Source organism: Nomascus leucogenys, chromosome 3, assembly GCF_006542625.1.
Source record: "Nomascus leucogenys isolate Asia chromosome 3, Asia_NLE_v1, whole genome shotgun sequence".
In the NCBI taxonomy this organism is placed as follows: Eukaryota; Metazoa; Chordata; class Mammalia; order Primates; family Hylobatidae; genus Nomascus; species Nomascus leucogenys.
Window position 1 is genome coordinate 38,083,924 of NC_044383.1, and position 558,211 is coordinate 38,642,134.

The 558,211-nt window shown below is 42.8% G+C and overlaps 5 protein-coding genes, 1 long non-coding RNA gene and 2 pseudogenes across 52 annotated transcripts; 4 read left to right on the forward strand and 4 right to left on the reverse strand.

Moving 5' to 3' along the window:
• Nucleotides 1-16,662: 16,662 nt before the first annotated feature.
• On the forward strand, nt 16,663-264,500 carry SORBS1 (sorbin and SH3 domain containing 1). 42 transcript variants are annotated; one of them, XM_030809187.1, is made up of 33 exons: nt 16,671-16,763; nt 86,552-86,637; nt 135,414-135,468; nt 139,058-139,123; nt 141,897-141,992; nt 144,032-144,160; nt 154,312-154,338; nt 154,455-154,567; nt 161,239-161,607; nt 165,287-165,431; nt 169,856-169,885; nt 176,821-176,993; nt 178,729-178,792; nt 180,952-181,026; nt 181,354-181,416; nt 191,711-191,758; nt 191,882-192,011; nt 194,177-194,291; nt 200,116-200,199; nt 204,131-204,196; nt 204,754-204,855; nt 208,494-208,543; nt 218,425-218,597; nt 221,246-221,331; nt 224,846-225,013; nt 229,790-229,836; nt 234,593-234,707; nt 234,861-234,986; nt 236,952-237,143; nt 238,987-239,760; nt 254,091-254,281; nt 257,818-257,930; nt 261,140-264,500. In XM_030809187.1, the coding sequence occupies exons 3-33, from the start codon at nt 135,459-135,461 to the stop codon at nt 261,205-261,207; spliced, it is 4,008 nt and encodes a 1,335-aa protein (XP_030665047.1). In that variant the 5' UTR covers nt 16,671-16,763; nt 86,552-86,637; nt 135,414-135,458; the 3' UTR covers nt 261,208-264,500. The 42 variants fall into 42 exon arrangements, with proteins under 42 accessions (XP_030665055.1, XP_030665071.1, XP_030665059.1 ...); XM_030809188.1 differs by lacking the exon at nt 16,671-16,763 and adding an exon at nt 17,096-17,284; XM_030809189.1 differs by lacking the exon at nt 16,671-16,763 and adding an exon at nt 75,918-75,959.
• On the reverse strand, nt 117,741-118,238 carry LOC100605262 (annotated as a pseudogene). Its single transcript, XR_004029296.1, has one exon. The product of XR_004029296.1 is annotated as a 60S ribosomal protein L32 pseudogene (transcript).
• Nucleotides 264,501-285,405: 20,905 nt separating the features above from the next.
• PDLIM1 (PDZ and LIM domain 1) lies at nt 285,406-341,615 on the forward strand. The gene is made up of 7 exons (XM_003255253.3): nt 285,406-285,723; nt 305,326-305,477; nt 308,268-308,352; nt 313,726-313,925; nt 331,684-331,835; nt 340,499-340,616; nt 341,072-341,615. The coding sequence occupies exons 1-7, from the start codon at nt 285,628-285,630 to the stop codon at nt 341,256-341,258; spliced, it is 990 nt and encodes a 329-aa protein (XP_003255301.2). The 5' UTR covers nt 285,406-285,627; the 3' UTR covers nt 341,259-341,615.
• On the reverse strand, nt 297,842-298,469 carry LOC100604597 (60S ribosomal protein L12). Its single transcript, XM_030809230.1, has one exon. It carries the CDS (start codon nt 298,383-298,385, stop codon nt 297,888-297,890), a length of 498 nt encoding a protein of 165 aa, XP_030665090.1. The 5' UTR covers nt 298,386-298,469; the 3' UTR covers nt 297,842-297,887.
• Nucleotides 311,536-312,171, reverse strand: LOC100604258 (annotated as a pseudogene). The gene has a single exon (XR_120980.4). The product of XR_120980.4 is annotated as a 60S ribosomal protein L13a-like (transcript).
• Nucleotides 341,616-360,864: 19,249 nt separating the features above from the next.
• LOC115832327 lies at nt 360,865-365,353 on the forward strand. Its single transcript, XR_004027739.1, has 2 exons — nt 360,865-361,343; nt 363,618-365,353. It is a non-coding gene; the product is annotated as an uncharacterized LOC115832327 (long non-coding RNA).
• Nucleotides 363,118-397,530, reverse strand: ACSM6 (acyl-CoA synthetase medium chain family member 6). Its single transcript, XM_030802460.1, has 11 exons — nt 397,427-397,530; nt 397,053-397,265; nt 390,271-390,481; nt 385,069-385,276; nt 381,382-381,525; nt 380,141-380,297; nt 379,230-379,312; nt 377,196-377,319; nt 372,173-372,253; nt 366,701-366,802; nt 363,118-363,401 (listed from the first exon to the last, which is right to left on the reverse strand). The coding sequence occupies exons 2-11, from the start codon at nt 397,242-397,244 to the stop codon at nt 363,261-363,263; spliced, it is 1,443 nt and encodes a 480-aa protein (XP_030658320.1). The 5' UTR covers nt 397,245-397,265; nt 397,427-397,530; the 3' UTR covers nt 363,118-363,260.
• Nucleotides 397,531-475,868: 78,338 nt separating this feature from the next.
• LOC100602226 (cytochrome P450 2C8) lies at nt 475,869-511,580 on the forward strand. Of its 4 annotated transcripts, none has more exons than XM_003255250.3 (9): nt 475,869-476,169; nt 477,673-477,835; nt 478,008-478,157; nt 480,001-480,161; nt 487,284-487,460; nt 504,342-504,483; nt 507,193-507,380; nt 509,231-509,372; nt 511,044-511,580. In XM_003255250.3, the coding sequence occupies exons 2-9, from the start codon at nt 477,715-477,717 to the stop codon at nt 511,223-511,225; spliced, it is 1,263 nt and encodes a 420-aa protein (XP_003255298.1). In that variant the 5' UTR covers nt 475,869-476,169; nt 477,673-477,714; the 3' UTR covers nt 511,226-511,580. The 4 variants fall into 4 exon arrangements, with proteins under 4 accessions (XP_003255298.1, XP_003255296.1, XP_003255299.1 ...); XM_003255248.3 differs by having other exon boundaries at nt 475,869-476,131; nt 511,044-511,573; XM_003255251.3 differs by lacking the exon at nt 477,673-477,835.
• The last annotated feature ends 46,631 nt before the right edge of the window (nt 511,581-558,211 follow it).

Genomic DNA, 558,211 nt, shown 5'->3' on the forward strand with positions numbered 1-558,211 from the left:
AGTTCAAAACTAGCCTGGGCAACATGGCGAAACCCTGTCTCTACAAAAAATACAAAAATTAGCCTGGCGTGGTGGTGCATGCCTGTAACCCCAGCTACTCAGGAAGCTGAGGTGGGAGAATGACTTCAGACTGGCAGGCAGAGGTTGCAATGAACCAAGATCGTGCCACTGTACTCCAGCCTGAGAGATACAGCCAGACCTTGTTTCAAAAAAAAAAAAACAACCCAAAAAACAAATTACAGAAACAATCAAAGCTCCTTTATACTCCTCCTTAATTTCAACCTGTTTCCTCTTTCCCTGGAGAAAACTTTTCCCATACATTTTCTATACTTTTCTTTTTTTCTTTTTGAGACAGAGTCTCGCTCTGTCACCCAGGCTGGAGTGCAGTGGCAAGATCTCGGCTCACTGCAAGATCCGCCTCCCGGGTTCATGCCATTCTCCTGCCTCAGCCTCCCAAGTAGCTAGGACTATAGGTGCCTGTCACCACGCCCGGATAATATTTTTGTATTTTTAGTAGAGACAGAGTTTCACTGTGTTAGCCAGGATGGTCTCGATTTCCTGACCTCATGATCCGCCCGCCTTGGCTTCCCAAAGTGCTAGGATTACAGGCATGAGCCACTGTGCAGGCATGTATACCTTTTACATGTAAGTCAACATAAACAATGTATAATATTGTTTCAGATTTTTTTTTTTTTTTTGAGATAGAGTTGCCATTTTGCCCAGGCTGGAGTGCAGTGGCACAATCATGGCTCACTGCAGCCTCTGTCTCTCAGGCTAAAGCAATCCTCCCACCTCAGCCTCTGGAATAGCTGTGACTATACCAGCTAATTTTTATATTTTGGTAGAGACAGAGTTTTGCCATGTTGCCCAGGCTGATCTCAAACTCCTGGGCTCAAGCGATCCTTAGGCCTTGGCCTTGAAAAGTGCTGGGATTACAGATGTGAGCCACTGCTTCTGGCCTTAGAGCTTTTAACTTCTCAAAAATGACATTGAATTGTATATTAATACCTGGCTCTGCAAATTACCTTTTTATTAACCTTATATTAACAATTATTTGTGTTGCTACATGAAGCTCTAGTTTATTCATTTTAACGGCTATATAGTATTCCATTTCATAAAAATACTACAGTAAAAGGTTTTAAAATAATGTTTTGTGGTTTTTTTGGTTACCTTCTTCCCCCAAAATACCACAGTAAAATAATGTTTTGGAATATATCTTAACAATATGAGGAAATATGATATTAAATGAAATAAACAAGATGTACAATGTTATTTACAGTATGACACAAAACACATATATGCAAAGTAAAATACTGTAACAACAAATTTTAAAATGTTAGCAAGCAATGCTTTTTTTTTTTGAGATGGAGCTTCTCTTTTGTTGCCCAGACTGGAGTGCAATGGTGCGATTTCGGATCACTGCAACCTCTGCCTCCCAGATTCAAGTGATTCTCCTGCCTCAGCCTCCCAAGTAGCTGGGACTACTGGTGTGCACCACCACACTCGGCTAATTTTTTGGTATTTTTGGTAGAAACACGGTTTCACCATGTTGGCCAGGCTGGTCTTGAACTCCTGACCTCAGGTAATCCACTCGCCTTGGGCTCCCAAAGTGTTAGGATTACAGGCATAAGCCACTGTGCCCGGCCACTTTTTTTTTTTTTATACTGGGTCTTGCCCTGTTGCCCAGGCTACCGTGCAGGGCACTATCGTGGTTCACTGCAGCCTTGAACTCCTGGGCTGAAGAGATCCTCCCACCTCAGCCTCCTGAGTAGCTGAGGCTGCAGGTGCATGTCACCATGCCTGACTATTTACTTTTATTTACTTCTATAGAGACAGGGTCTCACTATGCTCCCTGGGCTGGTCCTCAATGCCTGGCCTCAAGCCATCCGTCCATCTTGGCCTCTCAAAGTGCCAAGATTACAGGCATAAGCCACCATACCAGCAACAATGCTATTTTTGGATTGTGGGATTATAGACACTTTCCCATATTTCCTAAACCTTGTATAATGAATAAGCATTGATTTTATAATTTCTTAAAAGTTACAGATAAAAGCATGCAGTACTACTGAAACTGGAGTTTGAGCTATGTAATCTGTGAAATTATCATGTCCCTCTTCACCACCATTGGCAGAGCCCCTCCATAATCTCTAAATAGCCCCACCCTACTTCTGCCCAGGGGTCTGTCAGGGGCAGCAGCTGCCTCTGCAGCTCCCGTATCTCCCTGGTCTCTCTGTGGCACTTTGGGTTGGTTTTTCTGATGCCTGATACCCACAGCACAATTGCAGGATTGGCTATAATTATGCCTGCAGTGATATTATGGGATTGGATATAAATATTCTTGCTACATGTGAACAGGGTTTATTTCTGTCCATAGTTTACCATCTGGTTGCAGCACACCCTTTTCTAGCTGGGACAGAGGGAGAAGAGCACTTTTCAATCCAGAGGTGAAACGGGAGTTAGATTAGAAGTTTTAAGTAATCAGCTTCTGAAGAATCGCCTCAACATGTGTGATGCTGATGAGGCCATCGTGTCAGGAATCACAGGAAAGAGGCAGAAGTTCGTATCAGCTTCATATTGTACCTAATGTAGAGGGGGCAGGCAAAGAGATCTCCATTTCTGTCCCTGCTCTGAGCTTGGCATAAAGCTCAGTCAGGCTGGCTCAGACCTTCCTAAGTCACAGTGCTCCTGTAGAGGTGATGCTCCCCTGTGCACAGAGGTACCCACTTCTCAACCTTCTGTCTTGACTTCCCTCTCCAGGTCAAGTCCTACATTTTCTCCTGCCTGCTGTATAGTTCCATCTGCCTGCCCTGCTGTACCATCAAACTAGATTCGGAATTATTTGTTCTTAGGTGCCCAAACTAGTTCTTTCTCCTGACTTTGCTATTTCTCTTAACAGCAACACCATGGTCCTAGTCACCTAGGGGGATATCTTTGGTCACCTTTGGCTAGGACCTTGTATTCCAGCAGAAGGCAAGCCGTGCCACACCTTCCTTGATGAACTTAGTGGCCGATCTAATAGAGTTCCTGGTTGTCAGTGATTAACAAATGCTTGTTGGATGAATGAATGAGTTGATGAATGAAATGTCTCTTCCTTTCCATTCCTCATTGTCACCTCCCTCATTCCAGCCCTTATTACCTCACACATGGACTATTGCAGCAACCTCTCAACTGGTTGTTCTGCCTCTGATCTTTCTCAGCTCCAGTTCCTCCTGCCCCTGCCACCAGGCAGGCTGTCCTTATGTATGACCTGCATCTCACCAGTTCCCTGTTTAAAAACCTTGGTGACTCCTCACTAGCTACCACATAAATTCAAAGTCATGAGCTTAGCTATCAAAGCCACTGCACTCCAGCCCCAATTAATATCTCTAGCGCGTGACTAAAATTACTCACGTTCCTGACCCTGTTTCTGTTCTCACACATCTTTTACTTGACCATCTCCGTGGCTATGCTCAGGCCATTCTCTTAGTTTGAACTGATGTTGCCATTTCCATCTGTTCTCCAAACCTTCCCATCTTTCAGAACCCAGCTCCCATACCTTCCCTTCCACCAAGTTTGCTCAGGTTATCCCACCCCTGAATTCTTGGCCTAGGACTTACTGTCTATGCTATTGTTGGAAAATTAATCATGTTCTGCCTTGTGCCATGTTTAAATAAACTTATTGTTTATCCCTTGTTTTTGTTTTACCCTTTTCTATGCTTGTCTTAGTTTTCTAACTAGATCATACAATCCTTGCAGGGGAGACTGTGCTGTCTTAGGGACATTTTTGTTTGGGTGCTTTTGTGCTTTATCCATCCCCTCCTCCATGTCCGTTTCCCACCGTGATGTGTGACCTGGACCAGACATTCATAGTACCCAATCCCCTTGTCACATTGATTATTCCAGGGATGACTCATCATGGTCCATGACCCCAACTCATCCAACCCCAGTCTTTTCCCAGTATTTGTCTCACTGAAGCTGGTGGGGAAAGACATCTCACCTCTGGGTTCCCAGAAGTGGAAAGGTATGAATCTGGGACCACCAAGTTCCCCTTCAAGTGGAAAAAGGTGGAGGTGTCCTGGTTTGCAGTGGGAGAGGATATGGCCAACACCCAAAGAAAAGCAGTCAGAACGGAAACGAGAGAGCTCTGACAATGGCTCTTGGATTGCTGGATCAAATTTTGCCTAAAGCCAGATATACCCTTAACATTTTAATTACCAAGCCAGCAAATATCCTATAGAGGCTAATGCACCCTACTGAATGAAAAAAAAAAGGGGGGCTTTTTAAGTTGATTACATATGTGCCATTTTATTACTTTATGTATTTTTATTAAAATTTTCTGAGGATAAGCGTGCTGTTAATAATTTTAGACAGTTTTGAGTGCAGAAAAGTTTAAAGAAAAAAATGATAATCATCCATATCCCCACCAGCCAAAGTTACTGCTGTCTACATTTGGCATGCTTTTTTAAATTTAATCCTTTTTTCTATGTATATTTTTTGTGAAGCAATGTCATTGTACTGTATGTTTGGTTTTATATTCTGCTTTTCTTTCTAATCACTATATTGAAAGTAGTTCAGCATTCACTATTTTATAAACTAGTCTTCAAGTTGTTTATGTTTTTCTCTTAAAATTGTTTTTATTTTTTTTAACATTTGAAGAAGGGGCTAAGATGAGAGAGAGAGGGAGGGAGGGAGGGACTGGGGGAAAGATGAGACAGTTGCCAAGGAGAATACGTGAGAGAGAAAGAAAAGAAAGCAGAGATGACCCTTGTTTGCTTTCTTAGAAGTCCATATTTTATACTGTCTGGTTCCAGAGAAGATTTAAGGTGCTATTGTCCTTGTAGCCTTAGAACAGCTCTCTAGTTTCTTTTTCAGTGGTGGTGGCTGCAGTGGCGGCTGTTGTTCCGAGTGTCTGTCCCCCTGAGGCTGAGCCAGAGCCAGCTTCTGCAGGCTGCAATTCAAGATGGCCAATTCGCAATCCTAGCAAAATCAATCTATTGGAAACTAATGAGGCACAAATAGTTCATGCACTTTGAGGCTGATCTGCCAAATGAGATAAACAGGGCTCAATCAGCAGGGAAAATCAGTGATGCAAAAATTCATTTCAATCTAGCATTATTTCCCCCTGGGATGCCCACGACATCACATTCTATTGTTTTGATGCTTCTGTGGCAATTCTTGTCTAAGCTTCTGTAGACCAGGCCAGGAGAACTCCCTCACTCAGGGTTTTATGCTTCCAGAGGCTGGTAAATGCCAAGATTTGATGGCTAAGACTGGGAGGTCTGGGCAGCCAATATGTGCAAGAAGCAAAGATTTTCTGTTTTGTAAACAACACTAACCTCTGTTTCTAAACCATCTTCTGTATTAGGCAATGTAATTAGCAAATAATATGATTATGAACTTTGTAAGAGAGCAAATCACAAAAGTATTATACAATTAATTCACATTTATAACACACAAAATATAGAGTAATATTTTTAAAATCCTATCCTTTTTGTGCCACTAAGTTTATTTTTCCTTAAATGTTATACTAGCAAGATATGATCATTGCAAAAAATTTAAAAAGTACTGATAAGCAAAAATAAAAAAATTAAGTCATCTCTTTTTTTTTATTTTTTATTTTTGGAGACAGAATCTTGCTCTGTCACCCAGGCTGAAGTGCAGTGGTGCAATCTCCGCTCACTGCAACCTCCACCTCCCAGGTTTAAGTGATTCTTGTGCCTCAGCCTCCCAAGTAGCTGTGATTACAGGCATGCACCACTACAGCCGGCTAATGTTTGTATTTTTAGTGGAGATGGGGGTTTCACCAGGTTGGCCAGGCTGGTCTTGAACTCCCGAGTTCAGACAATCCGCCCTTCTTGGCCTCCCAAAGTCCTAGGATTATAGGCGTGAGCCACCGCACCCAGCCTCTATTATATATTTTTAGAAACAGAGTTCTGCTCTCTTTCTCAGGCTGGGGTGCAGTGGTGTAATCATAGCTCACTGCAGCCTTGCACTCCTGGGCTCAAGCAGTCCTCCCACTCTGCCTCCCAAAGAGTTGGGACTACAGGCTTGTGCAACTATGCCTGGCCAATTTTTTTTTTTTTGTAGGCACAGGGTCTTGCTATATTGTCGTGCTAGTCTTGAATTCCCGGCCTCAAGTCATCTTCTACCCTCCGTCTCCCAAGGCGCTAGGGTTACAGGTGTAAGCCACCACACCTAGCCCCTCATCTCTATTAAATTTTATTTATACTTGCCAAATTTCTGTCCATGCAGAATTATTTAAAAAATAAGATCATGTGATTCATGCTGTTGTATAACCTACTTAAAAAAATTGTAATATATTGGAGTTGCCTATTCTATAATAAAGAGGCCTTTTCTGCTGTCATAGTGTTGCTTGGATGGGTAAAGCCTCTGCTGATGCCCTGTGTGTTCAGAAACCCACTTGCTTCTTGAGAGGCCTGATTAGAATAGATGGTTTGGCTCAGAAAAGTGGGGAAGGAATCAGGAAACACCAAGTCTGATCCTAGATAAGGAGTGTCTTGCTGAAACTGGGTCCCAGGCAAGGAGCTAAGTCTGACAGGCCTAATCAGTCAGCTAGCTCCACCACGACCACTGGGGATAAATGTCCACCCACTTTCCCCTATGGGGTCATCACGTTAAACCCAAGGATGGCCAGCAACTGAGGTTTAAGATCCAAGGCCCAGCCTAACAGAGAAGATGCAGGGTGGGGCCATGCTGGGGTCCTGTAGAACCCATGGGGAATGTGAAATCATTGACCCATCATTGACCCTCTCCTTGAGAGTGAAGACTGAATCAATTTGTACTAGCCTCAGTGCCCGGTAGAGGAGAAATTCAGTAAATATTTGTAGAATACAGGAATGATGGTTCTACTTCTTCCTAATTATCCTTCTAGTTTTGGCCTAGATATTATCTCCTCCAGGAAGCCTTCCCTAAGCAACCACCCCTTTATTCATCATTTCTACCCTCATTCTTGGATAAATGCTCTCCACTGAGACTCATACAACTCAACAGTCGAAAGACGAATAATCCAGCTAAAAAGGCAAAAGATTTGAATGGACATATCTTCAGAGAAGATATACAAGTGGCCAATAAGTATATGAAAAGATGCTCAACATCATTGATCATTAGAGAAGTGCAAATCAAAACCACAATAAGAAGCCAGGCAGGGTGGTGAGTGCTTGTAGTCCCAACTACTCAGAAGGCTGAGGCAGGAGGATCACTTGAGGCCAGGAGTTTGAGGCTGCAATGTGCTATGATTACATCTGTGAATAGCTATTGCACTCCAACCTAGGCAGCGTAGAGAGACCCTGTCTGTAATAAAAATAAAAGAAAAATAAAAAAGAAACCAACCAACCAGAATGAGATACCACTTTATACCTGCTGAGATGGCTATAATAAAAATTACACACAATAACAAGTATTGGTGGTGATTTGGAGAAATTGCAACTCATACATTGCTGGCGTGAATGTAAACTGGTGCAGCTGCTTTGGAAAACAGTCTGGCAGTTCTTCCAAAACTTAAACATAGAGTTCCCATATAAGCCAGCAACTCCACTCCTAGGTATACACACAAGAAACTTGAAAACATATGTTCATACAAAAAATTGTACATAAATGTTCATAGCAGCGTTATTAATAGCAGCCAAAAAGTAGAAATAACCCCAAATGTCTATCAGCTGAGGAATGGATAAATAAATTGTGGTATATACCTACAATGGAATATTATTCAGCCATAAAAAGGGGCAAAATACTGATACATGCTACAGCAAGGATGAACCTTGAAAACATTATGCTAAATGAATAAGGCCAGATGCAAAAGGCCACATATAATATGGTTCCATTTATATGAGATGTCCAGAATAGGCAAATCTATAGAGATGGAAAGTATATTAGTTATCACCAGGGATTAGGGGAGAAGGAAAATGGGGAGTGACTGCTAATAGATATAACTTTTTGTGCATGTGGTGATGAAATATTCTAGAATTTGATTGTGGTGATGGTTGCACAATCTTATGACTATACTAAAAACCACTGGATTATACACTTTAAAAAGATAAATTTCATGTATGTGAATTCTGTCTCAAAGAAAGAGAAGAGTCTGTTTATCACATTGTCTTGTGATTGACTGTATATTTATTGGTCTTGCCACTCAATTGTGTCTTCAGGATAGGGTCCTTATATTCTGGTTCTCCCACACTGAGACCTGGAACACAGTAGGCCCATGATGTTGGTTAACTGAACAGTTTGAGAGTTCTCTTTCTACAATCCCAGGGCTTGTCAGAGGTGATTGGAACAGTTCACTGAGGGAACTCATTACACAGGACCAAATCAAGTCACAAGGGTGCCCGGGGAAGGCTGATTCCACTTCTTCAGCATTTCTCAAGTGGAGATGCAGAGTGCTGGGGGGAGTGGGGGAGGGCAGAAGTGAAGGTGGCTGGACTGTGCATTGGGTATCAGCCCCTTCTCCATTACCTCAGCAAGTCTGTCCTGTCCCCGAACTTGCTTTGCTGTCTGGCTGCTCCCCACACTCAGAACTATTTGGGAGTTAGCAGCCCTAGTCCAGGTATAACATCCTCTGGAATCAAAGAGTAGGCCTCATCTACCCAGCAGCCTATGGTTTGTATACCAACTGGGGGAACCACGTTGTTTAACGTATTGAGCCTTGTCAACAGAGGCCACACCAAGCCCAAGTAAAGGGGCTGCCACTGACCCCTTGGGAGTCCTTACTTTGCTCCCGTTGGAGGATTCACTGTGAATAATGCTTCTTCTCTGGAGGAGGCAGCTTGGGCTGCAACAGGTTCCGGAAACCTGGTTCTAGCATGCTCTCTGTTTCTGCTCTACTTCTCCTTCAAGGTCAAATGAAGAAGTCCTTGGTTCTTTTGGCCTAAGGGAGGAGATAGGTATCTCTGTCCAATTCTCCCATCTACAAAGTCCAGTTGCCCTCACTCCCTTTGGCTGTAGGACATGGTTCTTTCAGAATATCTCCTTTTTACAAACTGAGCCACAGAAACAGGTAGATCATGCAAGCATGGCTTAGACTTGTCCATTTAAAGAGTGCTCCAAACATCCCTGGAAACAGAGGACTTTCCCAGGCCTCCTCTGACAGACAGCCTATATACACTTGAATGAACCACTTGGTTCAGACAGTTGGGTGAGCAGGTGGTAAGATCCCTATGGGGCATGGCCAGGTGACCAGAGATGGTTACTAAACTGCCCTTCAAGAAAGTGGGTCGAGGTAACTCAAGGTTTAGGCTTTGCTGAGAGGGGACAGGCAAAGCAAGTTCGGGGACAGGACAGACTTGCTGAGGTAATGGAGAAGGGGCTGATACACAATGCGCGGTCCAGCCACCTTCACTTCTGCCCTCCCCCACTCCCCCCAGTACTCTGCATCTCCACTCGAGAAACGCTGAAGAAGTGGAATTAGCCTTCCCAGGGCACCCCTGTGACTTGATTTGGTCCTGTGTTATGAGTTCCCTCAGTGAACTGTTCCAATCACCTCTGACAAGCTTCCAGGAGCTTCCAGAACATCAGTTATTCTCTTAACACCATTGTCGTTGATTTTTTAACCTTGTTAGGGTTATATTAGTGAGGCTAGTTGCTCAGTTTCTGAAGTTGCAGCTTTTTTCTCTCAGTCCATCAAGATGATCTCACTTTCTCAGGCTCTCTCCCAATTTCCCTGTGCCACCTTCTTCTTCCTCCTCTCTCTCTCCTTGTTCCTCATTCCTGGCACCTCTCCTCATCTCTCCAGCCTCAATCACAATGCCTGTCTTAGAGTTATCAGCTGTATCCTCCAACCTAAAAATGGTTTTCTCAAGTAAACACTTCATTAATGTAATTACTTTAGCGTAGGAAGTCTTCTAAGGTAAACTCAGCATGTTCTAACCAATAAATCCCCTGCCCCAGTCAGAAAAAAAAAACTGATCTCTCAGCAGCTGCCTTCAGATTGGCACCTTGTGTTACCCTCTCCCAAACCCCAGCCTTCCATTGACACAGTAGAAGTTGACAGAGTGCATTCTGTACTTGTAATTTCTCTCAAAGGTCCATTGAGGTCAACTTCCTTCTTTCCCCTTCCCTCTTTCCTTCCTTCCTTCCTCCCCTCCCCTCTCCTCCCTTCTTGTCCCCTCCCCTTCCCTCCCCCCTCTCCTCTCCTCTCCCCTGCCCTCCTTTCCCCTCTCCTCCCATCCCCTCCCTCCCTTCCTTCTTTTCTTCTTTTCTTCTTTTTACAGGACTTTGCTTGCCTGCCTGCCTGCCTGCCTTCCTTCTTCCCTCCCTCCCTCCCTCTCTCCCTCTCTCCCTCCCTCTTTTCTTCTTTTTTTTTTACAAGATTTTACTCTGTTGCCCAGGCTGGAGTGCAGCAATGTGATCATGGCTCACTGGAGGCTGGAACTTCTGGGCTCAAGGGATCCTCCTGTCTGAGCCTCCCAAGTAGCTAGGACTACAGGTACACACCACCATGCCCAGCTAATATCTATGTATTCTTTTTTTTTTGAGACACAGTCTCACTCTGTTGCCCAGGCTGGAGTGCAGTGGCACAATCTCGGCTCACTGCAACTTCCACTTCCTGGGTTCAAGCAATTCTCTTGCCTCAGCCTCCCGAGTAGCTGGGATTACAGGCACTTGCCACAACGCCTGGATAATTTTTGTATTTTTAGTAGAGGTGGGGTTTTGCTGTGTTGGCCAGGCTGGTGTCAAACTCCTGGCCTCAAGTGATTCACCTGCCTCACCCTCCCAAAATGCTGAGATTATAGGTGTGAGCCACCATGACTGGCCTTGCCCAGTTAATTTTTAAAAATTTCTTTGTAGAGATAGAGTCTTGCTATGTTGCCCAGGCTGGTCTCAAACTCCTGGCCTCAAGTGATCCTCCTGCCTCAGCCTCCCAAAGCACTGAGATTATAGGAATGAGCCACTATGCCTGGTCAGGCCACCATTTTAAATGTCTTTATTTTGCCTATCTAATAGCATAAAATTATCTCCAAGCCAAACCTTGGATATTTGGCCAAATACAATACAATATTTGGGGTGCTATTATGTGTACAAGTTTTCTCCCAAGCAACAACACAAGACACACTGGAGAAAGTGTTTTTATTTTTATTATCTTTTAGATACAGCATCTTGCTCTGTTATCCAGGCTGGAGTGCAGTGGTGCAATCATAGCTCAGTGTAACCTCAAACTCCTAGGATCAAGTGACCTCCCAACTCAGCCTCCCAAAGCACTGGGATTACAGGTGCGCACCAGTGTGCCAGCCAGAGCCAGTGTTTATAGATTGATAAACAGAGGCCCTGTGACCAGAGTCCTGGGGTTGCTCATACTCACCCTATCCCTGCTTCCCAAGCACAGCAATGCCTCCTACTCCTCTGGTTTTCTACCTGGCCCCATAGACTTCTCTTGATCAACCTCCACCATTTCACCAAACTTCCCTAAATGATCGTCCACCAGCATTGACCTCTAAGGAATGTGGAATTCTTGGCTCGGGCGTTCCATCATCTTCAAATCAGTTCCGTGCCCTGAGGCACGCGTTTGTATATTTGCTTTTTTCTCAGTAATTAATCAGTAAGAAACAAGACAATCAGTTATTGCTCTTTCCACTACTTGCTTCGCTTTCTGTAAGATGCTACAGAAGGCATTAGACAAAAATCATCAAGGGGTTTTTGGTGATAGAGCAGCAAAACTCTTTGATTCATAACTCTCTTTCTCTCATTTGATTTTCTTCTTTTCTCATGGCGTTCTCCAGCATGGCATCTCTGAAAATGACTATAGTCAATATTTCAGGTAACTGGGAAAACAACTTACCAAACCAACGTATTCTAAGAAGGCGTCTTTCTCAACACTGCCTCCTAGTAATGTTAAAATAATATTCACTTATTGATGCTTATGTGCGTCAGGCAGTGTGTAGGCACTATCCATGCACGATCTCATCTTCAGCTTGCAAGTAAACCTATGGAGGGTTGTGTTTTCTCCAGGTTACAGATGACGGAAGTCTGCACACTAGGCACTGGAGCTAGGATTCTGCCAGGTGTCTCTGGAGCCCGCAGCCTTAACCGTTATGCTACTGCTAGCTCCAGGGCCTCTAGTTTATTTCCCTCTCTCCCAATCTGTGTGGCTCTGAAGATGAAGTAAAGGCTGACGACTCTGGGCTGTCCTCTGAAAAATCCTGCTCCCTCCTTTCCTAATTCCTCACACTTATGACCTGCTTGGGGGATGCTTCCCACAGCATGTTTATGATCCTGCTTTGTGTGCATGACTCTCTGCCTGATATTTTTAATTCTCTCCAACAGTAGAAGGACTGCTGGGAATAATCTGATACACACGAAGAGAAAACGAGGAGTTACTAATAAGATTAAATTAAACTTAAGCACATTTTAAACAGTGTGTAAAACACACGACTAAGGACTGTTTGAGATGAGCAGACACAAGGCACAACCTCATGGAATTTACAATCTGCTGGGGAGAGGAAATGAGGGATAAGACTACACAGAAATATACACGAGTTTATGCCATATATGGCAAGTTCCATGAGAAAGGAAGAAATGAAGCACTGTAGGGCTGGAAGGCAGGAGTCCTCCCGTTTCCCTGGGGACCCAGGTTTAAGAGAAACGGTGGAGACTGAGACTGGAGAACAGGAAGTTTTACTGTTTACTCAAGGGTCAGTCACTGATGCACTGACAAGGCCTCAAGGTTCACCCTCTCCAGGACAAGTTACATAATTTACAGGGCTCAGTTCAAAAATTAAAGGCAGGGCCCTTTGTTCAAAAATGAAGAATTTCAAGATGGTGACAGCAGAGCATGTAATCAAGTGTGGGGCCCTCCTCAGCACAGGCTGCATCCACACAGGGCTGGCCCTGCCCAAACGAACCTCCCTGGGCCTCTGGTTCCTTAGGGCTCACCTTTGGGAAGTAGGGAGCAAGTATCTCTCTCACCACCTTGTAGCCAGCACCTAGCTCAGGGCCTGCTGCCCAGATGAATCTATGAATGACTGGAGATAGGATGAAATGATATGATTACACCTGATGATTTCTTGAGTTGCTTTCAGTGTTAAAACATTGAAAGACTGGCCAGGCGCGGTGGCTCACGCCTGTAATCCCAGCACTTGGGGAGGCTGAGGGGGGCAGATCGCTTGAGTCCAGGAGTTTGAGACTAGCCTCGCAAAATGGTGAAACTCTGTCTCTACCAAAAATACAAAAAATTAGCTGGCCACAGTGGCCCATGCCTGTAGTCCCAGCTACTTGGGAGGGTGAGGCAGGAGGATCCCTTGAGCCCAGAAGATCAAGGCTGCAGTGAGCCGAGATTGCGCCATTGCATTCCAGCCTGGGTGACAGGAGTGAGTGAAACCCTGTCTCAAAAACAGAAACAAAAACAAAAACACAACCCATCGAAAGACCGTGACTTTCAACATTTCTTGGAGGAGACACCTGAGATGAGTCCTGAAGGACAGTAGGATTTTTCTTTTCTTTTTTTTTTTTTTGAGATGGAGTCTCGCTCTGTCGCCAGGCTAGAGTGCAGTGGTGTGGTCTCTGCAACCTCCACCTCCCGGGTTCAAGTGATTCTCCTGCCTCAGCCTCCCGAGTAGCTGGGATTACAGGTGTGTGCCACCACGCCTGGCTAATTTTTTGTATTTTTAGTAGAGATGGGGTTTCACCATGTTGGCCAGGCTGGTCTCGAACTCCTGACCTCGTGATCTGCCTGCCTCGGCCTCCCAAAGTGCTGGGATTACTGGCGTGAGCCACCGTGCCTGGCCACCAGTAGGATTTTTCTTTCTGTTTTCTCCACTTTCCTTCTCTCTTGACTTTCCACTATTTTTCCATTTCTTTCATAAATCCTAATGGCAATGTTATGCCTTACAGTGAGACATGCAACAGTGACACAGACTGGAAACAGCGGAAAGGTTCAATATTTGGGGGATGACTTGAAGCCTTAGGCCTCCCTTAAGATTCCTTGAGATGGTATAGATGAAATCTTCATTGATAGAGTCTGGTTTTTCATCTTAAAATTATTTTGTTTTATTTTCATTGGACAAGTTGGCAGATGTTTATGAAGAAAAAAATCAGAAGACTATAGATGAGCAAAAATAATTACTTGCAATCCCATAAGAATAGTTCTAATGGGCCGGGCGCGGCGGCTCACGCTTGTAATCCTAGCACTTTGGGAGGCCGAGGCGGGCGGATCACGAGGTCAGGAGATCGAGACCACGGTGAAACCCCGTCTATACTAAAAATACAAAAAAATTTAGCCAGGCGTGGTGGCGGGCGCCTGTAGTCCCAGCTACTCGGAGAGGCTGAGGCAGGAGAATGGCATGAACCCGGGAGGCAGAGCTTGCAGTGAGCCGAGATTGCGCCACTGCACTCCGGCCTGGGTGACAGAGTGAGACTCCGTCTCAAAAAAAAAAAAAAAAAAAAAAAAAAAAGAATAGTTCTAATGGGATTGCAGTATAAAACTAGTTTTCAACCTATCTTTCCATTCAATAATCTGAGCATCTTTTTTTTTTTTTCTTTTTTTGAGATGGAGTCTCATTCTGTTGCCCAGGCTGTAGTGCAGTGGCACGATCTTGGCTCACTGCAACCTCTGCCTCCCAGGCTCAAGTGATTCTCCTGCCTCAGCCTCCCAAGTAGCTAGGACCACAGGTGCATGCCGCCATGCCCAGCTAACTTTGGATTTTTTAGTAGAAATGGGGTTTCACCATGTTTCCCAGGCTGGTCTCGAACTCCTGAGCTCAGGCGATCCACCCCTGCCCACTTTGGCCTCCTACAGTGCTGGGATTACAGGTGTGAGCCACTACTTCTAGCCTATTATGAGCATCTTTATGTGTCAAAAAACCTCTTCATTTTTTGTAGCTATTAATATATGATATTCTGTCATATGGTTGTACTATCATTAACCAATGCACTCAAATTGGATATTTGGATTGTTTTGATTTTTTTTTTTTTTTGGCTATTCTAAAATGATGTTGCCCTGAATTTGCTGGGTAAGTAACTAGTCTCTGTACCCTTTGTTTTCCACCTCTGTGGGTAACCTCAGGATAATGACACTATTCCCATCTGGGGTCGTGTGGTGGATGTCAGTTAACGCATGTAAAGCTCTTAGCACAAGTATAGTATGGTGCATAGTGGCCTAGACGTGCTCAATAAATACTAGCTGTTTTGTTACCTTATGGCCCAGAGGGAGCTGTCTTACACAGATTGTGGAGTAAATAAATAGGAGAGCCGGGGAAGTGTTCTTTGAAAAGCTGCAGGATGAGGTGCAGATAGGGGAAGGCTGGGGGCTCCCCAGGTTGAGTAGTTCCCCAGTGTTTTCTCATTTATAGAGTAAGCTTCCAGATGGCTAGGAGTCTTCTTTTTTTTTAATACACAGCAGAGGACACCAGGTGGTCACCAAAGACTTGTCACCATTCCCTGACATCTAAGAATCTTTGCTGATGAGTTTCCGATCAGTCTGTGCAGTCAAGGCCAGTCTTTACCCTGCCACCCACAGCCTGTTCCCTGGGAATGTTCTCTGGGTGAAGATTTTTGCAAGGGCAGCTGACAAAAATCAGCTGTGTTCAGCTCAACGGGCGAGTGTCTTATCTTCAGGGATGTGGGAAGCTGGGCATGGAGGGAGTAAGTTCCAGACCAGTACTTGCTGGCTCTGCGACCTTGGGCCAGCAGTTTCCCCACTCTGACCCCTGTCTCTGTTTCCTTTTCTGTAACTCTGAGGGGGACTAGAGGAGGTCAGGAGAATGGTATAGCACAGTGGTTAGCTCTGAACCCCATCTAACACAGTGCCTTCCGCCCACTTGCAATGACCCTGTTGCATTGTATGCACTCTACTTTTCACACTGTAGAGGATCTTATTTATTTATTTGTCTCCACTAAAATGGAAGCTTCCTAAGGGAAAAGGCCTTGCCTGTCTTGTTCTCTGCAGTTAACACCGGGGTCCAGCGCTGCCACAGAGCCTCTAAATATATGTGTGTTGCATGAGTGAAATCTGAGAGCCTGGGTTCAAATCCTGATTGCACCACTTGCTGTGTGACCTCGTTCAAGCTGCTTAAACTACACCTCAGTTTTCCTGCATAAAAATAGTAATTATTTTAGTTTTCTCACTAGAAAAATATGGATTAGTAATCGTTCCTCTCTTATCAGGCTAAGAAGATCAAGTGAGGAAATATCCGGGAAGCATTAAGCACACTGGCTGGTACAGAGCACACGAATGACGACAGCAAACGTTTATGTAGCACGACGGCCAGACACTGATCTAAATGCAGCACCTATGTTAACTATCTTAATCTTCACTAGATTTTACGAAATCTGTACTATTATGCCATTTTACAGATGGGTAAACTGAGGCCCAGGGGTTAAATAACTTATCACTGTTATTTTACGTCTAAGGTTCCTTCCAAGCTCCCCGTGGGCGACCCTTCTGAAGGAACAGAAGGCGCGCCAGGCCAGCGTCCGGCCCGGCCAGGACGGAAAGGGTTACTAGGCCCGCGCGCCCGTTACCGGCGGAGGCCGGCGGGCTCACAATGCCAGGAGCCCGGCGCCGGACGCTTCCTCGCCTCCCATCCGCGCACACGCCCCTTCCTGTCACGGCCGGGCCCGGCCCCGCCCCCTGGCACCGCCCGCTGGCCGGGCGCTGCCAGAGTGGACGCTTCCAGAGGCATGCTAATAAGGGGGCGGGCACCGCAGCCCATTGGTTGTCCGCGGAGTGTCGGTGAAGTCAGCGCTGAGTCCCAGAAAAACAGAGCGGGGCCAGCTGCAGCGTGTAGTGCGAGTGGGGCGGACGCGCGCAGCCCGCCCGCCCGGCGACCAGCAAGGTAAGCCCGCGCTCGCCCGCCCGGTCGCGCTTGCCCGCTCGGCGGCGGCAGCGCCGGGGGTGTGCGCGGCCCGGCCCCCGCGGGCGGCGCCTTTGTTCCGCGCTCGGAGGAGGCGCATTTAAAGGGCCAGCTGTCGGAGGGACTTGGGGGACCCCCTCCCCCAGAGCATTCCCCCATGGGCACTGGGAAAGCGGTGGTCCCTCGCGGCCGAACCGTCCATCCTGCCTGCTCGGCGAATCCCCAGTCTTTCAAGGAAAGTTCCCCAGGGTGCGGAGGATCTGGGGGCTTCCAGGGTTGGGGGTTTTTTAATTTCCTTTTTTGGTGGATGGGGGGTAGTGCGATCATGGCCTCTGCTAGGAGAGAATGTCCGCCCGTCTCAGGGTGGCTGCAATGTGGGTGGGTGGAGGAGACATCAAAGCCCGGATGGGTTTGTGCTGTAAAGTGAAACTACCGAGGAGGGGCACCTCTGCAGCAGCCAGAGGAAGGCGGAGGGAGCGAGCGGCGGGATGGAGGCATCTCAGGTGTGTTCATTCATCAGCATCCCCTGGAGAGGGCGGCGGGAGGGGCGCAAGGACGACGCGGTTGGCCGGACCCGCCTGAATGAACGGGGACTAGTATGCGCCGGGGACACCGTGCCTGCCCGTGCCGCCCGTGCCCCTTCTTCTCCCCGAGTGGCTGACAGCATCTTGCTAGGCAGCTCATCACCGACATGGACAGCAAGCAACTCCTTTCTCCGAATTCCCCGGGCATCCTCTGCTACCACCTCGCTGCTTTCCGACGTGGCTTCCTTGATACGTGGTAGCGCCATTCAAGATAGAGGGGAAAGAGACTTGAAGTCATTATGTTTCCTTCATGGGGGAATGTGCTGTCGAATTCTGCATCCCCATGCATCCGCTGTCGTAAGATGGCTTTGAAATTCACCAGTGCATGCTTTCTCCAGGCAGACAAGAATTTATTACGCTATTACATTGCTACATAAAAGCAGAAGGGATCCCACTGAGCGTGGCTCGTTTTATTCAGTCCTCGGTTTTTCCCAGCATGTTCTGGGCGAGCCTTTGGATTTTTGTTTTAAACACTGAGCGTTGGGATGCCCCTGTTGTCACAGGGCCGACCTGCTGAAATTGCTGGAATTGGTTTCACCGTCAATAGGAGGGAGGTTCATCTAGAGACATCATGGAACCTATCTGGCGTGTCAGGCCTCTGACTCCATCTCTCCCCTCAACATCCCCCCGCCCAGCCCCCCGCGCCCTTTTTTCCTCTCTTAAGTGGAGGCGGGGGATGGATTGGCTGTCTTCACTCTCCTTGTGTTTTGAGCTCCTCTGCTTAGATTCAATTCTGTGTTTTTGGTTGGAAAGGTATCTTGGTGGTGATCGAAGAGAGGAGGGTTGGATTAAAAGTGGGGTGGACAGCAGAAGGGTCAGCAGCATCAATGACAGAAAACAGATGATGGACATATCTGCAGCCTTCAGACACCGATGAGGTAGATGGCTGTCTACAGAGTGAGGGGCGTGTGGTTTGGGCTGTGAGGGGGAGGGGTGGAGGAGGAGGATGCCTCCAGCAGTTTTCTGCCCCGCCCTCTGGATGCTGCCTTAAATAGCCTCTTGCCAACCAAGTTCTGATGTCTCTTTCTTGGCCTGAGGGGAAAGAAGGGAAGGGTTGGTCTGTTGGCACCTTTGCCCAAGGCACTGTTGGAGCAGATGGTTAGGAAAAGGTTAGTTCTCCAGGGGTTGCAGAGAGCACATTTCTCAGCTGGAGGGCCCTGAGACCACTCCTTTGGCGACTTCCCTGCAGGGAATTAGCAACTGAAATGAAGTGTTGTCTACTCTCTGGGGTAAAGAGTTGGGAGGGTATTGTCATCTTGTGGATGATACCCGCCATGTTGGCCTTTTCCTTCTACCTGCTTTCATTTGTTGTAGTTGGAGAGTTTCTGTAAACTTTTCGGAAGAGATTGGGCATATTGGGGAGTGGGTAGGAGTTATGGGAAAGGATGAGCAAATTCTTCCTGGCGGAACAAAGCACTGTTCAGCTGTTCCCCTCTTTCCCCTTCTCTAAAATAGAGTTCAATACAGATAGCAGAGTCTAGGGTTTTCTTTGCAAAGAATGAAAGGGCAGGACCAGGAAAGAAAGTTTTTATTGTGCAGCATTGATAATGATCAGGTCATCCAGACTTATCTCCAGACCCCTCCCTGGATGTGGAGATAGATTTGCTGTAGAGGGCACTCTATGGTAATTTAGGATTTGACCTGTCTCTAGGAGAAACGCATGGATGGTCTCAAAAAGCTTTGGTGGAGGAGCTCTGGACCAGAGGCAGGGCAGCTAGCTTTGGTCCTGGCCACCAATCTTTGGACTTTGGGCTAGTGGCTTCTGCTCTCTGGGCCTGTGTCCTTGCTGGTGAAGTGGAGGATGATAGGGCAGAGGGTCTTCCAGGGTTCCTGACAACTCCACTGTTCTTAGAGTCACAGTTTGTGATGGCATTTTCAGGTTCTTTCCTGTTTGCTAAACTGACAATAAATTCAAAGTATTGCACAATGGCATGGAAGAAGCATTCTAGGACGCAGGCTTCTGTTGGATTCACATCTACCTTTTCCTTGATTAGTGTGATTTGTGAGGTTTTACTGTAAGTACGTAAATAATTTAGAGCTAGAATGGCCCAGAGTGAGAGGCACAGACCCCAGGGTGAGTGGTTGTCTGTGGGAGATGAGGGTGGGATGATAGATTGCTGAGGAAAGGGAGTTTCTGTAATTTGTTCTCTTTCCCTGTGGATGTTTAACTTGCTGGTTTATTTATGGTTATACAGGTGAACGTTTACCTATCTAGAAGATGAGAGTTATAAAAGACCTCTGTGATTGCCATGTTCCGCCCCCTCCCCCACCAAACTGAGGAATTTGAGGGGTTGGGAGGTTTGGCCATTTTTCCAAGGTTGCACAGCTAGCAAGATGTGGAGCCGGGGTGGGAACTCGGGTGGATAGATTGTAGATCTTGTTTCCAGATGTATCTGGGTTTTTTTTTTGTTGTTGTTGTTTTGTTTTGTTTTTTGGTGGTGGTGGTTGTTTTGAGACAGGGTCTCACCTGTCACCCAGGCTGGAGTGCAGTGGCACAGTCATGGCTCACTGCAGCCTCGACCTCCTGGGCCCAGGCAGTCCTCCTACCTCACCCTTCCGAGTAGCTGGGACCACAGGCACGCGCTACCACGCCCAGCTAATTTTTGTACTTTTTGTAGAGACAGAGTTTTGCCGTGTTGCCCAGGCTGGTCTCAAACTCCTGGACTCAAGCGATCCGTCTGCATTGGCCTTCCAGCATGCTGGGGTTATAGGCTTGAGCCACTGTGCCCGGCCTATATGTATCTGTTAAGCCCCCTCTTCCTCTGAGGAAATGATTCTAAGATGGAATAGGGAAACATGAGGAGGAAATAGGAGCACAAGAAGAGAGAGATTGGAGAAACAGACAAGAGAAAGTAGGAGGCTGGGGACAGATTATGTGGGGAAGGGAAAAACACAGAAACCAAGCTTGGAGGAGAAAAGGATGGAGCTTGAAAGGGGGAGGCTCTATTGTCTCTGAAACAGCTGAACTCTTCTGCAGCCCTTGGGGTGAAGTGAGGATAGGTTTGGTAGACTAGGATGGGGGGTGGGGGGGTGAACTGAGAGTTCAGCCTCAGCCTGAGACTCACTTGGAATCTCCTTGGGATTGCTCCTGTTGACCCTCAGATTGCAGAGTGTCATGGAGGCTGCTTAGTTTCAGGGCCAACTGAGGCCTTTAGATCCACAGGAGCATGCAGAATGTGGGCATGTGGGAAGTCAGGTGTGCGGGTGGTGTTGCTGGCTGATGCTGAGATGGGACTCAGTTCTGCTGAAGTCCCGGTTTTTTTGTAAATGCAAAACTCAAAACACTTTTCCATGGATTTCGTTTCAGTGCAAGCAGCATTTTCTCCTTGGATTTTCATCGGTGCTTTGAACGTTTTATGAGATAGTGTTTCGCATACTCCCTTTTCAGAGGAGATATTTGGAGATGAATGATTTACTGAATTGTAGCTCATTTGGGGGAGCTTCTGGCTTGTGACCTAAGCTAAGCCTCAGAATGTTTCCACGAGCAATTAAAGAGCTGTGAACAGTGGTTGACCAGAGCACTAACCATTCAAAGGCAAGGAAAAAGGGTGATAATAGTTCAAGGTCTGGAGCTACAGCCAACAGCTGGCCATGAACAATGTAATTGACTTTGGCTAACTCTTCAAGCCCTAGGAAGTGTCTCTGTGGGTCCTTTGGTGACTCCCCCTTTTTGTGTGTGGTTAGGCATGTAGGCCTGTCCCTGAATCTTGCTGTCTCCCATTCTTCTTTTCCTATGTCTCCCTCCGCTATCCATTTCTTTTTCTTACCTCTTTCTCCTTGCCCTCCTCCCTCATTCTTTCTTTATTATCAACAATATATCTTTGTAGTTTCTTTTAATCTATTGCCATTAAAATTTCATGTTCTCTGTTCTTCATTTCAAATCAGTTGAGGGCCAGGTAAGGTGGCTTATGCCTGTAATCCCAGCACTTTGGGAGGCCGAAGCAGGTGGATCACCTGACGTCAGGAGTTCGAGACTAGCCTGGTCAACATGGTGAAACCCCGTCTCTACTAAAAATACAAAAAATTAGCCAGGCGTGGTGGTGGGCACCTGTAGTCCCAGCTACTCGGTAGGCTGAGGCAGGAGAATGGCATGAACCCGGGAGGTGGAGCTTGCAGTGAGCCAAGATCGCACTACTGCACCCCAGCCTGGGTGACAGAGCAAGACTCCGTCTCAAAAACAAAAACAAAAACAAAAAAAACCCAAAAATTAGCTGGGTGTGGTGATGGGTGCCTGTAATCCCAGCTACTCAGGAGGCTGAGGCAGAGATAATGGCTTGAGCCTGGGAGGTGGAGGTTGCAGTGAGCCAAGATTGTACCACTGCACTCCAGCCTGGGGGACAGAGTGAGACTCCGTCCAAATAAATAAATAAAATCAGTTGAATTCAGTCTTTTTTGAATGTGTATGTGTTTTACACACAAAACAAAAAAGAGGCAAATGAACCAAATCCAACTAAATTGCTTTTTACTTCTGTGTGGCCTTCCATTGATTTACCCCCCCACTTCTTCTGTGGTCAGCAGTGGCTTTTTATAGAAAAAAAAGTTCCCAGGTCTCTGTCATGCGGTTATTGTTTTCACAACAATAGAAAAAAGTTTCCACCCTTGTATTGTGGACCACAAGGGACACCCTCTCTCAAGGGACGTACCCTGTTTCTAGACTTCCTTCCATGGAAAAAGTGTCTTTAATGCATTCTGTAACAGAGGCCTGTACTGTAAGGGGTTGAGGTGCTGATGGTGGAGGTGGGGCTCTTCTCAGTGATTGCGGTACTGCTTAGAATAGGGGCTGGCAGGCTATGGCCTAGAGAGTATATCTAGGAAGAATTAGCATCATTGTTTTCTCTGTTTCTTCAGGCTGAGCTAACCTAGCTGGCTGTAGCAGGACCCAGACCCTTTTGGAAAAGAATGAGATGCTTGTTAACTTTCTGATTAGTGTTGAGTGGGACCCAAGGTATGTCTTCTGCCTACCTCGGGAGGATGGGCACCCACCAAGAGTTGCTGGTGTAAAGTTCCCGGATTCTTTGATGGATGGATGCTGTACCGCTTTATGATTTTCTTCTGACTCTAATTAGTTACAGAGAGGATTGACTCTTGATGCTCAGTGGTCAGCAAGTACTTTAGTATCTAAAGTGGGCCCTGCAAACAAGAAGTCACCTTGTCACATTAGTTTTGTATTCTCTGTAATATATGTGTGCTGGTTTTAGTGTAAAAGTATTTAAATTGCTTTACTGTTGAATACAATTGATGTTCTAGGAAAATGTGTTTATCGTGGGCCCTCATTTGTCCCAGCCCTCCCTAAATATGCATATCAGTCCCATACCCCAGCTGTAGAAGCCGGGGATAGGGTAGGCATCAAACCTGCTGGTGCTGAGAACCACCACTCCATGCTTTCCTGCTGGCTCTGCCAAACCACCAGATGCCCAGTCATTCCCTACTCCACGTCCCCAAAGGCCAGGCCCCCCTGCACCCCCCACCAGGACTGGTTCTCTCACCAGAAGGCCTTTTTCTGCATTTCCTGGCTGATGCCTTCTCCCCTCAGACTCCCCTCACGTCTTAAAGAGATGCCTTTTGGCTGGGCATGGTAGCTGTAATCCCAGCACTTTGGGAGGCTGAGGCAGGTGGATCACCTGAGGTCAGGAGTTCACGACCAGCCTGGCCAACATGGTGAAAACCCGTCTCTACTAAAAATACAAAAAATTAGCCTGGCGTGGTGGCGCATGTCTGTAGTCCCAGCTACTCAGGAGGCTGAGGCAGGAGAGTCACTTGAACCCGGAAGGTGAGGTTGCAGTGAGTCAAGATCGCGCCATTGTACTCCAGCCTGGGTAACAAGAGCAAAACTCCATCTCAAAAAAAAAACCAAAAAAACAAAAAAAAGAGATGCCTTCCTTCTTGTGTTCAGCTTTCTACTTCTGTTGATATTGCTGGTTCCCTTGTCTGTTTCCTCCCCCATATTGTGAGTTCTGGGAATAGAGTGAGTCTGTGTTTCTTCTCTTTTTAAATTAAATTTTAATTTGTATAAAACTTTCGCATATGTGTGTGTGTGTGTATGTGTGTGTGTGTACACAGAGAGTTTCTTTTTTATTTGTTTTGAGACGGAGTCTCCCTCTGTCGCTTGGGCTGGAGTGCAGTGGCACAATCTCAGCTTACTGCAACCTCCGCCTCCCGAGTTCAAGCGATTCTCCTGCCTCAGCCTCCCTAGTATCTGGGACTACAGGAGACCACCACCACCCCCAGCTAATTTTTTTATTATTAGTAGAGACAGGGTTTCACGATGTTGGCCAGGCTGGTCTCGAACTCCTGACCTCGAGTGATCTGCCTGTCTTGGCCTCCCTAAGTGCTGGGATTACAGGCCTGAGCCACTGTGCACCCCTGCCCCACACAGAGTTTTGAAAGACAAATAGGCTGGGTGTGGTGGCTCACGCCTGTAATCCCAGCACTTTGGGAGGCTGAGGTGGGCAGATCACCTGAGGTCAGGAGTTTGAGACCAGCCTGGCCAACATGGCAAAACCCCATCTCTACTAAAAAAATACAAAAATTAGCCAGGCACGGTGGCGGGCGCTTGTAATCCCAGCTAATCTGGAGGCTGAGGCAGGAGAATCACTTGAACCAGGGAGGTGGAAGTTGCAGCGGGCTGAGATCATGCCACTGCACTCCAGCCTGGGCAACAGAGCCAGACTCCCTCTCAAAAAAAAAAAAAGTCAATACTACTAGAAAAATACAAAGGCTGGCTGGGCGCAGTGCTCATGCCTGTAATCCTAGCAGTTTGGGAGGCTGAGGCCAGCAGATCACTTGAGGCCAGGAGTTCAAGATCAGCCTGGCCAACATAGTAAAACCTCATCTCTGCAAAAAATACAAAGAATTAGCCATGCATGGCGGTTAGGATATAGACATCTTTAAGGGGCTGCTGTTACTGTTTACAACAGTTACTTCTAATGCACTGAGCTGTTTCTCCTGATATTACTATCATATTTATTGTTATCTGCTTACAATGCTGTTTTCTGATTGTTCATTTTAGATGTTATTTTTATTTTTCCTTATTTTTTTTTTTTTGTAGAGACAGGGCCTTGCTATGTTGAGACCCTGCTTGAGGCCAGGGTGGACTTCAACTCCTGGCCTCAAGCACTCCTCCTACTTGGGCCTCCTAAAGTTCTGGGATTACAGGTGTGAGCCACCATGCCCAGCTTAGAGGTTACTTTTAGATGTTATGTCTTGATGTCTTACTATGGATTAGATCCTCTCCTCTGCCCCCTGATACTTCTGTTTCTCCCTATCCTCTCATTATAGATATATCACAGTTTTTGATTACATTGATATTTGGTGCTTACATTATTTTGGCTGTGTAAATAGTGTTCATGACAGAGCCATATAGTATACTATAATATTTTCTTGTACATTTTTTGAGTTAATAATTATCTTACATTTTCTATTTACTTAGTTTCTATGTACTTATTGCTAATTCTCAAAGTATTTGACAGCATCTTAAGACATTTGTTTTATAACATGTGTTCCTATTTATTTATTTATTGAGATAGGGCCTTGCTCTGTCCCTCAGGCTAGAGTGCAGAGGTGTGATTGTAGGTCATTGCAGCCTTGACCTCTTGGGCTCAAGTGATCCTCCTGTCTCAGCCTCCTGAGTAGCTAGGACTACAGGCACCACTATGTCCAGCTAATTTTTAAAGTTTTTTGGTAGAGATGGGGTTTTGCTACATTGCCCAGGCTGGTCTCTAACTCCTGCCCTCAAACAATCATCCCTCCTCAACTTCTCAAAGTGCTAGGATTATAGGCATGAGCCACCGTGCCTGGGCTTGTTCCTTTTTATTTTATTACTGTTTTGTTTTTTTTTTTACCCCCACTTGGAGACTTCCCTCCTATAGGCCTCCATTGTCTCTCCTTTGTTCTTGCCCATTGACCTCTAGGCCTGTGGCATGACTCATCCTGGGAATTCCCTCACCTTATCCTGTTTCCTTTGTTGATTTATTCCTCCACAAGTTTCTGAGAGAGGGTCTGTGGAAGTTGATCACTTTAAGCTTACACGTCTGAAAATGTTCATATTCTACATTCATATTTGATTGGTGATTTGATTCATCTAGAATTTGAAGTCGAAAGCCATTTCCCTTAGAATTTTGAAGCCATCATTCCACTGTCATCTAGGTTCCAATATTGGTATCAAAATTCGGATACCATTCTGATTCTTGATCATTTATGGATAACCTGATTTCTCACTGAAAGTTTTTGGGATCTTCTCTCTTTTCCTGTATTTGAAATCTCCTTGCTTTAAAAATGATTGGCCTGGGTCTTTGGTGTGTGCCTTTTTTTATTTTTTTGAGATGGAGTCTCACTCTGTTGCCCAGGCTGGAGTGCAGTGGTGCAATCTCAGCTCACTGCAACCTCCGCCTCCCTGGTTCAAGTGATTCTTGTGCCTTAGCCTCCCAAGTATCTGGGATTACAGGTGTGTGCCATCATGCCTGGCTAATTTTTGCATTGTTAGTAGAGATGGGGGTTTCACCACGTTGGCCAGGCTGGTCTCAAATTCCAGACCTCAGGTGATCCACCCACCACGGCCTCCCAAAATGCTGGGATTACAGGTGTAAACCACTGCGTCCAGCTGGTGCGTGCCTTTTTGATCTGAAGATTGACATCTTTCAGTTTGGGGAAATTTTCTTAAATAGATATCTTTTAATAATTTCATTTTCTCCATTTTCTATGTTTTGTCTTTGGAATGCCTGTTAGTTGAATGTTGGACTTCCTGGAGCAACTTTATAATTTTAAAACATTTTATTTCCTTTTTTCATTTTATTATATTTTTGTCTTACTTTCAGAGAGCTATCTTCAGCTTTATCTTCAACTCTTCCATTTTTAACTGTGCTTTCATGTGTTTACATGAAACATATTTGCATGTTTTACTTTCTAAGAGCTCCCTAGCTCTCTGAATACTTGCTTTTCTTTTTTAGATGACATTCTATTCTTGTTTCATGGGTGCAGTAAATTCCTTTATATTAAGGTTTTTTTTTTTTGTTTGTTTGTTTTTTTTTATGGTTTTCTGCTGTTCGCTGCTGTCCCTTGGAAGGTGTTGTTTCCTCCAAGTCCCTTTTTCCACTTGTTTTGGTTACTGTATCTTCCATTGCAGCTATCCTTCCATGCATGCTGATCCTTGACTGTCTATGTATATTTTAAGAATGGACACCGAAATGCTGATTGGGCATCAGTGCCACAAGGAAGGGACTCGTTAACTTCATTGTAGAGTGATCCAGCAGAGAGCCCCCTTTTTCTCTACTGGAGCAACCTAGATATCAGTGCCGGTAGATCTTTTCTCTGGGGCTTTCCTGGATAGGGCTTTCTTGGAGAGGATTTTACCTGGGTGTGGGGTAGGGTGGGGTCGGGTGGTAAACAGCCTGGCCTTCCTGCATTCTGGGAGCCTCCATGGGGAAAGGGGCTAGGTATTAGTCTGTTTGATATGTAGACTTTCACTCAATCCCTGGGTCTTTTGAAAGTTGCCCCCACCCGCCGTCCCTCCCTCCCATCTCTCTACCTCCCTCAGCTGTGTCCCTCCCTCGGCTGTGTCTCTGGTGTAAGTTACCTGATCAGTGGATCTCCGCCTTCTGCTGGCTGAGGCAGGGAAAGCACCAGGCTGAGCAGACTGCAAGAGAGACCCTGGATCTGACTGCTCTTTGTACCAACTTGCAGGCAGGCACCCTTCTTTTTAGCTCCACCCTGCTTTTCCCTTTAGAGTCCTTGGTGCCTCCAGTTCCTGAACCGTCTTTGGGTTCTGTGCCATGAGTTGGGGACTTGCTTAGTGGCTCCTGCTCTGCTTGCATTTAGCAGAGCAGACAATGCAGAAACCTAAATCAGCTACTGCATGGTGGTCAGCTCTCCACTGCTGTTGACGTAGCTCATCTGCCAGGGTCTCTTTTTTCATTAAGAAACGCATCCGTCTACTGTCCTTTTAGTGGGAGTCCAGAAGAGAGCAGAGATAAACATGGGTGTTCAGCTCTCTGATTTGACCAAAAGTTTGTTTCATTTCTTCATTCACACACTTAAATTTGTGCCTGATATAGGGTATATTCTCAAGAAGTGTTTGTTAAATGATTGAAAGCCCGTTCCTAAGATGATATGCATACACTTAGTCATCAGATTTCAAGACAGCCAAACATACAGTGTTGCAAAAATAAATCCGTCGCTTATTCTGAGATAGACATAATAATAGGCAGCAGATCCTGCCTATTCTCCCCATGTAGTGGAGAATAAGACGCACTGGGAGGGAGACAGTGTTACAGAGTGTTGCTGTCTTCAGCCCTGTCAGTAACTACCTGAGTCACTTTGAGAAGTCCCTTAACCTTTCTGGGCCTTGGTTTTCCCAACCTTAAAATGAGATGTTGGTCAAGGTTTGATTCAGTTCTCTGCATTGAGCACCTGCTACGTGCAAGCCACAGTGCTAGGATTCTCTATTGTCCCTTCTAAGGCAGCCAGTGTGGTGTTTTGTATGTATGTTTGTTTTGGCATGGGCCACACTGAGTTGATTGTGTTTGGTTTATATGTCTTTCTCCTGGCTTAGTTCAGTGCCTTGTACAAAGTAAGTCCTCTACACATTTTGACTCTCCCTTTTTCTTTTTCATTTTTTTTTTTTTTTTGAGACGGAGTCTCGCCCTCTTGCCCAGGCTGGAGTGCAGTGGTGCAATCTCGGCTCACTGCAACCTCCGCCTCTCGGGTTCAAGCGATTCTCCTGCCCCAGCCTCCCGAGTAGCTGGGATTATAGGCGTGCGCCTCCACACCCGGCTAATTTTTACATTTTTAGTAGAGACGGGGTTTCACCATGTTGGTCAGGCTGGTCTCGAACTTCTGACCTTGTGATCCGCCCACCTCGGCCTCCCAAAGTGCTGGGATTACAGGCGTGAGCCACTGCGCCCAGCCCTAACTCTCTCTTTTTCTAAACTGAGGGCTCCTTGTGAGTACCACGTCGCCATCCTCTGTATCTCCTGTGTCTACCACAGTTGTTGGTACATAGGAGGTATGTAGGAAATATCGTAGGAAATATGAAAATGTGAGTTGTTCTGCCAGAATCCCCAGACCCTGCTTAGAGAAGAAGCCTAGCTTGTTGAGGGCCTAGCTGCACATTCTCTGGCCCACTTATGGAGTTGGGGGACTCAAATGCATTGGTATTAAAATCAATGGAGACAGCAATTCTGGACCACAGCCTTGACACTAGAGGATTGTTTTCTCCCAAACAGATAGTAGTCATATATTTGTTTCCAACAGCACAGTAGAGCAGAGAAAGACTGTTGTTACCAGTTGAGATCAGATTCATCTTAACCATGAAAGTGAATTATAGATGTATCCCCACATTAAGGTGTTTAAAAACATTTAAGTGTTTTTTCATAACTCTTGGTTTTCCCACACTTGTGAGTTTATGTGCCAAGACTCGTAACTAGAAATTTTAGGGAGATTGATTTAGCTCAGTGGAAGATATTTTTTATTGTAAGAGCAACTCCCTACCAGACTGCATTAGGAAGCCCTGAATTCTGTGTCAAGCCAAGGCTAAATGTCCACTCGCCAGGGAACATGAAGAATCGATGCCTGTGTGGGAGATGAGGTACTATTAGAGCACCTGAAAAGTCCTTTGCTTTTGATTTGTTCATCAAATTGTTATTGACACCGGTTATAGACCAGCGTCCATGCTGGGCTCTGGGAATATAGCAGCGAACAAAGAGAAATGGCACCTTCCCTCTTGGAATTTATAGACTAGAGCTGAGCTGTCCAGTGTAGTAGCTAGTAGCCACATGTAGCTATTGAAATTAATTAGATTGAAATACCATTAAAAATTCAGCTTCTCAGTCATGCTAGCCACAAATGCTCTGTAGGCACGTGTGGCTAGTGACTGCCCTGTGGTCGGCATGGGCAGTTGTAGAGTGTTTCTATAATCTCAGGAGGAACTCTTAGGCAGGGTGATCATAGAGCTAAGATTCTGTGTTTCTAGACCCGACATTTATGATTAGCATTTCATAGTGGAGGCAACTGAGGCACAGAAAAGCCATTTGTTTAAGGTTATATGGCTGGATGGGACTGAGCTAGGAACAGGTCTCTTATCTTTGAGTGTGGCTCTTCTCTCCCTGAGGTGAGGTAGGGCAACTGAGATTATAGTCTTTGCACTCAGGCTGCCTGTGTTCAAATCCTGGCTTTGCTACTTCCTAGATTTAGGTCTTAGGGCAAGTCACTACCCTGTGCCTCAGTTGCATCACCTGTGAAATGGAGGAAGTAATAGCACCTACCTCACAGGATTACAGGGAGGATTGGATGATCCAGTCATTCAAGTCTTCAGAACTATGGGCTGGGCCTGGTGGCTCACGCCTGTAATCCCAGCACTTTGGGAGGTCGAGGTGGGAGAGTCAGTTGAGCCCAGGAGTTCGAGACCAGCCTGGGCAACATAGGGAGACCCCCATCTCTACAAAAACTTGAAAAATTAGCTGGGTGTGGTGGCATGCAAGCCTGTAGTCCCAGCTACTTGGGAGGCTGAGGGACGAGAATTGCTTGAACCCAGGAGGCTGAGGCATGAGAATCGCTTGAACCCAGGAGGCAGATGTTGCAGTGAGCAGAGATCATGCCACTGCACTCTAGCCTGGGCGACAGAGCAAGACTCTGTCTCAAAAACAAACAAACAAAAGAAGTATTGAGTGCTTGAGGCTTCACCTATGGTACAGTTTGGATGTGTATCCCCACTCAAATCTCATATTGAAACGTAATTCCTAATGTTGGAGGGGGGCCTGGTGGGAGGGGATTGGATTGTAGGGGCAGTTTCTCATGAGTGGTTTAGTATCATCCCGTTGGTACTGTTCTCATGATAGTGAGTGAGTTCTTGTGAGACCTGGTCATTTAACAGTGTGCAGCCCCTCCCTCTTTGCTCTCTTGCTCCTGCTCTGGCCATGTGACATGCCTGCTCCATGCCTGCTCCTCCTTCACCTTCCACCTTGATTGTCAGTTTCCTGAGGCCTCCCTAGAAGCCCAGCAGATGCCAGCATCATGCTTCCTGTACAGCCTGCAGAACCATGAGCCAATTAAACCTCTCTTGTTTATAAATTACCTAGTCTCAGGTATTTCTTTATAGCAATGCAAGAAAGGACTGATACAGCCTGTAACTGGCTTTGCCAATCCATTCTTGTTTGGGCCTTGACGTTCCATAATCTTGGGTGGTGGTCTAGCTTATAACAGTTATGACAGGAATGGGTGCTTAGTAGATCCCAGAATTGTCCTTCTGTTTGCATGTCAGTGTGAAAGCTCATTACACATTTATATAATGGCTTGTGCATTGATCATTAACATCAGCCTGTGGGCTGACCTCGGTTTCCTAGTATGAAAGGCCACTAGGACATACCTTGTGAAATTCAGTTTCTCTTATTGCCTGGAGTCTGTGTGGAACCTGGTGGCTGAGCATACGAGCAGTATGTCTGATGTGTGAAAAGATAATTCATTTGCATATTGCTTTTCTCCACTTAGAATTTGTCTTCAGTTGGGGCAGATCCAGTGTTGGGTGACTGTTTCCTGTGAGCATAGAATTATGGCCAGGGGTTGTAACTGCTTATAACAAATTGACAGGGAGGAAAATGGGACTGTTTGCCTGGTACGTTGTTGTAAGGGAGTCTTTCCAGTGCTGCTGTAAGATATACAGTGCTGACTCTTCTGGGCTTGGGCCTTTGTTTCTCTCCCTTTTTTTTTTTTTTCCAGGTGGAGTTTCACTCTGCCACCCAGGCTGGAGTACAGTGGCATGATCTTGGCTCACTGTAGCCTCCGCCTCCTGGGTTCAAGCGATTCTCCTGCCTCAGCCTCCTGAGTAGCTGGGACTAGAGGTGCCTGCCAACACTCCCGGCTACTTTTTTGTGTTTTTAATACAGACAGGGTTTCACCATGTTGACCAGGCTGATCTCGAACTCCTGATCTGCCCACCTCGGGCTTCCAAAGTGCTGGGATTATAGGCGTGAGCCACCACAGGGCCTTTCTTTGTAGACAGTGCACACAGGAGGCTGGTGATAGGAGACAGGGCAGAGTCTAGAAGCCAGGGATGAGGTAAGAAAGGCTGGAACTGGAGCTGGGAGATCTGAGTCGCTGCCCCAGTGGCCTTGCCAGTGGGGAATCTAGGTGGAGAGGCGAGGCAGGAGTGGGAACTGCTTTTAAGCAGGACAAAATGAATAGAGGCTCTGGAGAAAGAAAGCAAAATCCCAACAGGGACAGAAATGAGAGTAGCTGGAGAAAGCTGGGGCTTGGGAGAGCTGAGAGCCTAAGCAGGGTTTGGTGGTGGTTGCTGAAAATCAAGTTGCCAGGCCCATGAACCGAGGCCAAGGCAATGTTAGGCCTTTTAGGACTATTTTGTATTTGCTTCGCAGGGCCTCTGTGTTGGACATGGTACATTAGTGAGCCAGCAATGGCAGGTGCGAGGGGGCGAGGCCCCCTAGGAACTGGGAAATATTAGTCATGCCTGAGCACTGATAGAAGATACGGCTTCTCATCAAGACAGCTGCTCCGGGAGGAGGCTCTGCAGCCGCCAGCCTGCATTACAGTTTATGTTCTTGGTTTTGTCTTTAATTATTAAAGGCACGGGCTATTTAAATACTCACCTGAAGCATCATTGTGAGTAATTTTCCCTTCCTGGGGTCAAAGGAGCTCCAGCAGGGAAGGGGTTTGGTGGCCTATGGTTCTGGGTTCTCCAGGTGCTTCCCTCAAGGAATGCAAGGATGTCATGAGGACATTGTAAGATGCCCTTGACAGTAGGGTGCAGACCTCCCTGGGCTGTCTTGCAGATTGGCATTTATTTTGAGTGAGTCCTTAATTTGAGGAGTATAGGGTGTTCCCTTTTATCGTAGGCAAGGAAGAAACAGTGCTGTTAGAAGATGTGAAATATTTAACACTCTCTTTAAAAAATTAACTGTCCAGGAACCTTTGATTGCTGGTGCCTATGGCAACATACATGGTTTTCAGGAGTGTCTTCTCGGAGTCCCTGGGCTCCTCAGAAGGGGTGATGTGGGGGTCCATGGGTTAGGGGTGATGTGAGGGTCCAGTCTTGGGAGGGCTGGCTGGTAGGCCAAGAGCCCACCTGTTCTGCATGGCTTAGAGGCTGGGCAGTAGCAGGGCTGAGCCACTCCCTCAGAGGGTGATAGTCGGGGGTGGTCTGTTTTGACAAGTGGAGAGGAGTGAAGGGGAGAAGGATAGCTCACCATCCTTCTTGGGCTTGCTGAGTTTATGCATTTGTTTTGTTTTGCTGGCCTCTGTTAGTCCCTGGTGCCTACCGTTCTCCGTCCAGCCTCAGGACTTTTTCGCGCGTGGTTTCCTTAGCCTGGAATGTGAAGGGAGCCTTCCTCCCTTACCTGGTTCGTGCCTCTTACCCCTCAGATCTCACCTGGAGCGTCACGTTCCGGGGAAATTATCTCTTGCCCTGCTTCCTAGGTGACACTCTCCTGTTTGAGGGCTGTTATGGTTCGGTGGTCTTTGTTACACTTTTTTGGAAAATCATTGTTTGCCCACCCTACCAGCCTGTAGGGTTATGACGACAGTGGCCAGGGCTCTTTCTTGTCACCAGTATGTCCCCAGTACCTAGCACGGGCCTGGCCTACAGAGGGGCCTCGCTGTTAAGTAAATTAATTCATTTTTTCATTTATTATGTTTTGGGTTCGGTAGAGATCCTAGGAATACAAGGAGAATGAAACATCCCTGCTGTCCTCACTGAGCTCCTAAACTAGAGCAGTAGATAAGCAGTACTCAACATAGCCATTGAGGGCAGGAAGAAAGCTTTATCAGTTGGAGTTCTGTTTATGCTTTAACTAAAGGAAAGACTTAGCTTTCCTATTTATAGGAGTACAGATTTTATAATTACTTTGTAAGTATCCTCAAAACTATTTCACAAACAGGAAGGTGTGATCAAAAAGTTTGGAGACTACTGGTCTGAAGGGAGATGTAGGCAAATGAAAGGGTTTTTTTTTTTTGAGATGAGTTTCTCTCTTGTTGCCCAGGCTGGAGTAAAATGGTGCGATCTCGGCTCACTGCAATCTTTGCCTCCCAGGTTCAAGTGATTCTCCTGGCTCAGCCTCCCGAGTAGCTGGGATTATAGTTGAAAGGGTTTTTATGCCAAAGTGTGATGAACAATATGTTAGGGCAAGTACGGGTGCCATGAGGGCACGTGGGTTGGGGGATGAGCTGGAATCCAACCAGCACATGCAAGGGCAGGCTTAGTGGATTGGGAGAAGGGCACATACTTTAGTAAGGCAGGAGGAGGGCTTGCTACTGGGATTGGGAGGGGTTAAGAGTTAGGATTACTAAGAGAGATGAGACTGGGTCCCTGCCTGCAGCATGGGCATAGTCTAGCAGTGGTGCAAATGTGCCTTAGGAGAGACACAGCATGAGGAATACTTGGCATTCAGAAGAGGGTATATATTTTGCTTAGGAGGGATCGGGCCTGGTCATGCTTTAAAAATGGAACATGCTCAAGATCACAGAGGCCCCTCTCTTCATTGTAGACGGGGAAGAGGAGGGTGCTGGAGGTTGACTTCAAGGCTCTTTAAAGCCCATCTCAGGAGAATGACATTCTCCTTGGTCTCCCCGGTGGGGATTTTTATCCTAATGTGATTTAGACCCCTCCTCAGGTTTTATTTTACAGGTTACAACATTGTATAGGAACAAGAAAATGGTATATGGTATATGTAAATAAGCATATTTGGTGTGTTTACTTACCTGTGTAATCATGCACACTCCCTTCTTTTCTTTTTTTGTTTTCAAGTCCCAGGGCTTGAAGTAATTACGTAATTAGAATCCACAAAGAGTGTGGCGAGATAAGGTGTAATTAAAGAGGAAAGCCTAATTTTGGAAGAATGATAAGAGGTCATTTGACTCAGTCTGGGCCCAAATCCAATCTTGGAAGAACAGTGAGAGGTCATTTGGATGTAGGGAGCTTGAGGCCACCCAGGAGCCCAGACTGGCCTCAGAATTGGACAGATTCTGTTTCAGTTCACTGTGAAAGCCACTCATTGAGCATCCTCTTGGTATAGGGTATTGTGGGAGGCCCAGCTATGAGTAAGGAACAGAAGTCCTAGATCTCAGGGAGGACATGGGGAAATAGGGCCTGAGAATAAAGCAGAGAGATGATTCCTGGGGTCATGGTGGGGGGCGGTGTGGGGAAGGATTCACAGAACAGGTAGCATTTAACTTGTGCTTTGAAATGTAAGGAGGGTTTCAAGAACATGGACAAGAACTTTCTGGGTCTATTAGAGACACTCAGATAATATTTGTGGAATGAATGCCAGGCCGAGGTTGGAGGCAGAAGGAACATGGCCATACTGGTGGGTGGTCATTTTGCAGTTTGGTGATGAGGTCAAGCTTGTACAGCTCAGACAGTGTAGTGACAACTCGCAGCCAGGAGGCCAACAGGCTTAGGCCCTGAGTGTGTAGTGAGGATTGTGTGCAGAGGAGTCAGAGAGCACTGTGGGGGTCATGGGAGGCCTCCTTGTGGAGGGAAACTTGGATAGAGCCTTGAAGGACCAGTAGGAGGGAGGAAAGGGGAGAAGGGAGGACCCTCCAAAGGAAGGGAATGACATGAGTACCTAGAGAGGGATTAGAGAGGAGATAATCTTCGCTAGAGGGGAGGGGTACCTAGGGGAGCAGGGTGAAACCAGCTTGGCAGGGGTGGGGTAAGACTGGCTTTTGGGGGTTGGGCATGTTGGGCAGGACAGGATTTATCCAGTGGGATAGAGGAGCCATGGCAGATTGTTGGACAGGTGAGTGGCATGAAAAAGACATGTTAGGGCCAGAGGAATCTGGCCCTGGTGGGTGGGATGGGCTCTGGGGAGCTCAGCCTCAGCTCCTGGGCATGAGGTGGTAGGGACCAGGCAGTAGGCTTGGGAGGTTGGGGCTCTCTGCAGTTTCTTATCACGGAAGGGTTCTGGTCTTGGTGCTGAGAGGATGAGAGAAATAAGGCAAGGGAAAAGCTGGAGGTATTTGCAAGGTCCCAGCCTGGGAGAATGGAGATACTTGAGACAGGAGGGGTACAAGCTGTTGGGGAAAGAGGGCATGAGTGGGGACTTGGTATGTTGAGGGTCCCAAGAGCCCTGTTCTAACCCCCAGTTGTGATCTAGCGGAGAGACCTCAGGCCAGTCCCTTCATCTCCTGAGCTCCATTTCATTGTCAGCAGGAGTCGCTGCCTTTATGGTTCCATCTCATCTCAGTGCAGTTGTTGCAGCCCTGGGCTCAGGCAAGGGGAAGGGTCTAGGCTGAGGATTTGTGAGGCCATCCCTTATAGGTGAGAGAGGAACACATTGTCCTGTTCCTTGTTCTTCTGGAGTGAGCAGGAGCCTGGGGGAGGGCCTCTGGCTGACCAGCTTGGATGAGGAGTTGTGGGGAAGAAGGGGCTGTCCTGACTCAACCAGTCCATCTCAGGGTGGTTTTGAGACTCTTTGACGAAGGGGTGTATGAATTCTAAGTTTATGCAGATGTTGAGGTACGTGCACTATTCTGGGGCACAGCAGGGAAGGGGTTAATCTTCCTGAATTTGCAGAAAGGAAATTCTCAAGGTAGGGAACTGGTGGCTAGTGACCTACTACCTAACCTCCACAAAGCTAGTCTTTGGGAAACTTAAGGCCTTGGGTCTTTAGAGACAGAGTCTACAGGGAGGGCTTCCTGGCAGAGGAGGACTTGGGCAGATCCATGAAGGATGAATAGTATGTGAGAAAGGAGAGAAGAAAGAACTTTCCAGAATGACATGGAGTTATAGTACAAAATTCACAGAAGAGATTCCAGAAAGGAAGGCATATGTTTTTTGAATACCTAGTATGCCCACTAGCTCTGTTTGCCAGGTGCTTTCGTGATCTTTGTCTTGTTATCTTTACACCATTTCTGCCTGTCTTATTAGCCCATGTTACAGATAAGGCAGTAGGATTAGAGGGGTGAACTACTTTGCCCAAGGTCTCAGTGGTAGGGTGGGATTTCATTTTATTCAGATTTCTGACTCCAATGGCAACAAATAACCATGCCAGTATATTCTGCTGGCTCTCTGGGAATATAGGAAAAACAGATAATGATTTGTCTACATGACTTTATTCCCAAGTTAAACACTTACCTAAAACACGGCTGCGGCTGCCACCCCTGCTGCAGCTTTGCAGTACTGTGCAAGACCTTAGAGGCCAGTGATGGGAGGCCCTTAGAGCTCCTCGGAGTCTGAAACCCTCATTTATAGATGAGGAAACTGAGGCCCACAAAGGAGAAGAGAATGTGCCAAGGTCAGGGGCAGAATGGGAATGAGAACTAGAAGAGTCTGGAGACTTTGGCTCTTGTGGCTGTTTAAAGGCTCCTTAGGCTCCCTGTGTAAAAGTTTGTTTTTAGACAACAATGGGAACCTTTGTCTGGAGAGTTGGTCTGACTAGGGTTGAATATGAAAGGGTCTGTGTGTGTGTGTGTGTGTGTGTGTGTGTGTGTGTGTGTGTATGTGTCTGTGTGTGTTTCTTTCCTTTGCATTAACCTCAGATACCTTTGAACTAGCAGGAAGGATTCTTTCAGACCAAAGGTTAAGACTAAAGGCATTTAACAGGTGGAAAGAGCATAGGAAGGAGGAAGCCACAGAAATAGAAGACTAAACTCCAGGCTTGGATAAAAGGAATTTTCCAAGCCTGTAAATAATCACTAATGTTTATTGAACACCCACTGTGCCAGGCAGTCTTTACATGTCATTTTATGTAACTGCCATTGCTTCCCCATGAGGTAGGTGCTGTTTAATTGTTCCCATTTTGCAGATGAAGGAACTGAGGCTCCAAGAGTCTAAGTGACCTATTTAAAGTCATGGAATTAGTACAATGTAGAGCCAGGACTCCAACTCACCAGATCCTAAACTATCCCTTTAACTCCCAAGACATTTTATTGGACTAGGTGCTCCCAGGTGCCTGAGCATATGAGGATATATGAAATAGAAAACTTAGGGAGGTCATCCTTTGGCAGCGGTTCTCATGGGAGTGTGGATTTTACCCCTAGGAGACATTTGGCAGTGTCTAGAGTCATTTTTGGTTGTCACACATGTTACTGGCATATAATAGGTAGAGGCCAAGCATGCTTCTGAACATCTTAGCGTGCACAAGATAGCTCCTCATAACAGATACCCCATGCAGAATGTCAGGAGTGCTGAGGTTGAGAAACTCTGGCCTTTGGGATCCTGGTTGTATCGTTACCACTCAGAGCACAGTGCTAGTGGAAGGTCCCATCTAAGGAACTTGAGTTGTTGCTTTAGCTCTAGAGACTTAAATTGTACCTTACTGAATATTTATAGTTTGGGTTTGTCACTGACTGAGACTTGATGGGCCAAGGTGGTGGTAGTGGTGGGTAGAGGCTGGAAAGAAAAATTCTAGCAAGGTGTGACCAGCCATGGTGGCCTAGGGCTGCATCTCAGTTGCAGCAGGTGAGAGGTGGTTGGGGTCCACTCCAGGCCGCTGAGAATTGATTTGCTCACTTCATATGTAACTGAAATAAGAATTCAGATGCAGCTAATTGTGCTTTTGTAAAATTTTATTTTTTTGTGAGACAGGGTCTCGCTTTGTCACCCAGGCTGGAGTTCAGTGGCACAATCACAGCTCATTGCAGCCTCAACCTCCTGGGCTCAAGTGATCCTCCTGCCTTGGCTTCCCAAAGTGCTGTAATTGTGCTATTTTTTTTTTTTTTTAATTAAGTTGTTGCTCTGACTACTCAGCATCAGAAACCTCTGAGGAAGGGTTACATGTTGCAGATACACTCAGATACAAGTATGCTGCTTGCCAAATTCCTCTGTTACTAGTTACTGTTTAATCTAACTCTAGTCAGCCCCTATCCACTTGAAGAACTGAGCACAAATGTGGGGAGCCCCAGGACCCTTGGCTTTTACTGGAGCCTCCCATGCTGAACTGGTCAGTCAGAGCAGCCCCTCTCCTGAGGGCAGTGCTGAGGAAAGGGGCCACTGCGTTACCCTGACTGCTGTTGCTTTCCGCTCCCTCTTCCAGGTCAGACATGGAAAGGTGGCTCTGCGGGCATGTCTCAGATAGTGACCTCCCCAGGCCCAATTTCTGCCCCAGCGCAGCCCCTCCCTCTGTAACACTGATTGAGTGCTAGCACTGCCTTGTCGAGCATCTGCTCTGGCTGCAGACACATAATTATGGCCCCGCCTTCACCTTGCCGGCCACTTCCTTTCTATCACCTGGGACTCACCCCAAGGCCTCTTTCACGAAGCCCTCTGATCCCTCCAACTCACAGTGTCCCTTCCCAAGCACCTTTTTTTTTTTTGGAGACAAAGTCTCACTCTGTCCCCCAGGCTACAGTGTAGTGGTGCGATCATGGCTCACTGCAGCCTCATCCTCCTGGGTTCAAGTGATCCTCCTACTTCAGCCTCCCGAGTCACTGGACTGCAGGTGTGAGCCACCATGCTTGGCTAATTTTTTTTGGAAAGATGGGGTTTCGCCATGTTGCCAAGGCTGGTCTCGAACTCCTGAGCCCAAGTGATCTGCCTGCCTTGGCCTCGCAAAATGCTGGGATTACAGGTGTGAGCCACCGCACCGGCCTCTTTTGGCTTTTTATCCATTCATTAAATTCTGAGTCTTTCCTGGATCACCTTCTGACCTCTCCAGTGGCCCAGCCACTCACTAGCTATGTGACCGCAGGTGAAGCAGCACAGCACTGAATCACTTCCCTTCCAGCATCAGGGTGGAATGAGAATCATAGTTGTGGGACCTGGGGTGTTGTTCCTCTCAGGTCAGTGGAAATTCAGGTTCTCCTTTGATCTCATACAGATTAATGGAGAATTGAGAACTAGTTGTTAGCAAACTCTCTTCAGATTAAGTAAGTAAGCTTTAATATTAATTCTTCACCTAGCAAATGTTTGTTGAGTACCCGCTCTACCCAGGGGTGTGTGATAGGTTCAGCAGGGGTGGGAAATGGACCTCTTCAGCCTAGCCCTCAAGGAGCTTACAGCCTTGTGGGGTGGTGGTTGTGTCTGTTCAAAACCATAACAGGGTAGCTTCTCCAGCATGTCACTCTGTGTCTTCCTTAGGACCAATTATCACGGTTATGTGAGTGTGCACGCACCTCCCCCAACACTTGAATTAAAGTTCCGGGGAGATGGAATTTTTTCAGTCTTATTCACCATGTGCCATAATAAGCAGGCAGTACATATTTGTTGGATGAATGCAGTAATGAATGGTACTAGTTAAATTGTATTTTGAATGCAGGATGAGATTTAGACCTACCTAGATGGATAAGGGGGCGTTACAGGCTGGTGGGGGATGGGGATGGGTGGAGGCAGGAGGAGGGACTGGCGTGAGCAAATGGACAGAGACAGTGAAGCCCAAGGCATGCTGGGCACCTGCAGGCCCACTGTGATTAGACCATGTGGCACAGTCAATGCAAAAAGACTGTGAAGTAAGTCGGGCCCAGATGGTGGAGAATCTTGAATTCAAGCTGTTAGAGGGATTGGATTTATTCTATATAGTAGGATGACCTTGTGGTCCAGTTTCCCAGGGTGCTTCGTCCCATTGTGACTATTACCAGTGCCCCCTTTTCCTCTCAAGTGTCCCTGCTTGGATGATAAATTACATGGTCTTGCAATCCTCAAGGCCATATGGCACCCCTGAAGGTTTCACAGTGGGCCATGGTCAAGCTGGTCTTAGGAAGGTCAGTGTCCACAGTGCCTGCTGGAGCCTAGGGGCGGAGATGAGATGTCCCCTGGTCTAGGCACTTCAGGCCTGAGCTGGAGGAGCTGTAGGGACTTCTGAAAGGAGGAGATGGTTACAAAAGAGATTAAAAATCCAAGTGACACTGACACATGGTCTCTAAAAAGGCTCCAAAGTGGCTCTTCCAGGATAGACCCATTCTAAAGTTCAGGGATCCTGGACAGGCATTTTTCTAACTAGAGGTTATGACTGATAAAAAAAGAAAAAACCCAAAAAAACAAAAAAACATTGTGCCCACTTCCTGAGCAATTAGAAGTTAAGAGAAGCTTCTGCCCAGCCTCCAAAATGGCCTGGTGGAACTCACTGGTATTCACTTTCCTAAACCCCTGCATTGTTCCTTGGAATTCAAAATAGGTTATGAATGTGCTTGATGTCAGGAAAGATAAATCTGTGAGGAGGACTGTAGTCAATACATTTCCTTTTTAAGTAGAAACCATATAAAGAGCTTAATTCAGCCCCGAATCAATCTCACTTTGTTGCCATGATTGTGTAAAACCTGAACTGCTTTACGTCTGTCTTACAATGTTTATATTCCCCTGATGTTCCCCGTCTCAGCCAGCCCTGTAGAGTCTCAACCTTTTTAGGCCATGTACGGCTCTGTCTTCTTAAGGCTGTTTTCTTGTGTGCTGCCGAAGGGTTGTGCCATGAGCAGTGATTTCATTTCATATCCAGGGGTTCTCTTCAGGGTGGCTATTCAGTGGTGCCTGCAAATGAGCTTCCTTGTCTAAGCAAGTTGGAAGGCTACATTCTTTTGCCTTTTCCTTTCCATTAAAAGATTATTAAATGTAAAAATAGTTTGATACATACACATGGTTTGGAAATTAAGGCACTATAAAAATGTATACATTGAAAAATTTCATTCTTACCCCTGCTGGGTCCCCTATACTCCCTCCCTCACCCCACCCCCATTAGCTGGAATGAACCAGTTTGTCCAGAGCAGTTCTGGTTTACCTTCTTTGTTCCAGTGAATGATCAATCACACCCTCTTTCATTTTCAAAAGTGTCCCAGTTTAGGTGATGAATTATATATTATCCAACAGAAAGGTAGTTACTTTTATCAGTTTCTTGTGTATCCTTCCAAGATTTCTATATGCAGATACATACATGGGGAATGTGTATAATATATATATATTGCTTTTGCCTCTTAACAATGGATCCTAGAAAACTCTTATCAGTACAAATGGAGTGTCTTCATTCTGCTAAACTGTCTTTGGAGAGTAATGTTTGTAGAGACTGATAGTTAGTTGCCTTTCCCTTGGTTTATCAGTTTAATTGCTGTTTAGGGCCTGCTTCTCTTTACCTAGAGAGAAATGATAGGCTATAGGAAGTGAAAGGAAAACTTAGGAAAACCCAGTTCAGTAGTAAATCCATCCAGGATGCATTTATGAAGCACCAACTTTATGCCTCCCTAACATGGTGCTAGGCACTTTGGATGAAGTGGTCTCATCTTCATCTCCACTTGTTGACATCCTTCAAGGTCTAGCTCAGATGCCTTAGCCCTCATGAAGCTTTCCCTGATTTGCTGGCTAGAATTCCTGGGCATCTGTATCCATCCACTCATCCATCCATCTCTCCACCCATCATCCATCCATTCATTTATCCATTTCATCAACCAGTGCTTACAGAGTCCCTCCTTGTGCCAGGACTTGTGCTAGATATATGAGGATGAATGAGATGTCGAGCCTCTTGCTACGGGAGACGGAGACAGATATGGTGCAGTGTGGTAGCTGCAATGATAGTTATATGCCGAGGGTGTTGGGGAAGCACAGAGTGGAGGGTGCCTGATCACTGAACTTGGGGCGGTAGGGAGATCTTCTGAAGAGGACACTTCCCCTAATGGGACTTGCTTTTCACTTTCTCCTCTGTGTTTGCCTTATCCTCTGTGTTTGCCTTATCCTGTTAGACTGGGATGCTTCATGCTTTCTTCAGCTCTGGCCCCCTCCCTTGTCACTGCAACCCCTAGTGTAGTCTTCTTCATTTAATAGTCACTCAAATACTTACTGAATGGGGAAAAAAGCCAAAATGAATTAAATAGGCCTACCCGAAGGATCTTAACATCAAAAAGAGCAGTTGAGATGTTCTTTGCTGCCCTTGGCCTTCATGGTTTATTCACACAACTCATGTCCTGAAAGGGCTTCTCTAAATTGGTGCTGATGCCTCCTTCCAGTCTCCTTTTATCCACGCCACACAGTCTCTGCCCCCTGATCATCCCTTAGCATTGCCATGGTAGGAAACCCCTATGACTCTGACTAGTGTTGAAGGAGCTGCATGGGCAGGGCGCGGTGGCTCATGCTTGTAATCCCAGGACTTTGGGAGGCCGAGGAGGGCGGATCATGAGGTCAGGCATTTGAGACCGGCTTGGCCAGCACAGTGAAACCCCATCTCTGCTAAAAACACAAAAATTAGCTGGGCATGGTGGCAGGCACCGGTAATCCCAGCAACTCGGGAGGCTGAGGCAGGAGGGTCACTTGAACCTGGGAGGCAGAGGTTGTGGTGAGCTGAGATCGTGCCACTGCACTCCAGCCTGGACGACAGAGCTAGACTCCATCTCAAAAAAAAAAAAAAAAAAAAAGCTGCATGATTGAGGGCCCCAAGTCCCACCCCCTCTCTGGTCTTGGTTTACCCTTGGAATTAGGGGCATAGCTGTGACCCCTTAGGATTTCTGGATTTTTGACATCTCAAAAACAATGATTTCTAGACAGCCTGGTGGCTCAGCCAGCTCCTTCTTTTATCTTCTTCTAATAAATCCAGCTTCCTTTGCCATTTCCTGGTGCCACAGGGGGTGATCTGTCCAGGATAAGAGATAGCCAGGCCAGGAAAATAACCTTTTAATAAAGTTGAAAGGGCCACCGGGAGAGCGGGACGGCCAGTCATGTGGCCGTGAGCCTGTTTGCTGTGCTGTGTGCTGAGGTCCACAAGAACAGAGGTCCAGGTAGACTCCAGCTGTGAAGCTGTGGAGGCAACCAGCAGCAGTGGGTTGTCCTGGGAGAGAATTTTGGCTGAATGTTAGCAGACGGTTTCCTAAAACCACGCAGAAGCAGCCTTTTAGGGGAAGAGGTGCTATTTGTTTGACAGCTTACACTCCCCTTTCGATTGTCCTCATCTGTTCTTTCTGCAGTTTTTCACAGGAAGTGAAAAAGTGGGATGGTGTTTCTCTGGTAAGTCCATTTTGGTAAGTCCATTTTGGCATAGCGTTGTCTGTGTGCCTGGCATTGCACTGGACATCTCTACATTCCATTAAATCACTGGTTCTTAAACTTGGGGAGCGTAAGAATCCCCTGGGGTGCTTGTTAAAAATGCATATTACTCTCTGGTGGGACCCCAAAATTGTGATTTTTTAACATATTCCCTAGGTTATGCAGGTCATACCCAGATTTTTTCAGCTGCAAGTCAGAAACCCTAAGTCAGATTGTCTATGCTCTGCAGTGGGCAGGCTTATGCGATCCTACCCCAAAGTTCAAGGATGCTGAGAGGCTGAAGAAAGAGGCTGATATATCTAGTTTCTCAGAAAGAAACATTTCAGTAGGGACTTATGAACAGAAATCATGTCCGTGTCTCGGATGGTGGTGAGACAAGATGGTGCATCCCTGCGCTATTACCCCCTAGACCTAGGGTTTATATACTGTACCATATGGAGGGAGTGACTTACGAAGGGATGTGTAGGACATTTGAAGCATGATAACATCAAGGTTGTTTTCACCTAAGGGCAGGATTTATGTATGAGCTCTTAGACAAAGAAGAACTGATACACTGGAAATCTTAGAGGCCTTCCATGAACAGTGGTTAATCAGAAGTCAATGTGACGGATTAACATTCAAGATGGAGTTGTGTAGCCTGCACAGGATGACAATAGGGAAATTCATTGTCTTTCAAACAGGAGTGGTTTCATGTGGACTGCAATGTGAATCATGCCCCCTGGAGTTGTGCAATGGGGCCATTCTTAATCCAGACACAGGGCGGGTTTGGGATTGATTGTTTCAGTGGCTTGGTGATGGTCAACAAGGCCCCAGCTTCTTCCCATCTCTGTCATCCTTGGCATTATCTTCATTTGCAAGCTGGGAATGAGACGGCCACAGCATTTCCAAGCATCTCAGACACAACATTCTTGGGAAGAAGTGTATAAATGGATTCTGGCACTTCTTCTCAGGAGTCAGGAAGCTTTTGGAGGCACCACCAGCTCTCTTCTCATCATGCCCTCTTGGCTGGAGTTGGGTTACATGTCTTCCCTGAGTCAATCATTGTTGACTGAAAGGGGATCCCATTTCCTGAGCCATCTGGAGGTGGGGCGGGTACCTGAACAGACTGGAGGCTCTGTCAGGAAGGAAGGAGCAGGAACCAGAGGCCAGGAAGGTTCCCAGCAGGGCCTGAGGTGCAGGTGGTGTGCGGGCCACCCTTGGAGAAACCCTTCCTTCCACCATCCTGGACAGCTGGGGGTTGTTGGTGAGGTTATCTGTGTCGTGCAGATGAGGAAGTGAGGCTCAGTGAGGGTTAGTGGCTTGTCTTAGATAACAGGCCTTGTAGGTTGTGGGGGTTGGGACTGAGGGAACCTGGGGCATTTGAGAGGCCTTTTTAGTCCCAAGAGAGTAACCATCCCCTTTTGCCTTCCTAAGGTGCCCAAGCTGCTGCCCCCTTCATTTCTGATTTCTCATCCATGACTGCATTTATTCGTGGTAGGAGGCCTTCCTATTTCCTATGGGACAAAATCTCAGGGCATGAGAAAAATATATATACTGTGTTTTCCCCTCCAAGTTGACTTTGCCTGACGGTAATTGAAATAATATCAGTTCCTATTCTGGGGGGAGTTAAAATAATAAAACGTAACTTAAGAGGTCGTTATTAGGATTTAAGATCACACACTGCACATGTTGGCCCCTGTGCATGTTATCTTAAATCCTAACAACAATCTCTTAAGTTAGGTTTTATTATTTGTATTGTGTGATGGGGAAACTGAGACCTGGAAAGGTGAAGTTGACTGTGGGGTTGCACAGCTCATCGTCGGGGGTGGACCCGGGACGGGGGGCTGCCTGGTTGAAAGTCCGTGCTGCTCCTCCATGCCACGCTGTGGCTTATCAGCAGCCGCCAGCCTTGTTTTGCCCCTGAAGGCAGGTTCTCAGGGAAAGAGGTTTTAGTGTCAAAAGAGTTCCAAATGAGCTGAATGTTTCCTATGGGAATAATTCTCAGAGCATTAGGAAAAAATATCCTGAACATAATAAACACAAGAAAGAATCAGGAAATCTGGTTTGTTATATAGCAGCTAAAATGCAAATAGGGAAAACTCTCAAAAAGGCTTCAAGGGCTGTTGGCTTTGAAAACGGAAGGCCCCAGTTAAGACAGTGAGAAAACCATACTGGGTCCAGGAGACGACTGATACATGTGGCCACTGTGGCAGCAATGAGCGGAAAGTCTGCACACCTCGCTGTGAGCCCCAGTTCTGCTGCTTTTGAGCTGTGTGACCTCCAGCAAGTCACTTAGCCTTTTAGGGCAGTTTCTGCACATGTGAAATGGGGCTCTGGCTGGCAGCTTGGTGGGCAAAGGGAGCCTGGCCAGCTGCACAAGGCCTTGCAAAGGTGAGGGAATAGCAGGTGTAAACCACAGAGTTGGCACCTCTGAGTTGGAAGTTTAGTGCCACTCTACCTGGCTGTGTGAGCTGGTAGTTGCCTAGAGCGTGGGGATGTGGCAGAGCAAGGCAGAGCGGGCTGAGGGCAAAAGTCTGGCTTTGACTTCTCAAAGAGAAATCATCTTTGCTTGAAAAGCCCCTCTCTAGCTCTGGATGTTTGGAGAACCTCCCTTGGTGCTTTGCCTGGCCTGTGCACCAGAGAGTATTGTATGGGGACCGATGCCTCCACAGATGCCCCAGGGCAGGTAACATATACAGGGTGGGCAGAGATAAGTGCTCGGTTCTCAGTACAGAAGGTACAGACTGGCAGCTGTGGGAAGGTCTGAGGCTCGGGAAGCTCTGGCTAAGCTGGGAGGAGGGAGTTGAAGGAATGTGTTGAGGGTGGACCACAGGTGTGTTGGGGTATTGACAGGGGAGGACCTAGGACCTTTCCAAGTGCTGCCAATACAACTCTCTGATCGTGGTGGCTCTGGAGAGAAGGTGACTTGACTTTTCAGATTTGAGCAGAGGAACTACTAAAGTATTTCTTTACCCCAGCAGAGCACATCTACAACTTTGTAGGGTTTTGAGTCTGTAGTGAGATATTTTAGATTAGTTTCTCCCTTTCATTCTTCCTGCCTCCCTCCCTTTATTGAACACCTTCTAAACATTTGTTGAGCAACTTCTGCATGGCAAGCTGAGCTAGGGGCTGAGGTTTCAAAGACAAAATCATTGCTTTCAAGGAGTTGTCTCGTAGGTAAACAAGATGATTACAAAGCTATGTGATAAGTACTAACAGGTAAGTACAGGGTCCTCTGGGAGAAGTAGGAAGGAACACCTGGTTGTGTCTGGTGGGAGGAGGTAACACCTGAGCTGGAGCTGGGATGACGGGAAATGCAGCAGGTGAACCAGCCTCTTGGAAGGCATTCTATGCAGAGGGTGGTAACAGCATTCATTCTTGGAATAAAAGAGTTCATGAAGACTTTCTATGTGACAGTGGTGATGCCGAGATGGATGGGACCCAGTCCCTGCCCTGCAGGTGTTCACAGGTGAATAGGAAACGGCGGTGCAGGTGACAGTGTTTGGGGTGTAGACAGAGTTCTGTGGCAAGAAACACAGGGGCCCTGCTGAATCCAGTTATTGCTATTTGCTTATCAGTCTTCCTCCCAGGGGACCTCTTTTGCAGGTTCTTTCATTGGGAAGAGGCTCTGTTTAAGGACCTAGCTTGCTGTCTGCTGCCCTAGGGGTTGACCGTGCTCTTCAACAATTTGGGTTATAATGTGAGGCATCTCTTCTTATTTCTAGCTTTCTTCCTTGTGGAGCCATTATTGGACTTAGGAAGTTGGACTTGGGCAAGTCACTTCACTACTTTGGGCTTCATTTTTCTTACTTACAAAAATAGCCCATTGGACCAGGTCAACGTTTCCTCAAGAGTTGTCTAGGGACCACCTACCTTTGAATGGCATGGGGTGCTTACTGAAATATGGAGTCCTTATGGGGCAGTGCCTTTTTTGTGTTCATACAGTGAGCCTCTTTAGGGGCTGGGCCTGGGGTTCTGCATTTATCAAGCATTCCAGGTGATTCTTTTGTTTTTTTGAGACGGAGTCTCGCTCTGTCGCCCAGGCTGGAGTGCAGTGACGCAATCTCGGCTCACTGCAAGCTCCGCCTCCTGGGTTCACGCCATTCTCCTGCCTCAGCCTCTCCGAGTAGCTGGGACTACAGGCGCCCGCCACCACGCCCGGCTAATTTTTTTTTGTATTTTTAGTAGAGCCGGGGTTTCACCGTGGTCTCGATCTCCTGACCTCGTGATCCGCCCGCCTCGGCCTCCCAAAGTGCTGGGATTACAAGCGTGAGCCACCGCGCCCGGCCCCAGGTGATTCTTAAACATCTTAGAGTTTTGGGACCTTTGGCTACAAGATTTCAACCTGCAATCTTTTCCTCCCTAATCTCCTCAGCTGTATGTCTACAGGAACTGGACAAATGTTAGCTTTTTGAATGTTTTATTGTTGCAATGATGCCCTCAGCAAACTGCTTCGTAGTTTAAGTGTTCAGAATCTGGACAATGTGTGCTTATGAACTGTTTCTGCAGGCTGTTTTTGATATTCCTTAAGGAAGAAAAGCCTTGTTAACAGGCACCTGAATATGGCTGTCAGAATCTGTTTAAGAGCTGAATCATGACAGCAAACACTCATCTCAGCCTTTCATCTCTGGCTTTGGAGTATATGACTGGCTTCCCTTTTCTGAGTCATTCTCTCTTGGCCTCCTGCATTCTGAGGAGGTCATTTGTATTGTCTAACATGGGAGCCAAAGGTTTCAACTTCTCTGACAAATGGAATCTCCGCTTTGGTTGCAAACTGACCATCTTTGTAGGGTTCTCCAGGGAGTTCTCAGTGTTTTAATAGCTGCTGTGTGGGTTCTCATTTGTTGGTACTGTGTCTGTGGAAACAGTTTTTTTTTTTTTTTTTTTTTTTTTTTTTTTTTGAGAGGGAGTCTTGCTCTGTAGCCCAGGTTGGAGTGCAGTGTTGTGATTTCGGCTCACTGCAACCTCCACCTCCCGGGTTCAAGCGATTCTCCTGCCTCAGCCTCCTGAGTAGCTGGGATTACAGGCATGTGCGACCATGCCCGGCTAATTTTTGTATTTTTAGTAGAGATGGGGTTTCAGCATGTTGTCCAGGCTGGTCTGGAACTCCTGACCTCAGGTGATCCACCCACCTCGGCCTCCCAAAGTGCTGGGATTACAGGCGTGAGCCACGGCACCCAGCCAGAAAGTTTTTAATATACAAAGTAAGTAAATAGTCTTAAGCTTTATATGGCTGCCTGGGAGTCTTCCCCAGTTTCTTATCCTTTCCCCTTGGAAATCTCCTAGTTGCCTCTAAGACTGCACAGCGTTGGTGATGTTGAGAAGCTGTTGTCTAAGAACCACTCTCAGGATGACCGCTTTATATCATTCAGGTGTGAGTGAAATGGATTTTGGATAAGGGCTGGGCCAGGCACAGCACTGCGTTCTGGCCCGTTACGAAGAGGTAAACCTTGACAACTGGTATCCTAGATCTTAAAAATTAAAAATTTTCCTCTGGATCTTGGTTCACTCCTCATTCTATTATTCTGTGTTTTGGTTTTCCTTGATGAAATCAATCTGTAAACACAGAACTCTACACTAGTAAATTTTAATGAATCCCTTGACGTTACCCAGGTGGGGGAAATTCAGAGCTGTCTTTAAACAATGTGGTAGATGCAGGGACACACCCAAGAAGGCAAAGCAGGGCGTGAGCCTTCTCTGTATTCTCCAAGGGTCTTGCATAGTGTTCTGCCCACAGGGGGAGCCCAGAAAATGGCTGTTAGAAGAATGGACTTTTAAAAAATAATAGACTGATAATTAAACTGGCAAAGGTATGGAATTCAAAGTGTGGCTCAGTGTGGTTTTGAATTTGCCCTTGGTTCTTCCTCAAGTTTAATTTTCATGGAGATATCAATTAGATGCAGGATTAGTTGCAATGCAGAATGGCAGAGAGGGGAAAAGGCAGATGTCGTATGCATTTTAAGTTCTTGGGTACCTCTGTTAGTTGTTTATTATTTGCCAGTCACTTTGTTAGACAATCCCAAGAGATTGACAAATCCCTTCCTTTTGTATCCAGGGAAATTGAGGCTGAGAAGTGCAACAATTGGTGTAAACTTATGTAGTGAAGCTATTGGCAGGCTTGCTGAGCAGTAGTCAAGAAGGATTCATAGAGCGCTGCCTCTCTGCTGGATCACACAGGAATTAAATTTAGCTTTGGGAAAAATATTAGAGGTGATGGAGGTCAACTATACATTGTCTTGGGGTGCATAGTTGCTTTGTGACATTTCTGTTACATGGCTATTTGGCCTCTGCTTGCATCTTTCCAAGGACGGGGAGCTCACTACTTACTCAACTGACTACTTGAGTCAGTTCATTTTATTTTTTGAATTATTTTAATTGTTAAAATTCTTTTTTTTTTTTTTTTTTTTTTTTTTTGAGACGGAGTCTTGCTCTGTCGCCCAGGCTGGAGTGCAGTGGCGCAATCTCGGCTCACTGCAAGCTCCGCCTCCCGGATTCATGCCATTCTCCTGCCTCAGCCTCTCCGAGTAGCTGGGACTACAGGCGCCCGCCACCACGCCCGGCTCATTTTTTGTATTTTTAGCAGAGACGGGGTTTCACCGTGGTCTCGATCTCCTGACCTCGTGATCCGCCCGCCTCGGCCTCCCAAAGTGCTGGGATTACAAGTGTGAGCCACCGCACCCGGCCAATTGTTAAAATTCTTAATTAATTAATTAATTAATTATTTTTGAGACAGAGTCTCACCCTGTTGCTCAGGCTGGAGTGCAGTGGCGTGATCTTGGCTCACTGCAACCTCCACTTCCTGGATTCAAGTGATTCTCCTACCTCAGCCTCCCGAGTTGCTGGGATTACAGGCACCTGCCACCATGCCTGGCTAATTTTTGTATTTTTTAATTAAAGACAGGGTTTCCCCATGTTAGCCAGGCTGGTCTCGAACTCCTGACCTCAAATGATCTGCCCACCTTGGCATCCCAGAGTGCTGGGATTACAGGCGTGAGCCCCTGCACCCAGCTAATTGTTAAAATTCTTTCATATGAGCTGAAATCATCCTGTAATACAGTTTTCTCATTTAGAACCCATGTCACACTAGTTTTTACACCCCATGATTCATTTTGTCATTCAAGCATATGTATTGAGCACCGACTGTTTTAGGTTCAGGAGGAATACAAGTAAACAAGATAGATAAGGTTTTTGCCCTCTTGGAATTGAGCAGCTGATGTTAGTACAGTGGAAAGAAGATTGAACTATATGTCAGAAAACCTAAGTATAAGCCAAAGAATTTTACAGAAAGAAAAGAAGAAGGCCGGGCGCGGTGGCTCACGCTTGTAATCCCAGCACTTTGGGAGGCCGAGGCAGGCGGATCATGAGGTCAGGAGATCGAGACCACGGTGAAACCCCGGCTCTACTAAAAATACAAAAAATTAGCCGGGCGTGGTGGCGGGCGCCTGTAGTCCCAGCTACTCGGAGAGGCTGAGGCAGGAGAATGGCGTGAACCCGGGAGGCGGAGCTTGCAGTGAGCCGAGATTGCGCCACTGCACTCCAGCCTGGGTGACAAAGCGAGACTCCGTCTCAAAAAAAAAAAAAAAAAAAAAAAAAAAAAAGAAGAAATGAAGATTATGTAACACTTATAAACTTGGCTAAGACACTTGAGTATCACTTTTCACTTCATTTAACAGAGGACATTATCCCACTGGACCTTCCAGAACAGTGAAGGCTCGCTGGGATAACGTCCCTTGAAAAATGTTAATTGCTATGTATTACTAAGAGGAGTAGCAGTAGCTCTTGCTTTTATAGAGTAGTTCTTAAAGCATGGTCCTTGGACCACTAGCATCAGTATCACCTGGAAACTTGTTGTGCAAATTCTCCAGCCCCACCCCAGACCTGCTGATTCAGAAACTCACAGGGTGGGGTCCCCAAATCTTTTTTACAAGTAATCCAGGTGAATTCAATGCCTTTCCTACTTGGAGAACTACTGCTGTGGGTTAGAGCAATAATTCTCAGCCTTGCCTGCACACTGAATTCGCCTGAGAGAGGGGGGTGCTTTCAAAACTCTGTCTGTTCCCCCCAACTCCCCTCAAAAGTTAGATCAGGATCTGGAGTGGGGCCTGTGCAGAGGCTGCCTGGGTGATCTGCAGATGTGCCAGGTCTGAGAATGCTGCTGTGGCCACAGGGCCCACAGCCCAGAGGGACAGGGAGTTAAGATAAGGTGCGGCAGCCTTGGAGTTAACCTGGTTTGGTTTGAGTCTGAACTCTGCCCCTTCCTGGCTCTGTGGCCTTTGGCAAGAGGACCCTGGCCTGAGTTTCCTATCCGCATAGTGAGGCTAAAAATGCCCATCTCTCACGGTTGTGATAATCGATGAGATGATGTATGCAAGCCCGCAAGCATGTGTCAGGCACAGGGTTGGTGAAGGAGGACTGAACTTATTGATGGTAGCTGTGGGCATCTGAGGGTGATGGTGCTCACTTTTCCCTGCAGCCCTCTGCTCCATACTAAGCTTCTTTAGCTCTTCCATCTGGGACATAAATTCCAGCCCACCTTTTTAGAAAACTCCATTTTGCCCATTTCTCTCTTTAAAAGGTGGCATCCAATTAGACAGTATCTATCAAAATTACAAAGATACCCACTTTATCCTATAATTCCACTTTGTGGATTCTGTCCTATAGATATACCTGCATATGTGAAAAAAGATGTATGCCCATTTCTGACAGCATTGTTTGTGGTAGCAAAAGACTGGAAAACCTAAATGTCCATTAATATAGCGTCTTTATGCAGTCGAAGACTGTGCAGCCACAGAAAGAAATGAGGCAGCTTTTTAAGTACTTACATGGGACTCTGTAGCATATATTTTTTATGTGGAAAAAATAATGTGAAACTGTATGGTGTGCTACCATTTGTGCAAAAACAGGACAGGACATTTGCTTGTATGTGCATATACTACACTTGGAAGGGTACAAAGGCAGTGGGTAATGTTTGGGGATGGAGTAGGGACTTTTCACTATAAACTATTGGGTGTCTTTTAAACCATGTGACTGGAATCTATTAAAAACAATACATTAAAAGAAGTGTGGTGCCCTGAGATGAATCCTCCACTTATGGCCTGACCACAGCAGGGTACAGTGTATTACAATTTTTTTGTGAACTGGATGCTGTCCTACTTTTAATGCCATTGAAGATTGTATTACTCTGGGCACTGTGGGCTCTGATGAACCTTGTGGTCAGGATGGCATCCTTCTCTGTTTCCCATGAATGGTTGCCAGGGCAGGTCTCGTGGACTTCAGGAAGTTTAGACCTGCCCCCAGCCTGTACTTTTGCACAATCGCCTTTGTTTTTGGCCCAGAATGCTGGGCTGTTAAGGTCATTTGAATCTTGATTCTGGCATCTATAGCATTAGCTCTTCTTCCCAGTTTTGTGCCATCTGAGGATTTGATAAGCCTGCCCTTCATGTCTATCTCTAGTCAAGTCATTGTTAAAAAGACAGTGGACAGTGTGTGCCTAAGAATTGAACCCTGCGTCATGCCACCAGTGACCCTTCTCTAGCTTGTCATCAAGCCATTAGTGATGCCAATGTATACATTTACTCACCAGATGTTTATTATATGCCCATTATGTGCCAGGCACTATGCCAGTGCTGAAGATACAAAGGAATAAGACAACTGTCCTGCCTGGAAAGAGATCATCAGCTTGAAAAGAGATCGTGATTGGCACACTTTTTCTCTAAAGGTCTAGATGGTAAATATTGTCAGCTTTGCGGGCCATACATTCTCTGTTGTAACTATTCAGCTCTGCTGTTGTGGCACCAAAGTAGCCATAGACAAGATGGAGACAAGTGGCATGGCTGTTCCTATAAAACTGCAAAAACAGGTGATGGGCTGGGTTAGGCCTGTGGGTGTGTTTGCTGACACCTGCTCTAGTAGAAAGACAAGTAACTCAATTAAGTTTAATAAGTGCTCTGAGAGCGTATGCACAAAGCACAATGGCGGCCCAAAGGAGGGAGTGATGTATGGTCAGTGGAGTGGTAACCACCTGGCTACACAGACAGTAGTGCAAGCAGCTTCACTCTGTTTCACTGTCTTATCTACAAGTGAATCATAGGAGGTTTTTCTAGATGCTTTGCTGAAATCTAGGTGCATGATATCTTTGGCATCTCACCTGATCTACCAACTTGGTAACCACAAGAGAAAAATCAATTGGTTTTGGCATGCTTTTGTCATTGTGGACACACATTGCCTTTTCCCAACATTCACATTTTTTTCGAAATGTTCTCAAACCATTTGTGCTATAATTTTGCCAGGAGCCATTATTGGTCTGTAGTTGTCCAGGCTTATTTATTTGTAGATGTCAGGATCACCCACTTTCCTGCTTTAAAATTGAGACATTGGCCCATGTCTCCTACCCTTAGACCACGAACTTTGTGTGATTTTGAAGTTGATCAATAGCAGTTCTAAGAAAGTTTTATAATCAGTTAAATATGCACGAAAGAAATTATATGTTGTTGAAAGAAAAATTGGAGCCACATCAAAAAGTGGAAATCAGCCATGGCCTTGCTGCTTCAGTGTTATCCCTGCTAACATTTTGCTTTTGCCAAATACATGAGAAATAATCAAAGCTCACAATCATATCGCTCTGGAAGGGGTATGGCTTATAGGGGGAGCCTGATATGTAAGCTACTTAACGTTTTAGAGGGGCACAATTCATGTGTGTTTAAGGGATAGTGAAGGCAGAGAGGAGAAAGGGGTTTATTTCACCTGAACAAGTGGATGTCTGGGAAAGGCACAATAGAACAGGTGACCCTTGATAATCAAGTAGAAGTAGTTGAAACAAAACAGAATTGCATATGGGCTACGGTTACAACCATGTGCTAAATGTATTTTTTAAAAACTGCAGGGAACTGTCCTAAAATAATACTGTGGTTGGAATATTGTGGTTGGAATGTTGATGAATGTGGTTTTATTTTCTCTGGGTTTCCAAATGGGAGTCTATTGCCTCTTATAATTATTTTTCTTAATGCAACACATGCATGTCCCTGTCCTCAGGAACTCAGGGCTGCAGAGCTTGGCTGCAGTCTGCTGCAGGGTCAGGGAGCTTGGAGCCGTGTTGCATGCACCCCTATCTTTTTCATTAGTGGTAGCTGAAGTAGAGAATCTAATAATTGTCTGATAGCCTAGCCCTGGGAGTAGTCTAGTCTTAGGCTTGGAACCTGAAAGTTTTAGACAAATCTTGGAATATAACTCGAATACAGTAGTGCAGATTGCTTTTTTGAAACCCAGTCTGAATAGGTGAGACCTTGCTTTTCCATGCTGAAGTATTTTACTTAGCAAAGAATTACTTGCTTTTAAAATGTTCAAGTTCAAAAGCATGAGGTAATGGTTTGGGAGGTAAGTGACATTATTCAGGGCATAGAGAAAACGTTTACACGTTTATTTCTGACACACAGATTTCCCATCCCCAGCATTCGTTCCCACCTGCCTTATCCATAGGCAGAAGAGAGGGCACCCAGAACTGAGGAGGGTCTCCAGACATTCTGAAGTCCTGTCTCACTCCTGTCCACCTCTGGGGAAAGGAGAAGTATAGTTATTGGATTGTCTAGGGTCCAGATTTTAGTGCTGCTTCTTAACTTGCTGTGTGACTGTGGGCAAAGTCTTGGAGCTCAGCTTTTCTTCTCCATTAAATTGGGATGATAAAATTGGCCTCAGTTGTAAGGATTGATTGAGCCAGATAATGTATGTAAGCACCAGCTTAATGCCTGACCTGTAAACAGGTACCCAATACAGCATGGCTGCTTTTACTCATTATTACTGTTTGATTGTTAGTGCCAGCCTTGGAAATTGGCTCTTGTGTGTCCCCTAAGTGGCCGTGCAGGAAGAACTCTTGCCAAGCATTCATTATCAGTATTTTGCACCCATATGAATGATCTGCCCCATGGTTCTGAATATTGACATGAAGTTGGTGGGCTGTGGAGCACTAGTGGGATTTGTAGTCCAGCAACCCAAAATAATGTTCAGTGACATTTCTCTTCAGAGATTATTTTTCACAAAAGGCTTTCTATAAGATTGCTGAAGGGTTGTGTTCATGAAATGTCAGGTGCCATGTGTGTGATGGCATTATGTTGATGAAGGCAGTGTTAAACTGGGAGACGTGCGTATGTTAAGTAGGGACTCAAGAAATAAGTATGGGTTGAATAGAAGAACAAAAGGGGAATAATCAGCAACAAGGAGAAGGAAAGGGAGAAAAGGAGGCACCTTTTGGTTGGGCCTTGGGACCCTGTCAGAGCTTCTGCACCCTTCCTGTCTCTCTTTAACCTATAACCACATTGGGACCTGGCTGTGAGCTTTATGAGGCCTGGAAAACTTGTGTTCTTGAAGTTAGTGATGTGTCTTCATTCTTTTTCCAGACACCCCCATTTTCACTTTTCTACCACTCTGAGATTCTACTAAATTCCAGATTCCGTCTTATTGGTGACCAGAAACAAGATAAAATTAGAGAAGGAAGGCCAGGTGCAGTGGCTTACACCTGTAATCGCAGCACTTTGGGAGGCCGAGGCAAGGGGATCACTTGAGCTCAGCAATTCAAGACCAGCCTGGGCAATGCATATTGAAACCCTGTCTCTACAAAACATACAAAAATTAGCTGGGCATGGTGGTGGGTGCCTGTAGTCCCAGCTACTCAGGAAGCTGAGGTGGGAGGATGGGTTGAGCCCCAGAGGTTGAGCTGCAGTGAGCTGTGATCACGCCACTGCACTCCAACCTGGGTGACAGAGAGTGAGACCCTGTCTCAAAGAAGAAAAAAAAAATTATGGGAGGAAGCTCTGTCCTCAGTCAGGAAGGCCTGAAGGGTGGGAAGATAGGCTTGTAAGTTAAGAGAGAATGCCAGGCATGGTGGCTCATGCCTGTAATCCCAGCTGCTCGGGAGGCTGAGGCAGGAGAATCCCTTGCACCCGGGAGGTGGAGGTTGCAGTGAGCTGAGATGGCACCACTGCGCTCCAGCCTGGGTGACAGAGCAAGACTCCATTTCAAAAGAAAAAAAAAAAAGCTAAGAGAGAAAGGAAGATGAAAGAGTTATTTTGTCAGCCTCTTAAGATGAAAAAGGACGACTTAGGGCTGACATGCTCCTCGGTTGCACTGAGCACCAAGCTCTCTGTGTGCCATTCACCTCTGCCTGCTGGTAAATATCAGCTGTATCTGAAGGTGTGGTATGGCATTCAGTCCCTCTTCATTCTTAATCTATCATGGCCATTGGGGACTGGGAAGACAAAGGGTCAGGCAAAGGGGGTACCTTATTAGCACTGAGGACTGGCACATAGTAGGTGTTTAATAAACACTCGTCTGTTTGGTTTTCTGGTTCAGAATCCATCTGTGGTAATTACTTTGAATTCAGGGCATGGATAGAACTGGAACCATTCTTTGTGTGTTGTTTTTAAAATATATTTGAGCAGTAGGACAGATGGTATTGAGGGTACTGAAGTTAATATATAAAAAAACACTTTAAACATCTTTTTGTAGAAATGTCCATTTTAGCAAATTTTGCAGAGAGTAAAAGTCTGTTGGTTTCAGTTTAGCTGCCAACTACCCTTTTCCCTAATTTGGAAAACCATAGCTAGATCTCATAGATTAGATTCTCGGTCTTTCTGCATTCTCTTAGGCCCCCAGGCATTTATGGCCAGATTGTGGGAGCATTTTGTGCCCTTTGAGTATGAATGCATAACGCTTCCTTTATTTTTACATACCTTAAAATTTTAATTTCATAAAGCTGCATTTTACTATTTAATTTGAAGGGGTTTGCTTAAGTATATTTAGGCATTTATAAGCTTTTTTTTTTGAGCTGGAGTCTTGCTCTGTCACCCAGGCTGGAGTGCAGTGGCGAGATCTCATCTTACTACAACCTCTGCCTTCCGGTTCAAGCGATTCTCCTGCCTCTGCCTCCCAAGTAGCTAGTAGCTGGGACTACAGGCGTGTGCCACCATGCCCGGCTAATTTTTGTATTGTTAGTAGGGATGGGGTTTCACCATGTTAGCCAGGCTGGTCTCAAACTCCTGACCTCAGGCAATCTGCCCACCTCAGCCTCCCAAAGTGCTGGGATTATAGGCCTGAGCCACCATGCCTGGCCTAGAAGCTTTTTTTTTTTGTTTTTTTTTTTGAGATGGAGTTTCACTCTTGTTGCCCAGGCTGGAGTGCAGTGGTGTGATCCGGGCTCACTGCAACCTCCCGAGTAGCTGGGATTACAGGCATGCACCACCATGCCTGGCTAATTTTGTATGTAGAGATGGGGTTTCTCCATTTTGGTCAGGCTGGTCTCGAACTCCTGACCTCAGGGGATCAACCTGCCTCGGCCTTGCAAAGTGCTGGGATTACAGGTGTGAGCCACTGTGCCCAGCCTAGAAGCTTTTTATAAGAAGCTGGAAATGTCTTCAAATTCTGCGTCTGGTATTTATGGTGGTCCACTTAATATTTGTCAGTTTGCTTTTCTGATTTTGCAGGAGATTGGGTGCTGACTTAGTACAATTATTTTGTCAGGTTTTATTGTGTTTTTGGTGTTTGATGGTTAGAGTGGAATTGCAGAACTCCCTTTTGAAAGGCCTTGGTAAGTACGGGGAGAGGAGAGCAGGACCAAGGCTACGAGGCAGCTTCAGGTTGGGATGACTTAGCACGGGGCTTTCTCTTTACACTGTTCCCCTTTCTGTATTTTTCCTTCTCCCCCTCTTTCTTTCCCTCGTTTCTCCCCACTTTCCTGCTCCTGAATTATTTCATATACATTGCTGGATTTAGTGCATCTAGGATTATGGTAAAGAAGAGGGATTTTCCTTCCTTCCTCCACTTCTCCCCTCTGCTCTTGCTTAAAATTCAGGTTTTATTTTGACGAACATTTTACAAAGTATCTTTGGCCATTTCCTCCATACCCTGCCATACATGTAAAAGTCAGTATGGGTTTTGCAGAGTATACAGCTCAGGAGTCATATAAAAATGGATGTCAGTTCTTTTGTGACTCCTATTTTGGTTCTGGGGTGACTGTGCTCACTCTTAGTGGGGACAAGCAGGAGGTGGTAACATTCACAGGTGCTAGTGGCAGCACCGGTCTGTGTGCTGGAGGGGACCAGCAGGAGGTGGTGACATCCACAGGTGCTGGTGGCAGCGCAGGCCTGTGTGCTGCTGAAGCCTGGCCAGCACCAGGCGCCTTGGCTCCAGCTCTGCCTGTTCCTGACTGCATTTGGCTGTTGGGTTTTTTGGCTTTCTGATGTGTCGTTTGTATCGGCCATTTAGCCTGTTCTGTTTCACAGCCTTTTCATCCTAGGAATCACACAACTTGAGCATTTTTGACCTTGTAAGGCTTTGTAGAAGAGACTGTAAATTCCAGATCACTCTGTACAGCAGTGCAGGGGTTGAAGTGAGGGAAGATCTGTTACTTGGACGGATGGCCTTCGCCTCTGAAGGCAGTCCCTGCAGTTGGTCTTGGGTGTATGTTGAACACATCCCAGAGGGAGGTGGGGCTGCACAGAAGACTGCTGATGGGCGTGAGCCCATGGGAGACTTGGAGACTGACACCTGCTTCTTTTGCAGCATATGGTATTTTTTCAGTTCTCCGCAGGAGGGAGGGAGGTTTAGATATTTAAATGTATGGTAAACAGTCTCCTTTCCCTTATTACTTATCTTTGGTTCATTCCAAGCCAGTTTCAGGGGGCCTAGTAGAAAAGTAAGTGTCCTCTGTCATTCCTTCCCTCCCTACCAGAAAGCTCAAAGTTTCTGGCTAACCTCCAGTTTGGGTGAGAGAGAGCTGAGAGACAGTGTGGCTGGGTCCTAGGTAAAGGCCAGGCAGGTGTGGTTTCATGATAGGTTCTAACTGGCATGTGTTTTTGTGTGCTCAACAACATCCTATCTCTTCTCTTAATGGCCATCTAATTCATTCTTTAACATTACTGGGGAGGAAGCCTCCCTGGGGCCCAGGGAGGTGAAATAACTTACTCTGGGTCACATAGTAGTGGAAGGTCCCACACTAGAATTGTGTCTCTTTTCTGTTTTATATCATATTGCATTGAGTCTCCAAGGTCTGTACATCCTTCACAGACTCTTAGAGAAACTTATACCTAATATGGTGATGGATAGCTGAATATGGCTAAGAGCACACACTTTACGATCTGATTTGGGTTCTATTAATAGTTCTGGCTCTGCTACTTATTCACTATGTGATCATGAGTATGTTCCTGGTCTCCCTGAGTCTCAGTTTCTTCATCTGTGGAAAGGGGACCATAACTACTTCATTAGGTTTTGAGGATCACCCAGGACTATTGCTTGGTACATGTAGACACTCAGTACATTGCAGCTGGCAGCATTATTTTCCATACCTTGCTGTAGAGCTCCAAGGTGTAGTGAGGCTGCCAGCTATGGTGAGGCTGGCATCCCTCCACTTTGAGATTGAGGTGGGGAGAACTGCAGCACATCCCAGACCTGCCTGGATTCCTGTGCCATCTTTGCTTCATTCAGCACTTGCCCTTTGAGCAGCCTGGGGCATGTGCACCCACTGGAAGAGGATGCCTTTGGGTTTAATAACTTGTGTGTTTAATAATCAGCCTTTTTGGCTGAGTGATATGGCAGCAGCGGATTGATTTTATTGGGGCAGAAAAAGAGTTGTGTGCTTCTCCGGGTAGCCCTGAGTCACAGACCGCCAATTTGTTGTTATCTGCACATATGTGCAGTCAGCTGCGCACAACCTTCTCTTCCCTGCCCAGCTGCTCTGGTGTGATTCATTCTACAAATATTTGAGTACCTACTGTGTTCCAAGCACAGGACAAAGTACCAGGGGAAGATACATTGATGAGCAGAAACAGACCTGAGCCCTGACTTCATGGAATTTGTGAGGTTGTGGGGAAAACAGGCATTAAGCAAATGAGGGTAACATTATAATCAGTGTAAGGCTATGAAGAGCAAGTACATGGGGCTGTTGAAGCAGGTACTAGAGAGATTTGACCTAAGCTGGAAGTCCAAGGAAGGTTCCCAAAGAAGTGGCAAGGGAGCTGAAGGAAGGCCAAAGGTGTGAGGAGTGGGTGAGGGCCGGACCTGACTCTTGTGCCATCCCCTGAGCCCAACACCCTTCCTTCTTTTCCTTGGTCCTTTAGGAGGCAGTTAATCCTCTTGCAGTCAGTCTTGTTATAATTTCAGATGTATGCTCTTTCTTTTCAATTGCATAGTTTTCAGGGCAAAAATAGAATATGGCCTCTACTTTAGGAGTTCAACAACAGTGCAGCCACTTGTTGAATATCAACTGTGTGCCAGACACAGTATGCATTTTCATTGAATCCTCTCAACCCTGGAAGGTCAGTATTAGGATTCCCAGGTGAAGAAACTGAGGTGGTTCGGAGAAAGGCTAAGTAACTTGGGCTTTTGTCTCATGTTGGTTACTGATTAGAAAGCTGGGGTTTTAACCCTTTGGCCCATTGCCAAACACTCTTGGGTCCTCTGCCTCTCCCTTTCACAGACAGCTTTGTGTCTTGACCTGGGGATCCAACCACTATCTCCATGTCACGTCCATGGGAAAATGCAATCTGAGTTCCAGCCCTCCAACTTGAAAATGAACTTTTGGCGCATGGCCTGTTTATCGGTTGAGGGCTGTTGTCTTAATTCTGTGTCAGACTGGCATTGAGATTAGGTGGATCTGTCTCGCAGTGGTTTTAAAATCTCTTTTTCAGTTCAAATCCAAAATTAATGGAAGACGGTCTTGGAAATAATCACTTGAGGTGAGTAACAATGGACCAGATAAAAAGAAAGTCAATTTCACCCTGGTTGCGCCGGTATCCCTGTGGAGCGTGGGGAAAAGAAATGGGTGTGGGCTGGTAACTTTTAATTATTTAGAGTTAAGTCTCTAATTTTCATGTGCTTTGTTAATGAGTGGGCTCTGGGCAGGGGTAATCTATGCCAGTTACTTCATCTATCTGAGCCCCAATCTCCTCTGTAAAATGGGATAATGCAGCTTATCTACTTCAGCATTGCTGTGAGATTCAAATGAACTACAGAGCCTTAGGATTAGAAGAGGGTATCAACATTTGATATATTATCAAATGTATTGAGATAATACATTTGAAAGTGTTTTGTAGGCCTGTGTATACGATGCTACTTTTGTTGATTTACCACCATGGTTCATGTTATTATTAATAGAACTACACACTGGTTCTTAAACTTGAGCTGTATCAGAATGACCTGGAAGGCTTGTTAAGACACAGATTGCTGGGCCCCTCCTCCAGAATTTCTGATTCAGAAGCTCTAGGGTGGGGCCAGAGGATTTTTATTTCTAACAGGTTCCCAGGCAATGCTGCTGGGCTGGTGACCACACCTGAAGAACTACACCACCCAGATCTGGAGCCGCCAGGCCCAGCTGGTGCCTCAGGCCTAGAGAGTGACAGGTAAAACCCACTGACCTTGGTGGAGGGTGGGTGTGGATGTCAATTCAGGGCTATCGTGTGGCCAGACAGAGCTGAGTTGGCATTGGCGACCCTAGATCAGGGACTGTGATGTCTGGAGTAGGGTGGAGGCAGCTACTCTGCTCCCTTGGGTCCCTCAGGACTTAATATGGCCGCTGGCAGTCACCATTTCTCAGGGCTATGGCGTATGGTACAGAAGGTACCTCTTTCGTAGGGTGCTTTAGGCCAAACTTGGATAGACCTATCCACATTGGTGAACTCCTTCATTCTTGAGGCTAACTCTGCTCCATCCAAACTCAAGTCCCCTTGGGCTTCTGTAAAGAAATCACCTTCTTTCTAATGATTTTCCAAAGGTGCAGTAAAGGGAGAGTTTCCCTATGGGGCTGGGTGGCTGATTCTGTCTCTCATATTTTGTCCCTCATCCTAAGAGATTTCCTACTTCCTGCTCCAGCCACACTCCTTCCCACCCCCCAGCCCATGTGTGATTTCTGCTTAAATCTCTTTCTTAATTGAGACAGACAACTTTTTAAAAAATTACCCCCCATTTCAGAAGAGGGCAGGCCGGAGCAGGCTAGCAGCAATTTTTGTACTTCTGGGATCATATTGAGTGGCTATCCCCTCAAAGGTTTTGATTTCTCAGGTCTGGAGAGATCTCAGAAATTCTGATGCAGGGGTCTGAGAAACATACCTAGGGAGATAATCCAAGAGAATTGGACTTTTCAGTCTGCTGACATGTGGATACCACTTTACTCCAGCTACCTAGCGCCCACGAGCCCCTGCTTGGACATCTGTCCTCTTTAGAGTCTGTGCCTGAAAGCCTATACCCCATATTTGAGAGACGAAGCCGTAGTGTGGGAGGGGAGTGGGGCTTGCTTAATGGTTGCCTTCTTGGTTAGCCAGCTTCAGAATTTCCATTATGGCCTGTAAAGAGGTCTTTTTACCTGCAGTGTCTTCCATCGATATTCTGCCTCGTATACATTCCACTTCTGCCTCAAGGCCCAGTATGAATCTGAAGTCGAAGTGACTTTTGTAGCCCATACTTGGTTCCTTCTCACAACTTCTCTATGAATGATGATGGGTCTTCTGGTTTTTCTTTTGCCTTGTATGGCTGTCTGATTAGTTTCCATTGGGCTGATTTTATCTCTGAAATTATATTGTAAGCATCATGGAGGTTGTGGGGTCTGCATGGTGTTGGGCATACAGTTATCGATGATTATGGATAACTTGGTTCACCGTGATGTTTCTGTGGTGGAGTGACCACTGTTTGATACCTGGTTTGACAGATATCAAAACCATGGCAATAAGGGTCTAGAATTGGCTTGATGTCCACATTATCTCTTAGATGCAAAGACATTTTAGGTATAGGGCTTTGATTTTCAGTGCCATCAAATAGTACTTCCGGGGGGAGCCCCAGACAAGTCTGAGTCCTAACTGAAACCGGAGATTTCAGTCAGAAATAAACCAGCATCAGGAAGGGAGCTGGTCAAACACTGTTCCACTGCATCAGTGGGTGGCAGAGGCTGCTGGCAGGACAGAGTTCGCTGGCATCAGTCATGGCAGAAGATGACTCATAAGGCTAGTTGAATGTGTGTATATGAGTTTGTGTGTCAGAGAGAGACAGAGAGAAAAAAGATTCTTACTTCAAACGGCATTCTTCCTGTGTCTCCTGAGGATGTATTTTTTTCCCCTCAGATGTTTCTTTTTTTCTACATAATAGTCAATGTTCAAGATTGTGTAAAAAAAAAAAAAAATTAGGAAATAATCCAAGAACCCAATATTCAAAAGGGCCTGGGCAGACTGTCAGCATTTTGTCAATGGCTCTTTCTAGCCTGGATTGCTTGTGTGGTGGCGTGCCAGATCTATCTAACAAGATTGCCACTTGCTTTGCCTGTTCTTTGCTCTCAGTCTAAATAACTTCTCAATTCATTCTAGTCCTTTTACATTTTCATGGCTTGCTGCATTTCATTAGCTCACTTAAAATGAGAACATGGAATCAATACAGTACAACCACAGACCCAAAGATGGTTAGACTTAAAATAGTCCTTTCTAGATGGTCCCATCTGGCCCACGGAGATCTTGAGCTCCTTGGTGTAAGGGTCCTAAGCCCAGGTGTCCCATGTCTGGTGAATTTAATTTTCTTCTTCCAGCCCTGCACCTGCCATCCTTGCGATCCTGCTTTCCCTCTGTTCTTCCCTCAGCCAAACTGAGGTGTGGCCTATAGAGAGAAATAGGTTTCTCAGGCCTGAGGTAGATGGAACCATTTAAGTACAAGGAATCCAGTGTGGAAAGGGGTGTTGTTCAGATTGCATTTATAAATGGGTTGGGAATAACACTGGCTGTGAAAACATTATCAAAAATCTGCAAAATCAACACTCTTTCTTCCTGGTAAACATGAAGGGCTCGGCAGCTGCACCTCCCTCACATGTGTTTGGCCAACTGCTACTTGGGACATTGTGCCTCCCTCAGCGGCTCATGGGTGCTGACTGAAGCCAGGATTGGCTCTTCGCTGGATCGAAAGGTGTCTCAATGCTCTGAAATGCCATACCAGTCAAGGGTGCAGTTGAACTTAACTGTAGCATATACCCGTCCATCTGGGTTACATGGATACTTTGATGCACCCCACATCCCTGTTGAGGTTTCACTGTGTCAAGACCCAGGGCAGGCAGAACTGACCCTCCTGCTTAGGCAAAGGTGACTTATGGGTGATTTCTTTCCATCAGAATCCTTACCCTCTCAGTCACCCCATAACCTTATACAAGAGAATTTGTTTATTTCGGAGAATCAGCCCACACACAGGTTTGAAGCAAGTCCAAAAGGAACATTTGCCACTGTGTGAAACTTATCTCATCTTGCTGCTCTTCAATGAGAACTGGTCCACTACTTCTCCCTGACCCCCTAAGTTGCCAATATCATTTGTGGAAAACTTACTGTTTAGAAATTTACTGGTTTCCCAGAACAGGAGCTATTTGCCTGAGTTTCTTTTAGAGAAAGCTGAACTGCCTTTTTGGCACTCCTCGTCTTCCTTTTTTTTTTTTTTTCCCCATGTATCTTCATGAGGAGATGGCTTGGAAATAGTTACCAGAAGAATACAGCTGTGTACTCCAGTCTAATTTCCTGGAGCGTGAGCCACGTCAAAGGGCTCAGATTCTGTTTTTGACATGGACCCAGGGATGTGCTGCAGATACAGTAGCAGGTGGACTGATTTCAGGGGAGCATCTAACCAGGAACCTGTGGCCGAAATTGGATGTGGGGGCTGGATGATAAGGCTACAAGTAGATGCACTGTTGGCTGAATTATTAGGTCAGATTTACATCCTTGATTCAGGAGGCTTCTTATGGTACTTAGAATTGTGCCTGGACAAGTCGTGGTCTTTCTTTTTTTTTTTTGAGGCAGTCTCGGTCGGTTGCCCAGGCTGGAGGGCAGTGGTACAATTTCGGCTCACTGCAACTTCCGCCTCCTGGGTTCAAGCGATTCTTGGGCCTTCAGCCTCCCAAGTAGCTGGGACTACATGTATGCGCCACCATGCCTGGCTAATTTTTGTACTTTTAGTAGAGACGGGTTTTGCTCTGTTGGCCAGGCTGGTCTCGAACTCCTCATCTCAAGTAGTCTGCCTGCCTTGGCCTCCTAAAGTGCTGCAATTACAAGCGTGAGCCACCACACCTGGCCCTGGTCATTTTTGATCAGACACTGGAGCTCTGGAGGGCAGCCCTGTGAAGTGGGCAGATCTCTCAGAGCTGGGAGAGAGAGCTTACACTTCAAAGAGTGATCAGCACCTAACAGCTCTTTTAACATGTGTCTAGCATCTAGGTTACAAAAAAATCCTATATGTATAGGATGGGGGTGACCTGATTTTTAAAGAAGCCCTTGTGAAGAAAGACTTAGCCATTTTGGATGACCAGAAAAAGGAGAAGACCCTTCTTAGAGGGCTGGAGGAAGAGGTGGTTCTTAAGCAGCATGCTCTGATAGCTTTGGGTTTGTCTTCCGGGGCCGTTGACTCTCCCAAATGGGGTGATGCTGGGCTGGTACCTCAGGAGCAGAGTAAGTTGGCTCTGACACTAGCCCTCTTCCTACTAGCCGTCTCTCCTCTAGAAAACTACCCTCTCCCTGATGCAAGGCCTCTTCCATGTCTATACTGGCTTCTCCAGGCAGGAGCCAGGGCTTTTCTCATATCTGAGAGTTTCCAACTCAGTCCCAAAGGCTGCAGCTGCCTTTGATGTTGAGAAACAACAACAACAACAAAAAAAAGCAAGAAACAAGGCAGCAACATAGGCTTTAGGAGACAGACATATCAACAGGCCGGGCGTGGTGACTCATGCCTGTAATTCCTGCACTTGGGAAGCCAAGATGGGAGGATCGATTAAGGCCAGGAGTTCGAGACCAGCTTGGGCAACATAGTGTGACCCCATCTCTGCAAAAATAAAAGTAGAATTAGCTGGGTGTAGTGGTGCATGCCTGTAGTTGGAGTTACTTGGGAGGCTGTGGTGGGAGCATGGAGCATCCCTTGAGCCCGGGGTGTTGAGGCTGCAGCAAATCATGATCTTGCCACTGCACCTCAGCCTGAGCAACAGAGTGAGATCCTGTTGCTCAGGAAAAGAAAAAGAAAAGTTATAAACAGAAGGCTTTGTCTTTCAGTTTATAACTTAAAAATAAGGAGCATTTAATTCGATTTTGCAAATGTAAAGTAATAAGAATGTGATCTTAGCTCCACATTGCATCAGGTTACAGGTGGCACAGAAAAGGTACAGGTGTGAGAGAGTGGAATAAAACAGGAAGTTGTGGTGGAGAGGAAAGCTAGTGACAAGTAGGGTGGTGGGGAGAAGGAGAAAGCAAAGAGAGGCTCGCATGGAACGAGATAAACATGCATGAGCAGGCTTGTGAGCAGAGTTAGAAAACAGCACAATTTGAGGTGGAACCAGTTTGTAGTAAGGGGTCTTCTCTTAATGCTATAATTTATGTCCAGAAATTCTGAAAAATTACATCTTCGCTTTCATTTTTTTTTCCACTTTAAAAAGAAATTTTTGACAGGGTTTTGCTATGTTGTCTAGGCTGGTCTCAAATTCCTAGGCTCAAGTGATCCTCCCCAGTAGCTGAGACTACAGGTGTGAGCCACCATGCCTGGTAATACCTTCACTTTCCAAAAACTTTTGACAACCTGACATACCTACCTGTCCTTTTAGAACGAACGCTTGATACTGACTGATGGTACTGTAAGAAGCAAGGACCCAATTTATTTAATAATCTTCAAAATAAAATGCTTTTTCTCAGGACTTCAAGACCAGCCTGGCCAACATGGTGAAATCCTGTGTCTACTAAAAGTACAAAAATTAGCTGGGCATGGTGGCAGGTGCCTGTTATCCCAGCTACTTTGGAGGTTGAGGCAGGAGAATCACTTGAACCTGGGAGGCGGAGGTTGCTGTGAACCGAGATTGCACTACTGCACTCTAGCCTGGGAGGGAGAGTGAGACTCTGTCTCAAAAAAAAAAAAAAAAAAAAAAAAAAAAGCTTTTTCTCCCCCAAATAAAAAACCTTATTGTCTTTAGATGAGCCCAAAGAGTTAAAGAAAATTGAAAATTGTCTGTATTGATACATGAATATACATATACACATACATAAAAAGAGAAAAGGAAATATTTTCATAGCATCCAGCAGTTTTTTTCTGGGTGATAATTTTATGACTATTTTTTCTTTTTTGGTGGGGGGAAGGGTGAGTTATTTTCTATCTTTTTAAAAACAGTGAACAATATTGCTTTATCAGAAAAGGAGTTATTAAGATATAATGCTCTGGTTGAAACATATGGATAAACAATATTTAAATACAGTATTATTATTTACCTAAAGTGTTATTTACTTTTTATAGCTTAAGTTTGGAAATGCATGCATTTAGTGTATATTAGCCCTTCCCCTGCTTTCTTCTAGCTTTTAAAATTTGTAATTTTTACCAAAGTTACACAGGCATAGAGTTTCAAGAATCCAGTATTTCTACAGGACCACAGTCTCCGACACCGTTACCGTTAGCCCCCTGCTGCCCCGGTGGCAGCCACTTTAAAATCTTAGCTGATTCTTTTGATATTTAATTCCACATTTGATAGTAACCTGTATGTTTTACTACCTTTTGGACATCATCTGTTAACTTATCACCACGTAAGATGAAGATTTGGTTCTCTTTTCCTTTCCCTTCCCATTCTTGTTTTTTTTGAGGAAGAAAAATCCTGTCTTCTCTGAAAATCTTTGGTGTCAGGCCTTATCCGAGAGGGACAAGGTTTCCTTATTTGGAATAACATGTGCATTCTTTGGCCTTTTGTGATTTTGCCAATAAGACTTTTAAAGTCTGCTCCAAAACTCTAAGTTATTGGCTTGAATTGGGCCATGTGTTGCTATGAGCTCTGTAGACCAAATAAAACCAGGGGATTGTCAGAATCTGGATTGAATTTAAGGCATCTCCTGGAGGTTGTTTTTTGGACCAAATTACAGATTACCAATTATTTTATTATCCTTTGCTTTGGTCATAAAAGTAGAGTGTAGAGAAAATATACAACCCTAGTTCATTGTTTGCTGGCCTCTGGAAAACTTGGTGGGGGGCGGTCCTAGAAGGCACCTTCCTTGAGCTCTCAGTTTCAGGAAACTCTCAAAAGACAGCTTATGTTCATATTTGGTGATGTACAGGGTTTGTGGGGCAGTGGTGGAGATGCCCGTGTCCGGGGGACCCAGCTGGATTTGTATAAAGTCCCAAGAAGCGCCCCTTTTCCAGAAGGGCTGCTACAATCCAATCTCAGGAAGGTGGACTGTTATCTGAGTTCTGACAGTTGTTCCCAGGGCCACCCCCAGTCACCTCCAAATTCTTTGTATAATTCCAGAGGCCATTCCTCTGGGCTTATCCTGCTTCCTCCACGCTGGTGAATAACTCCCACCTCCTGCCCTTTGTCTCTCTATTTATGGCCCTTCTGAATTCTGGAGAAGACTTCACTGGGACTTACGTCAGTGAGCTTAACATCTTTCTCATTAATGAGGAATGAGAGAAGGCAACAGGACAGTGCCCCCATGGCTTCCACTGTAAGAAAGTTGAAGACTCTGAATCTTAAAGTTATTAGAGCAGTTGGAAACCACGTGGTTTTAAGAGCTCTGCTTGTGTACCTCTGGCAATGAGGATCTCACTCTCTAGGAGCCACTCTTTCCATTGTTGGATAGCTCTTCTCATTGGAAAGCTCTTTCCCACTGATCTGACATTCTTGTCTGGAACTTTCATCCATTTCAGAGGATAGGAGCATTCTTGACGGTACAGTTTGCCCAACCAGTCAACACATTACTCTTCCTTTTGTTCTGACATAAGTGGTATAAAATGGGGTAATAGATGCATTTTGGAAAAAGTAATGGCACTATACAAATGCAAGAAACGTTATTGATTGGCTTTTATGGCTTAGATGAGTCTGACTTGAACTTTCAGCATCATATACTCCATTAGTTGAGAACATTGCAGTGACCTTTTTTAGGAAGCAGTTTCCTGGAGATTTAGTCAGTGTAGAAAAACACCATATTCAGCCTTTATTCCACAAAAGTGTCAAATATTTATATGTCTGAATAGTCTGGGCTGGGTGTGCCAGCTCACACCTGTAATCTCAGCACTTTGGGAGGCTGAGGTATGAGGATTGCTTGAACCCAGGAGTTCAAGACCAGCTTGGGCAAAATGTCGAGATCCCATCTCTACAAAATACTAAAAAAATTAGCTGGGCGTGGTGTTGCATGCCTACAGTCCAGCTACTTGGGAGGTGGAGGCAGGAGGTTCTCTTGCACCCAGAAGTTTGAGGCTGCAGTGAGCTATGATCATGCCACAGAACTCCAGCATGGACGACAGAGTGTGACTCTGTCTCAAAAAAAAAAAAAAAAAAAGTCTGGGCCCACTACTGTTTTGGCTTAGATGCCCTTTAATTTCTTCCTTTCCCTTTCCTTTTTATTTTTGATAGAGTCTTGCTCTGTCACCCAGGCTGGAGTGCAGTGGTGTGATCTTGGCCCATTGCAATCTCTGCCTCCTTGATTCAAGTGATTCTCCTACCTCAGCCTCCTGAGTAGCTGGGATTACAGGCACGTGCCACCACACCTAGCTAATTTTTGTATTTTTAGTAGAGATGGGGTTTCGCCATGTTGGCCAGGCTGGTCTCGAACTCCTGATCTCAGGTGATCCGCCCTCGTTGACCTCCCAAAGTGCTGCAATTACAGGTGTGAGCCACTGTGCCTGGCTGCCCTTTAATTTGTATGTGTCCCGTTTTGTTTTTCACATATCTCCCTCTATGTGATCATGTGTGTATGTTTAGTTTTAAAATTCTGGCTTTTTTAGAGAAGAAAGATATTAAGAGCTAATTATGATACCTTTAAAAATGAAATTCTGAAGTTGATTAAATTACTTATACATTTTATTAATTGATATCTTCCAGGAGGAAAATATCCTGTTTGTGCAAGGGAAGATCAGGCTCTTTTTGATGAAGGGATAGCAGAATGGTTAAGAACAGGCTTTCTGAGTGGTGGCAGCTCTGTAATTCCAGGGCCTACCCATCCCTCACCTCTAAGTGCCTGTATTCCTTCGCAAGTCCTCACCCACCTGTGACTAGATATGGTTAGGGAGGAGGACCAGTTTTGTAAATACCAGAACAAGTATCTTCTAACTGTATTTGAGTCTTGATAAAAATGAGTCTAACATGCAGCTGCTGGCGGGGAGCAGTGGTTCACGCCTGTAATCCCAGTTCTTTGGGAGGCCGAGGTGGGCAGATCACCTGAGGTCAGGAGTTAGAGACCAGCCTGGCCAACATGGTGAAACCTTGTCTCTACTAAAAATATAAAAATTAGCTGGGCGTGGTGGTGTGTGCCTGTAATCCCAGCTGCTTGGGAGGTTGAGGCAGGAGAATCGCTTGAACCCGGGAGGTGAAGGTTGTAGAGAGCCAAGATCATGCCACTGCACTCCAGCCTGGGTGACAGAGGGAGACTCCGTCTCAAAACAACAAAAAACCATGCAGCTGTTACATGTTCTCCCACCTGCCCTAGGATTTCTCTTACCTTCACCCTCAAATGCTTTTTCTTTGGAAAAATCACTTGGGTGCAGTTTGTTGAAAGTGGTCAGCAAATTATTCTTCCCATAGCTCTGGCATAAGTCTCATTAGAAATGGTTTTATGAGGCAACCGTAAAAAGAGCTAGTTTTCTCAGTATTTAGAAAACTCTTGTTTTCTAAGTACTGAATGTATTGCCAGAGGTTCAGTTTTGTTTTTCTTACTATGATTTTGATTTATTTGAGTCTGATAGAATGGTATCAGTGACATGAGGAATAATTACAGCATCTTTTGAAATTCTATCCTGGAACCCCACCAGGAACCGACCCAGATTGGTGCCAAGGTACACATAATAGGTTTTAAGGTTTTTAAAAATACTTGTTGGAAATGCTAGGCTTTTTGATACTTAAAGAGCATTGTTTTAGTGGGTGGAGTTCTTTTTTGATCCTCTAAGTTTAAACTTCTTAGTTCAGGGGTGGCCAGTGACCATCCTGTGTTGTGAGAGTTTAAGAGGCCTCTGAGGGGCAAGACCTGCATGTGTATGTGTATGTGTGTGTGTGTATGTGTGTGCACATGCACACTCACATTTGCACTTCTTCATTTTGCCAACAAGTTTTTTGTTTTTTTTTTTTTGTTTTTTTTTGAGATGGAGCTTCGCTCTGTCGTCCAGGCTGGAGTGGCGCAATCTCGGCTCACTGCAAGCTCCGCCTCCCGGGTTCACGCCATTCTCCTGCCTCAGCCTCTCCGAGTAGCTGGGACTACAGGGCCCGCCACCACGCCCGGCTAATTTTTTTGTATTTTTAGTAGAGACAGGGTTTCACCGTGGTCTCGATCTCCTGACCTCGTGATCCGCCTGCCTCGGCCTCCCAAAGTGCTGGGATTACAAGCGTGAGCCACCGCGCCTGGCCCATTTTGCCAACAAGTTTTAAGCTTTTCTGGACTTTCTGCTTTTACTGAATCTGCAGAGATGCTTGCTATCTTAGGAAATTTAGTGTGATATTAAGACTTTAAATAAAGATAAAAATAATTTGCTTTAAACCAAGAAAAAGAGAGAGATTGGCAGCAATAAATTAACATGTTAACATTGGTGGACAGATTCTTGTGTTTTCTTTGAGACTTCCTTTGTTTTCTCAGCTTTCTATGATTAACATGTATTACTTTTATATTAGAGAAAATGATTTGTAAAAAAGCATGGTTGCTTTGAAATTCATTCTCAGTCTGCCGATGGGATAACAAGGTAGAGAATACAGGAGGGATGACAGATTGGAGCTTAGGGACGTCGGGAGCCAGGGCTGCCATGGGAACTGTTGTTCCCAGCCTTTTTGTCATCAGAGACGCCCTCTTTTGTTTTTATACTTATTTATTTTCCTTCTAAATACCCCTTGCTCTGAAAAATTTCATCAAACCCAACATCATGTTTACTAAGTAATAATATATTTCCCCACTCTTGATCAATCGAAGATAGACTTAACTGCCTATTAGAGTTACCTGAGTCTTTATGGAGTTGATACTGTTCCAGCTGAGAGTAAAGATATGTGGTATTTGAATTGACTCTTATGTTAAACATTCATCTATGTCCTCCACATTCATTTCTACCTGAGTGGAATTTTCTGGGCTGTGGACCCAAGGCTGAGGCTCTGCTGTTAGAGCTCTTCTGTGTTTTGGACCCAGGAAACCTGTATTCCTTCTGACACTGGAGGCAAGAAATAGGCATTTTTGTGGCGGGGAAATGTCTCCTCCAACCCTTTTTGGTCCTAATCTAAATGAGAAAGGAGAGAGCCAAATTCCCCAACTCCAGCATCCTCCTACACGGGAATAAGCCCACTCCCATGGAGTCCTGCAGAACGCGGGAGGAGGAGCTTCTGGCACCATTTCCCAGCACTGCATTCCAGTTTTCTGGTCACTTTTTCTGAACCTCCTGCTGAGGAACTGTGAAAACAAAGAATGGTAACCATACAAGGAAACAATCCAACTCAGACATAATAAAAATTAATTTAAAATATTAGTGGATCTCTTGTTGAACACCAAATGGAGGGAATTAAATTATTAATGCCTAGGAAAATAACTTTAAAATCCTTTCTCCTTCTCTACCACTTGGTATCCTGTACACAACAGCAGCTGCTCCTCTAGAAACTCCATTTTACTTTTCATCTCCTCACTCTCTCCAGCCCTCCAGGAGTAGTGGGGCATAGAAAGCCTCCCATCCCTTTCATCTGGACAGGTAAGGAAGCTAGAGGGGACACTTCTCTTCTTAGAGGTTGACCTCAGTTCCGTTCCAAGGATAGGGTGTAGAGCAAGAGTTTTTAGTTTTTATTGGAACATGGACCCCTTTGAAAATCTGATGAAAGCTTTGGACACTTTTTCCAGAAAAATTATATGATAATAACCAACATTTATGTTGTAGACATTGTGCTAAGCACTTAGGTGTATTACCTCTTTTGATGCTCGTCACAACCCTGTGAGGTGTAGGCACTGTTATCTCTGTTCTGCAGATGGGAACACTGAGCCATTGAGGTGTTAAAAGATTTGTCCAGGGATACACGTATAAAAAGTGGTAGAGTATTTGCATATAGTTTTAGTTGGCACTCAGGTTAAGATCTTCAGCTCTAGATTATGAGCCACCACTTGCAATCACTTAAAGACAGATGTCTGCACATGTAACAGGGTAGCAGGTGGATACTAACCACCAGGGCTGGTGACCAACCTACTTGTCAGGGTGGTAAAGGAAGGGAAAGGCTGCTCTTGGCTCCCCTTTTGTAGAGTCCTCCCCCGTTCTCTTGCACCAATTAGGTGAGTCTGCGTGTGGGTTTCTAAGTGTCTATGCTTTGCAGTAATCCCACACAGTTATCTAATTGGCATTTAATGTGAGCTGGGAAATCAGACAATCTGGGCTTCTCTCTTGGTTTTGCTACCACCAAACTGTGACTTGGGGAGTCATTCAGACCCTGCGCGCTCATCTGCAGACCAGGGAGAATGAACTCTGGACTTCACTAGGATTGGGAGGGTCTTGCTACAGTGAGAGGGAGTCACTGCCCTTAATGTGTCTTCCTGTGGCCCATAAGTGAATGGCCTGCTATAGTGTGCACATCTTTCTCTTATTAAGATTAGTGGTCCCAGAAACTGGCCTGTGACTGCTGACCACATTTGACACCTGCAGTTTTTGGAGTTGCAGTGAATGTTTTCTTAGAGCTCCAATCCGTGATCAGTAATAATTAAGATTTTGTAATAGCTTGTACTCCCTCTTCTGTCTGCCCTTCTTCCCACCCGTTTGGCCATGACCCCCATGGCAGGTATCCTTAAAATCACAGAGCTGTGAAACGGCAGTGCTGGAAAGGAACTTGATCACCTATGGCCAGCCATGCCATTGTGCAGAAATGGAAATAGGCTCAGAGAGGTGCAGAAACTTGCCCAAGGCCACACAGCTAATCCATGGGAGTAGAGGCTGGATCATATTCATCATGGTTTCTCTGTTTTTGTCCTCACTGCCTCCGAAACTTCCTCAGTGCATGGAGAATGAAGGAACGAACTATTTGTACAAGCAGAGCTATTTTAGAAGTTCTTCATGGCGCTAGGCCCATAGTTCCTCATATTCAGGTAATTGTTAACTTCTCCGAGCACCAAGATGAATCTCTGCTGTAGACAGAGACCTGGGAAATACCCCTCTCTATTTACTGCTTTATCCCAGGTAGTGTAGAGATGGATATAGCCAGGCAGTGTGTTGAGAAACTTTTGGAGGTCAGGGTGGTGTGGTTTATTAATGGCTGTGCTGGGGTTCTCTCTGCAGCAGAGGTCTAACTTGGATATAAAGAGCATCTTTTCTGAAGCTGGGCCCAGCTGATCTGAGTGGTGACATTTAGCACTAGGCATTAGCTTCTAGCATCCACGACCTCTTGCCACATGCCACTGTGAGTGTTCATGGACTTTCTCCTCTTCTCTCTGCAAAAGAGTATTCTATTTTCTATTACTCAACTTTCCTAGTAACACTACCTTCTAAGGAGAAGTCTCTCTTGGTTAGTTTAGTGCCTGGGCCTTTTTCATATGGAGTCAGGGCAATGAGTAGAGGCTGAATTAGAGAACTAGGAAGTAGGGATGGTCAGAGTGTTTGTGTGTGTGTATGTGTGTGTAAGCAGCTACTGGCATCTGAAAGGGCCAATACTTGTAGGTGAGAAGAGAGAATGGAGGCCAAAGGAAAGGAGGAGGGAGAGGCAAGAAGTGTTTATCAGCACAGGAGATGAAAAGTAAAAGGAAGTTTCTAGAGGAGCTGTCTGTGTTTAGGATATCAAGTGGTAGAGAAGGAGAAAGGATTTTGAAGATACTTTCCTGTGCATTAATAATTTAATTCCCTCCTTTTGGTGCTCCACAAGAGATCCCCTAACATTTTAAGTTAATTTTGATTATGTTTGAGTTGGATTGCTTCCTTGTATGGCCACCAAGTGGACACTGGGCTACATGGAGACCCAGTTATGCTCAGGCGACACTGGTCTGTTCTATCTGGGGCATAGAACAGAGAATGGTGAGGCAGTAGAAGGTGAGAAGCACACTCTGGAAGGTGAGTGAGGGGGGAAATGCTCTGTGGCAGGGGGCCTGGGGTTGATTTGCGGAGTCAGCGTGTGCTTAGTGTTACTTCATTCTGCACAAATCCCAGATCATTTTCCTATGTTAAAAATAAAGAAATATGTCAGAGTTCTCAGATTCAGTGCTTATTTACTTCATACCCTATCTTCAAAAATAATTTGAGGCAGTTTGAATTTAGTGGGGAAATGTGGCAATTCATTCAGACTGTATTTTTTCCATAAATAGAAAGGAAATTTGCTTTGAGAAGGAAGAATAGGTTGAGTTTCTAGGCCACATTTTACTGACAGAAATATTATTGGGGAAGGATATTTTAATTTTTGTTCTCCAAGAAATTGCTCTTTTGTACTGCTCTGAGGTGGAGGTGGTTTAGCACGAGAGGATTTTTAAACCAAGGGAAGGAGCAGTGTCTGTTCGGCTTAGATAAAGAGAGTGCTTTCTTCTGTCTGTGCCTCCTGGGGTCGAATCGATCTGTGTGAGCTGCCTGTCCAACATTCACGTTCAGTGAGATGACTTCTTTGAGTGGCTGAAGGCCCCAGAACAAACAGCCTGCTGGGACTTGCAGGTCTGTGCATGGAGCTTCTTTCTGTCGGCTCCTAGAAGGGCAGAGCAATGCTTCTGCGGAAGAGTAACATCCAGAAGACTGACACTCAGAATGTTCAGGCAAGAGTACCAGTCAAGGGCAGAAAAAAAGACCCGCCTGGTACTGCTGGTAAGTAAATAAGCATCACAGTCTTATTTACTTATTTATTTATTTATTTATTTTTTTTAGAGACAGGGTCATGCAATGCTGCCCAGGCTGGAGTGCAGTGGCTGTTCACAGGTGCGATCGTAGCACATTGCAGCCTTGAACTCTTGGCTTCAAGCCATTCTCCTGCTTCAGCCTCCCGAGGAGCTGGGACTACAGATCCACACCACCATGCCTGGCTTCAGCAAGGTCTTTTTAGCCCAGTGGCCAAGCTGTTGGTTACCTTGAAATTGTCCATATTTTTTGACTACCTTAAGGAGCCTTGTGTGAGGGCAGAAAATATCAGCTGCCTTCTGATGTTTGAAGCAGTGCCCGGGGCAGACAGTGATTGCCTACCTAGGTTTGAAAGACCTCAGGAAAGCAGCTTCCTGCTGGGAAAAGGCCTGTGACCAGTTCCTGGTCTCTCCGTGGGTCACACCTGCCTTGTTGAGGCTGGTCTGTCTGACTGGCTGGGGAAGTCCCCAGGGAGTCTTGCTGATATTGGTCACAATTTCTCAGCTGTGTCAGTGTTTCTCAAAGTGACTTCTAGACCCCAGGCATCAGGATGTTCTGAGATGCTTGTGGGAAATGTGTATACCTGGACCCATACCAGGTGTACAGAGTCCGAATCTCTGGGAGATTTGGGCTTCCCAGGTGATTCCTTTTACCCTGTAGATGGGGAACCACTGTCCTACTTGCTGCCACGGTGCAGAAGTGGATGTTGTGGTTAGTAAATTTGAAGCCGGATGATCCTGGACTCAAATTTTGTGTCCTTAAGGAAGGCGGGGAAGGAAGAAGGGCCGGCAGTGTGCAGGTGTTGAGTACCAGCTGGGAGAAGATGCGTGGTTAGTGCTTCCAGCTCTCTTATGTGCGCAGCAGCAGCCCAGGGTGTGGATGTTATGCCTGTGTACAGGGGAGGAAACTGAACATCAAAGATTGAGAACTCATTTAACATCACACAGTTGGTACGTGGAAACCAGCGTGGCCAGCCTTCTTGCCTTTTCAGTTATGACTGTAATCCCCACTCTAGAATGATGAGTGTCTCCTTGAGTCTGGCTGTGCAGTGGAAATATGATACGAGCTATATAGGTAATTTAAGACTTTCTAGTAGCCACGTTAAAAAAGTAGAAACAGACAAAATTAATTTTAACAACACTTTTTTCTAACCGAGTATATCCAAGCTATTATCATTTCCATATGTAATTGTATAAAAAAAACTCTCAGATATTTTACATTCTTTTTTAAAATTCTGAGTCTTCAAAATCCAATGTGTACATGACTCTTACAGCACATCTCAAGTCACACTAACCATATTTCAAGGGCTCAATTGCCACCTGTGGCTAGTGGCTGGAGAGGTATGTCCTACCCTGCTGTCCAGGTAGCCAGGGGTCAGAGTTTTCTAGAACACTGATTTCCAGGCACCCCAGGATGGATTCATGCTGGGCAGACTGCATGCGTGTCACCTGAGGAGAGGATATTAAAATTCCTCCATCAGGCTGGAGCCCCAGGTGATCTTTTTGTGTAACCTGGTTGGAAATGGCTGTGCTAAAAGCATTCGCTGGCAATTTACTTGGGTTGTCTGTGACTATGCTTGCCCCCTTTTCAGGGACAGTTGCATTCCAAGCACGTTCTCCGGGAGTGGGGGCGGGGGGGTGGGGTGGTAAGAATGGTGGGGGAATGCACACCCTAAGGCTCTTTCCCCTACCTTACTAAATAGAACTATAGTTTCAGTGGAGAAAAGAAATCCCGCTTGTTTTTCTGGATGTGATCTTGCATAAGGGGTGGAACCTTTCCTTTTGATGGCTGAGAGCGGGATCCTGTGTTCTCGGGAAAGGTGAGATGAAAGAACCAACATACTTAGGGGAGAATGAGATATTGTGTACTTAAGCTGTGTTCTTTTCCAGTGGTTTGATTTTAAAGTTTATTTGCTGACTTAGAGTAAGAAATTTGGTCCAAAAGAGTTAGAGTCCGGGAGTCTAAACCTCAAATGCTTCAGAGGCCAGGCAGGTAGCATGAGATGAAGGGTAAAAGATTGAAGACCAAACTGTTAGGAATGTTCTCCTCGCTCACAAAAATGTTGTGGTCTTCCTTTTTTCTGGAAACATAAGACTCTTGACCTTTCATTTTCCTGTTTTTGATAGATAAATATTTATCTTTTGTAAGAGAAAAACCAGTGCATGCAACTGGGATCAATGGCAGCCAACACTCAGCTTTAGTTTTAGGGAGATGAATCGGAGAGCCATGGCCATTTACAGGGCAGCAGCTACTACGCAGCTCCATCCATTTGTTATCCTTGAGGTCCAGTGTTGCCAGATCCTGTTATTTTTTGAAATTATAAAATGTTTGGCTTTATAAATGTTATTGTAATTTAAAAATCATTATAAGGCCGAGCATGGTGGCTCATGCCTGTAATCCCAGCACTTTGGGAGGCTGAAGCTGGCAGATCACTTGAGGTCAGAAGTTCGAGACCAGCCTAGCCAACATGGTGAAAATGTATCTCTACTAAAAATATAAAAATTGGCTGGGCTGAGTATGGTGGCGGATGCCTGTAATCCTAGCTACTGGGGAGGCCGAGGCAGGAGAATCACTTGAACCCAGGAGGTGGAGGTTGCAGTGAGCCAAGATTATGGCACTGCACTCTAGCCTGGGCGACAGAGCAAGACTTCGTCTCAAAAAAAAAAAAATCGTTATAGACTCACAGGAAGTGGCAACAAATGGTTCAGAGGGATCCTGTGTGCCCTTCACCCCACTTCCCCAGTGTTGATATTTTATGTAGGTATAGTATGACATCAAAACCAGGAAATTGACATTGCTACAATCTTATTCAGATATTATTTGTGTTATATGTACTCATTTGTGTGTGTGCACACGTGTATGTAGTCCTGTGCAGATTTGTATAATGACCACCATAATCAAGAAAACCTTTGAAGCTGGGCGCTGTGGCTCATGCCTGTAATCTCAGCACTTTGGGAGGCTGAGGCGGGAGGATCGCTTGAGCCTAGGAGCTTGAAACCAGCCTGGGCAACATAATGAGACCCCGTCGCTATAAAAAAATTAAATAATTAAAAAGAAAATCTTTGGCTTTTGAATTGTTTGTGCAAATATAACATTGAAAACTTTGTTTAGGTCTAAAGAACATGCCATAGGCCTGGTATGGCCTGTTGGACCTCCAATTTTCAACCTCTGTTCTAGTTTAGCCCTTTCTTTCTTTTATTCAGATAAAATTCACGTGACACAAAATTCATTGCTTTAACCATTTAAGTAGACAATTTTTTTTAGTATATTCACAAAGGTTTGCAACCATGACTACTAATTCCAGAACATTTTTGTCACCCCCAAAAGAAGCTCCATTTAGCATTTTCACCCCATTCCCCTCTACCCCCTTTTCCTGACAACCAACAGTCTACTTTCTGTCTCTATGGATTTATCTATTCTGGCCATTTCATGTAAATGGAATCATACAGTAGGTGACCATTTGTGTCTGACTGGGCCTTTTATCTTACAGAGGAAGAAACTTAGGGCCAGAGAAGGAAGGTAACATGCCCATAATTATACTGCTCGCAAGTGCCCTAGTCTGGACTTGAACCCAGAACCAGTACTCTTTGTACCATACCTTTCTGCCTGTTAGCATTCAAGTGTTCAGTTTTATGATGATGGTGATAAAACTACCACCCCAGCTATTTCTTATCAGTTGGCTTAAGTAAGCATGCGTAATAACAGAATATTTGTTACTTGTACAGAGTATTAACATTCTGCAAAGAGTCACTTTGGAAGTGGGAATTGTCAAGGAGAAAACAAGGTAGTTTAGTTCAGTGTATGTTTATTGAGTGCGTACTGTGTGCCAGGCTCTGGGCCAACAGGGATGAATTGGATGAGTCCTAACCATCAAGGGGCAGTCATTTGGGGGAAACAAAGAGATTAAAGATAATTTCCAGATGTTGAGGGCAAATATGAACTGTGGGGCAGAGGGAAAGGGCATCAGTTCTAGCCTGGGGGTGGGGTGGTGGTGGTGGTGAGGGATGACTTAAGGGGTGGAAGGAAGCTAACAGGTAATGAGGCAGCAGAAAGATGTTTTAAGCAGTAGAGACCTGAGCAAAGGTTTAGGCATGATGGATCCAGAGAGCTGAGCCGTGAGCTCACTGGTGGTGATGGAGGGCGAAGTGGGGTATTGGAGATATGGTTAGAGGGGTGGGCTTGGGTCAGATTCTTGAGGGTCTTGAAGTCATAAAAGGTCAGACACCCCTGTGGATGTCTGAATTTTTCAAGCTGAGGATGGCTGAATGGAGGCAGAGTAAGAGAAGCCAAACATGGGAACTGGGTTTCCTGGGAAATACCCAGGTCTGAACAATTAGGGTGGAGTCAGGGGTATATGGTGGTGGAACCAGTATCTAAGTAGCAACTTGAGAAGAATCAAGGCAAGAGAAACCAAGAGACCCATTCTAGAGGCCATGATGAAGTCCTGCCCATACTTCATGCCATGATGAAGATGCCATGGGGTGTCTTTAAAGGGCTCTCAGCCCTGTTCCCACTGGCCTGCCTCCTCCTCCTTGTTTACCTGCCCACCCACTCAGCAATGTTTTACTGAGTGCTTGCTATGTGTTGTGTTGCTGGGGGTACAGCAGTAAACAAGTTGGGCAAGATTCTTATACCCTAAAGGGAAATATGGATAAATAAGATAATTACAGATTGTGAGAGGGTCTACAAGGAAAGCGGCTTTTGCTGGTGAGAGTAAGGTTAGGAAGTCTGGGCTGGCCCCAGTGAAAAAGCATATTTGATCTGAGCTCTCAAAAGTGAGAATGCCCTCTTTCCCTGGTGAGAAAAAGAGAAAGAGCTTTGCAGGCAGAGAGAACAGCAAATGCAAAGACTGGGGAAGGACCCTCTGGCATGGGGTACCCTGGGCTTTGTCGAGATTTTTTCAGGGGGTCTTAAATCAGATAGAGCAGGTTTCCGGAGATCTGGCCCTACGCTGTCTTAGGGAGGGGAGGAGAGAGAACCATTAGCTTTGGGAGGAAGAATACATATCCTAGTGGAGGAAAAATTGTGAAGTCATTGTGAATCATTGAAAGTAGGCATGCTTTCTTTTTTTTTTGAAGGGGGAGCTAAACTCATTTTGTTATTTTTCGACTAATTTTGTTATACTTTATGAGCTTTGTGTCATTCAGAGAACTTGGAAACATTCATTCTCCCTCCTACTGAATCAGTGGAGTAGGTGGAAGAGCTTTAAAAAGCTCTTGAGGATTCATCTTCCTTTGCCAATGGATGCAGGAGGAGGACAGCTGGGCAATGGGAACACAGCCAAGAGGTGTTTGGGAAGTGGGAGCCACCTCATCATTGAGCACCCGGGAAGCTTCAGCAGGGTTCAGGTCCTAGAGATGTTGGCACCAGTTATGGCCCTAGTGGGTTTTTTTATGGAAAAGAGAGAAGTCTTTTTCAAGGTTAGAAAAGGGATTCATTTTGCATATTAGAACATCATCTTAAATAAAATAATGCAGTGTGATTTAAAAAAACACTGCCCGTGGCGGGGCGCGGTGGCTCACGCTTGTAATCCCAGCACTTTGGGAGGCCGAGGCAGGCGGATCACGAGGTCAAGAGTTCGAGACCAGCCTGGCCAACATGGTGAAACCCCGTCTCTACTAAAAATACAAAAATTAGCCAGGCATGGTGATGCATGCTTGTAGTCCCAGCTACTCAGGAGGCTGAGGCAGAAGGATTGCTTGAACCTGGAAGGCGGAGGTTGCTGTGAGCTGAGATCATGCCACTGCACTCCAGCCTGGGCAACAGAGTGAGACTCTGTCTCAAAAAAAAAAACAAAAACAAAAAAACACTGCCCAAACATGAAATAGATAACTTCTGATTTGTTTCCTTCCCATGTTGGTCAGCTTCAGGGCCAGTTGGGCATTTTCTCCCCTGGACTGCCTGTGCTTGTTGATGGAAGAGTTGGAATTTGTGGAGGGAGAAGGAGAAGAGAGTATGTCGTGAGCTCAGAAAGCAGCTTGGGCCTTGGATCCGGAACAAGGAGAGAGGGACCAAGTCTGAGCTGAGTGGCATGAAATTTGAGGTGTATTTTGAAGGAAACCAGAGGGCTCCAAGGTACTATATTGGGATACAGTGAGCCATCAAACAAAGACCCTTTAAAATTTTAAAACAACAGCAGTAACAAAGCAAAGCAGAAATGATTATATGGATCCCTGTCCGTATATAGGTTAGTGGGACAATAATGTGAAAATATAAGTGATTCATGCTAGGAAGGAGAGATACATGGGGCTTTGAGAACTTGTAACAGGAGAGGCCAGAGTGGTCCAGAGTGGGTCGGGTGGTCTGGATTGATGTTTGGTAGGAATGAGGGTGGCAGAGGTGATTTTCACAATGGTTGGTATTGATCTGTATTCTTGGGATGGGGGATGAATAAGGGAGATGATGGTCTGAGGTCTTTGGCAGGGCCTGGGACAACTCTTGTGAAGTCTTTTGGGGGGTTGGGACAGAGAAATGTCTTGTTTTAGGCCAGAATATAACAGTACTGCAGGGAAAATTAGTGAATCTTTTAAAAATTGAGGACCACCACTGGGCGCAGTGGCTCACGCCTGTAATCCCAGCACCTGGGGAGGCCGAGGCAGGCGGATAATGAGGTCAGTAGATTGAGACCATCCTGGCTAACACGGTGAAATCCTGTCTCTACTAAAAATACAAAAAATTAGCAGGGCGTGGTGGCAGGCGCCTGTAGTCCCAGCTACTCAGGAGGCTGAGGCAGGAGAATGGCCTGAACCTGGGAGGTGGAGCTTGCAGTGAGCCGAGATCATGCCACTGCACTCCAGCCTGGGTGACAGAGCAAGACTCCTTCTCAAAAAAATAAACAAATATATAAATAAAAATAAAAATTGAGGACCACCAAGAGGGGGCAAATTATGATCTTGAGCTTTTCCTAAACTTCCTCCTCCACCATGCTCTTCCAAGTTTGCATTATGGCTCACATGGAGGATCCTTAGGTTGATGGGGACACCTGCCTGTCTCCTTGTTCCTTGGAAGGATAGTATGGATTGCTGCTGGGCCTTGCAATCAGACAGGCTGACCTTAGTCAGCTGTGGGTTTCTCTGGTGCTGCCTGCCTGAAGGTCACCTAGTGGCACCTTGTAATGTTGGGGGAAGAGATTGCTGCAGGCTGGTGCATTCAGGGAGCCAGTTTACTCCAATCCGTCTGTCATCTTTGCGGTACACGACATTTACTTTGCCAGTCTTAGCTTGAGATTGCTCAGGTTGTTATATGACCACAAAGTGGAAATCTGGAAAGAGAAGTGCTCAGCCAGGCTTGGCAGGTTTGCAGGTGCTGCATTGATCGGTAGAGTCCTGTGCTTTGGTGGGCAGGAAGGACCTGATTAGAGTGCTCTGTGCCTTGGAGCTATTCCTCGAAGGCCACCTGAATGACTGGATGCTTCAACATCCTTTGTTCTGCCAGAGCAGTGAACCCACACAGGTGTATGAAGGCTCAGATCTGCTGCTGAGATTGGACACTCCCAATCATTTACCAAGAGGCACTGACATTGGGTCATGGTATAAAAGGGGTGGGGGCAAAGAGGAAGGCCACTTCACTTACCCATTTGCTATTCTGGCTGCTGGCATTCCTTTTTTTATTTCTTTTTTACATTTATTTAAAAGAAGTTGTGATGGTTGTCATAATGTGATGCAGCAGAGAGTGGGTAAACATACCAGGGATGTGCTACTCCCCTAAAGATCTGGATCCTTGGCTCTTTCCTGGAGGATGCTGAATTCATGTCCTTGAAGAGGTTTTGGAGCTTCTGAGACCTCTGGGTGAAATACACTCTTTTCATACTGGACATCACAATCACCTGTGAGGAGGTGCTGGACAGTGCTTGGACCTCCAAACCATAGATTCTGATTTAATGGCTCTGGTACATAGGGGGTTATTTTGTTGCTGTAGTTCTGCAGGTGTTTCTAATTTTCAGCCGTACTCGGGAACCTGCCCACTAGTTACTGATCCAGGGAAGCTCTTCCGATTCTTCAGGTGAATTCTGCCTCTTTGTTTTCTCATACGGGCCTTGAACTGGAACCCTACCCTTGACCACGTGTTTGGTCTTTACTCCTCTCTGTGCCGCTTTCAAGCCTGTGTTTTGGAGTGCTTTTCCCTGGCTTTGCCTCAGCCTAGATCAGGGCTGGCGACTCACTTCTTTCTCATCTATGAAGAAAAGGAGAACTCCATGTGGGGATTTTGATGGGCAGATATTCTGGAACATTTTTTCACAAAGCTTCCTGCTTGAGGCTTAAATGCATAGTAGCTTCTTGCTGCGGAAATCCAGGCCCTGGGGTGGAGATAGACAGGGCAGCCTTGTGACTGGTATGAGAAAAACATCTTTATTTACTGTCTTTTGTCCATCATGAAAGGCTTAGTATTTCTTTATTTCTTTTTTCTTTTTTTTTTGAGACGGAGTCTCACTCTGTCGCCCAGGCTGGAGTGCAGTGGCGTGATCTTGGCTCACTGCAACCTCCGCTTCCCGGGTTCAAGCGATTGTCCTGCCTCAGCCTCCTGAGTAGCTGGGATTACAGGTGCGTGCCACCATGCTTAGCTATTTTTTTATTTGTAGTAGAGATGGGGTTTCACCATGTTGGTCAGGCTGGTCTCAAACTCCTGAACTCAAGATCCACCCGCCTCGGCCTCCCAAAGTGCTGGGATTACAGGTGTGAACCACTACGCCTGAAGGCTTAGTATTTCTACCACCGTGTTTCTTAGGCCCTGCAGACTCTGGGACAGCAGACTCTAGGGAGTCATAGGTAGGCATTGCCAGGGAGCAGGGCTGAATCAGTGACATTTTTGATATGGGCACTTGTCAAGATAAATTTCTGTAAGTGCATATGTAGGGCTGTGGATCAAGTCCCAGCAGATGTTGGGTCACGTGGCATCAGGCAGGGGCTTTTAAGACCCAGGGCTAATAGGAGATCTGGACAAGACCAAATTGTAGGGGCTGTTCTCACCTCCTTGCTTTTGCCTCCATTGTCCTCCATTTCTCCCTGTGCCTGGTCCACTCCCATCCAACCTTTAGGATTTCCTGAGGCCTGTGTCCCTGCTGAGAAGTATCTTTTCACCTCCACTGCATCAGGTGCCCCTGCTAAGTGCTCCCATAACACAGGTGCATACTCAGATCACTGCACTTACCGTAGAGTGCTCAGGGGTAGAGCATTTGACGGCAGATCACTACAATTACCCATTATTTTATAATTCATTTTGAGTGTCTGGATCTATCTTTTATTCAGATCAACTTGAGGATCTTGTTCACTTTTGTATCTCCATCACTTTGCATGCTTCCTGGAGTGTAATAGGGCTCAATAAATATTTGTTAAGTGAATGAATCAATAAATTCTTTGTGGGAGTGATATAAATAAGTACTATCAAGATCTTATTGTTGAACATTGCTTTCTTATTACAGTGCTGTTACCTTGTACATAAACTTATTTACAGTCTTGTATTGAAGATGCATGTTTAGGGAGATTTTTCTAGCATAAAGAGTATTCCAGACCGTTTAGGACACTGAGCACTTTTGATGTATGGCAAGCATTTTAGTGGAAAGTGGGGTGCTTTAACTGTATTTCCTTGACTTTAATACTTCTCTGAAAGTATTATTTTTGATAATTATTTTTAATTAGTTAATTGTGTGTGTGTACTTGTTTATTGTATTAATTTTTTTGCTTAATAATATAAGACTAATATGTAGTCCAGCATAGTGAAAGAGTCCTGGATTAGGCAATCGAGAGACCTAGATTGACCTCTGCATCTAACTGTGGGAGTGGGCAAGTCAGTTTCCTGCTTACATTTAATTCATGTAAAGTGGGAGTGTTGTACTTGTTTGGGGGTTGGAGTGAGGCTACCAACTTGAGTTCCTATATGTGCTCTACCATTTTTTTTTTTCTTGGAACTTGGCCCCTTTTGTTTTCCCACTTTTGTTAGAATTATAAGTAGAAGAAAATATTTCTGTGCCACAAGAAAAACAGTAATGCAAGGGCAATGACTAATGACAACCCCAGTTCTTCTCTGTGTTGAGGAGACAATAGGGAGTGGTGGGGACTGTGGTATATTGGAGCAGCCAAGCCTGCCTATGAAGGGTGACTGCTTTTAATGCTTAGCACCACCTGATCATTTTCAGACATAAATATGGGCCATGTTGACAGGTCTGATTTTTTTTTTTTTTTACTTTAAGAGAAGCCAGAAATCTGGGTTTTTGTGTGATAGCTCTGATTTTTACATTTGGCTCAGATTTTCAAAACATATCCATAGATGAAATGTAACACTTCCACAGGCTGGATGTCACCCCTTGTGCTTTCAGTTTGTGATCTCCACTAATGATGATCTCTAAAGCTGCCTTCTGCCCAAGATCCTGTGATTCTAATGGGGACCATTTCAGCTGCTGAATTAAAGATCCTTGGGAAGTCAGAGTGGGGAAGGAAATCGGGCTAAAAGAGATAGGGGTTTAAGCCTAAATTGCCTGGCAAATGGTGTTTAAATGAGTCCCGTTGGGGAGAGGCCACAGGGTGCCTGTGATTCACACCAGGTGTTTTGTACATTTGTCATTGCAGGAGTTGGCATCCTTTGGAAGAGTTCGTGAAACCTTTCTGCCCAGAGCTCCTGGACCAATGCATCTTCCCACCACCTTAAACCACTGGTGAATATATGTGTTTTTTTCCTTCTTCCCAGTGAAGGGAAATACTTTGTTAACTGTAGAATGTGATTTGCAGAGAACTATGCTGTCCTTTCTATTATAGAAGGAAGGATACTGGGCTGGGCCTAGGCATATCTGGGTTTTGGTACTTACTTGGTTCTGCCATTTTGTCTGTGGGATTGTAGGTGAATTCTTTGGCCTCCCAGGCCCCAGACAGAGAAACATATCCTGCTGTTTACAGGATATGTTTGCTTTGCAGACTAAAAGAGATAATCTATGCAAGAAGTAATGTATGCACGAATGCTTATATTTGCCCAGGGAGAATAAAGTCCTGGGCAAATAGAAGGTAATACTGTTTAGCTCTGAGATGTAGAGCAAGGCAATTCTCCCCCTACCTGCTACATTTATTAACTTTATTAACACACTTTTTCAAGTTGGAGTTCCAGATATAAGTGTTACAGTGTAGCTGCCATAGTCAGCCCAATTCAACTGACCACCAGTTTGGGGCTTCCTGCCTTGACTTTCCTGATGTTCATAGACACCTTCATCTGCCAGTCTCATAGGGGTATTCAAGCAGGGCACTTCTGAGCCAACAGATACATTAAAGTGTGAAACTGATATGTTGGAAACAATGGGTTTTAAATACTTATTTTCTGAGACTTCCAGAGTGGCTCTTCAAGAGATTTCCATTCTCTCTTTTTTTTTTTTTCCCTTCCTACCAGTATAGCTACCATTTTCTTGAAAGGTGAATTAACGACATTCACAATTACCTTCATTTTTTTTTGAGATCAGAGAATTTCACAGTTAACAAATGTTCTTGGTTTTTTGAAATAAACTCAATTACTCATCACAGCAGGTACACGTCTTGCCTCTATGACAGTTGAAAGAGGCAAAAATATGTCCTTAATAACAGTGTGTTCCAGTGCTGAGGTGAGAGTGCCTCCAGGTATGACAGCTAGTTGATGTTGGAGGTCTTAGGTGAGATATCGAGGGAAAGGACCACCATGGGCCAGGGACGCTGAACAACCCATGCATCTTTATTTCAGCTACTCTTTGTAGAGAAAAGCTGGCCTGTTTAACGCTACCTGGTCAGCTCCTATGATGTGGATCAGGTGCTCTTGTGACCCACTGAGACAGATCCCAGTGGGATGGCCACTGGTGAGTTTGCAGGATGCTGGGGGTTGGAACAGGAAGGAAGGGCAGTCAGTTAGGTAAGCAGGCCCAGGATTAGGGAACCAGATCAGCCACAGGATGCTGGCTGTCCAGACTGCCCTGTCCAAGGGGACACAGTGACATTCTGAGTCCCAGAACCTGAATCCCATCTGGTAGGCAGGAAGAGCTCTGTAGTGGAAGTCCTCAGGGAAGCAGATGGCATCAGGTAGCAGGACACTTATGCATTCAACAAACATGTATTAATGCCTGCTCTGTGCCAAGGCACTGTTCTGGGGATTCAGTGGTCATAAGACAGACTGTGCCTATGCCTCCCTGGACCTTAGATTTGAGTGGGAATGATACATAAGAATGTGAGCTCCATGAGGGCCGGGTTTTTGCTTGTCTTGTCTTGTTCACTGTTGTATCCTCAGCTCTTAGAAGAGCACCTCACACCTGATGGGTGTTCACTAAGTATTGTGGGCAATACTTATGAAGGAAGCAAACAACCAAATAGACAATATAATTTCAGGTGGTAATGAGTGGTATGAAAACAGTAAAGCAAGGTGAGGGGCTGGCGGGGCTCTTTTTGAAGGAATGGTCTAAAAAGGCTTCTATGTATGTGAGAGAGAAAAAGAAGGAGATTGGTTTTGTGCAGAGACCTGAGTGGAGTAAAGGAACCAGGGAAGGAGGAGTGTTCAGGCAGAGGGAATAGCAAGTGAAAAGAAAGGCCTTTGACGTAGGATAAGCTTGGCTTGGTAGAGGAACAGTTTGGCTGGACTTGGGCGTGGGGGTGTTTATAGGGAGGGAGAGTGATGTGAAATAAGAGTAGTAGGTGGGAGCCAGACCCTGTAGGCCATGGTAAGGAGTTTGATTTTTACTCTGAGAGTGATTGGATTCCATAGTCCATGTGATCTTCTTTGTGCTTTAACATTTTTCCTCTGGATCCTGAGTGCAGAATAGATTCTAGGGGCAAGAGTAGAATCTGTATAACCTATTGGAGGTCCTTCCGGTGGTCCAGGCAAGAGATTAGGGTGTGGCTTGGATTAGGGTAGTGATGATTGAATGATACAAAGAAGTGGTCAGGCTCAGGATACATTTTGAAAGTAGAGCCTTCTAGGTTGCATGTGGGGTGTGAGTAAAAACAAGAGTCGAGGATTAGTCCAGTGTTTTTGGCTAGGCGAATGACGTTGCCATTCACTGAGATAAGGAGCAGAGAGGGACCCTAAGGGTTCTGTTGGGCCATGTTAGGTTTGAGATGCCCATTCGATATTCCCATAAAGATGTAGAGTTGGCTGGGGCTGGAAATGGTATCTCTCAGAGTCATCGGCATATAGATGATATTTAAAGCCATGAAACTGAATGAGATCATCTAGGGAGAGAAAGGAAGAGACGCGTAGGATTTTTGACAAAGGAAAGAGGGAAGGCGAAGGCAAAGGGTAGATTTTCCATATAAAGTCCCTACTAAGAAGTAAATGAAGACATGCTAATGAATATGGTTTTCATTTTATGCAAATATGAATTATACAAATGAGATAATATGATATAAAAGTAGTCATAAAGCCTCACCTTATGTAAAAAATTTGAAGTGCTGTGACTTCCCCAAATCAAGAAAATTAGTTTCAAGATTGCATAATTATAAATCTGGTCAGCTGAGTGAATTATTAGCAAGTGGGAACGGCCAGCAGCCTTTGCCAATAGCCTGTAAGCTACATTGCTCTTAGGCACTGGAACTTCTACAAGCCATTTCAATGACTAAATTTAATTTACTGTTATTACATTTCAGGTATTTTTCTCATTCAATAGTTATATCATCCAAAAGTTCATTGAGGGTTCACTAAGTGAAAACATACCTGAAAATCAGTAATTTTGCAATGAAAAGTTAGATATGATAAAATTTTCTGAAGAAGACCAAACAGGCACCGTAATTTACAGGGCTAGAAGTTAGAAGATATTTATGATTGTCTTCAAAATATCAAAGATAAATGCTACAAGGAAACAAATATACTGTGATGGTTGTGGTAGATGTATGCATTCCACCTGTACCCTTCAACTGCCATTGACTGATACGAGAAAATCAGTTCTGACTCATGCACATCTTCATCTATTTGTGGGCTTCTGACATAAAATGCAGCTGCCCCATATTTGCTTTGTCTGTTTCCCAGACAAATTGTCCCATTGAGCTTCTTCCATCTTCTCGTTGGGCGCCTTAGTTTTCCCATTTTGAGGCTCCTAGTGAGTTCCTTTAGTCTTGTAGTCTCCAGCTGCCATAGACATTTTTGCCTCTTCCCACCATCACTGGCTCCAAAGCCTATTTGCCTCCTCCTCCCTCTGACTGCCTTTGTGAGCCTTCCTGCCTCTGACTGCCTTTGTGAGCCTTTCAGTTTAGGAACCCCCCAATCCCCCTGCCCTCAAAGCTTTTGAATATCCTCACGATTTCTTTCTTTGAAAACATTTTCACTCCTTCCCTCAACCCCAACCCCAACCCCATGTGGTCTTCTCAGGCCTTTTGTGGAAATGATGATGAGAGAGGGCAGGGTGATAGCAGCATTCTAGAATGGGGTCTGTCCCTCCCGTGGGCATGGGCAGTGCTGACTTACTTCTACATGTATTTCAAGACTCCCCAGCTTGAGTGAAAACACTCTGAGTGGTACTTCCGGGACATGTAATCTCTAGAAAATGAACATTGATTGTGTAGTGTTCTGTCTATGACCAACGGTTTATGGCAAATGAGGGTTTCAGTGGAATGGTATTTATAACGAATGGCATCAACCCTGGTTTTCATTTGTTGTCTTTTCTCACAGAGTGGAACTTAAATAAAATTAAAAAGAATGAAACTTACTGGCGATCATAGGGGGAGGATTTTTCCTTCTGATTCCTCCTTCAGTAAGTGATTTCAGGAATAAAAAGGGTATGAGATCTTCCCATGACCCTGGAGACTTAGAGTGGTGGGACATTAAAAAACTGGTGGTATCCTTCCTAAGTTAAACACACACACACACACACACACACACACACACACACACACACACACACACACAAAACCGCTGAGGCTGTAGAATAGTCTTCAGTGCTTGTGTATTTGTAGACCATCTCAGGAGGAGAGGCCTGAGATGGGTAGCTACTTAAAATTTTTGTGTGTGTTATGTTTATGTATTATCTTTAAAAAGGATAATAATAGTATCCCTTTTATTCTTTATAAATGATCTAGAAACACTGAAAGTTTCCTCACCAGTTGGTTTTATAACTCCTCTTGCTCAATGTGTCTTTTGATTGAGGGCATTGCCTGTTCACAGTGCCTTTAATTGGTCTGAGGCTTCACATTCATTAATGACTTGGGACTAGAGTACTTTGACTTGAGTTTCAAATTTTGCATGTATGGGGATATGTCAGGCCAATTTCTTTCTTCCATCCTTTCCCTTATTTCTAAAAAGGATTTAAAGCTGTTTGTGCTCAATATTTTCTTTTTTCAGCAGCTTTAGACAAATATGGATTTGAAATGAGGTGGTTGCCATGAGTTGAGCCACAGATTATGGCCATTTCAACTGAATGTCTCACTGCTGCCCTTTAGAGCAAGATCTTCTTGCATTGTGGAACAGAACAGGATTTGGAATCCTTTGTGATTGATAGTTTCTAACTGCGGAGTTCAGACAAATTAAAAAGTAATCCAAACCCATTTTCTTTATCTTAGGAATTCCAGCTACCTTAGGAAAATGCTCAAAATAGAATTTGTATAAGTTGCCACCTCTCTGAAAGAGAGGGCACTGAATTCTAATTCAGTGTCCAGAACCAATGATGCCAGTCACCACACTGTTGTTTGGAGTGTGTGCTGTTGGGGGCAGCTTCTCAGGGGTCATTGTCTAGAAATATCTCCCTGGGCTGCCATATTGCTTTATATCACCAGAGGTTCATAAGGCCACTTTCTGGCCAAAGTTATTGTGACCCACAATGACATGATATCCATTTCACGCAACAGTGACATCTCTTAGGTGTTGGTGTTTCTCCAAGAGATTTACACACTTGCATTTGTACTTTTTAAACAAACAGGAAGTTGTAGCACATTTGCCAGCCACATGTAAAAACAAGATACTTTCTCTTTTTCCATCTAGTGAGTACAAATAGAGAGTGGAATACATTTTCTGTCTTTCCTTTTTTTTTTTTTCGCCCTGGTTTGGAGAAGTAAACATTAAATTGTGTTGGGGTCGTCACTAAAGCAAGGAGATCAGCATCATCTCCGGTGATTACTGCTCGTCATGGGAAGAAATCATTCTGATTGTTCCACTGACTAATTTAGACAAGGCACCATCTGATGCCTACTTCACAGCAGTGCCCTCATCCTGCTGTCTCCTTATCAACATAGAGATGACTCACTCCATGTTTTTCTCACTCAGAGAGAATTTCTCTAGTCTACTGATTACGGCAGTGATTAAATAAAAAATGGTTCCTGCAGAGGTGTGCTTGAAAAAAATGATTGTATTATTTGTGCTTGTTGAACTTTGGATAATTCAGCATTCACTATTATAATCAGTAAGATATTGGTTTTTAGGCTTTTTGAGTAAAGGGTCAGGAATCCCTTTAAGGTACATATGCACATACACAATTTCCATATATAACACTTCCACATTTTTAGGAGATGACATTCCCCTGCCCAGTTACCATGCTTAGTCACACATCCCATGTTCAATGTGTCTGCTTCTGGATAGCTCTGTGTGGCAGGTAGGTGCCTGCTGTAAAAGATGGCTTTTCTGATTAGATCTAGGTGAAAGATTGGGGAAGATAGCTATGTTCAAGGCAGCCTAACTTCAATAAAATTTACAACTTCCAGAATTGTCCCAACATGGACTCAAAAGTTGGAAATAGTCTCTTATATGAGTTGCTAATCCTTTTAATTAAAAAAGGAAGCAGAAGCACCTTTACACTTTTTGTTTTCTTCCTATTTGAGACAGGGTCTCGCACTGTTGTCCTGGCTGGAGTGCAGTGGTGTGATTATGGTTCACTGCAGCCTCGACCTCCCAGGCTCAAACAATCTTCCCACTCAGCCCCGTTAGTAACGGGGACTGCAGGTGTGTGCCACCATGCCCAGCTAATTTTTGTATTTTTTGTAGAGACAGGATTTCACCATGTTGGCTAGGCTGGTCTTGAACTCCTAGGCTCAAGCTGTGTACCCACCTCTGCCTCCCAAAGTGCTGAGATTACAGGTGTGAGCCACCACACCCAGCCCCTTTTTGTTTTCTAACAGCTAATTTCATTTTCCAGCAGATTTCATGTTTCTAGACATTGTATTTATTTGTTCCCTGAATTAATCATATTTATAGCATTTTGTCTTCTGTGGCCGGGTTGCAAGCTAGCTGGCCACAAAACACCAGTGTTTTAAAAGTTTTTAAAGTAGTGGCCAGAGTTTTAAAAATCAGAAAATCTTACATAATTTGATTTCTAGCTACTCATGAAAAACTAGAATATCTAGCAGTACTGGGCTCTATTCTTGCATGGGACATTGGGCTGGAATGGAACAGAGGTTGCCCCCTCGGGAGGGAGTCCAGTTTGCTGTGGTCCCCACATCACCTGTTTGCTACCTGTTTGATCCTCTCAGGCTTTGGTTTTGTCACTCCTGACTTACTATTCGTTTAAAATCTTATCCTAAAAAATCACGAGATCTTTAGGTTCAACAAAACAACCTTTTTTTTTTTTTTTTTTTTTTTTTTTGAAATGGAGTCTCACTCTGTTGCCCAGGCTGGAGTGCAGTGGTGTGATCTCGGCTCCCTGCAACCTCCACCTCCCAGGTTCAAGTGATTCTCATGCTTCAACCTCCCCAGTAGCTGGGACCACAGGTGTGCGCCACCATGCCCAGCTAATTTTTGTATTTTTAGTAGAGATGGGGTTTCGTCATGTTGGCCAGGCTGGTTTCAAACTGGTCTCAACCTCAAGCTATCTGCCCACCTCAGCTTCCCAAGGTGCTGGGATTACAGGTATGAGCCACCGTGCCCAGCCTGATACCTCTCTTTTTAAATAAGGAAACTAAAATTTAAATGACAGGGGAAAAAATGTTGGGACAGTAGGGTAAAACAAATATTTTTTTCTTTAGAGAAATTTGTGTGTTTTATGGCTGGGCCTGGTAGCTCATGCCTGTAATCCCAGCACTTTGGGAGACCGAGGTGGGCGGATCACCTGAGATCAGGAGTTCAAGACCAGCCTCGCCAACGTAGTGAAATCCCGTCTCTACTAAAAATACAAAAAAATTAGCCAGGCCTGGTGGTGGGCACCCATAATCCCAGCTATTTGGGAGGCTGAGGCAGGAGAATTGCTTGAACCTGGGAGGCAAAGGTTGCAGTGAGCCGAGATGGCACCATTGCATTGCACTCCAGCCCGGGCAGCAAGAGCAAAACTACGTCTAAAAAAAAAAAAAAGAAAGAAAGAAATTTGTGTGTTTTTAACTAAGGGGAAGGAAAGAAAGCAATAATGTAATTTTTAAAAAGTATTCTTTACAAATATCAAGTCATTATATTAGTTTTGAAACATATAATGTCCTTTGTATAATGTGATTTACTCATAAAAATACCATGTTGGGAACATTTATACAAATTTACTAATTACATTTGCTCTTAAATATTTTCATTTTATTTTTCAAATAGAAGTGAACTACTGAACTCAAAGGAGTTGAATGTTTCTTAGCTTTTTTTCCTTTTGACAGACAAAAATATAAAACTGGACAACAGAAGTCACCAGTGTTTTAATGAAACAAAGAATTAGTTTTTGGGTCTGGTACCTTCTAAAGCATCTGTAGATTCTAGAAAAGTAATTTCACACCACCACCACCAACAAAAAAGCCCAACCAACCTAAAACTTGAATAACTGAACTTAATCCGAGTCATTCCTATTTTATGAGCCATCATGATCCAGTTTCTGTTTCTTCTCATGTCGTCATTTCCTTTCTGAAATCATTCTTGTAGGCTGCTGAAGACTAAATGCTAGCCCAGATGGAGACTGAATTTCAACCTTTTTCGTTTTTGGCTTCTTGGTTTTGGGGTGAGAGTTCATCAGACTGTTGGTATACGTGACTTGCCACCAACTCTACAGCAACCTGCTGTCTCTGAGCTTTAGTTGTTTCTGAGATAAATGAGATCATGTCTGGACCTTCCTCAAGCTCTGACATTCTAGAATTCCACTATTCTGTCACATGCTGCACACACAGTGCTGGGGAAACCTGGAGTACTGGCCACGTAACAACTTCCGTGGGGTTCAAAGACCAGAGTCCCAGTAGAGATGGGTTCCTAATATCATCGTTTATTTCTCATGGCTGCCTGTAATAAACATGAAAGAAGAACTAAATATAGTGAGTTATGTACTCACCAGCTCATGGTATCATCCTGAACTTGCCGCACTGAGAGGAAATTCTGTAGCTCTGTTTAGTAGATGGTACAGAGTAAACCCCAGGCAGAGAGTTTTCATCTTCTTATCATCCCGCAGAATATTTCTGATGGCTAGATCTCTGAGGTCTGTAAGCCTACCCGTGTTCACCAGTTGCTCATGAGACTTGGACTACCCTAATACTTGGATTTTACAATCCTGGGTTATATTGTTTCTTGATTTTTTTTTTTTGTGGTGGGTCCAAAGCCAGTTGAGCACCATCTCTTGGCTGTGATGAGTCAAAATTGTGACCAGGACAAAAAATAAATGGCACAGAGGCTTTAGCGGAGGAAACAAAACATTTTGTAGAACATGCTCAGCACAGGATGGTGTAATGGAGGCTGCAGGGGGTGTTTTGCTGTGGGCCTGTGTTAGCAGTCATTGGCTAAGAGCTTATAATGGCACTTAGAGCATGGTACTAATGTATATACACACCCACAAAGTATAGTGTACTATATGTGCAATATACTAAACCTGTTGTGCTTGTATTTTATACTAAATATATTGTTTTAGGAAGTTATTTCCAAAATAGCCAAAATACATCATTAAAATGATTCAGCGCTGCTCAGGTTGGCATTAAGTGGGCTGTGTGTGTAGGAGCAAAGGAGGGACCAGAGTTTTGAAAACTCTGGTTTTAGAAAGGATCTTCTTGGCCGAGTTCTAGACTGCATTCCTGGTTCCTAAGCCTGATAATACTGTGTATTTTGCAGCTCTTTAGATTGCCTCAAATTCATTGATTTGTTTATTCATTTATTCAACCAACACATATGGAGTAGCTCTAACATTTACACAGGGCCTTTTGGCATGCGGAGTACATTCATAGACCTTATCCCACCTAAGTGTGCTTGTTTCAGAGCCCAGTCACATGCATGGGCAACAGCCTGCATTGATTGATGAATGCAATCTCTATTTCTTCATAGAGTTTTTCTCTTTGCTTTCTGTTGTGCTTGTAAGCAGAGATACCTGTGGTTTTGTCTGCACCATGTAGGAAGGAACTTACGACCGGTGGGCAGGAGGGTTGCTATGGGAGTTGTGCTGGACAGTCATTCCCAGGAACAGAGGAGGTAGGAATCATCGACTAAGCATGAGAGTGGGGTGGGTCGGAGGGATGTGACTGTGGCTTTGAGGAAGATGGAAACTATTTGGAACAGCTGACATGGGTTGGGCACTGGGGGCTGAGCAAGAGCTGAAAGCAAGGCCTGCTGGGTGACTGAGTGGAAGCTTCTGTGTCAGCAGGTGTGGCCTGGATGTTCAGGGCAGCAGGTGGAACTAGATGAGACTCAGGGACAAAAGGAGAGGGCTGGGCGCAGGGGTGGGATGGTTGCTTGGCTGTCGACATAAGGGGACTTGGAGGAGCTGTTTCCGACCCTGATGTGGCCATATAGGGAGTTGTTGAGGTGAACAGCAGGGGAGGTACAGGGGCCCGGGGGTGCTTGGCAGTAGCTTTTCTTAGTTTGGCTTATAAGGCGTTTGATCTCTTAGCACTCCTCCCACCCTGCATGCCCTACTGGGCCATTCCTGAGTGCATACTATCATGTGTACATACTATTCCTTTTTTTCTTTCCTTTGGCCTAATTACCTCCTACCTCAAATGTTAGCCCAGGAATCACTCCTGGGCAACTGTTTCTGATTGCTATCTGCCCTCTCCTCTGCTGGAACCCTTCATCCTGTCCACGCGTCTCTCCCTTTGTACTGTAGAGACTCATTTATAAGTCTCTCACATATGTGGATTGGAAGGTTCCTTGGGTGCAAGATTGTGCCTCGTACCCAGCGGAGGACCTGGCATGCAGAATGTGTTCAGGAAATGCTTGCTGAGTGGATGCATAATTCTTTTGTTGCATCATTAGTAGCATAACAGAATGATAGAGCTGAAAGACACCTACAAGATCAGCTAGTCTAAGTCATTTGTTTCATCGTTCACAGAGAATTGAAACTCAGAGGGGTTGAATGCCTGGCCTGATGTCACACAGTTTGACCTAGGCTGAGCCAGGACTCAAGTTCACCTCCTCTGACTCCAAATGCCGTGCTCTTTCCACCACACCACAGTGGTCTCCAAATGTCTTTCATGTGTGTGAAGACAGCAGCCCTCTGCCTCTGCTTAGTGCCTGGATACAGCCTAATATCACTATTCATATTGTTATCTAACTTTTCTCATCGGGAGGAAAACTATGTCCTGACCACGCGGGGAGCTTTTCCTCTGCATGCATGGTGCCAGGTTTACAACAGCCCTTACCTCACTGCTTGTCCTTCCCTTTCCGGTTTGTCCTAGTTTATCTTTGGGCAGGGTAAGCATCAGCAACTGTTTCTAAGTAAATAGAGGAATTGCGGATTCAGGATTTGTGGTTTCAAGTATTCAGTGTCTTTTGCTTCAGCCTGTCTCCTCCTGGCTGCCATCACTGCCTCCCCTGTCTCCACATTGCCCCGATTTAGCATGTGTTGAAGACTGGTAGTGCATGATGGAGGTTTCTTTCTTGGGGCAAGCAGAAGAACTGACAGAGCATTGAAAAGGGAATCTTTGAGAGAGAGAGAGAGAGTGGGCACGTCTCCAAACCATTTTGTGTCAGTTAAAAAAAAAAACCAAAGTGTATCTGCTGGTTTCTAGACCCATCCCTGGAAGATGGCATACAAGACGGCCATCTAGAAATGCTTGTTTGTACACCTCCCTTCTCCAAAGTGTGTCTCCGAGCTTTTGAGCAACACTGATGTTTAGTATGTTCTGTTTAGGGTTAAATTTGCAGCGTGACTGAGGCTGGGGTGTGGCTAGTTCCCTTACAGCCTGTCCATGGATGATGCAGTTTTGTGAGGTTGGTTCCAGATTGCCGCGGATCATCTGACCTCTCTCCCCATCACCCTGGTCCGAAGTACCTCAGGGTCAGTTCCAGGACTGAGTGCTGAGAGTGGCGGTGATTGGTTTGAACCTTTGGTCTCCTCTGTTAATTAACTAAACAGTGCATGGCTAAAAATGTCTACTTTGGGGAAAAGGGCTCTGGAGAACAGTCTTTAAATCCTTCACTACTTTAAGGAGCTCTGCAATACTATTTCCCTTAGCACTTGTATATTCCCCTCACCTTTTTTTTTTTTTTTTTTTAAGTAAGAAGATGATGTACAATCTTCCCTTTGGCTTAGAAATCCTATGGCTTGGAACAAGCCCAGTGTCTTCAGTCTTAGAGATTTCTGAAGCCACTTTGGACCTTCTTTGCTTCTAGCCACATGGGAGCCTGTGTCTGATCCTCCCTGGGCTGGTCTTGAGTTCCAGGCATTGAGCTGGAAGTACATCAGCCAAGGATTTGGCTGTGTCAGGAAGTATTTTGATTTGCTATATTCTCTGCTTGGCATCTACTCATTTCCTTCAGGGACGTCCCCTTCCTTGGAAAAAATAGCTCCAAAGATGCTTGTCTGACTGATGAGCTAAGAAGGAGTTCCAACCAGGCGTTTCCATTCAGGGATCTTGGCTTGGCAGTCACAGGTCACTGAGTGAGAAGGGTGTCACCACACTTAAAATATTCTTAACATCCCCCTTCCCCTCCTGCCAGCAGTGGTCTTTATGCTGGCTAGTTTTGAGAATGACAGTCCGGAGACTGATCCAGCTTGGACTAGCAGGCCTTAACAAGCATGTATTTCTAAGGTGTCAGCCATCATACTGCTTGGCTGTGACTTTTAGGGGATATCCTAAGTGGTGGCCTTCCTTGCACCCTAACCTCAAGCTCTCCTCTCCTCCAGGTGTGCGTAATTTTCCTGTGTGGTGCCAGGGAACTGTGGTTATAAATGAGAGAGAAGGGGCTCTGTGGGGGTCCCAGAACTGTGTTGGGATCCTGTCTGTGAAGTTACACTCATCTGAGCTATTGGTCTAATTCTATTTTTAAAAAGGGAAATTAATTGATACCTTTTCACAGTGAGCCTGTGTCAGTTCTTGGAGTGACACCAAAACAAAGAATCACCACTTTCTTTTCATAGCTATTCATCTATTTAATATTCCAGGCTAGAATTCTTCAAGATGTTGATTCCAAGCTTCTTAGTGTATACTTCTAGACCCTTCTTAGTGTTAATTATTTAGTTCCTCAATTTTCATCACCTTTCCTCTTCTCAGAGGTTTCTGAAGGATTACTGATAGTGATTCATCAGTGACAGTTCAGATTCTTTTCTGTCTATGGATGTGGTTCATCTGAGCCTGAAAACCCGAAAAGGAGTAGCTCTCACTTAAAGGGGCTGCGACTCTCCTAGCTCCACACCTGTCTTCTGCCTCAGTCACCTCTTACCAGAGTCTTCCTTTCCAGTAAGATCATTCTCATAGTTGGTGGAGGTGGAAACAACACGGGGAAAAGTGGCTTCTCTTATACTATGACGAGGGCTTCTTCAAGCAGGTCTGTTATCATACGCTTTGTTTTATTCTTGGTCTGATCATAGATTTTTAAAAAAGAACCTCCAAAACAAAAAACCTGATGGTTATTCCGATTTCTTATGTTTTAACTCTTCCCAGACCTTAGACCAAGCTTGTCCAACCCAAGGCCTGCAGGCTGTATGTGGCCCAGGACAGCTTTGAATGTGGCCCAGCACAAAGCTGTAAACTTTTTAAAAACATTATGGGATGTGTGTGTGTGTGTGTGTGTTTTGTTTTGTTTTAGCTCATCAGCTGTCACTAGCATTAGTGTATTTTATGTGTGGCCCAAAACAATTCTTCTTCTTCCAGTATGGCCCAGGGAAGCCAAAAGATTGGACACCCCTGCCTTAGCCTTTTGGACTTTCCTCTGACCATAAATGCTGCTGTCCTTTGTTCAGCTTTGACTGCATTCCTTCTTCCTGTGGCCCAGACATGCAGATAGGGCATTCCAACGTTAGGAGTGCTTTGCAGCCCCTTAAAAGATTTTCTGGTGCTTTCCTGGCTCCCAACTTTCCCCACCCTCTTTGGACCACAGAGTTTTTCTCCAAGCTCAGATAACCTCTGACTCCTCATTTGCCTTTCCAAAAACTTAGCTTCTCACCATGGTGTTCTCTCTAATTTTAAGCTGTGACTGGCCCTCTGGGCTGCCAGGCATAACCATACAGGGCTGAGTTAGTGACTCAGGTCAGGATTCAGCTGTGCTGACCACCCAGAACTTATTCCCACTCCTACTCCCCAAGAGACCAGCTCTTCAGGACTCCCACCCAGGGCAGGGCTGGGCTGGGTCCACCAATGCCTCTGCCAGGGTTGAGTTCTCCAGGACCATCTGGGCCTCTCCCTGAGCTGAGGTACAAGACCAAGGCTGCCCAGCCCCTAGGTCAGAGACTAAAGGAAGGAACAGGCTTAGGGGTGGGCTGGCGGAGAGTTCAGGCTCCCTGAGCTGGGAGTATTTGGGGAAGGGAAAAGGGGAGGAGGTTGGAAAGTTTGTGATGACTCTGAAGACTCTCAGGTTTGTCCCAGGGGGACTCAGGCCGCCAAACTGTTCACTTTTCTGCAGCTCGGTGTTGGGAGTGTGCTTTCTCTTGGAGTCACCCATCCTATTTTGGGATGACTGAGTCAAAGGAGTAGCTCTATCTTGGTGCCTGGAAGTGCCTCACATTTCCTCATTTTAGACTTGCCATTCCTATAGAGAAAAGCACCTTAATTCCATTATTAAAGATTCAGGATCATTAAGACTCAGGCTGGATTAGATTTTATCTCTTTACTGTCTATGGAAAAGGATTTAAGGAGAAAAATCACTGTGAGGGATGTCGATTTAGGAAAGCTTTCTAAAGAACCCACTTTAGGAATGTGCATTTGCATACAAACAGTGAAAGTGCTAATTAAAATGATTCTCACATCATCATTTTAGCAGTGCAGGGACTGCTGCTTGGCAACACTTATGAAGTGGAAATGAGTGTACTTTGAAAATAATAAAATATTGTTCCATCCATTGAATCCACTAAGACATTAGGTCCTTTTATGTGCAAGGCACTGTGCTAGAACCACTGTGTGTGTTTGTATTGGTCAAGAGTATAAAACCTAGTCCTTGCTCTCTAGGGTGACCAACTGAGGGGTTTCCCTGGGATAAAAGACTATTAGGAAAGCCCGGGAAGAACCAGGTTGAGTTGGGCCAAACCTATCTCTGGAGTTGAAAGGCTGGTAGGACTGAACAATGTTCCTCAAATGTTTCACCTGTTGAGATAGGCCACACCTGTTCACATTGTTTTAGAAACAGCGTTTTGCCCTGTAGGACGTTTTTGCCCTGGAAATTGAGTAGTCTAATTCCCTTTTAAAGCGAGAGCCCAACATTTAAAATATTTCTGTCATCATTGTCGTTATTGGCATCAGCTATCACTGGGCACCTGCTGTTTGAGGCTGGGACTTTGCCCTGGAAAGTGGGGGTGGGGCTGATCTGGCCTGGAGATGATGTGAAAACCTTTTAGCTCCTGGGCGAACAACTGCCACCTTATCTTTTTTTAAAAAAAGAATAGTGTTTTAGAACACGGAGCCCGGAGCACGGTAGATGCAGAGTCAATATTTGTGGATTGAAGTTTATTAACTTTGTGGTTGAGAGTTCAGGGTCTGCACTCACATAGACTCAGTTTCAAATCCTGGCTCTGCCATTTGCTTGCTCGACGATCTTGGCTTGTGACTTACCTCTCTGAGCCTCATTTTCTTCATTTGTGAAATTGAGATAAACATACATTTAGTTATTATATAATATTAATGTTCATATGATAATTATGACAGGCTGCATATTGTGGTATATAGTACCACAAACTCGAGTCAGGCTGCTAAAGTTCAAATCCCCCTTCCTAGTATCATAACTTCCAGCAAGTTATTGAACCTCTCTGGGCCTTAATTTTCTTATCTACAAAACAAGGATAATAATAGTGCCCTTATCAGAGTGTTGTTAGATGTGAGAATTATCAAGCACCTCATCCCAGCCATAAGAAAGCATTATATACATGTTTGCTAAACCTTAAAGACTGTGAAACTATTATTAATTATTTCTTATTGGTTCTTATAGAAATCCTGTTATGTTAGATACAGGGCAAGTATTTTTTTTTTTTTTTTTTTTTGAGACGGAGTCTCGCTCTGTCGCCCAGGCTGGAGTGCAGTGGCACAGTCTCGGCTCACTGCAAGCTCCGCCTCCCGGGTTCACACCATTCTCCTGCCTCAGCCTCTCCGAGTAGCTGGGACTACAGGCACTCGCCACCACGCCCGGCTAATTTTTTTGTATTTGTAGTAGAGACGGGGTTTCACCATGGTCTCGATCTCCTGACCTCGTGATCCGCCCGCCTCGGCCTCCCAAAGTGCTGGGATTACAAGCGTGAGCCACCACGCCCGGCGATACAGGGCAAGTATTACTCCTTGCTGCCTCATTCCCTATTTGTTGTTATTGCTTGTTTTGTATTTGAGGGGGAAAAATGAAGTTCTGAAAGGTTAAAGTGGTTTGCTGAAGGGAACCTGGCTAGTAAATGTTATAACTGAAACTAGAACCCATGGTACTTGCTATAAAAGATACAGGTGTGCCTATACACATTTATCGAGGGCATGAAGATATTAAGGCTTTACTGTAATAAATCTGAAGACAAGTGACTAGTATATCTCCCTCTTCTGCACCACCGCCCCCACCACCATGTGCCGGATCTGCTGGCATACTGCTAACTGATGTTCTTTGTGAATGATGGCGTTGAGCTTGTGCCCTCTCATTGGGTCTCTCGGGCTTACTAAGGCAGCCAGTTTAAACCTCTTCCAGATTCTAACTGCATTAAAGTTAGTGTTACCTGCTCTCTGGCTGGACTTCCTTTGGAGACCAGAAGATTCTACTATATTCCAATACCTGATTTCAGAACCCCTTAGGGGAGCCATGTCATTTGCGGGAAGCTCAGGCTTAAATAGGAATGCTCCCCTCCCCCTACCTTTCTATTTGCAATAGAAACTCTTTATTGCCCTTGAGAAACTTAATTAGGAGAACCATATATCAGGGAGTGTAAACATAGCTTTAAAACACTTGCCAATCTCTTGTCACCTAGGCAGTTATCTTTAGATTAAAACGTTCTCATGTTTGTTCACAAACATGGGCACTTTAAAACATGCTGCCACGTGAGGGGTTAAAACATAAATATTATCCTATATGAGCAAAGAAAGGTGCTTTAGTACTTAAGTCCTATTTTTGAGCTGTGGAATTCAGTTCCTTCCTGTTGCCAGCTGAACCTGGGACTCTGATGTATTAGATGAAAATATATTCCTATCTTCAAACGTGGACAACAGGACATTCTGTCCTCCAAATTTCAGTGTTTGAATTGGGTGTTACAGGAAACTTGGCACCCTCTCTTTTCAAAATAATAAACAGACATGATGTGGCTTCATGTTTCATCTGATAGGGCTTAGATGCTATTGCCTCATAAAGGCTGATTCACAGACAAATGGAGACTAATTATAGTAGCTTAAAAATAATATCCGTTTAAATTTGGCAACGCAAGATGCCTCGCATGCTTTGTAGGACATGAGAGACTCCGTTTCTTTGGTGGCATGGAGGTGACATACCCATTTCTATTTCAACCACACAGTGGTGGTGCCATGTGTGTCATGTTTATTTTTTTTTAAGGATTTCTTATGATCTCTCACATATACCCCACGCACAAACATTGAACTTTCTCTTCCTATAATCTATACAGGGAGTTCTTTCCTGCTATCTGTCCACTGCATTTTTAAGAAACAAATGTCTGGGCTGAGGAAAGTGAATGGCTTTTTTTTTTTTTTTTTCTAAGCATTTCAGAATCTCTACGGTGAAAAATTGCAGGAAGTTATTCACTTCTCTCTAAGGAATGAATAGAGGATGTCTGTCATAAGAAACCGTTCTGATTACTTTTATTCTATCCGTCTTCCCCAAAACTGTGCATTAGGTTGGAAAACAGTTTTAATTTGTTTTTAAATTTGCTTTAAATAAGTAGGTGATATACAAAATCGACCATGTGCAAAATGTAAAAATTAGTAAAAATGTTTTCAGTGAAAAGTAAATCTTCTACCTCTCTCATATCTAGGATCTAGGTACCTCTCTTCGGAAGAAATCCTGAGCACCATTTTATTCTATACTATTCTGGAGATTTTCTAGATATTTATAAATATGTATGTGTGTGTGTATATATATTATATATAGTTCATACAAATGGCACATATTATCCACAATTTTTTTTTTTGGAGACAGAGTCTCACTCTGTCGCCCAAGCTAGAGTACAATGGTGGGATTTTGGCTCACTGCAACCTCCACCTCCCAGGTTCAAGCGATTCTCCTGCCTCAGCCTCCCGAGTAGCTGGGATTACAGGTGCCTGCCACCACGCCCAGCTAATTTTTGTATTTAATAGAAACAGGGTTTCACCATATTGGTCAGGCTGGTCTTGAACTCCTGACCTCAGGTGATCCACCCACCTCAGCCTCCCAAAGTGCTGGGATTACAGGAGTGAGCCACCGTGCCCGGTGATCTACAATATTTTGAACCATTTTTATATAACTGTAATCTTGGAGATCATTCCACATCACACATTGAGATACCTCATTCTCTTTAACAGCTGTCTAGTTTTCCATTGAGTAGATGTGCCATAATACATAAACAATTGCCTACGAATGGTAGTTAGGCTGTCTTAATCTTGTGCCCATAAAATCATTATATAATGAATAATCTTGTGCATCTGCTGTAGGATAGGTGGTCTGTCTCAGTGGTTACAAGCAGGGCTCTGGAGCCCAAGGGCCTGAGTTTAAACCCTAGTTTCTTCGTTTACTTTTTTTTTTTTTTTTTTTTGAGATGGGAGTCTTTTTCTGTCACCCAGGCTGGAGTGCAGTGGTGCAATCTCGGCTCACTGCAACCTCCGCCTCCCAGGTTCAAGCAATTCTCCTGCCTCAGCCTCCTGATTAGCTGGGATTATAGGCACACGCCACAATGCCTGGCTAATTTTTTTGTATGTTTAGTAGAGATAGGGTTTCACCATATTGGCCAGACTGGTCTTAAACTTCTGACCTCAAGTGATCCGCCCACCTTGGCCTCCCAGAGTGCTGGGATTATAGGTGTGAGCCACCGCGCCTGGCTCTTCATTTACTATTGAAGTATATGGTCTTGGCCAGTTACTTTATCTCTCTGTGTCTCAGTGTCCTCATTTGTAAGATAGTATTTATCTTGTAGGTAGGATGTAACGGTTAAAAACACTAGTCTATCTAAAGCTTATAGACCTGTGCTGGACATGTAGACAGGCCTGTTTGTATTTACTAGTGTTATTTCATATGATCTGGAAACACATGAATCCTAAGCTGTTCTTATCTCTGCATGTTTCTGAACCATCTCAGTAGCTTTCAGAAGCCATACCACAGTTGTTGGGTCTGTGGGTTATATTGGTCTCCTTGATTTATTCAGATGTCACGTTTGTCCTCCTGTCCTTCATCATTTCCTTGCTACTTTTGTGTAACATCCTGGAGAATAAGGAAGATGGTTTTTCAGGCCACTGTACTCATGTGTTCAAACCCCTTTAGAGGTATAAAATGTACTGTCAATGGTGATAATTTTAAACAAATGGTCTGACTCCCCCCTCCCCCCACTGCCGCTCCACTCATAGTTAATTTAGAACCTTACAATACTTAAATATTTACATTTAGGCAAATATATAGCTCATGTGTATGTATGTCTCAATATTTAGTGAATTATTTCATCATGTTTTAAGTTATAAGTTGACTCTTTGGAAAAGGCTGCAAAGTGTCCTTACCTTGTTTTAGTCGACTTTTGGAGGTGGATGTTCCAGGGCCTTACATCACCTTAAAAGATTACCAGTTGGATTTAGACAAACCAGAGCTAAAATTGCCACATCGGGGTTTGTTAGCTGTCTGACCATGGGCAAGTCACTTAAGCTTCCAAAGCTTTGGTTCTCCATTTACAAATGGTTCCACCTCATGGAGCTTTATGAGGATAACGGGAGAGAGTAGGTGAAGGACTCAGCAGTGTGCAGCACAGGGCAGGTGCTCAAGGGCCATCTGTCCTTCCCTTCCCTCTCCTGCCTTCCACTTCCTCCTGTCACTGCCTCACGGTCCCCTGGAAGTACCCTCTTTCACCCTTTCTTTTTGAGACATGATCTTGCTCTGTCACCCAGGCTGGAGTGCAGTGGTATGATCAGAGCTCACTGCAGCCTCTGATCTTCCTGCTCAGCCTCCCAAGTAGCTTGGACTACAGGTGTGCACCACCATGCCCAGCTAATTTTTATTTTTATTTTTCGTAGAGATGGGGTCTCACTATGTTGCCCAGGCTGGTCTCAAGCTCCTAGGCTCAAGCAATCCTCCCACCTGGGCCTCCCAAAGTGCTGGGATTACAGGTGTGAGCCACTGCGCCTGACCCCTCCACCACCCTAACCTCAGTGTTCTTCCTCTCCACTCTCCTCCTGACTCATGTCCTATGATTTACCAGTGTGCTTTTTCTGCCTTTACTGGGAGGGCAGTTTACAGCTCAATTGTTGTCAATAGCATCCTACCTTAAACGTTAACCAAATGTTCAACGAATGAATGCCTGTACATGAGTGAATTAGAGGCAGGCTTATCATCTCCCTACTCCGGGGAGGTCATTACTATTTCTCTGACAGCAGTAACTAGCAACAGCTTTGCGAAATCAGAATTGGGTGCACGGTGGTATATGGTAGCCCCTGAAGTGATAATAGAGCATGGTATTTTCAACCTTGATTATTCCTTTGAAGCATTTTGCCATGGCCGACTCACAGAATCCTTTCCCCAGATTTTTTTTTTTTTTTTTTCCCAAGACAGAGTCTTGCTTTGTCGCCCAGGCTGGAGTGCAATGGCGTGATCTCGGCTCACTGCAACCTCTGCCTCCTGGGTTCAAGCAATTCTTCTGCCTCAGCCTCCCGAGTAGCTGGGATTACAGGCACCTGCCACCACGCCCAGCTAATTTTTTGTATTTTTAGTAGAGGCGGGGTTTTGCCATGTTGGCCAGGCTGGTCTGAATTCAGGTGATCCGCCCGCCTTGGTCTCCCAAAGTGCTGGGATTACAGGTGTGAGCCACTGTGCCCCCACCCTTTCCCAAGATTCTATTGCTTGCTGTTGGGGAATGTGGCAGGACATAGAGGCAATGTCAAGAAACTGTTTCATCTCATCGAAGCTCTATTAGAAAGGCACTTGCATGAGAACTACTTTGACTCCTTTGCTCCCCACTTTCCAAGGAAAGCATGAACCATTGACTTGCAGATTTAGTGGTCCTTGGTTTAGGTTGTTGGGGATGGACTACAAGGCAGTGGGGGTGGTGACCTGGGGAAGTAAAGCTGCAGATGGAAAGGGAGCAGGAAGACCTTTGCTAGCTCCTCCAAATCACTTATTTGTAGAGGAACTACTCTATTTTGCATTAAGTGTTTTGCTGTGAATTTTTGAGATAGCAGTCACACCCATATTTAAATGTAAGAACCAGAGTGTTTTCCAAAGACATACAGGCCAGGTCTCTTCCAGCTCCAAAAGCTATGATTTTACAAACACAAATATTGGGATAATAGGAACCATTGTTTCCACTTGGAGTGCTCTTCCCATTCTTCATCTCTTTCTTATACAGACCTTTCTGTCCTTTAAGGTCTAGCTCAGATCTCACTGTCTATCTTTTGTAGTTCTTTGACTCTGGAATTTTTGGCAGTTAGATATGGCATTGTATGTTGAAGTGTAGTTCCTTAAACCTGTTGTCATTTAGGCGTTTTCACGTGTTTATGCCTCGGCCACCCACTAGGTCTTTACTCTTTAGGACAAGGTGCTACCCATCTCCTGTACCCCTACAGATGGATGTAGTTCAGTGGTTCTCGACAGGTGCTTCGTAGCAGCAGGATCACCTGGGAAGTAGTTAGAAATGCGCTCATACCCACCGAAGTAGATAGAAAGTCTGGGGCCAGAGCTCAGCAGTCTTCCCTTTAACAAGCCCTGCTCGTGACTGTGCTGTATGCTGACTTTGAGAACCTTTTAGTGTAGTGATAAGAGCAGGGGACTAAGGGTCTGAGAGATCTGGGTTTGAAGCCAGCTTCACCATTTACTCTCTGACTTCTGGAAATGAATTTGTCTGTCTTCTCTCCCCTTCTAGGAGTATTTTATGAACATTTATGATGCAGGATGTTAATGGGTACCCTAAGGGTTGGGGTGGGTGAGGGGCTCTGTGGCCAAATAAGTTGGTGAAATGCTGCTTTGGCTAATTTAAATAGGATTCTTTTGGGCAAGACCTTTCAGATGCCTAAGTATGTCATTGAAGGTCTCTGAGAGTCTCTGTGAATGTTGCAAACTTGCGAGACCCTGGAACACATTTGCTGCTGCATACCTGCTAACTTTCCCGGGAACACACAGTGTTTTGTGGAACACATTTTGGGAAATGTTGGCTTAGCTAATCTAAGGGTGCTTTGAGCCTTGAGATTTTATGACCTTGTAAATCAGTGAGACTTTTAGAAACTTCAAATACAGATTTAGTCAGACATGGTGCCAGAATCTATAGTTTGGGTAAACCAGGCTTATAGAGCAAGTTCAACATTGAGATGATATGGAAGTAATTAAACATTAGAGAGTAAAGGGTTATATTTTTAAAAGAAGTGAGTTTTTGTTAGGTAGAAAATGTCATATTAGGGGCAAGGTGGAGAAGATAAGGAAAGGAAGATGTCATTTACTGAGCGTTTTGGAGGCCTGGCAGAAAACATATGGCACATTTAAATCAGGTAACTTAAGGCGATTTTAATGAAGGAACTATTTATAAAGGGTGTGGGCAGGGCTTGGGAAAAGCATCGGCAATGACGCAGGACTTGATTCCTCTGTGTACCTAAGATTTTACACATATCACATTACCATCGTCATAGCCCCAAAGCTGGTCTTATTTCATTCCTTGCAGAAGAGGAGTGAAGCCCAAAGAGGCAAAGCAAAATGCCCTTAGATGGGACCTGAGATGGAGGAGGCAGAACTCCACTCTGCCCTGTCAGGCCCCCAGCCTGCACCTCCTAGTTCACATTTCTTTAGGCTGAACTCCCTTACTTCCTTCAGTCTTTCTCTATGTAATGAGGCTGAAAACATTGCTTTGTAGAAGCTCATATTTGGAGCTAGATGCGTTGCACTGAGCAATCAGTAGACAGGAGAAAATAGCACCTTAGGCAAATGTATACATTAATAATAAAAGCGTGCGGGTTCCAAATGTGGGAAAGAAAGAAAGATCGTAAACACGAATTTTCATGTCTGGGTGAGTTGGGGCTCTGAAAATCTGTCATCCATTCTTTCCTAGGATCCATGCATCCTAGAAAATCTTTCTGGAGGAGGTGGGAGCCATGTAAAGGACATGATGTGGTAGCTTAGCTTGTAGGGGCTGGGAAGAGGGAGAGGGAAAATTTTTCAGACAAGGGGGCACTGCTCGGGAAGGCCTGGCAGTGAGAGTGGAAGGCAAGCGTGCTCCTTGCACGAGTGCCTTAACAAAATGGCAGTGCAGGCAGTTTGGAGAAAGGGTCACCATGGGATCTGAGGGTGCTGCTAACTACCAGATTTTACATCTGGGCCGTGCTGTTCCTGTGAAGTCTCTTTAGCCTAACACCTTTGTTAGATGATGGTAAAGGGCTGGGCGCAGTGGCTCACGCCTATAATCCCAGTACTTTAGGAGGCCGAGGCGGGTGGATCAGTTGAGGTTGGGAGTTCGCGACCAGCCAGAACAATATGGAGAAACCCCGTCTCTACTAAAAATACAAAACTAGCTGGGCCTGGTGGTGCATGCCTCTAATCCCAGCTACTCGGGAGGCTGAGGCAGGAGAGTCGCTTGAACTCAGGAGGCGGAGGTTGTGGTGAGCCGAGATCGTGCCATTGCACTCCAGCCTGGGCAACAAGAGTGAACTCTGCCTCAAAAAAAAAAAAAGAAAAAAAAGAAGATGGTAAAGGTTGAATTTTCTAAGAACTGATTTTGCTTCCTTTGGGAAGTTGCAGAGTATATGAATGCTCAGTTTCTCTGAAGCCCAAAGATAATTTAGAAGTCATGTTTCTGTGGAGGTTTCTTTCCCCATTATGAGTTTAAATTTGGGTTGGCTTTTAATGCTCAATTAGAATACTTCTTATGGTTAAGTACTTTCTATTCCAAAAAACAAAAACACCTCTCAAATCCTCTGCACAAGACCTGCCTTTGAAAACATCTGGTAAAAATAACAAGTCACTTGGAAAACTGTGATTCTCAAATGGACCCCCGCCTCTTGGTTAGTGGGAAGTCACTGGGGTAAACCTTTATTTCCTGTTGCTTCCACACAGCCGGCCCTTCACGGAAATATTTCACATGTTTCCTCAGGCAGCAGGGAACCCTGAAGGGCAAACAGAGGGCTGGGGCCCCAGATAGGAACACAGTTGCTGTCTTTGCCCAATAGCGCCTCAGGGTGCATGGAGAGCCAGCCTCCGCCTTTGAAGCTGGGCCAGCTCCCTGCCCCAAACTGCTGAAAACCCCAGCTCCCCCCAATGCATGAGCAAGGCCCAAACTTGCCACACCTCTGGCTCTTTATGCAAGAGAGATGTTTTAAAATAGTCTTAAATGTCGGACATATTTTTTTTCACAACATGCCTCAGACATCTCATAAATTATTCTGCAGTAAAACTTTAATAGGAATGCTTAGAAAATGAAGAGTTCTAGTCAATGGAGTTTTTGGTAACTGATACAACTGTTAACCCCAAATCACCCTACTTTTTCTACCCCAGAACTCATTGAAGAAAATAACTTAAAAAGAGATGATTTTTCTGACCCCGTGTTAGAGGCTGTCTTTGATGACTGAGGTCTTATGTTTCTTCATAATGCTATATGTTAGTTTGAACAACATGATATTCCAATATTTGACTATTTTTTACTTTAAAAAGGTAATTTGAGATGGTTCAGTCTGATAATAATGTGGGAAGTATAGGAGTTGGAGTTCAGTGTTTTCTGACCAGAATACACCTATAAAGTTGATTTTTTTCTTAGAAAAAAAAAGAAATCTGCGATATCCACCTTTCTTGCCATTTGCTTCCTTCTCATGAATATGGGTAATTAAAGATTCTGGTTGCAGAATTTGCATTGTTGCTCAAGCTGTGTCTGCTGTCACATTGGCTCCACATTGGGGCCCTTACAAATATGTGTCACATCTACTAGCTGTAGATCTAACGAGCTCTCTTTCGTGTGCACATGCTTCTGTACATGAGCCTGTGAGCCTTCCTTCCTTTTGTGGTTTTTCAGTGTTGTGGCTTAGATTTATTTCTATTTATAATGCTTACTGTCTTGATTTATTCAGTTACTAGTTCCTGAAAAGTTTGAATTTGGGAAGTTTTTTCTTTTTCTTTTTTGGAGATGGAGTCTTGCTCTGTCGCCAGGCTGGAGTGCAGTGGCGTGATCTTGGCTCACTGCAACCTCCACCTCCTGGGTTCAAGCGATTCTCCTGCCCCAGCCTCATTAGTAGCTGGGATTACAGGCGCCTGCCACTACAGCCAGCTAATTTTTTGTATTTTTAGTAGAGACGAGGTTTCACCATGTTAGCCAGGCTGGTCTCGAACTCCTGACCTCGTGATTAGCCCACCTCAGCCTCCCAATGTGCTGGGATTACAGGCGTGAGCCACTGTTCCCGGCCAGAATTTTTTTTTTTTTTTCGAGTCTTGTGCTCTTGCCCAGGCTGGAGTGCAGTTGCCTGATCTTTGCTCACTGCAACCTCTGCCTCCTGGGTTTAAGCGATTCTCCTGCCTCAGCTTCCCAAGTAGCTGGGATTATAGGCACCCGCCACCACGCCCAGCTAATTTTTATGTATTTTTAGTAGATACAGGGTTTCATATATTGGCCAGGCTGATCTCAAACTCCTGACCTCATGATCCACCCACCTTGGCCTCCCAAAGTGCTGGGATTACAGGCCTGAGCCACCACGCCCGGCCCAGAATTTTTAATTATTGGGACAGAGATAGATAATTTGAGCTGGGGCTGGCCTAACAAGTCTGCAATATGTGCTACATCACAGAATCATGATCATCAATGCCCAAAGTGATGCTGCATAGATGCCTTTTTGCCCATAGGAAGAGTCTATAATATTTAGATGCTAGCATACTTCGTTTCATTGTATTTCTCATTCTTTAAAAATTGGACTTGCTAATTTACCAGTATATTTCATTATCTAGAACATTCCATTAACTCTGTATTTGGCAAGTGTTTGAATTGAGAAGAAATTTCAAAAGTGAGGGTATATTTCCTAGTATGGTTTTTTTTTTTTTTTTTTGGGACAGAATCTCACTCTGTCGCCCAGGCTGGAGTTCAGTTGCACGATCTCGGTTCACTGCAAGCTCCGCCTCCCGGGTTCACACCATTCTCCTGCCTCAAGCCTCCCGAGTAGCTGGGACTACAGGCACCTGCCACCACATCTGGCTAATTTTTTGTATTTTTAGTAGAGATGGGGTTTCACCATGTTAGCCAGGATGGTCTCGATCTCCTGACCTCGTGATCCGCCCTCCTCGGCCTCCCAAATTGCTAGGATTATAGGCGTGAGCCACCACGCCTGGCCTCTTTTGCCTTTTAATGTGAAATCAAAGAAACAAAATTTTCTCTTGCCCCTTTACTTCATCCAAGGCACCGTGTTAAAATTCAGAAGGCATATTTGCAGTGACTAAAGAATTTTGCTTCTCTTTAAACATGACACTAGCATGACATTCTCCTTACCATTTGGTCTGTAGGAAGGCAAAGCTAGCTATCTGTGACTTGACTCAGGACAGCATCCTTTGGGTGCAGCAGTGCTGTGTTGAAAGGTAGAGCCCTTGTTTCATTCCTGTCCAGGTCCCAAGCTCGCTCTGACTTTGTGGGTAGACTTTTTCCTTTTCCACCTGGACTGCTTTCTCTTCTATACAGTGAAGATGTCAAACTAGATCATTTCTAAGGTCTTTCACAACACAGTAAACCCAACAGTGTTTTTTATTGACTACTTTCCATTTCACAGGGTCCTGAGATAGTTCCAACTGTTCAGAGAGCATTTCACACCTGGGTGTTTTCAAAGGTCCCTCACAGATAAGTAAATCAAGAAAACATGTTTGTTAGCCATTCTGCAAGAGCAGAGAGAATGCCAGAGTGTGGAGAGTGTTCAGCCCTTCCTTCAGAGAGTTATGCGTGGCTTGGAGAAGAATAAATGATACGGGACCTGTCACATATGTGGGACAAAGAGTGGGCTAGACAGCGAGCGCCCTGAGTGACAGCTGTTGTTTATCAAATAGTTGCAGCACCCCCCAACTCTGCCAGGTGCTTTTAATTGCTTTACCTATAATATCCTAATCAAGCCTTGTAGTAACCACATGAGAGGAGTGCTGTGTTTACCCTGTTTTACAGATGAAGACACCGAGGTAATTTGCCCAAGGTTCCATAGCCAGTAAGTGGTGGAGCTGGTATCTGAATTTGAGCCTTTTTTTTTTTTTTAAAGACAGAGTCTCGCTCTGTCTCCCAGGCTGGAGTGCAGTGGCGCCATCTCTGCTCACTTCATCCTCTGCCTCCCGGTTTTGAGTGATTCCCGTTCCTCAGTTTCCCAAGTAGCTGAGACTACAGGCACGTGCCACCTTGCATGGCTAATTTTTGTATTTTTAGTAGAGGCAGGGTTTTGCCATGTTGGCCAGGCTCGTCTTGAACTCCCGGCCTCTAGTGATCCTCCCACCTTGGCCTCCCAGAGTGCTGGGATTACAGGCATGATCCACTGCCCCCGCCTGAGCCTACGTTCTTAATTGCCTTGCCTCTAAGAAAAGATAAAGGCACGGACAGAGAGAAGAAACAGGACTCTCTTGTTAAAGGAAAGCATGGAATTGCCAGGGGTTAACAATGGCAGGAGAACGGGACATTTGTGACCATGGGCTACTTAGGTGGACTCGTTTCCTGAGGGTTCTCTCACCTTGGTTACCTGTCACTGCCTTGTGGGCCCTGGGGGATACTGCCTCTCTATTAAGACTCTGGCTCAAGCTTGGCCAGAAAAACCTCCTGCCAGCCCCCCTCCAGGTCTCTGCCAGTGCTAAAAAGAGCCTTGTGTTTACTGGAACTTGGGATATCTTTTCCACTTGAGTTGACCAGAGCCAAGTCAAGGTAGTAAACAGCTGGACTGAAACAGCCACTTGGGATTGGAGGGTGACCCCAATAGTATAACTATACAAAGGCTTTAAAAATCCCTTTCCAAATTTTCCAAAACTTGGTTTTACTTTAAACTGGTATTTTCCTTTTAATGCCTCCATTTGCAGAACCAAAAATTCTCAGTTTTGGAATTTGTGCTGTGAAAGGGTCAGAGTGAACAATGTGAAGCATCCTCATTAGCTCTCAGTTTATTTCTTGGATGGAAGGGATCACTTGTATCTGCTCATGGGGCTCAGGACAAACTTCTGTTCACTGTCACTCTCTCAGCAGCCATCATCAGTGGGACACTGGCCAGGCATCACATGGCTTAAAAAAAAAAATCAGTGTCTTGCTTTTAAGCACCCTCTGTGCCTTGGATTATAAGACCACTGCCTCCTTGAGGGGCAGTGATAATGTTCATCTCCATAGCCTGGCACTGAGCACAGCATGTGGTACCAAGGAGACACTCCATGAGCACTTGGCATATTTGTTGAGCACATTCTTTTAATCACCATATAAACAAATGCAATGGAAAGATGTTTTTAAAATGAGGTGAGTACAAGGAAGCGAAATGCATTGCAAGGCACAGCTTTGTAGTATGAGGCATAATAGTTCTTAAGAGCCCTGGGATTTAGGGCTTGGAGAGATTGGGTTATACATCACAATTCCACCACTTACTGGTAGGGTGATCCTAGAGAAGACACTGGATCATTGCCTCCTTTCTAAATTGTAACAGTGCCTACACGGTAAGGCTACTAGGATAAAATGAGATATTGTATGTATGCTAAGCATGAGGGGAGGCTCTTGATGATAACAATAGGGGTTTTTTTCCCTAGCAATAAATACATCAAATTTAGCTGCCCTTCAAAAGAAGTGGGAAGCAGAACTTGTGTATATGCCCCCTCCCTGACCAAAGAAAAAAAGTTTGCATGTTGCAGAGTGGTATAATACTGGATATTGCAATTACCTGGATCAGAGGCAAGTTCAGCAGGATATGAGTGGTCGTTGTGGAAATGTAGTTCAACAGATTTCTGAAGTCTGGAAAACTCTTTATATAGAAAACATGCAGAATTAGAACCATATTTCAAAGCTTTTATAGCAAGAAGAAAAATACTTATGAGACAATACTATACATATACTGTGAACATAACCAGATAATATAAAGAAAGATTACAGGGAAATTCAGCAAATAATGAGATTGTGTTAGGGTGGTGACATTAGAGATCTTTTTATTTCATTTTCAGATGCTTAGTTGTGTACTTATATTTCTTTTGTAGTTTAAAAAATGCTTTCAAAAATAAAACCTATTCAAAAAAAGCTTCACTCTTGAAATGAGATGAAAAAGAGTCTTCTTACAAAAAGTTTGATGCCTCAGTGGCTGCTTTTGAATTTTTTAGTTTTAATTGCTTTTCCAATTGTTTTCCTTAAGAAACTTTTTCTGTTGCTGAATAATTATAAAGACTATACTTAGTGAAAACACATCGAGAAGTTGGAAATTTAAGAGTTTGATGCAAAATGGAAATTTTCCTTTGAAAATAATATGATAGGGTAAAGTATTAATGGACTATTAGAAATCAAAGCCTGTCTAATTAAAAAGTATACACTTGCTCTTTTAGATGGCATCACAGATGTGTCAAATATATCCATTTTTTAAGTTATTTTATGGATTATGATATGAAATAGTCTTAAAGGTAGGGTGCATTTCAATTCTTTGCTTTCCTAAACATCCAGGCTTAGAAATATTTGACTTAATGGATGAGTATAGTCCTAGTAAACTTCTCACTCGGAAACCCTGTGCCAGACTGTGTGCAGATGGGGCAGCAGTCATGACTGGCAGGCCCAGCAAGTAGAATCACATTTGCACATTGTTTTATTCACTGTGAACATTTTTGCAGGAAAAAAAGGAAAAACTGTCTCCCTGCTTAATGCAATTCTGACGCGATCAGTACAAATTATAAATTACACTTAAAGTGATGGTACAAATTAATGAACATTTCCAGCTTTGTGTGACAGTTTGGGGTTGAGCATCAGCATTTAATACTTGGTGTTGCAGTCACTTGGTTATATTGACCAACATTTCTCAAAGTATAGCCCTAAATGACATCTGCCAGAAATGTGGATTCCAGGGCCCCCTTGGAACTTCAGAATCAGCATATCTGGCTGCAGAACTTGTAATCCACATTTTAAATAAGTGCCTCCCCAGGTGATCCATGTAAAGCAGTTTGGTTGAAGCCCTCTAGTACAGTGGGAATGTTTGCAAAGATTATTTGTTATCTCAATTTAAGATACTTATTTTTAAATCCAGAGGATACAAATGTATAATGAAAATTTGAGAGCAAAGCTGACTGATTTTGGGTCCATATTTTTACTTATAAGTGAGATTTGAGACTTCAAGTCACTGTGGGTAGTGTCTTCAATCTGTGCGATAAAATTAATTTTCAAAGTACAAGTTAGAAATTTAGTTGAAGGGCACACGTGAGAATAATTTAAAAATGGTCTTGCTGTTTTTCCGAATTCTCCAATTCATCAGAGTTGACTTGGAACAGCCTCGCAAGTAGTCATTTAAAATACTTTCTCAATATCAATAAGAAAACTTGCATTTGAGAAAATCTCTGATTATTAAATCATTTGTGAATTCATAAAGCAGTAAATTTGGAGAAAAAGGGACGAAGACAGAGACCCAATGTTATATCAAAGATTATAACTAATATTTAATTCAATAATTATAATTGGGGGTAAAAGTAAAGACAATATTCACTTATCTGCAAAAGAGATGATGGTTTTATTAGGGTCTTCCAACCACATACTTACATGAAGCAGCATTTTTGGCTCCTTTTAAGCATATTGGGAACCAACCCAAGAGTTCTAAAGTTACGTTTTTCCTGAAGGATTTCTGTTGCATACTTGGAAAAAAAAAAAAAAAAGGTGCAGGGGAGGTGAGGTGGAAATTCTTGTATGGGACCTTTATTCTTTCCCCCATCTCTATAGTCTTCTTAACATGCCCTCTGTCAGACTTTTTGATGGTTTGCTCTCTAGATATTCAAGATATAAATTTAAACAGTGAGATCCACTATTCAATGCCCCACATTTAGTTCACATTTAGTGAACTTTTACTGAATGAATGAGCTCAGAAGCACCAAAGGACATTCGTTTGTGAACTTGCTTTAAGTTAAGGATGTTTTTTATTTTTCTTTCTTTTTTTTTTTTAGGAGAAAGCTGACCTGAGCAAGGTGGTGCATGCCTGTAGTCTCAGCTCCTTGGGAGGCTGTGGCGAGAGGATCACTTGAGGCCAGGAGTTCAAGGCTAACATGGGCAACATAACAAAGCCCTTTCTCCTAGAGAGACAGACATAGCTAGATAGCCATTTATGCTCCAACTCAGTACTTGTATATATGACTTTAGTTTTAGAGACACTTGGACCTATATAAATGTTAAGAAACCTTAGATTTTAATTCTCAACTGCTGGCTTTTCCTTTTTAAGAGAAGAAGGGAATGCCACAGTGAATTTTTTTTTTTTTCCCAGATGGCAGTTTTTACATTTATTTAAACAAAACGTGCACATGACCTGTCTACTCATTTTCTTCGCTGCGCAGCCTGGCATTGGGGTTGGTGACTCTGATGGCCAGTTGGGCAGCTCTTTCCACGATGGCTTTGTGGTTCTTGGAGGAAACATTGTGAGCGATCTCGGCACAGTAAGATTTGTTGCACATTAGCAGCACTTCCAGCTCCTTGACGTTGTGGACCAGGAACTTCCGGAAGCCACTGGGCAGCACGCGCTTTGTTTTTTTGTTGCTTCCATAACCAATGTTGGGCATCAAGATCTGGCCCCTGAATCTTCTACAAACCCTGTTGTCAATGCCTCTGGGTTTCCGCCAGTTACGCTTAATTTTGACATATCAGTCTGACTGGTGCCAGATGAACTTCTTGGTTCTCTTTTTGACGATCTTGGGCTTCACAAGGGATCTGAGGGCGGCCATGATGCCGAAGAGGAGATGGCTGCCACCTCTGTAGGCAGCGCCGAGGAAGAGAGGCCACAATGAAATTTTAAAAGCAATTTAGAAATATTTTAGTGCCCTCATGACTGAGCAAACATCATACAAGCAAACATAGATGACTGTCTTCAGGGAGTGTAACATCTAGAAAGCAGAGCAGGACTACAGACATAGTAATTGTAACATCTGCTGACATGGCTTGCCCCTTGTCCTGTTGGAAGGGCTTGGCAGGATGAGAGTTCTTTGTTTTAGGGAGGACATGTACCTGGACATTGCATTTTCTCATCTCCGTGTATTGATCAGGACTGTAAAGCCCATGACATTTGGTAACTGTGTTTTTTTTTCCAGCCCTGAAATGCTTTTTTTTTTTTCTTTTTTGGTAGGGATATTTTATTTTTTTATTGACTTAGGGGTACAAGTACAGTTGTATTACATGGATATATTACATAGTGGTGAAGTCTCCAGCCTTGAAATTCTATGATGCTCTGAGTCCTTTGGCCTCATGAAACGTTCTTAAAGACGATATTGCCTTGTTTTTGTTCTTGTTTTTTTGAGATTGAACTCAGTTACTGGCCTGTTTTGCAGACAGCCAAGGGCACTGCTGTCCTGTCGCCTGTAAAGTTCTGGACAAATGCAGGTGCTGGATGGAGTCACTACAAGCTTTGTGTTGAGTTTTCTCTGCCCAAGGCAAAAGCCTTCATTCCTGGCAATGCCCTTGTCTCCATGCAGGGTCCAGTACATTGTTGTTAAAGTAAAACAGTGACTAACTAGAGCCTTTTATTAACCAGGATTCTCACTTCTGACTCTTCTCACACTTCATTTTTGGAGTCAAAACAGGATAAATAAACAAATTATGTCAATAGGTGACCATTTACTGAGTTCTTCCTGTGTGTCAAGCACTGTGCTATGTGGGTAAATGGTTATCTCGATTAATCCTCACAACAGGGAGGTTAGTGCTGCTTTTATTCCCGTTTTGCATGTAGGGAAGCTGTACAGTGGTAGCGTCACTGCCTGAGCACCTAGAATTCTTTGCTAACAGGGTTGTGTGTGAATAATTTAATTAGTCTCTTAAGATCTTAACACACTCCCTCCCTGGCCCCTGCTGTAAACATCCTACACTGATTGGAATAGAATACATAGTTCTTTTCTTCCAACATGGTGTGTTCTATTGATACAAGTTGTGAATTGTGGGGACAAGGCCATTTTGTATTGAGAACCATTCTCTTTAACATTTGTTAGTTTGGAAATGATCTAAACATCCCTAACTCTGTCACCTTTTATTCCATTGTAGTGGTTGATATCATAGTGTCTTTATTTAGTTAATAAGCTTATTTGAGTTCTAAAGGATTTTTCGACCCCTTTTATTTTCTGATAATTTTATCTTGTCATCTACCAAGGCAATTGGGCAGAAAAAAAGCTTCACTGTGGACAAAAGTGGCAAAATGAGATTTAGGGAGTACACTCAGAAAATCAGATTCTCTCTCAGCAGCAGTTTTTGCTACCCATAAGCAAGAAAATACAAATGTAGAAACTGTCACCTATGATTGCTGCCATTGAGGCTTCTATGGAGTTTTCACAGCCAAATGAGCAGAACAAGTTTGCTGGGAGCTCCTCTCCTGGGCAGAGAGGGTATATATGGTTGAGACATATTTCTTTGTTTTTTGGTCTCATAAAAAGCACTGGGCACCATTGCCCCTCCTGTGGCCCAGCCCGCTCACAGGCAGTCAGCCTGCATGCTCTCTCTGCCCCAGGGCCCCACCTCTACAGTGCATTCTGCCTGCTTCAGCTGGATCAATCATTGTCTTAACTTGTTTCTTGCTGCATAACAGAATACCACAGACTGGGTAATTTATGAAGAGTAGAAGTTTGTTTGGCTCACAGTTCTGGAGGCTGGGAAGTATGGAGGGGTCGCATCTGGTGAGGGCCCTCTTGCTGCATCATAACATGGTGGACTCATCCTTTTATGAGGAGCCCACTCTGGCAATAACTAACCCACTCTCTTGATAATGACAGTAATCTATTCATGAGGGCAGAGGCTTTATGAGCTAATCACCTCTTAAAGGTCTACCTCTTAATATTATCACAATGGCAACTAGATTTCAACATGAGCCCTGGAGGAGACCTTCAAACCTTTGCAATCTTGAATTTGAAAACTTCTCTTCTGCAGAACTCTCCTTGGTTTTATGGCCCAACAGAATGTCATTGCCTGGCATTCAAGGCCATTTTGTGGTCTGTGTACACCATCTACATAATGTTATTTCCATATACTCTGCAATACAAACCCTTTGCATTAACTGAATTGGACTTGGGTCTATTCTGTGTGTGTTCTGTGCTATTACCTATGTGAGAATTGCTTTGGAAACTCTAGACACTTTGTGAGGAAAACAGTTTGTTAAAAGCAAAAGACATGGTAGACAAGTTTTTGTTTGTTTGTTTTGAGACAGGGTCTCATTCTGCTACCCATGCTGGAGTGCAATGGCAGAATCATGGCTCACTGCAGCCTCGACCACCCAGGCTCAAAATCGGTCCCCCTGCGTCAGCCTCCTGGGTAGCTGGGATTACATGCACCACAGCACCATGCCTGGCTAATTTTTATACTTTTGTAGAGACGGGGTTTCACCGTGTTGCTTAGGCTGGTCTCAAACTCCTGGGCTCAAGCGATCCACCCACCTCGATCTCCCAAAGTGCTGGGATTACAGGCATAAGCTGCCACAAGCAATGTGGAAGACAGATTTTGTATTATATCCTGAAGAAAGTGGTAAAGTTAAAAAAAAAAAAAAAGTTTTACATGTAAATCAAGTGATACCTAGCCAGTAACATCCATGAGTATTAACTGTGGGGAGAAAGAGGAGACTAGTTACTTTACTTCTTATGGAAAGTTATGAGAAGATTGTGCTTTTGGGGAAAGACAGGACATGTCACCTCATGAGGGAGAGAAGGGTGCTGTAAGCTCTTAAAAGGAGCACTGACCGAGACTGTTCTTTTAATTAGCTTGAAAAGACTCACCTCTGTATGGTGGGAATAGAACATCTGCTGCTACTCAGAGAAACCAGGTGAGGAGAAAGTGGTTCTGACCCCCGCCCCAGATGCTATTGATGATGAGGATCATGCTGAAAGCAGCTAAAATTTATTAAGCATTTTCCAACGTTGTAATAGGCACTGGATGTACTGAATCTTATTTAATCTTCACCATAATGCTATGAGATTGATGGCTGTTATTATTCCCATTTTATAGATGAGGAAACTGAGGCTTAGCAAGGTTAACTGACTAACCACAGAAGACACATCTAGTAAGCATCAGAACAGCAACTCAAATCCAAGTTATACTAAGTCTAGGGATGTTGGTGGGTGTTGTTGCTTCCTAAAGTCTGTTAGCAAATGCTGTAGGTGATTTTATTCCCTTTTAACTTCCCCTAATGAAGATTTTCTATAAAGAAATTGATACCATGAGAACTACGGGCTATTTTGTGCTTTTGTCAGCATGTGCCTGGGTGTTTCCCAGGTAAGTTGTGAAGCTTGGCATTCTCTTACCTGGAAGATTCCTGCAGTAGAGGGCAGTCCATGGATACTCTTCCATGCTGTTTGTAGTGGCTCATCAGGGTTTCAAGGGTTAGCCTTATTTCTCCAGTTAGAATATAAAGTCTCTGAGGGCAAACACCCTTTCTTATCTTGATTGATAACTTCGATAATTTTATTGCCACAGCTGGATGAAAAAGCCCCCAAAGACAATCCGTTTGTCTTTGTTTTAGGTCTGTATATTCTCCAGGCAACCTTTGTACACAAGAGCATCTTGCTGCAGGCAGGGACTGTTTTGTGTCTTCTTGGCTGGGGTCATGTGGCAAAGTGGAAGGAGCCTGGGTTGAGGAGCCAGAGCCAGGACCTGTATTCCAGCTTTCCTGCTTGCTTCTGCAAGACTTTTCAATGAGCCTTCTAACTTTTATTGAAGCTCAGTTTCTCCATTTGCAGAATAGGTGTAGAAACCTTACTAGGTGTTCTGAGGATTAAAAATGACATGACGTGTCAAGTGGTTGGTTCGCAGTGAGCATTTAGGAAATGAAGAGATGGTTCACCTCTGCTTCTGTAGTGTGAGCACAGGGCCTTGCACAGAATGCGTACACAATCAGTGTGTCTTGATAATAATGCTTTGGTTCTTTGGCACCTGAACCTAAGGAGGGAGCAACTGTGAAGTCTTTTAAAACGTGAGGCTTTTTATCAACAATGTCCTTCATTGCTAGACTTGGCATAGGAAGGCAGACCTGGAAACTGACTGTTTGGTTCTTGAATCCTGCTTCAGTTCATAAAACCTGATGTTTGGTACAGGTAAGTATTGGTAATATCAACCTCATAATCAGATATACAATGATCACATTCATTAGTCGGTTAATAAACAAAGGATAACAAAGAATAGACCCAATACCCTTGCTAGAATACTTTTCCTTTTATAACACAACAATTTACAGTATTTCATATATACAGTTATCTGTCAGTATGCTATAGAGATTGGTCCAGGACCCCACGTATACCCAAATCTGAGCAGACTGACGTCCTGCAGCGGGCCCTGCAGTACTCACATATAGGAAAAGTTGGCCGTCCACATATGCAGCTTCCACATCCTACAAATGCTGTATTTTTGATCCGAGTTTGGTTGAAAAAAATCTACATGTACGTGGACCCTCACAGCTCAAATGTGTGTTGTTCAAGGGGCAACTGTATTTTAAAATTTAATCTTAAGAACAACTTAATGGGCTGGGTGCAGTGGTTCATGCCTGTAATCCCAGCACTTTGGGAGGCCAAGGCGGGTGGATCACCTGAGGTCAGGAGTTCGAGACCAGCCTGGCCAACATGGCGAAACCCAGTCTCTACTAAAAATACAAAAACTAGCCAGGCGTGGTGGCATGCACCTGTAATCCCAGCTGCTAGGGAGGCTGAGGCAGCTGAATTGCTTGAACGCGGGAGGTGGAGGTTGCAGTGAGCCAAGATTGTGCCATTGCACTCCAGCCTGGGCAACAGAGCGAGACTCCATCTCAAAACCAAACCAAACCAAAACAAAACAAAACAAAAAACAATTAATGTAAGTAGGTTTTTTGTTTTTGTTTTTTTGAGACAGAGTCTTACTCTGTCACCTAGGCTGGAGTGCAGTAGCACAATCTTGGTTCACTGCAACCTCTGCCTCCCAGATTCAAGAGATTCTCATGCCTCAGCCTCCCAAGTAGCTGGGACTGCAGGCACGCACCACAACACCTGGCTAATTTTTGTATTTTTTAGTAGAGACAGGGTTTCACCATGTTGGCTGGGCTGGTCTCGAACTCCTGACCTCAAGTAATCCGCCTGCCTTGGCCTCTCATAGTGCTGGGATTATAGGTGTGAGCCACCATGCCCGGACTAAAGTAGTATTTTTAATTCCCTTTTATGGATGAGTAAACCGAGGCTGACAAATTAAGGGACTTCTCAATTTGCACACCCCTGCCAAAGTTTGGATTCAAATTGAGTTCTTCTTACCCAGCTTTTTGTTGCTTTCCTGCAGCCACCAGGCACATATACAACTCAAGTCAGAAGTGTGTGCCAGATGCCAACTGAGCCAGAGTCCTTGTAAGCCTATAATATAGGCAAATTGTGTGTGTGTGTGTGTTTATATGTGTGTTTGTGTAAATATAAACACAGAGATACTAATTTCATATATTAGTGTATAAATGTATAATGCCAACCTATTTCTAGATAGTCTGAAGACAATATAGATTTAAAAAAATACTTTCATTGAATTTTTGCTGTGAGCTTGATATTATATTGAATGTTTTAGTGGTTTTATCTTGGTTTGAAGAAAATTCATTACAGAAATTTGTACTGTAATTTCAGTAGTTGGATGTCGTGCTTTTATACCTGATATATTCAAAAATTGCCTAAAGTTAGGGTAAAAATAAATAAGGATAGATAAAAGTAGCTAATACGATATATTCACTGGATGAGTGATGGGAGCCAAGGTCTTGCATTTATTACAGTGAGGTGCTAATGATCTGATGTGGTCCATGGCCTCAGAGCCTGTGCTCAGGGATTATTGATTTTGGGCCTGTATATATGTGTTCCACCTCAGTTATTAAACAAATGCCACCGAGAAGAGAGATTTTCTCAGAAAAGATGGTGTTTGCAGTGTTTTGTATTATCTTTTTGGTAGGTTAGTATATATATTCAGTTACAAGTTCAAAACTTCTTAAGGAAAATAAGCAATTCCTGAACAAGCCAGTATTATGAACTGAAGTATTTAAGTTATGTATTTGCGAAAGACCCAAAGTCTTTTTACTGAATGGAGCCTCTGTTCCCTCATTCCTGAGCATGGTATGGGTCTGTACTGCAGATGTCTGTATAATATATGATGTGGTAAATACATAGCCTCAGGGATTTTGTGGTTTAAAAGAAAAGTTGAGAGGGAACTGTGGACTGGCTGTAAGAGCAGAGACCTCTCCTGCCATATCAAACCCACCCTGCTTTCCCATTTTCAAGCTCTAACAGACTGCTTTTCAGCTTTTTAACATTTTTTTTTCCAGCCATACACAGTACTTCTTCATCTCGTTTACCTATATTGTGGACTATGGCCCTGCCTTGATTCTCCTGAGAATCCAAAATGCTTTCATTCATGACCTCTCACTGGTAGACATTGTATAGCGACTGCTTCAGAAGAAAAATGGCTCTGTGTCCTGGGCTTGCCTTTATTATTTTGAGGTTATATATTTGTGATTTAAACAGTTAAGATGTCTTGCTTTTATCTCATGAATTTCAGAATCTGCCCTATTTTGAGTTATCTGGATTTTCTAAAGACAAGGCTCCAAATGTGCTGAATGCCACAATTAGACAGCTTTGTTTTGGTTCTGTAGACACAACCATATTTGGGAAACACAAATAGGCCAGTTTTTGCATTTAAGACTTGTCTTGGTTAACAATGCGTGTTTTAGAAACTGTGTGTGCCCGGAGTTTTACATATAAAGGATTTGAGAAGGAGCTCAGGGCTCTGGAATGCCATGAAGTTGGGTTAGAAGCAGGGACTTGGCAGTGAGCAGGCACTGGGAGCAATGGGGGTAGTTTGTGTGTTGTCACCTGGCAGCTCCTGCTGACTATTTTAAGATGAAATGTTTTGGTGCGATTACTTCTTTAGGAAATCTGGCTGAACAGTCGAGTCCGTTTATTGCCCCCTTCATCCTCCTAAGGAACTTCATGGGAGTAGTTTGGCTTCATTAAACAAAAGCAATCACTGATGAGGAATGTTAGAATTCCACAAGTTCTGTGGAAGATGGCATCAGGTGGCTCTGCCATGTTCTAATGGACATGACTGTCAGTGGCATTTTTAGCTTGTCTCCTAGAATTTTTTCTTTCAGGTTCTAAATATTACACAATTGCATATCAAATGTCATGTAGGAGCTAAAAAGGATATTTGTCATTAGAAAAGAAATGTATTATAACCACATTATAAACAGTTTGGAAAATAGAAAAAAGAAGTTACCCATAATTCCATGCTACCACCATCACTATTAGAATTTGGATGTATTTTCTTTTTACTATATATATGCGTTTTGCCTATTATATAATTATAATCACAGAGCCGGGCACAATGGCTCATGCTTGTAATCCCAGCCCTTTGGGAGGCTGAGGCAGGCAGATCACCTGAGGTCAAGAGTTCGAGACTAGCCTGGCCAACATGGTGAAACCCTGTCTCTACTAAAAATACAAAAATTAGCCAGGCGTGGTGGTGTGTGCGTGTAGTCCTAGCTACTCAGGAGGCTGAGGCAGGAGGATCGCTTGAACCCAAGAGGCAGAGGTTGCAGTGAGCAGAGATCGTGCCACTGCACTCCAGCCTAGGCAACAAAGTGAGACTCCATCTCAAAAAAAAAAAAAAAAATTGTAATCACAAATGTCACACAGACTTATACCCTGCTGTAGTCACCTAATCTTATGAGAAGTCTTTTCCCATGTTGTATGGTCTATGTTAGTTATTCTCATAACTGTTCAGCGGTCCCCGCAGTGGGTGTGTGGTCAGGTAATCAGCCCCTGTGTTATTGAACACCAGAGGATTTCAAGGCTTTCACTATTACTAATAAAGCTACGGTAAACATCTCTGTATGTATAGCATTATTGTCATTCAAGCTTCTTTCTTTAGATTCTCCTAAAGCACAGGGGTATGAGGTACATAGCTCTTGGTGTGTATTGCTGAAGATAATGATAAAAATGTAGTGTCATTGGCTGTGTAGGAAAAAGCCAGTGTCTTTGCATTTGCCCACATTGTTAGTTTTAAAACATTTTTGGACTAATATAAGAAGTAGAAAAAATGGTTAGTCATTATTTTAATATATTTTTTAACTAGTTGGGTTAAGTAAACGTTTTCTCATAGATTTGTTTATTATTTGCATTTTGTCTTCTGGGAATCATTTCTTCATGTGTCTAAAAATATTTTTCTTGGCAATTAGTATGATTACATTAGATTAAGGATATTAACTCATCTATTTTGTTTGCTGCAAGCCGTGCATTTTAATACGTTAGACAATGTAATATATAATTACAAATTATCTCCTAAATTCTGTTGTTTGAAGCACAATACTGCATTTATAAGACTTGAAACTGTTTGGGGGGCTGAATTTGCTTATTGGGTTGGAAGTCAACATTTTATATTTATTTAAAGGTTCCACTCAAGTATAAAAGTAAAAAAATAAAATGATTGCAGATTTATTGGTGGTGAATGTTCTAGCTCCAGATCTGCCCCTTCTCTGGCATGGACCTGGAACAAGAGTTTGATATTGGTAGTGGAGTTTGGGCATGGGCTTTCTGAATATTGTGATCATAAATAGGTCTTATTAAAATGAGTTCTTGGCTGGGTGTGGTGGCTCACGCCTGTAAATCCCAGCACTTCGGGAGGCCGAGGCGGGTGGGTCACTTGAGGTCAGGAGTTCAAGACCAGCCTGGCCAACATGGTGAAACCCCATCTTTACTAAAAATACAAAAATTAGGCAAGGTGGCACATGCTTATAATCCCAGCTACTTAGGAGACTGAGGCACGAGAATCACTTGAACCCAGGGGGCGGAGGTTGCAGTGAACCGAGATTGTGCCACTGTACTCCAGCCTGGATGAGAGGACGAGACTCTTGTCTCCAAAATAAAAGAGTTCTTCATCTTCATGACTTTTAATAGGAATCAAAACCAAAACTATTTCTAGCCAGTGTAACTACAGAAAATAAAATAAAAACTAGATGAAAATAAAAAACCTTTAGTTTTTGTTGGGCTAGTGCATCTGGCTATTGGGATTGGCGTTAAATTTGAGGAGATGAGGGAAAGGGCATTAGTGGGAAGCAACAAGATTAAAGGCTTAGAAATGGGAACTCTTGTCAGAATTCAGTGGGAATAGCAAGTATGGTACATGTGGAGTTTAGGGCTCATGGGAGGATGTGAGGGAGATGAGACTGGAAAAATAACTGGGACATGATCCTGCAGGGTCTTATGGCACATTAAATTTGGACTGGAATTTTTAGATCAATGTTTCCAAAAGTGTGACATTTGAGGTGATTTTAAAAGGTATGTCATTGAACATTGGAAAATTTTGGTATTTACTCATTCCTTGATTCTCTCTGTCATGCAGAATTTATTCCTTTTCCTTTTGTGCTCCCATGACACTTAAGCCAGATTGCTAGCAGAAGGGTTATCCCACTCTATTATATTTAAATGGACCACATCCGCCACCCTACAGCCCTGTGTTGGCCTCAAAGACAGCAATCCTGCCTGCCACCCTACAACCCTGTGTTGGCCTCAAAGACAGTAATCTTATCTGATCATGTTGGTCCCCCCTGGGCCAAGCACTTTCCTGGGTGCAAAGTAGGTACTAAAGAAATGTTTTTGAATTGTATCATCAGGCCTGTGTTTTAGATATAATATTCTTTCCCGGAAGCTTTGCTGCATTTCCCTTGCCCACCGTACTGCCCAGCCAACCCCTCTGAGTGTATAGGAGCCCTGTGGAATTTTTTTCCCCATTGAAATTTGACCCAGGTTGAAGTGAAAGTTGGGGAGTGCATAGGTGGGTGCCAGCACAGTGGCTGGCGGGGGCTCATGGAACCTCCTTCCAACACAGTTGGAAAACCAGGAAAATGGGCTGGGTAACCTATATAGATGCTTCTGGTTCTAAAGAAGTGAGCATGTAGTTGGCACAGAATAAAGACCAGCTGAGGGCGCTCTGGCTCCCTAAACTCCTGAAGAACTGCAGAGGCCCTGTTCTAGAAGGATCCTCATGGCCCAGTGTAAATCAGTTCACAGTGACACTTAGAAATCAAGACCAGAAAGTGTGGGGAGGAGGAAGGAGTTAACTGTCTTAATGCAGTGGAAAGATCAGTGAAGCCCGGACCAGTGCAGAAACCGTTGGACTTGGCCATGCATGTGCACTGGAAGCCTTTCTGAAGGCCATTTCAGATAATTGGTTAGAACGGAAACCGAGTTGGAGGGACTCCAGGAGGAAATGAGAGGATGTGGAGGATGGCCTTTCTGATGTGTTTTCCTATTGCTCCCTCTCCAGAAACATTGGTCTTTTTACAGAAACTTCGTGCTTGTTGAGCTCCCAGGAGTGTCATGGGATTCTAGACTGAAGTTAATGTCAGGGTCAAGTTTATCCCACTTTCTTCCCCTTGAAAGGAAGTATCAGCGACTCAGTGTTTATCCTTTCTGGCTTTCTGAAGAGCCTTCTGCACCCTTTGCAATAATGTAGAGGGTGCATTTGAAGAGAAATGACATTAATAGAGATTGAGAAGAGAAGGAGCTGTTGAAAAATTGGAGAAACGTGGCTCTGCTAGTGGATCTGCAAAGTACAAAGAAATAAGGCCAAGCATTTATTCTGGGGCTCTGTGCGCTGTCTCTATTCTTTTCAAGCTGTTGGAAGTAGCTATATGTATATAAAATCAAGTCCCAGATTTTATATATATATATTTTAAAATACAGAGTCTCACTCTGTTACCCAGGCTAGAGTGCAGTGACACAATCTTGGCTCACTGCAACCTCTGAGGCCTCCTGGGTCCAAGTGACCCTCCCACCTCAGCCTCCAGAGTAGCTGGGACTACAGGCGTGCACCACCACACCCAGCTAATTTTTGTATTTTTGGTGGAGATAGGGCATCCTCATGTTACCTAGGCTGGTCTTGAACTCTAGACTCAAGCAGCCTGCCTGCCTCGGCCTCCCAAGTGCTGGGATTACAGGTGTGAGCCATGGCGCCCAGTACCAGACTGGGTTTTTTTGTTTTTGAGACAGAGTCTTGTTCTGTGACCCAGGTTGGAGTGCAGTGGTGCAAGCCCAGCTCACTGCAACATCTGCCTCCCGAGTTCAAGTAATTCTCCTGCCTCTGCCTCCAGAGTAGCTGGAACTACAGGCGTCCACCACCATGCCCGGCTAATTTTTGTATTTTTAGTAGAGATGGGGTTTCACCATGTTGTCCAGGCTGGTCTTGAACTCCTGACCTCAAGCACCGGCCTCCCAAGGTGCTGGGATTATAGGCGTGAGTCATTGCGCCTGGCCCAAGATTGGATTTTAAAGCTAAGGCATAACCAACATTTTGTTCAAGTGGTGAGCTGTCTCCCTTTTAAGGAGCCACGGTGGAGTTAATGAGGCTCTTGGTTATCTTGAAGGTAAGACTCTGAAGTTAGGTTCTGAAGGTTAAACAGAGGCAAGAGCAAAGGCCGTGACTGAGCACCTACAGCATGCCCAGTGCTGAGGATGATGCAGTTTTTCCTTTCCAGATATTTACAATCTATTGTTGGGGATGGGGGAGCTATGGAGTCAAAACACCATAGTGCATAGGAGAAGCTGGAGCATGCTGGCTAGGAGATTTAAAGGCTCTTTGTTTTCCAAGAACCTTTGCAGGACCTTGAATTCATTTTTACAGACATACTCAATTTCTCCCTAGTCATATATCCCTAAACTATCCATATAAGGACTTACTTTCCTTTCCCAGTAACCAACCCATATTTAGTTGATTGTTTTTGAGCTTGAAGCATGAGTACAACTTTGGCTTTTTAGTAATTAATCACTTTATGTCATCAAAACTTATCTTAGAATTATAGGGTCAATGGAATTGGCGGGGTGGGGGGACAATATGGAACGATTAATTATCTGGATGCTTTCTTAACGACTCTGGCCACTTCACATCTTGTTCTTCTCATGGAATGTCTGTGTTGATGCCGTGGTACTTTGACCAAGTACGGCAGGTCCAAGCAGCTCAAAGCGTGGAATGGCAGTTTGACTCCCCGCTGGCACACCCAAGCTGTGACACTGCAACTCACTAAGGGGATTTATTGCCCACTTGCAGTTGTCTGATTTTGCCACTAGATGGTACACTGTCCTTTTGGCCTTTACCCAAAGGTGCCTGGCTCATTTGGAGGGGACTTGTAAGAGACATTCCAAAGACGTGCCATCATGTACTCAACCAAATCAGGCTCTTTACAGCTTAGTTTTTAAATAAATATTAAGTGTTAGAGGTTTTTATGTAAAATAAACTCTCAAGTTCTCATCTGATTGTAATGGCCCATATTATCTCTAAATAAACAGCAGGGACCAGACTATGATTTTCAAAGCTTTCAGTGTTCTGGTCAAGCTCAGTTTGTGTAGTTTCATGGATGCGTCCTCACTGCCCAGGCTCTGAGCACTTAAGGTTGTAGAGACACAACCACTGCCGAGCCACTTGGGATTCAGATCTGGTCAGCCTCATGTCAGGAGGGAGGAATGAAGATTCTCCTCTTCAGATGAAACCTCGGGGATTTCTCCTTCCCATCTTCTGCTGGTCAAGGTTCTTGGGTGGCAGATAACTAGAAACCACCTCTGGTGAACTCAAACTGAAAAGGGATTTATTGGCAAGATCTTGGGTAGTTCACGGAGTTTATGGAAGGTTGGAGAACTGCACTCAGAACTGGGGCAGGAATTCCAGGAGGCTGAGCTGGCTGGGATCAGAGCCAGAATCAGGCCCTGGAATAGTCTGGATAGGATGTTGCTGCTGTTGCCACCACAGGGGAGGACTGGACGCAGGGCACTGTCCTTGGCACTGCTGCCATTGCTGCAGTTCCTTTTCTTCAATCAGCTCATTCATCCTCAGCACTTTTAATTTTATTTTAAACTATCCCTTGTTTGTTAGTATCACCTGCTGCAGATTCAATCACCAGAGTGAGAACACACAACAGAACCTGCTACTCAAAAAGTCCTCATGTGCAAGAGCTGGTACTCACCTGTGCATTGTCATTGTCACGTGCTATCATCATACTAGCTCTTAAAATATCAAAGTAGTCTATTAACACCCAGGATCCATTCTCCTTCTACCCTCTCAGCATCCAGCCATTAAATGGTTAATAGCAGGCACAGGGAGGGGCCTCCCAGAGAGTGCTACAGCTGGTGTCTGCTCCAGTTGGTAGACATTTGTGGCAAAATGATGGTTAAATATTTTGAAGATTATCCCTGACTGTGTCTATTTTAGGTCAGTTTGTAAGTAAGGGGGCTGACACTTAGAAGTTAGTAGTTTCTATATTGAGAAATGTGAAATGTGCAAAGGGGTATCCGCATATGACAGTGATTACTCATCATGTATGAGTTGAGGTATCCTTTTTGTTTGGTTCATAAGACATCTCCATTCATTTCTTCTCCAGCCTAAGAATGCTGTGTGCTTTGTACTTGTTTTTTAAATTCAGATGAATTAAACTATACAAAGGGAATTGGTAAATGGATTATGGAGGGTTATTACAATGAAATACAGCCATTAAAATGATGGATATGCTGACTATATAGAATCCCAGAAAAATATTCATGAAATATTTGATTTAAAAATTAGAACACAAAGCTGTCCAGATATTATGTTTACAACAGTGTACATGCTATTTATGTATCTAAAGGCTAGAAAGAACTTACAAAAGAATGAAAATAGTTTCAGTTAAGATAGCTTCACAGTTGAAACAAAAAGATTTCTTCAATAATGCTTTAAAAATTGAGGAAAGGCCAGGTGTGGTGGCTCACACGTGTAATCCCAGCACTTTCAGAGACTGAGGCAGAAGGATCGCTTGAGGCCAGGAGTTGAGGCCAGCCTGGGCAATAGAGAGACCCCATCTCCACAAAATAAAAATTTAAAAAAATTAGTCAGGTGTGGTGGTGCATGACTGGTCCCAGCTACTTGGGAGGCTGAGGTGAGAGGATCGCTTGAGCCCAAGAGGTCTTGAGGCTGCCGTGAGCCGTGATCACACCAGTGCACTCTAGCCTGGGTGATAGCGCAAGATCCTGTCTCAAAAAAAAAAGGAATAAAAACCTTAACATAATACAATTGCTCATGAAAATTATTTATAAAATAAAAGCATTTGGATGGTATCACAGCAACCCTTTTGATCCTGGGAGGCAAACTAAGGTATCAAAAACTTAGGATTGGAAAACATGAGGACCTACAGATAACAGCAGGTTGTGTGTTTCTCGATGGAAAGAACAAATGTTTCCACAGCTTAGAGAACCGTCTGTGGGGACAGCTATTGAAGGTCATAGATAGTCTCAGATGTATTTGACAGTAACAGAGGCAAAGTTACTGCTGATTTGGGCTGCAGAGATGGACTTAGAATGATTTCCTCTTCATCCCTAGCATTCGACTCTGTTAATTACAAGGACAGTAAGCAAAGCAACCATCCAGAAAGGAAACCAGTGTCCAACTTCAGCTTTTTTAAAAGAAGAAGCTAAAGCATGTCTTCTTTTGCAGACCTTCATACCATATCTTCACATCCCTATTACAGAATTCGTGAACCGGGGGTTTCCTCTGTATCATTGCTTCTCACACCTTAAAATGCAAAGGGAGCACCTGGGATTTTGTTAAAATGCCCATGCTGATTCAGTAGGTACAGGATGGAGTCTGAGCTTCTGCATTTTCTTTACTTTTTTTTTTTTTTTTTTTGGAGATGGAGTCTCACTCTGTCACCCAGGCTGGAGTGCAGTGGCACACACGAACTTGGCTCACTGCAACTTCTGCCTCCCAGGTTCAAGCAATTCTTCTGCCTCAGCCTCCCAAGTAGCTAGGATTACAGGCACCCACCACCACAGCCGGCTGATTTTTGTATTTTAGTAGAGACAGGGTTTCACCATGTTGGTCAGGGTGGTGTCGAACTCCTGACCTCAGGTGATCCGCCCGTCTTGGCCTTCCAAAGTGCTGGAATTACAGGCGTGACTCACCATGCCCGGCCGCTTCTGCATTTTCAGTAAGCTCCCAGCTAATGTGAATGCTGCTGGCCTGTGGATCACACTTGAAATATCAAGGTTCTACATATCCCGAGGACTTGTTATTCAGATTGTGTGACCTTCAGATGTGTTCAGTAAGACCTTATTAGTCGAAGTATGTACAAGACTTGTACTTTGAAAAAACTATAAAATATTACCAAGAGAAATTAAAGAAGTCCTGGAAAAAGGGAGAGATAGGTCATACTCATGAACTGGAAGACTCAATATTGTTAAAAATGTTAGTTTTCCACAGATTGATCTATAGATCCAACATGATTCCAGTCAAAATCTCAACAGACTTTTTTTGGTAGAAATTGATAAGGTGGTTTTAAACTTTATATGAAAATGCAAAGGACCTGAAATAGCCAAAATGATTTTGGAAAAAAACTCAAGTTGGAAGACTCACTGTATTAGGCCATTCTTGCACAGCTATAAAGAAATACCAGAGACTGGGTCATTTATAAAGAAAAGAGGTTTAATTGGCTCACAGTTCTGTAAGCTAGCTGTACAGGAAGCGTGGTGCTGGCATCTGCTTGGCTTCTGGGGAGCCTCAGGAAGCTTCCCATCATGGTGGAAGGCAAAGGGGGAGCAGGCGTGTCACACGACAAGAGCATAAGTAAGGGTGGGGGAGGTGCCACATACTTTTAAATGACCAGGTCTTGTGAGAACTCGCTATTGCAGAGATAGCACCAGGCCATGAGAGATCCACCCCCATGATCCAAACACCTTCCACCAGGCCCACCTGCAACATCGGGGATTGCATTTTAACATGAGATTTGGGCAGGGACAAATATCTAAACTCTATCATTCATATTACCTGATTTCAAGGCTATGTAAAACTATAGTAATCAAGACAGTCAGTTATTAGATAAAGACAGCTCACTGAAACAGAAAAGAGTCCAGAAATTGACCCAGTCATATCTAACCAGTTGCTTTTCAGAAGTGTTATGCTAAACGAGAGAAGCCAGACACAAAGGGTTACCTATACAATGATACCATTTATATAAAATCCTGGAAAAGGTAAAACAATAGTAACAGAAAGCAGATCAGTCGTTAACAGGGACCTGAGATGGTACTTGGCTGTAGAGATACACATGGGAGCTTTTTGGGGTGATGGAAAGGCTGTATATTGTGATTGTGGTGGTGGTTATAGGATGTATATATTTGTCAAAACTCATCGAATTGTACAATTAAAATAGATATTTTCGGTTATATGCAAACTATAACTCAATAAAAGATCTGGATATATATTAGGGCGTTGTCAGTACAATTTCAGCTTTCTTTGAGACCCTACTAAATTAAGGGGTTATCCATTTGAACATCAGGGATTGGTTCCACCTCCAGGTGGTAGAGCACAGTGCATAGGAACTTGGGCCAGAAAGTCAGGCTGTCTGGGTTCCAGTATCAGCTCCTCCACTGCAGCAAGCACGCAGCTTCACCTGTCTGTGTCTCGGTTTCCTCATCTGTGTAAACTAACCTGACATTAGTGGTTACCTCCTAGGGTTGTGAGGGTCAAATGCATTAATATATTTAAAGCATTTAGAACATTTCCTTGTACGTAGTAAGCTATATATAAGCATTCAGTATGATCAGTAAGTTCTCAAATCAGTTTGTGTTGTGATTTTACCTTTCTCCTAAAATGTGGTTTTTTCCCTTTCCTTTACCCTCTCTTTAAACCACGTGCACTCATGTAGCTTGAGGTTTTTAATAGAATGTTAGAGCTGAAAGGGATCTCAGATAACATCAGCACCAAGTATGGGCAACAAAACTGAAACCAGTAAGGTTGAATGATGTGCCCAAGGTCACAATAATATGTGGGTGACCACAAACCAGAAGCCTGGCCAGGTGACTTCTGGTTCAGCTCTGTTTTTGTCAAGGGTTACAGTGTTTGCATTTTTAATACTAACCGTTGGGATTTATCGCGAACCTGCCATTCATCAATTGCATTGTGTGGTGTTTGTTTTTCTACAGAGCAGTTCAGCGCCCCAGTTGCAGACAACTTGTCCTGCCACCACCATGAGTTCTGGTAAGTCATTTTAAACTCATCTTTTATCTACCAAACTGGGCAGTTTACCCAGATTTCCCATCCACCCTGAAGGCCCCACTCTGGCATTTTATTATTTTTTGCCACCTGGGTGAATGCCAAAGCTTTGTCATAAGTTGTCATCATCACTATCATCACCTTCATGGTTAATGATTTTTTGAGTGCCTACTACTATTGCCAAAGAACTGTGCTATACACTTTACATGCACATTAGCCCTCTCTTTATTGAGATGTAACTGGCATACTATAAACCACAGATATTTTAAGTATACAAATTTGATAAAATTTGACATATGTGTACACCTCCATGGCATTTCTTAATCTGAGTGACTGCAGCAAAAGTAAACTGATTGGCCATAATTGCCCGAGGATGTGAACTAATCTAATGCTTCCTTCATCTAGGCTAGTAGAGCAGTTTGTTCCCCCTTTTGCTTTGCCTTTGGTAGTAAAAGTCAAGACCTAAAGAAATAATCAGTTTTGAGTATTTTTAGTTTTGAGCTGAGGTAGAAAACGTGGGTTAGGGAAGACAGAGATGGGAACAGATCCCTGCTCATCATGCAGCCAAGAGCTGTCAGCTTTCCAACCCAGAATTGGAGCAGAGAAGTTTCCATCTGGAGATTAAGCCCCACCTAGGCTACTGAGCATGCCCTGGAGCCTCCTGAGACCTGCAGGTGGGGCAGGCAGTGGGGTGGGAAGATGACCACGTGGATATCTTATTCTGGGGTCTCCTAATCCTGCAGTATTTCATGAGTGTTGTCAGTGACCTCTGTGGATTAAAAATCACCCTTTTCCATTTGTTTGCATACAATGCCCTTTTAGCCAAGTTCTGAGCAGGACAGTATGTAGTTAAGACCTGGGAAGGCTCTGGGGTGGAATAGCTGAGGCCCACACCCTGACCTCATTGTTTACTGGCTGCATGGCCTTGGGCCCGTGGTGGACCCTTCTCTGCATTTTCCTCTGCAAAATGGACATAATAAAAGCACCGGTTCATTGGGATTTAGTGAGGATTAAGTGAGGCAATGCTTTTATTTATTTACTTTTGAGACAGAGTCTCGATCTGTCACCCAGGCTGGAGTGCAGTGGCGTGATCTTGGCTCACTCCAATCTCTGCCTCCTGAGTTCAAGTGATTCTCCTGCCTCAGCCTCCCGAGTAGCTGAGATTACAGGTGCCCATCACCACGCCTGGCTAATTTTTTTGTATTTTTAATAGAGACAGGGTTTCACCATGTTGACCAGGCTGGTCTCGGACTCCTGATCTCGGGTGATCCACCCTTCTCCGCCACCGTGCCTGGCCTGAGGCAGTGCTTTTAAAGTGCTGAGCTCTGTGTCCAAGGCATGGCAAGTGCTTCCTCTTTCGGCTCTTGCTGTTATGAGCTCAGAGTTCCTCCCTGCAAAGCCAGGGACTTGGCTTCTCAGCAATTCCTTGAGTGCTTTTGCTGTGTGTGAAGAGGCCGTGCACCTTTTCCCCTCTAAGCAGGCTCAGTCACTGCCAGTAGCTCCTGCTTCGTAACTCATATGTTTTGTTGTCTCTTTGGCTTTTTGCTTTTGTTGTCATTTAAAATAGGCCACGGTGTTTTGCTTTATTTTGTTTTTAACTTTTTCTCTGTAGCCTAAAGCTACTTTCTCGTCCAGTGGCAGAACTGGCCTCACTTTGCTTTACTACACTTTGGCATTAAGGGCCAGAGAAGGAGGAAGGGAGGGGCCTGGAAGAAGGGTATGGGTGTGGAAAAGCCCAGGAGATTTCTCCCCAGAATCTCTCTCTCAGGTCGGGGGTTGGAAGGAGGCGTTGCCTAGGAAGAGTTCAGAAATTCTGGAGCCTTTGACCTGATGATCCCACTCTTGAGTATTTCTATCTTAATTCCAAGGAAACAAAAATATCACCCACACGAAGGGGGGTTACGAGTAAGTACGTTATGTGTATTTACTTGACGGAATATTATGCCGCTGTTAAAATGGTCATTAGGAGAAAAGTAGCTACATGGGAAATATTTGTTTTAATCACTGGTGGAAAGAGCAGTGTGAAAATGGTGGATTCTTTTTATTCCAAGTTTGGGCTGGGCTGCCCGTCACCGGGGGAAGTGCTTTACCTGTGTGACCTTGTTACATTCTCCTGGAAAACCCTCACAAGTGGGGTGTGGTTTGCCACCCTCATTACACAGATGGAAAAACTGAGGCCCTGAGGGGTTAATAATATGGCTGGGATCACTCAGCTAGTGTGTACTGTTGCTGAATCAAACTCAGGAAGCTGGACACCAACAGTGTGCTGCAGAGGCTTGAGTTTCATGAGATGGAGTTACTAATTTTTAAATACCTTTCCAAAATTTCTTCAAGTTTGGTTGTTACATTGAATTAAAAGAAAGGAAGAACATGGGGCTGGGCCTGCTGGTAGCTCAGAGGCTGCCTGCCCCACACTAGCTTGGGGAGGCCTGGAGCAAGGCCTACAGTCACAGAAGGAACTAGAGCAGGTACTTGGATTTCTGGCCTTCTCACCAGCACCCTTCTTCTACCCATCTCCGAAATCAGAGCTCAAGGGAGACTCAGAAATCTAGGAGAATTAGCCTTCACCTATAGGTAGGTGTGGGCAATTAACAGGCCACAGCCTGTGGGGCCAGCATGGGGAAGCCCAGGCACCAGGTGGGGCAGTGGCCCTGCTCGTGTATGGCCACAGGCAGCATCCAGACTGGCCTGTCAGTGTGGTTTATAGCAGGCGACCCCCCTTTTGGGAGGCTGATTGTTAAGGGCCTAGGTAAGGTGACGTAGTCTCAGCCTAATGAATTACAGGCGTGTGGGACTAAGCTTCAGTCCCAGCATTTGGAGAAATAGAAAATATATATATATATATATATATATATATATCAGGAAACCCAAATGTTTATCCCATTTGGGGAGGAAGAAGATGAGCTGTGAGATGGGCAGACCAGAGTTCAAATTTCAGCCTAGTGATCTTGGGCAGGCCTGGAATCCTCTCTGCCTCAGTTTTCTTATCTATAAAATAGGCATTCCTAACTCTTAGTTCTGGAGGTCTGGGTCTTCAGGATAAAATGAGATGCTAATTATGGAATGCTAAGCATGGATCCTCACACCTAGGCAAGTCAGTGTTTAAAAACCCATAGCTAGTCATGATTATGTTTGTAGCTTGGTTAACTCTGGGCTTGGAGGGGTTGCTCCAAGCACACATGTCCCAGGGCGACAGGGCCTGCTGGCCTTCCTTCCTTGGCCTGCCTTTATCTATTTTGGGATGGGGACCTGGGCGGGGCTTAGGCTACAGGTGAGCAGGGAGGGCCTCAGCTTCTGTAACTGAGCAGAACTCAGGAAAGTCTCAGCCAACACAGAGGACATGACATCCGAGGGGAGCCCCAGGGATGCGTAGAATTTCCATCAGGTGAGAAGGGAGGAGGAGGCATTCTCGGCAGAGGGCCTCATAGGAACTAAGGCCTAGAGGTCTGAAAGTATCTGGGCAGGACCCCTCTGCTTCCTCCTGACTCTGACCCCAGTACCTCGTGCCACACAGGACTCAGTAAGTGCTGGGGCAGCTTACTCACAAACCCCATGCTCTCTTTCTTTCTTGCAGAATGTGATGGTGGTTCCAAAGCTGTGGTGAATGGCTTGGCACCTGGCAGCAATGGGCAAGACAAAGGTAAGGTTCTTGGAGAGAAGTCTGGATTGGTACTGGAAAGCATTTCTAAAGGTGCGGAGTATGTCAGGCCGGGGCCATCCCATCTGCCTGGTGCAAACATCATTGGCCTGACCAAGCCGGAAACTGGGGACCTGTTCCCTACACTGATTTTCTGAGACCTGGAGCCTGTTGTTGCATTTCGGGAGTCTGAGGCTGCCATTTTCCCACTGTGAGGTATTAAAAGCTTTCCCTAGCTCACAAGGATGCTGTGAATGACAGATCAGGTACGTGGACCAAGGCATATTTCATGCCTGGCACAGATGGCATTTATCAGCCTGAAATATCCCTTGCTCAGCCTTTTACCTTCACCTATAATAAACAGTGATAGGTTCACAGTCCTGACCCTAAGACAAGAGCCTAAATCATTAAAATAAATTATTTCAGTGGCATTAATTTAATGCACATCCTCTCATAGTTTCGGTTTTTAAAATTTTTAGGATAAAAGATTTAAATGTGAAATGAATGATGGATGCGATGACCTTTGAGGTCCTGCTTAGCCTGGAGACTTTCATCCTGACCTCGGTGTGGCTGCACAGATAGCCTGGCTATGGGGCTCGCGGTGCCACTTTTACTGTGTGGTGTGATGGACACTCAAGCTGGAGTGACAAGGCATGGGTTCAAGTCCCAGCTCTGCCACTCATGAACAGGACATCTTCAGAGGCCCTTTATCTTTGTGGGTGTGGGTTCCCTTATCTACAAGATGAGGGAATTTATGATCTGCTGTATTTATTTCTGCTTCAAATTCAGAATTGGAATGAACGCTCATCCCACTAAATTTTAGGGTATACAAGAGGAAGGGCCAGAATCCTTGCATTGGGCATTTAAGTCAATATGCATCTCAAAGAATAATTCCAAACAATTTGGCATTTTGATCTTTGTAATTTCCATCTGGGTCAGCAAAGTGTTCTTTTTAAGACAAGGCAAAGTGTGAAAGGAACCAGCCATAGAGGGTATGTCCAGAGACTAGGAGGGGCTGGGGTATAGGGCCCAGGTGGTGTGGGGGTGGGTTCCTTGGTGGCCAGAGGGGACCTGCCATGCTCCTGTTCTTGCCTCCCTGCCTGGTCGCCCCTCTGCACCCATGGTGTGGGGCCCTGGACAGTCTCGACCAAGTTGCACTTAGGGAACTCTGAGGGGCAGTGCCTGTGGAGTGGCTGCAGGCATGTGTTTAGCATCCAGTGAGGAGCATGGGGAGGGGTGGGGGCCCTATTAGTTTAAAACCTGTGGGGTCATCGACCCCATCCATGTGAACTCATTTATACAAGAGACTTAAGGCGTGTGGGGTAGGGTGGCAGGTGGAGTGGGTCCCACTCTCTCCTTGGTGAGACTCACCTTTGTCTGCAAACAAGCAGGCAGGGGTGACCTGAAGGGCATCAGGGTGGCTTGAGGTCACTGAACGAGAGCTGGGATAGCTGAGCTCCAGTCTCAGCCTCTCCACTTGAGAACTGAATGAGCCTGAGCAGTTTGCTAAGCCTCTTGCTTCTTCCTCTGAAAATGGTTGCAAAAGTCTCCCCCAGGCCCGTCTCCCAGGTGGAGCAGACAGGAGGATGCTGTGAGAGCACATTTGTGTCTTAATCCATGCAGTAGCGTCGTTAGCAACCCAGTCATTGATGGCCAGGTGCCGTGTGACTGCCCCATCCCCTTATGAGGTGAGCTGACAGCAGGTTGGACTGGAAGATGCACTGTCTCTGGCCGACATGCCTCCCTTCTGTTGCCTTGACAGGCTCACCAGCACGATGCTGACTCTGCAGTGGCAGTCTTGTTCCCAGACAGCCCTACCCGCTGTGTTTCTGTAGACCTGTGGCCACAGTCGACTCTGGCGCCTTTGCACAGAGCTCCCATCCCTCTTTATGTGCTGCCCTTGAAAGAGAGGACGAGGGGAGGCCTCACAACAGTCTCGGTGTGAGGACAGTTAGGGAATGTGCCTACCATGAGATTACAGAATTTGGGCAGGCAGGGAGCCCAGAGACCCTGCAGATAGATAAGTTTGAGCCCCCAGGATGTTCGAGCGGTAGCCTTCACCACATCCCAGGCAGGCATCCCTGCTCTGCCTTAGCTCAGCTGGGCATTGGGGTCCTGGGCTGTGCACTTGGGTGCTGCCCAGAGACTACATTGCACTTGGACACTTGGCACCTCCTGACCAGGAAAGGGTGGGTTTGAGCAAGGCCATCTGCTGTTTAACAGATGGGGGCTCTGATTTGCTTGGGGCCAGAGGGCTACAATTGTCGGAGCAGGCACAAGACCCCGGAAGTTATGCTGTGGGGGAAGTAGCTCTGATGGCTGAAGGGACCAGGCAACTCACGATCTTGTTCCTTCGTTCTTCCACTCATCTGGAGCCCATGGGCCACAGCCCTCTTCCTCGGAACCGACTCCCCAGCATTCTCCCAAGGGGCCCTGTGGACCCTGAGTGCTCTCCCCTTCCTCTGTTTGCCAGGCCATCTGTGTGCCTCTGTAAATCTTTGTCCAGAGCCTTGGCAAGCTCCTGGTGTGGCAGGAGGCACCAATCAACACTGACCAGCTGTATTTGGGTGATAGTTGGAGGGGAGGGTCTGTTGTCTTGGCCTAGAACTCTAAAGAGAGAAAGCAGGTTATTTTTAATTACTGCATCTACTGCCCTTTGTAATTGTTCTTGTTGTGTGGGTGACTTCCTCCTATTGTCCCTGCCCAGTTCCTCAACTGCCTGAGTGTTTCCCAAATGTTCTTTCTGGATGCACCATTTACCCTTTTGTGTTTTCAGCAACTGCCGACCCTTTACGCGCACGCTCTATTTCTGCTGTTAAAATCATTCCTGTGAAGACAGTGAAAAACGCCTCAGGCCTAGTTCTCCCTACAGGTATCTGCTTGGGTCGGTTGATTTTCTCTAATTGTGAGCGGATCATGGCATGGTTTTCCTTTCTTCTTTTTTTCTAATACGCACTTTGAGCTGAATCGTTGCATGTTTAGGAGGCATTCCGTCTCACTTCTCAGCTTGCTTCCTTACTTCCCTCTGTGTACGTGAATGTCTGTGTGCGTTTTCCTGGGAGCCAGCGAATGTGGGGAAGAACTGAGGACAGAGGCCTTGCCCCTGTTTTCTTTAGGAGAAGGGTCAGTCCGGAGGCTCCGCTTTCCCTTTGGGATGGGTCTGAGGTGCATGGACATCCTAGGCTCTCCCTAGAGGTTTCCAGCTCCCAGTACTTTAGCAAAAACTGCAGTCTCCCTGAGAATTAACCTGGTCTCACAGAGAACCTCTGAACTCAGCTGAATTTGAAGCAGCTGCCCTTAGGTGCCCAACCTAGATTCGCCTCTGATGCTCACCGGGCCATCCCAGAGCATCCCCTTTGCCTTCCCCAATTTTACCTGCAGCCACTTCCTGCCTCTCCCCTCCAGAGGGTGGGGGAGTACAGTTCAGATGTCAGCCCTGGCTCATCGCTTCCTTCTGTACAAAGTGGGACACATGAGGCCTACACAGTACTTTATCCAATGGCGCTTTCAGAAGTAACCGGGCTGTGTGTCCAGGAACCTATGGATGGGCTGCATCCATCAGTGTGCCCCTCATCCTTTTGAAGTGACTATGAACCAGTTTTCCCAATAGTTTGGTGACATCAGTCGCGTAGCCTCTTGATAGAGTTGGATAAGTCAGATGCTCTCCAAGGCTGACGCTTGCCCCACCACACATTGTACGTTTCGTGCATTGCGTTCAATACAAGAGGTGCTGATGAGGCAGGTCCATTCTCTTGTCTAACGCTAGTGATCATTCTGAGTTGTTGGAAGGGGGCTGCTGGTGTGGAAAGGAAGGAGAGAAGAGACTTTGTTTCTCTCTGCCCTTGAACAGGAATGGGGATGAGTTGGATGTCTGAACGCACATCCTGCCCAGACACACACCCTGAATGTCAACCTGTAATCCTAACTGTGACAATTTTAGGTGAGGGATCTAGGCTGTGAGCAATTTGAAAAGAAAACAAAACAAAACTGTGGCGTTCCGCATAGCTCAGCTGCACATAAAGAAACACTCAGTGCGTGTGCCTCCCAGAACTGTGTGGTCTGCCCCGGTTCCCTGCCTCCGTGACTGATTTCCTGCAGGATGGCATGCAGATCTTTTGAAGCGTATTTTGAAATCTTTCTCAAGGAAACTCTCAAAGTTGACCCGGGTCTGTTGTTAGGCCCTAGTGAAACTGTAGGAGATGCCAGGACCCTGTGAAGACAGCTGAGGCTCGGTGGACGCTGCTCATTGAAGGATTTAGCCTTCTGAGTCGTTTTTGTTGCTGTGAGTTTTCTTTGTTATGTTTGGAAAGTGAGGCTGTCACTCATGAGCTTTCTCGCCAGGCAGCCTATCCTTCTGTCTCAGCATTTCGGGAGTCTTGACTTGCTGATCCAAGGAGATTTGCTTTTCCTTTTCCCACTGGAAAACTGCAAGGGGTAGTTGTTCTCCATGGAACCACCCCCCCTCCGCCCCCCCACTTCCTTAGTTGCCAACTTGGTCTTCAATGAGAAGTATGGTCTGGAAGCTTGAAACATCTTTCATAAACTCTTTCTTGAACTGTGCCTTACTAACTGGTCAGAAGTCTGCTCACCAACCTAAACTTCATTTAATAAAAGGAATAAACCTGCTTTCATTTTGAAATGTTTTCAGCTGATAGTATAACTCATCCATTTACTCAGAACTCACCATTGCTGCCATGTTCCCCTAACTTCATGATGCACAGTAAGCCTCTGAAAACTTGCCCCTCTCCACCACCCACAGATTAATTTCATTGACCACAAGTGTTCAAAGACTTCGCGTGGCTGTAACCAGGTTCATCTCATTCCCCGGCTGTAACAATTTGCTAACCAACTGTCCTTTAATCCTTCAGGAGTCTTGGATTCAGCCTTCAATTTTGGACCTTTTCTTTTCAGACATGGATCCTACAAAAATCTGCACTGGGAAGGGAGCGGTGACTCTCCGGGCCTCGTCTTCCTACAGGGAAACCCCAAGCAGTAGCCCTGCGAGCCCTCAGGAAACCCCGCAACACGAAAGCAAACCAGGTGTGTGGAAGCTAGGGAAAGCTGTTCAAAGCCACGTGGGAAGGGCGGGAGGAGGCTCTGGTGTTTTTGCTCAGGAGGGCGTGAGTTCATCAGATACCTCTGGGTTCACAGTCAAATCCTTTGGATGGGTAGTGGTCAAAGCCTCAAACTAACAGTCACATGCTGCAGATGAAGGCACAACAATAACCACACTTTATGTTAGCTTTGACTGAGCAGGTCATCCTGTGACCACAGCCAGTGCTCTGCAGACAGCTCTCATGCAGGCTGAAATAGCTTAGGGCATGGAGGGTAAGTAAGTGGTGAGATGGGCTAGAGGTTGGGCTTCTCAGAGCTCATCCCTGCTTCCTAGAGGTTCACTGTGACCTGTCCAGGCTGGGCTGGAGGTGCAGCCAGGGGAGACTGAGAAGTGTGGATGACTCAATGACCTTGCTCCTGGAAAAGCAGAGGTGGGGAGGGCTCAGGCCTGGGATTGGCCACCAGCCAGCTGCGGGAGCAGGATCAGGAGAGTAGTTCAAAGGCCCAGTGTAAACTAGGAGCAAAGGGAGATCAAAGAAGCCACATGAAGCCCATCTCCCCACCTTAACCCATCACCTGGGAAACCTGAGGTATTGAGGTTTGGAACTGGGACTTCAGAACCCGATAGATCTCTGTGCACACCCTGCCCCCACCACCTGTCAGCTGTGCGACTTTGGTCGAGTTATTCACTCTCAACCCTAATGAACTGTCGAATGGGGTTGATAATTGCATCTGCCTCATAGGATTATTGTGAGGAAGAAGTGTATGAAGTGCTGTGTATCATGCCTGGTGGCATGGAATAGACAGATGTTAGCTGCTATTTGATTATGATTAGATTATTTTGGCCTCTCCAGAGACGACTTCGCACAGCCCAAGTATTCTGGTAGTTGGCAAATGCTGACTTTGAGATCAGGCACAGTTAGTTTAGGGTGAGACAGCACCTCTCCACTCTGTAGGGCAGTGACTTTCACACTTTAGCTGCATCAGAATCACTTGGGGTAAAAAGGTAGGTTGCTGGGCCCCAGCCCGGAGTTTTAGAATGTAGGGTTCCCACTTGCAGGTCTGAGGTAGGGTCTGAAGGTTCGCATTTCTGACAGGTTCATGCTGATGCTGCTAGTGCAAGGACCGCATCTGAGAGCTGCTGCTGTAGGGGATGGGAGCTTGCTTTCTTGAAGGAAAGGGAGGGAGAAAGGGAATGGAGGGGAGGACCATTCCCTTGGGACCAGAGAGGCTAGGCAGTAGGGTATGCAGACCCCTCTGGTGCAGCAGGAGTGGTGTGTTGTGGTAAGACAGATATGATATGTAGGATGGAAATGGCCAGACCTAGCGTCCTGGAAACTGACTTTCTTCCTTCCCAGCTACCCATAACAGGTGCCAGGGCACATGCTGGTGGATGAGCCCAGGCTAGGGTTTGAGCACAAACCCCTTTCTGGTAATGTTGGTCCCTGTGAGGGCTTCTTTATCCTTAGGCTGAGGGCAGGCCCGAGCAGCCCACAGCCCTAAAAGTCAACAGAGTAGCTTCTTGGTCCTGCATCCCTGAGCCCAGCCCTGACTCCTGACCCGCTGGGAAGGTGGGGGTGAGGAGAGAAGGCAAAGTTATTTTATTCTAAGGCTAACCTCATCCAGCCTCTCCAAGCCTAACTGGGACGACCCACTCCCAAGCTAGAGAGCATTTGGAGAAGAATCTTAAGGGATGATGCAAAGAGAAAGGCTTTATGTGCAGTCTCCTGGCCCAGTCAAATAACCTTAGAAACCGGCTGTCCTGTCCTCTGGCAGCAAATGGAGGTGGTGGAGAGGGAGCCTGGAGCTCCCTCTAGTGGTTACAATGTGGCATTGACGTAGAACACAAATAATGCCCACCAGATGCACGCCTGTGCTACCAGTACCGTGTGTGGATTTGTTTTTTGTTTGTTTGTTTGTTTCGTTTTGTTTTTTTGAGACAGGGTCTCACTGTGTTGCCCAGCCTGGAGTACAGTGATGTAATCATGGCTTGCTGCAGCCTCGGCCTCCCGGGCTCAATCTGTCCTCCCACCTCAGCCTCCCAAGTAGCTGAGGTGCACGCCACCACCCTTGGCTAATTTTTGTATTTTTTGTAGAGACAGAATTTCTCCATGTTGCCCAGGTTGGTGTTGAACTCATAGGCTCAAGTGATCCACCTGCCTCAGCCTGGCAAAGTGCTGGGGTTACAGGTGTGAGCCACCCTGCCCGGCCCTGTGTATGGATTTGAGGCACTTTTGGAAATACTCTCTTGTCCCAAAATACGTTTGTGTCTTACAAATTTCTACCAGCTAATTTGGTGAAAAGAAACTTCACCACATCTTTTTCACCAAACCATCACCAGATTGTTTTAAAATGCAAATACCGTACTCGGAAGAATTAAGGGATAGTTATCAGTCATTCACACCTTACAGTAAGTTCATCTTTGTGAATTGAGATCATCAAATCCAAATAAGCATACATTCATTCAGCATTATCTATGTGCCAGGTGCTGAGTGAGTCACTTGGAATTGTGACGAGAAAGGAGGAAAAGAGAGTAATCCTAGGTGCATTAGGTGAGGGCAAAAGGCAGTACGCTGCAACAGGAGTCAGGTGTGGACTTGTAATCAGCCATCTTCCTTTCGGGCTGTGGGTAAGTCCTGGTGACTTTGAGCCCACATCAAGTATGAGGAACTTGGGCCAGATGCTTTCCAAGCCTTTCTAGCTCCAGAATGCTCTGTGACCTTAAGAAGTTTGGAAATTAGCCTGACACAAATGGAATCCCTTTGATTGGTGATAAATTTAAGATGGTACAGGAGGGCAGTTTGGATGAAAAGGAACAAGCTGGGTTTGAGTAGAGGAAACAAAAAAACCCCACGTGCTCATTAAGTATACAAAGCAGACTAGAATGAGTTAACACTGGGGAGTGGGCTTAAAAGAGGATGTCAGTAAGCTGGGCGCAGTGGCTCACACCTGTAATCCCAGCACTTTGGGAGGCCAAGGTGGGCAGATCAGTTGTGGCCAGAAGTTCGAGACCAGCCTGGCCAACATGGTGAAAACCCGTCTCTACTAAAAATACAAAAATCAGCCAAGCATGGTGTTGCACACCTGTAATCCCAGCTACTCGGGAGGCCGAGGCAGGAGAATTGCTTGAACCCGGGAGGCGAAAGTTGCAGTGAGTGAGATCATGCCACTGCACTCCAGCATGGAAGACAGAGCAAGATTCTATCTCAAAAAGAAAAAAAAAAATGAGGATGTGAGTATAGACAATTCAGGAATGGGAATCTTGTCCCCTTACCATGCTACCTATTGACTAGCATCCTGCTAGCTCTCGACTCTGACGGTGTCCATGTCAACCTCCAGATTGACAACTTGCTGGCCCATACCAGTCTATTGTCCTATCCTGGGGCCTAGGAGCTCCTGGGCCTTCCCTGTCTTCATAAAAACAGTTTTCAGCAGTATTTGCAGACAGCCAAGCCCAGTCTGGACTGGGAGCCCAAGTGTGAGGCAGTGGATGGCTCTTGCCAAGGATTGCTTCCTACTCCCAATGCCTTTGCAGATAGCTAATGTCACATGGCGTCTGGCTCCCTCCCTTCTCACCAGGGACAGCATTTGTCCCCCAGCTGCTCTGTCTGCTTCCTCTCTGACTTGCTCCCTGTTTGCCACCTTCTTTGATGCCTATAGGTGTCCAATTGCTGATTATTTGCCTGGACTGGAAGGTCCAGTCCCTATCTGGTCCCCTGATACCCACATTTCAGCAGTGCCCCCTATTTCTAGTCCTTGTCCCAACCCCCTCACCTGGGAGAGATGATATAGTTCTGGTTTCACACAGTTCTCTACTGAGGCTGAGCACTGCCACTTACTGTCCTTGTGGTATGGACAAATTACTCCACCTTACAGGGCTTCAGTTGCCTTATTTGTAAATTGGAGATGACCATAACAGAGTTGTTGAGATTAAATGAGCTCTTTCTTTTTTTTTTTTTTTTTTTTGAGATGGAGTCTCACTCTCACCCAGGCTGGAGTGCAATGGTACGATCTCGGCTCGCTGCAACCTCCGCCTCCTGGATTCAAGTGATTCTCTTGCCTCAGCCTCCTAAGTAGCTGGGACTACAGGTGTCTGCCACCACATCTGGCTAATTTTTTTTTGTATTTTTAGTAGAGACTGGGTTTCACTGTGTTGGCCAGGCTGGTCTCAAACTCCTGACCTCATGATCCACCCACCTTGGCCTCCCAAAGTGCTGGGATTACAGGCGTGAGCCACCACACCCAGTTAAATGAGCTCTTTCATGTCAAGCATTTGGCACAGGCCCAAAGCAAGTGCTTTTTAAGAGTAACCATTCTAGTTCCTGCAGGTCAAGAGGCTTGTTAAAGATTTGAAATAATTTCAGTTTGAAGCCATGAGGGCCTCACCCCTAGCATGGTGGCAATGGGAGTGAAGAGCAGAGGCTGAGGGTCAAAGTGTCTTTTGGAGAATGAAATGACCAGGGCTCCTTGTGGTGTATTTAAGGACCACAGAGAGGTGAGACTCCATGTGGCCCAGGAGATGTCTTCCCTGGTTGGCTAGGAGAGTAATTGTGGCACTCATGGAGTTGGGGGGATTTGTGAAGAGTGCTGAAAAGAATGTTGAATTCCATCTTTTGACATGTTGAGTTTCTTGGCAAGGGAAAGACTTCCAGGAGAATGTTTCTAATGGGAATTTGGAAATTTGGAGTCCAATGTGTGGATTTGGAAGCCATCTGCATCCACATGAACTCTGAGAGAATGGAGACATTCTCGGGGGTGGAGTGACAGAGAGAGCCCTTGAAATTGCCCAGTTAACACTCATTCTCCAGACTCCTCCATTCAAGTCATGGCTTAACTCAAGATCCCTGACCACAGCTTCCTGATCAGCCTCCTCATCTCTGAATGTGGATCTTGGTTTTTGGATCAGAACCATCTGAAAGGAATGGCAGTAATCTTAGTACCGACTCCCTGCCCCCAGGAGAAACCTCATCACCTTATCCCTGCCTCCTGACCTCATTGCCACACCAGGTCTGAGCATTGGCCATGTTGGTTCAGAGTGACTTGATCATGTCCCAGGTCAGGGTGTTTTCATTCCAGACAGGGAGCCTGAGCTGGTGGTGGGTGTGATTACCAAGCTTTCTGTCTGGTATAGTCTAAAGATCTTGTGGCTTGATATATCAATTCCTGTGTTCTGACTTAGATGCCAGGGTCCAGTTCATCCCTTATATTTTGTTAGTTCTGTATCAGTTGGCTCCAGTCCTTACTGCCTGATTCTTGAATGTAAAGTTAGCTTTGGACATAAAGATTCTTGGACCTGCAGTCAAATTATTTCCTCTGGTTTTGACTCTCACATTTGCTCTCCAGGAATGGCAGTAGCAAAAAGGTACCATAAGAAGGTTAACATTGAAGCAGTTAAAGGTACCCGGTACCTCCATTAAATTAGAGTGTTTTTGATGAGTACATGTGTGAGAATTAGGGCCAACTGAGAAGTTGGAGGGAAGAGTCCTGACAAGAGTGCACCCTCCCTTCTGACACCAGCTGCAAGTTCAGGGGATTCCCAAAACCATTCTCAGGTTTGGTACAATGCTGGAGGGACTCACACGACTTATTGAAAGCTGCTACACTCCGGGTTATGGTTTATTATAGGGAAAGGATACAGATTAAAAAAGGCAAGAGAAGATGCACATAGGCTGGAGTCTGGAAAAGGTACCAAATGCGGAGCTTCCGTTGCCTAGTCTGCGTGGAGAGTCAGGACATATTATTTCCCAGCAGTGATGTGTGACAGTGCTCTCAGAGCATTTTCAACCAGGAAGTGTACCTGAGCCTTTGTGTTTAGCGTTTTTACCGTGGCTCTATTACATAGGCATGATCCACTGCCCACAGGGCAGATCTCGATCTCCAGTCCAACTTCCTAATTGACTGAGCTCCTGGTGGCTCAAAGCCCCCACCCCAAGTCACATAATTGGTGTGACTCAAAGCCCCAGGTAAACAAAGTCACTCCTATCAGGCATGACTTTCCAGGAGCTCAGATATTACATCCCAGAAGCTGAGGCCAAGGCCAGACCTCTTTTTAGATAAAGTTAAATTCTCTACTGTACAGTAGGAATACAAAATAAACACAAATAAGATTTGGAACACCCTTAGACTTACTATTAACACCTGTCATCTACCTCTTAAATACTCTTACCAGAACACATCAAGACTCACTCAATGAAAATTATCCTAAGATCTCAAGAAGAATTGACTGATCAGCAAAAGACTTTAAAACAGGTCAAAATGAAATTAGCATAGAATGAGATAAAATATCAGGAGGCTACAGCCACAGGCCAGAAAAGATTGCAAATAAAGAACAGCTGGAGGAAAAGATAAGGCAAAGTAAATTATGCTTCTTGCAGAAAGGGTAGGTCTCTCAGGACTGCAAAAGCTCTCTAGGATCCAACTTTCCGAGGCACACCCCCACCTTGGGAGCTCTAAGGTAACATTTATTGAAAGAAGCATTTTGACAGTCTCTTCAATCAGGAGTTAATAATGGATGATCATGTGTGCAAAATTTCATACTTCTGCACATAGGCACAAATGGCCGCGGGCTGCTACCAACCTTCCAGGTTCAGAAGATGAGGTAATAGATGAAGGATGATAAGATGTCAGAAATGCAGCTCTCCTTTAACAAGGAAGAGAGGAACATTTAAGAGGTCCTGGGAACTGCCTTTTTGGGGTAGGGGAAGGGGAACAGTTTTAAAGACTTGGAATGAGAAGAAAAAATGGATCTATCCCTAAGGATCTTATGTTCTTAAAGCTATTTATCACATGGCAGAGATCAACAATGCTCATTTTTGTCCATGGCTTTTTCCCCCTTATGCTTTGAATTCTGATTTTGCAAAGCACATGCTTTATGCCAAATACTTTCATTTAGTCCTGTGATTCAAAAGAGGTAGATATTATCTCCATTTCACAGATGTGGCCAGGTCATTTGCCGCAGGATATGCAGTTAGCAAGATAGAGACTCAGGGCTGAAACTAGGCAATCTGATGTCACAGTGATGGTCCCTTCATGACACCTGGAGGTTTGGAAGAACAGTTCACATTTCAACTTTCCATGACATAGCTGTTTGCTAGTGTCACTTGAATAGAACCAACCCAACTGGGAACCAGAAAGTGGGCAAAATAATGTGTCCCCAATTCCATGTACGAAATTTACATCCTTCATTAGATAGCCCTTCACTCAGAACCTGTTGACGTTCGTATATGCATAAATCTAATAAATTTGATAGACTTATTTGACAAAGGTGGACTAGAAATAGCAACTTAGTAAAGAAGATGGAACGGTAAAAGTGATAGCTGTGAGGGAAGAAGTGGACCACTGTCATGGCATGTCACCAGGTGTTTAAGGGCCTGCCAGGTGTGAGGGGAGCTCTGGGCCAGGGAGCTGTCTGGATGCGACAGGGAGTGTGATACACTCAGAGGTACTTTCATGTACCTGATCTTTGATTCTCAAAGACTCTCCAATTCTTCGATTGGAGAGAATCAAAGAATCATACTCCCTGTGAGGAGTATGGGGTAAGGATTATATTTTATAGATGAGAAAAGTAAAATTTAGTATGGCTAGTGAACTTGCTCCTGGTCATACAAGCCAGTACGTTGCAGTAATGTGAGCAAAACACATGTCCTGTACCTTTCCCAACTGCGGTTGTCCCTTGGTATCTGCCAGTGATTGGTTCCAGGACCTTCACAGATACCAAAATCTGAGGATGCTCAAGTCCCTTATATAAAATGGCATTGTATTTGTACATAACCTATGCACATTCTCCTGTATATTTTAAATAATCTCTAGATTACTTGTAATACCTAATATAAGTGCTATGTAAATAGTTGTTGTTCTGTATTTTTTTAATGTTGTATTATTATTGTTTTCTTATTTTGTGTTTTTTCACCCAATATTTGATCCACGGTTGGTTGAATTCACAGATGCGGAATCCGTGGATATGGAGGGCCAACCGCATGCAGTTTTTGTGGGGTGGAGAAGACAAATAGCAGTGAATCGTCTGTAAGGAAGTGGCAGAAATGTAACAGGCAACCTGCTAAAAGAATATGTAGCTAAATTTAAAGACTGTTTTAAAGGGGAAAAAATAAAATGGATACAGCTAGTTTTCCAGAATAAGGACGTTTTTGAGTGTACCTCTCATCGGTGGTTCTCCAGGTGTCGGTTATGGACTGGCAGTCTCAGCATCACCTGCAGACTTGTTAGAAATGCAGATTCTTGGGCCTCACCTCACACTTACTGCATCAGAGGTGCCGGGATCCAGGCTCAGCCACCTGTGTTTCAGCAAGCCCTGATGCAGCCACACCACTGCTATACATGAATGCCAATCACTCGGAACTTTTACCCTACCTTGCCTTCTGCTCCGGCTCTTTTTGGCTCCCACCACCTCTCTGAAGCATAGCATCCACTTCATGGCTGATGGGGAGGCTGGTGGCTGTGGGGGTGGTAGGCAGAGCGCTAGGTTTGGATTCTGGAGACTTGGGTTGACTGCTTTGTCACTTCCTGGCTGTGTGACTTTGGGCAAGTCATTTGGCCTCTCTGTTTCGTCATCCATGAAGGGGAGAGATTACCTACTTCACAGAGTTGTTGTGTACACTGAACTAAAACTAAATGGGTGTAACAGTGACTCACATTGGCACTTAGGTATTCAGTAAATGTCTGTAAATCTCAACTTGGCATCTGGAAAGCCCATGTCTAGCCCCTGAGGGACCCACATTGAAATGGAGGATTGGACAGTGAGACTGTAGTATTAGTCCCTCTTTCTCTACATGGTGAGGCAAGAGGAGGCAGCCTGGGAGAAGAAGGGGTTAAGGCTTGGCTAGATTAGGGATTGGCAAACTGGCTGTGAGCGGAATCTGGCCTGTGCCTTTTTTTGTACAGCCCTCGAGCTAAGAATGGCTTTTACATTTTTTAATGGTTGAAAGAAAAATCAAAAGAAGAATGGTATTGTATGCCACATGAAAATTTTATGAAATTCAGATTTTAGTGTCCATAAATAAAGGTTTATTGGAACACAGCCATGCTCATTCATTTACATATCATCTGTAGCTGCCTTTGTCCTACAATAGCAGAGCCAAGTAGTTGCATCTGAGACCATATGGCCCATAAAACCTAAAATATTTACTATCTGGCCCTCTATAGAAAAAAGTCTGTGGACCCCTGGGTTAGATCAAGGATAGAGAGTAGAGACAAGAGATGATACAGAAGATGATAAATAGCAAACATTTTCTGAGCTTTGCCAGGCACTGTGGTAGGCATTTTGCATGCATATATGTTCTTATTAACAACACTTATAAAACAGGCATATCATTATCTCCATTTTTCAGACGGGCAAACTGAGGCTTATAACTTGCCCAGGGTCATAGAACCCTTAGGTGGTAGACCCAGGATATGAATTGAGGCCCAGCTGCCTTTCCAGTCGGGCTTGTAACCACTGCACTCTGCTGCCTCATGGTGCTATGTGGATCAAACTAGAAGTTTAGGGTCTCTGAAATGCATCAGGCAGTGGCTGGGAAGGCTGAAGGGAGACAAGGGTGCTTTGTGATGTGATGAACACTCAGGAAGGGTGATTAGATTTTGAAATGTTTATGTGGCTCATTTAATGGAAAGAAGAAAAGCAGGCAGGGAGAAAAAAAAAGTCTTTATCGCAGCAGATACCTCCCAGCTTAAGTCATGTTCTGCCCCTTAGCCCAGCACCAGCACCCCTGGAAAAAGTGTTTATCCACTTCTCTCTCTCCTGGGCCTGTTAGTTGGTTGGGAGTGGTCATTCTGAGCCCACAGCAGGCTCGAGGAAGGGGAATGAGAGTCAGTGAGTACGGACTGGACAGTAGAGAATTCTGTTGCCTTTTTGTCTGTAAAATAAGAATGTCAAGTAACAATTGTTTCTTCATCCCTGTGAATGTGAGCCTTGTGTTTTCAAAGGTCAGTGCCTGTGAGCACATCATGGTTTCAAGTGGGTTCCTATGGTAATCAGGCCATCGTGACTGAGGGCATTTTGTGTCAAACAACGGGGTGCTGGATTTTCAACCTTCCATGCAGTTTCATGCTTGTTTCCTGCAAATGTAACCATTTCTGTTTTTCCCCTTTTCTTGTTTTCATCCTTTCTGCACCACGTGTAGGTCTGGAGCCAGAGCCTTCTTCAGCAGGTATGGCTTCTCTTGCATTCTCACCTTTCTGGCCTTCTACCAAGGACCCCGGAGTTACCGGGGAACCAGGGAGTTATTCCTTGTGAGTGAGAGGTTTTTTCCTCCCTATTTCTCAGATGAGTGGAGGCTTTCTTCCAGTGCTGATGCCAATGGAAATGCCCAGCCCTCTTCACTCGCTGCCAAGGGCTACAGAAGTGTGCATCCCAACCTTCCTTCCGACAAGTCCCAGGTAGGTGTGTGCCCAAGGGCAGGGTGGGGACTGGTGAGTGGTACCTGTTCTTGAATCTCTTAACTTAGACTGGTGACTTCCTGCTTCCCCAACTGGATAACGGAATAGATTTCAAGCTTTTGGACAACTCTGGATAAGCTCTGCAAGGACCTAGCTAAGGGAAAGTTGGGGTCAAGGGGAGCAGAGGCATGGAATGAGGTTGGTCTGTACCAGGGTGTTGGAAATAGGCCTTGATACCTATTTAGGTTTGTTCTGTATGTAGAAGTGTTCTGAAAGAGGGAATTCATTTAGCCTTGGATACATAAGAAAAAGGTCTGAGATGTTTTTTAAAAAAATTCTTTAGAGTGTAATATTCAAGAGAAGAATGCACCTTGTGTTTATTCCAATTGTTTTCTGGAGATGGGGCTCTAAGAACTCCAGCAACAGTATTCTTACAGATTAAGATCAGGGAGCTGTGGCCAGGCCCTAAGTCCAGCAGCCCAGGAACAGGCAAAATGGCAGTACAGCCCGGCTGTATCCTACAAAAGAAAATCCCCCAAAGCTGTTCAAATTGGAGTAAGGATACTTTTGCTTAAGTCTTTCCCCCTAGGTGGCTTTCTTGATCTTTTTTTTCTTCCTTCCCTCTCCTGTTGTTACTTTGTCATTTTGATGAAGGGAATAGACCATGTTTTAATTTAGATGATCCGTGATAAACATTTTTGCATACAGGAGCCACATCTGTGGAATCGACTACTACTCCTCTCTCTCACTCTCTCTCTTCCCCTCCCCTCTCTCTCTCTTTCTCTCTTCCTCTCTCTTTTTTTAAGACAGGGTCTCTATCTGTTGCCCAGGCCAGAGTGCAATGGTGTCATCATAGCTCACTGAAGCCTCCAATGGCTGGCCTCAAGCCATTCTCCCACCTTGGCTTCCCAAAGTGTTGGGATAATAGGTGTGAGACACCACACCTAGCCTAGTCCTTTCTCTTAAAGGAAGCTGTGCTGCTCAAAAACTATTGCAGAAATGTGTTCCTTGTGTGGTCCGCTTCCCTGTGCCTTCCTTCTGTGAAGGTGTTCCCCGAACTCACAAGGAGTCTGGAAATTCTGCAGGTCCTTCCTAGTTCCCACCCCACTTCTCCAATGATCCTCTGGTTCCTGTTGTGAGGTTGTAAAAATGCACTTGCTGCTGAAATGAAGCTGAATCAGAGACGATGTTTTTCCCCCTCTCTACAGATGCTTATCCTCCTCAGCGTGGAACTGGTTGCTTAATTGTCTGCCTTGTATGCTGAGCAACAAACACCTTTAGCCTTTCTGCCACCTGCTATGACTTGCCTCCCTAGGTACAGCCATATGCATCCTGGGTCACTGGTTAGATCCAGGAGCTGCGAATGAGCCTGGCTTTTTGAAGTCCTCATTAGACAGAGGGACTGGGGAAGTCACTTGTCCGGTAAATGACTTGCCATGTTTTTCCCATCCCTAAACCCTTTCACAGTGTATAAATATGCTGCCTGTGGCAGACATACTTCTTTTCAACCATCTCAAGAATGGATGCCATCAGCTCTATGCAGATCAAGAAACAGTGCTGATTAATTCAAAGCAAATGTAGAAGCATGTCCTCTTCCACTATCAGTGACTTAGTTCAAAGGGTAACTCAGTAATCCTTTTGGCTTCTTAAGCAGCTCTTTTGAAAAGACAATTTTAAAAGCATGTGAAGTAAGTAAAAATTCTTTTAAAATGTATTTAACACAGCTTTATTGAGCATCTCCATGGTGTTCAGATCACTGTGTGAAACATTGCCCTCAAGAGGTTTATAAGGGTGAACACCCTATAATATCTTTTACAAAGTATGTTTTCTTATCTGTCACTATCCAAGAATTTTCTTTTTACTGGGGTTCCCTTTAAGGGAACCTGGTAAATTGCTCATAAAGAGGTTTTATGCTGAATATTCAACGTAAAATCAGCCATTCAAATTTCAGGAACCTTTAGGTCACGCATTACCTCTTAGGTGTGTTTTCTGAATGGAAACATGACTTCTTGCCTATATAGTGATTGCCAGAGCTGTAAGTACGCACTGGCTTAGACAAGGGAATTGGTAGTTTACGGAAATGTATAAATATAAACTATAAACATACCAGGATTTTCCAGAAGCCTCATATTTTCACTGACCCACCTTCTGAAAAGATAAATAGAATTTCATTTATAGCCAACTGGGCAGAATGCAGACTGCCTGTGTGGTTCCTACAATGTTTACAACAAAAAGTAGTTCCCTGCATGTAAAGTCACTGTGCCTATCCCCTTTCTTCTTCAGGACTAAAAGAAGCCCCAGGGCAGGAGACCTTTGGATCTGAGTGCACTGTTGATGCTCTGGGGAAGCGTCCTCTCTACAGGGTCAAAGCCCTGGGAAGGCTCATGCCTGATGTAATGGATCCCTGGCACCATATATGGCGAGAGCCAAAATAAGTTAGAAACTCATTGAAGCTGATTTCTATCTTTGGACAAGAAGAAATCACATATGGGACATTTGAGCTGAAAGTAAAAGTAAATCTGAGCTCAAATCAAAATGGGCTTTTGCTTCCCTCCCTACTGCCATTATCAGCATACCTGCCAGTCCCTTTGGTGTGTGCTAGCCCAAGTGTTTTGTTTCTAGAATCGTTTAGTCTGTAAACATGTTCACTGAAACCAAGTGAGTTCACCTGAAAGCTTTTGCTGTTGCTGAATACTAGAGAGGGACTATTCATTTTGTTTTTTTTGGCTGGTGCATATTCACTGGCACTGTCATGGGTGCCCTGTGGAAAGGACAGGCATTGAATTAGTCAAGGATATCCAAATGAGCTGCTTCTCCAGTGAGCTTATTTGTGCCTTGAAAACTGAGTTTAAGGAATAGGTTATTTACTGTTTCTGGGTTGATGTTCTAATCCGGACTCAAAAAACTTTTTTTTTTTTTTTTTTTTTTGGCAGTCTTGCTCTGTCACCTAGGCTGGAGTGCAGAGGTGCCATCACAGCTTACTGCAGCCTTGACCTCCTGGGCTCAAGCAATCTTCCCTCCTCAGCCTCCTTAGTAGCTGGGGCTACAGGTGTGTGCCACCACACCTGGCTGTTTCTTTTTTAAATTTTTTGTAGAGACAGAGTCTCGCTGTATTGCCCAGGCTGGTCTCAGACTCAGGTGGTCCTTCTGCCTTGGTCTTCCAAAGTGCTGGGATTACAGGCTTAAGCCACAGTGCCCAACCCATAAAACTTTTAAATATTTTTCACCTATTCACCCTTTCTAACATTCTTTCTTCTTGCCACCTGTATGCCACAAATATAAGAATGAAATAGGCCAGGCGCAGTGTCTCATGCCTGTAATCCCAGCACTTTGGGATGCTGAGGTGGGTGGATCGCCTGACGTCAGGAGTTCGAGACCAGTCTGGCCAACATGGTGAAACCCTGTCTTTACTAAAAAAAAAAAAATACAAAAATTAGCCAGGTGTGATGGCAGGCACCTATAATCGTAGCTACTCAGTAGGCTGAGGCAGGAGAATCGCTTGAACCTGGGAGGCGGAGGTTGCAGTGAGCCAAGATTGTGCCATTGCACTCCAGCTGGGGCGACAAGAGCGAGACTTCATCTCAAAAAAAAAAAAAAAAAAAAGAAATAAAATTGGCCAGGCGCTGTGGCTCACACCTGTAATCCCAGCACTTTGGGAGGCCAAGGTGGGCAGATCACTTGAGGTCAGGAGTTCAAGACCAGCCTGGCCAACATGGTGAAAACTCGTCTCTACTAAAAATACAAAAACTAGCTGGGTGTGGTAACACGGGCCTATAATCTCAGCTACTCAGGAGGCTGAGGCAGGAGAATTGCTTGAACCTGGGAGGCGGAGGTTGCAGTGAGCCGAGATCGTGGCACTGCACTCCAGCCTGGGCGACAGAGTGAGACTATGTCTCAAAAAAAAAAAAGGAGCCATTAAAGAAAATCTAGGCCGGGTGCAGTGGCTGACACCTGTAATCCCAGCGCTTTGGGAGGCCGAGGTGGACGGATCACGAGGTCAGGAGATTGAGACCATCCTGTCTAACACGGTGAAACCCAGTCTGTACTAAAAATACAAAAAATCAGCCGGGCGTGGTGGCATGTGCCTATAGTCTCAGCTACTTGGGAGGCTGAGGCAGGAGAATCGCTTGAACCCAGGAGGCGGAGATTGCAGTGAGCCGAGATTGTGCCACTGCAGCCCTGCCTGGGCAACAGAGCGAGATTCCATCTCAAAACAAAAGAAAAGAAAAGAAAAGAAAATCTAGCAAAATGAAGTTTCCTCATTTCATAGTCTAATTCCCAGTTGAGCCACAGATTGGCAGATGACTCTTGTTGACATGAGGATCAGACTGGAGAGTCACCCCATTTCCTGACCCTCTTCTCCACTGAGACCCAAAGAGGAGCAATGTTGAGAAGAGAGGGATGCTGCATGAACCTCTGGACCTGCAACCAGAGCTTTGGGCTTAAGCTGTGAATCCGAGGCTGATCATTTACCTTTGGGGCTCATTCCCTTTGTGTGGTGGTGGGTTGGGTGAGATGGGCATGGGGCTGGATTTTGATAAACTAGGCACAGTCCAATCCGGTAGAGGCCAATTCAGTCCTTCATTGCCTGGTCGCCTTTTTTGTGTACATCAAAAATGGGAGACTGTGTGCTTTTAATCTCATGCTTGTCTTCCTTCTAATAATTAGCTTCATCAAATTCTTTCCTCTGAGAAAAGAGCACATGTGTATTCAAAAATCCTTAGCATTCTCTTCTTAGGGTGCTTTAATTTGTTATGCTTATGGAATTGAGTGCCAAATCTCAGTGACTCAATTAAGACATCTGTCTCCTGTGAACACAAATAAGGACGGTTCTTCCAGTTCTCCTTTTCCTAAGGGAAAAGAATGAAAGGCACTCAAAAGAGTTCCAGTGAACATAAACTTCTAAGGCCAAAGGCTCGAAGATAAATCTTGAGGGAAGGAGGTTTGAGAGGGAGTTGGGGGCTTTGGGGCTTCTCCCACTGGTGTTTAGTTCACTTGCCCTTCTTGAGTCAGGACGTCTAATAAAGATGCAGTCAGCCAAGGATTGGTGTCAAAATTGATGTAGCATGTGGCGTGCTATGGGCTGGGCTCAGCCTCCCTGGATGCAAAGGAGAGTCAGGCCTACCTCTCCAGGTGAGTGGGATTCAGTCTTTGGCTTCACTTAGAGAGAACTGTGGATACTACGAGGAGTCTAACCTGAGGATGTGCTGAAAAACATGTTAAGAATTGTTTTTGCTTAGATCATGTTATGCTGTCGTTTCTAATGATCGTCCTTCTTTCCATTTCCCCTCCTCTTTCTTTTTTCCCTGTTTGATAACATATCTTGAAAATACTGCTAAAGGTTCTCTCTCCCCCACGCCCTCCTCTCCCTCAAAAGGACCGCTTTGCATGGCTGTCCCCCACCATCCACAATACCTACAAGGATTCCCTCTACCTGAGCTCACCAAAGCCTTATGTCCCACTCGGCACCCCCAGCCAGCAGAACCCCTCACAACCCCAGCCCATCTCTGTCCTCCTGGCAGCTAGATCGGCTCCCAAAGGTGTGGTGTACCCTGGTTCTTTGCTTCCGGACTCCACGTTCCCCAGTGCTTCATCCCAACCCCAGCAGCGCTATGCAGCCACCAGGACAGTTTATCATAAGAATGTGAGCTCTAACCCATGTCATGAGGCAGTTGGGATTAAAAAGGTCAGCAGCTTATATGTACCTTGTTTATCCAATAACATTTGCCTGGCGGCGTCAGAAAACTCCTCTCGTGTTGCACGTGACCCTGCCAAAGGCACTCCCTCGGAGGCTGCGGGCACCCGAGCACCGGCTCCCGGCCTTGTCTCCCGCACAGCCGGCACAGGAAAACCACCCCCTGCTCCTCCTCCTGACCCTCCCAAGCTATTCTTTGACATCCGTAAAGATGCCGTTAACCGTGGCGAGAGTCCTTCCCTGGGGACTCGGGCTTCGTTCCCAGATGTGAGACCACCTGTGCTAGGCCCCCGGGTTACCTCTGATCCCGAAAACCGGAAGAGCAAAGAATCTTACCTTTTGCAGCCGAGTTATCCAGCCAAGGCAAGAAATTAGGAATGTTTGTGTGTCTTCTCCACTGTCTCTTTCAAAACTGATGCGAGCAGCTCATTGTTCACTGGGCTGCCCTACCCTCCCTTTCCTCATTAATGCTGTTGTGTATTGAATCCCGAATTCTTCTGTCTGAACCTCTCAGCACAGTACTCTCTTTGTCTGTCTCTCTTTTCTGTAAATGTGTAAGTATGCCAGAGCGTGGAATCCAGCGACTAATAACATGGTGAGAAACTCATTGTTCATGTTTTATTACAAGGTGCCAAAGAAATTATATTTACTCCCAAGCTTTTAGGCTCTGTGGTGGTGTTGTGGGGTTAAACACAGCCTGCCTGCCTGTTCTGTTCTTCTCTCTTTCTCTCTCATAAAGTGTTAAAAGGATTCAAAAATAGATGGATGAAAAGCGGAGTTGGATGGGGTTCCCTCTGTGTCATGGAGTGTCAGAAGGCCAGCTGGCCAGCTCCGACCGTCTCATGTACTCTGAGGAAAGGGCACTGATTAAATATTTCTCAGAGTACCTCACTGCATGCCCACTCTCAACCGTTTAAATATGGAATTCTTTCCTCGTATCACACCCCTTTCCATAACGACCCCCTTATTTCCACAGGATGCCACTTCCTCCAGTGCAGCCCAGCCGGAGGTAATAGTTGTCCCTCTCTACCTGGTTAATACTGACAGAGGGCAAGAAGGCACTGCCAGACCTCCAGCACCTCTGGGGCCTCTTGGCTGCGTCCCCACAATCCCAGCGACCGCCTCTGCCGCCTCACCTCTGACCTTCCCGACTCTAGATGATTTCATTCCCCCTCATCTGCAGAGGTGGCCCCACCACAGCCAGCCAGCCCGCGCCTCTGGCTCCTTTGCCCCCATTAGCCAGACGCCACCATCCTTCTCACCACCACCTCCGCTGGTCCCTCCTGCCCCGGAGGACCTCCGCAGAGTCTCGGAGCCTGACCTCACGGGAGCTGTTTCAAGTACCGTAAGCTTGCCGGACTCCCCTCCTCATGGCTTTTCTGAATATTTCCTCCCAGCAGTCACATTCCCTTTCTCACTGAAGCACTGAGCTCTGAGGACAGCACTGGCTGCCGCTGTGCCTGTGTGATGACTGGAGCTGTGTCCCCTGTCACTAGTGTGCATGCTTCCCGTGTGTCTTCCCTGGGTCTCTCGGGGCTGTTCCCCATCTCTGCAGTGCCTCGTCTGCTCTGTCCTGTTGGGAATGCACATCTTTCTCTCTCAGAAGACAGCATCTGTGGGCTTTATGTTGACTGGTCATGCTTTTCACAGGCCAGGCGGGGGGGTCATGTGGAGAGCTGAGGAAAGCTGAAGAATTATGGGGAAAAGCAACGGCAGGCGTGGCGGGTGCTGCTTACCAGGGAGCGGGGAGATCTCGGGGAGGAAGAGATTCTCTGATTCTCTTGTTGACCTAGTGAGTAAATAAACTCTCTGTAGTATAGAGAAATGACAGAGACTAGGATTTTTTTTTTTTTTGTGAGAGAGTTGGGTTTAAGTGAGCAAGTGGGTCTGAAAGCCCTGTACAAATGTTAGGACTTTTACCTCAAAAGGCAGGCAGTTGCTAGGGCCCCTAAGGAGAAGGTCCCAGGAGGCTTTGTGGCAAAACAGTGCACCAGTGGTCACGGGAAGTCAAAGGGCCCTGATGCCTCAGGGTGGGGGAATGAGTTCCCATCACAGCCGGGAAAGCCCAACTGCTTAGAGAAAAAGCTGAGTCCAAGTGCTTAGGTCTCGTTTTTCCTTAGGAGCCCTGGGAATTGAGAGAATCTGATAACTTCATTGCGAGTTGTAATATGGGAATAGGTGAATCTACTCACAGGGCTGCGGGTTCAGTAGGATCGAGTGTAAAAGTTCCTGTTATGGGGCTTGACATACAGAAGGTGCCTAGTGAATGTTAGCTATGTTGCTGAGGACTTGCCCTGGCAAATGAGGGCCAGGGTCACTCAAAAGGAAGTAACTGGTTAGTTAACAATTCATCATTGAGTTTCTGCCATGGTCTAGGCATTCTGCTAAGTACCCTGGGTACAACCATGAGTCAGGGCCTTGTTCTCAAAGGGATTTTTGGAGTAGGAGGTCACTTCTCAAGCTTTGTGTACATGGGATCATCTGAGGGTCAGAGAGGCTTGTTTAAATCATCACCCTCAGGTTATACTCCTAGAATTTCCGACTGAGTGGGTCTGGAGAAGAGCCTAGGAATCTCACTTGGTAACAAGTGCTCAGGGGTTTCAGATGCTGGGGTCCACACACTACATTTTGAGATACAGTCATGTAGTGGGTCATGCAATTGGCTGATGGAACCAAGCGTTTACTGACATCCCTTTGTGTAAAGATGTATGCCTGCAAAACTGTTCCAAATGGCTTGTTAAGCTGAAGCAAGTCATGCAGAAAGCAGGAAGGAAACTTTTTATTTGGCTTATTAGATAAATTATAATGAGGCATCAAACACATCAAAGCTGGGAACCGTTACGTCCTGAGCTGGGGCCTGTTCTGAAATCTCTAGTACTGTGCAGTGTAGTTAGGTCAGCACCAGGCCCAATGTGGCCCATGGGCTTGGATATCCTTCTAGCTTTGAATTTTGCAGCTCAGTCCCATTGGAGAAAAATGCTAAATGGTTCCCTGATCTATTCCCCTTTACCTTCAGCTGAACTTAGAATTTAGAAGCCACTCTTGTTTTGGGGAGTTCAGGCATCTTCCCTTTGACATGGATTATGTTTGCCTGGAGTAGCAGGTAAGGTGTCTTATGTTTAGTGTCCTCATAGACCATTGTGAGTCGTTTAATTGTGTATCCTATAATTTATTTGTGTAGACCTAAGTTTTCATATCGAGTTGGTTTTAGGTGTACCAGGACAGACTCGTTGGGACAGTGTCCTCGATTTCTCAAACCTGACTAATCAGCCTGGTGTAGACCTCCCAGAAGGACCTCAGTTTGACCTGATAGCTTTGGGTTTGGCCCTGGGTAACAGAGGTGAAAAAGGAAACTACTTGGATTCCTCTTCTTCCTCTGTCAAGAGGAGGAGCCCCCTTGGATGGTGTCTGAGCTGTGAGCTGATGCCTGCTCCATCTGTAGCTAGTTGAGAAAAGGAAGGAAGAATAAAAGTCATGTTAATTGATTTATTTTAAACAATAGCTGTTTTTGTGATGTTCCAGAAATAAGACACAAAGTAAAATTTGTAAAGTGCTTAATGCTCATATGATCCACCCAAACATCACATTAGGCATTTATACTTTAAAGAGCTGTATACCTGATATTTTGTGTTTCTTGGATGCATTCAGGCAGTTTTTAGTGATACGTCATGTATCAGAATTATATCACTTTGGAGATAAATTAGGAAAAGTGTAATTATTTTTCACTTTCGAAATGGAGGAATCAAGGTGAGGCACTTCTGTGTAAAATCATACTGTGCTTCTCAAGTCTTGAGAAAAGGTTTTATTCATGACATTGAGCTGCCCCTCATAACTAAATAGTGGCGGCTATTTAGTGGACTTTCAGAAGAGATAGACTGACCTAGGCAGTGTTGTGAAGTTCCTACTATGTGTTGGGAGCTGTCCTGGGTGCTGATGCCCATATCCTCTTTTGATAAGCATTTGTTTTCTTGCTACAAACATTTGCTCAGACACACCATTGCTGAAAGATGCTGCCTGTCATTCACGTGGCATTTACTAGCACCTGCTATCTGCAGGGCATTGGGCTAGGTGTGAGTGAGGGGGTGGCCCTCATCCTGTGGGTACGTTCACAGGAGTTGATCTCTGATTATTGCTTCAAGATAATTATGGCTTCAGAAGTAACTATTAAAATCTTGTTCTTAAAGCCCTTTAAGAAAAGCGTCCTCAATTTATGGTTTATAAACTCAAAAATAGAAATGTATAGATATCATGAAGGAAACTGTCTAAATATCCTTAGTACCTTTTGGGGTCTTATTTTGTTTTAAAAGACTGGCATTATCCCCAATATGCAGATTGTAATGTTAGTATTAATAATTTTATTGGTATTTCTGGCAGAGACCTCAGGTTTTTAAAGTCAGGATTCTCACAAGTCTTAGGGATCTTTGTCACTTTAATATTAGAGTGAAAAAAATGTCACAGTAGGATAGGATACTATCCAAATCTCAGAAGCAAGCATCAGTAAAATTGCTCAGTGATGCTGATGCTAAGAGTAGCTTTCTGAAAATACTGTTGCTCAACTCCTCCCTGTTCTTACATTGATGTCTTCTTGTCCTCACATTGTCTCACATTTCTCTGTACAGTGTACTAAACTTCCCTGATTTTTCCCAATTAAACCAGCTCTTGTTCTTGGATCGCATTTGGAATTGCATGGGTTTTGCATGTTATTCTACTTGGATTTGAATTTGGTTTTTCAGTAACCGGATTGACCCACAACTGTTAGCAGGTGGACCTAATGAATGATGTTGCTGAGACTTGCAGTAACATTCACCTTCTCTCTCTCCTCCGCCCCATACTAATACCAACAAAGAGAATAAGCATTCCGGCTTAAACTTCTAACTGGAATTAATGATACGATGTATCTCATTGATAGCATTTCTTTTTATAATTAAGATCATTGTAAAGCTTTAAATTTCTTCTTTTTAAAAAACATTAACACTAGCTTTTTATATTTACAGTTAGTTACATTGTTTGTTTGTTCGTTTTAGGATTCCAGTCCTCTACTAAATGAAGTTTCTTCTTCCCTTATTGGAACTGATTCCCAAGCCTTTCCACCAGTTAGCAAGCCTTCATCCGCCTATCCCTCCACAACGATTGTCAATCCTACTATTGTGCTCTTGCAACACAATCGAGGTAAGAGAGGCTTGTGCCCTACTCCCAGCCCACTGGAATCAACATAGCTATTCCATGATACCTGGGTCAGAAATTCTGTTATTTCACAGAAATTTTCACAAATCTCGTTGTTTCCCAAGGCCATTTGCCCCAGTTTACTCACTCTCGTGGCCCATAAAATAAACTCCAGCAGACAGAGGCCCCTGATTTGAGGTGATATCAGGTGTCTGAATAAGTAAGCTGGGTTCGTTCCACTTCTTGGGTGTTCATGGTTGTCTTCTTCAAATCGTAACGCCAAAAAAAGGAGAAAGGAAAAAGTTTGTGTCTCCTGATGGTAATAGAGATTTAACTTCGAAAATCTAGGTACAATAATACCTCTTTTAAGTAGTATCTTAAATGATTTAGTTTTTTGACATAATGAAATTTAGAGAGAGCAGAATTTTGAGTATTAAATTTAAAAAAGAAAACATATTGTGTAGAAAATTTTCTGGAATGTAAAACATGTTTTTGTACCTTGAAAACAGAGACTATTGAATTTTTCTTGAAGACTCACTGGCCTTCATTCTTGCCAGCTGTTTGTCTCTGTACTATGTGGCTTTAGGCACCTCTGCTTAGAGTTTGTTTTCTGTAGTGTCTCTTACTGCTTCTGGTTGGTTTTTCTGCTTCTCTGAAAAGCAGAGAAGCTTTGAAGCGGAAGTTCTTTGGGTATATGTTGACCCTTCTGCTTTAAAATTCCAGACGATGATTCTAAATCCCAAGCTTTCCTTTTTGGAATTCCATACAGGAATAAACTTTCTCTTTACAAAAGAGTCCTTTGCAGCACGAAATGTAAGGTTTTCAAGCTGTTTCCTCATGTAGAAAGGGCTCGTTAGTCTGAATTTCCGATAACGGTGGAGGTTTAATTATTTTGTTCAGAGCTCACATCTTCCTTTTGACTCTGTGCTCTCTGACTTCATAGTTTTCCTCCACTGCTCCCCCCTCCCCCTTCCTCTCTGCATTAATTTGAATGAGAATGGGACTGGAGTCTATTTTTAATTGTTTTCCATACTAAATAGAGTTTTTCTGTTTCCTGCTTCTAACTTGAAAAGCAGATGAATAAAATATTTTCTTTCACTTCAGATCTTTCCACTAAAATCTTAAGGTCGTTTTAGTAATTTTGTTATTTTTTCACTATGTGCGGCTCCTGTTTTAATTTTCACCCATGAATCTGGGTTCTTGAAAAAAAGGGCCCCAGCTCCCACATGGAACCATGCAGGAGCCCATTCTCCTTCAGCAGTGCCATGCCCCTTACTGGCAATGGCTCTTCTTGCCCAGAAGGTGTCTGTAATGCGGGACAAAGTGAAATTTTGTTTCTCTGCACTTCCTTGTGACTCATATTTTTTTAAAAAAATTTAGTCAAACAGAATTAAGTTAGTTCCCAGAAGGACAGGCAGTTTCTTTAAAAATGGGATTTATTCCCAAGGCAACTTGGTTTTTGGGAAATGCCAAGTGTAATGTCAGCTGCTTCTGCCAAGTCCCTCTGATGACACCTAGTGAGACATCTTTGGGCACAGAAATGCCTGTAGTTCCTTTTTGTTTCTTCCTTGAATAGATGGATTCCGTTTATTTACCCAAATGCCTTTGGTTCTTGCCTTTCTCTGTTGTCCAAGTCCCACCCTTGGGTTTAAAAATCAGAATTGTGCAGCCTGAGACACACATCCTTCAGAAAAGGATACAAGTAATGACATTCATTTTTTGGAATTAAATGATAGATTTCCATAAAGAGCAAAACCATATGTTCACTAAGCAGGTGGGGCAGGAAGAGTCGAGAAGAATAGAAGAGCCTCACTGGCCCAGCCCCGTATTACTAATCATAAATGGGGTTTAGGTCAAGCGTTTTTGGCATTGCTTTGGAATTTGCCTAACCTGGCAGCTCTGCTTTGCTTCATAAACAGTACCCATAAAAATAATTTCTTAATTATTGCAAAGTCTCCTGAGGGAATAACTTTACTCCACTTCTGGAATTCTAGTTTTGTCATCCTAAAAAATGCCTCCCTCCCTGCCTTTTTTTTTTTTTTGCCTAGACTGTCCCAGGGCATACTGTGGCAATAATCCTTTCTCTCCAAGCCGGCTTACCCCTACTAGAAACAGAGGGGCACTGAGCCTCTGGCCTGGCGCTGATGGTTGTGAACAACACAGCCCTTTCCCCCTCTTTCCTGAGTTTTCACACCACATGGGTATGAAGGCGAATCACTTACCATGTGTCTGGGAGGGAGGCTTTGAATCAGAAAACTCTCAGGATGAAAAGAGGTGCGTGGGTCCCCTTGCTTAGGGCTTCTCAGTCTATGTGCGTCGGATCCTGAGAGTCTTGTTAACTTGCAAGTTCAGCCTCAAGAGGTTTGGGGTGGAGGAGATGAGCTTGCTAGGCATACCAGTACCACTGGTCCACCGACCACATTGAGAACTAGAGCTCAGAGGTTCCCAGACTTATGGACACATGAAGCAGTGTAGGGATCACCCTAGGGTTTTTCATTCTAATGCTTTAAAATAACACCACTAGAAAGTGGCTACTGTTATCTGTGTTGCATGTCATCCTATGAAAGAAAGGCCATTTCACACCTCAAAACTGGAGACAACATAGTCTTTTCTTTTCCTTTTTTTTTTTTTGAGACAAGGTCTCACTCTGTTGTTGAGGCTAGAGTGCAGTGGTGCAGTCATGGCTCACTGCATCCTCAACCTCCCAGGCTCAGGTGATTCTCCCACCTCAGCCTCTCGATGCCAGTAGCTGGGACCACAGGTGTGTGCCACCATACCTGGCTAATTTTTAAATATTTTTTTTAGAAACGGGATTTTACCATGTTGCCTAGGCTAATCCTGAACCCCTGGGCTCAAGGGATCTGCCTGCCTCGGCCTCCCGAAGTGCTGGGATTACAGGCATGAGCCACCGTGCCTGGCCAACATGGTCTTTTTCATTTATTTATTTATTTATTTATTTTTGAGTCAGGGTCTTTCTCTGTCACCCAGGCTGGAGTTCAGTGGCACAATCTTGGCTCACTGCAACCTCTGCCTCCCAGGTTCAAGCAATTCTCATGCCTCAGCCTCTGGAGTAGCTGGGATTATAGGCGTGTGCCACCACGCCTGGCTAATTTTTGTATTTTTTATTAGAAATGGGGTTTCGCCATGTTGGCAACATGATCTTTTAAGTGGAATACATTCACTTCTGCCAGCTGGAGCTCAGCAGCCTTCAGTGTAGTGTGTGGGAACCGTAGGTCCCCTTAGTACCAGTAGGCCCTTTGACATAACACACAAGGAAACTGAGGCTGAGAGGTTTAGTGAATTGGCCATTGTCGTCTGAAAGTTGCTGGCAGAGCTGAGGCCAGAGCTGCACTGGGCTTCTGCATGTTCAGCCAGTACGAACCTCATCCACGTGGCAGAGGTGGCCAGGCACCGCTTCCCAGGCTGTGAGCTCCTGGGCTGCTTGCTGTTTACTTCTGGTTCACACTGATTGTAGCAGGAGGGTGGGAACGCAGCCAAGGGGAATGATGACAGTACCCACGGGTTGGCAAATGTTCTATTTTTATCTATGTGGCTGCTTTATATTTAGCAGCTGTGGAAGGTAAAGGTCATTTTTGTGCTCTCATCTCATAGCACGTACACATAGGACTCCACAAAGAAGATGTGGTTTCCCTTCCACATGAGTGCCCAGGATGGCAAGAAACCAATAACCCTTCAATGCCAAGGACCAGCAAGGTCTTGATGACTAGAATTGGAATGAACTCCGGACTAGGAGTCAGAGATCCAGGTTCTAGATCCAGCTGATTTTCAACGTTATCTTGGGCAATTTGTGCCCCTTATCTGAAGTTTCTCGGCCATTGCTGATTTTTTAAGGATTTCTCTTGTACTCTGGACAAGCCAGATTACTATAGTGATTAAGGCCAGGCCTTCGTTTCCTCCTCTGTACAATGGGAAAGAATAATCGTACCCAACTACTAGAGTTGTTGCAAAGTTTACAAGTGTTATTTGCAAAAGCGCTAAAACAGCGTATGGCATTTAGCAAGCTCTCAGGAGATGGTCACTGCCATGGTTGTGATTATAATTACATTTCCCTCAAAAGGTACCAAGACAGGGGTCATAGAAGGTCTTGCTCACTTGAAGCTGGAGGGTTGGGTGGATTCTCTTCTATCATGGAATCATCTTGAGATAAGATGTAAACAGCTAGAAAATTGTGGCAGTCCCCTGAATCCTGGTGTAGATCTGGAAGTGGGGCGGGCTGGGAGACACCACACTGGCATAATGGGAGCCACGCTAATACCCCTGCGGTCAGCTGGCTGCATGCACATTGTACCATCGAAGTCCAGAGGACAGTGAGGACTCAGGGTTGAGATCCTAACGAGTTATGCCAGGGCTTCTTGGTCTTACTATGTGCTGTATAAATCTTACTTACACTGTGTATTCTTTTATCACAGAACAGCAAAAACGACTCAGTAGCCTTTCAGGTAAGTGAGAAATATTTATTTATGTGTTAACCCCTGTTCCTGTTGAAACCATCTTCCGGTCACTGCCTGGTGTTCAATCAGCAATATCTTCCGAGATCCTCTGATGTCTTGGGGAGACTCTTTGTTGCTGGACTACCAAGATGATGAAAATAGGCATAGTTCCTGCCTCCCTGGAGCTTGCAGGGTGGTGGACAGACCAGACCAGTGAGCCACACTAGTAAACATGTCCCATGGAACTGTGATAAGAGCCTTGATGGGTAAGAACAGGATGTTCTGGGTTAAAAAGAACCAGGAGTCCAGCTTTAGATGCAGTGTTCATGGCAGGCCTCTCTGAAGAGGTCATCTTTCTGCTGCTTCTGTCTCCCTTCTGGATGTGAGGAGTCAGGGGTTGGGAGATATGGGCAAGTTCTCTCCTTTTTGAGTGGCAGGCCCAAATGCCAGTAGATGCCCCTGGGGTGGTGGGTCCAGGTGAGAACCTTCAGACCAGCAGTGCCCAGAAGACAGTGTAAGAAAACTGCTTCTCAAACTTGAGCTGGCATCAGAAATTCCTGGAGAGCTTGTCGAAACTCAGGTTCCGGGGCCATCCCCCTAGAGATCTGGATTTAATGGGTATGGGTAAGAATTTGCATTTCTTTTTCTTTCCTTTTTTTTTTTTTTTTTTGGATACAGGGTCTTGCTCTGTCACCCAGACTGGAGTGCAGTGGCACAATCATAGCTTACTGCAGCCTTGAACTCCTGGGCTCATGTGATCCTCTTACCTCAGCCTCCTGAGTAGCTGGGACTACAGGTGTGCACCACCATGCCCAGCTAGTTTTTTTTTTTAAGTTTTTTTGTAGAGCTGGAGTCTCACTTATGTTGCCAAGGCTGGTCTCAAATCCTGACCTCAAGCAATCCTCCTCCCTCAGCCTCCTAAAGTTCTGGGATTACAGGCACCAGCTACGGTGCCTGGCCAAGAGAATGTGCATTTCTGCCCAGCTCCCTGGTGATGCCAATGCTGCCCTCTGTGCTGACCACACTTGAGTGTGGCAGGTGACAAGAGTTGACAATGGTGGGGAGTGACTGCAAATATAATCAGACATATACAAATATAATTAGCTCACCCCTTGATAAAGTGTGTAGGATTGGGACCATGTCAGAGTAGGGAGGGAACCCAGGAAGGGGAATGTGTAGCTATTTCCTTGTGGCTTCCTGTAGCCATTCTGCTTTGAATTCTGGGTCTGGTGCTGCCTCAGGCAGGTTATCTAAGTCTCTGGGCTTCAATTTTCTTACTGTCAAGTGAGGAAAGCAGTAGTGCCTCCCAGGTTGTATGACGATCAAATGAGATTCTGCTCATTAAAAGCTCAGCACTGAGCTGCCGCTTAATAGATGCATGGCTTAATAGATGTGCATTCCTGTTACCAGGCGGCGCTCTGTGGGTTCACTTACCATTGTATTCAGGGCCTCCTTTGTATCCTGCACTGCGCGGGGCTCTGAGGCTACATCAGGGAACTGTGCTGCCCTTAAGCTGCTAATAGTGTGGTGCAACAGTGTGTCACTTTTCTTTGTTAATGGACTCCTTGAGAGAAGCTATTGAAGGCAATAGATTGATTCTAAAAAAAAAAAAAAAAAAAAAGCCACACACGTGTAAACATGTGCACAAGATTTCTATGGATTTGCACACACTCATGAATTTCAGGGTTAAGAATCACTGATTGGTGGATAACAAAAGCCACTGCTTTCTGAACAGCTGCTACATGATTTCTGTGCAACTTCATGCCACTGCTGTTCTGTGATTGGTGGCGAGCCTGGGTGGGGAGGACGTGGGGTTCTCACACCCTCTCAGCCTTATCAGGACTTGGCTCTGAGACCAAGACAGGCTGTGGTTGACCTCAAGGCGTCCTTGGCTGTCCCTCCTCCAGCTGCCACTCTCCAGCCCACCTCATTCCCTGGCCCCAGCCGAGGTTGCTAAGAGTGGTGGCTCTGAAAAAAAAAAAAAGGTGGCTCCTGTGGGCTCCTTCCTGTGGGTGGGAATTTGAAAGAAGGGTAGAATAGATGAAAAAGGCCTCTAGCCACACGTTAGGAGATGCAGAGTTTGGTCCTAGCTCCTTATTCTTGGAGTTGTGTGTTTCTGTGTGAGTGACTTCATCCCTCTAAGCCAGTTTCCTCATATGGGAAACAAGGGTGGTAATCCTTGCCTCAGCCTGGAGGAGGTGTTATTGTGACAGGAATGGGGAGGATGTTTTGTGCATTGAGAAAAGACATGTAAAAATGCGAGGGTGGGCCAGACGCAGTGGCTCATGCCTGTAATCCCAGCACTTAGAGAGGCCAAGGTGGGTGGATCACAAGGTCAAGAGATGGAGACCATCCTGGCCAACATGGTAAAAACCCGTCTCTACTAAAAATACAAAAACTAGCTGGACATGGTTGCACGCACCTGTAGTCCCAGCTACTTGGGAGGCTGAGGCAGGAGAATCGCTTGAAACCAGGAGGCAGAGGTTGCAGTGAGCCAAGATCGTGCCACTGCACTCCAGCCTGGTGACAGAGTAAGATTCTGTCTCAAAAAAAAAAAAAAAAAAATGTAAAGGTGGCTCCACCGTGCTGGCAGCTCAGGCTTATTCCTTGCCTCTAAAATAAGACTGATGCTATCGCTTTCCCTGAGTTTTGGGACAGATCTGCTGATGATGTTTGATAGAGTGGGGCCCAAAGTAGGTGCTCACTAAATATTAGTTTATGCTTTAAAAGAAGTAGTACTGCTTTGTTCAGGAGCTCCTGAAACAGAGAGGACTGGCTGGGTTGGCACTCTCTAGTCTCTTAGAGCAAGTAAGGCTTAGCCATGACCTATGGGGACGGGACTCCAGGGCTGCCAGCCTCCCTCTCTGTAGCAGATTTTTGTTGAGGCTTGATGTTCAGGGAGAGTCATCTGGGAATGAAGCCTACATGGTGTTCTCAGGTACCTCTCAGTCCCCTTGGGGAGACAGATGGGATAATAAGATAAGGGCTGGGAGAGAGGCTGGCATAGGGTGTAGAGAGGCCATCGTTCTTCTGCAGAGAAGTGTGAGCATTGCTATAATCCTCAATCAGCAGCTCTCAGTGTGAAGAAAAGGGAAGCTATCCCACCTCCTGCAAACAGACGCCCCATCTGAGGTTGTCAATATTGTCATTTATTTGGTGGCCCAGAACCTTCCCTTTTAAAGCACAGTATAAAACTAGAAGGAGACTAGATTTGCAGTGGCTCACACTTGTAATCCCAACATTTTGGAAGGCCAAGACGGGCAGATTGCTTGAGCTCAGGACTTTTGAGACCAGCCTGGGCAACATGGTGAAACCCCATCTCTATAAAAAAAAATTACAAAAAATTAGCTGGGGCCAGGTGCAGTGACTCACACCTGTAATCCCAACACTTTAGGAGGCAGAGGCAAGCAGTTGGGAGGCAGAGGTGGGCAGATTCTTTGAGCCCAGGAGTTTGAGACCAGCCTGGGCAATATGGCAAAACCCCATTTCCACAGAAATACAAAAAAACTAGCCAGGTGTGGTGGCGCACACCTGTAGCCCCAGCTACTTGGGAGGCAAAGGTGGGAGGATCACCTGAGCTCAGGGAGGTCAAGGCTGCAGTGAGCCATGATCATGCCACTGCACTTCGGCCTGGGTAAGAGAACAAGACCCTGTGTAATTAAAAAAAAAAAAAAAAAAAAAAAAAAAAAAAAAAAAAGACTAGAAGGAAATGCCCCCAGGATGTCATGTGAAGGATCAGCATTTTCCTACTGAGAAAATAGCAAGCCCTTATTGTAATACGGATGTCAACACCTGGCCCTGTCACCTGCATGGTACAGTTAAGTGTCACTTTGGGTTTTCATTATATAATGTGACACTTTTTCTTCAGGGGCTCTCTGTATATTGAAATCCACTCAATGATGAGTCACATGACCACAAGCTTTCAAGTAAAACAATTCAGGTCTACATTTTGTAGATCAAAAGGACACTGACAGCTTTAGGAGAAATCCATGGACTATCAGCCTGATTTTTGCAGTCAGGTGTGATTGTTGTTAGAGTCACCTGCCTTGACCCTGAGTATGGCATGTCTGTGATCCTCACCATGATCTTAAAGCACCATGTAAGACTGAGCTTGAACTCAGCCTCATCTGCTCCTTTCTGCTCACATTCAACAGAAGGCCTTTCCAGGTGGGAGGAGAATGCTCAGCAGAGCCACATTAAGGGTAGACTTGGGTAACTTGAAATCCCTCTACACTTCCAGGCTTTCTGCCAAATCCTTGGCCTCGTGTTGGAATTTTCTGGGAGCATGAGAACTCATTCCATAAAGCCAGTCTGGTCTTAACATCCTTTGACACTGACGGTGATGATGCCAGGGATCAGGCTTTCTGAAGCACTTGCTAAGCTTAGAAATCATTTGGATGTGGGCAGTCACGACCCCATGGAGGAGACTGAAAGTTGTAAAGCCTGAGCATGCTGAAGTCAGTTTCCCCCACTTCTACAGCGTCTCCTCCACTCACAGACATCTCTGACTTTTTCACAACTTTGCATGTGTCCTCACATTCTTCCTTTTCACACAAGTGTAGTCCCCCAGCCAGCAGTCTGCACCTTTTGCTTTCTCAAAGACGAGAACCTGTTTGCAGTCAATCAATAAGCAGGTTTTAACTGAGCACTTACTAATTGCCACAGCACATCTTGATGCCCTTCATCCTTACCTCATGGGCCTCACTCTCACTGATAGGATTTTAGGCTCCCTTGGCCTAAACTTTTTTTTTTTTTTTTGAGACAGAGTCTTGCTTTATTGCTGAGGCTGGAGTATACTGGCATGATCATGGCTTACTGCAGCTTCGAACTCCCAGGCTCAGGAGATCCTCCCAACTCAGCCTCCCAAGAGCTGGAACAACAGGCATGTGCCTGGCTAATTTTTTAATTTTTTGTAGCGATGGGGTCTCGCTATGTTGCCCAGGCTGGTCTTGAACTCCTAGGTTCAAGCAATCCTCCTGCCCCAGCCTCCTGATATGTTGAGAGGCATGAGCCATGGCACCCAGCTGGCTTAAAGCTTTTTGCCCCTAATCTTTTGACCTCTTGAATTACCATCTAGCATACTCCTTCCTCTGTGCTGAACTCCCCACTCACTCCCCCAACTTCCTGCTTACACCTTCAACCCTCTGTGCAATCTGGCACCCACCCCCACTGCCCTCCTGAAGTTGCTCCCTCAGAGTGTTCCTGTGACTTCTTTCTTGCCTAATCTAATGCCGCCTCCTCTTCTGCTTCAATTTCTGGGTTTTTTTTTTTTTTTTGAGACATTTAACCACCCACTTCTTGGAGTTCTGTCTTCCCTGGTTCAGTGGCACCTTGTGTACTTTTCTGGTTCATCCTCTGTCCCTCAGATGACTTTGCATCCCTTTGGGGATTCTTTTGCCTTGCAGCTATAACTGTGGTGTCCTTCCATGCATGACTTTAGCTCTTTCCTCTGGCCTTGCTTCTGTCCACCACTGAGCTCTGCCATCTCCCTGGTGTCAGCCATCACTTTTGGGCTGATGCCTCCAAAGTTGCACTCCTGTCAGGGTGTCTCACCTGGGCCCCTCCATATTTCCTCTAGGGGTCTCTAGGGCATTCCTACTTGAGTATCTTGCTGTCTTCTCAAAGTTACCATAGTCCAAATGGAAGAAGCCATTTCTCCCTCCCTTTCCTAACCCAATTCTAACTTCTCCATTTGGCTTAGGCCAGGCTTCCAGACTTGAAACCTTGGTACCATCTTTGAAAGAGGCAAGGCAGGATGTGGTTCAGAGAGGACTGCTAGAGTCGGGTGGACATTAGGCCACATCACAGCTTGGCTATGAGCTGGTTGTGTGGCCCCAGGCAGGGTACTTTAACTTCTCTGTGTATTGATCCTTTAACTATTAAAAAAAAAAGAAAGGCGATAATAGTTTCTTCCTCATAGATCTTTGGCAGGATAAAATAAGAGAATGTATATGAAAAGTTTAGTGGATTGCTTGGCACATAATTAGCTCAGTAGTCCAGAGGTCCCCAAGCATTTATTTAAGCTGTTCCTCTGGAGCACCCTTCACTTCCTGTGAGTCTGATTGGCTTCTCTTCTGAGAATCGGCCCTTGTCACCCTGCATTCTCATTGCCGGCTCACTTGGTTTTTCTGCCCACTAGACTGTAAGCTCCCTGAAGGCTAAGATTCTGGAATGCTCACCTTCATGTCCACAAGGTAGAGCGCAATGTCTGCCCAATAAATAAATGTCATAGCTTGGAAGCCAGATTCTATTAAGTAATTTTATAATCTTAGGTCATATCTGGTATCTTTATTAGGGCTCTATATCTTCCAATCTTGAACAAAAATAATCTATAATGTACACTTAGCAATGTACAGCTTCCTGAATACTTTGGCATAAGTTATCCTGATAAGTCTTCTCACCACATTGCTGTGAGCTTGCCAATAGAACTGTTATCCCTGTTTTTGGATGGGAAAACTGAGGCGTGGAAAAGTTAAGTGACTTCCTCAAGAGGAATCAAAAACTTTCAAGTAATGTTTAGCCCCGTCCTGTGGTTCTACCTGTTCCTTAATTTCTAGAATAATCAGAACTACTCAGTTGACCAGAGCACGATGTGCATACCTCTGCAAAGCTCTGATCACATTGTTGGCAAGCCTTTTTTTTTTTTTTTTTTTAAGGGCAGATGATAAATATTTTAGACTTTGCAGGCCATATGGTTTCCGTCACAGCTACTCAACTCGGCCATAGTAGTGCAAAAGCACCCATAAATAATATGTAAAGGAATCAGCATGGTTGTGTTCCAGTAAAACCAGCCGATGGGCCAAAGTTTGCTGACCTCTGCTCTAAGCAGAACTAATTCCAGTTGAGAATTAGCAGACACGCTTCCCCCCAGCTAGCCTGTTCAGGAGTGTTCTGTTTTGCAGCTATCAAAAGAGCTTCAGCTAACAATTGCTTTTCATTTCCAGATCCTGTCTCAGAAAGAAGAGTGGGAGAGCAGGACTCAGCACCAACCCAGGAAAAACCCACCTCACCTGGCAAGGCTGCTGAAAAAAGAGCAAAGGATGACAGTAGGCGGGTGGTGAAGAGCACTCAGGACCTAAGCGATGTTTCCATGGATGAAGTGGGCATCCCACTCCGGGTATGTATATTGACTTAGAGGTCCTTCTTAGGCTTCATCTTAAGCTATGACAAGTGTACACTCTGAGTACATGTGAACCCCATCACACCATCGTCTCTGTAAGCCCCATGAGTGCCAGAGCCCCCAGAGGCTGTGCTCCAGAGTTGGTGTATGACAGCTTTTCGCAAAGTGGGTGTTGGTTGTTTTAAGTCCTATGAATAAAGGGTTTCATGGTCAAGTAAATGTGAGGAAAAGCTGGGTGGGACCAAGTCAGAGAGATTTCTCTGTTGTAGAACTTTTCAGAGGCTGAGTGTGTGAGTGTTCTAGGGACAATGTCATGGGCAGTCTTCCTTCATTATTGTTCTGTGTGGAGCATGTTGAGAAATTCCTGGTCCAGGGTAAGAGAATCCTGGGGAGAGTGTGAGGCCCAAGGTCCCTGTTGACAGGTTCAGGAAGAAGATCTCCCTGGATAGGAGATCACGTGTCATCCAAAGTGAGTAGGGAACACTAAGGGAACCTCAGAATGGATTCCGCCAGCCAAGCCTCCAGGACAGAGCAGGTCTCATGGCATCCTTGACCCAGCTCTCCCCGGCAGCACAGGCCTGCCAGTCCTGCAGGCCCGAAGGAATTCCAGGGAACAGGCTCCAATGGGCAAGAAACATTTAACATAAAGCTGGGCGACTTTTGGAACTGGATTAGGGTGAATTCCATTCTTTTCCATGTGTCTACTAGACCATTGCCAGCAATATGTTCCACTGTGATTTCCATTTAACAAATGTGTCCTCTTGGAAGAGGCCAGTAGAAACCACAGTGGACTAAGCCTCAAAATAACTCTTCTCTGGTCCTAAGTAGTAATATAGAAGGAGAGTTATTCCTAAGAGAAATCACAGCTACCATTTGCTGAGTACATTATCTCATTTAAGCATCACTCATCCAAGTGAGTAATGGATACTAATATCATTTCCATCTTATAGATGAGGAAACGGGGACTCGGAGGGATTTGTTACTCATCCGAGATTGCACAGCTTGTGGGTGACAGAATGGTCTGTCTGACTCCCAAACCCTTACCCCTAACCATCGCGTTGGATGGCCCTTGCACTCACCTTCTCATCAGCTCTGTGACTTTGGGCAGTTCGCTTTGTCATTCTGTATCTCATTTCCTCTTCTGTAAAGTGGGAGTGAAAATATCTAGCCACCTGTCACCTTCCTTGTTTTATTTTTATATAAAAAAAGGCCCAACCACTCCAGCTTTGTGGTTAGGGTGAAAACTCTGGCAGTAGATGCTATAATGAGTTATGTTTTAATGTATGCATTCTAAATCTGGCCCTATGCAAGGTGACTCGGATACATTGCTGTTGAATAATCTAGAATGGTTGGGGGCACAGCATGATAAGCAAATATCCTTTGTCTCTTATATTTCTAGGAGACTTTCCTTCAGTTTGGCACAGTCTGTATATGGAGAGATTCTATCTAAAAGTGAAATTTTAAAAATTTAAAAATGGATACCTTTCAAATGTATCCTCATCCACTGTTTTCAAAATCTGTATCCTTTCAGCCAAATATTACCCTGTAGATTGAGGTTTGGGACCCTTGGTTTTTCTCTTTCTAAAAAGTTTTGCCTTTTTAAAAAAGATAAATGTGGCTGAGTTTTGAATTCAGATATTGTTACTTTCCATTTTGATTTTGAAATCATAGGAGGTCTGAAATGTGTCAAGATATTCATTTAATTTTGCTCTTTGCCTTTGTTTTTCTACAGAACACTGAGAGATCAAAAGACTGGTACAAGACTATGTTTAAACAGATCCACAAACTAAACAGAGGTACTGATTTTCATTTGTAGAAGCTATGCTGTGCTATGTGCCAATACACATTTTGTGGGCCTGAACTCACTTTGCTAGGATGCCAGAAGACTGGGTCCTGCAGTTGGACCTCATTAGGTACTGGTCTGCCTGAGCCCAGCCATGCACCTTCAGAGCATAGGAGGGAGGAAGCACTTGTGTGCCTGCCTCAGAGGTGGAATTTGAGATCTGCTCTCAAATCCTTCCTCCCAGATGTGGAATGCAGCAGGCTGAGCCCAGCACTCTGCCTGTGCTCCAGCATCTGTCTGCCTGGGATGTGAGCAGCTCCGTCACCCACCTGCTTCCAGCTTTAGGTACATCTCCCTGTGTCAGCCCATGACTGCCTTGTGGGCAGAGTGAGTTGAGAATGCACTGAACTGGGAATTAAGAACACTGTTCTCTGGCCGGGCGTGGTTGCTCAAGCCTGTAATCCCAGCATTTTGGGAGGCTGAGGCGGGTGGATCACCTGAGGTTAGGAGTTTGAGACCAGCCTGACCAACATGGAGAAACCCCATCTCTACTAAAAATACAAAATTAGCTGGGCGTGGTGGCACATGCCTGTAATCCCAGCTACTTGGAGGCTGAGGCAGGAGAATCACTTGAACTCGGGAGGTGGAGGTTGCGGTGAGCCAAGATCGCGCCATTGCACTCCAGCTGGGGCGACAAGAGTGAAACTCTGTCTCAAAAAAAAAAAAAAAAAAAAAAAAAAAGGTTCTCACCTGGATTGAGTCCCCCAAGCACTCGGGTAACCTTGGACCAATCATGTACCTTTCTGTGTTTGTTCTGCTTCCCTTCCTCCGGAGAATGTCACAGGGTCTAAAGGAGAACACATTTGGCCTTGTGAAGTAGAATGCATAGTACGCCTCTCAGGCTGTGTTAATATGAAAAATAATCTTCCCCAGCTGAGAGCCAGCCCTTGGCAGGTAGCCCTGAGAGTCAGTCAGGAGCTGACACACCAGAGCCCGCTCAAGCTGAAAGAGCAGCGCTTCCAAATCAGATGCCAGCTGGGCTATCAGCAGGTGACCCAGCATGGAGAACCGCAGGCCAGTGCTTGGGCAGGACATGACCCCACCGGCTCCCATCGCTGCCTGTGCTGCCAGTCAGCTGATAGGCGGGATGTAGCTGCACCGTGGGAAGGGTACCACTTCTGCCACAGGCAGAGCATCCTGCCCTTCCCCTTACCCAAATCCAGTCTGGCTGCCTGGCATGGATGACACACGAAGGCAAAGAGAGAGTGTTCTGGTCAGTGTTCCCACCTAAGCCCAATCTCTCTGATGAGCTGTGGATGCCAGCTAACATCACTGTTAATTAACTCCTGCTGGGTTCAAAGTGAACCTGGGTGTGCCCCTGTTCAAACTGTTTCTGAATATCGAAGTGCTGTAAATATTGAGGCGTTTAGCATTTCCAATGAAGAGTGAATCCACTGTGGTTGGGTGGATGAGCGTGGTCACAGTGGTGAAACTAAATGCTTGGATTTCTGTGATCAGATGGGGTCAGCTCCACTCATCACTTCCTGAAGTCACTGCCCATTTCGTCTTGCAATCTGTGACTCTCTCACCTTTAGACCCAGCTTTGGAAGCCTAATTGCAGAGACATTAATGCACGTAAATGTGCAAAATATGTAATTTTGCCCCACAGGCAGCTTTGGCCTTCTCATGTTATAGTTCTTAATCTAAATTGTAGGTGCTAAACAAAACTACCTGCCTTAATGGTAGGCAGAGGTATTTGAAAAATTAATGATCTACTTGTTTGCTGAATGTCCACAACACAAGCTTTGATTTAAAGAAATCATGTTAGGATAGCATGTTTATTACATACTATTTATTACCATACTTAATATTTCTTGCCTATCAAAAGTAAAAACCTGATGCTTTATGTTAAATGTTTCTTGCCCATTGGAGCCTGTTCGTGGCAATTCTTTGTCCAAGAAGAGTAATGGTATTGTCTCTTTCGATGTGCCTCGGTAATTCAGGCAAAAGGACTGGATTTTTAAAAGCAGTTTGAATTTCTTTCATATCACTAGTGAAGCTTAGTATGTTCCAGAGTTCAAGGAGCCTAAATTGTATGTGGATTCCTACTCGTTTATTCTCTCCATTTGTATCTTCCTCTATTCTCTCTCCCAAACCTGCTTCTCTGCCTAGACACTCCTGAAGAAAACCCTTATTTCCCTACGTACAAATTCCCTGAACTTCCTGAAATCCAGCAAACTTCCGAAGGTACCATAATCTTAGACAGCATATCTGTTGTCCGAGCTTTAAATTAATTCTTATAGTTCCATTGTAGGCATAAGATTTGGGCTTTTAGATTTTATTTTCATAGTCGTTTTTGGCTGGTGAAAATTTTATTTCACTCATTTGCATGATGTGCTATGTTAAAATAACTAAATCCTTTCTAATTCATTAATCTGTTTTTAAGTGTGATGCCTGTGTGCTTTAATAACACTAAAATAGGTAATCAGTCATTCGAAAGAGTCAATTGGGATTTGTCACTTCCTCTACTTCCTGGTGGATAGTTTCAAAATCCACTGCTTTTCTCTGCTACAGAGGACAATCCTTACACTCCCACCTACCAGTTTCCTGCATCTACTCCTAGTCCTAAATCTGAAGGTAATTAAAGGAAAATTGTGTGCCTCTCTTTGTACTGGTGCTGCTACTTTCTTTTTTACCTTGGGGTTTTTCCTGGTGGCTAAGGGCTGTTTCCGTCATTTGCTTCCCTCTAACCTTGTGTTTTGTGGTGGTGTCTCACTCCTTGCTGACTGTATCACGAGAGTCTATCCAGATGGTATTTTAGTCCTATTCCCTTAGGGTTTACATGATTAACAGGGTAGCCAGTGTTAGCTTAGTTATAATGCTTTGAACATGTGGGGCTCTTTTACCCAACTACCCAAGGCTTTGTACCTGAGGTGGTCACCTGATGCTGGTGGTTGAGCAGTGACTCAGGGAAGCTGAGTCATTATAGTGGGTGGGCAGGAGGTGGATCTGCAACCATCAACAGGAAAATTACCCAGTTCTCATGCCTGCAACTAACTCTTTTCCTGGGCCCTCAGGGTATCTCTCTTTGGTAGGGAATTCCTGAAGAGGTATCCAGGTATAAGATTCAGTCATAGTGGGAGATGACATTTCTTGAAAATAAGAGTTTTAGCTAAGCTGGAAAACATTTAATGAAAGAGCTGGATAGGAATTTGTACCTGCTGGGGAAGACAGCCACATTTGTGTCTAAGAAATACTATTTCTGGGGAAAAAGTCTAAGTGTCAAGAAGTTTCTAAAATGTGAGTTAGGGGCAACATCTTGAGAATTATCCTAATAGCAGGGATTATCTGATCTTTGGATGAGTAATCCAGAAGAGGGTGAATAGATACAGTATGGAGGAGGAAGTTTTGTTAAATACTGTTCTAGGATGAGATGTTGAGTGCTCTGAACTTCATTCAAGTAGTATTGAACAGTTGCTATGTGCCAGGCACTGTCGTTGGAAGTAATGCCATGAATAGGACATGTACCCCGTCCTCAGAAGTTCACATCTGGCAGAGAGTTCAGCAAGGTTACTTCAGCTTACTCTGTCCAGTGTGGGGGCAGTTGTGAGAGCTTGTGTCCAGAATGCCACAGAAAACCTTGCCAGCACACAGTGGGCCCTCAGTAATACCTGGAAAACACTCATGAGAAGGCTTTGGACTGTGGAGCCAGAGTTCTTTCTTAGGGATGAATGCCAGTGCCACAATCTTGATGCTTCTCTGCTCTAATCAGCTCAGCAGACCATCCCTCTCAGTCCTTCTCATCATTGGTAAAGTTATTCATTCAATCATTCACCAAACTCTTATTCATCAGTCATATATGAGATGACACACTGGGATGTGTTGGATACAGTTAAAATACCATAGGCCATTTTTGGTCTCTCATATGCCCCAGTAATTGGTTTCCAACCATTTCATGCCTGGGGCCTATTTTGAATGAAAAGAAAGGTCTACCAAACAAACCCAGACTTACAGAACTAAAAGCTGATAATTTAATTCTGATCAGTGACTTCCTCAAGGCCAAGAAGAGTCTATTTGGTGTAGAGAGCGCAGTCTTTCTGTCTCATGGTACTGATTACCACACAAAAGCATTGGTTAAGAAACAACTCACTGAGTTGAGTTAGGGAGTTTTTTCAGAGTAATTGTGACTAGTTGCAATTTTCGATTTGTGCTTTATTTGGACTTGCGAACCCAGCCAAACTCGTAAGATAAGAGTTTCCTTCAAGGCAACAAGCACAGAGCGTGCAGAAGGCACAGTATCCCACGGACACAGGCAAAGGAAGGCCCACTTGAAGAAATCCTGTGGAGAGGAACAGTGGCTTCCATCAGACTGGAAGACTGCCTTAGGCCTGCCACAGGCAGCACCCACAGCTTCCACAGTCAGCTTGGCTGTTGGTCCAAAGACAGGGTTTCATGGCCACACAGCCAGAGCTCCCGTGTCATCAGCCACCACGCCTAGCAACCCCTGCTGACGATCACGTCTGATTTTTGGCATGCATCAAGTCCAGCATATGAGGGAACTGGATTTATTTTGCATAGAGGCATAAACAGTAAGGGATGTCATGATAACTTATCACATATAATTTAGAAGCAAACCTTAACTATTTTTTTATTTTCAGAGACCGAAAGGAAGAAATAGTCTCAAAGAATAAAAAGGAAAAAATTAGGTTGGACATAAAAAAAATTATTAATAGCAAAGATGATTAGACTTTAACACAAGTTTCTAAAAAGACACCCTCCCTGGAGATCTTTTAAAAATAGGGTAAATTCCATCTCACGCCCCCACTCTTGCCTAGATGACATATCCAGGCATAGATCACTGATGTATTCAATTAGATCAGGGCTTCTTACAAGTGAAGGAAACATTTGAGCTAGATCATTTTAAATAATCACAGGGTTTTTGGTTTTGAGGTTTTTTTTTTTTTTTTTAAACCATTTCAAGGGAGTCTCTGGATTTCTTGATCCTTGATTTGTGGTTTTCATGTTGTCTGTGAGCTCCAGCAGGGCCTCATCAGCCCTGTCCGTGGTGCTGCTCCAGCCCTGTGCTCCCCGATAGGTGGCCCTGCGCTCTATGCACATCCTTCTTAACATAGGAAAGATGTATGCCTTTCAAAGAAAGGCATTCAAGACAGATCAGCACCAAGTGGAGGCTCTACCCACAGATGTTAATGTGCATTAAGAAACAGCGTTACTGAGAAATCTGAGCCATCATTCCAGAGTCTCTCTCCTGGGGAGAAGTTTGTTTTTACTGCTGGGGTTTTTTTGTTTGGTTTTAATTCAGAATTTGGAACTAGACTTATTTGTAATAAACCTATCAAAGCCTAGCCTAAGGGCTGCCATCTCTGTCTAAATTCTAGTTGTTTATACAGTATAAAAAAGACATTTCTAAAGATCTCAAAGCTGATCCTCCTCAATAGTAAGGGACTGTGTGAAAGTTTGTTTATGCTGGCTTAGCAACCTTCTTTTTTCCCCCAGCTACAGTGAAAAAGCAAACTTCTGGCCAGACTTTTAGACTATAAATAGAGTTATCATGTCTCAGTCAATGAGGGTTAAAATGTTCTTTTTTAAAAAAGAAAACTTTGGAAATTCCAAGAAGGGGCAGTCACTTTTAATCATTTTGTAATCTTGGAGACTGCTGTCTATGGGACGGAAGAGATGTTAGCAGAAGGGAGAGGGGCAAACTGTGCAGAAACAGCTTCAGAAATGCCGTCCCCCACCTTCTCCCCTGCTGCTTTAAGGAACAGCAGTGTGGTGGCCAACATCTCGGCAGCCCAGAGTGGTAATCCTATTAATAATAATAGTCTTATAATGACATAACCACCACCTCAGTGACTATGTGGCTGTCATTAATTGAGCCCTCGCCACATACAAGGTTCTGTGCTGAATATATCACTATTGTTATCTCATTTTCATTCTCCCAGCAGCCCCATGAAGTAACTCTTCATTTTATCAATGAGGAGTATGAGGTTCAGAGAGATTAAGTAATAGATGCGAGATTATACAGTAAGTAGCAGAACCAGGATTCAAACCTAGGTGTTTGGGGCTCCGTAAACATAGGCTTTTACTCACGCTGCTATACTGCCCTGCAGATTCCTTTCCCCTTCCTGACTCTGTGTTCTTGGTTGTCCCCTTCTTGTCCAGAGGCTCTCTGGTACCCGACTCCAGGCATTCAGCTTCCCCTGAGTCAGTCCTGCCTCAGTCTGCTAAGCCAGTACCTCCCAGATGGTGCCTGGAAATACATAGTTAGGGACCCAGCACAGTGGCTCATGCCTGTAATTTCAGCACTTTGGGAGGTCGAGGTGGGTGGATCACCTGAGGTCAGGAGTTCGAGACCAACCTGGCCAACATAGTGAAACCCTGTCTTTACTAAAAATACAAAAAAAATTAGCCAGCGGGCATGGTGGCAGGCGCCTGCTACTTGGGAGGCTGAGGCAAGAGAATCACTTGAATCTGGGATGCAAAGGTTGCAATGAGCCGAGATCGCACCACTGCACTCCACCATGGGCGACAGAGTGAGTCTCTGTCTCAAAAAAAAAAAAAAAAAAAAAAAAAAAAAGAATATATAGTTAGAAAAACTCCTCAAGTGATTGACAGACAGGATTGAGAACCACTGGGATGGGGAAATACCACTCTTTCCCAGCCCCCAAAAAGAGATGAAGAAAATTGGCCAGACGCAATTTTGGGAATATGGATATAGGATGAGAATGGAGAATGCGGATTTTACAGAATTAGTGCCCCCTACTCTGAACACGCCCAAATGATGTTGGCTCACTTGGCACATTTGATGTCAAGAAGAGGGAAAATATTTTCAAATAATGGCTCAGAATTTGCAGCAAAACCAGATAACTGGTATGTTACTTCATGGTCCATGGCCTCTCCTGACTTTCTGTGGCCTGTGCCTGTGAGGACCTCCTGGACCATGTCAGTGAGAAGGTGAGTCCAGGTGAAGCCCCAGAGACCAGCTTTTTTTCCCATGCTTTCCGATGCCTCTTCTACCACTTCAGGCTGGTGGTGGCCACTGCCACCTCTCGGTGATGTCACTCAAGACACCACCTCTAGGCATCCCCAGGTTGTGGTGTCAAAATGGTCTGTCTCAGTGCTTCTTCCTCATTCCTAGAAGAGATTGCACTAAGGCGAGGATTTAAAGAGGCGCATCTTCTCAGGCACAGCTGTAGTTGAGTTAAAATAATTCTCTACTGGCCTTACAGGATTTGTAAGAATAGCTTTGTTTTGCTTGAGTTCAAGCAAATAATTCTATTGTGAAGATGCTTGGCCAGGATCTGTGCCTCCTGCCCCAGACTCCAGCCAGTACTGCCCAGGGGAGGGGCTGAGTCGCTCTCCTAACGAGAGCTTCCCAGGAGATCTCCGCCTAGCAAGTGCAAAAGCCATTGACTGGCCTGTGGGATAGTTAAGAAACGGTAGCAGTTACTCCCTTTCCACCTTCACGGCCTAGGAGTTCGATAGCAGATGAAGACGGTGAGTCTTCTTCTAACCCTATGATTCTCCCAAACTTTCTCCTTTAACTAATTTTTGCTCCACCTCATTCTCTTCTTTAGAGTTCTATTTTTTCTCTATGTCTTCTATAACTACTGTACACCCTATCCTGGTCTTTTTTTTGCATTCTTTAGAACTTGATTGCCACATCTGTAATCCCAGCTACTCAGGAGGTCAGGGCAGGGGGATCACTTGAGCCCAGGATTTTGAGGCTGCAGTGAGCTATGATCACACCACTGTATTCCCTCCAGTCTGGGCAACAAAGTGAAACCCTGTCTCTTAAAAAAAAAAAAAAAAGAACTTGATGGCCTGTAACTAAAACGTAGACAGCTTTGTAATGCTTTCCCCCAAGCTCTCTGGGCTTCCTGACATCCTTACCCTTTTGTTTGTTCTTCCTTTCCCACCCCACCCAGACTCAGTACCCAACTCTACATCTGTGTCTTTTCCCCTACTATTTTTGTTCACGGGGGTCGTGTATGACTATCTTTACCCTTTTATCCTTTCTCTTCCTAAGTGTGAGGGGTAAAGCCAGAGGAGGATTTAGGTTGAGCAATGGAAGAAAGATTGTGTCAAAAATGAGCCATTAATATTTGGAAAATTGTTTCAAGTTTAAAGGCCTGAGAAATGCATAAAATTGAAATTTAATTGATATAGGCAAGTGGTTATGCAAATGATTTTTGCCCATCCTCCCATTTTAGTCAGGCGGTTTTTTAGAACAACTTTCAACCAGTACTTTGTTCAGTTGTCTTTGAGATTTTTATAAATTAAAGAAAAACAGGAAAAAAAAAAGTGATTTGGAAGCTCATTTAAAGTCACTGTGGTTGAAAAGGCAATTATGTGGCTCCTGGCAGTTGTAGGAGAGTGGCTGTCCCCAAATTGAGCTACCAAGGACAGATTTCCAAAGCCCAGAGAAGAATCATTGTGTAAATATTAGAGCCCAGCAGGACATTCAGAGGCCTAAGTGAGTTGTTTACCCTGTGTAAATCCCATGCAGTGTTACAGCTTCCTGCAAATCACTGGCATAGGAAGGTCTGAGTGTTGCTGCCAAGGTTTGATGTCTGCTGCTTGGAGCTCTGAGGAGCACAATTAGCATGTGATTCCACCATGAGCAGAAACCACAAGATTTCTGCACAGCTGAGCCCACTCTAGCATTGTTTTAAACGGCCTTTGGAGAAATAGTGAAGGCAGAGCTTCAGGTGCTAGGTAATAGACAATTTGAGAAACATTTCATTTAACATGTCTTAACTATGTTGAGCACACTTGTCCCATTTGGCTGGCTCTAGTGTGGAGAAATGCAGACATGCTCCTTACACTGTTTTCCCATTCCTTGGTATTTCTAACTGCATATCCATCTTCCCCAGTGTTGACTTAGTCTCCCAGGAGAAGGCAGCAAGGAGCAGCAACTATTGATAGAAGGTGTAGAAGCTGGGCGGTGGCTCACGCCTGTAATCTCAGCTCTTTGGGAGGCTGATGCGGGTGGATCACCTGCGGTCAGGAGTTCGAGACCAGCTTGACAAATATGGTGAAACCCTGTCTCTACTAAAAATACAAAAATTAGCTGGGCGTGGTGGCGGGCGCTTGTAGTCCCAGCTACTCGGGAGGCTGCGACAGAACTGCTTGAACCCGGGAGGCAAAGGTTGCAGTGAGCCAAGATCACACCACTGCACTCCAGCCTGGGCAACAGAGTGAGACTCTGTCTCAAAAAAAGAAAAGAAAAGAAAAGATGTAGCAAGAGTGACTCAGTGTTATCCATTGTCCCTGGAGACCAGCAAGAGGAAAACTAGAAATGTGAGGCAACTCAGAAAACTTGCTTAAACGTCACTGAGGGCAAGGGGATGCAAAAATCGGGCAAAGGCTTCAGGGGCTGGAAATTGGCCTGGCCAACAGTGCAGTGCATGCCTTGAGTTTCAAGACAACATCTTTCTCTGCCTCTTCCATAATAACGTGGTAATAGAATAGCCAGTCTTTCAGCTTTCCCAGGATTGGGCAGATGAAACTGGGGTGAAAGAACATAGTAGGCATTTCTGTCACGGGGCTACTAGATGACATAGGGAAGTGGAATCTGAAAGACCTTAAATCCATTTCTGCTTTGTCTGTCTCACTCTGCAGCTAAGGGCAAATCTTCTCAACCTACTTGGGCTTTCATTTCCTTGTCTATAAAATGAGGTATTAAGTTCCTCTTGGAGTTTTTTGCAAGGTCGAAGTGAGATGACATTAGTAAATTACCAGCCATTGTTAGCCACTTAATAATGGGAGCTACAATTATTATTTTTATTCATAAGCTGAGGTAAAATATTCTTCCATTAGATTTACAAGACAAACATCAAAAATTAAAATAATGGATTTCACAAGCCCTAGAACTTGTCCTGTGTTATAGTTGTTCAGATGAATCTGTATGACTTGTTTGTCTTGTTGAAAGTTCATGAGCTGAAATCCACATACCAGAACCTGTGGACCCTTTGAGAGAAATGAAAACTTGTTCACAGAGACTCCCCTGCCCTGTGTTAGCCTGGCGTGGGTGAGATTTCTCTACCAATGCTGAATAAGAAACAAGTGTTTTTTTTTTTTAGAGACAAAGCCTTGCTCTGCCATGTCACCCAGGCTGGAGTGCAGTGGTACAGTCATAGCTCACTGCAGCCTCAAACTCCTAGACTCAAGCGATCCTCCCACCTCAGCCTCCCAAGTAGCTAGGACTGCAGGTGTGTGCCGCCATGCATGGCTAATTTTTTAAAATATTTTGTACAGATGGGATCTCACTATGTTGCCCAGGCTGGTCTTGGATTTCTGGCCTCGAGCAATCCTCCCACCCCAGCCTCCCAAAGCACTGGGGTTACAGGTGTGAGCCACCAGACCCGTCCAAGAAAGGAGCTTTAAGCACATTCAGTTCTTCAGACGCCTCTGTTACCAGCATCCCCCAACTCCAACTTTCCTGGTTCTCCCTCTCCTTTTCAAAGTACATACATTGTTAAACTTCCCAAGTAGTACTGTTTTTTTCCCTATCTTAGAACTATTTCTCATTTTCTTCTTCTTCCTTTTTTTTTTTTTTCTTTTTGAGACAGTCTCACTCCATCACCCAGGCTGGAGTGCAGGGGCACGATCTTGGCTCACCCCAACCTCTGCCTCTGGGGTTCAAGCAGTTCTTCTGCCTCAGCCTCCCAAGTAGCTGGGACTACAGGCGCATGCCATCACGCCTGGCTAATTTTTGTATTTTTAATAGAGACGGGGTTTCACCATGTTGGTCAGGCTGGTCTCAAACTCCTGACCTCAAGCCATACACCCACCTCAGCCTCCCAAAGTGCTGGGGTTACAGGCGTGAGCCACCATGCTCAACCAGTATTTCTCATTTTCTTCTAATAAACCTTCTAGAGTTCCACATTAGAAAGCTCTAGAGAGAAACATTTTTTAAAGAGCTCAGGCTTAAAAAAAAAATACAAAAAAAACCTGAATATTTAAATGCCACTCCTCTCCACCCAGTGAAAACTTTGCTTCTTACTTCATGAACCAGGTAATAGTTATAAATTAACCTTCATCTCATCATCTACTGATAAGCTATAATTTCTCCGTGATTCAGAGATGTACAGGGTTTTGAGCTAAAATGCTAGGCTACATTTTAAGCAGTGCATACATCAGCTTCTAACTAAGCTAACTTTTCATTTGGGCATTTTCATTGCAGCATTTTTTCTAATCAAGTCCCTGTAATCAAAGCTCATTTTTAGTTTTCTTTGACATCGTGGCATTTTGTCAGTATAATCAGACGTTCTGTTTAAAAAAACAAAAAACTGTCAACACGCAATTTTTCAGAATAATCTTTCAAAAAATCTTTTTTTGGATCCCACTTTATCTCTTTCCCCTGTTCTATTTTCAGAAGATAACATAAATAAGCTTACACACTCAATTTAAAATAGTGAAAGGCTTGGCTATGTTGGTAGAAAAAAACCTTAAGCCCTGTTCAACCTTGATATTGATAAATTCTTAAAAGTGAGGGAAGGAAGTAGGGGAAAAGGCACCTTGGTACCTGATGCCTGTCCCTTATGTGGGCCAAGGGAGACCTGAGACAAATAAAAATGGGGAAAAGAGGGGACAAGAAGGAGTGATTGTTAGAGAGGCTGTCTGAATAATACTTTACTCAAAATAATAGCAACATTAGCTTATTTATATTGCATAAAATATTCTGGCCTTGTCTCTTCTGAAACTTAAAATGATTTGCATAGAAACAAGGACTTGATTAACACGAAGTCACCACCATACAGTGGATTCTTTGACTTGTCTTTGCAGGTTAGTTCATGTGCTTTCCTAATTGTCATGAACTTTAGGGAAGGAATTGGGTCTTCATTCCATGTATGTGAATTTTGAATCCAGATTAGCAAGATGTTAGAAATGGGAAAGGCTAACTAACTCTTTTTGGAGTAGTGCTTTGGAGGGACCATCATGGATGTAGTGACTAGATAGAGTGCATTTTCGGGACAGTCCCACTTTAAAAACCTGTTCCCATCAACGTGCCTGTGGTCTGATTTTTAGTTCAGAAGATACAGCCACTTCCACAGGGGGTTCAGATCTTGTATAGGTTCTGCAAGTTTTAGAACCCAGTGTCAAGCCTACGTAGGGATGTGTGTCATGCCTTTGGAGAGCCACCTCCCACCATAGAGACACGTGTGAGTTTGATTTGCTCCAGAGATGCAGTTTAGATACTCACTCCGAGTAGTACCTTCGCAGAGGAAGCCATTTGACCATGGGTCTATTGTGTTCCAAAGAAACAAATCTACTCAGGGAACCAGATTGAGGTGGAATCAAAACAAATTTTGGTGAGGGTTTTCTCAAATTCTTCTCTTAGCTGCAGAACTTCTTTGTTAATGATGTGTATGAAAGCTTACCATATAAAACAGGTCAAAGCTGAGGCAAGGAGCTAGAAAACCCACCCTCTGGGCCTCTCCTTCCCATCCGATAGCAGCCCGAGGCCCCTGTAAGAGGCCTTTCAAGACACTGTTGAACTCGGTGAGCTTAACCATACACTGAGCTGATGCAGCCGGGGATCCATCTCAGCCCCTGCTTCCCACTCAGCCAGACCCAGACCCTGCATTCCAGCTTTGGTTGTGTGGATTCTCTGGAGGAGGACCCTTGGCTGTTTGTCCCTATGCATTTCTTGATGTCAGGCAGCAGCATCCACCAGTTATGACTGTCCTACCTGGACTACAGGTTTGGTTGGGTGTGCTCTACAAACCTTGCTCCTCTCAAACGTGCTCTGCCGTGGTGTAGCTTCTGGCGCTTCACTCTTCTTCTCTCCACTGGGATCCCTAGTGGGGCTGGATGCTCGGACTGGACTGTGGAAATGGGGAACATACAACTTGGTTCTCTTACCTTAGCCAGACTTCTCCTGACTGCATTTTGTTTTGTTCAATAGATGATGATTCAGATCTGTACTCTCCCAGATACTCGTTTTCTGAAGACAGTAAGTGACTTCAAATAACCTGGTTGTGGGGGAGGAAGGGAAAGTTGTGGATGAGGGAAGATAATCGCCCTCTTTTCAGTTTTCATGAGTTTTAAGTCTTTTGTCTGCACTGTCTTTCTCCAGCAAAATCTCCCCTTTCTGTGCCTCGCTCAAAAAGTGAGATGAGCTACATTGATGGTGAGAAGGTAGTCAAGAGGTCGGCCACACTACCCCTCCCAGCCCGCTCTTCCTCACTGAAGTCAAGTCCAGAAAGGTAAGTGCCTGCTTGTCTCTCATTCATTCAGCCTGGGCCTTGTCAGTGTTCATTGAGCCTCCATTCTTAGGAATGCGGAATTTGAGTCTGTGCCCTGTCATCTATTAGCAGTGACTTCTTATTTCTTAGCCTCAATGTCCTCCTCTGTAAAATGGGGATAAAAATAGCATGATTCCTAGTAAGGATAGTGCAAGGATAAAATGAGGTAATATACGTAAGCATTCCTGGTAGCACTTGGCTCATAGTATGGGCTTTATTAATATTGACTATCATTATCATCACTTTTTACATTTTCACAAGAGAAATCTTAACTGCAAGATTTGTCACATATTGTCATATTCTTTGTGCGTACTGTGTTCACATATTCATAGCAATGACTAACTTTAAAAAGAAGCCACACTTTTTAATGTCCATTTACTCATGCAACATGTATTATTGAGACATAAGCCTTGGACTTGTTCTAGTGACAGCATTAATAAATCTCTTAAAATGCCTGCAGCAAACAACACAGTTTTCTTTTTCTTGAGGTTTTTTTTTTTTTTGAGACGGAGTTTTGCTCTGTCATCCAGGCTGGAGTACAGTGGTGCGATCTTGGCTCACTGCAACTTCCGCCTCCCAGGTTCAAGCAGTTCTCATGCCTCAGGCTCCCGAGTAGCTAGGACTACAGGTGCACGCCACCACTCACAGTTAATTTTTGTATTTTTTTAGTAGAGACAGGGTTTCACCATGTTGGCTAGGCTGGTCCCAAATACCTGACTTGAGTTCTTATCTCTAAAAATGCCCTCGGAAGCAATCTTCTCATGCTATTTGGACAGGAGTTCCATGCATCTTCCAGCCCCAACTTACAGCACTTCTCAACACACAAAAGGCTCTGGCCAAACAAAATTATTTACTTCTTCCTTAAATACACATCCAATTTCACACCTCTGTACCTTTTCCAACCTCATAGACAAATTAATGGCTGTTTTAAAAGCACCACACAAACTTAAGTGGCCTCTACCTGAGGAGTTTGATAATTAATTTGAAAAGAAAGCTGGGTATACCCACAAATCCCTTATAGTTGCCTTCATCCAGAACCCACTGGGTGTATTCTCTGCAGATTGAACCATATATCATGGAAGGATATGGGTATATATAAATCATTGTCTCTGCCTTCAAGAAGTTTACAGCCTAGCATGAAAAACTTAATATAATCACAGTGCAAAGTACAGTAATGTACAAATTAAAAATTTGCAAACTAGAGCTTATAGTAACCAAAACAGCTTGGTACTAGCATGAAAACAGACCTATAGACCAATGGAACAGAATAGAGAACCCAGAAACAAATCCACACACCTGTTGTGAACTCATTTTCCACAAAGGTGCCAAGAACATACATTGGGAGAAAGACAGACTCTTCAATAAATGGTGCTGGGAAAACTGGTTATGCAGAAGGATGAAGCTAGACCCCCATCTCTCACCATATGCAAAAATCAAACGAAAATCTATTACTGACTTGAATCTAAGGTTTCAACCCACAGTTACCTCTTCCCTATTCCAGTGTGGAACAGGGAAGAATGCAATTATGGTAGCAGCTAACATTTATTGTGTGGTTACTGTGGGCCTGGCACTCTGCTCAGTGATTACATGTGCTGTCTCATGTAAATTGTTTAGTCCTTACAACAACCCCATTTTTCAGATGAGGAAACTGAGATACCAAGAGGTGAAATACTTGTCTAAGATCACCTAGTTAGCAAGGGGTGTGGCAGGATTTGAACCACAGTCAACTGGCTCCAGGACCTGTGTTCTCTCTCACTGCACTAGTGTGAGTGGGAAGTACAGGCATGTCTGTGGAATGAAAAGCCTATAGAGCGAAGCAAGGTGAAAGATTTTTCCAGAGCCAGCTTTGCTGCTGCTGCCTGTTTTCCTGTTGCTTTCTCCTCTCCCCTTCCTGGTGCCTGGTTTTGAGCACAGGACGTCTCAAGCCTTTTGTGAAGTGAACACCAAACTTTAACTGGTTGTTTTGAGAAGCAAACCAATACAACTAAATTGTTCACCCTGACTCCGATTTTATGCTTTGGATATAACAGTTCTTTGATTACACTATAGCCATCCAAAGTCAGACCGTGTCGGAAGCTAATGCCAGTTGTCATGAAAATAGCTCTAATAGAATTTTCTTTCTGCAGAAATGACTGGGAACCCCCAGATAAGAAAGTAGATACAAGAAAATATCGTGCAGAGCCCAAAAGCATTTACGAATATCAGCCGGGCAAGTCTTCCGTTCTGACCAACGAAAAGATGGTAATGTGCATATTAAAGTTCTTTTGTCTCACCTTGCCCATGTTCTTTAATCAGAATGCATTGTGCAATTGGATTACATTCTTTCCCCTTGAGATAGACTTGCTTTGTGTTGAAGATAATGACAAAAATGAAGTACTTTTACCCTTTTCATTTTTGCAGGTGTTCATAAAATAAGTCCCGCGAGTCTGCTTTTAAAAAATCCTCTTATTGTGGCTCTGTTGCTTTTTTTGTGCATGGTTTTAACCAATATTAATTTTTCTACTAACATAAAGGTTGATTTTGCTGCTGTCTTTTTTTAAATGTCTAAGTGTTCATTTATCAGGCTTGTCATTAAGTGGACTGAAGTCCAGTTTTTTTTAAGTGACTCAGAACAGGCATAAATTTTGTACAAGTTACTAGAATGTCATTAAAAGCTACATAACTAATAGGATGTTGTGACTTGGAAAAAAGGCCCCAGGCTGTTAGAATATATCTTTTAGCTCTTCCTTTTTTGACAAGTGCAATATTGAGGACTAATTTCATATTCGACCTGGTTTATGATTCCCTATACAAGTTCACATCTCTAAGCAATTATGAGTGGGGAAAATGGTTTGTATGCATATAGCAGACCACCCTGGAAAAGTGGCCTCTTCTGTGAAGCAGGAAGAATTCTTACACATTGATTAGTTTCATACCTGCCAGTCATGCGTCCTTTTATTAACCCTTCATTAGGAAAAGCTGGTTCGGAATTGTGATCCTGGTTAAGGGGTTCTCTAAAGCTCCAGAAACACTGAAGTCCTCAGCAGGACAGCAGGATGGAATTATTATGCTGGGGTTTGGTTTTTATTAAAATGTGGTCACCACAATGTCTACAGAATAAGCAGGCCTCTGAAATGCAGGCTCAAATTATGTTCCCTCCGCCTCTTTGGCTCTACATGTTTTGAAAGAAGAATCGATTTGACTTCTACTGAGATAAAAATGTGACATCTCTAAAAGACTGAAGGATAAGTCATTTTAATTAGGAAAAAAGGTCAACAGGTCACAGAAATACTTAGAGTTGTCATTCTTTAGCGTTCACTATGCACCACAGTTATTTCAAGCAGAAAGTTAGGAGAGAAGCCCAGAATTTTGCCTTCTCCCCACCACTGCCCTTCTTTGGAGGTTCTCTGCTCTTAGAAGATACTGTACGTAAGAAACATAGAAGGTAACCTTGCACCCAGGTGCTCCTGCAAAGAAAGTTGTGCTCCTTGGGTTTATTTCCAACACTAATAAGAAGTCTGGGACCCACCATTACATATTAATACATTTAAATGATTTCAGGGACTCTGTAGACCTTTGAGTGTTTTTGTTTCGGCAGTATCACCATTCGTAGATTTTCATGGCTCTTACCGAAGGCTCCCTTTTCTTAATTTCTCCTTCGTTTCCAGCTCCTTTCCCTGGTTCTTAGTCATTTAACCACCACTCAGAACTAGGAAAAACAACATAGTTTAGTTTTTCTCATTGATACCACAACAGTTTATGAGAATCTTCCATACCACAGTTCTTGGGATCATTTACATTGTTTTTACAAACCCCGAAAAGTAACACATGTTGCCCCAAGGGGCCCTCTTGGAGAATGGTGGTGAGCATGCACGTGGATTGCAAAGCTCCTCTGTGTAGTACCAAGCCCTAAGCCAAGCCACTAATGGGGCATGAACACCAAAGGCAGGCCAAGGAAGAGTAGGAATGTCCAATAGTTTCACCCAATTTAGCTCTGTTCCTCCAAAGAGAAGTTTTAGTTGAATCTTAATCTTTTGACAGTCTGCCCTTCACAGTAGTTGAATTCATCCTTTATGTTTGATTTTGTTTCCTGCTGTTTTTATCACATGGACAGAAAAGGTGAAGTGTGAGTTTCAGATGTGAGTCTTGGCTTTTGGTATCTAGTATCTGGTTTGCCAGAATTTGAACATACACCCCTATCCCCGCCCCCAAAACACACACTTGCATTGTTAACTGTGGGTAAGTATACTAACTAGTGACAGATGTAGAATCTAAGTCTGCTCTCAGATATGCACTACTTCATTTTGGGAGAAAAAAATGCTTTTTCCATTTGAGGTACTTATGTCTGCTTAACTCTGGCAATTTAAATTGTGACTTCATAGGCACATCTATGCATGGTTAGCAGGAGAGGTTGCCCTAGAGCTCACCTTGCCCCTGGAGCATACTCAAATCATTCCAGAAAGATGAAAGAAACACTGTACTGCCTTCAAAACCCCCTACAGAAGACTTACAACCTTGATGACCTAGTCATCTATTTGAAAGACTCATATGAAGGTCTTTTTTTTTTTTTTTTTTTTGAGATAGGGTCTCACTCTATCACCCAGGCTGGACTACAGTGATGTGATCATGGCTCACTGAAGCCTTGACCTCCCAGGCTCAGGCAATCCTCCCACCTCAGCCTCCCAAGTAGCTGGGGCTACAGGCATGCACTACCATGCCCAGCTAATTTCTTTCTTTCTTTTTTTTTTGAGATGGAGTCTCGCTCTGTTGCCCAGGATGGAGTGCAGTGGTGCAATCTCAGCTCACAGCAACCTCTGCATCCTGGGTTCATGCAATTCTCCTGCCTCAGCCTCCTGAGTAGATGGGATTACAGGCATGCACCACCACACCAGGCTAATTTTTGTATCTTTAGTAGAGATGGGGTTTCACCATATTGGCCAGGCTGGTCTTGAACTCCTGGCCTCAAATGATCCACCCACCTCTGCCTCCCAAAGTGTGGGATTACAGCCGTGAGCCACTGTGCCTGGCCCAGCTAATTTTTTATTGTTTGTAGAGATGGGGTTTCACCATGTTGCCCAGGCTGGTCTCAAACTCCTTGGCTCAAACAATCTGCCCCTCTTGGCCTCCCAAACTGCTGGGACTACAGGCTTGAGCCACCAAACCTGGCACTTATATGGGTCTTTATCTCTACTTGGTCCCCTCTTACCATAGTAGGATACTTTTTTCTCTTTTAGCCTTGGAATTGGAGAGCTGTTGGTCAGTCCTTGCTTTGTCAGAAATGGCCTTTTTCAGGACTCATTCTTTCATATCTTCCTCTAAGTCTCTTACAGAAGTTCAGTTCACTTAAATATATACATACATACATATATATATACACATATACATATATATATACATATACATATATATATGTAGTAGGACGGACAGATATTAAAAGAGTGATTACAGACACAGTGTACATTTTGGAAGTGTAAAACAAGGGGATTTCCCCAGCTTTGTTTCTTCCCAGTTCACCCTCACTTTGTGTTCCTTTCCTGGCTTTTCAGCATGGTCATTTAGCCCTGCTTTAGCTTGGTGTCATCGCAAAATTAGTGGGCCTGCTCCCCGGTCATGTGGAATATGAAAAGCGGAATATGGTATAGTGTAAAGAACACAGGACTAGGAATTGGAAGATGGGGTGGGTCAAATGTGATAATATGGGTACAATAACTGTGAATATTATGAAGTGCTACACAGACATACCACATTCAGGTGACTTATTTAATTGGAATTTGAAGCTGGTCTCTGGCTTCCATTCAAGAAGCAAAACTGTCTTTGAGGAGAAGCTGGCATTTTTCTGGTGAGTTACCTGCCCTTTTCCAAGGATTTTTTTTGAGCTGGGAGAATAGCCTGTGGTACTAAAGAACTTTGCCAGGCATTATGGAATTTTCCCTGTCTGCCAGGCCAGAGTTCCTGCTCTGTGTCCAGAAGGAGGTTTTTCTGTTGGTCTGTTCCATAACAGGATCCACAGCTGAGTTATACTTGGCAAAATCAAATGCAGATGTGAGGGCTGTGTGGTATCACGTTTTTAGCTTTATCTCTGGGCAGCTCAAAGGACGGAGGCTGGTTGCTCTCACCCATCGCTGTTTGACATAACCTCCTGATTCTATTATTGGCACAGCATTAACCTCCACAGTAAAACAATCTGCAGACAACCTTTGGAAATAAAATGAGTTAATTACTTCAGGATCATGAGTACCAAAACTTTCGGGCAGTTTCCCGAAAGAGCTGGTACATTTTATTTAAGAAAAAAGAAAAAAAGCCTAACCATTCCTAGAGGGCAGTTTATAAATAGTCTTTGTAAAAATAACAAACATGAAATAGATTTCATGAAACCCCATCATATTAGGATCTAGAAAGTCCCAATGGCTAAATTGCCAGTACTGAATAGTTGTGTTTTTGTAGGTATTGTACCTCCTTTCACTGAATTGAATAAATATAGAATCCATTTACTACAGTGAGGGCAAGTCTTCTCCTTCAGGATTTAAACCCTAAGTCCCTAAAGACATTTGGAGGAAGTTTTATCTGGATGCAGGAGGACAGACCTTGTGTTTCAGTATGTATTTCCTTCCGATTTCAACCTAGCTTGGTTTCGGTTAAAGGAAGCTTCCCTGCCATATTTCCATATCGTCCTCTACCTGTAGCAAAAGTGAAAGTAATGCTAAAGATTCTTTTAAAGATCTTAGAAAAAGGGATTGGTAAAGGTCACTAAGAAAGTTAGCAGCCATTTCTACAAGCTGCAAAGGGGATGTTAACTATGTTGTAAGAAAAGTACAGTCAAGAAGAGCTGCTTTGTGAAGCACTGGCATTAAAGACCTGCACACCAGACATGGCCACCCCCTCCCTCAGATGTTATAGCCCAGAAGTGGTGAAGTTTGTTGTGCAGTGTTTTCAATCTCAGTAGAAAGTGTATGCATTTTGTATTTCAGGTTATTGTAGAAAATCACCCCAACTCTCTTTTCGTGATTATCAATGTTTTTTGAAACATATATACATATTTAATTAGTCATGAACCTCACTTTTCCCTGATGTAAATATTTCTCCAATTTATGAAGGGGAAAACGTGATTTGCTTTGCCGCATTCGTTTTCCAACTAGTTATTTCCAGAAACGTGTTATTCCATGAAATAAGGTGCCAGAACTTTATACTTACTTGGTTAAATATTATATCCCATGGAATCAAATTATCAGTCTATTGATAACCTCATAGTGTTATATAAAGTGAGAAATCTAACTTATTTTTGTCACATAACCCAGAAGTTTTTTCCCCTTTGTTCTGTTATCTGTCTTGTCTAGCTTTTCTTTCACTTTATTTTTTCCCGATTCTTTAACATTTATGTGTTAAAACACGAAGTATATTCTGTCTGTATTCATCTGCCATGGATACTTGTTTAAAATGTTTTTTCACTGTGTCCTCTGTCTTTACTTATATCATTTTTCACTTTCACTTTACTGTGTACGGGACATGGTTTCCTACCTACTCATGTGCCATTAAAGATGCAGTATTAACCAATTGGCTTTTATAAAGTGTCAATATTTGCGTTTATTTCGAAAACCTTAAGGTAGCTTTGCAAATAAGTACTAAAGTTGTACTAGCCCATAAAAATCTGCTCTACTCAACTGGCATAGATGGCTAAATGTTTGGTGTGCTCACCAAGTAGTTTGCTCATAACTAATAGTTCTTTGTAAAGGGCTTTGTTTTCTTCCACATTACTGAAAATTATTGCAGAACGCTGTTATGCCCAGATTCAGACTTGTTGTGTAGGCAGCAGTGTGGTGCAGAGTTGTCCATCTATAGTCCATTTTCCTCTGCCTTAGGGCTGAGAATGATTCACTCACTGTTCCCTGCCTCAATTTCCCTGTTTTTATAAACCTGTCCTCTCCCTCCTGTTTTTGCTGTTGTCAGTAAAAACAGATGATTGCTGCTATTGAATGCAGCTCCTGTATATACCTGGAAACCACTGCATCTCTACTGGCCTGTTCCTATGTAATCTTTGCATAATGTTATCCTTCTCTTTCTTCCATTTCCCTATCACCAACCCCTATAGAGTCGGGATATAAGCCCAGAAGAGATAGATTTAAAGAATGAACCTTGGTATAAATTCTTTTCGGAATTGGAGTTTGGGAAACCGGTAAGTTTAATAGCTTCAGTGGTTATACACCTTTTAAACTAATGCTGTGGATGCATTGTTGCTGCTAAAGAATCAGATGTTTGTAAGGAATTCAGAAAGTGGGGAGCAGTCATGTTGGTTGTCTGTAGTGGGATTGTCTCTTCTCACTACAACCTCTAAGCTTTCTTTTGCCTTACTTCACTGAGAAAGGATAGTGAGCTCTGGAAATACATCTTGCTGGAATATACCAGAGAAACACAAATAATCATTGCTTGTCTTAGACCTCCCCCTACTAACAACAAGTACCACATGCCTTGTGGATGGCATTATTTCAGCCATTGGTTCACTTCCTTGACCAAAGTCTTTATGGTTTGTGAAAGACAAGCTGAAAATGCATTACACACTGAGAAGACCAGCATTGTCTCTGCTTTAAATAGAATTTTTAAAAGCACATATGTAAATGAAGTCCCAGAGCAGGCCAACAAGGACCTCTCTTTATGCAGATGTGACCCACAAATGCAACCCCATTATAGGTGACTTTTAGGGAATGATTTCTATGATGTAGGATATTTCCCAAAGTTTGAAATGGGAGTAAGGAATTCTAGCATCTTTAGTATTCACCCTACAGTTGCCCCATGATATCTCTGAACTGGCTTTGGTACAAATTGGCTTTTGGCACTTAAAGGAGGATTTTCTTAGCCTTGCACCCAAAGGAATATAAAATAGAAGGGAGAATTGAGCTCATCCTTCCTCTAGAGATAACTGGAAACTGACTTTAAAACTCTAGTTACTTTAAAGTCTTAATTATGACAGCTGCAAAAAGAATTTACAGGTAGAGGAGTTAAGTGTATAAACACATTTTATTCAATGATTGTATGTGACTTTAAGCATTGGATCCAGCTTTTGAGTTTCTGTGGTCTGGGATGATAGTTTTATTTGCAGACAGGAATGAATTTTATAGTTGAGTAAATAAAATGTTTTAAAATTTTTTATTAAAACAAAGACAAAGAGAAATTAAGCTGGTGCTTAGGAATTACTCTTTGATTTGGCGGTGCTGAGTTTTGAGAGTTCAGGCATCTTCTGAGTTAAGAGCACTAGATTTGCAAACAGCCTGCTTGTTCCTCTCTTCTGGTCCCTCCTAGACACTGTCTCCCGATAGCAGCTGAGCTGTCCTGGATGAACAGCGCCACCTAGTGACCAGTGGAGAGGGACGCATCTGACCCAAAGTCTGCACCCTCCTTCTCCCCTCCCCAAAGCATTGGTGCACACCTCATTTCTTCTCCTTTCTCTCCTTTCTTTTTTTTCCCCCTCTGCTGTTCACCATTCAGACATCAGTTAAATTTACCTCAGGCAATCTTTTCCACATGCAGTATTTAACAGTATCCTAACCCTTTCTCTTTTCTCCTTTTCTTAAAACCCGGTCAATTATGTCACCAAAAAAAGCTTTTGCTGTGTGTAGTTGTCTCCCCACCCCCAAAACAGACCATGATTGGTATATGAAACAATAATGCCATACTTTAGTCAAGGAAAGCAAAAGCTATTAAATTATGTTTAATAGAGTCCATGCCATTGATTTTTGAAGTCTGTTTCAGAATCCACACATTTCTGCCCATCTCATCTGCCAAACAACTAAATTAGTTTTATCTAAAATATTAGCTTTCAGGAAAAATGGTGGAATTTTTTCCCTAATTAGTTGTGATTGTTTTACTAAATCTATCATTACAAATAATTTTTGAGGATAATATATAGTATTTTAATACCAGCATACATTTAAATAGTCTCCATGCATAGCTTGATAAATTAACAGTATTGCTGCCAAAAACTTCACTCCAGGTACCACACAGCTAACTTCAAACAAATGTTGAGAATGCAGTCCAGTTGTATACTGGGGCCTTCCTCTAGCTTGTATCCCTATCCCATTGCTCTAACAGCCTCTTAATTATTTAAAGACTCAGAGATGCTTTTTCAAAGTAGCATTTTCTCTGAAGCCACATGCATTCTTTGCACAGGCCTCAGAGTTCTTCTAATGAGACTGCTTCTTTTTGTGTAGGTCTTACTTTAAAAGATAATACTTATGAAGACTTGCCAAATTAACTAAATCAATGCCCATATCCTGAGGAACAGCCCTGAAAGGAACAGCTCCTTATGGTCTGAGTCATCCTAATGGTGGGCTTATTACCTAGTTGAACTAACAGGGTTTGGGAGGAAGGTGTGGTAAGGATAAATTTTTTCTTCACTTCCTACTCTAACCACTCTGCCACAAAAGAGTAAGAGACATAAATAAAAGTGACCTAAACCATGGAAGTTGTTTTGAAAAGCTTTTCAGCCATTCAGAAGCAGAATCAAAACTCCTACCAGGTCATGGGAATCAGCATTTCTACTTTTTTTTTTTCTCACACCAACTGGGAACCACTTTCCCCGAGTAAAGCCTGCCAGAACTTTGACACTAGACATTTACCCTGAACTCCTTGCTTCCTCCACCCCTTCGCTTAAGCCATCCAAAATGAACTGAAATTTCAGCAAGATCCTGACTAAAAAGATACCTTTTTAGCTCCAACAAGTTGTTAGAATAGCAAATAGTTCAAGACTCCAGGGACCATTTTTGGACAGATTATTTAAAACCAGTTTAATTTGTAAGCACTGCCCTGTTTATTGCAGTAAAGAAAGAAATGATCGTAAGTCACTAGGCTTTAAAAAGTCTACTTCTGCAGATGAACAGTCCAAGTGTATTAAGTGCTTAAAGATGAATGGTAATTGCTAATATCACTTACTTTACGAAATGCAGAATATACATGTGCAGAGATGACATTACTGACCTGTTGCTGTCAGTGGTGAACACACCTTGGAATCAGATTACTTCTCATTTGCAGATTTATTACAAAGAGCCTGGGAATCAGCTTTTTCTTCTGAGTTGTTTTCCTCTAATTTCTATAGAAATTGACATGATTTCTATATGTAAGAGCAAGTCAAAATTTCACAATGTAAACCAGTTTGAATGCTTCCATAGAGTTGGCTATAATGAAATTTGCACAACATTTTAGGAGCTATTACTGATCTCCTATTTCTTATCACCCTAGAGGTCATTATGTAAGAAAATTCAAGTCTAAATAGGCAGAACAAGTGGAAGAGAGGATCCAGAGTTAGATGTCACCTGTAACCTCTGAATGTTCCACCCTCTGGACTCCTCCCTCATTAAACTTACAACAATCTTTTGGCAAATTTCTGTCTTAGGAATGCAGCTGTAAATCTGACTTGAAGAGTTAAAAGACAAAAATAACCTTACAGTCCCCTCTTTAAATTCTGGGTTTAAGCTCTGTTCTCTAAGGGGGATGAAAAGTATGTCTCTACCACTGTCAAGGTCTAGTTGAACTGTAAAAGGAGATTTTAAAACTACTGGTATGAAATTGTGTAGTGCACTATTTAACACCCATTTTATACATGGATTTCATTGCTACAAACCACAGAAAGTACATTTGGTTCAGTCTGTTGACCGAACCTCTAGATTCACACATGTGTTAATACACAATGAATTTTACAGCAGAAGACTGCCTCAAAAATGTAGAATCTTCAGTGTCAATCTTAGTTTGAAAAGAACAATGAGGAATTTAAAAGTTTCTATTTTTGTTCAAATTTATGTTAATGCTTTTTTTTCTTTTTTTTCCCCCTTCTTTTCTTAAGTTTTCAATATTTAGAATCCAACGATGATTTGCTCTTGAAACATAGACATAGAAACAGACTTCTTAGGTAACGGTCCCAGCTCCCAAATCCTCAGGCTTCCGCTCCAGCAGGCAGCCTTGTGTCCGTAGGCAGCACCCACTCCCCTTGCTTTTGAGTTCACCTTTCTGTGTTGATACAGTTCTCCCAGTGTGCCCCTCCTTGTTTGAGCCAGTCTCCATGTTTGTCTTTATGTCTTTATGCTCATTTCTTCATTTCCTCCTCTGCTTCCCGTCAGCCTCCCAAAAAGATATGGGATTATACTCCTGGAGACTGCTCTATCCTTCCTAGAGAGGATAGAAAGGTAATTCCGCTGTGCCTCCTCCGTTGGACTGTGTGTGCTCTCTAGCCTTGGTTAGTGTGAGTGTGTTGTGGGTTTGTTTGTTTGTTTTTTCTTAAATCAGTTTTTAAAAAACTTGATGCTTTTTTTTTTTTTTTTTTTGGTTTGGTAATAAAACTATGTAACAAATTCTCTAAGACATATACTAATGTTTAGAGGTTTTTAAAGCAATTGCATATTCTTCTGACATATAGTATTTGTCACCGTCACCACACTCTGAAAAAAGGGAAAATAGGCATTTCCTTAAAGGTAGGTTTTTGTAGTTCTCTTTAGCAAGTAGAATAGCTTTTAGAAGCTCTGATGACATCAGGATTTCTGCTTTATATGCCTAATGTTACATTCTCTGTTTTCATGTCTTTAACTAATTTCCAGTGAGCTCTTGTGTTTTAATCATGCTATCTTGGCCATATGAAAGTATAACACTAAGAAAAAAATTCATTTTTTTCAAACTTAACCTTCCATTCTTTCTCCCTTTCCTCTAAACTAAAACCTTCTTTCCCATCTTTTCTTTCTTGAACCAGACTAATCTAGACAAAGATCTCAGCCTCTGCCAGACAGAGTTAGAGGCAGATTTAGAAAAAATGGAGACGCTTAATAAAGCACCCAGTGCAAACGTGCCACAGGTATTTCCTAGTTTTTCTCATGCCATCAGTTCCTTTTCAAGCTGTGCTTTGTTTTCTTCTTTGTTCTATGGTTTTTGATGTAGTTGAGGTGACGGACAGTGATGCTGGCTATTTTAGGCTGCATGGCTTTCTGACTCCTGTTTTAGACTCCTTCCCCCACCCCTACCCAGTTCATTTTTGCTTGGTTTTCTTTTGAGCTTGGCATCTTCCTTAAAGGGGATTCTTCAAATACATGCAGAGAGGCTGCTGATTGAAACTACTCTCCCACCTTATTCTCTTCCTCTGCTTTCCAGGGGCGACCTTTTAAGTTCCCTTTCTTCGTCTCTGTCTGCCTTCTCTGAATTTTCAGGGAGCCATTTTTGGCAGTTTCCCTCTTTTTTGCAGCCCTGGGAGATACCAACCTCAGAGATCAGTTTCAAAAACTCAGCAGCAGTGCTTTGGGTACCCTTTCTGTGCATGGCGCTGTCAGAGTAGTAGTGTTTGTCATTTTAAAGGTCAGAAAGTTCTCAATGAAAAATGCACTCAGAGGTTAGATGGCCTGGACACACAAAAGAAGTGTTTGAAACTGAGCCTGCCTTGGTATTTTAAAGGGAGCTATGTCAAAATTGGTTTATTAAAGGGTATATGAGAGAGAGTAAGAGAGAGAGAGAAAGACATCATGGTAAGTAGGTTTCCAAGGAGGAAAAAACCAAATGTTCATAGAACTGCCTGGAGGGCTCCCTGACAAAACAAAAGAGACTCTTAAAAGGAAAAGGTATCTTTAGAGAAGGTACAAAAGGTGGCCAGGCACGGTGGCTTACGCCTGTAATCCCAGCAATTTGGGAGGCCGAGGCAAGTGGATCACTTGAGGTCAGGAGTTCGAGACCAGCCTGGCCAACATGATGAAACCCAGTCTCTACTAAAAATACAAAAATTAGCCAGGCATGGTGGCAGGCCTCTGTATTCCCAGCTACTTGGGAGGCTGAGGCAGGAGAATCGCTTGAATTCGGGAGGCAGAGTTTGCAGTGAGCTGAGATCACACCTCTGCACTCCAGCCTGGGTGACAGAGCAAGACTCCGTCTCAAAAAAAAAAAAAAAAAAAGATACAAAAGAAATATGGAGCTGAGGAGGCCAGGAAGTTCCACAAACCATGACAGGAAAAGTGGAAACTGCCGATGGACCCATGCCACACTTAAGCAGAACCGAGACAGATCTCCAGCCCCAGTGACTTGGGCACAAAAGTCACGAAAGCAGCAGAGACTCAAACCAGGGAAGGGGTGAAGAGACCAGGGATTTGGCCAAGGGGTCTGGGATAAGAGAGTCAGGAGCCAAGGAGCTGCAGGTTGCTTGAGGGTGTTTGGAATTGGGAATCCAGAGACAGCAGAGCATGAGGAAGCCAGCAGGGCCAGGGGTCAGGCTCAAGCTCTCCCTCAGCACCTGAAGGAGCCACCAGAGGCACTGCACACATGGGTGAGGCAGACAGGTGATGGGTGGGGCAGGTGGGGTGGGGTCAGGGGCTGAGTTTCCAATTAGGGTGAAGGAACCAGATTAGCCACTGTGGAATTGAAGGTCCCAGGTGAGAAGAGATCACAACTAGTCCTGGAGTGAGAATGGTGACTGTGGCTGTGGTGAGAGCCCTTGCTGGGTGTGCCAGCATGCAGTGAGGAGGGCAGATGCAAGCCAGGTCACTGAGGATGTTGCAGTGGGATAGTTTAACTAACTGATGTAAAGAGCAAAGAATCGGGGGATAGGATTAAGACAAAGACAACCTTAGGGTTTTGGCCAGGCAGCTGGAAGAATGAGGATGTGAGCACATCACAGAGGAAAGCTGGGAAGAAGATCAGGGCAGAGGCAAGGTGAGGGAGTTGGCTTTAGGTAATTGACCTTTGAGGTGTTGGTTGGGTGTCATATAGGGAATATCTGGTAGGCAGTTGGAACTCTAAAACTAGAGTTCTTGGAAGAGGCATGGGCTTAAGATGGGGATTGGAGTCACCTGAGGCGAGGCAATGGTTGAAGCCCTGGGAGTAGAGGAAGACACCCAACTAGGGATTAGATGAAAGATTGAAGAGGGAGTTGTGTTGAGAGAAAGGATGTGAAACCAAGAACTACCCACGGGGATGTTGGGTGATGTGGAACAGGAGAAGGGGAGAGGGAGAGAAAGGAGAGTTCACAGAGGCGGAGGGAAAAGCGAGTGATGGAGCAAGAGGAGAAAGCGTGAGATCTTCCCAGAGGTCCAGAAAGGTGGACTCCCAGGAAGGTCAGTGGATATGATGACTAAGATGTTTCCAAAGGCTTTGGAGGTTGCTGGATGAGTAGTTCTTGGGAGTTAGAGTATATGGCAAAGAATCTGGAGCCTACAGAGGTACAGCACTGAGTGAAAAGATGTGGCCGTGGGAGGAAGGAAGGGAGGGGAGTGTACCCAGAGGACTCTACAGGGTCAAAGTTTTTTCAAGGTGGAAGACTGGACAGGACAGGTGTTCAGAGGTAGGAGACTCAAGAAGGAGAGGATGGGCAGGTAAGACAGTGCAGCCAAAAGGGCTGGAGGATGGATGTGAAGGTTAGAGGGGTGTGCTCTCTGAGGAATAATGGAGGTGGCGTGGGGTACGGTCCTCATCCCAGAGCAGAGGTGCCCTCAGAAATGAAAGCACACAAGCCCAACAGGTTTCAGCAGGCAGGGGGCTAGTGGGTGAGTTTGCCTCTCCTTCCCTGTCATGTCCTTTTCTCTCTTTCACAATCTCTTCCTTTTCTTTCTCTCCTTTCCTTAAATGTCTCTTCTCCAAATAGCTAGTTTTTCTTAAAATGGTAATTATTAGAGATAAGGCCATTATTTAAGGTAGAAGTATCTTTAAAATTAATGTTTGCATTGATTTATTCAACTACTCCTTTATTTTTAAAAACAAGCATATCAAAGCATTTGCATTTTTCTTTCCAAGACAACAGAAACCCTAAACTACAGAATTATGTTGCTTTTTCTCTGCATGTAGCTTTTGGTTGTTTTCTTCCTTTTGTGTGGTGCCTGGTAATTTTATAAAGCATTCCCTTATTCATGCCGAAGTGGTCATTAATAGGGTTGGTGAAATTGCATTTCTCCCCATTTCTGCACTCCTAAATTTGCAGGCATACACAAGTTATCTAAATACAGTGTGGTATTTTAAAGTATGCTTTTGTACATTCTGGACCTAAAGTGTTGGGTGACCCTGTCTCTGGATGTGGCATTTGGGGTGCATGAATGGCTCTGCATTGGGCTCAGAGAGGGGTCTGAGGGCTGTGGAGAAGCTGGTGGAGGATGTGCTGTCCATGTCACTGAAGCATGTTGGCCCACGGTGGGCCACTGCCCAGTGACCTGTGACAGAAGATGAGTATGAGCCAGGAGGCCTTCTCCTGACCCACCCAGAGGGCCTTGGCTGCATCCACTGGAAGGCAAAAGACCAGGAGTAGGAGAGCCCACCTGCCCATTACATTCTCCTCCCAGAGAAAGAGCACTGCCCTCCACCAGCACCGAAGACTTTTCCTTCCAGCCCCCCGACTTCCAGAGGTCCTGATCTAAACTAGGAAAAGAAATTGACCTCTCTCTTTTTCCTCTTGGCTTGAAACATATGAGTCAATAAATCATCTACATTTTTTTTTTCTTCTTTTTTTTCTTTTTTGGACATTTACAGAGCTCAGCCATCAGCCCTACTCCGGAAATTTCTTCAGAGACTCCTGGATAGTAAGTTGCCATTTTATTTTGTTTACATTGCTTACTATGTTAAATGTCAGAAATGGGAAGAGAGAAGCTTATGTTTTGGACCCAGAGTGTGTTTTGTTTGTATCAGCCTAATGGCTCTGAATGATGTACAGTTTGGTGATAAGAAGTGATCTAATTATAGTCTTCAAATTCTTTTTCTTCTGTCCTCCTCTTCCAAATTAGTTTTGTGATGATTTATATTACCTTTCATAAACCTTTCCCCATTTTAGCATCTTTACCTTTAGAATGGGAGTTTATTTGTCTAAGTTTAGAATCAAAGTTCTTGCCTGGCATTGTGGCTCATGCCTGTAATCTCAGCACTTTGGGAGGCTAAGGCACGAGGATCACTTGAGCCCAGAAGTTCAAGACCAGTCCGGGCAACATAGACCCTGTCTCTACCCCAAAAAAAAAAAAAAAAAAAAAAAAAAGCTGGGTATGCTGGTATGCACCTATAGTTCCAGCTACTTGGGAGGCCGAGGCAGGAGGATCTCTTGAGCCCAGGAGACTGAGGCTGCAGTGAGCTGAGATCGTACCACTGCACTCCAGTCTGAGTGAAAGAGCCAGACTGTGTCCCAAAAAAGAAAGGAAAAAAATCTCATTTGCTGCTTCTTATGGGGAGGTGAGTGTGACTGAGACAGGCCACATCTGGCGTAAAGATTGTGGGAGGGGGTCAGGTGCAGTGGCTCACACCTGTAATCCCAGCACTTTGGGAGGCTGAGGCAAGTGGATCACCTGAGGTAAGGAGTTTGATACCAGCCTGGCCAACATGGTGAAATCCTGCCTCTACTAAAAATACAAAAATTAGCTGGGCATGGTCCTAGCTACTTGGGAGGCTGGGGGAGGAGAATCACTTGAACCTGGGAGTCGGAAGGTGCAGTTGGCCGAGATCGTGCCACTCCACCCCAACCTGGGTGACAGAGGTGAGACTCTATCTAAAAAAAAAAAAAAAAAAAAAAAAAAAGATTGGGGGAGGGAGGTGCCGAGAAGGGGCTAATTTACCTGATTCTCACATAGATGGGCATCTCTTTTCCTCTGTCAGTTCTTAGGACTCTGTCTGGATGATGCATGCATACCCCACTCCTTCGTGGGGTGCCACCAGCCTCTTCCCCTGCCAAACCATCCTGAATCCTATAGCAGATTGCCTTTCTCAGCACTTTGCTGTGAAGCTGTTATCCCAGCTGAAAACGTTCAGTGCTACCCTCACCTGCTGTTCTATATGTGGTAAATGGCAAACATTTCAGCTTGTATAGATAGGCCCTCGTGGAGACTTCCTGTACCCAGGCTCACGTTAGTACCTCTATGGCCCTTACTTCTGTTGCTGTATACCTGACATATACTCTTGTATTTTTATAATTGCTAGTGTATTATAAACTCCCCAAGGGCAAGGCCCCAGTCTTCACAGTGCCTGGTGTACCCAGTGAATTTAGGAAAGGAGCTTGTTCTGGTAGGAGCTTTTCTTATTTTGTCACCATCACATCTGTGTCTTGTTCTTTGAAATATGACAATGAGGGGAAGACACACCTATTACCTATTCTAGTAGGGTTGGATAAATCCACAATGAGCAGAGTTGCTGAGTGTATAAGGTTTTTTTTTTGACAGATATTGTGGTCTCTGGGACATATCCTACCTACATTGCTGGAGAATGTGCTTTACAGGAAGTTTCATTTGAAAGTCAGCAGGTATTTGGGTATTTTGGTGGAAAAATGGAAAAACCTTAATCTTTTTAGGGTAGTGATCCAAAGCTCTAGCTAGATCCATCATGTTAATTTTTCTTCTATAAATATGTGTGTTTCATGATTAATATACCCAGGAGCATAAGAAGAAATTAAGAAGACATATTAAGACAGCACCTAGAGAAGGACTGCCTTAGGGGACAGTTCCCACCTTGGAGAAGGACTGGTGTAAAGTCTCTTGCATTCACTGTGAGGTTGGTGACTCAGTCACCAATATGACAGGTGTCAGGGCTCAGGTGTAGCATCAGAACCCGTGTCTCCTACTCTGGCTCTGCAGCTCACTCCCTTTTAAAGAGCTTCCAATTGAGCTGGGCCTTCAGCTCTAAAAATGACAATAAGTCACAGGTCCTCTAGGTCCTAGAGATGTGCCTTCAGAGGAGAAGCCCACCAGATGACCCTAGGCTACCTGCAGATAAAGGGTGTCCTCAAGGCCACAGCTCCGAGCAAGCTCTCCTTGGTCCCCCAGGCCACCTCTTTATTCTCAGCTTGTCACTTTGGCAGTCCCGACTGCCCGTGTTAACCCTGCTGCCTGCTCTCCTCCTTTACCTCCTCACCTCCATCCCCCTAAACTGCACAAGACAGAAAGGGCTTCATGGGACAGCTGGCAGAGTGAATTCCCTAGCTCTACTGGATCCAAGGCACTAAGCTCTGTATTCTAATAGGAATGTAGATATAGTCCCTTAATAGTTTTGGGACAAAACACACACACACACACACACACACACACACACACACACACACACACACACACAGATAAGGTTAGTAAATGAAAAGGCCAAGTGGCAAATGCTACCACAGGCAGTCAGGATAAAGGAGCACAGGTATTGAATAACATCATTTTAACAATTTATCAGGCATTTACTATGTGCCAGGTCCTGTGCTTGGTATTTTATCTACCTTACCTCATTTAATCCTCTGAACATTCCAAGATGAGGCATTCTTTTTAATCCCCATTTTATAGATGAGGAAATAGGCACATCAAAGCAGTGTAATGCCATAGTTCTTCAGCAGGTTCAGGGCAGAGCCATATCCAGATTAGGAACAGTGAAGCTCTAGACCAAGGGACCAGGGTTGGCAGTAAACTCTCATCTGCCCCATACTGATTCAAAATTTCGTAATAAGTTAGCAGAAGATATACTAAGGTTTAATGTTTTCGAGCTATTAAAAAAGAATTTAGACCTGGCATGGTGGCTCATGCCTGTAATCCCAACACTTTGGGAGGCCAAGGTGGGGGGATCACTTGAGGCAAGAGTTCAAGACCAGTCTGGGCAATATGGCAAAACTTCCTCTTTACAAAAAGTACTTTAAAAATTAGCTGCGCTTGGTGGCATGCGTCTGTAGTCCCAGCTACTCGGGAGGCCAAGGTGGAGGATTGCTTGCCCAGGAAGCGGAGGTTGCAGTGAGCCAAGATCGCACCACTGTACTCCAGTCTGAGTGACAGAGCGAGACTCTGTCTCAAAAAAAAACAAAAAACAAACACCCCCCCCTCCCGCCACACACACACAATTTAAGCAACTATTTATGATATTGGGTTAGCAGGATTGGAGGGTACTAATGTAAGCTGACTAAAAGAGCAAATTGTTTTCAGACACTGTGAATGTGCTGAAGATATTCAATCTGTTAATTTACCAAGAATTCTTATTTATATCACTGAAAATAGGTCTTCAAAGCCTCTGTTTTTCAGCTCTCATGAAATACTTGGCAGGAATAAATGAGTTTTTTCCTCCTGCTATTCTACCATTTGGGGATTTTTCAGTAATCGGGCTTGCTTTTCCCCCAGTTTATCCAAATGAGTAAGATTTTTTTATATCTGGAATTGGTGAGGAACCAGCCTAAATGGGGTGCCTGACACGAAGGAAAGTGTACAGTAAATGTTTGCTCAATGAATGGATGGATCTGTAAATCTTAATTAACTGAAATCCAACTTGGTTAGCACTGAGGCAGGCAGCTTGTAAGTTGAACCTAGCGCCTTTCACTGGTTGGACAGGAATGATGTGTAGGCAGAAACATTGGCAGGACTTGACCTTAACCCAAAGAATGAAGGAGGAGAAGTCACAGGTGGCCCAGGTTCACAGTTTTGTGGCAACTGGAGAAGCGATGGCGTTGTTTTAAGTCCATTTTAATATCTTGGACAGACTTCAGTTGATAATTTTATTAATTAACACTGATTACATATGATAATATTAAAATAACTGGGAACAGAGAGGAATTCACCCATAGTCCCAATATCCTAATACAACTACAAGTCCTTGCCTTCAATGTATATATTTTTTATAATTAACATCACAGTGTGTGTCCAGTTTTGTACTTTATTTTCCTAGCATTTCAGATCTATAAATCAGTAGTGGTAACTACTCATTATTTTCATTTCAATGTATTTCAGCATTGATTAACAGTTACCTTCTTTACCTAACCAAAGAGCTTTACTCTATTTGACCAGCAGGTGGCACTCAAGAACAAGCTGTTCTTCCCTATATGGTGATGGTAGAGTAGCAAAAGCTTTTTCCCCTTAATCTGATTTGAGAACAAAACACAGATCATAACCTGAAGCACTATATGAAACAGTAGAGGTCCTCCTGGACTTTACAAATATGTCAGAAATCTGTATACATATAGGCATTTAATTTTATAGAATCATTTATTCCATTAATATTTATTGAGCAACCATGCAAGGCACCAGACATGCAAGGATTAAGAAAATAAACTTCCTGCCCTCAAGGGGTTCCAGGTGTAATAGGGGAGACAGATTTGTAAGTAACCAGGGTCCAGTGGGGTAAATGCCATGATGGGGCCCAGGGGGGAGGAGTGAGCACCTATTGTTTTGTGGAGGAAGAAAGGTTAAGCTTTATAGAGGAGGTGCAAATAAAATGTGAATAACAATATCATTATAAATATATTTTTTCATGCAGTACAAAAGGCTATAAAATGAAACTTCTAGAGGATTATCTAGACTCCCTCCTGCAAAGCCACAGTTAACAACAGTTAGGTTTTTTTTCTTCTTCTTCTTGAAATAACTAAATTATTTTGGATGGTGAATGTAAGCTTTATGAGGCTGGAACTTTTTGTCCATTCTGTTGCCTGTTGAATCTTCACCTAGGAGAGCGATTGACACTTAGTAGATGCTCAGTAAATATTTGTTGACCGAATAAATGAGCAGTAGAATGACATGATGAGATCTTTTCTAGACAGAGATGACTGGAGGACATCAGGGCTGGAGACTGGGGGAGCAATGTGTGTTTGTTGTACAGTTGTAGACGAGCGATGATAAGGCGGGAGGTGGAGAGTAAAGGGATTAATGTGAGCTGTGTCAAAGACAGGGAAGAAGCAGGACTTGGTGACTGATTAGGCTTAGGGAGCAAGGAGACAGAGAAGGGGACCGATTTCCTGAGCTTTCTGGGTTGTGTGATGGAAGATGGTTTGGGACATGTTGAGTTTAAGATGCCTGAGAAACATTCAGGTGGATGTCTAGAAGGCGGTTGAATGTATGTGTCTGGAGCTCAAAAGAAGGGTCTGTGTACATAACAGATTTGCAGGTGGATTTCTTGTACAATCTCCCCATGCCTATTAGTTTTGCAAATGAAAGAAATTGAGGCCAAGAGAAACAGACTGTTCGCAAGTTTTTAAACAAGAGTGGGTTTGCCTCTGCTGATCCACGTTCCTTGCTGGAGTCAGGTGGGAATCCCAGTCTCCAAGACTCTGTCCACTGCCTCCAGAGCCTGCCCATTAGCACAGTTGGAAACAGTTGGCCCTAGGATGATTGCTCTGTTCTCTCACTTTACCCTTCCAGTGAGTGTGTTTTTGTTGAATCCCCTTGAAACTCAGCAGCCAGCTCTGCATCTTAGCCAGAGGCTGAATTCTCTGTGCTAGCTCTTCTTGCTTGCTCTTCCTGAACCAAAATCTGGCTTAATCAAGGCTGCTCAGAGCTGAGCTTCTGAACTTAACTTGTTTTGTTAAGTACTCAGCTACTATTCCTGATTGGGCCTTTCTCAACCAGCTGAGGGGATAAGGCTGCTTCTCTCATCCTCTCTGGTACACTTGGACAGAGTAAGTACTCTGTGATCTTGGGCAAATGCCTTTGACATTCTGGTCTTCAGTTTCCCCTTTTGTACCGTGAAACAAATGGTCTCTCTTCAACATTAGAAGATCTGATGGATATGATACACTTAAAAACATTGTTATGGCTGGGCATGGTGGCTCATGCCTGTAATCCCAGCACTTTGAGAGGCCAAGGTGGGAGGATCATGAGGTCAGGAGCTCAAGACCAGCCTGGCCAACATAATGAAACCCTGTCTCTACTAAAAATACAAAAAAAAAAAAAATAGTCAGGCGTGGCAGCAGGCACCTGTAGTCCCAGCTACTTAGGAGGCTGAGGCAGGAGAATCACTTGAACGTTGGAGGCGGAGGTTGCAGTGAGCTGAGATCACGCCACTGCACTCCAGCCTGGGCGGCACAGCATTGTTGTAGAGCTCTTGGGTATTGTTTTTAAACAAGGAGTGCCTCGGTTTCAAAATGTTACCCATCTGGAAAAAGCATGTTTTGTTAGCTTTGGTATCAGAAAAAAAACAATTGGCTTGGCAAATCCATTCTGAGAGATTTCCTCAGTGCTAGTTTATCATTCTGGTAGGAAGCAGGAAAAAATAGTGATAATGGGTGGAATAAGGCCAGAGAGTGAGGTGGCTGAGGGGTTGGGGTGGGGTGAGATCTGACTATTGGTGAGGTAGAGCAGAGGTGTGAGGTCAGGCAGCCAGTTATGGTCAAGAGTCATGACAGAACAAAGTTATTAGGAACTTAGGAAGATGGCTTAGAAGTTCTGGCCAGGCTGGGCGTGGTGACTCACTCCTGTAATCCCAGCACTTTGGGAGGTCAATGTGGGCGGATCACCTGAGGTTAGGAGTTTGAGATCAGCCTGACCAACATGATGAAACCCTGTCTCTACTAAAAATACAAAAATTAGCCAGGTGTGGTGGCGCACGCCTGTAGTCCCAGCTACTAGGGAGGCTGAGGCAGGAGAATCACTTGAACCAGGAGGCAGAGGTTGCAGTGAGCCAAGATGGCATCACTGCACTCCAGCCAGGGCGACAGAGTGAGATTCTGTCTCAAAAAAAAAAAACGTTCTGGCCAAAGCTGAGGCAATTCAAAGGATAGCAGGCACAGCAGAATGAAAGCTGCTGTCAGTCACTCTGTTAAAAGAAAAACTTTAGACAAATTAAATTTAGCAGATTTATTTAAGGCATAGAAGGATGTATGTTCAGGCAGCCCTTAGAACCAGGAGCAGTTCAGAGAGCTTCACCCAGCAACATGGGCAGGCAGCATTTATAAACAACAAAAGACAGCGAGTACAGCTACAGCTGGATTGGTTGCAGCTCCACAGTTGCCTATGTGGGCATTTATATAGATGTGGGCTGATCAGTTGGCAGCCTGGGATTGGCTGAAGCTTGGCTGCTGTGATTGGCTGAGACTCAGCTACTTGTTATAAGAGCATACTCTTAGATTGTAGTTTGTTCATATAGTTAGGTTGCAGAAGAATAGGAACTCCAAGTATGGATGCAGCCTCAATCCCAATGTAGTTTACTCATCTCCAATGCTTAAGGAGGTGTGGCAGCCCCAAACCAAGGTGGGAGGGGCTTCAGACACCATACCTTCAAAAGAGACCTCAGTCACCACAGCAGTTGGTCAGCAAGGATAAAGGACATCTATTCATGGGTGTTTTTGCTGTTGAAGTTATACAAAAAAGAGGAAACATAGCATGAAACTGAAGGGCAAAATCAGAAAATGCAACCAAAGGGAAGAGGGTGGATAATGAATAGGAAATTTAGAAAAGGGACATATTTATTTTTAATTAGGAAATTCAAAATTATAAGCCAGTTTAGATCAACTCACATTTGTTTAAATTGGCATATGGTGCCACAGCCTTGCAAGCTACCCTCAGGTTCTTCCATCTCTAAGTAAAGAGGAAAAGCATTTGACCTCCACATCCAGGCCAGAGTGAATGAAGAGGGCCCTGGGGGAGCTCTGACCCCCACCCTCGGCAGTCCCGTGAAACAGGGTATATGAAGCCCTTAGGCCCAGATGGGTACAAGGTGAGGCTCAGTAAGTGGCAGCTCTGTGAGGGGATTACCAGTGCCAGAAGCAATAGTATTGCTCAGGGGACTTAATTATTCTAAGGTGGAGGTGTCGCGGTATTCTACCAGCGTCCCCACCTCTTTTCCATTTCTGACTCCTGTGTCTGGTGCCGCTCATCTTAGGGGTGTATTCATGGTGAGTAACACTCAGCAGTGATGGTGTATAGGGAGCTGGAGCATCCCTGAGCTCCCTCTGGTTCCTGTGGTGTGCAAGCCACTGCCTCCTCAGTTGTAGGAAAATGTTGTATCTATTAATAAAACAGCAGCTGAAGGTTGGGCACAGTGGCTCATGCCTGTAATCCCAGCACTTTCAGAGGGCAAGTTGGGAGGATTACTTGAGGCTAGGAGTTCAAGACCAGCCTGGGCAACATAGACGCTGTCCCTACAAAAAAATAAATTAATAAGCAGTAAAATAAAACAGGAGCTGAGGGAGAATACTATCCGTGTAGTGCTCAATGGCCTGGTTCAAGTTCCAGCCCTGCTATTCTGCTAACCTGCCTACTTTGACAAGTTACTGAATCTCTCAGTGCCTCGTTTCCTCATCTAAAAAATGGCAGAAGTAGGATTGTTAGGATTGATGTGATAATGATCAATAGGCACGGTGCCTGCCACATAGGACGCCTCACCAAGAGGTATGTAGAGTTGTTTTTGCTGTCATTATCAGTGACCTTGGGGACTCAGAGGCTGCAATTATGCACAGAAAGAATGGCCAGTTTCCCAGAATGTAAAAGCATTGCGTTATTGATCGTTGCTAGATGAGTAGAGGAAAATATAGCTGGACAGATGTGTGATCAAGCAGTCACAGTTTGTGGCCCGCCGTAGAAGCTAGGTGGGGGGAATATGGGTGTTCACTCTGTAATTCTTTAAGCTATTCTATATGTTAGTTGATGTTCACAATGAAACAGAGGGATGAAGGAATTCCACCTAGCAATGGGTCTTCAGAGCTGAAAAATCTGTTTTGATACCAGTAACCTGAGTTGGGTAGGAATAAGCCCAGCAGAAACCTATGTGGTTCTGCAGGACAGGAGTCATTCACTTAACTGAGGGGTGTGTGTGTGTGTGTGTCTGTGTGTGTGTGTGTGTCTGTGTGTGTGCATGCGCATGTCTGTGCATGTGCGTGTCTGTGTTTGTGTGTGTGTGTGTGTGAATGACAGTGTGTTAGTGGCAGGCATAGAAAAGTGGGATTAGGAGAAGGGAGGGACTCAGTGAGTAAGTACCCTTAATTTTTTTTTCTGTGCCTCACCTCATTCCAAAAGGAATTTGTGGTAACTTGCAGAAATACCTTGATGTTAACAAGATAAAAATAAATGGAGGCTATAAAGGAGCAATCGTTTATGCTCATACTACATGTCATGTCATAATCTTCTGAACACAAACTTTGAAAGAAGTGAGTGCAAATGTGGCTGTGATACTAAGAGCCCGTAGAATCCCAGGTTCCAATTTCACTTGGTCACTGATTTTCCTGGAGACCCAAGACAGTTGGGCTTCCCCCTTTCATTGATGATTTTATATTCCAAATGCTTACGAAGAATAACCAAGAAAAATAATCCAGGTAGTGGACTTGAAGTAGCTGACACTGCCTGGCTACGTGACAGAGGCACTACTCATGTCCTTGACTGCACCATCTTGCGTGCAGCCATTGGGTCCTCCTGCCCTCCCCTATGTGTGATCCTCCCCCTGTTCTCCCCTATCCTTCTTCCAACCCTTCTTCCCCAGGCAGCGTTCCACAGAATTTTTCTTTTAAAGCATAAATGCAGCCATTTCGATTAGAGAACTTTGCTGTTTGGGCAAGATTCCTGAGCATTCAGGGCTCCACGGTCCTGTCTGTAGAAATGTCTGTCTAAATAAGAGCATTCTTTAGAAAGGACAGTTCTTGGTTAGGATACCAGGTGTATTTCTTGTCCTCAGCAGGTAATGTGCTATTTGAAAAATGTTAAAAGCGCTAACTCCTATTCTTATCTTTATTTTTTCCCTTTTCTCTCTTTCTTTCAAAATTACCTGTTCATAGTATATATTCTTCCAACTTCCATGCAGTGAAGAGGGAATCAGATGGGGCTCCTGGGGATCTCACTAGCTTGGAGAATGAGAGACAAATTTATAAAAGTGTCTTGGAAGGTGGTGACATCCCTCTTCAGGGCCTGAGTGGGCTCAAGCGACCATCCAGCTCTGCTTCCACTAAAGGTAATTAACTGGGTGAAGCCTGCAGGCCTCTGTCTCCCATCCACCTCCTGAGCGTCGGCCGTGGTGAACCTCCAGCAATGGGGATAAGTCCTGCCTTGTTCAGACCCACATCCAGGCCTCAGAGTCCTCTTAAATTCCCTCCCCTATTTTCTTACCGGCCATTTTTCTTTCTGGTTTTAATAGTTTCTGTTCCTTTGACCCCCCAACCTTGCTCTCCTTCAAGATTTCTGTCTCTCTCTCTTTCTCTCTTTCTCTCTCTCTCTCATTCTAATTACCTTTTCTTAGAAATTAGCTGAGCTTTAGCCATTCCTAACTCTAGCAGGGTAGCCATTTTTTTTGTTGTTGCATCCTTGCACCTGCTTTGCAGCACAGATTATTTTGCTTCCGGACATCGACTGGAAATTTTTTAAAAGCCCTTATGACAAATGAGCATGTTACCTCTCCTTTTTCTTTTTAGCAGCTTTCAGCTTTAACCTAATGGGTCTATTTATTTTATTCTGCATGCTTACCAGTGGATCGTAAAGGTGGGAATGCTCACATGATTTCTTCATCTTCAGTCCATAGCCGAACGTTTAACACTAGCAATGCGTTAGGCCCTGTGTGTAAGCACAAGAAGCCCCTGTCAGCTGCGAAGGCCTGCATTTCGGAAATCCTTCCTTCCAAATTCAAACCCAGGCTCTCTGCTCCCAGCGCTCTTTTGCAGGAACAGAAGAGTATCCTCTTGCCCTCAGAGAAGGCTCAAAGCTGTGAGAACCTTTGTGTTTCTGGTTCTTTGAATGATTCCAAAAGAGGCCTCCCCCTCCAAGTGGGAGGGAGCATTGAGAACCTGCTCATGCGCTCCCGACGGGATTATGACAGCAAGTCGAGCAGTACCATGAGCCTCCAGGAGTACAGCACTAGCGGCAGGAGGCCCTGTCCTCTCTCAAGAAAGGCTGGGATGCAGTTCACCATGCTTTATCGGGACATGCACCAGATCAACCGATCTGGCCTCTTCCTGGGCTCCATCTCCTCCTCCTCGAGTGTGCGGGATCTTGCCTCCCACTTTGAAAAGAGTAGCCTGGCATTGTCCAGGGGTGAGCTGGGCCCCAGCCAGGAGGGCTCGGAACACATCCCCAAGCACACCGTCTCTTCCCGCATCACTGCTTTTGAGCAGCTGATTCAGCGGTCCCGTTCCATGCCATCCCTGGACCTGTCTGGAAGGCTGAGCAAGTCTCCCACACCTGTGCCATCCCGGGGCAGCCTGACCTCAGCCCGCTCGGCCGAGTCCCTACTTGAGTCAACGAAGCTCCGTCCCAAGGAGATGGACGGGATGAACTCCAGTGGGGTCTATGCTTCCCCAACATGTAGCAATATGGCACACCATGCCTTGAGCTTCAGGGGCCTTGTGCCTTCTGAGCCTCTCTCCACCTGCTCTGATGACATGGACCGCTGTTCAAATATCTCCACTGACAGCAGAGAAGGCAGTGGCAGCAGTGTTCATGGAGATTTCCCCAAACATCGCCTCAACAAGTGCAAGGGCACCTGCCCGGCCTCATACACCCGCTTCACCACCATCCGGAAGCATGAGCAGCAGCAGACCTCTAGACAGCCCGAGTGGCGCCTGGATGCCAGAGGGGACAAGAGCACCCTCCTCAGGAACATCTACCTAATGAGCCCCCTTCCTTTCCGGCTGAAAAAGCCCCTCCACCACCACCCCAGACAACCTTCCCCTGGTGACTCCTCAGGCCTCCTAGTGGGCCAGAAGCCAGACCTCCCCAGTCAGCCCCATCAGGACCAACCCCCTTCTGGGGGGAAGCCCGTGGTTCCCACACGTCTGTCTTCCCGATACACCATGGCCAGGCTTAGCCGCAGCTCAGAGCCCTCTCAGGAGAGACCCACGGCCCTGGAGGACTACCCAAGGGCCATTAATAATGGAAACTCCGTGCCATACTCAGACCACAGCCTGGACAGGAACAACAACCCACAAAGTGAACTGGCACCATCCCGCGGAGGTGGCATTTTGTGTGTTTGCCTAGTCTCACCTGCCCGTCCCTCCACTTTGCTTGCATTATCCCGTCCTCCTCTGTGCCCTTGGTGCTCATTTTCTGGTCTGTCCTTTGTTTTCTGTTTGTTTTGCTTGGCAATTAATCATGGCTCGTAGTGGCTGCACTTCTTTAAAAACAAAGCCCCCATGTCATTTAGACTAACCACCAAAGTGTGTTTCGAAAGAAAAATTGGCCGTTTAGCTCAACTGAGATGTGTTCATTTGAACTCTTGAACCCCTTGCTGTTTGCACCAATCCCCAACATACCCCATGGTTTTTTGAGAGGCAGCCTCTCTCAATGGCCCTATATGTGTGTGAGTGTGTGCCTTGTCCCTATCAGGTCCTGCACGCCTCTTTGTAGGGACACTTTACAAAGAAAGTTCTCTCATTTTGCTCACCTTTTGCCTTCTGAGTAGTTTTCTTTGCATTAAACTAGTTCACAAATACATCCAAAAAATGGGGCGGGGGGTGAAATTTTTTTTTCCTTCAGAATTAGACCATTGATCATTAATCAAGAATGACTTCAAAATTTTGATATCTGTAATAGATGAAAGGTGAACTCTTTTTGCAAGCTGGTTTCCAGCGAAATCTTTGCCTGTTTTAACTCTACTTTGTTGTTTTAAAGATTCAGAATCGCCAAGACATTTTATACCAGCTGATTACTTGGAATCCACAGAAGAATTTGTTCGAAGACGTCATGATGATAAAGAGGTAAGTCCCATCTTTTAAATCTCTTAGCTTTTGCTTGGAAAAATGTATGAAGAAAAGTACAGATTCTAGACATCTGTCAGAGAGGTGACATGATCTAGCAATTAGAGGCAAAAATTGAGGCTTTCACAAGTGATTTTTTTATATGACATAGGCTCAATCACTTCTCTTTTAGTGGACTCTTCCAAAAAGTAAGACTGATTTCCCCACAGGCACTAGGTTATAAATGCAGCACTGCTGCATGGGAGATACAGAAAGAGATTGTCCACTGCTGCACTTAATGCCCTGTAAGCTAGAAACCAGAGTTTGCTCTTTCATCCCCCCTCAACTCCACCCTTGATAATCCCTAACGAAATCCACCTACATCCATCCTCCAATACTGCCCACCCCTCTGTTGGCACAAAGCATTGTTCAAATTGAGAAGGATGCAATAGGAGAAAGAGGAAAATGAAAAATAGTAATGACCTTGATACATTTTATAAAACAACTTGAGGAAGTTGCCTATAACTCTGTTGCCTTCAATTCAGAAGGCGGCAGATACACCAAGAAATGCTGGAAAACCCCAGCCAAGAACTTCAAAATGTGGATATTTTCTTGTAGCTACTGAAATGCCTGTCCTGCCATGGGGTGACTGTCAGGGCCTGGGAAAGAGCCCTTTTTCTCGGGGATTTGGGAAGAGGTAGTTCTTCATATCAGCCAAATGGGCAAAATCACAAGCTTCTGCTGGGATAAAGCATTGTGATGATACATGCTTTCTGGGCCTCGCATCCCGAAGAAAAAGAGTCCTAGAGATTAAACAAGCTCCCAAGCCCATATTCCTGAAATGAATTAAGAGCTGGAAAAATCACCTTGACCTGGTAGCAGTGGGGGAGGGTGTGCGTGTGTGCACAACTCTGTCCTGTTCACGTTCAAGTCTGAAGCCCCTTTTCTCTGTTGTTCTGCTTTGTTGAGTAGTTCCAGAGTTTAGGTGGGGTTTCCTGAAGGATTTAGGGTAAGGATGACTTGGGGATGAGTAGGATGATGATAATTATCGCCTCCAGATGGTAAAAGAAAAGACAAAAATGAAACCACCATGGCCAGGTGCAGTGGCTCACGCCTGTAATCCCAGCACTTTGGGAGGCCAAGGCAGGTGGATCACTTGGTCAGGAGTTCGAGACCAGCCTGGCTAACACGGTGAAACCCATCTCCACTAAAAAAATACAAAAAAATTAGCCGGGCGTGGTGGCGGGTGCCTGTAATCCTAGCTACTCGGGAGGCTGAGGCAGGGGAATCGCTTGAACCTGGGAGGCGCAGGTGGCAGTGAGCCGAGATGGCGCCACTGCACACCAGCCCAGGTGACAGTGCGAGACTCCGTCTCAAAAAAAAAAAAAAGAAATCACTATACCTCTCCCCATCTCCAGGCACAATTGAACAGTATTCAATAAGAAACTTGTACCTGTCCATGGAAAGAAACAAGAGGAAGCATTTGATGGACAGTTATTATTTGTAATAACTCACTAATAATGAGTGTCCATCAGGCCATAGAGCAGATTCATTTTCTATAGCTCTTTGTTAACTATTTCCTGCCACAAGATACAAGATTCCCATGTACGTAGGCCGGGGCTGCTATGATGAAGGAAGATGAAATTACATTTTAGTAATATAAGCCCTAGTCTCTGACCTAGAAGGTTTTATGGGACAATTCTTGCCTACCACATGGGAGGTGTAGTTTATCTAGTGGTTTAGCAATTGATATATTAGAAGTTACATAAGAAGGCGAGCAGTTGTCTCCCGAATAACACTGGCTCATAGAATCTTAAAAGTTTTGTGTCTTTATCCATGGTTTTTGGCTTACATGGTTAAACTACAGGGCTGAGGGACTTACTAAGGTCAGATTCAAGTACTGGATTGGGAGCTTTGCCCCATTTGATGTCTACTTCCACTCATTATGTTTAACTCCAGCCAGAACACAAGGGGCCTTGAGTAAGAACTGTGGCCGTCTCAAGCATCACACCATTCCCATGGCTACAGAAACAGCTCACACTCCCCAGCTCATGGGGTGTCAGTTAGGCCCTCCCCATTGCAAATACTTTATCATTAACATGGATTTTCAGAAAATGAGAACATGTCAGATTTGGCAGTAACGTTAGTGGTCATGTAGCCAAGCCCCTGGTTTAGTCCAGGAAAGGACCACAGCAAGGTAGTAGCTTGCCCAGGGCTGGATAGTAAGTTAACCTATACCAATAGCAGAGCTAGAAACCAGGGCTCCAGATGCCTGGACCAGCACTCTTTCTATGGCACTGGGCTTCACAGAGGACTTTCTCATGTCTTTTCTAATTTAATCTTTACAACTTACTTGAGTACTGGAAATCCCACAGCCATTTGATGAGTTGTCACTTCATTATTTGTAGTCTTTGGAGAGCAATCGGGCCCACCCTCCTTTGGGGGTGCATGTCACATGAGGCATTTAATTGCCTGCTGGACGAAGCCTACTGTCTTCCAATGCTGAGAATTATCAGTTCTAATTCATGCTTTCCTACAAGGAAAGTTAATCCCAGGAAAGTAAGATTGTTCAGTATCAGAAAACACATTAAAATTCTGTTCCATGGGGTCATTTTAGTAGGCATTGAGGGCATTTGGTAAAAAGCAACATTGTTTGATTTTTCAAAGAAGCCTTTAAAAATAGAAATAGATGACTTTTTCCTTACTCTAAGAGAGAATATTTCTTCTAATCCCAGGTACCATTATTCTTAGGGTTTTTTAAATATTTATATTCTCTGTCATTCCCTTTAACTCAGCTTCATTTCACCCGGTAAAGAAATCATTCAGTAAAAAAGTAACTGATGCTCTCTGTCAGCCACATAATTAGCCTTTGGTGCATATCCTAAGGTCTTCTAAAAATTGTGCCTAGGGGAAGAGTTGGCTGCCTAGAAGGGGCATCGTCCTTTCTGAAATGGGCTGCTCCCTCTGTCAAGAGCATATTAGAGTAATAGATACAGGAAGCACAAAAATGACCTGGTGCCATAGACTTCACTAGCAAAAGCCTATAGCAGGTTTAATAGGCCTGAGATGGGCAGGAGGAATTGGCCAGCACTGGTCTTGCCAGGGGAATATGCTGTGGGAATATATCCCTGCCTAAAAACAGGGTAGAGATGGCACTTCCAGCCTCCCGCTGCCAGCCCAGCATGATTGGGAATGCCCTGGATGTGCCCCCCTGGCTCACCTGGCCTTTTGCTGCCAGAAGCAAGAGGCTTTGGGCTGAGCTGGGGGTAGGTAGTTTGCTGGACAGCGTAATCATGTGGAATCATCCTTCCCCTATCCCAGCTTTCCCAGTGAAGTGCTGCCTCCTCTCTACAGTGCACGGAGGGTGGTTACGATGGGAGTGTAATAGTTGTGGCTCTAAAGCCCTTCTGACAGCTGACCCTTAAAGTCTCTGCCCCATTCACCCAGTACCTCCTTCCCTAATTACTTTTGTTGGCAGTTTTCTAATATGCTGGAACAGATGATTCACTGCCCATTTTATGCAATTTTATGGCAGAAACTTTTAGCGGACCAGAGACGACTTAAGCGCGAGCAAGAAGAGGCTGATATTGCAGCTCGACGCCACACAGGCGTCATTCCGACGCACCATCAGTTTATCACTAATGAGCGCTTTGGGGACCTCCTCAATATAGACGATACTGCAAAAAGGAAATCTGGGTCAGAGGTCTGTTTTGGTCACCTCAATCTGCTGCTTGACCCAAAGCAATATTTGCCTATTTGCCTCCCCTCAGCATTGCCCTCTGTAGGCCAATTTAGTTCTCCAAACAGCATCTGTCATCCTGGCCTCCCTTAGGCTTGCTTTGGCTTCTTGTGGCTGGTAAATAGACATGACCCCATTATGTCCTGTGTTGTGTATGTTCAAGCATGCCTGGCTGGGGGACCGGGATCTGCTGGCACATGCCCCTGTTGCATGCCTTGGAGCATTGGCTGCCTTCATGAGTCCAGCCCTCCACATCCTGCATTTTATCATGCTACTGTGTTGCCTGTGCATTCTGCTTAGAAACCTTATACCTGAGTCCATATGCATTGGTAGCTATGGTTTGGACAGTTACACAATTCTTCTTTGAAGAGATGGTTAATGAAACTTTACAAAAGTTAGCTTAACAATAATTTATGCCATTTACAAAGGCCTCCAAATTTAGTGACGTTAATTTTGAAATATAGAACAATGCTGCTGCTCACATGTAGGTGGATGAATTGTGTGAAGTGTTCAGCAGTGCTGCAGTAGCGCGCCTCACTAAAGAATTTTGCAGCCCAAAGACTTTCGCAGTTAGGATAAACCCACAGAGGGTAAGAGAGTTCTCCGAGGGACGTTTCATTTGTTCTTTTAGTTTTGACATTTCCAAGCCTAGATTATGAAAGCTTAATATGATAAAAGGAAAGAGAAGAACAAACTTTGAAGTGATTTTTATCCAGATCTTGGCCTCCTGCACTAAGGTCAACATGTCGAAATTCTCATGCTAGCCAAATGCTGCATCTTGCGTAAGAGTTTATGCTTTGCCATGTAACCTTTAAGTAGCGCTGCTGAAGATGATCTCTTTTAGGGAAAATGGGTACATCTGGGATTTAGGGTGGGAGCTAGGGGAGTGGGGGAATAACACCCAAAGTAGGTACTGTTTTATAACCTTTCAGTACAGTAAATTAATATTTGTTTCTATCTTTTTTATTTTATTTTTTATTTTTCTATCTAGAATATCATTGCCTATCTTTTTTTTTTTTTTTTTTAAGAAATATGACTGGGCATAGTGGCTTACACTTGTAATCCCAGTACTTTGGGAAGTCAAGGTGGGAGAATTGCTTGAGCCCAGGAGTTCTACACCAGCTTGGGCAACATAGTGAGACCCCCATGTCTAATTAATTAATTAATTAGATAGATTGGTAGATAGCCAGATGTGGTGGCACATGTCTGTAGTCCAAACTACTGGGGAGGCTGAGGCAGGAGGGTTGCTTGAGCCTGGGAGCTCAAGGCTGCAGTGAGTCATGATCATGCCACTGCACTCCAGCCTGAGCAACAGAGCAAGACCCTGTCTCAAAAAAAAAAAAAAAAAAAGGTGTCTGGGAAGAAGAGATAGTGAAAAGAGGGAACCAAATTAAAAGAAAGAAAGCTGGCCAGGTTTAGTGGCTCAAGTCTATAATCCCAGCACTATGAGAAGCTGAGCCAGGAGGATCACTCATGGCCAGGAGTTCGAAACTAGCCTTTGCACCATAGGAAGACCTCGTCTTTACACACACACAAAAAAATATGTATATATATATAGAGAGAGAAAAATTAGCCAGGCTTGGTGGCACATGCCTATAGTCATAGCCACTTGGGAGGCTGAGGTGGGAGGATCACTTGACCCCAAAAGTTCAAGACTTCAGTGAGCTATGAACACATCACTCCAGCATGGGTGGCAGAGTGAGATCCTATCTCAAATTTAAAGAAATTTGAGCCTGTCTCAAATTAAAAGAAAAAGGAAACCTGGGGAAGAGAAGGAGACTCTAAAGTGATGGAGAAAAAGAAAATCTATCAAGGAAGAAGCAAAAGTTAGCGAATGGTAATTGCAAGGGAAAGATAGCCCTTGAGCCCCCAACATTCCAGTTCCTCCTCAAAATGGCCCTTCTCAGAAGGCTCTGGGCATGGTTTGTCCTCACCGACAGTCCTGCCTGCTTGTAGGTAGAAGAAGATGGGAACAGGTGAAGGCACTAGGGCTGCACACTTACACATGTACATGATACATGCAAACAGAAATGCACCGTGGGTGGAATAACCACAGACAGAGGCAGGCAAACTCTGCTCAGTGAGCCTGCCTCCCTTCTAGAGCAATGCTTCTCAAACTCTGACAAGTGCGTTAGCATCCCCTGGAGGGCTTGGTAAAATACAGACCCTGGGTTCTATCTGCAAAGTTTCTGATTCTGCAGTGGGGCCTGAAAATTTACATTTTTAACAATTTCCCAGTTGGTATTGATTATACCAGTTTAGGGACCACATTTTGAGAATCACCACCCTAGAAGTTGACTGTGGACTTGAAAAAGTATAGACCAACACATCTCAGGTGCACCACACTGTGTCAGTGCACTTCAGTGCCATTCAGTAGGACTTGGGTGACCACAGGTTCTGTGTAAGACCCTATGGGAGGCAGAAAGAACTCAGTCTCTGTGCCCTCGGGGAGCTGATAGTGGAAGTCTCCCTCTTATACAGTTATCTCTGTCCTATAGTAAGTAATACAATACTGTGAAAGCCAGAGGAGGGAAAGATGGATTTAGTCTTGGGAGCTATAGGGAGATAAAGAGGGAGAGGATGTTGCTTTGTATAACCATCGATGACTCACATACACATCTCAAGAGTTCAATAGAATCAGTGAATTTTAACAGGCCTTTAATGAAAAAAATCTCACCACCCCACCACTTACAAATTAATCATAAACTACACACCTATATAATTATATTGATTTAATTGATAGGAGATATTGTTTTGACAGAACTCAGTTACCAAAGTATGAATGTGGTGCTGCTTTGGTATACATTTTTTAAAGTTCACACAGCTCTACAGCTGGGTGACATGAGGTAACCTACTTCCTTGTGTTTTTCTATTGAAATCACTGTGAAATTCTTACCCTTATAATTTTGGTCATTTAGTTTTCTCTTGTGAACTTGTCATTTATCATTAACCCCACATCCATTCTTTTCTTGTTCACCTGCAACTGTGAAATTATGCCCTTTGGTTACAGACACAAACACAGGTATTGAAATTGTGTGGCTTTAACTTGATTATAAGGTGAACATTCACTTGGCCCCCATACGTATGGTATAGATAGGTGGATAGATGAAAACATCAATGTGAAAATGCAGACTTTAAAAATACCTGTGGAAGGCTAGGCACAGTGGCTCACACCTGTAATACCAGCACTTTGGGAGTCCAAGGCAGGAGGACTGCTTGAACCCAGGAATCTGAGACCAGCCTGAGCAACATCGTGGGATCCTATCTGTATAAAAGTTACCCAGGCGTGGTGGTGCATGCCTGTAGTCCCAGCTACTCAGGAGGCTGAGGTGGGAAGATCACCTGAGCCTGGGGAGTCAAGACTGCAGTGAGCCGTGATTGTGCCACTGCCCTCCAGCCTGGGCAACAGGGCAAGATGCTGTCTCAAAAAAAAGAGAAATTCCACAGCCAGGCGTAGTGGTTCATGCCTGCAATCCCAGCACTTTGGGAGGCCAAAGTGGGCGGATCACTTGAGGCCAGGAGTTAGAGACCAGCCTGGCCAACATGGTGAAACCCAGTCTCTACCGAGAAATACAAAAATTAGCCCGGCGTGGTGGCACATGCCTGCAGTCCCAGCTACTCGGGAGGCTGAGGCAGGAGAATTGCTTGAACCTGGGAGGCAGAGGTTGCAGTGAGCTGAGATCGTGCCACTGCACTCCAGCCTGGGAGACAGAGTAAGACCCTGTCTCAAAAAAAAAAAAAAAAAAAAAAAAAAAATTCCAGAGAGAGGAGGGGGTAGGAGGGGGTTCCGCTGAGGTGTAGCAAATAGATTTGACTGGAACAGGAACAGTGTAATAGAGATAAAGGCAATTCCGTAAGACTAGGGAGAAACTACCCAAAGGCCTTCACCTATGGCAGGAATTGAGATTTGAACTGAGGGAAAGTTGAGAGCAGCAGCCAACTTCAAAGCAAGGAAGAGATGTGAGGAAGAATGTTAGGAATGTTATTTGTGCTCCTGGGCGACAGATTAGAGTGAAGAGAATGTGAAGTCAAAGGAAGCTTTGTGTCAATGGAAACTAGACGTCAGCTTTGAGCAACAGGGTTGTGGAGGGATGGAGGTGTAGAGGGAGGTCCCTCCTGACTTAATGACACACTTGATCAGGAAGTGGAGAAGGGGCAGAGGCTGACTCAGACCTGGGCATCTGGGAAGAGAGGGCTACCCAACAGGATTGGAAGTCTTGGCAGGAGTCATTTGAGCTCAGGGACCACTTTATCTGGCTTTTGGGTGATGTCACAGACCGTAAGAAATATATGGAGTTGGAGATGATGTGAGAAGTGAATCGGCATTTCATCTACTTGCATACCATAATTTAAGCAAATAGATGTCTCTGAGGAATAAGACAGTAGATAAGGAACATCTTAGGACTTCTGGCTGACTTTGTCTTTTTGTTTGTTTGTTTTTTTAATAGCCATGGTCCACATGTTTTGAGGAACTAGTACCTCAGCTTTGGGACCTTTCTAACCATCTCTTCCCCAGATCTGGCTGTTTTTAGGGGGATTCTCATGAATGACATACATAGTTGACTAAACATTTATTTAGTTTTCTACTAAGGTCAGACAAATGCAATTTTGCCCAGATTTCTACACTAGGACAAACTGGCTAGAGTGAATTTTTCTGCTTCGCTTTCTAGAAATTTGTGAAAATGTGTCCTTGTTGTACATGAATCCTGATTTTAACTTGTCATTGTTTCTTATGTTCAGATGAGACCTGCCAGAGCCAAATTTGACTTTAAAGCTCAGACACTAAAGTAAGTGCCACCAGTTATGTTTATTTGTCTTTTTAGCTGCCTCTTTGAAACACAGCAGTTTGTTTGTAGAGAAGAGTTGGAGAAATAACAATTATAAAAATTGTTGTTAAAAAATAAAAGAACAAAATAGTAGTTCATAGAGTTTGCTACATGCCGAACAGTATTCAGAGTACTTTGCTTATGTTAATTCATTATGGAGTGGGTGCTGTGATGATCCCCACTGTTCAAATGAAGAGACCAAGGGACTATAAGGTTAAGGAACCTGCTCAAGCTGGTGTGATAGAGTTGGAATTCAAACCTAGGCAGAGGTTGGGGTCTTACACCCTGCCTCACCCTGCCTCCTCCTATGTAGGGGCTCTATTTGCTCAAGTGGCGGCTTGATCTGACCCATCTTTTCTGTGGAAGGATCTAGAGCAGTCTCTAGGGAGATAACTTTACCCATTTTGTTACAACATCCCAAGAGATTAAAGTCTTACATGAACCCACAGGAGACTAGCGTTTCTCTTAAGTGTGTTCCTCAGAGTGCTAGCCCTGTAAGATTTTTCTCAAAAAGAGAGTTCTGTTGTAGAATGAGTTGGGAAGCACTGCATGCTATATCTATACCTCCCACCCACTTTGAAGAGATACTTTGTTGATGACATATTAATAGCTCCAGAAGTCTTTCAGGAAAGGAACCCGAAACACGATTTGGAAGGTGCTACCAAAGACTGGCTTCCATAAGGAAACAGCTGGCTTTTTATCTAATTATGGATTTAAATAGTCCATGAGTTCTCATTGGCAGCTAAAAGTACAATGGTCAGTGACCACCCCATTGTCCTGCAGATGGATGGTTGTGCATCTGGTGATCAGAGGGAGAGCTCCCTGTCCTTAGATGCTGGGAAGTGCTGTGTGGAGCTAACCAACCATGGTTCTGATCTCCTGCATCACAAAATGAGTGACCAGGGCACAGTGTCGAGAACCTAGGCACAAATCTGGTATAGTTGGGTTTGTGTGTGTTACTCCAGTCCTTTAGTTGGTCAGCTAAAGGAGGTGGCTGCGTAATATACTGCAAAGATTGTAGGCTTTAGAGTCAGGAAGTCCTGTGTTCAAATCCTGACTATGCCACTTACTATCTCTGTGACTGTAGTCAAGTTATCAACTTCTCCCCCACTCAATTTTCTTTATCTGCAAGATAGGGGTAAAAATGCCTCTTTTGCAGGGAAGCTGGGGTAATACCTGTAAAACATTTTGCATAGTGTACCAAAATTTAGTACTCAAAATATGTTATCCTCTTGCCCCCTTTTTTTAAACCAGAGAGGATAACAGAGATATATAAATTAATTTGCAATTTAATTAATACACTTACTTCTTTGAATTGAGGAGTCTATGTAAGATTTATTAAATAGTATGGTGATGATAATATTACATTTTCCCAGATTTCATAAAGAGTCTTAAAACAATTTTTTTTTTAGAGCAACCCTGTCAAATAGAACAGGTGAGAAAGCTTAGATCCACAGAAATTGTCACGTTTTATCAACATTGCTAATGCCGGAGAGAGGGCTCCTTCCTCCTGACTCAGTGTTTTCATCACGACGTGCTGCCTCCAAAAAAATGTCCACAAAATTTAGTGAAAAAAGTAGATTCTAGCTCCATGGTCTTTTAAGCCCTTCAGTCACTTGATTTTACATTTCCCCACAGTCAATTACTCAAAAAAGCATGCTGTCAGGGCCAGGCATGGTAGCTTATGCCTGTAATCCCAGCACTTTGGGAGGCCGAGGCTGGCAGATACTTGAGGTCAGGAGTTCAAGACCAGCCTGGCCAACATGGCGAAACCCTGTCTCTACCAAAAAATACAAAAATTAGCCCGGCGTGGTGGCAAGTGCCTGTAATTCCAGCTACTCAGGAGTCTAAGACATGAGAATTGCTTGAACCCAGGAGGCGGGGGTTGCAGTATGCCAAGATCACGCCACTGCATTCCAGCCTGGGGGACAGAGTGATACTCCATCTAAAAAAAAAAATAGCATGTTATGGAATACTTGGTTCAACAAAGTTAAACAAGTTTCTTTCCCCCTGGCCTTCTCAGAGCCTCTGCTGTGCTGATGTACACCGTGATGCTCCAAAAAAGATCTAAAGCGAATCATATTTCTCAAACCCTCTCACCAGCAGTGGTTCTTTGGGAGCTAGGGGTATAGTCCACAGTAGTGGAAGAATGGGGCCCCAGGTTTCCCATGGTAGACTTCCATCAGTCACAACTACAGACCTCTCAGTTCCTCCCTCACACACAAGTGGGTCCTTTGCTTAACAGTAGGACCATTGCGCTCCCATCCCCCTCCACAACTGCGAGATACTTAGTATAGCAGAGTCAGGAGCCTGCAGATCTCCACAGGGGTGAATATGCTGAGGGTCTTGCTCATCTATGTGCCTGTGGTTGGGGGTGAAGGGAGGGGGAATTCATAATGCCCCCCAAAGAGGGCTGTGGCAAAACTGTGGCCCGAGACATTCCTTCTCACAAAGACAAATGCCCACATCCCCTTTACGGACCTCTTGAGGGTTAGAATCCTGTCTGCTAATGTGAGACCCACAAAGGCTGCCCTGTGCTTTTATTCAGCACAGAACTGACTTTCTGTAGTTTTCCAGATGTGCCCTCATTGTTCAGCCAGCACCCCTCACATACTGTGGGACTTCCTGGCATCCTGCAAATTGAGCACACCCCTTCCAAGTTACAACTGGAGGCCTTTCCATCCTATTGGTTTGACTCAGATGATAAAGATCTAGGTCATTTTTTTTAATTCAAGAGAATGTTACAATTTTAAAATTATTTACTTCAAGAAAAAGTTATAAGGGCCAGGCGCGGTGGCTCACACCTATAATCCCAGCACTTTGGGAGTCCGAGGCGGGCGGATCACCTCAGGTCGGAAGTTTGAGACCATCCTGACCAACTTGGAGAAACCCCGTCTCTACTAAAAATACAAAATTAGCCAGGCCTGGTGGCGCATGACTGTAATCCCAGCTACTGGGGATGCTGAGGCAAGATAATCGCCTGAACCCGGGAGGTGGAGGTTGCGGTGAGCTGAGATCACACCATTGCACTCCAGCCTGGGCAACAGAAGTGAAACTCTGTCTCAAAAAAAAAAAAAAGAAAAGAAAAAGTTATAGTTTTTATCCTTCTTTTAAGTTTTCATTTTGTTTAAAATTTGCCTTTGTCTCATTTTTTTTAAAAAAGAGTCCTGGTTAAAAATTAACATCATCTGGGCCAGGCACGGTGGCTCACGCCTGTAATCCCAGCACTTTGGGAGGTCAAGTCAAGCGGATCATGAGGTCAGGAGTTCAAGACCAGCCTGACCAACATAGTGAAACCCCGTCTCTACTAAAAAAAAACACACACACACAAAATTAGCCGGGCGTGGTGGTGCATGCCTCTACTCCCAACTACTCAGGGAGCTGAGGCAGGAGAATTGCTTGAACCCGGAAGGTGGAGGTTGCAGTGAGCTGAGATTGCACCACTGCACTCCAGCCTGGTGACAGAGTGAGACATCGTCTCAAATAATAATAATAATAATAATAATAATAATAATGATGATAATAACATCATCATCATTAAGGCAAGCAAAGGAATGGATATGGAAAAGTTGCAAAGGGGCACAAAGAGCATTTGAAGGAAAATCAACTTTTCTTTCCAACATCACTTTTCCATGTTAAAAAGCAAAGGAATTAGGCCAGGTGCAGTGACTACATGCCTGTAATCTCAGCATTTTGGGAGACTGAGGCAGGAGGATCACTTGAGCCCAGGAGTTCAAGACCAGCCTGGGCAACATAGCAAAACCCCATCTCTATAAAAAAATCTATAACAATTGGCCAGGCATGGTGGTGCATGCCTGTAGTCCCAGCTACTCAGGAGGCTGAGATAGGAGGATCACTTGCGCCCAGGAGGTTGAGGCTGCAATGAGCTGTGATCATGCCACTTGCATTCTAGCCTGGGCAGCAGAACCAGACCATCTCATGAAAAAAAGTAATGGAATTAACATTTATTGAGTGTTACCTACCTGTACAACAGGCACCATCCTAGCTGTTTATTTTTAATTTGTTGAAGCATTCTCCAGCAACTCTGAGTTAGCTCCAAGTTCAGCTAAAGAAACAGTGTCTCAGATTAAGTATTGTGTCCAAGGTCCCAGAGCTACAAAATTTCAGAACTGGGTTTTGGACCAGATCTGCCTAACTTCAGAACCTTTCTACTGCATGATGATACAAAGATGGATGGTAAAATGGATGGGTGGACAAATGGTGATATTGATGGAATGATAGAAGGATATCAATATATCAAATAATTTGAGGGCAATTTAAAGCAATGAAGGCATGCCCTGCTAGGGCATAGAAGAGGATAGTGAAGGTATCCAGAAGGAGACTTTTTTTTCTGTTTAACAAACATCAGTTAAGGCAGCTGAGTGCATTGCTGTGTGTTGCATAAATATTCTGAGCATAAGACAACATTCACAAAAAATGCATTTAGAAAACCACAACAAATTAATAAGGCCTCTGAGCGCTTTCAAGGGCTAGTCAATTTAAATGTTAACATCCATCCTGCAAAAGACTGGAAAAATGCCAAATGTGATGTAATTTCCTGAATAGTGGGGTTCTTACTTCCAAATATGGAGCCCCCTCTCTGGAATTGGTACCCTTTGACCCCACTTAAAAGTCTCCTTTTGCTACAAAACTGAAGTGTCTTAATCTTACACATATTGAAACATCTGCTAAAATGCCGTTGACCCTCTGTCAACAGGGAGCTTCCTCTGCAGAAGGGAGATATTGTTTACATTTATAAGCAAATTGATCAGAACTGGTATGAAGGAGAACACCACGGCCGGGTGGGAATCTTCCCACGCACCTACATCGAGGTACCGCAGCCCCTTTTCTTTCTAAGGAAAAGCCTGACTGTGCCCAAAGCACCATTTATTTACAAAATGCTTATGTTTTGTTTCCTCCTTTTCCTCTTGTTTCCCTGCTTTCTTCTCTTCCCTTGTTCTCTTTTACCTCTTTCCCTTTCTCAGCTTCTTCCTCCTGCTGAGAAGGCTCAGCCCAAAAAGTTGACACCAGTGCAGGTTTTGGAATATGGAGAAGCTATTGCTAAGTTTAACTTTAATGGTGATACACAAGTAGAAATGTCCTTCAGAAAGGTAAGCTGCACTTCTCATGCCTTGCTTTGGGGCTCTCTTGGATGGCGCAGCTATGTGGGGAAGTGTGGTGTTGCTATCGCACCCCAGTCTGGGGGTGCTGTCTGTACCCTTAAGAGAAGTATGCCAATCAATAATTGCATTAAGGGCTGGGCACGGTGGGTGGCTCATGCCTGTAATCCCAGCACTTTGGGAGGCCGAGGTGGGTAGATCACTTGAGGTCAGTAGTTTGAGACTAGCCTAGCCAACATAGTGAAACTCCGTCTCTACTAAAAATACAAAAATTAGCTGGGCATGGTAGTGGGTTCCTGTAATCCCAGCTATTCAGGAGGCTGAGGCAGGAGAATCATTTGAACCTGGGAGACAGAGGTTGCAGTGAGCTGAGATCGCTCCACTGCACTCCAGCCTGGGCAATAGGTCTCAAAAGAAAAAAAAAAAAAAAAAAAAAAAAGAATTGCATTAAGGCCTGTAATCCCAGCACTTTGGGAAACCAAGGCAGGAGGCTCACTTAAGGCCAGGGTTGGTTCAAGACCAGCCTGAGCAACATAGCAAGACCCCCATCTCTATTGAAGAAAAAAAAAAAAAAAAGAATTGCATTAAGGGCAATTGGAGAATTTTCTGAGGTAAGGTATTTTAAAAATAAACCCTAGGCTAATGTCAGGGTTTAACTATATTGAGCTCACTGATTAAAGATAGTATTTCTGGAGTCTTAGACATCTTTTATAAGGTGTTTTCAACCAACACTTAGCAACTATTGATGTGATAAGGCACTGTGTTGGGGACTGGGTTTTACAATATATTGGTGTGACCTAGTGGAAAAAACAGATCCATTGATACCAGGAGAAGTTTGAAAAGCTTTGAACCCAAAAGGCACAAACCAACTACGCAGAATGTGGGAGTTAAATACTTTTTCCAAGCCACCATTTTCTTATAGAAAAAAATGAAGATAGATGGCTCTCTCCTAGGTGGTTGTAAGAGACTTCAGTGAAACAGCTTATGTGAAGCCCCCAGCATGACACGTGGTATCTGGTTTGTGCTTAGTAAACAGGAGATGCCAGTATTATTATCATCACCATCATGCTTATTCAGAACATAATTACACTGTGCAGAGAAGTTCTTTCCAGAATCCAAACACTCTACATGGCGAAATTCTCTGGCTTGCTAAAGTTAGCTAAGTTACAGATTTTATTGAGGATTGAGGGAAGTAAGCACATTGTTAGAAAAAGATGAGCCATCTTATGTAACACTGGAAGCAACCCAATTGCCCAACAGCAGGGGATCAGTAATTAAATCATTATATGTGTGTGCAACAGAATACCCTGCAGTGGTCCATTAAGCTATGCAATGCCATTAAAAATCTAGAATTCTATGTCTTGATAAAGAAGGAGGTTTACTATGTGCTATTAAGTATTTTTTGAAAAGCAAGTTGGAAAAGGGAAACACAGTTCATACTCAATTTTTATAAGAAAAAATATGTGCAGGTTTAATTCACATGCATAGAAGTAAATCTGGGGAGTCCATATGCCAAATATTAAGTGTTTTTCCCCAAATGACTATGTGATGGGTGATGATTGTTTTCTGCTTTATGTTTGTGTTCTGATTTTTCTATAATGATACATTGTAAGTATCTATAATGCTACAAAATAAAAAGAGAAACCCCCCAAAATCTTTTCCTTAGAAATGAGTCAAAAACACTACATTTGTTCCCTGGCTTAGGGACACAAATCTGATGTTCTCCTTTACTAAAATACTTAAAGAACCAAGCTGAACTTCCCAGCATCAATGTAGCTCCTCTGCCATTAGCATCCTCATCCCAGCAGTGTTAATTCCCTCCAGGTTCAGCAGGGAAGGTTTTTCCTGAGCTAAGGATGGTGATAAACAATGCAGGACATTGAAGCATGCAGGCAGAGGCCCCAGGCATGCAGAGGCATGCTAGGACAAGGACCCTCTCTTTGCTGTGTCTTCCAGGGTGAGAGGATCACACTGCTCCGGCAGGTTGATGAGAACTGGTACGAAGGGAGGATCCCGGGGACATCCCGACAAGGCATCTTCCCCATCACCTATGTGGATGTGATCAAGCGACCACTGGTGAAAAACCCTGTGGATTACATGGACCTGCCTTTCTCCTCCCCAAGTCGCAGTGCCACTGCAAGCCCACAGGTATCTAAGCTTCCCGTCACTGGTTTTCATACTCAGCATGTGAATTTTTGTAGTCAACAGTGCTGATGGCACACAGCCTCTCTGGGGAGGTTTTTGAGCACTGCAATTAAAAACTGTCTGCAGGAGGCTGGGTGTGGTGGCTCATGCCTGTAATCCCAGCACTTTGGGAGGCCGAGGCGGGTGAATCACCTGAGGTCAGGAGTTCAAGATCAGCCTGGCAACATGGTGAAACCCCGTCTCTACCAAAAATTCAAAAATTAGCCAGGCGTGGTGGCAGGCGCCTGTAGTCCCAGCTACTCAGGAGGCTGAGGCAGGAGAATCGCTTGAACCCGGTGGAGGTTGCAGTGAGCCGAGATCATGCCACTGCACTCCAGCCTGGGCAACAGAGTGAGACTCCATCTCAAAACAAACAAACAAACAAACAAACAAAAAACTGCAGGAAAGCAGACTGTACACTGGATTTTGTCTTTATGCGTACAAATGGCCTTTTCCAGTGCTTGGTTGAAGATATATCTCAGGGGAAAAGGAAGAGTCAAGTAATTGCTCTGGGAATAAGGTGACTAGGGAAAGAGAAACAAGAGCCTTTATCAGTTGATCCCTCCTGGGTGAAGCTGTTGGTGTGGGTACCACCATTGTGTCATAAATCCCATGGTCCAAATGTGGTCTTCAGTCATCTTGGCCAAAGTTGGCCTGCAGAAGACAAAGGCTGAAAGAGAGACTTACACCTTCTCATCAGCCATGTAGACCAGATCCGAAGTATTCTTTGCATTCACTGGAACCAGGTGATTGGAACAAGTAACTTACAGCATCTCAGTCTCAGTGAGCTGAAAGGATGTAGGTTTATAGGCGTAATAAGATGTTGGCTTTCCCAAACATTAATTATGAACAAACTTGTTTAGAAATATAAACTATTCCTAACTGATCCCCACTTTCCCAAAGCCAAGAAAATGTCAGAACCTTGAGTTGAGGGTGACACGGTGGGGGTGACATCCCTGTGAAAGAGCCTGGCCAAACCACCATGTATGTTGTAAGGATGTTGGCAGAGGAACAAGAGTGGGACCTGGGGGCCCAGGTCGACCCTGAGACGGTGCCTCTTGTCTGGTCCTCTAATTGTTTCCTCCTCTGCCACCTGCTCATCACTGACCCCAGTAGAGGGTTCTTGGCAGAAAGCATTAAACGAGCTGACCCAGGGCTTCCTGGACAGTGATAGCCGCATCCTGTTGTCTTATAGGACAGAGTGTGTGACTGGAGCGGGACATTCTTCTTTGTAAGGATGCAGGGAACTCAACTACATTTTTCACTTGACTGTAGCCAAGAGTGATTGTAAAACGAAACTAGTACACTACTCATACTCCTCTCTGGAAGACTCTGCTGAGCTCCCAGAGAAAATAAAACCCCAGGGAAGGGCCATGGCAGTGTGGGGCCACCTTTCCCAGTATGGTTCCGGGTCAGGGATCTGGATGCACAGGGGCTTGGGTCGGCTGGGATGGGGAGCTTCCAATGTGTCCCTTCGAAAATCTGATTCTGCAAAGCAGGCCGGCCTCATCCGTCACTACTCTGACGGGAACCTCTCCCCATCTCCACACCTCTCGCTGCTTCCTCCACCCCCTGCCTGCACACATCAGGCTCACGCTCGCACACGCTCAAACGCACACTCACCCATCCCGGTTTCTCCCCAGATGTAACCCGAGGATTTCGTTTTTGGACACCAGAGTGTCCTTGCTCATCCTCTCCATTTCATTCCTCTTTATATACCCCTTGTGATTATTTTCCTTCTTTTTCCTTTATGCTGACACTTGTACCTTTTGCTTCTTTTGTTTTCCTCTCTCTTCTTCTTTTTAAGTTTTCCAGTCACAGCAAGCTCATCACGCCAGCCCCCTCATCTCTGCCCCACTCCCGCCGAGCCCTGTCCCCCGAGATGCACGCTGTCACCTCTGAGTGGATCTCACTGACTGTGGGGGTCCCAGGCAGGCGTTCTCTGGCCCTGACCCCACCCTTGCCTCCTCTGCCAGAGGCTTCTATCTATAACACTGACCACCTCGCCTTGTCACCGAGGGCCAGTCCCTCCCTGTCTCTCAGCCTCCCCCATTTGAGTTGGTCAGATCGTCCCACCCCACGATCAGTAGCTTCTCCACTGGCTCTACCTTCCCCACACAAAACCTACTCTCTAGCAGCCACTTCCCAGGCCTCCCTTCACATGAATGGAGACGGTGGTGTCCACACGCCATCTTCAGGCATCCACCAAGATAGCTTCTTGCAGCTGCCGCTGGAGAGCTCTGATAGTGTCATCTCCCAGCTTAGTGATGCCTTTAGCAGCCAGAGCAAGAGGCAGCCATGGCGCGAAGAGAGTGGACAATATGAGAGGAAAGCAGAGAGGGAGGCAGGCGAAAGAGGCCCTGGTGGACCCAAGATCTCTAAGAAGAGCTGCTTGAAGCCTTCAGACGTGGTCAGGTGCCTGAGTACTGAACAGAGACTCTCAGATCTCAACACCCCTGAGGAGAGCCGGCCTGGCAAGCCCCTGGGTAGCGCTTTTCCAGGAAGTGAGGCTGAGCAGACAGAGCGGCATAGAGGTGGCGAGCAGGCGGGGAGGAAAGCTGCTCGGAGAGGTGGGAGCCAGGTAGGACTGCAGCATGCCGCGTGTGCACTTGGCGTCTCACTTGGCAGGGTGGGCTGCACGTCTCGCCCCTGGTCCATCTACGGAGGCCAAGTGAATGCTGGTGAGACCATTTGCTTGCCTCGGGAGCAAAGAGATGGCCCCAGAGGGAATGGGGGGACATGAATTCAGGTGCCAGGACTGGATACAGTTGGAGGGAAAGGACAGGCTGTATCTGGCCACTTGAGGTCATTCGGAAGTTATCTCTACTTTGAATGCCTCCTGGCCTGCTGCAAGGGCCTCTGAGAAGGCACACCTTCCTCACGTCCCATGTATGCCTTGGAGATGACCCTCAGTTTGCTTTGACTAACACAGCTGAGAACACCAGGCTTTGGTGTGGTGTGGTGTGGTTTGCTTTTATGTAAGATGCACTTTGTTTCCATAACCCATGGTGCTCTGCTAGTGCTCGGCTCTGTCAGGTCTTTGTCCTGTCTCGTGTTTGTGTTGGGAGCGTGGGGCCTTTGTTTGCCATGAAACAAAGGTGTTTTGGTTCTGGAGAGGAGAATGCAGGTCTCCTGGGGCCCTGACGGACATGGGGTATCCTCGAATAGCCATGCCAGGTTTTTGGGTGAGTGTCCCATCTTCTCTCTGGGTCAGCTACAAAGAGTGCAGCATTTGGACAAAGGTAGCCTTAGGGTGTTTTGAGACCTGAAAATTTTTTTGGAGAAATGAACTTAGCAACTAAACAAATCACAATTCTGATTTTGGCTATGCTGTTGACTACTGCGAAAGTCAAAGACTTTCGGCAACTTCTCTGAAGCAACCAGGTTTGAATGCCAGCTCCACCTCTTACAGTCTAGTGACTTGGGAGTTGCTTCCCCTCTCTGAGACTCAGTTTCCTCATCTGTAAAATGGAGATGATAGCACCTCCCGCAAAGAGTGGTTGAGTACAAGGGCTTATGATCCTGGGAACATGGTCAGCACTTTATAAACGGAAGCTATAGAGCCACCATCTTGGGTGATCTAGAACTGCTTCTAGAACTGAGAATATTTTTAGAACTTCCTTAGACCCAGATTGAGTTCCTGAAGATGTCTCCAAGCCATTTATTAAGTATCTAGTATGTATGATGTCCACAGTAAATAGTGCTTAACCCTTAGGCTTGCAACTTCAGTTTCCCTTTGAGGCTGTTGTTATTCAGTCTATGAATAAGGTCTGCAGGTACCAGCCTCTTGGCAGAATACAAAGGTCATTTGTCTCTCCTCTTGAGGAGCCTAAGTTCAAGGCTCCTCAAAACAAGGAGGAGCCTAGCAATATCACCAGGGCAATATTAGAGGCATACTTGGGGTACACAGGAGCACAGAGGCTTGAGACACACTAGGCCAGACTTCCAGCTCCAGCCAAGCACATGTGGGCCAATGGGTGGGCCAGCATATCAGGAGTGGGGATCACTGAGGCTGAGCCAGCGTGGGGCAATTTATAAGAAATCAGGCTTAGCCTTTTGCTAGAAAGCCACTTAACCTCTCACATGCTAAGCAGGAGCGGAAGCAGTCCATCCCTTGTAGGGCAGTCATAAGGATTCAGTGAGGTAATTCATGGAAGTTGGTGCTTGGCATATGCCAAGGCTCCATATGTGGGGTCACCCGCTGCTGTGTGGGGCCGTAGGAAAGCAGCAATATCTGGCAAAGGCTTTGCCTGGCCCTGGAACAGGTTGAGGAAAGAATAGAAGAGATGGTGAAGTGGCTAGTTGGAAAGAATCAAACGTTTCTGACACAGGAACAATTCTATAAACATTCTAAGTCAACCCAAGGCACCCGGGGACATCCTTATCGTCAGTGTTGAGTCATCATTCCGGCCCAATTCCAGGATCCTGTGTGTATAGGAAGTGCGCACGGTGCCGGATCTCTGAGTAAGGTTAGGGGTATACGCTTCCTGCTTCCTAAGGCAGGGTAGGAGTGGAGTAGCTGGCAACACTGAAGATTATGTTGATTGGAAAGCCAGGCTTGTTGAAACTTGGTGTTCCTTTCTTGGTGGGCCTCCAGACCCCAAGTGTACCACTTCCTGTCCCCTCCCTTCCTCCTGCCCTCCTGGCACAAGCCCCTTCTCCATGGGTGTGCCCAGGCTGTGGCCTGGGGCTCGCTCCCCCTTGAGAGCTGGCATTTGTGTGAAAAGGGCTGCTGCCCACACTTCCCCTTCAGCCCCCTCACACTTTCCCCTCCTGTGGCTGGAGCAGGAGCTGACAACTCTGGAAACGGGGTCCTTCAGAAGGGGCTCCTGTGTCTTGGGCCCCCTTTGGGTGACAGACATGCTAAAAATGGAAAGGACTTGTATGACAACTGTTCTCTGGCAGCCCCATCAGGATGACGTGACCACAGGCTGTGTTGCTTATTTGGAAAAATGCATTCCAGACCAGTTTGTGTATCAAGAAAATTGTCAGCCATTATTCTCCTTGCTGAACTAAAGAGCTGAAACAAAGGTTCACTTTTATTGTAGGTATTGGGGAGGTAGGTTGGGAATCTGACCAATAATGGGAGGGAATTTTACCTGAGAACCTTAAATGAAAAGATATTCGGAAAGGTTATGATCATTTACTCTTTGAAACATTTAGGATATTCCAGGTACTTAGCTGCAAGAGATAGAGAGGGGTGAACATCATCAGGGCTTCCATTTAGATGTAACTTCTAGGAAGCTGTTGGGGCCAAGGGAAAGTTTCCCTTTTGTCCTTGAAGTTTCCCTAAAAATTACTGACAAGAAGTAAAAATGTTTTTTCTTTCTCTTTTTTTTTTTTTGAGACGGGGTCTCACTCTGTCACCCAGGCTGGAGTGCAGTGGCACAATCTCATTGCAACCTCTGCCCCCAGGTTCGAGACTCCTTCCACCTCAGCTTCCTCGAGTAGCTGGGACTACAGGCACATGCCACCATGCCCAGGTAATTTTTGTATTGTTTGGTAGAGATGGGGTTTCACCATGTTGGCCAGGCTGGTCTCAGACTCCTGACCTCAAGTGATCCTCCTGTCTCAGCCTCCTCGGATTACAGGCGTGAGCCACCACGCCTGGCCAAGAAGCAAATTAATAGGATAAAAGGCATACGGATTTATTTGATCATAGTTTTATGTGACATGGGAGCCTTCAGAATGAAGACCCAACCAATGGGGTGCAGAAGCTTATACCATCTTGAGGTTACAGAAGAGTAGGGGCTCAGAGGATGACCAAAGACAGGTTAGGTGGTAAATCAGATTTTAAGCAGCAAGACACGTTATGGGAGGGAGAAAAGTAAGGCTTGGCTAGCAAAGGGGTCTTATTATTTAGATGAAAGCTCACAGGTAGCAGCCTCAGAGAGAATAGATGGTAAATGTTTCTTTTAGGCCTTTAAAGGTGTCAGACTGTCAGTTAATCTTTTCTAGATCTAGACAAGGGAAAGCCTCAGAGAAAACCTGGCTTCATCAATGCAGATTTTTCTCTATAAATACAAATATCCTGCACAAAAGACAGCTTTGCAGAGCTACCTCTTTCTGCTGGCTCTCTGACAGCCATGTCAAAATATGTCAAAAAATATATTTTGGAGTAAAATATTCTGATTTCCTTTAACACCTTTCCTGACAGCCTCCCCCACCCCTGCACGAGTGGATTAGTGCTCTGACTTTGGGCTGCCATAGCCCCTGCAATGGTCCGTGTGAGCCTCTTTCAGCCCCCTTTGCTTTCCTGTGTTCCCATAAAGTATCAGTGCTCCAAAGGCGGGACCGTGATACCGGATGTATGGAAGGCACTTCAGTGAACGTTTATTGAATGAAAGAAAAGGCAGGCCAGACACGGTGGCTTACACCTGTAATCCCAGCACTTTGGGAGCCTGAGGCAGGCGGATCACTTGAGGTCACGAGTTCAAGACCAGCCAGCATGGCGAAACCCCATCTCTTCTAAAAATACAAAAATCTCTTCCAAAAAATACAAAAATCAGCTGGGCATGGTGGTGCATGCCTGTAATCCTAGCTACTTGGTAGGCTGAGGTGGGAGAATCACTTGAACCCAGGAAGCGGAGGTTGCAGTGAGCAGAGATAGGGCCACTGCACTCCAGCCTGGGTGACAGAGCAAGACCCCGTATCAAAAAAAAAAAAAAAGACAAACAATGACTGACTCCAACTAAAGGAGTTTAGGATCTTTACCGGCAGAGTAAGACCTGTTCCCAAATAATTAGAATGCGAATAAGGAAAGAGAGTCACAAACAGTACATCCTGGAAGATCAAGATGGGGAGAAATAATAACCAGGGAGGAAGGTGGTTGTCTGGAGACTTCAGGAAAAAAAATGCCAGGCAGGGTGTCAGAGACCCAGCATGAGGAGGTGGTTGACTTGAGTGTTGGTAAGAAAAATTGACTGATAACAGTATAGGTTTGAAGAAGGAAAGTTTATTAGAAAGAAAGAATGCAGCAAAAGGGTGCAGCAGGGTACTCAGTGAGAGAGGACTGAGTGCACTGCGGTGGGTTTTCCTTAGGAGCATTTATGGACCTTAAGGCAAAAGCTTAAGGGCAATTTGGACCATACTGGCCACATAGGTCATGATAAATGATTACATCTGTAGATGTTTTGGTGCCTCGATGTCAGCAAGGGTTGTACAATGAGTTTCAGCATGCCGTTCCAGAGATGTGTAGAAATTCTAGTTACTTATAAATTTGGAGGGAAAGAAATCTGGGACCAGATGCCTGCTTTAAATGATAGGGAAGTCTAATTACTTCTAATTTTCCCAGATAAGGAATTTGGCCTGTTTGATGGTCACCAGGTGGTCATTGCTCCCTTCTGAATTCCTCAGATAAGGAGTTTTTGCCTCTGGGGCTTGCTGGATGGTCACCAAGTGATTTTGCTCTCCTCAAAAAAGTAGCATTTAATCTGAGCCTTAAAGAATAAGAGGTTTTCTCACAGGTGTACAGCAGGAGAGTGGGACTCGAGGCAAATAGCTCAAGCAAAGGCCCAGAGGTAGGACCATGAAAGGTGTGCATGGAGAATGATGCATTCCTCGTTTGGGTGAGGCTTCTGGTGTCCACAGGTGAATAGAAAAGGGGGTTTCTGGAGAAAGGGGCTGGGACCAGAGCTTATGTCAGGAGTCATGGTGACCCTTTGAATCAGTCACCTGCCCACCTCCCTCAACTCTGCAGATGTGTGGACACTTCCTGTGAAATGGTTTGACTTTTCACTCCTAAACTGTTTCACATTGGGTCAGTTGCCCATGTTTTTAGGTGTGTTTTTTCTCTGAACAGCAGAAGAGAGTGAATGAAATGAATGCAGGGGTCTTCAGGGAAATCAGGATGGGGTGGGAAGAGCACTGGATTGAGAGCTCTAGCTCTGCCATTGGCTTGTCAAGTATCTTTTGTTGAGTCACTTCTCTTTCCTGGCAGCTACTCTGTCCATAAACAAAAGATTCAGACAAGACAAATGCCATTCTTTTTAGCTTTGATATCCTTTGATTGGATAAAAATCCTGCATGAATTTTAGTTTAAATGAGAAAGAAGAACACATATAAAAATTTAAGTCAGGGGTTTATTATCAACTTACAGACCTTCACAATGGAAAAATAGAAGTTTAGTTTTTGTTCTGAGGGACAGCTTAACTTACTGGATGAAAAATGTGCATACAAAATGCCCAAGCATTCAGAATTATCAACCAAGTTCTTGGATTTTCTTGGGCGCAATTTTGGCCAACAACATTTAGAACAATCAAGAAAGTAGGCTGGGTGTGGTGGCTCACACCTGTAATCCCAGCACTTTGGGAGGCCGAGGCAGGCAGATCACTCGAAGCCAGGAGTTTAAGACCAGCCTGGCCAACATGGCGAAACGCTGTCTCTACTAAAAATAGAAAAACTAGCCGGGCGTGGTGGTAGACATCTGTAATCCAGCTACTTGGGAGGCTGAGGCATGAGAATTGCTTGAACCCGGGAGGTGGAGGTTGCAGTGAGTTGAGATCATGCCACTGCATTCCAGCCTGGGTGACACAGCAAGACTATTTCAAAAAAATTTGAAAAAGTAAACAAAGAAAAAGAAAGTAAGGGGGACAGGTCTGATGGTAGTGAGTTATCTCAATTCATTGTTCACAGTCAGTTACAGATCAAACTGTTTGTTCCACTAAAAGAAAGAAAAAGAAAGCAAAGGGAAGATCATCTTGAAAAATCCCATCGTTTGCATGATCAAATATTTACTGAGTTTCTCTGTGACAGAGCACTATTTGTTGACTGGCATCCAGCCTTGGTTTTTAAGTGTTTTTACAAATTGTGAGAGTACCTCCTAGAATTTTTGAATTAAAGAGAATATTTAGAGACCATCTACTCCAGTAACTGACAGCTTTTTCTGGATCACAGAACCTTTGAGAATCTGAGGTCACCCGAGGACTCTAGGCCAGTAGTTTGGGGAGGAGAGTGACACACAGTTTTGCATCATTTCAAAAGGCCCACACCCAAGTCTACCTGTGACAGACCACCAGGCTAAGCGCCTCCAGTCTTTTACAATGAGATGAGAAAACCAAGGCCTGAGGAAAGTGACAGAAATTTTGTGATGTCAGTTTGGTTCCTAAAGGGAAGGAAGCTAATCAAATAAAATCTCAATATACAGGAAAGCTATGTGTCCTCAAAGCATCTGTCTGAGAAGCATAAGAACAAACTATAGGCTTAGAGAAAGGAGAAGGAGGGAAAGTGACTCAACTTGAGACAGAGAGCTGTGACTTCACAGGGAATACTTCTCAACACAAGGAAACTAAGTTAGTTCCCAGAAAGATAAGAACAGAGGCATAGGCCTGCCTTGAGGATGGAAATTAGAAATAGAAGAGGAAGCTGTGATGGAACCTGCTAGAAAAAAAGAAATTTTAAATGTTAAGATACTCAAGTAAATATAGGAAACATCTTCCTTTGACTCACTCAGAAGGGAAATCTCTAAATAGAGGGCGTTTAACAGCTTACGGGAGGGGGAGAGACATTGGCTGCAGTACTTACAAAAATAAGCAGCAGGTATTCTCTCAACACTAATGGTAGGGAACTGGCCAGGCACGGTGGCTCACACCTGTAATCCTAACACTTTCGGAGGCCAACACAGGAGGATCTCTTGAGCTCAGGAGTTTGAGACCAGTCTGGGCAGCACAGGGAGACTACGTCTCTACAAAAATAAAAACATTAGCCAAGTGTGGTGGCGAGTGCCTGTGGTTCCACCTACTTGGGAAGCTGAGATGGGAAGAGCGCTTGGGTCTGGGAGGTCAAGGCTACAGTGAGCCCTGATCACACCACTGCACTCTAGTCTGGACAACAGAAAAAAAAAAAAAAAAGGGTAAGGGACTAAGACCCAAAGCTAAAGTGTCTACCCTTATAAAGGTGTTAGGAGAATGGAGCATGTCAGTAGAAAGTGCCAGCCACAGGGTACTGGACAAATTAAGGTGACCTGTTGGTCAGCATCTTTCTCTAGCTCTTCTGATATCTTCCTCTGGCAGAGCACAAACCTTGAAAGTTGGGGTGTGGTGGAATGTGCAGAACTTGGAGTCTGAGAGACAGATGTTCCAATACTAACTGTTCACATTCCCAACTCACACATGGCAGGTCTTTGTTTTCTCATTTGTAAAATGAGGTCAATGTTGACCACCTTCTTGAGTTACTATGAGAATTAAATGAAATATAATAGAGATGAAAGCAGCTAGCGCAAAGCCTGTAATGGGACCATAAATACCTGTTGTGTGATGTTGAGGTACCAGGGAAATGAAACAAAAGTCGTTTACTTTATCCACCTTACCCTGTTCCACCTAAGAGAGAAAAATGGTGGGCACGGGGGTGGAAAGAGAAGAAAATAAAGAATGATGGGAAAATCATTTTACGTTGGGTTACACAAATCGAGAATTTAGAAAATTTGGAATTTGTGCTCCCCAAATTAGTTTATTTTACCTTCAGTATAAAGGCATAAGCTATTCTTGGAAAGCCTTTGGTTTCTTCACACTTGAATATGTATCTGCCATTACTCCCCTAACTGTCTTATGAAAGAAAGAGAAGACTGTATGATAGTCTATGAAGAGAAGGCTGAGCATTGGTTGAATATTTACTGAGCATTTAAGTTCAGTGTTGTAATCAGATTCAAATTACAACAAAGTTAATGTGTTGTCTAGTGAGTGATTTGCAAGGAGATAAAATCTAGATGGTAAGCAATTGAACTAGCTGTTTGTAATTAGTTTTATATTTAAGCTGTGGTCTTTTTCTCAGCATACTCAATAAGATAACTCAGTGGAGTCAGAGGCTGTTTTGACGGTGCTCTGGTGGTTTCCTGGAGCTTAAACCCAGGAGACTGACTCATTCGGGCCTTTCTACTCCTCTGGAAGAGTTTGCCCATGATGTTCCAGTAGGTGCAAATCTTCTATCACTATTTTGGGGCAATCACTTGAGATACTTCCAGAAGTGAGCACTCCATCCATATCTGGAGGCTGCAGTCAAAAGCCTTCTCCCTCCCAGTCTTCAGTAAGCAATGAGTAGGGTGCTGCCTCCCTTAAGCCAAGTCAGCCCCTACCCACTCCTACTTCTTAACCCATAGGACAGGCACATTGCAATCATAGAGCATTAGAGCCAAAAAGGACATTTATGTAAATTATGTCCAATCCTCTTATGTATTTTAGAACTTGGAAGTCATAAGACGTTAAGCATTTTGTTCACAAAACAATCAATTAGTACAGAGCATGGCCTGGAACCCGGATTTTCTCACTGTCCCGCTGGGAGGTCAGGGTAGGTCACCAGAAAGGTGGGGTGGGGTCTGAGAAGACTTGGGATGTGAGACGACTAGAGGAGTGCCGTCCCTGTGAGACTCGGGCAGGTTAGGGGAGCAGCAGAGCCTCGTGCTGTTTTTAGAGGGGATTTGGGGCCAGGGAGAAGTTGAGTTTCTCTGTCCTATCCACATCTTCAGGACTTCCTGCTGTTCTGTAGCCTGTGTGCAATCTATTTGGGCCCAATCTATTTTGGCACACACCCAAAGCTGGAAGCGGATGCTTAGTAACTCCACAGTAGCGCCAGGTGTTCTGTGGATCCAGAGGGATTAACAGCTCCAGGGAGGCTAAGATCTGATTTCTGGGGGATTTCTGTGAACTGAAAGTAGAAGGGCAACAGCAAGGACGCATGCAGGGTCACCCACTTGGGGAGAATGAAGCAAGCACTCCAGGCCAAGAGAAGCGACTTGTGTCTTGTGTACAAATACGGAAGAAAGCAATTTCTGGATCAAGGACTGTCACCTGCTTCCTATTAATGGGGGCAAGGAGGGGAGTGCAGCGTGTGTGTGTGTGTGTGTGTGTGTGTGTGTGTGTGTGTGTATGCATGCGCTGGGCTGGTTGTTTTTGTAAACACGTGAAAAACTAGAATGCCATCACCAGAGTCGGAAATGTCCTTAGCATTTTTTTTTATTCTTAACTTTATTCTTTTTTATTCTTAACTTTATTCTTAACCCTAGATGAAGTCCTTGTTAGAACTTGTGTCTTCTCTTAGGCTTAAATAAGGGCAGATGCTGAGGACCTGGGGAGGGTTCAGAGAGGCACTGTCTAGTAGAAATATAATGTAAGCCACATGTGTGATTTTAAAATCTTCTAGTAGACACAGTAAAATGGAACAACTGAAATTTTAGTAATATATTGTAACCCAATATATCTAAAAATTATTACTGAGATTTTACATTTTTTATTTTGTACTAAGTTTTTGAAATTTTTACACATAGCACATTTCACTTCATACTTGCCACATCTCAAGTGTCCAACAGCCACCTGTGGCTACTGGCTACCATCTTGGACAGGATAGGTCCAGAAGAAGCACTGTACAAAGCTGTAAAGTGGCTAAGGATAAACAGCCTTCAAAATGAAGGGCTGATTCTTGTGATAGATAGTAATGGTTTTTTATTTCCACTGAGGGTCTACCCCCATGCCATGTCTCTGTCCCTTGAAAAAAAAACTGGTTTACATTTCAGTTTTATGAGCTATTTCACTTAAATCTAAACAGAAAGAAATTGAGTCTTAGCTAATAGAATATATGTTTATCTTGCCACCTTTCTTCATTTATTCAGCAAACGCTAAGTGAGGCACCCAGTCATCCCTACCTCTCAGGAATGGGGTTAAGTTTGTACTATACAGATGTTAAAGCTGTGATGATGATTATCCTTAGCTTTGAGTATGGCCTGAGACCAAGGAAGGTACAAGGTGGACCATCAGTATCGCTTCCGGTACTATAGTTCATAATTAATAATTGGACGCTATTACTGTACACCGTATCTTTTACATAAGGAAATGTCTTTGAACACCTAGAGTAAAAAGTATTCAAGAAGAGAAATGATAGATAGTGCCTGTTTTCAGACAAGGCAGAAATTGGGTGTTGCTATCATAGTTACACATGCAATCTAATCATGACCCAAGAGGGAGGTGGCAGGTGGTGGAGATTAGATGTCAAAGGGCTCAGCTCTCACACTACCTCGTACAAACCTCACAAGGTCAGGTCCCAGCCACCTGGCAAAGGCCTAACGTCTCGAGACATTGTAGAAGAAGCATGAAATGGCCCCTTTTGTTTTGTCTCTTCCTTTACTCCTGTCAGAGTCCGAGGTGACTGATTTGAGTGATTGCAGTTTAGAAAGGGTTTGGAGAACTTGAAGACGCTTCCCAAAAGGACAAGAGTATAGAAGTGGAGTTGGGCACAGTGGCTCACGCCTGTAATCCCAGCACTTTGGGAGGCCGAGGTGGGCAGATCATTTGAGGTCAGGAGTTCGAAACCAGCCTGACCAACATGGTGAAACCCCATCTCTACTAAAAATACAAAAAAAATAGCTGGACGTGGTGGCCCATGCCTGTAATCCCAGCTACTTGGGAGGCTGAGGCAGGAGAATTGCTTGAACCTGGGAAACAGAGGTTGCAGTGAGCCCAAATCGCACCTGGGCAACAGAGCAAGATTCCGTCTCAAAAAAAAAAAAAAAAAAGAAGTAGTGCCTGGGATGGAACTCCTCTGAGCCTTAAATTCCTTATTCTGCACTCCTCAAGTCAGAGGGTTAGTACAAAAGTCAGATATGTAATGGACCTATATATGTTTGTAAAATATCAAGTTCTTCTTACTATATTTGATTCACTGATCCTCTTTTCAGCACCAAATTGTTTGCTGGATAATTGATTCCAGTCACTCCTTTGGGATGAACGAAGTTGAGTGGAAGGAGGCTAGGTTCCTGTAAACTATGGAGATCTTGCCAAGAGATTGTCTACATCCTCTCTTTATACCACATTTGACCTGAGGTCATGAGGCCACCAGCTGGAATTTGGAAATATTTTGTTTTTTATGAGAACTTTTGTTTTCATGAGGTGTGACCCAGACCACCAGTCTTGGCATACTGTAGCCAAAGAATCTCAGTGTAGGGCAGTTGAGGTCCTCTGCACCCTTGCTGCCTACAGTTGGTCTGTGAACCAGCAGTGTCAGCACTACCAAGTAGAAATGCAGAATTTCACAATACAGCCCATGTGTATCAAGTCAGAGTCTACATTTTAACAGGATCCCAGATGATAGCTATATACATTAAAGTCTAAGAAGGGTGGCTCTACAATATCCCAATTAGTCATAGTCCACAGCAGCCTCAGCTTAAACAGCTGCCGTGGCAGCCAACTCATTTCCACTTGAGGCAGCCCCTTGTATTGTTGGATTGTTTGGAAGTTCTCCCTTCTGTCATGTTAAAATCTGCCTGTCATTGTCACCCACTCAAGGTGACATTTCAGAAGTTTCATTCTTCTGAAAGCCTGCATAGAAGGTACTTGGAAATGTCCATTTCTTTCCTTTGTGATATGGACACCTTAATCCAGAGGCAGCGAGTGGAGGGTGGGTGGTATTGGAGCCACACAAGGTCGGCTCCCAGTCACCCGGCAAAGACCTAACGTCCAGAGTCATTGTAGAAGAAGCATGACATGGCCCATTTAGTTCCGCCTCTTCCTTTACTTCTGTCAGAGTGCAAGGTGACTGGTTTGAGTGGTTGCAGTTTAGAAGGTTTTTGGAGAACTTGAAGAGGCTTCCCAAAAGGACAGGGGTATTGAAATGATGCCTGCAATGGAAGTTAGTCCTGCAGGGTGTGCTGATGGCTGAGGACATTTCCAGTGGAGGTGAACAGGAGAGGGTGGTCTGGTGGAGCGGAAAGAGCAGCTGAGCCACTTTACCTCTTACTGGCTGTGTGATGTTGAGGAATGCATGAAACCCCTCTGAGCATCAGCTTCCTGGGTTTTTAAAGAAAACAATGATAAACCCTGTCCTGCCTGACTCCAGGGTTTCTGAGGGACTCACTGAAGATGAGGTCAGTGAGCACACTTGATAAGGTAGAAGATGATCTGAGGATAAAAGACAAGGTCAGATGGGACAATAGATGAAGCCAAGAGAAAAGCCTACCACTGACTTGATGTGTGACCTCAGGGGAGACTCCCACTCTTTCTGTGTCTGTCTGTGAAACAGGTGGGTCATGCACAAAAGATTTCTAAGTGCCCGTCTAGAAGACCCTGGAGTTGTGGCCTATTGCTTTATTCTTTTAATTTTTATTTATTTATTTTTTTGAGACAGGGTCTTGCTTTGTCACCCAGGCTGGAGTGCAGCAGTGCAATCATGGCTCACTGCGGCCTGAATCTCCCGGGCTCAGTTGATCCCAAATAGCTGGGACTGCAGGTGTATGCTGCCACACCCAGCTAATTTTTGTATTTTTTTGTAGAGATGGGGTTTTGCTTTGTTGCCCAGGCTGGTCTCCAACTCTCAGGCTCAAGCAGTCCTCCCACCTTGGCCTCCCAAAGTGCTGGGATTACAGGCATGAGCCACCATGCCTGGCCGGCCTGTTGCTATTATTGCATGTTACCTGGAGGATTTTTTCAAGGATGGCTCTTCAGGGTATTTATTTAGAAAAACTTCCTAGAGCTTGGAATTGAGTCCTTTCTGGGGGACATGGTTCCAAACACTCTTCCAGTGAAGGCCTGGCCTCTACAATGGAAGCCCCACTCAAAAGGCGGGTTTGCTTGGCCATGTTTGCACCTGTGTTTCTATGTCAGCATGTGGTACCTGGGTTGGTGAGTGAAGAGTGACAGTTTCGTCACACACAGTCCTATTTCTGGAAGCAAGCTCTGTCCTACAAGCTATCTGAACTCATCTCATACCTCACTGGAGTGTGTCATTTGCAGATTTTTCCAGGGGAATGGTCTTGGTTGATACTTCATATATTACCAAGGAAGTTTTCAAAAATGTTATTCCCTTTTTCAGTTTTTATAAGTTTCTGAAATACAACAGACTTGATGGTTCTACAGGTCTGCTCTGCTAGAGGAGGCTTCCAGTCAACAAAATAACCAAAACTGGCTTTGGTTTCAGCCGCCTTCCCTAGATGCTTACTAGCTGAGCGTGAGGGGACCAATATGTGTGAAGGGACCTGGCTAAGATGGCCTTTCTGAGTCTCTCTTCTGCCAATCTGGGGACCCTGTGTTGTTCATCCTCACTTCACTGCAGCCATGTTTCCAATTTCCCATTTCATTTCCTGGATGCTTGCTTCTAACTCTACATTTGCATTTTCTTCTGTGCACCCACCGTGTTGTTGTGGAGACTTGGTAGCCATAGGCTGCCAGTATCCGGTGTCATCCAAGCGTGATGGTGTGGTACGTGGATTTGCTCATGCTTTTATTTTGAATCCTTTCCAATGTGACATCTGCTAAAATGTCTCCCTTATAATTTGCTTGGTGATCACAGCTTTCTCATCATTCATTGAGAGCAGGACCTGATCTCACAGAATCTGAAAAGAGCTATGTGGTAAGATGCCTGTTGAATAAGACTGCAGCTTTTCTAAAGAGAATTTTTACTGATCCTTACTTCTGGAATCTAGACTAGAATGCCTGGTTAACCCACAGAAACATTATTTACAAGAATTCTGTGGCTATTGTAGTAGAGCGAGATGTTAGGCCACTCCATTACCCCCAGCCCCTGGAAAAGAGCAGAGGAATTTAGAGACAATATTTCTACTCTGCCTATATGTGGGATTAAATTAATGTATTAGTGCATGATTGGGATACATACTTGCATTTCTACGCTAAAGTATTCCATTTGTAACAGTTACTCACTAATTTCAGGCTTTTATGCTGCTGTCTTTTTTTTTTAATATTCTTACTAAATCCCAAATTCTTCTGTATCTTACCTGTTTTTCCATGCTTACGCCTGGATCCCTCCTGCACTCCACTACTGGAATATCTATTTTTTTAACCTGGATCTTCAACTCTGTTTTCTCCCTGGACTTATGTGCTTCGTCTGGAATGTTACATCTCTTCCTCTCTTTCTTTTTTTTGTCCCCATGTTGACTGTTTTATTGGGGTTTCTGGATATCTCGGGGCCACCTCACAGGAAGCGGTTTGCAATGAGATCATAAACATTGCCGAAAAATCTGTTCATTACTGCAGCACTGTTTCTCATCCCCTTGACTTTCATCACAAGGTATCCCCTTCTGACAATAAATCATCTTTAATCATTTCTCAGCAACCTCAAGCCCAGCAGCGAAGAGTCACCCCCGACAGGAGTCAAACCTCACAGGATTTGTAAGTACCCCTGGTGAACTTCGATTCTCATGTTCTCAGAGGACTGTTGGTCTTACAAAGTGGGTCACTGGCTGAATATGGGGCAGTCATTTGCAGGAATGAGTGAATTACTCCCAGGTTCTCTCCTGAGGATTTCCAGTGAAGGCCATTGTCTGCATCAGCCAAGGTGAAAACAGGTGGCAGGTAAATAAAGGCCATCATAGACTGCTGGGAGAGAGAGACAGGTAAAGATTAACTGCTGTAGAGTGTCAAATGAGAGCTGTGCTGACTGGTTTCAGTGCTAGTGTAGTGGGAATATAGAGGAAGGAATAGTTAATTCTGACCAGCCATGAATGAAAGGGTTGCTTCATTCATTCATTCATAAAAAATTATTGGATATCTCCCATGTTTTAAGCACATAGGAGAAAACTCTGTGCACAGAGAAAGAGAGATTTGGACCAAACACTGAAAGACAAACTGGATTCTGAGAGCTAGAAAAGGGAGGAAAATATCTTCCCAGAGGTGAGGACCACATGTGCAAAGGCATAGAGTGGGTGGTATTTGGAGAACTTGAAAGGGCCCGTGTAGCTGCAGCATATGGTTCATGGAAGAGATAGAGATGAAGCTCAGAGGTGGGATGGGACCAGATGGTAGATTCCAGAATGCAGTTGAAGTAAGTTTGGATTTTATTCTGCAGGTACTAGGGAGCCATTGAAGGTTTTTGAAGTAAGGAACATATTGATCATATTTTGTTGTAGGGAGATAACTCTGGCAACAGAGTGGAGGGCAGATTTCATAGATCAGGGACAAAGATGTTTGTTAGAAGACATCAATCCAGCTAAGAAGCCATGAGGGCCTGAGCCAGGACAAAGTGGGCATTTTGTAACCGTGGAAGTGAGTATAATTACCAACAGAGATACAGGTAAAGAAGCCTAGCCAGCCACAGAGACAGAGAAGGGCAACAAGAGATGCCAGTGAGGGTCTAAGACGTTCACTTCACAGAACAGCTACAGCATCTGATCAGCAGTGTCACCTGCCCCAGAGAGGCCAAGAGTGGGAAATGAGAAATGTCCACCAGGCATTTTCCATGGCAACTGGAAAAATCCCTGGGGACCTCTGATATGGCAGTATTAGTGTTAGTAGGGGTAGTGGCAAGTGCTGTGTTAGGAAGGGTCAATGGTGACTGGAAGGCAGGGGGCTATAGATCAAGGGAATCGCAGAGGCAAGGGAGGTGTTTTTAGGGTGCAGAGACAAGCAAATTTTACCAGAGTAAAATGCCAGTTAATGCAAATAAGATGTAAGTGAGGCCAGGTGCGGTGGCTCACACCTGTAATCCCAGCACTTTGGGAGGCCAAGGTGGGTGGATCACGAGGACAAGAGATTGAGCCGTCCTGGCCAACATGGTGAAACCCTGTCTCTACCAAAAATACAAAAATTAGCTGGGCGTGGTGGCATGCGCCTGTAGTCCCAGCTACTTAGGAGGCTGAGGCAGGAGAATCGCTTGAACTCCGGAGACGGAGGTTGCAGTGAGCCGAGATTGTGCCATTGCACTCCAGCCTAGAGACAGAGCGAGACGCTGTCAAAAAAAAAAAAAAATTAAGTGAAGGAAGAGCCCAGGAAGGGGGTTCAACATGGCTTGGAGAAGGGACCTTTCTTTCCTCACATGTGTGAGCAGGGGTAGGAAGGTGAGTGGAGGCACAGAGACTTAAATCTGGAGGGGAGGAGGATTAAGGTGCTGCCCACAGCAAGCTTTGGTCTCCAGAAGTGGGGGCAGAGTGAGAGCTCTTGGCTGAGCATGGGGCATCAGGATTGGCAGGAAGCTGGGGGAAGGACCCCATGGGACAATGTTCTGAGGAGTATGAGGTTCATCCCAAATTAGAGCTGACTTGGGGACCCAAGCAGCAAGAGTGTGGGACTTTGTCCAGCCAGTCTCCACTGTCTAGGAGTGAAAACAGAGAAGCAGATATTGGAGTTATTTCCCAGGGCTGAGGCTGGCAAAGCAGCCATGGTGGGAGTTAAAGGGCCCCGGCATTCTAAGAAGCTGGCAAGGGGCATGTATTGGGAGGCTAGTAGGGGACTCCAAATTGAGTAGGAGACAGCAAGCAAATACAGAAACATGAAAAAAAAAGTATTTATTTACCGATTGGAAATTGATCTGCATCTCTTAATTCCTCATTTGAGACCTACCTTCTGGCAACCAGATCCATCCTCCAAATTATCAATACATTTGGATAAATATGGAAAGTGAAGTTGTGCCTCTGGTTTTAGCAGAGCAGAATGAACCTCTTGTTTCTGGGAACTGACTTCCACTTGCTTGTTTCTAGTCTTTCTTGCTTGCACACTGGAATTCATTGACATCTACTGGAAATGGTAGATGACTGGCTCATTTACAGTTTTGCCTGCTACTGTTGTGTCTCAAAATAGTAAACAGAGTTGTAAAGTTGGTGCATAGTAGGTGCCTCTTATGTATTTGTCGAAGAAATAAATAAAAACAAAGCTTTTCCTTGATGCCAAAGCAAGGATCAGGTTTCACCACAAGCAGTCCAGCTGTCTCCAGTGGCTGCTAGAACAGACAAAACAGCACCGACCCAATGCCTTAGGCCAACTAGCAAGTAAATAAAAATCTTGCCCTCAACGCTCACTGGGATAGAAAAAAGAAAAAAACTTTCAAGGGTTTCAGAAAAATGACATCCACATTTAAAAGCAGTGAATGAAATGTGTTTAGGCATGTAAAGAAACTCAAGATAGTTTTGCTAAACAGTGAGACAATTGGAATGTACTTTTAATAGCCATATATGTAGCTATTATATATATTATATATGACTATTATACACACACTTTTTTTAAAAAACAAATGTTTTATGTTCTCCATATGTATGACCAGAATGTAATGTCTCTGGGCCCAAATAACTTCTGATTATGCTTGATAATCTACATATATTATCCTGTGTTAAGGAAAAGGCTTAGTTTACTTTAAAGCAGGGGTCCCCGATCCCCAGGCATTACCACCTGGGCTTTGCCTCCTGTCAGATCAGCAGTGCATTAGATTCTCACAGGAGCATGAACCCTATTGTGAACTGCACATGTGAGGGATCAAGGTTATGCCCTCCTTATGAGAATCTAACTAATGTCCTGATGGTTTCATCCCAAAACCATCCCCCCACCCCACTCCATCTGTGGAAAAATTGTCTCCCACAAAACCAGTCCCTGGTGCCTAAAAGGTTGGGGACCACTGCTTTAAAGGCAGAGGTCGGGGTAGAGTAGGAAGTGCTCTAGATAAAAAGGCTTGGCTATGGTAACCAAATGAAGCTAAGTAAGACTGATCATGGCTTGCTTGTCAGAAGTTCTCCATCCCTCAGTCTTAATTAACTTATATGTTGAATGCATCTCCCCAAATGCTAAGTTATTAGGGAAATAGTCAATAAAATGCTTTTATCCCTACTGATAAGTAGGAAACACGACTGAAAAGTCGACTGAACTTGAAATGGAGTTTAAAAATTCATTATTTAATCCTGTCGACATTTGAGTCACTTACTATTCTTTTTTTTCATGTTTAGATTTAGCTATCAAGCATTATATAGCTATATACCACAGAATGATGATGAGTTGGAACTCCGCGATGGAGATATCGTTGATGTCATGGAAAAATGTGATGATGGATGGTTTGTTGGTAAGAATCTCATCGTGCTTTTCTTACTAGTTGTGTATTGAGGGAATAACGGGGCGATGAGCCATGCAAAAAGCAAAGCAGTCTTCTCTGCACAGAAAGAAGAGCCTTCTCAGATTTTTACGACCTTGGGAATTCTGGGCCACCAGTCTGTGTTGCTATTATGATGGTGTCGATGTTGCTAATGTTGAACCTGAAACCAAATCTGCTGCACAGAAGAGTAGTTGTCAAATTTATTAATTGGGTTTCCATGTATTTTTTATTTTTTTATTTTTATTTATTTATTTATTTATTGAGACAGAATCTCACTCTGTCGCCCAGGCTAGAGTGCAGTAGCGCAATCTCGGCTCACTGCCACCTCTGCCTCCTGGGTTCAAGCAATTCTCCTGTCTCAGCCTCCCGAGTAGCTGGGACTACAGGCACCTGCCACCACGCCCAGCTAATTTTTGTATTTTTGGTAGAGACAGGGTTTCACCTTGTTGGTCAGGCTGGTCTTGAACTCCTGACCTCAGGTGATCCACCCACCTTGGCCTCCCAAAGTGTTGGGATTACAGGCATAAGCCACCGCACCCGGCCCTAGTTTCCACATATATTTATATTGTGCATGTGTCTATTTTGCATTTGGAAATTTTATTTTTAAAACCCTTATGAAATAACACAAGAAAATGTTGACTGAGCCTATGTCTCTACCATGAAACTCAGGCATATGCGTAGACATTCTAAAGACCTTATTTACTCCAGGCTTTCAATAATATTAATCAAAGCAGCCTGCTTAATTAAAGGATTTGCCTTTACAAGAAGGAGAGAGATCAATATTTATTGAGATTCTGTTACAAAGCAGACACTGTGTTTGATATGCTTTTATTGATGTTCTCTCAACAAACAGCCCTGTAAGATAAGAATTATCCTCATCTATCAGATTCAAAAACTGAGGCCCAAAGAAGTTAATTAACTACGCCAAGATCACCAAGGTAGCAAATAGTGGGGTCAGGATTTGAACTCAGGCCACCCATCTCTCCTGAAATCTGTGTTCTTTCTGCTCAGGCATGAATATAATGCTGGGAGATATTGACCCACTCTGCCTCAGTTTCTCCCTGTACAAGTGGCTTTACCTTCATCTTCTTTCCAAAGACCAGCCCTTCCCTGATTTTTCTGGCAAGGCTTTGCTAAAGCAAAGTAATATCAGGGTTCGGGTGGTGAGGACAGCAAGACCTCAGCATGAATGAGAAGTCAGAAAGATTTGCCTTGTCCTCACCAGCCTCTTAGAGAACTGCCCCATCCTCCCAAGGTCCACAGAAGCCCACGGCCCTCACTACTTTGAGTCATCTGTTCAGTAGAAATCAGGTCTGAGAAGTCAGTGACCACTCTAGTGCAGTGCAATCCAATGGAAACGCAATGTAAGCCATGTATGAAATGTAAAATTTTCTAGAAGCCACATTGAAAAGAAGTAAAAAGAAACCAGTGAAATTAATTCTAATGTATTTTGTAAACCCAGTGCATTCAAAATGCTACCATTTGAACATGTAATCAGTATTAGAAATTGTTAGTGAGTTCTTTTACAGACATCTTTTCATACTAAGTCTTTGAAACCCAATGTGTATTTCATAGTTACAGCACAGCTCATTTCAGACTAGCTATATTTCAAGTGTTCAGTAGTCACACGTGGCTAACATTTTAGAGAGTGCAGCGCTAGTATGCACTAGCTGTTAAACTCGTTCAGGAATATATATATATTTTTATGAGAACTTAGGTGTGGGAAGGAGCACCAGTTCTCTAATGAAGGCCTGCCAGGCAGCTGGGTAAAGGAAATATTTTGGGATGAGTATCTTCCTTGCATCCTTCAACTCTTCACTCGCTTTTTTTTTTTTTTTTTTTTTTTTGAGATAGAGTCTTGGTTTGTCACCCAGGCTCGAGTACAGTGGCACAAACCTGGCTCACTGCAAGCTCCACCTCCCGGGTTCAAGCGCTTCTCCTGCGTCAGCCTCCCAAGTAGCTGGGACTACAGGCCCGCATCAGCACGCCTAGCTAATTTTTGTATTTTTAATGGAAATGGGGTTTTATTGTCTTGGCCAGGCTGGTCTCGAACTCCTGACCTCAAGTGATCTGCCTGCCTCAGCCTCCCAAAGTGCTGGGATTGCAGGCGTGAGCCACCATGCCCAGCCTCCTCAGTCACTTTGAAAAGTAGCATTTTCAAACTACAAATAAAGTAGCCTTAGCAGAACTCATTTTTCTCATCCATAAGGAAAGATGCTAACTAGCTATGTGGCCCTAGGCAAGGTTCTTATTATCTCTGTACCCTGCCATCTCAGTTCTCTAACCTTCTTGGCCATTCTCCATAGGAGTTCAACTAGATGTTTTAGATGTCCTAAGCTTTAACATATTTTTTTAGCTTAGAAGTTTCACTTTGGGTAGTAATTCCAACCCACTGGTAGTGGCTGCTTGAGATGTTGTGTACAACAGGATTCCGAAGCCAAATCTAAGCCAATCGTGATAAGGGTGCAATTATCAAATTGGGATGTCTGCTAAAGAGACGATAATGATGATACAACATATATTTGCCACTCCTGCTTTAGAGAGAGAATCCCAAGGGAAGGAACTAGATTAAGGATCAGCAGTGCTGCATCTGGAGCAGCCCAGGAAGGGCTTTGTTCCCAGATGCCTCAGTGCTCCTGGCTTAGCAGGAGCCCTAACAAGGTTAGTACCAAAGATAGGGACTCAGTTGGGGGCTTAGGCACAAGCTCAATAGGAATTTCCTTTTGATGGGTGGCCACAGTCAGTGGGCTTTTAGAAACTGCATGGTTTAGAAAATCTAAATCTCAGGTATCTTCTTGTGTCAGATAAATGTATGAATTCCTCCACAAAGCAGAAGTGTTGGAAAGAGCAATGGACTGGGAGTCAGAAGACCTCGGTTCAGATTCTGCCTCTGATAGTTACTAAGCAGTGGGACCTCAGACGTGTTACTTCTACTCTCTGAACCTGGGTTCCTTCTTCTGAAAAACAGGAGTACTAGAAATGCCTACACTGCTTACCACCCAGCATTATTTGGCAGCCTGAGTGAGATAAGATAGAGGAAAGGACTTTGGAAACCATATGGTATTCTCTAAGCTGCAGGACTGTTACAAGGGATTTTGGAGCAGAAATCTCTGCAGTGTGCTGTCTCAACTCAAGCAAGTGGGTCTTCTCATGTTTTGTATGTGTGTGTTTTTTCATAGGTACTTCAAGAAGGACAAGGCAGTTTGGTACTTTTCCAGGCAACTATGTAAAACCTTTGTATCTGTAAGAAGACTGAAAACCATGGAGATTATTTTTATTGGAGGATGAAGCGTCATTCATGAACTGATCTTTTTAGTTGAGTCAGTAGGAAAATTAATACAGTGGATAAAGTAAGAAGCAAAAGACAGGGACAGAGAAGTGTTGTGTTTAAAACCCAAGCCTGTCTAAGGTTACTGTGTGTTAGACAGGGCCGAACTAGTGTGCTGAGCAAAAATAATTGAAGCAAATTGTATTTACTTAGCCGCTTCTGGGAGCCACTTCAGCCTTTCCCGTCCCCTCCACCTCTTGGATAATCTGACCTGAAGCATAGTCCAGGAGCAGAGTTAGCCAGAAATGCCTCCTGCTGCCCCAGCCTTAGAGAGCTCCCATCTCAAAGGAATCATTGAGCCTGAAGGCTTCAAGCCCAAGAATGCACCAAGACCCCCAGCCTACGTTTCTCAGCTCCCTGGAGCCAGCTGATCCTGTAACGCTGCTGGAGGTCAGTCTGAGCTACCAAGACTGTCCCTAGACAAAGATGGAGTCCCCCACACTGCCCAAGACCAAATCCCTCACTCAACCTGCTGAGATGTGGATGGGGAAACGGAGGCAAAACTGAGGCACCCAATGCATTCAGCCTGCTGTGCAGTAGTGCCATTGACTGCCCTGGTGTTCAGACAGAAAAGCACACAAGGTTTGCCCATGAGAATTGGGGAACAGATGGCCAAGCAGATAGGTTATGTCTGTTTTCTGAGTGGTGAAGTCAGGAAGCCCTGTGGCTCTGGAGGCCACTTGCAGTTCATTCTTTTCCCATATCCTTGGCTTTTAGAAATGGTTACCTTCAGGACAGTGCAGCTGCATTTATCAGAGCACTGTTGCTAAGTTTTCTTTTCTGGCTTGTGTTTGTCTGGGACAGTTTAGAATTGGGAGGCCTATTCTCATAGAAAACCAAAAATGATGTTCAATGATTCATTTAACATACACCAATGTACTCTGGCTGCTGGGGGGACAACCATAAGCAAGACATGCCCAGGGTTTGCCGTGGCTCCAGATCTACTCCCTGTAGGAGTTCAAGGATCACACAAAATGTAGTAACCAGGGTTGTGAATCTGAATACACCCTGGCGAGGCTTCTCTTCAGACTGAAGCAGCAATTCTGCCACTACCAGCAGCAACCAGGACGTCTGTTCTTTGTGGGGGCCAGATCAGAAGAGAGAGGCCCCTATGACGCCCGGGCTGCTTGGTCACAACTCTGTCCAACTCAAGGAAGTTTATCGGCCTCTCTTAGACCACTGAGTGAGACAAATACAGAAATGACCCATTCCCTGCCCACCAGAAACTCAGAGGTGATTGGGGAGACAGACACAGGAAAACGAACTTAATCAAGAGAGACTGTGATATGTGCTAAGAAGGGTGTGAGGGAGGAAGAGATGAATTTTCCCTGGAGGGATCCTAGAAAGCATTGTCATATTGCCATCTCCATTAGCCCACTTTTAAACAACTAGAGTGCTGGAAGAACCTTTGTCTGAGGGTAGTTCATAGCTGGAAATACTTGGAATATTTTCCAGAGTCTAAACTCTCATCTTCCCCCACAGATACACATCCAAGCTTACAAATAGGAGTAGCAATTCTAGGTGGTAGGGTTGTGTACAGGAACCCCTGGCTGTCTGCATATATCTCAGAATTACCCCAGGACCACTGTCCCAAAGTCTAGAGTCTTTACAGGTAGGCAAAATTTGTTTTCAATGCCTGTGCCTCAGCTGCTGTCACAAATATCCATCTTAGGATCCCACCAGCTTCCCATCCCCCACCAGACAGCCACAGTACCCTCACTTTCTCCCTATTGTTCTTTCAAATCCTGTTCTCAGGAAAGAAACTGCCACTAATTCATTCACACTAAGGTGTAAATGATTGATAATAGGAATGAGTTACCTCTTCCCACAGACATTTGTTTTTAAGTATGACAGAGCAGGGCCTTAATCCCAAGGGAAAAGGTTATGGAACTGGAGGGGGTGAGCTTTCTGGGTAGAAGGAGACTTCCTGATTTTCCTTAAAACCCAGTAAGAGTAAGACCTCTTGCTTTGGAAGGTCTGCTCCACCATCTGAGAGCACTGTTTTTTTGGGTTTTTTTTTTTTTTTTTTTTTTTACTGTCTCTGAGGGAATATAGTAAAAATGCATATGCACGTGCAATTCGCACGGCAGCATTTCACTGATTTTGGAATATATTGGCTAATGTGTTTCCTGGTCTTTAGATGCAAACCATTAATAACACTATCTTATCTAATAGTTTTTTCAGGGGTGCTTCTTGATTAGTAGGTAATTTGGAACACCTCTTTAAATACAGCTAGAAAATAAAACCAATTTGTAAAGCCACATTTGCATATGATGCCAGCCTCACGCATTTGTATATCTCCAGAAATTCAGGTATGCCTCACCAATTTGCCCGTCTTTAATAAAATCTTGTGTTAAAATTTGCATCACGTCGCCTTCCTATGTATGATGAAACAAGAAACAGATTTCCAATTGCTCTTTTGTCTTCAGACATTTAGTAATATAAAGTACCTATTTTTATGCTGAAATGTTTATACTGGTTTATTAATAGCAAGTGCAACTAATTGGCGGCATGCCTTGCAACACATTTTGATATATTAGCCATGCTTCCGGGTAAAGGCAAGCCCCAAACTCCTTATCTTTTGCAGTCTCTCTGGGATCAGTAAAAGAAAAAAAAAAAAATGTGCTTAAGAAGTGGGACTGTAAATATGTATATTTAACTTTGTATAGCCCATGTACCTACCTTGTATAGAAAAATAATTTTAAAAATTTGAATGGAAGGGGGTGAAGGAACTCATGAAGTTTTTTTGCATTTTTATTTAAATGAAGGAATTCCAAATAACTCACCTACAGATTTTTAGCACAAAAATAGCCATTGTAAAGTGTTAAAATTTACGATAAGTATTCTATTGGGGAGGGAAGGTAACTATGATCTCAGTTACAGTTTTTTTTTTTCCTTTTTAATTTCATTATTTTGGGTTTTTGGTTTTTGCAGTCCTATTTATCTGCAGTCGTATTAAGTCCTATTGCTAGAATAGGTTACTACAAAAAAGATTATATTCTGAAAGAAAAATAACTGACATTATATATAACCAATTAATTTAAAGTATTGCCATTTAAATTACACACTGAGAGCATGTCCTGTGCAGACATAGATTTTTCTGTTCATTTATTTTTCTTCATTGCAGTGGATTGATTTGATAAATAGATGTGTTGAATTACTACATTTGCTGTACATACTATTTAATAAACCTTATTCAGAATTGCGTGGCATATGTTTGTTCTGGTCATTCATTGTTTCTTTCCTTCCTTTGCCAAGCTTCTCAAATGAGGCTTAAATTCACTGCTTCAATTTCTTATACCCTCCTTTCCATTCTTAATCATTTACCATCTGCCTTCTGCCACCTCCTTGAAGACACCACTTCTTACCTTACTTTTTTCTCAATAACCTAACTCCTGACCCTCTGAATTAATTGATTACTGTTGACCATTTTGCCATTATTTCTAAAATATCTTTGTATTTGTTCTGATAACAAAAGTAATGCGCAAATGTCTTTAAAAACAAAAGTAAAACATTATAAAATATGTATAATTGGTCTAGATTTGCTGTATAAAACAGGGGCATGGGAAATGACATAGCACTTTGTTTTTCTAAATCAAATTAATCTGGCTATGAGTCCTCTCTTGGTATGGGTGGGCGAAAATGCAATCTGTCCTTCTTCTCCTCCAAACAAAATGTGTTAAGGCACTAGGCATGCAGTTTCCCCTGGCATCCCATGGCTACAACTACTGCCATCTTAGTGTGGGATGGGGTCTGCTGCACACAAGGCATGGATCTGTCCCCGAATAGGAAAGCTCATGCCTCTACCCTCTCTCCCTGCGTTCTGTCCTCCACCTCCAACTCAAAGCACCAGTTTGCAATGCTGCCTCTGGGGTAACTCAGTGTACTTGGGCCTCAAACGGATCTGGGAGAGGGGCCTAACAGTCTCTTCTTTCAAGAGCCTGACAGTCTTTAACACTAGGCCCTGAATCACAGGCCCTATGAACCCTTGTCTCCAACAAATCCATCAGCTTACCTCCTAACTACATTTAGAACCCAATCACTTCTACCATCATAGCCCAAGCCATTTTCTGTCACCTGGATCATTGCAATAACTTTCTAACTGGCCTCCCTGCTTCTGCTCTTGCCCCCTCTAGTCTAGTCTAGACAGAGCAACCAGAGTGATCATCTTAACGTTGGTCCAAAACCCTCTAGTGGCTTCTCATCTCGCTAATGTGGTACAATGGGAAGTCCATAGACATACTGCTCCTCCTGTCCCCCTTACCCCTGAATTCATCTCCTTCATTCCAGCCACACAGCCCTCTTTATGGCCTCAGACTCCTTAAGCACATTTGAGGTTCAGGGTCTTCATGTTTGCAATCCCCTGTGCCTGGAAGGCCCTTTCCCCAAGAGCTGCATGGTTTTCTTCCTCCTTTAGGTCTTCCTGTTGTAATGAGGCTTTTTGTGACTACTTTACATACATTTGGGAACCTATTGTCCCCACCCCCTGCATTCCATCCCCCTCTTCCTCCTCTGTTTCTCCATAACACTTATCACCATCTGAGATTTGTCTCCACAAGCAATCCCGTAAAGTCTGTGGGGTTAGTGGCTCTGTTTTGCTAATATATGCCTGGCACCAAGAAGAGAGTCTAATGTGGCACTCAATCCTTTGTTGATCAAATAAACGGATAAATAAGCCCTTGAGGCCAGAGATCCTAGAACTCAGAATACGTTCTACCAACAATGAAAGAAGGGAAACCATTTTCTTACAGTGGCAGAAACAACGAATTAATCTTTCAAATTATGCTGGTTTCATACAAACGTAGAAAGTGAAAGTTCTCCGTAATGATACTCCTCACGGAGATCACTCCGATATATGGTCCTCCCAGCTTGCTTTTCTACACATACTAAACACACACGTCTCTAAAATGCTTTATGTAGTCTCATACACTTTTACTTTCCTTTAGTAGAACTGGGACATGTTTCCATAACTTAACCCATCCTCTATTGATGATGCAAGTATTTGAGGTAATTGCCAGCTTTTTAGCACAACAATGCTGCTCTGAGTAAAATTATTGGCTTAAAGAGCAGGAACATTTCAAATCTTAAGAGATTTCCAAGTTGACTTCCCAAAAGTTCCAATTATACTCCCACCAAGTCCATGGAAGTGTGTTTCCCACCACTCAATCCGCTTCCATGAATTGCTGCTCCTTGGTTCACCTGCTTTTGGCTGGCCAGCCCCTTCTTCATCCTTTTTCTAGATCTTCACTGCATTCTCAGCCCTCTGTTATTTTATCTCAATACATGCTCCTGCGGAAAGCAGATCTCTCCCAATATAATTACAGCCCAAAGAGTCCATTGTGGGAGGGCCCTTTCAATGATTAAATGATAGAAGCTTAGGCTGGGTGTGGTGGCTCACGCCTGTAATCCCAGCACTCTGGGAGGCCGAGGTGGGTGGATCACCTGAGGAGAGGATTTTAAGACTAGCCTGACCAATATGGTGAAACCCCGTCTCTACTAAAAGTACAAAAATTAGTCAGGCGTGGTGGTGTGCGCCTGTAATCTCAGCTACTCAGGAGGCTGAGGCAGGAGAATCGCTGGAACCCGGGAGGCAAAGGTTGCAGTGAGCCGAGATCATGCCACTGCACTCCATCTCACAAAAAAACAAAACAAAACCTAACACTACTGCATTGGCTGAGACATACCAAAGGGCGTTAGAACTAGCCTCAGTCAGGAGTTAATCCAGAGACTCAAACTTTCTCATCAGTATTTGTCTTATTCTTGGCGTTTTGTTTGGCTACATTTTCACCTACTGAATGCAGCAGTGGGAAACATGGCTGCAGGCTGCTCCAGCCTCCTTCCAGCTCTCTTGACCCCAAATTCTCAAGGCAAAAGGACCTTCCTCTTTGGCTTTCCCTGAAAACAACTCCAGATGCTGGCAGGCCCAGCCTGGTTATTTACTCTTCCCTAGACTAATCACTTTGACTGAAGAGGCAACTTTACTTGTAAAAACCTTTGTGGCTTTTGGCCAGGCATGGTGACTCACGCCTGTAATCCCAGCACTCTGGGAGGCCGAGGTGGGTGGATTGGCAGCTCAATCAAAACCTCAAAGAATGAGGGAGAGGAGTGGCCGGGGGAAGGGGTGTCTCTAAGAAGGGGAAAAGGAAGCTGGACAGATAACAGCTCAATGGTCCACTGGACTTGGAGAGTTATTTTAACACACTTTGAAAATGGAACACTATTGCCCTGTCCCAGTATAAACTTCTGTGTAGTTGAAAGCAGGCTATGTGCTGAAGTTTTGCTTAGCCAAGGTCTTGACAAGAGTACAGTGGGAGGAGAAGTCCCAGAGGAGGGGGCCAATGTGACGGGGGGCACAGCTCAACAGTATCTCATGCTAAAAATATCAGGACTCTAATGGAAGGGAACCAAGTTGATGTCTCAGAAGTCACAGAGGATGTTTGGATGAGTTGTACATGGGAGTATTTTTCCAAGTCTTAGCACATAGAAAGCACACCTGTCTCAGGAACACTTAACCAGGTCTTTTAGGACAAATCAAAGAACTTAGCACTTGATACAGGTAATTTTTGGAACAAATTAGCCAACAAAGTGGTTCAGATTGAAAATATTATAGAACATTTAAGATAAATCCATAGATGCAAAAATCCATAATGAGAAGCTCTGAACGACCGTGTGACACTGTGAAGTCTGTCCCGGAGGACAACTGCACTGGACTTCCAGGACCCTCACTCTGGCCTTGTCAGGGGCAAAATACTGAGTAGATTAAGAGTCACTTGGCCGGGCGCGGTGGCTCACGCCTGTAATCCCAGCACTTTGGGAGGCGGAGGCGGGCGGATCACGAGGTCAGGAGCTCGAGACCATCCTGGCTAACATGGTGAAACCCCGTCTCTACTAAAAAAATGCTGGCTAACGCGGTGAAACCCCGTCACTACTAAAAATACAAAAAATTAGCCAGGCGTGGTGGCGGGCACCTGTAGTCCCAGCTACTCGGGAGGCTGAGGCAGGAGAATGTTGTGAACCTGGGAGGCGGAGCTTGCAGTGAGCTGAGGTTGTGCCACTGCACTCCAGCCTGGGCGACAGAGCAAGACTCCATCTCAAAAAAAAAAAAAAAAAAAGAGTCTCTCTACCCTTAGGGTTTACTTGTTTTTCAAGTAATATCTGACAAACAGACGAATCTGCAAAAGGGAGATCAAATCATCTTCAATAGTAGCGTAATGCAAATTGATGATCTCAAAGCATGGTTCATGGTCACTTTGGAATCTCCAAGCCCTTTCAGGAGATTCATAATGTCAAAACTATTTTCAAATGATGTGAAGCTGCTTGTGGTAGTCAGCGTCCAAAGATGCCTCCAGTCACCCTCACCTCTTGGTATTCAGCCCCTTGTGTGGTCCCCCTCCCCATTCTATCAGGGTTGGTCTGTGTGATCAATAGAATGTTGCAGAAAAGTGACAGCATATCACTTCCAAGATTAGGCTGTAAAATCCTTTGTGGCTTTTGGCCAGGCACGGTGACTCATGCCTGTAATCCCAGCACTCTGGGAGGCCGAGGTGGGTGGATCACCCGAGGTCAGGAGTTCGAGACCAGCCTGGCCAATGTGGGGAAACCCTGTCTCTACTAAAAATACAAAAATTGGCCGGGCATGGTGGTGGGCGCCTGTAATCCCAGCTACTCGGGAGGCTGAGGCAAGAGAATCGCTTGAACCTGGAGGCAGTGGTTGCAGTGAGCCGAGATTGTGCCACTGTGCTCCAGCCTGGGTGACAGAGCGAGACTCCATCTCAGAAAAAAAGAAAAAAGAAAAACCTTTATGGCTTTTGTCTCATGCTTGGATCACTCACTTGGAGAGGAGTGGACTACAGTTTAGAACTTCTAAGTTCTGGTATTTTGTTGTGTTGGATACGTGCACTAATTCCTGAAAAAAGGAGAAGTATTGGAAAGAACAATGGGCTGGCAGTCTGAAGACCTGAGTTCAAATGCCTCTTAGGCTTACATATGTTGTGAGACCTCAGAAATGCCACATAGGCTGAGTTTTTTCATCTAGGAGGGAAAGACGCCTGGACCAAAGTGAGATTCTTCTAGGAAGGAGGAAGATAAAGGATGTTTGGAAGGCAATCTGCAATGTCCACATCAGAGCTCCCCAGTCATTCTATTGCCTACTGTATACCAGCACTTTCCATGCGCTATCTTTTAATAGCACCTCAGTGAGGAAGGTATTCTTATCTCCATTGACAGGTGAGGGAACTGAGACTCAAAGGAGTTCAGCCCCAGGGTATATGTGCAAGTACATGGCTTCAGTCTGACTCCAAAGCCAGTGTCCTTTCCATTGATCACACTCTACTGCCTGCAAGGTACAGAGCTGGGACAAGACTGTGGACCAGTATACCTATGGATCACCTAAAGTTTACCAAAAGACTATAACATCTTCAAAAGCAACCTCACTGAATAATAGCGGTAACCATTTGATGAGCTCCTACTACGTGCTTGAACATTGAAAGTTGCATTAAAGGTCTATGTCCCTCCTCGGTCAGTCTTCTGCCAGAGCCGAGACAGCAGCAATGGCATAGAAGAAATCTGCCAATTTCATGTCATCTTATTCTCCAGCACTCACAAACCTCTCAGAAGTGTGGTCCAGCCTCGAACCTGTATTTCTTGACCACTAGTCTGAACCCTTTGTCACTGCACTGTGGCTCCCATATGTGGTGTTATAGATCTGCAAAGCTAAAAGTGGACAAAAATTTGCACTCTTATTTTCTGTATCAGTTAAGAATAACTCCAGCTGCAGTGACATATGGCCCAATAAATGCCAGCTTATGTGACGCAGATGTGTCTCATTATCTCGTGGAAAAGAAGACGGGGCGCCGGGTTGGTCTGTCCCTTGGCCTTTCTCTCATAATGGCAATCTGGCTACCATGGCAGCTCCAAGCATCACATCCTCATACAACTGCTTTTGAAGGTTGGAAGCAGGGAGCAACAACACAGGACAGAGGTTTTATCTTTGCACGTTTTCGTCATCAGAGAAGAAAAATCTTTTCCAAAAGCACCCCCCACCAACCCACCCAGCATCTCATTGGCTAGAGGTGACCATGGGGCTATTCCTAACTACTAAGATATTGCTTCGAGGAATTGGACAAGGCAGAGAGGACTGGGAGTGGCTTTGAAGTAGCCAACCAGGAGTGGGTTTTGTAAGCAAGCCCTTTCTGTATCTTTTTCTTAGATTTCTGTGAGATCTTCCTGCCCCTTCCCTCAGTTTCTTTGAGTTATTTCCTGGCTTCTCACCTTCTTCTCACGCCCTAAATATGAATGTTTCCAAGTTTCTCTCTGTAATCTGTTAGCTGGGCAATCTTATCTATTCCCTTTGTTTCAAATATCACCTCTCTGCAAATTACTTGTTTCCACTTTTTAAATTAAACAAAACAAAGTTATTAGCTAAACTTTAAGAAGTAAAACAAACTGAAAACTTGTATAAACAGCCAGGCGCGGTGGCTCATGTCTGTAATCACAGTACTTTGGGAGGCCGAGGCGGGTGGATCACTTAAGCTCAGGAATTCCAGACCAGCCTGACCAACATGGTGAAACCCTGTTTCTACTAAAAATACAAAAATTAGCCGGGAGTGGTGGCACCTGCCTGTAATCCCAGATATTCGGGAAGCTGAGGTAGGAGAATCACTTGAACCTGGGAGGCAGAGGCTGCAGTGAGCTGAGATGGTGCCACTGCACTCTAGCCTGGGTGGCAGTGAGACTCCATCTAAAAAATAAATAAGTTGTATAATCACCACTGCTGAGACATAGCCTTTTTAAAGTGCTCTACCAAACATATATATAGGTGATATGTGTATAAACTGCTTTTTTTACTTACTAGATTAAAAAGTCCTTTCTTGACAACATATACTCACGTCTGCATCATCATTGTAATGATTACATGATATTCTGTAGTATGAACGTGACACGGTATATTTAGCAACCCTCTATTATTGATACTTGGGATGTTTTCAATATTTTGCAATTATGGAGAATTCTATAATGAACATCCTTTTCCATACTCTTGACACCTTGAATGGCTACTTTTTTTCCAGATAAATTCCTAGAGTGGAATTGCTAGATCAAAGAGTATGCTGTATTTAAGAATTTCGACACCTACATTTTTGTCATCTGACTGTTGACAAGACCTGTCGGTTCTTCCTTGAAAATTATCTTGGGTTTGTCCTTCCTCTCTGTCTCTGATAATCATCACCTTACACCCTCCCTCAACTGATACCATTGCCTGAAATCTCTTCTTCTATGATAAAATGCTTCCTACTCACAAAATGGTTGTGGATTTAGAGGTGCCCTTGTCACTTTCAGTTTGGGAGTCCAGTTGCAGGTGAACAAGACTTTAGTATTTTTGAAAAGTTTCCAGAGAATTGAAGAGGGGGTCCTTAACACAGGGTATTGGGAGTCAAGGAAGGCAGCTGTGGTAAAGGGGGCGTGCTTAGCAAATTATGGGAGAAAAAGGCCAGATGGGACCAGGGAAAGAGGGGGAATCAAGGAAGAGGGAGAAGCTTTCCAGAAGAGCTGCAAAAAGAAACGTGGAAGGTAGGAAGTTAAGCTTTAATCCTCTGGGCATTGTAAGGTCAACCCAGGGCAGGGTCAGGCCAGAAAGGAGAGTAACAATAGTGCCCCATTTACCTAAGAACAATGAAGGGCCCTGTACACAATTACAGCAGCCTTTCTATGACCCTGGCGAGAAGGCCTACACCCCTCTTTTTCAGTTAAGGAAAAACCTCCCTCATTCCTTCTCCTCCTCCAGCTCCTGCCTCATTTCTCTCATTCCCTTTAAGGTAAAACACCTCAAAAAAGCTGTCGATGCTTGCTATCTCCAATTCTGGTCCTCTCATCCTCTCTTGAACCACTCTGTTTAGGATTTTGACATCTTGCCTTAACAAAACCATTCTCTTAGGACCCTCAGTGACCTTCCCAGTATTAAACCCCGTGCTTGACTTTCAGTTCTCAACTTCCTTGACTTTTCAGCAGCATTTAGGACACTTGACCTTTCCTGCTTCCTGCAGAGGCTTTCTTCACCTGCTTGCAGATGCACCCTCTCTAGGTTCTCCCTGCTCCTTCTCAGTGTCCTTTGTTAGTTCCTCCTCATTTCCCAGGCTCCACCCTTGGCCTCCACTTTTTTTCCTACTCCCTGGTGCCCTCATCTACTCTTGCGTCTGAATATCCTCTATATGCTGATCTCTTGCCTGGACTCTCCCCTGGACTCCAGACTCCTATATACAACTGCCTGCTCTACATCTCCATTGAAATATCTCATGGGTGTCTGAAACTTAAATATATCCAAAACTAAATTCCTAAACTCAGCAGTATCCCCAAAAGCTGCTGCTTCCCCTTTTCAATTAATGGCAATTCCATCCTGCAGCTGCTGTTCAGGCCAAAAAACATGACTCATCCTCAAACATCCCTCCTATACCTTACTTCCTATCCCTCAGCAGATGCTTTAAAATATAGCCAGAATCCAAGTGCTGCTACAAACTCCTCTACTCCCACCCTGGGCCCAAGCCAGTCATCAGCTCTCGCCTGGACGATAACATCAGCCGGTTACTGCTCCCCTGCTTCTGTGGCTTGCCTCCTCCATCTGTTTTCAACACAGCAATCAGAGTGCTGAAAACATAAGTCAGGCCATGTTCCTCTTCTGCACAAAGCCCTCATGACCTTCCCTCCTACTCCTGGTGCTTCTCAAATGCCCACGAGGCGCTGTCCAGTCAGACTCTCTGTTATTTCTCTGACTTCATCTTCCCCACTCTTTCCCTCATTCCCTCAGCTCCCGCCCCATGGCCATCTTGCTAGTGAATGCTCCAGGCTTGTTTCTGTCTTTGAGCTTATTATTTCCTGCACATGGGCTGCTCGTCCTCCATATATCTCCATGGATTGCTTATTCATCTTGTTCAGTCTTTCCTCAAATCGCTTTCCCAGAGAAGTCTTCTTTCATTACTCTTATTGTTGGCATTCGCTTTATTTTTGACCCTGCTTCCATAGAACATAACAGCATCTATTGTACCATATATATATGTATATAGTTTTATACACACACACACACACACACATATATACACACACACATATAAATATATAGAGAGAGTTTTTTCTTTTCTTTTTTTTTTAGAAAACATTTTATTTGAGCCAGGCATGGTGGCATGCACCTGCAGTCCTAACTGAGGCAGGAGGATCACTTGAGCCTAGGAGGTTGAGGCTGCAGCTGCAGTGAGCCAAGATTGTGCCAATGCACTCCAGCCTGGGTGACACAGCTAGACTCTGTCTCTAATAATTATATATATAACATTATATATGTTATATAAATGTTATATATATATAATGTTATATATAACTATATAATGTTATTAATGTTATATATGTTATATATATAACATTATATAGTGTTATATATATAATATATATATATAATCGACCAAGTGCAGTGGCTCATGCTTGTAATCCCAGCACTTTGGGAGGCCGAGGTGGGTGGATCACCTGAGGTCAGGAGTTCGAGAGCAGCCTGACCAATATGGTGAAACCCTGTCTATACTAAAATTACAAAAATTAGCCGGGCGTGGTGGTACCTGCCTGTAATCCCAGTTACTTGGGAAGCTGAGGCAGGAGAATCGCTTGAACCCAGGTGGCGGAAGTTGCAGTGAGCCAAGATTGTACCACTTGTACTCCAGCCTGGGCAACAGAGAGAGACTCGGTCTCAAAAAATATATATATATATATATATATATTTATATATTTTATAAATGTGTATATATGCCCAGACTATTTATTATCTGTATGGATTGTGAATTTTTATTTTCTCCAATGGGTTATAATTCCTTTCATAATTATATTATATATAATTCCTTTCATAACTATATTATATATAATGTATATATTATATTGTATAGATAACATATGTTATATATAATACGTAGTATATATAACATATATAATATCTGTTATGTATATAAAAATATATACTATATAATACATAAAATACATATTATATATTATATACTTAATGTATATTATATATATAAAAATATATCATGGTTGCAAAATGATATTTTTGAAACTCCTGCACTTCCCCTACATTTATCAGTTGGTACTTATAGTTCTATTGTAAGCAAGAACCCTTGCTTCCCACCCATCCAACCATCCAGCCACCCACTCATGCATCCATCCATTTATTTATTTATTTATTTATTTATTTATATTTTTTGAGACAGAGTCTTGCCCTGTCACCCAGGCTGGAGTGCAGTGGCATGATCTTGGCTCACTACAACCTCTGCCTTAGAGGTTCAAGTGATTCTCCTGCCTCATCCTCCCAAGTAGCTGGGACTACAGGCGCATACCACCACACCTGGTTAATTTTTTGTATTTTTATTAGAGACGGGGTTTCATCATGTTAGCCAGGATGGTCTTGATCTCCTGACCTCGCGATTCACCTGCTTTGGCCTCCCAAAATTCTGGGATTACAGTCGTAAGCCACTGCGCCTGGCCTATTTATTATCTGTATGGATTGTGGGTTTTTATTTTCTCCAATGGGTTATAATTCCTTTCATAATTATATTTATGTATATAAATAATGGGCTGGGCGTAGTGTCTATGAAGCAGGTGGATCACTTGAGGTCAGAGGTTCGATACCAGCCTGGCCAACATGGCAAAACCTTATCTCTACTAAAAATACAAAAACTAGCCAGGCATTGTGGTGTACACCTGTAGGTCCCGGCTACTTGGGAGGCTGACGCACGAGAATTGCTTGAACCTGGGAGGTAGAGGTTGCAGTAAGCCAAGATTGTACCACTGCACTCCAGCGTGGGAGAGATTGAGACTCTGCCTCAAAAAAATAAAAAATGATAAAAAACATTTTGTTTGGGCATAAATTCAAGACTACAGAAAAGTTATAAGAATAAGGACGGTACAAACAGCATTCATATGTCCTTTACCCAGATCCCCCTTTTGTTAACATTTTATCCCATTTGCTTCATTTACTCCCTACGCCCATCCTGACCTCAACACACCCACTCACATACACAAACATTTTTCTGAACCATTTGAGAATAAATTATACATATTGTGGCACTTTAAATACTTCAGTGTGAATTTCCTAAGGATAGAGATATTATCTTACATAACCACAGTCCAGTTATCAACCAGTAAATTTAACATTGATACTTTTATCTAATCCACCATCTGATCCAATAACGTCTTTTTTTTTCTTTTTTTTTTTGAGATGGAGTCTTGCTCTGTCACCCAGGCTGTAGTGCACTTGGGAGATCTCAGCTCACTGCAACCTCCATCTCCCAGGTTCAAGCAATTCTCCTACCTCAGCCTCCTGAGTAGCCGGGATTACAGCCCCTGCTACCATGCCTGACTAATTTTTGTATTTTCAGTAGAGATGGGGTTTCACCATGTTGGCCAGGCTGGTCTCGAACTCCTGAACTTAAGCAATCCTTGGCGTGATTTCTGCTCATTGCTGCCTCAACCTCCTAGACTCAAGTGATCCTCCCACCTCAGCCTCCTGAGTAGCTGGGACTACAGGTGTGCGCCACCACATCCAGCTCATTTTTGTATTTTTAGTGGAGACGGGGTTTTGCCATGTTGGTCAGGCTGGCCTTGAACTCCTGGGCTCAAATGATCTGCCTGCCTTGGCCTCCCAAAGTGCTGGGATCACAGGCCTAAGCCACTGTGCCCGGCCTATTCTCCTTTAATCTGAAACGTAGCTACAGCATTTCTTTTTCTTAGGATATTGCCTTTTTGAAGACTATAGTTCCACCCACACTCAGTTTTATTAATAGGGGGTTGTCTGATGTTTCCCTATGATTAGATTCAGGTTATGCATTCCTTCCTGGAAGGTAACCTATGAGGTGTGCCCTTATCAAAGTATCATATCTGAGTTACACGATGTTCTTCTGCCCCTCACTGGGGCTGTTAATTTTGATCTCCTGGTAAGGTATTGGAATTTGCCATGTATCATACTATAGTCCATGCTATGGTTTGAATGTGTCCCCTCCCAAATTCAGGTGTTGAAACTTAATGGCCAGTGTGATAGTATTAAGAGATGGGGCCTTTAATAAGTGATTAGGTTATAAGGAGCCTTTCCTCATGAATGAGACTAAGGCCCTTATAAAAGAGGCTTCACACAGAGTGTGGTTCTCTTGGCTTTCTGCCATGTAAGGACATAGTGTTTCTCCCCCTCAGCCTTCAGAACTGTGAGAAAATAAATTTCTGTTCTTTATAAATTACCTAGTCTCAGGTATTGTGCTATAGCAGTACAAACAGACCAAGACAGAAAGAATGTTTTTGTCCCTCCTCAAAGTTCATATGTTGAAATCTAACCCCCAAAGTGGGGCCTTTGGGAGATGATTAGACCATAAAGGCTGCATCCATTTTTTTTTTTTTTTTTTTTTTGAGACGGAGTCTCGATCTGTCACCCAGGCTGGAGTGCAGTGACGTGATCTCCGCTCACTGCAACCTCCATCTCCCTGGTTCAAGTGATTCTCCTGCCTCAGCCTCCTGAGCTGGGATTACAGGTGTGCACCACCATGCCCGGCTAATTTTTGGATTTTTAGTAAAGATAGGGTTTCACCACGTTGATCAGGTTGGTCTGGAACTCCTGACCTCGTGATCTGCCTGCCTCAGCCTCCCAAAGTGGTGGAATTACAGGTGTAAGCCACCATGCCTGGCAGCTCCATCCTTATAATGGAATTAGTGCCCTTGTAAAAGAGGCCCAAAGGAGCTTGTTTGCCTCTTCCACCATTTGAGGACACAGCAAGAAGATGCTATGTATGAGAAAGTGGACCCTTACATGATAATCCTCTAGTGCCTTGATCTTGGACTTCGCAGCCTCCAGAACTGTGAAAAATAAATTTCTTTTGTTTATAAGCTAAACAGTTTATGGTATTTTTGTTAGAGCAGCTCCAACAGACTAAGACACATCATTGCTTTTTCCTTTGCATCAAATAAGCAATCTGTAGGGAGATATTTAAGACCACACAAGAATCCAGCTCATCATCAAACTCTCACCCTAGATTTTGCATCCAGTGATGATTCTTGCCTAAATAATCTTTATTACTATGGTTGCAAAATGATGTTTTTGAAACTCCTGCACTCCCTCTACATTTATTAGTTGGCATATTAATTCTACCGTGATCAAGAACTCTCGCTTTTCACTCATCCATCCATCCATTCATCAATTTATTATCTGTGTGGACTTGTGGATGCTTATTTTCTCTAATGGGTTACAATTTCTTCTTGTTCTTCTTCTTATTTGAGATGGAGTCTTGCTCTGTTGCCCAGGCTGGAGTGCAGTGGCATGATTTCGGCTCACTGCAACCTCTGCCGACTGGGGTTCAAGCAATTCTCCTGCCTCAGCTTCCCAAGTAGCTGGGATTACAGGCATGCACCACTATGCACAGCTAATTTTTGTATTTTTGGTAGAGACAGGGTTTCACCATGTTGGCCAGGCTGGTCTCAAACTCCTGACCTCAGGTGATCTGCCTGCCTTGGCCTCCCAAAGTGCTGGGATTACAGGTGTGAGCCACCTTGCCCGGCCAATTCTTTATTATTTTAGTGCTCAAATTGCTGCACATGTGGCCAGTGGGAGCCCCCTGAAGCAGGCTTCTGGGTCCTTTAACATGCCCCCATCACTTTTTACTTTTTCTTTTTTACTTTATGCATAATAAGCTATTCCAGGCTCATCTTATACCTATCCTGCCACAGCTACCTATTCTGGAATTTATCTGAGGGGTCATGGTTCCTTTTCATTTAGAAACCAAGGTATGGGTACTGGGTGTGTATATTGCTCTGGAGTATTTTTGCTTTTAGGCCTTTGGGGCAGAAAAACACATGCACGCAAATACACATAACTATACGTATGTATATTCATGTACATACTTATATAAATACATACACACCTACATAAAAATACATACACAAAAACATACCATATAGTTTACCTATTTATTTTATTGTTTATCCTTTACACCAAAATGTAAGCTCCACAAGGGAGAACATTTTTGTCAATTTTCTTTGCTGTTGATTTTCTAATACATAGAACAGTGTATACCCAATGGAAAGCATTCAATAAAGAGTTGTTGACTAAAAGACAATAAAGAAATACCTCTAGTAGGCTAAAGGACTTGTCAATCCTCATAGCTGACAAATGGAAGAACTCTTTTTTTTTTTTTTTAACCATGCTTTGAAGACTCCAAATAGGAGCTAAATTTGGCTAGGATAGTATTAAGAGATATCTTCATTGTGATTTTCCCACCTTTATTGTTTTTTCTGTCCTCTTCTATCTCCAGACCTCTGTCATGTGTATCTCTTCTCTTTCTACCCTCTGGGATTCATAACTTTAGGCGGTCAGTAGGTAGGAGTTGAAGGCAGCGGCTAGGTGGGAGGGCCTGGGGGTAGAAGAAGAGGACCCCAGGCCCACATTACCCAGCAGTGATGGCTGAGCCCCAGCCTGGTATGTGCCCTAATGTGAAGATGGGAGGAGAGGGGGAAATGGTGGTGGTACCTGGAGCCTGCATTGTCACTGCTAGCTGGTCTCCTGCTGTGTTCTCACCTAGCAGCAGCCCTGATGCTACCCAAGGAATAACACTGGAAGCAATGTTGGAGGCAACTGGAGAGAAGGTGGACCCAGAGGAGGTCGGTGGGGACCCAGCAGAGAGGAAGTCACCCTCTAGGAGCCCTGGTGTCATGGAAACTGGCCCTGCCATTCTATCTGTCCTCAAATGCTATAAATAGTCAGCTTCAATATCAGCTATGGCCAGACCAGGCCAGCAGCACAGGCAAACCCTGAGAGGAAATGGATTGGTGGGGGAGGATGGAGTTATGAGACAGAGTGTATGGGTGGAATGAGAGGGGCTGACGGGAAGCCTTTGCCTGTCCCTACTGCATCCACATCAGATCACTGACATTCAAAGCCCTCCCCAGCAAAATTTCCAGCCTGCATATCATCAATAATGTTATTCCATCAGGCCATCCTGCTTCCTTCCCACTATCTTGTTCATTCTGTCCCTGCTGCCTGTATGGCCTTTCTGCCTCCATAGTTGCTTGTACTTTTAAAGTATATTTCAAATTCCACTTCTTCCATGGAGGAAACTGAAAAAGCCATTCCTGAAAGGATCTAGTCTAGTTCCTAGATGGTGACACTTGGGCTGTGGGCATCCCTGTTAGTATAGGAGAAAGATTTAGCCCTTTGGATCTCCATGAATTGTGGACCTAAAGGGTCTCCTGGGGTCCTAGGAACTTCTGAATAACCTTCTGCCCTGTTACAAGGCCCTTCACATCCAAGAGCTCTTCCCTTGCCTCTCTAGCCCGTTTCCTGCCTCCTTTGCCCTGTTCTTTGGTTACTGACTGATTTTAGGGAAGTCTCTTAGTCTCTCTGGACCTGTCGCAGGCTGAATTCCCTGGTCCCAGAGACAGTTTATCATGCAGGATGTTAATTAAAGAAGGTCCTCAGGCTCAACATCTGTGGAAGAAAGCAGGGAGGGGGATGCATTGGGCAGAGGAAGAAGAGCTGCCATGTCAGCCTGACAGCCTTCACTGATTCCATGGGGAGCTCTGGAGTCAAAATGTCCCATCAGAGTTGTCCCATGTTAGGCCCAAATGGCCAGTCTTTCACCCCCACCTAGATGATGTGTGACCCTGTGCAGGCAGCCTAGGGAAGGTGTGCTTTTGGGAAAAGCTGCTCTGTAGTAGAGGTAGTCCCTAAAATAACTAAATGCTGAAGGGTGTCCACCTCCTGGCACCTGGGACAGGTCCTTTCATGAAGGGGGTTCTGGATGGTGCCTCAGTGCCTCAGCCTTCTCCTTTGTGAAAAGTGCGTGATGACACTTCACTGGACTCTTGTTCTGATATAGATCTATATGTATATACATACATATATGGTCTCGCTGTATAGTCCAAGCTGGAGTGCAGTGACACAGTAACTGCTCACTGCAGCCTCAACCTCCTGGGCTCAAGCAATCCCCCTACCTCAGACTCCTGAGTAGCCCTGATGACAGTCATGTGCCACCACACCCAGCTACTTTTGTATTTTTTGTAGAAACAGGGTCTTGCTATGTTGTGCAGGCTGGTCTCGAACTCTAGAGCTCAAGCGATCCTCCTGCGTCGGCCTCCCAAAGTGCTGGGATTACAGGTGTAAGCCACCGTGCCTGGCCTAATTCATTAATACTAATATATTACATTGTCTTTTTGTTTTAATTTTTCAATATAAACATTTAATATGAGCCCTGTTTTGGAATTTCTTCTCCTTTTGATATTCAAGGATGCTTGAGACATTATCGCCCAAGTTTCTCTCTGCTTTCGAGAACACCAGTGCCACCTGTCCAGGTGGAATGGGAACCAGGAGGCAGGTGGGTGACATAGCTGTGGTCCTTGGGCTGGCCCCTCAGTTCTTTGTCTACTAGGCACTCGGCAGGCCTCAGATCTGGCAGTTCATCTGCTCACACCTCACCAGTCCTGAGGGAATCCCAGCCAGTTCTGTGCCCAGTTAGGTGTCCTTATATCCAGACGCCCACGGAGCATGCTTTGTGCAACTGGAATCCGAGAGGCACCCAATCCCCAGTGGACACTTCAAGATTTCCCGAGCTGGAGCAGAAAGCAGGAGAAAAGGATTGGGAGCTCAATTCCCTGCCCAGTCGCTAGCGCCGCCGGGAGAACCTCTCCCCGCCGGGTCTCGCATGCAGCCAGCTGCCTGGCGCGGCGCCGCGACGAGTTGCGCGTGGGGCTCCATCAAAGACGCGCAGACCCTGTGAGGGGGGTGACACAGGATAGCACCGGACAGGTAAAGATGTCTTTGTTTTGCGAGGCTCTCAGCCTGAGTTTTGGTTCTTTTCACAGCAAAGAGAAGCAAGTCGTTTGATCAGGGCGCCCGCGGCAGGCAGTTGCACCAGTTCGCAGACGTGAGAACCGGTGCGCGATCTGCGCTCAGCCGCGGTGAAACCAGAGCTTCCGGCGGTTCTTTGGTTGGCTGCGCAGAGCCTGGCCTCACTTAGGTACCAGAGCGGACCTCCCAGTCAGGAGTCACACGCTTTCGCTTGGTCCCAGCTAGAAGCCTAGCCCCACAGAGGGCTCTTGAGTTACCTGGGCAAGTCCGGGACTTGTTCTGCAGAATAACGAGACTTACTGTAAAGCTGAGCACGATCCTAGACTTACTGTCTTTAGGAAATGGGGCTGTGGTTCCAGGAAGTAGTCTCCACACAGTGGCTCTAAAAGGTCCTGGCAATTGGACCCTGGGTGTGGGGGTTGCCAGCTCTGCAGAGGCCAGGCTGGGGGAGCCAGGGCATCACCCATTTCCCACCCAGGTCACATTGTAAAACTGGACTCAGAGCTGGAGAGACCACTGTCCCACCCCTTGCACTTTCCACCCGCCTTGCTTCCTCTTCTCATTCTCCTTGCTTGCCCTAGAACAACCAGATGTTGAATTTAGGCTGTTTAGGTTAACAAACTTTCATGGAATGTGTTATAATAATAAAAGTAAGGCAAACTGAAGTTCGGAGAGGTTGCTTAAGGCCATTCAACTAGCACTGAGGGCTGTCAATCTGTTTCTGGGTATTTTCTGAGTATATATGCTGTGTGCCCAGTTCAGAGCTAGCTGGCTGGGGGAGAGAAGAGGAGATTAAAAAGATCAATGGAGGCCGGGCGCGGTGGCTTACGCTGTAATTCCAGCACTTTGGGAGGCCGAGGTGGGTGGATCACTTGAGGTCAGGAGTTCGAGACCAGCCTGGCCAACATGGTGAAACCCCATCTCTACTAAAAAGACAAAAATTAGCCAGGTGTGGTGGCAGGTGCCTGTAATCCCAGCTACTTGGAAGGCTGAGGCAGAAGAATCGCTTGAACCTGGGAGGCAGAGGTTGCGGTGAGTGGAGATCGTGCCACTGCACTCCAGCCTGGGAAATAGAGTAAGACTCTGTCTCAAAAACAAAAACAAAAAAAGGATAAATGATCAGGTCTCTATCCTGAGAAAGACTAGCATTTAGTCTCCATCCAAGGAGCTGGGACCATTTTGATGTTTATTATGAAAATTTTACATCATCCTTAGAGGCAATTATTAAAAAAAATTCTCATTCTGTCTGCCAGTAGTTTTCCTACTTTCTGTTAATTTCAATAGGTAGATAAGCTTTTATTTTCTAAGATGGTATACAAATAATTTTGTTGCACTCTTTTCATATATTTTGAAAACACGTTTCCCTGTCTCTTCACAGTCTTCATGGTTATTTTCATGCTGCATACTCTTCCCTCTTACGGCCATACCATATTTAGCCACTTTTCTGTTACTGGCTGATTCCAATTTTTTGTCATTATAAATAATGCAGCTATAAATATCTGTATACATATAGCATTTTTCTTTTTAAAAATTATGTCCTTGGAATTGTTGCCCAGAAAGTGGATGAATGGGTCAAAGGGTTGACTGTTTTATAGCTCTTGCTACGTAGAGCCAGACTACAACCGAGGACATTTAACAACAAAGCAACTGAGGACTCAAGTCTCACAGACATTTTGCTAACACATTAGCGCACTATGTCTGTATAGACTATTGTATGGAATAAACACTTATTGACACCTACTATGACTGAGGTCCATGCTAGCAGGGCACTTGGAATGAATGAAAGGCAGTCTCTGCCCTCAGAAGCACAGAAGCTGTGGCTTTTCAACCCTTTTCTCCTTCTAGGACAGAAAATATTCAAGATGGTTACACATCTAGGGACAGATTCAGAATTTGGTGATTCCTGCAAATTCTGCAGGGACTTGAAACACAGTCATGCTTTCTAATCAACAGAATCTTGAACAAAGACAATGTATTTTTGGTGTTCATAAAGCAGGTGGCTGGTTACTGGCTACAACACCATTCCTTTTTCTCAGGTTCAGGAAAGAATATCAGGATGCAAGAGGTTAAGAGGGATGTATAATCATATAACTCCACTTTGATTTCCTTTTTTTTTTTTTAGACCGAGTTTCGCTCTTGTTGCACAGGCTGGAGTGCAATGGCGCAATCTTGGCTCACCACAACCTCCACCTCCCGGGTTCAAGTGATTCTCCTGCCTCAGCCACCCCAGCAGCTGGGATTACAGGCATGTGCCACCACGCCTGGCTAATTTTTGGTATTTTCAGTAGAGATGGGTTTCTCTATGTTGGTCAGGCTGGTCTCGAACTCCAGACCTCAGGTGATCCGCTCGCCTCGGCCTCCCAAAGTGTTGGGATTACAGGTGTGAGCCACCGTGCCCGGCCCTCCACTTTAATTTCTAAAAGCAAACAAACTATTCCCAAACATAGGCATTTGCGCTGTCACACAATTGGACAAGCAAGATAATCTTTTTATGTGTAAATCTGTGCACAAGGCTCCTCAGTAGGTAGGCCAGGATCACAGGGAGACAGAGCTGTACAGTGAACAAACTCATTGAGCATAGGCTCTATGCCAAGCACTGTGCTGGGGCCTGGGTACCAGGATGAATGGGGGCCAAGAAAACTGGGAAGGAACTGGGCCCAGAGAGGGTAAGTGGTCCTGAGGATGGCCAATGTGTTACATACATTAAATACTATGTGCCAGGCACTATTCTAGGCACTGGGGCACAGCAGTGAACTAAACAGATAAAAACCTCTGTCCTCGTGGAATTAATGCTTAAGAGTGGGGGTGGAACAAATAAATATGCAAAATATAGAGAATGCCAGATGGTGATACATACAAAGGAAAAAAATAAGGCAAGGGAAGGTAATAGAGCATTCTCGAGAGGATATCTTAAATGATGCTCAGAGATGACCTCAGAAAATGACATTTGCATTTTTTTTATTTTTTAGTTTTTTGAGATAGGGTCTCATTCTGTCACCCAGGCTGGAGTACAGTTGCACGACCACAGCTCACTGCAGCCTTGACCTCTCCGGCTCAAGCCATCCTCCCACCTCAGTCTCCCTAGCAGCTGGGACAGGTGTGCGCCACCAAACCCGGCTAATTTTTATTTTTTAAAATTTTTTTTGTAGAGACAGGGTCTTGCCATGTTGCTGGGGCTGGTCTAGAATTCCTGGGCTCAATTGATCCTCCTGCCTCAGCCTCCCAAAGTGCCGGGATTCCAGGCATGAGCCACGTGTCCAGCCCGTAGAAAATGACATGTGAACACAGAGAGTGGTGGGGATGTCTGGGAGAAGGGCATTGCAGACAGGGCCCTGAGGCAAGGCTCTGAGTTAGGAGCAAGGAGCACAGCCAGGCAGAGTGGGGGGCAGGTGAGGAAAGGGCAGGAGGAGTTGGGGTCAGAGAGGGAGTTGGGGCCATTCTAGGGGTGGCCCTGTAGGCATTGAAAGGATCTGGGTTTTTAACCAGGGTGAGGTGGGGACGCCATGGACAGCATGAGACATGGTCTGGTCCGGCGTGGAGAATGCACTCCACTGGGAGGGCGTCAGGGAGCCTGGCTAGGAAGCTGGTGAGAGGCTGGGAATCCAGGTCTCCGGACTCAGCTCTTTTTTTGCACTTACTTGGCCCTTGGCCCGCCCCAAACTTGAGGTGTGAACTGTTGGGGTCAGAACCTATCACGAACTCCAGCCTGGAGGAAAGATTTATAGGAAGGTCTTGAAGTTCAGTTATAACCTGTGCGATGGTCTCATTAGCATTATAAAAGTTCCAGGATGGGGTTCTGTAGCACTGGGCCCCGGCAGTGGTCCAGATGCTGACTAGTGGTGTAGCCTCAGGCAAGTCTTCTCACCTACTGAGCAGACTCAGTTACTTCATCTGTAAAATGGGACTAAACGTCCCGATTGCCTCAGCATCAAATGAGATCATTCGAAAGCACCTTTTAAACATCATTACCGATTACAAAAAGCAAATGGGAAGTCGGAGCTGACCTCAGAGGGCTGACTTGGCACAGCACTTCAAATTTCTCATTTTACAAAGCACGAGGCGCGAGTTTGTCTCGCTGTCGGGACCTGCTTCCCTCTCACCTAGCACCCGCCCCGGGCCCGAGAGCCGCCTTGCGGCCGTGCGTACAGGAGGGAGGGAGGCGGTGTGGGGTCCCGGGCAGAGCTGCTGAGAGCCACGACCCCGCATCTGACTCGCGCTCTCTCGGCGGGACTCCGGGCCGGGGCCCCTAGGCCGGCGCGCAGGGCGGGGAGCGGCTGCGGGCGGGAGAACGGGCGGGGCGGCGGGCTGCGACGCGGCCTGGGCGGAGCCGCCCCCGCCCTGGCCCTCGCGGTTGCCCTGCCCCCGCCAGCCCCAGGCTCCCCGGGCCCGCGCCGCGCCGCTCTTTCTCCGACAGCCGCCGGGGGTGCCCTGCAAGCTGTGCCGCGCGTCCTGCCCGTCTGTCCCCGCGGGTCGTCGCCCGCCACAGCCGCGCCATGACCACCCAGCAGATAGTCCTCCAGGGCCCGGGGCCGTGGGGCTTCCGCCTCGTGGGCGGCAAGGACTTCGAGCAGCCTCTCGCCATTTCCCGGGTAAGAGCAGCTGGGACGTGCGTGGAAGCGGGGCGCTATGGGAGGTGATGTGCGGAGACTGGGGCCCCGCGGGCGCGGTCGGGGACGGAGCCAGGCGCGTCCAGGTGCGCTGTTAGTTGAGCGCTCTCCGCGCGCCCGGGCCCCGCCGCTCCCCGCCGCCGCTTCGCGGAGGCTGCGCTCCTGGGCTGGCCGGCCCGCTGCGGGCGCGCTTCGTGTCCGCCAGAAAAAAAGAAGGCAGTTTTCGTTCTTTGGCCCCGGAAGCGCGGCGGGGCGGGTGTTAGTTCTTTGTCAACCAGCGAGGGGACGAGGGTCCCCGCAGATCCCGCGCGCTGGGAGATGGCACTTCTCCCTTCTTCCCAAATCACTGTGCAGCCGAACGCAACAGGAAAGACCTGGAAAGTGAGGTGGGGTGGGTGGGAAGTTTACTGGGGTGGGGGGTAAGTGGGATTAACCTAAAAAAACAACCGAAACACGCTCTTTGGACTTGACCCACGGCCGAGGCTCGCCCCTCGAATGCCTTTGGGAGAATGTGCTGGATTCGGGAAATAAACACAACAAACAAACTCAGGTAAACCCTCTTGGTTATTCTTCTCCCCTATGCAGAACGTGGCCCTGCGGTCATTCTTCTAGCATTCCCAGATTATCTCTTTCCCCTACCCGCACCAGCCATTTTTTCTCAGGGCATGAGTAGATACTGGGATGGGGTTTCCACCTGGGGTGGGGTGGTGGTGCTTGAAATCTTAGAGGGGCTTCGGATCTTTAAAAGGACTCACGTTGAATCAGGGGCCACCAGAACCATTGCCCCCCTAATAAAGCGAAACCCCCAGGGAGACCCAGACTCAGCGTTCAGAGGTCTGGGCTTTGGCCATTTAATCTGGCCAAACACAGGTTGATGTCCCACTGAGAGATATCACGTTCAGTGCTTGGGCACCAAGAAGAGACTCAATAAGTACCTCGAATGAGGAAAGGGAGAAAAAGAAGTCCCCTTTCTCCCCACCCATGGCCACTCCTTGCCTGTAGGCGGCACATTCCATTCTTGGGCCTATCTGCCTGCTGAAGCTGCCCTTCAGCTTGTCTCCCAGACCTTCTAAACATCCTTCTTTTTACTTGGGGTTGGGGGAAGGGTGGAGAAGAAAGGGAATGATCCTTATGGATCCTTTTGACTCAAGCCCCTGCCTCCAGCAGCTGAAGGAGTTTGGTGGGAGGTGCAGGAGAAGAATTGGTGGCCTCCTCTTGACTTGTCTGCCAGCCACAGTCCTACCCATGCTTCTTTCCGGGTTGGCCTGGCCCAGTGAGGAGGTCTTCTCTATCTCACCCCCATGAAAGAGTAGGCGGGCCAGTTTTTGGGCCTTATCTTCCACCTGTTTGCCTCGTCCCACAGAGACCTCTGATTATTCTCAAAGGTACACACTGCCTTTCCAGCCACCAGCCTGATTCCTCAAGCGCAGGAACTGTGCCTTCCCCAAAATCGCCCCCAAGCTTGGTGCAGACCTGTACCTGGCCGGGCTGGGTAAATCCTTGCAGGCTTATTAATAAATGCTTGTCCAGGGAGGACATTGTGTCTGCACATTTCAACTCGCTTACCTCATAGTCCATTTGTCCCTGTTCTTTGTGTCTATAATTAACCTGTCAGCCCTCTCCACTTCTGAGATTTATATATGACATGAAACCCTTTTTTAAGTAGTGGAGGATGTATTGGCAATCTGTTAAAAGGGCAGTTACTGCCTTTCACTTTAGCTGCTTTTAAAAGTCTTAATGCATGAGTGAATGATGGAATGGCGTGGAAAACACCACACTGTAAATTCATTGGTTTTTACCTTCATATATTCACTTATTTATTTATGGCGTGTGCACGTGTTTAATGAGCATGTATCATATTCCAGAAACTGTGCAAACGCCTCAGAAATGAGAGGGCACAGCTCCATTCTCAAGGCGTTTATGGTCTAGTGAGGGAAGCTAATCTTTATAATGCCCTTGGCAGGTGCTTTAATTGAAAAGTGAAAGTGACTCAGAAGAGGTAACATTTTCATGCTGTCAGTAGTTTGTTTCTCTTCAGCTCCTTATTAATACATGGAAAAATTGTGAGCCTGTTCACCTCATGAGAATGGGAAGGTCATTGTCGTAAAGGGACCCTGGGGTGGCCATCTGAGATCTGGTGCTGGTCCAGTGTCTTCTTGCTTGAGCTGTACCTGGGGTGAATCTTCCACTGTCTGAGGCTATTTAAGAAAAAAAAAAAAAACCTCTGCAGTGGGGATAGCACCAGCCCTTGGCTGTGAGTTAAGGTATGTGAGAGTGCTCCGTAAATAGTGATAGTGAGGAAATGTGAGCATTGACAAAGAGCTGTACACACTTTCTGATTGGTAGGTATGCTACATTATTTATCATCCTGGGCAGTTTGCTGGTACGGTTTTGTATATGACAGACTTTGAGTCCCCACACCAAAGCAAACCATAAAATTAGGCTGGGAGAGGAGTGCCTTTTATTTAAATAACCATGTTTGCTTTCTCTTGCATGAATTATTGTGGTATTGGCTCCAGTCTTTTGCTCAACTGCTAAAGCTTCTTAATATAATGCTAATCTTATGTACTTGCAATTTTTTTATTTTTTAACTTATTTTTTATTGTGGAATAAAAAATCATAAAATACAAATGCACAGCAAATGATTATAAAGCAAGCATCTGTATAATCACTACCCAAGTCAAGAAATAGAATATTGCAGCACCCAAAAGTGCCCTAAATGTAACGCTATCCTGACCTATGGTAATCCCTTCCTTGCTTTTCTTCATAGTTTTACCACCTAAATTAGGTATCCAAAATACCATAGCTTAATTTTGTCTGTTTCTGAACAGACTCATACAGAACACGTGTGTGTGTGTGTGTGTGAGAACAGTTTCTTTAGCTCCTTAATGTTTTCATCTAGTATCGTGATCAACTTAAAATTTCAACCCAGATTTCCAACTTTAAGTGGACATAGGCTAGCTTTCTTCTTTTACTCCCATTCTCGTTTAGTGCTCTTGCCTTGTGTTCCCTGATGATCCAGCCACACATTTGCCACTGTTCTCTGATATTTTTTTCTGTCAGTTCCTGCTTCAAATCAACACTTGCCCATTTCCTTGAGGTATTTTTTTAATTAAAAAAATTTTCCATGTTAATTTCTCATTCCCTCTAGTTACTTTCAAGGGAAGCCTTTAGAGAAATACCCAGGCCGACGTTGCAACTCAGTTTATGTTGACTGTTTTTCTCTCCCAGCAACTGATAAAAGACAGGAAAGGGTGAGGCCAAGATCAAGGGATGCCCTTAGTTGGAGGAGTTCCTCATTTGTCTCTGGAGTCCTGGGGAACCCTTTGCTAAGAGCTGAGCGGTTTTGTGGCAAATGCTTATGCCTTTTCTCAAGTATCCCAAGGGATGCTTAATAATGGATACTGTGGCCAGAGGGTCATTTCTGATTTTTAAGAGTGGTATTTCCGGATTCAGATAGATTTTACATCATGTCCTAAAGATTGAAAGAGAAGGGTTTGTCTGTCAGATTATGAAAAGCAAGAAATGTCCAAAAAGGGTCATTATGTTTTAATGGCCATTGTGCTGCATGCCCTTGGTCTGTGAAATTGATACCTGGGAAATATTAGTGACTTCAGCTGCTCACAGCTGACTTAAGGAGAGAGGGAGAAGACGTGAAAGAGAATGACGTGTAAGTGAATGGCTGAGCCCATCCTACATTACCACCCTCTGACCAGATACTCTCCCCTCCCCAAACTCTTGATGCCAACCTTGCTGGTTTGTTTGAGGAGGCAAAAGGGAAGAACAATGGCTTTAGGGTATTGCAGCCAGGTAGATGACTGAGAGGAGAGTGTCATCTAGCCATCTGGGTCATATTCTCCTAGGCTGACCAGGACTCGGAAAAGCACCAAGGAATTGCCGTGTACTGGGATCAGGATAGGACTGGCACATTCTTAGGCCATGCCTTACTCTTGCTCCACAGAGGAGAGGAAAGCTAGCATTCTTTGCCTTTTGCAACTAGGAAAGCTCAGGTGCTCACAAGTTAGGTAATTTGTTTGAATTTACATAATTTCTTACTAGCTGACTTACTACTCAGCTTCCTTGTGAAGGATAGGGTAGAGACTGGAGCAAAAGTGGTTGTGTCAGAAAACTAACTTGTAAAGGATTATTTCGCTTCCAGTAGGTCTCAGAGGAAAGCCTGGGGGAAGCTTCCAGGACTTTAATTGAGGGCCTGGTACAATGTCCAGGGCAGGGACTCAAGCTGAGCTCTAGTCCGGAGCACCTCGGTGGGTGATCCTGGGAAAATCATGTCTTCTCTTGGGTTCAGTTCCCTGTAAAGATAAAATAAAATAATATTCCCTGTAAAGATAATAAGCAAGCAAACCCAGAGGTTTTCATATCCTTTGAATATGAGAGCTACTTTTTTTTTTTTTTTTTGAGACAGGGTGTCGCTGTGTTGCCCAGGCCAGAGTTCAGTAGCATGATCTTGGCTCGCTGCAACCTGCACCTCCTGGGTTTAAGCGATTCTTGTGCCTCAGCCTCCTGAGTAGCTGGGATCACAGGCGTGAGCCACCACGCGTGGCTAATTTTTGTATTTTTAGTAGAGATGGGGTTTCGCCATGTTGGCCAGGCTGGTCTCAAACTCCTGGCCTCAAGTGACCTGCCCACCTTAGCCTCCCAAAGTGCTGGGATTACAGGCATGAGCCAAGAGTCCACTTTTTTATTGTTAGAGTGTCCTAGTCTCTCATGGCATTAGTTGTACCTCCAATCATAAGTTGATTTAGAAAACACTATGAATTCAGGAATGTTTCAGATGTATTTGTCTTCTGTTAATCACAGCAGCATCCATTTACATTTGAAAGATTTGTGTGAGAAATATTTATTTGATCTGCCTGCAATAATAACCATAGTTAAAACATATATAGGACTTTTAATATGCCAGGCACCATTCTAAGACCATAATATATTCAGTGATCTTCACAAGTATTTTGTGAGGTAGGATTAAGATCCCCATTTTACAGATGAGGGAACTGAGGCATGGAGACATTAAGTACAGTGCCTGCATCATATAGCAGTGAGTGGTAGAGCTGGAGTTTGGCTAGGGAGTCCGGCTTCCAAGCCTGTAGTCTTAATCTCTGTGCCATAGTAATATATTAATAGCAGCTAACATTTTTCGAGTGCCTGCTCTGTGCTAAGCATGCACTTACATTATCTTCTTCTGTATTCCCCACAACCCATGACAGAGGGACACAGAACACAAAGTCAGACAATTGCAGAGCTGGGAAGTGAAGCCAGGCAGACTCACTTCCAGGTCAGCTTTAACCACTGTATTCTGCCTCCTAATAAGCCATAACTGTCAATATTTCATTGCTAATGGTGTTAACCCAGCACACAGCTCTGAAAAGTGCTAAGGGTGGTGCAGGCTTCAACATGAGGGATAAGACACTCCTGGGCTCCACACCCTGGAGCCTCTCATTCCCCTGAGGTTGGTTGGGGTGGCTCTCCAGTTGCCTTGTGGCCTCAGCTCAGGGCACCTCAGAAAGCAGCACCTCCCTTCCCTGTCCCTCCTGAAAAACTGGAAGTCATGGCCCCACCTGGGAGAATTTACAGTCCAGTTATGAGGTTCCATGACCACTTGGACAGTGAAGAACAGAAGAGCAGAGGAATGGAAGGACTGGCTAGAGAAAGACCTGCTTGTGGGGGATAGGAGGGCATTTGGGAATGGTTCTTGTGGTAGATGAAGGTAACCAGGCAGTGAACATTTCCACCTTGTGGTAGCCAAGCTAAGTCCAAAACCGAATATACCCATGAAACCTAAGACAAAAAAGGTAATTCCTGTATGGCTGTTAGCACCCTGTGTGATTATTGATACTCTTGTTAGCCACATCCTGGGCAAATTGGGCTGCTCATCCGTGGCCGAGTTCTGTGGTGCACTTTCCCATATGTAGTACACTGTCTCCTTGGTAAATGCCATAAATACTAAAAATGATTTTCTGAAGAACACAGTGGTCTTGTAGGAGGCCAGATTCCTGACTGAACACTCAGGGACTAATTTTTATAGACATGACCATTCATATCAAGTAAGACAATAAGAACATAGATAGGACCTAGTTTAGATAAAGATATTGAAAATGCATGCAGAGGCTGGGCTCGGTGGCTCACGCCTGTAATCCCAGCACTTTGAGAGGCCAAGGTGGGTGAATCACCTGAGGTCAGGAGTTTGAGGCCAGCCTGGCCAACATGGTGAAACCCCGTCTCTACTAAAAATTCAAAAATTAGCCGGGCGTGGTGGCAGGCACCTGTAGTCCCAGCTACTCAAGAGGCTGAGGCAGGAGAATTGCTCGAACTTGGGAGGTGGAGGTTGCAGTGAGCTGAAATCACGCCACTGCACTCCAGCCTGGGCAACAAGAGCGAAACTCCATCTAAAAAAAAAAAAATGCATACAGATAGAGTAAATGTGGTTGATGCAGCAAATAGTTTGCACCCATTTCTTTAAAAAAATATAAAAAAGACTTATGCTTCTGAAGCTGAGCATACCCATACCATATAACCCAACAGTTCTCCTGGTTAAATAGTCAATAGAAACTGGGTCCACATGAGTGCTAAAGGACAAGTTTGAGAATTTTCCAAACAACACTATTCATAATAGCCCCAAATTTGAAACGATTCACATGTCTAACAGCAATAGAATAGACAAGTAGTGGGTGTAATTATATGATGTAAAACATCACAGCAACAAGAATGAAGAAATTACAACTATGCACAGTGACATGGAGGAGACACACACACACACACACACATTGAGAGAAAAAGGCCATACCTAAGAGTAAAGAGTAAATACTGTGTAATTCCAGTTACATAAAATTAGACAGAATTAATCTACAATGTTAGCAGTCAGGATCATGGCAGACCTTTGCCAGAAGGTCAGTGACGGAAAGGGGTCACAGGGAGGTTTAGCAGTTCAGGTAATGTTCTGTTTCTTTATCTCATGCTGTTTCCTTGGGTGTGCTCTGCATGTGAGAATTCAATCAGCTGTGTAGTTACCATTTGTGCTGTATACATGTCGTCCTTCAGTAAAGGTTACATAGAAGCCCACGTAATTATTTAAAAGATTGGACAATATAAACCTACAGAAAGCGTAAGGTAAAAGGCTTCCCCAGTCTTACTTTACAGAGGTAAACACAGTGAACAGCTGGCTGCAAACCTTTCCAGACTTTTTCCATACACGTAGCATTTCTAAAACCAAATTACTATATCTCAGTGAACTATTTGGACTTCATTGCTTTGTGCTTTCTGCCTTATTTTTACTGTAACAAATCAAGAATTAAAGACATCTTAATGTCAAGGGAAAAATACATTTTTGATATCTGCTAGATCTAGTTCAAACCTTATCTTGTCCATTTACTAGCTTGTATGTTCTTGGACAGGTTAACCCCTGAAAATTCAGTGTCCTCATTTGCAATGTGGGAATAATAGCACTTGTCTTCAAAGGTTGTGGTGAGGATTAAGATGATATATAGAGAGAGCCTAGTGGTACTATTAAACAAATATTAATGGTAGCTACTATATATTGAGTGTTTATTACATGCCAGGCATTGTTCTGAACTCTTTACAAATGCAGTCTCATGTAACCCTTCCAACAACCTGATGAGGTTGATGCATTATAAATTTCATTTGATAAATGAAGATACTGAGTCAGAGTAATTCCCTCAAGGTTTAGTAAGTGTTTCGGCTTTGGGTTATGGATGGTAGCTGTTGGAGCTATTTAAAAGCACATAGGGTTCATAGGAGCTTGTTTGGAAACTTTTGAGGAACTCGATGACTTCTTGACGGAGTCTCGCTCTGTCGCCTGGGCTGGAGTGCAGTGGCATGATCTCAGCTCATTGCAACCTCCACCTCCTGGGTTCAAGTGATCCTCCCACCTCAGCCCCCCGAGTAGCTGGGATTACAAGCATGCGCCATTACACCTGGCTAATTTTTGTATTTTTAGTAGAGATGGGGTTTCACCATGTTGGTGAACAGGCTGGCCTTGAACTCCTGACTTCAAGTGATCTGCCCATCTCGGCCTTCCAAAGTGCTGGGATTACCGGCATGAGCCACCATGCCTGGCCTCGATGACTTCTTAAGAATTTAGTCAGGGTGTTCTATTTGGCTACCTGTTTTATTATATTCCTATCTGAGAAATGGTGGTCAGTCTTTCAGACTGAGAGAGCAGCACGTCTCTTTGAACTGTCACCCCTTAGCACTAATAACTTCTTTTTGCACCATGCACAGTGTGAAGCCGGATTAAGGTGCAACTTATCTACAAGCACCTACCCTATTTTATTGCCTCACTTCCCTGAGAAAACGGTTATAGACTAACCAAGAACATTTTAAAACAGTGTTATGTTTTCAGGTCACCCTGTATAAGTGCATACAGCTTCTGCAGCCATAATGTGGCTGTGAAGTCTGTGCCACAGCCTCGGCCCACAAACATACTGAGTCAGAAGATTCTGACTAAAGAGAGTTCAAATTCCACATCTAAATGGCATCCTACAGAGCTGGGTCCTGCTTTATCCCCAGTTTAGAATCTGTTAAATTTGTACCCAAATACTTTGACACAACTATTAAATCAGCGGAGATTATGCTTAAAGGCATGTAGCATTGAGATTGAACTTGAATCTCACATTTCTTTATCCCAGTTGTATATAATTATTACTATCATTATTTAGGCTGTCTCTTTCACTTACTTGCAGGCTTGTCTTTCACTTCCTTACATATTTACAATATTTAAAACACAAGAACACACATAAGATTTAACAAAAAATTGGAACATGGAAGAGGAAAGAGAGAGAAGTGCCAGGAACTTTAAATCAGTTGGTTCTGTAATTGCACACTACATTTAGCTGTGAGTTTTCTGGCCAAGGGAAAATAGGACCCACGTCCAGTTATTTAGATACCTTGTTTGGAGTTATTATACTTCTACTGGTTGGACGCAGTGGCTCATGCCTGTGAAACTAGCACTTTGGAAGGCCGAGGTGTGAGGATTGCTTGAGGCCAGGAGTTCAAGACCACCCTGGCCAACACAGTGAAACCCCATCTCTATTTAAAAAAACAACAAAATTACTTATGCAATGCTCCATTTGCATAGCATTTTCAGGGGTGTTAACCAACATTACAGGGGCTGTATTTTTTTGTTTGTTTTTTGTTTGAGACAGCATCCTGCTCTGTTGCCCAAGCTGGAGTGTAGTGGTGCTATTATAGCTAACTGCAGCCTCGACCTCCTCCCAGCTTAAGCGATCCTTCCACCTCAGTCTCCTCGAGTAGCTGGGACTACATGCCTGGCTAATTTTTAATTTATTGTTCAGACAGGGTCCCACTATGTTGCCTGGGCTAGTTTCAAGCTCCTGGGCTTAAGCAATCTTTCTGCTGTGGCCTCCCAAAGTGCTGGGATTATAGGCATGAGCCACCCCTGCCTGGCCTATTTTTTTTTTTTTAAGTCTGTTTTGGTAAGAGATAGAGAAATACTATTCTAACGGATATTCCTTTCAAGGGCTTTCTATGTATTTTATAGGAGTATAAGTTCTGCCCTTGAAGGTGTTTCTGGAGGAGCTTTTAGGGTCTAATTACTTTTTGTCTACCTGATGACTTTAACTTCATTCAGGGAGAGGGTTTAAGGGGAAAAGATAGTCATAGTCATCATCTCTCTTGGTGTTTCCAAACCTGATGAGCATTAACATTTTCTGGGAAGCTTTAAAAAGGTATGGGTTCTTGGGTTTCACTGTATAGGCTGTCTTTGGTGGATCTGAGATGGGGTGTGGAGCTCTATCTATATTTTTAATCCCTGCCCCCATGGGATCTGACGACCAACCTGTTTGAAAACCATTGCCTCATCCTTGCAAATATCACAGTTGGCTGAGTATTGGTGAATGGGGTTGATTTCTGGCCTGAGGTTTAGATGCCAACTCCAAGGGGCAAGGTTAACAATGTTCCATAAAGAGTCAGGAAATTGGCCTGTAGTCCTGTCCACAAATAAACCTTCTGAATAGACACGGTTTTTCCCTCAAGAAAAAGAAAAAAAATAAAACAAAGCAAAAACCTCTGCCTTAGAACCATTTAAACCATTCGACAAATATTTGGTTAAAACCCCCACCTCTGTCAAAAAGGCAACAGTACTGTTTATCATCTAGGCTGGAGTACTTCTGAGAATGAAATGGGGTGGTCTTGATAGTTAAGCTGTTTTGGGCAAATCAGGGCATTTGGTAATCCTAGTCATAAAGTATTTCTACGTATAATCATGCTTTCCATAACTTTTAAACTGAGCCAGTGGTCACAAACTCATTTGTATCAAGGGGTTAGGAGGCAACACAAGAGTTTAAAAATTTTTTTTTTTGGAGATGGAATCTCGCTCTGTTGCCCAGGCTGGAGTGCAGTGGGGTGATCTTGGCTCATTGCAACCTCTGCCTCCCCGATTCAAGTGATTCTCCTGCCTCAGCCTCCTGAGTAGCTGGGATTACAGGCATCTGCCACTACCTGGCTAATTTTTTGTATTTTTAGTAGAGACGGTGTTTTGTCATGTTGGCCAGGCTGGTCTTGAACTCCTGACCTCTAGTGATCCACCCGTCCTGGCCTCCCAAAGAGCTGAGATTACAGGTGCGAGCCACCATGAATTTGTTTTTTTAAAAAGAAAATTTACTAAAAAGGACTAATATACTCATACTTACTCATTTTTGTTAAATTCTGTATGTTATATATGTAAAAGAACATTTAAAAAATTGCAACTTTCAAGAAGCTGGCATTGGGTTTATGTTGCCTAGAATTGAAGCATATGGCCTGTTTGCAGCAGGAAGTTGCCTGGTAAATAATATTTTTCCTCATTGCTGAATCCCATTGGGCCCCCAATGGGATCTCTGCTATCTTTTCTTTCTTTGCCCACCAAAACTGTTTCTTTGCCTATGAGAATTAAATAAGAATGTTGCTTGGCTTGTTTGAGAATCACATTTTCTTGCTGCATTCACTTCTGCTTTAGTAATTTTACAGAAGGCAAATTATAATCCCTAGTCCAAACCATTTGTAGCACAGGGACAACGTTTTGCTCCCCTGAGTAATCACATAAACTCTGACTCAGCCCAGTGTGTAGGATGCAGAGCTCAGCGTGTTGGTTGAATCAACAAATGTTGATGGACCAGACCTCCAAAATGATTTTCCCTAAAAACTGGCACCCTTTAAGGCATTGGAGAGGAAAAGCGTTAGAGTTGGCGTTTGAATTGCCTCACCCAGCAAGCTCTGCTCAATTATTTTTTCCCCATACTGTATTAGAAGAGTCAAGAAGGTAGTTATATTGTGGTATAAAGTATAATTATATGTGTATATTAGAATGGGAAAAAATGGCTAGAAACTTATATACCATAATAAATGAGTTTTGAGTAGGTGAGGTAGTCAGAAAATAGCCGCAAGAATGGTCATAAATGGTAACAGGTACTGGGTTTCTGTGGCTGGGGCAGTAGAGCATGGTAGAGCCTATGGCTAAATGGAGAGCGTGTGTCTCATATAGAGGATCAGAGGCTCCTCATTTGGTGCTGATTGTTGCCATATGGGAATCTAGGCCCAGAATTGCCAGATTTTCTGATTTTTCAAAAGAAGCTGAGAATCTAGGGGTTTGAATGATTTTGTTGATATATAAATATTGGCATGTGATTTAAATGTAAGAAAAAAAACAAGACTGTTGGCTGGGTCCATTTCACAGGCCTCTAGCTTTCAATCTTGAGCCAGAGTTAAAGGAACCCTGTCTGGCTGTCAGTAGAACATGTGATTTTTAAGTAGGACTGCCTTCTGAAAGACCAGTTATTAGGGAAAGCCAGCCACAGACTGGCTGACCTAGAGGCCAAACGGGTGACCCCTTGAATGGGTTTGCTTCTTTGAGCTGCTGTTAGAGTGTCTGTCAAATGCAGTCACCTTAATCTCAGCAGAGCTAAGGCTCAGTGGTTGTTTCTTGGCAGTTGACTGGGCAGTCAATGTCAGACGCTATGTTTCAATTTCTTTGTTGGTCTCCTAGTCTGTGTTTACATCTACAGCCTCATCCTCTTCTTCTTCCTTCACTTGCTAAATTTCTTTCTTTTCTTTTCTTTCTTTTTTTTTTTTCCCACCAGTTGTCAAACGATCCTTTATTTAAATATTTTCCTTTGTGCTTAACTGGCTGGGCATTCCACAGCACCACTGTTGATGTCATCTATGATGTCATGAGGGTGGCGGCCATCAACATTACAGCCCACAGACTGGGCAGTCCCCAAGATCTCTTTAATGGTTCCAGAGAGTTCTCTGGCTAAGGATCGGTGCCGCATCTGTCGAGCAATGTTGACGATCTCATCAAAAGTGATATTCCCACTGTGTTTAATGTTTTTCTGTTTCTTTCTGTCTCTTGGTGGTTCCTTGAGGGCTTTGATGATCAGGGCAGAGGCAGAAGGCACCACCTCAATCTGGGCCTGTCTGTTCTGAATGGTCAGTTTCACTGTAATCCTCAGGCCCTTCCAGTCACCTGTTGCCTTGGCAATGTCATCACCAACCTTTTTTGGAGACAGACCCAGGGGGCCGATCTTGGGGGCCAGGGCAGAAGTGGCACCGACTTCACCTCCGGTGCACCTCAGGTATACGACTTTGATCTCGTTGGGGTCGAACTTCGGCGGCATGATGGAGGCGGCTGTTGTCGGATGAACCCGGATTCGGGACAACCGAAGAAAGTTGCACCTTGGCCTACTCCGAGCCGAAAGCCGAGAGGTCTTTTTTTTTTTTTTTTTTTTTTTTAGACTTGGCATGCTCTTTCCTTTTGCTTTTTTCCTTTTGTGGCTTTGCACAGTTTTAAGCAGCACCTCCTCCAGGGAGTGTTCCGTGATTCCACCTTTAGGCTCCTACTGCCTTGTTGGTTCTAGCACAACACTCATCAGCTGTTGTACATGCTTGTCTCCCCCCAGGAGACTGAGCTTCTTGATGGCAGGCACCACCATTTTAACAGCTGAGTTCTAGTGCCTTGTGTGGTTCCTGGAATCTACAAACAATAGCTCACATTTCTGGAGCCCTGACAGTGGGGGCTCTGCCTGAATTGCCTAATGTAATCCTCGCAACAGCCTTCTGATGTCAAAGCTGTTCTTTTCATCCTTGGTGCATCCTTGTTTACACAGAAGTGAAATATCCTGCCCAAGGACATTTAGCTCACAAACCAGGCAGGACTTGAACCCTGGCCATCTGACTCCAGAAACCACATCTTAATGAACAAGTTACACTGTCTTTCAGAATGTACATAAGGATGTCTGATAAGTGAATGAACACAGAGAAAGAAGGAACAGGGGAGGGATGAAGTAGAAACATGCCATTATCACTGAGGAGGAGGGTTATCTTTTTATTTGTCATGGGTATGCATCCAGTTCTGTATGATAGTAGTGTCATTTAGGTATGTAGTTATTTAAATGTAAGTTGAAGAAAGTGAGAGAGCTACATCATCATCCTATTTACACCAGTTAGAAGTGCAATTAAACTTCAAAAACCTTCTTATATGCTCAGGACTGGCAGCAGTGGACAGGTCTTAAAGATGCATTATGAACTTGGAGTAGAGGACATTTGGCCTCTAAGCAAGCAGTGTCTGCCTGGCCTGGGGTGCTGGTGGGGGCAAAGAGTGAGGGACACAAGAATGAATTGAGCATAAAATGATAGATTGTTCATTAGTGGAAATTGTTGTGCCTAAACCCGTTTACTCTTTTATTTTATTTTATTTTTAGACATTCTTACTCTGTTGCCCAGGCTGGAGTGCAGTGGTGTGATCTCGGCTCACTGCAACCTCCACCTCCCGGGTTCAAGCAATTCTCCTGTCTCAGCCCCCTGAGTAATTGGGATTACAGGCAGTGTGCATCACCACAGCTGGCTAATTTTTGTATTTTTAGTAGAGATAGGGTTTCACCATGTTGGCCAGGCTGGTCTTGAACTCCTGAGCTCATGTGATCTGCCTGCCATCTGACCTTCCAAAAGTGCTTGGCTTCTGAAAGTGCTGGGATTACAGGCATGAACTACTGTGCCTGTCCCCACTTATGCAGCAAGAGTTGTGTGATCTAGTTGTATGTTCTCTGGGGAAGAAGGCTGGCAATGGCATGTTCATTGAACTAATGGGAGTGAGTATATAATTTTTTTTTCTTTTTCTGAGACAAAGTCTCACTCTATCACCCAGGCTGGAGTTCAGTGGCACAGTCTCAGCTCACTGCAGCCTCTACCTCCTGGGCACAAGCTATCCTCCCACCTCAGCCTCCTGAGTAGCTGGGACTACAGGCGTGTGCCACCATGCCTGGCAAATTTTTTTTTGTATTTTGTAGAGACAGGGTTATGTATGCCATGTTGCCCAGGTTGGTCTCGAACTCCTGAGCTCAAGGCAAGCCACTTACCTTGGTCTCCCACAGTGCTGGGATTACAGGCGTAAGCCACCATGCCTGGCCCAGAAGTTTTTTTTTTTTTTTTTTTTTTTAAGAAATTGAAGCTGACTCTATTATGAGCTGGTTCTGATGGAACTTGATGGTCAGGAAGAAATTAGAGCAGATAGTGTGGCCTAGTTGGTTAAGTGGGTGGACTCTGGAGCCTGCTGTGGCCTGCCGCTCACCAGCTGTGCAACCTCAGGCAAACTGCTTAACCCCTGTTCCTCCATTTCCTCATCTGTAATGATGCAGATAACATTGCCTGTCTGGTAGCACCACGTGAATATTGGTGAGTTAACCCTTGCTAAAGACTTTGTCATGCTTGGTACCTAAACGCTCATTAACTGATGGCTGTCATTATGATTATGATTGTGATAAATAGTGTTTGGCAAGGATTGGAATCCACCATTCAAGGCAGGAACTATCCAGTGTTGGAGGCACAGGCCTTCTCTCCTGTAACCCTTGTCACTTCTGTGTTAACGATTTGTAAATTTTATAATGGGTGGGTTACTGGGCCCCAGATCAGTACAGGGCAGCGGAGTGACGGTCCTGTGGTGGGGAGGCACTCAGCCAGCAGCAGGACTTTGTGACACTCCAGGTCTTATGTAGAAGGCCACTGCAGATGAGTCTCCTGGATTTTTTTTTTGGCTTTGACAGTTGAGTTTGGAGCCTCTGCTTGTGGCAATGTGCTAAAGCAAAAAGGAATGGAATTTGCAATGAGAGAGCCTTTCGAGTTCAGGCTCAGCCTTTAGCTGTGTGAACTTGAACCACTCACAATTTTTCTGAATCTCAATTTCCTCATCTGTAAAGTTTATCTAATATGTTGGTGGTGAGGTAATCATATTATTATCTCAAATAGGAGATTGTATATGAAAGGGCTTTGGAAAGGCAAATCCCATAATTTGTTTAAATCCATTTTGTCCTCTAAAAAAGATAGCTCATAAAAGAATGTGAACTTAATCTGTATGTGTAATTTCTTTCAAGTCCTATCTGATGTTGCTTGTGACTTTCTGAGATTTCCTTTGGCTTCTTACCAGTTTGGCTTTAAAAAAAAAAAACAAAGAAATTATACTGAAAGATAGGATGACCAGACCTCAGTTACTCAGGCTTGGGGCTCCTAAGACTGGTTCTAGCTTGTCCAGGACCTGTTGGGATATACTTAGCAGAAATGTCTCTCCCACAAAACAGTTGGAACCAAATGCTGGACATTCTGGACTTCTCAGCAGTTCACCGTAAAAAAGTGAAAGGAAACTTCTTTTTCATCTTCTCAACCTCTCCAGTTCCAGTCTCATGAGTTTTGTGAGTGGTCATGCTTCAGGATAGCAGTGTAGAGGGAAATGATTATTTGATTTTTGAAATAAAAATATTTTTGATGTTTTTGAAATATTTCATTTTAAAGCATAAAATGAAGCAGCCTGATTACATATTTAACAACACTAGGTGTTTTAGAGCCAATCATTTATTATACAGATATTTATTGAGCACCTATGATGTTCCAGTTATTGGGTGCTGAGGATACTGTAACTGCCCAGTGGGTTCTTGCCCATTGCCCAGATAGAGCTGATTTATCAAGACAGGGGATTTGCAATACAGAAAGTTTAATTCACATAGAGCTGGCTAAATGGAAGACTAGAGTTTTATTATTACTCAAATCAGCCTTCATGAAAGTTGAAGGCTAGGGGTTTTCAAAGATAGTTCAGCAGGCAGGGGGCTAGGGAAGGTGAATGCTGATTGGTTGGGCATGCCATCACAGGGGTGTGGAAAACAGTGTGTTGAGTTCGCATCTTGGTGGGGGGGCATCCGGTAGGTAGCCAGAAATGCAAAAGCCTGAAAGGACATCGCAAAAGGCCAATCTTAGGTTCTACAATAGGAGTGTTATTTACAGGAGTAACTGGGGAAGTTGCAAATATTGTGAGCAAATATTGCAAAAATTGTGAGCTCTGGAATAATGGCTGGTAATCATTTAACTATGCCTACATCTTAGCAGAATTCAGGCCCCTCTCATCCTCCTAACCTGGTGGCCTTTCATTAGTTTTTCAAAGACAGTTTAGTTTTGGAAAGTGCTACCATCATTTAAACTATACACTAAAATTTCTCCGGAAGTTAGCTTTGCCGATGCCCAGGAATGACCAAGGACAGTTTGGAGGTTAAAGGCAAGATGGAGTTGGTTAGGCCAGATCTCGTTCACTGTCATAATTTTCTCACTGTTAAAATTTTTGCAATATCACAGCACAGAAGGCAGACAAAATCCTGCCCTCATGCACCTTACTGCTGAGAAGGCCTTTCAACATTAAACAAACTAACCCACCAAGGAGGTTTGCAAACATAAAGTGACCAGTGCCGTGAAGAAGAACCAAGTGTATTAAAAGGATGACTGGGCTGGGCATAGTGGCTCACTCCTGTAATCCAAGCACTTTGGGAGGCCGAGGCGGGCGGATTACCTGAGGTCAGAAGTTCGAGACCAGCCTGGCCAACATGGTGAAAAAACCCCATCTCTTCTAAAAATACAAAAAATTAGCTGGGCATGGTGGTGCAGCCTGTAATCCCAGCTACTCAGGAGGCTGAGACAGGAGAATTGCTTGAACCCGGGAGGTGGAGGTTGCAGTGAGCCGAGACTGCACCACTCCACACCAGCCTGGTCAACAAGAGTGAAACTCCGTCTCAAAAAAAAAAAAAAAAAAAAAAAAAAAGGATGATTGTGGGGGTATAGCTTAGATTGGAGGTGAGGGAAGGCCTCTTTGAGAATAAGGGTTATTTACACAGACACCTGGAATTTGAGAAGTTAATCAGGCAGAGGTAAAAGCAGGTGTGAAAGTCCTGAGGCCCTGTAGCTGGAGCCCAGTGGGGAAGAGGCATGATGCGGGTGGGGAGGGAGGCACTGGCTTTAGCGGCCTTGTTAAAGATTTTGGATTTCGTCCTAAGGGGACTGCTCTTTGAAACTGCTAGATTTAGCCATGATAAATGAGTTCCATAAGGCATTATTCTCCTTGATGCAGGCTGCTCTCCTTGGAGTTAGAGTCTGTCAGTCAAGAACGCTTGCCAATCCCAAATAAAGTGATGCTTAGAGCCATTTAAAAACTGAGCCTGCGTTGTCCTTTAGTAACAGTGAAATGTATATGAAGATGCACCAGATCAGTCTTCTCAGGACAACAGGTCAGCAAATGGAGGAATTTTTTTTTATTGCACTCACTGGATGACTCAGAAGCTAACACTCCATTGTTGACTGAAATGAGAGTGGCCTGTGCTTGCCTGGATAAAAAGTCCTGTCCCAGTGGCTGGATGAGGGGACGATCTGAACCTTGAATCAAGAGGCTGCTTTCGTTTCCTAAAACCCAGATCTCTGGTAAACAAATGATGGGAGAGCCAGAAAGGAAGGTTAGGAGGTCAGGATCTCGGTACTGGTTTCCACATCCTGCCACATTCCAGGAGAGTTTTGCCTGATAAAGTCATAGCATGTGCAGGCCAGAAGGGATCTCAAGGATCAACTTTTCTTGTCCTCATTTTATGGGGTCAGGGTGCTGATGGGGAGTGCACCATAATAGCGGCACCACACTAGCTGCGCTGAGGGCTAATCGGAAACTGTAGCTGCTGAAAACTGCATCAGATACTGAGGTTTAGGACCTAACTTGTGTGTTCTGGTTTGGTGCCTTGAAGAACCTGTTACCTGTGGTTCAGCCATAAGGAGACACCCAGGTGTTCATAAGATCTTCCTCAATTGGATCCCGAGAGTCAAGGGCCTTCTCCAAAGGGTGGCCAGAGCCCTGTGGGCACTGGGAGCCTAGGGGTGTTACTGCCACCCTGATCCTGCAGACTTGGAATTCCCATCCAGGAAGGTCTTGTAATGTGGAAAAAAAAAAGTTGTGAACTTACCCTGAGATGATGACAGTAATATTTTTAGTATACCTTTGTTTAGAAAATCTAACCAGATACCTTGGTTAGAAATAGTACTCTGAGGTGAGTACTATTTCAAAATGCGTTTGGATCTTGTTCATTCTAATAGCATCTGTATTCACTTGAAAAATAGTTGTACATCAGTGTAGGAGATGTGATATGTATTGAGTCTGCATGTATTGCTCTGTAGGCAGGTGAATTTAAGGACCTATTGCAGTAATTGATTGGCTTCCTCCAAGCATCAGTGATCTGTCAATTTGGAACCACTGGTTTTAGAAGCATCAGTCTGCAGAAAACTAGCCGCCTATAGGGAATGACCCTAGCCATTTTGGGAGATTAAACCAGTATAAACCTGGTTTTAACAATTTTTTATTTTTTTAATTTTTATTTTATTATTATTATTTTTCGAGACGAAATCTCACTCTGTTGCCCAGGCTGGAGTACAGAGGCGTGATCTTGGCTCACTGCAACCTCCACCTTCTGGGTTCAAGTGATCCTCCTGCCTCAGCCTCCTGAGTAGCTGAGATCACACCCGGCTATTTTTTTTGTATTTTTGGTAGAGACAGGGTTTCACCATGTTGGCCAGGCTGCTCTCAAACTCCTGACCTCAGGTGATCCGCCTGCCTTGGCCTCCCAAAGTCCTGGGATTACAGGTGTGAGCCACCATGCCTGGTCAACAATTTTTTAAATTAAAAAGTAATTCAATATTATTGTAAAAAAATTGCAAAACTGTATAACTGTGAACAATTTAGTGTGCAGTGTTTCCACTTTCTTTTGTATATATAACATTATTAAGATTTTTAAAGAAATAGGGTGTTATAGTATATAATGTTCTCTAAATGTGTGTTTTTTTAAAAAATATAATTGTTAACTAATTTTAAGGAAGCAAACATGGTTCAGTGAGAAGGACATCAGATCTGTTCGGGGTTTGTTTCCTGGCTCAGTAATACACTAGTTGGAGGACCAGTAATATAATAATATACTAGTTGGGTGATCCTGGGTAAGTCATAGGTCTTTCTAAGCCACAGATCCTGGTCTTGGAAATGGGAACTGCTATTTGTCCTCCTTTCTCACAAGGTTGCTATAGGGATACAATGAGATCATATTAGAAAAGCACTCTTTGTCAATGATAACATAATATAAATGATTGTTATTATTTAAGCTATGATTTCAGCCCTCTTTTCTTTTTCAGGGCTTTGCTCCATATCAGTGAATACTTAACTTGGTGGTAACTTAGTGGCTTGGAGACAAATAGTAACTAGCCTGCTCTCCCCTTTTTTTCTAGGTCACTCCTGGAAGCAAGGCGGCTCTAGCTAATTTATGTATCGGAGATGTAATCACAGCCATTGATGGGGAAAATACTAGCAGTATGACACACTTGGAAGCTCAGAACAGAATCAAAGGCTGCACAGACAACTTGACTCTCACTGTAGCCAGGTGAAGCCTATGGAAACATTTTGTTCATTTCTGATTGACTAGAAGCTGTTTGTGGGCAGGGACTGCCTTCCCTATCTCAGAATCCCCCAGACCTCCTAGCTCAGTGCCATGTATATACTATAGCCATTCCAAAAGGTCTGTGGAATTTGAACTTCAGATTGCTTATTTCCCCTCTATTTTTTTTTTTTTTGAGATGGAGTCTCACTCTGTTGCCCAGGCTGGAGTGCAGTGGTGCAATCTCAGCTCACTGCAACCTCCGCCTCCCGGGTTCAAGTGATTCTCCTGCCTTAGCCTCCTGAGTAGCTGGGATTACAGATGTACACCACCACACCCAGCAAATTTTTGTATTTTTAGTAGAGATGGGGTTTCACCATGTTGGCCAGGCTGGCCTCGAACTCCTGACCTCAGGTGATCCACCTGCCTCAGCCTGCCAAAGTGCTAGGATTACAGGTGTGAGCCACGGTGCCCGGCCCCCCTCTAAATTTCACAGTGCTTATGATGTGGGCTTCTTTCAGTAAGATACCTGCATTTTCACTTGATCCAACTCAACTAACCAAAATTTTGAGTAAGTAAAATGTCCTGGCCAGGTGTGGTGGCTCTCTCTGTAATCCCAGCAGTTTGGGAGGCCGAGACAGACAAATCACTTGAGGTCTGGAGTTCGAGACCAGCCTGGCCAACATGGTGAAACCCTATCTCCACTAAAAATTAAAAAATTAGCCAGGTGTGGTAGCGTGCACCTGTAGTTCCAGCTACTCGGGAGGCTGAGGCAGGAGAATCACTTGAACCCAGGAGGCGGAGGTTGCAGTGAGCTGAGAAGATGGCGTCACTGCACTCCAGCCTGGGCGACAGAGCGAAACTCCATCTCAAAAAAAAAAAAAAAAAATGTCCTTAGGATGCTGCTGCTACTGCATTGTGCTGAGCAGTGGGTACCATGCCAGGAGATTGCAATAACAGAGAAAAACTTGAACACATTAGCAGCAGAGTACTGAGTGTAACTTTAAGTACATGACAAGCAGGGAGCGCTGGGGATAAAAGAATGAATGAGGGTAGCACCTTGGGAGCTGTAATTAGGGTAGACTTTCCATTCTTCTTTCATTTAGCCTTGGAAGGGGTCCTGCAAAGGCAGGATTTCAGAAGTGATTTGGTTCAACCCTCATTGGCTCCCTGTTTCCTACTGCATCAAATTCAGATGTTTCATTCTGATCACCTGTTATCTCACTAACCTTAGCTGCCACAGCTCTTTGTCATGAAGCCTTTGGTTAGATTCTCATCTGTGAAGTATGTTTTTTGCTTTTTTTTTTTCCGCTTTGTGGCACAGGACTGGCAGGTGGATCGAGTGTGGGGGAGTATATCAAAATATTTTGTACACTTCAGAGACCTACCCCATGAGAGGTACACCGTGTTGTTACTACCCCCTCAAAAGCACATCTGCCCTTCATTCTCATCTCCATTTCTATCTTTGTCCAAATCCTCTCCTTCAAGCCCAAGTTCAGGACATTCATTCATTGATTGATTAATTGATTTTTTATTTGTTTACCGACATGTTGAACAGGGACATCTTGTATATATCTGGCATAGACATTGTGACAAATATAAAGTTAAGTATGGCCAGGTATGGTGGCTCTATCTGTAATCCTAGCACTTTGGGAGGCCGAGGCGGGTAGATCACCTGAGGTCAGGAGTTCAAGACCAGCCTGGCCAACATGATGAAACCTTGTTTCTACAGAAATACAAAAAAATTAACTAGGGATGATGGTGGGTGCCTGTAATCTCAGCTACTCGGGAGGTTGGGGTGGGAGAATCGCTTGAGCCTGGGAGGCGGAGGTTGCAGTGAGCCAAGATCACGCCATTCATTGCACTCCAGCCTGGGTGACAGAGTGAGACTCTGTCTCAAAAAATAAATAAAATAAATAAAGATAAGTATAAATATTTTCTACCTGCAAGAGAGGAAACAACGACACTAATGAAAACTGAGACTAAAGTAAAATCATTGCTTTGTGATTGATACAAAGAAAATAGTTTGTAAGAGCAAAAGAGGGGCATTCTTTTCTTCTCTTTTTTTTTTTTTTTTTTTTTTTTTTGAGATGGAGTCTTGCTCTGTCACCCAGGCTGTAGTGCAGTGGCGCTATCTCAGCTCACTGCAACCTCTGCCCCCTGGGTTTAAGCGAGTCTCCTGCCTCAGCCTCCTGAGTAGCTGGGATTATAGGCATATGCCACCACACCCAGCTAATTTTTGTATTTTTAGTGGAGATGGGGTTTCACCATGTTGGCCAGGCTGATGTCAAACTCCAGACCTCAAGTGATTTCCCCGCCTCGGCCTCCCAAAGTGCTGGGATTACAGGCGTGGGCTACCACGCCCGGCCAAGAGGCATTATTTTCATTTGGGTCAAACAGGCTTCACAAATAAGTTGGTTATTTGGTCTGGACCAAACACACTGGGTTGAGATAGAGGAGAAGCCCATTCTGTCCTGAGCAGAGATAGGGCAGTGTGAGTCATGCTCAGGAACATGGAGGAGGCCACACTGCTGGTGTCAGCTACCCAAAGTGTGGTGAGGGAGGATGAAGTGCTTGGGAAGCCCCTTGGGGCTATGCTGGGGAGCCATCAGCCATGGATGTTATCAGACTGGGGTGTTTAAAAGATCAAACTGGTGGCAAATGGAAGGTAGAGCTGATGGGAGGATGCTAGTTCAGAGCCTAGTCCAGGAAAGAGGGGGCATTTTTCCAGTTTGTCTTTAGTATATATTATTTATTTTACATGAGTGAAACGGCAGCTTTGTTAATCTGTTGCAGATCTGAACATAAAGTCTGGTCTCCTCTGGTGACGGAGGAAGGGAAGCGTCATCCATACAAGATGAATTTAGCCTCTGAACCCCAGGTAAGTTCTTGCTCATTGTTGCCACTGCTCTCACCACCCAGCACTTTGCCGTTTCTGACACTGCTCAGCACATTCCTGTTTTTCCTGCCCTGGAGGCCTGGGGATAAGACCGCAGGGAGAGCCCTCCACTGTCACTGTTGGTATCTGGCTCTTGTTCAGTTCTTCCCGTAAGGGAACTGCAGGAGGACAGGGCTGGAAAACCCCAGGGCAGTGACGCTGTATCCTGGGCTGGAAGCAAGGGGTTGGAAGGCGATAAGGGAAGCCGGTGGAAGCCTTCCTGTGTGGGAAGGGTTGGCAGGATCAGAGTGAACTCAAGGAGCTGTTCAGCTCCTTATGGATTTCAGCAACAAATGAATCTTGACAGGGATGAAAATAAGTTTAGGTCTGGAGGCCTAGAGCCTAGAAGAAATTGGGGAATATGTAATAGGAAGCCCTGCTTCTCCCCACTGTATGCCCCTGTCTGGTTTCCATGAGCCATGGAGTGGAAATCTCTATTTTTGTTACAGTGAAACTTCTAGTGAGACTTTAAAATTACTAAAATAAAGCAGCAATTAATATAAAAAAAGCAGTACATAGTGTACAATTTGTCACCCAGATAGAATTTCTCAGGACAGTAGACTGCCTTAAGGTCCCATATTTGTGAATAAATCTCTCAGTAGTTGGATTATAGGTGATTTTATTTCTTTCTGCCTTATGTGCCTCTTAAATAATCTACAATGCATGGGTATTGTTTTTGAAATAAGGGACAAACTTAGAGATGTTTAGAACATCTTTTGTAAAATTCCGCACACCCAACATGCTACTTGTCACAAAGTATGTGTCTGTTGGATACATTAATGAATTAGTAATGATAAACTAGGTATGTTGATAATGCCTTTTGAAAATTTTAGACTGGTTTGTGATGGTTATGCATTTGACCCAAATTGAAGATTTGAAATTTAACTTATTTTTCTAAATTTGGGATACTATTTAGTTTTTATGGTGAATTAAGATATAATTAAAATACAATATATAGCTAGCTATCTTTTATACATAAAACAGAAACTTGTATGAAGTTGAACTCACTTGGTATATTAGTGTGTGTTAATTGGGTGGTTGGCTATAAGTCATATTTTCTCAAATAGAATCCATTAAAATTTCAAAAATGAAGTCACATAAAATTTTCGCCATTAAGATAGTAAAAATAATTATTAAAAATCTCAAGAGTCATTTTAAGGATCATTTTGCATCATTTCAAAACTGACGTGAACATATTCTTCTATACAACTCTTCTCAGGAAAGTTCGTAAAATGGCACTTGGTCTATACACTGGCAGTTGTGCAAACTAATTTAAAACATGCCACAGTTAGTTTCAGTTTCCTTGAGAGTTCTCAGCTACTTCATTAAATTTACCATAAATGTTAAATTTTAATTGTTAAATTTTAATTTTTACATATTTTATAACACAAGGAATGATTTCGTTTTAACTTGGTCTATCTGAAATCCTCATTTTCATGTAAATAAGGTAATTATGTAAATTTCAGTTATAGTTTTCATTTGTAGTATATTTGAATTTTCATTTTAAATCTATAGTTACCTGTATTAATCTTTTGAAGGTAGTTCTCTTCAGATTACAAAAATTCTCAAATACTTTAAACCCTAGTATTTTTCTTGTGATTCTAGTAATGCTTTATTACTGTAAGAAAAACTTCTCACCCATCATTTTTCCAAAGTCTTTTACTTCCAGCCATTCTAAAGTAGAGGATAAATGAGTGAGAGCAGAGTTAATCTATAATAAAAAGATCTGTTGGTTCATGTAATGCCAACCAACACCCCAGCTTATCTGAGGTCAGCATAGTTACACACCTAGTTTGTACTTCCTCATTATTGAGTTTCCTTGGAGACTGATAAATACAAAGCCCAAACAATTACATCATCCTTTCTAAAAGGCAAGCCCTGAATCTGCCTGCTTTCTGGAAAGACCAGTCAGTATTCAGATGAGGGTAGAGATATTCCTTTTATGTACAAACCAGATGCATTCTTGAAAGATTCTTTATAAAGTGAAATCATCTGAATTTTCAATCTGAATTTTCCATTGACTTCCATTCTAATTGGAAATGTGTTTCGGTGGAGGGAGAAGGGAACAGACCCTGGTTGAATATGTGCCACGAGCCAGGCACTGTACTTGACACTCTAGTAACTCACACAAATCCTTGTGAAGAAGGCTTTATCTTCTTCATTTTAAAGATGAAAAATGGGCTCAGAGGGGTATTCCTTGCCAAACAGGAAATTGCAGGGAAAAATTGAGCCAAGGCAGAAAAATAAAGACCCTTCCTTGGGGCTGTGCATCCTCTGCTGCTCCTAGGAATTGCCATGGAGATGGAGAGAAGAAGAAAGAATGACCATCCTGGCTGCGGCATATGTAGGCAAGGGTACTAGGCCACCCATCTGTAAATCTCTTCTGTCTTCATGACCATAGCCTTTAATTATTATATATTATTTCTTTGGGTAGCGGTGCCATAAAATTTACTTAACTACTCTTTGATAACTGCTGAAGTTTTGTGTTGTTTTTTATTTTTTATTATTTATTTTTATTTTTTATTTTTGAGATGGAGTCTTGCTCTGTCGCCCAGGCTGGAGTGCAGTGGTGCAATCTTGGCTCACTGCAACCTCCGCCTCCTGAGTTCAAGTGATTTTCTTGCCTCAGCGTCCGAGTAGCTGGGATTACAGGCAGGTGCCACCACGCCTAGCTAATTTTTATATTTTAGTAGAAACGAGGTTTCACCATGTTGGCCAGGCTGGTCTTGAATTCCTGACTTCAGGTGATTCTCTTGCGTTGGCTTTCCAAAGTGCTGCGATTACAGGAATGAGCCACCGTGCCTGGCCTGTTTTGTTTTTTTAGAGATGAGAGTCTTGCTCTGTCACCCAGGCTGACGTGCAGTGGCGCGATATGGCACACTGCAGCCTCCATCTCTTGGGCTTACACAATCCTTCTGCCTCAGCCCTCTCAAGTAGCTGGGACTACAGGCGTGCACCATCATGCCTGTCTAACTTTTTTTTACGGATGGGGTCTTACTATGTTGCCCAGGCTGGTTTTGAACTCCTGGGCTCAAGCAATCCTCCTGATTTGGACTCCCAAAGTGTTGGGATTACAGGCATGAGCCACTGCACCCAGCCAAAAGAGAAATCTTTTTTTTTTTTTTTAGGAATTAACAGTCTTTATTGGGCTCAGACCAGGAGTCCGTGTGTCTTGAGGACCTCTGTGTATTTGTCAGTTTTCTTCTCCACGTTTTTCTCGGCCTGTTTCCGTAGCCTCATGAGCTGTTTCTTCTTCCGGTAGTAGATCTTGGCTTTCTCTTTCCTCTTCTCCTCCAGGGTGGTTGTCACTGCCTGGTACTTCCAGCCAACCTCGTGAGCCAGGCGCCCCAGATAGGCAAACTTTCTTGTAGGCTTCAGACGCACAACCTTGAGGGCAGCAGGAACCACCATCCGCTTTTTCTTGTCATAGGGCGGTGGGATGCTGTCAAACACCTTGAGGCGGTCCAGAGCGGCCTGGCCTCGCTTGGTCTTGTGGGGCAGCGTACCTCACACGGTCCGCCAGAAGATGCGGCTGGGGGCCCGGAAGTGGTAGGGCCCTCGGAAGGGTTGGTGTTCATCCGCTTGCGGAGGAAAGCCAGGTACTTCAACTTGTTTCTGTAGAAATTGCCAGAAATGTTGATGCCTTCGCAGCCTACCACCACCACCTTCCGGCCCAGCAGTACCTGTTTAGCCACGATGGCCGCCAGGCGGCCCAGGAGATGGCCTCGACCATCAAGCACCAGGACCTGCACCTCCACCATCTTTGGCAGCCGCTTGGGCAAGCTTTTTTATTGTTTGTTTTTGTTTTTGAGACAGTTCCACTCTTGTTGCCCAGGCTGGAGTGCAATGGTACAATCTCGGCTCACCGCAACCTCCGCTTCCTGGGTTCAAGAGATTCTCCTGCCTCAGCCTCCTGAGTAGCTGGGATTACAGGCATGCGCCACCATGTCTGGCTAATTTTTGTATTTTTAGTAGAGATGAGGTTTCTCCATGTTGGTCAGGCTGGTCTTGAACTCCGGACCTCAGGTGATCCGCCCGCCTCGGCCTCCCAAAGTGCTGGGATTACAGGCATGAGCCACCATGCTTGGTGCAAAAGAGAAATCTTAAACATAAAAATATTTTCAGGTTGTTTTATTTTAAATTAGGTACTCAATATAGCTTTTAGTTTTCATGATTTTTTTTAAGAAAGCATAAAAGACTTGAAGATTTAACAAAAAAGGAGAGAAAAAAAGGAAATGCAACAGATGACAGGAACTCTTTTGGAGGCAGCTGTTCTGGGCCTGGGTGTTTTAAGAAAGAGACTTTTTCTGGAAAACACAGACACTAAGACACATTTTGAGTTCAGCCGGCTGCATAGAGCATGCATCATCTAGAAGCCATGGGTTGATGCAGACACCCATATAGAAAGAACCTTGCTAATTGGGCTATCAGAAAAGCTGTGATGCTGGCAGGGGGGAAAGAAAAAGTAGAAAAGCTGTAGTTTTAGAAAACAGGAATGTTAATTTCCAAAGTGGTTTTGGGGGTTTGTAAAGGAGCTCTGAGATGTTGTAGCTGTAGTAATTATTCACCTGACTTAACAAGTCTAGGCTGGGGGTGGAGGGAACTTTCTCAAATTACAGAAAGAGGGGAAAGAGAACGCAAGGAGCTCAAAGGTCCTTTTCTGCAGCTCTGCTGGGTACTGCCCCTGTAACAGGTATCCCCTGACCTTCTGTCTGATTAGCCTTGTCTTTCTCCCAGCAGAAACAATAGATCCTTAATTTCCTTTACCCTTGCTCTGCAAGAGACTGAGACCATCTCTGCCTAGTCAGCAGCTGCTTCCCCTGTGACACCACACCCTCTTATCTTGCTTGTCTAACTTGCTCACTTCTGGAGAATTTATCTCCACCTTTTATCATCTCCTGCTTTTGCACTGACCAAAGTCACTGCATATTTCTCTCCACCTAGTGCTTTAATCTCTTTGGTATGTGCCCTGAAAGTGTGTTTTAGCTCTGACTTGAATCTTACAGCCCAAAGCATCAAGGGCTGTCCTGCCCGAGGGTGCCTTAGAGGGCAGGCTTTGCTGGGCCTCAAGGAAGAATCAGAAAGCAGAGATGATTCAGGGGGTGTGAACTCACACAGGTGCCCATTGTGGGAAACTTCCCCCGTCATTGCCCATGTGTCTCAGTGGGTGTGTCGGTGTCCCTCAGCTAAAGTTTGGGTTGTACTAGGGCCATCTTAGCAGCTGGAACACCTCTCCCTGGAGCTCAGCCTGCACTGCCCATCAAGGGGTTTGCATTGGATGCTCCCCTTGATTTCTCCTCTGATCCCTGCCTGCAGGAGGTCCTGCACATAGGAAGCACCCACAATCGAAGTGCCATGCCCTTTACCGCCTCGCCTGCCTCCAGCACTACCGCCAGGGTCATCACAAACCAGTACAACAACCCAGCTGGCCTCTACTCTTCTGAAAATATCTCCAACTTCAACAATGCCCTGGAGTCAAAGACTGCTGCCAGCGGGGTGGAGGCGAACAGCAGACCGTAAGTAGCTCAGGAGTCCTCCTCTGAGCCGGTCCTGGGAGGGGCTTTTCACATCAGGACCAGGGCTGCCCAGGCAGGTGCAAGAGCCACTACTCCAGGGAGAAAAATGACTACATTAGCAGAACACTTCTGTGTTCATTTTCTTCATCTACACAAAGGGGACGATACCTCCTGCTTTATAGGTTGTCTGTAAAAGTAAGGACACGTAAAATGCCCAGTGTTGTGTCAAGCACAAACAAATCAGTTAATCCTCCAGAACTGTTTTTATTTGTGTTTTGATTTCTGTGGTCATCATCTTCTAATTGAACATAGTCCTTCCTTGACAGGCCTGCTGCTTCCCGAGAAATTCTTCAGTATTATTAGTTGGGGAGTGTTTGAGAGAATCTAGAGTAGCCTGTGCTTGTGTTCACCATCTGAACCAAGCAAGGGAGAAATACTTCATGCTGCACAGTTTTGGTGAAGCAGTGTTTGCTTTTTCCCTAGAGTGGACCAGAGGTCATGAAAGGAGAGGTCCCTGAGGATATAAATGCTTGTCCTTAGGAATAGGTTCTGATCTGGGGACAGAGGCAGGCTTAACTGTGGGAGAGGTAGGGCTGCAGGTGGAAAGGGGAGAGGTGTCTGAGGAAGTGCCTTGCTGGGGACTGAGGAGGCATGTCCTCTTCTGTCACAGATCATTTAGGTGCAGCTGCCTTTGAGCCTTTTTTTTTTTTTTTTGAGACAGGTTTTGCTCTGTCACCCAGGCTGGAGTACAGTGGTTTGATCACAGCTCACCGCAGCCTCGGCCTCCTGGGTTCAAGTGATCCTCCCACCTCAGCCTCCTGAGTAGCTGGTACTACAGGTGTGTGCCACCACACTTGGCTAAGTTTTAATTTTTTTTGTAGAGATTGGGGTCTCACTATGTTGCCCAGGCTGGTCTCAAACTCCTGGGCCCAAGTGATCCTCCCATCTCAGACTCCCAAAGTTCCTGGATTACAGGCATGAGCCACCAAGCCCTTTGAGTCTTTATTGGAGTCTCCTGGATCTTCCCAGCAGAGGGGCCCAGTGTCTGCTCCATCTCAGGCTCTTTGAGGATGAATCCAGAAACACTGGGAATCCCAGCAAAGGAACTGGGTTTGAGGATGGGTTAGAGATGGGGCCAATTCTCTGTAGGTGTAAAGGGGGTGGACTAGGTTAGGAATTGCCCACTCAAATACCCAAAAGTGGCAGGCAGGATGAGGAACTGAGGCAGAGCTCTGAGTAAACAAGGGTGCCGGGTGGGGGTGGGGGTGGCAGCTGGAGCGTGCATTCCTGGTCCAGAGGGGACGCTGCTCCTTGGCTCCAGCCGCGTGCCACATGCAGGTCTCGTTTCTGCTGATTATTTCCATTAAAACAGAAGTTGGAAAGCCTCTTTTTTTGGGAAATCTCCTGATTTTTAATTATTGGTGACATTTAAATTTTGTTGGAAAACACTGTGTGGTCCAAACTTGCCTGAGCTCTGAGAACCTTTCCCACTTGGAATCCTCAATTTTTGTATTATTGCCTCTGAAGCCCGCTTTGCCATTCAGTTTCTCCCCAATTCACCTTTAACAAGAACCTGCTCAACTCTTAGGGTAATTAAATTGCAAGCCAATGGCTTCAAATGCAGGTTGAGAGAGGTTAAGATACTAGAGGTTCCAAACTACTTAAATGTTTGGAAAGGGCTGTTGTAGCAACACCTCTCAAGGGCTCCTTGGCCATTCGTGCATATAGTCACCCCTCCCCAGAGAGAGACAGATGTCATTGGACACCCATGGCATGTGCATCCCTGTTCCCTGTGCCTGACACTGAGAGGACACTAAGATTTCTTTCTTTTTTTTTTTTGAGACGGAGTTTCACTCTTGTTGCCTAGGCTAGAGTGCAATGGAGTGATCTCTGCTCACCGCAACCTCCGCCTCCCGGGTTCAAGCGATTCTTCTGCATCAGCCTCCTGAGTAGCTGGGATTACAGGCATGCGCCACCACGCCCGGATAATTTTGTGTTTTTAGTAGAGATGGGGTTTCTCCATGTTGATCAGGCTGGTCTCAAACTCCCGACCTCAGGTGATCCGCTTGCCTTGGCCTCCCAAAGTGCTGGCTTACAGACGTGAGCCACTGCGCCCAGCTGACACTGATTTCTTTTAACATTTCTTTGAGTCTAGTAGGGGAGACTTTTTTCTGTGTGACTTTGGCTTTAGAAGATGTTAAAGGTTACTGGCCATTTATCATAGTAACCAAGGCAAAGTCGCCACCAATGTTTCTTCTTCCCTCAAATTCTGGTTCTTGCAAGGGCTTACTGTCTTGAGATGATGATCCTCTTCCAGGTGACTTGGGGACATTTGAGATACCTGAGAAACGGTGTCATACTGGGCCCCCTAGGCTTTCCACAGACACACCGTGAGAGGAAGCTTCCAAGCAGCTCAGGAGTGGTGGAAACACTGGGGGCTGTGATCCTTGTTTTTAGCTGCTTTGGTGCTGGGGAGGCTGAGAACATGACGCTCTTTTACTGTCCCAGAGTGGAATGTTCCATGATCTGGACTTAGTAACCCAGGAAATGACACATCCTTAATTGAAAGAACTGCTATGCATTGGGAGAAATATGTGCCTGGGAAATATTTTTAGTATGGCCTTGGCTATTTTTCCTTCATTAATGTCTTTCTTCTTCTCTCATGTTCCCTGCCTGCTCCCTCCCCTGAGTCTGAAACTACCAGGTGGCTGTGTAAACCTTTCCTCTAGCCCCTGGCCCAGACTCTTTGGCTGCAGTAGTTGCCGAGTATCAAAATTTGTCTTTGCAGATTTTCTCAGCAGAGAGGGTCCTGTTTCTGTTCCATCCTGCACTCTTTGAGGCTGAACCCAGAAACAGTGGGGAAACCAACAGCCTAAGGCAGAGGAGCTGCCTAACTGGCCATGCTGCTTGTATGGGGGGATCTCAGCTTGCTGGTGTATTTCTAGTGCATTCCCACAAAGAAAGATCCTCCTGTGAGCCCAGCAGTCACCCGGTAACTTTGCTTGCCCAGTCAGCACAAGTCCCAAGTGCTCGCTCCCTCCCACTGTTTAGTCTGTGAAATTTGCTGAAGTTCCAGAATTGGCTCACTACATACTTTGCATCTGAGGTCATCACCCATTCTCTGGGGCTTGCCCTGGATTTCTTTGTCCTATGCACTTGAAAGTATCATAGTGTGTGTGTGGCTGTCTGTCTTGTAGGTCTTTACAGAGCTATGTCCCAGTCAGATAAGAACAGAGATAGCCTTGCCAACTGGTAAGGCAGGTGAGGGGGTTTCTCTGCTGCCCTTCCTCCTAGTGCATACAGTGGAGGGGGAGGTCCTCAGTGGCCTTTTTCCTCTAGGTCAGTTCAGCATAATAATCATTTATTGAGTGCCTACTGTGTACCAGGTGGGCGAAGAAAATGTCAGTTCAGCAGAAAGCTAGCACTTTTCCTCTGATCTCTTTTAATTGAGTTGAGGGGACCTGGTCAAAATCAGAAAATTGAGAGCCCAGATTTCATTGTTTATATGACACTGCCTGATACTTCCTAAAGGCTTGGTAGATAGTGGGGCCTGAGCCTTGAATTCCAGCTCTGCCTCTTACTAGCCATGTGACCTTGGGAAAACCATGTAACATTTCTGAAACTCAGTCTCCTGAGAGCTAAGGTGGAAATAATACTAACTTTTTCACCACCAGGTTGTTGAGACAATGCAATGGGATGTGCACAGAGCACTCAGCACAGTGCCTGGCCCCTGGTAGGTGCTCAGTAAATGCTAATTATTGCTGACTTTAGTGTCCATGAGGAACTCCATCCCCATCACTTCTGAGAACTGGGGGCTACAAAAGTGTGGAAGCACATAGACAAATGTAATGGAGAAGACTTTGCTGTGGCTTATGGTACACTTCTTTCTTTCCCATTAAATTCAGCCAGCCCACACAGCTAATCAGCTTACTGATGGGGTGGTGGTGTTCTCTTCAAGGAATGATTGGAGAGCTCCTGTAACCAACATACTAGGCCCTAGATAATAGCTCTTCCAAATTGTGTTGTAAGTTGTTGCCGCCAAGCATTCATGAGGGAGATTTCTAAGCAGCTGCCCTGGAAATAAAGGGATGCATCATTTTCTATTCAAATGATATCACAAGGATGATATTAACCCTGGCTTCTTCAGAGCTGAATCAGAAGTACACCTCTATCATGAAGGCTGCTTGCCCCTCTAGCTAAACTTGCCTGCCGCCCACAGAAAACTGGCTCTGGTGTGTGGGCATTCCTCTCTCTTCTCCTGGTGCCTACAATTACCCCTCTGGTTTCTTACTGCAGGACCAGTATGTGTGCCTTTGAAGACCAAAACTTAGGAAGCACACAGGCCAGGCTTCCCTTCTGAAAATGATTACATAGGGTTTCCCAGAATGGCATTTTTGGGTGAACATTGGGGTAATCAGGCTGGGACATCTCATTTCTTGGGATATGAGATAGGAAAGATTTTTCTGGGTCCGTCTACCTCCTTTCCCCCACCTACATAAAAAACAAGTATTCCTCTACATTATTTCCGGCTAGCACTTAAGTTCCACCATTTGGGGAAAATATTTCTTAAAATTAATTACAATTTTTATTTTGAGATAATTGTAGATTCACTTGCAGTTATAGGAAATAATGCAGAGATCCCCTATACCCTTTACCAATTTCCCTCAATGGTAACATCTTGAAAACACAATAGTAACAAAACCAGGATCTTGACATCAATACACTCAAGATACTGAACATTTCCATCTCTGCAAGGGTTTCTCATGTTGCTCTTTTATAACCACGCTCACTTCCCTCCTTTTCCCTCACCCTCCTTAACCCCCGGCAACCTACTCATCTACTCTTTATATTTTTATTATTTCAAAAATGTTATATTAATGGAATCATACAGTATGTAACCTGGGATTAGCTTTTCTACTCAGTATAATTGTCTGGAGATTTATTTAGGTTTTTGTATCAATAGGTTTATGTATCAATAGTTTGTTCCTTTTTTTCTGTTCTATGGGTTTGTCTTTTTTTATTGTGTTAAAAAACATGAAATTTATGATCTTAATCATTTTTTTTTTTTTTTTTTTTTTTTTGAGACGGAGTCTCGCTCTATCGCCCAGGCTGGAGTGCAGTGGCGCAATCTCGGCTCACTGCAAGCTCCGCCTCCCGGGTTCACGCCATTCTCCTGCCTCAGCCTCTCCGAGTAGCTGGGACTACAGGCGCCCGCCACCACGCCCGGCTAATTTTTTGTATTTTTTTTAGTAGAGACAGGGTTTCATTGTGGTCTCGATCTCCTGACCTCGTGATCCGCCCGCCTCGGCCTCCCAAAGTGCTGGGATTACAAGCGTGAGCCACCGCGCCCGGCGATCTTAATCATTTTTAAGTGTATTGTAATGTTTACTTTATGTACATTGTTGTGCAACACATCTCTAGAACTTTATCCTGAAAAACTAAAACTCTATACCCATTGAAAAACAACCTCACCTGAAAGTCCCCATCTCTCAAGCCCCTAGCAACCACTAAAATACTTTCTAAGAGTTTGATTACTTTAGATATCTCATATAATTGGAGTCATGCATTTGTCTTTTTTCAATTACCATAATGTCCTCAAGGTTTTCCCATGTTGTAGTATATGACAGGGTTTCCTTCTTCTTTTTTTTTTTTTGAGACAGAGTCTCGCTCTGTCCCCCAGGCTGGAGTGCAGTGGCGCGATCTTGGCTCACTACAACCTCTGCCCCTCCAGGTTTAAGCAGTTCTCTGCCTCAGCCTCCCGAGTAGCTGGGATTACAGGCACGTGCCACCATGCCCGGCTAATTTCTTTTGTATTTTTTTAGTAGAGATGGGGCCTTCTTTTTTTAAGGCTGAATAATATCTCATTTTTTTTTTCACATTTTCTTTATTCATGTTGATATGGTTTGTCTGTGTCCCCGCCCAGATCCCATCTTGAATTCCACGTGTTGTGGGAGGGACGCAGTGTGAGGTTATTGAATCATGGGGTCAAATCTTTCCTATGTTGTTCTCATGATAGTGATTAAGTCTCACAAGATCTGATGGTTTTAAAAAGAGGAGCTCCCTGCACAAGCTCTCTCTCTCTTTGCCTGCTCCATCCATGTAAGATGTGACTTGCTCCTCCTTCCACCATGATTCTGAGGCCACCCCAGCCATGTGGAACTGTAAGTCCAATTAAACCTCTTTCTTTGTAAATTGCCCAGTCTTGGGTATATCTTTATCTGCAGCATGAAAACACACGAATACACATGTTTTTATGGACGTTTAGGTTGCTTGCATCTCCTGGCTATTGTGAGTAATGCTGTAATGAACACGGGTGAGCAAGTATCTCTTTGAGATCCTTCTTCATTTCTTTTGTATATAATCAGAAGTGGGATTGCTGAATCATATAGTAAATTTTTAATTTTTTGTGGAATCTCCATACTGTTTTCCACAGTAGTTGCACCATTTTACATTCCTACCATCAATGCGCAAGGGCTCCAATTTCTCCACATCCTTACCAACATTTGTTTTATGTCTTTTTGATAGTGGCCATCTTTTTTTTTTTTTTTTTTTTTTTTTTTGAGACGGAGTCTTGCTCTGTCGCCCAGGCTGGAGTGCAGTGGCGCGATCTCGGCTCACTGCAAGCTCCGCCTCCCAGGTTCACGCCATTCTACTGCCTCAGCCTCTCCAAGTAGCTGGGACTACAGGCGCCCGCCACCACGCCCGGCTAATTTTTTGTATTTTTAGTAGAGACGGGGTTTCACCGTGGTCTCGATCTCCTGACCTCGTGATCCGCCCGCCTTGGCCTCCCAAAGTGCTGGGATTACAAGCGTGAGCCACCACGCCCGGCCGATAGTGGCCATCTTAACAGATGTGAGGTGGTATCTCATTTTGGTTTTGATTTGCATTTCTTTAATGATTAGTGATGTTGAATATCTTTTTTTTTTTTTTTTTTTTTTTTGAGACGGAGTCTCGCTCTGTCGCCCAGGCTGGAGTGCAGTGGCGCAATCTCGGCTCACTGCAAGCCCTGCCTCCCGGGTTCATGCCATTCTCCTGCCTCAGCCTCTCCGAGTAGCTGGGACTACAGGCGCCCGCCACCACGCCCGGCTAATTTTTTTGTATTTTTAGTAGAGACGGGGTTTCACCATGGTCTTGATCTCCTGATCTCGTGATCCGCCTGCCTCGGCCTCCCAAAGTGCTGGGATTACAAGCGTGAGCCACCGCGTCCAGCCTCTTGTTGAATATCTTTTCATATGCTTGTTAATAATTTTTGGCTAAATGTCTATTCAAATCCTTTCTTTGATCATTTTTAATCAAGCTATTTGTTTTTTGTTGAGTTGTAGGAGTTTTTTTATACATTCTGGATATTAATTCCTTATCATACGTATGTTTTGCAAGTATTTTTTCTATTTCATAAGTTGCCTTTTCACTCTGTTGTTTCCTTTGTGGTGCAGAAGTTTTAAAGTTTGATGTAGTTCCATTTGTTTATTTTTGCTTTTGTTGCTTGTGTTTTTGTGTCATATTCAAGAAATCATCACCAAATTCAATGTTAGGAAGCTGTTTTATTTTTATTTTTTAATAGAGACAGGGTCTCAGGCTGGTCTCCAACTCCTGGGCTCAAGTGATTCTCCTACCTTGGCCTCCCAAAGTGCTGGGATTACAGGTGTCAGCCATAGCACCTGACCTCCTATGTTTTCTTTTAGAAGTTTTATATTTATAGTTTCTGGTCTTATGTTGGTCTTTAATCTATTTTGAATTATTTTTTCTTTCTCTTTCTTTCTTTCTTTCTTTTTTTTCTTTTCTTTCTTTCTTTTTTTTTTTTTTTTTTTTGATGAAGTCTCATTCTGTTGCCTGGGCTGGAGTGCAGTGGCACGATCTTGGCTCACTGCAACCTCTGCCTCCTGGGTTCAAGTGATTCTTCTGTCTCAGCCTCCTGAGTATCTAGAACTACATACAGGCTTGCGTTGCCACTCCTGGCTAAATTTTTTGTAGTTTTTGGTAGAGATGGAGTTTCACTGTGTTGGCCAGGCTGGTCTTGAACTCCTGACCTCAAGTGATCTGCCTGCCTCAGCCTCCCAAAGTGCTGGGATTACAGGCATGAGCCACTGTCCCCGGCCAAATTATTTTTTTCTGTGGTGTTAGGTAAGGGTCCAACTTCATTCTTTTACATGTGAATATCCAGTTTTTCCAACACCATTGAAGAAATTATTCTTTAACTGTTGCGTAGCTGTGGCACCCTTGTTGAAGATCATTTGACAGTGTATGCAAAGGTTTATTTGTGGGGGCTCTATTTTATTTCATTGGTCTCTATATCTGTCTTATGCTAGTACCATACTGTTTTGATTACTGTAGCTTTGTAAAATGTTTCGAAATAAGGACGTATGAGGCCTCCATTTTTGTTTTTCCTTCTCAAGGTTGTTTTGGCTATTTAGGATCCTTTGAGATTTTATATAATTTTACAATGGTGTTTTTTTATCTGCAAAAAATGCCATTAGGGTTTTGATAGTGATTGCATTGAAGGTGTAGATTGCTTTGGGTAGTACAGATATTTTAACAATCTTAGGTCTTCCAGTCCATGAACATGAGATGTCTTTTTGTTTATTTGTGCATTCTTTGGTTTCTTTCAACAATGTTTTATATTTTTAAACATTTTAAAATGTTTTATAATTTTAAAATGTACTCTATTCAGTGTACAAGTCTTTCACCTCCTTGGTTAAGTTTATTAGGTATTTTGTTCTTTTTGATGATTACATGAGATTGTTTTCTTAGTTTTCTTTTTGGATTATTCATTGGTAGTGTATAGAAACAACTGTTTTTTGTTTGTTGATTTTGTATTTTGCAACTATGCTGAATTCATTAGTTCCAATAGTTTTGTGTGTGTGTGTGTGTGTGTGTAGTGGGGGGGGGGGATCTTTAGGGTTTTCTGTGTATTTGATCATCGCGTCTTTGAATAGATACAATTTTACTTCCTTCCCAATTTGGATGCCTTTTATTTCTTTGTCTTGCCTAAGGTCTCTGATTAGGACCTCCAATGCTATGTTGAAAAGAGGTGGTAAAAGTTGGCATTCTTGCCTTGCTGCTGATCTTAGAGGAAAAGCTTTTGGTTTTTCATTTTGAGTGAGATGTTAGCTATGGGTTTTTCATACATGGACTTTATTATGTGGAGGTAATTTCCTTCCATTCCTGTTTTGTTGAGTATTTTTATCATGAAAGTTTGTTAAATTTTGTCAAATGCTTTTTCTGCATTCAGATGACTGTGGTTTTTGTCCTTCATTCTGTCAGTGTGATGTGTTACATTGATTGATTGTTATATGTTAAAACATCCTTGCATTACAGGATTAAATTCCACTTGGTCATGGTGTTTAATCCTTTTAATATGCTGTTGAATTTGGTTTGCTAGTATTTTGTTGAGTATTTTTGTATCAACATTCATTAGTAATATCAGTCTATAGCTTTTTTTTTTTGTACTATCTTTGGTTTTGGTATCAGGGTAATACTGGCCTCATAGAATGAGTTTGGAAGCATTCTGTCCTCTTCAGTTTTTTGGAAGAGTTTGAGAAGGATTAGTTTTAATTCTTTTAAAATTGTTTGATAGAATTCACCAGTGAAGCCGTCTGGTTCTGGGCTTTTCTTTGTTGGGATGTTTTTGATTACTGATTGAACCTCCTTACTAGTTATAGGTCTGTTTAGAGATTTTTAATTTTTTTATGACTCAGTCTTGGTAGGTTGTGTTTTTGGGAATTTATTTATTTCTTCTGGGTTTTCTAATTTGTTAATATATAATTGTTCATAGTAGTCTGTTATTATCCTTATTTCTGTGGTATTAGTTGCAATGTCTCTTTCATTTCTGATTTATTTATTTATTTACTTACTTACTTAGAGGCAGTCTCTCTCTCTTGCCCAGGTTGGAGTGCAGTGGCTCACTGCAACCTCTGCCTCCTGGACTCAAATGATCTTCTTACCTCAGCTTCCTGAGTAGCTGAGACTACAAGTGTGTGTCACTATGTCTGGTTAATTTTTTTTGTAATTTTTGTAGAGACGGGGTTTCACCATGTTTCCCAGGCTGGTCTCGAACTTCTGAGCTCAAGCAGTCCTCCTGCATTGACCTCCCAAAGTACTGGGATTATAGTCATGAGCCACCGTGCCTGGCATGATAGTATTACTGAATTTTTCTGTATCTTCTCTGATTATCTGTCTAGTTGATCTATCAGTTGTTAAGAGAGGGGTGTAGAAGTCTTCAACTAAAATTGTGAATGTGTCTCTTTTCCTTTCAGTTCTATCAATTTTTGCTTTACATATTTTGAAGCTCTGTTGTTTGATGCACACACATTTAACATTGCTATAGCTGTTGGTGAGTTAACCCTTTTGTGATTATATAATGTCCCTTTCCATCTCTGGTAAATTTACTTGTTCAGAGGTATACTTATCAGATATTATTAATAATGTAGCCATGCCTGTTTTCTTTTGATTAATATTGGCATGATATATTGTTCTCTACCATTTTACTTTTAGCCTGCTTATATATTAATATTGGAAATGAGTTTTATGTTGACAGCATATATTTAGGTCATGTTTTAAAATGTACTGTTTTGTATCTACCCTGTTCGTTTCTGTCTTTCGGTTGGTTTATTTAGATGATGAACATTAATGCGGTGATTGATATGTTAGGGCTTAAGTCTGGTATTTTATTTTTTGTTTTCTGTTTTCCATTTCTCTGTTTTCTTTTTCCTGCTTTCCTGTGGGTTATTCGACATCATTTTTTTAAGAATAACATTTTTATTTGTAGTGTTTTTTATTCTATGTCTTTGTATAACCTTTTCAGTAGTTATCTGGGTATTACATTGTATATATATAACTTATCACAGATTACTGGTGTCATCATTTCAGGAGTTCAAAGAAGTATAGAAACTTTACTTCTCTTTGTGAACCTTTGCCCTCCCCTGCTTACAATATAGTTAAAATAGATCCTTTTATACACTTAGAACCATATCAGACAGTGTTAATAATTTTTGCTTTACTTGTCAACAAGAGTTAGAATATATTGAGAGGGAAAGTATTTTTTAAACCCATATTTTTGCTTATGGGTTCTTTTTTTCATTCTCGATATTCCAAGATTCCTTCTTTTTTTTTTTTTTTTTTAAGACAGAGTCTCGCTCTTGTCACCCAGGTTGGAGTACTGTGGTGCGATCTCCGCTTACTGCCACCTCCACCTCCCGGGTTCAAGTGATTCTCATGCCTCAGCTTCTTGAGTAGCTGGAATTAACAGGCGTCCGCCACCACGCCCAGCTAATTTTTGTATTTTTAGTAGAGACAGGTTTTTGCCATGTTGGCCAGGCTGGTCTTGAACTCCTCACCTCAGGTGAGCCACCGTGCCTGGCCGGTTCCTTCTTTTATTTTTTTTCGTCTATTTAGAGAACTTCCTTTAAACATTGTTAGGGTAGCTTTGCTAGAGATAAATGCTTTCAGTTTCCCTGTATCTGAGAATGTCTTGCTTTCTCCTTCATTCTTGAAGGATATTTCCACTGGATACAGAATGCTAGGGCTGGCAGTTTTTTTTCTTTCAGCAGCTGAAAACATTGTGCTGCTTCCTTCTTTTCTTTTTGGATTCTGATAAGAAATCTGCTGTCTTTTGAATTGGTTTTCCCCTCTAGATAAGGTGTCATTTTTCTCCTACTGCTTTGAAAATTCTTTCTTTGTTGTAGTTTTCAGAAATTTACTATGATGTGTTTTGGTGTGGATTTTTTTTAGGTTTATCCTGTTTCCTGTTCACTTGACTTCTTTATGTCTTTTGCCAAATTTAGGACACCTTCAGACATGATTTCTTCTAGTACTTTTCTAGTTCCACCTTTTTTCTCTTCTTCCAAGACTCCATTGACATGAATTTTTGATCTTTTATATATTCCCATAGGTTTGTGAGGCTCTTCATTTCTTTTTTCTCCCCATTCTATTTTTCTATGATCTTGAATTGTATAATTTCTAATATTCTACCTTCCAGTTCACTGATTCTTTCCTTCGTCTCCTTCATGCTGCTGCTGAGTGTATCCACTGTGGTTTTATTTCAGTTATTTTGTCAGTTCTAGAATTTCCGTTTCATTCTTTATATCTTCTGTTTGTTGAGACTTTATTTAAGTGTGCTCATAGTTGTTCATTGAAACTTTTTTTTTTTTTTTGAGACGGAGTCTCGCTCTGTCACCCAGGCTGGAGTGCAGTGGCGCGATCTCGGCTCACTGCAAGCTCCGCCTCCCAGGTTCACGCCATTCTCCTGCCTCAGCCTCTCCGAGTAGCTGGGACTACAGGCACCCGCCACCACGCCCGGCTAATTTTTTGTATTTTTAGTAGAGACGGGGTTTCACCGTGGTCTCGATCTCCTGACCTCGTGATCCGCCCACCTCGGCCTCCCAAAGTGCTGGGATTACAAGTGTGAGCCACCGTGCCCGGCCGATTGAAACATTTTTATGATGACTGTGTTACCATCTTTGTTAGATAATCCCAGTATCTCTGTCATCTTGGTGTTGGCATCTCTTTATTGTCTTATTTACAGTTTGAGATCTTCCTGGTTCTTCTGAGAGATGTGATTTTTCAACTGAATCTTGACCATTCTTATTATTATGTTATTAGATTCTGGATCGCATTAAAACCTTCTGTTTTCACTGGCTTCCTCTCAGAGAGGGGGTTGGGGATGCTGCCTCATTACTGACAGGTGGGGGTAGAAAGTCCAGTTTCCCCACTCTGCCTATGTCACACCTGAGGTCATTGGGGCCACTCATTACTGCTGGATGGGGTGGGAGTTCTGGCTCCCCATATGGCTTCCACTGACACCTTATGGGTGAGTGGTGGCCTAGACACTGCTGAGCAGTGGTGAGAGTCCTGATTCTCTCCTAGGTTTTCTTCATTACAGCTGGGTAAGGATGAAATATGGACTCTGTATTGGGCTTTCTCTGAGTCTACCCCGGTGAGATAGTTGGGGAACTGCATCATAGCCTGGTGAGACTAGAAGTCTGGACTCCCCACTTGGCCTTTTCTGGCATTTGGCTGGAGAATAGTGGTTGTTGTTTCAACGTGTTGTGCCTTGCTGGGCTGCCCCTTTCTGGTCATTTGGTCAGGCACAGCAGGCTCCTCTTGAGACTTCTTCTGTCTGTGCCCATTGCCCTTTCCAGGTTGCTGCCCTCAGCTCCATGTCTGGGATGTCCAAGGAAACAAGAACACCCTGGGAGCTCACCACCATGGTCCTCAGGATGCGGGGTCCCTAGCCAGTGTGCCTTCCGTTGCCCTGTCAGAGTCTTCTCATGTTGTTTTATATGTAATGTCCAGGGTTTTTGGTTTTACTGGGTGAAACAGGGAAAAATATGTCTACCTCATCTTCTCAGACAGGAAAAAGATTTTTATGAGGAGACCATCTTCTCCTGTCTGGATGCTTTCAATAATTCACGTAATTTCTATTCTATTCTAATTTTTGTCTTACATACAGGTAGTTTTATTAAAGTATCAAAATGTTCTTACTATGTGAGAAAATGACCCTGCTAAGGTTGTATCAGCAGTGAGGATTTTTTTCTTATGGCTGTCTTGTTTTAGCAACTTCTGCCTCCTAGGTTCAAGCGATTCTACTGCCTCAGCCTCCCGAGTAGCTGGGATTACAGGTGCACGCCGCAGCACCTGGCTAATTTTTTTTTGGATTTTAGTAGAGATAGGGGTTTCGCCGTGTTGCCCAGGCTGGTCTTGAACTCCTGAGCTCAGGCAGTCCGCCTGCCTCAGCCTCCTAAAGGCGTGAGCCACCGCACCTGGCCTAGCTGAGATTTATATACAGAAAATTAAGTTGCTGCCACAGATGATGGCCCAAGTTAAAAAAAAAAGCCCCTTATATCCTCACTCTGGGCACTTCATGGTTCTGATGGAGTAGACTTTCATCCCAGGGTTGCTGTGCTGACCCATGCTCCAGAGCCATAGGTGTACTGCTTTCCATCCTCCTCGTCCTTCTGACCCTCACCCCAGCTGCCCTTTTGGCTGGAGCAGGTGTGAGAGTCACATAAGGTCTGCCGGCTCAGCCTCCAAAATCCTCCTCTGGGAGGTGGGCTGAAGGGGAGTTTCTTCTTATGTTCTAAAGACCACTAGGATCCTCCTACGCCTGGCTGTGTCAGCCATCTTATTCGGCAGGGATGGGAGTGGCTTGGCTAGAATAACCCTGGGGCGCACAGGTCACGTCCTAAAATAGTGGGAGAAAATACTAAACATTTAGGAAACGGATACACATCAGCTCCCAGGGAGAAACAAGACCTAGGAAACTTTGTGTAACGTATTGTTATTCCAAAGTAGTTGAATTTGCTTAAACTCGTTATTGAAACTGTACAGAGTGGGTTCAGAAGAAAGTGTTTATCTTCACTGTTCCACCCTCAGAACTTTTTCTCGTGGAGACTGACTGGTGTGTATTGTATTTTCTGAAGCCATATCACTGTAATATTCTTTCATTGCTGTTATTAATATAAAAATGAGAAATTTTTTGCTCCATTTCTCCTTCATATTTTTGTCATTATTTTTTAAGACATTGTGGTATCACGTCAATACCTTGTAGTCTAGTGTCTAAGACTTAGACGTTGGATCTTAGGATGTTATTTTTGAGTCAGGTATATCAATACCTTAAGTAAGGTAATAGATATTGGAAGTCCTTTATAAATTGTCCAGTGGTATAAAGATACTATCATTATTTGGGAAAAATGTAAGTTGTTTTTTTTTTTTTTTGAAATCATAGAAATCCTTCACAAGGTGATTTGCTGGAAGAATATGTGATGGCCTTGTGGTCTGCGTTCTGTCATTTTTTTGGTGTGTTCCGTTGGTGGCTTCTAGACATAACATATACCAAAGAAGAGGAAAAATCTTTCCCAAGAACATTCCATAGTCTGATCTCAATTTTAAAATAGTCCTAAGTGTAATAGAAAAAAGATTTATCCAAAAATAATGTAATATGCTTATTATGGGGCAAGTTCCAAACTCAGGACTCAAAGAGTCAGGCATATAACTCAAAGAAAGGGCTGGAAAGTGAGACAAAGAAAGACCCTTGGTTAAAACAACTCCCCCAGGTGGCCCCATTGCCTGCCCTGAGAGGCACCCACAGTTCCCTGCAGGTGGGGGAGGAGGCCAAGCAGGAGTGGGGAGGACAGGGAGGGATAGCTGCTTTCCCTTCCCCAAATGCAGCCAGCCGGAGTGACCAACCCATGAATCTTGCTACTTAAACTCTGACCTTTGGCAGCCGCAAAGCATATGCCAGTCTTTGGGTGCCTTTTCCTTTATTGTGAGAACGTGGTTGGAGTGGAAGGGAAACACCTGGACCTTGATTGCTGTGATTGACTCTGCCTTTAGCTGGGGACCTGAGTACTGAACGTGCCCCAGAGGTTGTCTCAAAAAGAGAAAGGAAGAAAGGAGAGGGAGAGGAAAAGGGAACTTGTGGAGAATTACCCAGGGAGAACATATACCCTGGAAATGAGTAAGCGTAATTGATATAATTCATTTGCACCTGTGAAAGTGGCTCCAGCCCTAAAGAGAGTCTGTTTAGAGTTGCTGAATAAAACCACTCCTGGCCACTGCCTGCATCTGTAAAGCTGGGAGGCAGCCTGGTGGGCTGGAGACTTTATAGCTTTATTACTCAGGAAGCACAACTTGTTTATATACAAATCTATCCATCTGCATCAATAAATTGCCCCACCATCTGATATTTGCTCTTTGGTTCCACTGGGCACACTGGCCTTCCTCCCTAGCAGCTCAACTGAGAGGAAGGTGGTGATCTGGGGCCAGGAGGTGGGGCTGCCCATGTCCCTGGCACAGCCCTCAGAGGCCGGCTTCCCTGGAGGACCTTGTGAGCCTGAAGGAACAGGGGGAGCACAGCAAGGAGGAAGGAGGCCCTGGACCCACTCGGCAGTGTTCATTCACTTGCCTGATGCCTGCTGAACTGTGACCTATGCCAGGCACTGAGCCAGGCCTGGGAATGTGACGGGGAGCAAGACAGGCCACGTCCCTGCCCTCCTGGGGCTTACTTTCCAGGGGGAGACAGACAACAAAGAAATAAGGGAATACAGTGGAATCCATGGTGAGAGAGCAGGTAGGGAGTTAAGAGTGATGGTGGGGATGTGGCGGACTGTTTGGAGTCGGGGTCAGGAAGGCCTCTTGGACGAGTGCACTTGAGCAGAGACCTGGATGAAGCATGGGAGCCATGAGAACACCTGGGAAGGGCACTGCAGGCTGAGGGCGCAGTAAGTGCATAGGCTGTGAAGCTAGTGTTTCCCAGGCACAGCAGGAAGCCTGGTCTCGGTAGAGCGGAGTGGGCCAGGGCTGGCAGGGGATGTGTGTGGAGGGAGAAGTTTGGGTCACATATGTGAGGGACTTTTTCCTCTGTGATAACATTTACTTCAAAAAAGTTGAATTTGATTAAACATATATTTTAGTATTAACACTAAATATTTTGTGCTAAGTCAAATGAGAATACATTGAGCCAGAGCATGACACAGTCTGATTCATGTTTAAAATACCATTCTGGGCCAGGCACTCTGGCCCATGCCTGTAATCCTAGCACTTTGGGAGTCCGAGGCTGGAGGATCACTTGAGGCCGGGACTTTGAGACCAGCCTGGGCAACACAGCAAGACTCTGTCTCTACAAAATAATGACAAAATCAGCGGGGGATGGTGGCACACCTGTAGTCCTAGCCACTCAGGAGGCTGAGGCAGGAGGATTTATCTATTGAGGCCAGTAGTTCGAGGTTACAGTTACCTGTGATTGCACCACTGTACTCCAGCCTGGGTAACAGAGTGAGTCCCTGTTTCTAAAAAACAAAAAATATCACTCTGATATTCTGAATAGAGGCCATCACTTTGGCCTCTAGTCAAAAATAAGACTGTCCTTGGGCCGTTAGTGATAGCGGAGACAAGTCACTCATCTTGTCAGCTGTGCTGGTAAGCATGGCATGGCTTGGACCTGGGGGAGGTGGGGAGGTGAGAAGGGGTCAGATGCAGGATAGATTTACAGGTATAGCTGATGAGAGACTACCTCCCTGTCACTGTGCACCGCTTAGAAAGTGGAGCCCTCGGGGAAAGAGGCAGGCTCTGCCTGTCTTATCCTGTTCTGGGTCACCCAGAATGACAGAAGAAGGTGGGGAAGACAAGGCCTGACTTGCCCAGTCCCTGGGCCTGAACATCAACAGTTCACAAAGCACTTGCATGTCCCATCCTTACCACCAAACTGTGAACCAGGCAAGGAAAGTACTGTTACCTCTGTGTTATAGGTGAGGAGATCCAAGCGCCTGGCCTTGAGAATCAGGAAGTATTTATAGACAGGGAAAGCACAGTGAGATAATCAGGAATGAAGAACACTATGATTCTTGCTCGTGAAAGCAATGTTTGCGGCCCATACAAGGGGGACCCGGCTGAGTTTTTCATGGTTGGGCTGTGGTTGACATTTTTTTTTTTTTTTTCTAATTTTTCTCTGGACATAATGCTGTTGATGGAATTTATAAAGAGATAGAGCATTCTCATTCCATGGGATTAGGCCAAAAAGTAATTGAGCTACTGAAGCTATTTAGAAGAAGAGCCTCTGATTGCATTGAAGCAGCAGCCAGCTCTGACTACAAAGACATCTCAGTTTCACTGTGCTGGCAGCAGGTCTGTGGCTGATTTAGGAGAGGGCTTTGAGACATTTCTATCCATCCTTCAAATCAGCAGTGTCTTTGCCTGGAGGAGGTTCCTGGTGAAGTTATTTTTAACGTCATGTCCTAATCAATTTTTCAAACATTCTTTACAGCTTAGACCATGCTCAGCCTCCAAGCAGCCTTGTCATCGACAAAGAATCTGAAGTTTACAAGATGCTTCAGGAGAAACAGGAGTTGAATGAGCCCCCGAAACAGTCCACGTCTTTCTTGGTTTTGCAGGAAATCCTGGAGTCTGAAGAAAAAGGTAATCAGCTCCATCTGCAGTCAGAGGCTCTTGTTCAAGGTCAGGTGTGAGAGTCAGTCATTGCGGAAGCACAGGTGAACACACTCTGGAGCCTGCTTTGGAGGGCATGGGCTTTTAAAATGCTGAAATTCTTTAAAAGAGATAGAGGAAGAGAGAGAGAGAGAGAGGAAGAGAGTGCTGACCACATTTTCCCATCTGGGTCTGTATTTAAGAAACTCCAGGCCTGGCCAACTGTGTCCTGTCACATGTGCAAGAGGATGCTGAGGTTGGGGTGAGCCTGACTGCTGTGGGACCCTGTTGGTCTGTCCCTTGGCATTTATTTGCTTTGAGCCCAGAAACAATACCTTGGTGGTGGCTGAGGAACGCGAGTGATGAAGGCCATGGGCAATGAGCAGCAAAATGAGAATGAATTAGTGCTCAGTGAAGCCAGGGGCTGGCTTTGCTTGGGGGCATGTGCTTGCATTTGCTCTAGGGTGGGTGGCCTCTTGAGGGCCCGAGAGCTCCCCCTTGTGGCCATGTTCTTATTCTGTGACCTTTGGCAAATCTCAACCTTCCCAGGCCTGTTTTCTCATCTGTCCATCAGGGATAAAAATCCTTTCCTCTAAGATTGTCATGGTCATGAAATGGCATAAGTTGTGTAAAACATCCATCATTGTAACTGAGTACTCGCTTCATAGTTATTGTGATGTTTGAAATGTCATGAAGAGGCTTTCTTTTTTCTTTTTCTTTTTTGTTTTTTTTTTTTTTTTTTTTTGAGATGGAGTCTCGCTCTGTCGCCCAGGCTGGAGTGCAGTGGCGCGATCTTGGCTCACTGCCAGCTCCGCCTCCATGAAGAGGCTTTCTTGTCCTTGGGGTGAGCTTTGATGTTGAGGCACCCAGCGTCACCCCGTAGGGTTCTGCAGGTCTCAGGAGACATGCTTCTCACTGAAGACATTATGCAACGTATACTTATTATGATCATATTTAAGTGGATAGCGGTAAAAGTATCTTCACTTAATAACAATGCTATACGTTGAGAAATTATGACAGGTGGATGTATTGAAGAAGGGATGCTTTATTTCCCTCACAAAGATGATCAGCAGCCCTCACACCCGCTTCTTCCCTGGTAGTTCCTCATCAGCACCTCCTGTGATGCTCATGGGCAGTCTTTTCCAGAGAGCTGGGTTTTGTACCCTTTCCTGGTCCCTGTGATGCCCAGTCCTCCACACTCTGTCTTCCTTTCTTGAGGCTTGGGCACTTCAGTGGGGTCTTGCTTTCTATGCCCTCTTTATCTCTCTCATGGACCCATCTGCAAAGAGACAGTGGATGCTCCAGTGAGGGGACACCTTGTGATGGTGAGTGTGAGACCTGCCTCAGCCAGGCTGCAAAGGGATTGGCATGTTGGCTGAGAGGCTAGTGCCCTCTGGAAGATGAACCTCCCTCCTCAAAGTCTGCAGCTGAAGATTCAGTTTCCTGGGGAGCCCTTTCTGATAAGAAAGTTCTCTTCTGAACACACCCGACACCTGGGCTTCCTCCCCATTTGTGTGATTTCTTTAGAGACAGTGGCAGTTTACAACCATAGGAAATTAGGAAACCATGGGCCATGTGTTTGCATGTGCTTCTTTTATGCTAAAATGATACTGTTCTACCACTGCTTTCCTCTTTTGCTTGGAGCAGCTGAGCAGCTGGGAAGTAATGAACCATACTTCGTATCAAGTTCCAGTATTAGCTTTTCCTGACAAACAACTTGGGGGCCAACCCTTGAGGATGACAGCTTTGTAAAAACATGTGGGAAACCACAGCTTATTTCACTCTTACGTGGATGTGAAACCCTTCAATGAGAGGCAAGGTCAAGTTCATCCGTGCCCAACTAGACAAATGCTGCAGAGCTCATCTCGGCTCACAGAGAAGGACCTGAGCATGGATTTGGAAGCTCCATGCTCTTCAAGATCCGGACTCCTATCCGGCACTCCAGCACCCAAATTTGTGGCTTCCATTCCCAAGGTTACTTCGTGGTCCTGGTTGGCAGCTGGTGTTCAACCATCATGCTTACCTCCAGGTGACAGGAAGGAAGAAGGGAGATAAGGCTAACCGGAGAGTCCCAATTTCAGATGAGCTAGCTTTCTCCTTCCCAGAAGTCCCACACTACTCCTCCATTTTATTGACCATGATTTAGTTACCTGGCTGGGACCTAGGATTCTTTTAAAAAAAATTTTAGCCCTTAGTCTGGATGGTTCTTGCCCCAAAGAGAATCAAGATTCTGCCGGAAGGGAAGAGGGAGATAGCAAATCTTGTAGTTTCTCCTGTATCTCTTAATGTGTACCCGCATTAAATCTTTACTGACGGTAACAGGATAAATTCCATTCTAAACATTCTTTACATGCAGAAGGCTCTTGGGGGAAGGAACCCAAATGCCTGTTTTTTTTTTTGTTTTTGTTTTTGTTTGAGACAGAGTCTTGCTCTGTTGCCCAGGCTGGAGTGCAGTGGCATGATCTCGGCTCACTGCTACCTCCGCTTCTCAGGTTGCAGCGATTCTCCTGCCTCAGCCTCCCAAGTATCTGAGATTACAGATGTGTACCACCATGCCCAGATAATTTTTGTATTTTTAATAGAGGTGGGGTTTCTCCATCTTGGCCAGGCTGGTCTTGAACTTGTGACCTCAGGCGATCCACCTGCCTGGACCTCCCAAAGTGCTGGGATTACAGATGTGAGCCACTGCACTCGGCCCCAAATGCCTGTTTTTATTTGAGATAAAACGGTGAAAGGTTAAGGCAGTAAAAGCAGTTGATGAGGGGTCCTGTCATTCAGAAAGGCCTCTGGTTCAGAAAGCAGTGCTGCAGGGCAGAAAGAGCACTGGCATCCAGGATCTGCCTCTGACCTGCTGTGACACCTCCAGCAGGTTGCTTGCCTTTCCAAGCTCTAGTTTCTGCACAGGTCCAATGAAGCTAATAGCCAGGACCTCGTGGGATTGTTTACAGGGTTAAGTGAAGCCACTTCTGTAAACTGCCAGGTGCACAGTGAGTAAGGCCCCTGAAGGAAGCTTGGCTACAGCAGTATTTGGTCATAAATCTTGAAGACCCAACACAAGCTGTCTCATTTTGGGTAAAATTCAGCCTCTAGACTAGGAGAAAGGGGCTCTTGGTTCCTCAAACTTCATCTTGTTCTGGATCAAATTCCAAAACTTGCAGGCAGAAGAAGCTGTTATATTTAAAAAAAAAGGTGAAACATACTTAATATAAAATTTACCATCTTAACAAATTTTAAGTGTACAATTTAGTGGTATTAAGTACATTTATGTGATTGTGCTACTATCACCACCATCCATCCATAGAACTCTCTTATTTTGCAAAACTGAAACTGTTCCCATTAAAGAGTGTTTCACCATTCCTGTCTCCTTCCAGCTCCTGGTAACCACCCTCCTGCTTGTCTCTATGAATTTGACTACTATAAATCCCTTGTATAAGTGGTGTCATGCAGTAGTTGTCCTTTTGGGCCTGGCTTAGTTCACTTAGCTTAATATCCTCAAGATTCATCCATGTAGCATGTGTCAGAAATTCTTTCCATTTTAAGGCAGAGTATTATTCCAATGTTTGTGTATATTACATTTTATTTATCCATTCATCTGTCCATTGAAGGAGACTTTTAATGTTTGGAGGTTTGGAAGGAGCAGTCATGGGCTGAGAAATCACAGTGGTGGCCAGAGGCTCTGAGATGAGAAAGCTGGAGACTTGTTCGCAAGTACCGAGGCTCGTTTTGGCTGGTACCCAGGGTTCCATGTGAATCCTCGGGTGATCTCGAGTTAGAGATGGGGGACCATCAGGTGCAAGGTTAATAATCATGAGCTTGATTCTAAAGGTAGTGTGAAGCCATGCAAGGTGGTTGAGCAGTGAAGTGGGTAGAAAAACAGCTGTGGTTTATTTAGCTAATTTTCACTTTTTTTCCAGAAATATTTGGGATACAGGGTTCACTGTAAGAAGAGAAATTTGGAAATTTTTGTAGTTGCCTGGAGTTCAAAGGAAGCTAGTATTTTCACTATAAGCTAGTTGAGAAGAAAGGAAGAGAGATTTCTTTGGATTAGCAGTGTTGGCTGGATATGCAAGAGAAAAAACCTTGAAGCCAGCAGGTGGCGCCGTAGGGCTGAACAGGCCACAGTGAGTTGTGTTGGGCAGGCAGCCTTCTCCCCCGAGCTGTGCCCAGTTTTATCCAGTTTTATCCAGGTCAGGTCTCTTCCTTTTAGAAACAGATGTGGATTCTCCTACCTAATGGAGATTTCATGTCCCTCCTGGCTTTTTCTCATTCTACCCTTTTGCAGCCTCTCTTCTTTCCTGGTGATTTTTCTGTGGATTGAGTGGATTCCAGGTTTTTAAGTGTGAAATGTGGAAAAGCCCATTGCATAAGAGAGCCCAACCTCATTGAGCTGGTTCTCAGCCCAATCAGTGCCTTTGCAAACTGCCCAGGTATATAGAGATGATGCCATTTCCTTCTTGTTGTGGGCAGGCAGCGAGATGGCTTCATCAGCCAGAAAATGAGGGAATCCGTTTGGGATGCTTGAGGCATGATGCTTAGAGAAGATGCCCACCCAGGCCCTTCTGAGATCCCTCTAGGCAGGGCCAGGATCAGGGTGAGGTGAGGGAGGCACTGCTTTGAGTGCAGAATTTTTTTTTTTTTTTTGAGACCGCCGTCGCCCAGGTTGGAGTGCAGTGGTGTGAACTCGGCTCACTGCAACCTCCACCTCCCAGGTTCAAGCCATTCTCCTGCCTCAGCCTCCCAAGTAGCTGGGACTACAGGCACGTCCCACAATGCCCGGCTAGTTTCTGTATTGTTAGTAGAGATGGGGTTTCATCATGTTGGCCAGGCTGGTCTTGAACTCCTGACCTCAAGTGATCTGCCCGCCTTGGTCTTCCAAAGTGCTGGGGTTACAGGTGTGAGCCACTGCGCCTGGCCTTGAGTGCAGAATTTAAAGGGGCACTGGAAAACTCAATAATCAAGAAAAAAATGACATTTAAATGCAATATTAAAAAAAATTAATACAGGTAAAGTATATGATGAACAAGATTGGAGCTTTGGCCTCCTCCCAAAGGAAGGGAGGAAGGCTTGGGAAGGGCAAGAAGGTGCCTTCGGCTCAGGGAGAACAGAAGCACCAAGGTGGTTTCTCCTTATGCACCTGCTGGTGGGGCAGAACTGAGTCTTCCCCAAGCCCATCTGTAGAGCTCACCACTTAAAACCATGGAGCCTCCTAATCTCTGCCCCATCTCATGTGCTGCCAGGTGGACATCTGTGTGCATCGGTTCCCAGTGATGAACAGTCCCAGCTCTGAGTGGGGAAGCCTAAGTCTGAGCCATGGCACTGTGATAGGGCTGTTGAGAGTCCAGGCTGCATTCACATATACCCTCTTGTTGTTCCCCATAAGCTAGCCAAGTACCCCAAACCATCTCTCATATTGTATTATTCAGCAGTGGGTAACCTGTATTTATGAGGGCTACCAGATAGCTGTGGCTGTGCTGGGCTTGGCAGGGCTGGACCAGGCCCCCGAGTCCTCTCATTCAAGCCCAGGGAAGGGAGAGGCACTCTGGTGCCTGCTGTTTTCATGGCAGAGGCAATACCTCTGTGGGGACAGGGCCAAACCTCACAAGTGCCATTAGTACTTTTGCCTGTATAAGGCTCACATCTGCTCACGTTGGCCAAAGTCTGGGGATGGGGAAGTCTACTCCATCGAGAGCAGGGTTTCTCAGCCTTGGTGCTATTGACATTTTGGGCCATATGAGTCCTTGTTGTGGGGCTGCCCTGTGTATTTTGGGATGTTCAGCAGCATCCCTGTCCTCTGCCCACTAGACGCCAGTGGCACCCCCTTTCACTGTGACAATCAAAACTGCTCTCTAGGAGACAAAATTGCCCCCAGTAGGGAACCACTGACTGGAGGTAAGCATGGCAAGAGAGGGGCGGGATAATTGTGGTCAAAATACAGTCAACCATGTATTCTAAATGCCCCTTGTTGCCAGGCACAGTGGTTACTGGAGAAGCTCTGGTGGGAGGATCGCTGGAAGGCAGGACTTTGAGACACAACATAGTGATATGCTATCTCTAATTGGTAAAAATAAAAAATTAATAAATGTCCATTGTGTGAACATGTGTCTCAATTTTTGGTTCGGAAGGATTGGTCAGCATACAGGGACTCACTTTCTGAAAGGACAAGAGAGCTAAGGCCCTTGTCTGTCAGCCCCACGATTGCCCGACGTGACTGCAGTCATGGGGTGACCCTCTCCTCATCCCCTCACCTGGCACAGGAAGCTGTTTCTTTGCTCTTGTCCAGTGGTTCTTGGATCAGCAGCACCTGGGAACTTGTTGGAAATGCAAAGTCTTAGGCCCCATCCTGGGCCTTCTGGATCAGAAACTCTGGGGGTGGGGCCCAGCAATCAGTGTGTTAACAAGGCCTCCAGGTGATTTTTACCATTATTAATAGCTACCATGGTACAGGGCTTTGTTACCTAAGATGTGATGAGTGGGGCCTTAGGCAGCTCAGCGTCTAGCTACTAGGGGCTTATTTTACACACACCAGGCTGACTACAGAAAGGCTCCTTCCTCTGATCTGTAGAGATGATTATCTGCCTGCTGTAGCATGCTGTACTGTGATGGTTTTGTTCTTTCTGTGATGTGGATTTCTTTTCTTTTTTAAGAACTTTATTTTTAAATTTCCAGCATTTAAGTTCAGGGGTACATGTGTAGGATGTACAGGTTTGTTACATAGGTAACGATGTGCCATGGTGGTTTGCTGCACAGATCATCCCATCATCTAGATATTAAGCCTAGCATCCATCAGCCATTCTTCCAGATGTTCTCCTTCCCCCACTCCCCACCATCCAACAGGCCCTAGTGTGTCTTGTCCCTCCACCATGTGTCCATGTGTTCTCATCATTCAGCTCCCACTTACAAGTGAGAATATGTGGTATTTGGTTTTGTGTTCCTGCATTAGTTTACTGAGGGTAATGGCTTCCAGTTCCATCCATGTCCTTGCAAAGGACAAGATCTCATTCCTTTTTAGGGCTGCATAGTATTCCCTGGTATATATGTACCACATTTTCTTCATCTAGTCTATCATTGATGGGAATTTAGGTTGATTTCATGTCTTTGCTATTGTGAATGGTGCTGTGATGAACGTAGAGTGCATGTATTTTCATGATAGAATGATTTATATTCCTTTGGGTATACATCCAGCAATGGGATTGCTGGGTTGAATGGTATTTGTGCTTCTAGGTCTTTGAGGAATCACCACACTGTCTTCCACAATGTTTGAACTAATTTACACCCCACCAACAGTGTAAAAGCGTTCTTTTTTCTCCATAACCTTGCCAGCATCTGTTGTTTTTTGACTTTTTAGTAATAGCCATTCGGACTGGCGTGAGTTGGTATCTCATTGTGGTTTTGATTTGTATTTCTCTAATGATCAGTGATGTCGAGCTTTTTTTCATGTTTCTTGGCCGCATTTATGTCTTCTTTTGAAAAGTGTCTGTTCATGTTCTTTGCCCACTTTTTAATGGGGTTATTTTTTTCTTTTATTGAGATGGAGTCTTGCTCTGTTGCCCAGGCTGGAGTGCAGTGGCATAATCTCAGCCCATTGCAACCTCCGCCTCCTGGGTTCAAGTGATTCTCTTGCCTCAGCCTCCTGAGTAGCTGGAACTATAGGTGCATGCCACCACACCTGGCTAATTTTTGTAATTTTAGTAGAGAGGAGGTTTGACAATGTTGGTCACGCTGTTCTCAAACTCCTGACCTCAGGTGATCCACCCACCTCAGCCTCCCAAAGTGTTGGGATTACAGAAGTGAGCTACTATGCCCAGCTTATTTTTTTCTTGTAAATTTGTTTAAGTTCCTTGCAGATGCTGGATATTAGACCTTTGTCAGATGGATAGATTGCAAAAATTTTCTCCCATTCTGTAGGTTGTCTCTTCATTCTGATGATAGTTTCTTTTGCTGTGCAGAAGCTCTTTAGTTTAATTAGATCCCATTTGTCATTTTTTGCTTTTGTTACAATTGCTTTTCGGGTCTTCATCAGGAAATCTTTGCCCATGCCCATGTCCTGAATGGTATTGCCTAGATTTTCGTCTAGTGTTTTTATAGTTTTGGGCTTTACATTTAAGTCTTTAATCCATCTTGAGCTGATTTTTATACATGGTGTAAAGAAGGGATCCAGTTTCAATTTTCTGCATATGGCTAGCCAGGTCTCCCAGCACCATTTATTAAATAGGGAATCCTTTCCTCATTGCTTGTTTTTGTCAGGTTTGTCAAAGATCAGATGGTTGTAGGTGTGTGGTCTCATTTCTGGGTTCTCTATTCTGTTCCATTGGTCTATTTGTCTATTCTTCTACCAGTACCATGTTGTTTTGGTTACTGTAGCCTTGTAATATAGTTTGAAGTTGGGTGGCATGATGCTTCCAGCTTTGTTGTTTTTGCTTAGAATTGTCTTGGCTTTTTGGGCTTTTTTTTTGGCCAGGTGTTAATCTCCTGTTTTATAGAAAAATAAACTGGGGACCAGAGAGGTTAAGTAACTTGCCCAGGATCACACAGCAGAGTCACTCCAGTTCCCATGGCCTTGCTTGAACATATACTTATAAGTGGTTCTGAAGAGCTGAGTGATACTTATGCAATTCTGCCCTTCCTGGCCAATGACAGTGTTTTCCTCATTTCAGGGGATCCCAACAAGCCCTCAGGATTCAGAAGTGTTAAAGCTCCTGTCACTAAAGTGGCTGCGTCGATTGGAAATGCTCAGAAGTTGCCTATGTGTGACAAATGTGGCATTGGGATTGTGTGAGTATCTGCTTCCCACAGCCTTTGCAGACCTGCAGGTTGGGTAAACCATGGAAATGTGGAAAGTGCTGGATGTTGCACATTTTGCTTGTGAAGGAGACAAATCCCTCCTGGAAAAATGCGGCAGAGAGGCCAGGAAGGTCCTGTGTCCCAGAGCCAGGTTGTGAAGGTTTTCCTTCACTGCGGATCCCTTAGGTTATGAACATGTAAAATGAGAAAAATCAGGGCTGCCCTATTGAAGTAGGAGGGGTTTTTGGAAAAATGTCTCTGGACCCTGGGAAGGAGAAGCAAGTCCCTTGTGATTGGAGGCCAGTTGGGAGGCCCTGGTTTCCCCTGTGATGGGCTCCTGGGGAGAAGCCCCAGGCCCCTGCTCAGGAAGGATGGTGCCACCTGCTCGGGTGCCACCTGCAGGTGCTTGTCACTGATGGAGTCCCTTCCCTCCCTTGCTTCTGTAGTGGTGTGTTCGTGAAGCTGCGGGACCGTCACCGCCACCCTGAGTGTTATGTGTGCACTGACTGTGGTACCAACCTGAAACAGAAGGGCCATTTCTTTGTGGAGGATCAAATCTACTGTGAGAAGCATGCCCGGGAGCGAGTCACACCACCTGAGGGCTATGAAGTGGTCACTGTGTTCCCCAAGTGAGCCAGCAGATCCCACCACTGTTCTCCAGCCGGCCTCTGCTGCAGCTTTTTCTCTCAGTGTTCTGGCCCTCTCCTCTCTTGAAAGTTCTCTGCTTACTTTGGTTTTTCCTTTGCTTGTAAAACATTGAGTCCCCTCCTTGCCTTGGTTAATCGACTCATACCAGCTGTGCGATGCCCGCTTTTGCAATTAAAGGAAAACTGTTTTGTTCAGTGTCCCCTTGTCAGCAACACCGTGTCCCTTCCCCCACTCTGTTCTTCTCTGCTGCATTTGGACATCAGCCAAATTTGAACCCAATCAAATATAATGTGTCTGACACTGATTTTGTTTTTACTCAATAAATCTATAGACTCCAAAGCAGTGTGGTGTCTGTTATCTGATTATCTGTCCCATTTCCTACTCAAGCCTGATGAGATTTCTGAGGCCTGTCTTGTTTTGGGTTTCTTGTTTCTCTCAGATTTACTGGCCTTTCCCCCGCAACTTGCATCTTAACAAGCTCTGTTCTTATATTTCTTTGAAGCTTACTTAAAATCCTCTTTCTGTAATGCTAATATAAGATACCTAGCTCTGTTTTGTTTCCTTTTTTGGAGGTGGAGTCTCGCTCTGTTGCCCAGGCTGAAGTGCAGTGGTGCTATCTCGGCTCACTGCAAGCTCCACCTCCTGGGTTCACGCCATTCTCCTGCCTCAGCCTCCCGAGTAGCTGGGATTACAGGCGCCCGCCACCACACCCGGCTAATTTTTTTGTATTTTTAGTAGAGACGGGGTTTCACCGCGTTAGCCAGCATGGTCTTGATCTCCTGACCTCGTGATCTGCCCGCCTCGGCCTCCCAAAGTGCTGGGATTACAGTCGTGTGCCACTGCGCCCGGCCCCTAGCTCTGTTTTAATGAAATGAAGTTTTCTTTGCATTGGGCTGTTCTGAGGCTTATCTGAGGAAATGAATGCTTCCCAAATAATAGGTGGGAGCATTAGCAGTTGGCTTGGAAACATTCCCTCGTAAGTCCCTCTTCAGGCTGGTTGCTGACATCACAGTTGTTCCCCTTTGTGAGGGGCAGCAACCTCAGGAAAGTGTCCAGCAGCAGCAGAGAGCCCAGGACATGGCCACTGTGTCCTCCTCACAGAGGAGACTGAGGACCCTGGCTGCTAAGAAAGAGTCCTGAGTCAAGATCTGAGGTCACCACAGTTTATCTCCTGGTAACTAATCCCTCATGGGGTCAGTTGCTCAAACAGTGGTGCCCCCATCCCTCCAGACACTGAGACTAAGTGATCGTTATGAGAGGCGGACAGGGCACTCCAAGCAACCCTCTTTCCTCCAAAGGGACAACCATCTATTCTTGAGCAGTACTCACCATCCTCAGTAATAGTTCATGACCTTTAATTATGAATGCACTAACATGGTACATACTCTAAGAGTAAGAATTTTAATCAGTACTAGGATTTCATACCATAGACTCTGAAGCCAGAATGTACGATGGACAGTTTATGCACGAGCTGTTTTAGTGCCACAACAAGCAGAACTGAAACTGTTCAGGCAGAAAATCATGTCATGTTAAAGCTCTCGATTTTTTTTTTTTATTTTTTGACAGTTAATGAGTTCTTACTTCAAACCCCATCTGTTTCTACACTTGTAAAAGTCAAGGTGGCTTAAACTATGCAATTCTTAGAAATCAACATAAAATGAAAAGTCTCTGAACCACAGCAGGTCTGACTCATTTACAAAGACATTAACAGTTATGATTTGGATTTTGATTGTAAGGAATAGATGAGTCATAGATTCTTAGAACTTTCTCTAATCCCTCTCCTCAGATAATGTGCCAATCAAATGTCTGACATTTGTCAGTATTACTTCTTAGGTGTGGGTCTTTCATACAGATATCTTGCTTCCAGGGGAGGCCAAACACCAACAGCTTCAGGTGACCATTATTACTATTCAATATAGCCTGTATGGGGAGTTGATTTCCTGACTGAATGAAACAGAATGTCAGCATTACCACCCCTAAGTGCTAGCTGTGTTATGTGGCAAAGAAGCCCTTCCCTTTTGCCCGCGGTATTTGGCACATACAAATATTTACTGCTCTGCCAGGCGTGGTGGCCCACGCACTTTGGGTGGCTGAAGTGGGTGGATCACTTGAGGTCAGGAGTTTCACACCAGCCTGGCCAACATGGTGAAACCCTGTCCCTACTAAAAATACAAAAGTTTGCTGGGCGTAGTGGTGCATGCCTGCAGTTCCAGCTACTCTGGAGGCTGAGGCAGGAGAATCACTTGAACCTGGAAGGCAGAGGTTGCAGTGAGCCGAGATCGTGCCACTGCACTCCAGCCTGGGTGACAGAGTGAGATTACGTCTCCAAAAAAAAAAACAAAAAAAAACAAAAAAAAATTACTGCTGAGAGCAATTTGAGATTTGGCCTATTTTTTGTGCTTCATGCCTACCATATTTATCTGATTGTTTCTCTTTCATGCTTCCTCTAAAATGAAAAGATTGGAAGGAACGGTCTAACTCTGTAGCCATCTTTCATTACTAAGCTTTCAGAAAATTTCCTGAAGAGGAAAAAGTCAGCCAGAGTCATGCAGACTGTGATCAAGCTGTTTTCTCTGACTTGGTATGCTCTTCCTGCACCTCTTGATTACTTAACATTTAATAAATTTCTGTTGTCTTTCGAGATTGAGCCACCTCCTCCTCCAGACAGGCTGACTGCCCAGCATGACTTGGATGCCACTCTCCTATGCTCCCATACCCAGGGGACACTTCCTTCTTGGCATACATCACACAAGACACTAATCACTCATCTTCTGAAAGGAAAGAAGCCTCCATGAGAGATGATCCTTTGTCTTCTTCAGCCTTTTCTCCTCGGCACTCAGCTTAGTACCTCACAAGTGGCAGATAGTCCACAAGCTTGGTAAATCTGTAAATGGGTGATTGCTGCCTCACTGCTGTCCAATAGAAGTATGATGCAAGGCATGAATGTAATTTAAAATTCTCTAGTAGCAATGTGAAAAGAGAAAAAAAGCAGGTAAAATTAATTGTAATAATACTTTTTTTTTTTTGAGACAGAGTCTAGCTCTGTCGTCCAGGCTGGAGTGCAGTGGCACAATCTTGGCTCACTGCAACCTCCACCTCCCGGGTTCAAGCCATTCTCCTGCCTCAGTCTCCCAAGTAGCTGGGATTACAGGCGTGCACCACCATGCCTAGCTAATTTTTGTATTTTTAGTAGAGAAGGGGTTTCACTGTGTTGGCCAGGCTGGTCTCGAACTCCTGACCTCAGGATCCACTCACCTCGGCCTCCCAAAATGCTGGGATTTCAAGTGTGAGCCACCGCGCCCAGCCAATAATACTTCTTTTTTATTTTTTTGAGACAAGGTCTTGCTCTGTCACCCAGGCTGGAGTGCAGTGGCACAATCTTGGCTCACTGCAACCTCCACCTCCCGGGTTCAGCCATTCTCCTGCCTCAGTCTCCCAAGTAGCTGGGATTACAGGCGTGCACCACCATGCTAGCTAATTTTTGTATTTTTAGTAGAGAAGGGTTTCACTGTGTTGGCCAGGCTGGTCTCGAACTCCTGACCTCAGGATCCACTCACCTCGGCCTCCCAAAATGCTGGGATTTCAAGTGTGAGCCACCGCGCCCAGCCAATAATACTTCTTTTTTATTTTTTTGAGACAAGGTCTTGCTCTGTCACCCAGGCTGGAGTGCAGTGGCACAATCATGGCTTCCTCGACCTCCTGGTCTCAAGTGATCTTCCCACCTCAGTCTCCTGAGTAGTTGGGACTACAGGCACAACTAATTCTTATATTTTTTTAATAGAGGTGCGGTTTCGCTATGTTGGCCAGGGTGATCTTGAGTTCCTGGGCTCAAGCGATCAGCCCACCTCAGCCTCCCAGAGTGCTGACATTACAGGTGTGAGCCACTGTGCCCAGCCAATAATACATTTTATATAATACTATATATCCAAAGTATTATCATTTCAACATTTGTCACAAGCCACATTTCAAGTGCTCAGTAGACACATGGGGGTAGTGGCTACTGTATTGGACAACACAACTTTAAACTCACCTTAGGCCGGGCACGGTGGCTCAAGCCTGTAATCCTAGCACTTTGGGAGGCCGAGGTGGGTGGATCACAAGGTCAGGAGTTCGAGACCATCCTGGCCAACATGGTGAAACCCTCTCTACTAAAAATACAAAAAAATTAGCAGGGCGTGGTGGCGGGCGCCTGTAGTCCCAGCTACTTGGGAGACTGAGGCAGGAGAATGGCGTGAACCCGGGAGGCAGAGCTTGCAGTGAGCCGAGATGGTGCCACTACACTCCAGCCTGGGGGACAGAGCCGGACACTGTCTCCAAAAAAAAAAAAAAATTAAATTAAAAAAAAACAACTCACCTTAAAACAAAGACATCTTGGATTTCTGTTTCCCTTCAAGGCTGCCAGCTTTGATCTGGCCCAGAGCAGAAAAGTGATCTGCAGCAGGTGCAGGCTGTAGTGGAAGTGGCTCTGTGCTTGGTTCATATGATCTAGGAGACCCTATGATGTCAGAATTTTCAAGATGGTACACCAGTGGGAGAATAAAAACTGAAGCCCCTTGGGTTCTAGAACAAGACTGCCATCTGCAGTGCAGAACTTTATGTTTTTCATAAAATAACTTCTGGCATTCTTCCACAGCTTCGATAGAGACAAAGCCCCTGACCATGGGACATCAGGTGGCAGAACTGCCCATCATGATTTGGGTTCTCTCATTCTTATTAGGTCAGAAGGTCATGCATCTTCCAGAGCAATCCCTCATGAGATTGGAGGATGGCTTGAGCAGGGCTGGAGGAAATATGTGAGCTGTAGCAGCATGGAAGCCTGGATACTCATGCTTTCTACTACTGTGCCCCTCCCTCAGCTCTTCCCCATGGCTGATGGGGGATCCCATATGAGCAGCAGATGGTGGAATAGGAAGACTAGACTTGATTCATGGATGAGTTGGCTAGGTATGTAGGGGCATGCTGAAATGGTGGCTGCACTGCTGTACTTCTTGAGCTGGCCTTGTAAGGAGAAAAGAAGTCCTCCCACTGGGCAGAGCTTCCAGTAGTATTCCTAATGATCTACTTTGCGTGGCAAGAGGAGTGGCTTCAGTATAAATGTGCCTGGACTTATGGACCGTGGTGAATGATGTGGTTGGCCGATCAGGGGAAAGATGAGAAGATCAGGACAAGGAGGTCTGGAGTAGAGGAATGTGGATAGACCCCTGTTAACCCTCATTAGAATAAACCATGGAAGAGACAGTAAGTGACCAGGTTGACAAAATGAATTAGCCAATGGACATGAGCCAGCCTGTTGGGCACCCCTGTGTTGGCATAATGGGTGTGTGGGTGGAGTAGCCATGATGGTTAGTGATAGAGGCTCTACGTGGTTGCAGTAAGATGGGCTTCTATTTCAAGGCCAATCTAGCTATTGCTGCTGCCAAATGTTCAACCTTCCAGCAAGAATGACCAACGGAACAGTGCTATCCCTTGAAGACACCAGCTAAGCCACTTAGTGGCAAGCTGACTAGCTTGGATCCCTTCCATTTTGGAAAGTGCAGTGATTTATTTATTCAGTCAGGAATAGACCCATATAGGTATATTGGGTTTGCCTTTGCTGTCCACAGGGCCTCAAACACAACACTTTCTGAGGACATAAAGACCTTTGAGATCCACTAGTGCAGGACCCCTCATGGCCTTGTGGGACCAAGGACCCATTTTACTGCAAAGGAGGCACAGCAGTGGGCACATGACCATGGAGTCCGTTGGATCTATCACAATCTGCACCACGCAGAAATGCCCAGCATAAAAGGGTGATGGTATGGCCTGTTGAAGACATAGTTGAAATGCCAACTTATATACGACGACTTGTGAGTGTAGAGTGCCATTTTCTAGAATGTAGGAACATTCTTTCATGCGTGTCCATGTGAAGAGACCACCAAACAGGCTTTGTGTGAGCAACATGGCTGTTTATTTCACCTGGGTGCAGGTGGGCTGAGCCCGAAAAGAGAGTCAGCGAAGGGAGATAAGAGTGGGGCCGTTTTATAGGATTTGGGTAGGTAAAGGAAAATTACAGTCAAAGGGTGTTCTCTGGCGGGCAGGAGTGGGGTCGCAAGGTGCTCAGTGGGGGAGCTTTTTGAGCCAGGATGAGCCAGGAAAAGGACTTTCACAAGGTAATGTCATCACTTAAGGCAAGGACTGGCCATTTACACTTCTTTTGTGGTGGAATGTCATCAGTTAAGGTGGGGCAGGGCATATTCACTTCTTTTGTGATTCTTCAGTTACTTCAGGCCATCTGGGCATATATACCTGCAAGTCACAGGGGATGCGATGGCTTGGCTTGGGCTCAGAGGCCTGACATTCCTGCCTTCTTATATTAATAAGAAAAGTAAAACAAAATAGTGTTGAAGTCCTGGGGCGGAGAAAATTTTGGGGGGTGGTATGGAGAGAGAATGGGCGATGTTTCTCAGGGCTGCTTCAAGCGGGATTAGGGGAGGCATGGGAACCTAGAGTGGGAGAGATTAAGCTGAAGGGAGGTCTTGTGGTAAGGGGTGATGTTGTGGGGATGTTAGAAGAAACATTTGTCATGTAGAATTATTGGTGATGGCCTGGATATGGTTTTGTATTAATTGAAAAACTAAATGGAATAAGAGAAGGAGAAAAACAGGTATAAAAGGTCTAAGAATTGGGAGGACCTAGGACATCTGATTAGAGAGTGCCTAAGGAGATTCAGCATAGTCCTGCCAGCAAAGATTATTTATTTACTTCAAGAGTTTAGAGTGGCAGTTTGGGGATAGCACAAGGAGTTATCAGCTGTGATAGCTTGGAGAAGCAGTGTAAACACGCAGTGTAAATAAGAGCAGGGCATGTATGAGTAGTTGAGAACAGAGAATAGGAGTATGACTAGACAGAAGATAGTAGGGATGACAAGTTTTTTTGGGGCACAGTCTAAGTTGGTCCAGTGTCTGGAATGAGACTGGGGCCTAATACAAAGGAGCATCTATATAGGAGCTCAAATGGGCTGTACCTTGTAGCATTCTGAGGACAGGTCTGACTTCTGAGAAGGGAAAGTGGTAAAAGTATTGTCCAGTCCTTTTTAAGTTGGTGGCTGAGCTTGGTGAGCTGTGTTTTTAAAAGACCTTTAGTCTGTCACTGAATACTAAGAGCCTGAAAAAATGCTTGGCTGATTTGACTAATAAAGGCTGGTCTGTTATCAGACTGTATAGAGGTGGGAAGGCTAAACTGAGGAATTATGTCTGACAGAAGGTAATGACAAGGCTAAACTGAAGAATTATGTCTGACAGAAGGGAAGAAATGACTGCGGTGGCCTTCTAAGACCCTGTAGGAAAGGACTTTACTTAAATACTAAGAGGTATTTTAGTTATCTTACTCAGGGCATGTTGAGTAAAGCTAATTTGCCAGTCCTGGGTGGGGGAAAATCCTTGAGCTTGATGTGTAGGGAAGGGAGGGGGCCTGAATAATCCATGAGGAGTAGTAGAATAGCAGATGGAACACTAAGAAGTCATTTCTTTGAGGATAGATTTCCACGATGGAAAGGAAATGAGAGGTTCTAAGAGGCGGGCTAGTGGCTTGTACTATAGCATAGCCTGCCTTTGCTGGTGAGTGGCGATTAGGCCTGGTGGAACTGCCATCAATAAACTAAGTGTGATCAGGGTGAGAAACAGGGAAGGAGGAAATGTGGGGAAATGGGGTGAACGTCAGGTGGATCAGAGAGATGCAGTCATGAGGGTCAGGTGTGGTATCTGGAATAATGTGGGAGGCCGGATTGAAGTCTGGGGCAGGAACAATGGTAATTGTGGAGACTTAACAAAGAGTGAGTACAGCTAAAGGAGCCGGGGAGCAGAAAGTATATGCGTCAGGTGTGAGTAAGAAAATAGATTTTGGAAATTATGAGAGCGTAGAGAGTGAGTTGAGCATAGTTTGTGATTTTTAGGGCCTCTAAAAGTATTAAAGCAGCGGCAGCCACTGCACGCAGACATGAGGGCTAGGCTAAAACAGTAAGGTCAAGTTGTTTGGATAGAAAGGCTACAGGGTGCGGTCCTGGCCCTTGTGTAAGAATTCTGACCGCACTAACCATGCCTAGGAAGGAAAGGAGTTGTTGTTTTGTAAGGGATTGAGGTTTGGGAGATTAATTGGACACGATCAGCAGGGAGAGCACGTGTGTTTTTATGATAATTATGCTGAGATAGGTAACAGATGAGGATGAAATTTGGGCTTGACTGAAGTAATGGGAGCTGTCTGTGAAGCCTTGCAGCAGTACAGCCCAGGTAATTTGCTGAGCCTAATGGGTGTCAGGGTCAGTCTAAGTGAAAGCAAAGAGAGGCTGGGATGAGGGGTGCAAGGGAATAGTGAAAAAAGCATCTTTAAGATCAAGAACGGAATAGTGAGTTGTGGAGGAAGGTATTGAGGACAAAAGAGTGTACGGGTTGGGCACCACAGGATGGATAGGCAAAACAATTTGGTTGATAAGGCGCAGATCCTGAACTAATCTGTAAGACTTGTCCGATTTTTGGACAGGTAAAATGGGGGAATTGTAAGGACAGTTATACATTTTAGAAGCCCATGCTGTAGCAGGTGAGTGATAACAGGCTTTAATCCTTTCAAAGCACGCTGTGGGATGGGATATTGGCGTTGAGTGGGGTAAGGGTGATTAGGTTTTAATGGGATGGTAACAGGCATGTGATCTGTTGCCAGGGAAGGAGTAGAGATGTCCCAGACTTGTGGGTTAAGGTGGGGGGATACGAGAGGAAGACGCGAAGGAGGCTTTGGGTTGGGGAGAAGGGCGGCAATGAGACGCAGCTGTAGTCCATGAATAGTCAGGGAAGCAGATAATTTGGTTAAAATGTCTCGGCCTAGTAAGGGAACTGGGCAGGTGGGGATAACTAAAAAAGAGGGCATAAAAGAGTGTTGTCCAAGTTGACACCAGAGTGGGGGAGTTTTCAGGGGTTTGGAAGCCTGGCCGTCAATACCCACAACAGTTATGGAGGCAAAGGAAACAAGCCCTTGAAAAGAAGGTGATATGGAGTGGGTAGCCTCTGTATTGACTAAGGGGATGGACTTACCTTCCACTGTGAGAGTTACCTGAAGCTAAGCGTCCGTGATGGTCTACGGGGCTTCCGAGGCGATTGGGCAGCATCAGTCTTCAGCCGCTAAGCCGAGAAGGAGTCAGTCAGAGGGCCTTGGGCCAGAGTTCCAGGGGCTCTGGGAGTGGCTGCCAGGTGAGTTGAACAGTCTGATTTCCAGTGGGGTCCCGCACAGATAGGACACGGCTTAGGAGGAATCCTGGGCTGCAGGCATTCCTTGTCCTGGTGGTCAGATTTCTGGCACTTGTAGCAAGCTCCTGGGGGAGGAGGTTCTGGAGGAATGCCTGGCCTCTGCGGTTCAGGCGTTTGGAAGTTCTTGTGTACTGGAGCTGTGGCTGGGGTTTGTCTCACAGTGGAGGCAAGGAATTGCAACTTTTTTCTATTATTGTACACCTTGAAGGCGAGGTTAATTAAATCCTATTGTGGGGTTTGAGGGCCGGAATTTAACTTTTGGAGTTTTATTTAATGTCGGGAGCAGATTGGGTAATAAAATGTATTTTGAGAATAAGACGGCCTTTTGACCTTTTAGGGTCTAGGGCTGTAAAGTGTCTCAGGGTTGCTGCCAAACGAGTCATGAACTGGGCTGTTTCATGCGTGTCTGTGTGGAGAGACCACCAAACAGGCTTTGTGTGAGCAATAAAGCTTTTAATCACCTGGGTGCAGGCGGGCTGAGTCCGAAAAGAGTCAGCAAAGGGTGGTGGATTATCATTAGTTCTTATAGGTTTTGGGATAGGTGGTGAAGTTAAGAGCAATGTTTTGCAGGCAGGGATGGATCTCACAAAGTACCTTCTCAAGGGTGGGGAGAATTACAAAGAATCTTCTTAAGGGTGGGGGAGATTACAAAGTACATTGATCAGTTAGGGTGGGGCAGAAACAAATCACAATGGTGGAATGTCATCAGTTAAGGCTATTTTTACTTCTTTTGTGGGTCTTCAGTTACTTCAGGCCATCTGGATGTATATAGGCAAGTCACAGGGGATGCGATGGCTTGGCTTGGGCTCAGAGGCCTGACATTCCTGCCTTCTTATATTAATCAGAAAAACAAAATAGTGTTGAAGTCTTGGCGGTGAAAATTTTTGGGGGGTGGAATGGAGAGAGAATGGGCGATGTTTCTCAGGGCTGCTTCAAGCGGGATTAGGGGCAGCATGGGAACCTAGAGTGGGAGAGATTAAGCTGAAGGGAGGTCTTGTGGTAAGGGGTGATATTGCGGGGATGTTAGAAGAAACATTTCTCATATAGAATGATTGGTGATGGCCTGGATACGGTTTTGGATGAATTGAGAAACTAAATGGAATAAGAGAAGGAGAAAAACAGGTATAAAAGGTCTAAGAATTGGGAGGACCTAGGACATCTGATTAGAGAGTGCCTAAGGAGATTCAGCATAGTCCTGCCAGCAAAGATTATTTATTTACTTCAAGAGTTTAGAGTGGCAGTTTGGGGATAGCAAGAAGAGATATCAGCTGTGATGGCTTGGAGAAACAGTGTAAACAGGCAGTGTAAACAAGAGCAGGGCATGTATGAGTAGTTGAGAATGGAGAATAGGAGTATGACTAGACAGAAGATAGTAGGGATGACAAGTTTTTTTGGGGCACAGTCTAAGTTGGTCCAGTGTCTGGAATGAGACTGGGGCCTAATACAAAGGAGCATCTATACAGGAGCTCAAATGGGCTGTACCTTGTAGCATTCTGAGGACAGGTCTGACTTCTGAGAAGGGAAAGTGGTAAAAGTATTGTCCAGTCCTTTTTAAGTTGGTGGCTGAGCTTGGTGAGGTGTGTTCTTAAAAGACCTCTGGTCCGTTCTACTTTTCTTGAAGAATGAGGACCATAAGGGATATAAAGGTTTCACTGAATACTAAGAGCCTGAGAAACTGCTTGGGTGATTTGGCTAGTAAAGGCTGGTCCGTTATCAGACTGTATAGAAGTGGGAAGGCTGAACCGAGGAATTATGTCTGACAGAAGGGAAGAAATGACTGCGGTGGCCTTCTCAGACCCTGTGGGGAAGGCCTCTACCCATCCAGTGAGAGTATCTACCCAGACTAAGAGATATTTTAGTTTTCTGACTCGAGGCATGTGATAAAGTCAATTTGCCAGTCCTGGGCAGGGGCAAATCCCCGAGCTTGATGTGTAGGAAAGGGAGGAGGCCTGAACAATCCCTGAGGGGTAGTAGAATAGCAGATTGAACACTGAGAAGTAATCTTCTTGAGGATAGATTTCCATCATGGAAAGGAAATAGAGGTTCTAAGAGACGGGCTAGCGGCTTGTAACCTACATGGAGGAGGTTATGAAATGACGACAGAATAGAATGGGCCTGTGAAGCTGGAAGGAGATATTTTCCTTGGTCTAAGAACCATTTGCCTTGTGTAGGAAGAGATTGATAGGTGGAAGTTTCAGCGGGGGAGTAGCTGGGAGTGACTGAAGTGAAGGAGAAAAACTGGCCGTGAGGGACAGAAGTTGGAGAGCTAGCTGCTTGTCTAGCCACCTTATCGGCATAAGCATTGCCTAGAGCAATGGGATCTGACACCTTTTGATGCCCCTTGCAGTGAATGACCCCAGCTTCCTTTGGAAGTAAAGCGGCCTTAAGCAGAGTTTTTATTAAAGAGGCATTAATGATGGAGGACCCTTGTGTAGTGAGGAAACCTCTTTCAGTCCATATGACTGTATGTTAGTGCAGAATATGAAAGGCATATTTAGAATCAGTATAGATATTGACGTGCAGTCCTTTTGCAAGAGTGAGGGCTTGAGTAAGGCAACTAGTTCAGCTTGCTGAGAGGTAGTGGAGGGGGGCAGAGCGGTAGCCTCAATGATAGATGTGGAAGATACGATAGCATAGCCTGCCTTTGCTGGTGAGTGGCGATTAGGCCTGGTGGAACTGCCATCAATAAACCAAGTGTGATCAGGGTGAGAAACCCTTCTTCCGAAGGAAATGTGGGTAAATGGGGTGAACGTCAGGTGGATCAGAGAGATGCAGTCATGAGGGTCAGGTGTGGTATCCAGAATAATCTGGGAGGCTGGATTGAAGTCCAGGCCAGGAACAATGGTAATTGTGGGAGACTCAACAAAGAGTGAGTATAGCTGAAGGAGTCGGGGAGCAGAAAGTATATGTGTCAGGTGTGAGGAAGAAAATAGATTTTTGAAATTATGAGAACTGTAGAGAGTGAGTTGACCATAGTTTGTGATTTTGAGGGCCTCTAAAAGTATTAGGGTGGCAGCAGTGGCTGCACGGAGACATGATGGCCAGCCTAAAACAGTAAGGTCAAGTTGTTTGGACAAAAAGGCTACAGGATGCGATCCTGGTCCTTGTGTAAGAATTCCAACTGCACAGCCCTGCACTTCGGCTGTGTGTAATGAAAAGGGTTGGGATGGGTCAGGGAGAGCTAGAGTGGGAGCAGTCTCTAAAGCTGTTTTCAAGGAAAGAGGAGTGGGGAAAGGATTTAGGATCTATGGGGTCAGCTAGGTTTCCTTTTGTGAGTTTATATAATGGTTTTGTTAGGATGGCAAAACCAAGTATCCAAAGGCAAAAGTATCCAACCATGCCCAGGAAGGAAAGGAGTTGTTTTTTTGTAGAAGGGGTTGGGGTTTGAGAGATTAGTCGGACACGATCGGCAGAGAGAGCACGTGTGTTTTTATGGAGAATTATGCCGAGGTAGGTAACGGATGGAGAAGAAATTTGAGCTTTGGAGGGGGATACCCGATATCCTTTGGAGAATAAATGCTGAAGAAGCAGAAGTGTGTCTTGTTGAGAGGATTCAAAGGAGGGGCTACAAAGAAGAAGGTCATCAATATATTGAATAAGGTGAGAAGCAGAGGGGTGAAAAGAAAGTAGATAATGAGAAAGAGCTTGGCTGAAGTAATGAGGGCTGTCCCTGAAACCTTGCGGCAGCACAGCCCAGGTAAGCTGCTGGGACTGATGGGTGTCGGGGTCAGTCCAGGTGAAAGCAAAGAGAGGCTGGATGAGGGGTGCAGGGGAATAGTGAAAAAAGCATCTTTAAGATCAAGAACAGAATAGTGAGTTGTGGAGGAAGGTATTGAGGACAAAAGAGTGTACGGGTTGGGCACCACAGGGTGGATAGGCAAAACAATTTGGTTGATAAGGCGCAGATCTTGAACTAATCTGTAAGACTTGTCCGATTTTTGGACAGGTAAAATGGAATTGTAAGGAGAGTTTATAGATTTTAGAAGCCCATGCTGTAGCAGGTGAGTGATAACAAGCTTTAATCCTTTTAAAGCATGCTGTGGGATGGGATATTGGCGTTGAGCGGGGTAAGGGTGATTAGGTTTTAATGGGATGGTAACAGGCATGTGATCTGTTGCCAGGGAAGGAGTAGAGATGTCCCATACCTGTGGGTTAAGGTGGGGGGATATGAGAGGAAGACGCGAAGGAGGCTTTGGGTTGGGGAGAAGGGCGGCAACGAGATGTGGCTGTAGTCCATGAATAGTCAGGGAAGCAGATAATTTGGTTAAAATGTTTCAACCTAGTAAGGGAACTGGGCAGGTGGGGATAACTAAAAAAGAGGGCATAAAAGAGTGTTGTCCAAGTTGGCACCAGAGTGGGGGAGTTTTCAGGGGTTTAGAAGCCTGGCCATCAATACCCACAACAGTTATGGAGGCAAGGGAAACAGGCTCTTGAAAAGAAGGCAACATGGAGTGGGTAGCCCCCATATTGATTAAACAGGGGATGGACTTACCCTCCACTGTGGGAATTACCTGAAGCTCGGCATCCGTGATGGTCCAGGGGGCTTCCGAGGCGATCGGGCAGCATCAATCTTCAGTCGCTAAGCCGAGCAGATCTGGGAAGGAATCAGAGAGCCTCGGGCTAGAGCTTTAGGGGCTCTAGGAGTGGCTGCCAGGTGAGCTGGGCAGTCTGCCTTCCAGTGGGTCCCTGCACAGATGGGACATGGCTTGGGAGGAATCCCGGGCTGTGGGCATTCCTTGGCCCAGTGACCAGATTTCTGGCACTTGAAGCAAGATCCTGATGGAGGAAGTCTTGTAGGAATGCTTGACTGCCGCGGCTTAGGCATTTTGAAGTTCTTGTACGCTGGAGGTATGGCTGGGTTTTGTCTCACAGCAGAGGCAAGTAATTGTAACTCAGAAATGCGTTGCTGTCTGGCTGCTTCCTCTCTATTATTGTACACCTTGAAGGTGAGGTTGATTAATTCCTGTTGTGGGGTTTGAGGGCCAGATTCTAATTTTTGAAGTTTTTTCCTAATGTCAGGAGTGGATTGGGTGATAAAATGCATATTAAGAATAAGGCAGCCTTCTGGCCCTCTGGGTCTAGGGTGGTATAGCATCTAAGGGTAGCTGCTAAGCGGGCCATGAACTGGGCTGGGTTTTCATCTTTACCTTGAGTAGTTTCTTTAAGTTTGTCATAATCAACAGCTTTGTAAGCTGCCTTTTTAAGCCCTTCAACTTGGCAGGAAATCATGTAATCTTGCCTAGCAATACCTGGGGAATTTGCCTGGTAGTTCCATTGGGGATCCTCTCGGGGAACTGTTCTAATGCCTTCCTGGAGGTCTGGCTCGTGAAGCCAGTGGTTATCAGTGTGAGATTGGGCTAGAGAAAAAACTCTTTCCCGTTCATCCGGGGAAAGGGTAGAAGTCAGGATGACATTTAAGTCACTCCAGGTTAAATTGTGAGACAGAGTTAGATGTTGGAATTCCTGTATATATTTAGTGGGGTCTGATAAGAAAGAGCCTAAACGTTGACTGATCTGAGAGAGGTCTGATAGAGAAAAAGTACATGTACCCTGACTATGCCTTCAGCTCCAGCCACCTCTCTAAGAGGAAATTGTTGGGCAGGTGGGGAAGAGCTAGTCGTGGAACTAAACTGTAAGCTGGACCGGGTGTGAGGAGGGGAGGTGATAGAAGGATTATAGGGTGGAGGAGTGGAGGCTGAGGAAGAATTGGGACTTAGCTTGGCCTGGCGACGAGCAGCCTGGGGAGGAGGGGAAAGGTCAGATGGGTCTGTAGAAAAGGAAGACTGGAAAGAGTCAGCAACACTTGGGGTTGGGACTGAGGGGACAGGCAGGAGGGAAAGAAGGAGGATCTGGGAGGAATCACATTGGGAACAGAGACTAGGGAGGGAACAAACTGTGAAAAATGCCTGGACATAAGGCACCTCAGACCATTTGCCCATTTTTAGACAAAAATTATTTAGGTCTTGTAGGATGGAGAAATCGAAAGTGCCATTTTCTGGCCATTTAGAGCCATTGTCAAGTTTGTATTGGGGCCAAGCGGTGTTGCAGAAGAAAATAACGCATTTAGGTTTTAGGTCACGTGTGAGTTGAAGAGGTTTTAAGTTCTTGAGAACACTGGCTAAGGGAGAAGAAGAAGGAATGGAGGGTGGAACATTGCCCATAGTGAAGGAGGCAAACCCAAAGAGAGCAGAGACTGCAGAGATACGAGGTTGGGGTACTTGCCCCTTCCCCAGAGAAGGGGTAGAGATATGGAGAGAAGGGGTTGAGGGGTACTTGCCCCTCCCCTAGAAAAGCAGGACTTGCTGCTAAGGGTGAAGGAGAAGGGGGTTGAGGGGTACTTGCCCCTCTAAAAAGCAGGACTTGCTGCTAAAGGTGAAGAAGGGGTTGAGGGGTACTTGCCCCTCCGAAAAGCAGGACTTACTGCTAAGGGTGAAGGAGAAGGGGTTGAGGGGTACTTGCCCCTCCCCCAGAAAAGCAGGACTTGCCGCTAAGGGTGAAGGACCAAAGCAGGCATCCCTGCATGGTCTGACACCTCTGAAACCTGGGTGAATAATCAGGGAGGCATCCCTGCAATGATTAAACACCAAGGGAAGGCTGCCTTCCCTAGTCCGTGACTGGCACCGGAGTTTTGGGTCCACGGATAAAACGTGTCTCCTTTGTCTCTACCAGAAAATGAAAGGAATTGAAATTAAGAGAAGGGAGAGATTGAAGAGTGGAAAGGAGAAAGTGGTTGAGGGATAGTGAGAGAGGTTGGAGAAGAGAGTAAGAAGAGGCCGCTTACTGGATTTAAAATTGGTGAGATGTTCCTTGGACTGGTCCGTCTGAGGACCTGAGGTCGTAGGTGGATTTTTCTCATGGAGCAAAGAACAGGAGGACAGGGGATTGATCTCCCAAGGGAGGTCCCCAATCCAAGTCACGGCACCAAATTTCATGTGCGTCCATGTGAAGAGACCACCAAACAGGCTTTGTGTGAGCAATAAAGCTTTTAATCACCTGGGTGCAGGCGGGCTGAGTCTGAAAAGAGAGTCAGCAAAGGGTGGTGGATTATCATTAGTTCTTATAGGTTTTGGGATAGGCAGTGAAGTTAAGAGCAATGTTTTGGGGGCAGTGGTGGATCTCACAAAGTACATTCTCAAGGGTGGGAGAATTACAAAGAACCTTCTTAAGGATGGGGGAGATTACAAAGTACATTGATCTGTTAGGGTGGGGCAGAAACAAATCACAATGGTGGAATGTCATCAGTTAAGGCTATTTTTACTTCTTTTGTGGATCTTCAGTTACTTCAGGCCATCTGGATGTATATGTGCAAGTCACAGGGGATGCGATGGCTTGGCTTGGGCTCAGAGGCCTGACAGGCTGGATTTTTATATTTGATGAAAAAGAGCCTAAACGCTATCTGATTTGGGATAAGGAAAAAGGAGCATTAACCTTGACTGTGCCTTTAGCTCTAGCCACCTTTTTAAGAGTAAATTGCTGGGCAAGTGGGGGAGGGCTAGTCAGAACAAAACTGTAAGCTGGACCCGATGTGAGGAGGGGAGGTGATAAAAAGATTATAGGGTGGAGGAGCGGAGGCTGAGGAAGAATTGGGACCTAGCTTGGCCTGGCGAGGAGCAGCCTGGGGAGGAGGGGAGAGGTCAGATTGGTCTGTAGAAAAGGAAGATTAGAAAGACTCAGCGACGCTTGGGGTTGGGATTGAGGGGACAGGCGGGAGGGAAAGAAGGAAGATTTGGTACTACTTGCACTGGGCACAAAGACTGGGAAGGGACTGCTGTGTAAAAGAATGCCTGGACGTCAGGCATCTCAGACCATTTGCCCATTTTATGACAAGAGTTATTTAGATCTTGTAGGATGGAAAAATTGAAAGTGCCATTTTCTGGCTATTTGGAACTACTGTCGAGTTTGTATTGGGGTCAAGAGGCATTGCAGAATAAGATGCTTAGATTTTAGGTCAGGTGAGAGTTGAAGAGGTTTTAAGTTCTTAAGAACACAGGCTAAGGGAGAAGAAGGAGGAATGGAAGGTGGAAGCTTGCCCATAGTGAAGGAGGCAAACCCAGAGAAAAGAGTAGAGACACGGAGAAGGGGTGGGGGGTTCTTCCCCTCCAGAAAAGCAGAGAAGGGGTCAGGGCACAGACATATAAGAGGTTGGGGCATGGAAATAAGGGATTGGGGTGCAGAGATATAAGAGGTTGGGGCACGGAAATAAGGGATCGGGGCACAGAGATACGAGGTTGGGGTACTTGCCCCTCCCCTAGAAAAGCGGGACTTGCTGCTAACAGTGAAGGAGAAGGGGTTGAGGGGTTCTTGCCCCTGCCCCAGAAAATCAGAGAAGGGGTAGACACACAGAGAGAAGGGGTTGGGGTACTTGCCCCTACCCCAGAAAAGTGGGACTTGCCGCTAAGGGTGAAGGACAAAGGCAGGTGTCCCTGCGTGGTCTGACACCTTTGAAACGTGGGTGAATAATCAGAGAGGCATCCCTGCAATGATTAAACACCAAGGGAAGGCTGCCTTCCCAGTCTGTGACCGGCACCGGAGTTTTGGGTCCATGGATAAAACGTGTCTCCCTTGTCTCTACCAGAAAATGAAAGGAATTGAAATTAAGAGAAGGGAGAGATTGAAGCATGGTGCCAAGATTGAAAGGAGAAAGAGGTTGAGGGATAGTGAGGGAAGTTGGAGAAGAGAGTAAAAAGAGGCCGCTTACCAGATTTGAAATTGGTGAGATGTTTCTTGGGCTGGTGGGTCTGAGGACCTGAGGTCATAGGTGGATCTTTCTCACAGAGCAAAGAGCAGGAGGACAGGGGATTGATCTCCCAAGGGAGGTCCCCCGATCTGAGTCATGGCACCAAATTTCATGCACGTCCATGTGAAGAGACTACCAAACAGGTTTTGTGTGAGCAGCATGGCTGTTTATTTCACCTGGGTACAGGTGGGCTGAGTCCAAAAAGAGTCAGCGAAGGGAGATAAGGGTGGGGCTGTTTTATAGGATTTGGGTAGGTAAAGGAAAATTACAGTCAAAGGGGGTTTGTTCTCTGGCGGGCAGGAGTGGGGGTCGCAAGGTGCTCAGTGGGGGTGCTTTTTGAGTCAGGATGAGCCAGGAAAAGGACTTTCACAAGGTAATGTCATCACTTAAGGCAAGGACCGGCCATTTACACTTCTTTTGTGGTGGAATGTCACCAGTTAAGGTGGGGCAGGGCATATTCACTTCTTTTGTGATTCTTCAGTTACTTCAGGCCATCTGGGCATGTATGTGCAAGTCACAGGGGATGCGATGGCTTGGCTTGGGCTCAGAGGCCTGACACATTCAATCGGTGAAATTTACTTGGTGCTGTGTCCCTAAGAGGTAGACTGTATGAGTACAGGAGCAAGGGGGACAGCAAGAGCATTCCTGCCCAGGGTAACTCCTTGTGACCCACTTGGGGAATTAGTGCTCCCCACACGATTATCAATTATGAAAACCAAAACAATTAAAAAATTCTTCCAGCTGATTTTTTTTTTTTAAAGCAGGCAGGAAAGAAGGCACCTAGACATCTAAAAATTTTTTTCCGTGTAAACTTATGTGAAGGAATCTGGAGTGGGACTTCATGGGTTCAAATCCTGGCTCCACTTCTTGATCACTGTATAACATGGATAAGTCATGTAATCTCTCTGAACCTCAGTTTACTCATCTGTAGACAGATTAGTAATAACAGGAGATTAACAGCTAAGGTAGAACTCAAAGCGCAGGGCTGTCCCTGGTAAACACACACAACTTTTGGCCAGGTGTGGCGGCTCATGCCTGTAATCCCACCACTTTGGGAGGCCGAGGCAGGTGGATCACTTGAGGTCTGGAGTTTGAGACCAGCCTGGCCAACATGGTGAAATCCTGTCTCTACTTAAAAAAAAAAAAAAAAAAAGCCAGGCGTGGTGGCGGGTGCCTGTAATTCCAGCCGAGGCGGGGGAATCGCTTGAACCCAGGAGGCGGAGGTTGCAGTGAGCCGATATTGCGCCATTACACTCCAGCCTGGGCGACAAAAGCGAGACTCAGTCTCAAAAAACAAAAACAAAAAAACCACACAACTTTTATATTTAGCCTTGATGAGTCCTGGAGGTACAATTTCTACCTGGTTAACTGGATACATCTCACCTCTTCCCCTGGTTTCGCCTCTTCCCCAGGCTGGCAGAGAAGACGTCGTCCTCGCAGATGTTTTAAAAATACTATGCAGCAGCTTGCAGGAAAGGGCACAGGCGGCGGCGAGGCAACCTAGGCCTGCGTGCCTCTGGCTTTCCTTTTGGAGGAAGCGCCCCCTTTGCGAGCACACAGGCGCCTTGAAGGGGACGGAGCCGCGTGTGCGCAGCAGAGTCCCAATGCACAGCCAGATTCAGGCGCGGCCATTTGTGTGTCCCCGAGGCTCCTTGCGGGCCGGCATCCCACGCCGAGGGTGGTGGCGGCGGGTTTTCCAGAAAGGCAGCACACCAGGCTCAGCCCTGCTCGCGAGCAGGAGGCGACAGCAGAGGAAACTTCAACCCGATAAAGTTCCCGGTCGAGGGGACATTTGCCTCCTCCTGCCACTCACCGCCTCTGATCTGGTCCCTCCCTCCAGGAATCCTCATAGCGTCCTCTCTCCCCACTCTCTCCCATCCCGCATCTCCCATATTTGCCCTAGCTTGGCTCAGGGCCACAGTTCTGCACTCTTCAGCGGCGCTGCCACCTGCTGTTGTTTCTAGGCAGGAAATAGGGCAGCCGCATCCCAGCACTGCTGAGTACCGAAGGATGGTCAGCCGGGGAGGGCAAGCAGCTTCTTTCAGGGATTCTGATCTCACGGTAGGAAGTGGAAAGAACTTTGAGGGTCAAAGGCGTAAACCGAGGGGCTAGTTTGGTTATGGGAATTTAAGATAAATGAATTAACCAGGGGACCCCTGTCCCCATTTTCTCCTCCTACACAGTCTTTAAAATCCAGAGAAGGCAGGGGTCGGGTGGGAGGATGGCCCCTTTTGACTGTTTCGAGTGGTGCAAACTATTTTGTGACGCCTGCTGTGAAAGCTGCAAGGGGGCTTGGGAATCGACGCTGCTGTACCACCCGCACACTCAATCCCAAGGGTGAGAGAAAATGCCTAACTTCCCAGGTGCAGCGGTGTTGGGCAAAGGAGGCATTCTTAAATTGGAAACAACCTCAGTCACCATTAACATAAGAATGGATAAATTCTGGGTGTATTCATACAATGGAATTCTGTATAGCAATGAAAAAGAATGGACTGTTGATCCATACAACATAAATGAGTTGTCTAGACATTATTTTGTGAGAAGACAGACACAAAAGAGTGCAAACTGTATGATTCCATTTATATGAAATTCAGGAACAGGCAAATTTGACCTGCACATTAGAAGTCAGAATAATTGCTACTTATGGAGGAGGGGCTCAAAGTAAAAATTGAGAGCAGTTAGAGGCAGAGGCAAGCACTTAGTTCACTGCTACTGCAACAAGGAGTGCTCAAAAGAGAGAGACTTCCTGAGCAAACCGTAGTTGGGATTGTTTAATTGGGTCAAGGATCAGAGTGGAATAGTGGAGAGAAAGCAAGTTTGCTGACTCAAGTCCCAGAAGCAGTGACATGTAATAGCAATGAGTCCATAAAACCTAGATCTTGAATTCTATTTCTCAACATTCCTGTGATTCTTGTGGTCAGCAAGCTCTGAATCAGGATAACCCATGGTATCTACTTGCCACCATCTGCCCTTGGGATTTGTTGCTCCTTAGAATTTAGTCTCCTTTACTCAGTCTCTGAAACTGTCATTAGGCATAGAAATTCAGTCCAAAATTCATGAAAGAAGTACAGCTTTCACAGAGGTGTGAGGACATCAGAGAGCCCAGGGGGCTAAAAGTATCCTATATCTTGATCTAGATGGTTACAGGGGTGTGTATGTGTGTAGACATCCATTGGGCTATTTTTCACTTGCATCCGTGTGAAGAGACCACCAAACAGGCTTTGTGTGAGCAACAAGGCTGTTTATTTCACCTGGGTGCAGGTGGGCTGAGTCCGAAAAGGGAGTCAGCGAAGGGAGATAGGGGTGGTGCCGTTTCATAGGATTTGGGTAGGTAAAGGAAAAAGGGGGGTTGTTCTCTGGCGGGCAGGAATGGGGGTCACGAGGTGCTCAGTAGGGGAGCTTTTGAGCCAGGATGAGCCAGGAGAAGGAATTTCACAAGATAATGTCATCAGTTAAGGCAGGAACAGGCCATTTTCACTTTTGTGGTGGAATGTCATCAGTTAAGGCAGGAACAGGCCATTTTCACTTTTGTGGTGGAATGTCATCAGTTAAGGCAGGAACCAGCCATCTGGATGTGTACGTGCAGGTCACAGGGGATATGATGGCTTAGCTTGGGCTCAGAGGCCTGACACTATTCATGTAAGATCTGTGTACTTATTGGTCATGATAAACTAATTTAAAAAATGAATTTTTATATTTAATTGCACAGAAAAATATTTCTATTACATTGTTGAGTGCAAAAGGCAAGTTATGCTAGAGCATTTCTCCCTGAACTCAATTCTACCAAAAAAAAATTTACATATACGAAGAAAGAAGAAGAATATACTCCAAAATATGAGATTGTGGATGAGTTTTATTTTTTTCTTTTTGGTTGTTTGCATTTTCTAAACTTTAGAGATATAATTCCTATGTATTGGAAGAAGTCCAGTCTTCTTCAAACTCCCACAGCCCCAGGCTCAATAGCAATAACCACAGCATTCACAATCTCTGACCCAATGCATTGGCAACATCATCAACTCTACCCGACCACCAGAAGTAGCCGTCTTCATCCATGATCCCTCTGTCACCTGTGAGGTAAAGCATGTGGCCTCTTGCTGAAGCGTATTCCTCCCAGCTCACCTGATAGAATGACAAATCCAGAAACCTACATTTACTTCCCTCTCACAATCATTTAGTGATATGAATTGAGCACTCTGGCTAGCCCTAGGGGAGACTGAGAAAAATAAGTCAGGATCCCCACTCTCCAGGGGATCTCACATAGAAAACTCAACAAACACGGAGAACTTTCCTTGGTCATTTCTCTTAACTTCAGCTTTGTTTTTTTGTCCCAGCTAGAAACAAGAGTAACGATGGCACTTCACTCAAGAGGTTTGTCCTGAGGCTTAAATGAGGCAACATGGACACAGCATTTTAGCACAGGGCCACGTACAGTATGGGTAAGGGTTGTTGGCTGCTATTTTCTCAGGCTCATCATCCATCAGATGCAATCACTGTTCCCTGTGTTTGAATTGTGCCTTTAATTTTCATACTGACCCTGACCAAAATTCCGTCAGAAAAAGGTGGCTTCAGCTTAAGGTTCTGACACCAGAAGGACATTAGAGTGATTGGTGAAAATTTCCCTTTGCATGAGATTGGCCCATTTTGCAGGATCGTTCCATAGAGTGTTCACAGATTTTTTTTTTTTTTTTTTTAAATTGAAACAGTCTCATTCTGTCACGCAAGTTGGAGTGCAGTGGTGTGATCTTGGCTCACTGCCAACCTCTGCCACCCAGGTTTAAGTGATTCTCGTGTCTCAGCCTCGCAGTAGCTGGGATTACAGGCACCAGTCACCAAGCCTGACTAATTTTTTTTGTATTTTTAGTAGAGATGGGGTTTTGCCATGTTGGCCAGGCTGCTCTCAAACTCCTGACCTCAGGTGATCCGCCTGCCTCGGCCTCCCAAAGTGCTGGGATTACAGGCATGAGCCACCGTGCCCGGCCAGATTCTAACAGCATTTGACTCATTGCCATAAAGACCACGTCACCAATTTGTCCAGATTCTTAGATCTAATGGAGAACCTGCTTGTTAGAGTTCTAATAAACCTTAGTGAAAAGCTGTGTAAGCAGCTCATTCTCAAACAGCACAATAATCCCAGTAGGTATATGAGGTATCTGGGTCTCTACTTTGGAATCTGTCTTATGGGTGAGAACATGATTTTAAAGTCTCAGCATATTGAAGTTGTGTTATCAAAGTTTGGAAATATTAAGCATTATTCTCTCACAGAAATTCATAATATTAAAATATTTAAAATGTTTTATCTAGGCTTTAACTCAAAAACTCCAAGAGAGATACTCAAAGAGGCATTTAAAGAGTTAACAAGGATACTCATTGAAGAAGTATTTACAATATAAAACATTGGAAGTAACCAAAATTTTCAACAATAGCAGATATGTTAAATAGATCATGATAGTTCTCCTTGATAGGATTTTATAAAATTATTAAAAATGTTTTCATATAAGGGCTGGGTGTGGTGGCTGTCAGCACTTTGGGAGGCTGAGGCAGGTGGATCACTTGAAGTCAGGAGTTCCAGACCAACCTGGCTAACATGGTAAAACCCTGTTTCTACTAAAAATACAAAAATTAACTGGGCGTGGTGGTGAGAGCTGGTAATCCCAGCTACTCATGAGGCTGAGGCAGTAGAATCGCTTGAACCTGGGAGGTAGAGGTTGCAGTGAGCCAAGACTGTGCCACTGCACTCCAGCCTGGGTGACTGAGTGAGGATCTTGTCTCAAAAAAAAAAAAAAAAAAAAAGTTGTTGTATAAGATTTACGGATCTCTGAAAATCATAAGTAAAAAAACAGGCTTCACAAAAGCTGATAGAGTACAATCCCACTTTTATAAAACAATACATATAAATAGAAAAAGAATGAAGGATGTATACACATCAAATGTTAATAGTGGCTAAGAATGGTGGCATTATGAGTTAATATGCTTTTCTTCTTTGGTCTTTTCTATATTTTTGAAAGTTGTCTGTATTGAACACAAGTGAGTTTTATTATCAGGAAAGGCTAAATAAATAAATATTTTAAAAGTAATTAAAAGAAAGTCCCCCTTTATAGATAAAATGGACTGCTCATCTTTATGGAATAATGCCACCTAATTAATGTATAAGAAATAGCAGTTTGAAAATCACCGTTCTGAACCCCCCATTTTATTTATTTGTTTTTGAGACAGGGTATTGCTCTGTTGCCCAGGCTGGAGCACGGTGGTGCCATCACACCCAGCTCACTACACCCTTGATGTCCTGCTCTCAGTTTATCCTCCCACCTCAGCCTCCTGAGTAGCTGGGACTACAGGTGCATGCCACCATGCCTGGCTAATTTTTGTATTTTTTTTTGTAGAGATGGAGTTTTGCCATGTTGCCCAGGCTAGTCTTGAACGCCTGGGCTCAAGTGATGTGTCCATCTTAGCTTCCCAAAGTGTTGAGATTACAGGCATGAGCCACTGTGCCTAGCCACTCTTTATTTTAATAATTGTTTCCAAAAAGAAAATCGTCATCTATGGATGCTAAAATGATTGGGTGAAAGTTAATTGGAGAATAGGATATTTACAGAGTCTCAAATTGTTACACGGCAGATTATTACTAATTACAAAGAGGAAAATGTACCTTTACAATGGAAATGGCACTCACCTCCTTAATTAAAAGATCAAAATTATCAGTACCCAAAATGAGACAACCTAATGTTTCCCCCCTATAAGCAAATAAGAAATATACATCATCTACATAATATTCTTGAGAAAGATGTTTATCCTGGATCTCATTATAAGAAAACAATATGTAAGCCTAGAAAGTGAGGCATTTTTTAACACAACAGTCCTCTATTCTTCAAAATGTCCACGTCATGAAAAACACGGTGGTGGGACAGTTATAGATAAAAACAACTAAAGAGATATGAGAACCAAATAAATGCATGAACCTTGATTGAATTCTGGATTTATAAAAGCTATAAAACACATTTGAGTACAGTTGAGAAAGTCTAAGTATTGGCTAGATATTAGATAGTATTAAAGAATTATTTTTAATTTTCATAGATGTGATGGTGTTGATGTTTAAGAAGAAAGTCCTTATTCTTAGGAGAATGCTGCTGAAATATTTAAGGACAAAGTGTCATAATGTCTGCATTTACTCCCAAATGTCTCATCAAAAATGTGCAAATATAAAATAAATGGGGCAAAATCTTAATAAGAAGTGAATATAGGTGAGAGATGTACAGGTAGGTGTTCATTGTGCTACTATTTAACATTTTTGGAGACTCAAAAATTTGCAAAATTAAAAATTGGGACAAAAGTATTTGGCAAATCATAAAGTACTCAACAGTAATGGCACTATGATTAGTAGCAACAATGAAAGTATTTAGGAAAAAAGAAAATTTTCTTACCATGTGTGGACAGTACAGAGAAGCAGGTTGGTTTAGTTTTATGCGGATTGCAATATTTCCTTCTTCCCCTGGAGGCAGGAGATTTGAGTTTTCATCCACAATCTGAAATTAGATAATTACTAAAGGAATTTTCCTTACAAACCATTTGTGCTCTTCCTAAAACACCACAAGATCTAAACTTAAGCCTTTCTACACCCATTTAAGATGCCAGGAAAGTGCTTGGTTGGTGTACCTAGATACTGGGCAACCTAAGAGGCAGTGTGGTTCAGTCGTCAGTGTGAGGGTGCCAGAGCTGGAAATATTTGGGTTTGCATGTCCACTCTTACACCTTCTGACTCTGAGAATCTTGGATACTTCTCTGTACCTCAGTTTCCTCATCTAGAAAATCAGAGATTTAAAAGTGCACCTATTATACAGCTTTATTGTGAGGATGAAATAAGACAACACAGGTAAGGGCTCCATTGCCTGGTTAGTACAAAGTAGTCCCAGCTACTCGGAGAGGCTGAGGCAGGAGAATGGCGTGAACCCGGGAGGTGGAGCTTGCAGTGAGCCGAGATTGAGCCACTGCACTCCAGCCTGGGTGAAAAAGGGAGACTCCGTCTCAAAAAAAAAAAAAAAAAAAAAGAAAGCCAGCATCTCGGAAAGGCCTTTCAAACAAGGACACTTAATTAGCCATCTTATGTATAAGAAAAGAAATATAAAGAACATGAAAATTTAAAAACAGATTTGGCAGTTTTATAACAGTCTAGAAGGTGGTGTTATTTTTTCCTATTAAGAATTAGAGGGCAGGTTAGGAATAAATAAAATACAGTTTGAAAATAATGAGTTATTGGCCGGGTGTGGTGGCTCACGCCTGTAATCCCAGCACTTTGGGAGGCCGAGGTGGGCAGATCACCTGAGGTCGGGAGTTTGAGACCAGCCTGACCAACATGGAGAAACCCCGTCTCTACTAAAAATACAAAATTAGCTGGGCGTGGTGGCGCATGCCTGTAATCCCAGCTACTTGGGAGGCTGAGGCAGGAGAATTGCTTGAACCCGGGAGGCTGAGATCATGCCATTGCACTCCAGCCTATGGCATGGCAACAAGAGGAAAACTCTGTCTCAAAAAAGAAAATAATGACTTATTTCAGCCGAGTGGCTTCTTTATTGACCTGAAATGGAAGGCATGACCATGAAGTAATGTGACAGGAGTTAAAAAGTACACTGAGATGCTAGCTCAATTTTGAGGGCTACAACCTTCCAAGTTGTCACCTTGGAAAGCAATATGCATACTCATTTTGAATTTATTATCCTTGCTGAATACTTTGAAACTTTTCTATAGAAACTACCAGCCCTAAGGATCAGAAGGTCTTCAGGGATAATACATCTTTATACTTTGATGACGAACTTTAGACGTTGGGAAAAAAAGTGGCATTTAGTACTAAGTCTAGTAAATTAGATGAATTATCTAGAGAATACATTTTTAAATGAGATTAAAAAAATTTTATTTTCAATGAAATTGTTCTATTTTATTTTTTGATTGTTTATTGATACTATGTAGAAATACTATTAATAATTTTTTTGTATATTGATCTTATTTCCTGCAACTTTGATGACCTCAATAATTAGCTCCAATAGTGTGTGTGTATTCCTTAGGATTTTCTATATACATGGTCATGTCATGTTGAATAGAGATAGTTTTACTTCCTTTCCAATTGGGATGCTATTTCTTTTTCTTACCTAATTGCTCTGGATAGAACCTCTATGAAGAGTGAATATTCTCATAAGTCCTGATCTTAGTGGGAGCACTTTCAGTTTTTTACTGTTGAGTCTGATGTGAGCTGTGGGGTTTCTGTATGCCCTTTGTCAGGTTGAGAAAGTTCCCTGTCATTGCTAGTTTGTTGAGGGTTGTTACCATCAATAGGTGTTGGTGTTAGATTTTGTCAATGATTTTTCTGTGTCTGTTGAGATGATCATGTGATTTGTGTACTTTGTTTTATGGTATATTAATTGGTTTTTATAGTTTGAACCAACTTTGTATTTCTGGAATATCCCACTTGGTTATGGTATATAATCCATTTATATGTTCTTTGTTAGGTTGGCTGGTATTTTGTTGAGTTTTTTTGCACCTATAGTCATAAGAAATATTAATTTATGGTTTTCTTTTGTTTTTGAGAGTTTGTGAAGGATTAATGTTAATGCTTCCTTAAATGTTGGATAGAATGCACCACAAAGCCATTTGGGCCTGTTTTTCTTTGTGGGAAGTGTGTGTGTATGTGTGTGTGTGTGTGTGTGTGTGTGTGTATGTGTGCGTGTTTTGGATGGGGAGTGTAAGGAATGAAGTTATACTTCATTTTGACAAATTAAAAAATATCTCTTTCATCTTCCCCCTTTGTGTGGGTCCTCTTCTCCTTTCTCACCTGAATTAAAAAAATAAACCCTCTAATGAGGTACAGTTGACATGCAAAAAGCTATACATATTTAATGTGTACAACTTGATGAGTTTGAAGATAAGTAAACACCCATGGAACTGTCACCACAATCTATGCCATAAACCTATTCATCACGTTCAAAAGTTTCCTCCCACCCTCTTATTATTATTATTATTTTGGTAATGAGAACACTTAATATATCTCCTTAGTAAGATTTTAAGTATGTAATACAGTGTTGTTAACTGTTGGCATTATGCCGTACAGTAGATCTCTGGTAGTTACTGTCTGTGTAGCTGAAATTTTGTACCCCTTGGCGGATACCTTCCTGTTTTCTCCTCTCCACCAGCTCCTGGCAACCACCAATTCACTTTCCAGATCTATGAGTTAGACTTTTTTTTTTTTTTTGAGTCAGATCTTGCTGTGTCACCCAGGCTGGAGTGCAGTGGTGTGATCTCTGCTCACTATAACCTGTGCCTCCTGTGTTCAAGTGATTCTCCTGCCTCAGCCTCCTGAGTAGCTGGGATTACAGTCATGTGCCACCATGCCTGGCTAATTTTTGTATTTTTAGTAGAGATGGGGTTTTGCCATGTTGGCCTGGCTGGTCTCGAACTCCTGGCCTCAAGTGATCTGCCCACCTTGGCCTGGGATCCCAAAGTGCTGGGATTACAGGCGTGAGCCACCTTGCCCAGCCAAGATTGTTTTCTTAATTTCCTTTTGATAATTTATTGTAGTGTATAGAAACACAACTGATTTTTGTGTATTGATCTTGTATCCTGAAACTTTGTTAAATTTGTTTATCCTAATTTTTTGGGTTAATCTTTAGACTTTCTTTATACCGTATGTAGAAATATAATTTTCTGCACGTCTGTAAGATCATGTAATCTGCAAACAGGGATAATCTTACTTCTTCCTTTCTGATTTGAATACTTCTTTTTTCCTTTTATTTTCTACTTACTCTGGCTAGGAATTATAATACTATGTTGGATAGAAGTGGTGAGAATGTGTATCATTTCCTTGTTCCAGATATGAGAGAAAAGCTTTCAGTTTTTGACCATTGAGTATGACGTTAGCTGTGTGCTTTTTATATATGGCCTTTATTGTGTTGAGGTAAATTCCTTCTTTACCCAATTTCTTGAGAATTTTTATCATCAAAGGGTGTTGAATCTTGTGGAATGCTTTTGCTGTGTCTTTTGAGATTATCATGTCATCTTTGTCCCTCATTCAGGTAGAATGCATCTGTGAAGGCATTTGGTGCTGGGCTTTTCTTTGTTGGAAGGTTTTTGATTACTAATTTAATCTCTTTATTAGTTATTGGTATGTTCTGACTTTTTAATTCTTTATGATTCAGTCTTGGTAGGTTGTATGTTTTTAGGACTTTATCCATTTTTTCTAAGTTGTCTATTTTGTTGACATATAATTTTTTTCCTTTCTTTTTTTTTTTGAGATGGAGTTTTGCTCTTGTCACCCAGGCTGGAGTGCAGTGGCATGATCTTGGCTCCCTGTAACCCCTGCCTGCTGAGTTCAAGCGATTCTCCTGCCTCAGCCTGCTGAGTAGCTGAGATTACAGGCACCTGCCATCACACCCAGCCAATTTTTGTATTTTTGTAAAGATGGGGTTTCACCATGTTGGCCAGGATGGTCTTGAACTCTTGACCTCAAGTGATCCACTGGCCTCGGCCTCCGAAATTGCTGAGATTTCAGGCATGCACTACCACACCTGGCTTTGTTGACATATAATTATTCATAGGGATTCTATAGGGATTCTTCATGTTTCTATGGCATGAGTTGGAGTGTCTCCTCTTTCACTTCTGATTTTATTTCTTTGTGTATTTTTCTCATTTGTTTTTCTTAGTTCTAAGGTTTGTTGATTTTGTAGGAAGTTTCTTTTCTAAGAAAATCCTAAGGAACATTTTATTTTTTAATTTCATTTATTTCATTTTTGTTTATACTTTAATATGCAAGGAACATTTTAATTTTTTCTTATTTTTTGAGAGGAAAATTACATGCTCATTTTATTTATGTCTCTAAATGCAAAGGCCCAAACAAATAAAAATTAAGAAATTCAATCCAAGAAAATAAAAAGAAGAAAGAAATGCAATGAAAATTTAACATTTGAAAATATTTTAAATTAACTATTAATAGAGAAAAACTATTTTACCTTTTTAATAGGATCAGAAAACACATTTAATATAATGTAGTACCTATTCATGATTATTGCAAAAAACAAACATATAAACCTCAATGTATTAGGTTAACTTCCACATCCTGTTAAATAATATGTAGTAAAACTGGATAGGCAAACAAAAAACAAAAAATAGAACTCTACAGTAAACATTATCTTTAACAAAATTGGGTCAATTTCAGAATGATACAATAGTTAAAGTAAATACTAATATTTGTTTCATTCAGGTTGAGAACTTACTATTTCCTTTTGAACAATGTTAAAAAAAAAAGGTGAGATAGGCGTGAAAGCAAAGGACTATCTTAAAATGAATAATGGTAGTTTTATAACTGCTACTAATTTGAGCCTGCTTTTATGTAATAAAATCCTAGACACAGCATTTGCCCTACCATCTTAGTATTGCTACCTATGCCCATACTGTGAATTCAGCTACATTATTTGGGAATCACATTACAGTATTTATAATAATCGACACCCGAGCAGCTGACTAGTGGCTTAGACTTCCCACTTTAGTATATTTTTAGTTCAAGTACAGAACGCTTATTATGGTGCATTCAAAATAGTTGTCTTTATTTTGCACATATCTTTTTAATAGCAAATATTTTTTTATTTGATTTCTCCATATTTGAAACTTGAACTACATTAAAGGGATATTCTGCAAAATTGTCAGCATCTCCTTCCCTCATTCCTGTGTCTGCGCTCTGTATTCCAAAAGGATATTGAGGTGGAAATAAAAGCAATAATGTGAGATTATCCTTGGGGTGAATTTAGAGAATGCTGGACTTTCCTCATTGCCTACCTTTATGTCAGAAATTTAGATAAACAACTGTAAGAGTTCACTTATTAATGTCTGTCATAATCATTACTATGAACTCCTACCTGGACAATATAAGGTGGCAATGGCTTCCCCAGAGAGCTTGGCTTCAATTTTATTGTTTTGGAAGTAGCACAGAGTAGACCCTGTTCAAAGAAATGCAGACAAGTTTTTCTTTAAAAAAGCAATAAATTAATGGATCTAGTTATTGATCATAACCAGACATTATGTGCCTCCTAACAGAACAACATTACACAGTCTAACAAGTAATCTTGATTTAAAAAAAAAAATCAAGCAGGAGTGTGACTAAATTAACCTCTAGGTCAATTTACAGGAAATGCAGGGGAACAGAAGAACATGTAAACCATACTGCAATTAGCAAAATCCAGGCTATGAAATATTCAAAACAACCAACAACTCGGTTTTTTAAAATAACAAATTCAAGGGAAAAAGAAGGTAATGAGGAAATTCATAGATTAAAAGATACACAAAAGACTTATCAACTAGCCACAGTGTGTGAGCTTAATTGGAACAAATGGTAGCAAGAACACATGCATGACTTAGATGATGGATGAAAATGTCAGTGGTAGATATTTGTTAATAAAAGGCAATTACTGTTAACTTTCAGGTATAATTGGAGAATATGTTTGTTTTTTAGTGCTTGTTTTTTTAAATACACTAAAGCTATTTATGAAAAAAATGTAGTTTTGGGGATTGTAGAGGGGTAATGATAAAACAGGATTAGGTAATAATTGTTGAAATGGGCAGTGGATACATGGGAATTCAAATACAGTTTTGTCTATTTTTGTCTTTTGAGATTTTCAATAATAAATGTCTCAAAAATAAGCAATTGTTGGCTGCTGAGAAATACTTCAGCATACATGTAGGGCACCCCAAAGAGGGCACAGAGGTCTACCTTGGAGGACATGAGAACTGGATCTTGGATGAGTCAACCATGGGTGTAATGGGACGGAGAAAATTTTATTTATTAGAATTTTACCCCTAAAGTGCTGCTGGGACTATAGGCATGAGCCACTGTTCCCAGCCTAGAAGAGGAATTATTTCTGTCTTCTACATAGTTATTTTTCCAGTACCTATTGCTGAGTCTTACACGGAAAGAGACTTAATATTTTCTTGTGTTTACATGCTAACAAATTGGAGCCCCCAGATTCTGAATGTTTTTGAGGATGGCCATAGTGATCTCTCTCTAGTGTACTGCAGTAACTAGTTTTATGGTTCCTTTAAGAACTCCTCCTTCCCTCCATCTAATCTAGTGGGACTATTAATGATGGTTCTGTAGATCTACTTTTTGGCATGAACAAATGTCTCAGGTTAGGCCCCTTAAGTTACAGTCCAAGGGAAAAGCATATGACAGAAGCATGGACAATCAGAGTCTGTTCCAAGAATTTTCCAAAGTAGAGGTAGAAGTAGGGCTATTTTGATCTTGTCTGAAGGAGCGGTGACTCCAGAGTTGCTGGTGTTAATCTTGTCTGCTTTGTGGAAGAAACTCATCAGAGAACAACTCAGAGAAAAAAGCAGATGGAGCAATTGAGAGGAAGAGAAAGAGAGAGCTGATGTTTTAAGAGTTTTTTTAGTCCTGGTGTTTTGGCCCCTCCAGTCTTGATTCCATAAGCCTTGAAGCTGTTCCCGGCAAAATGGACTTATAATTTCCACTTTTGCTCAGGCTTGTTTGAAATACGTTTCTGTCACTTGCATCCCAAATAATGCTCACAAAACACAAGACTCCTTAGCTATTGCCAGTACATTACAATTAAATGGAAGATGTACATTTTCTCCCATGCAGGCTGTATGACTAACTAAAAATGCCAAGTTTATTAGGTGTTGCTGGAATCATATCAACTTAGTGTATCAACCTTGCCTTATTTCAGATGTTCTGAGTGTCAGTCATATTTGCATTTCATAAAAAGAAAGATAAAGCCAAAATCCTTATTGCCTAAGATGTGCTGTTTTCTTGCTAGACAGAATCGAATGATTCACAACCTGAGATCAGTGGGGAAATACAATGCAATGAGTCCTGGGTGCTGAAAATGTCAACTCTTTGGATGTAATTAAATGGATCTGTGAGTGTGGTATAGACAGAATCTGAGACAGAATTTGATCATTTCTCAAGTTCCCTCTTTTACAGTTTTGAATTGTAACTTGCCTACCAAGTGTGAGCTTGACTATGAGGTCTCAAAGATTTGAACCTTGTGTTCTGAATTTTCTTTAGCTTTCTAAGTGAGGGTGTTTCCTGAGCCATATGGAACTACATAGCTCCACCAGGGTCCTCAAACTATAGACCTCTCCCCAGAACCTGGGCTATCAATTTGACTGTTTTGTCTTCTTCCACACAGTCTGAGGTTTTCCTAGTCACCAAAGAATTTTTTTGGACGTATAAGGACAGAACTAAGTCCTATAAAAAGGCTTTGGTGTTACCACGATTATGGAATTCCCTTGTTAGTATAATTCATAAAAACAGTAGTAATATATAAAACAAATGTAAGAAATCCCCCTGCCCACCCCCCCCCCCCCACCCCAGCACAAATTCTTATTTTTCCCATGCTGGCTATTTGAATGTTTTTAAAATATTGGGTATTCAATTCTCTCAAAAATATTTTGTGTTTTTGCTTCTCAGGGAGCCTATTTTATGGACCATCTAGCAGTGAATGCATTTAATCCAGGCAACACTTTCCTATTTTCTTTCTTTTTTTTTTTTTTTTGAGATAGAGTCTCACTCCGCCCCCAGGCTGGAGTGCAGTGGTGCGATCTTGGCTCACTGCAACCTTCGCCTCCCGGGGAGGTGATTCTCCTGCCTCAGCCTCCTGAGTAGCTGGGACTACAGGTGCGTGCCACCACACCCAGCTAATTTTTTGTATTTTTAGTAAATACAGAGTTTCACATGTTAACCAGGATGGTCTCGATCTCTTGACCTCGTGATTTGCCTGCCTTGGCCTCCCAAAAGTGCTGGGATTACAGGCATGAGCCACCGCTCCTGGCCCACTTCCCTGTTTTCTATTGTTCCTATCTACCTGGAAAACACTGGAACCAATTCATGTAAAAATTTGGACCAGCATAAGGTACCAGCTGTACATTCTTATCTGTGGTGTTTCCATCATATAAGCTTTTCTGCTTATTCTCATCCTCATGTTGCAGGAACAGGACTGTTTGTTCCCTGACTCTTTCCTTCCAGAAACTTTTCACAGTGCCGTCTAGATAGAGCATCAATTGAGTGGTTAAGGAACTATTCTACATCCATATCTATATCCTCTTTACTGGATGTTCTCTTCATCAGTTACCTTTCCAGAGACCTGGCTCTTCCATGGGAAAAGGTTTCTACTTACTTTTTTCAAGTGGGGGATGTTGATCCTTTTATATTCCTTGGGTTTGGCATCTTTTGAGCTCCCAATACCACCTTCTGACCATTACTTCTCTGATGCTATGTGCAATTCCCTTGTCTTTTTGAGATTCATGCCATTTACATTTACCACTCTATACCATTCTTGGTTGTTATAATTTACCAACCTCTCAGTCATTCCTTATCCATTAAAGCCTTCAGCATGAGGTTCATGATCTTTCCTTTGACTCCGTCCCACTGTCATCCCTAGTGCCTCCTACATCCATATGAATGATCAGTTCTACCCCCAGTCTCTTCCTTCCTTGATCCTGATCTCCAGGGAGGGTGATGTGTCTCCTCAAAATTTATGTGCTAATTCCCTACTGCTCACCGTGATAGTATTTGGAGATGAGGCCTTCGGGAGGTCATTGGGTTTAGATGAGGTCATGAGGGTGGCACCCTCATGATGGGATTAGTGCCCTTATAAGAAGAGATGCTGGGCATGGTGAATTGTGTCTGTCATCCTGGATATGCTGGGATGCTGAGTTGGGAAGGTCCCTGAGGCCAGGAGTTTGAAACCAGTCTGGGCAACATAGCAAGACTGTGTCTTTGCTAAAAAATAAAATAAAATACATAGCAAGCATGGTGGTGCATACCTGTGGTCCCAACTGTTTGAGAGGCTGAGGTTGGAGAATCTCTTGATCCCAGGAGTTTGAGGCTGCAGGGAGCTATGGTCACACCACTGCACTCTAGTTTGGGGCAATAAAGCAAGATCCTGCCTCTCTTTAAAAACAAACAAACAAACTGAAAGACACTAAAGAGCTTGGAAAGAGCTTGGTCTCTCTCTCTCTCTCCCTGTCCATGAGAACACCATGAGAAGTTGGTAGTCTACAACTCAGAAGAGGACTCTTTCTAAAACTCGGCCTTTGTGGCACTCTGATCTTCGACTTCCAGCTTCTAGAACTGTGAGAAAAATAACTTTGGTTGTTTAAGCCACTCAGTCTATGATATTTTGTTACAGCAGCCTGAGCAGACTAAGACAATTATCTTCAGTCCTTCCAGCTCCATTGACATCTCCAGTGCCTTGTCTTCTCACCATTGACCTGCCTTTTCTTGAATTCCCTTCCTTCTCTGATCAGCTTAGTTTCTTAGTCTTTCATCTTAATGCCAATATCCCTATATCCCTTGCCTGCTGCCCTTTTATTGCACCTTCTTGGCAAAATGTTAATCCTGCTTCAATCTAACTGTCCACTTTTACCATGCTTTTCGTCTGTGTTTTAGAGTGATATTGGAGAAAATGACACAACTAAATAGTTAGTGACTTTGAAGATTAATGCTCTCCAACCTTAAATGTGCTCTTATCATAACCCATTTCTCCTTTATTTTCATAATCTACTCTTTCTTCCATTTTCAGCAATGATAATTTTAAACATCCTCCACTCAGACTTCTACCCCATCATTTTTTCATTCTTATCACATGACATTGCCTTATACTCCACAAAGAGGGCAGGAATTGTCAGGTGGAAACTAGTTCAACTTTCTGTCTTGAAATCTGTAAATCTGTAAGTTATCTGTACCTGTAATTCTTTGTCTTACCATGGAAGAGGGGTCTCTCTAGTTTAAGCCATTTCCTCTTCCTGTGCTTAAGATCCAGTTGTGCATTTCTAGTGCGTGCTTAGTGCTTTGACAGTGTGCTTACACAGTGAATGGACAAGTTTGGTTTCTGGCTAAATAGTGAGTCAGCATCAACCTACAGTTTCCGTCTGTCCATAGCCTTCATAGATGTCTAACTTAGTGATGCGTTTCCAGTCCTCAATCACCCCAGGGCTGATGGGTCCTCCTGCAGCCACACAGTGCTTCAGACTCTTGAATCTGTAGCTGGAGAGGCATCAAAAGTTGTTCTTAGTCTCAGGGAATATTTCTACCAATAACAGATCTGTTAGAAAGAATCTTGGAAAAATGGTACAGATATTCCAATACAGGAGATGCTCATTAAGTGGTGGTTGATTTTCTTAATACTACTCTATTAGATAATCTATTCAGACACCCCAGTGAGATCAATCTCCATGAAGACTCTCATTTACTCTTCTGGGCAAGAGGCATTAATGTTAAAAGCAAATCAACCAGTGCTAACTGATGGCAGGAAGCCAGCCTTCTGCAGAAACCCTTCTGAGTTTTATTACCTCTCCCAAAGCCAGAAGTGTGTGTGAAGGATGTGTCAGCAATGGTAAGGTAAAAAAGGAACTAATTTTCTAAAGTCTGGAGGTGGAAAGAGAGCCACTGATTTTAAAAACTAGGCTCAAAGTCTCTAGATATTATAAGTTTCCACAGTGCCCCGACATACATGGAATAGTAGTGAGCATTTTTTATAAACTCACAATTCATTTTATGTTTATTTGATTTTGGTGATGTCCAGTGGAAGAGTCAAGTGTGGGAAGATTATAGCAAAACTTTTTATGGTCTCAGATAGAGGCAGTGACCCTGTATATTCTGAATACATGAAAGTACCATATTAATGGTAATGTGGTAGCTCATCTGTATTAGATAATAACTGCCTGCCCAGTTAGGTCCCAAAACTAAGCAAGATCAAAATTGGAGAACCAATTCTGAATTAATTCCAAATATACCATTACATCATTGCCTTTGTATTATTAATTTCAGGGTATAAGTGAGAGGTGACTATTTTAAAAATTTTAAGTGCTTTTAAGGGTTTAAGAAATAATCTGAACATTTTATATGTGATGGAATGTTGCCAAATAAAGATATACCATATTTAATCATAGCGATTTTTAACTGCCCCACAAAATGCCAATGAACTAGGCGTTCCTTCATGTCAACATAATTTAATACGGTGGTATTGTTTGTTACCATGGTTGTTTCCTTCTGTAGAGTTTATGTCCTTGCCCACATAGCTAAAATGAAATTTACAGTTAAATGATTATTTAGCAAACTCTAAGGCTTGATACAATGATTGAGAACCTGTGATTTCTCATTAATCTTTATCGATGATGATTGGCAATTCCACTTCTCAGTTGGTACCCTAGGGAATTGTAGGGTGTGTGCAATGATGCTCATTTTAGCAGCTTAGAAAAGATTCAACTATCTTTGATAGGTACTTGGCTCATTAACATACAATTCATTCATACTAAAGAATACTATGCAATGATTAAAAATGTATTACCCATATTATCATAAATAGAGCTTTAAGGAATAGTGTGAAAAAAATGCAAGTTTCACTATGATATAAACAGATACCATCTATATAATCCTGCCCCAATATCATAATATGTTTCTTTTGGGATAGATGGATACGTAGATACATATAGGTATAAATTTGTTTTAAAAAGGCCTAGAAGAATTCATATCCAAGAGAGCAGGTGGTCTTTATAACTCATTTCCCGTTTGCTCTGAGAAATGAGTGCTGGCGGTGAATTACACATTTTTTTTTCCTCAAAATGGGAAATGGGTTAATATTTACTTTTTGAATTAGAGGTAATATATTTGTCTTTAATGTTTATCTTTTTAAAGGGAGGTATAATTATAAATTTTTTAACAAACTCAACCTTCTAATTATAATTTAATTTTATGTTTTGGGCCAAGATATGGATTTCAAGTTGCAAGGGAATAAAAAATCACACACACTAATGGAGTTATTGTCATGAACGGCAACAAGACAAGTGTGTTACCGGAGGGTAAGATTGGATCTACTTCAACAAATTAAGGGGTCCTAATTTTATTTATGGTACCATGAGTGGAAATGGACTCTCTCCTGAGGGATCCTCTCTTACCTGGTGAAACACTTGTGCTGAAGGAGTTCCTGGTACATCTCTGGATTTGCAGATAGAGTGGTGATGGGAAATCTGGACAGGACCTGGGCCCCAAAGGAAGGAAAAACAAAATCTGCATGTGAGGTGGGAGAGACAGTGAGACTGTGGTGGGGGTGTGGGGGGGAAGGTCCAGGGAAGAGGGTCATGGACTTTGAAACTCAGCTCAGGGATGCCTTTCATCTCAAAGACTTAGTGATTCCCCACCTTCCACACCTTGGGAGAGAATTTAACTTTAGCTCTGTGAACATAGGAGCTATCATGTTAATCACTGATAACTGAATGCATACACAGCGAGGAATTTACTTCTGGATCCAAGAAGCCTTGTTTTGATCTTTGTCGCTTTAAATAATAAGCCTAGATATTGCCAGCAAAATTGTGGATTGTGCAGCAGTTGAGAGATTAGCACAGCAGTGTAGAAATTGTGCTGTGGAGTTCAGTAGACCACAGTTTAATTCCTAGTTCTGCCTCTGTGATTCCTTAGGCTAGTTACTTAACCTCTGTGAGAATCAGTTTCCCCAGTTCTTCCCTCACAGGGTTCTTGGGAAGAGGAAATGAAATAATCCATATGAAGTGCCAGTAAGCAATCAGTAAATGATAACTGATATTAATATTATCTTCTTCAATATCACTATTGTCTTTTAAAAGTTTCCTTCTCAGGGATACAGTGGAAGTAGCCAAGTCCTCCTAATTCCAAAGCCCCTAGGGAAGAGAGAGAGCATTGCTCTCACAAGCAGGGAGAGCATCTTCAAGTCAAGATCACATTCCAAATTTAATTCTTGATTTGCCCCCTTCTGGGCATGAGTCACTGGGTCATTGCTAACACCTCTCTCTGGCCTTTGTCCCACACATTCCACACTAGGAATTGGTCTTACATTTAGAACAGTCTCAGGGCAGAAGGCTGGCATGTGACACAGAAACACACAGGCTCCTTGGAACCAAGTTCCCAAGACAGCGCTCAGGGATAAAGATCCACCAAAGGCATCACCCAGACTCCACAAGACATCTGTTGGCTGGAGATCCATCCACCGTCTAAAGAGAAAGAGGAAAGCCATTTGAATTCTCTTGTGCTGGTACTAGCAGCAACAATAATACTTGCTATTATCAAGCACTGAACTGTGGGGAGAAACAAAGATCACACAAATGACAACAAGCAAAGCCTATTTATGAGGTCATGAGGCCAATGGACTCCTTAAATTTTTTCATTATCAGTCTTAATTGGCATGGCATCGTCTTCCAGGTTTTATGGCTTTCAGGGGTCTCAGAAGTTATCCAGTAGGCACTTTTGTTAATTAATGGGTTGATTAAGTCAGTGATCTCAGCTTCCCCTGTTTTATTTCTCTACCTGATATCTACTGGCCATTGTAGCTTATGACAGTCAAAGACTTTGAGGTGAAGGTGAGGAACATACACCTATTTCCCCTAAGGGACCTTTGTGTAGAGTTTGTTAAGAGAACTTGAGCGTGGAGTAACAACACACAACCATTTATCTAAGGCAGAATTGAATGTAAGGTGGGGAAACTTAACCCCAGACAAACCAAGCTAACACAAATGCAAGCCAATTACTTCATTGCGTATTCAACCAGAGAGATTGAAATCAGTTTCAGTGCCCTTTGAATTTGCCGAGAGATACGGTATCCACGAGCTACTTAACTAATTTTCTTAAAAAAGGGTGGTGTGATGACAGGTAATTTTCATCTTAGAGGCTGACTCTAGAACCCAAACCCCTTATCAATTATGACTCTACCTCTGTGTTTATCACTACATATAGTGGTCAACACAATTGTTCACCCTGGTGCTGGTAGCATAGAAAAACAAGTAACATCCCACAGTGGGTCTTTGGGGTGATCATCCTGGATCCCTCCCCTAATGCATGGAATCCCTGCTCTTCCTCTTTTCCCTCCTGCTTACTCTTAGAATTTTGAACTATAGTAATTTGCTTTTCATCTTTTGGGGTACACCCTCCCACCCTGCCCTCAGCCCTGTTCCTTCTCTCATTTTGACACTTTCTGCAGTCTTGAGTAAGAAACTCCTTTCTTAGCTTTAGTCCCATGAAGCTCCCTTTACCTGCAAGAGAGCAACTTTCAGGCCTGTACAGGCTGTGCGAGAACCATACCTGGAAGCCTGGCTGAATCCCATTCCCAAACCATACTGGGAATACTTGACCATTTTGGGAGCTCCTGTTGTACCCTTGGTGAAGAATATGGCCATTGGATCTTGGCTGTTGGTCCTCATGTAGGTCTGCTTTGGAGGGGCAACTCTGTAAGCCATGAAAGAGGCAACAGTGAGATCTAAATTTAGGTTCTCTGACTGAGTGCCTAGGCCCTGGGTTTGGTAATCTCTGATTTTAAAAAATAACAGCTGGTATCTTGATATATTTGAGGATTATTTGTTAGAGGGGCAGCTGCCATTTTTCCCTTAAAGTTTTTTTGCATTAATTTTTGTTGCATAAGAAATATATGATGCATTTATACTCCAGCCTTCTTTTCTCAGTAAAAGACCCTCTTTATTCATTCAATTGCTCAAGTCAAAAATCTGTAGTAATCATTATTGTTCCTCTTTCCCCATCTATCGACTTACCTACCTAGCTATCTGTGCCACATCCTAACCATCGCCAAGCCCTGACAACTCTACTTCCAAAACATGTCACAAGTCTCTCTCTCTTCACTATCCCTAACCAGGGATGGGACTAAGGTGGAGTGAGTGAAACATTTGCCACAAGCATTGTGATATTTAAGGGGATACCAGCAAATTCAGTAGTCAAGATAAATAATATTTTAGTGAAATGTTTTTAAATAATCAAAACTAATACAAAAATCCATGATAAACAAAATATTGAAATTTAAAACAAAGACAGGACAACAAGCACTTCCAAACTGTTCAAATATTCCCAGTATGATTTAGGAATGGGATTCAGGCCGGCTTCAAGATGCAGTCCTCACACAGCCTATAATCCAGATAGGCACTTGCATGACTCACCTTACCTGTCAGCCCAGTCCTGTCCCTGGTTCCAATAAAACTTTATTTATAAAAATAGGCAGCTGATCTGTCATGAGAAGTTTACCAATTTGATTTTTTAATCAAAAAAATTTAAATTATTCAATTGAAAAGAGTATACAATTTATAAAATTATAAATTATGAAAACATTACATAAATATATAAAATAAATATTTGTGGAAATTTAAAACTTCAATTATAAAAAGCATTTTATAATTTAATTAAAAAGTATTTTAAAATTAAAATATTATTTCCCTCGATCACTGGATTTTTCAGTGCCCTTTTACATTTTGTGCCTGAGGTGAGTTCCTCATTTGCCTGGCCTGTTTTCAGTCCTGTCTCCACTGCCACCACCATGGTTCACACCGGCACGGCCTCTCATCTGGACGACAGCGACAGCCTTCTCCTGGGTCCCTTTACTATCTCTCTTGTCTCCCATTTTTCAGACAGCAGTTGAGGGAGTTTTACAATTGTGGCTGAGATCAAGTCCTTCCCTTCAGTGTTTCCCAGACGACTCCTACATGACCTGCAAGACCTGCCGCAGTCTTCCCCTCCCTTGCGCTTTGGCCTCCTCTCCTGCTACTCTCTTCCCCACTCACCACACTTTAGGTGCCCTGGCGTTCTTTCTGTTCCTCACACAGGTTAAGCTCGCTCCCACCTCAGGTCCTTTACCTCTGAGTTCCCTCTGCCAGGGGCAGTGTTCCCTCAGAGCTTCCAAAGGCTAGCTCTGTCATATTAAAATCTCAGCTTATCCTCACCTCAGAAGTCACCAAATCTAAAATCATTCCCTCATCTCCACATCAGATCAATTTATTTAATTTGCCTGTTTTGTTTTGGAGTTTCTTTTTTTTTTTTTTTTGAGACGGAGTCTCGCTCTGTCGCCCAGGCTGGAGTGCAGTGGCGCGATCTCGGCTCACTGCAAGCTCCGCCTTCCGGGTTCATGCCATTCTCCTGCCTCAGTCTCTCCGAGTAGCTGGGACTACAGGCGCCCGCCACCACGCCCGGCTAATTTTTTGTATTTTTCAGTAGAGACGGGGTTTCACCGTGGTCTCGATCTCCTGACCTCGTGATCTGCCCGCCTCGGCCTCCCAAAGTGCTGGGATTACAAGCGTGAGCCACCGTGCCCGGCCGGAGTTTCTTTTAGAACTTTATTATATTGATAATTTATGTGTTTTCTTGTCATCCATTTGTTGTCTATAATATAAAATCCATGAGGGTCAGGGTTTGCCTGTCTTGTTTACTGTATTTTTTCTTTTTAACATCCCTGGACACTGAAATATTGCCCTCTAAAGACCGCATTTATAATTATCAAACTTAATATAGTAGTCCTGCCTCATCTGTGGGGGATGTGTCCCAAGACCCTCAGTGGATGCCTGAAACCATAAATAGTACTAAGCCTTATATACACTATGCTTTTTCCTATACATGCATACCTATGATGCAGTTAAATTTATAAATTAGATACAGTAAGAGATTAAAAACAAAAACAAATAATAAAATAGAATATAACAATGTACTGTAATAAAAGTTATGCAAATGTGATCTCTGTACTCACCTATTTTGGACGGTAGTTGACCACAGGTAACTGAAACCGCAGAAAACAAAGCCACAGATAAAGGGGCACTACTGTATTTGGCTGACTTAAGGATGAACATGGCATCATCTCGCTATTTTAATAAGTATTTCCCCCATATCCCAGTGAGGGTGAGGTTTTCTTTTGTGTAAACTTAAGGGGAACAAGTGCAGTTTTGTTACATGGATATTTCATATATATATATGAAATATATATATATATATATGGTGAAGTCTGGGTTTTCAGTGTAACCATCACCAAAATGGTATACCTTGTACCCGTTAAGTAATTTCTCATTCCTCATCCTCTCCCATCCTCTGACCTTTCTGACTCTCCAGTGTCTATTATTCCACACTCTGTGTCCATTTGTACACATTATTTAGTTCCCACTTATAAGTGAGAACATGTGGTATTTGACTTTCTGTTTCTGAGTTATTTCACATAAGATAATGTCCTCCAGTTCCATCCATGTTGCTGTAAAAGACATTCTTTCTTTTTTTTTTTTTTTTTTTTGAGACAGAGTCTCACTTTGTCCCCCAGGCTGGAGCGCAGTGGTGTAATCTCGGCTCACTGCAACCTCGGCCTCCTGAGTTCAAGCGATTCTCCTGCCTCAGCCTCCTGAGTAGCTGGGATTATAAGTGTGTGCCACCACACCCAGCTAATTTTTGTACTTTAGTAGAGACGGGGTTTCACCATGTTGGCCAGGCTGATCTTGAACTCCTGATGTCAGGTGATCTGCCCACCTTGGCCTCCCAAAGTGCTGGGATTACAGTCATGAGCCTCCCAAAGTGCTGGCATTGCAAGCATGAGCCACCATGCCTGGCCATGATTTCATTTTTTATGGCTTCATAGTATTCCATTATATATAGTCTATATATGTTTTTTGTTATGTTTTTTGTAATATGTTTATATTTATATTACCTAATTTTTTACCCTTTCAGAATGAATGTTTACATATGAATCGGAACATAAGACTTTCACTCAGACTGAGAACTTGTAGGTCAGACCAGGGATACTTGTGTTGGGGGTTACTCTGCTTTTTTCAGGACTAGAAATTGCCATTCAACTTTTCATTCTGACCACTCACACCACCTTCTCATACATCATCTCATCTTTCATAGAAATTGCCATTCAGCTTTTCATTCTGACCACTCACACCACCTTCTCATGTATCACCTTTCAAAGTCAAACATTTTCTTCATTTAAGCATCTCATTTTCAGTGTCCACTTACCGAATCAGCTTCTTGAAATCCAACCACCCATCATAGCTCTTATCTGACACCAGGAGCTTGGTTTTCAAGGTGGGGCAGTCGGACATGGCAGAGTTTACAACTGGGGCCATAGCTTCATCAGCCACAATGCACTGGGCCTTAGACATGTGTAATTGATAGCGAATTTTCTTGGCAGTCAGCTGGGGGCTCCCAGGCACAAAGGTGATTCCTGAAAAAGGCACAAAAGAAGGCTTCATTTTTATCTTTTGAGTAGAGAATTTTTCCTCAAGCATTCTGGCAGGCATGGATGAGATCTCTCGGTTACCCTCTCTCTTAGGAGTCTCTCTTCTCTGTTGGGTCAGTAACACGATGGCGACTGGGGAAAACAGACAGGCAGGAGACTGAGCCCACTGAAACAATCCAGTGATCAGTGGCTCTGTTGCTGTTATCCTTTCACCTCAAGCAGGTCCTGAGTTTATATGGCTAAGTGTCAGACCACCAGTTACTTGAAATATAGCCTAATTTTGAAACTGTGATGCAAAGGGATTATGAAAACTTCCTCTTTGTTGTTTTCTCATGGCTTGAGAATGGCTTTTGCTGTGGATTTCTGGATTTGCACTGGAGAAAAGACAAAACAAAAAGACCTTCCTGCCTCTTTTCTTGGGCTGTTTCTATAGATTCTTCTGCATCCATAGAACACCTATTGTGGACCTCCTATGAGACTGGCATATGCTGGTTGCATCTGTGTGCCAGAGGCTCTTCTGACAGACGCTTCTTTTAAGTTTTCAAGCTTAAAGAGCTAGAATACTTCTAGGATTAACTGGTGATGACCTTGCTTGTCTTGCAGTAATGCTTACACTCCCAACTACAGACCTATTGATTTTGGAAAAGGATCTGGCCCAGTGTGGGCCCTTCCCACATACTGCACCTTCATCTTCTGTTTTTCACACTGAAATCTCTTGGGCATCATAAAATGTCATTGTTCATAATAGCCCAAATGTGGAAACAACCTAAATATCTATCAACTGATGAACTGATAAATGAAATATAGTATATATATTTACACAATGAAATACTATTAATTCATAAAAAGAGTGGCGTACTGACACATGCTATAACATGGGTGAACCTTGAAAACATTATGGTAACTGAAAGAAGCCAGGGACAAAAAGCTAGATGTTGCATTCTATTTGTAAGAAATATCTGGAAGAGGCAAATCCAAAGATAGGAAGTAGATTAGTGGTTGCCAGGGTTTGCAGAGAGCGGGGAATAGGGAGGGACTGCTAATGGGTTTCTTTTTGGGGTGATGAAAATCTTCCAGAATTAGACAGTGGTGATGGTTGCCCAGCAACCATCTAAAAACCATGGATTTGTACACTTTAAAATGGTGAATTTTATAGTATATAAATTATATCTCCAAAACAAAGTCATCGGAAACAGGATCTGGCATGGAATGGGGAGTTCATCTAATTCGAGTTACTCACTGGGCTGATGGGAAGGCCAAGGGACACAGTGGAAGAGACTTGTTCAGCATCACTGATTGCCATCTTATAGCTATCAAGTTATCCTTTAGCATTGAGTATATATATATATAGGAAACTATGCAATTGTGGGTGACACAAAGAAGTATCTTTCTTTAGATAACTACAAACACTTTTAAGTGCCCCCACCCTTAGATGAAGCATTTGAAGGGGAGTGCCAAGTAATGTTAATTTATTTTCCCTATTGATTAGTAAGAACTCTTTCTATATTAAGGCCATTGACCACTTATCTTTCATAAGTGTTGCAAATATGTTTTCAATTTTGGCATTTGTCTTTGCCATGGTCTGAATTTGTGTGTACTCCAACCCAGATTTATATGTTGAGATTGTAAACTCCAAGGTGATGGAGGTGAGATCTTTGAAAGGTGATCAGATTGTGAGTGGAGGTCTCATGAATGGGATTAGTGCCTTTATAAAATAGGCTCCCAAGAGATCCCTCATTCTTTCCATCATGTGAAGACACAGCTAGAAGGAGCTATTTCTGAATCAGAAAGTGGGCCCTCACTGACATTTCATCTGCCTTGATCTTGGACTTCCCAGACTCCAGAGTTGTGAGAAATAAATTTCTGTTATGTATGAGTTACTCAGTTGATAGCATTTTGCTATAGTAACCCAAGCAGACTAAGGCAGTGTTCAAATTTCTTTTGTGGTGTTTTAAGAAAAATACTAGAACTTTATAATAGTAGAAACTATATCTAAAAAAGAATCTAACAGCTTTTCCTTTTGTTTACAGATATAATGTTAAAAATTTCTTGTGATAATGTCAGCATAGTTTAAAAGCCAATTTAACTTTATCATGTTGAGTAATTTATAATAATTGAGAGCTCTCTCATTAGGAGAGATGCATGTGTTGTTAGAGCCATCACTGTGCAGCTTTCTGGATGCCACCAAAAGGGCACATCAGATGTAATCACACAGACAGATCTCACATATATGGAGAAGGGAGGAGTGCACCCTAGTCCCTCCTCCAAGTTGGCCACACAGATGCTCCTTATACATTATAGTGATTTTTTTGATGAATGAAATTTTAAAAATTTCATTAAGTGTAGTACATCTTTTTTTTCCTTTTTTGTTTGGGTATCTGGTGTCATATTTAGAAAGCCTTTCCATGAGTTTATGTACTCACCTATATATTCTTCTAATACTTAAGTCCTTTTCTAACATTTCAATTTTTAATGGTTCATTTGAATTTATTTTGGCACTTTATTTGGAGGTAGAGTTAGGACATTTAATGTTTTCAAACAATTATCTTTAAATCATTTAAGAATTAATCAATGCTTTCATTAATGGCTTGAAAAGACCTGATAAATTCTTCTTTTTTTTTTTAAAATAGACAGAATCTCATTCTGGCACCCAGACTGGAGTGCAGTGGTGTGATCTTGGCTGACTACAAACTCCACCTCTAGGGTTCAAGCGATTCTCCTGCCTCAGCCTCCGGATTAGCTGGGATTACAGGTGCCCACCATCACGTCTGGCTAATTTTTGTATTTTTTTAGTAGAGACAGGGTTTCACCATGTTGGCCAGGTTGGTCCTGAACTCCTGACCTCAGGTGATCCTCCCACCTCGGCCTCCCAAAGTGCTGGGATTACAGGCGTAGCCACTGCGCCTGGCCGATAAATTCTTATATATACTTTGGTCTGTTCTGAGCTTTCAATTTTGTTTTCATCCATTTTGCCTTATACCATCAATAAGCAATTTTAATTATTGTGAGTGAAAATGATAGCCCCACTTTGGACTGGTATGTGGCTAAGGAAATCACTATGTATAACTTGGCCTCAGGTAGGAAGAATTTCTGGTGACCCAGACTGAAGTGGTCCCTGTCCTTTCTCAGACATGGATCAATTGTCCCTCAGGATAACTCAGTCCATTGGGAACTAGGGAAACACTGGGAGCCTGGATAGGCCTGAGGGTAGGGTTCACTCCCTTCCTGTCTTCTGCATGCTCCCCATAACTGACAGCTGGCATTCTCAAAGACACCTGCTCTTTGCATCACTTTTCAGTTTTTTGTTTTTGTTTTTTTTAATCTAGCATCCCTGTTAGCAGGCAAAGGCAGTAGGCCAGGCCAGTTGTGGCAACTCCTAATGAGTTTGGCCCATCTCAGGGGTACTTTGTTTTTCATAGGCACCTTCAACTACCAAAAAATATATGCCTAAGAATAGAAAGTCAGGTACTATAGCAGATAAAGAGGAATGACATTGGGGGTGGGCTCCTTTCCAGTATCCTTCACTTCTCACATGTGAAGGGGCTCTTGATTGAGGCATTTCCTGTTTATGTTGGAGGAGTGAACCTCAGGGGCATGGGTGGGATGTCCACAAAGAGCAGCTCTATTCTGGCCGATCCCAAGCTCATTCAGGGTGACTCTCAAGGACTCTCTAATACTGGATGTAGAGCAGTGGTCCCCAACCTTCTTGGCACCTGGGTTTTGTGGGAGACAATTTTTCCACAGACTGGGGCAGGAGGATGGTTTTGGGATGATTTGAGTGCATTACGCTTATTGTGCACTTTATTTCTATTATTATTACATTGTAATATATATTGAAATAATTATACAACTCATCATAATGTAGAGTCGATGGGAGCCCTGAGCTTGCTTTTCTGCAACTAGAGAGTCCCATCTGGGAGTGATGGGAGACAGTGACAGATGATCAGGCATTAAATTCTCATATGCGGTGCACAACCCAGATTCCTCGCACACACAGTTCACAATAGGATTTGCACTCCTGTGAGAATCTAATGCCACCTCTGATCTGACAGGTGGCAGAGCTCAGGTGGTAATGCAAGCAATGGGGAGTGGCTGTAAATACAGATGAGCTTCACTCATTTGCCCTCTGTGCACCTCCTGCTGTGCAGCCTAGTTCCTAACATGTCACAGACTGAGGTAGAGGACCCTTTAGAGATATTCTCACCTTCCCTTTTTTTTTTTTTTTTTTTTTTTTTTGAGACAGAGCCTTGCTCTGTCGCCCAGGCTGGAGTGCAGTGGCACAATCTCAGCTCACTGCAACCTCCACCTTCCAGGTTTAAGCAATTCTTGTGCCTCAGCCTCCTGAGTAGCTGGGACTACAGGTGTGTGCCACCACATGCAGCTAATTTTTTTTTCTGCTTTGTGTTTTTTTATAGTAGAGTTGGGGTTTCACCATGTTGCCCAGGCTGGTCTCAAACTTCTAAGCTCAGACAATCTGCCTGCCTTGGCCTCCCAAAGTGTTGGAATTACAGGTGTGAGCCACTGTGCCCGGTACCCCCACATTCTCTTTTTTATAGATGGGGAAACTGAGGCCCAGAGAGGGCAAGATGTACATGCTCTGTCTGTTGTTTTGATGATGACTATGTTAGGACAGAGGTCTACAGTTCCTTGAGGTGATAAACAGCCTATGAGCTAAGGGCTCTGTGGATTATTTACACTTCACAACAGTTCTGTAAGACTGGACTGTAACAGTTCTATAAATATGGACTATTACTGTCCATATTTAATAGACAAGGAAACTGAGATTCAGAGAGGCATAATTTACAGAGGTGGTAAGTGGTGGAGCTGGGTTCAAATCCAGGCCTGTTTAAAGATCCCCCACACTGTGGGAAGAATTCAGGCATCAGATGGAGATCCCTCTAACATCTCTATTCTGTGAATAATTGAGGCTGGGATTCACATAAGCCTCCAACCCCTGGGGTCCCTCTCCCATGCCTCACCCAAGCGCACACAGGCCAGGCAGATCCAGTAGGCTTCAGGTGTTGGGGGCAGGATTATCATCAGCCGGTCTCCATGGCTGAGGGCACAGGTGTTTGAGAGGATGCTGGCGGCCTTCTTGGAGAGTTGAGTCATCCTTTCAAAGCTCCATTTGTCCTCTTCTCCTTTGGCACCAACCTTCCAGAGGGCGGGGTAAGGCCCTCTGAGTCCGTCCTAGGCAGGGTGATGTTTAAAATATTGAATATTAGTCAGAGTGGACATTGGCTATGGGAGGCCACTGTTGCCAGATAGCACCCTCAAGTGGCTAGATCTTGAGAGGCCAGGATGCCTGGGCTTAGGGGGAGCTACTGTTTCTCAACTGGCACAGAAATATTTACTGTTTACTGACATGGCAGTACTGGTGGGTTTCAACGTAATGTCAGGCATAAGCCTAGGGAAGAACCTCTGGAGAGAACTCAGCATGTAACGTGAAACCAGCCCTGCCCAGGATGGCAGAGATTTCTCTGGGCATAAATCCCACTACTGGGTGTCTACCCAAAAGAAAACAAATCATTATATAAAAAAGACACCTGCATTCATGTGTTTATGGTAGCACTCTATTCACAATAGCAAAGTGATGGAATCAACCTAAGTGTCCATCAGTGGATGATTGGATAAAGACAATGAGGTATATGTACAAAGTGGAATATTACTCAGCCATGGAAAAGAATGAAATCCTGTCTTTTGCGCAATATGGGTGGAGCTGAAGGCCATTATCCTATGGGAAATAATTCAGAAACAGAAAACCAAATACTGACTGTTTTCACTTATAAGTGGGAGTTAAACAGTGGGTACGCACGGACATAAAGATGGAAATAATAGCCATTGAGGAGGCTGGAGGGGAGTGAAGTTTGCAAAATTACCTATTTGGTACCATGGTCACTATTTGGGTGATGAGTACACTAGAAGCTCAAACCTCACCATTGTGCCATCTATACATGCAACGAACCTGCACGTGTAACTCCTGAGTCTAAATTTTTTTAAGAAAAGATTTCTCAGGGCATGATCCTGTAAGTAGAGAAGAGTGCCCTCCTCCTAGCCCATAGGATTCTGTTCCTGCCTTCAAATATACCTGTCTTCCAATGCAACTTATTTTTCAGTGGGACAAGTTTTGAGGGGGAAAGAATTTAATTTCCAATACCTTTTAGTGAATGCATGGATGAAGTTACCTAGAACTTTCAAAGCATTTCCATTCTAGCTGAGCCTTCTCCTCCTTGACAAACAACAGGGGTTTGTCCTCTTCTCTCCCTGAGTATGGAGGGAAGGAGGGCTCTTTTCTCCCTTTTTTCCTTCTTTCCCTCCTTTATTCCTTTTTTCCTCCTTTCTGTCCTCTCTCTCTCTCTCATCTCTTTCCCCCATCACACGCCTCTTTCCCAATCCCTCCTTTTCTTCTCTCCTACCTTCTGAACTTAATTTCTTTCTTCCTTTACAACTTTCTTCCTCCCTTTGTCTCTTTCTCTTGCCTTTCTTCTCTTTTTCTCATCCACCCTGGAGCAGCCCATAGAATTGCTACTTTGTTCTGACCCATTTAGAGTTTCTTCTTCTTCTTCTTTCTTCTTTCTTCTTTCTTCTTTCTTCTTCTTCTTTCTTCTTTCTTCTTTCTTCTTCTTCTTTCTTCTTCTTCTTCTTCTTCTTCTTCTTCTTCTTCTTCTTCTTCTTCTTCTTCTTCTTCTTCTTCTATTTATTATTATTATACTTTAGGTTTTAGGGTACATGTGTACAATATGCAGGTTTGTTACATATGTATCCATGTGCCATGTTTGTGTGCTGCACCCATTCACTCGTCATTTAGCATTAGGTATATCACCTAATGCTATCCCCCCGCTCCCCCCACCCCGCAACAGTCCCCAGTGTGTGATGTTCCCCTTCTTGTGTCCATGTGTTCTCATTGTTCAATTCCCACCTATGAGTGAGAACATGCGGTGTTTGGTTTTTTGTCCTTGAGATAGTTTGCTGAGAATGATGGTTTCCAGCTTCATCCATGTCCCTACAAAGGACATGAACTCATCATTTTTTATGGCTGCATAGTATTCCATGGTATATATGTGCCACATTTTCTTAATCCAGTCTATCATTGTTGGACATTTGGGTTGGTTCCAACTCTTTGCTATTGTGAATAGTGCTGCAATAAACATACGTGTGCATGTGTGTCTTTATAGCAGGATGATTTATAATCCTTTGGGTATCTACCCAGTAATGGGATGCCTGGGTCAAATGGTATTTCTAGTTCTAGATCCCTGAGGAACCACCACACTGACTTCCACAATGGTTGAACTAGTTTACAGTCCCACCAACAGTGTAAAAGTGTTCCTATTTCTCCACATCCTCTCCAGCACCTATTGTTTCCTGACTTTTTAATGATGGCCATTCTAACTGGTGTGAGATGGTATCTCATTGTGGTTTTGATTTGCATTTCTCTGATGGCCAGTGATGATGAGCAGCTTTTCCTGTGTTTTCTGGCTGCATAAATGTCTTCTTTTGAGAAGTGTCTGTTCATATCTTTTGCCCACTTTTTGATGGGGTTGTTTTTTTCTTGTAAATTTGTTTGAGTTCATTGTAGATTCTGGATATTAGCCCTTTGTCAGATGAATAGATTGCAAAAATTTTCTCCCATTCTATAGGTTGCCTGTTCACTCTGATGGTGGTTTCTTTTGCTGTGTAGAAGCTCTTTAGTTTAATTAGATCCCATTTGTCAATTTTGGCTTTTGTTGCCATTGCTTTTGGTGTTTTAGACATGAAGTCCTTGCCCATGCCTGTGTCCTGAATGGAATTGCCTAGGTTTTCTTCTAGGGTTTTTATGGTTTTAGGTCTAACATTTAAGTCTTTAATCCATCTTGAATTAATTTTTGTATAAGGTGTAAGGAAGGGATCCAGTTTCAGCTTTCTACATATGGCTAGCCAGTTTTCCCAGCATCATTTATTAAATAGGGAATCCTTTCCCCATTGCTTGTTTTTGTCAGGTTTGTCAAAGATCAGATAGTTGTAGATATGCAGCATTATTTCTGAGGGCTCTGTTCTCTTACATTGGTCTATATCTCTGTTTTGGTACCAGTACCATGCTGTTATGGTTACTGTGGGCTTGTAGTATAGTTTGAAGTCAGGTAGTGTGATGCCTCCAGCTTTGTTCTTTTGGCTTAGGATTGACTTGGCAATGCGGGCTCTTTTTTGGTTCCATATGAACTTTAAAGTAATTTTTTTCCAATTCTGTGAAGAAAGTCATTGGTAGCTTGATGGAGATGGCATTGAATCTATAAATTACCTTGGGCAGTATGGCCATTTTCACAATATTGATTCTTCCTACCCATGAGCATGGAATGTTCTTCCATAGAGTTTCTTATTATAACAATGAGAATTGGCAGGGATAGGATAGGCCTTCCCCAACCCCTTCTCCTCCCATGACCAATAACAACAAACACAACTATATCTCTCCCCTGCCACTAATTTTTATTTTCTTGTCAACCACATTTTGATATAGTTCAGGCCTAGGCCATCAGAGATAATTTTATTTATGTGACCATGGAAGTAATTTTTTTTTTTTTTTGAGACAGAGTCTTGCTCTGTCACCCAGGCTGGAGTGCAGTGGCATGATCTCGGCTCACTGCAACCTCTGCCTCCTGGGTTCAAACAATTCTTCTGCCTCAGGCTCCCAAGTACCTGGGACTACAGGCACACACAGCCATGCCAGGCTAATTTTTTGTATTTTAGTAGAGATGGGGTTTCACCATGTTGCCCAGGCTGGTCTTGAACTCCTGAGCTTAGGCAATTCACCTGCCTCAGCCTCCCAAAGTGCTGGGATTACAGGCGTGAGCCACTGTGCCTTGTTGTAATTTTCATTTTTGTTCTATAATATCGTTGTGCGACCCAAGTAAGAGCTCTGCTCACATCACTCAAGCACCTTTAGTGGTTTGCCACAGCCCATCATATCAGGTCCAAATTCTTTGGCTTCCTGTTTTTTTTTTTTTTTAGGGTGATATGTAGGGAAAAGAAAGAGAGATCAGACTGTTACTGTGTCTATGTAGAAAGGGAAGACATAAGAGACTCTATTTTGGAAAAGACCTGTAATTTAAACAATTGCTTTGCTGAGATGTTGTTAATTTGTAGCTTTGCCCCAGCCACTTTGACTCAACCTGGAGCTCACAAAAACATGTGTTGTATGAAATCAAGGTTTAAGGAATCTAGGGCTGTGCAGGATGTGACTTGTTAACAAAATGTTTACAAGGAGTATACTTGGTAAAAGTCATTGCCATTCTCTAGTCTCAATAAAGCAGGGGCACAGTGCACTGCGGAAAGCCGCAGGGACCTCTGCCCTTGAAAGCGGGGTATTGTCCAAGGTTTCTCCCCATGTGATAGTCTGAAATATGGCCTCGTGGGATGAGAAAGACCTGACTGTCCCCCAGCCCGACACTCGTAAAGGGTCTGTGCTGAGGTGGATTAGTAAAAGAGGAAAGCCTCTTGCAGTTGAGATAGAGGAAGGCCACTGTCTCCTGCCTGCCCCTGGGAACTGAATGTCTCGGTATAAAACCCGACTGTACATTTGTTCAATTTTGAGATGAGAGAAAAATCGCCCTATGGTGAGAGGTGAGACATGTTTGCAGCAATGCTGCCTTGTTATTCTTTACTCCACTGAGATGTTTGGGTGGAGAGAAACATAAATCTGGCTTACGTGCACGTCCAGGCATAGTACCTTCCCTTGACTTAATTATGGCATAGATTCTTTTGCTCACATGTTTGTTGCTGACCTTCTCCTTATTATCACCCTGCACTCCTACTACATTCCTTTTTGCTGAAATAATGAAGATAATAATCAATAAAAACTGAGGGAACTCAGAGACCGGTGCCAGTGCAGGTCCTTGGTATGCTGACTGCCGGTCCCCTGGGCCCACTGTTGTTTTTCTCTATACTTTGTGTCTTATTTCTTTTCTCAGTCTCTCGTCCCACCCGACTAGAAATACCCACAGATGTGAAGAGGCAGGCTGCCCCTTCCTGATAGAATTTACTGATGAACAGACTAGTACAAATGAAAAACAATGAAAATACCAAGAGTTTATGTACGTATGAAGAAACACACTCTACCACACGATGCCATTGAGTGTGCGAATTGGCACTTTTTTTGTAGAAGGCAATCCAGAAATGTGTTTTCCAAATGCTCGTGTAGTGCATTTGATGGAGAAATTTCACTTCTGGTAATGTAAACGAAGAACAGAATATAGATGCACAAAGATATTCATTTCAGCCTTGCTTACAATAGCAAAAAAAAATTTGTAAACTACTTAAAGGAGTAACAATAAAGGATAGATTAAATACATTTTGGTTCAACACTCAATGAAATACTTTATAAACATAAAGATATTAAAGTATTAAGTAGAATATTTATTGGTGTTGAAAGGTAGTTTTCATATCATATTGTTTCCACATTATATTATTTCTACAGTGCATTGTTTCTACATCATGTTATTTCCACAGCATAGTGCTTTCACAGCATAGTGTTTGGGGGAGAAAAAGAGCAAGTAGCAAGTCAAGTAACAACTGTCATTCCAGGTTACAAATAGTTATATATAGAATGACTCCATTTTTGTGAAACTGAATGATCTATAAAAATCAGTAGAAAAGAAATAAATATGAAACTTACCAGTGGTTATCTTTGGGCAATATTCCATATTAAAATTTTTTCATGTTTACCAGTATTTTCTAACAATTCTATAATGAAGTGCTCTTAAATGATAAAGGTTTGGAGCAGATGATTTGTAAAGTTCCTGCTGACTGACGTTTTGGGCACAAATAACTCTCGCTGCTCACCCTCCACACGCACTGGATTCTCCTGCGCGCACCACCAGCCCCACTTGACAGAGGGAGGAAATGAGGCTCAGAGAGTTAAAATGACTTGCTCCAGAGTCACCTAGCCAGAGAGTAAGCAAGGCCACTCCACGCAGCAGGGCCTTTCAAAATTAGACTGCTTCCTGCCTGTTTTCTCCTCATAACTCAATACTCTTCCCTCTGACCCTGTACCTAGCCAAACTGTTCCTGAATACTCTTTCTTCTTTCCATCATGTCTCTACTCATGTGGTTGTTCCTGCCTACACAGTCTTTCCCTTGTCTTTTTGTTGAAATTCTTCTCATTCTTCAGGATGCAGTAAATACCACCTCCTTTATCAAATCTTTCTAAATTCCATTATCCAGAGGCGTACTTATTTCCTTTGGCATTTCTTTTTCAGCACTTTGTGGCTATCATTTGCTTTAAAGAAAAACACTACACAGTAAGTTCCTTTAGTGTTTGGCTTCTAAAATTTTGTATGTGCTAGAAGATGCTCAAAAATGTTGGTTAATTAGAATCATATCGCTCTGACAATAATATTACTAGTGATAATAAAAGCTAACTTTTATTGAGTGCTTTCAGGGTGTTGAGTCCTGTGCTAAACACTTTTTACTGATTGTCTGATTTAATCTTCTCAACCACACTGTGAAAAACACACTATTAATATCTCCATTTTACTGATAACAAAACTAAGGTCCTAGAAGGCAAATAACTTGTCCAAGTTTGCATAGTTATTTAGCAGCAGAGCCAGGATTTCAGTGTAGAACCATCTGGCTGTCAAGCCTATGTTCTTAGTCATTTTGCTATAATTTCTTTTCTCTGAATTTGCACTTTCTGGTGGCAGCCATAGATGGATTTGAATCTCATAATCTTTGGACACTTTACCAGTTGGCCTTGGCCAAAGTTTCCAAGTTAGAAAACAACAAGTTTTACCTTTTCCAGCTGGGACCACTGATCCAACACATCCTTTGCAAAATTAAAGTTCTGAGAAACTGCTTGGACTAGGCACCTGGAGTCAGGAGGTCTGATGGTCTGAGCTGCACATTTTCGGTTTGGATAGCAGCAGGCTCCAAATCCCAGTCTGAAACTCTGGACCAAGGAGAATAGTTGAAATCGGCCTAGCATTTGGGTCAGACAGGGAACCACCTAGGTAAATTGAGGAAAAGACAGGGAGTAATTGAGCAGCTGAGAGAGATAATCACTGAGGTTGTAGTGCTGAGAATGAATCCATAAGGCAAACAATTTCCTTATGAGTACAAGCAACAGTCAGATCATTGGAGACGAAGCCCATGAGCTCAGATACTTACCAATTCCAAGAGGAGTTTCTATGGGGGGCTTCAGATGTTGGGAGGATGGTACAGCTGTTGCCTTCTGTCTCCTTTAAGAACCGCTTACCTCTTATAGTTTAGTTGCCAGCTCTGGGGAAAAAGGCATTTCCTTGGTGACAGAACAAACTAAGTCCTGGCTCACTTTCATTGGCTCTCAAGCCTAAAAGTCAATCTCTTTTGCTTCTGGGAGATAAAATCTATGGGCTGTGAGCTAAGTTGAAGCAACGGGTGTGTCTTGCTTTCTGATATGATGTCAGGAGAAATAGGTCACAGACTACTGTGCCAAGTGTGGTGAAAAGATGATGGACACAGAGTTTAAATAAGATTTTGTTGCTTACAAAATCCTGCACTGCAGAAAGGGAGAAGGGGGTTGCTCATCAGCCAGGTGAGGTAACCACACCCTGCCTCTTTAACCCACTGAGATGACAGGACTTTTTTTTTTTTTTTTTTTCAAATAAATAGGCACATCTAAGGCCCTCTAGAGATTGCCTGTCAAGGTAGTGTAGGTGTAAGTCTTGTAACAATCAGGTAGGGAGCCAGATCTCATGATCCTCAGCCGGGGGGTGGGGTGTGTGGGGGAGGGTCCACCTTGGAGTCTCAAATTAGCAAAACTAAAATTTGAAAGGGGGTGCTTATAATATATATTTAAAAGAGGTCACAATATTTGTTTAATAAAATATTGAAGATTTATCATTTTGTGAAGATTTTAACTTTATTTATAACTATGTGAGGTGTAACTTGGTTACTGGGGGTTGATGTTCTTCATCACAATTCCTATCCATGTTTCCAGTCACCAGAGGGAGTAAAATAACGTCAGCTTTGGATGATGGGTTCACTTATTCGCATTCCAGAAATCTGAGATTTAATGGTTTCAATTTGATGATACTAACATTGTAACTATATCTAATATTAGAACTAAAATATTTCAATAAATTATCTAGTCTAAGTCCTGCCTAAAACATCACGCTGCCTTTAAGATGAATAAACTCCTTATTGTGGTGCATTGGTTAGATATAGGTTTGGCTGCTTTAACAAAGACACAGAATAGTAAATTTGTTTCTTCAATTGACAGTCTGAGCATATGCAGTGAAAAGCTGTTTGTATTAGTCAGGGTTCTCCAGAAAAACAGAACCAATAGGAAATAGAGAAATAAAGATGAATATAGATACGGATATGTGAGAGGGGACTTACTAGGGGAATTAGCTTATATGATTATGGAGGCTGAGAAGTCCCATGATGTAAGCTGAAGAACAAGAGAAGTTGGTAGTGTGGCTCAGTCCAAGTTTGAAATCTTTAGAACCAGGGAAGTCAATGGCCTAACTCTCAATCTGAGGCTGAAGGCCTGAGAACCTGAAGTTCTGATGTCCAAGGGCAGGAGAATAAGGGTGTTCCAGTTCCAGGAGGGGGAGAGGTAGATAGAGAGAGACACGCGTGCGCGTGCGCGTGCACACACACACACACACACACACAGAGGGAAAGAGAGAGAAATTTTCCCTTTCTCAGCTTTTCATTGAATCTAGGCCCTCAGCCAATTAGATGGCACCTACCACATTGAGGGTGGATCTTTCCCACTCAATCCACTTACTCACACACCAGTATCCTCCAGAAGCACCCTCACAGGCACATCAAGAAATGAATACTTTACCAGATATCTAGGTATCTCTGAATCCAGTCAATTTGACACCTAAAATCAACTATCACACTGGTTTAGTATCTTCACCCTTTCAGGGACCCAGGTTCTTTCTGTAATGTTGCTCCACCATCTTTAGGGCATTTCTGAAACAACTTGCCATCATGTCCATATTCCACCCAGTGGGACGGGAGAGTGGTGAGGGGAAGAACATTCCCCTCGCCTAGGTGAATAACTAGAAATTTTTACACATTACCTCTGCTCATATTCCATTGGTGCAGACTTAAGTTATGTGGCTTCAAAAAGAGTCTGGGAACTGTGATCTTTAGTCTGAGTGCCTATATGCTCAACTAAGAACTGGAGATTCCCTATGTGTGAGAGAGATGTGGGCATGAATACTGAGAGACAACTAGCATTTTCCATCACAGTCTATTCATCAACTATCCATGAACACACATGGAACAGTTTTCTCATTTATAGAATATTCTCCAAGAAGCATAACCTCTAAGTCTCGCAGAATTGCTACATCTAACTCAAAATTCAAGATGGAGGGTATTGCTCAGTTCTCTTCAACCAACAGGGATGGGGTCCCTGCCATATGGCAAACTAGAAACTAAAACATATGTTATCTCTACTCTCCAAACAACCCACTCTGTAAGTCTGAAGTGGGAACCATAAAATTGCATGGAAAACTCCAAGACTGGAAAGAGAAAAATGAGCATTACCCAGCTGACTTGGGCCCAGCAATACCCAGTTGTCAAATCCTGCTGGGCAGGAATGGTGAAAGCATACATCCTGGCAGTGTTTGGGTTCTCAGCTCATTTGGCAAGTATTAATTCTGCTTTCTGGGAGGCAATCTCACCTTTGCTGTCATCTCTACATTTGGCTTACCTTCTGGAAAGCCATTTCTTGCTTGTGATCCTCTTTGGCCATATCTGAAGTGGCACTGGTGAATATGCCCTTCTTGAGGACAGCATGGCTTTTGTAGCCCACCTCATGCTGGTACAGAATTGGGGTCTCAGGAGTTCTATTATGGGTCAAACTAGTCTATGTATCAGAAAGTCCAGACTTATGAGTATTTTTTTTTTGTCATACAATTCCCTCAAGCATTTGGCTTCTGGTCTATTTTCCTCAGATAAATTCCATGTGTAAATAGACATAATCAAATATTTTGTCAAAACATAGCTTTCAGGCCTGGAAAGTATGATCTTCTATATACTGGCTTCTGCGCTTCACCAATCCTCCCTACTAACTTAATGGTAGCTACTTTGAGACAATTCAAAATTATAGGTTTGGGCAAAATGGGAATGTAACCAGTTTCCCTTTGGGTTTGCTGTATGGAGAAGGTGACTGAGAAATCCTAGGTATATTGTCCTGCTAAAACTATCTCTATTTCTTTTATAAATGTTTTATGGTTTTCAGTTTACAAGTCTTTCAGCTCTGTGGTTAAATTTATTTCTAAATATCTTAATTTATTTTTCATGCTCTTGTAAGTGCAATGGTTTCCTTGATTTCTTTTTCAGATAGTTTGTTTTTAGTGTATAGAAACACCACTAATTTTTGTATGTTAGTTTTATCTCCTGCAATGTTACTGAATTGGTTTATTAGTTCTAACAGGTTTTTGGTGAAGTCTTTAGGTTTTCTCTATACAAGATCATGTTTTCTGCAAACATTGGCAATGTAACTTCTTTCATTTTGATTTGGAGGCCTTGTATTTCTTTTTCTTGCCTAGTTGCTCTGGTTAAAACTAACAGTGTTATGTTGATAGAAGTGGTAAGAGTGGGCATTCTTGTCTTGTTCCTGATCTTAGGGGAAAAGCTTTTAGCTTTTCACTGTTGAACGTAATGTTAGCTGTAGGCTTATATATATGGGTTTTGTTATTTTGAGGTACATATATGTACCTTCTATATGTAATTTGTTGAGAGTGTTTAATGTGAAGGATGTTGAATTTGTCAATGCTTTTTCTACATCTGAGATGATCATATGGTTTTTGTTCTTCATTTTGCTAATACAGTGTATCATATTTATGTAAAATTTTATCAAAGGCAAAATAATTCCATAGTGACAGAGAACAGATAATTAGTTGCCTGGGACAGGGGAGAAGCAGTTGGATTGCAAAGAGGGACAAAGAGTACATTTTGAGGGTTATGAAAATATCCCATATCTTGATTATGGTGATGGCTATTATTGATATAACTTAAAAATTAATAAGCTATTTTCATTTTCTAAAAGTGATAAGAAATCAGAAAAATGTAATAACAACCAAGTCCAAAGATAAACTCTATACCAAAAATGCATTCAAATGAGTAAAAATCAAAGATTTAAAACTTTATATAATCTGCATTTTCAAAGAAAATGGTATTTTCTGAGCACAATACTACATAATCAATCTAGAAATTTTGGTAATAGAGATGTATTGGGAAAAGGAAAGGAAAATTATCTTGGTCCCTGTGAATAGGTGTTTACAGTATTTTGTGGTATTTTTATGTAGCAGTTTTTCACTCTACAGGCAGAGCATATGTACTTTTAATTATGCTATATAGAAACTCCTGGTTTCTGCTTTCTTTTATCTGACATTAGCTCAAGATTAGTGTCTCTATCCTAAAATGTCTTTGAAACATGTGAATTTTAAGAACTGCCTAATAGTCCACCTTAAGAGTGTAAAATAATTTAATAATTCCCCTACTACATATAATTTAGATTATTATATACTTTCACTATAATAAATAATGTCCTCCTATAAGTTCTTTGAATGCACAACGGGTTATTTTGCTAGGGTAGATTACCAGAGATGAAACTATACTGAAAAAAGGATATGAATATTTTAAAGCCTTCAAAGATATATTTTATTATTCAGTTGCCTTTTAGGATGCCTGTGAGAATTCATGATACCACAGTATACAAAAAGGCCCACTGACTACTAAATATATGCTATTTCTTTTTTTTGATAGGATTTCTTTCTTTCTTAATAGAAGGAATGTGTACATTGAAGTTTTAAAATTGAGATTATACAGTTGTCTTACTCACTGAGGTCTTTACTAAAAGATTATTTTACAAGTTTGCTTTGATTTCAAACATAAATTAGTGTTCATGTTAGTAACTTGATGGGAAACAAAAAGAGGGCCTAGGTTTTCTTTTGGACATTCATGAATTGTCTGGGTTAAATCCTTTGAGAAATAGCCCAATATACATCCAACCAATATGAAAGAATGGAAAAATTTAAAAAATGAAAATAATGATCAAAATTTTGTATTGAAAAAATAATATAGAAATACATTATAGATGTAACAAAAAAACAGGTGGCTGTTATTATAGTTGTACTGGGATTATTCCATTAATCCATGCTTCTAATACCATTTCAGTTTTTGTTCAACATTCACTTTCATTTTGAAACAAGGCACATAATGTAAGATTTTTAAGTATATAAAAGACTTCATACTAGAGGATTTTTGTATATTATACGATTAAAACTCTGAAAATAGAAGCTTATTAGAAACACAATCCCAAATGACCACCACTAAGAATTCACCTTCACGTTTCATAGTATTGCACCTAAACCAATTAATAGAAGCTATAAAATTATCATGAAAAAAGATACAAAATTTCTGGGACATATTATCATCACAAAAAAGACAAACATACTGTTTTACAAAGACTAGATTTTACAGGTATTTTAAGAGAAAGTAAACTCATAATGTAATGTATACTGATCCACATTCAAGCATTAGTTTCTTGCATATAAAACCTCTCTGAACTCTTACAACACTTATCTTCAGCACTCACTGCTAAGGCACATAAAGTGTGTACTTTTGGGAAAAATATACTGTCCTTGAGCAGGCACTTTCTGAATGGGAGCAGTAGCTCTGAGCACGATGATTAAAGATGGGGATCAAATGGACAAAAAGGACAAATGCCATTTTGTCACTACTTGGGAAAGCATCCCCAGTCGTGGTCACTCTGGTTCCATCTGGCAACTATCTGGACACAGATAACCATAGTGGACTTTCCTACCTAGATTAGATCCAACAGGGCCACAAAAGCTGCAGGTCTCATGGTGGTTGTCTGAACTGTGAGAAACTGAAAAGTATGGCAGAGCGAAGATACAGAAACAATTAATTTGAAAGCTAAGAAGAGAGAATTTAAAATTTCCTAAGGTATCAGGCATGAAAATGAGAGGGGAGACTGAGAGAAAATATACTTTTTTCTATGAAAAAACTTAAATAAGAGAATATGGAAAGGGAAAGAAATAAAAAATACATGAAGAAGGGTGAGATATAAACCTTTTTAAAACCTTTTTAACCTTTGAGACCACAGGTCATAGCATTCTTTACATGTGGTAGTGTCACATTTTTATGATATACCACATAATGTAGTGTCAAACAGTGTACCATACATTCTCCCACGTACTACAAATTCTACCATATGTGGTACACTCCATTCTTATACATTCTTATACATGTGGTAGTTTCACATTTCTTACACCCTCACAAATAATTTTACAGAATCTTAGACTGTCAACATTGGAAGTAATCTTTATGTTCAACCCCTCATCCAGTGTTTAACTGTACTGCTATAGATCAACCTCAGCAAGGAATTACTAATTTGATTTAAAAAGACGTGTAGGTATTATTTCAGTGGGACAAATTCTGCACAAGCGATGCACAAAATACATGGAAATATGAGCTACTGTCCAGTATGGAAATATTCTATAAGGTAGGTCAACAGGGACCCAGTTCTTTCCCTTACAAAACCTGTGACTTTCTAGAGGAGGCAAATTTATAACAAATTAACTGCAATTTAAGGCAATGAACTCAAATGCCCCATGAGCAGTATAAACAAAGCGCCACAGAAACACTTGCAGAGTGTACAGATCCCTTCCGGCTAATCCTGAAGATCAGAGCTACTTAACAGCGTGAAGGATAAGAGTTGGTCTCAGTCACAATCTTAAGCAAATTAACACAGGAATAGAAAAACCTAATATCGCACTTTCTCACTTATAAGTGGGAGCTAAACATAGAGCATCCATTGACATAAACATGGAAACAGTAGACACAGTGTACTAGAGTGGGGAAGGAGGGAGAGGAGCGTGGGTTGAAAAACGACCTATAGAGTACTATGCTCACTATTTAATTGCAGTATACCCATGTAACAAACCTGCACGTGTACTCCCTGTATCTAAAATACAAGTTAAAAAAAAAGTTGTCCTCAGAAGGCTCAGGGGAATTTTGAGAGGCGAATGCGGCCATGAGCAAGGGTGGAGGTGGGAAATGCAAGACAGGTTAATTTATCCAAATGCTCAAAGGTGCTAGGAAAAGAGAAGTTAGATGACCTATGAAAAATGCAGCCTAGATAGAAGCAACAACAACCAACAACAAAACCCCCAAAACTCTAAGAATAAATGTTTTCAAGATATTTGCGCTTTTAAAAGATTCAAAAGAAACAGAATAGGTTCTTTTGATTGGAAGTATTCAGTTGGCCTAACACTGCCTAAATGATAGGGTTGTTCCTGAACACTGGACCTTTCCAGATCCCTCCATAGGTATCTGGGCTATGGTGATCAGAAGAAATCTATTAATACTTATCTTAATGGGAAGTCTCTGATCAACTCCCTTTTTCTCTTTCTCTCTCCCTGCCTTGGGTAAATCAAGAGATGACAAGTGACACATTTCGCAAAGGAAATGACAATAATAATTCACCTCCTGGTCATATGTGATTCCCCCACTACAAACATTCCAGCAGAATATAGCCATTTATTTTGGTATCTGATGGGTTTCTTAGGGCTCTCATCAAACCGGTTGAACAGGGAATCCCTAGGGGCAGCCTGCCAGAGCAGAAGAAATGGGGTGACTCAGATGTTGCTAAAAATCAACAAAATCAAAATGACAGAGTGCAAAGGACATTTCACTTTTTTTCCATAAGTTAGTGGGGTACAGGTGGTATTTGGTTACACAGACTAGTGCTAAAACCAACGATTAAGTACTAGTGTTCTTGGGGCTGTCAGGCTTTCACAAACATAAATAATGTACTCACAGGGAAACAAGGTTCACACAGGCTGGACCCCAAACTTGCAGAACTTAAAACAGGATCTTGCAGAGGGCTTCCAAGAATGCCCATGATGCTTATTAAATAAGATCCCTTATGTTTTAAAAACAACTTTATTGAAATAGAACTCATATAGCTTACAACTTCCCCATTTCAGGCATACAATTCAATGGCTTTTAGTATATTCACAAATCCTTTTTTTTCATGTATATGTATCACACTTTATCCGTTCATCCGTTGATACTTAGGTTGATTTCATATTTTGGCTGTTGTGAATAGTGCTGCAATAAACTGGGAGTGCAGACGTCTCTTTGATATACTGATTTTCTTTCTTTTAGGCATGTACCCAGCAGTGGGATTGCTGAATCATATGGTAGTTCTATTTTTAGTTCTTTGAGGAACCTCCATGCAGTTTTCCATAGTGGATAAACTATTTTATGTTCCTACCAAGAGAGAGCGCTCGCATTTCTCTGTGTCCTTTTCAGCATTTGTTATTTTCTGAGTTTTTGACAATTGCCATTTTAATTGAGGTTAGATTATATTTTATTATGGTTTTGATTTGGATTTATCTGATTAGTGATGTTAAACATGTTTGCATATAACTGTTGTCCATTTGTATATCTTCTCTTGGGAAATGTCTATTGAAATCTTTTGCCCATTTTTAAATTGGATTATTTGGAATTTTTGTTTTTGAGTTCTTACATATTCTTGTTAGTAATCCCTTGTTGGATGAATAGTTTGGAAAATTTTTCTCCCATTCTGTGGGTTGTCTCTTCACTTTATTTTTATTTTTATTGATGTGAAGAAGCTTTTTAGCTTGACGTAATTCTATTTATCAATTTTTGCATTGGTTACCTGTGCTTTTGAGGTCTTACTCAAGAAATCTTTGCCTAGACCAGCGTTCTAAAGTATTTCCCCTATGTTTTCTTCTCGTAGTTTCATAGTTTCCTACATGTAAGTTTTTAATTCATTTTGATTTGATTTTTATATATGATGAGGCATAGGAGTCTAGCTTTATTCTTCACGTATCTCATTTTCCCAGTACCATTTATTGAAGAGACAGTCTGTTCCCCAAGGTATATTCTTGGTGCCTTGGTCAAAAATGAGTTGGTTGTAAATGCAAGGATTTATTTCTGGGTTCTCCATTCTGTTTCACTGGGCCATGAAATCCTTCCTTTTCGATATTATAAGTCACCATTTTCAGCTTTCCATCCTGTCAACCTTGCTGTATTTGGGCCAAGCAGGGCATGCAGGACCCAGAACTTGGTGTGGACAGGTGGGGCCAGAGCCCCTGCAGGCTGCTCAAGAAATCTGCACTGAGGTCTGCAGGGAGGACCAAATCCCCATAGATGACTCCATGAAAACACTGTTATGTAAACCACAGTGTGAAACAGCTTGAGAAATAGAATCTGTGTCATATCCAACATTTACTCACACTCATGACTGCATGAGCGGGATATTTGAGCAGGAGGACCCAGAAGAACACCCTCTTCACCTGCATGTCCAGGTCCCCTTTGTGTCACCTAGGGCAAGAGGCTGGAAGGAGAGGCACCTGGGATAGGGGCAGGCTATGGTCGGGGCAGTGGGGTGGTAGGCCCTGGACAGTGGGGGTGGTGGGGTTAGTGAAAGGTCTGGGACAGGGCAGAGATCAGGAGGAACAGCATTCCAGCAGGGTTGGGAGACATGTCAGTAGGTTGGCAGACACAGGAGCAGGTGGCCTGGGACTCAGAGGAGCAGCTGGAGTTGGAGGAGAAGGGCTATATTTTCCTCCAGTCTTCTGCTTGGCTGCTGCATTAGCACCCCACTGCAACCCCAACACTCGTCTCTCCCTTGCCCTGACTTCCTGAGTCTTAAAACCAGTTCCTTCATCCCCAGCATGCACCTTCCTAAGGACAGTTCCCTTCTGGATCCTTCCTAAGATTCTGATTCTTTCTTATTCTTTCTTTCTCTCTCTTTCTTTCTTTCTTTCTTTCTTTCTTTCTTTCTTTCTTTCTTTCTTTCTTTCTTTTCTTTCTTTCTTTCTTTTTCTTTCTTTCTCTCTCTTTCTTTCTCTCTCTCTCTCCCTTCCTTTCTTCCTTTCCTTTCTTTCTTTTTCTCCCTCCCTCCCTTCCTTCCTTTGTTCCTTTCTTTCTCCTTCCTTCCCTTTCTCCCCTCTCCTCCCCTCCCCTCCCCTCCCCTCCCCTCCCCTCCCCTCCCCTCTCTCTTTCTTTTCTTTCTTTTTTGGCTTGCTCTGTCGCCCAGGCTGGACTACCATGCCACCATCTCGGCTGGCTGCAACCTCCGCCTCCCGGGTTCAAGCAATTCTCCTGCCTCAGCACCCCCTAGTAGCTAGGATTACAGGCGCGCGCCACCACGCCCGGCTATTTTTGTATTTTATTTAGAGATGGGGCTTCACCATGTTGGCCAGGCTGGTCTGGAACTCCTGACGTCAGATGATCTACTCGCCTCTAACGTTCTGATTTTTAATCCTTCCTAGCCCAGCTCCCCGCCATCCCCCTACCCCCGCCGTCCCCCCATTCTGCCTCACTTCCTCCTTTCCTGATTCCCACAATTTCCCACAATCAGTCTTGGCCTCAGATTCCCACCCTTCAGGTGCCAGGGTTCCTTGGGTCCTCCATCTCCCCTGATCCTCTCTGATTAGGGGCACGGGGTGTGAGTTGGAATTAAAGCCAGCGTTTGAGTCCTGGGGCTGGATTCTGCATTGGGCTCTGTTGTGTCATTGCACCTTCTCGTTTCCGCTCTTTCTGCCCTGCTTCCTCATCTTCAAAGTCATCTAAGATCCGCCAGCAGATGCTGACCCAGCCGGTGGAGCGCCGCTTCTCGCACCTGCTGCTTCTCCATCTCTCCATCTTCTGCTCCTGGCCTTTTCCTGGCACTGGAGCCTCAGCTCTGAGCTCTGAGCTCTTGCCCTTCTCTGGGGCCCCGTCCTGCTCCCCCTCGCCACCCTGGGGCGGCGGCCGGGGCCCCACGGGTCAGCGTGGCAGGGCCGACGGCGCAGTTCTAGCCCCAGGGCGGCGGCGGCGGCGGCGGCGGCGGCAGGTGCGGTGGGCACGCCGCCTGGAGGTTGGCGTGGCGCTCATTGGTCGCAGAGGCCGCAGAGGTGCCCAGCGCCCGGGCCCTGGGCTTCCCGTCTGCGTCGCTGGTGCCCCCTGCTGGGGCGGCGGGGCTGGGGTTCCGCTCTGCGCGTGTTTTTGCCGGGCACCTTCGCTCCTCCGGACAGTCGGCGGTGCAGCCCGGGAGGCCGTTGTTGCTCAGGTAGCCGGTGGTTGTCTCATTCCCCGAGGGGCCGGCCGGGCTTTCGCCTCAGGCCGCCCACCCCGGCTCCGGCCGCCGCCGCCTCTCCCTACCCGCGGCCCGGAGGAGGCGAGGGAACGACCTCCAGGCGCAGGGCGGCCGCCGCTCCCTCAGCATCCGGCGGGGCGGAGGGAAAGACTCCGGGAAGCGTAAGGTCCCCGCCGGGCCTGAGGGTCGCCACGGGCTGCGCCGCCTGGTTCCTGCCCAGGAGCAGCTGCCAGGTCCCCTCCCTGCCAAGTTTCTCCCCGAAAAGTTCTAAGGTTGTTAGGTCTGCCAGGAAGTGACATTTTTCTCCCCTCACTGTAAGGCTGGAAACCCTTGAATCCAGGCATTTTGTGCAGATTCTTAAATACGATGTTTCAGTCAAAGCCTTGATAATATAATCAATATTTCCGATTTTATCCTGCTTATAAAGAGCCCATATGTAAACGAAAATTAGAATATTTGTGAATAGTTTCCAAATTTTGGAAGGATCAAGTAGGGAGGAAAACCAAATGCTTCCACCTTTGTTTACAAGTGTGCTTTACCAAACTGATGTAAATTATAGATAACATCTGTGAGAAACCTTTCTTAAATCCAGAAAACAAGAACCAACAGTGTTTTAAATAAAAGTTATAAAAATATTACCTTAATTTCATAGATTTTTTTGTTTTGCTTGATCTTGCTTAGCAGTTTTTTGAATCCTCGAGTTTATTAGAGTTCTAGGAATTTGTGTTTAGTTTATTTTTTTTAAGTTTGTTTTAATATATTTAAAGGGTATAGGTACAAGTTTCTTACATGCCTATATTGCACAGTGGTAAAGCCTGGGGTAGTTTCTTGTTCTGAAAGTTATCAGAAACCTGTGTTCAAGAGGACCTGTTAAGAGTTTTTTCCATGAAAAGCAAATTTGGACTATCGCTGATCGCAAATATTTTTAGAATTCAAAGCAGTAACTGTGGATGATGGAAACAGAATAGCTATGATGAAAATCTGATGAAAGTTCCCAATTGACAAGGAAATTTAGTTACTTCTCTTACGTGCAGCATTTTAAGACAATAACCAGAATCATGACTGACAGCATCACATCAGGACCACCAGGCTTTTATAAATTTCATACAATCTTCAGAATGCGTTAATAACATATTTACACAAATGTAGCTTTAGCAAATATTTAGCATAACAATCAAAATTATGAATCATTAAATTTTTATAAATTTATATAATTTTTGGAACATGCATATCAATAACATACCTATAAATGTAACTGAAGAGGGATCTAATATCCCATGATTTGACAATGCTCTCCCATGCAGTATCACAACATTTGACAATGCCCGCTCATACAGTCTACCAAATCTAATCATTTAGTATCTCTACAAGATGAGAGAACCATTCTTTAGACTCCCCAGGGACCCAGCTGAACAGTCCCGAAGTTAATTTTAAGACTTAATTTAGGATTTTTTGACTCTGGAGAAACCTGTCAAAGATTGAAAACATTTGATCAAAACAGAATCACAGGTCACTGTTAAAAGAATATTCATTTAACCAGAGACTTAAAAGCTATACAGAAAGTTATGTGGATATGAAAACTTGAACCCTTTTAAAGCTTAGTTTTCCTGAGTGATCAAAAAGAGTACTTGAATTTAATCAGACACAGGAAGAGTGTGTACAGGGATATGAGTGTACACTGTATTTTAGAGGAATGTAAACAAGGAAATTAGTGCCATGAGCCAGGGAATATATGGCTGTTAGTAACAGCATGGAAAGTTTCCCGGTTACATGGAACAACAATTTAGACTTACGAAGAAAAGCCAAAAGTACAGATTCAAGTTATGTTGGAGGAAAACATTGGTTTTCCAGACCTTCATGCTAACCATTTCAGTGTCAGGCCATAACAGCAAAGCTAGAACCAGAGAAAAAATGTTACAGGAGTTGACAAAAAGGTTGAAAGACAGAGCTACCACTGTGGCCATGCAAAAAGACATACCTTTTGAAGGGGGAAAAAACAGAAGGCAGTGGTTTATGACCTGCAGTGTGGTACAGAGAAAGTTGAATTTCGGATATAAATCTGAGAAGTTTGAAAAAGAAAAATGTTACCTCTAGAAATGAAATGGCCATTCTGAATGAAAGACACCGCATTTCCAATCTGAAACTAGGGAAGTTAATTAGATCTCAGGAAGAATTAGAAATAGTTTAAATCTTCTATTAAATAAGATTTTAGAATTAAAAATAAAACCTCTTAAAATTTTACTAAGAGCAAATCAATAAGCAAACTGTCATTCTAACATAGGGGACCAACTTATTTTGTTGTTTTGTATTAGGTATTTTAATGTCAAATTTCAATCTTTAGAAAGACTTCTGTTACCAAAATTACATCTTAATATCCATAACTTTCTTTACATCTCTCTCCTACTTACTAGTTCTTTTCTATCTACTGTGAAACAACTTTTAAATGATCCCCAAATTTGATAGAAATATTCTTTTTCTCAATAAAATGTATTTTGTATGACTGTGTAATAATTTTTTTCTCACCAAGAACACCTCATTTTTTGGCACATTGTATACATAGAATTATATGTACTAGTTAAAAATTTTAACTCTTAGTAACCTTAAATTTTAGTGAAAATTTCTTTAATTTTTTAAGACAGAGTCTCACTCTGTTGCCGAGGCTGGAGTGCAGTGGCATGATCTTGGCTCACTGCAACCTCCGCCTCCCGGGTTCAAGTAATTCTCCCACCTCGGCCTCCCAAGTAGCTGGGATTATGGGCATGCGCCACCACACCTGACTAATTTTTTGTATTTTTGGTAAAGATGGGGCTTCGCCATGTTGGCCAGGCTGGTCTGAGACTCCTGACCTCAGATGATCTGCCCGCCTCAGCCTCCCAAAGTACTGAGATTACAGAAATTTTATTTTTGTAATAAAAATACTTGTGAACCACCATGCCTAGCTGGAAGTAAGAAATTTTAAATTTGCTGTCACTTATCAGTATTTTATAGATAAGAACCATTTTATAATTTTTACAAACATATTCCCTAATTATATATATATATATAATACACACACACACACACATGCACACACACACACACACACACATATATATATATATATATATAAAAAAAAAAAAAAAAAAATATATATATATATATATACTTTTTTTTTTCTTTTTTGAGACAGGGTCTGGCTCTGTCACCCATGCTGGAGTGCAGTGGCACAATCTCAGTTCACTGTAACCTTTGCTTTTTGGGCTCTAGTAATTCTCCGATTTCAGCCTCTCAAGTAGCTGGGACTACAGGCATATGCAACCAGACCTAGTTAATTTTTGTATTTTTTTGTGGAAACTGGGTTTTGCTATGTTGCCCAGCCTGGTTTCGAACTCCTGAGCTCAAGCGATTCCACCCAACTTGGCCTTCCAAAGTACTGAGATTGCAGATGTGAGCCCTGGCCTACAGTGTGAGCCACGGCCCCTGGTCCCCTAGAACATAATTTTAAAATCTTATTTGGAAATGACCTACACAATTAATTAGTATCTATTATTTAATGTAACTTTAAGACATCAAGTTACATGAAAAGTTTATTTATAGACATTTTTCTCATTTACATTCAATTATCTAACATTTACCTAGATTACCAATGAGAACTTGGATATTAGACAAAACTCGATCTCATTTCAAGTTATTTCCCTGTTAATCATTTTTACAGCTTGTGAATATCAATGTTCACCTGATTAAGGACCTTGAAGTTAAATGTAGGAGCATGTTCCCAACAACTCAGAAGATACAGCTGTTTTTATTAAAGCAACAGTATTAAGATAGTTTTGCTTATCAAATAATTACACAAAAATCACTTTGTTTTAGCCTGGGCTTACAGTTGTATAACCTTCATGTGAAACCCTGACACCTTAAAATATCTATCGGAGACAAATATTAAAGTAACCAGTAAACCCAGGCAGAAATATATGCTGACAATTCTAAAGACATTTTTATTTTTACCAATAATTTAAAAACAAGCTTAAGTAAATAAATAAAATCAAATAATAATAAAAAAAGATTTATTTAAGTCATGAGAACTAAAAGGCATTTGGTAATTATTATATATTTTGTACTTTATATGTGTACTCATTTATCTTTTTTTTTTTTTTTTTTTTTTTTTTTTGAGACGGAGTCTCCCTCTGTCGCCCAGGCTGGAGTGCAGTGGCGCAATCTCGGCTCACTGCAAGCTCCGCCTCCTGGGTTCACGCCATTCTCCTGCCTCAGCCTCTCCGAGTAGCTGGGACTACAGGCGCCCGCCACCACGCCCGGCTAATTTTTTGTATTTTTAGTAGAGACGGGGTTGCACCGTGGTCTCGATCTCCTGACCTCGTGGTCCGCCCGCCTCGGCCTCCCAGAGTGCTGGGATTACAAGCGTGAGCCACCGCGCCCGGCCTCATTTATCTTTAAGAAATTTCTGGCTATGCCAGATTTTACCATGTAGACATAATATGTAACATACATATGCTTCTGTATGAACACATGTAAACACATATGTATACACACAAAAATAAAAATCTCATCGCTTTCATTTTAGAATTTTGGTTGTGAGATAGTAATACAAACTCACTGGATGATAAAACATTTGGACCCAAATTATATTTCTGACAAAATTGGGACCTGTTTACATATAGAGGCTAAACTTTATTTGCCCTAATAGATAATCTGGTGAAGGCTGTGGACCAAAATTTTGGGTAAAGTAGTTTTCACAGCAGTTTGAGTAAAAAAAAAAAAAAAAAAGCCTTTCACCCTTTTCTCTGCTTTTGTTCAGTTTCTAATAAATTTATGGTTAAATTGTCAATGTGCACATTTTAGCTAGGACTGGTGGAATAGTGTAAGAAAGAACAAAATCTCCAAGTAGCATTGAATTAGTAACCAATCTATCTTTTGTTTGCTGATTTAGTCTGCTTGGTTAGCAAATGTGGGCAAAGAAATTTTAGTAGTTTCTTTTTTCTCTCTGCTTTTACATTTTGGCTTGTGTGTGGCAACAAAAGCAAACATTTTTTTGCTGGACAGAGATACCTTATATTATTGCTCTGAGCTTAAGATTTTGACCTGTTTGATCTAAGAGACTAACTTTTGTAAACACCTAGTTCCTTTTCTTTTAGGTTATTAATTTTTAAGTGTTTTATCATTGTACATAATTGTAAGACAAATCTAAATGTGTATTTATAAAGGTATCTAGGTTGTTGCTCACCATGGAGCCATTGTAACTTGTAAAGCCATTAATTTAAAAGCACTTTAAGACTTATTTTTTAAAAATTTTAGCTGGAATGCCATAAGCAATGTTTTATATTAACAACACTAGAAAAGTCAGCTGATTCAGAGTAGGCAGGAAAAAAACAGAGATAGAGAACTTAGAAGACTCTGTTAACTCTGTACTTGTAGGTTTTTGAATAATGACTATTTGAACACTGAACATTTCTTAATGTAATTTGTTATGAAATGTGCACAAGAGCAGGCTATAATATGTAGCTGGCTAGAGTGTCAGAAAACCTGTCATCCCTTAATGTTTGAGAATACCACTCAGTTCCTTGTTAATCTCTTGAGAGCAAAGAAAATTCTATAAATCCTATCAGGGAATGTCAGGAGTTTAGATGGGTATTTTAGATGGTGGTGACTTCACTGGTGACTTTTAAGTAGTCATTCTGTAAGGGAAAAGAGTCCAACCAAATCAAAGGAAACCAAGATAAAAGTGTTTGTAAAAATTTTGACCTAGGCATGCACACAGAATTAAATATTAAACTAGGCATGCAAACCAGAGAAGACATACAGGTAGAATGTAAATTCTGTAGACACTAAGAGTACTCAGTCCAGAAGGACACTTGTTTTTATACCAGAAAGGACCTACCAGAAAAGACAAAAAGTATTTTGTCATCCCAGGATGGAGGTATGGTCTTTTACTAAGGCAGCCTTATCCCAACCAAATCCCAAGTCAAGTGAAAAAGCCTCTACCAATAGGAAGAAGGCTTAATCTAAGAGAACACTCACCAGGAAAGAAAAGGTGAGCATGAAAGTGGAAAGGTCAAAGAGCCCGAGTGTGTGCTCTACACAGGTTCCAGGAATCACCGATTCCTTCCAATGCTCATCTTGTTCAAATCCCACTCCTGACACCATATATATAAACCTAGACACCAAACAGAGAGAGGCTCTCTAAGACAAAAAGTACTTATTTGGGAATAAAGTGTTGCAGTGAGAATACACCTGTCATATTAAACGTGTGCACTCACAGAGGTAAAGGAAGACAAAGGTTTTTACATAAAATTAGGAGGATTACTTAATTGTTTTGGAAATAATTATACTTGGCTACAAAGATCAATAGAAAGTGTCTATAGTCCAAGGTTGGATAGGCAGTTGCTGCGCAGATGTCCTTGTGGAAGTATTTCTTGCGTACTTGCAAAAGGTTGTGGGTTTTGCAGTCTTTTTGTGATAATTTTTGTTACTAGGCATACAAACATGAAAACTTTATGGCCTTTGCTGGCTCTATTAGAATTTTAAAAAAATTAGTAACTCCATTTAAAATAATGTATTTAAATAGGTTTTGGGGGGGAACAGGTGGTGTTTGGTTATATGAGTAAGTTGTTTAGTGGTGATTTCTTAGATTTTGGTGCACCCATCACCCGAGCAGTGTACTCTGTTTTTTGTTTTTTGTTTTGTTTTTTTTTGTTTTTTTTTTTTTGAGACAGAGTCTCGCTGTCACCCAGGCTGGAGTGCAGTGGCGCGATCTCAGCTCACTGCAAGCTCCACCTCCCGGGCTCACGCCATTCTCCTGCCTCAGCCTCCTGAGTAGTTGGGACTACAGGCGCCCACCACCACGCCCGGCTAATTTTTGTATTTTTAGTAGAGACGGGGTTTCAGCGTGTTAGCCAGGATGGTCTCGATCTCCTGACCTCGTGATCCGCCCGCCTCGGCCTCCCAAAGTGCTGGGATTACAGGCGTGAGCCACCACGCCCAGCCCTGTACTCTGTACTCAGTGTGTTGTTTTATTCCTCAGTCTTCTCCCACTCTTTCCCTCAAGTCCCCAAAGTTTATTGTATTATTCTTATGCCTTTGCATCCTCATAGCTTAGCTCCCACTTGTGAGTGAGAACATATGATGTTTGGTTTTCCATTCCTGAGTTACTTGACTTAGAAAAATGGATTAAAATTAGTGGCTCTGTTTTTTTTTTTAATTTTTTTTATTATACTTTTAAGTTTTAGGGTACATGTGCACAACGTGCAGGTTAGTTACATATGTATATATGTGCCATGTTGGTGTGCTGCACCCATTAACTCGTCATTTAACATTATTACACTTAAACCTGCTAGCAAGCTTACTAAAGCAGCCTTATCCCAACCAAATCCTAAGTCAAGTGAAAAAGCCTGTACCAATAGGAAGAAGGTATAATCTAAGAGAACACTTACCAGGAAAGAAAAGGTGAGCCATGAAAGTGAAAAGGTCAAAGAGCCCAAGTGTGTGCTCTATATAGGTTCCAGGAATCGCTGATTCCTTCCAATGGTGATCTTATTCAAATCCCACTCCTGACAGAATATATGTATAAACCTAGATACCAAACAGAGAGAGGCTAAGACAGGTCTTTATAGTTTGGGCCCATGGCACAGGCAGGTCACGGGTCTCTGGCTCCCTGTGACCTTTACCCACCTTGCCAAGGGAAAACGTGACCCTCCATAGCAAGAAACTTGAGGGTATGTGTCACCCCAGCCCTGGCATCTGCCCAGAGCCTAAGAAGGAAGGAACAGTGATCCTTCAGCTACCTCGTAGGGCTGGCACAGGTGGTCACTGCCCTGTTGATCACCCAGCTCTGTCGGGAAACCTGGACCCCATCCGTGGGGATGTGAGGAGGAAAATACAAAAGTCTGTAGGTGGGCACTGAGAAGGCAGATGTAGGAGAAACCTCCAGTCCTTAACTACCCAGTGTTAGACCTAGGGTGGAAAGAGATCATAGTTGGCGATCATATGCACTTACACTCTAGGGTCACAAGCTGGCACTGTAGCCTTGTGTGTGGCTCTGAAAATGAAGACTTGGAAGGAGATCATCACAGCTAATATTTAACAAGCCCCTACTACGTGCCAAATTATTAATTCCTTGGAACAATCTAATAAGCTAGCAATTCTTATTATGTATATTTTATAGAGAAGGAAACAGAGACATAAAGAGGTGAATTAACTTGGCCAGATCACACAGCTAATAAGTGGTAAAGGCAGAGAATCTAAACAGTGTGGCTCTGGAGCACACATTCATTGATTCAGCAAGTGTTTATTGAGCACCTACCATGTACAAAGCCTTGTGCGATTAAGCAGGGTTGTAATTAATGATATAAAAATTACAAATCACTAGCACTTTCTAGAGTTAACTTTTTCTTGTTTTGTAGGTTTCAGGCACAGAACTGCATAGACAATAATAGTGAAATTGATCCCACTACTAATTATGACAGGATTAATCATACATTTAAGCAAGTTGGATGTTTTATATGTTTTATCTCATGAAATATTGACAGAAACTGAATGAAGAGTGAAACTTTATTTTTCCCATTTCACACAGAAGGAAATTGAGGTTAAGAGGGGTAAAGTAATTTTGTATGGCATGAAGTAGAAATTTGAAGTACAGGGATTTGAAATTGGTCTTGTTCTTTTCTGAAGCCCCCATGCTCTTGACCATTGTAGACTCAAACATCAACTTGTTTTTCCACTCATTCAACAAACATTTTCTTTTAAAATTAGCTAATAGGTTGGCACTCGTTATGTACCTCTGTTCCCATTCTGCAGGTGGTGAAGCCCCCTAATGTCCTTACTCCACAGTTCCTGTCCCATGACCAGGGCCAGCTCACCAAAGAGCTCTAGCAGCACATAAAGTCAGTGACAGGCCCATGCAAGTACTGAAGGAAGGTGAGTGAGCACAGACAGATGGGGACTGGTGCCCTTGAGCAGTTTCTGACTTTCGGCTGCTCTATGTCTCATAGCGTGGCCATGCCGGGGGAAGCTTAGGCAGTCACAGTACTGGCCTTTTCCTCCTTTTTCCTTCCATCTGAGTGGCTTAGGGATGGGGTGGATGAAAACCACTGTCTTGTGTCAGAAACCCAAAAGGAATCATTGCTGGCATGTTAACCTAAAGAAAAACAACCAGACAAGTGCCCAACGGTATTTATAAAAGTTATAATCCTGCAAAATTCAAAAAGGGAAATCCAAATAAGCAGCTTCTAAACTATTTTTAGACATTACTCACAATAAAAATACCTTCCATATTGCATATATAGTGCTTATATGAATAATAGAATTAACAAAACATAGTTATTTTATAACATGTAATACATTCTTATTTTTAATTCTCTTTCATTTGTTTTAAATGCTGTGTGCAATCTACAAAATGTTCAATAGTAATAATTAAATTATTCATTAAATTGAGCATTACTTGTAATTTAAAATGATAATCTCAAAAACAATCTTTTAGTTTTGAGATAAAAATATTTTAGCAATATACTATTAAGAGAAAGACACTGGCTATGAAAGATATACATAGTTTCAGCCTATCTGTTTGAAAATAAAGTTTGGAAGAATACATATGAAAAATAGTTAACATTTCCTTTTTTGTAATACTTTGTGGCATTGTCTGAATATTGACCGTCAATACACATTATGAAGCTACATGGTTAACACTGATTGAGTACTCACTGTGTGTGCCAGGCCCTGGGCTCAGTGCTCTATGTGCATTTTTATTTTATTTAATCCTCTCCACAATGTGAGATAGTATAGCCAACCCATGTTACAGGGATGAAACAGGCTCAGAGATTGAAAGTTAAATGCCTGAGGTTGCAGTCAATAAGAGGAAGAGCTGTAACTGAAACCTATGTGTGTCTGACAAGCAGTTCATGTTCTGATGGTAGGTAGTCTGCTTAACAGAGTGTGGAATAGATGGTGCATGCCTACTAGGATGGGCTAGATATCACTGTAGGTAACAAACAGCTTTAAACAATGGAGGTTCTTTTCCTGCTCATACTGCACGTCCACCATGGCTCTCCTGGGCCCTGTGCACCACATCTTCTCATCTGCTGCCAGGGTAAAGGAGCAGTCTCCATGTGGAACTTGTTAGCTGCTCTAAGAGGTAGAAGAGAGGGTGTCCAGTCTCAATGGCTCCCAACTCTTCTGCCTCAAGGTGACATGCTTCGCTTCCACTCACTTTTGGGTCAGAGCAAATCACATGGCTACACCCACCTTCAAGGGCCCACGTGGAGAAGCTGAAATACTCAGTGGACACCATTAAGGCCACCATATGGTGTCAGCCTGTGTGGGAGACTGTGGAGGGGCAGAGGAGGAGAGTAGGGGATTGGTAGGAAATGACAGCAGGACTAAGTCACCACAGATTTGCTTTATCTTCAACCAGGTGGAGTTTTTCCCAGAGCTGCCAAAAACCATCACTGGCAAGATTAAACGGGGTGAACTTCAAAAAAAGGAGTTTGGTCAGATGTAATCAGCAGTGAACTCAGAAATGACTGAGTGACATTGAGTCAGTAAATCCCTGACTGCCTAAGTTACCCCATATGATAGTGGCGAGGATGGGAGCATTGAAAGAGTTGATTTGGAAGGATATCAGGAGTGTGAAAATTCCAAAATTTTAATTCCTTTAAGTTAAATCCAGGCACTATCTTTCCTGCAAGTCCCCTGTTTCTTTCAGATTGCACAGGTGAGAGTGCTCAGATTAGGGCTGTAGGTTATAAAGTATTGGCTCCCACACGAACAGTTCCCCTGTGTCGTGCGTGTATTCTGAGCATTTTTCTGTGCTAAACACTTTCTGAAAACATCCTGGGTCCTGATTCTTCCTCCTTGTTCTGTCAGCCCTGGGTGACTCAAGTGCCCATTTTTTGGTCAGGACACAGAGGTCTCAGAGGGATGTTCCGTGAGGCCCCAGGTGCCAGCCTCTGCCCTGCTGGAGTGTGAGGCAAGGGACAGGGCAACTTTTGTGGGGGGGCAGTGGTCAGCCAGGCTTGGTGACTATGCTTGCTTATCAGACCATCCCACACCTGCCACCTCTGATGAATCTACTGCCTCTGTGCCTGCCTGTACTGCTGATACAGGACTCACTCAGCTGTTCCCAGGCATGCCCAGACTTTCATTCCTATCCAGAACCTAGGAGCCCTACCCACTGGCCCTCCCTCATCAGCAGTAAATGATTATTTACTGCTGTTATCATCATGAGTGCCTTTAGTGTCTGAGAACTTTCCAGGGTGCCAGCTCTGGAAGGAAAGATGCCCTTGGGAGGTGCCAACACTCAGGTACACAGGTGCTCAACAGATTTCTTCCTCCTGTCCTCAGACAGTCTTTGCATGCAGCCATTGGCACTCTCATTGTATGGAAGGAAACCAGCCCAGGGTCACACAGCTGGTCAGCAGCACAGCTGGTCTCACATCCAAGGTACTTGGCCTTGCCTCCATGAGGGACCTGCCTGTAAGGGAGGTTGACACTGGCTTCGGGGAGCCTTTCCTGGGCTGCATAAATAACCTACCCTGTTTGAGACCCCAAACTCTGCTCACATTGCCCTCCTTTCCTTATCTCTGTTTGGGCTATAATCAAGGTGACCCCAGCATGGGGTACCTTCATGGACATTATGGTAATCTCTGCTGTTCACTTTTGGACAAATCTGACTTCAACCCCCTCTTGGTCTCTCCTTTTACAACCAAGACAACCGAAACTGGGGGTCTTTATGCAGGTGACAGTATACAAATATAATTTAATTTCATTGTTTTGTTATCTCTGTTTTGTTTTTGTCATGCTTGTTTCTTAGGATTTCTATTTATGGTAAAGGCATTGGCTTTCTATTTGTAGCATCAATGGAATATTTCCTGTTTACAATAACTTTATGTCATCATAAATGGCAAAGGGATTTAAAGAAGTGGTTTTAAGCTGCTAGAAGCCTGGGTGAGTTTGGGCACACTCTGTGCAATCAGGCAGAAGAAGGCCTTTGGGAGGTTTAGCTGAAGACAGGACCAGGAAAGGTGATGGCCAGTGGGGGTCTGTCCTGGTCATCAGGCCCCTAGGTCCTGCCCAACTGCTTGGCACTCCCCACCCATTACTCCTGGTGCTGCCTAGCCCTCTGGGTATTGTGGCCAAATCTCCCAGGAGAGAAGCTGATGAACTTCGTCACTTGAAATGCACAGATTCCTTGGTCATACCTGGGAAGTCAATCATGAGAGTCAACTTGGTTTTCCTCCCCTCATTAGAGTTCAAAATTTAAAGCCCATGGTCACAGGTAGTAAGATGACATAGATAAGTGACATCATCATCACCCCATTTCAGATGTTAAAATGCCTAGGTGGGTTAGGAATGATTTGGGACCACACAACCTTGTGCCACAAAGTGGAATTCCCAGGCCAGAGGGAGATGTTTTGTTGCCATTATTATGATCCTATCATTGAGTGCAGAGGCAGTCTTGTTTCATTTTGGGTTCTTCCTTATGTTTATATCTTACTTATAAGGGCACTTGGAATTTCCAAGCATATAAGAATTTTTGTTAGCTTTTTATTATTGACTTCTAGCACAATTATATGATCAGAAACATGTGATTTGATTCCTCTGAAATATATTGAGATTTGCTTGATGAACAAAATAAGTGAGGTTAATTTTTGTAAATGTACCATATGTGCTTAAAATGAATATATCGCCAACATTTATTCCCAAGATAGAAGGGTGATGGATAGTTGGCTACATGAATGTGATGGAGATGGTTTACTATTTGGACCATTTACATCCTACTGATGTTTTGTTGCTTAGTATATGAATTGCTGAGAGGGGGCTGTGGAGCCTCCCACTCTGCTTGTGTATGAGGTTCTTCCTGCCATCCTGCCATCATTTGTTTTTCATGTTTTGCAGCCAAGACTGACCATGAGGAACACTTGGAGCTCAGGAAGGAAAGATCGGCCCAGAAGCAGGGACAGGGAGCTGGTTGGGGAGGACGAGAAGTCAGAAGGTCTGCGAAGGTTCCAGAGAGGTCCTGTCTTTGGGATGGCGCATGGGGGCTCAGGTGGGGGAGGGGGTGTTGGAAGAATGCGGGTGTCATGTGGAATGTCCACTGTGAGGCACTGTGGTACCAGGACCGAGGATTGGTGGAGAGGAAGTATAAAGCCCCAGGGTTTCTAAGGTAGCGCCTAGACAGGAGAAGGTTTGGTAGAAACCAGAGCCCTGGTCTCCGTCCAACTGCTCCTGAGCCTCCTGCTCCCCTGCCTCGCTCATCCTGCTGTTTTGCTGATAGACTTTTTCACTGACCTGCAGCTGAACCTTCCACCAGCACTTGAGGACTTAGTTTTAACTGGATCCTTTCCCAGGGTTCCTTCTTTTTCTTCCACCTCTTTCTCCAGCCCCCCACTGCCCTGCTCCTCCAGGTGCCCCACAGCCCTCCTTGCCTTCCCTCCCTTCCCAATCCCCTTCCCTCCTCTCTCCCTCCCCAACTGCAATCCCACCCCCATCCCTATCCCCTGTCTTCCCTCAGCCCTAAACCACCCTCTCCTCTGTCTTGGCCTCCTCAGGGCGCCCTGAGAAAACCAGGACATGCGGGTCCAGTGGCTGCTGTTTTGGCTCCTCCTGCTGGGGTTTCCCAGCCATCAATCCACCCATGTGAATAGACGCTGGACCCACAGGGTTTCTTCCTTTTCATCATTGGGCTGTGTCATGCCACATGAAATTACACAGTTCACACCTTTAATCCCAGCACTTTGGAGGGCTGAGGTGGGCAGATCATTTGAGTCCAGGAGTTCAAGACCAGCCTGGACATCTCTGCAAAAAGTTTCATAAAAAAAATTAGTTGGGCCTGGTGGCGCCTGCCTGTAGTCTCAGATACTGGAGAGACTGATTTGAGAGAATCGCTTGGGCCCAGGAGTTGGAGTCTGCAGTGAGCCCAGATTGCCCCACTGCACTTCAGCCTGGGTGACAGAGTGAGACCTTGTCTCAAACAAAACAAATCAGAACAAAGTGAAATGTCATTTGAGTTTTGTATCATTTGGTTTGATGACTTTCTAGGAACTTTTTTGTTTTTGGTGATATTAATTTTATTTTTATTATTATACTGTAAGTTCTGGGTTACCTGTGCAGAATGTGCAGTTTTGTTACATAGGTATACACGTGCCATGGTGGTTTGCTGCACCCATCAACCTGTCACCTACATTAGGCATTTCTCCTAATGTTATCCCTCCCCTAGCCCCCCACCCCCCAACAGGCCCTGGTGTGTGACGTTCCCCTCCCTGTGTCAATGTGTTCTCATTGTTCAACTCCCACTTACAAGTGAGAACATGCAGTATTTGGTTTTCTGATCTTGTGATAGTTTGCTGAGAATGATGGTTTCCAGCTTCATCCATGTCCCTGCAAAGGACATGCACTCATCCTTTTTTATGGCTGCATAGTATTCCATGGTGTATATGTGCCACATTTTCTTAATCCAGTCTATCGTTGATGGGCATTTGGGTTGGTTCCAAGTCTTTGCTATTGTGAATAGTGCTGCAGTAAATATACGTGTGCATGTGTCTTTATCATAGAATGATTTATAATCCTTTGGGTATATGCCCAGTAATGGGATGGCTGGGTCAAATGGTATTTCTGGTTCTAGACCCTTGAGGAATTGCTGTACTGTCTTCCACAATGGTTGAACTAATTTACAGTCCCACCAACAATGTAAAAGTGTTCCTATTTCTCCACATCCTCTCCAGCACCTGTTGTTGCCTGACTTTTTAATGATGGCCATTCTAACTGGTGTGAGATGGTATCTCATTGTGGTTTTGATTTGCATTTCTCTGATGGCCAGTGATCATGAGCATTTTTTCATGTGTCTTTTGGCGCATAAATGTCTTCTTTTGAGAAGTGTCTGTTCATATCCTTTGCCCACTTTTTGATGGGGTTGTTTTTTTCTTGTAAATTTGTTTAAGTTCTTTGTAGATTCTGGATATTAGCCCTTTGTCAGATGGGTAGATTGCAAAAATTTTCTCCCATTCTTAGGTTGCCTGTTCACTCTGGTGATATTTTCTTTTGCTATGCAGAAGCTGTTTGGTTTAATTAGATCCTATTTGTCAATTTTGGCTTTTGTTGCCATTGCTTTTGGTGTTTTAGACATGAAGTCTTTGCCCATGCCTATGTCCTGAATGGTATTGCCCAGGTTTTCTTCTAGGATTTTTATGGTCCTAGGTCTTACATTTAAGTCTTTGATCCATCTTGAGTTGATTTTTGTAAAAGGTGTAAGGAAAGAGTCCAGTTTCAGTTTTGTGCATACGGCTAGCCAGTTTTCCCAACGCCATTTATTAAATAGGGAATCCCTTCCCCATTGCTTGTGTGTGTCAGGTTTGTCAAAGATTAGATAGTTGTAGCTGTGTGGTGTTATTTCTGAGGCCTCCGTTCTGTTCCATTGGTCTATATGTCTGTTTTGGTACCAGTACCATGCTGTTTTGGTTACTGTAGCCTTGTAGTATAGTTTGAAGTCAGGTAGCGTGATGCCTCCAGCTTTGTTCTTTTGGCTTAGTATTGACTTGGCGATGTGGGCTCTTTTTTGGTTCCATATGAACTTTAAAGTAGTTTTTTCCAATTCTGTGAAGAAAGTCATTGGTAGCTTGATGGGGATGGCATTGAATCTATAAATTACCTTGGGCAGTATGGCCATTTTCAGGATATTGATTCTTCCTACCCATGAGCATGGAATGTTCTTCCATTTGTTTCTATCCTCTTTTATTTCATTGAGCAGTGGTTTGTAGTTCTCCTTGAAGAGGTCCTTCACATCCCTTGTAAGTTGGATTCCTAGGTATTTTATTCTCTTTGAAGCAATTGTGAATGGGAGTTCACTCATGATTTGGCTCTCTGTCTGTGATTGGTGTACAAGAATGCTTGTGATTTTTGTACATTGATTTTGTATCCTGAGACTTTGCTGAAGTTGCTTATCTGCTTAAGGAGGTTTTGGGCTGAGACAATGGGGTTTTCTAGATATACAATCATGTCATCTGCAAACAGGGACAATTTGACTTCCTCTTTTCCTAATTGAATACCCTTTATTTCCTTCTTCTGCCTGATTGCCCTGGCCAGAACTTCCAACACTATGTTGAATAGGAGTGGTGAGAGAGGGCATCCCTATCTTGTGCCAGTTTTCAAAGGGAATGCTTCCAGTTTTTGCCCATTCAGTATGATATTGGCTGTGGGTTTGTCATAGATAGTTCTTATTATTTTGAGATACTTCCCATCAATACCTAATTTATTGAGAGTTTTTAGCATGAAGGGTTGTTGAATTTTGTCAAAGGCCTTTTCTGCATCTATTGAGATAATCATGTGGTTTTTGTCTTTGGTTCTGTTTACATGCTCGATTACGTTTATTGATTTTCGTATGTTGAACCAGCCTTGCATCCTAGGGATGAAGCCCACTTGATCATGGTGTATAAGCTTTTTGATGTGCTGCTAGATTCGGTTTGCCAGTATTTTATTGAGGATTTTTGCATCGATGTTCATCAGGGATATTGTTCTAAAATTCTCTTTTTTTGTTGTGTCTCTGCCAGGCTTTGGTATCAGGATGATGCTGGCCTCATCAAATGAGTTAGGGAGGATTCCCTCTTTTCTATTGATTGGAATAGTTTCAGAAGGAATGGTACCAGCTCCTCCTTGTACCTCTGGTAGAATTCGGCTGTTAATCCATCTTGTCCTGGACTTTTTTTGGTTGGTAAGCTATTAATTATTGCCTCAATTTCAGAGCCTGTTATTGGTGTATTCAGAGATCCAACTTCTTTCTGGTTTAGTCTTGGGAGGGTGTATGTGTCGAGGAATTTATCCATTTCTTCTAGATTTTCAAATTTATTTGTGTAGAGGTGTCTTTTAATTGGAGGATTTAGTCCATTTACATTTAAGGTTAATATTGTTATGTGTGAATTTGATCCTGTCATTATGATGTTAGCTGGTTATTTTGCTCATTAGTTGATACAGTTTCTTCCTAACCTCAATGGTCTTTACAATTTGGCGTGTTTTTGCAGTGGCTCGTACCGGTTGTTCCTTTCCATGTTTAATGCTTCCTTCAGGAGCTCTTGTAGGGCAGGCCTGGTGGTGACAAAATCTCTCAGCATTTGCTTGTCTGTAAAGGATTTTATTTCTCCTTCACTTATGAAGCTTAGTTTGGCTGGATATGAAATTCTGGGTTGAAAATTCCTTAAGAATGTTGAATATTGGCCCCCACTCTCTTCTGGCTTGTAGAGTTTCTGCCGAGAGATCAGCTGTTAGTCTGATGGGCTTCCCTTTGTGGGTAACCCGAGCTTTCTCTCTGGCTGCCCTTAACATTTTTTCCTTCATTTCAACTTTGGTGAATCTGACAATTATGTGTCTTGGAGTTGCTCTTCTTGAGGAGTATCTTTGTGGCATTCTCTGTATTTCCTGAATTTGAATGTTGGCCTGCCTTGCTAGATTGGGGAAGTTTTCCTGGATAATATCCTGCAGAGTGTTTTCCAACTTGGTTCCATTCTGCCCGTCACTTTCAGGTACACTAATCAGATGTAGATTTGGTCTTTTCACATAGTCCCATATTTCTTGGAGGCTTTGTTTGTTTCTTTTTATTCTTTTTTCTCTAAACTTCTCTTCTCGCTTCATTTCATTCATTTGATCTTCAATCACTGATAACCTTCCTTCCAGTTGATTGAATCGGCTACTGAAGCCTGTGCATCCATCACATAGTTCTAGTGCTGTGGTTTTCAGTGCCATCAGGTCCTTTAAGGACTTATATGCATTGGTTATTCTAGTTAACCATTCGTCTAATCTTTTTTCAAGGTTTTTAACTTCTTTGCCATGGGTTCAGACTTCCTCTTTTAGCTCAGAGAAGTTTGATCGTCTGAAGCCTTCTCTCAACTCGTCAAAGTCACTCTCCTTCCAGTTTTGTTCCATTGCTGGTGAGGAGCTGCATTCCTTTGGAGGAGGAGAGGCACTCTGATTTTTAGAATTTTCGTTTTTCTGCTCTGTTTTTTCCCCATCATTGTGGTTTTATCTACCTTTGGTCTTTGATGATGGTGACATACAGATGGGGTTTTGGTGTGGATGTCCTTTCTGTTTGTTAGTTTTCCTTCTAACAGTCAGGACCCTCAGCTGCAGGTCTCTTGGAGTTTGCTGGAGGTCCACTCCAGATCCTGTTTGCCTGGGTATCACCAGCGGAGGCGGCAGAACAGTGAATATTGGTGAACAGCAAATGTTGCTGCCTGATTGTTCCTCTGGAAGTTTTGTTGCAGAGGAATACCTGGCTGTGTGAGGTGTCAGCCTGCCCCTACTGTGGGGTGCCTCCCAGTTAGGCTACTCGGGGGTCAGGGACCCACTTGAGGAGGCAGTCTGTCCGTTCTCAGATCTCAAGCTGTGTGCTGGGAGAACCACTACTCTCTTCAAAGCTATCAGACAGGGACATTTAAGTCTGCAGAGGTTTCTGCTGCCTTTTGTTTGGCTATGCCCTGCCCCTAGAGGTGGAGTCTACAGAAGTAGGCAGGCCTCCTTGAGCACGGGTGGGCTCCACCCAGTTCGAGCTTCCTGGCCACTTTGTTTACCTACTCAAGCCTCAGCAATGGTGGGCGCCCCTCCCTCAGTCTTGCTGCCACCTTGCAATTTGATCTCAGACTGCTGTGCTAGCAATGAGTGAGGCTCTGTGGGTGTAGTACCCTCTGAGGCATGGGATATAATCTCCTGGTGTGCCATTTGCTAAGACCATTGGAAGAGCGCAGTATTAGAGTTGGAATGACCCTTTTTTCCAGGTGCCGTCTGTCACCCCTTTTCTTGGCTGGGAAGGGGAATTCCATGACCCCTTGCACTTCCCGGGTGAGGCAATGCCTCACCCTGCTTCGGCTCATGCTCAGTGCGCTGCACCCACTGTCTGCACCCACTGTCTGACAGTCCCCAGTGAGATGAACCCAGTACCTCAGTTGGAAATGCAGAAATCATTCGTCTGCTGCGTCAGTCACACTGAGAGCTGTAGACTGGAGCTGTTCCTATTCGGCCATCTTGGAACCACCTACTAATGGGATTTTAAAAGCGGAAAATTCTGTAGTTCTTTTAATTGTGATGTTAGGATGTCAATTTTAGATCTTTCCTGCTTTCTCTTGTGGACATTTAGTGCTATAAATTTCCCTCTTCACACTGCTTTAAATGTGTCCCAGAGATTCTGGTATGTTGTGTCTTTGTTCTCGTTGGTTTCAAAGAACATCTTTATTTCTGCCTTCATTTCTTTATTTACCCAGTAGTCCTTCAGGAACAGGTTGTTCAGTTTCCATGTAGTTGTGTGGTTTTAAGTGAGTTTTAAAATCCTGAGTTCTAATTTAATTGCACTGTGGTCTGAGAGACAGTTTGTTGTGATTTCTGTTCTTTTACATTTACTGAGGAGTGCTTTACTTCCAACTATGTGGTCAATTTTAGAATTAGTGTGATGTGGTGCTGAGAAGAATGTATATTCTGTTGATTTGGGGTGGAGAGTTCTGTAGATGTCTATTAGGTCTGCTTGGTGCAGAGCTGAGTTGAAGTCCTGGATATCCTTGTTAACTTTCTGTCTCATTGATCTAATATTGACAGTGGGGTGTTAAAGTCTCCAATTATTATTGTGCTGGAGTCTAAGTCTCTTTGTAGGTCTCTAATGACTTGCTTTATGAATCTGGGTGCACCTGTATTGGGTGCATTTATATTTAGAATAGTTACCTCTTGTTGTTGCATTGATCCCTTTAGCATTATGTAATGGCCTTGTCTCTTTTGATCTTTTTTGGTTTAAAGTCTGTTTTATCAGAGATTAGGATTGCAACCCCTGCTTTTTTTTGCTTTCCATTTGCTTGGTAGATCTTTCTCCATCCCTTTATTTTGAGCGTATATGTGTCTCTGCATGTGAGATGGGTCTCCTGAATACAACACACTGATGGGTCTTGACTCTTTATCCAATTTGCCAGTCTGTGTCTTTTAATTGGGACATTTAGCCCATTTATATTTAAGGTTAATATTGCTATGTGTATATATTTGATTCTGTCATTATGATGCTAGCTGGTTGTTTTGCCCATTGGCTAATGCAGTTTCTTCCTCACATTGATGTTCTTTACAATTTGGCATGTTTTTGCTGTGGCTGGTACCGGTTGTTCCTTTCCATGTTTAATGCTTCCTTCAGGATCTCTTGTAAGGCAGGCCTGGTGGTGACAAAATCTCTTAGCATTGGCTTGTCTGTAAATGATTTTAATTCTCCTTCATTTATGAAACTTAATTTGGCTGGATATGAGATTCTGGGTTGAAAATTCTTTAAGAATGTTGAATATTGGCCCCCACTGTCTTCTGGCTTGTAGAGTTTCTGCAGAGAGATCCTCCACTAGTCTGATGGGCTTCTCTTTTTGAGTAACCCAACATTTCTCTCTGGCTGCCCTTAACATTTTTTCCTTCATTTCAACCTTGGTGAATCTGACAATTATGTGTCTTTGAGTTGCTCTTCTCGAGGAGTATCTTTTTGGTGTCCTCTGTATTTCCTGAATTTGAATGTTGGCCTGGCAACATTGAAGGCTGGGGGGCCTTGCAGAAGTTCTTGATAATATCCTGAAGAGTGTTTTCCAACTTAGTTCCATTCTCCCCATCACTTTCAGGTACACCAATCAGATGTAGATTTGGTCTTTTCATATAGTTCCGTATTTCTTGGCGGCTTTGTTTGTTTCTTTTTACTCTTTTTTCTCTGAAGTTCTCATCTTGCTTCATTTCATTAAGTTGATCTTCAATCACTGATACCCTTTCTTCCACTTGTTTGAATTGGCTACTGAAGCTTGTGCATGTGTCACGTAGTCCTCGTGCCATGGTTTTCAGCTCCTTCAGGTTATTTAAGGTCTTCTCTACACTGTTTATTCTAGTTAGTGATTCATCTAATCTGTTTTCAAGGTTTTTAGATTCCTTACAATGGGTTCGAACATCCTCCTTTACTTCGGAGAAGTTTGTTTTTACTGACCTTCTGAAGCCTACTTCTGTCAGCTTGTCAAAGTCATTCTTTGTTCAGCTTTGTTCCTTTGCTGGTGAGGAGCTGCAATTCTTTGGAGGAGAAGAGGTGCTCTGGCTGTTAGAATTTTCAGCTTTTCTGCTCTGGTTTCTCCTTATGTTTGTGGTTTTATCTACCTTTGGTCTTTGATGATGGTGACCTACAGATGGGGTTTTGTTGTGGATGTCATTTTTGTTGATGTAGATGCTTTTCCTTTCTGTTTATTAGTTTTCCTTCTAACAGCCAGGTCCCTCAGTTCAAATTCTGTTGAAGTTTGCTGGAGGTCCACTCCAGACCCTGTTACCTGGGTATCACCAGTGGAGTCTGCAGAACAGCAAATATTGCAGAACAGCAAATATTGTTGCCTGATCCTTCCTCTGGATCTTCTTCCCTGAGGGGCACCTGCCTGTATAAGGTGTCAGTAAGACCCTAGTGGGAGATCTTTCCCCGTTAGGCTACACAGGAGTTAGGGACCCACTTGAGGAGGCAGTCTGTCCGTTCTCAGAGCTCAAACACTGTTCTGGGAGAACCACTGCTCTCTTCAGAGCTGTCAGACAAGGTCGTTAAAGTCTGCAGAAGTTTCTGCTGCCTTTTATTCAGCGATGCCCTGCCCCCAGCAGTGGAATTTACAGAGGCAACAGACCTTGCTTAGCTGCAGTGGGCTTTGCCCAGTTCGAGCTTTCCCGGCCACTTTGTTTACCTACTCAAGCCTCAGCAGTGATGGACACCCCTCCCCCTGCCAGGCTGCTGCCTCGCAGGTCAGTTTCAGACTGCTGGGCTAGTAGTGAGCAAGGCTCCCTGGGTGTGGGACCTGCTGAGCCAGGCTCGGGATATAATCTCCTGGTATGCCATTTGCCAAGACTGTTGGAAAAGCGCAGTATTTGGGCGGCAGTGTCCCCATTTTCCAGATACATTCTGTCATGGCTTCCCTTGGCTAGGAAAGGGAAATCCCCCAACCTCTTGTGCTTCCTGGGTGAGGCGATGCTCCACCCTGTTTCGGCTCACCCTCCGTGGGCTGCAACCAATGTCCAACCAGTCCTAATGAGGTGAACCAGGTACCTCAGTTGGAAATGCCAAAATCACCTGTCTTCTACATTGATCATGCTGGGAGCTGCAGACTGGAGCTGTTCCTATTTGGCCATCTTGGATCTGAATCTGTTCTTTGTGAGGGTATTTATGAAAAAGATTAGCATTTGGATCATTAGACCGAATAAAGAATATCTGCCCTCACCAATGTAGATTGGATGGTACCCAATCCATTGAGTCCCTGAGGTGGGGCATCCATCCTTTCCTGATCTTGGGCCCTGGAGCTTCTGGTTCTTAGGTTTTTGGACTTGGACTGAATTATACCACTAGATTTTCTGGTTCTCCACATTACAGAAGGCATATTGTGCCTGTTTTCAGGGTCCTTAATTGTATGAGCAGATTTTCATAAGAAATCTCTTTTTTTTATCTATCTATCTATCTATCTATCTATCTATCTATCTATCTATCATCTATCTCTAATCTAATCTATCATCTATCATCTCCTTTTGGTTCTGTGTCTCGGGAGAACACCGACTAACACACCTACAAAGCAATTGGACTCCTGGCCATGTTACTTTCAATGTAGATCCTACACACTAATATTCCCAGAAATTCTCATTTAATTTTTTTAATCATCAGTAAGAATAAAGGGGAAGAGATGATTTCTTCAATTTATATAGTCCAGTTTCTTTGTGAGCTTGGACTGAGGGTTTCAAGTAAAATAACACTGCTCCCTATCCCATTCTAAAAGTTTTATAAAATTTTAGACATTCAATGTTTTGCATAATAGAGTTAAAATTTATAATCAAGTGTTTTCTACTTTATGTTATGCTTTTTTTTTTTAGATTTAAGTGATAAAGAAATCTTACATTTGAGGAAGCAAATACCCTTGAACTAGCACTCTGTGTGACTATATTCAAAGATTTTTCCCTCTGAGTCATAATGTTATTGCTCCAAAAGAAGGAAGTAAACAATTTTATTAGACAATTTCTGGGATCTCTTCTAGCTCAATTATTTCTGCTATTTTTGTTTCCTTCTGTGAAGTGTAAAAGGGCCACGCAGGTATACCTTCATGAAGATCAAAAAAGCAGAGCCAAGACACAAGTTTCTTAGGCAAAGGGATTGGTCTAAAGATGAGAGTGGGAGCAAGTATATTATTACATATATTCACACACACACATATTTGTTCATTTATTTTTAAATCTGCCCTTCTTTCAGGAACATAAATGTCCTGAGCAGTTGTATGGAATTTGATAACTAATCACTGCATTTCTTTGTGATAAACAGATTCTTTGAACCTTGGTTTCACTAAATTCTAAACATTATAAAGGGACAAACTTTTCTGAACTCTCATTTCTCTTTATCTGTAGAAAAATTATAGACTTAGTGTCTGTTCAATTTTACATGAATTGTTTAAGGCCAAAGTAACACTATATGTTATGTAATAGTTATTCAAAAAATATTTATGGATGGTAATTGAATTGAGATTCTTCACCATGCAGAGTTCACAAGTTGTAAAACCAGAGTTGGCATGTTTTCCTGCCTTCGCAGTACAACTCTGGGTGAATCTCTTCAGTTCTGATTCTCATTTTTCTCCTCTGTAAAATGGATACAAATTACCTGCCTTTATCATAGGTTGGTTATGAGATTCAAATAATAACACATTCACAAAGGTATATCATAAACTTCACAGAACTCTACCAATAAAAGTATTATTTTTGACCTAAGGACAACAAACAAACGTTTTCTTTTTCAAAAGAACTTTAAAATTCTAGGCACTTATTTACAAACCTAATGTTACTTTTACAGAAGATGATGGTAAAGTTAAGTTCCCTTATAGAAGTGATGTAGAGTGGCATTGTGATTTTATTCATATCATGTGCCTACTTTTTGATAGGGTTGTTTGATTTTTTCTTGTAAATATGTTTAAATTCCTTGTAAGTTCTTTGTCAGATCAGTAGATTGCAAAAATTTTCTCCCATTCTGTAGGTTGCCTGTTCACTCTGATGATAGTTTCTTTTGCTGTGCAGAAGCTCTTTAATTTAACTAGATCCCATTTGTCATTTTTGTCTTTTGTTGCAATTGCTTTTGGCATTTTTGTCATGAAGTCTTTGCCTATGCCTGTGTCCTGAATGGTACTGGCTAGGTTTTCTTCTAGGGTTTTTATGGTTTTGCGTTTTACCTTTAAGTCTTTAATCAATCTTGAGTTAATTTTTGTATAAGGTGTAAGGAAGGGGTCCTGTTTCAGTTTTCTTCATATGGCTAGCCAGTTTTTTCAGCACCAGTTACTCAATAGGAGGTCCTTTCCCCATTGCTTATTATTATTATTATTATTATTATTATTATTATTATACATTAAGTTTTAGGGTACATGTGCACAACATGCAGGTTTGTTACATATGTATCCATGTGCCATGTTGATTTCCTGCACCCATTAACTCGTCATTTAGCATTAGGTATATCTCCTAATGCTGTCCCTCCCCCCTTCCCCAACCCCACAACAGTCCCCGGAGTGTGATGTTCCCCTTCCTGTGTCCATGAGTTCTCATTGTTCAATTCCCACCTATGAGTGAGAACATGCGGTGTTTGGTTTTTTGTCCTTGCGATAGTTTACTGAGAATGATGTTTTCTAGTTTCATCCATGTCCCTACAAAGGACATGAACTCATCATTTTTTATGGCTGCATAGTATTCCATGGTGTATATGTGCCACATTTTCTTAATCCAGTCTATCATTGTTGGACATTTGGGTTGGTTCCAACTCTTTGCTGTTGTGAATAGTGCCACAATAAATGTACGTGTGCATGTGTCTTTATAGCAGCATGATTTATAGTCCTTTGGGTATATACCCAGTAATGGGATGGCTGGGTCAAATGATATTTCTAGTTCTAGATCCCTGAGGAATTGCCACACTGACTTCCACAATGGTTGAACTAGTTTACAGTCCCACCAACAGTGTAAAAGTGTTCCTATTTCTCCACATCCTCTCCAGCACCTGTTGTTTCTTGAGTTTTTAATGATGGCCATTCTAACTGGTGTGAGATGATATCCCATTGTGGTTTTGATTTGCTTTTCTCTGATGGCCAGTGATGATGAGCATTTTTTCATGTGTTTTTTGGCTGCATACATGTCTTCTTTTGAGAAATGTCTGTTCATGTCCTTTCCCCACTTTTTGATGGGGTTGTTTGTTTTTTTCTTGTAAATTTGTTTGAGTTCATTGTAGATTCCGGATATTAGCCCTTTGTCAGGTGAGTAGCTTGCGAAAATTTTCTCCCATTCTGTAGGTTGCCTGTTCACTCTGATGGTGGTTTCTTTTGCTGTGCAGAAACTCTTTAGTTTAATTAGATCCCATTTGTCAATTTTGGCTTTTGTTGCCATTGCTTTTGGTGTTTCAGACATGAAGTCCTTGTCCATGCCTATGTCCTGAATGGTATTGCCTAAGTTTTCTTCTAGGGTTTTTATGGTTTTAGGTCTAACCTGTAAATCTTTCTTTAATCCATCTTGAATTAATTTTTGTATAAGGTGTAAGGAACGGATCCAGTTTCAGCTTTCTACATATGGCTAGCCAGTTTTCACGGGACCATTTATTAAATAGGGAATCCTTTCCCCATTGCTTGTTTTTGTCAGGTTTGTCAAAGATGAGATAGTTGTAGATATGTGGCATTATTTCTGAGGGCTCTGTTCTGTTCCATTGATCTATGTCTCTGTTTTGGTACAAGTACCATGCTGTTTTGGTTACTGTAGCCTTGTAGTATAGTTTGAAGTCAGGTAGCGTGATGCCTCCAGCTTTGTTCTTTTGGCTTAGGATTGACTTGGCGATGCGGGCTCTTTTTTGGTTCCATATGAACTTTAAAGTAGTTTTTTCCAATTCTGTGAAGAAAGTCATTGGTAGCTTGATGGGGATGGCATTGAATCTATAAATTACCTTGGGCAGTATGGCCATTTTCACGATATTGATTCTTCCTATCCATGAGCATGGAATGTTCTTCCATTTGTTTGTATCCTCTTTTATTTCATTGAGCAGTGGTTTGTAGTTCTCCTTGAAGAGGTCCTTCACATCCCTTGTAAGTTGGATTCCTAGGTATTTTATTCTCTTTGAAGCAATTGTGAATGGGAGTTCACTCATGATTTGGCTCTCTGTTTGTCTGTTATTGATGTACAAGAATGCTTGTGATTTTTGTACATTGATTTTGTATCCTGAGACTTTGCTGAAGTTGCTTATCTGCTTAAGGAGGTTTTGGGCTGAGACAATGGGGTTTTCTAGATATACAATCATGTCATCTGCAAACAGGGACAATTTGACTTCCTCTTTTCCTAATTGAATACCCTTTATTTCCTTCTCCTGCCTGATTGCCCTGGCCAGAACTTCCAACACTATGTTGAATAGGAGTGGTGAGAGAGGGCATCCCTATCTTGTGCCAGTTTTCAAAGGGGATGCTTCCAGTTTTTGCCCATTCAGTATGATATTGGCTGTGGGTTTGTCATAGATAGTTCTTATTATTTTGAGATACGTCCCATCAATACCTAATTTATTGAGAGTTTTTAGCACGAAGGGCTGTTGAATTTTGTCAAAGGCCTTTTCTGCATCTATTGAGATAATCATGTGGTTTTTGTCTTTGGTTCTGTTTATATGCTGGATTATGTTTATTGATTTGCATATGTTGAACCAGCCTTGCATCCTAGGGATGAAGCCCACTTGATCATGGTGTATAAGCTTTTTGATGTGCTGCTGGATTCGGTTTGCCAGTATTTTATTGAGGATGTTTGCATCGATGTTCATCAAGGATATTGGTCTGAAATTCTCTTTTTTGGTTATGTCTCTGCCCGGCTTTGGTATCTGGATGATGCTGGCCTCATCAAATGTGTTAGGGAGGATTCCCTCTTTTTCTGTTGATTGGAATAGTTTCAGAAGGAATGGTACCAGTTCCTTCTTGTACCTCTGGTGGAATTCGGCAGTGAATCCATCATGTCCTGGACTCTTTTTGGTTGGTAAGCTAGTGATTATTGCCACAATTTCAGAGCCTGTTATTGGTCTATTCAGAGATCCAACTTCTTTCTGGTTTAGTCTTGGGAGGGTGTATTTGTCAAGAAATTTATCCATTTCTTCTAGATTTTCTAGTTTATTTGCATAGAGGTGTTTGTAGTATTCTCTGATGGTAGATTATATTTCTGTGGGATTGGTGGTGATATCCCCTTTATCATTTTTTATTGCTTCTATTTGATTCTTCTCTCTTTTCTTCTTTATTAGTCTTGCTAGCGGTCTATCAATCAATTTTGTTGATCTTTTCAAAAAACCAGCTCCTGGATTCATTAATTTTTTGAAGGGTTTTTTGTGTGTCTATTTCCTTCAGTTCTGCTCTGATTTTAGTTATTTCTTGCCTTCTGCTAGCTTTTGAATGTGTTTGCTCTTGCTTTTCTAATTCTTTTAATTGTGATGTTAGGGTGTGAATTTTGGATCTTTCCTGCTTTCTCTTGTGGGCATTTAGTGCTATAAATTTCCCTCTACACACTGCTTTGAATGTGTCCCAGAGATTCTGGTATGTTGTGTCTTTGTTCTCGTTGGTTTCAAAGAACATCTTTATGTCTGCCTTAATTTCATTATGTACCCAGTAGTCATTCAGGAGCAGGTTGTTCAGTTTCCATGTAGTTGAGTGGTTTTGAGTGAGTTTCTTAATCCTGAGTTCTAGTTTGATTGCACTGTGCTCTGAGAGACAGTTTGTTATAATTTCTGTTCTTTTACATTTGCTGAGGAGAGCTTTACTTCCAACTATGTGGTCAATTTTGGAATAGGTGTGGTGTGGTGCTGAAAAAAATGTATATTCTGTTGATTTGGGGTAGAGAGTTCTGTAGATGTCTATTAGGTCCACTTGGTGCAGAGCTGAGTTCAATTCCTGGGTATCCTTGTTAACTTTCTGTCTCATTGATCTGTCTAATGTTGACAGTGGGGTGTTAAAATCTCCCATTATTATTGTGTGGGAGTCTAAGTCTCTTTGTAGATCAATCAGGACTTGCTTTATGAATCTGGGTGCTCCTGTATTGGGTGCATATATATTTAGGATAGTTAGTTCTTCTTGTTGAATTATTCCCTTTACCATTATGTAATGGCCTTGTCTCTTTTGATCTTTGTTGGTTTAAAGTCTATTTTATCAGAGACTAGGATTGCAACCCCTGCCTTTTTTTGTTTTCCATTTGCTTGGTAGATCTTCCTCCATTCCTTTATTGTGAGTCTATATGTGTCTCTGCACATGAGATGGGTTTCCTGAATACAGCACACTGATGGGTCTTGACTCCTTATCCAATTTGCCAGTCTGTGTCTTTTAATTGGAGCATTTAGCCCGTTTACACTTAAAGTTAACATTGTTATGTGTGAATTTGTTCCTGTCATTATGATGTTAGCTGGTTATTTTGCTCATTAGTTGATGCAGTTTCTTCCTAGCCTCGATGGTCTTTACAATTTGGCATGTTTTTGCAGTGGCTGGTGCCGGTTGTTCCTTTCCATGTTTAGTGCTTCCTTCAGGAGCTCTTTTAGGGCAGGCCTGGTGGTGACAAAATGTCTCAGCATTTGCTTGTCTGTAAAGTATTTTATTTCTCCTTCATTTATGAAGCTTAGTATGGCTGGATATGAAATTCTGGGTTGAAAATTCTTTTCTTTAAGAATGTTGAATGTTGGCCCCCACTCTCTTCTGGCTTGTAGAGTTTCTGCTGAGAGATCAGCTGTTAGTCTGATGGGCTTCCCTTTGTGGGTAACCCGAGCTTTCTCTCTGGCCGCCCTTAACATTTTTTCCTTCATTTCAACTTTGGTGAATCTGACAATTATGAGTCTTGGAGTTGCTCTTCTCAAGGAGTATCTTTGTGGCGTTCTCTGTATTTCCTGAATCTGAATGTTGGCCTGCCTTGCTAGATTGGGGAAGTTCTCCTGGATAATATCTTGCAGAGTGTTTTCCAACTTGGTTCCATTCTCCTCGTCACTTTCAGGTACACCAGTCAGATGTAGGTTTGGTCTTTTCACATAGTCCCATATTTCTTGGAGGCTTTGTTCATTTCTTTTTATTCTTTTTTCTCTAAGTTTTGCTTCTCACTTCATTTGATTCATTTCATCTTCCATCACTGATACCCTTTCTTCCAGTTGATCCCATCGGCTACTGAGGCTTCTGTATTCTTCACATAGTTCTCGAAACTTGCCTTTCAGCTCCATCAGCTCCTTTAAGCACTTCTCTGCATTGGTCATTTTAGTTATACATTCATCTAATTTTTTTCAAAGTTTTTAACTTCTTTGCCATTGGTTTGAATTTCCTCTTGTAGCTCAGAGTAGTTTGATCATCTGAAGCCTTCTTCTCTCAACTCGTCAAAGTCATTCTCTGTCCAGCTTTGTTCCGTTACTGGTGAGGAACTGCATTCCTTTGGAGGAGGAGAGGTGCTCTGCTTTTTAGAGTTTCCAGTTTTTCTGCTCTGTTTTCTCCCCATCTTTGTAGTTTTTTCTACTTTTGGTCTTTGATGATGGTGATGTACAGATGGGTGTTTGGTGTGGGTGTCCTTTCTGCTTGTTAGTTTTCCTTCTAACAGACAGGACCCTCAGCTGCAGGTCTGTTGGAGTTTGCTAGAGGTCCATTCCAGACCCTGTTTGCCTGGGTGTCAGCAGCAGTGGCTGCAGAACAGTGGATTTTCATGAACCGCAAATTCAGCTGTCTGATCGTTCCTCTGGAAGTTTTGTCTCAGAGGAGTACCCAGCTGAGTGAGGTGTCAGTCTGTCCCTACGGGGGGGTGCCTCCCAGTTAGGCTGCTCGGGGGTCAGAGACCTGCTTTAGGAGGCAGTCTGCCCATTCTCAGATCTCCATCTGCATGCTGGGAGAACCACTACTCTCTTCAAAGCTGTCAGACAGGGACATTTAAGTCTGCAGAGGTTACTGCTGACTTTTTGTTTATCTGTGGCCTGCCCCCAGAGGTGGAGCCTACAGAGGCAGGCAGGCCTCCTAGAGCTGTGGTGGGCTCCATCCAGTTCAAGCTTCCTGGCTTCTTTGTTTACCTAAGCAAGCCTGGGCAATGTTGGGCGCCCCTCCCCCAGCCTCGCTGCCACCTTGCAGTTTGATCTCTGACTGCCATGCTAGCAATCAGTGAGACTCCGTGGGCATAGGACCCTCAGAGCCAGGTGTGGGACACAATCTCCTGGTGTGCTGTTTTCCAAGCCCGCTGGAAAAGCCCAGTATTAGGGTGGGAGTGACCCAATTTTCCAGGTGCTGTCTGTCACCCCTTTCTTTGACTAGGAAAGGGAACTCCCTGACCCCTGTACTTCCCGAGTGAGAAAATGCCTTGCCCTGCTTCGGCTCCGCTCACACATGGTGCACTAAACCGACTGTCCTGCACCCACTGTTTGGCACTCCCTAGTGAGATGAACCCGGTACCTCAGATGGAAATGCAGAAATCACCCGTCTTCTGCGTCGCTCACGCTGGAGCTGTAGACCGGAGCTCTGTGCCACATTTTCTTGATCCAGTCTATCAATGATGGACATTTGGCTTGGTTCCAAGTCTTTGCTATTGTGAATAGTGCCACAATAAACATACGTGTGCATGTGCCTTTTTAGCAGCATGATTTAGAATCCTTTGGGTACATACCCAGTAATGGGATGGCAGGGTCAAATGATATTTCTAGTTCTAGATCCTTTTTGCACAGCAAAAGAAACTACCATCAGAGTGAACAGGCAACCTACAGAATGGGAGAAAATTATTGCAATCTACTCCTCTGATAAAGGGCTAATGTCCAGAATCTCCAAAGAACTCAAACAAATTTACAAGAAAAAAAACAAACCCATCAAAAAGTGGGCAAAGGATATGAACAGACACTTCTCAAAAGAAGACATTTATGCAGCCAACAGACACATGAAAAAATGCTCATCATCGCTGGCCATCAGAGAAATGCAAACCAAAGCCACAATGAGATACCATCTCACACCAGTTAGAATGGCGATCAGTAAGGGGATTTTAAGTTTGGAAGTTAATTGGAACCATTCTTTAATGGTAAACGCTTTAACATGGGCCATAATAGCAGGACATAGAGTTCAATCTAGCATGCACTATCCATTAAAGGGGCCTTGCTCAAATGCAAATATTATAGTTTTTCCCAAGATCCATCTTTCTGGGAGACACACAGGCCACATAAGTCTAGGAAGTCAAAGGGAAATCACAAGCGGAGGACTAGAGTCACATGGGTAAGCATGACTAATCTCAATTGCTTAGTTCCTCTGGTCTTGTATTTTTAAATGGCTGCAGGGTTGCAAGCATGCAGCCATGGGCAGCACATTAAATAAGGTTCTGGTACTCAGGAGCCAAGGAGGGAAAACTGTAGGTGGGGCATGCCACCACTGTCTTCCCCTCCACCCTAGGTCACACCAATAGGAAGGAGACTAAAGGGACATCTTTTTCATGCTTCCATTTCTAGATAAGTAACAGATCATCTTTGGCCTGTACTCCTCTGGAGTGCATTCCAAAACACTGGGACTCCTTTTACCCTGAGATATGAAGAAAAGTGGCTTTTTTTTTTCCACACAAAGGTGTGGCCTTCTTACCCACTTGAAACAGCCTGACCTGTGGAAGGGAGCTTTAATTTAAATTGTATCCAACAATTAGATCTTTTCTCCAGATGGGAGGGAAAATGGCCCAAGGTCCGTTATATACAAGATTTCTTTGCCCTGTGAGAAAACCCAGACCTTTGCAAGCATTGCACAATTCACTGAGCCCTTCTAGCAATCATATCAGGAAGGCCCAAAGGGAATGATTCCTCAAGACTAGAAAAGCAACTTTCAGGGTGTATTAGTCTGTTTTTCACACTGCTGATAAAGACATACCCAAGACTAGGCAATTTACAAAAGAAAGAGGTTTAATTGGACTCACAGTTTCACATGGCTTGGGAGACTCCACAATCATGGTGGAAGGCAAGGAGGAGCAAGTCACATCTTACATGGATGGTGTCAGGCAAAGAGAAGAACGTGTGCAGGGAAATTCCTCTTTTTAAAACTATCAGATCTCATAACACTTATTTACTATGACAAGAACAGCATGGGAAAGACCTGCCCCCATGATTCAATTACCTCCCAGCAGGTCCCTCCCACAATACATGGGAATTCAAGATGAGATTTGGGTGGGGACACAGCCAAACCATATAATTCCACCCCTGGTCCCTCCCAAATCTCCTGTCCTAACATTTCAAAACCAATGATGCCTTCCCAACAGTCCCCCAGAGTCTTAAGTCATTTTAACATTAACTTGAAAGTACATAGTCCAAAGTCTGAAGTCTCATCCAAAACAAGGCAAGTCCCTTCTGCCTATGAGCTTGTAAAATTGAAAGCAAGTTACTTACCTCCTAGATACAATGGGGGTACACACATTTCATAAATACAGCCATTCCAAATGGGAAACATTGGCCAAAACAAATGGGCTTCAGGCCCCAGGGAAGTCTGAAATCCAGTGGGGCAATAAAATCTTAAAGCTTCAAAATGATCTCCTATGACTCCATGTCTCACATCCAGGTCACACTGATGCAAAAAGTGGGTTCACAAGATCTTGGTCAGCTCCACCCATGTGTCTTTGAAGAGTAAAGCCTCCTTTCTGGCTGCTTTAATTGGCTGAAGTTGAGTGACCATGAATTTTCCAGGTGCATGGTGCAAGCTATTGGTGGATCTACCACTCTAGGGTCTGAAGGACAGTGGCCCTCTTCTCACAGCTCCACTAGGCAGTGCCCCAGTAGGGATTCTCTGTGGGGGCTCCAACCCTACGTTTTTCTTCTGCACTGCCCTAGCAGAGGTTCTCCATGGCAGCCCCATCTCTGCAGCAGACTTCTGCCTGGACGTCCAAGCATTTTCATACATCTTCTGAAATTTAGGTGGAGGTTCCCAAACTCCAGTTCTTGACTTCTGTGCACTGGTAGGCTCAACATAATGTGGACAAGGCTTGAGGCTTACACTCTCTGAAGCCACAGCTTGAGCTTTTTATTGGTCCCATTCAGCCATGGCTGTAGTGGCCAGGATGCAGGGCACCAGTCCCTAAGCTGCACACAGCATGGGAACCTCAAGCCCAGCCCACAAAACCACTTTTTCTTTCTAGGACTCTGGACTTGTGTTGAGAAGGGCTGCCGTGAAGGCCTCTGAAATGCTTTAGAGACATTTTCCCCATTGTTTTGGGGATTAACTTTTGGCTCCTCATTACTTATGCAGATTTATGCAGCTGGATTGGATTTCTCCTCAGAAAATGGGATTTTCTTTTCTATTGCATTGTCAGGCTACAAATTTTCTGAACTTTTATGCTCTATTTCCCTTTTAAAACTGAATGCCTTTAACAGCACCCAAGTCACCTCTTGAATGCTTTGCTGCTTAGAAATTTCTTTTGCCAGATAAATTATCTCTCTCAAGTTCAAAGTTTCATAAATATCTAGGGTAGGGTCAAAAAGCTGCCAGTCTCTTTGCTAAAACATAACAACAGTCACCTTTGTTCCAGTTCCCAAGAAGTTTATCTCCATCTGAGACTACCTCAGACTGGGCCTTATTGTTCATATCACTATCAGCATTTTTATTAAAGCCATTCAACAAGTCTCTGGAAGGTTTCAAACTTTCCCACATTTTCCCATCTTCTTCTGAGTCCTCCAAACTGTTCCAACCTCTGCCTGTTACCCAGTTTCAAAGTTGCTTTCACATTTTGGGGTATCTTTTCTGTAGTGCCCCGCTCTACTGGTACTAATTTACTGAATTAGTCCATTTTCACACTGTTGATAAAGACATACTTGAGACTGGGAAGAAAAAGAGATTTTAATGGAATTACGGTTCCACGTGGCTGGGGAGGCCTCACAATCATGGAAGAAGGCTAGGAGGAGCAACAGGCCAAAAAGGCTTGTGCAGAGAAACTCCCATTTTTAAAATCATCAGATCTTGTGAGACTTATTCACTATCACAAGAACAGCACAGGAAACACCTGACACTATGATTCGATTACCTTTCACCAGGTCCCTCTCAACACCTGGGAACTCAAGATGAGATTTGGGTGGGGACACAGCCAAAACATATCATGGAGAATCATCTATTGAGTGTTACAGCCCTTCCAATCCCCCTTACCTGGGGCAACTTCCCACTGCACCACCAGGTCCTCTACCCCCACTGCCTTAAAAACTCCCCATTTCTACACCTTCACACTTATGCCTACAGGTAATGCCCAGCAGAGGTGATGTCACAAGGGTTCAAGCTCCCTTCTTATTGCAGGACCTTACGCAAATAAAGGGAGACTTAGGCAGATTTTTTATGACACTGTTAGGTATATAGAAGCTTTCCAGAACTTAACTCAGGTGTTTAACCTCTTGTGGAGGGATGTTATGCTGCTCCTAAGCCAAACCATAACCACAGTGAAAAGCAGGAAGCTCTGCAGGCAGCAGAGAAATTAGGAGATGAGTAGGATGTCTTTTATAGTAGGCAAAAAGGAAAAGAGAAAATAGGGAAGGTGAAGAAATAGGGGGAAAACCATTCCCAATAAGAAGAGAGGCGATATCTCTTGACAACCCTAATTGGAGCTTCAATGACACCACAGATGAATAAAAAAGAAAACAGTTTCTAATGTGCATATTGGAGGGCCTAGAAAGAATTAGGGCCAAAGATCTTAATTGCTCCAAACTGTCCATGACAGACCAAAAGCCAGATGAGAATCCCACAGCCTTTATGGAAAGACAGAGAGGCACTAATAATACACATCTCCTTATTCCCCAATTCAGTTGAGGATACCTCATCCTAAAGGACAAGTTTATTACACAGGAAGCTCCTGATATTAGAAGGAAACTACAGAGGCAGGTTATAGGACCAGATAGCACCTTGAAGAACTTCCTGAGGGTGGCCACCATCGTCTTTTATTATAGGGACCAGGGGGAGGTCCAGGAGAAAGAGAGGAAGTAAAAGAGAAGAACAGAGGCTCTAGTAACTGCTTTGCAAACTTGCAAAGTCCAGGATCCCTGAGGTGCATCCATTAGTTGCTATCAGTGCAGCAAGTCAGGGCACTTTAAGGAGTGCCCAGGCAGCAAGAAGAAACCACCAGGGCCCTGTCCAGAATGTGATGGGGATCACTGGAAATTGGATTGTCCCTGGAGATAAAGGTCACTGGGTTCAGAACCAGTCTCACAGATGATCCAACTGGGCTGATGTGTCCTGGGGCTCAAACCTCTGGCTCCAGGAGCTCAAATGCCACTACAGCACGGGAGCCCCAGGTGATTCTGGAAATTGAAGGAAGAAAGGTCAGACCTCCTTCTGGACACTAGAGCAAGCCTCTCTCTTCTCCTTTCTAATCCAGGCCTCCCATCTTCCCATAATTATGAGGGGCATCTCAGAAAAAACTCTAATCTGATATTTTTCTTAACCTCTTAGTTGCAGTTGGGGGGAGCCTATTATTTACACATGGCTTTTCAATCACACCTGAAAGTCCCACTCCTTTATTAGGTAGAGACATTTTGGTTCACATGGGAGCCAGCATCCTTATAGCTCCAGGACAAACTCTTTGTCTCTCTCTGGTGGAAGCTAATATCAATCCAGAAGTGTGAGCAACAAGGAAGAGTAGGTTGAGCAGTAATCGCTATGCCAGTCCAGATCCATCTTAATGATCCCACTTATTTTCCCAACCAAAGACAATACCCCCTAAAGCCAGAAGCTAGGAAAGGGCTAGAAGCCATTATTAAAAACCTGAAGATGCAGGACCTTTCCAAACACTGTAACAGCCCCTGCAACCCCCCAATATTAGGAAGGCAAAATCCCAATGGGGAATGAAGACTACTTTAGGACCTCTACCTCATTAATGAGGCAGTAGCCCAAATTTATCCAGTAGTATCTATTCCTATACTGTGCTGACCCAAATACCTCAGGGAACTAAATGATTTGCAGTCCTAGGTTTAAAGGATGCCTTTTTCTGTATACCATCACATCCTGACTCTCGATACCTGCTTGTCTTTGAAGATCCCTCTGGCCAAATTGCCCAATTAACATGGATAGTGCTGCTTAGGGATTTTGAGATAATCCTCTTTTGTTTGGACAGGCTCTATCAAAAGACCTCTCTGAGATTTTCCATGCTCAGGTCAGGGTCTTGCAATATGTGGATGATATACCGCTCTGTGCCCCAACTGAGGAAGCTTCTCAGGAAAGCACTGAAGTTCTTTTTAATTTATTAGCTGACAGAAGATATAAGGTTTTAAAATATAAGGCCCTGCTCTGCAAAATCTCAGTGAAGTACTTGGATGTAGTTCTGTCTGAAGGGACCAGATCATTAGGGGAAGAAAGGATTAAGCCAATTTTTTCCTTTTCCCTCCTCAAAACCCTAAAGCAACTAAGAAGATTTTTGGGCATTACAGGATTTTGCAGGCTATGGATACCTGGGTATGGTGAGATAGCTTGTCCTCTATATCACCTCATAAAGAAACTCAAGTGGCTAAAACTCATCTCTTAATCTGGGAACCTGAGGCTCAAAAGGCCTTTAACCAGTTACAACAAGGCTTGCTTAAGGCACCAGCCCTGTCTTTTCATAGGGCCTTCAATTTGTATGTATCAGAAAGGAAGGGAATGCTCTGGGAGTTTTAATGCATGCCTGAGGACAGCTCAACAGCCAGAGATTTATCTGAGTGAGGAATTTAATTTGGTGGCTAAAGGATAGCCAGCATGCCTCTGGGATATTGCCATCGTGGCCCTACTGGTCCCAGAAGCCTCCAAATTAACCCTGGGAAAGGATTTAACTGTTTACACCCCACATAGTGTGGCAGGATTACTCTCCTCCAGGGGAACGTTCGGATAACAGATAGCCACCTCCTTAAATATCAAGTTGTCTTGTTAGAGGGTTCCACCATCCAGGTAAAAACTTGCTCTTGCCTAAACCCAGCCACTTTTCTCCCTGAGGAGACAGGGAAACCTGAGCATGACTTGAACAGGTTGTGGTACTGACCTGTGCAGCCAGGGAGGATCTCAGAGAAACTTTCCTAGAAAATACAGACCAGACCTTCTTTATGGATGGAAACTCCTTTGTGGAGCAAGGAGTCCACAAGGTGGGATATGCAATAATCACTCTGAATTATGTTATTGAAAGTGCATTTCTTGCTTCAGGCCTAAGCACTCAACTAGTTGAACTGAAAGCCCTTACAAGAGCGCTTGAATTAAGCAAGGGAAAGGTAGCTAACATTTACACTGACATCAAGTATGCTTTCTTAGTTATCCATGCTCATGCTGCCATTTGGAAGGAAGGACACTTTTGTACTCCCAATAGATCCCCTATAAAATACCAACAGGAAATTAACAGTTTTCCTTCCGCAAGAGGTTGCAGAGATGCATTGTAAGGGACATAAGAAAGGAGTAGATAAAATACCCAGTGGAAACATGTTAGCTGACCAGGCAGCCAAGTCAGCAGCAAGGAAGCCTCAGGACATCAGCACACTTCAAGACCCTTTAATCTGGGAAGGCTTCATAATAAATTAAATCTCAGTACTCCCCTGCAGAAATAGAATGGGGCACACTTCTTTAGGGTACACTCTCCAGTCCTCAGAATGGCTACAATCAGAGGATGGCAAGCTCTATTTGCCAGCCTCCAGCCAATGGAAAATCCTTAAACTCCTTCACCAAGCTTTTCACTTGGGAAAGGATAAAATTTATCACTGTGTCCAGAGATTGTTTTCAGGAAAGAGCTTATTAAGAATAGTCAAACCGGATGTTAATGGTTGTAAAGTCTGTCTTAAAAATAATTCCCTCAACAGATGGCTCCTTCCTTCTCAAACCCAAAGGATGGGAAACTACCCAGGGGAGGACTGGCAAATAGACTTCACCTACATGCCAAAGATGAAGGGCATCCAATACCTCCTGGTATTGGTAGATATTTCCACTAACTAGGTAGAAGCACTTCCATGCCATACAGAAAAATCCTCTGAGGTAATAAAAGTGTTAATTAATGACATTATTCCTTGTTTGTCTACCTAAGTACCTCTAAGTGACAACAGCCCCTCATTTAAGGCAGCAGTCACACAGGGCATCTCAAAGGCACTAGACATACAGTATAATCTCCATTGTGCTTGGAGACCTCAGTCCTCAGGAAAGGTAGAGAAAACAAATGGTATCATCAAAAGACACCTCAGGAAACTGTCCCATGAAACCCACCTTCCTTGGGTCACTATTCTTCCCATGGCCTTACTGTGAAAATTAACTCAATTAGCAGAAGCCCAACTGCAAGAAACAGGACCACCTTTATTTAACTCAGAAGATTTTGTATTGGTAAAAGCTCTTCCTTCCCTCTCTACTTCCCTATGCCTAATCTAGGAAGGGCCCTGAATTGCTCTTCTTTCAATCCCTTCAATAGTAAAAGTTACAGATATCAGCTCCTGGATACATCATACTAAAGTCAAAGCCTGGAAAGCCGAGAGAACAACCCCTGACAACCTAGAGGAATGTCCTGGAGATTAATGTGAAGAAATAGGAGATTTCAAGCTGAAAATCATAACAGATAAGTAAATGAGTAAGGGCTACTCATCCTACTTAGTCCCATGTTTACCTTACCAGATACATTTAGTCATTTCTACTTTTCCTCTTGAGAGTCACTACCAGGTTATTAAAACATATTTTGATGCATACTTTCAGGGAAATTTTTAATTATTCATGGAATTGCATTTGTAACTTCATAGACACCAAAAGGGAAATGTTATGTCTTGGTGAATAAAATTTTAAATGTAAATTATCTACTACACCACACTTTCAGGAATTGCTATATTCACTCTACTATTTGCAGTGTGACTATATACTGTAGCACCTTCTAGCTAGAAAATCAGACAGTTTCTATTGCTGTAGTATTTTGCTTAATTATTATCCTTATAGCAGAGATAATATTTACACACAAAAAGGAAGCACGAAACTTTTACTATCACTGAGTCTGCTAGAATTTTTTATTGAGTTTGGCCACACCCTAGCTATGCAAAGAAGGTTATAAAGAAAAGAGATTTTATGTAAGAAAGGATATTTTAGGGTAAATTCTTGTCCTAAAGAGAATAACTGGTTGTTTAAAAAGAGGCATGTTTAGGACAAGTGAGAAAGTTTAAGCATTTTCTAGATGGTCTTTGGAAGTCTTGAAAGAATTAATAATTGCAGGAGAGATTTAGCCAAGGTTAACACTAAAGTTACTCTAGCCACAGAATAATGTATTTCTCCCAATCATATCACAAATGATAAAAGATGACCTAGACCTAAAATTATTCCCTAATGGCAAGTCAAGCAGGGAATATAAGTTTTTCTCAAAAAAAAAATTGTTGCTTTCATATTAAACTCTCAATTGGGAGAGAAGCCCACACTTTTAGAGCAGTGAGAGGGAGCATGGCTGCAATCATGAGGAAATACAGAGAAGCCATGTGGCCAAGCAAGAATCTGCCTACTGACCATCACACTTAAGTTCCACCAAGGGGTCACAGTCCAAAACTTCAACACCAAAAATACTTTGCTAAAATACCCCCTGTGAATCCAAGGACAAATTTTCAGCTGCAAATAAGACCCTGCACAAAGCCTTGGCCCTGTTAAAACATTCAGAAAACAAGTCTACTGACTCTGCTCAATTTACACTGCAGTTAAAGGAATACCAGCCCACACAGATGAGAAAGAACCAGTGCAAAAACTCTGGAAATTCAAAAAGCCAGAGTATCTTTTTTCTCCAAACAACCACACTAATTCTCAGCAAGGGTTCTTAACCAGGCTGAAATGGCTGAATTGACATATACGTATTATACAATTTATAATATGGATAGGAATAAACATCATTGAGATTCAGGATACAGTCAACACCCAATCCAAAGAATATCAGGATTACAATAACAGAAACTGATGGACAAAATATCCACTAAAAAAGAAGAACCAACATGATCTGATAGAGCTGAAATATACCACAAAAATTTCATAATGCAACCACAAGTATTAACAGGAAGCATAAGGGAGCTTCTGTGTTCCTGGGATTTTTTTTTTCTTGGTCTCTTTGTTGGCTAAACAGATATATTCACTTTGTGATAATTCATTGAGCTATATATTTAGGACATGTGCAACAATCTCTATGTATTTTATTCTTCAATGGAAATGGTTATTTAAAAATAAACAACTTGACAGGGGGCGGAGCCAAGATGTCCAAATAGAAGCAATGGCAGTCAGAGGCTCCCAACCAGAGGAACAAAAACAGCATGAGAATCTTGCATCAGCAACCAAGGTATCCAGGTTCTATCATCAGAATTGACTAAGCAGTTGGCATGACCCATGGAGAGCCAGGAAAAGCAGGGTGGTGGGCTGCCCCACCTGAGAGCTACATGGGGCAAGGGGAACCCCAACTCCCAACCAAGGGAAGTGGTGAGTGAGCAAGCTACCCAGCCTGTGAAACAGTGCTTTTTCCATTGGTCTGTATAACCCATAGTTCAGAAGACCCCACTTGTGATCCCACACTACCAGGGCCTTGGGTCTCAACCATAGAGCTACACAGATTCTCAACAGCAACTCAGCTGGAACCTGCCTAAGATTACCAAGTTCCCAGAAGGAGGGGCAGCCATCATCACTGCAGCTCCCTGTTGTCTAAGCCATTTGAGCTCCCTGGGGGAGGGGTGGCAGCCATCACTGCAGCTGCTGACTGCCTAAGAAAACTGAGCTCCCTGGGGGAGACATGGCAGCCATCACTGTGGCTGCTAGCTGCCTAAGACACTGAACTCCTTGGGGGGATAGCAGCAGCCATCACTGTAGCTCAGGCCATGTTTTTTCCTGCTGGAGCTGGGGAGACTGAATGGCTTGGTTCCAAAAAGTATTTCCTCACAATGAAGCACACCAGCTGTGCGAACCTTATCCAGACTGCCTTTTTAGGCTGGACCCTGATCCTCCTCAGTCAGCAGGGCTTCCCTGTAGGAACTCCAGCAACTACAGCCAGGGGCTTAGGGACATAGCTCTGATATCCCTGGGCCTGAGTCTCTAAAGGGAATGGTGGCTATGGTCTCCACAGACCAGTATATTTATTCTTTCCCTCTCCTAACTCTGAAGAATCTGCATGAGATGAGAAGGAACCAGCCCAGATGAATAGGTTTTCCCATAGCCCAGCACACCCCCTCCACAAAGGGACAGTCAAAGTGCTTCATTAAACAGGTCCTGGTTCCCATTCACCCCAACTGGGTGAGACCCCACAACAGGGGTCACCAGACACCCTATACAGGAGTGTGTCTACTGACATCAGGTTGATGCCCCTTGCTGTCAGACATACCAGAGGAAGGAATAGGCACCCATCTTTGCTGTTCTCCAGCCTCCTCGTGTCACATCACCATGTGCTGGAGAGACCCAGATGAATATGGCAGGAAATGGACCCCCAGCAAACTGCTGCAGGCTTATAGAAAAGGGACCTAACTATTGAAAGAAAAACAAACAGAAAGCAACAACAACAGCATCAACAAAAAAGTCCCCACAAAAACCTCATCCAAAGGTCAGCAGCCTCAAAGATCAAAACTAGACAAACTCATGAAGATGAGAAAGAATCAATGAAAAAATGCTGAAAACTCAAAAGGCCAGAGTGCCTCTTCTCCAATGATTGAAACACCTCTCCAGCAAAGGCACAGATCTGGACAGGGGTTGAGATGGACAAATTGACAGAAGTAGGCTTTAGAAGGTGGGTAGTAACGAACTTTACTGAGGTAAAGAAGCATGTTCTAAGCCAATGCAAAGAAGCTAAGAACCATAATAAAAGGTTATAGGGGCTGTTAACTAGAATAACCAGTTTAGAGAGAAAGATGATGACCTGATGGAGCTGAAAAATAAAGCACAAGAACTTCATAATGCAAAAACAAGTATCAACAGCTGAACTGATCAAATGGAAGAAAAAATATCAGAGCTTGAAGAATATCTTGCTGAATTAAGGCAGATAGACAAGATTAGAGAAAAAAGAATGAAAAGGAATGAGCAAAACCTCCAAGAACTACGGGACTATGTAAAAAGACTGAACCTACAACTGATTGGAGTACCTAAAAGAGATGGGGCGAATGGAACCAAGTTAAAAAACACACTTCAGGATATCATCCAGGAGAACCTCCCCAACCTATCAAGAGAGGTAAACATTCAAATTCAGGAAATACAGGGGACCACAGTAAGATACTCCATGAGAAGATCACCCCCAAGACGCATAATTATCAGATTCTCCAAGATTGAAATGAAGGAAAAAATGTTAAGTGCAGCCAGAGAGAAAGGCCAGGTCACCTACAAAGGAAAGCCCATCATACTAATAGTGGGCATCTCCGCAGAAACCCTACAAGCCAGAAGAGAGTGGGGGCTAATATGCAACATTCTTAAAGAAAAGAATTTTCAACCCAGAATTTCATATCCAGTCAAACTAAGCTTTATAAGCAAAGGAGAAATAAAATCCTCTTCAGACAGCAAATGCTGAGGGAATTTATCACCACCAGGCTTACCTTGCAAGAGCTCCTGAAGGAAGCACTAAACATGGAAAGAAAAAATTGGTACCAGCCACCACAGAAACACACTGAAAGACAAAGACCAATTACAGTATAAAAAAACTGCATTAACTAGTGTGCAAAATAACCAGCTAGAATCATGACAGGATCAAATTCACACATAACAATATTAACCTTAAATGTAAATGGGCTAAATGCCCCAATTAAAAGACACAGACTGGCAAATTGGATAGGGCCAAGACTCATTGGTGTGCTGTATTCAAGAGACCCATCTCACATGCAAAAACACACACAGGCTCAAAATAAAATGATGGAGAAAAATTTACAAAGCAAATGGAAAGCAGAAAAAAAGCAAGGGTTGCAATCCTAGTTTCTGACAAAACAGACTTTAACCAATGAAAAAAAAAGACAAAGGGCAATACATAATAGTAATGGATTAATTCAACAAGAAAAGATAATTATCCTAAATATATATGCACCCAATACAGGAGCAACCAGATTCACAAAACAAGTTCTTAGAGACCCACAAAGAGGCTTAGATTCCCACACAATAAAAGTGGGAGATTTTAATACCCCACTGTCAATATTAGACAGATTGAGACAGAAAATTAATGATATTTAGGACTTGAACTGAGCTCTGGAAGCTCTGGATCAAGTGGGCCTGATAGGTATCTACAGAACTCTCCGCCCCAAGACAACAGAATATACATTGTTCTCAGTGTCACATGGCACTTACTCTAAAATTGATCATATAATTGGAAGTAAAACACTCAGCAAATGCAAAAGAACTGAAATTCTAACAGTTTCTCGGACCACAGTGCAATCAAATTAGTACTCAAGACCACACAACTACATGGAAATTGAACAACATAATCCTCAGTGACTCAGCCCAAAAGCTCCTTAAACTGATAAGCAACTTCAGCAAAGTCTCATTATACAAAATCAATGTGCAAAAATCACAAGCATTCCCATACACCAATATAGACAAGCAGAGCACCAAATCATGAATGAACTCTCATTCACAATTACTACAGAGAGAATAAAATACCTAGGAATAGAGCTAACAGGCTATGCAAAGTGCCTCTTCAAGGAGAACTACAAACCACTGCTCGAGGAAATAAGATAGGACACAAAGAAACAGAAAAACACTTCATTTTCATGGATAGGAAGAATTAATGTCATAAAAATGGCCATACTTCTCAAAATGATTTACAGATTTAATGCTATTCCCATCAAACTATTACTGACATTCTCACAAAATTAGAAAAATCTAATTTAAAATTCATATGGAACCAAAAAAGAGCCTGTATAACCAAGACAATCCTAAACAAAAAGAACAAAGCTGAGGGCATCACACTACCTGACTTCAAACTGTATTACAAAGCTATGTTAACCAAAACAGCATGGCACTGGTACAAAAACAGACATATAGACCAATGGAACAGAATAGAGATCTCAGAAATAAGACCACACATCTACAACTATCTGATCTTCAACAAACCTGACAAAAGCAAGCAATGGGAAAAGTATTCCATATTTAATAAATGGTGTTGAGAGAACTGGCTAGCTATATGCAGAAAATTGAAATTGGATTCCATTTTTAGACCCTGTACAAAAATTAAGATGGATTAAAGACTTAAATGTAAAACTCAAAACTATAAAAACTCTAGAAAAAAATTTAGATAACACCATTCAGGATATAGGCATGGAGAAACATTTTATAATGCAATGACCAAAAGCAATTGCAACAAAAGCAAAAATTGACAAATGGAATCTAATGAAAGTAAAGAGCTTCTGCACAGCAAAAGGTAACATACAGTATGGGAGAAAATTTTTGCAATATACCCATCCGACAAAGGTCTAATATCCAGAACTTACAAGGAACTTAAATTTATAAGAAAAAAAAACCCATGCAAAAGTGGGCAAAGGACATAAACAGACATTGCCTAAAAGAAGACATTTATGCAACCAACAAACATGAAAAAAAGCTCACCAGTGATCATTAGAGAAATACAAATCAAAACCACAATGAGATACCACCTCATGCCACTCATATCAAGTCAAGAAACAACAGATGTTGGTGAGGCTGTGGAGAAATAGGAATGCTTTTACACTGTTGATGGGAAGGTAAATTAGTTCAACTATTGTGGAAGACAGTGTGGCAATTCCTCAAGGATCTAGAACCACAAGTACCATTTGACCCAGCAATCCCATTACTGGGCACATACCCAGAGGAATATAAATCATTCTATTATAAATATACATGCACACATATGTTTATTGCAGCACTATTCACAATAGCAAATATATGGAATCAACCCAAATGCCCATCAATGACAGGGTGGATAAATAAAATGTGGTACATATATATCATGGAATACTATGCAGCCATAAAAAGCAAAGAGATCATGTCCTTTGCAGGGACATGCATGAAGCTGGAAGCCATTATCCTCAGCATACTAACACAGGAACAGAAAAACAAACACACATGTTCTCACTCATAAGTGGGAGCAGAATGATGTGAACATATGGATGCAGGGAAGAGAAGAATACACACTGAAGCCTGTCAGGGGCAGTGGGGAAAGGGAGAGTATCAGAATAAAACTAATGTATGTGGGGCTTAATACATAGGTTATGGGTTGATAGGTGCAGTAAACCACTATGGCACATGCTTACCCATATGTAACACACCTGGATGTTCTGCACATGTATCCTGGAACTTAAAATAAAATAAAATTTAAACAAAAACAACTCTTATCAAGCAAGGTTTATGATTCTTTTTGTGGAGCACTTCATGCTGATGACATCTTGTCCATTCATTTAGGCAATGATGGAAAATCTTATTGATGTGAAAAGTCACTGTACAGGGAATTGGAAACCTGGATTTGAAAACAATGTCTTCTTCTCATTTGTAGGCAACACATCACCTCACTGAGCCATGAGTTCCTTACTCCTAAAGATAAAGTAGGGAATTAGAAGAGTGGGTCGCTGAGGTGCCTTCTATCTCTAATTATCTGTAATTCTCTCATTTTATAAAATGATACAGGCAGGAGCCTTATGATAGGAAGGAAGAGGAGAGTAGGTAGAGACCTGTATCTCTTAGGGAATAAAGCAGATGGTCTAAAGAGAGCCAGTGTTCATTTTAACCATAATAAAGGAGTGTGTTTCTTTCAGAGTTTAGAGCAATGTGAATCAGGCATCAAATTGCTGCTTATCTTTGTTCTAGTATAAAAAGTTCACTAAGACCTGGGTTCATGCAAGTTCAAAAGGTTACCAAACCAAACTTTCTTAACCCCCTTTTTAATCAACTGGTGCTGCAATGATTAACTCAATGTTTATTTTGAAAGTCGCTGATTAGAGGAAATAATGAAATGGTGTATCACAGTACACATTCATGAATGTTGAACTGAATAATTTGCTTAGAGAGAAGTTTTTGAGGTGCAAAGGTTATGGGTACTAGCCTCTGCTCTATGTGTTCTTGGTGAAGATGATAAGTCTCTGCATCTTGATATCCTCATCTTTAAAATGGGGATGATTTTACCATAGGTGAAGGTAATTGAGAGAATCAAAAGTGATATAATGGGAGTGAACATTCTCTGTGAATTATCAGAGTCCCTGAAAACCTGAGGGTTAAGCATTGTGTAACTGGAGTCTTGACAAAAACTTAATTTTTCCTTATAAAACAGCTTAGAATAATTATGCTGACCAATTTAAAATAAATATGATAAAAAATTAAAATAAATATGTTAATATGTCTACAGGACATACCTTTGCACAAGCATTGCATTAGTTATCTAGCAATGTATATCATCCTAATGATACATAGGTACTTATGCTCACTGAATTCCATCTCCCATTCAGGTTTGTATATAGTGGTCCTTATGTGCTATAAGTTTGTTTAATAAAGTCTCCTCTAAGAATAGACCACATGTTATGTACCAAAACAAGTCTTAAAATGTTCAAAAAATTGAAAAAATAAACATCTTCTCTGACCACAATGGAATAAAACTAGAAATTAATAACAAGAGGAATTTAGAAAACTATACAAATACATGTAAATTAAATAATATGCTCCCGAATGACCAGTGGGTCAATGAGCAAATTAAGGAGGAAATTCAAAAATATTTTGAAGGAAATGTTGTTGGAAACACATTATACCAAAACCTATGGGTTACAGCAAAAGCAGTACTAAGAGGGAAGTTTGTAGCTATTAAGTGCCTACATCAGAAAAGAGAAAAAACTTCAAATAAACAATCTAACAATACATCTTAAAGATCTAAAAAAGAGAAAACTAAACCCAAAATTAATAGAAGAAAAGAAATGGTAAATATCAAGGCAGAAATAAATAAAGCTAAAATTACAAAATTACAAAATTCAATAAACAAAAAGTTGGTTTTTTTGAAAACTTAAACAAAATTGACAACCTTTACCCAGACTAACAAAAAAAAAGAGATAAGATCCAAATAGACAAAGTCAGAAATGAAAAAGGAAACATTACAAGTGATACTTCAGAAATTCAAGAGATAATTAGTGACTACTATGAGCAACTACATGCCAATAAATTTAAAAATCTAAAAGAAATGGAAAAATTCCTAGATACAAACAACCTACCAAGATGGAATTAGGAAGAAATCCAAAACCTGAACAGACCAGCAACAGGTAATAACATCAATGTCAGGATAAAAAGTTTTCCCATAAAGAAAAGCCCAGGACCTGATGTCTTCACTGCTGAATATTACCAAACATTTAAAGATGAAGTAATACCAGTCCTACTCAAACTATTACAAAAAATAGAGGAAGAGGGAATACTTTCAAAGTCATTCTAGGAAGCCAGTATTATCCTGATACCAGAACCAACCAAAGATTCACATGAAAAAAACTACAGAGCAATATCACTGATAAACATTGATGCAAAAATCTTCAACAAAATACTAGCAAACTGAATTCAACAGTACATTACAAATGTTGTCCATCATGACCAAGTGGGATTTATTGCTGAGATGCAAAAATGGTTCAACATATGCAAATCAATCAGTGTAATACATTGTTTCAACAGAATGAAGAATAAAAACAATACGATCATTTAATTGATGCTGAAAAGCATTTGATAAAATTTAACATCCCTTCATGATAAAGACTCTCAAAAAATTGGGAATAGAAGAAACATACATCAACATAATAAAAAGCATATATGACAGACCCACAACTAGTACATACTGAATGGGAAAAGACAGAAAGCTTTTGTTCTAAGATCTGGAACAAGATGAGGATGTCCATTTTCACCACAGTTATTCAACATATTACTGGAAGTCTGAGCTACAGCAATCAGACAAAAGAAAAATATCAAAGTCATCCAAGTTGGAAAAAAAAGTCAAATTATTCTTGTTTGCAGATGATACATCTTATACTGGGAAAAACCTAAGGACTCCACAAGAAAACTATTAGAAGTGATAAACAAATTTAGTAAAGTTGCAGGATACAAAGTCAACATATAAAACTTAGTAACATTTCTTTATGCTAACAGTAAACAACGTGAAAAAGAAAAAATAGTAATCTCATTTATGATGGCCACACAGAAAATTAAATAGCTAGGAATTAACAAAAGAAGTAAAAGATCTCTTTACTAAAAACTATAAGACATTGATGAAGGAAATTGAAGAGGACACAAACAAGTGAAAAAAATTTCATGTTCATTGGTTGGGAGAATCCATTTTGTAAAAATATATATGGTTAAAATATACTGCCCAAAGCAATGCAATTCCTTGCATTGCTACAGATTCAATGCAATTCCTATAACAATACCAATGACAGTCTTCACAGAAATAGAAAAAAATTCTAAAATTTATATAGAACCATAAAAGACCCAGAATAGCCAAAGCTATTCTAAGCAAAAATAACATCACTTGATTTCAAATTATACTGCAGAGCTATAGTAACCCAAACAGCATGGCACTGGTATAAAAACAGACACATAGATCAATGGAGCAGAATAGAGAACCCAGAAATAAACCCACACTCCTACAAAAAACTCCTTTTTGATAAAGGTGCCAAGAACATACATGGGGTGAAAGACAGTCTCTACAATAAATGTTGCTGAGAAAACTGGACAGCCATATGCAAAAGAATGAAACTAGATCCAGATCCCTATCTCTTGCCATATACAAAAATCAAATCAAAATAGATTAAAGACTTAAATGTAAGACCTCAAATTATGAAACTACTACAAGAAAGCATTTAAGAAAATCTCCATGACATTTGTCTGGGCAAAGATTTCTTCAGCAATACCCCGCAAGCACAGGGAACCAAAGCAAACATGGACAAATGGTATCACATCAAGTTAAAAATCTTTTGCACTGCAAAGAATACAATCAACAAAGTGAAGGGACAACCCACAGAATGGGAGAAAATATTTTCAAGCTACTCATCTGGCAAGGGATTAATAGTGAGAATATACAAGGAGCTCAAACGTCTCTATAGAAAAAAAAATCTAATAATCCCATCTAAAACTTTGCAAAAGTTTTGAATAGACATTTCTCAAAAGAAGAAATACAAATGGACAACAGGCATATGAAAAGGTGCTCAATGTCAATTATCATCAGAGAAATGAAAATCAAAACTACAATATTACCTCACCCTAGTTAAAATGGCTTATATCCAAAAGACAGGCAATAACAAATGCTGGTGAGAATGTGTACAAAAGGACACCCAGGTACACTGTTGATGAGAATGAAAATTAGTACAAGCACTATGGAGAACGGTTTAGAGATTCCTCAAAAAAAAACAAAAACAAAAACAAAAATAGAGTTACCCTATGATCCAGCAATCCTACTGCTGGGTATATACCCAAGAAAAAGGAAATCAGAATATTGAAGAGATAGCTGCATTCCCATTTTTGCTGCAGCACTGTTTATACTATTCTAGATCTGGAAGTAACCTAAGTGTCCATCAACAGATGAATGGATAAAGAAAACGTGGTGTGTATATATATATATATATATATATATATATATATATATATACACAATGAAGTACTTTTTAGCCATTAAAAAGAGTGACATCCAGTCATTTGCAGCAACATGGATGGAACTGGAGATCGTTATGTTAAGCAAAATAAACCAAGCACAGAAAGACAAACATCACATATTCTCATTTATTTGTGACATCTAAAAATCAAATCAATTGAACTGATTGAACATAGAGAGTAGAAGGATGGTTACCAGAGGCTGGCAATGGTGGTGAGGGGCTCGAGGAAAGGTAGGGATAGTTTTTGTGTGCCAAAAATAGAAAGAATGAATAAGAACTACTATTTGATAGAAGAGTAGGGTGACTATACTCAATAATAACTTAATTCTATATTTTAAAATAATGTAAAGAATGAAATTGGAATCGTTGTAACTGAAATGATAAATGCTTGGGGGATAGATACCCCATTCTTTATGATGTGCTTATTTCACATTGCATGGCTATTTCAAAACATCCCATGTACCCCATAAATACATATATCTACTATGTACCCACAGAATTTTTTAAATACTAAAAGATTAAATAAAAAATAAAAAATGAATTACATAAAAATAATAAAGTACGTAAATATTTTGCTTGTGTTAAAAGTTATTTTTTGGAAAAATAAAAGAACATCAATAATTCCTAAACATTACTAATCCATGAGAATTTATAATTTTTGTATCAAAATGGGACATGTAAAATTTGCTTGCCTACATTTTTGTGGTTTATTAGTTCTGTACTTATTGGAGACATTGAGATGATCAGTCCAGAAGTATTTGACAAGCACCTATTGTGTATACGGATGTGGCCTAAGTTTCATGGAAGAATTAAAAATTAAATTGTTAAATAATTAGAATATACTAATTACACCGTTTTTAGTTAATAATAATCTAAGAAAGACAGAATGCATATGTCAGGTGAAATGGAAATACAAACAAGTTAAAAAATACAAATATAAAGTGAAAGTAGGCATAATCATATCACACAGCATATGGAAGAGAGAGAAGGAAGGGTTAAACCTAGGAGGGCCTCTTGCAGTCCCTGAGGTTTGATATCGATCTTTAAATATTTGCACAAAACATAGGAGTGGGGATTTTAGATGAATAGAATGGTGCTGTCAACTAAAGAAAAACATCTTGCTTTTAAACAATTAATTTTATTCAGAGTCTTCCTGAAGACTGCAATCTAGGGTAGTCTTTCAGAATTTCTGTTAAAATATTCCAAAGTACTGTTTCAGCCAAGAGCTTATATACTGGTGGTGGAGGTTCTGCATGTGCTCAGAAGTTACATCAAATGTGGTTAGAAGTTACATTAGAGCTAAACTTCATCAAAGTTTCAATGTAAAGGTACATGTACTTATAAATTACAGATGCATAATTATTAAACCTGTAAGATATTATCTTAGGTACAGAAAAAGGCAAAGGCTATAATCATTAGACTTACATTTTTTAAAAATGCCATAATTCAGGAAAAATTAGTGGAGACCTGTACTATATCCTGCTTATAGCCTTCAAGTTATTCTCCCTGAAAGCTGCACTCAGTGGCTGAGTCAGAGTTTTGTGAATTCTTGCTGACAAGTGGAATGAACAAACATAGATTCTTCATGAGAAGGGCTGACTATGTGGCTGGACAGAGCCATATGTTTGCTACTATTGTCTTGCAGTATGAAGAGATGTCCAGAGGTATTTGGTGGCAAAAAGATGGAGGAGAGAAACCTTAATTAAGTGGAACCAAAAATGAATTTGAATAGATACGGAGTTGGGGATGTCTTTCAATAACCTGCAAACCTGAATGTTGACATGGAATGTTATTTGGTCAGGTATGCAGCAGAAAAAGAGTTGAATGCAGATAATTATTAGAGAAAATTATAGTAGGAGTACTGTAGAATGATATATACAATGAGAATAGAACCCAGGGACCAGATTATGAGACTGTTCCTCTCTTTGGCCTTTGTCTTGAAGGAAGTCTGGATTATGGAAATGCAGATTCTATAGTAAAGCCTGGCTCTCCATTCCAAGATGGCCAAATAGGAACAGATCCGGTCTGCAGCTCCCAGCATGATCAATGCAGAAGACAGGTGATTTCTGTATTTCCAACTAAGGTACCTGGTTCATCTCATTGGGACTGACTGGACAGTGGGTGCAGCCATGGAGGGCAAGCTGGAGGAGGGCAGGGCATTGCCTCACCTGGGAAGTGCAAGGGGTCAGGGGATTTCCCTTTCCTAGCCAAGGGAAGCCGTGACAGTCTGTACCTGGAAAAATGGGACACTCCCACCCAAATACTGTGCTTTTCCCAAGGTCTTAGCAACTAGCAGACAAGGAGATTCTCTCCCATGCCTGGCTTGGCAGTTTGCACACCCATGGAGCCTTGCTCAGTGCCAGCGCAGCAGTCTGAGATTGAACTGTGAGGCAGCAGCCTGACTGGGGGAGGGCGTTCACCATTGCTGAGGCTTGAGTAGGTAAACAAAGTGGCCAGGAAGCTTGAACTGGGCAGAGCCCACTGCAGCTCAGCAAGGCCTACTGCCTCTATAGACTCCACCTCTGTGGGAAGGGCATAGCTGAACAAAAGGCAGCACACGACTTCTGCAGACTTAGACGTCCCTGTCTGACAGCTCTGAAGAGAGCAGTGGTTTTCCTGGCACAGTGTTTGAGCTCTGGGAACAGACAGACTGCCTCCTCAAGTGGGTACCTGGCCCCTGTGTAGCCTAACTGGGAGACACCTCCCAGTAGGGGCCAACAGACACCTCATATAGGTGGGTGCCCCTCTGGGACAAGGCTTCCAGAGGAAGGATCAGGCAGCAATATTTTCTGTTCTGCAATATTTGCTGTTCTGCAGCCTCCACTGGTGATACCCAGGCAAAATCTGGAATGGACTTCCAGCAAACTCCAACAGACCTGCAGCTGAGGGACTTGACCGTTAGAAGGAAAACCAACCAACAAAGAGGGATAGACTATCTAACTCCTTCTTTAATCTATTTGATTTTAATTCATTTGGCTCATAAAAATCCTGACCAAAAAAATACTTCAAACTGTTACCATTATCCTAATAGGCATAATAATAATCCTGATATGCTAAATTCTCTCAAAAGCTTTAAATTTTTACATGTAGCCTTCCATAAAATGTCAAATAGTCTGTCTTCAACTAAAAAACCAAAAATTCGTATATAATGTAGTCATAAAAGTACTAAAACCTATAAACGATGTATTAAGACCAAAAAAAGTAAAATGACATTAAAGTTCTAAATGTTAGTCACTCTTGCCTAAATTAAAACCACACCCAAAAAAGTTTTTAAACAAAACTAGGAGGCCAATTTTTCTGCTATTTATTTATTTGTCTATTTGTTTTTCTTTCTACTTTTATGTTCAAGATGTACATGTGTGAGTTTGTAATGTGGGTAAATTGGATGTCACTGAGGCTTGGTGTACAAATGGTCCCATCACACAGGTAGTGAATATAGTACCAGATGGGAAGCCTTTCAACCCATCTTCTCTTCAAGCAGTTCCCAGTGTAGGGGTTTTCTAAATATACAATCATGTCATCTGCAAACAGGGACAATTTGACTTCCTCTTTTCCTAATTGAATACCCTTTATTTCTTTCTTCTGCTTAATTGCCCTGGCCAGAACTTCCAACACTATGTTGAATAGCAGTAGTGAGAGAGGGCATTCTTGTCTTGTGCCGGTTTTCAAATATGGTGATTTGGTTTTTGTTGAATTGTTTAATTTCCTTATAGATTTTGGATAACAGACTTCGTTACACGCATCTTTTGTGAATATATTCTCCTATTCTCTGGTTGTCTGTTTATACTTAGTTTTTTTGTTGTTTTTTTTTTTGTTTTTTGTTTTTTCCTCTGCAGAAGCTCCTTAATTTATTCCACTTATCAATTTTGGTTTTTGTTACAATTGCTTTTGGGGTCTTAGTCATAACTTCTTCACCAAAATTGATGTCCAACATGGTATTTCCTAAGTTTTCTTATTTTTTTTTAGGTCTACATTTAAGTCTTTAATCCATCTTGAGTTTTTTTTTTTGTATAGGGTGAAAAGAAGGGTGCCAGTTCCAGTCTTCTGCATATGGCTAGTCAGTTATTCCAGCATCATTTATTCAACAGGAAATCTTTTCCACATTGTTTGTTATTGCTGACTTGTTGAAGAACATGTGGTTGTACGTGTGTGGCTTTATTTCTGGGTTATATAATACGTTCCATTGGTCTATGTGTCTGTTTTTGTGCCAGTACCATATTATTTTGGTTACTATAGCCTTGTAGCATATTTTAAAGTTAGTTGATATGATGCCTCTAGCTTTGTTCTTTTGCTTAGAGTTCCTTTGGCTATTCATGCCCTTTTTTTGTTCCATATGAATTTTAGAATAATTTTTTTAATTACGGGAAAAATGACATTAATTTTTTTAATTACAGGAAAAATGACATTGGTGGTTTCATAAGAAGAATAGTGAATCTTTAAATTGTAAGGTCATTTTAATGATATTGATTCTTTTTATCCATGAGAATGGAATGTCTTTCCTTTTGTTTTCATTATCGCTAATTTCTTTCAGCAGTGTTTTGTAATTTTCATTGTAGAGACCTTTCACTTCCTTGGTAAGCTGTGTTTCTAGGTATTTTATTTTTTGTGGCTTTTGTAAATGGAATTGTATTCTTGATTTGGCTCTCAGCTTGGAATTTATTGTTATATAGAAAATCTACTAATATTTGTACACTAATTTTTTATCCTTAAACTTTACTGAAATTGTTAGTCAGTTCTAGGAGCCCTCTGACAGAGTCTATGAGGTTTTCTAGGTATAGAATCATATTGTCTGTGAAGAGAGTTAGTTTTACTTCCTGTCTTCTTATTTGGATGCTTTTTATTTCTTTCTCTTGCCTGACTGCTCTAGCTAGGACTTTCAGTACTATATTGATTAAGAGTGGTGTGAGTGGGAATCCTTGTCTTGTTCTAGTTCTCAAGAGTAATGGTTCAAGCTTTTGCCTGTTCAGTATAATGTTGGCCATGGATTTTCATATATGGCTTTAATATTTTAAGAAGCTACTATGTTAAACTAAATTCATGCACTAGGCCTTAACAAACCAGACCAAACCAAAAAGAGTCACTCATACTAACTACAACATAATCAAACTAAAAGTTAAAAGAAAAAAACAAAATATCGAAACAGAACAAGTTTTTTTTTTTCTCTCTCTCTCAAAAATACCGGAGGGAAGGTGGAACAATATGACAACATAGAAGGCTCCAATAATCATCCCCCCTGACAGGACACCAATTTAACAACTATCTGTTAGAAAAAAAACAGTCTTGAATAAACAATACCATCCCTCCCCCATCTCTTGCCCCTACCTCTGCAGCTACTGTGTGCTGCAGAAAGCATTTCCAAGAGCTGGGAGAGAGAACACACAGCAATTGTGAGGCATTGAACTCAGTGCTGTCCTGTTATAGCAGAAAGGAAAGCCAGAACAGACTCAGCTGATACCTGCCCACAAATGGAGCATTTAAACCAGCCCTAGACAGAGAGAATTGTCAATCCAGGAGATGGAACTTGAGTTCCCGCAAGCCTCTCCACCATGGGCTAACGTGCTCTAGAGTATCTAAATACTCTTAAAAGGCAGCCTAGCTCACAAGGACTCCAACTTTTAGGTGAGTCCTAGTGCTGAACTGGGCCCAGAGTCAGTAGACAGGGTGGGTGGGGAACGTGACCTACTGAGACATCAGCTGGTGATGGCTAAGGGAATGCTGGCACCTCCCCTCCCCAAAACCTCAGGCTGCACAGCTCACAGCTTCAAAAGAGATCCTTTCCTTCCACTTGAGGCAAGGAGAGAGAAGAGTCAAAAAGGCTTTGTCTTGCATTTTGGATACCCAGTCACCCACAGCAAGATAGGGCACCAGTCAGAGTCATGAGGCCCTGGTTCTAGTCCCTAGCTCCCTGATGATATTTCTAGACAACGCTGGCCCAGAAAGGTTGTGTTGAAGAGAAGGACCCAGTCCTAGCAGCATCCATCACCTGATGAATAAATAATCCTTAAGCCCTGAATAATCAATGGTGATACTAAGATACTAAATTGCAAACTTTGAGTGAGATTCTGAGACTTGCAGGCTTCAGGTACCAACTTGGCCACAGAGGGGCAAAGTACTAAGTGGGCTATTGGAGTCGTTGATTCCAGGACTTGGCACTTGGACAGCATTTCTGAACATCTTCAGGACGAGAGGGGAGCCCACTTCCTTGAAGAGTGAGTTATAGGCCAGGCAGCATTAAACACAAGCTGCCTGAGGCCCTTAAGCCTTAATGGACCATCAGTGGTAGTCTTGTAGAACTTCCCAGGGGTCTGTCATGGTGGTGGCCATGGAGTGAGACTCTTCTGCCTTTGGAAAGGGTAGGGAGAGTGGGAAGGACTGCATCTTGTAGTTTGAGTGCCATCTCAGCAACAGTACCACAAAACACCAGGTATACTTCTAAAGGTTTTGACTCTAGTCCCTGGCTCCTGACAGGACCTTCAGATTCACCTGTGGCCTAGAGGACCTCACCATCCTGAAGGGAAGGACACAAGCCTGGCTGGCATTGCCACCTGCTGAGTGCAGAGCCTTAGGGTTTTGAGCAAACATATGGTATTGTTTATTCAAGACTGTTTTTTTTTTTTCCTAACAGATAGTTGTTAAACAAAGCATAGTTACAGAAGCCCATGGGTGGGATCAGGTGCTGTGTTGGCTTCAGGTTTGAACCAGTGCAGTCATAGTGGTGGAGGCCACAGGGTTGCTTGTGTCACCCACCTGCAGCTTCAGGTGGCTCAAAAGAGAGAGACTTTGTTTGTTTGAGAGAAAGTTTGAAGAAAGAACAAGAGCATCTGTCTGGTAATCCAGAGAATTCTCCAAAATTTTGTCTGAGAACATCACGATGGTAACTCAATGAGTCTGCAGGAACTACAGCATTACTGATCTTTCATTACCACCTAAAGCAGATACAGCTTAGACAACACCCAAATTCTTTCAAATAACTGAAAAACCTACCAAGAAGGACTGGTACATAGAAGCTCAGACTGCAAAGACTACAATAAATACCTAATTCATCAATGCCCAGACACGGATGAACAAGTATCAAGAAAATCCAAGAAAACATAACCTCACCAGATACACTAAATAAGGCACCAGAGACCAATCCTAAAGAAACAGAAATATGTAACCTTTAAGACAGAGAATTCAAAATAGCTCTGTTTAGGAAACTCGACGAAATTCAAGATAATACAGAAAAAGAATTCAGAATTCTATCAGATAAAGTTAACAAAAAGATTGAAATAATTCTTTGAAAATCAAGAAGACATCTTGGAGTTTAACAATCCAATTGGCATGCTGAAAAATGCATCAAAGTCTTTTAATAACAGAACTGATCAAACAAAAGAAGAATTAGTGAGCGAGCTTAAAGATAGGCTATTTAAAAATACACAGTCAGAGGAGACAAAAATAAAAATAAAAAGCAATGAAGCACTGCTATAAGATCTAAAAAACAACCCCAAAACGGAAAGTCTAAGAGTTACTTGCCTTAAAGAGGAGGTAGAGAAAGAGATAGGATAGAAAGTTTATTCAAAAGAATAAAAACAGGGAACTTCTTAAACCTAGAGAAAGATATTAGTATCTAAGGTTATGGAACATCAAGCAGATTTAATCCAAAGAAGACTACCTCAAGGCATTTAATGATAAAACTCCTGAAGGTTAAGGATTTAGAAAAAAAAGTATTGTAAAAGCAGCAACAGAAAAGAAAGAAATGATATACCATGGAGCTCCAGTATGTATGGCAGCAGACTTTTCAGTGCATACCTTGCATTCCAGGAGAGAGTGGCATGGCATATTTAAACTGCTGAAGGAAAGAAGATTTTACCCTAGAATAGTGTATCTGGCAAAAAAAAAAAAAAAAAAAAAAAAAAAAAAAAATTCTTCAAAAATGGAGATATAAAGACTTTCTCAGACAAATGCTGAGGGATTTTGTCAACAGAAAGCCTGTCCTACAAGAAATGCTAGAGGGAGTACTTTAATCAGAAATAAATAAGCAATAAGTAAGCACTTCAAGATACAAATCTCATTGGTAACAGTAACTACACAGGAAAACAAAGAACATTACAACACTCTAATTGTTGTGTATAAACTACTCTTTTTTTTTTTTTTTGAGACAGAATCTCACTCTGTCACCCAGGCTAGAGTGCAGTGGTGTGATCTCGGCTCACTGCAAGCTCTGCCTCCCAGGTTCATGCCATTCTCTTGCCTTAGCCTCCCGAGTAGCTGGGACTACAGGTGCCTGCCACCACGCCCAGCTAATTTTTTGTATGTTTTAGTAGAAATGGGGTTTCACCATGTTAGCCAGGATGGTCTTGATCTCCTGACCTCATGATCCACCTGCCTCGGCCTCCAAAGTGCTGGGAGTACAGGCATGAGCCACCGTGCCCAGCCATAAACTACTCTTATCTTACGTAGAAAGGCTGAATGATGAGCCAATCAAAAATAACAACTACAACAACTTTTCAAGAAATAGGCTGTGCCATAAGATATAAATAGGCACTACAAAAAGTTAAAAAGCAGGTGGAGGAAGTTGAGGTGTAGAGCTTTTATTAGTTCATTTTTGCTTGTTTATTTGTTTATCTAAACAGTGTTACATTTTTATCAGGTTAAAATAGTGGGTACTGAGACAGTATTTGCAAGTCCATGTGGGAATCTCAAGCCAAAATACATAAAATGGATACACAAAAAATCTAAAGCAAGAAACTAAATTGTATCAACAGAGAAAATCACCTTCACTAGAAGGAAGACAGGAAGGAAGGAAGGAAAGAATACCACAAAACAACTAGGAAACAAATGAGAAAATGGCAGGAGTAAGTCCTTACTTATTAATAATAACATTGAATGTAAATGGAATAAACCCTCCAATCAAAACACATAGAGTGGCTGAATGGAGGAAAAAGCAAGATCTATTGACCTGTTGCCTGCAAGAAACACACTTCACCTATAGAGACACACATAGACTGAATGTAAAAAAATGGAAAAATATATTCCATGCCATTGGAACCAAAAAAAAAGAGCAGGTGTAGCCATACTAATATCAGACTAAATAGATTTTAAGACAAAAACTATAAGAAGAAAAACAAACTATAAGAAGAAACAAGTCAACTTTGATGACCCCATTTAATGATAATGGAGACAGTTCAGACAGACGATATGAGAATTTTAAATATATATGCATCCAACACTGGAGCACCCAGATATGTAAAGCAAATATGATTAGAGATATATAGAAAGGTAAACTTTAATACAATAATAGCTGGAGATTTCAACACTTTACTTTCAACATTGGATAGGTCCACTTGACAGAAAGTAAACAAAGAGGCTGGGTACAGTGGCTCACACCTGTAATCCCAGCACGTTGGGAGGCCAGAGTGAACAGATTACTTGAGCTCAGGAGTTTGAGACCAGCCTGGCAACATACTGAGACAATGTTTCTACCCCAAAAAAAAAAGAAAAGAAAAGAAAAGAAGGGAATGGAAAGGAAGGGCAGGGGGAGAGGGAGGGGAGGGAGAGGAAGGGGAGGGCACGGGAGGGGAGGGGAGACATCTGACATAATCTGCACTACACATCAAATGGATGTAATAGATATTTACAGAAGGTTTTATATAATCACTCTAGAACACATACTCTTTTCCTCAGCACATGGATTATTCTCAATAATAGACCATATTTTAAGTCACACAACAAGTCTTAAAACATTCAAAAATAATTGAAATAATATAAACCAACTTCTATGGCCACAGTAAAGTAAAACTGGAAGCCAATAACAAGAGGAATCTTGGAAAATATACGAATACATGAAAATTAAACAGTGTGCTCCTGAATGACCAGTGGGTCAATGAAGAAATTTAGAAGGAAATTGAAAATTTCTTGAAATAAATGATAATAGGAACACAACATAACAAAACCTATGAGATACAGCAAAAGCAGTACTAAGAGGAATTTTATAGCTGTAAGTGCCTACGTCAAAAAAAGAGGAAAACCTTCCTATAAATAACCATAACAATGCATCTTAAAGAACAAGAAAAGCAAGAGCAAATGAAAGCCAAAACTAGAAGAAAAGAAATAATAAAGATCAAAACAGAAATAAATTAAATTGAAAAGAAAACAATATAGAAGATGAATGAGCAAAATGTTGATTTTGGAAGGTTAAACAAAACTGAAAAACCTCTAGCAAGATTAACTTTAAAAAGAGAATACCCAAATAAATGAAATCAGAGATGAAAAAAGAGACCTGACAACTGATACTGCAGAAATTTGAAGGATCATTAGTGGTTACTGTGAGCAACTATAAGTCAATAAATTGAAAAACTTAGAAGAAATGCACAAATTCCTAGACATAAACAACCTATCAAGATTGAAACATGAAGAAATCTAAAGCCTGACATGCCAATAACAAGTAATGAGATCAAAGTTGTATTAAAAATCTTCCTGTAAAGAGAAGCCCTGGACCCGAAAGCTTCACCACTGCATCCCACCAAACATTTAAAAAACAACTAATACCAATTCTACTCAAACTATGCCCCACCCCCCAAAAAAAATAGAGCAGGAGGGAATACTTCCAAGCTCATTCTATAAAGCCAGTGTAGCCCTGACAATAAAACCAGGCAAAAACATATCAAAAAGAAAAAACTATAGGCCAATTTTGCTGATGAATATTGATGCAAAAATTCTCAACAAAATGCTAGCAAGCTGAATTCAACAATATTTTAAAAGGACCATTCATCGTGATCAAGTGGGATTTATCCCTGGGATGGAAGGATGGTTTAACATATGCAAGTCAATTAATGTGATACGTCCTATCAACAGAATGAAAACTATGTGATCATTTCAATTGATGCTGGAAAATCATTTGATAAAGTTCAACATCCTTTCATGATAAAAACCCTCAAAAAACAGGGAATAAAGGAAATAAAACTCAACATAGTAAAACTCATATATGATGGAACTATTAATTATGATAGCTATTATCTTAAAGAGGAAAAATTGATAGGTTTTTCTCTAAGATCTAGAGTTTAAAAACAATGCCTATTTTTATTTTCACCACTGTTATTCAACATAATATTGGAAGTCCTAGCTAGAGTAATCAGACAAGAGAAAGAAATAAAGGACATTTGAATGGAAAAGGACAAATTCAAATTACCCTTGTTGCAGATGGTATAATCTTATATTTGGAAAAACCAAAAGATTCCACCAAAAAAAAAAACTATTAGAACTGATTTAGAAATTTAGTAAAGTTGCATGATACAAAATCAACATACAAAAATAAGTAGTATTTTTATATGTCAACAATGAACAACCTGAAAAAAAATTAAAAAGTAACCTCATTTACAATAGTCACAAATAAAATTAAAGATCTAGGAATTAACTTAATAATATGAGAGAAAGATCCCTATAATAACTGTAAAATCCTAATTTAAAAAATTGAAGAGAACAGGGAAAAAAAATGAAAAGATATTTCATGTTCATGGAAGGGAAGAATCAATATTGTTAAAATATCCATGCTACCCAAAGAAATCTACAGATTCAATGTTATCACTACCAAAAAAATGACATTCTTCACAGAAATAGACAAAAAAACTATCCTAAAGTTTATAAGGAATTACAAAAGACCTAGAATAGCAAAAGCTATTCTAAACAAAAATAATAAAATCAGAAGAACCACATTACCTGACTTCAAATTTTACTACAAGGTTAGAGTAACCCAAACAACATGGTACTGGCATAAAAAAAAGACACATAAACCAATAGAACAGAATAAAGAATCCAAAGACAAATTTACACAACTGCAGTGAAGTCACTTTTGACAAATGTGCTAACATACACTGGGGAAAAGACAGTTTTTTCAATAAATTGTGCTAGAAAAACTGGATATCCATATGCAGAAGAATGAAACTAGACCTCTATCTATAATCATATACAAATATCAAATCTAAATGGATTAAAGACTTAAATCTAAGACCTTGAGCTATGAAAATACTACAAGAGAACACTGAGGAAAATCTCCAAGACATTGGTCTGGGCAAAGATTTCTTGAGCTATACACCACAAGCACAGACAACCAAAGCAAAAATGGACAAATTAGATCACATCAAGTTAAAACACTTTTGCATAATAAATAAAACAATCAACAAAGTGAAGGCACAGCATACAGAATGGGAGAAAATATTTGCAAACTACCCATATGACAAGAGATTAGTAACCAGAATATATAAGGAGCTCAAACATTTCTATAGAAAAATATTTAATAATCTGATAAAAAAATGGGCAAAAGACTTGAATAGATATTTCTCAAAAGAAGATGTATGAATGGCAAATAGGCATATAAAATGTGCTTAGCATTGATCATCAGAGAAATGCAAATTAAAACTACAATGAGATATCATCTCACTTCAGTGAAAATGGCTTATATCCAAATGACAGGCAATAACAAATAAAGAGAATGTAGAGAAAAGGGAGCCCTCATACACTGTTGGTGGGAAGGTAAATTACTACAACCACTATGAGAGAACAGTTTAGAGGTTTCTTGGAAACTAAAAATAGAGCTACCATATGATCCAGTAATCCCATTGCTGGGTGTATACCCTAAAGAAAGGGAATCAGTGTGCCAAACAGATAACTGCACTCCTATGTTCATCACAGTACTGTTCACAATAGTTGATTTGGAATCAACCCAAGTGTCCAACAACAGATGAATGGATAAAGAAAATGTGGCACATATACACAAAGTTCTATTCAGCCATAAAAAGAGAATGAGATCCAGTCATTTGCAACAACATAGATGCAACTGGAGATCATTATGTTAAGTGAAATAAGCCAGACACAGAAAGATGAACATTGCATGTTTTCACTTATTTGTGGGTTCTAAAAATCAAAGAAATTTAACTCATTTCATACCTCCCATTCTCCCACTACCCTTCCCATCCTCTGGTAACTCTACTCTCTATTAAAGAAGTTACTCTCTCATAGTTACCAGAGGCTGGGAAGGGTAGTAGGAGGGTGGGGGGTATCTGGGGTGCTTAATGAATGCAAAAAAATAGTTAAAAGACCTACTATTTGATAGAAAACTGGGTGATTATAGTCATTAATAATTGGATTGTACATTTTAAAATAACTAAAAGAGCATAATTGTATTGTAACTCAAAGGATAAATGCTTGAGGGGATGGATATTCTATTCTTCGTGATGTGATTTTTACATATTACATGTCTGTATCAACACATCTCATGTACTCCATAAAGAAGTACACCTACTATGTACCCACAGAAATTAAAAATTAAAGAAAAATAAATAAAATGAATTCCCAAACAAAGTCTCTCTACTGTAAACCTTACAAAAAAAATGTGAAATCCTTACTCCTATATTAGAACAGAATAGAAAACCCATAAATAAAGCCACATACCTGTGGCCAACAGATCTTTGGCAAAGTTAACAAAGATATACACTGTGGAAAGGACACCCTATTCAATAAATGGTGCTGGGAAAATCAGCTTGCCATAAACAGAAGAATGAAATTGGGCCCCTAATTCTTACTACATATCAAAATTAACTTAAGATGGATTAAAGACAAATGTGAGACCTAAAACCATAAAAATCATAGAAGAAAACCTAGGAAAAATTCTGACATTGGCCTAGGCAAATAATTCGTAACTAAGACCTCTAAAACAAATGCAACAATATCCCGTGACAATTGGAACTTTGCCCAGTTTTTAATGGGGTTATTTGTTTTGTCTTATTGACTTGTTTGAGTTCCTTATAAATTCTAGATATTAGCTCTTTTTTGAATACACGGTTTGCAAATATTTTACTATATTCTGTAGGTTGTCTGTTTACTCTGTTAATTATTTCTTTGCTGTGCAGAAGCTTTTTAGTTTAATTAAGTCCCATTTGTCTTAAGATGTTTTAGCAAAAATAAGAATCTAGATGTAAATCTTACACTATTCACAAAAGTTAACTCCAAATTGTTTATAGAACTAAATGTGAAACACAAAACTATAAAACTCTGAGAAGATAACATAGGAGAAAATATAGAAGACCTTGGCAATGGTTTTTCAAATACAACAACAAGTGCACAATTCATGAAAGAACAAATCAATAATCTGAACTTTGTTAAAACAAAAAAGTTTTACTCTGTAAAAGACACTATCAAGGGAAGGAGAAGTCCAGCTAAAAGAGGAATAATAGTTCCAAAAGATACAAGAATATATCTTTATAATAAAACTCTGTCATCCAAAATACTCAAAGAACTCTTAAAGCTCAACAACAAAAAACTGGACACCCTTAACAGAAACATGGGCAAAAGATTTGAACAGACATCCCATCCAAGAAGATAAACAGATGTCAAATAAGCATGAAAACTGTTCAACATTACACATAATTAGGGACCTGCAAACGAAGACAACAATGACATATACCTTTATAATAATGAACACCTAAGGCATTGATAAAACCAAATGTTGGCAAGGATTTGAAGCAATGGGAACTATTAGTTATTGCTGATATGAATGCAAAATGTCACAGACACTCTGGAAGAGAGTTTGGTGGCTTTTTACAAAACTAAAATATGCTTACCATATGATCCAGCAGTTGTGCTCCTTGATATTTGCCAAATGAGTTGAAAATATATGTCCACACAAAACTTGCACATGGACGTTTATAGCATCTTTATTCATTATTGCCAAAATTGGAAGCAACCAAGATATCCTTCACTAGATGAATAGATAAACTGTGGTACATCAATGCAAGGGAATATTATTATATTACTATTTGGTGGTAAGAAGAAATGAGCTTTCAAGCCATGAGAAGACATGGAGAAACCTTCTGCATATTAATAAGTGAAGGAAACCCACCTGAAAAGGCTACATGCTGTGTGATTCCAACTATATGACAATCTCTTATAGTAAAGGCAAAACCATGGCAACACTAAAGTGAACCATGGTTCACTTGTTACCAAGGACTTGCATGGAAGGGAGAGAATAGGCAGAGCACAGAGGATTTTTAGGACAGCAAATCTATTCCGTATGATGCTACGATGGTGATATATGGCATTATACATCAGTCAAATTTATAGAACGCACAACACAAAGAGTAAACCCTACGTGAACTTTTAACTTTGGTGATGATTATGTCTTATTGTTGGTTCACTGACTATAACTAATGAACCCCACTGATGGGGGTTGTTGATTGTGGGAAAGACTATTTGTAGGTGCTGGGAAGGGGTTTGTGGGAACTGTTGCTGGGAGCCTAAAATTGCTATAAAAATAAATTATATTAATTTAAAAAACCCCGCTCTAATTCACGACTCTATCCAAGCTGAGGACGGTGTCAATCTGTGAGTGTAGAGGGCTTAATTAATGCTAATACACTCTTGATCATTTGGACTCAGGTGGGAATTCTATGGGATGGGGTATTTCACTGAACCACCAAGCAGGAAAACTGGGATTCTAATACAAAATCTTTTACTGGTGCATTGATAATGCTCTAACTCCCTGAGTCACCAATTGCTTAAGCAAAATTAAATTAGTAGATCTCAGAGATCCCATCTGTCTTTAAATTATCTATGTTCCTTTTATTCTTTTTTTTTTTTTGAGACAGAGTCTCGCTCTGTTGCCCAGGCTGGAGTGCAGTGGGGCAATCTCGGCTCACTGCAAGCTCCGCCTCCCGGGTTCACGCTATTCTCCTGCCTCAGCCTCTCCGAGTAGCTTCACCGTGGTCTTGATCTCCTGACCTCGTGATCCACCCGCCTCAGCCTCCCAAAGTGCTGGGATTACAAGCGTGAGCCACCGTGCCCGGCCCCTTTTATTCTATAAAAAGAAAGGTCAAGGCAGGAGCCTTAGCTCAAGAGAAGAAACAAGGAGCAGAGCAAGGACAACTGTTTCTCAAGGAATAAAATTATTGCTCTAAAGAGAGAAAGTGAACTTATTTTATCCAAATAAACTATCTTATACCTACATGAGTGAGGCAGCAAATTACTGCTTCCCTTTGCCCTGGATAAAGGGTTCACCAGGATGTGGACTCACTCACCTTTTAAAGGTTATAAAACCAAACATGTCTGACCCACATTTTACTCAACTGGTGCTAGAATTATTAACTAAATTAATGTTTATTTTGAAAGTCACTGATTAGATTAATCCACAAGTATTGAATTTTAGTCAATCTTGGTGCCCCAATTTAACTGGATGTTTTGCTTAAAAGGAAGGCAGCAAGATGTAGGGGTTATGGTTTCCAGTCCTAGCTTGGTCACTTGCATTCTGTGTGTCCTTAGTTAAAGTACTGAATCATCATGGTCTAACTGTCTCCTCTCTAAACTGGGAATAATTTTACAGTGGGCAAAGATAATTGAGAGAATAAAAAGAGATGTGATAAGTGTGAAAATTCTCTGTAAACTTGTCATAATGTCTATAATCGATAAAACATTATATAACTGGGTCTTAATATTTTCTTAATGAAAGAGCTGGAAATAACTGTACTGGTCAATTTAGAATAAAGGTAATCTTTTCAGAGCATGCCTTTGTATACACACTTTGTTATTAGTGATCTAGTAATGTTCATAAATCCAGTTGTATTTAGATCTTCATGACCATTGACTATCAGTTCCCATTCAGGTCTGCACATTGCAGTGGTTCTGTGCCCTGGGTCCATTCAATGATTTCCCTGTGTTCCATCTTCTATTGAATCCACAACTGTTGTTCTGTGTATAATTTCTCTTCCTTGCTGTGTATGATTACATTCTATTATTTGTAACAATAACAGACCAAAAACAATAGAAGCAGCCATGTCTGGAGGTGACTGGGAGGTGGAGAAGCCATAGATTTTCAAGCCATCTGCCATAAATCATGTGAGATTGGCCCTTTCCTTAATAGTGCTGAACAACTTTCACTTGTGAGGTGATGCAGAGGGGAGAACTCTAATTTTTATTTCTTCTTTTGAGCATCTCCGGTCCTCTTATCCTTATAAACAAATAATGGACTTCTATTTAATGTGAAGCCTGTTGCTTTCTGAACAGAGTCAAGGTGGTGTATCTTCAGAGTAACTAATGTCTGGGGTTTGTTTTGTTTTTCTAAAATTGTTCTTGAGCCAGCTGTGGTGTAAGTGATAATGAACCCCAATGGGCATCAGAAGATCTCTGCTCAAATCCCGCTTTTACCAGCGATGAGCTGTGTGGCACTGACAGGTGTCCTGTTCTTCCAGAGTTTCTTTCCCAGTTTGAAAAATAAAAAATGATAATCTTTACATTCCAGTCTCTGTTAATGGTGAATATACATTTATATATATTTAATATAATATTTAACAGTATAAATATGTATTTATGTTGTTATTATGTAATAATGTATGTAACACTCCCTGCTAATTCAGTGTGTCTCTTTGACATGTAAACAATCACCTATTATAATGATGTAATAATAACATAAATATTATTATGTAATAACATAAATATATATTTATGTATATTGTTTATATACATTTAAATATATAAATATACATTTATTAGCTAATAATTTGACATATGTGTGGTCATTCAACATGTATGAGTTATATTCACTATTTCATGTTTAGGCAGCTGTATTTTAAGTGAACTATACTAAATATTTCAAAGGCTTTTGTTATCAAGGGCTAAGTCTCCTATTTTTTGATATAGCATTACAATGTACATTTTTTATATACAAAATACAGAATACACTGATTTCCCTCAAGGTCATAAATTCCCAATTGGTCATTAATCTGAGAATATTGAATTTTGAGTATATTCTAACATAGAATCATTTACTTCAGTGTTTCTCCATCACCACAGCACATTGGAACAACCAGGGACTTTTAATTACCAATACCTGGGCTCCAATCCAATACAATTAAACCAGAATCTCCTAGATGGGCACTGGAAAGAAGGAGTAGGACAAAAGAACATTTTATTCTATCCGTGAGCCAAAGTCCACTCAGAAAAAAAGTATAAATTGGATCTAGGTGATTGCTTACTTTACATGTCAAAGAGACACACACTGAATTAGCAGGGAGCGTTATAAAAGCTTTGGAGTGCAAGCTCACAGCTGTCTTAATAAGAAGAGAAGGCTTCAATGGAACCTTTTGTGGTCCTGGTGCTCTGTCTCTCTTTTATTCTTCTCTTTTCCCTCTGGAGACAGAGCTCTGGGAGAAGGAAGCTCCCTCCTGGCCCCACTCCTTTTCCTATTATTGGAAATATGCTACAGATAGATATTAAGAACATCTGCAAATCTTTCAGCAATGTAAGTATGCCTTATGTTCCTCCAGCCAATTGCAAAGAGTAAGTTATTTGACTGCTATTTTTAGACAAAATATATTCCTAGAAGCACACTATTATAATAGATCATTGTAAAGCAAAATACTCCCTCTGAACTTCTTTGATGTTTCTTTTGTCTTCCTATTTTTTTTTTTTTTGAGACGGAGTCTCACTCTATTGCCCAGGCTGGAGTGCAGTGGCACTATCTCTGCTCACTGCAAGCTCTGCCTCCCAGGTTCACACCATTCTCCTGCCTCAGCCTCCCCCCAGTAATTGGGACTACAGGTGTCTGCCACCACGCCCGGCTAATTTTTTGTATGTTTTAGTAGAGACAGGGTTTCACCGTGTTAGCCAGGATGGTCTCGATCTCCTGACCTCATGATCCACCTGCGTTGGCTTCCCAAAGTGCTGGGATTACAGGTGTGAGCCACCATGCCTGGCCTCTTTTGTCTTTCTAAGTCTGTCATTGTCAGAAATAGTGGAGTGAGTTGATGCATTTTGTGAATACTGAAACATTGGGGTCATTGTATGATAGAATCATTTAATACAGTGGCAAAAGTTTGAAGTGCTGTTTCCCCTCTTTGTTTCATAGTGTTTTGCTATGATTTTTGACTGAAGGTGAAGGGAAGTGTGTGTGATTAGAAATTTCATCCAATAAGTCCTCTACTATAGTAGTCATGTGTTTTATTCAGAATGGTCATGAAAATTGAACTTCTCTGAAGATTCATTTGATGGCTGATGTGAAATAAATATCTGTGGGTTCAGGGCAAACATAAGTGCATGAAAGAAAGAAGTAATCGGTCACGGCCCAGTTGGTGGTTAACAGAATTCTTTTGGATTCTGAACAAAGCCACTGTCTGTGGCCAAGGTTGCTGGAGAATGGAAGAAATTGTTTTTCCAGGAGATGCTGAATGTCCTGATTCTAACTTTGTGGTGCTTCATCATTCCATATTGGTAATACCAGCAGTTACAAACTGGACTGGGCATTAGAATCACCTGGGGTGACACTGAAAATACAGATTTCTAGGGTTCATTACAGGACCGCTGTATCAGAATCCTCATGCTAAGAGCTTTACAAGTGACCCTGAAGTCCATAGCTGGGTAGTGGCCTCAAGGTGGACATGGGGGAGTGATAAATTGCTCAAGCATCAGTTTAAATTGGCAGAGGTTCCAGTTTGGAGCTTCTATATATTACCTGTGGGACTCTGAGAATGAATTTGCAATTCTCTGGCCTCAGTTTCTTCATTTTTAAAACAGGGCAAATGAATGTGCTGAATGTGTTGAAGTGAGGATGAACTGTGATTTGTGTACCAATTGCCTGGGTTATTGCGTGACACATCACAGGCCATCTATAAGTGGCAGCTATAACAATCACCATCACATTTATGTACAAAATTCAGAAATATCGAATCTATGTGTGGCAAATATGAACATTAAAAAATACAATGAAAATATCAGTCTGAATCATACATAATATTTGGAGCAAATAGCGACTTATTTTGCTGCTATTTGCATTTCCTTTCCCAGTTCTCAAAAGTCTATGGTCCTGTGTTCACCGTGTATTTTGGCATGAATCCCATAGTGGTGTTGCATGGATATGAGGCAGTGAAGGAAGCCCTGATTGATAATGGAGAGGAGTTTTCTGGAAGAGGCAATTCCCCAATATCTCAAAGAATTACTAAAGGACTTGGTAGGTGCACATAATCCTGTGTCAGCTTTGGTAATTGGGGTGAGGGGGATGGAAAACACAGCCCTAAAAACCTTCTCAGCAGAGCTTAGCCTATCTGCATGACTGCCGAGTGTTGCAGCGCTTTCTTCCTTGGCTGTGAATTCTCCCAGTTTCTGCCCCCTTTTTTTGTTAGGAATCATTTCCAGCAATGGAAAGAGATGGAAGGAGATCCGGCGTTTCTCCCTCACAACCTTGCGGAATTTTGGGATGGGGAAGAGGAGCATTGAGGACCGTGTTCAAGAGGAAGCTCACTGCCTTGTGGAGGAGTTGAGAAAAACCAAGGGTGGGTGACTCTACTCTGCGTCCCTGACCTTAACAGTTAACTGTCTTCACTAATGATGTCCTTGGAAACATTTCAGGGGTGGCCAGATCTTCATTGTGCTCCTGGTTGTCAGCCCTCAGGTGGTGGAGGGAGATTTGAATCACAGAGATGAGGGAGGCTTTGTGTATCTGTGCTTTGCCTGTATAAATGTGTTGGTTCATAGGGTGTAGGAATAAAAGGTCATTTAATCCTATTTTCTGCTCAATTTTGTTTCCTTGTTTTCAAATCAGAAATCATAAATAAGGGTCTTGAGTTCATTTTTGAAGAGAATTAAAGAAGGTTTCCCCCATAGCATAAATCTGCATTACCTCCACCAGAACATTTCACCAGAGAACACTTGGAGAGTGGACATGGTGAAAATGACCTCATCACACCTTATGGAACATGAACCAAGTTATATGTGCTTTCATTTAATTAGAGTTTTTTCATATGGACAGACTCACATGTCTGGAAATTCCTTCCAGGTCCATGCCTACAGCTCTGGCCAGCAATGACACTATGTATGGTTTTACTTGCTTAGGTATATCTCAGTACAGTTTTCGTCAGTTCTTATTTCTCAGGAAACACAGTACTATTTGAAAACTGTCAGGATTAATTATTTCTTGTTAACCACTACTTACTGTAACAATTAATATATTTTAAGTAAATATAATCTATAGTATAACTCAGCAAAATACACAAATACTAATTTGGAAATAATTTGTTTAAGTAGATTTTAACTATTATGAAAAACTCTTTATCCTGTCTTCCTTAAATGTAATTTGGCTATGTTTTCAGTTTTGTCATCTTTTTTCCCCTGTATTGGTTCTTAGATTTGAAATTTGTGCTAATCATTTTTCTCCCACTGCCAATTTACTCACCTATGAAGTGCTTGTTATAATCAATCGGATTATCAGCTGGGATATAAAATTACCTTTTTAAATTCACTCTCCCAAATGCAGTAAAAAAAAAAAAAAAACAAAACAACCTGGATATCACATTGTACCTGAGAAACACACACACACACACACACACACTCTCTCTCTCTCTCTCTCTCTCTCTCTTTCCAAGGCTTCCCAAATTACCTTTCACCCCCTTGGCTAAAACAACAGTTTTTCTGAAACTTTAGAGCCCTGTAATGTTTAAAGGAGTCTGGCATAGAAGCGGCTAACTGAGCAGGTTTCTTGTTGTTCAATGTTCCAACTTTATTCAGAACCCTTTCATTTCATGTCACTCTTATTTAGGATCTATAGACGTGAATTTGGGCACCCTTTCCATTTATGTTCACTAGTCACTTGGTTACAGCAATTTCATTTTAGAGATTCCTTTACCAAAAAAAAGCCTTAACAATCTCCCTAACTTTATTCCCATTGGTTCAGCACATTATACTTTCAGCTATTCATTATACATAAGACATTTCTAGGTCCCCAACTGTTCTCTTCCTATCTCTGTGTTTTATTGTCCAGAGGCTTTGCAAACAGACACGATTCTGCTCTAAAAACTTGAATTATTAGGATTTTGAAAAAGTCTTCTTTTTCCTTCCAAAATAAAGGATACCTGGGGTTAAAAGAGTTTAAATAAAGGCAGTGGATGTGAATTATCACACGTGAAATGACATTGTTTAGCTAGCCTGTAATGCTCAACTCATACTCATATTTAAGGTAAAAGTAATGTATTTATTTCATGCATGCTGATTTTTTTTGGACACATGGGGAATTTGTAAGATATTGTTTAAAATTTCTAAATTTCCTTTATGTCTTAACAAATGCAAATATTTTAAATATTTATTTTTTAATAATATTTAAAAAAATTTTTAAATCTTTAGCCTCACCCTGTGATCCCACTTTCATCCTGGGCTGTGCTCCCTGCAATGTGATCTGCTCCGTTGTTTTCCAGAAACGATTTGATTATAAAGATCAGAATTTTCTCACCCTGATGAAAAGATTCAATGAAAACTTCAGGATTCTGAACTCCCCATGGATCCAGGTAAGGCCAAGATTTTATCTTCCTCAGAAACCATTTCTGCTCTTTTTTCTGATAAGAACAAAATTCTATATGGACCAAGCCATGAAGTGCATGTTTGAATACCACAGTCCTGCTCAGAAATTTATGAAGTGAACATCTGGGAAAGATGACTAAGCCTTTTATTTTACACACAGAAAATGAATGTCCAAATACAGGGGTGGCTTTCAAGCCCAATGGCTTCCTGACCAGTGGTTTATCCACTAAATCCCAAAACCTGTTTCAAAAAGCCCAAAAGCATGTCCATATCACCCCATGGACATCCGGGCCCTTTCTGAAGACTTCCATTACTCAGTAGGCTTATCCTCCAATCAATGCTTACTGACCTCTTCATCACATTACTTGGCAGAAATATTCTAATTTAGGGAAAGATTATCTCCATCAAGGAGGGAGAATATTTGTGACCATAGAAGGTGCCAGGAAACACTGAGTAGGGCAGATGTGTTTGATGCTGCTGCTGAGAACCTGGCTGATGAGGCAGCTAGGTTAGGAATGACAAAAATGATTGGTTTTACAGTGTATGAAGCATAAACAAACATCCAAATTTTACTCTGTACTGAACTGGCATGCCCTACACTCTGCCTAAATAATAATTGTGTGATCTTAGAGAAATCACTTAACTGCTCAGGTGCACGGCTGGGTTTTAAGGTATCTTTGAGCTGCTCCCACTTCTAAAATACTGATTCCATTTTTGAAGCTACTTGACAGAAATAAAAACAGTGGGTTCTAGCTTTGTGCTATCAGGTTGTCCAAAACCCCTTAACCTCTAGCGTCATCAACTAAATAAAAAATCATACTAATTCATGCCATCTTATATTTCAAGGTTGTAGGAAAGACTTGGTTTAAAAATGAGAAAATTGATATTAAAATGCTTTTATACAATAAAAATGATGTATGAGTGAAGAAAATAATTACCACCTTTGATTTCCTGTTCAAAATTTTCAGCCTCCAATCTTTAGGCACAGAAAATTGCTATACATGCACAATAAAAATTTCCCCATCAGAAGCACAAGGGGTCAGGGAATTCCCTTTCCTAGCCAAGCAAGGCTGTGAACAGACGGCACCTGGAAAATCGGGTCACTCCCACCATAATACTGCCCTTTTCCAGTGGTCTTAGCAAATGGCACAGCAGGAGATTATATCCTGCACATGGCTCAGAGGGTCCCATGCCAACGGAGCCTTGCTCATTGCCAGCACAGCAGTCTGAGATGGAACTGCAAGGCAGCAGTGAGGCTGGGGAAGGGGCGCCCACCATTGCTGAGGCTTGAGTAGGTAAACCCGCCAGGAAGCTCAATCTGGGTGGAGCCCACTGCAGCTCAAGCAGGCCTGCCTGCCTCTATAGAATCCACCTCTGGGGGCAGGGCATAGCCAAACAAAAGGCAGCAGAAACCTCTGCAGACTTAAATATCCCTGTCTGACAGCTTTGAAGAGAATAGTGGTTCTCCCAGCATGGAGTTTGAGATCTGAGAATGGACAGACTGCCTCCTCAAGTGGGTCCCTGATCCCTGAATAGCCTAACTGGGAGGCACCCCCCAGTAGGGGCAGATTGACACCTCACAGGGCCGGGTACCCCCTCAGACAAAACTTCCAGAGGAACGATCGGGCAGCAACATTCGCTGTTCAGCAATATTCGCTGTTCTGCAGCCACCGCTGCTGATACCCAGGCAAACAGGGTCTGGAGTGGACCTCCAGCAAACTTCAACAGACCTGCGGCTGAGGATCCTGACTGTTAGAAGGAAATCTAACAAACAGAAAGGACATTCACACCAAAACCCCATCTGTATGTCACCATCAACAAAGACCAAAGGTAGATAAAACCACAAAGATGGGGAAAAAACAGAGCAGAAAAACTGAAAATTATAAAATCAGAGTGCCTCTCCTCCTCCAAAGGAACACAGCTCCTCACCAGCAATGGAACAAAGCTGGATGGGGAATGACTTTGATGAGCTGAGAGAAGAAGGCTTCAGATGATCAAACTTCTCCAACCTAAAGGAGGAAGTTTGAACCCATCGCAAAGAAATTAAAAACCTTGAAAAGAGATTAGATGAATGGCTAACTAGAATAACCAATGCAGAGAAGTCCTTAAAGGACCTGATGGAGTTGAAAACCATGGCAAGAGAACTATGTGACACATGCACAAGCTTCAGTAGTTGATTCGATCAACTGGAAGAAAGGGTATCAGTGATTGAAGATCAAATGAATGAAATGAAGTGAGAAGAGAAGTTTAGAGAAAAAAGAATAAAAAGAAATGAACAAAGCCTCCAAAAAATATGGGACTGTGAAAAGACCAAATCTATATCTGACTGGTGTATCTGAAAGTGACAGGGAGAATGGAACTGAGTTGGAAAACACTCTGCAGGATATTATCCAGGAGAACTTCCCCAACCTAGGAAGGCAGGCTAACATTCAAATTCAGGAAATACAGAGAACGCCACAAAGATATTCCTCGAGAAGAGGAACTCCAAGACACATAATTGTCAGATTCACCAAAGTTGAAATGAAGGAAAAAATGTTAAGGACAGCCAGTGAGAAAGGTTGGGTTACCACAAAGGGAAGCCCGTCAGACTAACAGCAGATCTCTCGGCAGAAACTCTACAAGACAGAAGAGAATGGGGGCCAATATTCAACATTCTTAAAGAAAAGAATTTTCAACCCAGAATTTCATATCCAGCCAAACTAAGCATCATAAGTGAAGGAGAAATAAAATACTTTACAGACAAGCAAATGCTGAGATATTTTGTCACCACCAGGCCTGCCCTAAAAGAGCTCCTGAAGGAAGCAGTAAACATGGAAAGGAACAACTGGTACCAGCCCCTGCAAAAACGTGCCAAATTGTAAAGACCATCGAGGCTAGGAAGAAACTGCATTAACTAATGAGCAAAATAACCAGCTAACATCATAATGACAGGATCAAATTCACACATAACAATATTAGCCTTAAATATAAATGGGCTAAATGCTCCAATTAAAAGACACAGACTCGCAAATTGGACACAGTCAAGACTCATCAGTGTGCTGTATTCAGGAAACCCATCTCATGTGCAGAGATGCACATAGACTCAAAATAAAGGGATGGAGGAGGATCTACCAAGCAAATGGAAAACAAAAAAAAGACAGGGGTTGCAATCCTAGTCTCTTATAAGACAGACTTTAAACCAACAAAGATTAAAAGAGACAAATGCCATTACATAATGGTAAAGGGATCAATTCAATAAGAAGAGCTAACTATCCTAAATATATACACACCCAATACAGGAGCACCCAGATTCATAAAGCAAGTCCTTAGAGACCTACAAAGAGACTTAGACTCCCACACAATAATAATGGGAGACTAACACCCCACTGTCAACATTAGACAGATCAATGAGACAGAAAATTAACAAGGATATCCAGGAATTGAACTCAGCTCTGCACCAAGTGGACCTAATAGACATCTACAGAAATCTCCACCCCAAATCAACAGAATATGCATTCTTCTCAGCACCACACTGCACTTATTTCAAAATTGACCACATAGTTGGAAGTAAGGCACTCCTCAGCAAATGTAAAAGAACAGAAATTATAACAAACTGTCTCTCAGACCACAGTGCAATCAAACTAGAACTCAGGATTAAGAAACTCACTGAAAACCGCTCAACTACATGGAAACTGAACAATCTGCTCCTGAATGACTACTGGGTACATAAAGAAATGAAGGCAGAAATAAAGATGTTTTTTGAAACCAATGAGAACAAAGACACAACATACCAGAATCTCTGGGACACATTTAATGCAGTGTGTAGAGGGAAATTTATAGCACTAAGTACACACGAGAAAGCAGGAAAGATCTAAAATTGACACCCTAACATCACAATTGAAAGAACTAGAGAAGCAAGAACAAACACATTCAAAAGCTAGCAGAAGGTAAGAAATAACTAAGATCAGAGCAGAACTGAAGGAAACAGAGACATAAAAAACCCTTCAAAAAACCAATGAATCCAGGAGCTGGTTTTTGGAAAAGATCAACAAAATTGATAGACCACTAGCAAGACTAATAGAGGAAAAGAGAGAAGACTCAAATAGATACAATAAAAAATGATAAAGGGGATATCACAACCGATCCCACAGAAATACCAACTACCATCAGCGAATACTATAAACACCTCTACACAAATAAATTAGAAAATCTAGAAGAAATGGATAAATTCCTGGACACATACACCTTCCCAAGACTAAACCAGGAAGAAGTTGAATCTCTGAATAGACCAATAACAGGCTCTGAAAATGAGGCAATAATTAATATTAATATAATATTAATAATTAATATTAATATACCAAACAAAAAAAGTCAAGGACCAGATAGATTCATGCCAAATTCTACCAGAGGTACAAGGAGGAGCTGGTACCATTCCTTCTGAAACTATTCCAATCAATAGAAAAAGAGGGAATCCTCTTTAACTCATTTTATGAGGCCAGCATCATCCTGATGCCAAAGCCTGGTGGAGACACAACAAAAAAAGAGAATTTTAGACCAATATCCCTGATGAACATCGATGCAAAAATCCTCAATAAAATACTGGCAAACTGAATCCAGCAGCACATCAAAAAGCTTATCTACCATGATTAAGTGGGCTTCATCCCTGGGATGCAAAGTTGGTTGAAAACACGCAAATCAATAAATGCAATCCAGCATATAAACAGAACCAAAGACAAAAACCACATGATTATCTCAATAGACGCAGAAAAGGCCTTTGACAAAATTCAACAGCCCTTCATGCTAAAAACTCTCAATAAATTAGGTGTTGATGGGACGTATCTCAATAAGAGCTATTTATGACAAACACACAGCCAATATCATACTGAATGGACAAAAACTGGAAGCATTCCCTTTGAAAACTGGCACAAGACAGGGATGCCCTCTCTCACCACTCCTATTCAACACAGTGTTGGAAGTTCTGGCCAGGGCAATCAGGCAGGGGAAAGAAAGAAAAGGTATTCAATTAGGAAAAGAGGAAGTCAAATTGTCCCTGTTTGCAGATGACATGATTGTATATCTAGAATACCCCATCGTCTCAGCCCAAAATCTCCTTAAGCTGGTAAGCAACTTCAGCAAAGTCTCAGGATACAAAATCAATGTGCAAAAATCACAAGCATTCCTATACACCAATAACAGACAAACAGAGAGCCAAATCATGAGTGAACTCCCATTCACAATTGCTTCAAAGAGAATAAAATACCTAGGAATCCAACTTACAAAGGATGTGAAGGACCTCTTCAAGGAGAATTACAAACCACTGCTCAATGAAATAAAAGAGGATACATACAAATGGAAGAACATTCCATGCTCCTGGGTAGGAAGAATCAATATTGTGAAAATGGCCATACTGCCCAAGGTAATTTATAGATTCAATGCCATCCCCATCAAGCTACCAATGACTTTCTTCACAGAATTGAGAAAAACTACTTTAAAGTTCATATGGAACCAAAAAACAGCCCGCATTGCCAAGTAAATCCTAAGCCAAAAGAACAAAGCTGGAGGCATCATGCTACCTGACTTCAAGCTATACTGCAAGGCTACAGTAACCAAAACAGCATAGTACTGGTACCTAAACAGAGATATGGACCAAAGGAACAGAACAGAGCCCTCAGAAAGAATACCACACATCTACAACCATGTGATCTTTCACAAACCTGACAAAAACAAGAAACGGGGAAAGGATTCCCTATTTAATAAATGTTGCTGGGGAAACTGGCTAGCCATATGTAGAAAGCTGAAACTGGATCCCTTCCTTACACCTTATACAAAAATTAATTCAAGATGGATTAAAGACTTAAATGTTAGACCCAAAACCATAAAAACCCCAGAAGAAAACCTAGGCAATACCATTCAGGACATAGGCATGGGCAAGGACTTCATGTCTAAAACACCAAAAGCAATGGCAACAAAAGCCAAAATTCACAAATGGGATCTAATAAAACTAAAGAGCTTCTGCAAAGCAAAAGAAACTACCATCAGAGTGAATAGGCATCCTAAAGAATGGGAGAAAATTTTTGCAATCTACTTATCTGACAAAGGGCTAATATCCAGAATCTACAAAGAGCTCAAACGAATTTACAAGAAAAAAACAATCCCATCAACAAGTGGGTGAAGGATATGAACAGACACTTCTCAGAAGAAGACATTTATGCAGCCAACAGACACATGAAAAAATGCTCATCATCACTGGCCATCAGAGAAATGCAAATCAAAACCACAATGAGATACCATCTCACACCAGTTAGAATGGTGATCATTAAAAAGTCAGGAAACAACAGGTGCTGGAGAGAATGTGGAGAAATTGGAATGCTTTTACACTGTTGGTGGGACTGTAAACTAGTTCAACCATTGTGGAAGACAGTGTGGTGATTCCTCAGGGATCTAGAACTAGAAATACCATTTGACCTAGCAAACCCATTACTGGGTATATACCCAAAGGATTATAAATTATGCTGCTATAAAGACACATGCACACATATGTTTATTGCGACACTATTCACAATAGCAAAGACTTGGAACGAATCCAAATGTCCAACAATGATAGACTGAATTAAGAAAATGTGGCACATATACACCATGGAATACTATGCAGCCATAAAAATGGATGAGTTCATGTCCTTTGTAGGGACATGGAGGAAGCTGGAAACCATCATTCTCAGCAAACTATTGCAAGGACAAAAAACCAAACACTGCATGTTCTCATTCATAGGTGGGAATTGAACAATGAGAACACTTGGACACAGGAAGGGGAACATCACACACTGGGGCCTGTTGTGGGGTGGGGGGAGGGGGGAGGGATAGCATTAGGAGATATACCTAATGTAAATGACGAGTTAATGGGTGCAGCACACCAACCTGGCGCATGTATACATATGTAACAAACCTGCACATTGTGCACATATACCCTAGAACTTAAAGTGTAATTATATATATATATATATATATGAATTTCCCCATCAAAATGGACATGATATCTTATTCATATTTATAGCTATAATTTCAATCAGGGCCTGGTGTAAGATACATATATCTTATGACATGTTTATATTTAATATTCTTTTCTCTTTTAGGTCTGCAATAATTTCCCTCTACTCATTGATTGTTTCCCAGGAACTCACAACGAATTGCTTAAAAATGTTGGTCTTACAAAAAGTTACATTATGGAGAAAGTAAAAGAACACCAAGCATCACTGGATGTTAACAATCCTCGGGACTTTATCGATTGCTTCCTGATCAAAATGGAGCAGGTAAGATATTAGCAAGAGATCAGTATTTTGATTTCTTGTCCAATTTGTGATTCATTGAATCCTTCTGTAATTTGCTAAGGATGTTTAAATGATCAGGCCAGTAATGCTTGACAAGCATCTTAATTACTTATTGTATTTATGGGCCTGCACTAAACATCATGGAAAATACAAAATTGTCCAATGGCTAGAATCCATAGACCCTCTTCTTGAAATAAAAATAATCTATATGAGTAGAATAATATAGACACTGTAGTCAAATGGAAGCAATTATAAATAAGTAGAAAATATAAAATATCCTACCATAAACTGAAGATGGATATCAATATTGCACATAGATTATGTGACAACGGAAAAGAATGGCTTATCATAAATGGGCTTCCTGTATGCCCTGCACATTGACATAGCCCTTAAAATATATGCAGTGTGGAACAGAAGAAAGGTTTCAGATGGACTGAGTAGTTTGTGGAGAGGTGAGTGGTGGGAAAGAGTTGGTGGGTGGAAGAGAGAAGGTTTAATTTAGTGTAACCTAAAATGAATTTGCACAAAGGAGTTGGACGTTGATGTTTATCAGGTAACCTGTGAGAGCGAATCCTGTTTTCATTGAACTATTTATTGAAAAAGCATATTATTTCCTATTGAATTGTCTTGACAACCTCATTAAAAACCAGTTGAGTATATCACAACATACCAGAATCTCTGGGACACATTCAAAGCAGTGTGTAGAGGGAAATTTATAGCACTAAATGCCCACAAGAGAAAGCAGGAAAGATCCAAAATTGGCACCCTAACATCACAATTAAAAGAACTAGAAAAGTGAGAGCAAACACATTCAAAAGCTAGCAGAAGGTAAGAAATAACTAAAATCAGAGAAGAACTGAAGGAAATAGAGACACAAAAAACCCTTCAAAAAATTAATGAATCCAGGAGCTGGTTTTTTGAAAAGATCAACAAAATTAATAGACCACTAGCAAGACTAATAAAGAAGAAAAAGAGAAGAATCAAATAGATGCAATAAAAAATGATAAAGGGGATATCACCACCGATCCCACAGAAATACAAACTACCATCAGAGAATACTACAAACACCTCTATGCAAATAAACTAGAAAATCTAGAAGAAATGGATAAATTCCTGGACACATACACCCTCCCAAGACTAAACCAGGAAGAAGTTGAATCTCTGAATAGACCAATAACAGGTTCTGAAATTGTGGCAATAATCACTAGCTTACCAACCAAAAAGAGTCCAGGACCAGATGGATTCACAGCCGAATTCTACCAGAGGTTCAAGGAGGAACTGGTACCATTCCTTCTGAAACTATTCCAATCAATAGAAAAAGAGGGAATCCTCCCTAACACATTATGAGGCCAGCATCATCCTGATACCAGAGCCGGGCAGAGACATAACCAAAAAAGAGAATTTTAGACCAATATCCTTGATGAACATTGATGCAAAAATCCTCAATAAAATACTGGCAAACCGAATCCAGCAGCACATCAAAAAGCTTATCCACCATGATCAAGTGGGCTTCATCCCTGGGATGCAAGGCTGGTTCAACATACGCAAATCAATAAATGTAATCCAGCATATAAACAGAACCAAAGACAAAAACCACATGATTATCTCAATAGATGCAGAAAAGGCCTTTGACAAAATTCCACAACCCTTCATGCTAAAAACTCTCAATAAATTAGGTATTGATGGGATGTATCTCAAAATAATAAGAGCTATCTATGACAAACCCACAGCCAATATCATACTGAATGGGCAAAAACTAGAAGCATTCCCTTTGAAAACTGGCACAAGACAGGGATGCCCTCTCTCACCACTCCTATTCAACATAGTGTTGGAAGTTCTGGCCAGGGCAATCAGGCAGGGGAAAGAAAGAAAAGGTATTCAATTAGGAAAAGAGGAAGTCAAATTGTCCCTGTTTGCAGATGACATGATTGTATATCTAGAAAACCCCAATGTCTCAGCCCAAAATCTCCTTAAGCTGATAAGCAACTTCAGCAAAGTCTCAGGATACAAAATCAATGTACAAAAATCACAAGCATTCTTATACACGAATAACAAACAGAGAGCCAAATCGTGAGTGAACTCCCATTCACAATTGCTTCAAAGAGAATAAAATACCTAGGAATCCAACTTACAAGGGACATGAAGGACCTCTTCAAGGAGAACTACAAACCACTGCTCAGTGAAATAAAAGAGGATACAAACAAATGGAAGAACATTCCATGCTCTTGGGTTGGAAGAATCAATATCATGAAAATGGCCATACTGCCCAAGGTAATTTATAGATTCAATGCCATCCTCATCAAGCTACCTATGACTTTCTTCACAGAATTGGAAAAAACTACTTTGAAGTTCATATGGAACCAAAAAAGAGCCCGCATTGCCAAGTCAATCCTAAGCCAAAAGAACAAAGCTGGAGGCATCACACTACCTGACTTCAAACTATATTACAAGGCTACAGTAACCAAAACAGCATGGTACTGGTACCAAAACAGAGATATAGATCAATGGAACAGAACACAGCCCTCAGAAATAATGCTGCGTATCTACAACTATCTGATCTTTGACAAATCTGACAAAAGCAAGCAATGGGGAAAGGATTCCCTATTTAATAAATGGTCCTGGGAAAACTGGCTAGCCATATGTAGAAAGCTGAAACTGGATCCCTTCCTTACACCTTATACAAAAATTAATTCAAGATGGATTGAAGACTTACAGGTTAGACCTAAAACCATAAAATCTGTAGAAGAAAACCTAGGCATTACCATTCAGGACATAGGCATGGGCAAGGACTTCATGTCTAAAACACCAAAAGCAATGGCAACAAAAGCCAAAATTGACAAATGGGATCTAATTAAACTAAAGAGCTTCTGCAAAGCAAAAGAAACTACCATCAGAGTGAACAGGCACCCTACAGAATGGGAGAAAATTTTCACAACCTACTCATCTGACAAAGGGCTAATATCCAGAATCTACAATGAACTCAAACAAATTTACAAGAAAAAAAACAACCCCATCAAAAAGTGGGCAAAGGACATGAACAGACACTTCTCAAAAGAAGACATTTATGCAGCCAAAAAACACATGAAAAAACACTCACCATCACTGGCCATCAGAGAAATGCAAATCAAAACCACAATGAGATACCATCTCACACCAGTTAGAATGGCCATCATTAAAAAGTCAGGAAACAACAGGTGCTGGAGAGGATGTGGAGAAATAGGAACACTTTTACACTGTTGGTGGGACTGTAAACTAGTTCAACCATTGTGGAAGTCAGTGTGGCAATTCCTCAGGGATCTAGAACTAGAAATACCATTGGACCCAGGCATCCCATTACTGGGTATATACCCAAAGGACTATAAATCATGCTGCTATAAAGACACATGCACACATATGTTTATTGCGGCACTATTCACAATAGCAAAGACTTGGAACCAACCCAGATGTCCAACAGTGATAGACTGGATTAATAAAATGTGGCACATATACACCATGGAATACTATGCAGCCATAAAAAATGAGTTCAAGTCCTTTGTAGGGACATGGATAAAAATGGAAATCATCATTCTGAGTAAACTATTGCAAGGACAAAAAACCAAACACCGCATGTTCTCAGTCATAGGTGGGAAGTGAACAATGAGAACTCATGGACACAGGAAGGGGAACATCACACTCTGGGGACTATTGTGGGGTGGGAGGAGGGGGATGGGATAGCATTAGGAGATACACCTAATGCTAAATGATGAGTTAATGGGTGCAGCACACCAACATGGCACATGGATACATATGTAACAAACCCGCACATTGTGCGCATGTACCCTAAAACTTAAAGTACAATAAAAAAAAAAAAAACAGTTGAGTATAAATGTGAGGATTTGTTTGTGGGCTCTCAATTCTACTCCATTGGTCTGTCTGTCCTCATGTCAGTAGTAAGTCATTTTGAAGTCTTAATTACTGTAGTTTTGTAGCAAGTTTTCGAATCAAAAAGTGTGAGTCCTCAAAGCTTTTTTCAAGACTATTTGGGCTTTTTTGTGTTCATTCAGTCTCAACATAAATTTAAGAATAAACTTGTCAATTTCTGCAAACAAGCCCATAGGAATTTTAACAGATTGCATTAAGTCTATATATTAATTCAGAAAATTATGACATTTTAAATATTGAGATGAAATTCATATACCATATATCACCCAATTTAAAGTGTACACTTTAATGGTATTTTGTTTAATTACAATATTGTGCAACTGAGGTAGGAGGTGGGAATCAACTCCAGAGGTGGGTCTTGGACACAGGACCAGATTGATGGCTAGCTAAAACAGGGCCAGGACGGAAGCAGCTTTCAATCATTCCCGCCCACCAGTATGCCGTGTCAATTTACTATTCCTATGGTAACACCCAGGAGTTACCTCCCCTTTCCGTGGTACCCAATGATCCAAAAGATAGGACCCCTTCCTTGCACAAACTGTCCCTTAGTATGCATGCAATTAAAAGTGGGTATAAAAATGACCGCAAAACTGCCCTGAGCTGCTACTCTCTGCCTGTATCATAGCCCTGCTCTGCAGGAGCCCTCGCAGAGCTGTACCACTGCCTGTGTAACAAAGCTGTTTTCTTCTACCTCTGAGTTGCCTTTGAATTCTTTTCTGGGCAAAGCCAAGAACCCTCCCAGACTAAGCTCCACGTTGGGACTCGCCTGCCCTGCATCACAACTACCATCTCTCTCTACTTTCAAAACTTTTTTATCACTCCACAGAAACATACTATATCATTAAATAGTTACACCTCCTTCCCCACTCCATCATGTAGTAAACATTAATCAACTATCTTTATGGATTTGCCTGTAATGAATATAGCATATAAAAGGACCCAAGCCATATGTGACCTTTTTTCCTGGCTTCTTTCACTTAGCATAATGATATGGTGGGTCAACTAAGTTTTAGCATGTGATAGTACTTTGTTGTTTTTTGTGGTTCAATAATATTCCATTTTCATGTACACATGACAATTTGCTTATCATTCATCTGTTGATGATCATTTGTGCTATTTTCACCTTTTGGCTCTTATAAATAATGTTGCTATGAACATTTGTATACCAGTTACTTCATGAACATATTTTCATTTTTCCAGGGTATAGTCCTAGGAGTGTTATTTCTGGGTCATATGGTGATTTTATGTTTAACTTTTTGAGAAATAACTAAACATTTCTACAGTAAATGCACCATTTTAAAATCCCACTAGCAATGTTTGAGGGTTCCTCTTTTCCATATTTTAGCCAATATTTGTAATTTTATGTTTTTAGTGTCAGCGCAAAATGGTGTTTCATTGTGGTTTTGACTTGACCAGTGACATTAATCAGCTTTTTACCATTTTTACATGTTCTTTGGAGAAATGTTATTCAAGGCCCTTGCTCATTTTTATTTTTATTTATTTATTTATTTATTTATTTATTTATTTATTTTGGAGACAGGGCCTCTCTGTGTTGCTCAGGTTGGAGTACAGTGCTGTCATCTTGGCTCACTGCAACCTCTGACTCTTGGGCTCAAGTGATTCTCCTACCTCAGCCTCCCAAGTAGCTAGGAGCACAGGCACGAGCCCCTACACCCAGCTAATTTTTGTATTTTTTTGTACAAACTTGGTTTCACCATGTTTCCTAGGCTGGTCTCAAACTCCTGAGCTCAAGCAGTCCACCCACCTTGGCCCTCTCAAAGCGCTGGGATTGTAGTTGTGAGGCACCACACCTGGACCTTTGCTCATTTCTATACTGGGTTGCTTGTCATTAGTTGTTGAACTGTAGGTAATTGTTTATGGATTCTGGGCATTAAACCCTTACTAAATATGTATGAAATACAAATATTTTCTCCCATTCTATAGGTTGTCATTTCACATTCTTAATTTTGTCCTTTGATGAACAAACATTTTAAATTTGTTGAGGCCCAGTTTATCTCTCTTATTTTAGTTGCTTTGGTGTCAAATCTATGTATCCACTTCCAATTCTGAAGGCATTAAGATTTAACCCGGTGTGTTTTTCCTAAGAATTGTATACTTTTAGTTCACATTTGAGTTTTTCGTTCATTTTCAGTTATATTTTGCATAAGAGTGAGATAGGGGTTCAACTTCATTCTTTTGTATGTGGTTACCCAGTTGTCCCAGCACTGTTTTTGAAGAAACTCTTCCTTTATTTATTTATTTATTTTTTGAAACCTTTTAGATTAAATGATCTTGGCACATTTGTTGAAAATGAACTGGGCATAGATGATTAGGTTTACGTTTGGATTTCAGTTTTATTCCATTGGTCTTTATTTCTTTCCGTTTGCCAGCACCATGCTGTTTTGACTACTATAGTTTTGTTTTGAAGTCTGGAAATTTGGAAATTGAGTCCTCTCCCTGTAGTTGCATATAAATTCCGGATTGGCTTTTCCATTTTTGTACAAATAAAAGTTTTAAAAAGGACATTGGAATTGTGACAGTGATTACATTCAATCTTTAGATTACTTTTGGAAGCATTGCCATCTTAACAATTTTAAGTCTTTATTATTATTATTATTATTATTATTATACTTTAAGTTTTAGGGTACATGTGCACAATGTGCAGGTTTGTTACATATGTATATGTGTGCCATTTCAATCCTTTAACATGACATGGTTTGCCATTTATTTAGGTACTCCTTATTTTTCTAAGCAACATTTCATAGTTTTCAGTCTTTTATCTTCTTGATTATAGATTCTCAGGGCTTTTGGCCCTTTTGATGCTATTGCAAATGTAACTATTTCCTTGATTTTATTTTCATATTGCTCATTGCTGATATAAACAGACACAACTGATATCTGGACCAATCTTACACCCTAAAATTAAGCTGAAAACATTTATCAGCTCTAGTTGTTTTTTGTGGGTTATGTGGACTTTTCTTTATATAGAATTGTGTTATCTTAAAATAGAAATAGTTTTACATCTTCCTTTCTTACCTAAATGCCTTTTATTTCTCTTTCTTGTCTAATTGTTTTGGCTAGGACCTTAAGCGCTATGCTGAATAGCACTAGCGAAATTGGATATACTTGGATCTTTTCCCCCTGATTTGGGGTATAAGCTTTTAGATTTTCACAATTTGATATAAAATACCTTTGGAATTTTTATAAATACATTTTATTATGAGAAATTTCCCTTCTATTCATATTTTTGAGTGATTTTATCAGGAAGAGTATTGAATTTTGTCTTATGCTTTCTCAGCTTCTATTCAGATGGTCATTTTGTTAGATTTTTCCTTTCTTTCTAATAAGGTGGTGTATTACATTGATTGATTTTCTTACTGAAGCACTCTTGCACTCCTCATATAGATCCCATTTAGTTATGACATATAATCCTTAATTTTTTGAAAAAAATCCATAATATACAAGTTGCTATATTATTTCTCTTTTTTGTCTAATTGTTTTGGCTAGGACCTTAAGAACGATGCTGAATAGCAGTAGTAAAAGTAGATATACTTGGGTTTTTTTACCCCCTGATTTTAGGGCATAAGCTTTTAGATTTTCACAATTTGATGTAAAATATCTTTGGAATTTTTATAAATACATTTTATTATGATAAGGAATTTTCCCTTCTATTCATATTTTTGAGTGATTTTTTAAATTTTACTTTAGGTTCTGGGATACATGTGCAGAATGTGCAGGTTTGTTACATAGGTATACATGTGCCATGGTGGTTTGGTGGTTTGCTGCACCCATCAACCTGTCATCTAGGTTTTAAGCCCCACATGAATTAGGTATTTGTCCCAGTGCTCTCCCTCCCCTTGCTCCCCACCCCCCGACAGGCCCTGGTGTGTGATGTTTCTCTCCATGTGTCCATATGTTCTCATTGTTCAACTCCCACTTTTGAGTGAGAACATGCAGTGTTTGGCTTTCTGTTCCTGTGTTAGTTTGCTGAGAATGATGGTTTCCAGCTTCATCCATGTCCCTGAAAAGGACATGAATTCATTCTTTTTTATGGTTGCATAGTATTCCATGGTGTATATGTGCCATATTTTCTTTATCTAGTCTATCACTGATGGGCATTTGGGTTGGTTCCAAGTCTTTGCTATTGTAAATAGTGCTGCAATAAACATACATGTACATGTGTCTTCAGAGTAGAATGATTTATAATCCTTTGAGTATATACCCAGTAATGGGATTACTGGGTCAAATGGTATTTCTGGTTTTAGATCCTTGAGGAATTGCCACACTGTCTTCCACAATGACTGAAGTAATTTACACTCCCACCAATAATGTAAAAGTGTTCCTATTTCTCTGCATCCTCGCCAGCATCTGTTGTTTCCTGACTTTTTAATGATCACCATTCTAACTGGTGTGAGATGGCATCTCATTGTTAATTTTATGTGTGGATATTGTAAATGGGATTACTTTTTTAAATGGTGCTGGGAAAACTGGCTAGCCATATGTAGAAAGCTGAAACTGGATCCCTTCCTTACACCTTGTACAAAAATTAATTCAAGATGGATTAAAGACTTAAATGTTAGACCTAAAACCATTAAAATCCTACAAGAAAACCTAGGCAATACCATTCAGGACATAGGCATGGGCAAGGACTTCATGTCTAAAACACCAAAAGCAATGGCAACAAAAGCCAAAATTGACAAATGGGATCTAATTAAACAACTAAAGAGCTTCTGCACAGCAAAAGAAACTACCATCACAGTGAACAGGCAACCTACAAAATGGGAGAAAATTTTTGCAACCTACTCATCTGACAAAGGGCTAATATCCAGAATCTACAATGAACTCAAACAAATTTACAAGAAAAAAACAAACAACCCCATCAAAAAGTGGGCGAAGGACATGAACAGACACTTCTCAAAAGAAGACATTTATGCAGCCAAAAAACACATGCAAAAATGCTCATCATCACTGGCTATCAGAGACATGCAAATCAAAACCACAATGAGATAGCATTTCACACCAGTTAGAATGGCCATCATTAAAAAGTCAGGAAACAACAGGTGCTGGAGAGGATGTGGAGAAATAGGAACACTTTTACACTGTTGGTGGGACTGTAAACTAGTTCAACCATTGTGGAAGTCAGTGTGGAGATTCCTCAGGGATCTAGAACTAGAAATACCATTTGACCCAGCCATCCCATTACTGGGTATATACCCAAAGGACTATAAATCATGCTGCTATAAAGACACATGCACACGTATGTTTATTGCGGCACTACTCACAATATCAAAGACTTGGAACCAACCCAAATGTCCAACAGTGTTAGACTAGATTAAGAAAATGTGGCACATATACACCATGGAATACTATGCAGCCATAAAAAATGATGAGTTCATGTCCTTTGTAGGGACATGGATGAAACTGAAAAACATCATTCTCAGTAAACTATCACAAGGTCAAAAAACCAAACACCGCATGTTCTCACTCATATGTGGGAATCGAACAGTGAGAACTCATGGACACCGGAACATCACACTCCGGGGACTGTTGTGGGGTGGGGGGAGAGGGGAGGGACAGCATTAGGAGATATACCTAATGCTAAATGACGAGTTAATGGGTGCAGGAAATCAACATGGCACATGGATACATATGTAACAAACCTGCACATTGTGCACATGTACCCTAAAACCTAAAGTATAATAAAAAAAAATTAAGCACTAAAAAAAAAATAAATAAATAAAAAAATAAATTGTTCACTGTAGGAATATAGAAATACTACCGATTTTTGTATGTTATTTTGTATCTTGCAACTTTACGGAATTTGTTTATTATTTCTCATAGTTTTTTAGTGGAGTCTTTAGGTTTTTTTTTAAATACAAGATTATATTATCTGCAAATGAGTATAATTTGACTTCTTCCATTCTAATTGGGATCCCCTTTATATCTTTCTCTGATTGCTCTAGCTAGGTATTCCAGTACAATGTTGAATAACAGTGGTGAAAGTAAGCATCCTTGTTGTTTTCCAGACCTTAGAGGAAAGGCTTTCAGTTTTTCCCTATTTAGTATGTTACTAGCTGTGGGTCTTTTGTAGATAGCTTTTATTATGGTGAGGTATGTTCCTTCTATACCCTGGTTTTTTTAGGGCTTTTACCTTGAAGGGATGTTGAATTTTATTGAATAATTTTTCAGTATCAGTTGAAGACCATATGCTTTCGTTCTTTATTCTGTTGATATGATGTACCACATCGATTAATTGGCGTTATGTTAAAGCACCCTTGCATACAGGGATAAATCCCACTTGGTTGTGATGAATGAGCTCTTTAATGTTCATTAATTTGGTTTGCAGCTATTTTCTTGAGGATTTTTGCATGAATATTCCTCAGAGACATTGGCCTGTAACTTTTTTTTTAATGTGTCTTTGGTTTTGTTATCAGAGTAATACTGGCCTTATAGAATTAATTCGGAAGTATTCCCTCCTTCACTATTTTGTGGAATAGTTTGATTAGGATTGGTATTAGTTCTTTAAATATTTGCCAGAGTTCATCACTGAAGTCATTGGGTCTTGAGCTTTCCTCTACTAGGATGCTTTCTCTTGAGTTCAATCTGATTATTTGTTATAATTTTGTTCAGGTTTTGGATTTCTTCATGGTTAAATTTCAGTAGGTTGTATGTATCTAGGAATTTGTTCATTACTTCTAAGTTTTCCAATTTGTTGGTATATAGTTGTTCATGGTAGCCACCAACGATCCTTTGAATACCTGTGATATCAGTTGTAATGTCTTCTTTTTCATCTCTGACTTATTTGGATCATGTCACATTTTTCCTTAGTCTGGCTAAAGGTTTGTCAGCTTTCTTTAATGCTTCTAAAGAACAACTTTTTGCTTTGTTAATATTTTGTATTGCTTTCTTTATTTCAATTTATTTCTGCTCTGAGCTTTATTATTTCTTTTCTCCTACTAATTTTGGGTTTGGTTTGCTTCAGCTTTCGTAGTTTTTTAAGGTATATTGTTAAGTTGTTTATTTGACGTTTTTCTTCTATTTTGATAGTTGACACAGCTATTAACTTTATTCTTAGTACCACATTTACTGAATCCCATAGGTTTTGATATGCTGTGTTTTCTCATCATTTGTTTCAAGAAATTTTTCAATTTTCTTCTTAATTTCTTCATTGTCCCACTGTTCACTCAGGAGCATATTGTTTAATTTTCATGTATTTGAACTTATACAAAATTGACTCAAGCTGGATTAATGACTTAAATGTAAGGTCCAAAACCATAAAAACCCTAGCAGAAAATCTGGGCAATACAATTCAGGACATCTTTGGGAGTTTTATTATTAAATGCCTGGAAGTAGTCTTCATTGGGTTTAATCTGCTTGGTGTTCTATCAGCTTCTTGTACTTAGATAGTGATACCTTCCTCTAGTTTTGGAAAGTTCTCTGTTATTTTCCCTTAAATAAATTTTCTACTCCCTTCTCTTTCTCTACCTCCTCTTTAAGGCCAATAACTCTTAGATTTGCATTTTGAGACTATTTTCTAGATCCTGTAGGTGTGCTTCATTTTTTTTATTCTTTTTTTTGTGTCTCTTCTAACAGTATTTTCAAATAGCTTGTGTTAAAGCTCACTAATTCTTTCTTCTGTGGATCAATTCTACTATTCTATTATTCTACTAAAGACTCCAATGCATTCTTCAGTATGCCAGTTGCATGTTTCAGCTCCACAATCTCTGCTTGACTCTTGTAAATTATTTCAGTCTCTTTGTTAAATTTATCTGATAGAATTGTGAATTTCTTCTCTGTGTTATTTTGAATATCTTTAGGTTCCCTCAAAACAACTATCTTATATTCTCTGGCTGAAAGATCACATATCTCTGTTTCTCCAGGATTGGTCCCTGGTGCCTTATTTAGTTCATGTGCTGAGGTCATGTTTTCCTGGATTTTCTTTATCCTTGTAGATATTCATCTGGGGCTGGGCATTCTAGAGTTAGGTATTTTTGTCGTCTTTGTAGTCTGGGATTTTTTTTATACACATCCTTCTTGTTAGGCTTTCCAGATATTAAAAAGGGCTTAACCTATTTTCGATTTGCCCCTAGAATACTGCACTGGCAGTGAACTGCACTTTTTTTTAATAAATGGGAAATAAGTTAAGTGTTGTGATCTAAGCTATATCTGCTTTAGGGGTACTCCAAGCCCAATAATGCAGTGGTTCTTGAAGACTTGTAGAGGTACTGCCTTGATGGTCTTGGACAAGATCCAAGAGAATTCTCTGGATTACCAGACAGAAACTCTTGTTCCCTTCCCTTAATTTCTCCCAAATAAACAAAGTCTCTCTCTCTGTTCTGAGCCAATCGAAACTGGGGATGGAATGACATAAGCACTCATGTATCCACCACCACTGTGACTGCACTGGGTGAGACTTAAAATCAGCAGAGCACTGGGTCTTGCCCAAAGCCTGCTGCAACCATTCCCTGGCTACTGCCTATGTTTCCAAGGATCTGGGGCCCTACAATCAGTTGGTGGTGAATCCAGCCAGGCCTGTGTCCTTCCCTTCAGTGCAGCAAGTTCCTCCAGTACCCAGGCATGTCCAGAGGTACCACCTAGAAGCCAAGGACTAGAGTCAAAAACCTTAGAAGTCTATTTGGTGTTCTGTTGTACTGCAGCTGAACTGGCACTCAAACCACAAAATTCAGTCCTTCTCACTCTTCCCTTTCCTTTCCAAAGGCAGTGGAGTCTCACCCCTTGAGCAGTGCTACCACAGGCCCATGCAGAATACAGACCCTGTACAAGAGCCAAGTCCTGGTTTTGGAAAGTCCAGGAGTGCACTTGGTGCTCTACCCTCCTGTGATCAAGCTAGTACCTAGTTGCAAGACAAAGTTGACTTTACATTTTACTCTGATTTCTCAAGTAGAAGGAGTCTTTCCTGATAGCCAGCTAACTGGGAATGTGTTGAGTCTTACCTGAAGCCAGTAAGTCTCAGAGTCTTACCCAAAGCCCTCAACATAGTACCTGGGTATTGCTGCTTGCTATTCAAGCCCCCCACTCCTCAAGCAGAAGAAAAGAGTTTCTTTTGGAAGTGAAAACTGTGCAGCTTGGGATTAGGAGAGGGGGGATGTCAGCACTCCCTTACCCATCCCCAGCTGCTGTCTCAGTAGGTTGCACCTCCCACCCCAGTCTACTGTCTCTGGGCCCAGTTCAGCACTAGGACTCACATAAAAGTTCCAGTCCTTGTAGCCAAGACTGCCTTTCAGGTTTATTTACAGTCTCAGAGCCCTATAGTCCACAGTGATGAGGCTTGTAGAAACTCGATTCCAACCACTGGTATCAGAGATTCACCTCTGGCCAGGGCTGGTTTAAATGCTCCCTCTGTGAGTGGGCATCAGCTGAATTTGGGCCTGTTTTCCTTTCTGCCATAACAGAACTGCACTAATTTTATGCTCTATAATTGCTGTGCTCTCCTTCCCTCAGTACTCAGAAATACTCTCCGAACCATGCCACTGCTGCCAGGGGAAGAGAGGATGTCAGTAATTGAATAGTATTTTTTTCTATCTCTTCAGTTCCTCTTTCAGTGATATATATTTAAATCAAGGTACTGTGCATGCTCATCTGATTTTGGGTCTTATGAAGGTAAATTTTGTGTAGATAGCTGTTAAACTGATGTCCTTGCATGGGGAATAATCAGTGAAGCATTCTATTCTGTCATTTTGCTCCACTCTCCCATTTGTATATCTTCTTTTGAGAAATTTCTGTTCACGTTGTTTGCCCACTTTTTAATAGGATTATTTGGATTTTTTTCTTGCTGTTTTGAGTTTCTTGTAGACTCTGGAAAATAGTCCTTTGTTGAAGGTATATTTTGCAAATATTTTCTCCCATTTTGTAGGTTGTATGTTTACTCTGCTTGTCATTTCTTTTACTGTGCAGAAGCTCTTTAGTTTAATTAGGTCCCATTGTCAACTGTTTTTGTTGAAATTGCTTTTAAACACTGAGTCATAAATCCTTAGCCTACACCAATGCTCAGAAGAGTTTTTTCTAGGTTTTTTTCTAGAACTTTTATGATTTCAAGTCTCATATTTAAGTCTTTAGTCCATCTTGAGTTAATTTTTGTATATGGTGAGATATAGGAATCATATTTCATTCTTCTACATGTTCCCCTGGGTAATATCAGCCAAGCACAAATCCCACAGCTACCAGCGTAGGTGGCTCTCTCCTGCAAGAACCACCTCCTAGCTGGAAGGCAATAGGCACAGCCTAATTCAACATCTGCTGGCAAAATAACACAGCGTTTGGGAAGGAGAAAACTTTTATCTCAGCTAACACCGTACCCACATCACCCCAGCTAATCGAAAGGTCTTGAGTGTGTTCACAAACCCCGTACATTGCTAGTACAGCTGGCATTTGAGAAAATTACCACACTAAGCCTATTTAAAACCAAATAAATCTTACAAAGTCTATGTCACTCTCTTGCCACCTCCATCAGAGGTGGTGCTTGCACTTGCTGCTGGGAGACCAGAGGACAGTTAGGCCCAGTTAAGCCCCATTCAACATTGCCCTCCTTTGTAGCAAAGAGTGGAACCCAAGCACTGTACATCTCTCAGACCTTTCCACAGCCTGAGGCATCAGAGATTTCCAGTTGGCTGACAAACATGTCAATGATCAATTATCCTCAGAAGGAAGAGCCAATATTACAGGTGAATAATCATAGGCCAAATGGACTGTCAAAGAGAGAGCAATGGAGCTTATTGGTCAATTCATAAGAAGAATCTACAACTCACAAACACGCACACAAACATGCACACACACACACAAACAAAGTAAAAAGAAGCTGGCAGAGGTGAAACACTGAGAGACTTAGTAATCCATGGAAAGGGCAGGTAGGAGTGTTCTCAGCCTCCCTACCCAATTTGGCAGACTGCTGGGATCTGAAGTCAAGGTGACCTTGCTTGCCTTCATGAGCACAAGTACTGTAGTAGGCTGTGGTTGTGAGACTTCTGGAGGATATTACCTTGTTCACACAAGGTCCCTTTCCTTTTCCTTGGATCTGAGCTGTTTTTAACTATTTTGGTAGAATTCACTAGTGAAGTAATCTTGAGCTGGAACTTTTTTTGAGGGGGGAGGAGTTCTTTATTACTAATTCAAATACTTATTGTAGGTGTATTCATACTTTCAATTTATGAGAACTTTATTCGATTAGTCCCTTAGCCTTGGCATTTGCATTACCCCTACTTTTCTTTATCCAATATGGGCAGTTAATGCCTCAAGTTTTTGTATTAATAATTGCCATTTCTCTTCACTTTGTATTTTCCTATTTATTCCTGAACTTATTCCTAAGAATAAGCTGCCTGTTGCCTATCTGGATTACAATTTTGTTAGACCTGTCTTGTCTTTGTGAACTCATTCTCTTTCACTATATTTCATTCTTGGTTTTGTTGACATATTTGTTTTACACATTTCAGCTTTGTAATGAATATGTAGGTGATACTGGGTTTTTGTAAATTTTTGACAGAAGAAAATTGCAAACTCTTGTTTCAAGAGTATAACACTTTTCATGATATAGCCCTAATTTACCTATATTTATAAACTAAAATTGTGTTCACTTACAAATAATAAAAAAATCATAAAAATGAATGTGTTAGGCTGTTCTTGCATTGCTATAAAGAAATATCTGAGGCCAGATAATTTATAAGAAAATAAGGCCCAATTGGCTCACAGTTCTGCAGGCTGTACAAGCGTGATGCTGGCATCTGCTCAGCTTTTGGAGAGTCCTCAGGGAGTACATGCTCATAGCAGAAGGCAAAGCAGGAACAGGCACGTCACATGGCAAGAGGAGACGCAAGTTGGAGAAACAGTTTTAAACAACCAGATCTTGTGTGAACTCACTCATTATCAGGATAGCATCAAGGGAAATAATGCTGATGAGAAATCTGCCCCCATGACCCAATCACCTCTCACCAGATCCCACCTACAACAGTGGGAATTAAGTTTCAACAAAAGATTTGGGAGAGATAAATATTTATTATCCAAACTATATCAAGGGCTTAATCAAATAGTTGGCTTATATATCTCAAATACAAGAAGTCTTACAGTGGGCTAGACTAGAAATAATATGGTAGCCCTGAAGCATGAGAGAGTCAAGTGTCTTCTTTTTTTTTTTTAACCATATTTAGTATAGAAGTCTTCATTACTATGATCAAATGCTCATGTCCCAAGATGATGTCAATCCTACCTCCCCCTTCACATTTGTGTTTTGAGTAATGAGGAGAAAAGAAAAGAAGATTCATGTTCTGGTTTGAATGTGTCCTCTACAGTTCATGTGCTAAAAGTGAATGCCCAATGCAACAGTGTTGGTGGGTGCAGCCTAACAAAACATGACTAGGTCATCAGTGTTCTGCCCTCATAAATATACTCATGTTGTTATTGCAAGAGTGGGGTAGTTCTTGATAGTTTGTTATAAATGTGAGTGTGCCCCCCAATTGCTCTCAGTCTTACCCTTTCTTGCCCTTCTACTTTTTGCCACGCGACGAAATAGCATGAAGGCCATTGCCAGAAGCCAGTGCCATGCTCTTGGACTTCCCAGCCTTCAGAATCATCAGAAATAAATTTCTTTTCTTTATAAATTACCAAGTCTATAGTATTCTGTTTTATAACACAAATTGAACTAAGACAGGGCATCAGTATACTTCTGCTTTTATTTCTGGGGAAAGAAATATTCTGTGTGACTAACCTAAGCAGCAAATGATTTCATGAATGGAACTTGTATGTCTGTCAGGAAATAAAGTTTGAGTCAACTGATCTGCAGTTTCTGCCATACCATACAGTTGCTTTTTCTAATACTGTACTGTCCAGTATCTCTTTTGGATAACTTTATAACATACTATGTTTTTTAAAATTTAGTGTATTTAGATATACTGGCACATAATTTGTCAGATAATTGTATGAAATCACTTCTAGGAAAAGGACAACCAGCAGTCAGAATTCAATATTGAAAACCTGGTTGGCACTGTAGCTGATCTATTTGTTGCTGGAACAGAGACAACAAGCACCACTCTGAGATATGGACTCCTGCTCTTGCTGAAGCACCCAGAGGTCACAGGTAGGACCACAGATGATGAACAAAGTGAATTTCAGAACAATGCTGAGAAGATGGTGCCAGTGTCCTCCACCTTGTTTCTCTCAGAGAAGCTTCATTCTTTAAATTTCTATGTCATCAGCTGTAATCTGTCTAAATTTGATGACATTATTTAAAAGGACATCTTTGTACAATGGAGGAGGATGACGGAGATCAGTAAAAACAGTATGGCAGTAGCAAAATAAATAAAGCCCTGATGAAGTGTCTGGATTTCAGCAGAGGTAATTTGTGGTAGGGAGAGCCAGCATAAATTGGCCTAGTATTGAATGTTGGTTTTATTATGAAAAGTCCACTTTGAACAGCAGGTTCAGTTCTCATTTTGAAAATTCCATGCTCTAATGCTGGGATGGGGAGATGAAAACAATCTTTATTGAAGCATAAGTGGAAATTCTAGAATTGTACTGAGGCATTGTGAGATAAATTCCAGTCTGGGGAGTAATCTAAAAGTTAGGCTCTTAAGAAAGGTGTTTCTATTTAAGCAGACGCCATACCTAAAGGAATTTTATTATTCCAGAAGTGTGTTTCATAAAACTGCTATTTGGCCAAATAGGGATATTTGGAAGGGGGTTTAATAATTGCATCTTTCACATACAACTTTTCTTTAGAATTTACAAGTTACCTTTAGAGTAAACTCTACATTTCCTTTGAATTTACATTTAAATAGTTCCTGCTTTGCAGCAGATAACATACCTTTTCCCCTGTGTCAGGATCCCACTGAAGTTTCAATAACTAAATTACAAATTAAAATTAGCCTGTTGAAGTGAAAAGAGAGGAGAATAGAAAATAGCCAATAAGTCTTTGGCAAATTTCTGAAACATGGAGAGACAATGGAGGGCTGACAATTGACAAAGCATAGAGGATGGAGTTGTAATGTAAGTATCAGCAGAGGAAGATTTATCAAGAGGAGAAGCTAATCTGTGTCACTGTGATTCTCATAAGGTTCAGTATTTGGAGGCACCAAGAGCCAAAGAAGGTAGGGAATGAGACTGAAAAGGGAGGCTCTCCTGCCCAAGTTTCCTCCATAACTCCTTTTTTCAGGTACCTGATTTTTTCCCACTGGGAAAGGGAAGCACACTCTCCAGAGAAACTGAGCCTAAGAACCCCTGTACTCAGGGACACTTTACAGGGCCAGGAAACTCTGAGATGTGAAGACAGAAAAAAAAGGTTTGGGAAAGATCTATTCCTCAGATTCAAAGACTCAGCATTTTTCTTCATCTTGCTTCCTGACATTCAGCAGCCAGCTAGATACTCTCCAGAGAAGAAACAAGTCTAGAGAAAAGACCTCTGTAATTTGCCAACTTAATAGAAAGTTATCTACAAGTGTCCAGCAGAGTGAATGAAATTAAAACGTCCATCACAGGACACAAAGTCATGGAATTTCAGAGCACCAGAAGTAAAGGGAAAATTAAAATCTTTCAGAGAGTTATATCAGGTCATATGTAAAATATCAGCATTCAAACAACATCAGAATTCTCAAGCATATTATCTTGTGTATTCATAGAAAAAAGTATTTGGGACCTACATGCTTGCTCCAAATTTCACCCTCTATACTAACTTTCTCCAATACTGGGGGTTGTGCTCCATCTCATGTCTGAAACTAAGTCAGAAGAAATAATGGGTGCCAGGAGTCAGGAGACCTCATGTAAGAGAATGAGAGTATCAGAGAGGCTGCTGTGCTCCTAGGAAACAACCACTTCAGAAGGGACCAGGTGAATAATACATGTAGAGGAGACTTCAAGAACCAAAGAGATGTGATTGATAGTCTGAGATTTCCCTATAATTGGGAAATTATTACTAGGAGTTTCAAACATGTGCAAATACTCTAACTTGAAGAATAGAAAATTGTGATTTAACTAAAGAACCAAGGAAGAATATGTGTGTGTGTACATATGTGTGTGTGTGTGTGTTCTTCTGTGAGTATATTTGGAATGATGTAAACAATAAATAGTGATATAACCAGAAATTGTGGTCTAAATGTATTCTGGTAAGTAGAAGGAGGAGAATTGTGTGTGGGTGTGTCTGTGTGTACACATATAACTTTGTGGGCGTGTGTCTATATATGGAATAGAGATGGAGATGAAAATTCTCATCTCTCATACCAGAAAATCATTAAATATTGTCTAAAAATTGTTAAGTAAAAAATGGAAAGAAATAGTGGTTATTTAGAAATACAAATATAAATTTCAGAAGAAACTGCTAGCATGCTCAAAGTGGCCACAATTGGAAATGGAAGAATTGCATCACTGCCCCTGCTCCACCACCACACACACAAATATATTTATAAAACCATTACAATTTAACATTATACCCCATATATTACTTTGATAATACATAGAATATTTGATTCTTGTTTTTCTGTTTGTAAGCACTGTAATTTCTTGACTTATTATGTTGTTTATTTTTTAAATAATTTATTACTTAAATTTGTATTAGTTGTCATATATGCTAATTTATAGAAATGTATTTATGCACTGTAATGACTAGTTTGTAGGAGAGTGGTATATATCTATATTATGGTAATTCTTTTTATATGGCTGGTTGTACTTCTGAACATGTAACTCATGTTTGTAATGTTGCTGGGATTTTTATATCATGTTTAATGTGGCCATGAATTGCTATGACAAATGTTCCATATATTTTCGTTTCCATCAGTTCTTTCTTGTGTCTTGTCAGCTAAAGTCCAGGAAGAGATTGATCATGTAATTGGCAGACACAGGAGGCCCTGCATGCAGGATAGGAGTCATATGCCTTACACTGATGCTGTGGTGCACGAGATCCAGAGATACATTGACCTTGTCCCCACTGGTGTGCCCCATGCAGTGACCACTGATATTAAGTTCAGAAACTACCTCATCCCCAAGGTAAGCTTGTTTCTCTTACACTATATTTCTGTGCTTCTGAAATTTCCAAAGTGCTAGTTTGGTTCCAACCCTCTAACAACACAAGATGAGAGAAGTGCAAAACTCATACATGTGGCAGCTTGATGGACTTTCTGCTATTTTGTTTGGGGCTATAAAGATTTATAAAGCTAGGTCTCCTTAATAGGCTACTCTTAGGTGTTACACTTTCAAATAATTGTTGAAAATATCAGTGTGTCAATTTCCCAAAACACTCTTCTGAGATTTTTATCAAAGTGACATTCATTGTGTAGTTCGATATGGAAAGACTTAACATGTTCATTCATTGAATTTTTTAATTCGTGAATATGGTTATGCTCCCAACTTATTGAGCTTTATTCTATTTTCTCAGTAATGTCTTATTTTCAGTGCAGTGGTTTACAACTCTTTTATTAGGTTTTTCCTAAATAATTAATATTTTGTTGTTGTTATAATTTTTAATGCTTTATTTCTTTGTAATTGGTATATGTAATTGTATTCAATTATACTATGCTGATGACCTTATATCTAACAACTTTCTTAAATTTACTGATCATTGTTGATAATTTATCTGTAGATATACTTGGAATTTCTATGTATATTATTTTGCTATCAGGGTTAATATGTATCTTATATCTTATTTTCCAATGATTTTTGTCTTCAATTTATCTTTATTGCATTATTGCACTGGTTAGGATTTCCAGGATAGCATTGAACAGAATTGGTGATAGAGGGCAACCTTATTTCATTTCTGATCTGCTGGGGGGTAGAGTATAAGAATACTATTATTTCACTACTGAGAATGATGTTTTAAGTATTTTTTAAATAATTGACTTTTATTTAACTTCATTTATAAAATAATTTTCATGAATATAGTTTCAAATGATACTCTACATTTGTTATGAAACAGATAGTTGTTATTTTCATAAATTCCCAACTGCCAGAAGGCTCATGTCATTCCAAGTGATCAGACTCCTGTATCTTCCCTAAATAACGCTAGTAAACTGGGGATGGCCGAGAGCAGAGCCCAGAGCACCTTGGTAGTTTTGCACAGATTTTTTAAAAGCCAGTAACTTACTTCTGGCCTTTCTAAAAGACAAACACTTTGGAGAAAAGTTGTGCAGTAAGGGAAACTACCAAAAATCGTGAACAGAAGTATCTGTTCGTAGAACTTTTGTAAATAAACATGTAATCTATTTTAATATGATATAATGACAACACCTCCTGTCCTGATTCAGAATCGAATATGACATAAACACAGTAAAAAGCGACTGTAGGTATGAGCTTACCTCTCTGAAGTTCTCCCGTCACTGGGGCCAATTATAGTCTTTGTAATCTGGAGGCCAATTGCAGCTTTACAATGCTGTCTATCATACGGTTTCTGTATTCATCCAGATGTTTTAGTTGCTATATTAAAATAGATTACATGTTTATTTACAAAAGTTCTATGAACAGATACTCTGGACATTTCAAGTGTCAACAGAGACTTCCATTTTAAACCATAATCTACATAATCAAAATACAAGATGTGTGAAATTTGAAGTGATGAAATAGAGCGGCAAATGAGGCCAGACAAGGGCATCCAAACTTGATGATCTGGAGAACACATTCAGAAGGTTGCACACAAGTATCCAAGATGTAAGACTTCAAATGTGATTAGAAAGTTCTTTAGCAAGCTTCCACCACTGGCCTTAAGCTCATCCATGTAAATTACTGTGTCTGGCTGGACCTGAGTTTCCTCATCTATAGATCAACGTTATGGGGCTACATGATGTCCACTACTTCTCACTTCTGGACTTCTTTATAAATCAGATTATCTGTTTTGTTACTTCCAGGGCACAACCATAATGACACTACTGACTTCCGTGCTACACGATGACAAAGAATTTCCTAATCCAAAGATCTTTGACCCTGGCCACTTTCTAGATAAGAACGGCAACTTTAAGAAAAGTGACTACTTCATGCCTTTCTCAGCAGGTAATAGAAACTAGTTTCCATTTGTATTTAAAGGAAAGAGAACTTTTTGGAATTAGTTGGAATTTACATGGCACCTCCTCTGGGGCTGGTAGAATTGCTATTTGTCCATGATCAAGAGCACCACTCTTAACGCCCATGTGCTCCACCCTCACAATACACCCTCATTATTGGGCCAGATAGTGGGGCTTGCAGGAGTTAACTCTGTTGTTCCCAATTAAGAAAACTAACATCTAGGTTGATTGAACTCTGCCACTAGATACATCACTAAGGCACCCAAGAGCTCCTCCTAGAAGGTAAAATTCATCTGATCTTTCCTTACCTGCCTTGACAAATGTATCTAAGTCCACAACTGCATTGAGTGTCTTCTACATGGTGTCTGTCACCTCCCAGGCTGAGCTCCAAGGGCACAACTTTCAATGAGAACAGAGGCTCACTCTTGAGTTAGGGAAGAAGAGTAAACAGGTCATTGTAATTTAGTCAGACCAGGACTGTGAGAGAGGAAAGCACAGGCCCCTGTGTAGGGGCTAGAGGGGGACTCTGCATGCTTCTTGCTCTCTCATATAACACAGTGAGGCATAAAATGGAGTAAGCAACTCAGAGGATGTTTCATGTGCTTCAAAGGAGGTGATAAAATTTAAGGGAAGGCTGGGCATTTTGAAGGAGATAATGAATGACAGAGCAGGACATTTGCTTTAGATCAAGGATGTCAGAACCTTTGCCAAATAATTATGGGGTTCAGGAAACATTGGCAAGCTAAGAGGTTACTTTGCAGTGATTCTAGAGCACCCTGTCTTCCTCCAATCATGATCATATATCCTGGATACTTGCTTTTCACACCTGTGTTTTGTGTGCTAAGTCTCTGGCCATGGAATCTCCTTCCTTTATTTTTTGATCTTTTATGTCTGCTTTATATTTGGCACTGTAGATACCAACATGACAAGACAGAGACCTTCCTTCAAGAATTCACATTTTACCACAATAGATAAATAAATACAGAATTATGATTCCTGGTAATCCATGCTTTAATGAAAGCATGAGTATGCTGTTGAGGAAAACCAGAGAGCATAGGATTTGATTACTTGAGGGGATTGTAAAGAGTGTGAAGATGAAATGAAATTGAAACTATGTCCTGAATGTAGCCTAATAAAGATGTATCTTAGCCAAAATGAACAACAGCATATGAAACTTGAAACTTTATGGTGTGTTCAAGATTGATGAAGAGAGTGTATGACTACAGCTGAGAATAGATTATGTGAAAAGTGGAAGGAAAGATCATGGAATATCATGCTTGGAACAGGAAACAAGAATGTGCATATATTTCTATAATGACAGACGGAAACTCAAAATGGCAAAAGAGCTGTTTTAATGTGGGAATAAATAAAGAAATTACTGTTATGGAGCTGATAATCAATGAATATTTGTGGAATGAAGGGTGCCTATTGAGATTAGATGTTAGACAGATAGCAAATGTGTCTCTTTTTGTACATTTGTTTGTCCCACCATCCATTAATCCATCCATCATTTCATCCATCCATTCATCCACATGTTCATTCATCTACCCAATCATTAATTATTTACTGCATATTCTGTTTGTGCAAGTCACAAATGACTGTTTGTCACAGTCACAGTTAAACACAAGGAGTAACTACTTTCTCTCTTTGTTATCTTCAGGAAAACGAATTTGTGCGGGAGAAGGTCTTGCCCGCATGGAGCTATTTTTATTTCTAACCACAATTTTACAGAACTTTAACCTGAAATCTGTTGATGATTTAAAGAACCTCAATACTACTGCAGTTACCAAAGGGATTGTTTCTCTGCCACCCTCGTACCAGATCTGCTTCATTCCTGTCTGAAGAATGTTAGCCCATCTGGCTGCTGATCTGCTATCACCTGCAACTCTTTTTTATCAAGGACATTCCCACTACTATGTCTTCTCTGACCTCTCATCAAATCTTCCCATTCACTCAATATCCCATGAGCATCCAACCTACATTAAGGAGAGTTGTTCAAGTCACTGCACAAATATATCTGCAATTATTCATACTCTGTAACACTTGTATTAATTGCCGCATATGCTAATACTTTACTAATGCTGACTTTTTAATATGTTATCACTGTAAAACACAGAAAAGTGATTAATGAATTATAATTTAGATCCATTTCTTTTGTGAATGTGCTAAATAAAAAGTGTTATTAATTGCTGGTTCAGTTCTCAGACTTTCCCTCTTTTGTGCATAATGCAAGAAATAAATTATAGAAAAGAGAGTGCCAGGAGGCCAGGCTTGTCCTCATAATAATAAGCAGAGAGAGTGACAAAAGAGAAGAGGGTGAGGAAGGTCTCTGGATGTTTGTCATCTAGAGTTACTGAAAGTTTGGCTTTATGACAGAGAAAGTCTGTCCAAGGAAAGAAACGACCTTCAGGGAAATATTGAGAGAATCAGTTCAGTTGTGTATTATTTGGAGATAAAATGAGGCTAATTACTTCAGGGCCATAGAATCAAATTACCAATGCATTTGTGTTCAGTGTAAAACAAGAAATATAAATTAGAAAAATAATGTAATCTGTTGAGACTTTCCAAGGATTTTGTTCTTGTTTGGAGAGAGAAGAATAAAACCCAGAACATATGATTAGCAATATGAAAGTATATGTTCATACTTGACTCTAAGTTGACAACATAAAGCAAAAAAAAATTCAAATATTTATTAGTGTTCACAATAATACCAAAACAGAGGCATGAATTTAGACACTTAATCTCCATTTCTACTTCACTAATCCACTCATCTTTAACCCCATAGGCGAAAAAATGGAGCAGCGACATGAGGGCACTCAAGCACAAAGCCTCTATATCAGAACCACTATAGCAGGTTCAGTGGTCCTCTTGTCAGAATAAGGTTACTGAAATCAGTCTCTTGTCCAATGAAAGCTGTAGCTATGGCTTGTGGAACAGTGGGTAGGGGTGAGCATCTGGTGGAGGCCCGTGCTTGTATAGTTGCTAGAGAAAAATTAAAACCTTGTGCCAGTTAGAACACAGTTTATTCTTTAAGTGTAGAGGTGAATGACCTAACTCTTGCCTGCCATGACCTTAGGTCCTATTTATAAGTTGGTATCTTTTTGCCACAAAAAGTCCACCCTATCAGTCTTATGATCTCTATTTTAGCAGTAATGTTGATGAGTTGTTTTGTGTAAACCACAAAAGACAGGGTGTCTAAAGAGGCGTGTCTGACCTCCCATCCTCTCGTGGCCGGGAATATAGTTTTTAAGGATTTTGTTGGGGTTCCCTTGTCCAAGCAGGCTTAGGATTTATTTTTAGTTTACAATAATTACAAAATTTCAAAGAATCTACCCACAGAATACATCTAAGTTACATAGTTGAGAAGAACATAGTTACAATGGAGAAGACAGCCACACACTATGTGAACCTAGTAATCAAATGACATCATTCTAATGAAACACATTGAAATTGTCTATCACTCAAAAATGAAAAGTATCCTCTGTGATATTCCTAGCAGAGATTCCTCTGCTGAATTTAGTCATTAAAAAACATCAGGCAGGCCTAAATTGAGGGACATTTTATAAGTATTCAGCCTATAGTCTCAAAGAGTGGCAATGTCTTGGAAGTCAAATAATAACTGAAGAACTGCTCCACACTGAAGTTGATGAAAGAGACATGACAGCTAGTTGTGGCATGCGATTCTGGATGCTGAACTAAATTATGAGAGGGACAAAAAACATATATTTTGGGACTTTTGGTAAAACACCAACAGGAACAAGAATTAGAAAGTTCCAATGCATTAACATTAATTTTCTGATCCTGATGGTTTTACTATAGTTATATAAGAGAAGCACAGGCACATTGTTTTGAGTAAATACATACTAAAATACTTCAAGTAGCTGGAATCAGGTTAGTATTTACTTTCAAAAGGTTCCATGTAAAACAATTATTTGTATGAAGAAACTGTTCTTCTATATACCAGTGATTTAAAAAAAAAAAAAAGCCAACAGTGCGCTTATGTATGCAAAATAAACTAGGCTTTCACAAATGAAGGATCACTGTTGACAATGCAAACTTGAATTGCTCAGCATCATTAAGCTCTATGGAAATACAAATTAAAACTTCAATTAGATATTATTATATAATTCATCAGAATGGTTCAAATGGAAAAAGGACAGATTATGTTGTCTGTTGATGAGAAAGTGAAACAATCACAGTCTCATGGAAAAATTAGTAAAATAGTTCAACCATTTGGATAGTCCTTTGGCAGAATTTACTTAAAGTAAATACATGCATATCTAGCAATTGCAGTTGTAGGTATGTACTGAACAGAAATGCAACAATGCCTTGTGATAGCAAAAAGACGTGTATAGGAATATACATAATAGCACTATTCACAATAGCCCCACACTGGAAGCAATGCAAATGTTTGAAGCAATATCATAAAACAATTGTAAAATGCTCAGAAAGTGAAATACTAAGAAAAAGACAACAGCTATTGCTGTCTGCAACAACTTGATTGAATGTCACGACACATTAAATGAAAGTACTGGACAGTAAATAAGTACTATTGGATGATTCCATTGATATAAATTCACAAATAAATAAAACCATAATTTTGTTTCTTTTTAAAAAAATGTGTGTTTTTTTTCCCAAGATGGCAGATTAGAGGCTTTAACATGCCTCAGCCACTTAGAAATAGCAAAATAGTATATAAAGATCAATTGTGTGAGCTTTAATTCAAGAAAAAAATATGGGAATTCGCTGAAATAGTGAAACACACTTCAGATCCCAAGTGAAGGAGGTGGGAATGCAGGCCCCATGATGGTGTTCAGCTTATTAAAACGGGTGAAGCCCCCAGTAAGTGAGAGGGCCAGAAAGTCTCCCTCTCTGAATCTCCTTTCCGCTAGAGATCCAGGCCCCAAACGCTGGAATTAACTTGGAGAGAGGCCGGAAGGTGATGAAAGGGAAAGACATCAGGAAAATCTGCAGGTGTTTTCCCAGACCCGGAACTGAGGAGACAATGCCATTTTAAATCTGTGCTCCTGCAAAGTCAGTCATTGTTTGGTGACCTGGCAGCAGCAGTCACTGCAGGCATTTTAGTCTCAGGCCAGAGACTGAAGCACTTGCTCTGGATCAGGGAAAGGGCACCCACAGTCAGAATTGAGCAGTGAGTGTGGTGAACACCTCAACAGTAAGCACTGGAGTTGAGCTCTCTCCCATCGCAGGACCGGAGTGGAAGGAGAGTTGCTGAAATCAAGATTTCTCTTGGGCATAACGCCTTGCAGTCTGGGACAGCTTTGTGACCTGGAACTGGGCTGCCTGTGCCATTGCTGGATGCCCCATCCTGCTCCCTTGTTCAGTCATGAGAGAGTGTCCCACCAGTTCTGAGAAACAGGGGACAAGTAAACCACACTCCTGCTTACCTGTATTGGGAGCCTGAGCCAAGCTACCCTTTCCTTACTAAGATCTTGGCAAGGTGGTAGGTGTGCCCTCCACTCCATTCCTGGTCATTTTTCCAAGCATTTGGAGCACCCACTCAGCTGGATTAGCAGCCTGAGCTTCCCCTTCCTTCCCATGAAGAGACCTTGGTGCAGAGGCACACTCTTTGCTCCATGCCTACACATATCACCAAGCTTTGGGTGTACCTGCTCACTGGAATAGGAGCTTGAGCCACCACTTCTTCCCACACAAAGACCTTAGTGCAGTAGCACTTCCTCTGCTGAACACCCAGACATAACTGCAGGCATTCTGCAAACCCATCCTCAATGATTAGGAGTTTGAACAGCCTCTACCTTCCCATGCAAAGGCCTTGTTGTGGTGATTTCTGTGCTCATTCCCTAGTCATGTCACATGCAGCTTGAGGTGCACATACTCCCCAGGATTAGGAGCTTGACTTGCCCCTCTTATCCCCTACAAAGATGTTTTGGCAACAGTAGTTTTTTTGCTACATCTCCAGGCATATTTCCAGGCATTTGGTACACCTGCTTCCCTGGATAAGGATCCTGAAGTACCCTTCCCTTCAGGTGAAGAGATATTGGTGCAGCCATGGTCTCTGCTTGATGGCCAGAAATATCTCCAGGCACTTGAAGCACCCACTATTCTAAATTAGAAGTTTAGGCCACCCCACCCATGCAGAGGACTTGGGGCAGCCAGGATTTCCTGACAATATGAGTTAGCACACCTCCAGATACCTGGCTATGGCCCACTAGACCTGCTTTCAAAGCTGGTGCTTGTTCCTGACACTAGGAGACCTGTAGGCAGGCCTGTCTCATCTAGCTCCACCTGTCTTGGTCCTCCATTTGAGGGCTAAGCTGGGAGCTCAGACAAGTGTGCTTGCCAGTGATCAGCCCCTTGCTTGAGGTAACAGAGAGCTTCTACAAGTAAACAAGGATCAAGTATATACACATATGCATTAACCTTAGCCAGCTCTTACCTATAAGTACCACCAGCTGTTCCACAGTTAGAAATGCGTAACACGATAGAAAATCTGCTGATACAACTTCACAGCACTGGAGAATAAGATATACTTTCTGAGATCTCCACACTATAGTCCCAGAGGAGGAAATGAACCTGCTCACATACCCCGTACAGCACTATTTCAACCAGCATTTGGGAAAGCCATTATACAAAGGCTATTTATAACCAAGGAACTTTTACAAACACTTTGCCACTGAAAGCACCCAGAAACAAAGCCAAAGGACCCTAAATAGCATACATAATACACATCTTCTTAAATCTTTTCCCATTAGACAAAAAAAGTGCAGCTCACTGCCAGCATTTGCTTAATTTTACATAAACACTCTCTTTGAGGCTGAAGCAAAGGTGATTGATTTTGAATGTGAAAATAAAATATAAAAACTTTCCTTGGAGTTGTTTCCAAACAGAACTTGTCTCTAATCCTAATGTAACAAAAATGTATGTAAAGATCAATATTTAATAGTTTTTTTGTGTGGTAAATTTCAAAACATAGAACAACACAAAGTGGAACATCACATTCCACAAAAATATACTGCATTTCTTTCTGAATCTTGTCATCCTTGTCATTGTGTGAGCAGCAAATGATGCAGCAACCAGCCAATTCTGTTTCCCTGATGTTGGTGGTATGTTTTTGGGGACATGTTAGCTAGACAGGAAAAGTGGTATGACATCATCACAGCATGGAGGGCCTTGAAGAGGTTGCTGTCCTTGCTTGTGATGTTTTTCCAGCATTCTTTCTATCAACGTGACTGTGAGGTTTGCATGATGAAACGTGCTCAAGATTGTCCTTCTTGAATAGGATGTAAGAGTTCAGCACAGTAATGTTTAAAAGATAGCAAAAGAATTTCTTATATCAAACCTGGTGTGTTATCTCAGGGTAAATGCTGTGGCTGCAAGGGCCAACAGAGAGCATTCTCAGTGCAAATGGGGAATGGGTTAAGGGGCAGAAATTTTTATTCAAACAAAAGCTAATTCAAAAAACAAGAAGGAGAAATAACTCATTCAAATGAGAGGGAAGCAGAGAAACAACTCTAAAAGTATGAAAAGATGAAATGTTATAACACTTCCAAAGGATCATACTAACAAAAATGAAATCTTTGAATACCAAATAAATAATGCAAGGTATTGATTTTAAAAAGCTCAGTGAGGCCCAAGAGAAAGTTAAAGACCAACACAAATAAATCAGAAAAACAATTCATGATATGAAAAAAGAGATAGATATCATTTTTAAAACCAAACAGAACTTCTAGAAATTAAAAAAAAAATCATTGAAGGATTCACAAAATACAGTTGAAAGTTTAACAAAAGGCTAGACCAAGTGGAAGAATTTCAGACCTGGAAGACAGGTCTTTTGAATTAATCCAGTCAAACAAAAATAAAGAGGAAAAGGTTTTAAAAATGAACAATGCCTTTGAAAAATATGGAATTCTGTAAAGCATCCAAAACTACAAGTTACTGGCATTCTAGAGGGAGAAGGAAAAAAACTAAAAAGTATGGAAAACCTAGTTTAGGAAAAAATTCAGGAAAAGTTCCCCGGTCTTAGGAGAAATTTGAGACATTCAGATTCGTGAGGCTCAGAGAGCTTCTGGAAGATTTATTGCAAGAAGAACCTCACTATGGCATATAGTCATCAGACTATCTAAAGTCAACATGAAGGAAAAAAATCCTAAGAGCATCAAGAAAGACATGTTTAATCACCCATAAAGAAAATCTCATCGGAGTAACACTGGACTTCTCAGAAGAAACCCTGCATGCTAGAAGAGATCAGGGGACTATATTTAGCATCCTTAAAGAAAGAACTGCCAACCAAGAATTTCATATCATGCCTAACTAAACTTCAGAAATGACAGAGAAACGGTCATTTGCAGTCAAACAAACATTAAAGGAATTCCTCTCCATGAGCCTGGTACTACAAGAACTGATCAAAAAAGTCCTAAACTTGAAAACAAAATGGGAATACTCACCATAAGAGGACATATGAGTACAAAGCTCACAGATCTGATAAAGCAATTTTACAATTGAAACTCAAAGGCAACTAGCTAACAACACTATGGCAGGAACAAAACATCACATAACAATTTTTTTTTTTTTGAGATGGAGTTTTGCTCTTGTTGCCCAGGCTGGAGTTCAATGGTGCAATCTCAGCTTACCACAACCTCTGCCTCCCAGGTTCAAGTGATTCTCCTGCCTCAGCCTCCCTAGTAGCTGGGATTACAGGCATGTGCCATTAGACCCAGCTAATTTTGTGTTTTTAGTAGAGATGGGATTTCTCCATGTTGCTTAGGCTGGTCACAATCTCCCGACCTCAGGTGATTCGACTGCCTTGACCTCCCAAAGTCCTGGGATTAAAGGCGTGAGCCACCATGCCTGGCCACATATCAATATTAACCTTGAATATAAGTTACCTAAATATTCTACTTAAAAGATACAGAGTGGCAAATTTAATTGAAAAAAAAAAGACCTAATCATTTGCTGCCTACAAGAAACCTACCTACCAGCTAAAATAGCTATAGACTCAAAGTAAAGAGGGGAAGAAAATATATCATGAAAATGGAAAACTAAAGTGAGCCAGAGTAGCCACGCTCATATCAGATAAAACAGATGTTAAACCTACAATCACAAAAAAAGGGCTATAATGATAAAGCGTTCAAAAAAAAAGAAAAAATAAATATCCTAAATAGATATGCATCTAAAACCAGAGCACCCAGATTCATAAAACAAATAATACCAGACACAACAAAACAGACTGATAGCAATAGAATGATAATCAGGGACTTCAACAGCACACTGACATGACTAGAAGATCATTGAGGCAGAAAATCAACAAAGAATTTCTGGACTTAAACTGGGCTATAGCTCATCTAGACCTAATAGACATGTATAGAACATTCTATCAAACAACTGCAGAGTATACATTCTTCTCAACTGCACATAGAACATTTTTCAAAGTCCACTATATGCTTAGCCATAAAGCAAGTCTCATACATTCAAAAAATATCAAAATCATATTAAGTGTCTTCTCAGACCACAGTAGAATAAAATTAGATATCAATACAAAGAGGAACTCTCAAAACTAAACAAGTATGTGGAAACCAAACAACTTGCTCCTGAATGACCTTTGAGTAAACAATGAAATTAAGACAGAAATCAAATAATTTTTTGAAATAAATTAAATATAGACACAGTATGCTAAAACCTCTGGGATACAGCAAAAGCAATGCTAAGGGGAAAGTTTATAGTGTTAAATGTCTATATCAAAAAACATAGAAAGATTCCAACTTAACCTAATGTCATACATCATGGAATTAGAAAAATAAGCACAAACCAATCTCAAAGCTAACAGAAGAATGAAAATAAAAAAGATCAGAGCAGAACTAAGTAAGACAGGAAATGACAAAGCTCAGAGCATAAATAAATGAGACTGAGGCCCCCCAAAAAATGATACAAAGAATCAATGAAACAAAAATGTGGTTCTTTGAAAGAATAAACAAAAATGATAGACAACTACAGCTAGATTAGCCAGAAAATAAGGAGAAGATTTAAATAAGTACTATCCGAAATAATAAAGGTGACATTATAACTGATACCTCAGAAATACAAAAGATTATCAGAGACTACTAAGAACACCTATGCACACAAACTTGAAATCTTAAAGAAAATAAATTCCTAGAAACATACAAACTCCCATGACTGAACTAGGAATAAATAGAAATCCTGAATATATCAATAATGAGTAATGAAATCAAATCAGTCATAAAAAGTCTTTTAGCAAAAAATGCCCAGGACCAGGCAGATTCATAGCCAAATTTTCTCAGTTGTACAAAGAAAGCTGATACCAATGTTTCTGAAACTACTCCAAAAAGTGAAAGGGCAGTAATTTCTCCTTAACTCATTCTATGAAACCAGTATCACCCTAATACCAAAGACAATCAAGGACATCCACACAAAAAAGGACAACTACAGGCCAACATTCTTGATGAACACAGATGCAAAAATCCTCAACAAATATTAGCAAACCAAATCAAACAGCACATCAAAATGCTTATACACTGTTGGTGGTAATGCAAAATAGTCCAGCCACTGTGGAAAGCAGTCTGATGGTTCCTCAAAGGATTTAAAGCACAGCCACAATTCAACCCAACAACCCCATTACTGGGTATATACCCAAAATAGAATAAATCATTCTATCAAAAAGACATGTGCATGCATATCTTCATCACTGCATTATTCACAATAGCAAATGCATGGAATCAAAATATGTGTCCATTAATGGTAGATTAGATGAAGAAAATATGGTACATATGTACCATGGAGTACTATGCAGCCATAAAAAGATTGAAATCATGTCCTTTGCAGCAACATGGATGGAGCTGGAGGCCATAATCCTAAGCAAACTAATATAGGTACAGAAAACCAAATAATGAGCATTCTCACTTACAGGTGGGAGTTAAGCATTGAGCATACATGGACATAAATATGGGAAAAAATAGACACTATGGACAACTAGAAGGTGGGATAGGGGGTAAAAAACTACCTATCAGGTACTATGCTTACCACCAGGATGATGGGATCCATACTCCAAATCTCAGCATCACACAATGTACCAATGTAACAAATCAGCACACGTAGCCCCTGTATCTAAAATAAAAGCTGACTTTTTAAAAAACCAAACAAATAAGCAAACAGAAATCCTAATCAAGTGGATTTTATTCCAGGGATGTAAGAATTGTTCCACATACACAGATGAATGAATGTGAGTCACCAAATAAACACAACTAAAAACAAAAACCATATGATTACCTCAGTAGATATAGAAAAGGCAATGGATTAAATTCAATATTGCTTTATGATAAAAACCCTCAACATATTAGGCTTTAAATGAGCATACTTGTAATTAATAAGACCCATCTGTGACAAACCCACAACCGACATCATATAGAATGTGCAGAAGTAAAGACAATCCCCCTGAGAACTGCAACAAGACAAGGATGTCCACTCTCAGCACTCTCACCGGACATAGTACTGGAAGCTATAGACAGAGCAGCCAAGAAAGAAAAGACATTCAAATTGGAAAAGAGGCACTCAAATTATTTCTGCTAGTTGATGATAGAATCATATACCTAGAAATATCTAAAGATCCCTTTTTAAGTCTTCTAGACTTAATTAACAACTACAGTAAATGTTCAGGGTACAAAAATCTGTAGAATTTGTACATACCAATAAGATTTAAGATGAGAACTATATCAGAAAGTAAATCTCATTTAAAATACCCACACATTGGCAAGATAGCCAAACAGGAACAGCTCCAGTCTGCAGCTCCCAATAAGATCAACACAGAAGGTTGGTGATTTCTACATTTCCAACTGAGGTACCTGGCACATCTCATTGGGACTGGTTAGACAGTGGGTGCAGCTCACAGAGAGTGAGCCAAAGCAGGGTGGGGTATCACCTCACTCAGGAAGCACAAGAGGTTGGGGAACCCCCTCCCTTAGCCAAAGGAAGCCATGAAGGATTTTGCCTTGAGGAATGGTGCACTCTGGCCCAGATACTATGCTTTTCCCATGGTCTTTGCAACCCACAGACCAAAAGATTCCATTGGGACTCTACACCACCAGGGCCCAGGGTTTCAAGCACAAAACTGGGTGGCTATTTGGCCAGACACTGAGCTAGCTGGAGGAGTTATTTTTCATACCCCAGTGGCACCTGGAAAACCAGCAAGATAGAACCATTCACTTCCCTGAAAAGGCGGCTGAAGCCAGGAAGCCAAGTGGCCTAGCTCAGTGGAATCCACCCCCACAAAGCACAGGAAGCTAAGTTCCACTTGCTGGAAATTGTCGCTGCCAGCATTGCAGTCTGAAGTTTTCCTAAGATACTAGAGCTTGATGGGGGGAGAGGAATTCACCATTACTGAGGTTGGAGTGGGCAGTATTCCCCTCACAGTGTAAACAAAGCCACCAGGAAGTTTGAACTGGGCAGAGCCCACCACAGCTTGGCAAACCTGCTATAGCCAGACAGCCTCTCTAGATTCCTCCTCTCTGAGCAGGGCACCTCTGAAAGAAACGCAGCAGGCCCAGGCAGAGGCTGATAGATAAAACTCCCATCTCACTGGGACAGGGGACCTGGGGGAAGGGGTGGCTGAGGACACACTTCAGCAGACTTAAACTTTTCTGCCTTCCTCCTCTGAAGAGAGCAGCTGATCTCCCAGCACAGTGGGAGAGCACAGCTCAAGCTCAGTGAAACAACAGACTGCCTCTTCAAGTGGGTCCCTGATCCCTGTGCCTCCTGACTGGGAGACACCTCCTAGCAGGGGTCAACAGACATATGACACAGGAGAGCTCCATCTGGCTAGCATCTAGTGGGAGCTCCTCTGGGAGGAAGCTTCCAGAGGAAAGAACAGGCAGCAATCTTTGCTATTCTGCAAATTTCACTGGTGATACCCAGGCAAACAGGGTCTGGAGAGGACATCCAGCAAACTCCACCAGACCTGAAGCAGAGAGGCCTGACAATTAGAAGGAAAACTAACAGGCAGAAAGCAATACCATCAACATCAACAAAAAAGATGTCTGCAAAGAAACTTCACATGAAGGTCACCAATATCAAAGACCAAAGGTAGATAAATCAACAAAGATGAGGAAAAACCAGCACAAAAAGGTTGAAAATTTCAAAAACCAGAATGCATCTTCTCCTCCAAAGAATCACAACTACTTGCTAGCAAGGGAACAAGACTGGATGAAGAATGAGTTTGACAAATTGACAGAAGTAGGCTTCAGAAGGTGGGTAATAACAAGCTCCTCCAAGTTAAAGGAGCATGTTCTAACTCAATGCAAGGAAGCTAGGAACCTTGAAAAAAGGTTAGACGAATTGCTAATTGGAATAACCAGTTTAGAGAAGAACGTAAATGACCTGATGGAGCTGAAAAACACAGCATGAGAACTTCATGAAGCACACACAATTATCAATAGCCAAATTGATCAAGCAGAACGAAGAATATCACAGATTGAAGATCAAATTATTGAAATAAAGCATGAAGACAAGATTAGAAAACAATGAATCAAAAGAAACAGACAAAGCCTCCAAGAAATATGGCACTGTATGAAAAGACCCAACCTACATTTCATTGGTGTACCTGAAAGTGACAGGGAAAATGGAACCAAGTTGGAAACACACTTCAGGTTATTATCCAGGAGAATTTCCCCAATCTAGCAAGACAGGCCAACATTCAAATTCAGGAAATACAGAGAATGCCACAAAATACTTCTTGAGAAGAGCAACCCCAAGACACATAATTGTCAAATTCACCAAGGCTGAAATGAAGAAAAAAATGTTAAGGGCAGCCAGAGTGAAAGGTTGTTTACCCACAAAGGGAAGCCCATCAGACTAATAGTGGATCTCTCTGCAGAAACCCTACAAACCAGAAGAGAGTGGGGGCCAATATTCAACATTTTTTTTTTTTTTGGACAGAGTCTCACTCTGTGCCCATGCTGGAGTGCAATGGCAAGATTTCGGCTCACTGCAAGCTCCGCCTCCTGGGTTCATGCCATTCTCCTGCCTCAGCCTCTCCGAGTAGCTGGGACTATAGGTACCCACCACCACGCCCAGCTAACTTTTTTTGTATTTTTAGTAGAGATGGGGTTTCACTGTGGTCTTGATCTCCTGATCAACATTCTTTTTTTTTATATATATACTTTAAGTTTTAGGGTACATGTGCACAATGTGCAGGTTAGTTACATATGTATACATGTGCCATGTCGGTGTGCTGCACCCATTAACTCATCATTTAACATTAGGTATATCTCCTAATGCTGTCCCTCCCCCCTCCCCCCACCCCACAACAGGCCCTGGTGTGTGATGTTCCCCTTCCTGTGTTAACATTCTTAAATAAAAGAATTTTCAACCCAGAATTTCATATCCAGCCAAACTAAGCTTCATAAGCGAAGGAGAAATAAAATCATTTACAGACAAGCAAATGCCAAGAAATTTTGTTATCACCGGGCCTGCCTTAAAAGAGCTCCTCAAGGAAGCACTAAATATGGAAGGGAAAACTGGTAGCAGTCACAGCAAAAACATGCCAAATTGTAAAGATCATCGACACTATGAAGAAACTGCATCAACTATGGGCAAAATAACCAGCTAGCATCATAATGACCAGATCAAATTCACACATAACAATATTAACTTTAAATGTAAGTGGGCTAAATGTCCCAATTAAAAGACACAGACTGTCAGGTTGGATAATGAGTCAAGACCCATCAGTGTGCTATGTTCAGGAGACCCATCTCACGTGCAAAGACACACACAGGCTCAAAATAAAGGGATGGAGGAAGATTTACCAAACAAATGGAAAGCAAAAATATAGCAGGAGTTGCAATCCTATTCTCTGATAAAACACCTTTAAACCAACAAAGATCAAAAGAGACAAAAAAGGCCATTACATAAAGGTAAAGGGATCAATGCAACAAGAAGAGCTAACTATCCTAAATACATATGCACCCAATCCAGGAGCACCCGGATTTATAAAACAAGTTCTTAGAGACCTACAAAGAGACTTAGACTCCCACACAATAACAGTGGGAGACTTTAACAACCCACTCTCAATAGTAGATAGATCAATGAGACAGAAAATTATCAAGGATATTCAGGACTTGAACTCAGTTCTGGAACAAGTGCATCTAATAGAAATCTTCAGAACTCTCCACCCCAAATCAACAGAATATACATTCTTCTCAGCACCACATCACACTTATTCTAACATTGAACACATAATTGAAAGTAAAACACTCTTCAGCAAATGCAAAAGAATGGAAACCATTACTGTCTCTCAGACCATAGTGCAATAAAATTAGAACTCAGCTTCTCACACCAGTTAGAATGGCCATCATTAAAAAGTCAGGAAACAACAGGTGCTGGAGAGGATTTGGAGAAATAGGAACACTTTTACACTGTTGGTGGGACTGTAAACTAGTTCAACCATTGTGGAAAACAGTGTGGTGATTCCTCAAGGATCTAGAACTAGAAATACCATTTGACCTAGCCATCACATTACCAGGTATATACCCAAAGGATTATAAATTTTGCTGCTATAAAGACACATGCACATGTATGTTTACAGCGGCACTATTAACAATAGCAAAGACTTGGAACCAACCCAAATGTCCAACAATGATAGACTGGATTAAGAAAATGTGGCATATATACACCATGGAATACTATGCAGCCATAAAAACTGATGAGTTCATGTCCTTTGTAGGGACATGGATGAAACTGGAAACCATCATTCTCAGCAAACTATCACAAGGACAAAAAACCAAACACCGCATGTTCTCACTCATAGGTGGGAATTGAACAATGAGAACACATGGACACAGAAAGGGGAATATCACACACTGGGGACTGTTGTGGGGAGGGGGGTGGGGGGAGGGTAGCATTAGGAGATATACCTAATGTTAAATGACGAGTGAATGGGTGCAGCACACAAACATGGCACATGGATACATATGTAACAAACCTGCACATTGTGCACATGTACTCTAAAACTTAAAGTATAATAATAATAAAATAAAATAGAAAAAAAAAAAGAAACTCACTCAAGAGAGTCACTTCCAAAATGGCCGAATAGGAACAGCTCTGTTCTATAGCTCCCAGCGAGATCAACGCAGAAGATGGGTGATTTCTGCATTTCCAACTGAGGTACCTGGTTCATCTCACTGGGACTGGTTGGACAGTGGGTTCAGCCCACAGAGAGTGAGCTGAAGCAGGGTGGGGCATTGCCTCACCCGGGAAGCACAAGGGGTTGGGGGATTTCTCTTTCCTAGCCAAGGGAAGCTGTGAGTGACCGTACCTGGAGGAACGGTACACTCCTGCCCAAATACTGTGCTTTTCCCATGGTCTTCACAACTGGCTGACCTGGAGATTCCCTCCTGTGCTTGGCACAGCAGGTCCGATGCCCACAGAGCCTTGCTTGCTGCTAGCGCAGTAGTCTGAGATTGATCTGGTACACTGGAGCTTGGCAGTGGTGAGGTGTGTCTGCCATTGCTGATGCTTGAGTTAGCGGCTCTATGATCACAGCATAAACAAAGCGGCAGGGAAGCTCGAACTGGGCAGAGCCCACCGCAGCTCAGCAAGACCTACTGCTGCTCTAGATTCAACCTCCAGGGGCAAGACATATCTGAACAAACGGCAGCAGACAGCTTCTGCAGACTTAAACGTCCCTGCCTGACAGCTCTGAAGAGAGCAGTAGTTCTCTCAGCACAGTGTTTGAGATCCGATAACAGAAAGACTACCTCCTCAAGTGGGTCCCTGACCTCTGAGACACCTCCCAGAGAGGGCCAACCGACACCTCATACAGATGAGTGCCCCTCTGGGATGAAGCTTCCAGAGGAAGGATCAGACAGCAATATTTGCTGTTCTGCAGCCTCCACTGGTGATACCCAGGCAAACAGGGTCTGGAGTGGACCTCCAGCAAACTCCAACAGACCTGTCACTGAGGGGCCTGTCTGGTAGAAGGAAAATTAACAAACAGAAAGGAATAGAATCAACATCAACAAAAAGGACATCCACACCAAAACCCCATCTGTAGGTCACCAACATCAAAGACTAAGAGTATGTAAAACCACAAAGAAGGGGAGAAACCAGAGCAGAAAGGCTGAAAATTCCAAAAAACAGAATGCCTCTTCTCCTCCAAAGGAACACAACCCCTCACCAGCAAGGTGACAAAACTGGAGGGAGAATGAGTTTGACAAGTTGACAGAAGTAGACTTCAGAAGATCAGTAATAACAAACTTCTCCAAGCTAAAGGAGCATATTCTAACCTATCACAAGGAAGCTAAAAACCCTGAAAAAAGGTTAGACAAATTGCTAACTAGAATAACCAGTGTAGAAAAGACCTTAAATGACCTGATAGAAGTGAAAACCACAGTACGAGAACTGCGTGAAGCATACACAAGCTTCAATAGCTGATTCAATCAAGTGGAAGAAAGGATATCCTTTCAAAGGATTGAAGTTCAAATTAATGAAATAAAGCAAGAAGACAAGATTAGAGAAAAAAGAATGAAAGGAAATTAACAAAGCCTCTGAGAAATATGGGACTATGTGAAAATACAAAATCTACATTTGATTGGTGTACCTGAAAGTGATGGGGAGAATAGAACCAAGTTAGAAAACACTCTTCAAGATATTATTCAGGAGAACTTCCCAAACCTAGCAAGGCAGGCCAACATTCAAATTCAGGAAATACAGAGACCACCACAAAGATACTCCTTGAGAAGAGGAACTCGAAGACACATAATTGTCAGATTCACCAAGGTTGAAATGATGGAAAAAATGTTAAGGGCAGCCAGAGTGAAAGGTTGGGTTACACACAAAGGGATGCCCATCAGAATAACAGCAGATCCCTCAGCAGAAACCCTGCAAGCCAGAAGAGAGTAAGGGCCAATATTCAACATTCTTAAAGAAAAGAATTTTCAACCCAGAATTTCATATCCAGCCAAACTAAGATTCATAAGTGAAGGAGAAATAAAATCCTTTACAGACAAACAAATGCAGAGCGATTTTGTCACCACCAGGCCTGCCTTACAAGAGCTCCTGAAGGAAGCATTAAACATGAAAAGGAACAACTGGTAGCAGCCACTGCAAAAACATACCAAATTATAAAAACCATCGATGCTATGAAGAAACTGCATCAATTAACAGATGAAATAACCAGCTAGCATCATAATGAGGATCAAATTTACACATAACAATATTAACCTTAAAGGTAAGTGGGCTAAGTGCTCCAATTAAAAGACACAGACTGGCAAATTGGATAAAGAGTCAAGACCCATCAGTGTGCTGTATTCAGGAGAACCATCTCGTGTGCAAAGACAGACATAGGCTCAAAACAAAGGGATGGAGGAAGATCTACCAAGCAAATGGAAAGCAAGACAAAGCAGGCATTACAATCCTGGTTTCTGATAAAACAGATTTCAATCCAACAAAGATCAAAAGAGACAAAGAAGGCCATTACATAATGGTAAATGGATCAGTACAACAAGAAGAGTTAACTATCCTAAATATATATGCACCCAATGCAGAAGCACGCAGATTCATAAAGCAAGTCCTTAGAGACTTACAAAGAGACTTAGATTCCCACACAACAATAACTTTAACAACACACTTGAACTCAGCTCTGGACAAAGCAGACTTAATAGACATCTACAGAATTCTCCACCCCAAATGAATAGAATATACATTCTTCTCAGCACTGTGTTGCACTGATTCTAAAATTGACGACTTAATTGGAAGTAAAACACTCTTCAGCATATGTAAAAGAACAGAAATCACAACAAACTGTCTCACAGACCACAGTGCAATCAAGTTAGAACTCAGGATTAAGAAACTCACTCAAAACCACACAACTACATGGAATCTGAACAACCTGCTCCTGAATGACTACTGAGTAAATAATGAAATTAAGGCATAAATAAAAATGTTCTTGAAACCAATGAGAACAAAGACACAAGGTACCAGAATATCTGGGAGACATTTAAAGCAGCGTGTAGAGAGAAATTAATAGCACTAAATGCCCACAAGAGAAAGCAGGAAAGATCTAAAATCGACAACCTAATGTCACAATTAAAGGAACTGGAGAAGCAAGAGCAAACAAATTCAAAAGCTAGCAGAAGACAAGAAATAACTAAGATCAGAGGAGAACTGAAGGAGATCGAGACACAAAAAAACCTTCAAAAAATCAATAAATCCAAGAGCTGGTTTTTTGAAAAGATCAACAAAATAGACCACTAGCAAGACTAATAAAGAAGAGAGAAGAATCAAACAGACACAATAAAAAATGATATAGGGGATGTTACCACCGAACACACAGAAACACAAACTACCATCAGAGAATGCTATAAACACCACTACGCAAATAAACTAGAAAATCTAGAAGAAATGGATAAATTCCTGCACACATACACCCTCCCAAGACTAAACCAGGAAGTAGTTGAATCTCTGAATAGATGAATAACAGGTTCTGAAATTCAGGCAATAATTAATAGCCAACCAACCAAAAAAAGCCCAGGACCAGATGGATACACAGTCAAATTCTACGAGAGGTACAAAGAGGAGCTGGTACCATTCCTTCTGAAACTATTCCAAACAATAGAAAAAGAGAGAATCCTCCCTAACTCATTTTATGAAGCCAGCATCATCCTGATATCAAAGCCTGGCAGAGACACGACAAAAAAAGAAAGTTTTAGACCAATATCCCTGATGAACATCGATATGAAAATCTTCAATAAAATACTGGCAAACCAAATCTGGCAGCACATCAAAAAGCTTATCTATCATGATCAAGTTGGCTTCATCCCTGGGATACAAGGCTGGTTCAGCGTATGCAAATCAATAAACATAAGCCATCACATAAACAGAACCAAGGATAAAAACCACATGATTATCTCAATAGATGCAGAAAAGGCCTTTGACAAAATTCAACAGCTTTTCATGCTAAAACCTCTCAATAAACTAGGTATTGATGGAATGTATCTCAAAATAAAAAGAGCTATTTATGACAAACCCACAGCCAATATCATACTGAATGGGCAACAACTGAAAGCATTTCCCTTGAAAACCAGCACAAGACAAGGATGCCCTCTCTCACCACTCCTATTCAACATAGTATTGGAAGCTCTGGCTAGGGCAATCAAGCAAGAGAAAGAAATAAATGGTATTCAATTAGGAAAAGAGGAAGTCAAATTATCTCTGTTTGCAGACGACATGATTTTATATTTAGAAAACCCCATCATCTCAGCCCAAAATCTCCTTAAGCTGATAAGCAACTTCAGCAAAGTCTCAGGACACAAAATCAATATGCAAAAATCACAAGCCTTCCTATACACCAATAACAAAAAAAACAGAGAGCAAAATCATGATTGAACTCCCATTCACAATTACTACAAAGAGAATAAACTACCTAGGAATCTAAATTACAAGGGATGTGAAAGAACTCTTCAAGGAGAACTACAAACCACTGCTGAATGAAATAAAAAAGGATGCAAACAAATGGAAAAAACATTCCATGCTCATGGATAGGAAGAAACAATATTGTGACAATGGCCACACTCTCCAAAGTAATTTATAGATTCAATGCTATCCCCATCAAGCTACCACTGACTTTCTTCACAGAATTGGAAAAAACTACTTTAAACTTAAAATGGAACCAAAAAAGAGCCCGCATTGCCAACACAATCCTAAGCAAAAAGAACAAAGCTGGAGGCATCATGCTACCTGACTTCAAACTATACTACAAGGCTACAGTAACCAAACCAGCATGGTACTTGTATCAAAACATATATATATAGACCAGTGGGGCCAAATGGAGGCCTCAGAAATAACACCTCACATCTACAGCCATCTTATCTTTACAAACCTGACAAAAACAAACAATGGGGGAAGGGATTCCCTATTTAATAAATGGTGCTGGGAAAACTGGCTAGCCATATGTAGAAAGCTGAAACTGGGTCCCTTCATTACATCTTACAGAAAAATTAACTGAAGATGGACTAAAGACTTAAATATAAAAACTAAAACCATAGAAACCCTAGAAGAAAACCTAGGCAATACCATTCAGGACATAGGCATGGGCAAAAACTTCATGACTAAAACACCAAAAGCAATGGCAACAAAAGCCACAGTTGACAAATGAGAGCTAATTAAACTATAGAGCTTCTGCACAGCAAAAGAAATTATCATCAGGTTCAAAAGGCAACCTACAGAATGGGAGAAAAATTTTGCAATCTATCCATCTGACAAAGGGCTAAAATCCAGAATCTACAAAGAACTTAAACAAATTTACAAGAAATAAACAAACAACCCCACCAAAAAGTGGGCAAAGGATATGAACAGACACTTCTCAAAAGAAGACATTTATTCAGCCAACAGACATATGAAAAAGTGTCCATCATCACTGGTCATTAGAAAAATGCAAATCAAGGCCGGGCACGGGGGCTCATGCCTGTAATCCCAGCACTTTGGGAGGCTGAGGCAGGCAGATCACAAGGTCAGGAGATCAAGACCATCCTGGCTAACATGGTGAAACCCCGTCTCTACTAAAAATACAAAAAAATTAGCCAGGCTTAGTGATGGGCACCTGTAGTCCCAGCTACTGGGGAGGCTGAGGCAGGAGAATGGTGTGAACCCAGGAGGCGGAGCTTGCAGTGAGCCGAGATCGCACCACTGCACTCCAGCCTGGCTGACTGAGTGAGACTCTGTCTCAAAAAAAATAAAAAAGAAAGAAAAATGCAAATCAAAACCTCAATGAGATACCATCTCATGCATTAGAATGGCAATCATTAAATTGTCAGGAAACAACAGATGCTGCAGAGGATGTGGAGAAATAGAAATGCTTCTACACTGTTGATAGGAGTAGAAATTAGTGCAACCATTGTGGAAGACAGTGTGGTGATTCCTCAAGGATCTAGAATTAGAAATACCATTTGACCCAGAAATCCCATTACTGGGTATATATCCAAAGAACCATAAATCATGCTACTATAAAGACACGTACACAGTATGTTTATTGTGGCACTATTCACAATAAAAAAGACTTGGAACCAACCCAAATGTCCATCAATGATAGACTGGATAAAGACAATGTGGAGAGGAGCCAAAATGGCCAAATAGGAAGAACCCCGGTCTATAGCTCCCAGTGTGAGCGATGCAGAAGATGGGTGATTTCTGCATTTCCAACTGAGGTACCGGGTTTATCTCACTGGGGAGTGCCAGACAGTAAGTGCAGGAGAGTGGGTGCAGTGTACCATGCATGAGCCAAAGCAGGGCAAGGCATCGCCTCACCCGGGAAGCACAAGGGGTCAGGGAATTCCCCTTCCTAGTCAAAGAAAGGGGTGACAGACGGCACTTGGATAATTGGGTCCACTCCCACCCAAATACTGCACTATTCCAAAGGGCTTAAAAAACGGCACACCAGGAGATTATATCCCGCACCTGGCTCAGAGGGTTCTACGCCCATGGAGTCTTGCTCATTGCTAGCACAGCAATCCAAGATCAAACTGCAAGGTGGCAGTGAGGCTGGGGGAAGGGCACCCACCATTGCCGAGTTAGTGGTTTGATTAGGTAAACAAAGCGGCTGGGAAGCTCGAACTGTGTGGAGCCCACCACAGCTCAAGGAGGCCTGCCTGCCTCTGTAGGCTCCACCTCTGGGAGCAGGGCACAGACAAACAAAAAGACAGCAGTAACCTCTGTAGACTTAAAAGTCTCTCTCTGACAGCTTTGAAGAGACCAGTGGTTCTCCCAGCACGCAGCTTGAGATCTGAGAATGGGCAGACTGCCTCCTCAAGTGGGTACCTGACTCCTGAGTAGCCTAACTGGGAGGCACCCCCCAGTAGGGATGGACTGAAACCTCACACAGCCAGGTACTCCTCTGAGACAAAACTTCCAGAGGAATGATCAGGCAGCAGCATTTGTGGTTCACCAATATACGCTGTTCTGCAGCCACCACTGCTGATACCCAGGAAAACGGCATCTGGAGTAGACCTCTAGCAAACTCCAACAGACCTGCAGCTGAGGGTCCTGTCTGTTAGAAGGAAAACTAACAAACAGAAAGGATATCTACACCAAAAACCCTTCTGTACATCACCATCATCAAAGACCAGAGGTAGATAAAACCACAAAGATGGAAAAAAGCAGAGCAGAAAAATGGGAAACTCTAAAAATCAGAGCACCTCTCCTCCTCCAAAGGAATGCAGCTCCTCACCAGCAATGGAACAAAGCTGGATGGAGAATGACTTTGATGAGTTGAGAGAAGAAGGCTTCAGATGATCAAACTACTCCAAGCTACAGTTGGAAATTCGAACCAATGGTGAAGAAGTTAAAAGCTTTGAAAAAAAATTAGACGAATGGATAACTAGAGTAACCAATGCAGAGAAGTCCTTAAAGGACCTGATAGAGCTGAAAAACAAGGCATAAGAGCTACATGACGAATGCAGAAGCCTCAGTAGCCAATGCGATCAACTGGAAGAAAGGATATCAGTGATGGAAGATGAAATGAATCAAATGAAGCAAGAAGAGAAGTTTAGAGAAAAAAGAATAAAAAGAAATGAACAAAGCCTCCAAGAAATATGGGACTATGTGAAAAGACCAAATCTACATCTGATTGGTGTACCTGACAGTGACGGGGAGAATGGAACCAAGCTGGAAAACACCCTGCAGGATATTATCCAGGAGAACTTCCCCAATCTAGCCAGACAGGCCAACATTCAGATTCAGGAAATACAGAGAACGCCACAAAGATACTCCTCGAGAAGAGCAACTCCAAGACTCATAATTGTCAGATTCACCAAAGTTGAAACGAAGGAAAAAATGTTAAGGGCAGCCAGAGAGAAAGCTCGGGTTACCCACAAAGGGAAGCCCGTCAGACTAACAGCTGATCTCTCGGCAGAAACTCTACAAGCCAGAAGAGTGTGGGGACCAACATTCAACATTCTTAAAGAAAAGAATTTTCAACCCAGAATTTCATATCCAGCCAAACTAAGCTTCATAAATGAAGGAGAAATAAAATACTTTACAGACAAGCAAATGCTGAGACATTTTGTCACCACCAGGCCTGCCCTACAAGAGCTCCTGAAGGAAGCACTAAACATGGAAAGGAACAACTGGTACCACCCACTGCAAAAACATGCCAAATTGTAAAGACTTTCAAGGCTAGGAAGAAACTGCATCAACTAACAAGCAAAATAACTAGCTAACATCACAATGACAGGATCAAATTCACACATAACAATATTAACTTTAAATATAAATGGGCTAAATGCTCCAGTTAGAAGACACAGACTGGCAAATTGGATAAAGAGTCAAGACCCATCAGTGTGCTGTATTCAGGAAATCCATCTCACCTGCAGAGACACACATAGACTCAAAATAAAGGGATGGAGGAAGAACTACCAAGCAAATGGAAAACAAAAAAAAGGCATGGGTTGCAATCCTAGTCTCTGATAAAACAGACTTTAAACCAACAAAGGTCAAAAGAGACAAAGAAGGCCATTACATAATGGTAAAGGGATCAATTCAACAAGAAGAGCTAACTATACAAAATATATATGCACCCAATACAGGAGCACCCAGATTCATAAAGCAAGTCCTTAGTGACCTACAAAGAGACTTGTTCTCCCGCACAATCATAATGGGGGACATTAACCCCCCTGTCAACATTAGACAGGTCAACGAGACAGAAAGTTAACAAGGATACCCAGGAATTGAACTCAGCTCTGCACTCAGCAGACCTAATAGACATCTACAGAATTCTCCACCCCAAATCAACAGAATATGCATTCTTCTTAGCACCACACTGCACTTATTCCAAAATTTACCACATAGTTGGAAGTAAAGCTCTCCTCAGCAAATGTAAAAGAACAGAAATTATAACAAATTGTCTCTCAGACCACAGTGCAATCAAACAAGAACTCAGGATTAAGAAACTCACTCAAAAGTGCTCAACTACATGGAAACTGAACCACCTGCTCCTGAATGACTACTGGGTACATAAAGAAATGAAGGCAGAAATAAAGACGTTCTTTGAAACCAATGAGAACAAAGACACAACATACCAGAATCTCTGGGACACATTCAAAGCAGTGTGTAGAGGGAAATTTATAACACTAAATGCCCACAAGAGAAAGCAGGAAAGATCTAAAATTGACATCCTAACATCACAATTAAAAGAACTAGAAAAGCAAGAGTAAACACACTCAAAAGCTAGCAGGAGGCAAGAAATAACTAAGATCAGAGCAGAACTGAAGGAAATAGAGACAGAGAAAACCCTTCAAAAAATTAATGAACCCAGGAGCTGGTTTTTTGAAAAGATCAGCAAAATTGATAGACAGCTAGCAAGACTAATAAAGAAGAAAAGAGAGAAGAATCAAATAGACACATTAAAAAATGATAAAGGGGATATCACCACAGATCCCACAGAAATACAAACTACCATCAGAGAATACTATAAACACCTCTATGCAAATAAACTAGAAAATCTAGAAGAAATGGATAAATTCCTTGACACATACATTCTTTCAAGACTAAACCAGGAAGAGGTTGAATCTCTGAATAAACCAATAACAGGCTCTGAAATTGAGGCAATAATCAATAGCTTCCCAACCAAAAAAAGTCCAGGACCAGATGGATTCACAGCCGAATTCTACCAGAGGTACAAAGAGGACCTGGTACCATTCCTTCTGAAACTATTCCAATCAACAGAAAAAGAGGGAATCCTCCCTAACACATTTAATGAGGCCAGCATCATCCAGATACCAAAGCCTGGCGGAGACACAACAAAAAAAGAGAATTTCAGACCAATATCCTTGATGAACATTGATGCAAAAATCCTCAATAAAATACTGGCAAACCGAATCCAGCAGCACATCAAAAACTTATCCAACATGATCAAGTGGGCTTCATCCCTGGGATGCAAGGCTAGTTTAACATACGCAAATCAATAAATGTAATCCAGCATATAAACAGAACCAAAGACAAAAACCACATGATTATCTCAATAGATGCAGAAAAGGCCTTTGACAAAATTCCACAACACTTCATGCTAAAAACTCTCAATAAATTAGGTATTGATGGGACGTATCTCAAAATAATAAGAGCTATCTATGACAAACCCACAGCCAATATCATACTGAATGGGCAAAAACTAGAAGCATTCCCTCTGAAAACTGGCACAAGACAGGGATGCCCTCTCTCACCACTCCTATTCAACATAGTGTTGGAAGTTCTGGCCAGAGCAATCAGGCAGGAGAAGGAAATAAATGGTATTCAATAACGAAAAGAAGAAGTCAAATTGTCCCTGTTTGCAGATGACATGATTGTATATCTAGAAAACCCCATCATCTCAGCCCAAAATCTCCTCAAGCTGAGAAGCAATTTCAGCAAAGTCTCAATGTACAAAAATCACAAGCATTCTTATACACCAATAACAGACAAACAGAGAGCCAAATCATGAGTGAACTCCCATTCACAATTGCTTCAAAGAGAATAAAATACCTAGGAATCCAACTTACAAGGGATGTGAAGGACCTCTTCAAGGAGAACTACAAACCACTGCTCAATGAAATAAAAGAGGATACAAACAAATGGAAGAACATTCCATGCTCATGGGTAGGAAGAATCAATATCGTGAAAATGGCCATACTGCCCAAGGTAATTTATAGATTCAATGCCATCCTCATCAAGCTACCTATGACTTTCTTCACAGAATTGGAAAAAACTACTTTAAAGTTCATATGGAACCAAAAAAGAGTCCGCAGCACCAAGTCAATCCTAAGCCAAAAGAACAAAGCTGGAGGCATCATGCTACCTGACTTCAAACTATAAAACAAGGCTACAGTAACCAAAACAGCATGGCACTGGTACCAAAACAGAGATATAGACGAATGGAACAGAACAGAGCCCTCAGAAATAATGCTGCATATCTACAACTATCTGATCTTTTACAAACCTGACAAAAACATGCAATGGGGAAAGGATTCCCTATTTAATAAATGGTGCTGGGAAAACGGGCTAGCCATATGCAGAAAGTTGAAACTGGATCTCTTCCTTACACTTTATATAAAAATTAATTCAAGATGGATTAAAGACTTACATGTTAGACCTAAAACCATAAAAACCCTAGAAGAAAACCTAGGCAATACCATTCAGGACCTAGGCATGGGTAAAGACTTTATGTCTAAAACACAAAAAGGAGTGGCAACAAAAACCAAAATTGACAAATGGGATCTAATTAAACTAAAGAGCTTCTGCACAGCAAAAGAAACTACCATCAGAGTGAACAGGCAACCTACAGAATGGGAGAACATTTTTGCAACCTACTCATCTGACAAAGGGCTAGTATCCAGAATCTACAATGAATTCAAACAAATTTACAAAAAGAAACAACCCTATCAAAAAGTAGACAAAGGATATGAACAGACACTTCTCAAAAGAAGACAATTATGCAACCAAAAAACACATGAAAAAGTGCTTATCATCACTGGCCATCAGAGAAATGCAAATCAAAACCACAATGAGATACCATCTCACACCAGTTAGAATGGTGATCATGAAAAAGTCAGGAAACAACAGGTTCTGGAGAGGATGTGGAGAAATAGGAACACTTTTACACTGTTGGTGGGACTTTAAACTAGTTCAACCATTGTGGAAGTCAGTGTGGTGATTCCTCAGGGATCTAGAACTAGAAATATCATTGGACCCAGGCATCCCATTACTGGGTATATACCCAAAGGACTATAAATCATGCTGCTATAAAGACACATGCACACATATGTTTATTGAGGCACTATTCACAATAGCAAAGACTTCGAACCAACCTAAGTATCCAACAATGATAGACTGGATTAAGAAAATGTGGCACCATATACACCATGGAATACTATGCAGCCATAAAAAATGATGAGTTCATGTCCTTTGTAGGGACATGGGTGAAACTGGAAACCATCATTCTCAGCAAACTATTGCAAGGACAAAAAACCAAACACCGCATGTTCTCACTCATAGGTGGGAATTGAACAATGAGAACTCATGGACACAGGAAGGGGAACATCACACACTGGGGATTGTTGTGGGGTGGGGGGAGGGGGAGGGATAGCATTAGGAGATATACCTAATGCTAAATGACGAGTTAATGGGTGCAGCACACCAACGTGGCACATATATATGTATGTAACAAACCTGCATGTTGTGCACATGTACCCTAAAACTTAAAGTATAATAATAATAAAATTAAGAAAGAAAAAAGTTTCTGATTTTTAAGCCAAAAAAAAAAAAAAAGACAATGTGGCAAATACACACCATGGAATACTATGCAGCCATAAATAAGTATGAGTTCATGTCCTTTGCAGGGACAGGGATGAAGCTGGAAACCATCATTCTCAGCAAAGTATCACAATGACAGAAAACCACACACCACATGTTCTCACTCATAAGTGGGAGGTGAACAATGAGAATACATGTACACAGGGAGGGGAACATCACACACCAGGGATTGTTGAGAGTGGGGGGCTGAAGGAGGGATAGTATTAGGAGAAATACCTAATGTAAATGATGAGTTGATGGGTACAGCAAATCAACATGGCACATGTATAGTTATGTAACAAACCTGCATGTTGTACACTTGTACCCTAGAACATAAAGTATAATAATAAAAAAATAAAAATAATAATAATAAAACACCTTATGGCTGAGAAATGCCAAAAAAAAAAAAGAAGAAAAGAAATAAACTCACTCAAAACTGCACAACTACATGGAAACTGAACAACCTGCTCCTGAGACTACTGGGTAAATAAAGAAATTAAGGCAGAAATATTTAAGTTCTTTAAACCAAAGAGAGAAAAGACACAGGGTACAAAAATCTCTAGGACACAGCTAAAGCAGTGTTTAGAGGAAAATTTATAGCACTAAATGCCCACAGGAGAAAGTGGGAAATATCTAAAATTGACACCCTAACATCACAATTAAAAGAACTAGAGAAGCAAGAGAAAACAAATTCAAAAGCTAGCAGAAGACAAGAAATAACTAAGATCAGAGCAGAACTGGAGGAGATAGAGACAAAAAAAGTACTTCAAAAAAATCAATGAATCCAGGAGCAGGTTTTTTGAAAAGATTAACAACATAGACCACTAGCTAGATTAATAAAGAAGAAAAAGGAAAAGCATCAAATAGACACAACAAATAATGATAAAGGGGATATCACCACTAATCCCACAGAAATACAAACTACCATCAAAAAATACTATAAACACCTCTACACAAATAAACTAGAAAGCCTAGAAGAAATGGATAAATTCCTGGACACGTACACCCTCCCAAGACTAAACCAGAAAGAAGTTGAATCCCTGAATAGACCAATGACAAGTTCTGAAAGTGAGGCAGTAACTAAGAGCCTACCAACCAAAAAAAGCCCAGGACCTGGCAGATTAACAGATGAATTTTACCAGAGGTACAAAGAGAAGCTGGTACCAGTCTTTCTGAAACTGTTTCAAACAAAAGAAAAAAAGCGACTCCTCCCTAACTTATTTTATGAGGCCAGCATCATCCTGATACCAAAACCTGGCAGAGACACAATAAAATAAACTTTTAGGCCAATACCCCTGATGAACATCAATGTGAAAATCCTCAATAACATACTTTCCAACCAAATCCGGCAGCACATCAAAAAGCATATCCACCACGATCAAGTTGGCTTCATCTGTGGGATTAAAAGCTGGTTCAACATACACAAATCAATAAACGTAGGCCGGGTGAGGTGGCTCACGCTTGTAATCCCAGCACTTTGGGAGGCCAAAGCAGGCAGATCATGAGGTCAGGAGCTCACAAGCAGCCTGGTTAACATGGGGAAACCCCATCTGTACTAAAGATACAAAAAGTTAGCAAGATGTGGTCGCATGTACCTGTAATTCCACATACTTAGGAGGCTGAAGCAGCAGAATCGCTTGAACCTGGGAGGCGCAGGTTGCAGTGAACTGAAATCACACCATTGCACTCCAGCCTGGGTAACAGGCAGAGACTCCATCTCAAAATAAATAAATAAATAAATAAATAAATAAATAAATGTAATCCATCACATAAACAGAACCAATGACAAAAACCACATGATTATTTCAATAGATGCAGAAAAGGCCTTCAATAAAGCTCAACACCCCTTCATGCTAAAACTCTCAATAAACTAGGTTTTAATGGAATGTATCTCAAAATAATAAGAGCTATTTATGACAAACCCACAGCCAATATCATACTGAATGGGCAAAAGCTGGAAGTATTTCCTTGCAAAACTGGCACAAGACAAAGATGTCTTCTCTCAACACTCCTATTCAACACAGTATTGGAAGTTCTGGTCAGGGCAATCAGGCAAGAGAAAGAAATAAAGGATATTCAAATAGAAGGAGAGGAAGTCAAATTGCCTCTGTTTGCAGATGACATGATTTTATATTTCAAAAAACCCATTTTCTCAGCCTAAAATCTCCTTAAGCTGACAAGCAACTTCAGCAAAGTCTCAGGATACAAAATCAATGTGTAAAAATCACAAGCATTTCTATACAACAGTAATAGACAAACAGCCAAATCATGAGTGAACTCCCATTCATAATTGCTACAAAGAGAGCAAAATACCTAGGAATACAACTTGCAAGGGATGTGAAGGTACCTCTTCAAGGAGAACTACAAACCACTCCTCAAGGAATTAAGACAGGACACAAACAAATGGAAAAACATTCCATGCTCATGGATAGGAAGAATTAATATCATGAAAATGGCCATACTGCCCAAAATAATTTATAGATTCAGTGCTATCCCCATTCAAGCTACCATTGACTTTCTTCACAGAATTGGAAAAAAACTACTTTAAATTTCATATGGAACATAAAAAGAGCCTGCATTGCCAAGACAATCCTAAGAAAAAGAACAAAGCTGGAAGCATCATGCCACCTGACTTCAAATTATACTACAAGGCTACATAACCAAACCAGCATGGTACTGGTACCAAAACAGATATGTAGACCAGTAGAACTGAACAGAGGCCTCAGAAATAACACCACACATCTACAACCATCTGATCTTTGACAAACCTCACAAAAACAAGCAATGGGGAAAGGATTCAATCTCTTCAATCCTGCAGTCTCACTACTGGGTATATACCCAAAGCAAAAAAAAACCATTATGTAAAAACACACCTTCATTCATGTTCTCACAATGCAATTCACAATAGCAAATTCAGGGAACCAACCTAAATGTCCATCAGTGGTTGTTCAGATAAAGAAAATGTGGTGTATTTAGACCATGGAGTACCAGAGAGTCATAAAAAAAAGAATGAAATCATGTTTTTTGCAGCAACCTGGAAGGAGCTGGAGGCCATTTTCTTATGTGAACTAAGTCAGAAACAGAAAATCAAATACAACATGGTCTCACTTGTAAATGGGAGCTAAACAATGGGTACACATGGACATAAAGATGGAAATCGTAGACACTGGGGACTCCAAAAGTGTGGAGGATGGACTGGGGGGCAAAGTTTGGTGAATTACCTATTGGGCATAATGTTCATCATTTGGGTAATGGGTACATTAGGAGCCCAGTCCCCACCAGTACACAACATAGCCATGTAAGAAATATGAGCATGTGGGTTGGAAGAATCAATATCGTGAAAATGGCCATACTGCCCAAGGTAATTTATAGATTCAATGCCATCCCCATCAAGCTACCAATGACTTTCTTCACAGAATTGGAAAAAACTACTTTAAAGTTCATATGGAACCAAAAAAGAGCCCGCATCGCCAAGTCAATCCTAAGCCAAAAGAACAAAGCTGGAGGCATCACGCTACCTGACTTTAAACTATACTACAAGGCTACAGTAACCAAAACAGCATGGTACTGGTACCACAACAGAGACATAGATCAATGGAACAGAACAGAGCCCTCAGAAATGATGCCGCATAGCTACAACTATCTGATCTTTGACAAACCTGACAAAAACAAGAAATGGGGAAAGGATTCCCTATTTAATAAATGGTGCTGGGAAAACTGGCTGGCCATATGTAGAAAGCTGCAACTGGATCCCTTCCTTACACCTTATACAAAAATTAATTCAAGATGGATTAAAGACTTATATGTTAGACCTAAAACCATTAAAATCCTACAAGAAAACCTAGGCAATACCATTCAGGACATAGGCATGGGCAAGGACTTCATGTCTAAAACACCAAAAGCAATGGCAACAAAAGCCAAAATCGACAAATGGGATCTCATTAAACTAAAAAGCTTCTGCACAGCAAAAGAAACTATCATCAGAATGAACAGGCAACCTACAGAATGGGAGAAAATTTTTGCAACCTACTCATCTGACAAAGGGCTAATATCCAGAATCTACAATGAACTCAAACAAATTTACAAGAAAAAAGCAAACAACCCCATCAAAAAGTGGGCAGAGGACATGAACAAACACTTCTCAAAAGAAGACATTTATGCAGCCAGAAAACACATGAAGAAATGCTCATCATCACTGGCCATCAGAGAAATGCAAATCAAAACCACAGTGAGATACCATCTCACACCAGTTAGAACGGCCATCATTAAAAAATCAGGAAACAACAGGTGCTGGAGAGGATGTGGAGAAATAGGAACACTTTTACACTGTTGGTGGGACTGTAAACTAGTTCAACCATTGTGGAAGTCAGTGTGGCGATTCCTCAGGGATCTCGAACTAGAAATACCATTTGACCCAGCCATCCCATTACTGGGTATATACCCAAAGGACTATAAATCATGCTGCTATAAAGACACATGCACACGTATGTTTATTGCGGCACTATTCACAATAGCAAAGAGTTGGAACCAACCCAAATGTCCAACAACGATAGACTGGATTAAGAAAATGTGGCACATATACACCATGGAATACTATGCAGCCATAAAAAATGATGAGTTCGTGTCCTTTGTAGGGACATGGATGAAACTAGAAAACATCATTCTCAGTAAACTATTGCAAGGACAAAAAACCAAACACCGCATGTTCTCTCTCATAGGTGGGAATTGAACAATGAGAACTCATGGACACAGGAAGGGGAACATCACACTCCGGGGACTGTTGTGGGGTGGGTGGGAGGGGGGAGGGACAGCATTAGGAGATACACCTAATGCTAAATGATGAGTTAATGGGTGCAGGAAATCAACATGGCACATGGATACATATGTAACAAACCTGCACATTGTGCACATGTACCCTAAAACCCTAAAGTATAATAAAATAAATAAATAAATAAATAAATAATAAATTAAAAAAAATAAATAAATAAACATCTCTATTCCCCCATGACCTTATCTGTTAAATGAATATGAATTATAATTGTACCAAATTCATTGTATGTTATAAGAAATTAATTAATGTTTTCATATGATTAAAATAGTGTCTGCCATACAATAAATATTTCATTATATAATTATGAAAATCATTTGTAACTATGCATACTTTTCCATATTTAAGATCCACCATAATTTATTTACAACCTCCAGTAAAGTTTTTGTTTCAAATCTATTATGAATAATCATAAAATAAGCATTTATATATAGTAATTAATATATACATTCAATGATATCCATTAATACTCAAGAAGTGAAACTTTCTTAAGGATGGAGGTGTTTATATACATTTCTATGAATATTGTCCCATTGGCTTTAAAAGAGAATAAACAAATTCACACGCTCCTTTATGCCCACATTCATTCATTCATTAAGTAGTCATTAATTTATCTAGTATCTATTGAGCCAGTACCTTTTAAACAGTGTTTCAGGTGTCTGGAATTCATTAGTAAGCCAAATAAAGTTCTCTGCTCATATGAAACATGTATGTTAGGGATGAAATATAAACAATAAAAATAAACGCAGAGAATTAGCAAAGTTCTTAGCAACTTCTACTTTCCAGTCAGATTTCCCTTGTTCAACTGTTAGCTCTGACACTTAAAAAGCTGTGTGACCTTGAACAAGATACTTAACAGATCATCAGTGCAATTGTTTGGTTGTTCAAATGGGTATAATAATAGTATGGTAGGCTAAATAATGTCTTGACATAATGAGATTAAGCTGGTGGGTTTCATGTAATCACAAGCGTCTTTACATTAGTGTTAAATATAGTGAACCCCAAGTTTATCTTCAAAGAATCAGTATGTCAGTATGTTCATCTATCTTATTGTTTGATTCTCCATTTTAAAGTTTAACTTCCTGATTCCCTTTGCCCCCTTGCTCCCAGTTTCAGTAAACAACTTTCTTACCCATCCTAATAAATAGTTCACATCTGTTCCCCTGGTCACCTGCTTTGACCCTAGTCACCCCTGGTCACCTGCTCTATCCTGACTCATCCTGAGCCACCAGTTCTGTAACCGCCCTTCCCACCAAACTACTTAACCCACCACTCTGGCTCATACTCCTGCTGTTTTTTAAAAGAGCCAGTCGGAATTAGCTTAGACTGTGCAGTCCAACAGACTGTGCAGTCCAACCCTAGCCAACAGGGGAATGACACAGCAGTACAGGCTACCTGCATCAGGAATAAGAACCTCTTCTCCTCCTCTGTTCAGGTGTGCTCTCGCCATTGTTCCGTCTGCAAGGAGCACTCTTTCTGCAGAAGGTAAAAATTGTCTTGCTGAGAAAATTAAATTCATGTTCAAGTGCTATTTCTTTGCAGCACTGGGGAACAAGCATTTTGCATTTCTAACAATTTGGTGGCCCGTACAGGGACCTATTCTCCTCTGGGGGTAGTCTCCAGTCCTCTCTCATAAGGAGGTGCCCTGCTGCCTCATTGCTGTGGCCTCAGGGGTGAGGAATTGAGACCCACCTGCTGTGTTGAATAAACCCAGACTCTCAGCAATGCGGAAAGAAACAGGCTGGTGACCTGGAGTAAAGGATCCTCACATACTACGTGGACCAGACAACCTCGTGCACAAGCCAAGGAAGGAAACACTGGAGGAGCTGGTATTTCCTTGGTGGTCAAGACTAAGGAAAGAAAAAACGCAGGGGCAATGAAGCATTCCTTGATTGGGACATACCAAGGAAAGAGAAGCTGCAGGGGTGGTAAGGCATTCCTTAGTTGGGACTAAAGAAAGAAAATCCATGGGGGGCAGTGAAGTATTCCTTGGTCAGGAGGTTAAAAAGAGGTGAGACATTTCTAGTAAGGGAAATTGAGCCTCACCCCAAAAGGCAAGACATTTCCTGTAAGGGAATTGAGCCCCACTCCAAAATGTGAAACATTTCTGGTAAGGGAAATTGAGCCTCACCCCCAAAATGGAAAATACCCAAGTAAGGTAAAGGATAAAGCTAACAACAATAATATTCCCCCTAATAATCCCCTAGGCCTAATGTTAAAATATTAGAAGGATAAAAAAAATCTTAGAAAGAGAGAGAGAGACAGAGAGTCAAAGAGAGAGAGAGAGAAAGTAGTAAAGTGAAAGCAATGTGCCCTATTCCTTTAAAAGCCAGGGTAAATTTAAAACCTGTAATTGATCACTGAAGGCCTTCCCCGTGACCCTATAACACTCCAATACTGCCTGTAAAGAAGGCAGGTGGGTCACACCAGTTAGTGCAAGACCTTAGAGCTATTAATCAGATAGTCCAAATTACCCACCCTGTTGTTTTCATAATAGATTTAAAAAATGCCTTCTGGGTTTGTCCATTCGCAGAGGACAACCAGGACCTATTTGCCTTTGAGTGAGAAGACCCTCACTCCAATTGAAAATAGCAATACTGATAGACAGTCTTACCCCAAGGGTTTACAGAGTCTCCAAATTTATTTAGTCAAATATTAGAACAAGTCATTTAATTAGCAAAGGTAAACAGCAAATTGAGCTTGAACAGATTTGAAGGCATCATATCCTTGCCTCTGCCAGAGACTAAACAAGCACTTAGAAAATTTTAAGATTAGGTGGATACTGTCATCTATGGATAGACTCTTATGCCCTAAAAACAAAACCCTTATACGAAAAGCTCACACAAGATGGGCCCAACCCCCTCATTTGGCAATTACCAGAAATCCGACAGGTGGAAAGGTTGAAACAACTATTAGTAACTGCCCCTGTCCTATCTTTACCCTCCTTAAGCAGCCATTCCATCTTGTTTTCAGTGTAAACAAGGGCGTAGCCTTAGAAATACTTACCCAAAAGCATGGAGGCCACTGACAACCGTAGCCTTCCTATCAAAAATTCTTAACCCAGTAATCCACGGATGGCCCAAATGCATTCAGTCTTTAGCAGCAACTGCTTTGCTAACAGAAGAAAGTAGAAAAATAGCTCTAAGAGGAAACCTCATTGTGAACACACCTCAGCAATTCAGAACTATCCCAAGTCAAAAAAAGCAAAACGTAGCTTACTGACTCAAGAATCTTAAAGTATGATTCTATTCTGTTAGAAAAGTATGATTTAATATTAACCACTGATAATTCACTTAACCCAGCAGGTTTCCTAACAGGGGATCTAAATCTTAATTAATTACCATGCAAAGGCCCAGCCAGACCTAAGAGGAACTCCCTTCAGGATGGGATGACACTTATTTATTTATAGGTGGTGCCACCTGGGTGATTGAGGGAAAAAGACCCAATGCGTATTCAGTAATTGACAGGGAAACTCTTGTAGAAATAGAGTTAGGAAAGTTGCATAATAATTGGTCTGCTCAAACGTGTGAGCTGTTTGCACTTAGCCAACCCTTAAAGTACTTACAGAACCAGGAAAGAACCATCTATACCAATTCTAAGTATGCCTTTGAAGTGGCTTATACATTTGGAAAAAAAAAAGTTTAGACTGAATGAAGTCTTATTAATAGCAAAGGATAATTAAAATCCCAAACTTACAAGGTTTTCAACAGAAGTAAAGTGAGCTAAAAGTTAACAGTATAACATGTATTATCCTAATTTCCAATCTTGTGGCCTTAGGCAGTCTAGTGCCCAGACATGAAGGAAGTTCACTTTGGAAAAGAACAGTTATCATCTTTGACAAAAAAAGGAGGGGGGAGTGGAGAATTTATGTAAGAGAAATGTTATATGGTAAATTCTTGTCCTAAAATAGATTAACTGATTGTTTAAAGAAAGTGATGTTTACAAGTCAGAAAGTTGAGGCATGTCAAAGACTGTCTGCGAAAGTCATGAAAAATGCTATAAAAGGGAATTTATGCAAGAATTGTTGTATAATTTAAAAGTAATTAGGCCTCCTGAATGTAAAACTATTGAAGAAACAGTTTATGTGCAATGTGTGTAAGGAAAGTAAAACATACTTTTGGTAAAGGAGTTATAAGGAGGCATAAGAATGTGAATTTTTACCTACATTAAAAGGTTAAAAAAATTGTTTTGAAGGTTTAAGCAAATTTTGAAATGTTAATTGTAAAGGAAATTCTGTGTGTAAACATATTGGCTAAAGTTAAAGGGGTATCATCCAGTTTTTCTTTGAACTGGACATTAAAAGCATGACAGTTTTTTTTTAAAGCACTAACCTGCTCTTTAACAAAAATTATAAAGGGTTAAAAAGAGTCTGTAAAAAGCTTACCTTATGATCAGACATTAAAATTGGATAAATAATGTCTACAAGGTTTTATAAAAATTGAGTTTAACATTAATAGCACACTAATATAAAGGTAAAATTTAGCTCATCTGGTATAAAATCATACAGGAATCATTGTCAAATATAAAATGACATTTGGCTTTCTTTGGTCTAAAAACCAATAAAAATAGGTGCTAAAAAAAAATTAGAAGGAAAAAGGATATTGCTAAACCAGAGAAAAATGTTACATAAACCTCTTATGAGGGAAATCCTGTTCCAACTGCATTGAGGGACCCACTGGGGACCCCAAGGCATGTGTGATGTAGTTCTCAGAGTTTATAGAGGTATAGAAATTTACACCCTGTTGAAACAAGTTACAGATAGTTGCTTAGCATGTAGGAAAACTAATAAAAAAGCTATAAAAACATTACCCCTCAGGAGAAGGAATCCAGGCTTAAGGCCATTCCAGAATATCCAGATTGATTGTATAGAGATGCCTCTAATTAGTCATCTAAAGTATTTATTAGTAATAGTAGATCACCTTACTCATTGGGTAGAAGCTATTTCAAGTACAACTGCTAATAGTGTAGTCAAGGTATTAGCTGAAAATATTATACCCAAGTTTAGATTAATAGAAAAGATTGATACAGATAATAGGACTCATTTCACTGCACATGTCCTTAAGAAATGAGCCCAGGTTGCTGGGCACAGTGGCTCACGCCTGTAATCCCAGCACTTTGGGAGCCTGAGGTGGGTGGATCAAGAGGTCAGGAGTTTGAGACCAGACTGACCAACATAGTGAAACCCCATCTCTAATGAAAATACAAAAATTAGCTGGGCATGGTGGCAGACGCCTGTAGTCCCAGCTACTCAGGAGGCTGAGGCGGGAGAATGGTGTGAACCTGGGAGGCGGAGATTGCAGTGAGCCAAGTCGCACCACTGCACTCCAGCCTAGGTTGAAAAAAAAAAAAAAAAGAAATGAGCCCAAGTACTGGATATAACATGGGAATATCATAATCTCTGACACCTACCTTCATCAAGGAAAGTAGGAAGGCTTATTACCCTGTTGAGAGTCTGAACTGCTCCCTGAAAAGACATAGGCCTAGCCCTTTATGAGATGCTTTATGGATTGCCGTATCTACATTCTACTACTGATTGCTCTACATTTGAAACAAAAGATCAGTTTCTCAGAAATTATATACTTGGTTTAATTTAGAATGGCAATCATTAAAAAGTCAGGAAACAACAGGTGCTGGAGACGATGTGGAGAAATAGGAACACTTTTACACTGTTGGTGGGACTGTAAACTAGTTCAACCATTGTGGAAGTCAGTGTGGCGATTCCTCAGGGATCTAGAACTAGAAATATCATTTGACCCAGCCATCCCATTACTGGGTATATACCCAAAGGACTATAAATCTTGCTGCTATAAAGGCACATGCACACGTATGTTTATTGTGACACTATTCACAATATCAAAGACTTGGAACCAACCCAAATGTCCAACAACGATAGACTGGATTAAGAAAATGTGGCACATATACACCATGGAATACTATACAGCCATAAAAAATGATGAGTTCATGTCCTTTGTAGGGACATGGATGAAACTGGAAACCATCATTCTCAGCAAACTATCACAAGGACAAAAAACCAAACACCGCATGTTCTCACTCATAGGTGGGAATTGAACAATGAGAACTCATGGACACAGGAAGGGGAACATCACACTCCAGGGACTGTTGTGGGGTGGGGGAAGTGGGGAGGGACAGCATTAGGAGATATACCTAATGCTAAATGATGAGTTAATGGGTGCAGCACACCAACATGGCACATGGATACATATGTAACAAACCTGCACATTGTGCACATTTACCCTAAAACTTAAAGTATGATAATAATAATAATAATAATAAAGAAATTATATACTTGGTTTGTCTTCCACTTTCCCTTCCCTCAGAACTAAAGGTCTTTTAGCACAGGTGCCACCCCTAGCATTTCCAGCACACCAACATCAGCCTGGGAAACACTTTGTTGTCAAAAGTTAGAGAGAAGGAAAATCTCAAACTGGGGAAGGACCTTACCTAGTGCTCCTAACTACTGAAATGGCAGTCTGGACAGCAGAAAAAGGATGGACCCATCACACCCAAGTCAAGAAAGTGCTGCCCCCTCCAGAGTCATGGGCCATAGTCCCAGGGGAAATCCCTATCAAACTAAAGATAAGAAAAATTTAACTCCCTTCATCTATTCTGTTACTCCTTCTTCTTTCCTTGCTCTATTGCTGACTACCTAGTTATTAATGTAACCAAGTCAATTTTGCCTCAAACTATTATATTTGAGGCTTGTCTTGTTATGCCCTGTGAAGATCTGCCAAGTTAGAGGCAACTCTCCACTTCAGAAGACTATCTTTATCCTTCCTAGCTCTCCTCAGACTAAAAATCTGTTAACTGGGATAAGTTAGTTTGAGAAGAGTTTGATGAAGATTCCAGTATAAACTGGAAATCTTGTCCTCCTAGAGCAGAGCTTCTCTGCCAAAGTTGGCTCAATAATCTATAAAATACTAAAGAGCAAGGATGGACCACCCTAACTAGTACTTGCAGTTGCTTAAAACCATATAGTCATTTTACTAAAGGAGCTATCCCTCCCCACTGTCAGCTAAACCAATGTAATCCAGTACAGATTACCATCTCTGCTCCCCAGAGTTCTTCCCCTTCATTAAGCCATTTCTATGGTATAGGAGAAGAAGTCTCAGGATCCTTTGAAATGTGCTTCATTGCCTCCTCACTTCCTGTACCCTTTTCTCCCTCTCCTAAGTTCTCCTCTAACCAACATTCTCTTGTTATATACCCAATGATAAAACCAAAGTAGTTGTTGTAGAGGTTAACTATTTAAAACAAACTATAGCAATTGAAACAGGGTATCAGGATGCAAATGCTTGGCTGGAATGGATAAAATATTCTGTTTGCACATTAAAAGTGACTGTAATGCTTGTGCGATAGGCAGGCCAGAGACCCAGATTGTTCCCTTTCCACTTGGGTGGTCCTCTCACGGACCTGGCATGAGCTGTATGGTAGCTGTCTTCCAGTACCCCACAGCCTGGGGCGATGAGTCATGCAAGGCTCTTTTACTGCTGTTCCCTGAGGTTAAGAGGCCTGTGTGTCAGCCCTCAAGGGCTATCTGGCCTCCAGCCCCAGGTGTTAACTTCACCTCATTCCTTTCACAGCAGGGGGAAAAGTTAGCATTCCTTGAAGATTTAACAGGATGCAGTGTAACCAAGCCTTTTCAAGAGCTTACCAATCAGTCTGTCTTTGTTCATCCCTGAGCATAAGTGTGGTGGTATCGTGGGGGACTATTGCTGAGTACTCTGCCAAGTTATTAGAGCAGCACTTGTGCTCTAGTCCAGTTCACATCCCTTTCACTCTAGCATTCCATCAACATGATTACAAAAAAAAAAGAGAGAAAATCGTAAAAGAAGAAGTGCCCTACATGGGTCCTTTGACCCCCATGTTTATGTAAATGCTATTAGAGCTCAATGAGAAGTACCAGATGAATTTAAAGCTTACAATCAAATAGCTTCAGGATTTCAGTCAATATTCTAGTGGGTGAAAATTAATAAAAATGTATACTGGATAAATTACATCTATTATGATCAACAATGGTTTATTAACTACACCAGAGATGCTGCTAAAGAAATAGCAGTGCAATTAGGGGCTACTAGCCAGATGGCTTGGGAAAATAGAATAGCCTTAGACATTATATCAGCAGAAGGAGGAGGAGTTTGCATCATGATTAAAACTCAATGTTGTACCTTCATCCCAAACAATACTGCCCCTGATGGAAGTATAACAAAGGCATTGCAAGGTCTAACTGCTCTGTCCAGTGAGTTAACCAAAAACTCTGCAGTAAATGACCCCTTTAAAAGGTGCCTAGAAAAATCATTCAGTAAATGGAAAAAAAAAAATCATAGCCTCAATTCTTACTTCTCTCACAGCCATAGTAGACGTATGCATTCTTCTTGGGTGTTGTGTCATACCATGCATCTGTGGGCTGGTTCACAGACTCATACAGGCAGCACTTACTAAAACCTCCCTTAATTCTCCTCCACCTTATTCAGAGAAGCTTTTTCTTTTAGAGAATTATGCAGAACAACTAAGCCAAGACATGTTAAGGAAGTTTGAACAGAAAGAACCGTAAAAATTCAAGATGAAGAATTGTTAAATATAGTGAACCCCAAGTTTCTATTCAAAGAATCAGTACGTCAGTATGTTCAGCTCTCTTATTGATTCTCCATTTTAAAGTTTAACTTCCTGGTTTCCTTTGCCCCATTGCTTCTAATTTCAGTAAACAACTTTCCCACCAGTCCTAATCAGTAGTTCACATCTGTTCCCCTGGTCACCTGCTTTGACATGAGTCACCCCTGGTCACCTGCTCCATCCTGACTCATCCTGAGCCACCAGTTCTGTAACTGCCCTTCCTGCCAAACTACATGCCTCACCACTCTGGCTTATACTCCTGCTCTTTTTTAAAATAGCCAATCGGAATTGCTTAGACTGTGCAGTCCAACCCTAGCCAATAGGGGAATGACACAGCAGTAAAGGCTATCTCCATCAGGAATAAGAACCTCTTCCCCTCCTCTGTCCAGGTGTGCTCTCACCATTGTTCCATCTGCAAGGAGCACTTTTTCTGCAGAAAGTAAAAATTGCCTTGCTGAGAAAATTAAATTTATGTTTCAGTGCTATTTCTTTGTGACACCAGGGAAAAAGCATTTTGCACTTCTAATGTAAGGGAGATGTGAGAATAAAAGTAGTAGGAGTAGGAGATGTGACAATAGAAGCAAGTGTTTGGAGTGAAAGAAGGAAGAGTTCATGAGCCAAGGAATGCAGGCGGCCTATAGGAGGTGAAATAGGCAGGAAAACAGATTATTCATTACAGTCTCCAGGAGAAAACAGACTTGGCATCTCCTTGATTTATCTCACCTAGGGGTGTCTGCCAACACATCTGCTAATGCTACATTAATACATTTGCATTTCCCAATGAAGAAGGTTTAAAAGGTATAATGTGTAATTTCCATTTGGCTCTTCCCATTAATGTAATACTGATTTCCACTTTCTCTTCTATTATCTCTCTGAATCATTTCCCTATGTTTCTATCACCTTAGAGGTTTTGCTGGCATATTACTTGATAGGAAAACAGCAAGTTTTAATACAAGATGTGTGATATGAGCCCAATATTGTAATAAACATTAAACCCTATATGTATGTGTGCATAAGTTATATATGTGTATATATATATGTGTATATATATATATAAAATGGGTGAATACACATAATGTACACATACATATATAGATGTTCATGTACACCTGTAACCCACATATTATCTTTAAAATGTATTCCAAAGTGTAAGTAACTTCTTCTGGGAGATGAGCTGTGAGAAGCATAACAAATTATGTTACTTCTTTTTTTATTATTATTATACTTCAGGTTATAGGGTATATGTGCACAATGTGCAGGTTTGTTACATATGTATCCATGTGCCATGTTGGTTTGCTGCACCCATTAACTCGTCATTTAGCATTAGGTATATCTCCTAATGCTGTCCCTCCCCACTTCCCCCACCCCACAACAGTCCCCAGAGTGTGATGTTCCCCTTCCTATGTCCATGAGTTCTCATTGTTCAATTCCCACCTATGAGTGAGAACATGCGGTGTTTGGGTTTTTGTCCTTGCGATAGTTTGCTGAGAATGATGGTTTCCAGTTTCATCCATGTCCCTACAAAGGACATGAACTCATCATTTTTTTATGGCTGCATAGTATTCCATGGTGTATATGTGCCACATTTTCTTAATCCAGTCTATTGTTGTTGGACATTTGGCTTGGTTCCAAGTCTTTGCTATTGTGAATAGTGCCACAATAAACATACGTGTGCATGTGCCTTTATAGCAGCAAGATTTATAGTTCTTTGGGTATATACCCAGTAATGGGATGGCTGGGTCAAATGGTATTTCTAGTTCTAGATCCCTGAGGAATCACCACACTGACTTCCACAATGGTTGAACTAGTTTACAGTCCCACCAACAGTGTAAAAGTGTTCCTATTTCTCCACATCCTCTCCAGCACCTGTGGTTTCCTGACTTTTTAATGATCGCCATTCTAACTAGTGTGAGATGGTGTTTCATTGTGGTTTTGATTTGCATTTCTCTGATGGCCAGTGATGATGAGCATTTTTGCATGAGTTTTTTGGCTGCATAATTGTCTTCTTTTGAGAAGTGTCTGTTCATGTCCTTCGCCCAATTTTGATGAGGTTGTTTTTTTTCTTGTAAATTTGCTTGAGTTCATTGTAGATTCTGGATATTAGCCCTCTGTCAGATGAGTAGGTTGCAAAAATTTTCTCCCATTCTGTAGGTTGCCTGTTCACTGTGATGGTAGTTTCTTTTTCTGTGCAGAAGCTCTTTAGTTTTATTAGATCCCATTTGTCAATTTTGGCTTTTGTTGCCATTGCTTTTGGTATTTTAGACATGTAGTCCTTGCCCATGCCTATGTCCTGAATGGTATTGCCTAGGTTTTCTTCAGGGTTTTTATGGTTTTAGGTCTAACATTTAAGTCTTTAATCCATCTTGAATTAATTTTTGTATAAGGTGTAAGGAAGGGATCCAGTTTCAGCTTTCTACATATGGCTAGCCTGTTTTCCCAGCACCATTTATTAAATAGGGAATCCTTTCCCCATTGCTTGTTTTTGTCAGGTTTGTAAAAGATCAGATAGTTGTAGCTATGCGGCATCATTTCTGAGGGCTCTGTTCTGTTCCATTGATCTATGTCTCTGTTGTGGTACCAGTACCATGCTCTTTTGGTTACTGTAGCCTTGTAGTATAGTTTGAAGTCAGGTAGCGTGATGCCTCCAGCTTTGTTCTTTTGGCTTAGGATTGACTTGGCGATGCGGGCTCTTTTTTGGTTCCATATGAACTTTAAAGTAGTTTTTTCCAATTCTGTGAAGAAAGTCATTGGTAGCTTGATGGGGATGGCATTGAATCTATAAATTACCTTGGGCAGTATGGCCATTTTCACAATATTGATTCTTCCAACCCATGAGCATGGAATGTTCTTCCATTTGTTTGTATCCTCTTTTATTTCATTGAGCAGTGGTTTGTAGTTCTCCTTGAAGAGGTCCTTCACATCCCTTGTAAGTTGGATTCCTAGGTATTTTGTTCTCTTTTAAGCACTTATGAATGGGAGCTCACTCATGATTTGGCTCTCTCTTTGTCTATGATTGGTTTACAAGAATGCTTGTGATTTTTGTACATTGACTTTGTATCCTGAGACTTTGCTGTATTTGCTAATCAGGTTAAAGAGATTTTGGGCTGAGACAATGGGATTTTCTAGATATACAATCATGTCATCTGCAAACAGGGACAATTTGACTTCCTCTTTTCCGAATTGAATACCCTTTATTCCCTTCTCCTGCCTGATTGCCCTGGCCAGAACTTCCAACACTATGTTGAATAGGAGTGGTGAGAGAGGGCATACCTCTCTTGTGCCAGTTTTCGAAGGGAATGCTTCCAGTTTTTGCCCATTCAGTATGATATTGGCTGTGGATTTGTCATAGATAGCTCTTATTATTTTGAGATACGTCCCATCAATACCTAATTTATTGAGAGTTTTTAGCATGAAGGGTTGTTGAATTTTGTCAAAGGCCTTTTCTGTATCTATTGAGATAATCATGTGGTTTTTGTCTTTGGTTCTGTTTATATGCTGGATTACATTTATTGATTTGTGTATTTTGAACCAGCCTTGAATCCCAGGGATGAAGCCCACTTGATCATGGTGTATAAGCTTTTTGATGTGCTGCTGGATTTGGTTTGCCAGTATTTTATTGAGGATTTTTGCATCAATGTTCATCAAGGATATTGGTCTGAAATTCTCTTTTTTGGTTGTGTCTCTACCAGGCTTTGGTATCAGGATGATGCTGGCCTCATAAAATGTGTTAGGGAGGATTCCCTCTTCTTCTATCGATTGGAATACTTTCAGAAGGAATGGTACCAGTTCCTCCTTGTACCTCTGGTAGATTTGGCTGTGAATCTGTCAGGTCTTGGACTCTTTTTGGTTGGTAAGCTATTGATTATTGCCACAATTTCAGAACCTGTTATTGGTCTATTCAGAGATTCAACTTCTTCCTGGTTTAGTCTTGGGAGGGCGTATTTGTTGAGGAATGCTTCCATTTCTTCTAGATTTTCTAGTTTATTTGCATAGAGGTATTTGTAGTATTCTCTGATGGTAGATTGTATTTCTGTGGGATCGGTGCTGATATCCCCTTTTTCATTTTTTATTGCATCTATTTGATTCTTCTCTCTTTTCTTCTTTATTAGTCTTGCTAGCAGTCTATCAATTTTGTTGATCTTTCAAAAAACCAGCTCCTGGATTCATTAATTTTTTGAAGGGTTTTTTGTGTCTCTATTTCCTTCAGTTCTGCTCTGATTTTAGTTATTTCTAGCCTTCTGCTAGCTTTTGAATGTGTTTGCTCTTGCTTTTCTAGTTCTTTTAATTGTGATGTTAGGGTGTCAATTTTGGATCTTTCCTGCTTTCTCTTGTGGGCATTTGGTGCTATAAATTTCCCTCTACACACTGCTTTGAACGTGTCCCAGAGATTCTGGTATGTTGTGTCTTTGTTCTCGTTGGTTTCAAAGAACATCTTTATTTCTGCCTTCATTTCATTATGTACCCAGTAGTCATTCAGGAGCAGGTTGTTCAGTTTCCATGTAGTTGAGCGGTTTTGAGTGAGTTTCTTAATCCTGAGTTCTAGTTTGATTGCACTGTGGTCTGAGAGACAGTTTGTTATAATTTCTGTTCTTTTACATTTGCTGAGGAGAGCTTTACTTCCAACTATGTGGTCAATTTTGGAGTAGGTGTGGTGTGGTGCTGAAAAAAATGTATATTCTGTTGATTTGGGGTGGAGAGTTCTGTAGATGTCTATTAGGTCCACTTTGTGCAGAGCTGAGTTCAATTCCTGGATATCCTTGTTAACTTTCTGTCTTGCTGATCTGTCTAATGTTGACAGTGGGGTGTTAAAATCTCCCATTATTATTGTGTGGGAGTGTAAGTCACTTTGTAGGTCACTCAGGACTTGCTTTATGAATCTGGGTGCTCCTGTGTTGTGTGCATATATGTTTAGGATAGTTAGCTCTTCTTGTTGAATTGATCCCTTTACCATTATGTAATGGCCTTCTTTGTCTCTTTTGATCTTTGTTGGTTGAAAGTCTATTTTATCAGAGACTAGGATTGCAACCCCTGCCTTTTTTTGTTTTCCATGTGCTTGATAGATCTTCCTCCATCCCTTTATTTTGTGTCCATTTGTGTTTCTGCACATGAGATGGGTTTCCTGAATATGGCACACTGATGGGTCTTGACTCCTTATCCAATTTGCCAGTCTATGTCTTTTAATTGGAATATTTAGCCCATTTACATTTAAAGTTAATATTGTTATGTGTGAATCTGATCCTATCATTATGATGTTAATTGGTTATTTTGCTCGTTAGTTGATGCAGTTTCTTCCTAGCCTCGATGGTCTTTATAATTTGGCATGTTTTTGCAGTGGCTGGTACCGGTTGTTCCTTTCCATGTTTAGTGTTTCCTTCAGGAGCTCTTTTAGGGCAGGCCTGGTGGCAACAAAATCACTCAGCATTTGCTTGTCTGTAAAGTATTTTATTTCTCCTTCACTTATGAAGCTTAGTTTGGCTGGATATGACATTCTGGGTTGAAAATTCTTTCCTTTAAGAATGTTGAATATCAGCCCCCATTCTCTTCTGGCTTGGAGAGTTTCTGCTGAGAGATCAGCTGTTGGTCTGATGGGCTTCCCTTTGTGGGTAACCCAACCTTTCTCTCTGGCCACCCTTAACATTTTTTCCTTCATTTCAACTTTGGGTGGAATGCGCAGTATTAGGGTGGGACTGACCGGATTTTCCAGGTGCCATCTGTTACCTCTTTCTTTTACAAGGAAAGGGAACTCCCTGACCCCTTGTACTTCCTGAGTGAGGCAATGCTTCGCCCTGATTTGGCTCATGCACAGTGTGCTGCACCGACTGTCCTGCACCCACTGTTTGGCACTCCCTAGTACGATAAACCCGGTACCTCAAATGGAAATGCAGAAATCACCCATCTTCTGTGTCACTCAGGCTGGGAGCTGTAGACTGGAGCTGTTCCTATTCAGCCATCTTGGCTCCACCCTCTGTTACTTCTTATTTCTTACATTTCAAGTAGAAGACAGGAAGAGTGGTGAATATAATTTAACATAACATACTTACTTGTCTATGCTTTGGAGATGACACGAGGCTAATTATATTAGGACCATAGCATAAAATTATCATCCTCCTTATGTTAAAAGTAAAATAATATAGGAGAAGCTGAGAAAGATTAAATCCTTGTAATTCTTCTTAGAAATTGTGCTCAGCCAAGCGTGGTGGCTCACGCCTGTAATCCCAGCACTTTGGGAGCCTGAGGTGGGTGGATCATTTGAGGTCAGGAGTTCAAGACTAGTCTGGCCAACATGGTGAAACCCTGTCTCTACTAAAAATACAAAAATTAGCCTGGTGTGGGGGTGGGCACCAGTAATCCCAGCTACTTGGGAGGCTGAAGCAGGAGAATTACTTGAACCCTGGAGGTGGAGATTGCAGTGAGCCAAGATCATGCCATGGTACTCCAGCCTGGGCAACAAAAGCAAGACTCCATCTCAAAAAAAAAAAAAAAAAAAACTAAAAAAATACCGAAAAAGAAATTTTGTTTATGTTTGAAGAGAGAAGCATGACAGAACACATGAGCAGCGATATGAAAGCATGTATTTATACTTCATTACATTGTTCTAAGTTGGAAACATGAAGTAATAAAAGTAATCTGATTCTTTATTTAGAGATAAAGTAATGACACTTTAAAGTAACACCAGGCCAGGTGCAGTGGCTCATACCTGTAATCCCAGCACTTTGGGAGGCCGAGGCAGGCAGATCACAAGGTCAGGAGATTGAGACCATCCTGGCTAACATGGTGAAAACCCGTCTGTACTAAAACTACAAAAAATTAGCCAGGTGTGGTGGTATGCACCTGTAATCCCAGCACTTTGGGAGGCCAAGGCAGGCAGATCACAAGGTCAGGAGATTGAGACCATCCTGGCTAACATGGTGAAAACCCGTCTGTACTAAAACTACAAAAAATTAGCCAGGTGTGGTGGTATGCACCTGTAATCCCAGCTACTCAGGAGGCTGAGGCAGGAGAATCAGTTGAACCTGAGAGGCGGAGGTTACAGAGAGCTGAGATCACACCACTGCACTCCAGCCTGGGTG

Coding starts and splice junctions, on each gene's coding strand:
- SORBS1 (XM_030809187.1), top strand. Junction 194,292..200,115: donor TTCTGACCAACGAAAAGATG/GTAATGTGCATA, acceptor CAACCCCTATAG/AGTCGGGATATAAGCCCAGA. Junction 204,856..208,493: donor CCAGTGCAAACGTGCCACAG/GTATTTCCTAGT, acceptor GGACATTTACAG/AGCTCAGCCATCAGCCCTAC.
- PDLIM1 (XM_003255253.3), top strand. CDS start 285,628: ATGACCACCCAGCAGATAGTCCTCCAGGGCCCGGGGCCGTGGGGCTTC. Junction 285,724..305,325: donor AGCCTCTCGCCATTTCCCGG/GTAAGAGCAGCT, acceptor CTTTTTTTCTAG/GTCACTCCTGGAAGCAAGGC. Junction 331,836..340,498: donor CCTGGAGTCTGAAGAAAAAG/GTAATCAGCTCC, acceptor TCCTCATTTCAG/GGGATCCCAACAAGCCCTCA.
- LOC100604597 (XM_030809230.1), bottom strand. CDS start 298,385: ATGCCGCCGAAGTTCGACCCCAACGAGATCAAAGTCGTATACCTGAGG.
- ACSM6 (XM_030802460.1), bottom strand. CDS start 397,244: ATGCTAGGCCGATTTCAACTATTCTCCTTGGTCCAGAGTTTCAGACTG. Junction 390,482..397,052: donor AGTGGTCCCAGCTGGAAAAG/GTAAAACTTGTT, acceptor CACCCTGCCTAG/GACGGACTCAGAGGGCCTTA. Junction 372,254..377,195: donor GCTATGGACAGACGGAAACT/GTAGGTTGATGC, acceptor TTCTTTGAACAG/GGTCTACTCTGTGCTACTTC.
- LOC100602226 (XM_003255248.3), top strand. CDS start 475,964: ATGGAACCTTTTGTGGTCCTGGTGCTCTGTCTCTCTTTTATTCTTCTC. Junction 478,158..480,000: donor GGAGTTGAGAAAAACCAAGG/GTGGGTGACTCT, acceptor TTAAATCTTTAG/CCTCACCCTGTGATCCCACT. Junction 509,373..511,043: donor CTTCATGCCTTTCTCAGCAG/GTAATAGAAACT, acceptor TGTTATCTTCAG/GAAAACGAATTTGTGCGGGA.